This window comes from Salvelinus namaycush, chromosome 35 (genome assembly GCF_016432855.1).
Source record: "Salvelinus namaycush isolate Seneca chromosome 35, SaNama_1.0, whole genome shotgun sequence".
NCBI classification, from domain to species: Eukaryota; Metazoa; Chordata; class Actinopteri; order Salmoniformes; family Salmonidae; genus Salvelinus; species Salvelinus namaycush.
In genome coordinates this window covers 18,966,746-19,543,461 of record NC_052341.1, presented here as the reverse complement: position 1 = coordinate 19,543,461, position 576,716 = coordinate 18,966,746, and the positions used below count along the sequence as shown (strand labels likewise).

General features: G+C 43.4%; 23 protein-coding genes across 38 annotated transcripts; 14 read left to right on the top strand and 9 right to left on the bottom strand.

Annotated features, from left to right (window-relative positions):
- Nucleotides 1-35,422: 35,422 nt before the first annotated feature.
- LOC120029432 (extensin-like) lies at nucleotides 35,423-44,646 on the bottom strand. The gene is made up of 2 exons (XM_038974644.1): nucleotides 43,936-44,646; nucleotides 35,423-35,473 (listed from the first exon to the last, which is right to left on the bottom strand). Exons 1-2 carry the CDS (start codon nucleotides 44,644-44,646, stop codon nucleotides 35,423-35,425), a joined length of 762 nt encoding a protein of 253 aa, XP_038830572.1.
- An 18,239-nt stretch (nucleotides 44,647-62,885) lies between these two features.
- Nucleotides 62,886-142,467, bottom strand: LOC120029556 (transformation/transcription domain-associated protein). The gene is made up of 70 exons (XM_038974824.1): nucleotides 142,368-142,467; nucleotides 141,896-141,945; nucleotides 141,645-141,755; nucleotides 141,427-141,531; nucleotides 140,431-140,514; nucleotides 140,086-140,142; nucleotides 139,817-139,942; nucleotides 139,378-139,544; nucleotides 139,093-139,189; nucleotides 138,799-138,937; nucleotides 138,623-138,701; nucleotides 137,968-138,202; nucleotides 137,425-137,773; nucleotides 137,147-137,244; nucleotides 133,140-133,334; nucleotides 132,700-132,891; nucleotides 132,334-132,499; nucleotides 131,874-132,130; nucleotides 131,518-131,718; nucleotides 127,576-127,727; nucleotides 125,677-125,876; nucleotides 125,243-125,460; nucleotides 124,833-125,030; nucleotides 124,426-124,686; nucleotides 123,726-123,887; nucleotides 123,402-123,498; nucleotides 123,041-123,162; nucleotides 122,035-122,205; nucleotides 121,835-121,903; nucleotides 120,349-120,468; nucleotides 120,020-120,139; nucleotides 119,623-119,787; nucleotides 116,938-117,119; nucleotides 116,476-116,674; nucleotides 114,586-114,714; nucleotides 113,630-113,896; nucleotides 113,146-113,352; nucleotides 112,232-112,390; nucleotides 111,958-112,104; nucleotides 111,670-111,780; nucleotides 110,618-110,764; nucleotides 109,474-109,687; nucleotides 109,150-109,278; nucleotides 108,305-108,454; nucleotides 103,182-103,381; nucleotides 102,777-102,898; nucleotides 101,516-101,729; nucleotides 100,810-100,989; nucleotides 100,250-100,396; nucleotides 99,769-99,888; nucleotides 98,434-98,724; nucleotides 96,900-97,037; nucleotides 96,379-96,491; nucleotides 94,758-94,893; nucleotides 93,224-93,415; nucleotides 91,134-91,329; nucleotides 90,222-90,340; nucleotides 87,157-87,303; nucleotides 86,685-86,785; nucleotides 83,538-83,739; nucleotides 79,809-79,970; nucleotides 77,573-77,658; nucleotides 76,985-77,135; nucleotides 75,619-75,880; nucleotides 71,979-72,204; nucleotides 71,661-71,878; nucleotides 69,456-69,640; nucleotides 69,105-69,308; nucleotides 65,823-66,017; nucleotides 62,886-63,170 (listed from the first exon to the last, which is right to left on the bottom strand). The coding sequence occupies exons 1-70, from the start codon at nucleotides 142,465-142,467 to the stop codon at nucleotides 62,886-62,888; spliced, it is 11,496 nt and encodes a 3,831-aa protein (XP_038830752.1).
- Nucleotides 142,468-159,992: 17,525 nt separating this feature from the next.
- LOC120029845 (brain-specific angiogenesis inhibitor 1-associated protein 2-like protein 1) lies at nucleotides 159,993-212,042 on the top strand. The gene is made up of 14 exons (XM_038975153.1): nucleotides 159,993-160,220; nucleotides 161,434-161,509; nucleotides 161,901-161,987; nucleotides 186,211-186,272; nucleotides 188,780-188,851; nucleotides 189,086-189,220; nucleotides 201,174-201,326; nucleotides 202,953-203,108; nucleotides 203,307-203,445; nucleotides 204,170-204,392; nucleotides 208,060-208,119; nucleotides 208,291-208,444; nucleotides 210,470-210,510; nucleotides 210,643-212,042. The coding sequence occupies exons 1-14, from the start codon at nucleotides 160,158-160,160 to the stop codon at nucleotides 210,713-210,715; spliced, it is 1,494 nt and encodes a 497-aa protein (XP_038831081.1). The 5' UTR covers nucleotides 159,993-160,157; the 3' UTR covers nucleotides 210,716-212,042.
- A 628-nt stretch (nucleotides 212,043-212,670) lies between these two features.
- LOC120029615 (tectonin beta-propeller repeat-containing protein 1-like) lies at nucleotides 212,671-229,175 on the top strand. Of its 2 annotated transcripts, XR_005473594.1 has the most exons (25): nucleotides 212,671-212,784; nucleotides 214,426-214,658; nucleotides 216,757-216,939; nucleotides 217,157-217,279; nucleotides 217,440-217,565; nucleotides 217,784-217,958; nucleotides 218,181-218,281; nucleotides 218,373-218,474; nucleotides 218,634-218,785; nucleotides 218,942-219,531; nucleotides 219,768-219,913; nucleotides 220,065-220,220; nucleotides 220,312-220,461; nucleotides 220,756-220,913; nucleotides 221,210-221,337; nucleotides 222,230-222,429; nucleotides 223,381-223,460; nucleotides 223,609-223,665; nucleotides 225,804-225,978; nucleotides 226,077-226,212; nucleotides 226,485-226,577; nucleotides 226,700-226,806; nucleotides 226,949-227,068; nucleotides 227,239-228,322; nucleotides 228,357-229,175. XR_005473594.1 is itself a non-coding variant. In XM_038974902.1 (24 exons), exons 2-24 carry the CDS (start codon nucleotides 214,434-214,436, stop codon nucleotides 227,416-227,418), a joined length of 3,663 nt encoding a protein of 1,220 aa, XP_038830830.1. In that variant the 5' UTR covers nucleotides 212,671-212,784; nucleotides 214,426-214,433; the 3' UTR covers nucleotides 227,419-229,175. The 2 variants fall into 2 exon arrangements, 1 of the variants encoding a protein (XP_038830830.1); XM_038974902.1 differs by having other exon boundaries at nucleotides 227,239-229,175.
- A 561-nt stretch (nucleotides 229,176-229,736) lies between these two features.
- bhlha15 (basic helix-loop-helix family, member a15) lies at nucleotides 229,737-250,952 on the bottom strand. 5 transcript variants are annotated; one of them, XM_038974903.1, is made up of 7 exons: nucleotides 250,787-250,952; nucleotides 240,121-240,204; nucleotides 239,818-239,942; nucleotides 238,332-238,512; nucleotides 238,046-238,232; nucleotides 237,722-237,955; nucleotides 235,842-236,348 (listed from the first exon to the last, which is right to left on the bottom strand). In XM_038974903.1, the coding sequence occupies exons 3-6, from the start codon at nucleotides 239,901-239,903 to the stop codon at nucleotides 237,723-237,725; spliced, it is 687 nt and encodes a 228-aa protein (XP_038830831.1). In that variant the 5' UTR covers nucleotides 239,904-239,942; nucleotides 240,121-240,204; nucleotides 250,787-250,952; the 3' UTR covers nucleotides 235,842-236,348; nucleotide 237,722. The 5 variants fall into 5 exon arrangements, with proteins under 5 accessions (XP_038830833.1, XP_038830834.1, XP_038830831.1 ...); XM_038974904.1 differs by lacking the exon at nucleotides 250,787-250,952 and adding an exon at nucleotides 240,515-241,105; XM_038974905.1 differs by lacking the exons at nucleotides 235,842-236,348; nucleotides 237,722-237,955; nucleotides 250,787-250,952 and adding an exon at nucleotides 229,737-231,822 and having other exon boundaries at nucleotides 240,121-240,335.
- Nucleotides 250,953-252,249: 1,297 nt separating this feature from the next.
- Nucleotides 252,250-253,986, top strand: LOC120029782 (parvalbumin, thymic-like). The gene is made up of 4 exons (XM_038975052.1): nucleotides 252,250-252,586; nucleotides 252,829-252,961; nucleotides 253,226-253,335; nucleotides 253,745-253,986. The coding sequence occupies exons 1-4, from the start codon at nucleotides 252,526-252,528 to the stop codon at nucleotides 253,771-253,773; spliced, it is 333 nt and encodes a 110-aa protein (XP_038830980.1). The 5' UTR covers nucleotides 252,250-252,525; the 3' UTR covers nucleotides 253,774-253,986.
- A 1,185-nt stretch (nucleotides 253,987-255,171) lies between these two features.
- LOC120029749 (parvalbumin-2-like) lies at nucleotides 255,172-257,970 on the top strand. Its single transcript, XM_038975019.1, has 5 exons — nucleotides 255,172-255,243; nucleotides 256,193-256,263; nucleotides 256,391-256,523; nucleotides 257,369-257,478; nucleotides 257,706-257,970. Exons 2-5 carry the CDS (start codon nucleotides 256,203-256,205, stop codon nucleotides 257,729-257,731), a joined length of 330 nt encoding a protein of 109 aa, XP_038830947.1. The 5' UTR covers nucleotides 255,172-255,243; nucleotides 256,193-256,202; the 3' UTR covers nucleotides 257,732-257,970.
- A 4,213-nt stretch (nucleotides 257,971-262,183) lies between these two features.
- Nucleotides 262,184-264,542, top strand: LOC120029716 (parvalbumin beta 2-like). The gene is made up of 5 exons (XM_038974985.1): nucleotides 262,184-262,271; nucleotides 263,084-263,147; nucleotides 263,476-263,608; nucleotides 263,881-263,990; nucleotides 264,134-264,542. Exons 2-5 carry the CDS (start codon nucleotides 263,090-263,092, stop codon nucleotides 264,157-264,159), a joined length of 327 nt encoding a protein of 108 aa, XP_038830913.1. The 5' UTR covers nucleotides 262,184-262,271; nucleotides 263,084-263,089; the 3' UTR covers nucleotides 264,160-264,542.
- Nucleotides 264,543-269,911: 5,369 nt separating this feature from the next.
- Nucleotides 269,912-273,661, top strand: pvalb9 (parvalbumin 9). The gene is made up of 4 exons (XM_038975216.1): nucleotides 269,912-269,972; nucleotides 270,444-270,576; nucleotides 271,696-271,805; nucleotides 273,374-273,661. Exons 1-4 carry the CDS (start codon nucleotides 269,912-269,914, stop codon nucleotides 273,397-273,399), a joined length of 330 nt encoding a protein of 109 aa, XP_038831144.1. The 3' UTR covers nucleotides 273,400-273,661.
- A 4,909-nt stretch (nucleotides 273,662-278,570) lies between these two features.
- LOC120029574 (vacuolar fusion protein CCZ1 homolog) lies at nucleotides 278,571-296,157 on the top strand. Of its 3 annotated transcripts, XM_038974847.1 has the most exons (18): nucleotides 278,571-278,688; nucleotides 280,177-280,248; nucleotides 280,329-280,425; nucleotides 280,611-280,708; nucleotides 280,824-280,917; nucleotides 282,439-282,519; nucleotides 282,645-282,692; nucleotides 282,821-282,904; nucleotides 284,049-284,224; nucleotides 284,970-285,051; nucleotides 285,832-285,893; nucleotides 287,415-287,526; nucleotides 288,028-288,061; nucleotides 288,311-288,428; nucleotides 294,113-294,271; nucleotides 294,399-294,526; nucleotides 294,632-294,735; nucleotides 295,625-296,157. In XM_038974847.1, exons 2-17 carry the CDS (start codon nucleotides 280,235-280,237, stop codon nucleotides 294,685-294,687), a joined length of 1,443 nt encoding a protein of 480 aa, XP_038830775.1. In that variant the 5' UTR covers nucleotides 278,571-278,688; nucleotides 280,177-280,234; the 3' UTR covers nucleotides 294,688-294,735; nucleotides 295,625-296,157. The 3 variants fall into 3 exon arrangements, with proteins under 3 accessions (XP_038830775.1, XP_038830774.1, XP_038830776.1); XM_038974846.1 differs by having other exon boundaries at nucleotides 294,632-296,157; XM_038974848.1 differs by lacking the exon at nucleotides 282,439-282,519 and having other exon boundaries at nucleotides 294,632-296,157.
- A 1,995-nt stretch (nucleotides 296,158-298,152) lies between these two features.
- Nucleotides 298,153-314,744, top strand: dlgap5 (discs, large (Drosophila) homolog-associated protein 5). 2 transcript variants are annotated; one of them, XM_038975185.1, is made up of 16 exons: nucleotides 298,153-298,275; nucleotides 298,512-298,756; nucleotides 299,006-299,181; nucleotides 306,954-307,025; nucleotides 307,190-307,229; nucleotides 307,361-307,408; nucleotides 307,546-307,704; nucleotides 307,828-308,104; nucleotides 308,263-308,430; nucleotides 308,552-308,640; nucleotides 308,750-308,910; nucleotides 309,502-309,865; nucleotides 310,094-311,049; nucleotides 313,708-313,885; nucleotides 314,015-314,058; nucleotides 314,248-314,744. In XM_038975185.1, exons 2-16 carry the CDS (start codon nucleotides 298,516-298,518, stop codon nucleotides 314,353-314,355), a joined length of 3,081 nt encoding a protein of 1,026 aa, XP_038831113.1. In that variant the 5' UTR covers nucleotides 298,153-298,275; nucleotides 298,512-298,515; the 3' UTR covers nucleotides 314,356-314,744. The 2 variants fall into 2 exon arrangements, with proteins under 2 accessions (XP_038831113.1, XP_038831114.1); XM_038975186.1 differs by lacking the exon at nucleotides 307,361-307,408.
- Nucleotides 314,745-322,438: 7,694 nt separating this feature from the next.
- On the bottom strand, nucleotides 322,439-332,174 carry pms2 (PMS1 homolog 2, mismatch repair system component). Of its 2 annotated transcripts, none has more exons than XM_038974730.1 (10): nucleotides 332,086-332,174; nucleotides 329,906-330,045; nucleotides 329,689-329,775; nucleotides 329,475-329,577; nucleotides 329,154-329,337; nucleotides 326,662-328,199; nucleotides 326,245-326,412; nucleotides 326,055-326,155; nucleotides 325,730-325,899; nucleotides 322,439-323,889 (listed from the first exon to the last, which is right to left on the bottom strand). In XM_038974730.1, the coding sequence occupies exons 1-10, from the start codon at nucleotides 332,112-332,114 to the stop codon at nucleotides 323,746-323,748; spliced, it is 2,664 nt and encodes an 887-aa protein (XP_038830658.1). In that variant the 5' UTR covers nucleotides 332,115-332,174; the 3' UTR covers nucleotides 322,439-323,745. The 2 variants fall into 2 exon arrangements, with proteins under 2 accessions (XP_038830658.1, XP_038830659.1); XM_038974731.1 differs by lacking the exon at nucleotides 332,086-332,174 and adding an exon at nucleotides 330,186-330,622.
- LOC120029492 (eukaryotic translation initiation factor 2-alpha kinase 1-like) lies at nucleotides 331,596-370,937 on the top strand. 6 transcript variants are annotated; one of them, XM_038974736.1, is made up of 15 exons: nucleotides 331,596-331,928; nucleotides 350,373-350,540; nucleotides 350,795-350,931; nucleotides 351,045-351,088; nucleotides 352,774-352,873; nucleotides 352,961-353,041; nucleotides 353,156-353,252; nucleotides 353,377-353,443; nucleotides 353,531-353,888; nucleotides 354,583-354,679; nucleotides 356,355-356,461; nucleotides 365,204-365,324; nucleotides 365,622-365,701; nucleotides 368,654-368,887; nucleotides 370,646-370,937. In XM_038974736.1, exons 1-15 carry the CDS (start codon nucleotides 331,760-331,762, stop codon nucleotides 370,769-370,771), a joined length of 1,986 nt encoding a protein of 661 aa, XP_038830664.1. In that variant the 5' UTR covers nucleotides 331,596-331,759; the 3' UTR covers nucleotides 370,772-370,937. The 6 variants fall into 6 exon arrangements, with proteins under 6 accessions (XP_038830664.1, XP_038830663.1, XP_038830662.1 ...); XM_038974735.1 differs by having other exon boundaries at nucleotides 331,596-331,958; nucleotides 353,377-353,425; nucleotides 353,534-353,888; XM_038974734.1 differs by having other exon boundaries at nucleotides 331,596-331,958; nucleotides 353,377-353,425.
- A 378-nt stretch (nucleotides 370,938-371,315) lies between these two features.
- On the top strand, nucleotides 371,316-401,806 carry usp42 (ubiquitin specific peptidase 42). The gene is made up of 18 exons (XM_038974729.1): nucleotides 371,316-371,469; nucleotides 385,519-385,777; nucleotides 391,958-392,167; nucleotides 392,776-392,886; nucleotides 393,205-393,304; nucleotides 393,701-393,768; nucleotides 395,596-395,666; nucleotides 395,776-395,858; nucleotides 396,000-396,111; nucleotides 396,254-396,394; nucleotides 396,645-396,745; nucleotides 396,927-397,083; nucleotides 397,165-397,830; nucleotides 397,955-398,031; nucleotides 398,427-399,551; nucleotides 399,658-400,022; nucleotides 400,141-400,256; nucleotides 400,417-401,806. Exons 2-17 carry the CDS (start codon nucleotides 385,528-385,530, stop codon nucleotides 400,206-400,208), a joined length of 3,705 nt encoding a protein of 1,234 aa, XP_038830657.1. The 5' UTR covers nucleotides 371,316-371,469; nucleotides 385,519-385,527; the 3' UTR covers nucleotides 400,209-400,256; nucleotides 400,417-401,806.
- Nucleotides 401,807-402,045: 239 nt separating this feature from the next.
- LOC120029493 (cytohesin-3-like) lies at nucleotides 402,046-434,436 on the bottom strand. The gene is made up of 13 exons (XM_038974738.1): nucleotides 434,045-434,436; nucleotides 417,338-417,420; nucleotides 416,767-416,831; nucleotides 416,289-416,355; nucleotides 415,894-416,012; nucleotides 414,066-414,146; nucleotides 413,767-413,879; nucleotides 412,385-412,533; nucleotides 412,199-412,310; nucleotides 406,539-406,615; nucleotides 405,091-405,162; nucleotides 404,788-404,942; nucleotides 402,046-403,287 (listed from the first exon to the last, which is right to left on the bottom strand). Exons 1-13 carry the CDS (start codon nucleotides 434,061-434,063, stop codon nucleotides 403,215-403,217), a joined length of 1,185 nt encoding a protein of 394 aa, XP_038830666.1. The 5' UTR covers nucleotides 434,064-434,436; the 3' UTR covers nucleotides 402,046-403,214.
- A 13,718-nt stretch (nucleotides 434,437-448,154) lies between these two features.
- Nucleotides 448,155-457,702, top strand: LOC120030096 (ras-related C3 botulinum toxin substrate 1). The gene is made up of 6 exons (XM_038975438.1): nucleotides 448,155-448,448; nucleotides 451,904-451,975; nucleotides 452,229-452,346; nucleotides 455,160-455,222; nucleotides 455,416-455,575; nucleotides 455,883-457,702. Exons 1-6 carry the CDS (start codon nucleotides 448,414-448,416, stop codon nucleotides 456,011-456,013), a joined length of 579 nt encoding a protein of 192 aa, XP_038831366.1. The 5' UTR covers nucleotides 448,155-448,413; the 3' UTR covers nucleotides 456,014-457,702.
- crym (crystallin, mu) lies at nucleotides 457,608-462,741 on the bottom strand. The gene is made up of 8 exons (XM_038975435.1): nucleotides 462,160-462,741; nucleotides 461,933-462,083; nucleotides 461,707-461,769; nucleotides 461,477-461,578; nucleotides 461,137-461,320; nucleotides 458,248-458,369; nucleotides 458,004-458,088; nucleotides 457,608-457,911 (listed from the first exon to the last, which is right to left on the bottom strand). Exons 1-8 carry the CDS (start codon nucleotides 462,324-462,326, stop codon nucleotides 457,847-457,849), a joined length of 939 nt encoding a protein of 312 aa, XP_038831363.1. The 5' UTR covers nucleotides 462,327-462,741; the 3' UTR covers nucleotides 457,608-457,846.
- Nucleotides 462,742-462,779: 38 nt separating this feature from the next.
- Nucleotides 462,780-464,078, bottom strand: LOC120030099 (NHP2-like protein 1). The gene is made up of 3 exons (XM_038975440.1): nucleotides 463,870-464,078; nucleotides 463,580-463,700; nucleotides 462,780-463,256 (listed from the first exon to the last, which is right to left on the bottom strand). The coding sequence occupies exons 1-3, from the start codon at nucleotides 463,870-463,872 to the stop codon at nucleotides 462,994-462,996; spliced, it is 387 nt and encodes a 128-aa protein (XP_038831368.1). The 5' UTR covers nucleotides 463,873-464,078; the 3' UTR covers nucleotides 462,780-462,993.
- Nucleotides 464,079-464,315: 237 nt separating this feature from the next.
- Nucleotides 464,316-472,539, top strand: LOC120030091 (cytochrome b-c1 complex subunit 2, mitochondrial). The gene is made up of 14 exons (XM_038975432.1): nucleotides 464,316-464,420; nucleotides 466,803-466,883; nucleotides 467,461-467,610; nucleotides 467,744-467,808; nucleotides 469,646-469,702; nucleotides 469,810-469,934; nucleotides 470,159-470,256; nucleotides 470,419-470,476; nucleotides 470,603-470,698; nucleotides 470,840-471,039; nucleotides 471,245-471,325; nucleotides 471,587-471,660; nucleotides 471,785-471,938; nucleotides 472,168-472,539. The coding sequence occupies exons 1-14, from the start codon at nucleotides 464,388-464,390 to the stop codon at nucleotides 472,249-472,251; spliced, it is 1,356 nt and encodes a 451-aa protein (XP_038831360.1). The 5' UTR covers nucleotides 464,316-464,387; the 3' UTR covers nucleotides 472,252-472,539.
- Nucleotides 472,540-485,281: 12,742 nt separating this feature from the next.
- On the top strand, nucleotides 485,282-494,385 carry LOC120030098 (uncharacterized protein C16orf52 homolog B-like). Its single transcript, XM_038975439.1, has 3 exons — nucleotides 485,282-485,387; nucleotides 492,349-492,561; nucleotides 493,559-494,385. Exons 1-3 carry the CDS (start codon nucleotides 485,282-485,284, stop codon nucleotides 493,741-493,743), a joined length of 504 nt encoding a protein of 167 aa, XP_038831367.1. The 3' UTR covers nucleotides 493,744-494,385.
- Nucleotides 494,386-500,464: 6,079 nt separating this feature from the next.
- On the bottom strand, nucleotides 500,465-511,245 carry tmem235b (transmembrane protein 235b). Its single transcript, XM_038974643.1, has 4 exons — nucleotides 511,068-511,245; nucleotides 510,806-510,871; nucleotides 510,493-510,630; nucleotides 500,465-500,718 (listed from the first exon to the last, which is right to left on the bottom strand). The coding sequence occupies exons 1-4, from the start codon at nucleotides 511,243-511,245 to the stop codon at nucleotides 500,465-500,467; spliced, it is 636 nt and encodes a 211-aa protein (XP_038830571.1).
- Nucleotides 511,246-525,288: 14,043 nt separating this feature from the next.
- On the top strand, nucleotides 525,289-531,315 carry faap100 (FA core complex associated protein 100). 2 transcript variants are annotated; one of them, XM_038975418.1, is made up of 9 exons: nucleotides 525,289-525,377; nucleotides 525,986-526,152; nucleotides 526,498-526,619; nucleotides 526,712-527,664; nucleotides 527,756-527,912; nucleotides 528,025-528,994; nucleotides 529,331-529,447; nucleotides 529,537-529,623; nucleotides 529,804-531,315. In XM_038975418.1, the coding sequence occupies exons 2-9, from the start codon at nucleotides 525,997-525,999 to the stop codon at nucleotides 529,933-529,935; spliced, it is 2,694 nt and encodes an 897-aa protein (XP_038831346.1). In that variant the 5' UTR covers nucleotides 525,289-525,377; nucleotides 525,986-525,996; the 3' UTR covers nucleotides 529,936-531,315. The 2 variants fall into 2 exon arrangements, with proteins under 2 accessions (XP_038831346.1, XP_038831345.1); XM_038975417.1 differs by having other exon boundaries at nucleotides 525,332-525,843.
- A 1,631-nt stretch (nucleotides 531,316-532,946) lies between these two features.
- fscn2b (fascin actin-bundling protein 2b, retinal) lies at nucleotides 532,947-541,127 on the bottom strand. Its single transcript, XM_038975431.1, has 6 exons — nucleotides 541,032-541,127; nucleotides 540,059-540,785; nucleotides 535,694-535,850; nucleotides 533,652-533,773; nucleotides 533,336-533,503; nucleotides 532,947-533,149 (listed from the first exon to the last, which is right to left on the bottom strand). Exons 1-6 carry the CDS (start codon nucleotides 541,125-541,127, stop codon nucleotides 532,947-532,949), a joined length of 1,473 nt encoding a protein of 490 aa, XP_038831359.1.
- Between the last annotated feature and the right edge of the window lie 35,589 nt (nucleotides 541,128-576,716).

The window sequence follows — 576,716 nt, the reverse complement described above, 5'->3', positions numbered from 1 at the left end:
GAACAGCTTCTACGCCCAAGCCATAAGACTGCTAAACAAGACTGCTAAATAACTAATCAAATGGCTACCCAGACTACCTGCATTGACCCTATTTTCCACTAACTCTCTTGCACTGACACTATGCACACATGCTGGACTCTACCCACACACTCACACATACTTACACTGACACCCCAACACACACACACACACACACACACACACACACACACACACACACACACACACACACACACACACACACACACACACACACACACACACACACACACACACACACACACACACACACACACACACACACACACACACACGCACACTACATATGCCTAAACACACAGAACATGCACACACATGCATACTGACGCCATGCACACACCCACACACACACACACACACACACTACACATGCCTAAAAACACATAACATGCACACACATGCATACTGACGCCATACACCCACATCCACACCCACACACACACTGCTGCTACTGTCTATCATCTATCCTGTTGCCTCGTGACGTTACCCCTGCCTATATATACACATAGCTACCTCAATTACCTCGTACCCCTGCACATAAACTCGGTACTGATAAACTCGGTACTCCCTGTGTATAGCCATGTTATTTTTGCTTGTTATTGTTATTCACTGTGTATTTGTTCTTCATGCCACTATTTCTATTTGTTATTTTATTCTTTATCTTTAACTCTGCATTGTTGGAAAATGACCCATAAGTAAGCATTTCACTGTTAGTCTACACCTGTTGTTTACGAAACAAGTGACAATTAACATTTGATTTGATTTTGTCTGTGTTGATTTTGTTAGAGAGCATCTAATAACAGCCTTTATAAAGGCCACCAAAAGTGCTTCTAAATTACTTGACACATGATAAGATTTTACTGGAAAGTCAGCAAAGAATATACTTTGATTAGGGTTCACTGATAATATCAATCACCGTTGGAAAAGATTGATTGTATAATTAAATGCGTTTTAAAGAATGAATAACATTGATCCTAACATCTGTGATGTTATTACACTCTCACTCCTTTGCTTTTCTGAGGTAAAATAAGATCAGATCAGCGACTCCACAGAGCAACGACACAGGATCATTTCTCTGCCCAGACATACAGTATATTTAGAACCCTGGAAGTCAAAATAACAACAACAAGGCCAGGACGAGGTAGAGGGGGTCTATACAATATCGGGACCTATTCCTGGAGATGCCCACACTCCAAAATAAACTCTACATACACACAGAATATGACACAAACATGCCTCTCTTCTCCCTCCCTATGCTCCATATGACCCCATACATACAGGTGTAGGATCTGCATTTGATCACTCTTTTGTTGCCGAGAATTTTCCTGCAGATGAAGTTCGTGATTTATATAAATTCACTGAAAATCCACATTAACGCACGGTTATATTATATTAACAGTATTGCACTTTTCATGTAGATGACTTGTTGTCCAGCTAATAGCCTATCCTTATGGACTAAATGTTCAAATCCTGTTGCTGCAGTTTTAGTTTGCTGTGACAATAAAGGTGTGGAGACTAGGTGCAGCCAGCCGCAGAAACAGAATTGATAAATAAACACAAGGAGGGGTAGGGAACCAGGGAGAGAAGGAAGGGAGAGAAAGTGGAGGGGAGGAGGAAGGGGGGAGGAAACTGATAGCTGCTGCAGGCAGACTAGGCTGAATAAGTGTTTTGCAATAGCATAGCAGCTTTGGACCATAGATGACTGGCCTCAGGGCATAATTACCACATACTGTAGAGGCTTTGTGTTTAGAAGAGGGTTAATTAAATACACTCCTTAAGAGTATTGACACACCCGACCTTTTGTCTGTAGCATCCGAACCGTTTGACCCCCCTATGGGAAGGGGAGATTCTCGCAAACACAATGGTGTTCTCTGTTTTGCTCTACGACCCCCACAAGTGTCACGGGACTCATTTGATGGTAACCAGTACGGTTTAAAAAATGAATGGAAGGTTGGAGGTAGTTATGTGCCAAAAAAGAAGGGGTTAGGATATGTGTCCAAAAAACTAAAATTCCATATGGTATATTTTTGGACTGTCTGTTTTGCCATTTATGAATGTGTTATTCATTGCGTTTCTATGAGCTATAGTAGTAAAGGCCAAATTCAATATTTTATATATATATATACAGTAGCAGTCAAAAGTTTGGACACACCTACTCATTCAAGGGTTTTTCTTTATATTTACTATTTTCTACATTGTAGAATAATAGTGGAGATATCAAAACTATGAAATAACACATATGGAATCATGTAGTAACCAAAAAAGAGTGTAGGGCTTCATCAGCGCTTGGGAACTCCTTCCTCTGTGTTCCTTTTCATACCCACAGCACTGCCGGTAATCGGAGTTGAGACTTGATTCCTTTTTCCTACAGTGACTGCCTGATCGGAATGAATTGCTTACGTTTTTTCCTCAGTTTAGCAGACACATCCTGGAGGAATCAAATGGACTGGCCATGGATTTGAATCTCCTTTCCCCATGTGCCTCCAGAATGTTGACTGGTCTGATAGTTCCACAGCTTAAAGATTACCAAGCAAAGATATTTAACTTTCTTCTGTTTCACGATGATCCGATGGCATCGCTCCAGCTCCTCCGGTGATACATTCATACCAAGCTTCTCCGATATTAGCTTGATCACGTAGCTGGAAAGGTCTCCTTTTTCCTTGTCTTCCGGTAGGTACAATATTCTCATTTTGTTTAATCTCATTCTGTTTTCTTGCTGGTCCAGTTCATCTTCTAAAGTTTGCAACATTGTTTCCAGAAGGCCCATTTTGTTGTCCTGTACATCTACGCGTCCAGTGAAGGGAAATCTTAACACTACAGCATACAATGACAATTTAGACGATTCTGTCCTTCCGAACTTTGTGGAAACAATTTGGGGAAGGCCCTTTCCTGCTTCAGCATGACAATGCCCCCGTGCACAAAGCAAGGTCCATACAGAAATGGTTTGTCGAGATTGATGTGGAAGAACTTGACTGGCCTGCAAAGAGCCCTGACCTCAACCCCATCGAACACCTTTGGGATGAATTGGAATGCCGACTGCGAGCCAGGCCTAATCGACCAACATCAGTGCCCGATCTCACTAATGCTCTTGTGGCTGAATGAAAGAAAGTATAGCAGCACAGCGGGGACTAACTCCATATTTATGCCCATAATTGGGGAATGAGATGTTCGACAAGCAGGTGTCCACATACCTTTGGTCATGTAGTGTATATAACTGACCGCTCACTCTCTCCTGGTTGCTTAGGGATATATTGACCTATCAATTTTAGATGCTTAATTTAAACTATGCTGTCTGGTTTCTACATATAACCATAGTTTTGACTGTACAAAATGGAATCCGGACTCTGAATAATGCCAGAGGAACCGGAATGAGCCATCTCAGCTGAGATGACACCCCTATCAACTCCCACCACCAATCTTCCTCACAAAGTCAGCCCGACTACAATGGAAGTTGAACCGAGCCGAAGACAATGGTCACACAAACTGGTCCGAACCAAGGCCTCCTGAGCGTGTTTCCACCCCTGGCAAAAGGACAGCACTTGTGAGTATTTTTAATTTTCATTGTGAAATGAAACCCTAACCCTAGGGCACAGTTGGAGGTTCCAACTTGGCTAGTTAGCCTTTTTGAACTTACTCCTACGACTGGCCATCTTACCCAAGCAAGGAAGCACTGGCTACACAAGCAGAACAGAAAGTAGCTTTTCGCAAACACAAAAAACTATTCCAAGACCGAAAACTCACAACATCTAGGGGGACAAGTACTCTCTCCCCACTAACAGACACCTACGTCAGAGCTGAATCTCGTAGCCTTTCTGTGCTTGAAAAGTTTGTAAATTGCGTGGCATGTTCTTCCTTCATGCGAGTTGAAGAGCGAAGAATTAAGGAAATGGATCCGACCCCCGGTATCATAGCCAGGAAGGCGAGGCTTCCGAGGGCGGGCTCGGCATCCATTGGCCCATTGGGTGTGATTTCTGTTTGCTTCAGGTGAATAGGATTGGTTGTTGACTCCCCATAGTATGTTATACCAATCGACCGACTGAAATGGAACAACATGTTGACCTGTCTCACTTTACAACCTCAATTACAGCACTGTGTGTGTGTGTGTGAAGGGGACTTTCTGACTCATTCAGTCAGTAATAGGTCAGTATTAGGCGGGGATCCATTTTTAACAGACCTCAGATCTGTTATCTCTCCTCACAATGACACAGTGTGCTGGAGGAATGAAATGAGGGGGGGGGTTAGAGACAGGGAGAGAAAGAGAGAGAGGGGGAGAGAGGGGGGGGCGAGGTTAGAGACAGAGAGAGAAAGAGAGAGAGGGGAGAGAGAGGGGGGGTTAGAGACAGAGAGAGAAAGAGAGAGGGGGGGAGAGAGAGGGGGGGTTAGAGACAGAGAGAGAAAGAGAGAGGGGGGGAGAGAGAGGGGGGGTTAGAGAAAGAGAGAGGGGGGGAGAGAGGGGGGGGTTAGAGACAGAGAGAGAAAGAGAGAGGGGGGAGAGAGGGGGGGGGTTAGAGACAGAGAGAGAGAGAGGGGAGAGAGAGGGGGGGTTAGAGACAGAGAGAGAAAGAGAGAGAGGGGAGAGAGAGGGGGGGTTAGAGACAGAGAGAGAAAGAGAGAGAGGGGAGAGAGAGGGGGGGTTAGAGACAGAGAGAGAAAGAGAGAGAGGGGGAGAGAGGGGGGGGGTTAGAGACAGAGAGAGAAAGAGAGAGGGGGGAGAGAGGGGGGGGTTAGAGACAGAGAGAGAAAGAGAGAGAGGGGAGAGAGAAGGGGGTTAGAGACAGAGAGAGAAAGAGAGAGAGGGGAGAGGGGGGGGGGGGGTTAGAGACAGAGAGAGAAAGAGAGAGAGGGGGAGAGGGGGGGGGGGTTAGAGACAGAGAGAGAAAGAGAGAGAGGGGAGAGAGGGGGGGTTAGAGACAGAGAGAGAAAGAGGGGGAGAGAGGGGGGGGTTAGAGACAGAGAGCGAAAGAGAGAGAGGGGGAGAGAGGGGGGGTTAGAGACAGAGAGAGAAAGAGAGAGAGGGGAGAGAGGGGGGGGGGTAGAGACAGAGAGAGAAAGAGAGAGAGGGGAGAGAGAGGGGGGGTTAGAGACAGAGAGAGAAAGAGAGAGAGGGGAGAGAGAGGGGGGGTTAGAGACAGAGAGAGAAAGAGAGAGAGGGGAGAGAGGGGGGGGGTTAGAGACAGAGAGAGAAAGAGAGAGAGGGGGAGAGAGGGGGGGGTTAGAGACAGAGAGAGAAAGAGAGAGAGGGGAGAGAGAGGGGGGGTAGAGACAGAGAGAGAAAGAGAGAGAGGGGAGAGAGAGGGGGGTTAGAGACAGAGAGAGAAAGAGAGAGAGGGGAGAGGGGGGGGGTTAGAGACAGAGAGAGAAAGAGAGAGGGGGGGGGTTAGAGACAGAGAGAGAAAGAGAGAGAGGGGAGAGAGGGGGGGTTAGAGACAGAGAGAGAAAGAGGGGGAGAGAGGGGGGGGTTAGCGACAGAGAGAGAAAGAGAGAGAGGGGGAGAGAGGGGGGGTTAGAGACAGAGAGAGAAAGAGAGAGAGGGGAGAGAGAGGGGGGGGGTTAGAGACAGAGAGAGAAAGAGAGAGAGGGGAGAGAGGGGGGGTTAGAGACAGAGAGAGAAAGAGAGATAGGGGAGAGAGAGGGGGGGTTAGAGACAGAGAGAGAAAGAGAGAGAGGGGAGAGAGAGGGGGGGTTAGAGACAGAGAGAGAAAGAGAGAGAGGGGAGAGAGGGGGGGTTAGAGACAGAGAGAGAAAGAGAGAGAGGGGGAGAGAGGGGGGGGGGTAGAGACAGAGAGAGAAAGAGAGAGAGGGGAGAGAGGGGGGGTTAGAGACAGAGAGAGAAAGAGAGAGAGGGGGAGAGAGGGGGGGTTAGAGACAGAGAGAGAAAGAGAGAGAGGGGGAGAGAGGGGGGGGGGTAGAGACAGAGAGAGAAAGAGAGAGGGGGGGAGAGAGAGAGGGGGGGTTAGAGACAGAGAGAGAAAGAGAGAGAGGGGAGAGAGGGGGGGTTAGAGACAGAGAGAGAAAGAGAGATAGGGGAGAGAGAGGGGGGGTTAGAGACAGAGAGAGAAAGAGAGAGAGGGGAGAGAGAGGGGGGGTTAGAGACAGAGAGAGAAAGAGAGAGAGGGGAGAGAGGGGGGGTTAGAGACAGAGAGAGAAAGAGAGAGAGGGGGAGAGAGGGGGGGGGTAGAGACAGAGAGAGAAAGAGAGAGAGGGGAGAGAGGGGGGGTTAGAGACAGAGAGAGAAAGAGAGAGAGGGGGAGAGAGGGGGGGTTAGAGACAGAGAGAGAAAGAGAGAGAGGGGGAGAGAGGGGGGGGGGTAGAGACAGAGAGAGAAAGAGAGAGGGGGGGAGAGAGAGAGGGGGGGTTAGAGACAGAGAGAGAAAGAGAGAGAGGGGAGAGAGAGGGGGGGGGGTTAGAGACAGAGAGAGAAAGAGGGAGAGGAACAAAATAAAGAACAAAAGAGGAGAGATAAGAGACAGAGTGGGAACATCGGGGGAAAACACAGGTTGGCAACTGATTCCCAGTGATATCCCGATCTACATTCATTCCTATAACAGGTCAAACCGATGTGTTAACACTGATCTCAATATCCAATATACCAAATCCTCCTGGGCCGCCCCCTGCCACTGTGTTGTACTTTATAAGATGATGATAGCTCCATCTGAATGGCACTGACTGTTACCAGAAAAGATCGTTTTCATCAGACTCAGAACGGACTGACCTTTTGGTGGTATAGCCTCAACACCGCGGTACTTTCCCTCAGGCTAAACTGACAGAGATTGCTGCTGTTTTTCCCCGAACACAAGCTTTATTGAACAAACACGTAGAGAGAGAGAGAGAGAGAAAGCGTGAGAGAGCAGTTCTTTCTCCTCCTTTTCCTTATCAGGTGTCATGGAATATTACAATAAAGTCTCACCTCCGAGCCCATTTGGGTTCTCTCAGCAATCAGTGAGCCAAAATCGTTTTTAAGAAATGGTGTTAGCCCTGTAAATGCAGAAAAGGCAACATTGTATGGTGAATTGAATCTATTCCAGCTAAGAGCATTTCTTTATTATGCCATGCTAGAATGATGTGAACCATGTTACTGCTGACCTGCTGTTAAATCTGTGCCTCACACTTATTTTACGAGGTAAGGTATTTTATTGTATGTTTAGTGATGTGTCTGAACATTTAACTACTAGAGAGTATGGTTTATGTGGGTCAAATATGATACATGTAAACCCTTCAAATGTAATTACCAGTGATAGGAAATGTACTGCAGCGGCAGGCGACTGACATTTTGTCTTGTAGACGGCTGATATCTAAGCAGCATTATCTGTGTTTTGCAATTCAAAGAGCATATTGATCTCTCTCTGCATTCCACAGAGCCAGTCTGCTCTTATTTCCCATAGGACTTAAAGGACTAGTTCACTATTTTACAACTTGATGTCACCCTGAAAGTAGTCTATGGACCAGGAGAAACTGTAATCCATGGTTCTGTTTTCTTCAAACAGTCATTCCCAACTTCAGCTAACTTTAGCCACTGCTAGCTAAAAATTGATGGAAGTAGTGGGGGCTTTTGAGCATGTTGGGGTTTTTTAATGGCCAAATCACCTTTAAATAACATCAAACCAAATATGGAGTTGATTTCAGGTGATTTGGACATGATTTTTTCTAAACATGATCACATGCCCCCATCACTTCCATATATTTTTAGCTAGCAGTGGCTAAAGTTAGCTGACGTTTGGAATGACTGTTTGAAGAACAGAACCATGGATTACAGTTTCTCCTGGTCCATAGACTACTTTCAGGATGAGGAACCATGTAACATCCAGTTGTAAAATAGTGAACTAGTCCTTTAAGTCTCTAAGCCGCCTAATGCCACCACCCTGTCACCATTATTGAACAGCCCCCTCCTAATATATACCAACCTACCTATCCATCCATCCATCCCTTTTTCCCCCTCCTTGAACACACACACCTCTCCTTCCCACATACACACACAAAGCCGGTACAAACCTGTCGGGCGCTATCCGGTACAAACCTATTGGGCGCTATCCGGTACAAACCTGTTGGGCGCTGTCCGGTACAAACCTGTTGGGCGCTATCCGGTACAAACCTGTCGGGCGCTATCCGGTACAAACCTGTCGGGCGCTATCCGGTACAAACCTGTCGGGCGCTATCCGGTACAAACCTGTCGGGCGCTATCCGGTACAAACCTGTCGGGCGCTATCCGGTACAAACCTGTCGGGCGCTATCCGGTACAAACCTGTCGGGCGCTATCCGGTACAAACCTGTCGGGCGCTATCCGGTACAAACCTGTCGGGCGCTATCCGGTACAAACCTGTCGGGCGCTATCCGGTACAAACCTGTCGGGCGCTATCCGGTACAAACCTGTCGGGCGCTATCCGGTACAAACCTGTCGGGCGCTATCCGGTACAAACCTGTCGGGCGCTATCCGGTACAAACCTGTTGGGCGCTGTCTAAATATAAATGGAGTCCTAGTGATAGGGCACAGGGCCATGTTTCTTTGTGTGTCTGCTGAGACAAAGGGCCTGTTGTTAAGTGGAGGTGGGAACAGGGGCAGGTGGTTGGCCTTGATTGCATTAGAGTGATGACGTGAGGGGAATGTGAGGCTGGCTGGGCGTTCAGCAGCACAGCACTCAACCTCCACCAGAACAACAAGAATGAAAATATGGCACACCCAGACCGGGAGGGAAGAGGGGAGGGAGGGAGGGAGGGAGGGAGGGAGAGAGAGAGAGAGAGAGAGAGAGAGAGAGAGAGAGAGAGAGAGAGAGAGAGAGAGAGAGAGAGAGAGAGGGAAGAGAGAGAGAGGGGGGAGGGAGAGAGAGGGAGAGAAAGAGAGAAAAGAGAGAGAGCGGAAGAGAGTGATAGAGAAAGAGAGAGCAAAAGAAAGGAGCTGAGGTGCATGGTGAATAAAACATACTGTAGCCAGACATCGCCTCACACATTTCCACCACTTGTCTCTGCTCTATCACGCTAACCTCAAATACATCCCCAAGCTAATTTATTTCAGAAGACAACAAGCACCAAATCCTCACACCTGAAGTCCACAATCTAATTAACACGACTAAGTAGTCATAAGGCTTTTTTTTTTAAATCACAAACTACTACTTTTGAGCCTTGGTCAAAAGTAGTGCACAATGTAGGGAATCAGGTGCCATTTGGGACACAGCCAGGGTGCAATACAAACAGAGGGGTTGATCCTTAAAGCCTGGTAATGAATACAGCCTATTGATGGACATATTGATGGATTATTCTGAGATTATTCTGGGGTTTGATGTCCATATGGGGCTGCTGCTGTTATTCAAGATGAATGTCAGGTCAGAGGTTCTTTCTCAATTCCTACTTCCTCTATTCCTCACATCCTCTTCTCATCTCCTTCTCAAAATGCATTGGAAAAGAAGGTCCGAGGGGAGGGACCTTGGACCTTCTACTCCAATACGATTCAGAGGAGGCAAGGAGATAGGATGTGAGGAATCGAGAACAGGCAAATTGAGAAACAGCCAGGGTCTGACTGTAGCTGATCTGATCTTCATGGTATCTGGATAGTTCATGTCTGTCTGTATGTGGGCTAATAACAATGAGACAGACAGGACAGCAATGCACCGTGGTCCATTTCTTGGTCTGTTTCTGTGTCTGTCTGGTGAAACACTCAGATGACCCCATCTATCATGGCTAATCGGAGGTCAAGTTTCCTTACATGGATCAAATAGCGAACCTTTTGAAGATTCTCCTGGTGTTTTCTGTCTGTCAGTCACAGAACTGGACTGTATCTACTGTTGTAATGATGCTGTAGATTTTAGAACTTCGAGGAAGGTAGAATTTAAATTCAGATTCTTCAGCAGACAGTCTGGGTGCTGGGACAAAGCAACTGAGGAATAATACATTTGATTTGTGATTGCAATCACTTTAAAACCCAAACAGAACAGAGGATGTAAAATCGGTAAAATACAATGAACATAAAACAAGGAATCTACAAACTAGATATATGGCTAACTGATGAGGACTGCTACGCTGTATTTCTCTGTGACAAGAGCCTAGAGCAATCCTTCTTTGTCCTTCTTTACTCACTCCACTTTTAACTAAAGCAAGTAAGCAGGCAAATTGGGGCTTCTGAATAGATTTAATTCAGATTGAAAAAGTTAATTGAATTAGAATTGGTCAATCATTCAACCATGGTATTAATCTCCTACCCGTGGAAATAGCTAGAAGGCAGCTGCCCAACGTGTGATTGATTAGACACAAGACTTAACATGGGCTTTCCAGCCCCTTCCATCCCTTTTCTTAAAATGACAACACATCAAGTTGATATCTCCAGCTATCAGTACAAGATACAGTTCAATTGTGCAACATCGAGTGGTATGAGAAAAGGCTTTGGGGCAGCAATTCTATGTACATTTCTTCATAACAACATGTATTTTCCATTCACAGATCAGGTCCAAGTCTGAGAAAGAGAGCAGTATGCATAGATTTGTCTCTGCCTATATTGTATCTGTATGCTTACATGCTTTAACTTCATAAAGCAGAGAATGGATGGAGGGGCACATATACTATCCACTTTTATTATAATACATCCCATTTTTTATCATATTTCTGAGGGGTATATTGTTCAGCCAGGGGATGCGGAGAGAGGGGTGGGAGCCCTGCAGATATCCCTGTTGTTCAACTGGGGTAATTGTAGGAGCTATGATTCTGTTGTCACAAGTCGTCCATTGTGGCTCAGAGGCACTGATAAAGATGCATGCCCCTAGCTATGATTCTGTCACCACTGGTTGTCCATTGTGGCTCTGAGGCACTAGTAACACACCCCAGCCTGTCCCTTCTCTGTATGGCTCACAGCCTACATCCATGCCCCAGCCATAATTGTACACATCAATAAACCTCTCACATCGTATCTGACCCCCCCACTCCTTCTTGTGCACACACACACATGCACGCACGGGCACACACAAGCACACAGAGACATGATTCCATTGAAAAGATGGAGGCGTGGGTGAAATGTTTGTTATATTACTCACAGAGCAGGGCTTGAAGCGGAGGAGTGCCTTCAGAAAGTATTCCTACCCCTTGACTTAATCCACATTTTGTTGTGTTACAGCCTGACTTCTAAACGGGGGGAAAAAAACCTCCCTGGTCTTTGTGGTTGAGACTGTGTTTGAAATGCACTGCTCGAGTGAGGGATAATTGTATGTGTGGGGTACAAAGATGAGGGAGTCATCAAAAAATCATGTTAAACACTATTATTGCACACAGTGAGTCCATGCAACTTATTATGTGACTTGTTATTAAGCAAACGTTTACTCCTGGAATTATTTTGGCTTGCCATAACAAAGGAGTTGAATATTGACTAAAGACATTTCAGCTTTTCATGTTTTATTCATTTGTAAAAATGTCAAAAAACAGAATTCTATTTTGACATTATAGGGTACTGTGTGTAGGCCCGTGACACAAAAATCTAAGTTTAATCAATTTTAATTTCAGCCTGTAACAAAACAAAATGTGGAAAAAGTAAAGGGGTGTCAATACTTTCTGAAGACACTGTATGTCCGTGTGTGTGTGGTTTACACTGCATCGGGCAAGTCACCCTTTTCTTTTGCTCTCTCTCTCTCCCGCCTTTTGTGATGCGTTTCCTCTCCTCTCCATCCTCACAATTACCTGCCAGTGATCTGGTGTGTCTGAGGGAAATGGCTCTATAACTCATTTACACCCACTGTCAACACCCGGGGAGCAATACGCTCTCTTTCCCTCCCATTAACAGGGGGTCTATATTTAAAGCAGCTGTGACGGTGGAAGGATACATCAAGCGAGGTCCTGCTTGGGTCATCAGGCAATAATATGTGTGTGTTCTGGATGGAAATTCTGGTCAGCTTCAAGTACCTCTTCAGATGCACATTCAATCATTTCTCTTGGGTTGAGAACAAAAGAGATCGTTATACACAAGGCCAAGAGTTTGTCCTGACCAACCAGTTGACCTGATAGAAAAACATGTAGGCCCGCAGATACTAACTATCAGATAGAAAAACAAGTTACATTAAAATAAGTTACATTCATTCATTAAGAGTACACTCCCATAGGGTCGGTACAGTTTACAGATTATACCACTAGCCAGATTCAGATCAAATGTGAAGAATCACCAACATTACTGACTCCCCCAGACATTTAACTGGCCTGTCTCAAAATGGCTGCTGTGTTATCTTCCAGGTGGCAGATTGAAATGTTAATGATGGCGTTTGATCATGAGGGGCCCTGCCTGTCAAGAAGGCTTGAAACACATCCATTTGTTTGTCCTAAACCTAGGTGACATCTGCTCTTCACTGACCTCTGGGTTGAATTAAGAAATACCTTGACATGAATCATTCTCCCTCTCACTCGCCTCGCCACTGATTCCCCACAGTTTCCAATTATTGATTGGTCTAATGAAGAAGTGAAGGTCTGCGATTCAAAATTAAACGGGTTTCAAAAAGTGGCCACATCAGCAGCGGAATTCCAATTTCAATGAAGAGAGAGAGAGAGAGCTGGAGAGAGAGAGAGGTGGGGGTATAAAGAGATAAATGGAGTATTGAATGTGGGAATTACTGTTATATAGAACTGTCATTGCAGAGGAAAAATGAGCTACCATATAACTTTGACAGTCCTCAGCAGCATACCACCCTGTATTGCACTGCTGGCTTATCTCTGAAGCTAAGCAGGGTTGGTCTTGGTTGGTCCCTGGATGAGAGACCAGATGCTGCTGGATGTGGTCTTTCCACTGATGTTAAAACATATATATATGCCCCAGGGCAGTGATTGGGGACATTGCCCTGCGGAAGATGTTGTCTTTTGGATGGGACGTTAGACGGGTGTCCTGACACTCTGTGGTCACTAAAGATCCCATGGCACTTATCGTAAGAGTAGGGGTGTTAACTATGTCCTGGCTATTTTGGTTTTATTATAACTGAACCAGTGTTTCTGGATGCAGACACACAAAGTTAAAACTGAACACTGATTGGTTGCAGCAACATCAAACCGAACACTGATTACTGATTGGTTCCTGGTCATTTGTAAGCCAATAATTTCCTGTTACTTAGGTGTTCCCTTTTTATTCTTCAACTTCAAAACCAATCAAAATAAATAGGTTAATAATAGAGACATGGTTGTTAGCGACATCAACCTTGCTATTATGATAAGAGAATGAGTTGACCCACTTGCGACCCACTGTGCTGTACATATTCCTGACGTTCTACACTGCTTTATGCTATAGTATGCACTGTGGTTTTGTCAAGCACCATCTCTTTCCCTATATGACTTGATGATGATTGGACTTTAGGAGAAATGCACATTTCCCCTACAAGTGGCTTCCTTAACAGATACACTTCATTAAGAGATACAAACACGGGTTCCAAAAGGGTTCTTTGGCTGTCCCCATAGGAGAACCCTTTTTGGTTCCAGGGAGAACCCTTTTTGGTTCCATATAGAAACCTTTTGGGTTCCATGTAGAACCCCCTCACCTGAAACCAAAAGGATCCTACCTGGACCAAAAAAATGTTTTTTAAAGGGTTCTCCTATGGGGACAGCCGAAGAACCTTTTTATGTTCTAGATAACACCTTTTTTTCTAACCCTTTTGGACCCTATTTTCTAAGAGTGTAGTGTCAAATATGTACAGTACTCAACATGTTCCGGTGGTCGTGGTGGGTCCTTCCCTTCGTTTGTCAGAAATGACCTGGAACAGAAGAGAACAAAATCTGAATGGACACTTGGGCATATTTTTGGCAGGGTTTGAAATCATTTGAGCATTGTGTAATGTGAATATTGAGTCTTATCAGATAGAGTAAACAAAACTAAATGTTATTTCAAATTAGCATATAATAATAATCCTATCTGGTGTATAGCAGGAGAGCAGAGAGTACTGTACCATGTCTTAAAGCTACCATGTCTTATTAGTAGCTGGTGCAGGAGAGCAGAGAGTACTGTACCATGTCTTAAAGCTACCATGTCTTATTAGTAGCTGGTGCAGGAGAGCAGAGAGTACTGTACCATGTCTTAAAGCTACCATGTCTTATTAGTAGCTGGTGCAGGAGAGCAGAGCGAAAGAAAGAAGGAGATAGTACCATGTAGTACAGTACAGTACAGTAACATGACAGCTGAAGCTGAAGGTTTGCGGTCTGAGGTTTGCATTTGCTAATAATGAACGCCTGCCAGGTTTTTTTTAATTGGCTGTCAGGAGGGTTGAGGGCTGGCCACTTGATTAGTACTGGTAAAAAAAAGCCTCCCTGGGAGAATTATTCATGTCAGTTTTCATGGCTAAACGCGGCCTTAAATTTAGCTAACAGAAGTTATATTAGCTATGTTTAAATCAATCAATCAAATCATCCTTTTTTTGTAATTATGTCCCTAATAAAGCTATAGACTGAAATAAATTGAGACTATGGAAGGCCCTACTGGTAGAGTTTATATAGCTTTAGTTTCATCAGCTAATCCTCATTGAGCTTAATAGAGTATCCTCCTGACTGTCTGAATCAGACTCTTCTATATTAGAGGAAATGAAGGAAATTAGAAACAGTCATTGATGCTATAATCTCCTGCGCCCAGTGAGGTCCTCCATGCTCTGCTTTATAACACTACCAGCCATAGTAGATCAAATACGTACAGTATGTAGTGCGTATGCTATCAGTTATAAACATATATCATTAGTTAAAAAGCATCTACAAAGCCGTTATAACACACACAAAACGACAAAGTGTCCAAAACCCCTTTCTAGTCCTGTCCTGTCCTGAGCGTTCAGTGAAAGATAACACTGGAGCGGTAGAAAGAGAGGGATGAGAGGAAGAATGAGAGGAGGGATGGGGCCCAGTTATCTGCTATATTATCTTCTAACTGCTCAGTCTCTTATTCCTCTGGGCTGCTTGTGCCTTCACAGCGACCCCTCCCTCCCATACAGACAACTAGAGCAGCTAAAGAAGCCAATGTCCCCAGTAGACTACCATATTACTGCTCCAATGAACAGCATAATGAAAGTCTTCACTGGTTCACATCCATGGCTTGGGCTAGGCCGCCCTGGGAAAAGAAATGTAGTGGTTAGCTGATGTTTCATGACCATATACTGAAGCGATGTATGGAGGAGAAGGATGCATATCATTGTTGGGGTTAACTTCATTTCAGTTGAGGTTATCAATTTAAATTCCAAGAATTTGAAAATGGCATTTATTTTCAATCGGATTTTAATTTCGCTATCTCTTGCAGCTTTTGGTTTGGCACTGTACAAAATATATCTATTTTCAATCTGTTTGTCAGTTCAAATGGATGAAGCCCATTACAAAGCCATCTTCACATGTTCAAATGGGCTGAAACCGTCCACCATGGGGGCGCAGGATGAGAGAGGTCCGGAGAGGTCCCATATTGACCCCCTTCCCCTTAGATTAAGACAAATGAAGCCCTCATCCTATAAAGGTTGCTATGGCTACTTTGTCAAACCAGCCCAGAGGAGTGAATAATGGTTCTAGAAACCAACGGTTTCTCTCTCGCACCCACGCCACTGTCACCACCCCAGCCAGCTACTGTCACCACCCCAGCCAGCCACTCCATCTCACCCTCTTTCGTTAGTCAAGATGATTCAGAGGGAAGTGATAAAATTTGGGTTGATGATGCACACTGACTCCGTAGTGCACATTTAATTTGGTCTGATAGGACAGCAATTAGCCACATTATGGATCAGACAAGGCTAATTGAACTAGCGTTCACGCTACAGTAATCGGGTTTTCAGTTCAGATCCTCAATCTGAACGGAAGGAGAATGGCATTTCTCAACTAGCAGCACTGCTGTAATAGGAGGACACAGATATGTTCTGAAGATTAATATAGATCTAGATATCTGGATTCTGGAAATAGTTAAGCAACCAGCAGCCACTGTACCAGAGTGTAAATTAAATGGTTTTGCCTTTTTCATACAGCGCTATGCTGTTAATTTACTTGCTGGTCTCATCCATGGCTGTGGTTCTTTGGTGGTCCAGAAATTGGTTTAATCTGGGTCTAGAAACTGTCCTGTATTGCGCTTCTGCAAAAACATGTCCCCTGTTTGATTCGTTGCTCAGTTGTCTCTGTTGTCGAGAGTTGTCTTCTAGGGAGTGAACGCAATTATATTTCTGCCCCCACTCTTTCTCAGGTGCTCACCCTCTCTCTCACTTTCTCTCTCCCTCCTCCCCCCTTCCCTCTCTCCCTTTCTTCTTTTCATAAAGATTATCGATAGTGGTGCTGCAGGTGACGGAGAGGGGATGTGTGGTAAACATGCTTCATAGTCTCTCATTAGAACAGGAAGAAGAAAGGAATGTGTACTGAGGACATCTCATTGATTGGCTGTTCATTTAAATGAATACTCTCATATATTTTTATTATATTAATATCATATAGTAGGAAGATAGGCGAGGGATATATAATGTAGGGCGTAGAGTGTTTGCAGAGTAGGAGGAAGATAAGTAAATATAATGCTGTGACAGTAGTGCTATTATTGACTATATTTATAGTGTGAGTAGACTGTAGACTGACTGTCTAGTAAAGAGTGATATATCCTGCCTGGTGTAGAGACAGGCTGGCTCTCCTCTCCCCTCTGTCTTCCCTCATGGCTTATCTTCTAGAGGGGGTTTGGAGAGCTGAGACAATTACTAAATTAAAGAGGTTTTCTCTCTCTCTGTCTCTCCCTTTCCATTTCTCTCTCTCTCTCTCTCTATCTTTCTGATTGATACACCCATTTCACAAAGATTTCACGCCTGAGGGATCCCAAATAGGTCCCAAATCTCTCACGACACACAGATCAATTTTTATAGAGTTGAAAGTTGCTGGTCTTGAAAATTGTTTGAGTATCTTTGAAAGACCACAGGGGTAGCTAGGCTACACCGGCCCCTCTGTTTCATTTCTACTAAATACTGGGATCTGTGTTAATGGCAATGATGTACATCATTAGTTATAACACCTCTATAAAAAGAAGAAGTAGACACAAGGTGCAATTTCTAACTTTGCTAGTACATCAGCAGTTTCCCTCTTGTTATGTCAGTCACTGATAGTCACTCAATTAGCCCATGTCAGCTAACTCTTTTTTATTGCTAGGTAAGCTAGTCTAGCTAAACCTTCCAACAATCATCCCCAAACTACCAACCGAGCCCGTAGGGCATTTGCCCAGGAGCCCTGACGTCCAGCGGACCCCAATTGATTTTGTTAGTCCCTCGCACTCAAATATCATATGAACATGGCATAAGTCATGGCAAAATGTGTAGAATTGCTGAAAATTTGCTTTAAAACGGCAACATTTTCTCTTCACTTCATGGCAAAATGTGTAGAATTGCAGGATATTACCTTTGAAACGGCAACATTTTCTCTCTGCCCCGTGGCAAAATGAGTAGAATTGCATGAAATTAGTTTTAATATGCCAACATTTTCTCTACACAGAAAATTAACTTTAACACTGCAAAGCAAATTTTCCACTACCAAGAGGGGGGCACTAAAATGTTTTGCCCGCAAGGTGTGGGGGGGGGCACAATCAAATCTCGCATAGACTCCCCCCCCCCGAAAGGCTGGAGGCACTTCTGTGGTACACTCCTGCACATGCACTCAAGAGGCGACTCTGGGATGCTGGCCTTCTAGGCAGAGTTGCAAAGAAAAATACATATCTCAGACTGGCCAATAAAAATAAACGATTAAGATGAGCAAAAGAACACAGACACTGGACAGAGGAACTCTGTCTAGAAGGCCAGCACCCCGGAGTCGCCTCTTCACTGTTGATGTTGAGACTGGTGTTTTGCGGGTACTATTTAATGAAGCGGCCAGTTGAGGACGTGTCTGTTTCTCAAACTGGACACTCTAATGTACTTGTCCTCTTGCTCAGTGGTGCACCGGGGCCTCCCACTCTTCTTTCTATTCTGGTTAGAGCCAGTTTGCGCTTTTCTGTGAAGGGAGTAGTACACAGCGTTGTACGAGATCTTCAGTTTCTTGGCAATTTCTCGCATGGAATAGCCTTTATTTCTCAGACCAAGAATAGATTGATGAGTTTCAGAAGAAAGTATTTGTTTCTGGCCATTTTGAGCCTATAATCGAACCAACAAATGCTGATGCTCCAGATACTCAACTAGTCTAAAGAAGGCCAGTTTTATTGCTTATTTAATCAGAACAACAGTTTTCAGCTGTGCTAACATAATTGCAAAATAGTTTTTTAATGATCAATTAGCCTTTTAAAATGATAAACTTGGATTAGCTAACACAATGTGCCATTGGAACACAGGAATGATGGTTGCTGATAATGGGCCTATGTAGATATTCCATAAAGAATCTGCCGTTTCCAGCTACAATAGTCCTTTACAACATTAACAATGTCTACACTGTATTTCTGATCAATTTGATGTTATTTTCATGGACAAAAAGAAGGACATTTCTAAGTGACCCCAAACTTTTGAACGGTTCTGTATATATATTTTTTTATACATAAAGGGGTCTGTGTCACGGTCGTTGAAAGGAGTAGACCAAGATGCAGCGTGGTATGTTTCCATCCTTTATTTTGGAATAGAAAACTTTAAAGAACAAAAAGAACAAAATGAACAAACGAAACGTGAAGCTAGAAATAGTGCTCACAGGCAACTATACATAGACAAGATCCCGCAAAGCACAAAGGGGAAATGGCTGCCTAAATATGATCCCCAATCAGAGACAACGATAAACAGCTGCCTCTGATTGGGAACCATAACAGGCCAACATAGACATATAAACACCTAGATGAGCCACCCTAGTCACACCCCGACCTAACCAACATAGAGAATAAAAAACTCTCTATGGTCAGGGCGTGACAGTACCCCCCCAAAAGGTGCGGACTCCGACCGCAAAACCTGACTCAATAGGGGAGGGTCCGGGTGGGCTTCTACCGTCGGGGGCAGCTCCGGTGCGGGGCGAAGTACCCACTCCGCTCGTGGACATGTCATGGGAGGAACCGGAACATGGCTCGTCGCCGGAAGAACCGGACCGTAGATCGTCGCTGGGGACTCCGGACCGTAGATCGTCACTGGGGACTCCGGACCGTGGTTCGTCGCTGGAGGTTCCGGACTGGGAACCCCCGCAGGAGGCTCCGGACTGAGAACCCCCGCTGGAGGCTCCGGTCCGCAGACCGTCGCTGGAAGCTCCGGACCGCGGACCATCTCAGGAGTTTCCGGACCGTGGACCGTCGTTGGAGGTTCCGGACTGTGAAACGTCGCCGGAAGCTCTGGACTGGGAACTGTCGCCGGAAGCTCTGGACTGGGACCTGTCGCCGGAAGCTCTGGACTGGGAACTGTCGCCGGAAGCTCTGGACTGGGAACTGTCGCCGGAAGCTCTGGACTGGGAACTGTCACCGGAAGCTCTGGACTGTGGAGGCGCACTGGAGACCTGATGCGTGGGACCGGTACAGGTGGCACCGGGCTGATGACACGCACCTCAGGGTGAGTGCGGGGAGGAGGCACAGGACGCACTGGGCTGTGAAGGTGCACTGGAGACACAGTACGTATGGCCGGCGCAGGATCTATTGGGCCGTGGAGGCGCACTGGAGGTCTGGAGCGTAGAGCTGGCACAACGCGTCCTGGCTGGATGCTCACTTTAGCCCGGCAAGTGCGGGGCGCTGGCACAGGATGCACTGGACTGTGAAGGCGCACTGGCGACACAGTGCGTAGAGCTGGCGCAGGATATCCTGGACCGAGGAGGCGTACTGGAGACCAGGAGCGCTGAGCCGGCACAACCCGTCCTGGCTGGATGCTCACTTTAGCCCGCCAAGTGCGAGGAGCTGGCACAGAACGCACCGGGCTGTGGATGCGCACTGGAGACACATTGCGTATCTCCGCAAAACATGTGCCTGACTGGTCCCACACTCCTCACGGCGACTGTCTTGCTCCAGACACCAAAACATCCACTCTACCTCATCACTCCCCTCAACTATCTCACAATACTCGCTCAGTCTATCCCAATATTCCTCTTCGCTCTCAGACTCGCCCCGCGGCTTTGCCGACCAACCCGTGTGCCCCCCCCCCCCCCCCCCCCCGTCACCGTTGATCTTCCTGCGTCTGCTTCCTTGGAAGGCTTTCGTCTCCTGCCATTATCTCCTCCCAAGTCCAGGATGTCTTCTCCTCCTGGCCACTCTGCTTGGTCCGTTTGTGGTGGGATCTTCTGTCACGGTCGTTGAAAGGAGTAGACCAAGATGCAGCGTGGTATGTTTCCATCCTTTATTTTGGAATAGAAAACTTTAAAGAACAAAAAGAACAAAACGAACAAACGAAACGTGAAGCTAGAAATAGTGCTCACAGGCAACTATACATAGACAAGATCCCACAAAGCACAAAGGGGAAATGGCTGCCTAAATATGATCCCCAATCAGAGACAACGATAAACAACTGCCTCTGATTGGGAACCATAACAGGCCAACATAGACATATAAACACCTAGATGAGCCACCCTAGTCACACCCCGACCTAACCAACATAGAGATTAAAAGGTCTCTATGGTCAAGGCGTGACCGTCTGCTTACCTGCCTTTCTGCTTGCGTTCCTGCTTGCCTGCCTGCTTACCTGCCTGCCTATTTACCTGCCTGTCTGTCCGCCTGTTTACCAGTGTTCCTGCTTGCTTGCCTGCTTATCTACCTGCCTGCCTACTTACCTGCCTGCTGCCTGTCAGCCTGCTGCCTATCTCCCTGCTTCGTGTTTCTACTCTCCTTTTAAAAACAATGCCTGCTTCTGGAACTCAACTGTCAGCACACAGGATATGGTAAATGTGTGTGCGTCTGAGTGAGCATGTGTGTCTTCTTCGAACTCAAGCATTTTTCAGCATTCCTGGTAATGCTACCACCACTTACCTGAATGGTGACTGTTTTCTAACCAGAATGCTAGCTGCCTTGAGTGCCGCAATTGCTGCATATCCTGGGTCAAGGATCTGAACATGGCAGCTCCAACATGAACAGGATCAGTATGGATGGTACATTGGAGACCAATGACTCTTCTCTCTCACAACAGCAAGAGATACAGTAGAGGTCAGTATACAGTAGATTGAGGGTTTGTGTTTGATTTATCTTCACCAGACAACAGTCTGTACAGTAATGCTGTGTTGAGCCATTGAATTGTGAGTTAGTGTTAGGCTAGAACAAAACCCTGCTCTAGACCCTGTGAATGCATTCGACCAGGAGTGAAGAACACTGAGCTAAGGAGACAGCGTAAGGGCTGGATTCAATCCATAGCACCAAAGATCTCTGCAGACATCAGAGTGTCAGTACAATATAAGCAGGTCATTTTTATACATTAATAGAAAGATCTCCATTTTCCAATGATTTTCTGTCTCTGTGGGAGAGTACACAAGTTCTATTTTCCCCCTGAAACGCATTACTGTATCAGTAACTGTAGCAGTAATGCTTTCAACAATCAATAAGGACCCACAAAGTAATGAAAATCCTCAAGGATGGATACTCAAGCAGTACATACAATTATACGGTATCTGTTTTGGAGATGTTACAGGGATGAAAGCCGACATCAATGGATCTTGTCTGATGCGCTGTGTGTGTAGAACATTGGGCGAAAAACGGACAATCGACTACTTTTATCTCAGGACTTTGATGTTCTGAGATGGGGAGATGGAAGTTCAAGGATCATCATGAGAGAGATGGGCCTTTTCTCAATTGGGTAAAAGTCTGTCCTCTCCTCGACTCGTCCATCCTCTCTTCGACTACTCTGTCCTCCTCTCCTCCGTGACCCAGAAACCGATAAGTGGTCGGAGAGTGCTGATTTGTTAATAGCTGAATGGAGTAGTTTTCTTCTTTCCGTGATTGCCTATGCCAGCGGAGGATGCTTAGGTGTATCCTAATCCGCCACACCCCCTTTAAAACTGTTGTTTTCTCGGAGGATAAAAGCGTGCACACATAAAAAAAATGATACACTAGCCTACTTATCGTTTAACTATACAAGTCTAACACAACTAGCTACATTTATTTTTACCACTTTACACATATTACGCGATTCCACCTCTGTTAACCTAACTGTATAAAATAAATTACAATTTTCCAAAAACATTCTGTCTCCATAGTAGAATATACAAGTTCAATTTTCCCCCTGAAAATTCAGGAGGTATCATTAATGCTTTCATCAATCAATAAGGTAATTTCATCCTGGAACATACACACAAGGACTAAAACAATTATGAAAATCCTTGAGGAGGGATACTCATGCAATGCATACAATTGTATATTATATTATATATGTTCTGAAGATGTTACAGGGATGAAAGCCAACGTCATCAATGTGTGTAGAACATTGGGAGAAAAACTGACAATGAACTACTTTATGTCAGGGCTTTGATGTTCTGAAATGGGGGAGATGGAAGTCCAAGTAGGGCTGGCACAGTTGGACGGGCATTTGATTTCCATAGGGGGGCAAGTTTTTTTCACAGAACCTTCTATATTTTTAATGGGTTTTATAGTAAAGACGTAATTTAACTGTAAAAATGTGTTACCGTCATGTTTTCATCTGATTGTCAAACAAATAATAGGTTACCTTCGCACGTTCGTCCGTGTGCACCCTCCAATTTTCCTTCAGTTCCAGTGGTGTATTGCTATTTTGTTTATGTGAGGGAGTACAAAAAATATTTTTTCAATTAAGTTATCATTTCTCAATCAAAGTTTGTAACGCCAGACGTAGCCTATTGAATATCATAGTAGAATAGGCCTATGCATGAAATGCACCCTCCAATTGCAAGTCTGCCAATGACCACACATTGTCTGTCTCAAGAACATTTTCTATTTTTAATACCATCAAACAACATTAGGTAGACCTCATTTCAAAACAGACTGAAGGACAACTCCTCACATTTTACTGGTGAAATGTCCACACTGCATACCGTTCATTTGATCTCAATACGTTTTATGGGAATATGCATTTCCTGTATATCTTCATGAATGACTGTTTCATGAGTGAATTCAAACAGATGGTGTTAACAAACTATTAGCCTTTCTTGAATACATATTTTGTTTCAATCAAAGCATATATCCTGCCCAATGGTGCGTGCTGTTGAGTTTTGGCCACACGAGGATCCGTTTTTTTACTATTCAGCTGCAGATAAGAAATTACTGAGGAGGTGTTTTTAGTGTAACATGTTATAGGCCTACAGTATATGCTATCATGTTTGGTTATATTATATAAAATACTAAGGAATCATTATGTGATCTTGCGAGACATTGATTAAGAGTTGATCTAACTTTACTAAACAAGCACCCTTGTGAGAAGTGATCATCTTCTATTTGTAATACAAATAATAACAAATGATTAGTACGACTGTTAGGCGCAGGCAACAGAACTTGATGAGGCTTATGTTAAACGATTTGAATTGTGGTGCTGAAAGGACTGCACCGTAACCAAGTGGTCACATACAGGGCATTCAGAAAGTATTCACACCCCTTGACTTTTTCAACATATTGTTGTGTTACAGACTGAATTTAAAATGGATACAATTGAAATGTTGTGTTACTGGCCTACACACGTTACCCCACAATGTCGAGGTGGAATTATGTTTTAAGACATTTTTTTTTTGCAGTACGCTATATCAGTACGCTAATACAGGAGTAGTAAAGGCCCAGTGCGCTACTTTTTCAGGGGCTTCTGCAGCAGCCTCAGCACCCTTACTTCCCATGGCTATGCCGGTCACTACAAAGATACAGGCATCCTTCCTAAATCATTTGCTGGAGAGGAAGGAAAACACTCAGGTATTTCACCATGAGGCCAATGATGACTTTAAAACCGTTAGAGTTTAATGGCTGTGATCGGAGAAAAATGTAGGATGGATCAACAACACTATAGTTACTCCACAGTACTAAAGTAAATGACAGAGTGAAAAGAATAACACATATTTCTAAACGTGCATCCTGTTTGCAATAAGGCACTAACGTAAAACTGCCCAAAAAATTGGCATGGAAATTAACTTTATGTCCTGAATAAAAAGCGTTATGTTATGTTTGGGGCAACGCTTTTAGAGACTTATCCAGAAAGACTCACAGCTGTAATCACTGCTAAATGTGTTGTAGGGGTTAACTCAGGGGTTTGAATACTTACAGTTGAAGTCGGAAGTTAACATACACCTTAGCCAAATACATTTAAACGCAGTTTTTCACAATTCCTGACATTTAATCCTAGTAAAAATTCCCTGTCTTAGGTCAGTTTGGATCACCACTTTATTTTAAGAATGTGAAATGTCAGAATAATAGTAGAGAGAATGATTTATTTCATCACATTCCCAGTGGGTCAGAAGTTTACATACACTCAATTAGTATTTGGTAGCATTGCCTTTAAATTGTTTAACTTGGGTCAAACGTTTCGGGTAGCCTTCCACAAGCTTCCCACAATAAGTTGGGTGAATTTTGGCCCATTCCTCCTGACAGAGCTGGTGTAACTGAGTCAGGTTTGTAGGCCTCCTAGCTCGCACACGCTTTTTCAGTTCTGCCCACAAATTTTCTATAGGATTGAGGTCAGGGTTTGTGATGGCCACTCCAATACCTTGACTTTGTTGTCCTTAAGCCATTTTGCCACAACTTTGGAAGTATGCTTGGGGTCATTGTCCATTTGGAAGACCCATTTGCAACCAAGCTTTAACTTCCTGACTGATGTCTTGAGATGTTGCTTCAATATATCCACATAATTTCCCTGCCTCATGATGCCATCTATTTTGTGAAGTGCACCAGTCCCTCCTGCAGCAAAGCACCCCCACAACATGATGCTGCCACCCCCGTACTTCACAGTTGGGATGGTGTTATTTGGCTTGCAAGCCTCCCCTTTTCCTCCAAACATAACAATGGTTATTATGGCCAAACAGTTCTATTTTTGTTTCATCAGACCGGAGGACATTTCTCCAAAAAGTATGATCTTTGTCCCCATGTGCAGTTGCAAACCGTAGTCTGGCTATTTTATGGAGGTTTTGGAACAGTGGCTTCTTCCTTGCTGAGTGGCCTTTCAGGTTATGTCGATATAGGACTCGTTTTACTGTGGATATAGATACTTTGGTACCTGTTTCCTCCAGCATCTTCACAAGGTCCTTTGCTGTCGTTCTGGGATTGATTTGCACTTTTCGCACCAAAGTACGTTCATCTCTAGAAGACAACGCGTCCCCTTCCTGAGCAGTATGGCAGCTGTGTGGTCCCATGGTGTTTATATTTGCATTCTATTGTTTGTACAGGTGAACGTGGTACCTTCAGGCATTTGGAAATTTCCCCCAAGGATGATCCAGACTTGTGGAGGTCCACAATTTTTTTCTGAGGTCTTGGCTGATTTCTTTTGATTTTCCCATGATGTCAAGCAAAGAGGCACTGAGTTTGAATGTAGGCCTTGAAATACATCCACAGGTACACCTCCAATTGACTCAAATGATGTCAATTAGCCTATCAGAAGCTTCTAAAGCCATGACATCGTTTTCTGGAATTTTCCAAGCTGTTTAAAGGCACAGTCAACTTAGTGTATGTAAACTTCTGACCCACTGGAATTGTGATATGGTGAATTATAAGTTAAATAATATGTCTGTAAACAATTGTTGGAAAAATTACTTATGTCATGCACAAAGTAGCTGTCCTAACCCGACTTGCCAACACTATAGTTTGTTTACAAGAAATTTGTGGAGTGGTTGAAAAATGAGTTTTAATGACTCCAACCTAAGTGTATGTAAACTTCTGACTTCAAGTATATGTATATGAGATATCTGTATTTCATTTTCAAGACATTTGCAAAAAATTCTAAAAACATGTTTTCACTTTGTCATTATGGGGTATCGTGTGAATATGGGTGTGAACATTTTTTTTTTTAAATCAATTTTAAATTCAGGCTATAACACAACAAAATGTGAAAAAAGTCAAGGGGTGTGAATACTTTCTGAAGGCACTGTACATTCTGGGTTCCACTGTGCAAGAGGGAGTCTGTGGAGTTTTATGAACATCAAGGAAGACCCATGGTGAATTTGGATCCTAGCTATTGTTGGTATGAAAATAAGGTTCATGCAGTGGATCAGTTTGTCTGCATACTCAATAGAGAAGGTACCTTTCTGTAAGCCAAGCACTCGGACAGTAAAGCCAGTTCAAGTGCGTCATACATGAGCCCCAAGTCCATAACAAACTGTTTTGAGGACAGCCGTTTTAGCAACGCCTGGTAGAGTTTTCTGTCTGTGGCTGTTTTTGTTACGTCGGATTTGGACCTCTCGAAGTGGTCAAGTCTCCGACCGACGGGCCTCTGCACAGACGCCTACAGTTATTTAGTAATTCGCACCACCGCCAGAGAGAAAGAAGACAGGGAAGAAACCACCATTTACCCACCTATAGGCTGCTATTGTCACGGTTCATGTATCCACTGCCTCCCTCTCTCTCTCTCTCTCTCTCTCTCTCTCTCTCTCTCTCTCTCTCTCTCTCTCCCGTGTTTGTGTGGGCGTGGTTCCCAATCTCGGCCTGATTGTCTGCGCCAGCTGGAATCACTTATCTTCCCTTTATATGTTCTGTAACCAGTGTTTCTTGTTGTCAGATCAGTGTTACTTCCCTGAGGTTGTGTCGTGTGTCTGGTCTCTTTCTCTCACCGCCCTTGTGTGGATTATCTTCTGTGCTTCTTCCTACCCATCCGGACACATTCCCCTGGATTTCTCAGCACGCTATCTGCGGTATATGCGCCGTAGTCCCTGGGTCGGATTCCGTCTGAGTACAGTCTGTCTGTCCTGTTGCTGCTGTAAACTGTATTCATTAAAACCATCGTTGCTTGCATCTTGCATCCGCCTCTGTATTGTTACAGAATGATCTGAACCTTCACCATGGATGCAGCGAGTTCAACGAATCTGACCGAATTCATTTCCCGCAGTATCACGAGAATGGATCAACAAGAGGAGAACATCTCCAGCACAGGTCGGGCAGTACAAGCCATTGTGACGCAGGTATCCCAGCTGACCCAACAATTACAACATCTGAGGGGTCTCGCTGCGCCACCTACACCGGCAGTTCAACCCGCCCCGCCAGAGCCGGATTCCCAGCTAGAGCCACGGCTACCGACACCAGAGGGTTATTCAGGTGATCCTGACTATTGCAGAGCTTTTCTTACGAGATGTTCCATGCATTTCTCGTTGCAGCCACGGACCTTCAACCGTGAACAGTCTAAGGTAGCATTCGTACTCACACTGCTATCAGGCAAAGCGGCTCTTTGGGGAACGGCGGTGTGGGCGAACCAGGACCCATGCTGCACCTCTTTCCAGACACTCTCCGAGGAGATGAGAAGGGTTTTCGATCGGGCCGTGGCGGGTAGGGAGGCGGCCAGACTACTCGCTGACCTTCGCCAAGGAGACCGTTCAGTATCGGAATACTCCATCCAATTCCGCACTCTGGCCGCAGAGTGTCAGTGGAACGAGGAGGCGCAGTGGGACATGTTCCTGCATGGGCTGGAGGACCGGATCCAGAAGGAGATTCCTATCACCTCACTCACGCACAAGATATCCGTCAACGCTCTCAATGGTCAAGAACTCCCCAACATTTCTCACACCACTGAAACTATCACCCTCATCACTTCTGGCAATCACACTGAGACACTATCATTTCTACTCATGAACTCACCCCTTGCACCATTAGTTCTCGGCCACCCTTGGCTCACCCAACACAACCCCAGAGTTGACTGGGGTCATAACTCTATATCCATGTGGAGTAACAAGTGTCTTGAGTCCTGTTTAGTGTCTGCTTGTTCATCTGTGTCTGATTCTGTGTTTCTAGAGGAGGCAGTGGATTTGTCTAACGTGCCCGTTGAATACCTCGACCTGAAGGAGGTGTTCAGCAAGTCCCGTGCTGCTTCTCTTCCTCCGCATCGTCCCTATGACTGTGCAATAGAATTATTGCCAGGTGAGTCTCCGCCTAAAGGCAAGTTATATTCACTCTCTGTTCCTGAGAGGGAGGCTATGGAGAGATACATCTCTGATTCTCTGGCCTCTGGATTCATTCGTCCTTCCTCTTCTCCAGCGGGGGCGGGGTTCTTCTTTGTGGGGAAGAAGGACGGATCTCTGCGTCCTTGCATTGATTACCGTGGGTTGAATAACATCACAGTGAAGAATACCTATCCCTTACCGTTGATGTCCTCAGCCTTTGAAAGGTTACAGGGAGCATCCGTGTTCACTAAGTTGGATTTACGTAATGCATATCATTTGGTTCGCATAAGGAGGGGGGATGAATGGAAGACCGCGTTTAACACCCCCAGAGGGCACTTCGAATATTTGGTCATGCCTTTTGGGCTATCCAACTCCCCAGCGGTTTTCCAGGCACTCGTCAATGACGTGCTGAGAGATATGATTGATCAGTTCATATATGTTTACCTGGATGACATACTGATTTTTTCTTCTTCTCTCCAGGAACACGTTCAGCACGTCAGATGAGTGCTTCAGAGGTTGTTGGAGAATGGACTTTTTGTCAAGGCGGAGAAATGCATTTTTCATGCACAATCCGTTCCATTCCTAGGTTACATCGTCTCGACTGAAGGTATTCACATGGATCCTGACAAGGTTAAGGCTGTGGTGGATTGGCCAAGCCCAGATTCCCGTAAGGCCCTACAGAGGTTTCTGGGATTCGCCAATTTCTACCGGCGTTTCGTTCGCAACTTTAGCCAGATAGTCGCTTCTCTTACCGCCTTAACCTCCCCCAGAGTGACGTTCAGGTGGTCCGATACAGCCGAGGCTGCATTCGCCAAACTCAAGAGCCGCTTTGTTTCGGCCCCCATCCTCATAGCTCCCGATCCCTCGCGTCAGTTCGTGGTGGAGGTGGACGCTTCAGAGGTGGGGGTAGGTGCGGTACTTTCCCAACGTTCCTCTTCTGACGACAAGATGCACCCTTGCGCGTTCCTGTCCCATCGGTTATCACCTGCGGAACGCAACTACGACATTGGCAACAGAGAGTTGTTGGCAGTGAAGTTAGCACTGGAGGAGTGGCGCCATTGGTTAGAGGGTTCGGGGGTACCTTTTATAGTTTGGACCGATCACAAGAATTTGGAATATATCAGAACCGCCAAGCGACTCAACTCCAGGCAGGCGCGGTGGGCACTCTTTTTCGGACGTTTTGACTTCTCTCTCTCGTATCGCCCGGGTTCCAAGAATGTCAAACCCGATTCCCTTTCTCGCATTTTTGACCATTCCGAACGCCCATCCACTCCCGAGTGCATCCTACCCGGGACCCTAGTGGTCTCCACACTCACATGGGAGGTTGAATCGAGGGTCAAAACGGCCTTAGAAGGGGTAAAGCCTCCGCCCGGTTGCCCGCCTAATCGGTTGTTTGTGCCGGAGGGGTGTCGGTCCGATGTTATTCGGTGGGGGCATTGCTCCAACGTAGCGTGTCATCCAGGAGTCAGCCGCACTAGCTTTTTGGTTAAGCAACGCTTTTGGTGGCCACTGATGGCTCGTGACATTCACAGTTTTGTCTTGGCTTGCTCGGTTTGTGCCACTGGGAAGACTTCTAATCGACCTCCAGATGGGTTACTCCAACCGCTGTCGGTCCCTTCGAGACCCTGGTCCCACATCGCGCTAGATTTTGTTACCGCCCTCCCGCCCTCCCAGGGCAAGACGGTTGTTTTGACCGTGGTGGACCGGTTCTCGAAGGCGGCTCATTTTATTCCCTTGCCTAAATTACCATCTGCCAAGGAGACAGCGGTAACTGTCGTGGATCACGTCTTTCGCTTACATGGCCTGCCTATGGACGTAGTTTCTGACAGGGGGCCCCAATTTGTGTCCAAGTTTTGGCAAGAGTTTTGTAGGTTACTGGGAGCGAGTGTCAGTCTGTCTTCAGGGTTTCATCCCCAGAGCAACGGTCAAGCGGAGAGGGCCAACCAAGATTTGGAGAGAGTGTTGCGATGTTTGGTTTCTAAGAATCCCTCTTCCTGGAGTCAACAACTCTCTATGGTTGAGTACGCTCACAATTCGTTGCCAGTGGCAGCCACGGGTCTCTCTCCGTTTGAGTGTAGTTTAGGTTACCAGCCACCTATCTTTCCCAGTACGGAGTCCGAGGTCACTGTTCCCTCCGCTCACGCTTTCATCCAGAGGTGCCGTCACGCATGGAGCAGAGCCCGTGAGACTCTTCTCCGGGTGGGGGCGCGCACCAAGGCTAAGGCCGATCGCCGCCGGTCGAAGCCTCCGGTATACGTCGTTGGCCAAGGAGTGTGGCTTTCTACTAAGAACATTCCACTCCGATCCGTTTCGAACAAGCTTGCCCCCAAATTTATCGGCCCGTTCAAAGTCACCAGGATCATTAGTCCGGTGGCGGTCCGGCTCAAGCTTCCTCCGGCGTATAGGAGAATTCATCCTACCTTTCATGTGTCTAAAATAAAACCTGTGTTTCAGGCACGCATTAACCCGCCGGTCCCGGTTCCCCCGCCGCCACGACTTGTTGATGGGGAACCCACCTTTTCGGTCAATCGTATTTTGGACTCTAGAAGGAGGGGACGCGGCATCCAGTACCTGGTGGACTGGGAGGGTTACGGTCCGGAGGAGAGAAGTTGGGTACCTGCTAGGGACATTCTGGATCACTCCCTTATCGATGATTTCAATCGACAGGTAGATTCGCCTGGGAACGCCAAGAGGCGTTCCTAGGGGGGGGGGTATTGTCACGGTTCATGTATCCACTGCCTCCCTCTCTCTCTCTCTCTTTCTCTCTCTCTCTCTCTCTCTCTCTCTCTCTCTCTCTCTCTCTCTCTCTCTCTCTCCCGTGTTTGTGTGGGCGTGGTTCCCAATCTCGGCCTGATTGTCTGCGCCAGCTGGAATCACTTATCTTCCCTTTATATGTTCTGTAACCAGTGTTTCTTGTTGTCAGATCAGTGTTACTTCCCTGAGGTTGTGTCGTGTGTCTGGTCTCTTTCTCTCACCGCCCTTGTGTGGATTATCTTCTGTGCTTCTTCCTACCCATCCGGACACATTCCCCTGGATTTCTCAGCACGCTATCTGCGGTATATGCGCCGTAGTCCCTGGGTCGGATTCCGTCTGAGTACAGTCTGTCTGTCCTGTTGCTGCTGTAAACTGTATTCATTAAAACCATCGTTGCTTGCATCTTGCATCCGCCTCTGTATTGTTACAGCTATAGCCTACATATTTATTTCATTTGTCATTCTATCATTTTCATCGAATTTTTGTAGCAATTCAATAATTTATTTAGAATTTGTTCGAATACATTTTCCAGAAATATTTTCACGCCGCTCCCCCCACGCTACTTTCAATTCACAAGTGGCTGAAACTATGGTCGTCAAGAGTTACCACTGTGCCACAAAGTCATAAAACCCCTATTTCTACAATTTATCTTCTTAACATGTGATTTTAAACCTAACCCGAACCACACTGCCAACCTTATGCCTAACATGAACATTAAATTAAGACCAAAAATCACATTTTTGTTTTCATGATTTTTTATGACAGCCGATTTGGAGTTTGTTGCTGTGGTAACTAGTGGAAACCCTATCTCACCGAAGAAAGCATCTGAGTTTATTAGGTACTCCACCCCGTTCACGAAAATGGTGGCCATGACTTGCTATATAAAACAGGCAGACAGGCATTCAGTTTCTGTTCGTTTCAACATTAAAATGGGCAAACAAGTGACCTAAGCAACTTTGAACGTGGTATGATCGTCGGTGCTAGGTGCGCTGGTTACAGTTTCACGCACGACAGTGTCTAGGGTTTACTGAGAATGGTGCGACAAACAAAAAACCTCCAGTCAGTGGCAGTCCTGTGGGCGAAAACATCTTGTTGATGAGAGGTCGAAGGAGAATCGCAAGAATCGTGCAAGCTAACATGCGGGCCACAAACAGGCAAATAACAGTGGTGTGCAGAACGGCATCTTGGAACTCACAACTCGTCGGTCATTGTCACTGATGGGCTATTGCATCAGACTACCACACTGGGTTCCACTCCTGTCAGCTAAAAACAAGAAGAAGCGGCTCCAGTGGGCACACAATCACCAACACTGGACAATTAAGGAGTGGAAAAACATTGCCTGGTCCAACAAATCCTGGTTCCTGTTACATCATGATATGGCGTAAGCAGCATGAGTCCATGGCCCCATCCTGCCTGATGTCAATGGTAATGGCGTGGGGAATGTTTTCCTGGCACACGTTAAGTCCCTTGATACCAATTTAATTGAATGAATTGTTCTGGAGGCAAAGGGGGGTCCGACCCAGTACTAGATCAGTGTACCTAATAAACTGTATGAAATGCCATACACTTTTTGTCCATACAGCTTCAGATACATGGGCTACACATACTGAGACAGAGGGGCGCTGTTTATCTCGCTCACATGCTTTATCTGAGATTGATGCGTCTTTCTTTTTTGGGGGGGGGGGGGGGGGGGGGGGGGGGGTCGGGCAAGGAGGTACGGTAGGACGGCCCAGGCCCCCTAAGGCCCGCCCATAACGCAGGCCCTGAGTTCAAGGATCATCATGAGAGAGAGAAAGAGAAAGAGAAAGAGAAAGAGAAAGAGAGAGAGAGAGAGAGAGAGAGAGAGAGAGAGAGAGAAAGAGAAAACAGGGAAAAGAGAGAAGACGGGTGCCCACTGAATGCTGGGCCGGGTGGATGATCCTTAACAAACATTTACCTGTGTGTGTCTCTCTGTGTGTGTCTCTCTCTGTGTGTGTGTGTGTGTGTGTGTCTCTCTCTCTGTGTGTGTGTGTGTGTGTCTCTCTCTCTGTGTGTGTGTGTGTGTCTCTCTCTCTCTCTGTGTGTGTGTGTGTGTGTGTGTGTGTGTGTGTGTGTGTGTGCGTGTGTGTGTGTGTGTGTGTGTGTGTGTGTGTGTGTGTGTGTGTGTGTGTGTGTGTCTCTCTCTCTGTGTGTGTGTGTGTGTGTGTGTGTGTGTGTGTGTGTGTGTGTGTGTGTGTGTGTGTGTGTGTGTGTGTGTGTGTGTGTGTGTGTGTGTGTGTGTGTGTGTGTGTCTCTCTCTCTGTGTGTGTGTGTGTGTGTGTGTGTGTGTGTGTGTGTGTGTGTGTGTGTGTGTGTGTGTGTGTGTGTGTGTGTGTGTGTGTGTGTGTGTGTCATGCTGTGCTGCGCCGTGGGGAGAAATGGCTGTGTTTGATTCCATTACACTTCTATAACAGCTGTAGTTAATGGTTGTGTCACAGTCTATTAACTGCATTCATCTTTTCTGTGATATATAACAAGGCATCACCACGCCCAACAAAGACAAATGACCTGGACTCCCCTCTTCCTGCTGCCGCATTACCATTCCTACCTTATTCTCATCAGTGTGACGACAACACACACACGCATGTACGGACGCACTCAGGCACAACGCGCACACACACACACGTATAAGAAACTGGGGTCTGTTTGACTACATGAGCACCACTGGCAGGCAGCAGTCTGGTTGATAATAGAATGGAGAGAGATGTTTTCTGTAATCTAAACAACTCAATTATCTGTAGGCGCTACCAAGCATGATCAAAAGACATCATCATAATAACCATATTACATTTGAATTGAAAACCACGGAACAGGGAATGAGGGGCAACAGCTGTGACGTGACTGTGTGTTGTGTGACTGGAAGCTTTCATGCTTGTGTGTGTGCATCTTTGTGTGTCTTTCTCAGCGCCTGTGTTTTGTTAATTTCATTTTGTGAAGATGCATGGTCTCTGCAGAGTGTTCCAAATAACCCATCCGGAGGGGGAGAAGGGTGGGGGGTCTTCTGTGGTAGCCAGTGCACGCACTGCTCTCGGCTTGCCAGCCTTAATCTATTTGAGGCGGCTTTTAGGCCTGCTCCGCCGCTATACTCTTTCACAATTGATGAGGCCGTAATCAATAAACAATGGAGCATCTACATGAATAATGGTAATGGGAAAACCGCAGGGAGGGAACATGAAAGGCAAACGCTGAGGCTATCCCTTTTCTCTGAAACAGATACCACTCAACTGACTAATAAAACTTAATACTAAATATGAAACTCTGAGACCACATATGCAGCCGGTGGAAGCTGATATTCAGCTAAAGTATTTCTATTCCCCACTTCCCAGCACGCCCGCCCGTGTGCCTGCCTGACAGCAAATTGTGTCCATAAAACACATTTAGATAGCTCACCCGTTGACAAAGCTCTAGCTACAGGGGTCATTGTAGAACCCTCTCTCGCCAACGGTACACACGAAAATGACATTGTCACTTCACTATTAATTAAGACAAGTGCCGAGGCCCTCTTTAATCTTGTATGATTAATATGAATTATCTGTCAGTCCTCGTTATGAATTTGATTAACTTGTATCCGGAAGCAAATAAGCCTTTTGACCCAAACAGGAGTTTGGATAAATGTCTCTCTACCATTTAGTGGTAAATACATAAAATCACAATAACAAACAACCCTGTAAAGCAGATTTACGTGAGGGGAATGGGTAACTCTCTCAGAGGATTTTGCGACTCTAAACCATATGTATACCCATTTTCAGGTGTGACAGGTCAATGAGAGGTGGCACCTGGTCTAAGATGTGGCCTTGCGTGGAGGTGGCACCTGGTCTAAGATGTGGCCTTGCGTGGAGGTGGCACCTGGTCTAAGATGTGGCCTTGCGTGGAGGCCAACAAAGTTCCTGCATCAGTGCACTCACTGATCCTCATGTAGAACATGGGTTGTGATTGGTTAAATGAAGTTGAAACTTAGATACACGCAACCTGGGAACACAACTAAGACTAAATTTCTTAGATTTACTGTACTGTAGTAGCTTCATTATATCCAGGTTAAAATAGATATTTACAAAGCCCAAAACCTATAATTTCATAAATTAATTAAATGTTTAATTCATAAAATGTTTGTTCCTCAATAAGACCCAACTGTAGTAGGTTGATACTCCATCCCTCCATCCCTCTCCCTCCCAGCTGTCCCTGTAGTCTAACCAACTGATGGAATATTTGGCTTATCATCTCATTGTTCCAGGAAGATGTGCCTATTTTTAAATGACCCATTCTTTATGGCTGTTTCTCTGTGGCTTCATCCCAAACAGCACCCTATTTCCTAGTTAGTGCACTACTTTTAAACCAGGGCCCATAGAACTCTGGTCAAAAGTAATGCAATTTATAGGGAATGTGGTGCCATTTGGGAAAAGCCATTGACTGTCTCTGTTTGTCTGTGCTGGCTGGCCAGTGGACATGGTGTAACCGGCCATGCTGTCTGTCTCTGTTAGCTACATGGATGGAATGGAACAGGATTAAGTCTATTTTCTTCAAGAAACCCTTGATATAAGGGGGGCTAGCTATAAGCCAAGTTATTCCAGGTTATTGTAGAATAAAACCGAAATAAGTACAGAGGCAGGTGCAAGCCAAAACACTTGAGTAACACTTTGATCATGTTCCGATGAGAAATATGAAATAAATCACCTCGACTGCATTGATCAAGTATGTGCTGCCAGTGTGAGAACTGGAGGAGAGGATGGAGCCTGATTGTCATTCACTCTGCCTCCTCTTTGGATTTACCAGCATGGAGAATCAGGAAGATGAGCTGAAAAATGACACGTCCACACTGAGACCAGAGGCTAATCTAAAATGGCATCCTATTCCCTTTATAGTGCACCACAAAGGGCTCAGGCAAAAAGGAGTGCACGACATAAACTGCCGTTCAAAAGTTTGGGGTCACTGAGAAATGTCCTTGTTTTGGAAAGAAAAGCATGTTTTTTGTCAATTAAAATAACATCAAATTGATCAGAAATACAGTGTAGACATTGTTAAAGTTGGACTATTGAGCTGGAAATGGCAGATTTTTTATGGAATATCCAAATAGGCGTACAGAGGCCCATTATCAGCAACCATCACTCCTGTGTTCCAATGGCACGTTGTGTTAGCTAATCCAAGTTGATAATTTTAAAAGGCTAATTGATCATTAGAAAACCCTTTTGCACAAGTCCTCAACTGGAAAAAGCCATATCTCAGACTGGCCAATAAAAATTTAAGATTAAGATAGGCAAAAGAACACAGACACTGGACAAAGGAACTCTGCCTAGAAGGCAGCATCCCGGAGTTGCCTCTTCACTGTTGAGACTGGTGTTTTGCAGGTACTATTTAATGAAGCTGCCAGTTGAGGACTTGTGAGACGTCTGTTTCTCAAACTAGACACTCTAATGTACTTGTCCTCTTGCTCAGTTGTGCACCGGGGCCTCCCACTCCTCTTTCTATTCTGGTTAGAGACAGTTTGCGCTGTTCTGTGAAGGGAGTAGTACAAAGCGTTCTACAAAATCTTCAGTTTCTTGGCAATTTCATTTCTCAGAACAAGAATAGACATACGAGTTCCAGATTAAAGTTCTTTGTATCTGGCCATTTTGAGCCTGTAATCGAACCCACAAATGCCGATGCTCCAGATACTCAACTAGTCTAAAGAAGGACAGTTTATTGCTTCTTTAATCAGCACAACAGTTTTCAGCTGTGCTAACATAATTGCAAAAGGGTTTTCTAATGATCAATTAGCCTTTTAAAATGATAAACTTGGCTTAGCTAATTGGAATTGGAGCACAACAGTGATGGTTGATGATAATGGGCCTCTGTACGCCTATGTAGATATTCCATAAAGAATCTGCCGTTTCCAGCTACAATAGTCATTTACAACATTAGCAATGTCTACACTGTATTTCTGATCAATTTGATGTTATTTTAATGGACAAAAAATGAGCTTTTCTTTAAAAAACAAGGACATTTCTAAGTGACCCCAAACTCTTGAACGGTAGTATATATACAGAACAGGGTGGCATTTCAGACATATTCCAAGAAGGACTGATAATAAAAGTCCATCTAGAGACAGTCTTTTGAAGTGAAAACCAAGCACACACACAGCCACTGAGACAAACAGAGAAAGAGTGGCCACTCTGTGTCTTCTACATAAGAATAGATTTCTCACCGGGAAATAAATGCATATAGGTGCATTATTTCCGCAGGGGAAAAACGCATTGGGAAGCATTTTTCAGTGAGAGTGTGAATATAAGTTCCTTTCTGACTGGGATAATGAGTAGCAACGCACCTCTCTCAACATGTCTCTTAATACATATTTAGGCCTATGGGTTAGAATTCAATGTGAGTTGTAAGGAAGACGCTGTTTTGAATCAATGTTCAGAGCCTAAGGATTGTTATTGGCCTTGATCCAACGACCCTCCAATGCTTTCCTATTTGCCATTCACCTTCTCTGTCCTCACGCCCTCCCTCCCCCTCGCTCCTGCATCACCCTCTCTTTTTCTTTTCATCCCTCCCTCCCTCACCCTCTTTCTCTCTTCCTCTTCCTCTCGCCCTCCCTCCCACTCTCTCCCACTCTCTCCTACATCTCCCTCTTTTTCTCTACCATGTATTTTCAACTTGGCCTGGCTCTCCTCTGAGAGATTGAGACCACCATTCAATCAGGCGCATGGTAACTTGAACAACTGCTGCTTGTCAGGGTTGTTACCTTTCAGTCAGTGATTTGAGCCCAGGGGGCCTTCAGGGGCCAGGTGAGTGGGTTTCAATCAATCTCTTTGATTCATCTATTAAGCACTGAGCTGCAGAGAGAAGCAGAGGCCTCTATGTCAGTAAGAGAATTGAGCTGCTCACGTTTCATCAAATACATCAACTGTAAAGGGGGAGAGAGAGACATCCACTCTTTAGCCATGTTATAATGTCTAACATGTTTCTGATGCATATTACATACTTGACATTCATAGGCTCAAATGGTACGGTGAATAGGTTATCATTGCTCTGTGTGACTTGAATGGAATTAATTCAAGTGAGGTTAATATTGTACTTAGATTTTTGTAATATGGACAGAAGTCAGAGTTGATCAGTCTTACCGTATATGTTTGATTGGCTTCATCCACAAACTCTCTCCTCCCTCTTTCTTTTTTCAGTCTACACATTTTAATGACTGCTGAAGGGCTCTGATTAATGAATCATGTTGCTCTCTTTCTATACAAGGTTAATAAAGCCCACACGAATGAATGTCAAAGTATCTCTATCTGTCTCAGTGTATTATGTACACCTGTGCGTTTGTGTATGTGTGCATATGACCAAGGTCAGTATGACCATTAGAGCAGTTGGTAATTACTACAGGGTAATGGGGTCCACTGATTAGCCTGTTGATTGGTTTAATTATATAACAGTTTTCTTTGCATTCCTCCTTTGTGACATTTTAGATGTAATTATGATTTTGGTATTGATATGACCAACACTTGGCTTACTAGGTATAGTCATATATCATATAGCTATACTCATTATCAGCGATTCTCTCTACCGTACATGCGTGACATAAAATCGCAAATGTCTCTAATTTGAAGCGAATATAAAATAATAGTACATGAAGGTGACTTTGTGTCCTTTCTTACATTATGGCCTGTTCTGGCCTGTGTGAAGTTAACAATGGAAATTGGTTGAGTGTTGTAGTGAATCCATGAGCATATAGTAGTGAGCCACTCTCCCTCCCTCTAATGATAGATCTTCCTCAGCATATAGATACAACTAGAATATGATTTGAATATGAAACACAGATGTCTCAGGATGTCCTTCAGAGAGAGACGCGTTTGGAAAAAAGTGATTCATTTGTGTGCTATATGTTCGTATAATGCCTACAGTATATACCATTTACTCTAGCTAGTCTTCTTTTGTTATCTTTTGTACAGGTGGAGATGCTTATTCTAGAGGTACTGTAAAAGTAACACGTAAATAACTATACTGTACAACTGATGCTGCAGCTAATGAGCCAGAGGGGTATTTAACAAGCATTTGTTTCACTTCTTCCATTTGAGCATGTCTCTCCAACACATCTGCTCCCTTGCCAGCCGAGTGATTCTAACCTGGGGCTTTCTAAACATAATGCTAAAACGGTGAAATTCACAAGTTGTCACTGAGCGTCTGCAGAGACAAAACGATAATGTCTCTCACAAAACTAAACTCTCCCCATCATGGTTGGGGTCAATTCCACAAAAATTAAATTCTCTCTTTCTGTAATTTCCATTTAATTCAATTCCAATTCCAGGTCAGTCTTCGAATTCAGTGATAATTCAATTCCTCTGAATTCCAATGTTAGGCAAATTCCAATAATTAAATTCCCAATTCAATATTATACTCAACAATTTCACAAATTCCAATTAGAATTGAATTCCGTCAGGCTTTCAGGCTGATCATCTCACTGTTCAGACAACCTAGCTATACTGGAAATATAGGGACACTGGTAGAAATGATTAAAAACAAATCATACAGTACATTTTTTTAACTATGTGCATTAATTCTATTATCTTGGAAATGTAAAAATACTGAATTCCAATTGAATTCAATGATTAAATGTTTTTACAATTCTTACACCATGCCCAAACCAGACGCGCGCGCGCGCGTGCGTGCGGCATTGTGCGCAAATTGATTTTGTCCCCTGCACCAAGCCCGATCATGACACGCAGGTTGAAATATCAAAACAAACACTGAACCAATTATATTAATTTGGGGTCAGGTCGAAAAGCATTAAACATTTATGGCAATTTAGCTAGCTAGCTTGCACTTGCTAGCTAATTTGTCCTATTTAGCTAGCTTGCTGTTGCACCGGATTCAGCATCACAAATAGAACTGACTTCTTTTTTAGCGCTTGGCAATGCAGACGCTCGTTGGCGCGCGCGAGCAGTGGGGGTGCAATGATTGAATAACAAGTATGTGTACATTTATTTTGCAACGCTCGGGCATGCGACACGAGCGGTGTGGTCAGCATGTTATGCAATTCCAATTCAAAAAGTTCAAACAGTCTAATTCCACTTCAATCCCAATTCCGTAGCTATTTCAGCCTACCCTATCAGCAATGCACAGCAGCTTTCCCCTAGAACAGAGACAGATGTAGAGAACAACATCAGTTGAGGGGCTGCAGCACTCAGCTGATTACCCACAAGCCCTGGGTTCTAAATTGATTAATTAGAGTCATTGATTGGATGGGAGTGGACTCACCTGGGTTCCTCTGCCGGTAATGAATGGCTGATTGGAGGTTTGTTATGAAACTGGGATAGACTGCAGCCTCTGAGGAGGTGACTGACTGACGCACTGCAACAGAAATAACTATCAGGGCTTCAGACATGTTTAAAATACATCTGAAGCACTGTTCTCATGCAGGGCTATGACGGGCAATGAGGTATAATAAGACGCTGTGGTAGAAAGTAATCACCGTTAATAGCTATCTAAAGTGCAATTATATTTAGGCCTTGAATGTGAAGCACTTACGTTATTATAATTATTAAGTTCAAAGGTGCACTTCTGATTTAAACTACAGTATTTTTTAGCAAGTTTAGCTAGGTTTGATCCAATTCAATGATTGATGGAATAGAATAGAATAGACAGAATATTATCTGTCTTGCTTTGAGCTAACCAAAGATGACAATGTGAGGGGCAAACAGCCAAAGGACATGTGAGACCTTTGGAGGAAGTCATGTTCAGGTTGGCTAACAGCTCAGTTGGACAGCTCTAGTGCGGCGTTTCCCAATCCTAGTCCTGGGGACCTCAAAGGGTGTACATTTTTGTTGTTACCCTAGCACTAGACACCTGATTCAAATAATTAACAAACCATCAAGCCTTTGATTACAGTATTTGAATTAGGTGTTTAGTGCAAGGGAAAAAACAAACATTGCACCCTTTGGGGTCCCCAGGACTAGGATTGGGAAACACTGCTCTAGCAAACACATGACACGGTCTAAGAGGACAAGCAGCTGCAGAAATAAAAGCTGCTAATTGCTCATAAATTATCGTTTTGATTTCCTATGTCAATTAAATCACTAATGAATACAAAACAAAATACCCCCATTCACATCATATACATGAGTCATTCAATCATATGAAAGGGAATGATTTGTTTCCATTTTAAAATACAGACAACAGTCACCCACAGCGATACACAAACACCCAATCAATTATTTACATTTATTCACAAAGATACCATTGCTCATTGCTGTCATATATAAAATATGTGACTCTTGGCACAGCGATAACAGGACTTGAAAGTCACCAGCAGCAGGTTTCTTATGGTGAATCTCTCCTTTCAAATAAGCGCTGCACCCAGAGAAGATTGAGCCCAATTATCTATCCTGGGTTTGAACAGAGTTGTGCACTGATCAACAGGGACACTGTATTATTAGTGATGAGCCAGTAGATTGAAAACAATCTTGGGTTTCATCTATCTCTGCTGAACATGCTCTCTGTAGCTATCTGATCCTAGATCAGTAATTACTGCAGGTTGTCAACAATTTATCACTTGGGTGCCATAGTGTCCTGAGTACAGTGGCTATATACACTCACGAAAGGTTCACAGGTTCACACACACACACACACACACACACACACACACACACACACACACACACACACACACACACACACACACACACACACACACACACACACACACACACACACACACTTTTTCTCTCTCCACACCCACTTACAAGATGCACATGTATTTACTAGTTGGGTTGAGGTGGGGCAAGTTCATTTGGTTTCTAAAAATATAATGTTTGTTATTATACAGTTCCTTAGGAAAAACAGAAACTCCCATGTCTAAATTGTATGGAACATTAGCATAACTATGTCTAATTTAGTAAATTATCTTTTAAGTAATATATTTTGAGCAAAATTATAGGAAAGGACATACTGTATTTGTTACAAGAGAAGTAGAAGAAGTCGTAGTTAACATCACAAACTGAAAGGTCACAATGTAACTTCTCTGTATTCCACACAACAAGGTAATGGTGTGAAGGGTATACAATTCACAAGAGAGCTCTTTCCGTCTCTGTCCTTCTCCTGGCTGTGAGATTTGATTTATGAACTTTGACAACAGCATCACTGTTTTTAATTATTAATACAGTAGAGTCTCACAGCGCAATCTCTCAATCACTCTGGGAAGTAATGGGGTTATTTGTTCCAACATGCACCGTACACCTTGATTCATTTGACAATAGTCCCCCTTGTCAAGTGTAGCTACAAAACCTGGTAGATAAAGAATGTTATTTCTAATGATCCGGTGACATTGACCTGTTCTGCGAGGACACACACACACACACACAGACACACACACACACACACACACAGACACACACAGACACACACAGACAAAAGCTTGCACACAAACCCATTTCATCTAGCACAGTACAGTTTACAACAGTACACAACAGTACCACTTCTGGAAGCTCTCAAGGAGTCCAGGGGAAATGGATGTAATAAGAATGAAAATGCATTCCAAGCAGCAGTAGGGGTTAGTCGAGCAGGGCACACTGAGGTGAACCAGACAAGGACAAGGCAGAATACTGCAAGTCATCTGAACTGGCACACTCTGATAGTACACTATGCTATTTATGAGGGGTAGTAGTGCACATGCAAAATCAAAGACTGATCAGCATACTATCAAAGTGTAATGAATAAGAGTATAAAGGGTTGAATTGCTAATATATTAAACATGAAAAAGCCATGAAACATGAAAAAGTCTTTTTTTTTATAAGACTATTCAGGTAGTGCGTCCCCATTTCATTCTTTATTAAACCATTTTCTCTCTACTGAACACTACCCATGTTTACCTCTGTCCGTTCACAATGACATCTGCATTAGCTTGCTCCTCAATGTGCATCAGCTCCCCAAATTACAACCCCTATCATCCTCCTCCAGCCTCGCCAATATATTTTCCAATCAACAGCTAAATGATTCAGAGTGTTGTCTGTATGGGGAATCTGGTAAGGCGAGGCTACAAGGTTACAGTAGCTGCAGAGAGGATACAGTAACGGCGTATAGAATATTAATCATACTGCTATATTTATATTGCATTTATATTGTATAAAATAGGAGAAGGGTGTTTTTTTCCATTTGCGAAACCCTCTAACCCTGAAATTAGAGTGTAAGCCTATGAAGGGTTTTCCTCATCATCATCTACACACTGTCTGGGTGTGTATCTCACACATGGGTCATTCCATGTCATTTCAACCAGCCATGACACCCACCATCTCAGATTGTTCTGAAATAGTTTATGTAGTTAGAAACATATAAGATTAGCATTCCTGAAACATTATTTGGTTGAAATATAATTTCTGAGAAATGAATCAAATTTATTGCACCCAAATTGGCCATTTTAATTTAAAGGAATCATATAATATTCAATAAATATAGTAACTTACATCCGATTTCGACCAAACTTTTTCCCCCCCCTGTTCATAGTAAGTAATTTAAGTTGTACGATTTGTCAAATAAAAAAATGTAATCAAACGTTATTTGTCACTTGCTTTGTAAACAACAGTTGTAGCCTAACAGTGAAATGCTTACGGGCCCTTCCCAACAATGCAGAGAGAAAAACAGAAAAAGATAATGATGATGAATAAGTATACAATGAGAAATGATAACGTGGCTATATAAACAGGTTTAATAGTACAGAGTCAATGTGCAGGGGTACGAGATAATTGCGGTAGATATGTACGTACAGGTAGGGGTAAAGTGACTAGGATCAATAATAAGCAGTTGCAGCAGCATACACTCTATGTGATGAGTCAAAAGAGTTAGTGCAAAGGGTCTTCAATGCAGATAGTCCGGGTTGCAATTTGGTTAACAATTTAGTGGTCTTATGGCTTGGTGGTAGAAGCTGTTCAGGATCATGTTGGTTCCAGACTTGGTGCATCGGTACCGCTTGCCGTGCGGTACCAGAGAGAACAGTCTATGGCTTGTGTGGCTGGAGTATTTGACAATTTTTAGGGCCTTTCTCTGACACCAACTGGTATAGAGGTCCTGGATGGCAGGGAGGTCGGCCCCAGTGATGTATTGGGGCGTACACTGTACCCTCTGTAGCACCTTGAGGTCAGATGCCAAGCAGTTGCCATACCAAGCGGTGATGCAGCCAGTCAAGATGCTCTCAATGGTGCAGCTGTAGAACTTCTTGAGGATCAGAGGGCCCATGCCAAATAATGTCAGCCTCCTGAGGGGGAGGGGGAAGAGACATTGTTGTGCATTCTTCACGACTGTGTTGGTGTATGTGGACCATGGCGTGGCGTGGGGTGTGGGGTGGGAGTGGCGTGGGGTGTGGGGTGGGATTGGCGTGGGGTGTGGGGTGGGAGTTGGAGTGGGGTGTGGGGTGTGGGGTGGGAGTGGCGTGGGGTGTGGGGTGGGATTGGCGTGGGGTGTGGGGTGGGAGTTGGAGTGGGGTGTGGGGTGTGGGGTGTGGGGTGGGAGTGGCGTGGGGTGTGGGGTGGGATTGGCGTGGGGTGTGGGTGGGAGTGGCGTGGGGTGTGGGGTGGGAGTGGCGTGGGGTGGGGTGGGATTTGCGTGGGGTGTGGGGTGGGAGTGGCGTGGGGTGGGATTGGCGTGTGGGGTGGGAGTGGCGTGGGGTGTGGGGTGGGAGTGGCGTGGGGTGGGATTTGCGTGGGGTGTGGGGTGGGAGTGGCGTGGGGTGGGATTGGCGTGGGGTGTGGGGTGGGAGTGGCGTGGGGTGTGGGGTGGGATTAGCGTGGGGTGTGGGGTGGGATTGCCGTGGGGTGTGGGGTGGGATTGGTGTGGGGTGGGATTGGCATGTGGTGTGGAGTGGGAGTGGCGTGGGGTGTGGGGTGGGATTGGCGTGGGGTGGGAGTGGCGTGGGGCGTGGGGTGGGATTGGCGTGGGGTGGGAGTGGCGTGGGGTGTGGGGTGGGATTGGCGTGGGGTGTGGGGTGGTCAGTCGATGGCTTTTCACCATTCCTTCGGATTCCTCATGTCTAACTTATTGTTAGAACAACGTTTGAATATTATATGAATCCTATGAATTAAAATGGCCAATTTGGATGCAATCAATTAGCTGAATTTCTGAGATATCAAATTATATTTCAAGAAAATTATTTGCAGGAATGCTAATCTTATCTGTTTCTAACAGAAACGATTTCAGAACAATCTGAGGGTGTTGTCACACTTGGTCCCTTTCAGTCAATTTTTGTGAACTCAGTGAGGTTTGCAGTGTGAACACTCCAAAGGAACTCAGATCCCTCAAAAGAGTCCCCGAACTGAACTGAGACCATTTCTAGAGGTGGTCTAAGTTTGAATTTCGCTTGAATTCCGCGGTCCGGTTCCATTTTTTAGGGCAATGTGATCACAAAGCTCCCCAGGTTCACTTGTCATTATTCCCGCACACACACTAGACTACTGCAACACTGTTTCCCCTGTCATAACCCCTCACACTAGACTACTGCAACACTGTTTCCCCTAACATAACCCCTCACACTAGACTACTGCAACACTGTTTCCCCTGTCATAACCCCTCACACTAGACTACTGCAACACTGTTTCCCCTAACATAACCCCTCACACTAGACTACTGCAACACTGTTTCCCCTGTCATAACCCCTCACACTAGACTACTGCAACACTGTTTCCCCTAACATAACCCCTCACACTAGACTACTGCAACACTGTTTCCCCTAACATAACCCCTCACACTAGACTACTGCAACACTGTTTCCCCTGTCATAACCCCTCACACTAGACTACTGCAACACTGTTTCCCCTAACATAACCCCTCACACTAGACTACTGCAACACTGTTTCCCCTGTCATAACCCCTCACACTAGACTACTGCAACACTGTTTCCCCTAACATAACCCCTCACACTAGACTACTGCAACACTGTTTCCCCTGTCATAACCCCTCACACTAGACTACTGCAACACTTTTTCCCCTGCCATAACCCCTCACACTAGACTACTGCAACACTGTTTCCCCTGTCATAACCCCTCACACTAGACTACTGCAACACTTTTTCCCCTGCCATAACCCCTCACACTAGACTACTGCAACACTGTTTCCCCTAACATAACCCCTCACACTAGACTACTGCAACACTGTTTCCCCTAACATAACCCCTCACACTAGACTACTGCAACACTGTTTCCCCTGCCATAACCCCTCACACTAGACTACTGCAACACTGTTTCTCCTAACATAACCCCTCACACTAGACTACTGCAACACTGTTTCCCCTGTCATAACCCCTCACACTAGACTACTGCAACACTTTTTCCCCTGCCATAACCCCTCACACTAGACTACTGCAACACTGTTTCCCCTGCCATAACCCCTCACACTAGACTACTGCAACACTGTTTCCCCTGTCATAACCCCTCACACTAGACTACTGCAACACTGTTTCCCCTAACATAACCCCTCACACTAGACTACTGCAACACTGTTTCCCCTAACATAACCCCTCACAATAGACTACTGCAACACTGTTTCCCCTGCCATAACCCCTCACACTAGACTACTGCAACACTGTTTCCCCTGTCATAACCCCTCACACTAGACTACTGCAACACTGTTTCCCCTAACATAACCCCTCACACTAGACTACTGCAACACTGTTTCCCCTAACATAACCCCTCACACTAGACTACTGCAACACTGTTTCCCCTGCCATAACCCCTCACAATAGACTACTGTAACACTGTTTCCCCTAACATAACCCCTCACACTAGACTACTGCAACACTGTTTCCCCTGCCATAACCCCTCACACTAGACTACTGCAACACTGTTTCTCCTAACATAACCCCTCACACTAGACTACTGCAACACTGTTTCACCTGCCATAACCCCTCACACTAGACTACTGCAACACTGTTTCCCCTAACATAACCCCTCACACTAGACTACTGCAACACCGTTTCCCCTGCCATAACCCCTCACACTAGACTACTGCAACACTGTTTCCCCTGCCATAACCCCTCACACTAGACTACTGCAACACTGTTTCTCCTAACATAACCCCTCACACTAGACTACTGCAACACTGTTTCACCTGCCATAACCCCTCACACTAGACTACTGCAACACTGTTTCCCCTGTCATAACCCCTCACACTAGACTACTGCAACACTTTTTCCCCTAACATAACCCCTCACACTAGACTACTGCAACACTGTTTCCCCTGTCATAACCCCTCACACTAGACTACTGCAACACTGTTTCCCCTAACATAACCCCTCACACTAGACTACTGCAACACTGTTTCCCCTGTCATAACCCCTCACACTAGACTACTGCAACACTGTTTCCCCTGTCATAACCCCTCACACTAGACTACTGCAACACTGTTTCCCCTGTCATAACCCCTCACACTAGACTACTGCAACACTGTTTCCCCTGTCATAACCCCTCACACTAGACTACTGCAACACTGTTTCCCCTGTCATAACCCCTCACACTAGACTACTGCAACACTGTTTCCCCTGCCATAACCCCTCACACTAGACTACTGTAACACTGTTTCCCCTAACATAACCCCTCACACTAGACTACTGCAACACTGTTTCCCCTGCCATAACCCCTCACACTAGACTACTGCAACACTGTTTCCCCTAACATAACCCCTCACACTAGACTACTGACATAACCCCTCACACTAGACTACTGCAACACTGTTTCCCCTGACATAACCCCTCACACTAGACTACTGACATAACCCCTCACACTAGACTACTGCAACACTGTTTCCCCTGTCATAACCCCTCACACTAGACTACTGCAACACTGTTTCCCCTGTCATAACCCCTCACACTAGACTACTGCAACACTGTTTCCCCTGTCATAACCCCTCACACTAGACTACTGCAACACTGTTTCCCCTGTCATAACCCCTCACACTAGACTACTGCAACACTGTTTCCCCTGTCATAACCCCTCACACTAGATTACTGCAACACTGTTTCCCCTGCCATAACTCCTCACACTAGACTACTGCAACACTGTTTCCCCTAACATAACCCCTCACACTAGACTACTGCAACACTGTTTCCCCTGTCATAACCCCTCACACTAGACTACTGCAACACTGTTTCCCCTGTCATAACCCCTCACACTAGACTACTGCAACACTGTTTCCCCTGTCATAACCCCTCACACTAGACTACTGCAACACTGTTTCCCCTAACATAACCCCTCACACTAGACTACTGCAACACTGTTTCCCCTGTCATAACCCCTCACACTAGACTACTGCAACACTGTTTCCCCTAACATAACCCCTCACACTAGACTACTGCAACACTGTTTCCCCTGTCATAACCCCTCACACTAGATTACTGCAACACTGTTTCCCCTGCCATAACCCCTCACACTAGACTACTGCAACACTGTTTCCCCTGTCATAACCCCTCACACTAGACTACTGCAACACAGTTTCCCCTGCCATAACCCCTCACACTAGACTACTGCAACACTGTTTCCCCTAACATAACCCCTCACACTAGACTACTGCAACACTGTTTCCCCTAACATAACCCCTCACACTAGACTACTGCAACACTGTTTCCCCTAACATAACCCCTCACACTAGACTACTGCAACACTGTTTCCCCTGCCATAACCCCTCACACTAGACTACTGCAACACTGTTTCCCCTAACATAACCCCTCACACTAGACTACTGCAACACTGTTTCCCCTGTCATAACCCCTCACATTGATGCCACAAAAAAAGAGAAGATAATCATATGCAGGGGCGTATTCATTATGCCAATTTTGTAGCTAAACAATTTTCTTTTAACAGAAGCAGATGGAACGAAACAGGGAGGAACCTAGCTGAATTTGTTCAATAGAAACTCTAGTTTTAGTTGACTGTTTGGCTACACCCCAGGTTCGCAGAAAAAAACGTGTATTGGTTTTGGATATTGATTAGGGATTTTCAAGGATGCACAGAAAGGAAAACATTTATGGAATTTTTTGTTCAGATTTTTTTTGTTGCAAAATGTGATCTATAGGCTGTGATAGCTTCATAATCTGTTTACTCGATTGTGGGGCTTGAATAATGTGAGAAGACAAAAGCATATTTGGTGAGAATCACAACATAGTACAAAATCTATTCTAGCTCTTAAAGGGTCAGTAGCCTACAGTACATTGGGTGTACAATTTTCAATTACAGCATTATTTAATCTGCAGTTATTCTTCTGATATTTATTCTGTTACCAATAATATGTATATGTTAATAGTATCTTCTGATTACAATTATTGTCTAATCTTTAAACTAAATGCAATATATTAGCTATTAAAATGTAAGTAGGTATATCTAGCTGTCCAATAACACATTCTGATGGAATGGCTTGTCCTGCACTTTGTAAAAAAGTGCATTTAGTGAATGTTGAAAAAATATTTTGGTTCCTTTATAAACAATAGCAATGCAAATGCAAAGAGGACTCGGACCACGAAATAGGTGAAGTGAACTGGCAAAATAGTTACATCCTCATTCCAAGGCAAGGGCAGTGTGAATACAAAGACAACTGAGATATTTTGCTTTTTTTTACCCCAGAGTTCACTTTAAAGAGAGGACTGGGATTGGTTCTTTTAAAGAGGATTATATGTGAAAACACCCTGAGATAGTGGGTGTCAAAATCCTCTTTCTTGTGCTTTTTGAGGTGGAACGACACACATGCTTGGAGAATATTCCTTAACCAATATATTACAGATATTCAAATGTTATAGTCGTTTCAGAAGGGTATACGCAGTCTTTCGAGAAATAAACATGTAGTAGTTTCATCCTAATCCACTAACTGTTTTTCCAACGGAAAAACAAGGTGGCAATGTGGCCCTATGCACTCTTAGGGAGAAAGGTGATATCTAGAACCTGAAAAGGTTCTCTGGCTGTCCCCATAGGAGAACCCTTTGAAAAAAAACTTTTGCTTCCAGGTAGAACCCTATTGGTTTCCATGTAGGACTACTTCTCCAGAGGGTTCTACATGGAACCCAAAAGAGTTCTACCTGGAACATAAAAGGGTTCTACCTGGAACCAAAAAGGGTTCTCCTATGAAACCTCATTTTGGAACCCTTTCTAAGAGTGTGTCGCTCTAGTCAAAAGTAGTGCACTTTGTTGGAAATAGGGTGTTACAGGGTCAAAAGTAGTGCACTGTGTCTGCCCATGTATAACATGTTAGCAGCCATCTGGTGCTGCTGTTCTTGGTCTGGCCCCAGCTCTGATGAGATTGAAAGCAGATGTTTGCAGATGTAATTGAGGCCTCTGAGATATGTATCCCCTATCGACTTCTCCCCGCAGGCTGTCTGTCGCCTCTTAACACTTGCTTCAACTAGACTGCCTCTCGCTTCCTGTCGCATCCTGTCCTCTCCCTCTTTCTAATTCAATCCCCACAACTGTTGCTATTTTCAACCATTGGTCCAGCCAGTTGTCAAAGAGCCTCCTGTTGTTCCAGAGCAGAGATCTGCAGGGCTAGACAGGCTTTGAGGAGGTCCAAACCCACCAGAGCGTAAAGGATCTGAGGTGATGTGATGGCCTTTTGTATATTTAATTTGAGTCATACTGTATTAGTGGCATTTTCTTATCATTTTCTCTCATGCCTGCTTATCCCTGGGTCTCTTCCACTGTCTCTGTGATTCTTTTCATCTGCCAACAGGGAGGGCATTCAGCTGCCATAATGCTCTTTACACTATTTCCTACTGCTCCACTGAGATAGTGTGCAGTCATAATTATACAGCAGGTCAACACTAATGAGAAGGTTCTGGGTGGTTTTTCTTATTTATATCTGTGAACCCACTGAACTTTCTCACTCTCTGAACTTCAACTGTTGACTTCAAAAGCACCTACAGAGTTCATCTTTTGCCAAAAATGATATACCTGGGGAAAACTAAGCCAACGAAGCTAAAGTCTCAGACAAACCTAATCTAATTACAATAAATAGATATATCTAATAGATAACTGATGTGGTAGATGTAATCTATAACTAGGTAATACTACTGTAGTAATTATAGATGATAAATGACCATATTGAATACATGGGTAGATAAAATTCTGGTGCCGGCCTAAACCAAAGTTCCATAATAGTCACAACAGTAGCGATGTGTCTAATCTGGTCTCATCCTGTTCCTCCATTACCGGTACCACAGAGAGACGAGCTGTATAGCGGTGTCTAAATGAGCTCAGCGCAGAGCACCGTGTGCTAGTTGGAACAAGATCTCCTTCCGCTGGTGGCTTTCACCCAGGTGGGATACGACTAGCTGAGGCAGCAGGAGTGAGTCTCTCTTTTTCTCTCTCGCTCTCTTTGAGCGTGTTGGGAAATAAATTGTGTCTGTCACGTCAACTGAGATTATATTAGCTGTGACATTACATTAGCCTGTAGAGGGGAAAATAGGAGAAGCAATACATTTCGGTTTTAGATTATTGGGTGAAGAGAAAGAAGTGTAGTGTGAATCGGTGATTAAGCTAAAGCCTAGTTTATTTTCCTCAAATTTTTTAGAATACTGAACTGCAAGTTTGTGCTCGGACTGTTTGGCTGGAATAAATACACTGTAATTTACCAATTTAGAGAAACAAAGTAGCCTAGGTCTAATCCAGAACAAATATTACTAGATATTACTAGGCCTAGAAAACATCCTCAACATCTATAGTCTACAATCAGGATTATCTGCAATATTAACTGTTTCTAACCTTTAAAATAGAGATGTAAATTCAATACATCTGATTTCTAGACAACATACTGATGAAAACTCCCATGGTGATTCCTCAACCCATTAGCCTACATGTTGTGTTTGTGAATCCATTTTGCAGCAGCAGATATACATAACACACAGAGTAAACTGTAATAATGGAATAGAGGCTAGAGAATTTCCTCATTTTGTAAACTAGGTTTAAATGATTTCATGTGGTGTAGAGAGGGATATTATAGTCATTAGTTTATGTACATTAGTGACGGTACCTAATAGGTTTTCCATACGGGGGCAAGGGCTTTTATGATTTAGAATGATGCTTATTTTATGATAATCAAACAAAGTACTAACCAGGGTGAGCATATAACTCATGTAGATAGGTAGGTCTCTCTCGCTCTGATTAAATTGTCGTTTTCCCCCCGCCCATATACCTCATAATATTGACAAAGTGAATTTACTACAGCTGTGTGTCTTTCTGGGTAAGTAACACCTGGATTGTACAATATTTGCACATTATTCTTTTTCAAATTCTTCAAGCTCTGTCAAGTTGGTTATTGATCATTGCTAGATAGCCATTTTCAAGTCTTGCCATAGATTTTCAAACCGATTTACATCAAAACTGTAACTATGCCACTCAGGAACATTCAATGTCGTTTGGTAAGCAAGTCCAATGTATATTTGGCCTTGTGTTTTAGGTTATTGTCCTGCTGAAAGGTGAATTTGTCTCCCAGTGTCTGTTGGAAAGCAGACTAAACCAGGGTTTCGTCTAGTATTTGACCTGTGCTTAGCTCTATTCCGTGTTTTTTTATCCTAAAAAACTCCCTAGTCCTTGCCGATGACAAGCATACCCATAACAAGATGCAGCCACCACCATATGAAGAGTGGCACTCGGTGATGTGTGTTGGATTTGCCCCAAACATAACGCTTTGTATTCATGACATCAAGTTCATTTCTTTGCCACATTGAACGTGGTTTACTCCATGACTCCCATGGAATACACACGCGCACCCCACGTGTCCCAGAGAACCCAACTGCACCCAGGAGGCTACTACATCACATTCTCCTCTCGCTCTCTTTTTATTCTCTCTTTCTCCTCACCCCTCTCCCTCTCGTCCTGCCAGATAAAGTTATGTTGATAGTGATTTAAGTGGAGTTAAATGAGGATCCCTCCCGGCTATATTATTCAAGTGTGGTAGATTGTGAGAAGGTAGATGTTGGGATATGCTTCACAGCATTTCACCTTAACTGAGATACAGTATCACCCTGTAGGTACAATGTGCTTATAGGAGAAAAAACTAGGTAGTGGAGGAACTACTTTGGGGGTGCCGACAGATAATTATATGGAGATGGAAATAGGGAGATGTGTCTCAAACCTCCAACCTCACTCCTTGCCAATCAGTTTGATCTGAGCTCACTCCTCTGCCTGATGGGCTGTGATCTGTTATCGTGCCTGAGGTCTGGCCTCCTCACAGACAGGCTAAGTAGGCGGTCTCCCTCCACTGGAGGTGGAAATGAGTCTGGACTGAGATCCACTTTCCTCCTGTCTGTCATCTCTCTCTCGCCCTGCCTGCCTCGTTCTTCTCCTCCCCTCTTCTTCAGTCTCTTTGCATCCCTGTATTCCTGCTTCCCTCGCCTAACTGCCTGCATTACTCTTCTCCTCCCCTTTCTACTTCCATCTCCCCTCCTCCTGCCACGCTGTCTATGAGAGAATCTCTATTGCATAGTCCTCGCGTCCTCTCTCCTCACCTCCTTCTCAAAACCTATTGGAGGTCAGAGTGGAGGGACCTCTGTCTTTCTCTTCCAATGAGTTATGAGAAGGAGGTGAGGAGAGAGGACGCGAGGAGTGTGCAATTGAGATTCTCCCTATGTCTCCCTCCCTGCCGGCCTGCCAGTCTACCTGCCTGCTTTCCTCGTCTTCTCCCCTCTTCAGTCTCTTCTCTCCCCTCTCTCCCTGCCTGTTTGTCTCTGTGTTCCCGACTATCATTATCAGGAGGAGAAAGAGGAGAGAACCTGTTACAGAGGACAGTTGCCTGGTGAATAGGCTACACTTGCTACATACAGTGAATGTAAAACACAGAGTGAACTGTATTTTCTGTGTGGTGGTTGTGTGTGTGCATTTGTTATGCCCTATTTTCTTTTGTCAAAATGACACCTTTGTCAAGGGTATTTTCACCAAACTGTGTTGTAATGGAATTACTATTTGATGGTATTTCAGAAGTTTGGAAGAATCCTCTTTTTCACATTTTACAGTTAGGCCTATTTGATGACAAATCATTTGGATGAGTAATTGTACTGGATATTGAGTAATATTTCATTCTACTGTTTGATTTCATTATCTTTAATTCCTCGGTGTTCACTGAAACAGTCGAGTCAGCTCAACACTTCCATTCTCTTCATTTCACAGGGAATAGATCACTGTCAGTCTAAGCAGTGTGACTGATCAGAGCCGACAGAGAGCTTGACACCATGCTTGACACTGACAAAGTGAATCAACATCCCTAATTTTCATTTGCCTCTGGGCTTTGGAAAGTTCAGGGCAAACTACAATAAGTTGATTATCATCTCTCGTTGCCGTCTCAGCACTTCTTTAGTCGAAGAGCTCTCCACTTTTAGAAAGTGGGAAAAGGTGTGAAAGTTCAACTCCAGTACGGTATGGTTCACTGGTTGGCTTTCCGTCTACTCTGCTAGGCTGAGCTGACACACCTGACATGTACCTGCTCTAGTAGCAGGTATATGCTGGTTGTGAATGTGAGCCGGATTGTCGGTCGTCAAGGTGTTACTCTGAGAACACCTAGAAAGCATCGCCTGTGCATCTAGCTCAGCATCACCATGGCAGGTTGATATGAGTCAATAAGCAGGTCGTCATGGAAACGTTTCACTGTAGAGTACTCAAAAGTTGCAGAAATATTTGTCATGCTCTGTTGAACAAAACATATTGGGAGACATTGAGGTAATGCTGTCAATGTGAAAGCACACACATATTACATGTACATCGAGAATATGTATGAACAAGATCTGGAAACAGGCATTGCATTATTAGGGAGGAAATCCTTCAAATAAGTTTGACAACGTACAACAAATCTCATCAGGAGATAATATGACCTGACATACTCTCATAGGAGAGGTAGAATGGATGTATTGGATTAGCTGCAGAAGTTACAGGGATACAGAATGGATGGATTAGCTGCAGAAGTTACAGGGATACAGAATGGATGGATTAGCTGCAGAAGTTACAGGGATACAGAATGGATGGATTAGCTGCAGAAGTTACAGGGATACAGAATGGATGGATTAGCTGCAGAAGTTACAGGGATACAGAATGGATGGATTAGCTGCAGAAGTTACAGGGATACAGAATGGATGGATTAGCTGCAGAAGTTACAGGGATACAGAATGGATGGATTAGCTGCAGAAGTTACAGGGATACAGAATGGAACATTGCACCTGGCTCTTTGTCCCCATTTACCTCCGTCTTCATAGTGCCGCACGTCTTGACAGAGCACACCCCTGAGTAAAGAACGGAAGTAAATTGGTGTCGGCCTCCCTGTTCAGGTGCTCCTCTCCACAGCAGCAATCCTCTGCCCACTCAAGCAGCTGTCAAGGTGAGACAGTTTTACATAGTGAGGCTCCAATGCCCCTGTCCAATTTCACTTTGGAGTGAGGCTGGGCTGAACATGCCAATCCTGATATTACCAAACAAATTAAATCACACGTCTGGGAGAAAGCGGGATGAGGAGAGGAGAGTAGGGTGGAGGGATGAGGAGTGGAAGAGGGGGGGGGGGGGAAGAGGCTGTCAAACAGGGCTGAGCTAGTCTCCTTCCCGCCTCGTCTGCCAGAGGATCGGGACATTGTTAAGAGAGTCAATAATTGGTTGAGGATGTTGAGGATTTTGGAGCAAGGCAGTGCTGCTGAGGGAGGAGAAAAGAGGTGGAGAGAGCCATGATGCCTGGACATTAACACAGAACTAGCTAGAATACAACTGAATTCTCTCACAGTGACTGAGTGTTAGTCTTGTTACAGTATCATTATATGCTTGATGGGAAAGCCTTCAAAATGGTTAGAAGGTCCAGAACAGTCATTCGGACTCTCATGTAAAATAGCCATTTGAGTGACAAAAATCACTCATATTTTTGGGGGATAGAAATGCTCAAAATTTTAGAAAAATTACTTTCTCTCTGATGTCAAACTACCAGGAAGTCCGAAAAGTGGGCGGGGAGCTTATGTTCATGAGCTCGGCTTGACTGACAGCTCTTTGAAATGCCTATTTCAAGAAATGTGGATGCAGTGAGCAGTGCTGCAGTGAAGTCATCTCAAACAAAGTTGGTGATACACAAAGTAACTCAGATAACATAGAAATTGCATCAACAATTTAAAAAATATATATTATACACTGAGTATACAAAACATTAAGAACACCTGCTCTTTCCTTGACATAGACTGACCAGGTCAATGCTATGATCCCTTATTGATGTCACTTGTTAAATCCACTTCAATCAGTGTAAATGAAGTGGAGGAGATGAGTTTAAGAAGGATTTTAAGCCTTGAGACATGGATTGTGTATGTGTGCTATTCAGAGGATGAATGGGCAAGACAAAAGATTTAAGTGCCTTTGAACGGGGTATGGTAGTAGGTGCCAGGCGCACCGGTTTGTATCAAGAACTGCAACGCTGCTGGGTTTTCCGCGCTCAACAGTTTCCTGTGTATATCAAGAATGGTCCACCACCCAAAGGACATCCAGACAACTTGACACAACTGTGGGAAGCATTGGCGTCCACATGGGCCAGCATCCCTGTGGAACGCTTTCGACACCTTGTAGAGTCCATGCCCCAACAAATTTAGTCTGTTCTGAGGGCAAAATGGGTTGTGCAACTCAATAGTAGGAAGGTGTTCCTAATGTTTAGTATACTCAGTGTATATCTCCCGTTTGGCATGTCTATTTGTGATGCGGTTCACAGCAGCACTGACGGATGTGTTGACATGACAACTGTATCAGTTTTGAACTACCCTTCCCCCCTCTTTTGTTCCATGCTAGCTGAAGACCTAGCTAGCCAGTAACTAGCTAACACCTGACACAGATGAAAGGGGCGACATAAGTATCTTTGCCATAGATGAAGTGTAAACTTTTAATTATATTTGATGACACCCTACAGTGAAAATATGAGTGGTACTCAGCGATGTGTTCTGTTGGATTTGCTCCAAACATAACACTTTGTACTCATGATATCAAGTTCATTTCTTTGCCACATTTGCAGTTTTATTTTAGTTTCTTATTGCAAACAGGATGCATGTTTTGGAATATTTTTTCTGTAAAGGCTTCCTTCTTTTCACTCTGTCATTTAGGTTATTATTGTGGAGCAAATACAATTTTGTTGATCCATCATCAGGAGAAAACTGTCACAGCCATCAAACTGTTTTAAAGTCATCATTGGCCTCATGGTGAAATCCATGAGCGGTTTCCTTCCTCTCTGGCAACTGAGTTAGGAAGGACGCCTGTATCTTTGTAGTGACTGGGTGTATTGATACACCACCCAAAGTGTAATCAATAACTTAACCATACTCAAAGGGATATTTAAATGTCAGATTTTTTCTTTTTTACCCATCTACCAATAGGTGCCCTTCTTCGCAAGGCAAAGGTAAACCGCAAAAACCTCCCTGGTCTTTGTGGTTGAATCTGTGTTTGAAATTCACTGCTTGACTGAGGCACCTTACAGATAATTGTATGTGTGGGGTAGAGAGATGAGTTAGTCTTTAAAAAAATCATGTTAAACAGTATGGCACAGAATGAATCCATGCAATTTATTATGTGACTTGTTAAGCAAATGTTTAATCCTGAACTTGTTTAGGCTTGCCATAACAAAGGCGTTGAATACTTAGACTCCAAGACATTTCAGCTTTTCATTTTTAATTAATTTGTCAAATGTTTCTAAAAACATAATTCGGTATTGTGTGTAGGCCAGTGACACAAAATCTCAATTTAACCCATTTTAAATTCAGGCTGGAACAACAAAATGTGGATAAAGTCAAGGGGTGTGAATACTTTCTGAAGACACTGTAGCTACATAAATCCGCAAACACAACTTCTCCGATGTTGGTTACAAGGCAGTACCTTATTTAAAATTAGGTAAGATAATATCATGTTAACATTAGCGTATTCAAATTAGAGTGATGTCACCCTATCCCCTTAATAATCCCGCCTCCTGAATCCAAGCGTTTGACACCGGGAAGGGGATCACTAACTTTATCGATGTAGAAGCAAAAGTCATTGTTCATACTTTGGTCATCATACTTCAATCTGGTTTCATCCAAATATCTATATTTTTTATATCATCCATGATTTTGACTATAGCACTAGCTGTGATGAAGTACAGTGTAAAATACCACTCATTCTCTTGCCCAACTCCTAAGAATATCAAGGAACTGTTCCTAACAGTGTGCAGACTTTGGAACAAGGGATTGGATGCTGAAACAGTCAGTAAGCATAAGCATTACAGCAATGTACTGAATGGATCCTGTAGAGAAGAAGTCAGTGAATGACCAAAATAATGACTACAGTTGATGTGATTTTAATTCACAGAAGACTGAAAAAATCTGCTCACAAACTGAATTAAATGAAATGGAAATGGACATTTAAATCATCATCAGCACTGACCCATTTTTTACACAGACAATGTAATTCATTCTTCAACCTTGGTTTCAACAACCGTGCGATGAGATGACGTTTGACACAGTGAAATTCTAATAGCCTGAAGGATCATGGGAAACATGTTTAATGAATTCCATTAGCTGTGTTAATGGTGTTCTGTCATAGAACAGGAATCAAATCTTCCTCAGATGAAAACAGGCATTTAAAGAAAAAAATACTGATATGATATATAATCTGACGTCTGGATTAATGTTGTTTGTTAACATAAAAATAAAACATGCAGGATGCCTCCCAAATGGGAACCTATCCCCTATATAGTGGGGAGGGGATCAGTAATTTAGTGTACTACTTTTGAGCAGGGCCCATAGGGCTCTGGTCAAAAGTAGTGCACTAAATAAGGAATAGGGCACTTTTGGGACGCTGACGTAATAAATCCCTCAGATCTATATCAAGCCATAGGCCTGCTGTATGACAGGCGATAACATCCTGATCTTGAATGATGCATTACAGTAGAGTAATCCAAACAGATTAGGATTATGTTTTCCTTGTCACTAGACAGATTTACTGTAGCCATATACACAAAAGTACGTGGACACCCAATCAAAATTGCGGCTATTTCAGCAACACCTGTTGCTGACAGGTGTATCAAATCGAGCACACAGCCATGCAATCTCCATAGACAAACATTGGTAGTAGAATGGTTTACTGAAGAGCTCAGTGACTTTCAACGTGGCACTGCATAGGATGCCACCTTTCCAACAAGTCAGTTCATCAAATTTCTGCCCTGCTGGAGTTCCCCGGTCAACTGTAAATGCTGTTATTGTGAAGTGGAAATGTCTAGGAGCAACAAAGACTCAGCCGCGACATGGTAGGCCACACAAGCTCACAGAACGGGACTGCCGAGTGCTGAAGCGCGTAAAAGTAATCAAGCCTAAGACCACCATGCACAATGCCAAGCGTTAGCTGGAGTGGTGTAAAGCTCGCCGACATTGGACTTTGGAGCACTGGTAATGCGTTCGCTGGAGTGATGATTCACGCTTCACTATCTGGCAGTCTGACTGACGAATCTGGGTTTGGAGGATGCCAGGAGAACGCTACCTGCCCCAGTGCATAGTGCCAACTGTAAAGTTTGGTGGAGGAATAATGGTCTAGGGCTGTTTTTCATGGTTTGGGCTAGGCCCCCTTAGATCCAGTGAAGGGAAATCTTAACCCTACAGCATACAATGACATTCTAGACGATTCTGTGCTTCCAACTTAGTGGCAAGAGTTTTGGGAAGGCCCTTTCCTGTTTCAGCATGACATGCCCCCGTGCACAAAGCGAGGTCCATGTAGAAATGGTTTACCGAGATCAGTGTGGAAGAACTTGACTGGCCTACTCTACTGGACACAGAGACAGGTCCGTTATCTACTTACCCAGAGTCAGATGAACTCGTGGATACCATACTGTCTCTGTGTCCAGTATGAAGGAAGTTTGAGGTAGTTTCCTGAGCCAATGCTAACTAGTGTTTGCACAATGAATAAGTCTATGGGTATCTGCTGGCATGCTAACAAGTCGCTCTGGATAAGAATGTCTGCTAAATTACTACAATGTAAGTATGCTGTGAACTATAAAGGGTAAGAATGCTGTACTATTATAATACATGTTGACTTGCAATATTATAACTTATTTTTTTGTATATTCATGATATATACGTTAAAATTCTTTAATAGATAATCTAACAATGCACAAAACATGTTTTATTTTCTTGCTTTATCCATCCATCCATTGTCAGATTGCGGATATATCAGCAGAGGGAATTCTGATCCCTCTTCCTGACAGGTTCCATTCCACTGAGTGTGTCCTTAGAGTCCCAGGCAGTGCCAGCAACCACGTTCCCGCCCTCTTCTTCCTTCCCCACTTCAATCCCACCGGTCTGCATCAATCACATCCTCTTCCCAGATATCAGTCTAGACATCAGCAGACGCCTAGGCCGGCCGGGACACATGCCAGGACACAGCACACAGGATACAACACATCTCTCTGTTGTGATGTGTGTGTGCGCTGTTGAATTTCATATCTCACTGCCAGCCTCATATCAGAAGAGACACCTGAGGCGTGAAATGGATGCCTTAACTACAAAGGCCAATAAGGACACCCACAAGTTCAAATGCTATTGTTTAGAGAGAAATGGATTGTGGGTGTCTTAGATGTTTGTTAAGTGTTACGTGCCATTGGAAAGGGATATCAAACATGATATATGTGTAACCGATGTGAAATGGCTATCTATTTAGCGGTGGTGCGCGCTAGTAGACTTTCAATCGGTGACGTCACTTGCTCTGCTCTGAGACCTTGAAGTAGTGGTTCCCCTTGCTCTGCAAGGGCCGCGGCCTTTGTGGAGCGATGGGTAACGATGCTTTGTGGGTGACTGTTGTTGATGTGTGCAGAGGGTCCCTGGTTCGCGCCCGGGTCGAGGGGACGGACTAAAGTTAAACTATTACATATGGACATACAGTACATGGTGGTATACTTTCTTTCAGATGTCATATTTGACATTTTCTGGCGAGGCCCCATGTGATGTGATGGTAGCCTGGGTGGCAGTCTTTTCTTGCTTCAGCCCCAATTGTTTTTAACCTGCCAAACAGATTGCCATAAAGTATCATTGTTAAATGCAGGTTGGTAGTCTGACAAACAATAAATGGGGACCGTGAGCTGCGAGAGAGAGATGGGAGAGAGCTGCAACAGAGAGAAGTTGGATGACAGAGAGTGAGATTAAGCGAGAGAAAGAGACATTTGCAGTATTAAAGACATGGTTTATGAGTGTGGAGAGCAGGCTGACAGTATAACTCAACGTAGGCCAGACCATACTGAGATATACGGACATGGATAAATCAGTCGCCAGGGGAGAGGCTGAGGCTGACCCCACCTCAGTAGTCTTCCCCTGGACTTCCATGGCAGGGAGGGGGGGGCCAGGCACTGAGGACAAACAAAATAAAAAAGGCAAACAAAGGTTATTCTGCCTCCACATAGCCCTCAGCGAAAATGTTAACAGGGATTTACTTGAAACTGGAGACCAGCTAAATGTAGTGCTTTTCATTTTCAGTTATTTAGAATAGAAAAAAAACATTGTCCAAGTGTGGCACGATTGATTTATCTCCCTTTGTGCCGAGCATGATGTGTGCAATGTGAGAGGTAGCAACTGCAATGTAAGACAAGGTCTTTTTTTCTGAAAGAAGTGTAATTTCATCAACTCTATTGTAACTGAATGGGTATGAGATGCACTGTCTGACTGTCTGGGTTGATATGTAATTCAAATCCAGGAAGTGTTTCTCTTTACCGTGAAATTGAATGGCGACACACAAACAAGGGTCTCCAGAAAATGGAAATGATTTAAAAGAGCATTTTATTAAAACAAAATGCATATTTACAAGGCAGGAGGTAACAATCCTTCAGTTGGTCGAAAAGCACTGTACCTTTACAAAATGGGGGATAACGCATACAAAAACATGTCAGTGTAGGCCCTATAGGCTACTACAGACATGCTGTATGTATAGATACTGCTTACGGAGTACAGTGTGAGTCTTGAACCTGAACGCTTGAGTGCAAGACAGTTGTGCTAAAGGGAATTCAATCAGCTTAAAAAAAATATCCTTATCTAGACCTCTGACAGCTGCAATAGAACCAAAACCTAAAGTAAAAATGGCTTTTGAGTAGCTCGGACATTGTACAGTACACACACTCCAGGCAGTGAAAAGGAATGTCACAGCATAATTATTCACAAGAGCATTATATTCTACATTTTTTAGGGATATATATAAAAATGTCAAACACATAATTTGGTATTTAAATAAGGATACAAACTCAAAAAGGACTTTAACATTGCGTTGTTGATTCACTGGAGTCAACCTGTAAACTTAGAAAAGACTCGTTGAGACTATTACAACGTCAACTGAAAATCATATGACCTCTACACAAAATGAGCATTATAAAACAGTACTGTACTTTCTCCAATACTCCCTGGACTGTTCCATTTTCATGGAGGGATGATACACAACACACAGTAAGTCAAGTACAGAGAGGTGATGCAGAATAAACATGTGTCAGACTACGTTTGGTTCGAGTGCCTTAATTAGTTTCTCCATCATAGTGAGTTTCCTGATTAGCCTGGTTAAACAAGACTGAACGCGTCCAGACTGGTTTTACCAGGCTATTTCCTGATAACATGGGTACCTGACTGGTTCTGCAGCACTCAACTCCGCTACATCGTTCCCTTGCTTTGTTTGCTTGCTACAGTAAAATCGCTGCATCCTTTCAACTTGAGACCAGGAAGCCCTCTTCAGAAATAATACCTGACAGAACCATTTCTACATGACAAAAGCATTTTCTTCACTTCCAGTTTACATCTTATGATTTCCTCTTTTCTGTGGCTCAATAGTGAAAGGAGCCTGTCACGCTATTCAGTGGCCAATGATGACATCTTATGGTTGTGTGATCAGCATAAGCAATAAGGCCCGAGGGGGTGTGGTATATGGCCAAAATACCACGGCTAGGGCAGTTCTTATGCACGACGCAACGGGGCGTGCTTGGATACAGCCCTTAGCCACGGTTCAGTATATTAGACATATGCCACCAACCCCCGAGGTGCCTTATTGCTATTATAAACTGGTCACCAACATAATTAGGGCAGTAAATATAAATATTTTGTCATACCCGTGGTATAAGGTCTGATATACCACGGCTGTCTGTCAATCAGCATCCAGGGATCGAACCACCCTGTTTATAATGTGCATTAGTACCCCCTCATTTCATAGGTTTTATCATGTCCATTGTCTTCTTCATCTTTCCCCCTTCTCTTCTCCCCCTCACAACCAGGGCTGCCAGGCATCTCCTCTCCCCCCTTATAGCCAGGGGTGCCAGGCAGGGTCCATGCGACAGAGGTTGTCCAGGCTGTTGGCAGCAGCCACCAGGGTGTTGACCTTTGACTCCCCTCCCTCGAACTGGGCCAGGTTGTGGAGCCTGGTCATTATGGCCGTCACAGCCTTCTGCACCAGGGACACTAGCTGCTGGGAGTCCATGTTCTCAGGCTGGCCTGCTGGGGACAGGGGCATGGACGTGTCCTCCTGGGTCTTCTTGTGCCACGCAATGATCTCGTCACGGAGCACCGCCTTCAGGATGCCGTCCACCTAGTGGGGGAGAAGGAGAGGAGAGAACAGAGAATGATGGGGAGCAGCAAAATGCATCGTGCGCTCTAGTAATACTATTTTTGGGAACCTAACTATGAATTCACACTAATTCAGGAACCAGGAGATACTGTGAGAACATGCCATACTGAAACCACTGCATATTGTTAACTCACTATGTTGGGTAGGGCTATACACACAGCAGCCATATAAACTATACAGAGGCCACAATACTAGCTAACCACCTAGCTGGGTACTCGGCCTTCTCCACTCATTGTGCCCACTTTATGGTGTGTTGAGGGCCTGATTGTCAGAACAACCGTCTCCTCTCCCAGTAAGTACAGTGGGGCAAAAAAGTATTTAGTCAGCCACCAATTGTGCAAGTTCTCCCACCTAAAAAGATGAGAGAGGCCTGTAATTTTCATCATAGGTACACTTCAACTATGACAGACAAAATTAGAAGAAAAAAAATCCAGAAAATCACATTGTAGGATTTTTAATTAATTAATTTGCAAATTATGGTGGAAAATAAGTACTTGGTCACCTACAAACAAGCAAGATTTCTGGCTCTCACAGACCTGTAACTTCTTCTTTAAGAGGCTCCTCTGTCCTCCACTCGTTACCTGTATTAATGGCACCTGTTTGAACTTGTTATCAGTATAAAAGACACCTGTCCACAACCTCAAACAGTCACACTCCAAACTCCACTATGGCCAAGACCAAAGAGCTGTCAAAGGACACCAGAAACAAAATTGTAGACCTGCACCAGGCTGGGAAGACTGAATCTGCAATAGGTAAGCAGCTTGGTTTGAAAAAATCAACTGTGGGAGCAATTATTAGGAAATGGAAGACATACAAGACCACTGATAATCTCCCTCGATCTGGGGCTCCACGCAAGATCTCACCCCGTGGGGTCAAAATGATCACAAGAACGGTGAGCAAAAATCCCAGAACCACACGGGGGGACCTAGTGAATGACCTGCAGAGAGCTGGGACCAAAGTAACAAAGCCTACCATCAGTAACACACTACGCTGCCAGGGACTCAAATCCTGCAGTGCCAGACGTGTCCCCCTGCTTAAGCCAGTACATGTCCAGGCCCGTCTGAAGTTTGCTAGAGAGCATTTGGATGATCCAGAAGAAGATTGGGAGAATGTCATATGGTCAGATGAAACCAAAATATAACTTTTTGGTAAAAACTCAACTCGTCGTGTTTGGAGGACAAAGAATGCTGAGTTGCATCCAAAGAACACCATACCTACTGTGAAGCATGGGGGTGGAAACATCATGCTTTGGGGCTGTTTTTCTGCAAAGGGACCAGGACGACTGATCCGTGTAAAGGAAAGAATGAATGGGGCCATGTATCGTGAGATTTTGAGTGAAAACCTCCTTCCATCAGCAAGGGCATTGAAGATGAAACGTGGCTGGGTCTTTCAGCATGACAATGATCCCAAACACACCGCCCGGGCAACGAAGGAGTGGCTTCGTAAGAAGCATTTCAAGGTCCTGGAGTGGCCTAGCCAGTCTCCAGATCTCAACCCCATAGAAAATCTTTGGAGGGAGTTGAAAGTCCGTGTTGCCCAGCAACAGCCCCAAAACATCACTGCTCTAGAGGAGATCTGCATGGAGGAATGGGCCAAAATACCAGCAACAGTGTGTGAAAACCTTGTGAGGACTTACAGAAAACATTTGACCTCTGTCATTGCCAACAAAGGGTATATAACAAAGTATTGAGATAAACTTTTGTTATTGACCAAATACTTATTTTCCACCATAATTTGCAAATAAATTCGTTAAAAATCCTACAATGTGATTTTCTGGATTTTTTTTTCTCATTTTGTCTGTCATAGTTGAAGTGTATCTATGATGAAAATTACAGGCCTCTCTCATCTTTTTAAGTGGGAGAACTTGCACAATTGGTGGCTGACTAAATACTTTTTTGCCCCACTGTATGTGTAACCGCCCCCCCCACCAAAGAAAGCAGTGGCCTCTGGGATACGTCTCTAGCTCTGTGTGTGTGTGTGTGTGTGTGTGTGTGTGTGTGTGTGTGTGTGTGTGTGTGTGTGTATATATATCTCTAGCTCTCTGTGTGCGCATCTCTGCACGCCCTCCATCCAAAAGTCCCTGTCTTCAACATCCCAGTTTGTTCACCTCCAGAAGGAAGCAGCCCCTCTCCTCTCCGGCTGTAGCTACAGGATGAAGCTATACATAGCAATATAGCTGCCTGCCTGATGCCCTATCATTACAGGACCAACATAGATATACAGCCCTCCTCCTGCCACAGCTGGGACTGAGGCGGAGGCTGTTGTTTTTGTTTTGATACGCTTCAGTGAATTTCCCTCCAAGTTTACATTTGTGGGATGTAAAACACCCACACAGAATAACATCCATCAAGAATTATAGTGTCTAAATTAAGACAAGAATTGAGAAATGAGTCCACTCACACTTTAAACTTAATTCAAGTGTATGGTTCTACCAGTGAGTTCTACACGGTGCACAGCAGTGGTCTACCGCTGTAAAGGAGAATTCTCACCAACCATGGCTTCAATTTAAACTGTGATATGCCGATTCATTATTTTTGTCCAATAAACATAGCTAACAAACCATGAAAGTAATTTGCTGTTGTGCAACAGGTGTGTGCTTGTTGTCGGGCCTACCTTGAAGTTGGGTTGAGCAAAGCAGCGTGCCACAGCAATCATGGAGGCGGTGAGGGGGCCAGAGACGCCGATGGTGGTCAGGAACTCTGAGATGTTGGGCGTCAGACGGAAGGGCACGGGCCGGTTGGCGTCCAGGTCACCAGTGGCATCGTTGATGTCAAAGCGGAAGTAAGACACATTCAGCTTCCCCGTGTCCTGTTGGAGGAGAGAAGTATGACAGTTAGGATGTGTGTGTGTGTGTGTGTGTGTGTGCGTGCGTGCGTCTGCACTTCCTGATATTGCCTAATACAGTGCATTTGTAAAGTATTCAAACCCCTTGACTTTTTCCACGTTTTGTTACAGCCTTATTCTAAAATGGATTAAATTAAACACTTTCCTCATCAATTTACCCACAATACTCCATAATGAAAGTAAGAAACAGATTTAGCATCATGCTGTGGGGATGTTTTTCATATCCCTTTCAGTCTTTGATGAAAACCTGCTCCAGAGCGCTCAGGACCTCAGGTGTACCTTCGCCCCAGTCTAACAGGACAACAACCCTAAGCACACAGGCAAGACAACGCAAAAGTGGCTTCGGGACATATCTCTGAATGTCCTTGAGTGGCCCAGCCAGATCCCAGACTTGAACATCTCTGGAGAGACCTAAAAATAGCTGTGCAGCGACACTCCCCATCCAACCTGACAGAGCTTGAGCGGATCTGCAGAGAAACTCGCCAAATACAGGTTAGCCAAGCTTGTAGCGTCATACCAAGAAGACTCTAGGCTGTAATCACTGCCAAAGGTGCTTCAACAAAGGACTGAGTAAAGGGTCTGAATACTGATGTAAAATGTGATATTTCAACAACAACAAAAATGTAATACATTTGCAAATGTCTAAAAACCTGTTTTTTCTTTCTCATTATGGGGTATTGTGTGTAGATTGATGAGGGGGGGGGGGACGAGACGACAATTTCATCCATTTTAGAATAAGGCTATAACCTAACAAAATGTGGAAAAAGTCAAGGGGTCTGAAAACTTCCCGAATGCACTGTAGATTCCAGTCTGGATTCCACCGTGTACGATCACTAAGACAAGTCATCTATAAACATTCTCCTGAGGTATTCTCTATGGACATGTTACTCCTGTATAGAACCCATGGACAGGATACAGCTGCCTTCCAGTAAAGTGTGTGTTTAACTACAAAATGGCTGCTTTTATTGATCTGCCGTAGACAGAGCACCATAAAACAACATATCACCCCAAGCACATCCATAATCCCGCCATCCCTCTTTCTCTGTCGAGTTAAGTATATACAGCAGGACTTTGTCTTTAAGCCTGCGTTTGTGTAAAGAGGGACCCGTATGATGTATGAAGAGCAAAGAGCATTCTGGGAAGATAAGCTGTTTATGGGAGAAAGTGAGTGTGCTTATGACAGCTTTATGGCAAAAGCATTTCATTTGAGTTTTTTTTTTCAGTCTCTCAAAGCTATGGCCTTGAGCCAACAGGGTTAGATGCTAGACCCCAGGAGGATCAGAGAAGCTCAGAGAGAAACTCCTTTGGCTCCGGACTGAGGCAGGGTCCTGAATAATAACACATTAACAGGTGACTGCTAATCCACTTTGACGCTGTATCAATAGACTGAGTCAACACAATACGAGGGAGGTGACATACAATCCATACTCTGAGGATGGGGGCATGCAAAGGCCAAACCATCTCAATGCACTATGTTAGAAAAGTTGACTATTCTAGGGGTAAAATATGGGGTTATTGGGGTGTTTATTAGGGCTAGGCTAGTGGTTACACATGTCAGTAATGTCCTTGATATGCTGGTGTCAGTGTGCGTGCGTGCGCGTGCGTGCGTGTAATCCTGCCTGTGTCTAATGGGATCTATGGCGTGGAACAGGCAGAGAGGGGGCTTAATGCGTCCGCTTAGCTGCCCAGTGAAACGCCTGTCAGCAGATCATAGAAGAGGAGAGGGGAAAGGAGAGAAGGCTGTCCGTCTGTTCCACACAATCATCTTTAATAATGACTTTCAGAGATGTACTCTCTGCCCTCCGAACGGACTGCGTGTGTACCACTGCTCTGGTGCGACACACACACTCTGGCTCTTTATATTGAATGGTCTCTGATAGCAGAGCAAAGAGTCGAAATAAGACTGACTGTCAAAACAGCATCGTCCCATAGAGGCTCACTGACTGACAGGGCTGCATTGATGTCATAGAGAGGAAGTCATGCATATTACCAGTCAGAGCGATGCTCATCTCTAATGAATCTAAGGGTCTAGGAGGAACATCTCCATACTGAATTAGTCTCCTTGACATGAATCCTCCTTTGACAGACTGCTTCAAATTCCCTTCAGCATGTGTCCTTGGCTGGGTTAGGTGTGTGTGTGTGCACGCTTTTATGAGTGTGAGTATGCGTTTATCTGTGTGTGTGTGTGTGTGTGTGTGTTAGGGTTGGGCGGTAAACCATATTTTACTATATACCGGGAGAAATGCACGGACCAGCGAATTTTTTTTCACTTTACCTTCCATAACGGTTATTCAATGTTTGGTTTGTAAAAATGTGATACGCAACTCCGGCGAATGTAATGTTAGTTTTTATAGTTAACGCTGTTTGCTACTCGAGTCGTCTTTCTCTCTCTCCTGCTGCATGCCCTGCCCCTGTCACTCAAGGAGAGCAGTTGCTCAATCACGGTATCTTCTAAATCAGAGAGGACTAGGCGAAGCATGAATGTTTGATAGCTACATAAGGTAAGAAAACATGTAATGTAACATCGAATTAGGGTCCCCTGGAAACACTGACCGACACTTTGCTTCCTACCCTCTCAATAATTCCTCCCTGGCTGATTCATTCGGTGTCATGTCAAAACAATGTATCAAGGTGCTGCCCACTATATATAAACTATAGTTTATCATTATATTTCTATGACTCCAACAGTTCACCAATTAACTAGGCCTAGGTTTTTTGCCAATATCACATAGCCCTGCGTGGCAGTGTGGAAATGAACACAAACATGCAAGAAATGCAGAAATTTATGAAAATTGTTGTTTGAAGTTGGATTGAACAGTACAAAACAATCAGAATGGAGAAAGACCCATTGAAATAATTTAGAATGTATGTGTTGCCACCCTGGGGTCATGAACTACCCATAAAGCATATTCAGAACTCTTATTATTAAAAAACATAAAATACCATCAAGATTTGAAAAATCGTGATATGATATTTTGGCAATGTCACCCAGCCCTAGTGTGTGTGTATGTCCAGGTGTGTGTGTGTGTGTGCTCATCTCTCTCCCCCTACCTGTGCTATCTGCAGCATCTCAGGGTTGAGGCGGTTGAGGTGTAACATGAATTCAGCCAGGCCGATGAGAGACAGCTGGATGGTGAACATCTTTCTGAAGGTCCAGTAGTCTGTAGCGTTGGGGAAGGTGTGTAACGCCCACTCCCTCAGCATGCTGCGAGGTACCATGTTCCCCTGCACCTCCTTCAGAATGTCACGCAGCACCTGGTGGGGACAGGGGAGGTTAGAGTCAGAGGGAGTGTGTCTGTGTGTTCCAGACAGTACCTGGTGGCTGGCCAGTGTGCCACTGGACTGTACAGTAGCCAGGCGGTCGTTGTATGTGTGTCTCCATGCGTATGTTCCAGACAGTACCTGGTGGCTGGCCTGTGTGCCTCTAGCCTGTACAGTAGCCAGGCGGTCGTAGTAGCGTGAGATGGGGTTGTCGTGCTCAATGCCTTTCTTGGCACAGCGTTGCTTATAGATCTCCACCAGAGACAGAGATGATGGGTTGTCCTCTACCAGACGCATCTGAGGAGACACAGCTACCACCCTGGGGACTGGAGAGATAGGAAGGGGGAGAGTAAGCACAATTTAATAACATGGTAAACTGATTACACACATCAATACACTGTATACAACCTAACCTTGGAGGACGAGAGAGAAAGCCACCTCGATACAACATTGCAATACTAAACATCTACATTTTCCAAGGCAAAACAAGCCATCTTCATTTCAATACACTGTGTAAAGTAAACTAGTACACCCAACAGTGCACAGCAGGTCTACATATCTAACCTAAGATGTGTCAACACAAGAGGTTTAGGGCTCCTGTGGGTCATAATGTAACACTAGGGTTACTAGAGGTTCAGAGGACAGAACATGGAATATAATCACACCCATGGAAACATTCACATAACATGGGAAACCACCAACTGAACACTACCATTTCACTTAGAGGGAATGAGTAGAGGGACCACAGAAGTCCATATTCCCTCTTAAACAACCCAATCAGTCGCTGAGAGGGAGAGTGGGCAAACATCTGGATGGAAGGAAAACTCTGGGGGAGGACAGGAAAGGAAATTGTGTATACAATGGGATTGTGAGAGTCTCTCCCATCCCCCTCTAATGTATAACCCATCTATCTAATCTACACTGAGTGTACAAAACATTAAGAACACCTGCTCTTTCCATGACAGACTGACCAGGTAAAAGCTATGATCCCTTATTGAAGTCACTTGTTAAATCCACTTCAGTGTAGATAAAGGGGAGGAGACGGGTTAAAGGATTTTTAAGGCTTGAGCCAGGGATTGTGTATGTGTGCCGTTCAGAGGGTGAATGGGCAAGACAAGTTTTAAGTGCCTTTGAATGGGGTATGGTAGTAGGTGCCAGGCGCACCGGTTTGTATCAAGAACTGCAACGCTGCTGGGTTTTTCACACGCAACAGTTTCCCTTGTTTAACAAGAATGGTCCACCACCCAAAGGACATCCAGCCAACTTGACACAACTGTGGGAAGCATTGGAGTCAACATGGGCCAGTATCCCTGTGGAATACTTTCGACACCTTGTAGAGTCCATGCCCTGACAAATTGAGGCTGTTCTGAGGGCAAAAAAGGGTTGTGCAACTCAATATTGGGAAGGTGTTCCTAAAGTTTTGTACACTCAGTCTCTCCAATCTCTCTCTAATGTCTATCCCATCTCTTCAGATCAGAGCAGATGAAAGGAAAGACATGAGCCCTCTTATTCTATTTTGAAATGCACTTCTTTAGGTCATCAGACCAGAAGAATGTAGCACCCCCATGAAGATGCCCTTGATCTCTGACCTGGAAGTGGTTCACCACAATACTGATAAATCAATCACAGAAAGGCAATTTAGATTCAATCTCCCAGCCAGCCTCCCGTGGGAATAACCTTGCATCTTATTTCATTCACTCACTCACAGATTCTCTGCCCTGACACATGTCGACAATTCACCTCAATTTCATTTCTTCCATTCCTCTCTCCTCTGCCATATTTTTCTTTAAAGAAAACCGCATGTACAGTACAGGTAAAGAGGTTGCTAGGATTTAAACATCACCCGCCTGCCTTATCGGACTGTATAGACATGCCCTTGGAAAAACAGTTTAGACTGAGCTACACTTGACATTTCTACTCGCTTCTTGAATTCTCTATTCCTGGGTTGAGAGCCCAAGATACAGAGAGAAGAGATTTTAGACTGCCTGTCAAAAAAACTGACCTGACAAGAAGAAAATGAGAGAAACAGATAGCCCAGACAGACCTGTAGAATGATATATGAAAGAGGAGAGTCAAACAGGAAAGGGAAGGAGAGACCAGACAGACCTGTAGAGTGATATATGAAAGAGCAGAGTCAGAGAGGAAAGGGAAAGAGAGACCAGACAGACGTAAAACAATAGTCCAGAGAGTTGTCCCAGGAATAATGTGTGTCTCTTGGCGGTCTGAGACTAGAGACGGTGGAGAGAGCTAGCCCAGTGTGTGTCATACCAGTAAAGAAGAGGTGTCTCTTGGTGGTCTGAGAGAGACTAGAGACGGTGGAGAGAGCTAGCCCAGTGTGTGTCATACCAGTAAAGAAGAGGTGTCTCTTGGTGGTCTCCTTCCTCTTCTCCAGACAGGGGTTGAGCAGCCTCAGTAGCTGCAGGACCCTCTCCTCCCTGCGGGACTCAGTCAGACAGGCATCGTTCATCACCAGGTAGGGGTAGATCTTCCCATTGTGACCTCTGATGTAGAGACGTCGTGCTGCCGTGTTGTGTTTCTGGACTATCTCCACTCTGGGCATGAACCTGAAGGAAACGCACAGACACACAGTTAGTACCTGTAGGTAATGAATGTGTAACACTTGTGTGTGCGGGCTCTCTCTATATAAACGTGCACCCTCCTCACCGTGCGATCTTGATGTAATAGTGTGTGGGTTTGGGCATGAGGAACTCCCCAGGGATCTCCACCTCGGCGGTCTGGGCTGAGAAGTTGCTGAGGAAGCGGCACTTCTCCTCGATCAGGAAGAACTTGGGCAGCTGCTTGGTCTTGGCCTCCAGGATCTTGATCCACTTCTTGAGCTTAGAGATGAGGTTGTGGAGTTTCATGGAGCCAGGCACGCTGAAGTCAAAGTCTGCATGGAGACAGATGACCAGCAGGAGGTTATTATTAAGTGGAGGTAGACAACCTGTTAGATTAGAAAGAAGCCAACACCAAAGCCTAGACTGACAAGTATGAAAACCAAGGTTTGGGTTCAAATGGCTTATCTATTAAGGGTCAAAGAGAAATAAAAAATGGTTAGATTTCGACGGATGGATATAAGGCAATAAGATAAATGATCAATGACAGCAAAGCTGAGACTGAAAAGAACCAATACGTAAGAGGCAGAAATAAGAGCTTCGTTGCCATATCAACCAAAGTGCTGTACGTTTTCCACCCAGTCCCCCATGGAGGTAGTCTACTGATATAATCACAAGGGTTTACATTTCATATTCAAGTCACAACTGACATTGTGCATATTCTTGAGAGGGAACGGTAGAACAAAAGGTGCAAGCAGAAAGGGAGCCACGGTGATGGCCCCAGGACATCTTTATCAAGCAGGTACAAACCTGCTCCATTATTACAAGCCTGTTGTGCTCTGCTTGTTGTAATGAAACCATGAAAATGTATCAGAGAATGAAAGGCCTTGTCATTTCAAACCCCTTTCTGAGTGAACTCTTACACTTTAAATAAACCTTTTTAAAAAATCCAATGTTCCTTCGTAGCATCCATTTTACCTGCCTGCTGTTTGCTAGCCTAGGGGAAATGGTGAATTAGGCTAGTCTTGTTGAATTGCCAATGATTCAGCAACATAAAAGTATATATAACCTACAAATAGAATACATGAACTGTGTCTTTATTTTACAAGAATTCATTACCGTCTCAATTGTTTTGTGATGTAAAAGGCAGGTAAAAATAGGAAATAATAGGAGAGCTGAAAATATCACATTTTGACACATTGGAGCTTGGCCATATAGTGGTAACTGAGTCAGAGCAGAAGTAAGGAGGGCTATTTTAGCTCCTTTTTTCTCTGAACACTGATCAGTCATCTCATGCTTCTGTGAACAACAAGCCCCCTTCTCTCTGATCCATAGTCTCCTAAAACAGCTACCTTCTCCCTGACCGGAGACTGGAACACTAGGAGGCATGTAACTCTCCCTCTTTCACTGCCCTCTCCCTCTTCCAGCTCCCTCTGCTCTCAGCCCCCTCTCCATCCCCCCCCCCCCCCCATCCCCTCATAACCAGAGAACCACAGTGGTCGGTGGTCCGTCTCTATAAATAGCCCCTAGACTTTATCGCAGCAGCAGGAGCAGCAGTCTCAGGTGAGTTATACTCAGTGGTTTGTTCAGCTATAGATGTAACGGTTGGATGGCCACTGGTTGGCTGACTGGACCTCAGAGCCAATCAGTCTCATACAACAACAGTGGTGCAGAAGGCTACTGGTGTGTTGAACTGCTATATTTGTTATTGATAAAAATAGAAAATGTGTTGAGTCCGGTAGATTCAGTGCAGGGAGACTTATTCCTGTATGTTCACCTGCACAAACCATCAGACAAAATAAGAAAATCCTATCAGAGTGTTTCTCATAGCCAAGTAAAATGTCCTTTTACAGAAAACAGTTATTTCAGTGTGAAAATTGTGAAAAACTCAAGAGCATTCACATGCCATGTGGTCAATGTACTGTAGTTTGAGAGCCTGACAGAGATAGGTGAAAATATTGCAGCTGAAAACATGCGCTGGGTGCTGTGAACAGTGACGTTATTTAAAATATTTTTCCCAGGGTTCTGACAAGCAGAGAGCTTTGGAGTGAATCCATTTATAAAACAGTACCTCGTGCAAAGAGCATTCCCCATAATTGGATTTGAATGCCCCCCCCCCCCAGTCCCCTCTGACTAATGTTATGTGTGCGCACATAAACACAGATTTTCCGGCCCACAAACCCAGGGAAAGCGAGGGAGGGAGCGGGTAACGCGGCGAGGTTGGTTGCTCGGCAGCAGCAGAAGTGCGGGGCTGTAAACCCTGTTTGTTCCGCTCCGGAGGCTTGTCGGGTTTCTCTGCGGCGCTCGGTTGGCGTGGGCACAGCTGGGGAGCGACGGCCGGTCGCCTGGCAGGCACCCTTTGAGTCGGAGCTCCGGTGACGCCTGGCCGAGCCAACACAGCTGGCACCCAGTACCCACACATCTGGTAACATGAATGAATGCCACACGCTCCCCTTCTACCACTTTCCAGCTCTCTCATAGGCTCGTGTTCCTAATTTTCAATTTCTCCATTACTCAATTATCTTTCCCTCTTTTGTATTTTATTTTCATTCTCTCGCTCTCTATTCTCTGGCCCTCTCTCCCTCTCCCTGCCAAGTCAACATGCAGTACCTTAGCCAGACACATTAGCTCAGCTAGCCTCTCCAGTCTGGTGGAGGGGAAAACAGAAGTGGAAAACAGGGTGAACAGAGAGAGGCCAGGGAATGAGCAACTCTGTGTATATTCAGTCATACAGTGTTGAGAAGAGGGCCAGAGGAGAGGAGGGAGAGTTGTGTGGACATAGGGAAGGAGTTAGAGGTTGAAGCAGAGATTCTTAGTTTAAACCAGTGGCCAGGGAACTGAACTGTGGTTAACGTACTATTTCCAAAAAATAAGAATTTGTTTTTTAGAAATGTCTCTACGGGGGCCAGTCTGCACCTGTCTGTCTGTTGCATTCCTAAGTAGAATATAAATAAATACTCAGGAGGATGAGGGTCTGTCTCATGGGTCGCTGACTAACATGCACAAATACATGCATACGAGCGATAAACGGACCACTTCATGATTCAATTGAACTTCTGCATAACTGTTCAAGGTATTGTTATGAAAGCAGTATGTGGTAGGCTGATGATTTTAGTTACAACAGTTGCTGAGGTCAAATACAAAGGCCACAATAATAAAAAATGGCTGCAGTTTTTCAATAGTTTCTCTTACTGCTATTAAACATCCTTCAGTTCAAAACTGAACTCTCATTGGAGCTCCAGTACCAGTAAGTTTTGTTCTTCTCCACATCCTGTGCCTGTATGTACCCAAATGACCGCTAAACAGGCCTGGAGGGCAAGTCGGTGGGTTGGATTAGCAGGGCTGTGTAATGCCTGTGTAATCAACACCTCAAACCAGCCCAGCAAACACGCACACACACACACACGTCAGCCCTCCATTAAATCAAATCATCTGGTTCAGAAGCCCCAATTACGTTCCGGAACACCACTGTTCTGTTGTTTCTGCCTGGTGAAAAATAACCCTGGCCTGCTGATGCACACAGCGTGGCTACATCTGGCAGCCTGGTTATGTCTGGCTATGGCTAGAATGAGACGGAGCACTGCATAAGGAATAGGGGGTGATTTGAGATTTACCCCTAGACTCCTATGGGTCAACACTGTTGGTAAGATTCCAAAAGTGAGTTATATTTCTTAAAAATAAAATCAATAACAGGGAAATAATTAACCTGGCAGAAGCGACAAACTACATGAGGTTAGAGCAGTGTGTACCTGTGGTGAACTGTCCCTTCATCTTCTGGAAGACCGGATCCTGAGCGGTGGCCTGGGCTCGGCGGGCGAGCGACTCGGACGCCGCGCTGGAGAACATGGTGGAAACGTTGGAGACGTTCTCCAGCCCCACGCCAAAAGTGCTCACCAGCTTCTTGACGAAGTTCAGCGTGTGCGGCGTGATCTTGGCGTCCGACACGGCGCCGCTCTTCTCGAACGCCACCGAGTAGCACTTAAACAGACCCTGCTGGAGCTGTCTCAGGACCTGGAAGGGAAGGGGGGAGGAAGATATTGATCATGAACATGTATAATACACTGTTTGTGACCCCAGAAATGCTGGCAGTGAGCAAAATATGCCACCCACAAGCTCACCATACTCCCCTAATCCGCCAACCCTCCCTCCTTTTCCAATAGTTCCCCCCTACTGAAAACTCCTCTCCCCAGGCAGGTGCATCCAGGTGAGGTTGTTCCCACGGTGTTCCTCTGTCCAGGTTTAACCAATGGAACGGACTGCAGCGCTGCGCCTTCTGTGAGCCCCTCGAGCGCAGACATTACTACCCCCCCCTCTCATGGCTAAAGCACTTTGCAGCACCGCCGAGTTGCATTTGGAAGCTTGTGTTATGTCAGCTCTCTCCCGATTTATTGAAACCTTGACTGACATTTCTACAGGGGGGTAGGATATAGTGTTCTAGATGAGGGGGTGATTCCAGAGGAGGTTGCAGAAAGTGTTTCAGAAAAAAAGAGTTAATCCTCTGTGTAAATGTTGCGTTCACTGACAGTCATTTCCATTTTCCAATCTGTAAGCTCGCTGTGTTGGAGGTCGGATGGAAAAGTCGCAGTTTAGCTTCGTCATGTCAGAAACATGACAGAGCCCTTCCTTCAACAGGGCTTCAGACTACTCCGGTAGAGAGGAGCACTGGACTGAACAGATGTGGCTAATGGTAGTGGTAGAAAAGAGGAGGACAGATGAGTGCCTGGGTGTGTAGGAGGACAGGGAATGGGCAGCTCTGTGTGTACTCAGTCATACAGCGTTGACAAGAGAGCCAGAGGAGAAGAGGGAGAGTTATGTGGACACAGGGAAGGAGTTGGAGGTTGATGCAGAGTTTTCTTGTTTAAACCAGTGGCCAGGGAACTGAACTGTGGTTAAACCTGGCTGTTAACGTACTATTTCCAAAAAAATAAGAATTTGTTTAGAAATGTCTCTACGGGGGCCAGTCTGCACCGGTCTTTCCGTTGCATTCCTGAGTAGAATATAAATAAATACTCAGGAGGATGACGGATTCATGGGTCGCTGACTAACACAGTCCACTAACACACACACACACACCCTCTCACCACCATCCCAGGTGACCAGGTGCCCCTGCCTCACCTCTTCGTGCCAGTTCTCTCTGAACCAGACCATCTGGTCCACAATGCCCTCCAGAGAGGAGAGCAGGGTGGGGTGCAGCTCTCTCTGCATGTGCATGATCCTGCTGCAGCGCCACATAGGGGCCGTGGCCCTGATGGGGCCTGGGTCGGACGCCGAGTGGGTCTGGGCCCCCACCGAACTGGGCTGCTGCTGGCCCGAGTCTAGAAAGGAGAGGAGGAAGAGGTGGGGAGAAAGAAAAACGAGGTGTGAAGACAGTGGAGGCAGAATCGAGGGGTAGTGATGTGAGAAAGATGAGAGTAGATAAAAGAAAAGGCATTAGGAGGCAAAAAGACAGAAAGACAATGATGAGTTCTAAAATGCACTTCAAAGCCTGCAAAACAAAGTCATAGCTTTGTTTGATAAACGCTTTTCTTTAAGAAGTCAGTGAGCTAGAACACTCCTGTATCTACAAGGTGAATACATAAATACCCTACTCAACAGTAGCGCCGCTTTTAAACACAGTCACACCCTTCATGTCCAAAAGGGGACATAACATCACCATTAATGTTCAAACCGTGTTGAAATCGGCACGCACACAACTTACCGCTCTTGTAGCGTTCCCTCTGCTCTATCTTGAGCGTCAGGTAGAGGGTGCGGATGGGGAAGTAGACTGCCTGGGGGTACACTCGTCCCACCTAGCAGACAGAGGGGGGGGGGGGGGGGGGGGGGGGGGTCAGATTACCATTCAAAGAAGAAGCTACCCTCAGAGATCTCACTGCACACAGGAGAGGAGTGTACGCTGCAGAGAATCCCAAAGAACATCAAACATTGATACCCTGCAAGCAGCTCTGTAATGTGTAATGGAGATGGAGTTATGATATGAAACCCTGGAGGGTATTTCAGGTTCCAACAACTCTAAATTTAGAGGGTTACCTTGGCCTAGATTGCTAGAGACTGACCTAAGTTCAGCGGCATTACATTTTTCCGCAAACTAACTATACACTCCATGATCTACATTTCTACAGACGTCATCAAGACGCCTCAGAAAACCAAACACGATTTAACACAAACACTCCAGGGAATAAACAGGATGGATGTAAGAGTTTGACAGGTAGAAGGCCATAGGTGTGAGCTCAGCACCTTTCGCTAGGTGGGAGATAGAACGGCTATCAACTCAACACACAGGAGTTATGCACAGTGACAGTGAGGCCTTGATGACAGAGACAACAAGGTGGTTGAGCCCAGACCACAGCTCCTCTCAGGCCCCATTAGACTGACACCCTACACCCCTGTTCCCCTACCCTGCTGACAGAGGGGTGAGGAGTAACCTGTAGGTGTAAAGAGACACCTCGCTAACCCTGGCTCAGCCTCCCATTAACAGTACAGAGGAGCACAGAGGGAGGGCTATGCTGGGTGATGGAGAGGAGGATGGAGGGGGGTGGAGGGATGGATAGATAAGTGGCAGCTTAGCAGGGCATTAAAGATGAGGCAGAAGGAGAGAAAGGAGGAGGAGCGTAAGGAGAGATCAGGCTCTTAATGGGAGATGAAGGATGTTATATTTTGGAGGGGGATTAGATTCGCTGTAGGACTGTTAACGCTGTGATTCATCTCTCCTCTGCCCCTCAGGGTTAACCTTCATTAATATTTCACTGTCTGTTTTTAAAGCATCCCGCCGTGCGGCCGCCGCCCACAACACTAAATTATTCAGCGTCGCTAAGATAAAGGCTTCCATCCATTAAAAGGTGCTTTCCTGCTTTTCTCTTTTACAGACAGTCAACCTTTTACCCTTCACTCATCATATGGTGAGGAAGAAGACAGACGGGCGACAAAATGCTTCACCCATCCATTCCCCAAATACCAAACTCCAAAAGCCATTCATAAACCTCTCCATGATCTCTCCATTACCTTAATAGGCTACAAAAAGGTTGAGAAACCATGATTTAATAACTAAACAAACCATATTTATATCCCATTAAGCACATGATATGGGCTTGACTGACTAGCCTTAGAATAGCGTGTTTCCACTTCATGTGAGAGATTATCTTTAAATCTCTTCGCTCCCTCTTCTCCCACCCTCGCTGTCTCTTCTCTCCCATTTCCCGCTCTACTGGGTGGATAAGGGGTGTTTGATGTAGCCAAATAGTCTTTGAAGTTCCCACCTCTCAATTGCTCGGAAATAATACTCCATTAACGGAAAGCAAATTAGTCCCTTACTTTATTTGTCAGCTCTGTTCCTGCACTGCGGATGAGTTTGATATTAACTTAATATTCATTCCTTCTATAAATAATTGAAAAGAGCTCACTGGAGAAAGGGGAAGCCAATACATGAGGAGAGGAATCTGAATGGTTAATTTGATAAATAGAAAGTGCTGGAGAGAGCCCACTCTGGCACTGAGTGCTGTTAATCCATCTCGATTAGGTTGACGTGCCTGCACACTAATGCACACACACACACACACACACACCACTGTCCATTCAGTGCTTACAGACGGACAGATGCAATGCCAGATACAGACGGGGAAACATTGACATTTAGGAGAGGAGGAGGGCTGAGTGCTTGAGGTACAGAAAGGTCCTTAGCTTGTCTGTCCCTGGTACAGGAAAGTTGAGAAACAAAATAAAAAACAAGGACCAAGGCACTTTTGGTGCTCCTTGTTTTTTTTTACCAATTAACCCTTTGCCAAAGAGCACCAATCTAATAGCAATGCTTCCCTTCCTTTTTTCTACTCTAGAATTCTAACGGGCTGTGCTGTAGACAGATGGGCTTATTCTATGGACGGGAGGTGGGTACAGGTGTTGTGAGTGGTCACAGGTGTGCTGTAGGTACACCGGTTGACTGACGTACCTGGCTGATGAGGTTGAGCAGGGGTTTGCCCTCTGACCCCACCAGGCAGGTCAGGAGCTGTGGTATCCATGCCAACCACTGGATGGGCGGCACCCCAATGCAGTACTTGTCCACGGCATCCGCCAGGGTGTTCTTGTCATCAAAGCTCAGCAACCACAGCACCTGGGAATGGGGGGGGCAGGAGAGAGAACAGTGACACCGTTAGAGGGAGGTTGCTGGCGAGCTCAGGCAGCATGGACACAAATTACATCAACATTTCAAATGGTGACTAAAGGGCTTAATTGCCTGTAATATCATCACCAGACCATCTCTGGAGCTCAGATCAGTGGCACACATGAACAGTGAGAGGGAGGTTGCGTTCCTGGCAAGCTCTAGCTGCTTTGAGAAGGGGAGGAGTGGGTCACAGAGCAGGTGAACTCCCTCCTGGGGGGGCTGTTGATGGAGACATTAACCCCCCCACCCCCTATCAGCCAGCTAGCTAGGCCACACAGCTTGTGTATAATTACTGATAATCACTGGACATCTCTGCTCATCCATCAGGCTCTAAACGCTGCCAGGACCAGACCCAATGTGTGTCCCAAACAGAAAGCTTTTCCCTATATAGTGCACTACTTTTGAAAAGTAGTGCACTATATAGGGAGCCATTTGGGACACATCCACGGTTACCGAGCCCCGGCCAGCCATCTCCTCTCTCCATACAATAGCAAGGGCAACAGACCCCCCCCCCCCCCCCCAAACAACTCTTTGTGTGAGAGTGCACTGTTTAATGTTCTCCCCCCAGAAACACCAGCCCAGAGGAAATGGAAGCTAATGGCCCTGATTATTTCTGTAAGAGCTGATTATAGTACTTGTGTGACGGCCAATATTCACAGCTAATACTGGAGAGGGAGAGACTTTTGTCCCGTTTCTCATTTTGACAACAGGTGAAAGAGTCAGGGGATCGTCATGTTAATGATGCCCTACTGCCCATTTAGTGTTTTCTATGCTGCTGTTCAATGTCCACCATCACATAAGAAGGATCCAATTACAGCATCTTACCTGGACATATTTCTACAACACAGAGCAGAAGATTCAACACCCCCCTGCAATAGCTTTGCTGTAGGACTATTAGCTACAACTGTCCATTGCCATTTCTGGTACCACAGTCAGCTAGGTCATGACCTCCAGAGAGCGCATCAAAGGATCAGAGTGTGTACTACTGATTGGTCTGGTTGTTGGTGATGGTCAGTCTGGAGCTGAGGCACCGCGGGGTGGTCTGGTTGTTAGTGAGGGTCAGTCTGGAGCTGAGGCACCGCGGGGGGGTCTGGTTGTTAGTGAGGGTCAGTCTAAGCATGGAAACAGGGGCTGGTTAGATTGGAGTGACAGGGGAGCCATTAATCTCTTAACCCAAGGGGCCATAATAGGATCCCATTCCTACTGCCACTTCCTGGTGTAATTGTGGCAGGGGATAAAGAAAGTGGCGCAACCTCAAGTCACTGTAGAAAGACAAGGGGCGGCTGGGGGGAATTGGTGAACTTGTATTCAGCCATTTTAGAGTGCAGCATGAGATTGACTCTCTAGAGCAGGGTTCCCCAACTGGCATACCAATATTTTCTGTGGTTCATTTTATTTGACCGCCAAGTTTCCTGAGAATGAATGAATATATATAGTGTACAAAACATTAAGGACACCTTCCTAATATTGAGTTGCCCCCCCAGTTTAACCTGTACCCTCCCCTGTAAGTGACATTGATAAGGGATCATAGCTTTAACATGTATTCACCTGGTCAGTCTGTGTTATGGAATGAGCAGGTTTCCTTAATGTTTTGTACACTCAGTGTGTGCATACACATATAAATACATAGAACAAAAATAAACACAACATGTAAAGGGTAGGCAACACATCTTCCACCCTGATCCTCAACACAGGGCCCCCTCAGGGGTGTGTGCTTAGTCCCCTCCTGTACTCCCTGTTTACCCACGACTGCATGGCCAAGAAGGACTCCAACACCATCATTAAGTTTGTTGACGACAACGATGGTAGCCCTGATCACAGACAACGATGGGACGGCCTATAGGTAGGTCAGAGACCTGGCCGTGTGGTGCCAGGACAACCACCTCTCCCTCAATGTGAGCAAGACAAAGGAGCTGATCGTGGACTACAGGCAAAGGAGGGCAGAACACGCCCCCACTCACAGCAACGGGGCTGTAGTGGAGTGGGTCGAGAGCTTCAAGATCCTTGGTGTCCACCTCATCAACAAACTATCACGGTCCAAACACACCAAGACAGTCGTGAAGAGGGCACGACAATGCCTATTCCCCCTCAGGAGACTGAATTTGGCATGGGCATCCTCCAAAAAGTTCTACAGCTGCACCACCGAGAGCATCCTGACCGGTTGCATCACCGCTCGGTATGGCAACTGCTCAGCATCCCACCATAACGCGCTACAGAGGGTAGTGCGTAGGGCCCAGTACATCACGGGGGCCAAGCTTCCTGCCAGCTATAATAGGCCACATGGTGGCAGTGGGGTTATGGCATGTGCAGGCATAAGCTACGGATAACGAACACAATTGCATTTTTTCTATGGCAATTTGAATGCACAGAGATACCGTGATGAGATCCTGAGGCCCATTGTCGTGCCATTCATCCGCCGCCATCACCTCATGTTTCAGCATGATAATGCATGGCTCCACGGTGCAAGGATCTGTACACAATTCCTGGAAGCTGGAAATGTCCCAGTTCTTCCACGGCTTACATACTCAGACATGTCACCTATTGAGCATGTTCGGAATGCTCTGGATCGACGCGTAAGACATGTTCCAGTTCCCACCAATATCCAGCAACTTCGCACAGCCATTGAAGAGGCTGCCTGTTCAACTCTATGTAAAGGAAGTGTGTCGCACTGCATGAGGTAAATGGTGTTCACAGCAGATACTGACTGGTTTTCTGATCCACGCCACACTTAAAAAATATATCGATAGATTAGGGCCTAATGAATTCATTTCAAATGGCTGAGTTCCAAATATTAAAATTGTTGCATGTTGGGGAGCAAATCAGCTCTAAGTTCCAAAATATTCCCACGCATAATAGAGAGATACATGTGATCATACACAAATGTATGCAAGGTTTGAAATTATTACGTTTTAGTCAAATATTATATCTGTTGTTTCGGCTTCTGGCAGTCAATTTGCAGTCTACAAATTATTTGTTGATATGTTCCGGCCCCCTGACCATCCACTCAAGACAAAAAATCTTCCTCAGACTGAATCTAGTTGATAATCCCTTCCCTAGAGAAAAGGAGACTATAGTAGTGATTGGTGGTGAAGAATAGATGGTGTTTCTTTGACATAGGTACGCCACGTAAACAATCAAAGAGAAAGTGCTTTCTCTAAATACTCAATTTCGAGAAACAAGTTACAGCCCAGTGGAGTCTAAATTATGTCTAAATGAAAATAACTCCTACACACTGAAAACCATTTGTGGGTTTAACTTCACATGTGCTTTCCTGTTCATCCATGTGAGAGACCTTCACAGGTGAAGTTGCAAGGCAAGCAAATAAACGTACCTCTAGCCGTTTCACCATTTGTGATCGATAATATTAGCAGTTGCTTACACCAAATGATGGCATGCTAGAGCCATGTCCTTCACAGAAGCTGGAAGGTTACTAGTAGCTGTTTCTCATGAGGCATAGAACTCCAGCTCATCTATATGTGCTTGGATCACACGAGCAGAACTCCATCTCTAACCCACCTTGGCAAGGTACTTGCGTGACTTGCTCTCGTTCTGATGTCGGCAGGCGTGCAAGTAGCAGGTGAGGGCAGAGACACCCAGGTGCAGCTGGCGCTCCTTAACGAAGATGTTCTCCAGGTAGTCCCCCCACATGGCCCAGGCCTTCACCAGGACATCATGCATCTGGACCGCTGCCGAGAACGCCTTGTTGGCCTCCTCTGACCTGGAGAGGGGGAGTAATGAAGAGAGAGTAAGGGAGAAGGGAGGATAGAGGAGAAAGAGGGGGGAAATGGGAAGGTAAGGAGAAAGAGGGGAATGGGGATATGGAGAGGAAGAGAGAATAGAGGGGAGAGTACGTTGAGAGAGAATAGAGGGGATGAAGGATGGAGCGAAATGGAGATTGGGAAAGGGTAGAGTACGGCAGAGAGCGAGGATAGCGTTAAAATGATATTTTGAATATGTATATCAATAGCCATGATTTTAAAACTTCCCCTCATCGACAAGGCTCTCCCATTATTACAGCTAGCGTTAGAAAGTAGCATGACTACGTCAGTGAAGGTCTAGAGCGTTCAATGTTGTGGAGTATGTCAGAGCCAGCCACACAGTATTACACAGAGCTGATCAATGAGCTTTAATAACAGTGACATTGCAGCTTAACAGCATCGCAACATTTCATCAACGTCACAAAGCAGGTAATGGTTCCGTATACTGGAATAAACTTCAACCCAGAAGAGGATTCTTGATCCTGCTTTCAGAATCTGGAACTCATGGCTCAAGTGTTCAGCTCAAGTTTATAGCTTAAAATACCAAGAAGAGCGAGGGAGACAGACAGGGTAGAACCTGGCAGAGACCTACGTTTGAAGTTTGTTTATGCTGATGGTGAAAAATATGTACAGTCATCAACCGCTTTCAATGCATCCTCCTCCCCCATAAGACATAAAACATTTGAATAATTTTACAACCAATTCAGGACTTGATTAAGGAATAAGGGGCAAGGCACCCCATAAAAAAATTAACATCTGCCCCTTAGTCAAAATAAAAACACTTGTCTGTAAACAAAACAAGAGCTCAACAGGACTTAGTCAAACAACCTTTCCCCACCATTTTGGGAGAGGTTTCAAACAGCGAGGAGTAAGCACACCTACTTTAAAATGGCTCGTGGTCCAATCAATTATAAAGGGTTACTATAACAACCTATTTGGCATTGCGATAAAGGAACATGGAGGCTGATTGCTGTGGGAGTCTAAGCCAGGCCCCTCCAGCCATACTTTATGTGCTCGTCACATTGGCCGTGTCAAAGTACATAAACAGTTTCTCCTCAGCGGGAGTGCAGTAGAGGGGAGGAAAGAGGGAGAAACGCCCAGTGTCAAGTCACATACACCACTTAACTGTACGCCCCAACTGTCTACCCCAGGCCCAAACCCCAGGCCCAAAGCTGTTGATACTCCCGCAGAGTGAGTGTGTGTATGTGTGCGTGTGTGTGTGTTCGTAATGACTGCGTTGGGTCCCTACTGCTGAGGTTAGGCTAAGTTCTGCTGATACCAGAGATTCCAGTACATTGCCAGCGAGTTAATTATTCGGGCGCGGATATTTAATAAGCTATCCCCCATTTTTATTTCACCCCCGCGGGGAGCCGTCATCATGTCAGGGCTGATGCGGAGAGTGGGCACTGAAGGGTGAGGGGGAAAGAGGGTTGTGTGTGGGTGAGAACGTAGTGTAGACACAGGCGTGTGTGTGTTTGCTCTGCAGGCACCCCCTGCAGTGAGAACGTAGTGTAGACACAGGCGTGTGTGTGTGTGTGTTTGCTCTGCAGACACAGGCGTGTGTGTGTGTGTGTGTTTGCTCTGCAGACACAGGCGTGTGTGTCTGTGTGTGTTTGCTCTGCAGACACAGGCGTGTGTGTGTGTGTGTTTGCTCTGCAGGCACAGGCGTGTGTGTGTGTGTGTTTGCTCTGCAGGCACAGGCGTGTGTGTGTGTGTTTGCTCTGCAGGCACAGGCGTGTGTGTGTGTGTTTGCTCTGCAGACACAGGCGTGTGTGTGTGTGTTTGCTCTGCAGACACAGGCGTGTGTGTGTGTGTTTGCTCTGCAGACACAGGCGTGTGTGTGTGTGTTTGCTCTGCAGACACAGGCGTGTGTGTGTGTGTTTGCTCTGCAGACACAGGCGTGTGTGGTGTGTGTTTGCTCTGCAGACACAGGCGTGTGTGTGTGTGTTTGCTCTGCAGACACCCCCTGCAGTGAGAACGTAGTGTAGACACAGGCGTGTGTGTGTTTGCTCTGCAGACACAGGCGTGTGTGTGTGTGTTTGCTCTGCAGACACCCCCTGCAGTGAGAACATAGTGTAGACACGGGCGTGTGTGTGTGTGTGTGTGTGTGTTTGCTCTGCAGGCACCCCCTGCAGTGAGAATGTAGTGTAGACACAGGCGTGTGTGTGTGTGTGTTTGCTCTGCAGACACAGGCGTGTGTGTGTGTGTGTGTTTGCTCTGCAGACACAGGCGTGTGTGTGTGTGTGTGTTTGCTCTGCAGACACAGGCGTGTGTGTGTGTGTGTTTGCTCTGCAGGCACAGGCGTGTGTGTGTGTGTGTTTGCTCTGCAGGCACAGGCGTGTGTGTGTGTGTTTGCTCTGCAGACACAGGCGTGTGTGTGTGTGTTTGCTCTGCAGACACAGGCGTGTGTGTGTGTGTTTGCTCTGCAGACACAGGCGTGTGTGTGTGTGTTTGCTCTGCAGACACAGGCGTGTGTGTGTGTGTTTGCTCTGCAGACACAGGCGTGTGTGTGTGTGTTTGCTCTGCAGACACAGGCGTGTGTGTGTGTGTTTGCTCTGCAGACACCCCCTGCAGTGAGAACGTAGTGTAGACACAGGCGTGTGTGTGTTTGCTCTGCAGACACAGGCGTGTGTGTGTGTGTTTGCTCTGCAGACACCCCCTGCAGTGAGAACATAGTGTAGACACGGGCGTGTGTGTGTGTGTGTGTGTGTGTTTGCTCTGCAGGCACCCCCTGCAGTGAGAATGTAGTGTAGACACAGGCGTGTGTTGATGACACGGATAGAAATAAGAGTCTGAGATTAGAACCTGAGTCCGTCACCAAGTCAACCTGAAGAGCTCATTCAGATACTCATACACTCATACACTCAGATACTCATACATCACTTGTGTCTAGATGAGCACATACTTGTTGATCTGAGCCAGGAACATGCCTTTGAGAGCGTAGAACTCAGCTGTCATCTCCTTGGTGAAGTACTTCAGGTTGGTCGACTCTATCACCTCCAGACCCTGCAGAGGGAGATGAAAACAACTGTGTTCACCAAATATACTCAGTCACTATTAAGAAAGCCAATGTCAATAAGCGTTCTTTCATCATTTAAGATCATGTATTTCAAAAGGCATTGAAGTGAAGTCTTCAATGGGGTTTTTAAAACGGGGAAGAAAAAACTTCAGACGGGAACATTTATCAGATAAAAAAGGTCTTATCACTAAAAAAAATACTTAATGTAATAATATATTCCACTTAGCAGATGCTTTTATCCAAAGCGACTTAGTCATGCACACATGTACAAACAGGTGGTCCCGGGGATTGAACCCTCTACGCTGGCGTTGCAAGCGTCATGCTCTATCAACTGAGCTACAAATGACCACTTCCTCACCTGCATACACTCGTTCTTGCCCATGACCCCAGCCAGCTGCAGGTAACATTTGACCTGCTGGCGGATCTTCTGGAAGCAGTCTATGATGGGCACCGTGGGGATGGTGTGGATACGACTCAGGATGTCCAGAGACACGTTCACAAGACCCTGAGGGGAAACACACGTTAACATCGTTACATTAAAAATAGCAATAACATTATAATACAGTGCCTTCAGTAAGTATTGACACCCCTGACTTCATCCAGTGTTACTAAGTGGGATTAAAATTCTATTTAATTGTAATTTTTGGTCTTCGATCTACACAAAATACTCCAAAGTGGAAGGAAATGTTGAATATTGATTATCTTGATTAGATACGTATTCAACCCCAATACATGTCAGAATCACCTTTGGCAGCGATTACAGCTGTGAGTCTTTCTGGGTAAATCTAAGAGCTTTGCACACCTGGATTATACAATATTTGCACATTATTCTCTCTTTTAAAACTCTTCAAGCTCTCAAGTTGGTTATTGATCATTGCTAGACAGCCATTTTCAAGTCTTGTCATAGATTGTCAAGTTGATTTAAGTCAACTGTAACTAGGCCACTCAGGAACAGTCAATGTCATCTTGATATATGTTATTGTCCTGCTGAAAGGTGAATTTGTCTCCCAGTGTTTGTTGGAAAGCAGACAACCAGGTTTTCCTCTGGGATTTTGGCTGTATTCCATTTCTTTTTATCCTAAAAACTCCTTTCAAAACAAGCTTAAAATTATGAATAGTGGTACTCAGTGAAGCGTTGCTTTGGATTTGCCTCAAACAATGCTTTGTATTCAGCATAAAAAGTATGCAGTATTACTTACATGCCTTGTTGCAAAAAGGATGAATGTTTTGAAATATTTTTTATTCTGTAGAGGCTTCCTTTTCACTCTGTCATTTAGGTTAGTATTGTGGAGTAACTACAATGTTGATCCATCCTCAGTTTTCACATCACAGCCATTGTAATAGTTTTAAAATCACCATTGGACTCATGTAGTTTTCTTCCTGTCCGGCAACGGAGTTCGGAAAGACGCCTTTATCTTTGTAGTGACTGTGTGTGATACACCATCCAAAACCTGATTATTAACTTCACCATGCTCAAAGGGAAATTCAAATGTATTTTTTTTTTTTTTTTTTTACATATTTACCAATCGGTGCCCCTCTTGAAAGGCATTGGAAAATCTCCCTGGTCTTTGTTGTGAAATCTGTGCTTAAAATTCATGACTCGATTGAGGGACCTTACAGATAATTGGAATGTAAGGTCCCTCAGAAATACTGTTAACCACTATTATTGAACACAGAATTAGGGCTGGGCAATATGGCCTAAAAATCATAGCTACATTTTTTCAAAACGTATGGGCAATTCACAATATGCTATGTGTACAAAACATTAGGAACACCTGCTCTTTCCATGACAGACTGACAAGATGAATCCAGGTGAAAGCTATGATCTCTTATTGATGTCACTTGTTAAATCCACTTCAGCGTAGATGAAGGGGAAGAGATAGGTTGAAGAAGGATTTTTAAGCCTTGAGACCGGTATTGTGTATGTATGTGTGCCATTCAGAGGATGAGTGAGCAAGACAAAATATGTAAGTGCCTTTGAACGGGGTATGGTAGTGTCAAGAACTGCAACGCTGCTGGGTTTTTCATGCAAAAGTTTCCGGTGTGTGTCAAGAAGGGTCCACCACCCAAAGGACATCCAGCCAACTTGACAACTGTGGGAAGCATTGGAGTCAACATTGGACAGCATCCCTGTGGAACGCTTTCGACACCTTGTAGAGTCTATATCCCGACAAATTGAGGCTGTTCTGAGGGCAAAAGGGGGTGCAACTCAATATTTGGAATGTGTTAATGTTTTCTACATTCAGTGTTACCCTCAATTTTATTTTTGTTGAAATCTCTGAACAAGCTTTGTAGTACAATTAAAGTTCACTACACCACATTTCAAAAAGTCAGGAACAATCTAATGAATTCAGGGCTTCTAAAATGATACCAAGGCTAAATATAAGCCTTCCACAACCATAAAATCCACTAATAATTTAATCTAAATAGTTTTACCTGCTTTATTTTGCAAAAATCACTTCAGTCTTTCAAGTCTATGAAAATTCCCCTTTTGTTAGAAATGTAACCAGAACCATGCACATCCACCAATAATGACCAACAATTAACAGGTCTCATTAACAATCTCTCAAGCCCACATGCTAGTGAGTAAGCCAGTTAAAATGTATATTTCAAGTCTAGCCAACTTGGATCTATTTGCTTGCTAACAAGGTAGAAGAGTTGACCTGTTATGACTCGTCTCCAACTGGTTGAACAACTGGAAATCAAGTGGCCTACCTGGAGAAAAATAAACCTACCTCTCAGAATGAGAACGATATGCCAATTCCATAGAAAAAGTAAATTTATGCACATTGCACAATTATAAAAACACAAACTAGACAGCACATAAGTCTGTGGCTAAAATGCTGCTAGGGGTACGTGGTACTGCAATGCCGTGCGCGACTGAAACTGAGCATTAATTTTCCACAACGATTTTGACTCCTGAACTTATTTAGGCTTGCCATAACAAAGGGCTTGAATACCTTTTGACTCAAGACGTTTCAGCTTTTCATTTAATTAATTTGTAATACAAAATCTAAAACCAAAATTCTACTTTAACATACTCTGTCGCTCAGTGACAAAATCTCTAAATTCAGGCTGTAACAAAATGTGGGAAAAGTGGTGTAAATACTTTGAAGGCACAGTATGTGCCATTTAGTAGACGCTTTTATCCAAAGCTCATGCATACATTTTTTTGTATGGGTGGCCCGTGGGAATCGAACCCACGATCCTTGGTATTGCAAGCACCATGCTCTACCAACTGAGCCACACAGGAGTTGAAAACAATTAAATTCATACATTGGAAAATCTTCAAAAGAATGGGAAATTTCATTTTCAATGCTCTAATCTAATTACATTTCCATAATTGACAACTGAAAATAAATCCAACCCTGGTGAACACGTAATCTTGGCAGATAGTGATTTATCACACAGTGAGCAATGTACCTGTTTGCGTCCTATCTTGCCATATTGGATGATGGCAGAGGCGGAGGCGTGGACCCCCAGCATGGCATTGCTGGTGTTGGGGTCGTGCTGCGTGTTGGTCTCATACGCCGTCACGATGGCTGGGATAGGAAGGAAGAGAACAAGTTGTCACTACAGTCCAGTCAGTGTAGAGAGTAGAGGGAGCTTCATATTATTGAGCTTGACTATGTAACGAAGTTAATTTGGATGAAAGCATTAGTTATATTTCTACGGGTGAATATCAATCAAAGACAAAGTTGTCTCATGTTCTCGAGTTTTGTAGTTACACCAGTCATCATAGCTGTAGTAGTTTCATAGCAGCACTAAAGCTGCCACAGACAACATCTTTTTCAGGATGCTGAGTCTGAATGGTTTCAAAGTCACTGCAGGACAACGCATGGCACCACAGCGTGTGTCATGTTGTAGAGGACAGACAACAATGAGACCATATTTTTAATTCACTCAACTCTTCCTTTATTTACCATCTATTTTCATGTCTTCTCATCTTCTACCTCCAATTTGTTCCATCTTTCCCCTCTTCGTTTTTTGTACTGTTCTTTTCATATCCACTCCTCCTTCATCCCCCTCTTTGCCACAGAGTTTCATCTCTTCTCATCTCCAGCTCTTTCCCTCCAACTTAGTCTGTGCTGTCATGCAGTCCCTTTGCAGTCTCTCTGCATTGCTTTTTCCCCCTCTACCTCTCTTTCCCACTCACTGTCTGTCTCTGCCTCTTCTCTCTCTCTCCCCCTCTCCTGTGTGTGTGTGTCGTGCAGAGTAAACAAGTCATTTAGAGAGCTGACATTTGGGAAGGTAGAGAGAGCCTGAGGGGTTCAGCTCACTATGGCCTTTTAGAGACGTCCCCATTGTGAGTAGCGATAGGCGTGTGAGTCCTACCCTGGTAGTGGTGCTGCCGCCACATGAAGATGCTGCTCCAGTGGGAGAGGTCGTCAGAGACGATGGGCAGCCTGTTCCTCCAGGTCTTCACCACAGTCTTCATGTCGTGGAGGCTGGTGTTACGGCCCAGGTTAGCTGGCTGCAGTCCAGCGTTGATCTGGGCCGCCTCCTGGAGCTCGATGATCTGCTGGGCAGCCTGGTTGGGGAGGAGAGGGGTGGGAAAGTTTAAGGGTTTTGAGAGAATGGAGGAATGGAGAGAGAGAAGGGGAGGAGATGAAGAAAGAATGAGTGTGGAGAACAGTGGTGACAGGAAATGATTGGGAAAGAGACATAGTGCGAGACAGAGAGAGCGCGAGACAGAGAGACAGGGTAAACAGAGAAAGAGAAGGGTACAGAAGACGGAGGGATGGAGATAAATAAAAAAAATAAAGGGATGAGACTTGGTGGGGTTTCTGTTCTTTCTCTATGACAATAGAAAAGGCAGGGTGTCCAGGCCAATTCCAAAGCCATTAGCCCACTGTATTACAGGCTTATGATGACTATTGGAAAAACCTTCTCTGAAATGAGGTCCGAGAAGCAAACACTTGATAGTTGATAAGACACTTTGATCCATCTATTTACCTTCAGGGACAGAACATCATATTAAGGCTAGGGCTGGTGGCAGGGACAGAACATCATATTAAGGCTAGGGCTGGTGGCAGGGACAGAACATCATATTAAGGCTAGGGCTGGTGGCAGGGACAGAACATCATATTAAAGCTAGGGCTGGTGGCAGGGACAGAACATCATATTAAGGCTAGGGCTGGTGGCAGGGACAGAACATCATATTAAAGCTAGGGCTGGTGGCAGGGACAGAACATCATATTACTTTAATGGCTAATCACTTCTTTCAGACAAAGACTAAAAGATATGGAGTCTCCATTCTGAAGGGTCTAATTTATTTGTTTTACCAGGTAAGTTGACTGAGAACACATTCTCATTTACAGCAACGACCTGGGGAATAGTTACAGGGGAAAGGGGGATGAATGAGACAATTGGAAGCTGGGGATGATTAGGTGACTGATGGTATGAAGGCCAGACTGGGGATGTAGCCAGGACACCGGGGTTAACACCCCTACAATAAGTGCCATGGGATCTTTAGTGAGTACAGAGAGTCTAAACCCGGGATATGAAATGCTGTTGAGCTGCTAGAATCTACACACGAATGACGTTCAATCAATTTCATCAACCCATCAATCAAGATTAATACTAAAGCCAACAATCAATATAGCTGGTGTAAATTCATTGGAAAGTCCTGTATTTTGATGGCTTGATTCCGAATGCAGTTTGATTCTAGTTATTTACCTGCAGAAAGCCTTTGTTTTAGAGGCTCCCAGGGCTTTAAGTGTATGGTACTGAAATAAAGATTTACGACTGCTGAGTTCACTAAGCAGGAAAGAAACATTGTTTTCCTGCTTTTATAATGAATGGGACCACAGACAAATGAATGTAGCGGCACTCAATTCAAATAGCTGCCTTCAAAAGAGAAATGTCCTGAATCGGTCGGTGGACGGACCAAATCAAATCACCAGAAACAAAATAAATTGGGCAGTACAATATTCTCACAATTATCTGTTAATATCAGCTGATGGCACATTTATAACCTTCATTTTGGAGTGGCCATTCATCATGCAAATGTAATTTTGGAGCAGGTATTTATTCAAACACTATCTGATGGGGGGAAGCAATTACAGACAGTCTAAAGTTACTGCCTCGGTCTCGCCACTTTACTTTCTGTCTCCATTTTTCTTCTCCTCTGACTCCCTCTTTCTTCCACTCTCCTCTTTCTTTTCCTCCTTCTCAGTCTGTCTCACTCCATTATCTCCCTCCCTCTGGTTTTTATTGCACTTTCAGGGAAGTGTTTTTCCTCTCTTCATTCCCAGAAAACAGATTATCAGTGTTTTCCCCAGTAAATTGGCTGGGATCACTGATCGACTCTTCATTTGGCAATACAGTGATCAAAAGAGCTGTGTCCCAGACTTTTATTTCATCTTGATTAAGAATTGAGACATCCAGGTGGTGCTTGTGTGTCTGCCTCCCTCATCTCTTACCTGAAGTAGTGGTGTGTGTACGTGGGACACGATGTGAGGCAGTCTCCTCCACTCCCGTATGGCCAGACTGGAGGCCATCTCCACCAGCCGTTCTATGAAGTTGAGCTGCTGCTCCTCTGGATGGCAGATAGCCAGGTAACCACGGTGCATGTTCACCTTCCACGCCATCTCCTTAGGACAACTCAGCTCCACCTTACAGACAGATTAGACAGGTTACACACACTAGTTACCTACCTATGAAAACAAAAGGTTATACGCACACACACACGTTCAGTGCATATGAGAAAGTAACACGTGAGCCTTTGTCAGTATGTGTGACTGTGGTGTCACAGCTCTGACAATTTGGACTGCAATTCTTTGTGTGCATCTCAAGTGAATTACTTCATGCCACTGTCACAAAGCAGCACTCTAACAGGACACAATACACCACCTGTTCTATTCATTCTCCTCATCATTTTTAAAAGGCCTGAGTGGTTAATGAATAATCAGCCTGACAGAGGTGAGCAGAGACTATATTGATCAGACCACTGAGTGCATTCACCACAACACTAACAAAAGCCCAATGGGAGCCTGCCTTCTGCGCAGTCAAACCTGGGAAACATTATTAGGTGTGTGTGTGTGTGTGTGTGTGTGTGTGTGTGTGTGTGTCCCTCAGTCTGTGTGTGTTGATGGGGGAGAGAATTACAGCGATCGGTCAACGTGCACTTATCACAGACGAGGGGATAGGTGATGAATCTCCCGTAGACAGTGGTGGCCTTATCAGAGGCTGTTTAATTGAAAGCTGGGCCATTCAGATAGACAGACGGAGCCTCACCACAACAGCAGCAGCCTGCTCTACTCTGTCTTCTACCACCGCCACGTAACAAAACACACAACAGATTTTGGGCCAATTAATCACACAGACACGTAAATATTAGATCTATGCAAAACCATGGAGGAATGAGAGAGAGAGGGGCAACCAGTGGAGCACAAACATTGTAATTACAAACCATATTTATTTTCCTTTAAAACTTCTAAAACTTGCATTGTTACAACACTCTACATAGCCAATAATAACATTTGAAATGTCTATTCTTTTAAAAATTGTGTAATGTTTACTACATTTTCCTTTGTTTATTGTCTATTCCATTTGCTTTGGCAATGTAAACATATGTTTCCCATGCCAAGAGACCGAGATAGAGACTGAACGTAAGAGGCTGCTAGTTAAAGGTTTTGCTGGACAGTTTAATGAGATGTCACCTCAGGACAGTGGCTCGTTTAAAAATCTCCTTGAGCAGAAAGCAAGGCAGGAGTATTTGTTATGTGTCAGCTACTATCACGTTCCCTCCTCTACTCTGCTTTAGAAAACACGAGGCTGATAAATGAACCTTCCTAACGACTGCCAAACTACATTTCCACAGCTTTACGAGAGTTCTGGAGCTGGGAACCAGACCTCAGCCGAGTGTGTGTGTGTGTCTGTCTGACTGTCTATGTGTGCTTGTGTGGTCTGTGTATAGCTGTGTCAGCGTGTGCGTGTGTGTAGGGCATCCCCTACCTGTACCAGCGCTTCCTTCATGGCGCCCCAGTTGGAGACTCTCCAGGCACACTCCAGTACCAGGTAGGGGTTGCTGTTGCCTTTCGACTGGCCGTACTCTGTCAGAGGCTCCCACTGGTTCAACTCTTTAGAACAGCTGCAGAAACAGGGAGGAGAGTTGATATCAAGAGGAATACCAGTTCTCATCGACAGAGCTGTAGAGGAACAGGTTGAGAGCGTCACGTTCCTTGGCATCCACATCACCAACGATCTATCATGGTCCAAACACACTAAGACAGTCGTGAAGAGGGCTTGACAAAACCTATTCCCCCTCAGGAGACTGAAAAGATTTGGCATAGGTCCTCAGATCCTCAAAAGGTTCTACATCTGCACCATCGAGAAGATCCTGACTGGTTGCATCACTGCCTGGTATGGCAGCTGCTCGGCCTCCGACCACAAGGCACTACAGAGGGTAGTGCGTACGGCCCAGTACATCACTGGGGCCAAGCTTCCTGCCATCCAGGACCTCTATACCAGGCGGTGTCAGAGGAAGGCCCTAAAAATTGTCAACGACTTTCAGCCACCCTAGTCATAGACTGTTCTCTCTGCTACCGCACGGTAAGCGGTATCGGAGCGCCAATTCGAGGTCCAAAAGGCTTCTTAACAGCTTCTACCCCCAAGCCATAAGACTCCTTGAACAGCTAATCAGACTACCCAGACCCCTCTTTTACGCTGCTGCTACTCTCTGTTTATAATCTATGCATTGTCACTAACTACCAACTCTACCTACATGTACATATTACCTCAACTAACCGGTTCCCCCACAACGGTACCCCCTGTATATAGCCTCACGTGTTATTTTACTGTTGCTGTTTAGTTATTTGTTATTTTTCATAACTTCTTAAAGCATTGTTGGTTAAGGGCTTGTAAGTAAGTATTTCACTGTAAGGTCTACACCTGTTGTATTTGGCACATGACAAATAACATTTGATTTGAATAATATACACTGAGTGTACAAAACATCAGGAACACCTTCCTAATATTGAGTTGCACCCCCCTTTTGCCCTCAGAACAACCTCAATTCATCGGGGCATGGACTCTACAAGGTGTTGAAAGCGTTCCACAGGGATGCTGGCCCATGTTGACTCCAATGCTTCCCACATGTGTATCAGTTGGCTGGATGTCCTTTGGGTGGTGGACCATTCTTGATACACACGGGAAACTGTTGAGCGTGAAAAACCCAGCAGCGTTGCAGTTGACACATTCAAACCGGTACTCCTGGCACCTATTACCATACCCCATTCAAAGGCTCTTAAATATTTTGTCTTGCCAGTTCACCCTCTGAATGGCAAACATACACAATTCATGGCTCAAGGCTTAAAATTCCTCCCATTCATCTACACTGATTGAAGTGGATTTAATAAGTGCCATCAATAAGGGATCATAGCTTTCACCTGGATAGTCTGTCATGGAAAGAGGTGTTCATAATGTCATGGAAGAAACATGTAGTTACTTTATACACCATTAATTACATGGCAAATACAAATATTACATAGCAACTGCATAGTTATGACAGTAATTATGCAGTTACTACACCTACCATGGATTAACAACTACACCAGTAAATGCATAAGTTATTTACCGTATCCAGTGGTCCTCCCAGAGTTGGTACTCCGGTAAGATGGCAGGAGAGGCGTTGCTCCTCTCGTGTTCCTTCCTGGCTTTTTCCATGGCCTTCTCATAGCTCTCCTGGGCCTGTTGAAGGTAAAATAGTAAATAGTCAGTACTACCCAGCTGTGACCAACTCCGTGGCCTTGTGGATTGAGTGTCCGCCCTGAGATTGGAAGTTCGATCCCCGGCCGAGTCATACCAAATACTGTAAAAATGGGACCTGGTGCATCTCTGCCTTGGACTCGGCATTAAGGAGATAGATTGGGGGCAAGGCCTTGCGATAGACTAGCGCCCTGTCCAGGGGGTGTTGTAAATCAAGCTGCCTCATGCTACAGAAACAGGAGATAGGCCTTTTCTCCCATGAGCTGTTCCATCTCGCACAAGCCAAGGCTCGTGCAAGGCTACCTACCCAGCTGTAGGCTTTGTAGTCGAAATTGTACAATGTTTTCAACATTATAAAATTTGCCAGTGCATCAATCAACAAGACCTCACCTGTTCGAAGAAGCCATGCTGCTCGTAGGCAATAGCCGTGGAGGTCTCTGGGAACTTGCAGCGTTTCTGCCACAGCCCCGCCCACATGTCCTCCTCCTGCAGTAGAGAGTACAGCTCTGCCAGGGAGTCCAGGATCTCCTATAGGACCACACAGAGTTGGGATCAGGGGTGTACATCGTCCCTTTCAAAGACTATTCCACACACATCTAGATACATGGGCCCCGATAAACGATTTGAGAAGATAAATAGATAAGAAGATAAGAAGATAAATAGATAAGAGGAACAAATCGATGCGATTCGATACAATTAGATTCAATGCACTAACAGTTATTGCATGAAGACATTCATTTTCCAGTCTAAATGGAAATCTGCTGCTCATGGAGCTGGGCCTCTCTGAGCAGGATCAGTCAGAGCTGTGTCAAGTCAAATGGATTTATCATATGCACAGGATACTCGCTGTACATAGTACAATGAAATGCTTACTCGCAGGTTCACCTCTCGATATGCAACAACAATAATAGAAAAAAAGAGGTAATAAAAATAGAAGCTTGATGGAATAAAAATAGAATTGAAAGTTGAGCATTAGTATAAAGACGAGCAAGTGTCTGTTATGACTGTGTTGGGTATGGGAATGGTTGACAGTTTCTACTATCATGATATAAAATGACAGAGGTACGTCTAACCCTAATCTTCAAGTTAAACCGACATGGTTCTCATAACATAAAGCTACAAAAATGTAAATACATGTTCTTGAAGAGAATGTGCACATTTTAAGTCAATTTTGTTCCTCCCCCACTAAAATGGTGGGTAAATATCACCAATCTAATGTTATTTCCAGTATAATGTCACTGCATGTTTAAATCAATCTAAAGAAACAATGTTACTGTAGGTATAATTTCCAGTCAATCACGTGCATCGTTATGCCACAAAGATCACCGCAGGTAAAGTTCAGATTGGAACATTGACATGGTTAAAGGGGGATACTGTTGAAATTCAATTTTAAATCGCCTAAATTGTAGCAATTTGATTAAAACAACACATTCTACCCATAAAATTGAGACTTGATTTGAGTTTTTTTTTTTTTTTTAAGTAGTCCTGATCGTGTCAGTTTCCCTATAAGCTTCAACGATATACCGAAAGCTGTGCTTTCTAGTATGTACAACTAGAGTTTACTGGACAGTGGGCACCGGTGGGTTGTCTTCCAACTAATAAAGCCTATGATTGACTATTGCACAAGTCATCTTACAAGCATTTCAAATGGTGAAAGGTTAGTGAACCAGTTCACGCTACATTTGAATCGGTTTGGAGTTTTGTGGACCGAAGCACTCGCATCTTAAACATTTGAACTGGATTCCAATTCGTATCAATGAATCGTTACATCTCTAGTTAGGATGCAGTGCCTGTCAAGCAGCCATACCCATTTAATGAATGGACAGTAAGTACAAAGGCAGTGTCTGAAGAAAAGTTACCAAGCTAACCATGTACTCATCTAATAGAACTGAAAGTGAACAAGATGACGTCTGTAAACCCGTACCTGTTGTGGTGGAGTGATGCTCTCCTGTTCGTAGAACTCGTTGGTGCTCTGTTTGGGCTTGCTGTGAAGGCTGAGGCCCTTCTCAAAGGCCTGCTGTTCCAGCATCAGAGTGGAGCGCAGCCACAGATTGTGAGTCTTCCCCAGGTACTTCAACACACAGGGCCTGATGGGGATAGGGGGCACACACTGGGACATTGCCTCCACGAAGCAGTTGAGGGCACTGGGCTGGCAATCCCTCTGAGCCTGGTGGCTCCCACTGCACAGGAAAGGACTCATCTCACCTGACAGGGCCTGGGAGGGAGGTGACGTGGGAGGATGGTTGGGGAGAGGAAAGGAGGGGAAGGAGAGTCAAGGGTAAGAGGAGAGACAGAATGTGTTTCTATAGCCAAAAGCATGCAATATTATGCACAACTAAAAACAAGCTAGAACTAATTGGACGTCACCATACTAGCTACCACAGAATAATCTAAGAGACAGCCTCAGCAAAAATAATCACTATTTAAATGCTTTGAAAAGATTTTTCCTCCAGTCAGTACCCTAAAACCACATGAAGATATTTAGAACCAGATAATCATCAGCCTAAATATGCATCCTATTTAAGTCTTTATCCATGTCCGTCTGTGAGTGACAAACATCATTAAGACGTCTAGTTCTATTTCCAACGCGTCTCAGAAAGTTAATAGCTCAAATCACTTCAAATCAGGAGCCCTTAAATGAGCCTCTTAATACTGGAGGCATCTGGTTCATTAAACTCAGTATGTTTTTCTTCTTACATATTCTGCATAAATGAATGGTTCCTCATTAAGAGGAAATTGCATGTTTTAAGGAAGAAATGGCAGAGCCAAGGTCAGGCTGACTGTCTGCTAACCAACGTCACGGAGCTGAGGTGTGTCAGAGTGTCTGTGTCTCAAAGTGTGGTGCTGACCAGTCAGGTCAGACCAGAGCCTGTGACCCGTGTCGGCCCTGTCCAGGTAAATAATGATGACAGACAATGAGTCACGCCATAGCCTTTGACCTCTATCACGGCATGACAACCAGGGTTTTGACCTGTAAACTTGCACAGAAGGTATAAATAGCTCATATCAACATTGCAGATAGAAACACCATGAATAGACATTGGAAAATAATTACTATTACAATAGTTCATCTATTTCTATGGAGCGGACATGAATTCTTCCACCTAAACGTTGCAGAATGTTGCCCCCTTTTGAACATGCCCCAATCCAGTTGTGAGCACATTGAATTTACTGTCCATTGTAGCCTGGCCATCTAGTGCCAACCTTATGACCTGGAAGTACAAGACATGTTAATTCACATTGACCTGGCAGTACTTACGTGTTGCTGTCGGTCAGAGAGGATTTTCCACAGTCGAGGGAACAGCTGTACCCAGGTCTTCTCAGCCAAGGGGGTGGAGATGTGACACAGCTGGACCAGGGCGTTCAGCAGCGCCCCCGTCTGACACAGACACAATGACAACACAGGTCAGCATCAGACAAAATGACAATAAGGGGTTAACATCTCGCTCTTACAAAACAGCCCTACAAGAATCATTCAGCAAAAAACCCACGTTAACAGTTGTGCAGGAAATACCACAGGATTTTGTGGCTACTTTCCTGTGGAACAACCTACAAGAAAGGTTCAGGGGTCAACTTATCACCTTCCAAATCTTGTTCCTTAAGGTTCATCCATATAATCGATCAAATGTAGAATATGTGCTCAAAGCCAAAGTCTTTTTTGCTAAAAGCGTTGAACTTGACAGTGAGGGCGGGGAGGGTTGATTTTAACTAACAGGGCAAGGGTTGGTGTCATAACTCACCTTGACCTCTCTAAGGGAATCGAGGAACTTGTCGTGGCGGTTGGTGAGCATGTGCAGCTGGTTGCCTGTGTCTTTCTCTGCCTGCTCCTTGTTCTTGGGGATGGCTGTCTGGTCCCCTGGGGCTAGCTCTATGTCGATCTCCACATCCTGGAGGAGAGAGAGGGGGGAGGGAGAGGAAAGGACAGGGGGAGAGAGTAGAAGAAGATTGAGGAAAGGAAGAACAGAAGAGATGGGGGATGCATTTAGTCATTTGTTGTAATATATGCAAAAGCACTTAGTCTTTCCCCTTGGAGAGATGATCATAATGAGATGGGGGAGGAAAGGTGAACAGAAAATATTGACTGTTATATAAATACTGCTATGAATACTGCATCAAATCTGTGGGGGAAACAGTTTGCTGCAGCAGGAAATACAGGTCAACAAAGAGGGAGAACTAGAGATGTTATTCCTCCCCAATAACAAACACACGATGGGATAATGGGTCTTTGTGTGTGTATCAACACGTCTCTTAGTGAGTGTGTCCGTGTGACCCTCGGACTCCTGTTGCGCGGCATCCTCACCTCCTCCTTGGTCTCGCTGTTCTCCCTCTCTCTGGGCTCTTGCTTGATGTGGGTTGCCATGGCGAAGGCGGCACGGTCGTGGCTGTCGGCCAGATTGATGACGTTGGTGATGGATGGGAGCATGGAGCCCTGGCAGCTGGTCCCGATGATGCTGTTACGCTCACACACCGCCAGTAGCAGCTAACAGAGAGAAAGTGACACAGAAAAAAAGATCACAGAAATTCAGGTTAACAGTTTCTAGGGGGTCTGAAGCATTATGGAGACACTTCACAAAAAAGGCAGTCTGTAGAGACATTATGGACAAGCTACATCACATACCACTGTATACAATAATTATTTGTGCTAAAACAGGCAGGACATAGTTAGATTTCAAAGCTCAAATCAGAAAACTCTTCAAAGGACTTAGTCCTAACTGGAGTATTCAGAAACATGGAGAGCTTGGGACTATAAGGTTCTACCTGTAAAAAGATAAATGGAGATCATTGGCTTTAAAGTTGCGAACCGTCATTGGTTTCAATTTTTATCTTGTGTTCCTTTGAACTTAACATGAATTGGGGGTATTTAGAGTACACTGAAAACATAGAGAACAAGGCTGTCAACTACATTGATTAAAATGCAGGTAACCATATAGTCCCAAGCGCTCAAATGTCTCAACTGACATCAAAACAGTCATGACTCGACCCCTCGTCCCAGTACATCTCCTTACCTCTATGCATTGTTTGATCCAGAAGTGGCTGCTCATGGCCTCCCAGTTCTGAGAGCAGCAGATGTAGAGTAGCCTCTCGTAGACACGTCTCTTCATGGAGAGGTCAAACACCTCAAAGAACTTAGCCCTGATCAGAGGCTGGGCGCAACGCAGCCCCGACAGAAAGGCCGGCTCCAACTTCGACGTGATGTCACTTCCTGAAAGACTCTCGTCCCTGATTGGACAAAGAGGGTTGAAATGCATCTATGTAACCATTCTTTATATCTAATTGAAAATGGTTTACGACTGCAATTTATTTATCTTATACAGTTATTAATGCTAATGCATTTCAGAGCAAGCTCCTTAATAACAATTAAGATACAAAAGGAGCTAAAAGTATCATGGCAATGAGTGAAGAATCAATGAAGGTCATTGAAGTGAAACAGTGTAGGCTGCAGACAGTTACTTTAACTTAATGTTTAAAAACGGATCACCTATTCTTTAATGATAATCCTAGCGGAATAGTAAAACGGTTAACATCCCACATTAAATGCTGTGTAATAAGCTATACAATCATTTCTAGATCATTCCACAGCCCTGGTGAATGGGCCTCTAGAGTATTTAAAAGAGAGGAAGAGTAACGTCTCAGCAGTGAGTGTATTATACTGAAGCTACTAAACCATCTACTTATTCAGAGACGTCGTCGTGGAGCAGATGCTATGTGGACAGTGATGCGTCAATCATAGTTTTACAGCTTGTTCAAAGTTACGTGACTTACAGAGCAGATCGTCTGTGGACAGGCAGAATGGGAAAAGGGATGGGGCAGTCTTGAGGACTGGAGGAGAGGAACGGGGGAGTGGTATTTGTGGTTAGAGGGCCAGCCAGGATGAATAGCAGTGGGCTGAGGAGTCAGTCGCCTTTCGCTTGGCTGCCTCACCCCTCTGCCACCCTCCCATCTCTCCCTCACACCATGTGTCCTGTCACTGGAAGACCCTCAAATCCAACCCCCATCATTCTGTCTACCCTATCCCCAACCTCTGTCTTTGTCTCTTGATAGATGGAGCAGTGTGGTGGCATACTCCCGCGCTCTCTCCAACCCACTCCCATCCCTCCTGCTCAATGGATGAATGGTTTGTGGCGGTGACCTGGCATACTCCTCTCTGTACCCGACTCCCTCCCGCCTTTCAACGCCCATCCCCCCCAATCGATGGGTGAAATAGCGTAGCGGCGCCGAGTATGTTTGCCGTGCATACTCATCCAGGTGATTAATGGGGGTAATTACCTGTAAACGTAATTAACGAGGTCCAGAAATTGGGCATTTAACTCAAGGTCATCAGGGAAACGCTTCTCTATATAGGTCATCATCTTCACCAGCAGAATGGACTTCTCACGAAGATTGGGCATCTGTGGATGGAGAGAGGGATGGAGGGAGCGAGAGAGAGCAGATTGATTCAGTTCATTTATCTTTAGTGCATCTGAAGGGGGGAGTGTGTAGTACCTTTGGTCCTCGCTCCCCCCTCATTGTCTCTGCTGGACTAAGAGCAAAGACACCTGGGTAGATTTGTGTTTCCTGGTTCCCAGATTGCTTTGCTGGCTTGTTGTTCTTACACAGATCATTAGCAGTGCATGTCCCGGGTTTTCACAGTGTGTGCTAAACAGGCAACGTGATGAAAAATGGTCCTCTCACCTGGTTTGCTGCCATGGGGGAGTTGTTCTTAACCCACTCCTCCACGATCTTGACGATGGCGCGGAGGATCTTGGCGTCAGGCGACTTCTCGATGAGCGACGTGAGGATGACTTGGATGAAGTTCTTCCTCATCTCAATGGACATGACGGACAGACGACTCTTCACCAGGTCCAGAGACAGCATCACTAGTTCGCTAGTCACTGTGGGGAGAGGTTAGAGGTCATGACGGACAGACGCGTCTTCACCAGGTCCTGAGACAGCATCACTAGTTCGCTAGTCACTGTAGGGAGAGGTTAGAGGTCATGACATAGAATGTCAATTCACTTAACTGCATTCACTACAAAGTGAGTGTAAAAGAGTGTTTGTGTTCTTTGACAGTGAACATACAGGTCATTAGAGATCCATTTAAAAGCCTGATAACATCTCACTATCATTACCGGTCTTAGGAAGAGCAGGGATAGAGGTGCTTGGCTTGTGCTCATTGGCTTTGACCAACAGTAAATGCAGTCTCACTGCAGCAGCACCCAGTGGCCACACGAACACTGCAAGACTGAACTTGCAGAAAACACTAAACAGGAGGACCATCTAACCTTTGGAGAAACGGTGCAAGGTAAAAAGGCTGTTTGTCTCAGCCAGAGGCATCTCACTGCATCTACAACCCAGGAGGGGAATCAGAGCCGTGGTAGATTCCCAGTGAGACCTCTATCAGCCCAGTGGATCTGCCAGACCTTCCAGCCATTCACACTGATACATGGGCTTCTGTATGGGCCAAACAGACCCGAGATAGGGGGACTTCTGAGCTCTGGGTCCTGACGGGTTTCTGGAGGTGTCCGGAACACAGACACATTGTGATTTGACTGCTACACCCTCTCATCTCAGTGTCACACATAAGGAATTCCAACTGTTTCCAGGGGGTGCTAAGGTCAGCCAGCTGAAATGTCACCCGTTTGATGAAGGCTAACTAAGGAAGACTGTATTATAGAACTGGGAGAGCAATAATGGCTGATGACTGGAGGAAATGGAGCAGAGAGCCAGGCAGTGTAAGAAGTAACCTGATGCCATCCCACCTGGGCTGCTGGCGCTGGGTAACACGTCTACTGGGAGACCTGGGACTAGTGGGCCTGAGTATGTGGTAAAAGGTGTATGTGTGTGTGTGTTAAGGCTCCAGAGTGCAACCATTTAGTTGCATTTTAAGTCCCTTTGACTTGGCTGTGCGAGTTAATGTTGAGTTAATGTCATTCAAAACTCCCTATTTTTCAAAACCATGATTTGGTCAAACAGAGTTATCTGATTCCTACAATGAACGTGTCTGATCTGCCCCTGTACCTGTTTCGCTGGCGGCTGCTGTGATGAGCGAGCCACTCTCACTCCCTCTCCCTCCTGTGCGCTCTAGAGGGAGAGAAAAATGTGTTCTGATTGCGCAACATTTCAAACTGTAAAATTGTTTTGAAAGCACAATGTTTGTTGGATAGAGGATCCCAGCTTGCTCTAGGTATAACATGTATTTCTCAATATTGAGTGATTGGCACCGTTTTAAAACTAAAGTTTCTTTATGGCTTTAAGATACAGAGCGCACGCACGAGTGCATACTGCAGTGTTTTGTGAGTCAGTGCATACCGGTAGGCCTATATAAGTCACTGGGTAGGCTACGTTTTGTTGTTGGGACAAATCATTTAGTGTTACATTAAATCAATTACACGGCTAACTAGCAGCCATATTATATTTATTTGGTAATCTAGCAAATGTTTTTTTAAATTTCCACTTCCTTAAGAGGTGAATAAGTCCCAAATGAATTAGCCGACAGCAGGCATCAACTAGATTCAGCCGCGGGACAACTTTTTCTGGAGAGGATGGTCTGAGGACCAGAATATATTTACAGATACTTTGTAGACTGAAAGTTGACCGCAAGAAGTCAAACATATTTGGCTAAAACATAATTTCTAACCTGCTTACATTTGTATAGATCACATATAAAGTGCCTTCAGAAAGTATTCACACCCCTTGACTTTTTCCACATGTTGTAGTGTTAGTGTTACAGACAGGGGTTGGAACCGGTTCAGCAAAAATAACCAAAAACAGAAGTTATTTTAAAAGCATTATTTTGTGTTCATTACTTTTTTTTTTTCTAAGTACAAAAACACAAGACAAGTTCATATTTAAATCTAGCTCCTAAACATAGTCAGCATTATGTGTAATGTAACATAGTCATGGTCAAGCTCTGGTCAAACTAAGCAAACTCTTTGAAGTTTAAAAACATTAAAAGTTCCTCCATAAAAGCAACTCCTCTGTTGGTATAACTCTGTGGGCCTAACACAGATAATGCATGTCATAGCAAGATGCCCAGCGCTTCATGCCCAGCGTTCTCCTCATCCGCAAAATTTCAGTCGTATGTCCAACCCTACACTAGACTTGTCCGCCCAACGCATGTACATAGCAGCTTGCTAAGGAGTGGGCAAGCTCTATCCAGTGGTGAAGTAATGTCAGAGGTTTAAAAAGGAACAAAACATTATTTTTTTTACCGGTTCCGAAGTTTGTTTTGCTGGTCGGAACGGGGGAAAAAATGCTTGCCTTCAGAACGAAATTGGAAAATAATTTTGGTTCCAACTCCTAGTTAGAGTGAATTTAAAATTGATTAAATTGAGATTGTCACTGGCCTACACACACACAATACCCCATAATGTCAAAGTGGAATTATGGTTAATTTTTTATGAATTAAAAATAAAAAGCGGAAAGGTCCTCAGTCAATAAGTATTCAACCCCTTTGTCATTGGAAGCCTAAATAAGTTCAGGAGTAAAAATGTGCTTAACAAGTCACATAATAAGTTGCATGGACTCACTATGTGCAATAGTGTTTAACATGATTTTTGAATGACTTCCTCATCTCTGTACCCGACACAATCAATTATCTGTAAGGTCCCTCAGTTGAGCAGTGACTTTCAAACACAGATTCAACCACAAAGACCAGGGAGGTTTACCAATGTCTCGCAAAGAAGGGCACCTATTGGTAAAAGGGTAAAAATAAAAAAGCAGATATTGAATATCCCTTTGAGCATGGTGATGTTATTTATTACACTGTGGATGGTGTATTCATACACCCGGTCACTACAAAGACACAGGTGTCCTTAACTCAGTTGCCGGAGAGGAAAGAAACCACTCAGGGATTTCACCACGAGGCCAATGATGACTAAAACAGTTACAGAGGTTAATGGCTGTGAAAGGAGAAAACGGAGGATGGATCAACAACATTTTAGTTACTCCACAATACTAACCTAATTGACAGCGTGAAGGTGGAAGCCTGTACAGAACAAATATTTTGCATCCAGTTTGCAATAAGGCACTCAAGAAAAACTACAAAAACAAGTGGCAGAGAAATTAAGTTTATGTCCTGAATACAAAGCGTTATGTTTGGGACAAATCCAACAACACGTCACTGAGTACCACTCTTCCTATTTTCAAGCATGGTGTTGCCTGCATCATGTTATGTGTATGCTTGTCATCAACAAGGACTAGGGAGTTTATGATAAAATACACAGAATAGAGCTAAGCACAGGCAAAATCCTAGAGGAAAACCTGGTTGTCTGCTTTCCACCAGACAAATTCACCTTTCAGCAGAACAATAACCACAAACACATGGCCAAATATACAATGAAGTTGCTTAACAAGACAACATTGAATGTTCCAGAGTAGCCTAGTTACAGTTTTGACTTAAATCAACTTGAAAATCTATGGCAAGACTTGAAAATGGATGTCTAGCAATTCAGGTGTGCAAAGCTCTAAGAGACTTACCCAGAAAGACTCAACTGTAATGGCTGCCAAAGATGATTCTAACATTTATTGACTCAGGGGGTTGAATACTTATCTAATCAATGATAGTGTTTTTAAGCCATATTTTTCTTTACAAATGTTATAATTCTTCTTCCACTTTTACATTACGGAGTACTTTGTGGAGATTGCTGACAATTTCTTACAGTTAAATCAATTTTAATAATTTTTTCCTTCATTTTAACAAAATGTGTAAAAAGTCAAGGGGTGTGAATACTTTCTGAACGCACTGTATCTCTATTATGTGTGGGAATCCTGTAAAACAGACATCCAAAATTAAAACCATTTGGAGCTGATTTGCTGGTGTTGAGTATTTTATGTCCAAATATAAATAAAATAAAAATCTTTTTTATTTTTTATAATTTAAATAATCCGCGGGCCACCAGTTGGCCTACTGCATGTGATATTAGTGGACTAATGTATGCAAATGAATCTATTGAACAAAATAAAAAAAAACACTTCTATTTTGACAGTAAAATAAACTCAGTGTACAAAACATTAGGAACACCTTCCTAATATTGAGTTGCACACCCCCTTTTTGCCCTGAGAACAGCCTGAATTCATCGGGGCATGGACTCTACAAGGCGTTGAAAGCATTCCACAGGGATGCCGGCCCATGTTGACTCCAATGCTTCCCACAGTTGTGTCAAGTTGGCTGGATGTCCTTTGGGTGGTGGACCATTAGTGATACACACAGGTAACTGCTGAGCGTGATAAGTCGATCTGCAACGCTGCTTGGTTTTCAAACCGGTGCGCATGGCACCTACTAGCATACTCCATTCAAAGGCGCTTAAATCTTTGGTCTTGCCCACTCATCCTCTGAATGGCACACATACACAATCCATGTCTCAAGCCTTAAAAATCATTTTTTAACCCGTCTCCTCCCCTTCATCTACACTGATTTAAGCGGATTTAACATTAGACACCAATAAGGTATCATACCTTTCACCTGGATTCACCTGGTTAGTCTGTCATGGAAAGAGCAAGTGTTCCTAATGTTTTGTACACTCAGTGTATAGCAACAATAGCCTAATTATCAACCAAAAATCAATGAAAATCACTGCTTTAAGTTGGACATGTTAGATGAAAAAGAAAAATTGCACCGTGAATAATTTCTGAGAGGATTACGGGGGAAAAAATCTATTGCGTGACACTGCGGCAAAATTTAGGTGCGACCAAATGATGGGCTGGTGCCACCAACTGAAAATGTAAGTAGCTCCAGTGCAACCAGGGGGAAAGTTAGTCTGGAGCCCTGTGTGTTAGCGTCTCTGAATGCGTGTGAGTCTGTGTGTATTCCCAACCTGTGCTGGCCTCGGTGGGCCCGGGGGTGGCCTGCTGGGGACTGAGGTGTTCTCGGACCATCTTTTGCAGCGAGCGCATGAACACAGAGATGAGCCTGTCAATGTAGCTGGAGTTGTAACTACAAGCCGACTTCAGAATCATCAACGTACCTGGGAGAAAGAGAAAAATACATCTGAGACAATGCCACTGTCTCCCACACACACTAAAGACGTTTGGAGGAAATCAAACCAAATTACAGAAAAAGCATCGGTCTCCTGTAGAGGGGAGACGAATGTTAAAATGTCACCGTCGGCGAGACATGCATCATACCAGCAGTGTGTGTGTGTGTGTGTGTGTAACTCAACCCCTCAAGGAGTGGACAGGGTATGAAAGCAGTTATTGACTACTTTTGCCATTTCGGGAAACGGTATCAAATAGCGTTACCTTTAGAGTGTTCTCCAATAGCCATCTCACTTTGTGCCACTTAAATAAATAATGCCACCTCCATGTAAATTGAGACTTTATTCTCATGCATGAAAAATAAGCTTTTCAGAAAAACTTCTGACATCTGGTTAAACCTGATATTAGAAGTAGTGAAAGAGAAAAATCTGGCTTTACCTCCACAGAGTGACTGACCTGTGCTGCACCGTTCATTTACCCAAACGAGCTGTTAACCCACCCAGCATAGACCACTGCTTTAGATTTAAACGACACACCTGCTCCTCTAATCACTGGATAGAGAGATGGTGTGTGCAGGCGCGCCTGAGAGAGCGAGAGCATGAATGATTGAGTGAATGAGTGCAAGGGAGAATAAGAGACTGACAGAGAAAGTAAAAGAGTGTCTTGGTTCTGGTAGGTGTCTTACCAAACAGCTGTGTTGGGTTAGCACTACTGGTGGCCTTCTCATAGTTGGTGAGGCCCTCGTAGATTACTTTCCCCACCGCTGCATACAGACACTCCAACTCCTCATACTTAGACGCCACAGTTGACGTGCCTAGGAGAGGAACAGAAAAAGGCAACATATTTGATTATAGTAAAATGAAGTTTGGCTTATCGACTCAAAACGCAATTTCCCAAATAGGCGTGTCTGCAGCTGATTCTTTTTGGGTCAACGGGGTCACAGGAAAACTCCTAAAAGTATGTCACAGCAGACACCAGTCTGGGATCTACTAATACAGCTGGGACTCACTGGGCTCGGTGGGGAATACGCTCATCAGTCTGGATAGCAGAGAGTGGACGGCCCGCAGGACTTTGGTGTTGCCGCAGGTCATGCAGGCAGCAATGCCCCTCTGGAGGGGCTTGAAGTGGGTTAGGATGGCTGGGGACTGGAGTACCGTCAGCAGGAAGCACAGGATCTCCAGGCCAGTACAGATGTTAGAGAAGTTAGCCTGGGCTGGCTGCTCCTGGAGGACGGAAGAGAGGGAGAGAGAAATAGAATGTGAGTGCAGGGTAATACATCAATCCTTTTGGAGTGCTGTCAATTTCACTCTATCTAGTAGAGAGGGAGGAGAGAAGAGAGATCGAAAGATGATTTGGAGCAGACCATTTGGTCTAATGTGTAATAATGAACAAGGTGACTCGGTTGATACGGCTCTGGTCTAAGTTAAAAGGTATTGATTCAGCGCTGCAGGAACAGAATAAGGCCTAGTCTCTTGTGTGTTTCAGATAGAGGTGTGTGTGTGTGATGCCCTCTCTCACTGTCCCTTTAATGACTGACATGGCAGTACAATGAGATGAGAAAAGGCAATCTGATTTACAGCTTTGTTCATTGGTCTGGATAAGACTGCTGGACATTTACTGTTCAGTCCCACCCCCCAGGTAAGGTTGGGGCTCGGTTTGAGGGGGGCTGCAGTGACCCACAGAGAGAAAAACAATCATTGTCAGACATTTGGGGTTGCTCTCAGATAACCTTGTCTTAGGAAGCTTATGAATAGGGAGGAGGAGTGGAGGATGGGACACAGTCAAGTCAGTCCGGGTGGATTTACTTTAGTTATCTCTCCTACACTGAGTGAGGCTGCTGCTTCAAATAATGACAGGGAAGTGATAAGGGACAAAGGATTTCAAATAGGAAGACAAACTTAGGAGCTGAGGAAAACAACTGACTGAAAGCCAAATCCCAGGAGGAAACTTGGCAAGAACATACTTCAGTTACTCACTCATTGAACACAGCTCTACATGGTGGATTTGAGCTGATGCATGTATGATGTGAGTATTACAATTCATTTCTGGGAGGCATGATAAAGCAATTTTGACCAGAAGAGAAGTAAAACCTCAATGTGAAACCAAAATCAACAACTAGAAAGCTAGAAGTGGAGATTTCTTTGAAGCCTTACCACAGTCATGAGGAGTTTGTCAAACCACTGTAGTTTGAGCTCAGCTCTGGGCCACATGTCAGGGCGGAGGGCAGTCTTCATCAGGCTTACACAGCGACGGGACAGGAGCTCACCTGGAGACCCCGCCACGTTGGCACTGTCATTGACCTGGAGGACACATCATAATCATCATGGTACAGGTTTTTCCATTTATGTTTAGAGGTTAGACGGATTGGTGTCACCTCATTAGTCAGTATAAGTTACACCTGTGCTGGTTGCCATCTTGTTAATGGGAAGGTGTTTGACCTGTGCTGGCCCAGGTGCTAATTCAGAGCGGTTGGCCCAGTGCTCCAGTTGTCTAGAGAGATGTGGACGGTCAACACCTTTAGTTGTCTCTCCCTGTTTGATTTTTAGAAAGACAATCCTTTATCTGATCTTCCCTGTCTACATCATTTTGCTCCTCCTTTTGGTTTGCTTCCTGTCTTTTAGTTTGGTGTAGGTTTTTCCTTTGTTTGGCTCTTAGTGCGCGCTCATTGTGGGTGTCTGTCAGATCCCGGTTGTTGTTGCTAATCAACTTTCAGTGGACACTCCCATGAGTGTATTTCAGAACCCTCCTAAAACCCCACTTTGTTTGTTTGTTCATCAGTGACTTTGTTAGTTCCACTTCTGTTTGAGCAACCTTGTTTTTCTTGGGGAAAGTAACAATCATCATTATCGTCTTCCATTGAAAATAGACAGAGGTTAATTAAGGGTCCTCGGGTCTTGTGAAACAAAATGGAGAAAAAGCAGCAGCTGTTTCAGTGTCAGACAATTGTAATATAAGTCAAATGAAGCACATTCAGAGACTGCTACACATGGCAATTATGTACAATGGTGCCCAGAGGAGGTGGTGACATTCTTTCCCAGTTCTATTTCAGGTAAAGCCCACAGATCCAGAACCAAGGACATGTCCCTCTGCAAGTCCAGGGGTGAACATCTGCTGCTGCTACCAAGGCCTGCTGACTGTGACGCAGTGACTGGGGGGGGGTACCTGGGGCACTGTGTGAGCAAGGTGATCGTGACAAAGGTGTTACCTGGCAGGCGATGCGGATGAGGAAGTTGACCACGGTGTCTGTGTGTTGTTTCTCCACTGGCTTGGTGAGGAGAGTCTCTGTTGCCGGCATGGATGTACTGCGGCCAAACACCTACACACACACACACACACGGGACAGGGTGAGGCCAGACACACATGCATATTCCACCTAGCCAATCAGAAGGCATGGTGGAGCTGTTACCTAGACCCATCAGGATTTCCTGACCATGTGACTGGAGAATATAATCTGTTCCCTCCTGATACATACACTTGTGCTGGGCGGTGTTACTGCGGCGACAGCTCCAGTGGCGGTACGGAACCTCTTGACGTCCTGTCCGGCACCAGAGTCCATGGAGAGGCCTCTCTTCACCCCCCCAGTACCGCCTGCACTGGTCCCCTCACCACTACCACCTGGGTCGGCCCCCTCCGCCTCCGGCTAGGAAAAGTGAATCAAATATCAAAATCTACTTTCTACAGTTGTAAAAGGAAGAGTATCGTAGGAGAAACAATTAACGTGTTCTTTCCTCAAATAATGACCCTATTAAATGTGTCTGCACGCGTACCAGTGCGTCTTTGATCCTCTGTAGTTCCCACTTGATGACAACTTCAGCCAGGTCCACAGCCAGCTTCCTCTGTTCAATAGTCACACTGGGGGTGAAGCCCAGACGCTGCATGGCACTGATCATGTGCTGCACCAGGTGGTGACGCACCGGGTAGTACACCTGCAGACGGGGAGGGAGGGGGGATGCGTGGTTAGACACCACATGGGAGAAAACAGTGGGACAGGGGAAATACCTTGTGTGTGTGTGTTCATCTAAGCTACACAGGTATGCTTGGGACTCTAGATAACATCGATTTAAACTCTGTGACAAAGCCCACACACTTATTAGGCCTATACTTAGCCAGAGCACACACTCAAACCCCAAAGGGTCAAGCGCAGAGACACAAGCGCTCTGAAGAGGGTGCCTCTGACACTCCTATTGGGAGTGCTGTCAGCATTTTCAGAGATGATTAGAGCTGTTCAGATGGAGTGATTATCTCTGATGGGTGACAGGGACTTCTCAACCCCAAACAGAAAGCACAGCTAAGCCCTGTCTACATGCATACACACTGCACAGAGAGTGAGATGAGCTTCCTGTCCGAGTGCAGTCTACACTGTCAGAGATCATCAGATGGAGACGCATGCACACTACTCTACGCACACGTCCATCGTGACAGACTCATCTCTCCAGGGTAATGATGATGAGATGAGTGGTCTCGGTCAGAGAGCAGTGTGTCAAAGTGCCACAGATCAATCTAGAATGAACTTGACCAGGCGTCAGTCTACGGTTCTGAACAGCTGGCTAGGATCATAATGATGAAGGGTGTAGGAAGCACAAGGGGGGGAAACCCATAGAATTAGTAGATTCTATAAAGTAGAATTATACAGAAAAATCCACCCTGCGTGCTAGGATGTGTGTGAGCGTTTGTTACGCACTCTGAAGTGCTGGACGATAAGATGCAGTATATGGACCAGTTGAGGGACGGTGTGTCCCTCCTCCACGATGATCTTGCGTGTCCAGTGGGTCAGCATCTGGTGTCCGTCCTCCATGCGGGCTGGCACGGCCGGGGTCAAGATGGCCATAGCCTGGCGGACGATAGCCCTGGCCTCCATAGTGTGGGCCTTCAGCAGGCTGTGGAACACCTAGATACACGCACAGGTGGAAGAAATATGATCCATGTCAAATGTAAAACGTTACTTTTGAGGGCATAAATCAGTGAGCAGATATCCTTTGTAAATTGGATTATGTAGCCTAAAAACAGGCCAGCAACCTCCAAGAATGGTGGCGGTCAAGTGCCCTCCACATCAATGTGGACAAGACAAAAGAGCTGATAAATCGCTGGCAACAACCTGCCACAATATATAAATTACAAGCTTTTTCACAGAAAATTCCAACTATATTTTTAAAAAGTAAAGTAACCTGCAGTACGATCTTCTTGTGGATGGCGAACTTCGCGATGATGTGTGCCAGGAGCAGGTGGCCGCTGTACTTGCAGGCAGGGTCAACACAGGCCTTGGGCAGCAGGCATGGCCAGGCGAAGGTCATGAGGCGCCGCAACTTGCTGTTCCGGGACTTGTTGTTGTCGTGGATGTGGTGGGGGGCGTGCTCCACCAGGAGAGTAGAGAACTGGAGCAGGTAGATACGGAGGGAATCTAGGAGGTCTGCCTGCTTTTCTGGATCCAGGACCTATAAGAGAGAGAAGATGGATGTATTACATATTTCTTGTCCTTCAAGACATTTATTCCCACAGAGAGAAGGGCAAGGAGAAGATGTACATTCTATAGGTATTTTTAAACAAAGCAACTGATATAATTTAATAAATAAATACAATATAATATAATTTGGGGGGGGGGGGGGGGGGGGGGGCGACAAGTTGTTTTTGGCAGTGGAATGTTCCACAAAGACTTGCATAATGCATAATTTGTCATGTAGAAAGGAGGAGAGAGGAAATTAGTTTAAAACCCAACCAGACCCATACTAGGTCTGGTGTTGGTCAGACTGAGTCAGAGACTATGATTAGATCGTGTTCAAGACAAACAAAACAGTGACCTTTACTGTTGCCACGGTGACAGTACTGCCAGGCAGGCCAGGACATTACACACTGCTCTGATGGATGGACAGAGTGATGAGAGGAGAGAAGGCAATAGGATGAGAGCAGGAAGAGGGGGCAAGATGGGCAAGGGAAGAGAGGGATGAGAGGAGAAAGGAAGAAGACGATCAGAGAGGATCAGAATAAAAGGAAAAAGAGGTAGTGATGGATGTAACAAATGATGAGAGAGAAAAGGATGAAAAGAGGAAAGAAGGACAGGGGTGTAGAGAAAGGATAGGCCATCCATGAAGAGTCTTGAGGGAGAGGCGTTGGTTGGTTTTTATACCTTGGTGATGAAGACACTGGTGATGCTCTCGGAGTTGTCTCCCTCGGGGTTGGGCGGTCCCAGAAGCTGCTCCCCCTCCCCCTTCTCAAAGCTGTACAGGAACGCTGGGTTCAGGATGTGCTGTAACACCTGGGACAGGAAGAGACAGGTTGTAATAACAGATCCACACTTAAAGAAGAGAACTTCTCAAACTTCACTAATGGGTGTGGTCTTTTTTAAAGGTCTATAGAGGAGATAAGAGCAGGAATGTCAGTTAAATAAAATTCCACATTGTTTAAAAAACAAACATTTACATTGTCTGCTAAATGACCAATCTGATCCAAATCTTTCAATCAAAAATAAATCAATAAAAAGTACAACTTAATCATTTAAACTACTCACAATAACATATATCAATGGTAGACATTGAAGACAAAGGAATGATTAAGCAGTCAGCAGCAGCATAACGGAGCATTTATAGGTACCATCTCCTAATGAACTAGTCTCCACCCTATACATCATCCTCTAGGCAGGACATATTTTAATAGAGGCATCATGTGGCAGCATATGCTCCGACGCTGCCATTAACACACACAGGAACAGATAATATAGGGAGAGGAAATGCATAGCGCCACGCTCTCTTATTTGGTCTCATATGTTCCTATTCATTTTAGAGTGTCTGTGATATCAATCATACAGACGTCGCCCAACATTACTTTATTGCCATTAGATGAATAGTGTCCTCCTTCTACAGAGTGTGTGTGTGTGTGTGTCTCTCTCTAGCGGAGACATTAGCATTATCTATTAAAGCAGAGGCAGTGCCTGTGGCTGAACCAGAGAGAGATATGCATTATGTTAAATCATCCAGATGTTAGGCTAGGGGAGGAGGGCTACTAGAAAGAACAGCACTTTGTTAGCAACAGTGGGCCTAATATTTCACCATATGAGAATAGGCCTCTATTACTGCATCCCAAATAGCACCCTATTCCCTATATAGTGCACTACTTTTGACCAGAGCCCTATGCGCCCTGGTAAAAGTAGTGTGCTATAAAGGGAATAGGGTGCCAGTTGAGATGCATACTGTGAGTGGGGAGGTCCTGGCTGCTCTCTCAGTTAAGGTGAAATATCCACCCCCATCTGAATAGTGCTATTGCACAGCACACCCTTTCTCCCTATAGAGCCTTGTTTTCAGGAAAATGCTTAAGACAATGATTCACAATAGAGATATGTGTGATATGGACAAACATCCACACTGGAAAAATTGCCTGAATTGATGCAAGAACGAAAAATAGAACAATAAGTTTATAACATTAATGTGCACTTCAGCTTTTTAGTTAATTAAACTTTCAACTACTTCTAGTAATTTGATGGTTGTGGCCACCGGTTGTACCATTAACAATCACCCATATTAGCATACCATATTAGCATACCTCGTTCATGTCAAACTTTACAGTTCTCTAGTATAGGCTACTTATTGTAATGACAATATCAGAAAAATGCCTGCGATAAGTCATTGGTGTGTCAATGTTGATCATTTTCGGTTTATCGTCCCAGCTTTAAACACACGCAGGCACAAGAACACACACTCAAGCACTAGCACACACACACGGACAGCATCTGCTCTTCGCGAGAGAACAATTAAGAGGATGACTATATGAGCAGCATAATTCATCAGGGGGAGAACAGGCGCTGCACCGCTGAAATTAAAACTCTGCAGGGAACACTCACGAGTTCGTGAAGAATATTGCCATTTAATTACAGACTTTTTGCTTTTAATATAATGGTCATTCACCATATATTTGTGGGTGTGAGTGAATGCATTTGAGGGGATGCTGTGTTCCCATATACATCTCTGTGTGTCTGTGTGTCTGTGTGTGTGAAAGAGTGCGATAGCGAGAATGGGTTGGTTACCTTGGCTTTGAGCTCGTCGTTGAAGTGTGGGTCGTTGAACTCTACGAAGCGGAAGAAGAGGGCTCGTTTGTGAGCGATGCTGTAGTTCTTAGGGATCTCCTCCTCCATGTAGTCCTTTAGGAAGGTCATGTTGCACAGGAAACGACCCGTAAACGCCCTCAGCAGCTGGAACAGCAGCTCGATCTCATTGAAGTTTCGTCTGGAGGGGGGGGGGGGGGGGGGGGGGGGGGCAAGGAGGGAGGGAGGGTGAGTACAAGTACAAATCCTTTGACTTTTGTATAAGTCATACATCAATGTCTGAAGATTTACATGAAAGTTCGAGGTTGCACAGTCAAGGATGCATTTCTCTCAAGCCTCTTGAGTTAAGAAATATTGACAAGTGGTAGTGCAACTGATGCATATTTGCAGTAGCTGAGCAGGCAGTAGGCCAGCACTATCATGGCGTGTGTGTGAGGTACATACTTGCAGTAGCTGAGCAGGCAGTAGGCCAGCAGCTTGGGCTCCTTCCAGTTGATGGCGGCCATGTTGTCTTTGCGGTGTCGTTCCTGGAAGGCCTCGCTGACCCAGACCCGTCTGAGCTGGCTGACCAGAGAGTGCTGGCCCGCCAACCAGCCCTCCTCATTCTTCACTATGATGCTGATAATCTGAGGAGAGAAAGAGGGGAGAGACAACAGTAGACTCAGGTGTGAGAAGTTATAACAAACTCACTCTGTTGGAAAACATTTGATAGGTGTAAGTAGGGCTGTGGCGGTGATGAAATTTCATCAGCCGGTGATTGTCTAGAAAATAACTGTCAGTCTCACAGTAATTGACCGTTAATTAACAAACACTTAGCATCTCCTGGCTTCCACATAGCCTACAAGCCACTGATGCAGACCTTAAGAACAGATACATTTTTAAAAGTCTAATAAATCCATGTAATATATGCTAAACTTCACAATAAATCCATTATTTATTTTAGACAGGTCTAAAGAAACATGATAAGAAAATGTAGTCTATTTCAGAAGAATAGAATAGCATACTCTGAGTTGTCCTTATGTTAGGCCCTGATCTGGCTATGCCATATGGCTGTGGACTACGCTAGCTCAATTAGCAGACAAGATTTGCTTAGAATTCTGTGGCATTATTTTATAGTATGAAGAATACAATTGAACAAAGCTGAATAAAATAGAAAGGATCTTTTCTCCAAACGATTTGAAGGAGTGCGCACATGCGGCTATTCTGTGTTGAGCGGTTAACAAAGAAATAGGTATTCCTATATGCTTAATTAACAGTTATTAAAGTAAGTTATTAATGAATGTTGGCTATAAGTTTAGATGTTTAATACATTGTAAGGCTGCATGATGCGACTAATGATGATTTGAAAAAAGTAGCTTGAAAGGCATGAGCTCTGCTTTGTTTTTTGCACAAGCTATACACACACTTCATCGGTCACTCATTCACAATTTGACAAGCACTTGATAATGCCTCAAATTTCCCAGCAGCATCCCCTTTGTATGGCCATAATGCACCCCCCAAAAAATCCATGCCTTTTGCAGCCCTTCTCCATAAATGCTGCCCGCTCCAAAGCCCTTCTCATCTCACTCACATGGCTCTCCGTCATGTGATCTGGTCTTTCTCACAGGCTACAAGTGAAGACACACATCGGGGACGCAACTGCGTGCATCCTTATCCAATTCTGAGGTGCATGTTGAAGATATTGGAAGAACTGTCCACATTTAAGTTCAGCCAACAAGATGAGTAGGCCTAACGAACAGCAAAAGCACTAGCCTACATTAATCTACTATCCCCCATAGTACAAAGGTCGACCTATTCTATTCGAGAAATAAATATTCCAAGCATAGTCTGGGACAGTTGTGGGATGCGATAGACCCAAATTAGTACAACCACTAGCATCAAAAAAACTTTTTTTACGCAATGTGGTTGACGCAACAGATCAGAACATTTAGCTAAAAATGTTGATAGCCTAATAGTTTATTTATTCACATTATAAGCGCAGCAATGCGCACATGGCAGTAGGCTATAAGCGTGAATATTCCATTAGCAGAAAAACACCATTATCAAAAGTGACCGCAAATGCGATTATGCATGTTATGCTTTTATTATAAAAAAAGGTGCATTTATGGTTAAAATTAACTTACCCAACTTGAAACTCACGCGCTGCTTATGTATGCCAGTTAGGCTCTACACTCCTTGTAAAGCAGATTAATGTGCTCATTTTAAGAAGTAATTTGGCCACTTTAGTTGTGATACAAACCTTATCAAAACATTTGGGCCTATGGCCTAGGCTACATGAGGTGTGCCACTATGGTATGAAATTCGCAAAAAAAAAAAAGTATACATTGTTTCTTGCCTGCGCTGGGCATCATTCACAAGTGATAATATATCATTAACAAGTAATAGTGTGATGGGTGACAATATTAGCCTATTGTTGATTTCATCTTGTCGTCACATATACTAAATATGTGATTTTTTTAAATATTTAGAATGGACCATTATCATGCACCTGTCTTGAAACAGGGGCAGCGGGGGGAAAAATCCATGTCATCTATGCACTTAAATAGCGAATGGAGAATGCTTTTCCCCGTGTTTAATGTTCATGCCAGCCAGCCAACTCATTTTGTAAATATAAGCAATGTGCTTAATATTAGGAAAGTTGAAAAGTAAATATAGTAGGCCTAGCCTATAGAAAGCTGATCGTGCTATTTTTAGTAGAGGCCATCACTTTTTTCTCAAGCAATTGCATAGCCTATTGAAATGTTGCACAACATGCACTTATGGGCTCTCATGAAGTGTTTGATTAGATTTTCGAAGACATTTGCATTGATGTCAGAGTGATTAGAGAGACAATAGAGTGCTGAGTATCAGGCAGTTAGCCAGTTTGGTAAGCTACCAATGACCATCAGCACTTGGAGAAGCTTAATTACCGTGACTAAACAGTCACGTGGAATTTGACTGCCATCATGACTCGTGACCGCCGGTGTGGCGGTAATACGAACACAACAGCCCTAGACGTAAGCAATATGGCTGAAACTAGCCTGTCAGCGGTAGATTAGCATGAAGTGTCATGGGGTAAGGAATGTGTGTGTGTGCGTAATGGAGTGCACTCGTGTCCAAAGCTGTGCATCCGTGTGCGTCCTCACTCACCTTGATGGCCTGGAACTGCAGGTCAAGCCTGGCTGTGTTGGTGGAGGGGGACCCAGGTCTAGCGGTGGCTGCGGTACCAGCAGGGACCAGCAGGGGGGCGAAGCGGCTCGGGTTGGAGGCTAGCACGTCCCTCAGGGGCTTGGCTTCTTTATGCTTCAGGAAACTCTGGAGCACAACAGTGGAGAGGGGATTAAGAGAATGGGAAATATAAAATTAATTTCTTACAGAGATCCATAGAGCAAACCAGCTTAATGAGAACACCCAGAGCAAAATGTTAGCAGCCAAAACGGCACTTGTATTTGGCAATTGTTTTCACACAGGGATTCCTTGACACAGTTAAAGCACGGTAGTGAGACAATGTGCCTGAGGCTCTTGAGCAGGAGGGCATTTGTCTCACCATGAACATGCGGCTCCACTGTGGGTCATTGAGTGTGGCCTCCATCATGAACAGCTCTACGGTCTGGGACGGGTGACGCGTCAGGAACTTGATCAGGGGCTCCCTGAACGGACTGCCAGCCTGGGGGGGGGAATCAGTTAACCATGTCCATGACAAACAATGATGTGTTGACAATCTAAAAAAGTGTTCATTAAATGGACTGAAAAGGAAGTGAAGGGGAACTATAATTCAGGGGTAGATGGAGAGGTGGAATGAGGAGATTAGAAGGAAAGAAAAAGAGAGAGGAGTGGGGTGATGGAGAGAATTGAGGCGAGAGAAGTGCCTAGTACCTCTATAAGCATGGCCCGCTCGGTCTTCATGACCACCTCCAGCAGAGGTTTGACCAGAGTCTGAGGAGCTGCTGGGATCAGGTGGAACAGGTTGATAATGGCCGAACATATCTTCATTTCCTAGAGAGGGAGAGGACAAGACAGAGAGAGGGAAGGTGGAGGTGAGAAAATAAAATAGTATTAAGTAATCTTTACCAACATCTTGGACAGACATCTTGATATTGCAGTAACTTTAGAGATACACTAGCCCAATACCAAATGGACCCCTTAGTCCGGCCTAATCCCTAAACACTTTTTGAGATCTGAGAGGATTGGCTAGAGCTCCACGAGTACTTAGGGAGTAGGGGCTAGGGGTCAATTTGGAACTGCGCGACAGGGCATTTCTAAGGGAAAACAGCTTCAGGGGATGAGGAAGTGATGTCACTAGTAGGGGAGTGGTGATTGGTTGTTTTGGAATATGGATGAGAGGGGTTGAGAGTACCATCTACAACTTGCTGACTTCAATGATGACAATGATTTCTATGACTTTACTATTAGTGACTCTTATATGACATTAAAATGAAATGGGGGGGTAAACTGAGTTGGTATAAAATGTCATAGAACATTTTGATACGATATAGCACCAGGTAAGGTTAATGTTAAACAACCAAACAATACAATCCACCAGCACTACCACAACAGTTCAACTATGGGGGGGGGGGGGGGGGGGGCAACATTGGACCCAGTCTCACCTCAACACCCTCCAATGCAGGCTGTGCCGGAACAGAATGGGAGAGAATGGAAAGAGTCAGCAAAGCAGTGTGTGTGTGGGGGGGAGGGGGGTGTATGAAGGATGGCATGGAGTGGAATGAGTGTGTGTGCAAATATTCAGACAGTGGCAAAGACCTGAGAAATCTCAAACATTTTCATACTGAACAGGGGGGAACAAAACAGGACAATTGGTTAAACAAACTGGTATAGTTGTGCTTCCTTCCTTATCCCTCCATCCACTCTCTACCCCTCACTCTCCTCATCATCCCTCTTTCCCCTTATCCCTCCCTGCCCCCCTCATCCCCTCTCTCCCTGTTCTCCTGTGCGGTTGACCTGGTGGTCCCTGCCTCATTGTCAGTGGCAGCCCTCAAAGAGAAGAGTAGTGGCAGGCGAACAGAGGGCCAATTTACATTACCTCATTACCACTACGTTTGAGGAGCGCAGAGAGAGGAAGAGAAAAGAAAAGCAGGAAATAATGGATGCTATTTCTGCGAAGGCTGACGGTGGACGGTGCATCTCTCCCCCCTGCAACACCTCTTCTTCCCCTTTACAAGGTTATCTGTCAGAGATAACGAGTGGAGAGACGGTGGCTGGGCTGCTGGCTCTGCGCTCTGGCTGGCGCCTAATTAATCATTGATTGTAATATGGCCACTCACTTCTCATCTGGAGCAGGCCTCACTGAGGAGCTGTCAGGGTGCGTGTGTCTAAAGTCATCTTCCTATGTGTTCATACTCACACTGCCATCACTGCGCTGGCCTCCCTTGTGAGTTATCACTACCACCTCCATCCACTTCCTAAGGTGTTGCTGAGAGTGAGAGAGAGATGAATCAGATATTTAATAATTCATTTATTAAAATGGATGACTACCTACATGATGCGTTAATAGCGACTTAATAAATCATGTTTAGCCCAAACTCAGCAGCCTTCCTTCTTTACCATCATCTGGTCACAGAACTTGTCGTTGAAGGAGTTGGGGAAGAGGCGTGTGACCGAGGTGAGGCGGTTGACCACGTTGAGGGTCAGACTGCGGTAGTCCCCCAGCATCATCAACAGAGGGCGCATGTGGGTGTGGATCTGGTCCACCTCGATGGTGGCCCCTTCCAGGAACTGGGAGACAGAACAAAGAGAAGGAAAAAAAAAACATTCCTTTAAGCATAATCATTTTTCAATTCAGGTCATTCTCAGCATGAATCATGGCTTATTCTCAACTTTATTTCTGTCTCTCAACCCAAGAGCCCAGTAAAACAGCTCTGGATGATCCAGTGCCTGAGAGAAAGGCCGCAACAATAAGGCCAGGGCCAGTCACACACACAGGGATGATGTATGGCAGCCACATTAATTCTCCCCTCTTTGCTCAGAACAAACACTCCATCCTGTATCGACCGCTCCCTGGCAACGCTCATTAGTGTTAGGCCAGGGAAGACAGCGTGAGAGGAGGCGAGAATGAGAGGAGAGAACGGAGGGAGAAGTGATTGTTGGATGGAGGGAGAGATGAAGGTGTTGATAGGTAGATTGAGGGTAGGAAGACTGGAGGTCAGTGTTGCATTGAGGAAGAGGCACATGTAGAAGACATTCATCAATGATTTTGTGATGGAGGGAGAAAAAGGTGTGCAATAAGGCGATCAAGGAAGAGAAATAAGAAAGGGATGAATGAGGTGATGAGGATAAAAGAAGGGAGAAGAAAGGGAAGGGAGGACACCTAATAAGTTGCACAACTGAATGCCTTCAACCAAAATATGTCCTCCGTATTTAACCCAAACCCTCTGAATCAGAGAGGTGCGTGGGGCTGCCTTAAAATCCACATCGTCAGCCCAGGAGCAGTTGTTGGGGCTGACTGCCTTGCTCAAGGGTAGAACAGCAGATTTTTACACCTTGCCGGCTCAGGGAATTGAACCAACGCTCTTAACGGCTAGGCTACCTGGGAGGTGTGTAATATACTAACCTTCCTCATACAGGCCTCTCCTGCCTCCTGCAGTTCAGAGTTGGTAGAGTTGAGGGCTTTGAACAGGGCAGCAATGATCTTCTCTCTGGACTGAGGCAGGTAGTTACAAGCTGCCAGGGCATCTATGCAGACAGAGAACAACTGTCAATTTACTGCTTTATAAAAGACAAAATGCTGGATTAACACATTTGTTTTGAGATGCTGTAGAATAGTAGATGACGAACAAAGCAGAATAAGAAAGAATGTTGTTCCCATTTTGTCAAGTTGATTGTGATATACGTGTTTGTTCTACATGTTGAATGGCTGAATTATTTGGAGTCCTTCAGTGTAGTAAGTACTCCGACTCCTGTCATGTACTCACTAAGGGCAGCGATGCGCAGGGGAACCAGAGAGGGCAGGCTCTTATAGCAGGGCAGTTTCATCAGAGCAGCGTCCTCAGCCTCACACAGATTCAACAGCTGGAGAAAGAGCAAGAAATGGAATCAATACGGATCAATAGGGGATGGAAATACAGAGTCAACTCAATACATTGTTAACTCAATAGGGCAAATTGTTTTCAACAGTTTGTGATAATTATTGGCTAGACCACTTTTAAGGTATGAAAACAAAACCTATGATAAACGTTTGACTTTGTGATAAACTATTCCTTTCAGTCCGTTGCCATGGCTATGCCATGACCTCTCACCTCTGTGTAGAAGACCTTGTGCTCCATGACGTTGAGGTCCATGGTGAAGAGGCGTGGCTGCAGGGTGGTGCAGAAGGTATTGCCCTCCATCAGGCCGATCTGGGCGTTGGCCGGCTGGTGGCGCAGCAGGTGTTTCTTAGGGGGGATCATGTCCTGTAGCACCTGTGGGTGGGAGGGGTTATAAAAGGTTATAAATCAACAGGTGCTTCTTGGGGGGGGGGTCACGTTCTGTAACACCTGGGGTTACACACAAGGTTAGTTTGTGTAGTGCACTTGAAATGGCATCCGTGACTCCATTCTTGTTAACCAGTTGGTAATGATCACCAAGACCTTCGTCCCAATATCTGTAGCATGTGTAGAGCAAGGACCATATCTACCACTGCCTAACAGTCACCACTTTATGAGCTACGAAAAATCCTGTTTTACCCATTCAATTTCTATGATGGTGAATGCATACATACACACGATAACATACGCACATGTGCACATGGATTTTGTGTTGTAGATATTTGGTAGTAGAGTAGGAGCCTGATGACACACAGTGCATGGTGAATTCTGTAATGAAAGTATTGTAATGTTTTAAAAATTGTATAACTGCCTTAATTCTGCCAGACCCCAGGAAGAGTAGGCAGCAGCTAATGGGGATCCATAATAAATACAAAATGTGCCACAAAACTCTGGTACGGCATCTTAGACCCACCTCTTTGTGTGGCTCCATGATGATGGTGACACTCTTCCCGGTGACCTGAGCTAGCACCTGCAGGGAGTGCATGGCCTGCTTCCTGACCGTGGAGTTGGGGGAGGTGACCTCTCTCACCAGGTCATGGGTGACCATGTGGAAGGACTTGTCCTGAGCAGCCAGCAGCTCCTCAGTCTTCTCCTCATCCTTCAGAGGGGTGGCACAACGGACCAGGAGCTGCTCCAGAGTGGTCTTCGCCATGGCTACTGCACCATTAGACACCTGGAGGTCAAACTTTATATATTTAATTATTGTTTTTACCCTCCCCGTAAACACATTTTTCTTTGATTTGATTGTTTTAACCCTGTGTGTCAACACAAATCAGACAACTAGTGTCTGCAACAGTTGGTTAACTCAGGTAACTGTACCTCTCCAGTGAGATCCATCATGACAAAGAGCAGAGCCTTGAGGAAGGTGAGTTGGTTCTGCAAGACCCAGATGAGAGGTAGTCTCTCCATCAGGAACTTAATGGACACAACCCCGCCCAGCTTGGCGTACCAGGCCTGCTCATAGCAGCATGCACACAGACGCTCCACGATGTATGAGAACAGAGGCAGCTGGCACGCCTGGGGACGGAGACGAGAAGGGAGACGAGGGGGAATAGAAAGATTAGCAGAATTAACTCATAGCAAGTACTTATTCACAGACAAAATTGAAAACACTTACAGTAATCAAGACTTCACATCCTACTTAAAACATATACATTTTTAGAAATCACCACCAACACGCATTAAAGTGATGCAATCCCACTGGTAAACCCCCAAGCCCCCTTTCTCACCCTCTCCTTGGACCCCAGGATGATGGAGGCTACATCGAAGATAACAGCCAGAGCCACCTCTCCTATTTTACACAGCTCCTTTTCCTCGTAGGCCATGCAGATGGCGATGGCGTCGATCAGAACCAGCGGATCCATGCCCTTAGAACCGTTCTCCTCACTGTGGAACATAGCTGTGTTGGGCTGGCTGCCCAACTGGTAGCACTGCAGCAAGAACGGACCTGGGGGTGGGGGAGACCAACACAACAACCATGAGGAGCATAGAAAAGGAGGAGAAAAGAGTGAGAGAATGAGATACCGAAGGACAGAGACAAAGAGCTGGAGAGCTTCTAGCCAAATGAGAGAAAAGAAGAGAAGGGTGGAGAGATGGTCATGTCCAAAATGTGAGTGGGACAAAAACACAGGGAGAGAGCAGAGAGAAAGATTCATTCTCTCACCACACTGCTGAGCGACAGCCACCATGGTGTAGTGTCTGATGAGGCTGGCCACAAAGGGCAGAGCGCTGGGGCGGAGGTCCTTAATGACAGCAGACATGAATGCACCGGTCAGTGCCTGTTCAAAAGTCCTGCGGGCCGGTGTGTCCTGGGCCTTGTAGCGGTGGGAGATGATCACACTAGGGATCCACTTCTCTGTGAAACTGGACACACCGCAAAACACACTAAATGAACATGCCGCCATAGGACATTCAATAGACAAAAGCAAATGACAAAACACTCCCATTAACATTTTCCTCAGTGTTTCCCCTAGGATTATTTTCAGGAGGGGAGAGTTAGTGGCAGCCAAGATTTAGCAACGGCTGTGCGCAGCTGCTGAATGCATATACGGGAAACACTGGATCATATGACATTAAAACTGTAATGCATCATTTACAGGGCCAGTCACATCATGTTTTTATCCTGCAGTAAATGTCTCTGGGTAAATCATCTGTTGTCTCTGCCAGTGCCTAATAACCCTGAGGACCGACAGACAGAGACAGTCTTTGTGCCTGACTGGTTGGTATCTGCCTCCCTGCCTCCCCCGACTCTCTCACAAGGCTGTGTTGTTATTTAGCCCTGCTGAAGGGGACAGCTTGGTGTGTGTTATTATATAGCCCTGCTGAAGGGGACAACTTGGTGTGTGTTGTTATATAGCCCTGCTGAAGGGGACAGCTTGGTGTGTGTTGTTATATAGCCCTGCTGAAGGGGACAGCTTGGTGTGTGTTGTTATATAGCCCTGCTGAAGGGGACAGCTTGGTGTGTGTTGTTATTTAGCCCTGCTGAAGGGGACAGCTTGGTGTGTGTTGTTATATAGCCCTGCTGAAGGGGACAGCTTGGTGTGTGTTATTATATAGCCCTGCTGAAGGGGACAGCTTGGTGTGTGTTATTATATAGCCCTGCTGAAGGGGACAGCTTGGTGTGTGTTATTATATAGCCCTGCTGAAGGGGACAGCTTGGTGTGTGTTATTTAGCCCTGCTGAAGGGGACAGCTTGGTGTGTGTTGTTATATAGCCCTGCTGAAGGGGACAGCTTGGTGTGTGTTGTTATATAGCCCTGCTGAAGGGGACAGCTTGGTGTGTGTTGTTATATAGCCCTGCTGAAGGGGACAGCTTGGTGTGTGTTGTTATATAGCCCTGCTGAAAGGGACAGCTTGGTGTGTGTTATTTAGCCCTGCTGAAGGGGACGGGTTGGTTTGATTGAGAGGCTGTTTTCTCCATGCTTGAGCTTATGTTTTATAATGCCAGATGCCATGGCTACCCCTGATGGATTGCTCCATTTCATTATCACCATTTAAAATACTTTTGCTTTAGGAGAGGGAGATGCTGAGAGGGGAGAAGAGGAGGGAGGGATTTAGGGGAGGGGGGGGGGGGGCAGTTAAGACTGCCAGATCAATTTCTGTTCATTTACAGCCCCTGCCACTCTGATGGAGCTCCATTCTCACTTCTTGGCATTTGGTGATATTAAAGAAAAGCTGATGCTGTTCACTGAAAGGCCCTTTTCACGGTGACCAACTGGTAAGACCGAGAGAGAACAGAAGTCATGAATCAAAACATCTGACAGAGGTGGGGGGGACGGGGTGGAGCAGGCAGGAGTGTAAACAGAGAGGGGAAAGTCAATTAGCCCCTGGTGAGGATCAATGATAGTAATGAGACCCACTCTCCCCTCTGTCTCTCTCTGCCGAAGAATCTATCAGTAATCAGCAGCTGTAACACTTCAGACAGAGCTGATGAAGCAGCTTAACACGTGATGGAAGATATGTGAGAGGGGCAAAGTGGAAAGGAGGGATATATGGAGATTAATTAGGGCAGAGGGAGAAAGACCTCAAGTCATATGGGTTTATGGGTGTGTGTGTAGTCTTACTTGGGGTGAGCCAGTAGCTGGTACAGGGCGTGTTTGTTGTCGTCCAGGCTTGTCATGGCAACCAGGAAACACTTGATGACCTCCCAGGCCTGCCGTCTGTAGTACGGCTCCGTGTTGGCACTCTTCAGACAATCCAGAGCCGTCTCTATAGCCTGCAGGGGAAACACACACAGAGAGAGGTTTACTTTCCAACATCCATACAGACAAGGCTTCAAAATAAGATCCTACAGTAAATCATTTAATTGACCATGGTGGATTCATTATAAGATGAAAGAGCTGGTTTTTGTCAACTTACAAAGGACACTTGACACGCAGTAAAACCAAATGTAAATGTTCAACACTAGTGTTGAGTGAATAGTGCTTTTTGAAGTCGGTTCGGTTTGATTATTTTTTAAATAATCACGGTTTTCGATTTCGATTGTTGTTTTTTACATGAAATGCATTGTGTGGGTTGAATGCTGTAACAGAATCAAACAATGAATAAAAGCCTCATGATGGTAGTGACTGTCCATTACTGCTTATCACGTATTAACCATCATTTATTCACATTACTTAGGGCCTACTTTAATCAAATATTTCAGTTGTGTATATTAATTGGTTTTATATAATATTATTTCATTCCAAGTCATCATCTCATCTCTATAGAGCTGCTGCCTACTTTGTCTGACAAAATCACTATTTTAGTAGTTCTTCAAAGTAAATAATGCATACTTTTATGACTGCCGAATACCAACTATCAATCACTTAGATCATGTATTTTCAGGTAGAGATAACTCAAAACAACAGCTTTCTATCCCTCTCGATCACACATTCTTCTGTCTCTTCTCTCAGGGTCTGCCTGACACTACTATAACAGGCGTTAAAGAAACACACAGACCGGCACGCAATGGATTATGGTCATTGTAGTTTCAGGTTCTCTGAGCGAAACTATGTAGCATTTTGTCCTGTTGGAAACTACAACTCCCTAGTACAGATTTCCCGCTATAGAAACTACGCAATGTGCGCATTGAGCTTACAGAAAAACCAGAAGGAAATGGAATTCAAATAATTGAACTGATGTTCATCAATTAGTTGTTTAAAAACAGAAATTTAACTAACATTTCGGTTATTCGCTCAGCACTTCTCAAAACAACCCTTTGAACCAAGTTAACAAATGTAATATAATCAATTGAAAGTTAAAATAATCTGTGTAGAACTATAAATACCCCAGGGCTCAAGACTAACATTTCCCCATGATTTGGTGCCCCCCCCACACAAAAATTGAAATCTGCATCACACAAAAGAATACATTCAAGTCATCATCTTGTGAAAGTGATCAAGTAATTCCCAATGCCTTATTAAGAAGGCTAATCGACTACTGAGATTGTATTCAATAAATAAGGTGTTACATCTAACATGTCAAAGCAGGAATGACTGATTCTAAACCTAATGCAGTGAATGTTTTTGGTATATCCAGAGATAGGTTTTGTTATATTTTACTGTCAAAATAGGGCTCCAGAATATTCAGATTTTTTTTGCCTTAATCTTTATGTTCACTAACAGTATTAAATACTGTATAGGCCTAATTCAATGTGCTAATTCACCACCTGAGGAAGTGGAAACTCAAAACACGTGATCTAGATGGCCAACTCTAAATATAACACCTTCTTCTAGTAGGCACAATAACAGCAAACACAATGTCCTAAAAAGAAACTTTGCAATGGCCAATACGCAATTCCCCATGCACTCCACATTTCAAAGCCATATCAGATATCATGATCGTAAAACAGGGTGCTTTGAGCCAAGGTTATAGTAAACTAAAAAAAGAACAAGAACACTTGAGTAAATGGAAATAAAATGAACCAACCCATTTGAAAACATAAAACTTATAATCTTTGGCTCTAAACTAACTAAAATAAAAACCAATCATGAATTATGTTCAGTTGTAGTGTTGATGTTTTCAAGCGTCTGAATCTGGCGGGTCAAATTGAGATTACCTTTAAAATGATAAAGTCAAATTCACGAGCAGCAACGCATATATTGGGAGTGTTTAAAAATGGTAAGACTAAAGTAACCGACTGTAGACAAAAGTCAGGGAGCGAAGTCGGGTGAGGTGCATCTGCGACAGCCAACAGTCGGACACTAATCTGGTTTTCCAACAGCAAGGCTCAGATCAACATGGCAGTGTTGCCATTGTTTATAAAAGGTTCTTCATAATGTCAAAAATAAAATAAAAACATGTATTCCCATATCACACACTCAAACCATAATATTATGTGTTTACATTGTACAATCAATTAGTGAGAGACAGCCTTAAATATATTTATTTGAATATATCCATTGTACACATAAATTAGTCACATCTGGGAGAATTTTATCTAACCCTAACTCGCACAGACAAGTAACAGTGTCACAAAATGCGACAAAATGGTTGCAGACTGGAGCCCTGTACCCTGTGTAGAATAACAACCCTGCTGCACTCAGACAGTGTGTTTAACTCATGCCTGAGATCGGCGCTATGCGTAACCTGTCATGGAGAAAGAAACTCTACACATGGTGCCGGGCCCGAGCCCAGCAGAAGCCATTTCAACTGCCAGATTATGATCTGACAAACCAATGCGGGCCGGACACTTAGAGGGAGAAAATGAACTAATTAACGCCACTCAGAGAGAGGAGCGAGGGAGAAAGAACAAGCGAGAGGGATGGTCTGTCTGGTGGAAGAGGAAGGAGAAGAGGAGGAGAGTGCATAATTGAATTCTACTGGCTTAGCCCTGTCAGCACATTAGGGCTACACTGCTACTGGCTGACATGCACTCATCCCATCTCAACAAAGTACATAGATATAAAGACAAAGACATTAGAAAGTGTTTTGAATAAAGAGAGACTCAGACGCTTTAAATAGACAGAGTGTCTCACTTCAAAATGAGGAGGCAGGGGAGAGAGGCGGCCGGCGGAGATAAAGAGGATGAGGGAAAGTGGGAGAAGAGAGAGCAGGAAAAGAAGAAGACAGAGGGAGAAAATGAGTGAGAATGGAGGTCAATAGCAATGGTGTCTTTTTGTAGGCACTAACTCCGCCACGGCTCTTTGGTCAAAGCCTATAGGGAAATTAATAGTTTTTTCTTTTTTGGGGGGGATAAACGCCAAAAATAAGGTCTGTGGTAAACCTCACCTCAGACCTTATTTTCGGCATTTATCCAAAAAACCCATTCATTTTCCCCATAGAGATGGCAGAACGAACCAGAGATAACTAATTTCCGGATTTTAAGACTACAAGCTGGTGAGCTCTATAGAGGAAAAAACACTGTCCTTCTAGTCATTACCATCCAAATAAATTTCAGGATAAGACACATGATGTAAATACCATTAAGCTACGTAATTCTAGAGAGAGAAAGGGGACTGTGGCATCCATCTTTGGAGCGTCAACTCAATTACAAAAATGACAGTGTGCATGTGTGTTTCACTATTAGCAGACAGAGATAGAGTCATTAGAAAGCAAATAATGCGTCTTCATCCAGGGTTCTGTAGATTGATTATTCATGCCTGGAGCAGAGATGAGGAGCCCATAAGGACGCATAATGTCTTTAATTACATGGGGAAGACAGTCTTCTCTCACAGAGAGAAGCTCAACTCTGACAGGGATTCATTAACCCTCAGAGGAACGATCACCCTTATTCTCGCTACTTCCACTGTTCTCTAACTACTTTCTCTTCTTCGTAATCACATCGAAATAGAAAAGGAGAAAGGGGTGGATAAGTGGAATTAACGGAAGGGTTTTGAAGTGGTCTCTTGCCTAGATTTAAAAAATGTTGCTCACTAGAGTTTTGCTTTGAGAACATACAATACCCTGCTACTGTGACTTACTGGCCAACACAGCACAGTCGAATACCTTAACCACTACTATAATCCAAAATGGCTACCATACCAAGCCCCATTCACACCCGTAATGCCCGACAAGTCACATACCTTCTCCATGGGCAGTTGTATAGAGGCCTTGCAGTCAGTGAACTCTGCCTTGATGCTGGGTCCCTGAACCTCAGTCACCACGTACTGCAGTCTCTGGGATTCCTTCAGCATCTTCCTGTTGCTGCCGCCAAACTTCCCCAGCACCCGGTACGCCACATGGCTGATGGTCTCAGCTGGGTTACGCAGCGTCCGCCACAACGCCTAGAGGGGGGAAGAGGGGTCAAAGGTTAGGAAGTGAAAGCAGAGACTGGGATGTGTGTATAGATTGAATGTGGGGGGGAAGGGACGTGTGTGGGCACGCTTCTGTTGTGTTTGCTTGCTTGTATTTGTGCCTGCATCCGTGTGTACGTCCTTACCTGCATAAGCTCTGCTCTGACGGGCTGTATATGATCGTAGAGGAAGTCTGGCTGCAGGTTGTCCACACAGAGCTCCAGGGTGCGGAGGCCCTGGCTGACCAGCGTCTGGGAGCCATTCAGAGCAGAGACCAGCGGGTCCATCAGCATGGGCAGGTAGGGCAGCAGGGAGCTCAACCTCACAGGCACCGTCAGACACAGCTCCACAAACAGGTCCTTCATGTGCTGCTTATGGAGACCACTCTGGAGCATGTTGAGGCCTGGTGGAAGGAGAGCGAAGGCGAAAGTGAGGAGAGAGGACTGGAGACGTGCTGTAAAGCAAATTCCTGCTTGGCATCCACCATGTTTTTTTTTACCCATCTATCCTGTGTCTTCAGATCAGTGCATATGAAAAGACATGCTACTAACTTTAAAAGCTACAAAACAATATTGGAATTTATTTTTTGTGTGTGGCGCAAACTACCCTGCAGCAGGTTGGGTAGTAGGGGCAGGAACTCCTGGTAAAGCAGGTCATGGCTGCCTCCACCAATTGAACGGAAGAGAGCCCTGAGAAGCAGGAAGTAGTTATATGGTTCCTTAGCAGACTGTGCCAGTTCCATGGAGCTGTTCACTATCTTGTGGAGGTGGGGCTGGGGGAAGGAAGAGACATGATTTGTGTTTGACATCAATACAATTTAGCCTTCAGACAAGACTAATGTTGTTTCCTCTGCATTTCAATTCAGTCAGGATAGTTATCTAAACAACCATTGTCAATTTAGGACATGGCTTCCAAGAAGAAGAGGCATCGAAACTATGCTACACGATTTATGAAAATAAACATCACCCTAACCTTGAGCATCTGCTCGTTCTCAGCAGCGAACAGCGAGACAGATCCGAAGACCAGTTTGAATAGCTTGAGGTAGAGGTTGGACAGCTCTACGTTGGAGCCCATCTCAGGTAGTCTCTCCAGAAGGTACTCCACCAGGATGGTGGCAAACAGGACCGACGTAGACAGGTTAGCAAGGAACGAGTTAGCCACGATCTGGAAAAAGGAGATGGGGAAGGTTTACACATTAGTCCCCAAACAAAACCAATCCTTTAAAAACATACACACATTTCATTGAAAGTTATCTTTAGTCTAGGACTAGACTTAATCTGGGTCCGGGAAACCGGCCCAAAATGTTCCATTAAACCCAGATCTGAAATTGCTCTTAGAGCCCTGAACAAAAGTAGTGCACTACATTGCAAACACGGTGCCATTTAGGACACAACACCAGAGAGTGTGGTTACCTGCAGGGCGTAGTTCTTGGAGATCCTCTCCACCATGTAGGGGACTGTGGTCTGGAAGATCTCCTTGAAGGTGAGGGGGTTCATCATGGTGAAGACCCCAGCAAAGTGCTCCAGCACCTCCTTCTCCTCCTTCATACGCACCGTCTGACAGTTAGCCACTCTGATGTACGTCTGCTGGTTGTTGGCAATCTGTACCTAGCCAGGAGAGGGGGATGGGGCGTTGTTATATTACAGTTATTACATCAACCCTGATCTATCTGTACCCTGTACCTAGCCAGGAGAGGGGGATGGGGCGTTATATTACATCAACCCTGATCTATCTGTACCCTGTACCTAGCCAGGAGAGGGGGATGGGGCGTTGTTATATTACATCAACCCTGATCTATCTGTACCCTGTACCTAGCCAGGAGAGGGGGGTGGGGCGTTGTTATATTACAGTTATTACAGCAACCCTGATCTACCTGTACCCTGTACCTAGCCAGGAGAGGGGGATGGGGCGTTGTTAGATTACAGTTATTACAGCAACCCTGATCTATCTGTACCCTGTACCTAGCCAGGAGAGGGGGGTGGGGCGTTGTTATATTACAGTTATTACATCAACCCTGATCTATCTGTACCCTGTACCTAGCCAGGAGAGGGGGATGGGGCGCTGTTATATTACAGTTATTACATCAACCCTGATCTATCTGTACCCTGTACCTAGCCAGGAGAGGGGGATGGGGCGCTGTTATATTACAGTAATTACATCAACCCTGATCTATCTGTACCCTGTACCTAGCCAGGAGAGGGGGGTGGGGCGCTGTTATATTACAGTTATTACATCAACCCTGATCTATCTGTACCCTGTACCTAGCCAGGAGAGGGGGGTGGGGCGTTGTTATATTACAGTTATTACATCAACCCTGATCTATCTGTACCCTGTACCTAGCCAGGAGAGGGGGGTGGGGCGCTGTTATATTACAGTTATTACATCAACCCTGATCTATCTGTACCCTGTACCTAGCCAGGAGAGGGGGGTGGGGCGTTGTTATATTACAGTTATTACATCAACCCTGATCTATCTGTACCCTGTACCTAGCCAGGAGAGGGGGATGGGGCGTTGTTAGATTACAGTTATTACATCAACCCTGATCTATCTGTACCCTGAACCTAGCCAGGAGAGGGGGGTGGGGCGTTGTTATATTACAGTTATTACATCAACCCTGATCTACCTGTACCCTGTACCTAGCCAAGAGGGGGGTGGGGCGTTGTTATATTACAGCAACCCTGATCTATCTGTACTCTGTACCTAGCCAGGAGAGGGGGGTGGGGCGTTGTTATATTACATCAACCCTGATCTATCTGTACCCTGTACCTAGCCAGGAGAGGGGGATGGGGCGTTGTTATATTACATCAACCCTGATCTATCTGTACCCTGTACCTAGCCAGGAGAGGGGGGTGGGGCGTTGTTATATTACGGCTATTACATCAACCCTGATCTATCTGTACCCTGTACCTAGCCAGGAGAGGGGGATGGGGCGTTGTTATATTACAGTTATTACATCAACCCTGATCTACCTGTACCCTGTACCTAGCCAGGAGAGGGGGGTGGGGCGTTGTTATATTACAGTTATTACATCAACCCTGATCTACCTGTACCCTGTACCTAGCCAGGAGAGGGGGGTGGGGCGTTGTTAGATTACAGTTATTACAGCAACCCTGATCTACCTGTACCCTGTACCTAGCCAGGAGAGGGGGATGGGGCGTTGTTAGATTACAGTTATTACAGCAACCCTGATCTATCTGTACCCTGTACCTAGCCAGGAGAGGGGGGTGGGGCGTTGTTATATTACAGTTATTACATCAACCCTGATCTATCTGTACCCTGTACCTAGCCAGGAGAGGGGGATGGGGCGCTGTTATATTACAGTTATTACATCAACCCTGATCTATCTGTACCCTGTACCTAGCCAGGAGAGGGGGATGGGGCGCTGTTATATTACAGTAATTACATCAACCCTGATCTATCTGTACCCTGTACCTAGCCAGGAGAGGGGGGTGGGGCGCTGTTATATTACAGTTATTACATCAACCCTGATCTATCTGTACCCTGTACCTAGCCAGGAGAGGGGGGTGGGGCGTTGTTATATTACAGTTATTACATCAACCCTGATCTATCTGTACCCTGTACCTAGCCAGGAGAGGGGGATGGGGCGTTGTTATATTACAGTTATTACAGCAACCCTGATCTACCTGTACCCTGTACCTAGCCAGGAGAGGGGGATGGGGCGTTGTTAGATTACAGTTATTACATCAACCCTGATCTATCTGTACCCTGAACCTAGCCAGGAGAGGGGGGTGGGGCGTTGTTATATTACAGTTATTACATCAACCCTGATCTACCTGTACCCTGTACCTAGCCAAGAGGGGGGTGGGGCGTTGTTATATTACAGCAACCCTGATCTATCTGTACTCTGTACCTAGCCAGGAGAGGGGGGTGGGGCGTTGTTATATTACAGTTATTACATCAACCCTGATCTATCTGTACCCTGTACCTAGCCAGGAGAGGGGGGTGGGGCGTTGTTATATTACAGTTATTACATCAACCCTGATCTATCTGTACCCTGTACCTAGCCAGGAGAGGGGGATGGGGCGCTGTTATATTACAGTTATTACATCAACCCTGATCTATCTGTACCCTGTACCTAGCCAGGAGAGGGGGGTGGGGCATTGTTATATTACAGTTATTACATCAACCCTGAACTATCTGTACCCTGTACCTAGCCAGGAGAGGGGGATGGGGCGTTGTTATATTACAGTTATTACAGCAACCCTGATCTACCTGTACCCTGTACCTAGCCAGGAGAGGGGGGTGGGGCATTGTTATATTACAGTTATTACATCAACCCTGAACTATCTGTACCCTGTACCTAGCCAGGAGAGGGGGATGGGGCGTTGTTATATTACAGTTATTACATCAACCCTGATCTATCTGTACCCTGTACCTAGCCAGGAGAGGGGGGTGGGGCATTGTTATATTACAGTTATTACATCAACCCTGATCTATCTGTACCCTGTACCTAGCCAGGAGAGGGGGATGGGGCGTTGTTATATTACAGTTATTACATCAACCCTGATCTATCTGTACCCTGTACCTAGCCAGGAGAGGGGGGTGGGGCATTGTTATATTACAGTCATTACATCAACCCTGATCTATCTGTACCCTGTACCTAGCCAGGAGAGGGGGGTGGGGCGTTGTTATATTACAGCAACCCTGATCTATCTGTACCCTGTACCTAGCCAGGAGAGGGGGATGGGGCACTGTTATATTACAGTTATTACAGCAACCCTGATCTATCTGTACCCTGTACCTAGCCAGGAGAGGGGGATGGGGCGCTGTTATATTACAGTTATTACAGCAACCCTGATCTATCTGTACCCTGTACATAGCCAGGAGAGGGGGATGGGGCGCTGTTATATTACAGTTATTACAGCAACCCTGATTTATCTGTACCCTGTACCTAGCCAGGAGAGGGGGATGGGGCGCTGTTATATTACGGCTATTACAGCAATCCTGATGGTGGGGCGCTGTTATATTACGGTTATTACAGCAACCCTGATCAATCTGTACCTAGCCAGGAGAGGGGGAGCTGTTATATTATGGTAACCCTGAGTAATCTGTAGCCAAGGGCGGACGGGGAGCTGATATTCACAAGTATATACACTGTATGGCTCGTTACACCCTGGACTTGATAGTGGTACGACCTGGAGTATCTACATTGTATGGCCCTGGTTACACCATGGGCAATGTACCTAGCCAGGAGGGGGAAGAGAGCTGGTATACACATGTACAGTATATAGTGGTATGACCCAGAGTTTTCTATCTGGTTATATCCTGATCAATCTGTAGCTAGCTAAGAGGGCAGTGGAGCTCTCTTATACACAGTGTAATGTATACATGTATAATGTATGGCTATATAATTATATCTCCATAAGACAAAGCCCTACTGGTACACTGGCAGTCATACCTGGTAGATGTCCAAGGCCTGCATTGCGTATTTCACCAGCTTGATGTAGATCTGAGTCTCCTTGGGCTGAAGCTGCTTGTTAGGAATGAACTGGGCCTCTGCAACACAGAACACACAATAGGAGTGGTAAGCAATCAGTGATGTTAGTTTATCCTGAGTTATCTCCATGAAATGAGGATGGAAATAAATGGGGGAAAAAGGGTCAATCTTGACATCGTAACTCAAGTGTCCATTTCTCCTCTGAGTGTAATATAAGGGCCATTTTTCTGGCTCCTCACCTCCAGGAGCCTTGCAGGAAGTGATTCCCCAGGTGATGGTCTTCACCCCACAGACCAGTGTCTTCACCAGGCTGCGACAGTCCGACACCTGGAATGTCTGCTTGTCCTCCTTCTCTCCCAGCCGGTCGAAGGGGGTGGCGGGGGCGGGAGGGGCGGGGGTGACGGGGTTAGGGGGCGCAAGGGGAGGCAGGGCAGGGAGGACAGGGGTGGCTGGGAGGGCAGGAGTTGTGGGGACACCGGGTAGCGCCCCCTGAGGTTCGACCACACCCATCTCTGACTGGGGCTTGCACTTCTTGAAGATGGTTGCGAGCTGGTAGCGAGCGATGGTGTGGAACTTCAGCACAAACACCTTGAGGAAGAAGGAGGTTGAAGATGTATTGAAGTCAATGTCTTGATAATCATAAAAGGAACATAATCTTCTTACATGGGGAACCTAGAGATAGTAGAAAAGGCGCAGAGTTGATTTGTTATTGGGCACAACATTTCCTTATATGCCCCATTCCTTATAATTCAGTCTGTCGTTTCCCATCTCTCTTTACTTACTTCCAGCATTCTCATCAGTATGTCCCGTCCGTTGCCGTTCTCCTGTTCACTCTTGGAGCGGATGCAGTCGACCAGGTTAAGCAGAAGTTTGCAGGACATGGTCTGGATGCTGCTGGGGAGAGACTCGTCATCTATGTTCTTGGCAAACAGCTGCACGGCCAGAGACAGGTCTGTGAGAGGCAGGTTCTGACGCACGTGGTGCACCAGGTCTGCCAGCGTGCTGTAGGCCAGGGGTCTGGGGGGAGAGGAGTTGCAAAAGTTCACCACTATCAAAACAGAAGGTTACATTTTACGTTACATTGTCTGTAGGGGAGAAAGGGTTAAGAGTCCAATCACCAACTACCATGTAGGCCAGTGGTCTGGAGTGACAGGAGAGGGGGGAAGGGAGAGGTCAGAAGAGTTCACTATCAAATGGAAAGTTTTTACAGTTTACGTAACATCTCAGTCATTTAACAGACACTAAAGGCTCTTATCCAGAGCGACTTATAATCAGTGCATGGAAGGTGCCGGAGCTTTAAAGAGCATTAAAAGACACCTTTTCCCTTTTTTTTATACTCCACCAGCCACAGATCTGCCAGGTCTGATAGCTACGGCTTGTTTCACATGGAGACTAATGAAAGATGAAGGCTGGTGTTTGATGAGAGGGTGGCCTTACCTCAGTGTCTCCCGGGCTGTGTAGCCAGACCCGATCAGTATGGACTCATCAAAAAGTTTGTCCATGCAAGGGATGAACTCTGCAACACAGAATGAAAATAAAGTGTCAGAATTAGTCTGAGTGAATGAGTTTGCATTTGTTTGTGCATGCTTGTGTGTGCATGCGTCAATGCGTACGGCTGCGAAGGTCTGTGGTGAGGATGTGTTTGGCAGCGATGAGCAGTTCCTTGCGTAGATGGGCTGTCTCCGAGGGACAGTTGGTCAGCAGCTGCAGCATGCCCTTTACCATCTGCTGGGAGTACTTCCCTACCAGGTCCTGGTCAGAGGGACACACAAACACAATATAGTTCAGAAAGTTCCATGAAAACTGGCATTAAGTACTCTATGTGCCAGGTAAAGACAATACAGAAAAGGAAATGAGAAATTGAACACAGGCACAGGAAGTGAAAAGCTCAACATGGGTATATGTACCTGGTAAATGCGGATGATGTAGGCCAGGAAGGACAGGGTCTTGATCTGAGCAGCGATAAAGTCAGCATACAGCTCCTTGTTATACAGCTTGTGTTGCCTGAAAGTTACATGTTAGGGTTTACAATAACTCCTTACATACAAAGCAAACAATTCCACTGTACCCTTAATAATGATTTATGCTTTAATACCATTTCATGTTCTTGTGGTTGTTTAGCAAAAAGAACAATTATGATTGTCTAAAGGACAGAATCAAGACAGACTCAATCACACACACAGGCTTCTTACCTGGCCTGAGGAGAAACCTGCAGCATGATAGTGTTCATGATGAGGGGGACAAACTCAGACACCACGTTATGGATGTTCAGTTTATACAGCTGGTACATGAGCACCACGATGATAGGCAGCTCAGCCAGCACCTTCAGGGACAGGGACCCCCGTGGGATGATGGTGTGCTGGAGAAACAAATAAACAGGAGAAGACAGTCAGGCAAGGGCAATGCCAGCCTATATTCAGGATCGGTACAACAGTATGGAACATTCAGATAGAAATATACTGTGTAGAACAGACATGATTCAATGATGAATCACATGAGCTCTGTGCCTTACATTTCTACCTGGAAAACGAGCCCTGGTCTGAGATGCTTTGCCAGTGCTTCTACACCACCAAGTGGTAATAAGAGGAGTTACAGACAGTTGATAGAAGTATCCAGGACAGGTCTACTCACTGTGCGTGTTTCACTGTCCTCCCTCTCGGGGGCGGTCTTCACCAACACTGAGGTGATCATGCCCACCATCTCAGGAGAAGGCACAGTGTTCTCAGCTATCACCTGGGGATTCTCAAAGTACCGAGCCTGAGAGAGAGCAGGGACAAGAACAGAGACAGGGGAAAAAGACAAGAGGGAGGGAGAATGCAAAATTGAGAACATGATTCCTACATCCTCAGGGACCAAACATTTCCCCACTCAATAATCCACCTGCTTTTCTGTTGTCTTACCACTACTTTAGGCAGCTCCTTATAGATCTGCTTCACAAAATCCAGAAAGTGATGAATCTGAATAAAAGATTACAGCAGACAGTTAATATCTTGATCAGAGGAGCACAGTTCAGCATCCAGACATAGGCTCCATCACAATTCATCTTTGCTTGATTCCTCACATCTTCTTTCCTCGCTTTATTCTCAAAACACATTGGAGAAGAAGGTCTGATCCAATACGGTTAAGGAGGCAAGGAGATGCAAGGAATCATGGAAAGAGGAATTGAGATAGTCATGGCAAGACACTGTAGGCAGGTCTTCTGTTCATCAACACAAAGTGAGATTGGAGAATAGAAAGGTTCTCACCTCTTGAGAGATCTGTGGACGGAACTGTTTGTGCAGTTCAATAATGATACGCAGGCATATCAGCACGTTCTCCTCGCTCTCAATCTGAAAGCAAACAACGAGCGATGCAATGCAAAGACAACACTGAGTCAATCAGTTCAGGTTAGGGACAGATAAGTATCTGGACTAAATACACTGAGTGCACAAAACATTAAGAACACCTTCCATGACAGGCTGACCAGGTGAAATCTATGATCTCTTATTGATATCACTTCCTAAATCCACTTCATTCAGTGTAGATAAAGGGGAGAGGAAGGTTTAAGAAGGATTTTTAAGCCTTGAGACATGGATTGTGTATGTATGCCATTCAGAGGGTGAATGGCCAAGACAAAAGATTTAAGTGACTGAACGGGGTATGGTAGTAGGTGCCAGGCGCACTGGTTTGAGTGTGTCTAGAACTGAAACGCTGCTGGGTTTTTCAGTATCCCTTATGTGTCAAGAATGGTCCACCATCCAAAGACCATCCAGCCAACTTGACACAACCGTGGGAAGCACTGGCGTCAACATGGGCCAGCATCCCTGTGGAATGCTTTCGACATCTTATAGAGTCCATGCTCTGACGAACTGAAGCGGTTCTGAGGGCAAAAGGGGGTGCAACTCGATATTAGGAAGGTGTTCCTAATGTTTTGTCTACTCAGTACGTGTGTGTGTGGGGTGGACAAAACCTTTCTGATAGATTTCTGAAAGTATTGGTTCCTATGGAACATTCCACCACCACACAATTCCCATCTCAGCAAACAGGCGTTCTCAGATCTTATCAGTTTTACTTTCAGCGCCCAGAGTGTTTTAAGGTACATTTATCAGACACACTCGCACGCACTCAGTCAGTCACTCACCATCACAAATACACTGTACCTTACTCTGGACTAAAGCATATCGCTCTCATCACATCGCCTCTGCTGAAAAGACGATATGCAACATAAATCATATCTGTCATAGACGCGAGTGACAACTTACCTCCAGGAAGCGAAACATGACAGACAGAATGTTCTTGGTGTGAGGTCTCAGGTGTTCATTAGTTGGGATCCGGTGGATGATCTCCAGCACTAGCTTCCTCAGTTGCTGTTTTAAAGTAATACAAGGTGAATCTGATTCTTGTGCATTCAATGGCTTCATGTTTAAATTGCATCTGTCCTTAAGCAAATAAATATTTAAATTATTTAATGTCCTCCTACCTGTGTGGGCTTCTCCTGCAGGAACTGCACCTCTCCGTCCTGGAGGAAGGTAAGGAAGCGAGGGATGATGTGTTCCAGGAAGGTGGAGTACTGTGGTGATGATGTCACATTCTGAAAAAGACATCACCACTAACATAAGACCAGTTTTCATTATGTAGACAAGATAAGTGAACAGTGTTGCGACTTACAGCTGTAGTAGAAACACAGACAATGGGTATACCCATTCTAGTTATCCTATGGTATAAACTTACCTCAAAGTTCTCGCTGACCTCCTGCATCATCTTCAACTTTGTTTCATCAGCTGAGTGTTGGAGGATACAGTAACAACATTAAAACAGTTCATATGACACAATGAGTCATCATATACTTCTCATCTCTTAGCAGACAGGGACACTCAGATCTTATCAGTTTTACTTACAGCGCCCAGATTGTTTTAAGGTACTTTATCAGACACACTCGCACTCACTCAGTCACTCACAAATACACAGTACCTTATTCTGGACTAAAGAATATCGCTCTCATCACATTGCCCCTGCTGTAGAGATTATACCTAAACCTTAGATTACTGAATAACTATGCCCACAACTCACCAATAGCACCTACAGCTACAGTATACATCAAATCACGCAAATAATTTTGTTTCTGAGCACAGGAGAATTCTCAGGCTCATGCTGACTCTCAGACTATGGCACACTCAACTATCATAGTTTCTCATTCACTTACGGGTGTTGTTGTCCGTGAGAGCTGCCACAAACTGCAGGTACTTCTTCATGAGGGTTGTCTGGTCCACCACCGTTGGGCTGGGGGTCGGCACGAAGGCCATGGTTCCCGCCGGGAGAGACAGGGTTACGATTGTGTAGAGCAGACAAGAGTCTGCACCTATCTCACAGAGAATAAATGTGCACTGCGTGTGAGAAAATGGAAGAAATCAGTAACAATACGACATTTGATTTGCATGAGTAACTAACATACAAAACAAGTCAAGTGAACGTGTCAACAATTCTCTAACAGGCAAACTCTCTATAGTATGACAGCAAGGAACCGCGCAGTCTTTGTATACTCATAAAATTACAAATGTATTCTCCGTATGACCATTTCCAGCACTATGGTCAGTGAGCAAATGCGTACGGCTGAATTTAACTGACCGAAATGTATACTATTCAACCACAGGGATCTATGATTCAACTAGTTAGCATAACATACTGTAACGACCCTTGGTTTATAAGTCGTTACAATACTGGGTCGGCAGGTAGCCTAGTGGTTAGACTAGTTACCGGAAAGTTGCTAGATCGAATCCCCGAGCTGACAAGGTAAAAATCTGCTGTTCTGCCCCTGAACAAGGCAGTTAACCCACTGTTCCTAGGCTGTCATTGTAAATAAGAATGTGTTCTTAACTGACTTACCTAATTAAATAAAATACTAGCAACGTGCCTCTAGTTCAAGTCAGGCACACAAAGATGACAATCTATAGCATGCAAGTGGTAGAATAAAATAGATAAACAGTAAGATATGGATATTTCGAACACGGACAATCCTCGCATAATTACTGCTATAAACTACACACATTAAATCAAACTTAGAAAGTGACCATATCAGATGCTTTAGTCAAAGACAAACTCTGTGGTTTAGTAACCAGGCTAGCTAACGTTAGCTTGCTTCCCAAAGAGAAAGAAACCACTCGCGCTAACCCCTCACATCCCCGTTTAGCTAGTATGGCGACAAAATAAATATATTTTTTACTTTTTGAGTACGCATTCGCTAGTTAACGACTTCATCATCCCAAAATGAGCATGCAAAGCAAAATATACATTATATTTTAAGGAAAGTAATTGAAAAAGAAAGCATCCCATTTAAACTTACCAACTAGCACAGACAGGAAATAGTACCTCTGTGACTTCCGGTCTCCGAGAGCCAGTCTGATATATGTACACTTTTGCACTTTACTAGGATAATAATTATATTCCCGTATGCAATTCTTTGAAACATATGTTTTATATATGCATACATAATACCGTAATGTGATATATATTCAGGTTCCTTCAACAATCCTCATCAATATAGTACTTGGCGGAATGATATTCAGGAACGGCTTGATGTTGTAAGACCATCGTTTTCGATGGTCTTTTTCTGCTCTACGGATTGTTACTAGGCAAACAATTATGCGGTAAACTGCGCAACGCATGCAGTGGAGCGCGCCAATGTAGCGTGAAGTTCTGGGGGTCTGCCCACTTGGGTCTGTTGCTGGCTGTGTGTTTAGGTTGCATAGAATTATAAAATATAAATATAGACAATGTATGCATGTGTCATATATTTTTTAAGTATGTAGCTATGTCTTTCTTTTTTTAAGCCAGCATTGGCCATTAGCCCCTATAAAGATCAATTTACAAGAAGTCCGTTTGTGATTATAGGCCTACGGTGAATAATGTCCCCTGTAGTAATATATCCAATATAGCAAACACAGTTCAGTCCTATAGTCCTTGCTTAGATGTTGAAACAAATCCTTTGCCACAAGATGGGAATAGACCATCTCTGTGTCACGTTCCTGACCTGTTTTCCTTTGTTATGTATTTGTTTTAGTTGGTCAGGGCGTGAGTTGGGTGGGTTGGTCTAGGTTTGTTTTTCTATGTTGGGATTTTGTGTTCGGCCTGGTATGATTCTCAATCAGAGACAGGTGTGTATCGTTGTCCCTGATTGAGAGTCATACTAAGGCAGCCAGGGTTTCACTGGTGTTTTGTGGGTGTTTGTTTCCTGTGTCAGTGTTTGTCGCGCCACACGGGACTGTCTCGGTTTATGTAGTCTGTTCCTGTTCGTGAGTTCTGCGTGTATTTTATGTAAGTTCCATGTCCAGGTCTGTCTACTCCGTTTTGTTATTTTGTAAAATCCTTCCTAGTGTTTGTTTTCGTGTTTCATCGTTTGATTTAATAAATCATTATGTATTCACAACCCGCTGCGCCTTGGTCCAATCTCTCACCCAAAGACGATCGTAACAGAAACACCCACCAAAACAGGATCAAGCGGAGTGGAGAAGGAAGGCAGGAACAACAGCAATGGAGAAAAGAGGAATGGACTTGGGAGGAGATCCTAGACGGTAAAGGACCCTGGGCAGAGCCAGTGGAGTGTCGCCGCCCCAAAGCGGAGCTGGAGGCAGCGAAAGCGGAGAGGAGGTTGTATGAGGCTAAAGCAAGGCAGAGCGGCTGGAAGCCCGAGAGGCTCACCCAAAAATTTCTTGGGGGGGGCTAAAGGGGAGTGTGGCGAAGCCGGGTTGGTTACCTGAGCCAACTCCCCGGGCTTACCGTGGAGTGAGAGGGCGTCGTACTGGTCAGACACCGTGTTATGCGGTAAAGCGCACGGTGTCCCCAGTACGCGTGCTTAGCCCAGTGCGGGCTATTCCACCTTGCCGCACTGGGAGGGCTAGGTTGGGCATCGAGCCGGATGTCATGAAGCCGGCCCAACGTATCTGGCCTCCAGTACGTCTCCTCGGGCCGGCGTACATGGCACCAGCCTTACAGGTGGTGTCCCCGGTTCGCCTGCATAGCCCAGTGCGGGTTATTCCACCTCGCCGCACTGGCAGGGCTACGGGGACCATTCAACCTGGTAAGGTTGGGGAGGCTTGGTGCTCAAGAGCGCGTGTCCTCCTTCACGGTCCGGTATATCCGGCGCCACCTTCCCACCCCAGCTCAGTACCACCAGTGCCTACTCCACGCACCAGGCTTCCAGTGCGTTTCCAGAGCCCTGTTCCTCCTCCACGCACTCTCCCTATGGTGCGTGTCTCCAGCTCAGTGCCTCCAGTTCCGGTACCACGCACCAGGCCTACTGTGCGCCTCAGCAGGTCAGAGTCGGCCGTCTGCCCAACGCCGCCTGCACTGCTCGTCTGCCCAGCGCCGTCTGAACTGCCTGCCTGCCCAGCACCATCTGAGCCATCCGTCTGCCCAGCGCCGTCTGAGCCATCCGTCTGCCCAGCGCCGTCTGAGCCATCCGTCTGCCCAGCGCCATCTGAGCCATCCGTCTGCCCAGCGCCATCTGAGCCATCCGTCTGCCCAGCGCCATCTGAGCCATCCGTCTGCCCAGCGCCATCTGAGCCATCCGTCTGCCCAGCGCCATCTGAGCCATCCGTCTGCCCAGCGCCATCTGAGCCATCCGTCTGCCACGAGCCTTCAGAGCCGCCCATCTGTCCCGAGCCATTAGAGCCGCCCGTCAGTCAGGAGCCGCTAGAGCCGTCCGTCAGTCAGGAGCCGCCAGAGACGCCAGCCAGTCAGGAGCCGCCAGAGACGCCAGCCAGTCAGGAGCCGCCAGAGACGCCAGCCAGTCAGGAGCCGCCAGAGACGCCAGCCAGTCAGGAGCCGCCAGAGACGCCAGCCAGTCAGGAGCCGCCAGAGACGCCAGCCAGTCAGGAGCCGCCAGAGACGCCAGCCAGTCAGGAGCCGCCAGAGACGCCAGCCAGTCAGGAGCCGCCAGAGACGCCAGCCAGTCAGGAGCCGCCAGAGACGCCAGCCAGTCAGGAGCCGCCAGAGACGCCAGCCAGTCAGGAGCCGCCAGAGACGCCAGCCAGTCAGGAGCCGCCAGAGACGCCAGCCAGTCAGGAGCCGCCAGAGACGCCAGCCAGTCAGGAGCCGCCAGAGACGCCAGCCAGTCAGGAGCCGCCAGAGACGCCAGCCAGTCAGGAGCCGCCAGAGACGCCAGCCAGTCAGGAGCCGCCAGAGACGCCAGCCAGTCAGGAGCCGCCAGAGACGCCAGCCAGTCAGGAGCCGCCAGAGACGCCAGCCAGTCAGGAGCCGCCAGAGACGCCAGCCAGTCAGGAGCCGCCAGAGACGCCAGCCAGTCAGGAGCCGCCAGAGACGCCAGCCAGTCAGGAGCCGCCAGAGACGCCAGCCAGTCAGGAGCCGCCAGAGACGCCAGCCAGTCAGGAGCCGCCAGAGACGCCAGCCAGTCATGAGCTGCCCTACAGTCATGAGCTGCCCTACAGTCATGAGCTGCCACTCAGTCATGAGCTGCCACTCAGTCCGGAGCTGCCCCTTATCCTGGTGCTGCCCCTTATCCTGGTGCTGCCCCTTATCCTGGTGCTGCCCCTTATCCTGGTGCTGCCCCTCAGTCAACTGCTACCCCTCAGTCTGTTACTTTTGGAATAGCGGGATTGACATGGAGGGTGAATATTGGGAGGAGGCCACGGAAGCGGGGGTTGACTATGGTGGGGACCACGACCAGCGCCAGAGCCGCCACCGTGGACAGACGCCCACCCAGACCCTCCCCTAGACTTTGTGCTGGTGCGCCCGGAGTTCGCACCTTAAGGGGGGGGTTCTGTCACGTTCCTGACCTGTTTTCCTTTGTTATGTATTTGTTTTAGTTGGTCAGGGCGTGAGTTGGGTGGGTTGGTCTAGGTTTGTTTTTCTATGTTGGGATTTTGTGTTCGGCCTGGTATGATTCTCAATCAGAGACAGGTGTGTATCGTTGTCCCTGATTGAGAGTCATACTAAGGCAGCCAGGGTTTCACTGGTGTTTTGTGGGTGTTTGTTTCCTGTGTCAGTGTTTGGGCCACACAGGACTGTTTTCAGGTTAGTCACGTTTGTAGAGTTTCGTAATTTGTAGTGTTTGTTGTTTGTTCATTAAAACATGAATACCTACTACTCCGCATCTTGGTCCGATCCATGCTCCTCCTCGTCTGAGGAGGAGAACGACTACGACAACCTTAACACTCTGTTTGAGGAAATATTTAGGGCCTACAGTACAGAAATGTGATCCTCTGTAGCTCATTTGGTAGAACATCGCACTTGCAATGCCAGGATAGTGGCATTGCATTGTACCACCGACATGTAAAAATGTATGCACTCATGACTTTGGATAAATTGGTCTGCTAAACAGCATATATTATTGGTATAATTGGAACGGTATACATCAAACGTATGGATACCATGTTTGACTCCATTCCAATATTCCATTCTACCCATTACAATGAGCCCGTCCGCCTATAGCTTCTCCCACCAGCCTCCACTGTTAGAAATGAAATGATAGTACATTTTCCAAATTAATAAAAATACATATATACAGTACCAGTCAAAAGTTTGGACACACCTACACATTCAAGGGTTTGTCTTTATTTTTTACAATTTCTACATTGTATAATAATAGTCAAGACGTCAAAACTATGAAATAACACATATGGAATCAATGTGAATCAAGCAAAAAAGTGTTAAACAAATCCAAATATATTTTATATTCGAGATTCTTCAAAGTAGCCATCATTTGCCTTAATGACAGCTTTGCACACTAGTGGCATTCTCTCAACCAGCTTCATGAGGTAGTCACCTGGAATGCATTTCAATTAACAGGTGTGCCTTGTTAAAAGTTCATTTGTGGAATTTCTTTCCTTCTTAAAGCGTTTGAGCCAATCAGTTGTGTTGTGACAAGGTACGGGTGGTATACAGAAGATAGCCCTATTTGGTAAAAGACCAAGTCCATATTATGTCAAGAACAGCTCAAATAAGCAAAGAGAAATGACAGTCCATCATTACTTTAAGACATGAAGGTCAGTCAATACAGAACATTCCAAGAACTTTGAAAGTTTCTTCAAGTGCAGTTGCAAAAACCATCAAGCGTTAAGATGAAACTGACTCTCATGAGGACCGCCACAGGAAAGGAAGACCCAGAGTTACCTCTGCTGCAGAGGATAAGTTCATTAGAGTTACCAGCCTCAGAAATTGCAGCCCAAATAAATGCTTCACAGAGTTCAAGTAACAGACACATCTCAACATCAACTGTTCAGAGGAGACTGTGTGAATCAGGCCTTCATGGTCGAATTGCTGCAAAGAAACCACTACTAAAGGACACCAATAATAAGAACAGACTTGCTTTGCCAAGAAACACGAGCAATGGACATATTAGACCGGTGGAAATCTGTCCTTTGATCTGATGAGTCCAAATGTGAGACTTTTGTTCCAACTGCCATGTCTTTGTGAGACGCAGAGTAGGTGAAGGGATGATCTCTGCATGTGTGGTTACTACCGTGAAGCACGGAGGAGGAGGTGTGATGGTGTGGGGGTGCTTTGCTGGAGACACTGTCTGTGATTTATTTTGAATTCAAGGCACACTTAACCAGCATGGCTACCACAGCATTCTGCAGCGATACACCATCCCACCTGGTTTGCGCTTAGTGGGACTATCATTTGTTTTTCAACAGGACAATGACCCAACACACCTCCAGGCTGTGTAAGGGCCATTTGAGCAAGAAGGAGAGTGATGGGTGCTGCATCAGATGACCTGACCTCCGCAATCACCCAACCTCAACCCAATTGAGATGGTTTGTGATGAGTTGGACCGCAGAGTGAAGGAAAAGCAGCCAACAGGTGCTCAGCGTATGTGGGAACTCCTTCAAGACTGTTGGAAAAGCATTCCAGGTGAAGCTGGTTGAGATAATGCCAAGAGTGTGAAAAGCTGTCATCAAGGCAAAGGATGGCTACTTTGAAGGATCTCAAATATAAAATATATTTAGATTTTATAAAACACTTTTTTGGTTACTACATGATTCCAAATGTGTTATTTCATAGTTTAGATGTCTTCACTATTATTCCACAATGTAGAAAATAGTAAACATAAAGAAAAACCCTTGAATGAGTAGGTGTGTCTAAACTTTTGACTGGTACTGTATGTAATTGGATAAGTCTCCACCCCCCTGAGTTAACACTTGGTGGAAGCACCTTTGGCAGCCATTACAGATGTGAATAATTTGGAAAAGATTCTACCAACTTTGCATAACTCTTAGGGCAACATGTATCCACTGAAGTAAAAATATGACAGGAGCAAAGCTCAGGTAAAAAGTTAGTGGAAAACCCACATCAGTCTTCTGAAAACCTAACCCTGGGATAGGGTTATATTTTTCTGCGGGACAATTACACACGTTTATGCAAAAGACACACCAGAATGGCTTTCCAAGAGGTGTTGAGTGTTCCTTAGTGGTCTAGTCTCAGTCCTGACTTAAACTGAACAAAAATATAAACTCATCATGTAAAGTGTTGGTCCCATGTTTTGGAACCAGTTTTGTCACACAACACAATGCCACAGATGTCTCAAGTTTTGAGGGAGTGTGCAATTGGCATGCTGACTGCAAGAATGTCTCCCGGAGCTGTTGACAGAGAATGTTATGTTTATTTCTCTACCATAAACCGCCTCCAATGTTGTTTTAGAGAATTTGGCAGAACATCAAACCGGCCTCACAACCGCAGATCACATGTAACCACTCCAGCCCAGGACCTCCACATCCGGCTTCTTCACCTGCGGGATCGTCTGAGACCAGCCACCCCGCACAGCCGATTCAACTGAGGAGTATTTCAGTGTGTAATAAAGACCTTTTGTGGGGAAAAACTCCTTCTGATTGGCTGGGCCTGACTCCCCAATGGCTGCGCCCCTCCCCAGTCATGTGAAATCCATAGATTAGGGCCTAATGAATGTATTTCAATTGACTAATTTCAGGAAATGTAACTCAGTAATATTATTGAAATTGTTGCATGTTGCATTTATATTTTTGTTCAGTATACTTGTACATCAGTGAAATAATGTATAGTTCAAGGTTACTTTACATGTATATTAATCTCTAACCATACATTTTTAGCAAACTATTAGCATTGGACTTGAATCAGACCAGCACAAAGCCCAGATCAAAAGCGTGTAAATGAAGACTGGTTGCGGTACGAGTAGGCGTCAGCTCTGGTACCGTGCTGCAACAGAAGGGTTTGGACCTCTCCTTTCTCTGCCCTGGACACATACAGATCACTACTGATATCAGGGATGTCCTGATGGGGCTGCAGTTCCATTTTAATGCTGGAGTAAGTGGCGTTACTGTACCCAGACATCTGTAACATAATAAAATAAACAAACAAATATAAACATTTACACTGACACTTTTTTTGGTGTTTGTAGGGCTACAGTGTCTCAACATTTCCTAACAATTTTATACAGAACAAGAACAAATACACTGAGCAAATCACCATCGAACAACTAAGTCACTACCGGTCAAATCCGAGTCCGTGTCCGAATCACCACTGGTCGAGTCCGAGTCAAGTCTGAATCTTGTACTCGAGTACCACAACATTGCTTGACAGTGCTTTCTACAGCCACGGCCATTATTTGAAGTTGATTGTTAGTCAATTTGTTAGGTATAGAACACCCCCTTGTGGACACGTTGTAGAATAGCCTCATATCTTTGGGAGGAGTATTGAAACAGGGCCTAACATTCTTCAACAAGTGCCTCTGTCAGTCTCCTACCTGTGGTTTGTTGTTGTTTCCCTTCTTAGGGCGACTGGCTATAACAGTGATGAAGGCGAGGGTTGCTAACATGATCCCAGCACACGGCAGGATGAAGAGCAGGTTATTGCATTGATTGCTTTTTATATCGGCAGCTGTCACAAAGTGCTTTACACATACCCAGCCTAAATCCCCAAAAAGCAATCAATGCAGAAGCAGAAGCACAAATTAGAAATATGTGAATAAATGTGAATTTTGATTGATCGCATCTCAGTCATGAGCGCCAGTATTAAATATGGCCACACGATGGAGACATACACAGAGAATTATCTACCTCACTTGCTTTGGCAATGTTAACACATGTTTCCCATGCCAATAAAGCCCCTTGAATTGAATTGAATTGAATTGCGATGGAGCCCTCACCTTGCAAGCAAAACACTTGTTAGAGTGAATTTTCTGCAAATCTACAGATTTTGCCATGGGGCGTAAAGAAAATGTTGCCGTTTTAAAGCAAGTTTGCTGCAATTATCCTAATTTTGCCATAAGGTGGAGAGAAATGTTTGCAGATTAATATGAATGACTAACAAAAATATTTGCTGACATATTCAATCTCTCCATATCCCAGTCTGTTGTCCCCACTTGCTTCAAGCTGTTCACCATTGTTCCTGTACCCAAGAAAGCAAAGGTAACTGAACTAAATGACCATCACCCCGTAGCACTCACTTCTGTCATCATTAAGTGCTTTGAGAGGCTAGTTTAGGAACATATCACCTCCACCTTACCTGAAAACCTAGACCCACTATAATTCGCAAACAGCCCCAACAGATCCACGGACGACGTAATTGCCAAAGCATTGCACACTGCCATATCCCACCTGGACAAGAGAAATACCTATGTGAGAATGCTGTTCATTGACTACAGCTCAGCCTTCAACACCATAGTGCCCTCCAAGCTCATCAATAAGCTCAGGGCCCTGGGTCTGAACCCCTTCCTGTGCAACTGGGTCCTGGACTTCCTGAGAGGCCGCCCCCAGTGGTGAAGGTGGTGAAGAAGATGCAGCAGCGCCTCTTCAACCTCAGGAGGCTGAAGAAATTTGGCTTAGCCCCTAAGACCCTCAGGAACTTCTACAGATGCATCATTGAGAGCATCCCGTCGGGCTGTATGACCGCCTAGTATTGCAATTGCACCGTCTGCAACCACAGGGCTCTCCAAAGGGTGGTGCGGTCAGACCAACACATTATAGGGTGAACACTGCCTGCCTTCCAGGACATGACAGATTTCTCCATCCCCTTCTCCGGCTGTTGTATTGGGCAGTTCAAGGGTTGAGAAATGTCTCAGTCCCTGGAGCAAAAATGTTGTGATACCCAGGAGCACGAGTACAGGACATCAATAAGCTGCTCCAAAACATTTAACCCTGCATCAGGAAATTGAGTATATCATAGTTCATGTGGGATTCAATGAAATTATGAAGGGCAGGCAGAACAGCTGAAGATGGATTTTAAAGAACTGACTCGGTCTTTGCTTGACATCAACAAATGCCCCATAATATCTGGCCCTGTGCCCTCCCTAAACCGTGTCATTGAACATTTCAGCAGGCTTCTAGCCCTCCATAACTTGCTACGTAACTATTGCAGCTCTGTGGGTGTAACATTTATTGACAATTTTGATATCTTCTGGAAACAAAGCTAATTTTATAAGGAGAATGGGATCATCCCAAATCATTTGGGTTCCTGGTTCTTTTCACAGCATTATAAGGCTACGCTGAGACAATGACTTATCAATCACCCAAGCCCAGCTAGGTTAATCCCTACCATTGTGTCGCTGAGTTGTCATAATGCTTCAGCAAATGTACATTATCCCATTGGTAGACACAATGTAAGTAACCTAATGTATGTCCCTGTAACTACACTGAATACCTCTGCTGATTCTACAGCTATTGTATGCAGTAATCACGTGCCTTTGGACAAGTGGTATACTGTTAGCACTGAGGCAGTGGGCCTTAGTAGGAAGTCCACTGTGTGCAGCTCAATCTGCACAAACATAAATAACATGAGCATGTCTACTTCTGCTAAGCTTCCCAGTAAAGCAATGAAAACAATCAAGCATCATAGAAAAGTGCTAAAAATAGCCACGTTAACATATGTAGCTTAAGAAACAAGGTTTATGAAATCAATCATTTGCTTGTAACAGATGACATTAATATTCTGGCAAGCTCTGAAAATCACTTAGAAAATACCTTTGATGATACAGTGGTAGCAATACATGGTTATAACATCTACAGAAAATACAGAAATGCCAATTGTGGAGGTGTTGCTGTTTATAGTCAAAACCATATTCCTGTAAAGCTTAGAGAGGATCTCATGTTAAATACTGTTAAAATAATATGTCTACAGGTTAATCTGCCTTACCAAAAGCCCATTCGTGTGAGAAGCTGCTATAGACCACCAAGTGCTAACAGTCAGTATCTGGGAAACGTGTGTGAAGTGCTTGATAATGTATGTGATATCAACAGAGAGGTATATTTTCTGGGTGATTTCAAAATTGACTGTCTTTCATCAAGCTGCCCACTCAAGAAAAAGCTTTAAACAGTGCTTGCAACCTGGTTCAGGTTATCAGTCAACCTACCAGGGTAGTTGAAATTAACACAAAAATGAAATAATCAACATGTATTGATCACATCTTTACAAATGCTGCAGAAATGTGCATTAAAGCAGTATCCAAATCCATTGGATGTAGTGATCACAATATAGTAGCCATATCTAGGAAAACCAAAGTTCCAAAGTCTGGGCCTAATATAGTGTATAAGAGTTCATACAATGAGTTTTGTAACGATTCCTATGTTGTTGACATGCTTCCATGTCAGACGCTTCTCATCTTTTGTATCGTTCCATGTTCATTATTATTAAACTCACTAACTGCACTTGTTTCCTGACTCCCTGTGCCTGCGTTACAGATTGAGAGGGATGAGGCAAAAGGAAGGGCAAATAAGTCTGGCTGCACAACAGATTGGCAAATGTGCTGCAAATTGAGAAATCATGAGACTAAACTGAATAAAAAGAAGAAGGAACTATACTATGAAACAAAGATAATTTATATAAAGAGTGATAGTAAAAAGCTTTGGAGCACCTTAAATGAAATTGTGGGGCAAAAAGGCAAACTCAGCTCATAAATGTATTGAATCAGATGGCTCATTCATCACAAAACCCACGGATATTGCCAATTACTTTGATGATTTTTTAATTGGCAAGGTTAGGAAACGTAGGCATGACATGCCAGCAACAAATGCTGACACTATACATCCAAGTATAACTGAAATTATGAAAGACAGGCATTGTAATTTTGATTCCCGTAAAGTGAGTGTGGAAGAGATTATAATTTTTTTGTCTATCAACAATGACAAGCCACCGGGGTCTGACAACTTGGATGGAAAATGACTGAGGATAATAGCAGATGATATTGCCACTCCTATTTGCAATATATTCAATCTAAGCCTACTAGAAAGTGTGTGCCCTCAGGCCTGGAGGGAAGCAAAAATTTATTCCGCTATCCAAGAATAGTAAAGCCCCCTTTACTGGCTCAAATAGCCAACCAATCAGCCTGTTACCAACCCTTAGTAAACTTTTGGAAAAAATTGTGTTTGACGAGATACAATGCTATTTTACTGTAAACAAATTGACAACAGACTTTCAGCACATTTGTAGGGAAGGACATTCAACAAGCATGGCACTTACACAAATGACTGATCATTGGCTGAGCGAAATTGATGATAAATAGATTGTGGGAGCTGTTTTGTTCGACTTCAGTGCGGCTTTTGACATTATCGATCATTGTCTACTGATGGAAAAAGGTGTTATGGCTTTACACCCCCTGCAAAATTGTGGATAAAGAGTTACCTGTCTAACAAAACACAGAGGGTGTTCTGTAATGGATGCCTCTCCAACATAATCCAGGTAGAATCAGGAATTCCCCAGGGCAGCTGTCTAAGCCCCTTAATTGTTTCAATCTTTACTAATGACATGCCACTGGCTTTGAGTAATGATGACTCAACACTATACACATCAGCTACTACAGTGAGTGAAATCACTGCAACACTTAACAAAGAGCTGCAGTTAGTTTCAGAATGGGTGGCAAGGAATTAGTTTGTCCTAAATATATAAAAAAGACTAAAAGCATTGTATTTGGGACAAATCACTCACTAAACCCTAAACCTCAACTAAATATTGTAATAAATCATGTGGAAATTGAGTAAGTTGAGGAGACTAAACTGCTTGTAGTAACCCTGGATTGTAAACTGTCATTGCCAAAACATTTTGATACAACAGTAGCTAAGATTGGGAGAAGTCTGTCCATAATAAAATCCTGCTCTGCCTTTTTATCAACACTATCAGCAAGGCAGGTCCTACAGGCCTTAGTTTTGTCGCACCTAGACTAACATTCAGTCGTGTGGTCAGGTGCCACAAAGAGGGACCTCGGAAAATAACAATTGGCTCAGAACAGAGCAGCAGGCTGGCTCTTAAATGTACACGGAGAGCAAACATTAATAATATGCATGTACATTTCTCATTGCTCAAAGTGGAGGAGAGATTGACTTCATCACTACTTGTTTTTGTAAGAAGTGTTGACATGCTGAATGCACCGAGGTGTCTGTTTAAACTACTAACACACAGCTCGGACACCCATACATACCCCACAAGACATGCCACCAGAGGTCTCTTCACAGTCCCCAAGTCAGGAACAGACTATGGGAGGCTGCCCAGCAACAGCCCCAAAACATCACTGCTCTAGAGGAGATCTACATGGAGGAATGGGCCAAAATACCAGCAACAGTGTGTGAAAACCTTGTGAAGACTTACAGAAAACGTTTGACCTCTGTCATTGCCAACAAAGGGTATATAACAAAGTATTGAGATAAACTTTTGTTATTGACCAAATACTTATTTTCCACCATAATTTGCAAATAAATTCATTAAAAATCCTACAATGTGATTTTCTGGATTTTTTTTTCTCATTTTGTCTGTCATAGTTGAAGTGTACCTATGATGACAATTACAGGCCTCTCTCATCTTTTTAAGTGGGAGAACTTTCACAATTGGTGGCTGACTAAATACTTTTTTGCCCCACTGTATGTGATAGTAGAGCAGTGGCCTGAGGGCACACACTTAATTTGTTGTGAGAAGTGTTACGGTATGTAATGTAATGTAATATTTTAAAATATGTATGACTGCCTTAATGTTGCTGGACCCCAGAAAGAATAGCTGCTACCTTTGCAGCAGCTAATGGGGATCCTTAATAAATACAAATCTACTGCACCCGGAGTCACAGAAAGACCTAGAAGATCATCAAGGACCTCAGCCACCAGAGCAATGGCCTTTTCACCCCGCTACCATCTCGAACAGCAGTGGGCAATTCCAGTCCTCTGGGGCCTGATTGGTGTCACAGTTTTGCCCCAGCCCGAGCTAACACACCTGACTCCAATAATCACCTAATCATGATCTTCACTTTAGAATGCAATTTGATTCATCAGCTGTGTTTGCTAGGGATTGAGAAAAAGTGTGGCACCAATCAGGCCCCCGAGGACTGGAGTTGCCCACCCCTGATCTAGAAGGAGGAGACAGTACGTGTGCATCAAAGCTGGGACCGAGAGACTGATGAACAGCTTCTATCTCCAGGCCATCAGACTGTTAAACAGTCACCACTAGTCGGCCTCCGCCCAATACCCTGCCCGGAACCTTAGTCACTGTTACTAGCCGGTTACCACCCAGTACTCTACCCTTACCTTAGAGACTGCTTTGGCCTATACAGTCATTGAACACTCGTCACTTTAATAATGTTTACATACTGTTTTACCCACTTTATATGTATAGTATATACTGTTTTCTAGTCATGGATCATCCTATATCACTACTGCTGAACACACCTTTTCAATTAATATACTATTAATATACTATAATTAATATACTGTCCATAGTGTCTATACACACCATTATTCACTGGAACATCTGCTCTTTCCATGACATAGACTTACCAGGTAAATCCAGGTGAAAGCTATGATCCCTATTGACGTCATCTGTTAAATCGACTTCAATCAGTGTATATGAAGGGGAGGAAACAGGTTAAAGAAGGATTTTTAAGCCTTGAGACAATTGAGACATGGATTGTGTGTGTGCCATTTAGAGGGTGAATGGGGAAGACAAAATATTTAAATGCCTTTGAACAGGGTATGTTAGTATGTGCAAGGTGCACCGGTTTGAGTGTGTCAAGAACTACAACACTGCTGGGTTTTCCACGATCAACAGTTTCCTGTCTGTCAAGAATGGTCCACCACCCAAAGGACATCCAGCCACCCGCAGGCTGTAAACGGGTCACTAATGAAAGAGGACAAAGGAGGCTGAAACGAATTGTGGGTAGCAACAGACAAGCTATAGTTAGTCAACTGACAGTCCACTACAACATTGGTGCCCTAAGACCCATAAACTAATGCACAGCTCTTCCAACCTTGACACAAATGCGATATGGCAGCCAACAACCTTTCAGAATTCCACTTCATTCAACAAAAAACAAGAAACTGCGGTTACAGTGGGTTAAGGAAGGAAAATACTGGACACTGGAGAATTGGAAAAACATTGCCTGGACTGATGAATCCTGGTTCCTGCTGTTTCAGGCTAATGGGAGGACTAGGGTATGGAGGAAACCACATGAGTACATGCATCCATCATGCCGCGTCAACATTGCAGGCTGATGGTGATCATGGGATGGTGTGGGGTCTGTTTTCATGGCACATATTGGGCCCCTTGAAAATAATGACACATATTGGGCCCCTTGGAGCAACGTTTGAATACCTCAATGTTTGAATACTATCTGAACATTATTGCCAAACAGGTGCATCCCTTCATGGCAGCAGTGTATCCATCTGCGAATAGATTTTTTCAGCAGGATAATGCCCATGCCACAAGGCTAGGAGTGTCTAGGAATGGTTCCATGAACCTGACAGTGAATTTTGTTTACTGCAGTGGCCTGCAGTATATATATATATACAGTTGAAGTCGGAAGTTTACATACACTTAGGTTGGAGTCATTAAAACTCGTTTTTCAACCACTCCACACATTTCTTGTTAACAAACTATAGTTTTGGCAAGTCGGTTAGGACATCTACTTTGTGCATGACACAAGTAATTTTTCCAACAATTGTTTACAGACAGATTATTTCACTTACAATTCACTGTATCACAATTCCAGTGGGTCAGAAGTTTACATGCACTAAGTTGACTGTGCCTTTAAACAGCTTGGAAAATTCCAGAAAACGATGTCATGACTTTAGAAGCTTCTGATAGGCTAATTGACATCATTTGAGTCAATTGGAGGTGTACCTGTGGATGTATTTCAAGGCCTACCTTCAAACTCAGTGCCTCTTTGCTTGACATCATGGGAAAATCAAAAGAAATCATTAAAAGCCTCAGAAAAAAATTTGTGGACCTCCACAAGTCTGGTTCATCCTTGGGAGCACGGCTCCAAAACCGCCATAAAAAAGCCAGACTAAGGTTTACAACTGCACATGGGGACAACGATTGTACTTTTTGGAGAAATGTCTTCTGGTCTGATGAAACAAAAATAGAACTATTTGGCCATAATGACGACCGTTATGTTTGGAGGTAAAAGGGGGAGGCTTGCAAGCCGAAGAACACCAAGCCGAAGAACACCCAACCGTGAAGCAAGAGGGTGGCAGCATCATGTTGTGGGGGTGCTTTGCTGCAGGAGGGACTGGTGCACTTCACAAAATAGATGGCATTATTAGGAAGGGAAATTATGTGGATATATTGATCTCAAGACATCAGTCTGGAAGTTAAAGCTTGGTCACAAATGGGTCTTCCAAATGGACAATGACCCCAAGCATACTTCCAAAGTTGTGTCAAAATGGCATAAGGACAACAAAGTCAAGGTATTGGAGTGGCCATCAAAGCCCTGACCTCAATCCTATAGCAAATTTGTGGGCAGAACTGAAAAAGTGTGCGCGAGCAAGGAGACCTACAAACCTGACTCAGTTACACCAGCTCTGTCAGGAAGAATGGGCCAAAAATTCACCCAACTTATTGTGGGAAGCTTGTGGAAGGCTACCCGAAACGTTTGACCCAAGTTAAACAATTAAAAGGCAATGCTACCAAATACTAATTGAGTGTATGGAAACTTCTGATCCACTGGGAATGTGATGAAAGAAGCAAAAGCTGAAATAAATCATTCTTTCTACTATTATTCTGACATTTCACATTCTTAAAATAAAGTGGTGATCCTAACTGACCTAAAACTGGGAATTTTTACTGAGATTAAATGTCAGGAATTGTGAAAAACGGAGTTAAATGTATTTGGCTAAGGTGTATGTAAACTTCCGACTTCAACTGTATATTCCGGACTCTGACATTGCTTGTTCTGATATTTTGTCATTTCTTTCTTTTTACTTTTGTATTGTTTTCGAGGTATTATTACTGCGCTGTTGGAGCTAGAAACACAAGCATTTCGCTGCATCTGCGATAAGATCTGCAAATCTGTGTATGCAACCAATAAACTTTGATTCGATTTTGATTCGATAACAACAGCAATGAACCACAACATAATTAAGCTGAGAAGATCCCTCATGGAAGAACCACATGAATTTCACGTGACCACATGTCAAGTGTTCCAAAAACACGTTTTCACATGATTTCACATGTGAAATCATGTTTTTTTCTGTAGGGATGTTTACATGAGACTAATGCCGATGGCCAAATGGGGGAGTTAATTGATTTTAAAGTATTGTTTGTTTATTTATATGGGCCCCATTAGCTTTTGCAGAAGCAGCTAAACCAGGGGTGGTTCACCCTGATTTTAAAATAAGCCTATTGTCATTTAAATGCTTCCGAATGCGATAACAGAACCGCCCCGGAAGAGTGAGCCATAGGGAGTGACTGAGCGACCAACCCCTGTTGCCAATACCGAGTTGATCCATCTGAAAGCCCAGCACCGAAAGAGCTTGACTAAAGCAGTGACGTCACGGATACTACCTTTTCTGTCTCCCGCCCCTCCCACACACACACACACACACACCTTGAAGTTTGACAGTCTCAGTTCAGGCAGCGCAGCGGTTGATGCGGGTTTGTTTGGCCACCGGTGCACAGTTGCGCTTCTGCTCTCAATTGTAAACTACTCCTGGAACAACTAAACAGCCCACCCTTGGATTTGAAAGGAATTATATAGACTTCGAGTGATTGGCTTTGGTTTAGTTTTTTTGTTCCATCTTGTAGAGACTGAGAAATGACTGCCAACATGTCTCTGGATCATGACGATGTGAATAAACTGACCGAAAGTACATACAAGGTAAGCAGGCTTTTTTCCCCTCGTCATCATAGCTCCCCATTTCTCCACCATGACCTTGACTACATAATAACAGGGTTTCCATTTGGCCATTGTCCATCGTCGCCTTTGGCAATAGCAGTAGGCTCCAATTAGCTTCAGATTAGGACACACAGTTATTATAGGAGATACATATACCCATTCCATAATATGGATGGCATATATGGATGGCATATATGCACAGTGCGTATCATGAGCGCACGTGTAAACTGCCGGTGATTTGTTGAACGCAAAACGCAGTGAAGTAGCCTACAAAGTACCTTTGCCTCTCAACTGAAAAAAACAAACAATATATTTGTAATTTGTCAACTTCAAATTTGACCAATCATCTGTTTCGTATTGTTAGTTCATCAATTATAAGGCAATATGGTGCACATAAGGCAATAATATCTCATGCCCCAACAGCCCCACCTGTCCAGTACTCCGCAGGTGAAGTCGAAAGTGTCAGTTTAATGAATTATACATGCAGTTTAGGACCTGCCACAGTTTCAGCTGAAGAGAAGAGTGAAGAGAAACCTGTTTCTCTCTGTCCCCCCCCCCCCCCCCCCCCCCCTCCCCCTTTCTCTCTCTCTCTCTCTCTGGCTGGGTGCAAGCAGGCCTAACACATACCTGGCAGTTCATTGTTCTATTGAGGGTGTGCCTGGGGAATTTAAACAGGGACTCCAGTCCTGAACAGCATTTTATTGTGGGCCATTTGAATAGGAGGGGGATTGGGTTTGGTTCACCCTAGCCTGCTGCTGCAAATACTTTGTGTCGGACTTTGTGTCGCACATAGCTGTAAAGTGTAAAGGATCATGTTAATGATTAAAATGTTTTATTTCAGCTTGGTGTTATTTATAGAATTAACACATAAACATTGAAACCTTTATTTATGATGACATTAAGACAATCATGTATGTGGTTTATGTATTGGCTTATTATTGGTTTCTGTGTATATAATCCACAAGAGAATTGGCCATTGTTAATAAAAAAGTAAGTTTTCCCACTGGACATTGGTATAAAAATAGTGTTGTTTAAACAAACAATTTCAATAATAGTCACACTCAGTCCCTGGCCAAGAATAAACAGGTCTTTGATTGTTCTGTAGTTTGTTTTTCTCGTCTGTGTCCTCCCTGCTGTAGTTCATTCTCTCCCCTCTCTCTCTCTTTGACCCCCCGTCCCCCTCTCTCGCTTGCAGAATGTGATGGAGCAGTTCAACCCAGGTCTGAGGAACCTGGTCAATCTGGGGAAGAACTATGAGAAATCTGTAGCCGGTAAGAACATGTTCATGTTTTCTACCCAGTACAGCCAGAGGAGGATGGGTCTGAGTCTGGTTCCTCTCAAGGTTTCTTCCTTCTAGGGAGTTTTTCCTTGCCATTTGCCACTGTGCTGCTGCTTGCTCTTTGGGGATCTAGGCCGGATTACTGTCAAGCATCTTATGACAAATGTTGTTATAAACAAGGGTTATACAGTATGAACAAAATGTGATTTATCATCCCAATATTTGGACATAAGTGAATTAGATGTCTCACATGATACACTAACAAGCTAACTTTTACACTGTGGTTTCAGACACAGGCATGGCTAGCACAAGGGTCTGAATAGGGTATCATGTAGGTGTTGGTGAGATCCATTCATATGATTATTTTGTTTGTCTCCTCACAGCGATGACTCTTGCTGGGAAGGCGTACTTTGACGCTGTGTCAAAGATAGGAGAGACTGCTTCCGTGTCCCCGGTCTCCAGAGAATTAGGTAAGTTCTCACACACACAGACACACAGACACGGACACAGACACACACACACACACAGACACACACACACACACACACACACACACACACACACACACACACACACACACACACACACACACACACACACACACACACACACACACACACACACAGATACACACACTCACACACTCACACACTGTAATGAAACTGTCATTAGTACTATATACAGGTTGTTATTCCTTCTCTCTGTGGTGACTCACCACCCATTATTGAGGTGACCTATTCTCCCAGGTCTATGTTTTTATGATCCATTAAGTAGCTTCTTATCAGTGGTGTAAAGTAATTAAGCAAAAATAGTTTAAAGTACTACTTCATTTGTTTTTTGGGGGCATCTGTACTTTACTTTACAATTTATATGTTTGACAACTTTTACTTTTACTCCACTACATTCCGAAAGAAAATAATGTACTTTTTACTCCATACATTTTCCCGGACATCCAAAAGAACTTGTTACATTTCGAATACTTAGCAAGACAGGAAAATGGTCCAATTCACACACTTATCAAGAAAACACCTGTCACGTTCCTGACCTGTTTTCTCTTGTTTTTGTATGTGTTTAGTTGGTCAGGGCGTGAGTTGGGGTGGGCATTCTATGTTTTGTGTTTCTATGTTTAGGTCATTGGTAATTAGCCTTATATGGTTCTCAATCAGGGACAGGTGTTTGACGTTTCCTCTGATTGAGAACCATATAAAGGTAGGCTGTTCACACTGTTTGTTTGTGGGTGGTTGTCTTCCGTGTTTGTGTCTGTGCACCACACGGGACTGTTTCGTTTGTTCGTTCGTTTGTGTAGTCTGTACCTGTTCATGCGTTCTTCGTGTTTATGTAAGTTCTCTCGTTCAGGTCTGTCTACATCGTTTATTTGTTTTTTTAGTTTGTTGAAGTATTTTCGTGTTTCGTCATTACTTTAATAAATTCATTATGTCATATCACAACGCTGCGCTTTGGTCCAATCCCTACTCCTCCTCTTCTTCCCGAAGAGGAGGAGGACAACCGTTACAGAACCACCCACCTAACAAGGATCAAGCAGCGTGAGAGGAACCAGCAACAGCGGCCAAAAAACCAGGACTCGTGGACTTGGGAGGAAATGGACGGAAAGGGACCCTGGGCTCAACCAGGAGAATATCGCCGCCCCAAAGCTGAGCTGGAGGCAGCAAAAGCAGAGAGGCGGCGTTTTGAGGAGCTAGCTCGGAAGCAGGAGAAGGATCTGGGCTACACTACGTGGGAGGAGATCGACAGGTGGGCGATCGACCCAGGGCGAGTGCCGGAGCCCTCCTGGGATTCTCTGGCGCAGTGCGAGGAGGGATACCGGCGAATGGAGGCAGCACGAAGACGCGGTAGGAAACCCGAAAGTAAACCCCAAAAATTTCTTGGGGGGGGCTAAAAGGGAGAGTGGCGAAGTCAGGTAGGAGACCTGCGCCTACTCCCTGTACTTACCGTGGAGAGCGAGAGTACGGGCAGACACCGTGTTACGCAGTAGAGCGCATGGTGTCTCCTGTACGTGTGCATAGCCCGGTGCGGTACATACCAGCTCCTCGTATCGGCCGGGCTAGATTGAGCATTGAGCCAAGTGCCATGAAGCCGGCTCTACATATCTGGCCACCAGTGCGTCTCCTCGGGCCGGCTTACATGGCACCAGCCTTACGCATGGTGTCCCCGGTTCGCCTACATAGCCCGGTGCGGGTTATTCCACCTCCCCGCACTGGTCGGGCGACGGGGAGCATACAACCAGGTAAGGTTGGGCAGGCTCAGTGCTCAAGGGAGCCAGTACGCCTGCACGGTCCGGTATTTCCGGCGCCACCTCCCCGCTCCAGGCCAGTACCACCAGTGCCTACACCACGCACCAGGTTTCCAGTGCGTCTCCCGAGCCCTGTTCCTCCTCCACGCACTCTCCCTGTGGTGCGTGTCTCCAGCCCAGTGCCTCCAGTTCCGGCACCACGCATCAAGCCTCCTGTGCGTCTCCAGAGCCCTGTACGCACTGTTCCTTCTCCCCGTACTCGCCCTGATGTGCGTGCCCTCAGCCCGGTACCACCAGTGCCGGTACCACGCACCAGGCCTATAGTGCGTCTCAGCCGGCCAGAGTCTGCCGTCTGCCCAGCGGCGCCTGAACTGCCCGTCTGCCCAGCGGCGCCTGAACTGCCCGTCTGCCCAATGGCGCCTGAACTGCCCGTCTGCCCAACGCCGTCTGAACTGTCCGTCTGACAAGCGCCGCATGAACTGCCCGTCTGTACTGAGCCTTCAAAGCCGCCCGTCTGTACTGAGCCTGCAAAGCCGCCCGTCTGCCATGAGCCTTCAGAGCCTACTGCCAGACAGGAGCCACTAGAGCCTACTGCCAGACAGGAGCCGCTAGAGCCTTCCGTCAGACAGGAGCAGCCAGAGCCTTCCGCCAGACAGGATCAGCCAGAGCCGTCCGCCAGACAGGATCAGCCAGAGCCGTCCGCCAGACAGGATCAGCCAGAGCCGTCCGCCAGACAGGATCAGCCAGAGCCGTCCGCCAGCCAGGATCAGCCAGAGCCGTCCGCCAGCCAGGATCAGCCAGAGCCGTCCGCCAGCCAGGACCAGCCAGAGCCGTCCGCCAGCCATGACCAGCCAGAGCCGTCAGCCAGCCATGACCAGCCAGAGCCGTCAGCCAGCCATGACCAGCCAGAGCCGTCAGCCAGCCATGACCAGCCAGAGCCGTCAGCCAGCCATGACCAGCCAGAGCCGTCAGCCAGTCCGGAGTTGCCCCTCAATCCGGAGTTGCCCCTCAATCCGGTGTTGCCCCTCATTCCGGTATTGCCCCTTAGTCCGGTGCTGCCCCTTAATCCAGTGGGGTTAATTTGGAGGGTGGTCATTGGGAGGAGGCTAAAAAAGCGGGGATTGACTATGGTGGGATGGGGACCACGCCCAGAGCCTGAGCCACCACCGTGGACAGATGCCCACCCAGACCCTCCCCTAGACTTTTGGTGGTGCGTCCGGAGTTCGCACCTTGAGGGGGGGGTTATGTCACGTTCCTGACCTGTTTTCTCTTGTTTTTGTATGTGTTTAGTTGGTCAGGGCGTGAGTTGGGGTGGGCATTCTATGTTTTGTGTTTCTATGTTTAGGTCATTGGTAATTAGCCTTATATGGTTCTCAATCAGGGACAGGTGTTTGACGTTTCCTCTGATTGAGAACCATATAAAGGTAGGCTGTTCACACTGTTTGTTTGTGGGTGGTTGTCTTCCGTGTTTGTGTCTGTGCACCACACGGGACTGTTTCGTTTGTTTGTTCGTTTGTGTAGTCTGTACCTGTTCATGCGTTCTTCGTGTTTATGTAAGTTCTCTCGTTCAGGTCTGTCTACATCGTTTATTTGTTTTTTTAGTTTGTTGAAGTATTTTCGTGTTTCGTCATTACTTTAATAAATTCATTATGTCATATCACAACGCTGCGCTTTGGTCCAATCCCTACTCCTCCTCTTCTTCCGAAGAGGAGGAGGACAACCGTTACAACACCCCTGGTCATCCCTACTTCATCTGATCTGGCGGACTCACTAAAAACACATGCTTTGTTTGTAAATTAAGTCTGAGTGTTGGAGTGTGCCCCTGGCAATCCGTAAATAAAAAAACAAGAAAATCGTCCAGTCTGGTTTGCTTAATATAAGGAATAGCTGAGCAGTTTCTTCCTCTCCGGTAACTGAGTTAGGAACGACGCCTGTATCTTTGTAGTGACTGGGTGTTTTGATACACCATCCAAAGTGTAAATAATAACTTCAATAATAACAATAACTTCAAAGGGATATTCAATGTCTGCTTTTTTTTTACTCATCTACCAATAGGTGCCCTTCTTTGTGAGGCATAGGAAAACCTACCTGGTCTTTGGGGTTTAATCTGTGTTTGAAATTCTGAGGGACTGTACAGATAATTGTATGTGTGGTGTACAGAGATTAGGTAGTCATTCAAAAATAATGTTAAACACTATTATTGCACACGGAGTCCATGCAACTTATTATGTGACTTGTTAAGCACATTTTTACTCCTGAACTTATGGGAACTAGGCTTCCCATAACAAAGGGGTTGAATACTTATTGACTCAAGACATTTCAGCTTTTCATTTTTAATGAAAACAGAATTACACCTCTGAAAAACAGAATTACACCTCTGACAGAAATTCTGTAGTTGACCCTTGGATCCGGGTCGGAACTAATTTGATTGTCACAGGTCTCGGGTATGTGTAATTAGAACTGATTTGCCAGTAAGGACCCGAATGTGACTGCTGCAGTAGAAAGAGAGAGAAAATTGTCTAATTTATACTGCTGCGGCTTTTCATGAGATAGGCGCGTGTAGCTTGTTGTTTTTGTCGGGTAATCACAAGTCATCAAAACTGCACTAGCCTCTGGCTCTGTGTGTGTCATTGCAAGCAAGCTAAAAGATCAATAGAAGATGGAATTAAAATGACGGAATTAAAAGTTAATTGACAAGGATATGTTTCAACGACCCAGATTGGATGATAAATAACCTAGCTATGGCAGCTAGAAGTTATACTAACTAGTGCGAGTTGGCTTGGTTGCTGCTGTCTCGCTCTTCCTCCTCCTCGAGCCACTCATGTCTATATGGAGACCCGACCATGTCTATATGGGGCCTGATCTGATTAGCCTCGGGTCCATTCGGACCGCGTCTCCATATTAAAACATACATTTATTCGGTAGGGTCTGGGGAGGAAAGCCCTGGGTCCATTTTGGAACACGTGTAACTTTTTGGACCCAAGAAGACCTCTCGTATGAATACTTTCTGAAGGCACTGTACATTCTATATTCATATAGAACATTCTTAGCCTGGTAGCAGATCAGTTTGTGCTTCTGGCCAACTTAATCTAACATTCCAAAATGGAACACCAGCGTTCGAAACGTTTTGAATTCTATGTCAGGAGCTGTTCCTACTCTATTTGTATGGTTCCTACTCTGCTGCTCCGACTGGCCACAGCGAGACTGGCCACATTCAGTGAGACGGTGTGAATTCTCTCACGTGTTACACAGAGTAGGGCAGCAAACACACAGAACAAACAGACTGACAGAGGAAGACTGTATTCCCACCATCATATCCCTCTTTCTATCTATCTATCCCTCCATCTGCTGCCCTTCTCTCCTCGTCTCCTCTCAGGGGTCCAGAGTAAACACACTGAGCAAAAACTGGTTGAATCAACGTGGTTTCATGTCATTTCAACCAAAAAAATGTAATGTAATGGTTTGGTTTGGGGAAAAAATTTCACCCAACTTTGAACCTAAATCCAACTCAACCAAATGTAAATCAAAACGAAACGTTGAACTGACGTCTGTGCCCAGTGGGAAGCTTGTATTGTTGTCAAGATAGAGGTTGAGGGGCCAGAGCTAGAGATGAGGATGTTGATGGATTTTTGTAACATTTTGAGTGTGACCCCTTGTTAGATATATATATATATTTTGGGAACATTTTCATGCTTGAACATTTTCATGCTTCAAGTTATACTAGTAAACCAAGCCAGATGTCACAGTGTGACTGCAAAAGTTACCTCTGGCTCTGAATTTACTTCACAATGACTCATATTGAAAAAAACATTAACATATTGCTATGAGTAACCCTTCCTCTTATAAATGCTTTGTATGGGTTTTAGGTGATGAAATGTAATTTCAATCAGTCGCTAAATAGAGTAGTGTAATAGAGCAGCATCTGCATCCGTCAGTGAGTTTGGCACATCGTATATACAGTACCAGTCAAGAGTTTGAACACACCAAAAACCCTTGAATGAATAGGTGTGTCCAAACTGTTGACTGGTACTGTACGTAGAATGGCTATTAAAAAATTCTAATACATAATGCTTAATTCCAGTTTGTGGCAAAACAAGCAAATATGGTGTTGCGAATCATTGTACAATCAAAACCGCTGTGAAATATCATTTCCATAACCAAATATATTGTATTTTCAGCTGTTTGAACACAGTTTCTAAACCCAGAGAAGCAACATCGCAAGACTTCCGGAAATGCTTGCGAAACAGACCATGCCGGGTTTGGGGTTCGAGAAGTCAGTGAAAGAAATGAAAAATTCTTCCTTAGTTGTTAATTTTGTCGAAATCTAAAGGCACAACCTAGATTTGAGCCAATGTCTTACATAGTTAGTTGAACATGTTATTACTCCAACCTCGTGAGAGACAAAATGACATCGCCTACAAGTGTGATCAGAGATTTCTATTGGAGAAGCAGTTTTAGCCTATCTTCATACTGTACTGTCTTTGGTTTGATGCTGCTGTACGAAATCAAAAGTAAAAGATGCAAAAACAAAACTTAAGAACAGGAAGCATAAGTAGCGCACATAAAACAGATCTATCACTTCTTAGACTTGCTTTCAATGAGAATGACAGATCTAGTATAAAACACATTTCTATGTGAATTTGGTCTGGTCACCCAAAAGTTACATATTGCAGCTTTAAATACCCTGTAGTAATAGTACAGTAGTAGATGATCCACATCACTTCTAACTAACTACCCACAGAAGCCCATGTAATCTCATGTTGTCTCAGCTTTCATCTCAGGTTTCAAACATATTTTCACCCTCTCAGGTTTCAAACAAATCCCTGAGTCTGTATTTTGTCATACAGATTAGTATGTCCTTTTTGGATGAAAAAAAAGCAATCTTTGGATCCATAGCCTTTTTACAATGATAGGTGTAGGATCCTGTGTTTTTCTCGACCACGTGACCTGACCAGGATGAACTCTGGCCCTACTTATAGGCTGCAACTAGGGTTTTCCCTTGTTTGGCCATGTAGTCAATAAATAATTCAGGCCCTAATAATGATAGATAACCAATAAGGGACAATATCTACACAATATGTAAGCTCCATTCTGCTTTATGACAGGCCTGTGTGACCTCCTGGTTGGTGCTGTGACATTGTGAAAGGTAAGTGGTGTTGTTAACAGAGAGAACAATCAGTTAATCGCTTAATGACTTAGCATTTTTTGAAAATGACAGCATCGACTGATAACCTCTGAGAGACATTCCTGAGTGCTTTCACTTCAAATAAAACTGCTGGGCTTTCAGATGTTTTAGATGTGTGAAATCTAAATGAAATAACTTTAAACAGACTATCTGACATCTTTTTATGTAGTCTATCACCAACTTTCCTCAACTCAATAGGAGGTATTCATAGAATTCTAATTACAGTCCATGACTCCATTCCAGCTCAAGTTAATGGAGTGGTTCTATTTACTCCATTGTGGCTCAAGGGAAAAGAGCAGTAGAATGACCTGGCTCTGCAAACAACAGGGGCAGAAAGAATCCGTGAGGGAGCCCAGACTGCCAGTCTCCTTCCTGGCATTCAGTGTCATGGAAAGACCTGATTGTGGTGAGAAACATATCTCTCATCACAAGGTACATACTTTACATATACGGTAATACTACTTTATGGCTAGTTTTTTAACATCTCTGCTATCATAAAATATCTCCAACTGGTTTATAGTATGTGTAGGTGTAACAGTATAACTTTAGACCGTCCCCTCGCCCCGACACGGGCGCGAACCAAGGACTCTCTGCACACATCAACAACAGTCACCCACGAAGCATCGTTACCCATCGCTCCACAAAAGCCGCGGCCCTTGCAGAGCAAGGGGAACCACTACTTCAAGGTCTCAAAGCGAGTGACGTAACCGATTGAAACGCTATTAGCGCGCACCACCGTTAACTAGCTAGCCATTTCACATCCGTTACATAGGGACATTCATCATTTGGGGTGAGGGAAATAATGAACTAGCATCACAACAATCTCATATCAGTCCTCCATCAGTCATGTGCTTGTAGAATGTCAAATAATGTGTTTACTTTTCAAAGTGCAGTGTTTCCCCTATATGCGTTTAGCTGCGTCACACGCACACATGTACAGTGCATTCAGAAAGTACCTTTTCCACATTTTGTTACGTTACAGCCTTATTCTAAAATTGAATAGATTGTTATTTTTCCTCATCAAGCTGCATTTGGGGAGTTTCTCCCATTCTTCTCTGTACTGTACATCCTCTCAAGCTCTGTCAGGTTGGATGGGGAGTGTCACTGCACAGCTATTTTCAGGTCTCTCCAGAGATGTTCAATCAGGTTCAAGTCCCGGTTCTGGCTGGGCCACTCAAGGACATTCAGAGACTTGTCCCGAAGCCACTCCTGCATTGTCTTGGCTGTGAGCTTAGGGTTGTTGTCCTGTTGGAATGTGAACGTTTGCCCCAGTATGAGGTCCTGAGTGCTCTGGAGCAGTTTTTCATGTAGGATCTCTCTGTACTTTGCTCTGTTCATCTTTCCCTCAATCCTGACTAGTCTGCCAGTCCCTGCCGCTGAAAAACATCCCCACAGCATGATGCTGCCACCACCGTGCTTCACCGTAGGGATGGTGCCAAGTTTCCTCCAGACGTGACACTTGGCATTCTGGCCAAAGTGTTCAATCTTGGTTTCATCAGACCAGAGAATCTTGTCTCTCATGGCCTGAGAGTCCTTTAGGTGCTTTTTGGCAAACTCCAAGCGAGCTGTGATGTGCCTTTTACTAAGGAGTGGCTTCCGTCTGGCCACTCTACCACAAAGGCCTAATTGGTGGAGTGCTGTAGAGATGGTTGTCCTTCTGGAAGGTTCTCCCATCTACACAGAGGGATGGGAGTTTGGTGGTTCCAAACTTCTTCCATTTAAGAATCATGGAGCCCACTGTGTTCTTGGGGACCTTCAATGCTACAGAAATGTTTTGGTACCCTTCCCCATATCTGTGCCATGACACAATCCTGTCTTGGAGCTCTACGGACAATTCCTTCGACCTCATGGCTTGGTTTTTGCTCTGACATGCACTGTCAACTGTGTGACCTTATATAGACAGGTGTATGCCTTCCAAATCATGTCCAATCAATTGAATTTACCACAGGTGGACTCCAATCAAGTTGTAGAAACATCTCAAGGTGGTCAATGGAAACAGGATGCATCTGAGCTCAATTTCGAGTCTTATAGCAAAGGGTCTGAATACTTATGTAAATAAGGTATTTCATATATTTTATTTATTTATATTTATATTTACAAACATTTCTAAAACCCTGTTTTATCTTTGTCATAAGGGGGTATTTTGTGTAGATTCATGAGATGTTTTTTTTGTTTTTTATACATTTTAGAATAAGGCTGTAACGTAACAAAATGTCGAAAAGGTCAAGGGGTCTGAATACTTTCCAAATGCACTGTATATATACAGTACCAGTCAAAAGTTTGTACACAGCTACACATTCCAGGGTTTTTCTTTATTTTTACTATTTTCTACATTGTAGAGTAATAGTGACGAAATCAAAACTATCAAATAACACTAATGGAATCATGTATAACAAAAAAAACTGTTAAACAAATTGATGACAGCTTTGCACACGCTTGGCATTCTCTCAACCAGCTTCATGAGGTAGTCACTTGGAATACATTTCAATTAACAGGTGTACCTTGTTAAAAGTTAATTTGTGGAATTTCTTTCCTTCTTAATGCGTTTGAGCCTATCAGTTGTGTTGTGACAAGGTAGGGGTGGTATACAGAAGCTAGCCCTATTTGGTAAAAGACCAAGTCCATATTATGGCAAGAACAGCTCAAAAAAGCAAAGAGAAATGACAGTCCATCATCACTTTAAGACATGAAGGTCAGTCAATACGGAAAATGTCAAGAACTTAGAAAGTTTCTTTAAGTGCAGTTGCAAAAACCATCAAGCGCTATGATGAAACATAGAGTAACAGACACACCTCAACATCAACTGTTCAGAGGAGACTCCATGTTCTAATTGCTGCAAAGAAACCACTACTAAAGGACACTAATAAGAAGGCTTGGGCCAAGAAACACGAGCAATGGACATTCGACCGGTGGAAATCAATTTTTTGGTCTGATGACTCCAAATTTGAGATTTTTGGTTCCAACTGCCGTATTTTTGTGAGACACGGAGTAGGTGAACAGATGATCTCCGCATGTGTGGTTCTCAACATGAAGCATGGAGGAGGAGGTGTGAGGTTGCTTTGCTGGTGACACTGTCAGTGATTTATTTAGAATTCAAGGCACACTTTACCAGCATGGCTACCACAGCATTCTGCAACAATACGCCATCCCATCTGGTTTGCGCTTAGTGGGACTATCAGTTGTTGTTCAACAGGACAATGACCCAACACACCTCCAGGCTGTGTAAGGGCTATTTGACCAAGAAGGAGAGTGATGGAGTGATCCATCAGATGATCTGGTCTCCACAATCACCCGGCCTCAACCCAATTGAGATCGTTTGTGATGAGTTGGACCGCAGAGTGAAGGAAAAGCAGCCAACAAGTGCTCAGCATATTTGGGAACTCCTTCAAGACTGTTGGAAAAGCATTCCTCATGTAGCTGGTTGATAGAATGCCAAGAGTGTGCAAAGCTGTCATCAACAATGGCTACTTTGAAGAATCTAAAATATAACATTCAAAAGTCACTCGCACATCTGAGCTATCTTTTTTGCAGGTGCATGGTACTGTAACAGTTGAATAAAATGAGAAAACTTTTTTTTCTTCTCAAGAATCTAAAATCTAAAATGTATTTTGATTTGTTTAACACTTTATTGGTTAATACATTATTCTATATGTGTTATTTCATAGTTTTGATGTCTTCACTATTAATCAAAAAATTACAAAATAGTAAAAATAAAGAAAAACCCTCGAGTAGGTGTGTCCAAACTTTTGACTGGTACTGTATATACACTGCTCAAAATAATAAAGGGAACACTAAAATAACACATCCTAGATCTGAATTAATTAAATATTCTTATTAAATACTTTTTTCTTTACATAGTTGAATGTGCTGACAACAAAATCACACAAAAATTATCAATGGAAATCAAATTTATCAACCCATGGAGGTCTGGATTTGGAGTCACACTCAAAATTAAAGTGGAAAACCACATTACAGGCTGATCCAACTTTGATGTAATGTCCTTAAAACAAGTCAAAATGAGGCTCAGTAGTGTGTGTGGCCTCCACGTGCCTGTATGACCTCCATACAACGCCTGGGCATGCTCCTGATGAGGTGGCGGATGGTCTCCTGAGGGATCTCCTCCCAGACCTGGACTAAAGCATCCGCCAACTCCTGGACAGTCTGTGGTGCAACGTGGCGTTGGTGGATGGAGCGAGACATGATGTCCCAGATGTGCTGAATTGGATTCAGGTCTGGGGAACGGGCGGGCCAGTCCATAGCATCAATGCCTTCCTCTTGCAGGAACTGCTGACACACTCCAACCACATGAGGTCTAACATTGTCTTGCATTAGGAGGAACCCAGGGCCAACCGCACCAGCATATGGTCTCACAAGGGGTCTGAGGATCTCATCTCGGTACCTAGTGGCAGTCAGGCTACCTCTGGCGAGCACATGGAGGGCTGTGCGGCCCCCAAAGAAATGCCACCCCACACCATGACTGACCCACCGCCAAACCGGTCATGCTGGAGGATGTTGCAGGCAGCAGAACGTTCTCCACGGCGTCTCCAGACTCTGTCACGTCTGTCACATGTGCTCAGTGTGAACCTGCTTTCATCTGTGAAGAGCACAGGGCGCCAGTGGCGAATTTGCCAATCTTGGTGTTCTCTGGCAAATGCCAAACGTCCTGCACGGTGTTGGGCTGTAAGCACAACCCCCACCTGTGGATGTCGGGCCCTCATACCACCCTCATGGAGTCTGTTTCTGACCGTTTGAGCAGACACATGCACATTTGTGGCCTGCTGGAGGTCATTTTGCAGGGCTCTGGCAGTGCTCCTCCTTGCACAAAGGCGGAGGTAGCGGTCCTGCTGCTGGGTTGTTGGCCTCCTACGGCCTCCTCCACGTCTCCTGATGTACTGGCCTGTCTCCTGGTAGCGCCTCCATGTTCTGGACACTACGCTGACAGACACAGCAAACCTTCTTGCCACAGCTCGCATTGATGTGCCATCCTGGATGAGCTGCACTTCCTGAGCCACTTGTGTGGGTTGTAGACTCCGTCTCATGCTACCACTAGAGTGAAAGCACCGCCAGCATTCAAAAGTGACCAAAACATCAGCCAGGAAGCATAGGAACTGAGAAGTGGTCTGTGGTCACCACCTGCAGAACCACTCCTTTATTGGGGGTGTCTTGCTAATTGCCTATAATTTCCACCTGTTGTCTATTCCATTTGCACAACAGCATGTGAAATTTATTGTCAATCAGTGTTGCTTCCTAAGTGGACAGTTTGATTTCACAGAAGTGTGATTGACTTGGAGTTACATTGTGTTGTTTAAGTGTTCCCTTTATTTTTTTGAGCAGTGTATATATATTCATATATATATATATATTATTATTATTTTTCACTCTATATACTGGTTTTGGAATGAGATGTTCGACGAGCAGGTGTCCACATACTTATGGTCATGTAGTATATACGAAAAAGTATGTAAAAAACATATATTGGAGCGATATATTTTAAATAAATATCATCTTTGAGAACTAGGAATCACCAAAATAAAAAAAAAGACGGTCAGGGAGAATCAAAATGTTAAAAAATGTCATGGCATTTGGCCCCCATTGATTTTGTTATAATGTTTGAGTCTGTAGAATTGCAGGAAATTAGCTTTGAAACTACAATTTTCCTCTCAGTCTCATGACAAAATTGATGGCATTTGCTATCCAACTAAAATGTTTCACTCAGCCCCATGACAAAATATGTAGAATTTTAGGAAACTAGCTTTAAAACAGCTAGATTTAGTCTCTGCGGCCAAGAGGAGAGCCATTGGCCACGCCCACTACCTAAAGCGGTGCTTACCAAATAATGTCATAAATCGATGGAATGAATGCATCAATAATCTGATATCAGTAAAGTTTTCTTTCATTCTGTTTCTCTTGCGGAGCGAGGACGTCTAGGGGCCTGGAGAAAACGCAAGATTCCTCCTGTGCAAAATGTCCAAATGACATCAGTTTGACTGGTTTTAAGGAAACTAAAAGCTGGGAAAATGATCAAACATGTTTCTGATAAGATTTCAGTTAGTCTAGGATTAATTTATGTTGTTGAAATACTGTCAGCTTTTATGTAACTGTCAATCGCTGAAAAAGATTGCGGGCCCTAACTGTGCATTCGCATTCTCTCAAGCGATGCTGAAATAAATAAATCATACTGTTCCTGAGACAACATTTTACTGCATGAAATACTTAATTGTGCAGGAGTTAATATTGTATTTATCCACATGTTAGAGGTTATAGGCTTACAGTCCATGTCCAGATTACAGTTATTATTCTATGTAGCCCATCTGAACTTTCAAGGTGCGCAAACAACTTCCACCGTCCTTGGAATCCATGCTTTCACCAATCTATCTAAAGCATTTAAATCTATGAGAGGGACTGCACACTTCATGAAGACAAGTGAGCAAGTGAACACTTCATAGGGAGAACGGTAGGCAGCCAGGGCCAGCCATTGGCTGGCTGCTCATTCACCCATGATGCCTTAGGCTCTCCACTCTGTCACGCTCCTTTCGCTCACCAAGCAATCCCATGACCACCCTGACTCCACACATCCTCCCTTGCCCCACACACCCTTGCTCTATCCAGCATCTGTTAAATCCAAACTTTTCATAATATGGGTGTTTTTCCCCCTCCATTACCCCAATCTTCAAAGAACAATCTGGTTTTTATTTGTACATTTTATGCATGGGCACAGTGAAGCCAAATGTTGATTTTCGGACATTTTCCTGATGGTGTGTTTGTGGCCTTTCCATTTGAAGTGAGTTTACTACTGTTGTTGAACTGCTTGGTGCCATTGCATCTATAGTACAACACACAGAAACCTGATGTAGGAGATATTATGATGTGATACATCCTCCTGGGAAATTACTCTCCCACCTATCTTGTGACACATCACTTAACAAGTGCCAAATTATGGAATTTGGTGTTTCTTAATCTCCTCCTATGTCCTTGCAAAAAAAATATATATACTTCTAAATCCAGTTTCTAAAGAAACAGTCTCTAAACTCATGTCCTCCATGGATGGGTTGCCTGGAGGATTCTGGTCAGCTTTTAGCCTTCCATTAGTTCAGTCAAGGTTCAGCAGCATCGGTACCATAGGGAGTGTGTGTGTGTGTGTGTGTGTGTGTGTGTGTGTGTGTGTGTGTGTGTGTGTGTGTGTGTGTGTGTGTGTGTGTGTGTGTGTGTGTGTGTGTGTGTGTGTGTGTGGTGGGTGGGTGGGTGGGTGCATGTTAGCGCTAACGTCCTGAGCTGAGTGCCACTGATGTCTGATTCATATCCAAGTAATATCAGAGAACGAAGACTTCCAACCATGGCAACATCAAAACACTGACTCTCCCTTCCTGCCATTGGAATGTGTGGCTTCAAGATTGCAATATCATTGGCCGTGACTCAAATAGGTGTTGTTCATATGGCGTCAGACTCATGCTGTGACATGTTCTATAATGAACCCTGTAAGATTTATCATTATTGTTTTATGAGAGTGAGGACTATCTCAAAGTGCAGAGTTACGATCTCAAATTCAAATGTCACTGCTTTGGTCACTGTGCATGAGGTAACCACACCTAGCTCAGTCAGCCATAGATACAACGGTTTTAGTCAGCCATAGATACAACGGTTTTAATACTAATTAATAGTATAGTAGTATACAGTGACCTTCAGAAAGTATTCTCACACCTTGACCACGTTTTGTTGTGTTACAGCCTACATTTAAAGTTGATTACATTGAGATTTTTTGTCACTGACCTACACATATATACTCCATAATAAGTGGAATTATGTTTTTGAAAATGTCCCTTTGAGCATGGTGAAGTTATTCATTACAATTTGGATGAGTGAAAAGAAGCCTTTACAGAATAAAAATATTCCAAAACATGCCTCCTGTTTGCAACAAGGCAGTAAAGTAATACAAAAAAAATGTGGCAAAGCAATTAACTTTTTTGTGCTGAATACAAAGTGTTATGTTTGGGACAAATCCAATACAACACATGACTGAGTACCACTCTCCATATTTTCAAGCATAGTGGTGGCTGCATCATGTTATGGGTATGCTTGTAATCGTTAAGGATTCAGGAGTTTTTCAAATTTACCTTTCAGCAGGACAATAACCTAAAACACAAGGCCATAGCTACACTGGAGTTGCTTACCAATAAGACAGTGAATATTCCTGAGTGGCCGAGTTACAGTTTTGACTAATGGGCTAATGTTGCACAATCCAGGTGTGGAAAACTCTTAGAGACTTACCCAGAAAGACTCACAGCTGTAATCGATGCCAACGGTGCTTCTACAAAATATTGACTCAGCGGTGGGAATACTTACGTAAATTAGATATTTCTGTATTTCATTTTCAATAAGTTTGCAAACAATTCTAAAACATGTTTTCACTTCATCATTATGGGGAATTGTGTGTAGATGTGTGGGGAAAAAAAGATTTAATCAATTCTGAATTCAGGTTGTAGCACAACAAAATGTGGAATAAGTCATGGGCTATGAATACTTTCTGAAGGCACTGTAGTAATAAAACTGGTACATATGAATAACCTGAACAGATCACCTGTTGAAATGTATTGTAATTCGTCATCGAATAAGATTAAGAATTTGCTCACAATGTTTCCTTATTACACTTATGAGAAAATGGCAGGTATTCTTTTGGCAGAGGCCTACACCGTTCATAAACCACATCACCTGATAAGAATGTGAAAGGTGACAGGCTTAGTTTTATGTGCTGTCAACACCACCATTAAACAAAAAAGGCTATAACACAGAGGTGTCAGGATGTAAGGTTGGGCAGGATCCAGATTTCCATACCTTCATTCCATGACGGTGCCATCTCAGGATATACTGTATTACCAGCCTCAAAAAATTTGAACGTAAAAAAAGGCCCAAAAATATCAGTTAACAAATGCAAAATGCTAACAAGTGTTAAGCAATTCCCATAGCGGATGCTAGGTAAATGCTAACGGGCGCATGCTAACCTTAACTACTAAGACAATCCTGCTTAAAGTTATGCAAGTAGCTATCTCAAAACACAGTTTGCCTCACACACAAAACAAATATTAGACAGCAGATATCTTAACAAAGGAAGGGATTGTCTCTGCTGCTGTTACCAAGAAGCTTTATCTTGCACACTAACGTCAGCTACTTTGCTAACATCAGCAAGTTAGCAAAACCCTGCTGCAGAGAATTTATTTGGCACATCTTAGATAGTTAATTTAATAGTTAGAAGATATATAGCGGGCAGACATTGGTAGTGTAGTAAATTTCATACAAGCGTAACTTGATCACCTCACTTAAGTTGCGCTGCAGCAGGAGTGACTCACCTCATGAAACTCCCGTTTTGCTCGTTGTGCTTCTTTGTAAACAAACACATGTGACTGCCTCAAATAGGCTGTCTTGAGAAACGTATCTATTACCTAGTGCACAAGTTGACTGCATTATTTAAAAAATACAAATATTCCAATTTATAAAAAACAGAATTGACGGTGTTGGAAAAATTCCCAGGATATGGTATATACAGTACACCGCCCAACCCTAGGATGCTTCTATAATAATGATCAAGTCGTTATAAAGTCACTGTAAAAACCAGACAGTATCACAATGAGACCTCTACCAGTGGTGCCACCATTAACTATCTAAAGACAGACTGACTGTGATAAGTCTGGGATAAAAGTCTCATTATCATTAGTGGGTGGTTTCAGAAATGATCCACCACAAACAGACACAAACAGTCAAGCTGTGAAGCCTTTTATTATTGTGGGTGTAATTCCGCTGAACATAAGGCTAGTTTTATGAATTCTTATATTGTAGATGTAGCAATGTTTAGAGATGTACACATGGACCTATGTATACAGTATTACGAACAATACTATGTATCCTTTCCTGGGTAGGTCAATCTGGAGACAGCAGGAACAGATGCCTTGTAATGTTTTAGAAAGAAAGAGATAGAGAGAGAGAGAGATGTCTTTCCCCCCTAGTTTTTAAACATTGTAGCACACAGATCACTGAGACTAAGACCAGAGCCATGTGGAGGATTACAGGGTCAAATGTCATTATCTAGTCATATGCCTGGTTAACACAGCATACGATGGAGATGAGTACAGGGATGGAGGGGGGGAGAGGGAGGGAAAGAGAGAGGGGGAGAGATAGAGAGGGTCGAGAGAGAGGGGGGAGAGGAATAAGAGAGGGGAGAAGGATAGCGAGGGAGAGAGGGAGAGATGAGTAGGGGATCGACAGTCAGAACAAGTCACAACCTCAAGAGGACCATTCATATGGGATGCTTAACCTTTCTAAAGGGTATAGTCCACAATGCTCTTCACCCAGATGTATTATGTGTGATAGCAGGATAGCCTGATTTAGCCACTGCATTAATTTCAAACTGAGGGTTTTTCAACATTTAGTCCCTCTTAGTCCAATAGAGGATGTGTGTACTTTTGACCACAGATTTTATGTAATGATCGGCTGCTCTCCACCCATCAACATGTGAACATAAGTTAATTTCAGTTTGGTGAAGTCATCTAGTTTTTTTTTTCAGCATTATTGACAGTATCACCGTTTCTCATGTTCTGCTATACATACGGACAGAATATGTGGTTCGTTAGTTGGTTCTCAGAGAGGTCAGAGAGGAAATTAGCAGGTGTGTGTCGATACGAATACCAGCCCTCTCACTCTGTAACCTGTTTGAAAACAAGCCCTCTCAATACACACCAGCCCTCTCACTCTGCAGCAGGCTGTTGTTGGTGCCGTATAAACAGCCTGCCAAGAGCCCCCCTCCCTCCCATTGCTCTCTCCCTTCTGCCGTACAATGGCAGCATTTACCAGTACGTTCTGTTGACCTTCAGAGGGCAATGTTGTTGTAGCTGCAGGCAGCCCGAGAGGTACAGCTCTGTCTCAGCAGGTCTGGAATCACACCAGGTGTGTGTGTGTGTGTGTGTGTGTGTGTGTGTGTGTGTGTGTGTGTGTGTGTGTGCGTGCGTGCGTGCGTGCGTGTGTGTGGTTGTGTGTGTGTGCGTGCGTGCGTGCATGTGTGTGGTTGTGTGTGTGTGTGTGCGTGCGTGCGTGCGTGCGTGCGTGCGTGCGTGCGTGCGTGCGTGCGTGCGTGCGTGCGTGCGTGTGTGCGTGCGTGCGTGCGTGCGTGCGTGTTTGTGCGTGCTTACCTAATGTATGTATGCTCAGTTTGTTTTGGGTTGATTCTGTTTATATGGTCCCATAGGCGCAGTTGTGATTATAACTGAAGTAATACTGAGGTGATAGGAGTGAGTGGATGGTTTACTTGTTGCAGGTGTTTGCAGAGAACATTTGAAAACATGACAAACTAAGACTATACAATATAACATTTTGTAAAAAGCAGACCTTCTAGTGGTAGCTAGGTGGTTCTAGTGGCAGGTGGTTATAGAATGCAATTATAACTAATTCAAAAAAATATGGCTAGGCTACATAACCTCTAGATGTCACCCCGTTGTGTCTGTGTCTGTACTGTAAATTGTCCCGCTGTTATTGTCTGCTTCTGTTTACTGTAGTGACTGCTATTGTGCCATGTTCCTCTATGGCGTTCAATGTGGGTTCTCTCAATGGGGATTTTTCTGTCTCTGTGTCAGGCGTTGACACAGTCTCTGAGTTACCACTGTTCAGACATTACTGTGTCAAAAATACATTTGTCATCCATGCAGTATGTAAAAACTCCTCATGACTTGATGAAACATAAAATACACATGACGTTTTGGTAAGCTTTGTTCTTCACCGCTAAAGTCAACATTGCTTGTGTAAGCATAGGGAAAGAACAGATGCAACAACTTTGATGTGAAAACCCAACCAGTACCATGCCGACCAGGCTATCAGGGACATTGTTGCCGCCAAGCAACTTGAGGAAAAAGGGTTATAGATGTCCTCAACATATTCAAACGCAATAGTTTCCTTTAGCCTGGTTGTCTTAAAGTTTCTGCATTGATTCACCACTGACATATCCTGGCCTTGCCAAATAAGATAACTGTCATGCTCTGACCTTAGATATCTATGTTTACTTTATATTTTGGTTAGGTCAGGGTGTGACGAGGGTGGGTATGCTAGTTTTTGTATTGTCTAGGGGTTTTGTAGTTCTAGGGGTTTTGTAGGTCTAGGTATTTGTATGTCTATGGTGGCCTGATATGGTTCCCAATCAGAGGCAGCTGTTTATCGTTGTCTCTGATTGGGGATCATATTTAGGTAGCAATTTTCCCTTTTGTGTTCGTGGGTTCTTATTCTATGTTTAGTTGCCTGTCTGCACTATTCATATAGCTTCACATGTCGTTCGTTTTGTTGTTTGGTTAGTTTGTTCAGTGTTCTTTCTTTAAATAAAAGAAGAATGTACGTATACCACGCTGCACCTTGGTCCGATCTTTATGACGAACGTGACAATAACACAATGTTGACTAAAGAAGAAATAGACTAGCAGTATCACAGAAATAGTGATTAAATGTGTTTCTCTATGACTGGAACCCAGGCTAGATGTCCCTTACCTGTATACCGCAGATACAGTTGAAGTCGGAAGTTTACATACACTTAGGTTGGAGTCATTAAAACTTGTTTTTTCAACCACTCCACATATTTCTTGTTAACAAACTATAGTTTTGGCAAGTCGGTTAGGACATCTACTTTGTGCATGACACAAGTCATTTTTCCAACAATTGTTTACAGACAGATTATTTCACTCATAATTCACTATCACAATTCCAGTGGGTCAGAAGTTTACATACACTAAGTTGACTGTGCCTTTAAACAGCTTGGAAAATTCCAGAAAATGATGTCATGGCTTTAGAAGCTTCTGATTGGCTAATTGACATAATTTGAGTCAATTGGAGGTGTACCTGTGGATGTATTTCAAGGCCTACCTTCAAAATCAGTGCCTCTTTGCTTGACATCATGGGAAAATCAAAAGAAATCTGCCAACACCGCACCAAAAGAATTGTAGACCTCCACAAGTCTGGTTCATCCTTGGGAGCAATTTCCAAACGCCTGAAGGTACCACGATCATCTGTACAAACAATAGTACGTAAGTACAAACACCATGGGACCACACAGCCATCATACCGCTCAGGAAGGAGACGTGTTCTGTCTCCTAGAGATGAGCGTACTTTGGTGAGAAGTGCAAATAAATCCCAGAACAACAGCAAAAGACCGTGTGAAGATGCTGGAGGAAACAGGTACAAAAGTATCTACATCCACAGTAAAACGAGTCCTATATCGACATAACCTGAAAGGCCGCTCACCAAGGAAGAAGCCACTGCTCCAAAGCTGCCATAAAAAAGCCAGACTACGGTTTGCAACTGCACATGGAGAAATGTCCTCTGGTCTGATGAAACAAAAATAGAACTGTTTGGCCATAATGACCATTGTTATGTTTGGAGGAAAAAGGGGGAACAACCGTGAAGCACGGTTGTGGAAGCATCATGTTGTGGGGGTGCTTTTTTGCAGGAGGGACTGGTGCACTTCACAAAATAGATGGCATCATGAGGGAGGAAAATTATGTGAATATATTGAAGCAACATCTCAAGACATCAGTCAGGAAGTTAAAGGTTGGTCACGAATGGGTCTTCCAAATGGACAATGACCCCAAGCATACTTCCAAAGTTGTGGCAAAATGGCTTAAGGACAACAAAGTCAAGGTATTGGAGTGGCCATCACAAAGCTCTGACCTCAATCCTATAGAAAATTTGTGAGCAGAACTGAAAAAGCGTGTGCGAGAAAGGAGGCCTACAAACCTGACTCAGTTACACCAGCTCTGTCAGGAGGAATGGGCCAAACTTCACACAACTTATTGTGGGAAGCTTGTGGAAGGCTACCCGAAACGGTTGACCTAGGTTCAACAATTGAAAGGCAATGCTACCAAGTAGTAACTGAGTGTATGTAAACTTCTGACCCACTGGGAATGTGATGAAAGAAATAAAAGCTGAAATAAATCATTCTCTCTACTATTATTCTGACATTTCACATTCTTAAAATAAAGTGGTGATCTTAACTGACCTAAGACAGGGAATTTTTACTAGGATTAAATGTCAGGAATTGTGAAAAACTGAGTTTAAATGTATTTGGCTAAGGTGTATGTAAACTTCCGACTTCACTGTATATGATGTACAGGTAACTGACAAAATAAAGTAAATACAAAGTATATTTTAAGGATGTTCTTCCACACGTGTGTTTCCTGAGTTAATTATGCAATTAAAACATTACATCATGCTTAAGGTAATTTATACAAATGCCCAGTTGCCCATTATTTTGGCTACCATGGCTAGAAGAAGAGATCTCATTGATTTTGAAAGAGGTGTCTGAAAGGAGCTTAGGGGGTTTAAAGGATGTGTGTGTTTCTCAGTCAGGCACATACACAGATAGAGCTCTACCTGTGCAGAGTACATGCCCCTTTGCCCTTCCTGTCTCCGAAGTGCCCTTTTAGGTGGTGGTATAATTTCACTAAAACTTCTTTTTTTCTATACATTTTTTGTCATTGTTGTTCGGAACCCACTGCCCGCAAGTCATCTTGATGTCGTCAAGTTCGCCACCCCCCTCCCTGTCCGTTGGTTGCGCCTGTTGGTCTGCCCTGTACGGAGCTCGCACACTCCGGGTTGTGTTATTATCTCAGTCTGCCCTTTATAGAGATCGCAGGCCCCGTATCCAAACATGCATGGGTTGAGGGATGTGGTCACCATTTGAGTGTGTGTAGCTAGCTACCTAGTTTAAATATCAACATTACTGCCACAGCAGCATAATATTTGATTCACACTTTATAACACTTGATTTAACCTACATCATCATCAATATTTGGTCTGGTTGGCTGATACATGCAGCAGAGAGAAGCAGAAAGACATAGAGAGGAGCGGCAGTATCAACAATCCTCTGACCCAACTCCATCGGTTTCTTCTAGAGTTGCACGTGTGTCAGGGCAGCAGCAACACAGGTAGACTACATTCTAGCTTACCACCATTATAAATATCCACACAAGCCTCTAGCTTGAGTTAGTAGATTATGAGTATTATATTATGAAGTTATTATTTGATACAAGCATTGAAGATAAATCACAATCAGAAAAATAAATTGAGCTAGCTAACTTGCAGATCTACATCAATCATCAACGTCAATGATCAGCTGATAGCCCACCATCTGTTCCCGATGTCGATCATCTGTTTAGGAGGCACTGTAACTAGCTTGCTTACAATTTTTGATGTTGAGTGAATGTGTTGTTGCAGAAATAAATAGGCCTATGCTCAATTTTTTTTTTGCTACAGTTATTTGGTATATTATGAATTTTGAGATGTGAATTATGGAAGTCATTTTGTTTTTCAAGTGGGGGACCTGACCCTTGAACCTGCCCCCTGAATGGCAGTGAAAAAGTACCCAATTGTCATAGAAAATGACTCAAGTAAAAGTGAAAGTCACCCTGTAAAATACTACTTGAGTAAGTCTAAAAGTATTTGCTTTTAAATATACTGTAATGAAACAGGCAGGGAGCAGGTCTCGAACCCTCAACCTTCTAGCCCGAGGTCCGGCGCGCTATCGACTGTGCCGCAAAAGTATGCTCGAGCGGCAGAGTCGATTTCCGCGCTTATAAACCCAGGGTCGTTACAATACTTAAGAATCAAAAGTAAATGTAATTGCTAAAATATACTTACCTATCAAAAGTACAAGTAAAGTTTGAATAATAAAATAAATATATGGAGTACAAAGTACATTAAAAGTGAAAGTTGTCGAAAATATAAATAGTAAAGTAAAGCACAGATACCCCCAAAAAACTACTTAAGTAGTACTTTAAAGTATTTTTACTTAAGTACTTTACACCACTGCTGAATGGTCTGTGCACGGCCCTGGTCTCAGTCACCAGATCTCAACCCAATTGAACACTTATTGGAGTTTCTGGAGCGGCACCTGGGACAGCGTTTTACAACAAAACATCAAATTGTGGAATTTCTTGTGGAAGAATGGTGCTGCATCTCTCCAATAAATCAAATCAAATGTATTTATATAGCCCTTCTTACATCAGCTGATATCTCAAAGTGCTGTACAGAAACCCAGCCTAAAACCCCAAACAGCAAGCAATGCAGGTGTAGAAGCATGGTGGCTAGGAAGAACTCCCTAGAAAGGCCAAAACCTAGGAAGAAACCTAGAGAGGAACCAGGCTATGAGGGGTGGCCAGTCCTCTTCTGGCTGTGCCGGGTGGAGATTATAAAAGAACATGGCCAAGATGCTCAAATGTTCATAAATGACCAGCATGGTCAAGTAATAATAATCACAGTAGTTGTCGAGGGTGCAACAAGTCAGCACCTCAGGAGTAAATGTCAGTTGGCTTTTCATAGCCGATCATTGAGAGTATCTCTCCCGCTCCTGCTGTCTCTAGAGAGTTGAAAACAGCAGGTCTGGGACAGGTAGCACGTCCGGTGAACAGGTCAGGGTTCCATAGCCGCAGGCAGAACAGTTGAAACTGGAGCAGCAGCACGGCCAGGTGGACTGGGGACAGCAAGGAGTCATCATGCCAGGTAGTCCTGAGGCAAGGTCCTAGGGCTCAGGTCCTCCGAGAGTTAGAAAGAAAGAAAGAAGGAAAGAGAGAATTAGAGAGAGCATACTTAAATTCACACAGGACACCGGATAAGACAGGAGAAATACTGCAGATATAACAGACTGACCCTAGCCCCCCGACACATAAACTACCGCAGCATAAATACTGGCGGCTGAGACAGGAGGGGTCAGGAGACACTGTGGCCCCATCCGATGATACCCCCGGACAGGGCCAAACAGGCAGGATATAACCCCACCCGCTTTGCCAAAGCACAGCCCCCACACCACTAGAGGGATATCTTCAACCACCAACTTACCATCCTGAGACAAGGCTGAGTATAGCCCACAAAGATCTCTGCCACGGCACAACCCAAGGGGGAGCGCCAACCCAGACAGGAAGACCACGTCAGTGACTCAACCCACTTAAGTGACGAACCCCTCCTAGGGACGGCATGGAAGAGCACCAGTAAGCCAGTGACTCAGCCCCTGTAATAGGGTTAGAGGCAGAGAATCCCAGTGGAGAGAGGGGAACCGGCCAGGCAGAGACAGCACGGGCGGTTCGTTGCGATAGAGTTTCAGACACTTGTAGCATCTATGCCAAGGCACATTGAAGCTGTTCTGGCTCGTGGTGGCCCAACACCCTATTAAGACACTTTATGTTGGTGTTTCCTTTATTTTGTCAGCTACCTGTATAATATGATATATGATCTTTTCTCTACAGGTGTGGTTCTGATGGAGATCTCTGAGGTGCACAGGAAGGTTCACCTGGAGCTGGAGGAGAACGTAAGCTTTCCTGCTGACCTACTGTCACTTCTTCTCTTGGTAGTTTTTTGTTATGTAATTACCATTTTACCATCTAATTGCTAATTAAGTGGAAGACTGAAGTCAAGGGTTACCATTCTCTTTGACCTGCGTTGGATGTTCATGTCGACACACATATCCATAGTCCTCTACGCCAACTCTCTCTTTGTCACAGTGACTTAGTCATTAACAGACCTCCTTTATCCTCTAAACACACCAAGAACACAACAAAGCCTAGAGAGAAATCCCACCTGGACACAAGACAACTGTTAGTTTTTTTGTCATTTAGACCATTCCTTTCAGCTTGTGCTCTCTGTTCTGTCTGTTGGGTTTCTTGTTGAGGCCTGGGGGTGAGAGGCTTGGCATACGTGTAGGAAATCAAATGACTCTGGTTGGTGTCACTGGTGTTGTAACTGTGACAAGAGCAAGACACAACTAGCTCTTAGACAGTATCATCTCTAATCACTCACTACGTCTAAGTTACAATACTATACAATACAGATAGTCTAGACTGAAGCAGGTGCATTCTCATGTTTCTTCAGCTGTCATCGTACTTCTTCTGTGTTTTTTATTCTATTTTCATTGTTATATACAGTGCATTTGGAAAGTATTCAGACCCATTGACATTTTCCACATTTTGTTAAGTTACAGCCTTATTCTAAAATTGACTAAATTGTTTTTTTTCTCATCAATCTACACACAATACCCCATAATGACGAAGCAAAAACAGGTTTTTAGAAATGTTTGCGAATTTACAAAAATAAAACAATCCGGGAAATATCACAGTATTCAGACCCTTTACTCAGTACTTTGTTGGAGATGTTCAATCGGGTTCAAGTCCGGGCTCTGGCTGGGCCACTCAAGGACATTCAGAGACTTGTCCCGAAGCCACTCTTGTGTTGTTTTGGCTGTATGCTTAGGGTCGTTGTCCTGTTGGAAGGTGAACCTTTGCCCCAGTCTGAGGTCCTGAGCGCTCTGGAGCAGGTTTTCATTAGGATCTCTCTGTACTTTGCTCCACTCATCTTTCCCTTGATCCTGACAAGTCTCCCAGTCCCTGCCACTGAAAAATATCCCCACAGTATGATGCTGCAACCACCATGCTTCACCATAGGAATGGTACCAGATTTCCTCCAGACGTGACTCTTCAGGCCAAATAGTTCCATCTTGGTTTCATCAGACCAGAGAATCTTGTTTCTTATGGACGAGGGGCCTTTAGGTTCCTTACGGCAAACTGCAAGCGGGCTGTCATGTGCCTTTTATTGATGAGTGGTTTCCATCTGGCCACTCTATCATAAAGGCCTGATTGGTGGAGTGCTGCAGAGATGGTTGTCCTTCTGGAAGGTTCTCCCATCAACATAGAGGGATGGGAGTTTGGTGGTTCCAAACTTCTTCCATTTAAGAATCATGGAGCCCACTGTGTTCTTGGGGACCTTCAATGCTACAGAAATGTTTTGGTACCCTTCCCCAGTTCTGTGCCTCGACACAATCCTGTCTTGGAGCTCTATGGACAATTCCTTCGACCACATGGCTTGGTTTTTGATCTGACATGCACTGTCAACTATGGGATCTTATATAGACAGGTGTGTGGTTTTCCAAATCATGTCCAATCAATTGAATTTACCACAGGTGGACTCCAATCAAGTTGTAGAAACATCTCAAGGATGATCAATGGAAACAGGATGCACCTGAGCTCAATTTTGAGTGTCATAACAAAGGGTCTGAATACTAATTTAAATAAGGTATTTCTGTTTTTTTATTTGTAATACATTTGCTAACATTAATAAAAACCTGTTTTCGCTTTTCCATTATGGGGTATTATATGTAGATTGATGAGGGAAAAAATGATCACTGCATTGTTGGGAAAGAGTTCTCAAGAAAAAATGTCACTGTACTGTTTTATACCTATTGTATCCTATGTATGAAAAATGATCACTGCATTGTTGGGAAAGAGTTCGCAAGGAAAAATTTCACTGTACTGCTTTATACCTATTGTATCCTATGCACAAGGCGGATAAACTTTGAAACGTTGATTATTGTCGAATTTAAGATGATTTGATCTATGAATATTTATAGTATTGGTCGTAATAAGAAGAGATATGATCAAATAAGATGTATTCTCACTACAGTATACATGTATTACACATTTTATTGCAATTCAGAACTGTAGTAAAGCTTTTGTCCTAGCCTTACAAGGCTCCTACTTGTCTTTCACTGGGCTCCAAGTAAAGCGACATGCCAACGAAGCATGGTTAGTTATTTCTGAGATATCTGAGAGAACAAAGGAAGGAGAAAGTAGTCAATGTTTAACTATTTGGAGAGGTAGATAAGACATACCTGTTGTTAGAATTCCCCTCAGTTAGAAAGCAATTATCACAGCTACATTCCTCTGGCTCAGCCACACAACTCTTATTCTGATGTCACCATCTTGCCATGGTTATGGTATTGTTAAATGTTTATATATCGACTTGAACTGGATTCTTTCTGTTCAGTTCAAGCGGTTCCACAAAGAAATCATTGCTGAGCTGGAGAGGAAAACAGAGATGGATGTCAAATATATGACTGTAAGTACATTGACCACTATAGGACTTTGGCAAGGGACAATCTAATCACAAGGTGTGTGTGTGTGTGTGTGTGTGCATGTTTGTGTACGGGTCTGCATGTCTACGTATGCAGGTATGTAAGTGCACACTTAATTATGGTCTCCTCTCTCCTCAATATCCCCTATCCTTGCATTCAGTAAAAGTCTTCTCCATCTCTACATCAAACTTATCTTAACCTCTGTATCTCTCATCCAGGCCACATTCAAGCGGTACCAGACGGAGCACAAGCTGAAGCAGGACTCTCTGGAGCGCTCTCAGACGGACCTGAAGAAGCTGCGGAGGAAGAGCCAGGGGAAACAAGTCACCAAGTACGAGATCAAGGAGAACGAGGTGAGACTAGAACCAGATCTTGATTAATCAAGGAGAACTAGGTGAGACTAGAACCAGATCTTGATTAATCAAGGAGAACGAGGTGAGTCTAGAACCAGATCTTAACTAATCAAGGAGAACGACGTGAGACTAGAACCAGATCTTGATTGATCAAGGAGAACGAGTTGAGACTAGAACCAGATCTTAACTAATCAAGGAGAACGAGGTGAGACTAGAACCAGATCTTAACTAATCAAGGAGAACAAGGTGAGACTAGAACCAGATCTTGATTAATCAAGGAGAACGAGTTGAGACTAGAACCAGATCTTAACTAATCAAGGAGAACGAGGTGAGACTAGAACCAGATCTTAACTAATCAAGGAGAACGAGGTGAGACTAGAACCAGATCTTAACTAATCAAGGAGAATGAGGTGAGACTAGAACCAGATCTTAACTAATCAAGGAGAATGAGGTGAGACTAGAACCAGATCTTAACTAATCAAGGAGAACGAGATGAGACTAGAATCAGATCTTAACTAATCAAGGAGAACGAGGTGAGACTAAAAACAGATCTCATCTTATCTCACAGGGGGTCTCAGTGATCAGACTCATCTGTTCACTCAATGCACCATCGGTACGCTAGTCAGAAAAGTCCCGTAAGTTCCACTTTATGAATGTTCTCCATTTTCAAGCGAGAAGTGGCTCGGTGTCCAGTTCGTTTTTTCTGATGATGTGAGCATGTGCTTGGATTCCTTTGAGTTCCTGGAAGTTTCTCAGACGGCTAGAAAGGGACTTTAACAGACAGTCACGTGACTTTACCCTCATCCAGAAACACTTGTTGGTGTATGTGTCCAGTATCAATATAAAAACCAAACAGAACATTATTGCTCTTGGTTGCCATGGTTGTCTTGTTTTGTTTACATAAACAAAGCTGAATCCTTCTATGGACTCCCTTATGCAACGGGTGGCTCTAATTCTGAATGGTGATTGGTTAAAACAGCATTCCAGCCGTTGTCTATTCCACAAGTTACTAAATCTATGACATTAAAATGCCTATTTACTCTGTTCCACTGTCTCATCAGCCCAGCCAGGCAATTTATAAACTTGATCTCCACTATAAAAAGCATCTAGACATTACCTCACATTTCTTTTAGACAAACATTTAGTTTTCAACAGCAGAGTTTTGTATAAACATTGTTTCAATATTCAAATTTGATCTCCAGCTGTCTCATAATAATGAACGTGTCAGGAGTTGGGATGAGGCAGACAGGAAGGCAGCGTTTCTCAGCCTGTCAAAATCATGAATCAGCTGGCATCATTTTTATTGATATATACAAAGAACTATCAACAGAAACAGGTAAAACAAAGTGATTGTGTTAGCTGAGTTGTTGGCTAGCTCCTCTGAACAAATGTCCTGACAAGAGAGCACATTTTCTACGCGAGGCGAAATCGTGCATCAATAGCTTATTGTTATGGATTTATCCAAGTAAATTCACTAGAAAATAGCTTAAACAAACATAAATGCAGCTACTTTACTGTTCTGTTCAACGTGACTATAAGTTAGCCCTAGTTGGCTAACTAGCAAGCAAGGGATAAGAACGTTGCCAGCCAGTATGGCAATGGAACATTTAGAACGAACAACTGGGTCGCATCCATAGGAACAGACCAAAAAGACTGAACGACTGGGTCGCGTCTCTGGCAACCAAACCAATAGAACGAACGACCAGCCGGCTTGGGTAGCAACCTTGGATTTGTGTCGGGACTATATCTTATGGAAGGATGAAATAGTATTAATAAATCCATCAAAATATTATTTGTTATAAAAATATGTAAATAATTATTTGAATATGTTGGTAACCCGTTGTATAAAAGTGATAATTCCCTCGAAGCCGGTGTTTGGAGGATATATTGGCACGGTTTGCCAGCCATTGTCACGATCTTTCAAGATCGAACCCAGAAGCAGACCAGGACAAGGAGCGTAGGAAGAAGGTGAGTATTTATTTACAGTGAAATGTGAAAAGGTAGATATATCCAGATGGCGTAGCGGGCAGCGGTGGTGAGTAGATGAGGAAATAGGTGAATCCAATGTAGTAGCAGAATCCTCTGTCAACCAGGCGGGAATGGAGTGAATGATCCAGGTGAGTAACTGAAGACAAAACAAACGGAGGTAAGTTCAAGGCAAGCAATACGTAAATGAAAACAACAAAACAAATTCTATCCAACTGGAGTCTGGTACTCAGGCACAACATACTGTTCATGGCTAACGATCCGGCAGGGAATGGAAGTCAGGTCAGAGCTTTTGAAGGGTAGAGATGATGATCAGGACAGGTGTGCAGATTACTGACGGGAAACAGGTGCGGGTGAAATCAATCTCCCAATGAGCTAATTCGCCCGGCAACCAGACAGGGTGCGTTCCAGGACACCTGAAACACACTCCAGGACAGACACACAGGCAAACCCAGACTCAGGAAGCGGGATTCGTGACAGTACCCCCCCTCCGACGAACGCCACCGGGCGGACTACCTGGAGCGCCAGGATGGAGGCGGTAGAAGTCACGAATCAGGTCGTCATCCAGAATCTGTCGCCGAGGAATCCAACTCCTCTCCTCTGGACCATATCCTTCCCAGTCCACTAGAAACTGGTACCCTCGACCCCGCCGTCTGGAGTCCATGATGCGGCGCACCGTGTAGACAGGACCACCTCCGATCATCCGAGGAGGAGGAGGACGAGGAGGAGGAGGCAACAGAGGACTGAGGTGAACCGGCTTGAGACAGGAGACATGAAAAGTGGGATGCACTCTAAGTGTTGCAGGCAACTTGAGTCGAACCACCACAGGATTTATGATTCTCTCCACTACAAACGGACCAATGAACTTAGGTGACAACTTCCTTGACTCCGTCCGTAGAGGAAGATCCCGTGTAGCCAACCAAACCTTATCTCCAACCGTATAAGCTGGGGCAGGAATACGGCGACGGTTCGCCTGTATCTGATACCGGTCAGAAACTCTAAGGAGAGCCTTCCTGGCCCGATGCCAGGTCCGGTGGCAACGACGAATATGGGTCTGGACAGAGGGAACCGAGAGATCCCTCTCCTGAGAAGGAAACAAAGGAGGTTGGTATCCGTAAAGGCATTGGAAGGGGGACATCCCAGTGGCAGATGAAGGAAGGGTATTATGGGCATACTCAACCCAGGGTAATTGAGATGACCAAGAGGTGGGATCAGAGGAGACAAGACAACGCAGCGTGGACTCCATCTTCTGGTTGGCTCTCTCCGCTTGACCATTAGATTGTGGGTGAAATCCAGAAGTGAGACTGACTGTAGCTCCAATGGCCAAACAGAAGGATTTCCAGACAGCAGAGGTAAACTGAGGACCACGGTCAGACACAATGTCACTGGGCAATCCGTGAACCCTGAAAACCTCCCTGACCAGGATCTCGGACGTCTCCGTAGCCGATGGAAGCTTGGAGAGAGGAACAAAATGAGCAAACTTGCTGAATCTGTCCACAATGGTCAGAATGACCGTGTTCCCAACAGAAGGGGGCAATCCCGTGACAAAATCCAGGGCCAGATGCGACCAAGGTCACCGAGGAATAGGTAGGGGGTGAAGAAGCCCAGAGCTGGGCCGATTGGTACTCTTGTTCTGGGCACAAACAGGACATGCGGCAACAAACCTCTGGGTATCTTCTCCCATGGCAGGCCACCAAAAACGTCTGCGCAGTAGTGCCATAGTCCGAGCAACGCCAGGGTGACAAGCTATCTTGCTGGCGTGGGACCACTGAAGGACAGCAGAACGGACCGACTCGGGTACGAACAACCGACCGGGTGGACCGTTACCGGGGCCAGGCTGCGTCCGAAGGGCCGCCATCACATCCTCCTCTATCCTCCATGTAACGGCTCCCACGACAACATTCTGGGGAAGAATCGTCTCAGTCTTGACCCCACTCTCCTCCGTCTTAGAGAACATCCGGGACAGGGCGTCCGCCTTCCCGTTCTTAGACCCAGGTCGGAACGTCAGGGAAAAATTGAAACGTCCAAAAAACAAGGCCCACCTAGCCTGACGGGCGTTGAGACGTTTAGCCGATTGTACGTAAGCCAGATTCTTGTGGTCAGTCCAGACCACAAACGGTTGCTCCGCTCCCTCCAACCAGTGCCGCCACTCCTCCAAGGCAAGCTTCACAGCGAGAAGCTCCCGGTTACCCACATCGTAGTTTCTTTCAGCTGGAGAAAGACGACCAGAGTAGAAAGCGCAGGGATGGAGTTTACCGTCAGTGGAGCTACGCTGGGACAGGATGGCGCCCACACCCACATCAGAAGCATCCACTTCCACAACGAACTGACGGGAAGTGTCAGGTTGAGAGAGAATCGGGGCGTTGGTGAATCGGCTCTTCAAGTCCAGAAATGCTCGGTCTGCCTCAGGAGTCCAACAGAACTTTCTGGTGCAAGACGTCAGGGCAGTTAAAGGTGCAGCCACCCGGCTGTAGTCACGGATAAACCTCCGATAAAAATTCGCAAACCCCAGGAATCTCTGGAGCTGCAATCTTGTACCGGGCTGGACCCAATCCCGAACCGCCCGAACCTTCTCTTGGTCCATCTTGATCTCTCCCCTGGATATGATGTACCCGAGGAAGGACGTTGTATGGGCGTGAAAATCACACTTCTCCGCCTTCACGAACAGACGGTTCTCCAATAACCGCTGCAGGACCTGCTTGACATGCAGAACGTGGCTAGAAAGCTCCTTTGAGAAGATGAGGATATCATCCAGGTAAACGAACACAAAAATACCAATCATATCTCTCAAAACGTCATTCACCATACTTTGGAACACCGCCGGAGCGTTGGTCAGTCCAAACGGCATCACCTGGTACTCAAAATGTCCCATCGGAGTATTGAACCCAGTCAACCACTCGTCCCCCTCCTTGATCCGAACCAAATGATAAGCATTACGTAAATCAAGCTTCGTAAAAACCGTAGCACCCTGTAAGGAATCGAAAGCCGAGCTCATCAAGGGCAGGGGATACTTGTTCTTAACCGTAATCTCATTCAAACCCCGATAATCAATACACGGTCGAAGAGAACCATCCTTCTTGCTCACAAAAAAAAATCCTGCTCCCAAAGGTGATGACGATGGCCGAATGAGACCTGTAGCTAGAGACTCCTTGATGTAGGTCTCCAAGGCCTCACGTTCCGGTCGAGAGATACTGTATAACCGTCCCTTGGGAAAGGCAGATCCAGGAAACAGATTAATCGCACAATCATAAGGTCGGTGGGGAGGAAGAGACAGAGCCTTCTGTTTACTGAATACCTCACCCAACTCGTGATATGTTTCTGGAACCAGGGACAAATCAGGAGGAGCAGAGTCACTGACCTGACTGGAAACAGCAGGAGAACAGGCAGTCCTAAGACAGTTAGCATGACACTCAATGTTCCAACTAGTTACCTTCCCTGTCACCCAATCAAACGAGGGATTGTGTTCCTTCAGCCAGGGGTAACCAAGAACCAGAGGAACATGGGGCGAGGACAAAATGAAGAAAGAGATAAACTCTGAATGATTTCCCGACACCAACATCTTAACCGGTTCAGTCCTCATAGTGATCCGTGCCAGACTACTGCCGTTCAGAGTGGTTGCTTCAATGGCTTCCGGCAATTGCTCCTTGGAAAGCCCCAGCTGTTCCACCAAGTCGGCATCCATAAAGTTGCCATCGGCACCTGAATCGATAAAAGCGTTCAGGTCAAAACTCTGATCCTTATTCATAAGGGTCGCAGGAAAACGGGGTCTGACAAGATCCTTGAGAGATTGAAACTGGCTCGCTAAAATTCCTCCCAAATTTAGCGAGCCGGGCAGTTTAACGGGCGCTGTGGACAAGCGGAGTTGTAATGTCCCGATCTACCACAGTAGAAAGAGCTATTGGTCTCACGTCTACGTTGGCGCTCCTCCTTAGTTAGCCCGTGTCGCCCCACTTGCATTGGTTCAGAATCTGGTGGCAAGACTCCTCCACTAATCCCGTGTGGAGAATAACGATCAATACGTCCTGGTTCACCTCCTGAACCGAATGGTAACCGAGTTACAGATTGATTGGATAGACCCCACTGCTTCTCCCTCCTCTCTCGGACTCTATTATCAACCCGAATAGATAAAGCGACCAAGCTGTCTAAGTCACTAGGCTCTGGATAAGAAATCAGCTCATCCTTAAGTTCATCTGACAACCCCTTGTAGTGACTCCTCATTCCAACCACTCTCCACAGCCAATGTCCTGAACTCAATCATAAAATCTGCCACACTGCGATCTCCTTGGCGAAGAGAGAACAAACGTTTAGCTGCGTCCTTACCTCGGACTGGATGATCAAAAAGCTTCCTCATCTCTCCCGTGAACTCCTGATATGAAGCCGTGCAGGTTCCCTGTCGTTCCCAAACGGCTGAAGCCCATTCCAGAGCTCTTCCACGCAACAGTTCAATAACCAAGGCTATCCTAGCCTTGTCAGTGGCGTAAGAATGGGGCTGTAGATCAAACACTAACCCACACTGCATAAGAAACGAACGGCATTTTCCCAAATCCCCTTCATATTTATCAGGCGTCGGTACCTTGGGTTCACGAAATGGAACCGCTTCAGACACGGCAGGTGAGATGGGTGAAACCGGTGGTGAATGAATCACCTGCAAACTGAGCTGATCCTGGACTTGTGTCAAGCTAGCAGATAAATTCTGGATCGAACTCGCTATCTCCTGTAGCGCCGTATTGTGTTGTCCCAATTTCTTCTCCTGCAGGGTAATGGCATGGCAAACGGAGTCCAGGTCCGCTGGGTTCATTACTGGCCGGATCGTTCTGTCACGATCTTTCAAGATCGAACCCAGAAGCAGACCAGGACAAGGAGCGTAGGAAGAAGGTGAGTATTTATTTACAGTGAAATGTGAAAAGGTAGATATATCCAGATGGCGTAGCGGGCAGCGGTGGTGAGTAGATGAGAGGAAATAGGTGAATCCAATGTAGTAGCAGAATCCTCTGTCAACCAGGCGGGAATGGAGTGAATGATCCAGGTGAGTAACTGAAGACAAAACAAACGGAGGTAAGTTCAAGGCAAGCAATACGTAAATGAAAACAACAAAACAAATTCTATCCAACTGGAGTCTGGTACTCAGGCACAACATACTGTTCATGGCTAACGATCCGGCAGGGAATGGAAGTCAGGTCAGAGCTTTTGAAGGGTAGAGATGATGATCAGGACAGGTGTGCAGATTACTGACGGGAAACAGGTGCGGGTGAAATCAATCTCCCAATGAGCTAATTCGCCCGGCAACCAGACAGGGTGCGTTCCAGGACACCTGAAACACACTCCAGGACAGACACACAGGCAAACCCAGACTCAGGAAGCGGGATTCGTGACAGCCATTGACTTCTTCTCGGGCCTAACAACACCCATGCCAATATGACCTCCAAACACCGGCTTCGAGGGTGTTATCACTTAAATGATTTGCATGCATGGGTCCCATCGAGAATATCAAAGAAAAAATTTATTAACTTTGTCTTGAAAATAGGGTATGTCATTGGCCCAGGTGGCTCCTTGATCTTGCCACACACTTCAAAGTGGAAAAACTGTACATAAAAGCGAGCGGGTGGAAAGGAAATGAACACTAAAAATACACAATACCACCACACCTACAGTATAGCTGCGGGCAGATTCTTTGTTGTAATGTAAAGTGGAGTGCCGTCTTTGCCTTTCCCCTTCAACAGTGGTGCAAGGTACTTAAGTTAAAATGCTTTACAGTACTACTTAAGTCATTTTTGGGGGTATCTGTACTTTACAATTTATATTTTTGACAACTTTTACTTTTACTCCACTACATTCCTAAAGAAAATGATGTACTTTTTACACCATGCATTTTCCCTGACACCCAAAAGTACTCATTACATTTCGAATGCTTAGCAGGACAGGAAAATGGTCTAACTCACAAAGTGATCAAGAGAACATCCCTGGTCATCCCTCCTGCCTCTGATCATGCAGACTCACTAACATTTTTTTAAATGTAATTATTGCCTAAGTGTTGGAGTGTGTTGGAGTGATTTTCTTGTTTAAAAGAAACAAGAAAATCATGCCATCTGGTTTGCGTAATATAAGGAATGTGAAATGATTTATACTTTTGCTTTGACTTTGATACTTAAGTATATTTTAGCAATTTACTTTTACTCAAGTATGAAAATTGGGTACTTTGTTCACCACTGCCCTTCACCTATAAAGAAACACTGAAGGCTCATGGAAAGGGACCAAATGGCTGTCATCACATTAGAATGGAGAGTGTATTTTAACTGCCCCCTCTGGAGTATGAAGTGTGCACTTCGGAGTTTGTAGTTGGTCTTGAGTTGGTTGGTAGTATACACTCACTGAAAAGCTCCGTAGGGTGTAGTGGGACTGGGAATGGGTGAGGCATTTATAGTCAATAATGTCCACTCAAATAGAGTAGACTTGGAGTGGTGCCTGGTAGCATATTTAGCCACTTACAGGAATCAGAGGATATACAGTAATAGTCTTCCTAACACAGTATACATTAAACATAGACTTCTTTAGTAAATCAATAGGACAAGTTAAGAGAGGGGCCAAGAAGATGCTGTCTGTTGATGAAACCCACTCTGGCTCTGCTTGATACAAGGCTGCCTGTGCAATAACTCCTCGTCCACTCCTATTTTATTGACTGGTTTCACCAGCCCGACTTTGATGAGTGTCAGTTTATGAGGTGGGTTTATTTTTAGTAAGGGGCCCAATATATTGAGCTGCAACACATTTTTTATTATTGTTCTGACTGAAATCCGAGAAGCACTAGCTAACTGGAGGTTTTGAAGAGTAGAATCTTGTCTCTCTCTCTATTCAGTGATCACGATCTCTTCTTAATGGCTTCTTGGTTTTTATCTTGCTATTAACCATCTTTGTTTCAGTATGTAGATTACCTTTGCCTATGGAAAGAGGGCTGTAATCTAGTTTTATCTCAGAGAAACTAATAGACAGTAATGTATTGTGGCTTGCTATGTGGAAGGAAACTGGTTTGTCATTATCCTATGTATATGACACCTGTTGATTAGACTAGATAAGGGCCAACACATCCACACACCCATGAACACTTTCTACTGTCATGTATCAGACTGTAGAGTATATTTAGTTTCGCCTCTACTGTGATTTTCTGTGGTTCAGTTGTCAGAATATAGAAATGGATGGAAAAGGTAACATCCTGCTCTCTCCAAAGTCATGCATGAATGTCTTTAATGGAATTTGCCCACAAATCTGTCGTTTTCAAACCCCTACAGGTTTGCTGCAACACTTGAGCTCAATTCAAGTTTCAAGTCGTATTTGTTACATGCACAAGTACAGTGAAATGGTTCTTTCTCCGTATGTCTGTCTTTCTCTCTCTATCCTCTATCTCTCTCTTCCTCCCCTCTGTCTTTCTCAGTCTTCCAGCTATTGTTTGCAGTATAAATTAAGCTCCATAGTTTAGTTGTGGCCGCATCGTAGGGGGAAGAGGGAGGGGAAGAGCGAGAGACAGGGGAGTGGGGGAGAGAGCGAAAGAGAGAGAGAGAGAGAGAGGAGGGGGGAGAGAGAGAGAGAGACTGGGCTAAACATTAAAGGAGGGTCTGTGACACCACCACCACAACCCTAGAGACTAACCAGCTTTCGCTGTCGTCATGACAACCAGAAAAAGGAGAGGAGAGATAAGGGAGGAGACAGAGGGAGAGAGTTGTTTCAAAGAGGAGCTGAGCTTTGTCTGGGTGTGATGTCAGATTCCGTGGTCTGCTTTGTGAGGGTGTTTCAGTTCTGAGTCACTCTCTGGGAAGGAGTGTGTCCTGCTTCCCAAATGTCACCCTATTCCCTATATAGTGATCTACATTTGACTATACACTACATTGGGAATAGGGTGCCATTTGGGAGGCAGACGCAGGTTCTTTCAGCAGGGTGATTTTCTACAGGATAGGGATGGTGGAGTAACAACAGGGGGTGAGATGGAGCCAGACAGAGGAGAGACTTTGATTAGAAGGCTCATTAGTTATTCCTGAACAGTTAAGCAAGCTGCTTTTTTCTGAGCATGCAATTACAACCTTACTGAATGCTTTAACAATCAGTCTCCCTCTGTGTCCTCTCGTCAGTATCTGGAGACAATCTCATACATATACTGTACACGCAGAGTTAACAGTACGCCTGTCAGTAACCCAGTAATGACCTGTCCCCTTTAGTTCCTTAATGACCCCCCCGTCAGTTCAACCAACTCTAAATGACCTGTCCCCTTTAGTTCCTTAATGACCCCCCCATCAGTTCAAACAACTCTAACTGACCTGTCCCCTTTAGTTCCTCAATGACCCCCCCGTCAGTTCAACCAACTCTAACTGACCTGTCCCCTTTAGTTCCTTAATGACCCCCCCATCAGTTCAACCAACTCTAACTGACCTGTCCCCTTTAGTTCCTTAATGACCCCCCCATCAGTTCAAACAACTCTAACTGACCTGTCCCCTTTAGTTCCTTAATGACCCCCCCCCCCATCAGTTCAAACAACTCTAACTAAACTGTCCCCTTTAGTTCCTTAATGACCCCCCCCCCCCCCCCCCATCAGTTCAAACAACTCTAACTGACCTGTCCCCTTTAGTTCCTTAATGACCCCCCCGTCAGTTCAACCAACTCTAACTGACCTGTCCCCTTTAGTTCCTTAATGACCCCCCCCCCCATCAGTTCAAACAACTCTAACTAAACTGTCCCCTTTAGTTCCTTAATGACCCCCCCCCCCCCCCCCCCATCAGTTCAAACAACTCTAACTGACCTGTCCCCTTTAGTTCCTTAATGACCCCCCCGTCAGTTCAACCAACTCTAACTGACCTGTCCCCTTTAGTTCCTTAATGACCCCCCCCCATCAGTTCAAACAACTCTAACTGACCTGTCCCCTTTAGTTCCTTAATGACCCCCCCATCAGTTCAAACAACTCTAACTGACCTGTCCCCTTTAGTTCCTTAATGACCCCCCCATCAGTTCAACCAACTCTAACTGACCTGTCCCCTTTAGTTCCTTAATGACCCCCCCCCCCCCCCCCCATCAGTTCAACCAACTCTAACTGACCTGTCCCCTTTAGTTCCTTAATGACCCCCACCCCCCCATCAGTTCAACCAACCCTAACTGACCTGTCCCCTTTAGTTCCTTAATGACCCCCCCATCAGTTCAACCAACCCTTACTGACCTGTCCTCTTTAGTTCCTTAATGACCCCCCCATCAGTTCAACCAACCCTTACTGACCTGTCCTCTTTAGTTCCTTAATGACCCCCCCCCCCATCAATTCAACCAACCTTTACTGACCTGTCCCCTTTAGTTCCATAATGACCCCCCCCCCCCCATCAGTTCAACCAACCCTTACTGACCTGTCCTCTTTAGTTCCTTAATGACCCCCCCATCAGTTCAACCAACCCTTACTGACCTGTCCTCTTTAGTTCCTTAATGACCCCACCATCAGTTCAACCAACCTTTACTGACCTGTCCTCTTTAGTTCCTTAATGACCCCACCATCAGTTCAACCAACCTTTACTGACCTGTCCTCTTTAGTTCCTTAATGACCCCCCCATCAGTTCAACCAACCTTTACTGACCTGTCCTCTTTAGTTCCCTAATGACCCCCCCATCAGTTCAACCAACCCTTACTGACCTGTCCTCTTTAGTTCCTTAATGACCCCACCATCAGTTCAACCAACCTTTACTGACCTGTCCTCTTTAGTTCCTTAATGACCCCACCATCAGTTCAACCAACCTTTACTGACCTGTCCTCTTTAGTTCCTTAATGACCCCCCCATCAGTTCAACCAACCTTTACTGACCTGTCCCCTTTAGTTCCATAATGACCCCCCCCCCCCATCAGTTCAACCAACCCTTACTAACCTGTCCCCTTTAGTTCCTTAATGACCCCCCCCCCCCCCCCCGTCAGTTCAACTAACCCTAACTGACCTGTCTCTCCTCTTCCCTCAGTATATGAAGACGATCTCGTCGCGGCAGAGTGACATGCAAAAGTTCATCGCTGACGGCTGCAGAGAGGCCCTCCTGGAGGAGAAGAGACGATTCTGCTTTCTGGTCGACAAACACTGCATGTTCTCCTACCATGTCACCGCCTTCCATGAGAAGGTACTGCACATAAGGGGTTTAGTCCTTTAGTTAACCTTTAGTCATTTAGGCCTAAAGTAGATGTAATTTTTTTAAAGTAAGGCGAGGGATTAAAAATTTGCATTTAGGACCTCAGACTGGGGCGAAGGTTCACCATCCAACAGGACAACGAACCTAAGCACACAGCCAAGACAACGCAGGAGTGGCTTTGGGACAAGTCTCTGAATGTCCTTGAGTGGTCCAGCCAGAGCCCGGACTTGAACCAGATCGAACTCTCTGGAGAGACCTGAAAATAGCTCCCCATCAAACCTGACAGAGCTTGAGAGGATCTGCAGAGAAGAATGGGAGAAACTCCCCAAATACAGTTGTGCCAAACTTGTAGCGTCATACCCAAGAAGATGCGAGGCTGTAATCCCAGCCAAAGGGGCTTCAACAGAGTACTGAGTAAAGGGTCTGAATACTTATGAATACTTACTGTATGTTTGTTTTTTGTATTTATTTATTTTTTGCAAAAATGTCTAATAACTTGTTTTTGCTTTGTCATTATGGGGTATTGTGTGTAGGTTGATGAATGCATAAACTCTTTTTTTTAATCCATTTTAGAATAAAACAGTTAAGGGGTCTGAATACTAGCAGTCTACTAAAGTAATCAGACCTATTCTTTCTAGAACTAACTGCTTCAGCTTCTATTCAGCTCGAATTCTACATTTAACACTTCTCCCACTACCATACAAATATTTTTAGACAGCTGTTGCAACCACACACTTTCTTCAGAAAATGTACCTTTTCTAGTTTTGTCATATTTATCTTACCTTAGTGTTTGCAGGCTGACTAGCATCTATTGAGTTTCAATGTCCCATAAATTGAATGCCCAAATCAACTTAAAGTATCTACAAAACAAGTTTTGCAGTCACATAACCCAAATGGGGGTGGCAGGTAGCCTAGTGGTTAGAGCGATAGGCCAGTAACCGTAAAGGTTGTGAGATCGAATCCCCGATCTGACAAGGTAAAAATCTGTTGTTCTGCTCCTGAACAAGGCAGTTAACCCACTGTTCCGAGGCCGTCACTGTAAATAAGAATTTTTTCTCAACTGACTTACCTAGTTAAATAAAGGTTAAAAAAAATGGAAGGCTACAGTTTTTTTTGTCCTAAAATTACTGTTCATAATTTACACATTTTTATTTGGATTCACATGATTCGATTCAAGGGGATTGAACAGAATCCAACCTACTACAATAGCAAAGTGAATTGTTTGTTTCGTCAAAAATAATAATTTAAAATAATCGATTCACATAAATCAAATTAAATGTTCAAAACCATAAAAAAATATATTTATGTGAAGCGGGGCATCCGTTAAACAGTAAATCAACTTTGTTAGGCCATAGTTAACCTTGACTTAAAGGTAGACTCAGTGATGTGACATCATCATACACAGAGGGGTGACTTCCTAGTTAGTCACATCAACAACAGCAGGATTCAAATCTACCAAATATGCCCACCTTGGGGTTGATATGGCTGAGATTATATGTGTTGTTCAGCACTGTAACCAATGCTCCCCCTAACTTGGCCATTTAACATACTAGTTATGAATGCTTTATAAAGCTTTATTGCACCTTTATAACTGGTCTATATCTATCTGCACTGTAGGCCAAAGAGCTGCTGGCGGTAAAGCTGCCCAGCTGGCAGGATAAATGCAGCGATGCCACCAAGGTCCCTGACACGGTGATGACCATGATAAAGGGGCTCCGCACTCCCGTGTCTGGAACCCCAGAAGCCTCGCCTCGCGTTGAGCGCTACAACAGGGTGAGTGGGACGTCATGGCTGTTATTACACTGTTGTTACAATGCTATAACAAGAGAAGGACAAGCTATAATCATTCACCGCTTTACTTGGTTTAAAGGCTTGGCTCTTCTCATAAATGATATTTGCTCTTCTAGATGGATTGCATGTACTGTGACTTGCATGTACATAACATAACCTGTTTTATGTCTTCTCTATCAGAACAATGGGGACTCGATGGTTCCCCCACCAGCCCCCCAGCTGAAGGCCCAGATCAGTCCACTGGTTAACATGTTCAACCAGGACGTTCCCCACGCCTCCATCACATCCACATACACCTCCACATCAGACCACAACTCAGGTACTACTGCAGCCTCACACCTCAGGCTTCAGTCTTTGGATTGAAGTTTGGGTATGTGTTTCATTGTGTGTGTAGTTGTACATGTACTCCATATCAAAAATGTGAAAATATAGCAGGTTTTGGTAGCTGGTATCTTATATAGAGATTATGTTTAGTTTTACAGAGTCTCACACCACCTTCCCCATGTAAGTATGCTGCCTTTCGTAATCTGACTTGTACAAATGGATAAAATAGATAACAGAGATAAAACTATAGGTGCTGTCCTAATCTACATGTAATGTCTTGTTTGGGAATATTTGATCTTGTGCACCGGGGCCTTATTGAGTACATGTGCTAGACAGATCATATTCAGAAATCCAAAGAAGGTTCAGGACGGCTACTGAATTCCCTTCAAATTGTGCTGCATCTTCCCTTTAATCCTGCTAATGTATCTGTTCTTACTTCATTTGTTCTCCATGTCTTCTTTTATTGAATGTTCAAATTATACAGAAAATTCCGCTGCAAAACCAATTCTCCTCTTTAATGATGCAATTTTTCTTCTCCGCATGGTAATTTAGACCAGGGTTATAAATCACTAGCTATAAGCCATGTCTTCTCCCTGATATACTTAGCAAAGTATCAATTTGAACTCTGCTATTGTAAATATCAAGTATTTCAGAGAGTCCTTGCTGTCTTTCTGCAATTTGATAGTAAAAAACATTTAACTTGAACTTTGACCTTACAGACCAGGGCAGTATGGAGGACGGTGGCAGTCTGTCTCTGTCCAGGTCGGTGTCGATAGGTTCAGGGCTGAACGTGGGCAGGAAGCAACGGGTCAGGACCATCTTCCCTCACACGGCCGGCAACAATAACACACTCCTGTCCTTTGACGACGGTGACATCATCATGCTGCTAATCCAGGAGGACAAGGACGGATGGCTGTATGGAGAGCTGGAGAATACCCGGCAGTAAGTCTCTATTCACTGGTTAATAAGGCCTTTATGAACCTTTTTGAAGCTTTATTACTCCTTTATAAAGGCTCATTAACCTGGAGAAGATCTGGCAGTAAGTCACTATTTACTGGTTATTAAGGGTTTATGAGGGTTTTTGAAGCTTTATTACAGGTTTATAAAAGCTTATTGACATCACTGGTATTAAGAGTTTGTAAAGCTTTATTACACTTTTACAAAGATCTATTACACCTTTATTACACAATAATTCAGGCCTTATTAACCTATAGATGCAGATCTAAGGTCTCTCAGAGAAGTTATGCAATGTTGCCACCAACATTCGTGCAATTTCCTTCTGTGGTACAGGTGTTGGTATTCACACAACTGTTTTTAGGTGTGTAACGATAAGGAAATGTACTGTATCTCCGCAAATACGCAAGTGTATCAACTTGGGAATTGTTCTCATTTTTGAGGAGGCAATACTTAAAGAGTTTATTTCCAAAACGCCATATGCACCAATTTTTCACATTTGTGTTTTTTCATCAGGAATGATTGCTTATAAGTACCTTCATGTTTGTGTAACATATTACTGTTCTCAGATTTTTTATTCATAGATTTTAGATGTGTATGTTTTTTTGCAAAACGCTATATATCCATTATTTACCTGGAATGGAATGTTCGTATCCTGTATATTTGACTGTCATATGTGGTTGTCTCACCTAACTATTTTAAGATGCTTACTTGTCAGTTGCACTGGATAAGAGCATCAACTAAATTACTAAAATGTCAAATGTAAATGTTTTTCGTACAGATCATCAGATACTACTGTATTGCATTATTTATTTGAAATATTTTTTTAAATATTGATGTCACAAATATACAATTTGTACAGTTCTTTATATAAAAACATATTTGTTACATTTGACTGTGTAAAGCCGAGCAGTACTACTTATTTCTCTGAGAGTGATGCGGATATGTAGCAATCTTTGTTTACGTTTTTTTCATCTCTGACTACAGTGGCGGTAGAACCAGGTACCAGTTGAAAGTAGCGCATTGGAAAATTGGTGCTCATTATGTGTTGTTAAGCCGTTAAATGTCAGGTCTGAAAGTAATGTTATTGTTAAAGCAGTTGTATCTGTGCCATTCAGAATAGTATTTCAGAAGATGAGTTGTGGGTAATTGAATATTATTTCAGAAGACCAGGTGTGGGTAATTGCGGTGAGGCCACAGAGACCGATGGCTCAAAACCACCTTGGTAATTATGTGTGCATGCTTTGATGGCTGGTCTTGTGTCTCCCTCTCTCTATCTGTTCATTAAAGTCATTAGTGCTCATATGTAGGTGAAAGATCAGAGAATAGGAGAGAGAGGGAGAGAGAGTGCTTTAAGCAGAGATGTTAGTCTACCTGCCTTGACATTTTCCCTCTGAAACAAATTAGCAAAGTCCATTTCATGACCCTTTGACATTGTCAGCCATTATTATTGCTTTGGGAATGAAATTGTTTTTAAAGTTATCAGTGACAGCTTGTCAAGAACAGAGACTTGGTACCTCCAAGTAAACAGCCCATAAGCAACCCGTTTAATATTAGCATAATATAATATGACATTTTTTTCTTTTCTTTTTACAGTGAGATTTGGCTTGGGAACAATTTCTGTATTTCTTAACTTGAAACAGTGTCTTCGAAGCGAATCTGTCATATATTTGATCATTGAAATATGTGTTTCACATGCCTTCAGGGACATTTGGCTTACTTCAAGTGAGTGTCACGTTCTGACCATAGTTCTTGTGTGTTGTGCTTGTTTTAGTGTTGGTCAGGACGTGAGCTGGGTGGGCATTCTATGTTGTGTGTCTAGTTTGTCTGTTTCTATGTTTGGCCTAATATGGTTCTCAATCAGAGGCAGATGTTTTGTGTTGTCTCTGATTGGGAATCATATATAGGTGGCTTGTTTTGTGTTGGGGATTGTGGGTGGTTGTTTCCTGTCTCTGTGTTTTGTCTGCACCAGAAAGGACTGTATCGGTACGCCTATTTTGTAGTTTTGTAAGTGTTCACGGTTTCGTCTGTTAATTAAACATGTTGAACACGAGCTATTGCTGCGTCTTGGTCCGATCCCTGTTACACTCTCTCTTCTCGTGAAGAGAGGGAAGGCTGCCGTTACAGTGAGAATATACACTACCGTTCAAAAGTTTGGGGTCAGTTAGAAATGTCCTTGTTTTTGAAAGAAAAGCACATTTTTTGGCCTTTAATATAACATAAAATTGATCAGAAATAGTGTAGACATCGTTAATGTTGTAAATGACTATTGTAGCTGGAAACAACTGATTTTTAATGGAATATCTACATAGGCGTACAGAGGCCCATTATCAGTAACCATCACTCCTGTGTTCCAATGGCACGTTGTGTTAGCTAATCCAAGTTTATCATTTTAAAAGGCTAAATGATCATTAGAAAACCCTTTTGAAATTGTTAGCACAGCTGAAAACTGTTGTGCTGATTTAAAGAAGCAATAAAACTGGCCTTTAGGCTAGTTGAATATCTGGAGCATCAGCATTTGTGGGTTCGATTACAGGCTCAAAAATGTCCAGAAACAACTTTTTTCTGAAACTCGTCAGTCTATTCTTGTTCTGAGAAATGAAGGCTATTCCATGTGAGAAATATCCAAGAAACTGAAGATTTTGCACAATGCTGTGTACTACTCCCTTCACAGAACAGCGCAAACTGGCTTTAACCAGAATAGAAAGAGGAGTGGGAGGCTCAAGGTCAACAGTGAAGAAGTGACTTCGGGATGCTGGCCTTCTAGGCAGTTGCAAAGAAAAAGCCATATCTCAGACCGGCCAATAAAAATAAAAGATTAAGATGGGCAAAAGAACACAGACAGTGGACAGAGGAACTCTGCCTAGAAGGCCAGCATCCCGGAGTCGCCTCTTCACGGTTGACGTTGAGACTGGTGTTTTGCGGGCACTATTTAATGAAGCTGCCAGTTGAGGAGTTGTGAGGCATCTGTTTCTCAAACTAGACACTAATGTACTTGTCCTCTTGCTCAGTTGTGCACCGGGGCCTCCCACTCCTCTTTCTATTCTGGTTATGGCCAGTTTGTGCTGCTCTGTGAAGGGAGTAGTACACAGTATGTACGAGATCTTCAGTTTCTTGGCAATTTATCGCATGGAATAGCCTTCATTTCTCAGAACAAGAATAAACTGACGAGTTTCAGAAAAAAAAGGTTTCTGGACATTTTGAGCCTGTAATCGAACAAGCAAATGCTGATGCTCCAGATACTCAGCTAGTTTAAAGAAGGCCAGTTTTATCAGAACAACAGTTTTCAGCTGTGTAAACATAATTTCAAAAGGGTTTTCTAATGATCAATTAGCCTTTTAAAATGATAAACTTGGATTAGCTAACACAACGTGCCATTGGAACACAGGAGTGATGGTTGCTGATAATGGCCCTCTGTAGATATTCCATAAAAAATCTGTCGTTTCCAGCTACAATAGTCATTTACAACATTAACAATGTCTACACTGTATTTCTGATCAACTTGATGTTATTTGAATGGACAAAAAAAGTTGCTTTTCTTTCAAAAACAAGAACATTTCTAGGTGACCCCAAACTTTTGAACGGTAGTATATATATTTTTTAATGATGTTATTCATTGTTTTATTTGGCAAATATTTTGGTGTGTTTGTTTCAGGCGGGGGTGGTTTCCCTCATCATACTGCCGACCTTACAATGAACCACTGATCTCAAACAGGTAAGACCAAGACACATATAACCATGTGATAATCTTATGATATTGCTTACAACTACCCAATCCTCTCAAATCTTTAGGGGTCTTTCAAGAAGTGTCTAGAATAAGTACAAACAAGGTTATTTTGGACCAGGTAAAGTTGTAAAATGTGTGTGTATATGTCTATGTCTACAGTTTGGGGACACCGGTGCGTTGTCTGAGTGTGGCCAGTCTTCCGGAACAGGAAGAGGAAGAGCCTGTTCTGCTGCCGCCACCAGACTACAGCGACGGGAAGGAGAGTAGCCCTGTCAGAATGGTCAGCTCCTCCACACCCTCACCCAAAAACATGGTCAGAACCCAGTCATCCCTTCCATATTCTCACTTTACAGTACAGTCAGCAACCCACTTTAAAGTGACCTACGGGGTCTCTGAAATGTCTGAACAACTTTGATTTCAGTGTTTATCAGCCCACATGCTGGGAAATGGTCTCCTTAGGGTGAACGTTAAACCTCCACACTCTCCTCAGGTTTATTGTTGGATGACCTAACGTGGAATACTTTTTACTAGTGTATTTTCACCTGGGCTAGTTAGGGATGTACTCCCACCACCAGGAACACATTAGGCTAGGTCATGACAGAAACAGGGTTTTGAGGTTGTGTGTTAATGTAACCCCTGTCTGCCACACTCTCAGCTGTCCCAATAGGAGAACCCTTTTTGATTCCAGTTAGAAACCTTTTAGGTTCCATGTAGAACTCTCTTTGGAAAGGGTTCTCCATAAAACCCAAAATGGTTCTACCTGGAACCAAAAGGGTTCTTCAAATGGTTATCCTATAGGGACAGCCAAAGAACCCTTATAGGTTCTAAATAGCACATAAGTAGAGTGAGGTGGAGGAGCAAGAGAGAGAATGAGAGAGCTGTCACATCGAAAAATAAAGACATTTAAAAAATGCTCCCTGCCTGCTTTTGTCTCTGCGCAGGAATGGAGGGACACAGAAAGGGAGGGAGGGAGGGACACAGAAAGGGAGGGAGGGAGGGACACAGAAAGGGAGGGAGGGAGGGACACAGAAAGGGAGGGAGGGAGGAGGGAGGACAACGGGGGTATAGGCCTACACAGAAATATTGCTCATCCACACAGCTTCAATTAGGACCTGCATGGTGTCAGCTGGTTTGAGAATGAAGTAATCAAGTAGTCTCTCTCTTTCCTCTCATTGCCTTTGTGTGCTGGAACTGCTGCCTCAGGGCTTTGAGAGAAATACACTGCTGTTAGGGATGTTATCGTAATAGAGTTGGCATCCCTCCCTCCCCTTTCTCTCCCCCATGCTCCCCATCTGCTCTTCTCCTTCCCTTTCTCTCTACTTCTCAAAGTTGCCTCCCCATCTGTTCTCCCCATTCCCCACCTCTCACCCTTTCCTTAGAAGTCCCATACTTTCTTGCTTCCCTCCCCCTTTGATCCCCCTCCCTCCTCACTTCCATTTGATCATGTGATCATAGAGAGGTGACTTTGCTCTTTGCGTTATTGTCGCTGCCAGATTGTTTAATGGTCTCTGATGTAAGCCACTCCATGGGGCCTCTCGCATAGGTGCCTCTGTGCCCTCACTTCTGGACACAGACTGCCCTCTAGTGGAATGTTAGGGTACTGGTTATGTCCTGAAGTAGTTTGAACAAGCCTATTACAGCAGTGTTCCTGTGCAGTACAAAAACTTAACAGCCTACAGGCTGATCCACTGTTAGATTGTATCCTTATCTGATGTCTTGAAGATCCAAAATGAACAACTTGGAGAGGGTTTGTTTACTCTCATCCATCATCAGATATTTTATTTTAATTTCTGAGTGCAGACATTTTTTTGTTAGACAGATACACATTCTTACATCCTAAAACATAGCTAAGTAATCAGTTCAGCATCTCATTTAAAACTATCTTCATCACGTTCACTTGTTTGGATTTACAATAAGATTTCCATCTACTCAGAGAAGAGGTGTTTCTAGAGGAGTTTCACGTTTGTAATGTTGAGTGTCCTTTATGTGGTTGTAGATTTGCTGATCGCAGTAGTCAGCTGTTATGCAACAATTGCAGTCTACCTGTGATAAGTTTCTAGAGGTGTGCTGTGTGCTGGCCTTTCTAGACATTCTAGATTCCTGACTCCCAACGTGAGGTCATGGTACACTCAGTCTCCGTACGTCCCAGAGTTCTTCACTTGGGAGTGACACAACGACTGTATGTGTTGACAGTTGACATCCTTATCCAACCTGTCTGACTAGAGACAACTAGAAACAACCTTTCACTCACAGCTGCACGGGAGGCAATACAGCACGTACTAAATATGCACAGCATGTATCTGGACTTTTAAGTGTTTTTCTTTCATTTTGTAAACAGATCTCTCTACCCAATGGGGTTGGAAAGGCTCCCTTTCTGGGGTAAGTCATATAATAACTATGCTATAACATTATAACCTATCACCTGGATTATGCACTGATTTTGATGGGAAATTTGAATAAAAAATAATAAGGATGTCACCTATTACAATGTGTTATTGAAATATTTTCCAGAGGTGGGAATCCCTTTGCCACTGTCAAACTGAGACCTACAGTGACCAATGACAGATCAGCACCAATCGTCTGATAACCAGGGATCATCCAGACAGAGGATTTATGAAGCTTGGAATCTCTGCACCACCAACACTTCAGAATCACAGTCCGACAAGATAATAATAATAATCTGTCTGTAGTAGTTGTGGGAATTTGTTGGGAAAAGAAGAGCTCAGTTATTTTCCATGTTTATTTTTTCATTATTACGTGCCCATTTTTAAATGGAGAGACTATTTATGTAAACATATGAAACAAATTGAGTTTAAACAGTGAGAGTTTATGGAATAATGAATATACCGACTAGGCACAGACATCCATCTGTTCAGCATCTATTTTTGATTTACAGTTGGTTGAGTTGTCAACTAATGTGAATTCAATGTGAAATCAACAACAAATTGCACCATGTCATTGGATTTAGGTTCAAAGTTGGTTGAAAAAAAGACAAAATTCCCTTATATTGAAGACTTTACGCAAAATCCAATCTGTTTTCCATGTTGATTCAACTTCATCACAAATATGTTTTGTTGTCGAAATGACGTGGAAACAAAGTTGATTCAATCCATTTATGCCTAGCAGGTAGTGTCCATTTTTTAAATTAAAATAAGGGATTTTTGATTTGACAGACTACTAAATGAATGTATTCTGAATGGGGAATGCATTGACATATACCATGCTATTTCTTCATACTTTTAAATTGTATTTTTTCAAACTTGTTCGAACGTTCATGATGTTTGTACAATATTTGTAGGGCGGAAATTTCTTTTTGGCTTTTCATGGTAAGCTGAAGGTTGTGTGCATACAAATACACAATTGTTGTAAATCACAATCACATTGTTTTTGGTAGAAATACAGTATGAGCCATGCAGTATATCAAAAGAGTAAACCGTTTTTTTAAATCTTCCTTCTGTGTAGAGTAATTCATGATATACACCACACTGCTGTCCATACTAATTGATGATTACCATCCCAAATAAGTATTTGAAATGAACACGGGACATGGTTCCTCCTCTTCTATCTCTGTTCAGATACTGATGTGTATTGTTTTCATTCTCTAAAGGTGAGAAGGAAAAATATGTAACATGATGTTCTGTCCTTGTCCTCAAGTTTTGTAAATATATCATGGGCAAAATGGTTGTCTGAAAATATATATATATTTCTTGGCACCATGTAGACTAATGTAATGTTATCTCACAGTGAAACAAGATAAACCTTACATGGTCCTTATTCATGTATTGGCTTTGCAATGTACTGCCATAGCCTACTGTGTATCTGTATGAAGACTTGCATTATAATTGAATATGTTGTTCATCCCTTAATACATGAGATGAAATGGAGAATAACAAGCTTTGGTTGTCTTTTATTGAATTAGTCGTTTTTTATATTGAATGAATGAGTAGGCTACCATTCTTTCCGGACCCATAGTAAATAGCTTTAAGTTATGTTAATTTCATTACCATAAACACACACACATAAATCTTTCAATAAAGATGTCTATGTTTACCACGAGTCAATTTTCACTACTATTTTGTCAGGTCATAAGACACATTTAGAAGGAAACGCATGAGACAACACTGGGGATTCTCAGTAGGACATTACTGTCCATGCCTAGGTAATTCTATAACATCCACTCTCTACTCCTAGTGGTTATATCCAGTGTCTGTCTGTCTGAGGGTGTTGGGGGAAAAGCCCATTTCTGTTCTAACCAAATTTACTTTTACGTTTGTCCATTTAGCAGACTTACAGTCAGTGCAACAACACATCACAAAGTAAAACTTTCCTCAATAAAACAGCTATCAGCAAAGTCAGTGCTGGTAACGAAAGATAAGAGCAATATTGTATTGTATTGTATTATATTCTATTGTATTACATTATCCAATGTTATTATCCAGATCTTGTAATGCCCTATAATAAAGCTCATATCATCGCCTACTGGACAAATTCAGCCATTGGTTCATTTGGTGCAGCAGCCAATCCGCGTTTACAGTAAAACACCACACTTCCTGTTTCGGATTAAAGAAAATATCGCTATTAATGGTATATTCAATCTGATATGACGAATGAATTGCAGTGATTTACCATACCGTTTATGAGAGAGAACACACGGTAAGTGATGAGCTATTGCTAACTATTACATTTATGGCTGTGCTTTAGTGGTAAGCCTCCCTGTAACGCTTAAATAGCAATGTCAAGCTAATATTTACTCCGTGCTAGCCAGGCCATTCATTGTATGTATAGTCATGCCACGTTTGTAAGGTTGAGTGTCCTTTATGTGATTGTAGATTTGCTGATAGCAGTAGTCAGCTGTTATGCTACAATTGCAGTCTACCTGCGATAAGTTTAGCATGCTAAAAGTAGACTACTTTGTAAACCAACCAAAAGCTGAGCTACTATGTGTCACGTAGGTGCCCGATAATCAACAATGTATCAATGTTGATCATTCACCATCCTATTACAATGTAGCAAACGTAATTCATGTGCCACAGTATTTTCTCAGTGAGTGACAATGTTGCAGTTTAGCAAGTACCAGTATCTAGAGACTCTCGAGTTAATTGGGCGAGTCACTAGATCAGATCGCAGCTTGCTTCAGATAGTATACAGGTTTATCTCTCTGGCTAGTTTATTGATTGTTTGTGACAGGGGCTACAACTTCGTAGAGCAGCACTCGCCCCAGGCATTACATAACGTACTGGGATCAGGATAGGATGTAATAGGTTGAGGCTGCCCCGCCTAGACACTAGTGTAAGGTCAGTTTAGCCTTTTACCCCAGTGGTGGAAAAAGTACTCAATTGTCATACTTGAGTAAAAGTAAAGGTGAAAGTCACCCAGTAAAAGTCTAAATGTATTTGGTTTTAAATATACTTAAGTATCAAAAGTGAATGGAATTGCTAAAATGTACTTAAGTATCAAAAGTAAAAGTATAAATCATTTCAACTTCCTTATATTATTAAGCAAACCAGACAGCACAATTTTATTTTTTAAATTTATTGGTGGATAGCCAGGGGCAAACTCCAACACTCAGACATAATTTACAAACGAAGCATTTGTATTTAGTGAGTCTGCCAGATCAGAGGCAGTAGGGTTGACCAGGGATGTTCTCTTGTGTGAATTGGACCATTTTCCTGTCAAAATGTAACGAGTACTTTACGGTGTCAAGGAAAATGTTTGAAGTAGGAAGTACATTATTTTCTTTAGGAATGTAGCGAAGTAAAAGTTGCCAAAAATATAAAAAGTAAAGTACAGATACCCCCAAAACCAACTTAAGTAGTACTTTAAAGTATTTTTACTTAAGTACTATACACCACTGCTTTTACCCTTACATGGATAGATGGAATAGAGGCAGACTCTGTACTATAGCTTATTGTACACTCCTTGCTTCCACAAGAGAGATGAGGCAGGGCCATGGGCCATGAGGGAGAGCTGAACAGAAGGTCAGCAGTGAGCATGCTGATTCAGACTCACTAGCCTGCTGGCTAGCCTAGCTACATCACTAGACTGTTTTAATTAGAAATATGATTTCCTTATTATTAGACCAAGCAGTTTGGCTGGGTGTGTGCCTCTCAAGGAGGGTAATTTGAGAGAACTCGCTCTCTCGCTTTCTCTCTATTTTTCTTCCTCCTTACCCCCTTTATACTCCTCCCTCTCTGTGACCTCTGCTAATTGTCCATCCTCCTCTTCCCCATTTCTCATCCCTCTTTCTAAATGAAAACAAGGCATCTTACTTTGTTATGTCTTCCTTCTCCCTAGGCCTGACCATGCCTGTGTCCCTGCTGTGGGCAGTGGATGTGTACGGGCGTGTTTACAGCCTGTCCACTGGAGGGCAGCAGTGGGAGCAGTGTCATGATGCCTTGTTAGAGTTTAAGAGGGTGACAGCCGTACAGCAGTGTTGCTGGGGTATCGCCTGTGACCACCACATCTACCTGAATGTCCACTCTAGTGATGTACCCATACGTTACCAGGAGGAGACATACGAGAACCAGGTACATGGTGTGTGTGTCCTCGGGACGGACAGGTTTAGGGTCATGAAATATTGTGTGGATGAAGGGCGGGTGGGTGCCGAACGGGTTGAATAAAGATTTGTTTTTTAATAGAAAATCCATAAATGCATAATTATTGTGCAAGTCATATCTTTAGGCTACATTGGGGTTCTTCTTTCTTTATCTGGTGTTAGTACGTAGCCCAAGCCTAAACTATAAGGGCCTAACTGTAGCGTGCCAAATATACGGCCAAATGCTTTTGAAAAAGTTAACCTCGATCCACTGAAGCAAAAATGACAGTGTCGGAGTTTAATTCAATAAGAAAAAAGCTGTGAAATGTAGAGTTGAAAATAAATAGGAGGGCCAGAACAGTATTCTAATGTTTTGGAAAAATTTGGTGAAATGGCAAAAGAGGATGATAGCAGTGTCGGCTATGTCATGCGTGATGATTGTGAGGCACTATACAAATTCGACAGTCACAAACGGGAACCTCTTAAGGATCGGACTCTTTTTTTAAATTTCCGCCTAAAATGACATACCCAAATCTAACTGCCTGTAGCTCAGGACCTGAAGCAAGGCTATGCATATTCTTGATACCATTTTGAAAGGAAACATTTAGAAGTTTGTGGAAATGTGAAATGAATGTAGGAGAATATAACACATTAGATCTGGTAGAAGATAATACAAACAAAAAAGCATGCGTTTTCTATTTTTTGTTTGTTCCATCATCTTTGAAATGCAAGAGAAAGGCCATACGTTGAGATAGGATTCTATGTGTAATTTAGGCGTTGTACACAAGATGGCAGTAGTGTGTGTGCAAAGTTTCAGACTGATCCAGTGAAGAATTACATCACTACACAATATTTTGTATCAAGTCTGCCATGAGTTTGACCAAATGTGCCGAAGTGGTCAATTTATACATTTTCAAGTACATAACTATAGAGAACATACAGAAATACTAAGGGGGGGTCTACTGTAAATTGAACACTGCAGTTAGATTAACAATAATTTAAGCTTCCTGCCCATATAAGACATGTCTATGTCTCGGAAAGTTGGCTGTTGTTTACAACGTCATTCTAGTCACATTATTGCATATTGAGCAAAAACTGTCCCGACCGATCCTGTAGAGGTTAAAATGGTACGCCAAGGGAACTGTAGGCGACTGTTCAAATGGGTTAAATGGATGGAATAATAGCCTAACTGAAATCTGGACACTGACTGTAGGTCTATAACCTTTCACATAACCTAATAGAATATTAACTCTTGCAGAATTGAGCATTCCTTGCAGTACAATTATACACCAAATGTTAATTTTGACTCTCTGGAACAGGAGTGAAGAAATATATTCTTGATTTATTTCAGCATCTTGAGAGAATGAAACAGAATGAAACCGGTTAGTGACTGTCTGTAAAGATGCTATCTTTATCAGCATCATAAAAGCTGATACTATTTCAACCACATCAAATATGCATCCAAGCCGAACTGAAGTCTTATCAGCAACATGTTGGGTCTATTTAACAGCTTTTCATTTTCTTAAAACCGGTCAAACTGATTTTGCGCGGGAAATCTTTCCAGTTTTATTTTTGTTATTGCATTTTCTCCCTGGTCCATAAACGTCTTTGCTCCACTAGAGAAGCAGAGATGAAAGAGAAAACAAACTTTACCGACGTCAACTAGATTGAAGCATTCATTCGATCAATTTATGACATTATTCTGGCGATCAACTGTTTATTTAGTCTTCTAGGGCAACAAGTAATGGCAGAAGAGAAGCTGCATGTATTTAATTATAGACAAGTTGACTAACAAATAGCCTACCAAAATGTCTGAAAATATAAGCAGAAACATATTCCTATCTAAAAAGGCCTGTCAAAAGATCATTCTTCCTCAGACTGTACAGTGCATTTTCTATATTTGTGGGTTAGGGTTGGGTGCAGATTTTCACTTTATCATATATAGTCGGGCGTTTGCAGGTGGGTTATTAGAAATTGCGGGCGGGTGCAGGTGTACAAATAGCTGACCTGCGCATCACTAGTGTGTGTGTGTGTATTTCTGCTTCTTTTGCACCTGCTGCATTTATGGTTCTTATAATTCTCTCTCTCAGAGATGGAATCCCAAGGATAACTTCTCGGATCACTTGTTGCCGAGCGACCGCTGGCATTGGAGTGACATCACAGGGCTGGAACACCAACCCCTGGACAGTTTCCTTCTTCCCTCGACCAACTGGGAGTGGGAGGGGGACTGGTACATCGATGAGAACTTTGGAGGAGAACCCACAGAGAAAGGAGTGAGTGTCTGTCTGTTGTTCTTCGCTATTTTTCTCACACTCTCACTCTCTCTTTCCCTCTGTCTTTATCGGTATCTTTCTCTCTTGTCTCCCCATTTTAGACGTTCTCACCTTCTCTCTTTCCCTCACTCTCTCTTTCCTTCCCTCCCTCTATGTCATTGTCTTACCCTCACCTACGATGATTCATGTGTGAATGGATTTGTCTGTGTGTCTGCAGGGTTGGACCTATGCCATGGACTTCCCTGCCACCTACATCAAAGACAAGAAGTGGAACTCGTGTGTCCGTCGCCGGCGATGGATCCGCTACAGGAGGTACAAGGCCACGGACACCTGGGCCAAGGTGTGTATTTGGAGCAATATAATCACCTGTCACAACTAGGATGTAACTGTATGCCTCTGCTGTGAATGCTTTCTTCATGTACTGAACTGTACTCATCATGTACTGTAGGTTTGTTTAGGCCTGTGTGTGTGTGTTGACCCGTATCTCTCTGTGTTACCAGATCCCATCCGAGGGTCACAGTGGTCCCCTGCCAGACCCCTTTAATGACATCAGCTGTGGAGGCTGGGAGATCAGTGAGGAGCCCAGGGGGAGGCTGTCTCTGTGGGCTGTCTCTCTACAGGGCAAGGTATTACATGCACACACACATATATGCACACACACAAACACACTAATACATGCACACACACATGAATGGCATGGACACACGCGCACACACACAGCTCAGAGGGCGAGGTCATATCTCCAGAGATCACAAAACACACACATACAACACAAATGTATTCGTAAACTAACAAATCAATTTGATTGACTAATTGCCTGTGTGTGTATGATCTGGGTCATTAGGTGTGGTTTCGTGAGGGTATCCATCACCACAGCCCAGAGGGGGATGGCTGGGAGGAGGTGTCTCTGCCTGGGGAGGTGGTGCAGATCAGCTGTGGGCCAGGGGACCTGGTTTGGGCTGTGCTCTGGGAGGGACAACTCATTGTCAGGGAGGGCATCACCAGAGACTGCCCACAAGGTGGCTGGTTAACAGAGGAAGTGTGTGTGTGTGTATTCGTGTGAGAGAGAGAGAGAGAGAGAGAGAGAGCGAGAAGGAGACAGAGAATGAGAGACCACATGTTTGTCTCTGTTTGTGTGTGTGCAAGGGAGAGAGAAATGGAGAGAGGAAACATTTTTGTGAGCGAGAGAGAGCCTGAGAGTGTGTCTAATGGTGTCTTTCCTCCTCTTCTCTCTCTGCCAGGCTCGTCCTGGGTGGTGGTGGACTCTCCCAACCCAGAGGCCGGGGCCATCCACGTAGCTGTGGGGGACAACGTAGTCTGGGCCGTCACCAAGGACAACAAAGTAAGACTATATGAAACACTCTCATGTATGCTCTCTAACGCTTCCCTTGTCAGCAGTATGTTCCTGATGATTATCTCTCTGTATCTGTCAGGTATGGTTCAGGCGTGGCATCAACTCCCATAACCCATGTGGTTCAGGCTGGATCGGGATGGTCGGGGAGATGGTCATGGTCAACGTGGGCCTCAACGACCAGGTAAGGATTTGATCAATGTTTATTAACAGACCTTCTAATAGATTGTCAGGTAAGTTCTCTGAGTGTGGTTTATAAAGATTCACTTTGTCCATGGTGCTGAAACATGTTTGGTCGGGCATTCTACACAGGTAAATGTCTGTTTGTTCTGACTCTGTCCAGGTGTGGGGTATTAGCTGTGTGGACCGGGCAGTGTATTTCCGTCAGGGTGTGACCTCCAGTGAGTTGAGTGGTAAAGCCTGGAAGGCTGTCAACGTGCCCCGAGACGGAGACATCAGGTCCCACTCCTCCGCCAGCATTAGCAGTCTGCACAGGTGGACATGGACACGGAATACTGTGAAACATTTCCAATGCTTGGGCAATCTCATCTACATAAAACGATTAGCCAAACAGTCTGCTAGCTGGGTGCTCTGCGTAATACTAATATCTCTCTCTCTCTCCCTCTCTCTCTCTCTCTCCCCGTCCCACAGTGCTGGTTGTTTCTTCAGTGGTGAGGTCCAAGCCCAGTCTGTGATGAGTGAAGACTCGGACACAGAGGGCGGTCCACAGAGGGCGGTCCTAGAAGTAGGGTCATGCCCCTCCTCTCCTCCCCCTGAGACCCCTCCCATTGACCCCGACGTCCCCAAACCACGCATCCCTAAGGTCACCAGCGACAGCTTCATCTCTGAGATGCTCTCCGACCGTGAGGTCAAACAGGAGGGGGCCACCGCTGCCACCACTGCCAGTCCCTCTATCCCAGAAGAGGAAGTCGCTCTTGGGGAACCGGAGGCCAAGTGTCCCCCTCCGGCCCTGCTTCTCTCCCCCAGCCTGTCTGGAGGGCTTGGGGACCCCCAGTGGAGTAACGTGGACCTGGAAGAGACCCAGACTCACCTGGCTGTGGGGCCTGCCGTGGTGAGAGGGGACTCGGCTGACACCTGTAGTCTGTCCTCGGTGGCCACCTACACCCTGTGTCAGGGGGAGCCGTATGGGGCAGATGAACACCCGCTCTGGGCATGGGTCAGTGGAGGAGGCTGTGGTGTGAACTGTCACTCCCAGCTCAACTGGTTCAACTCTGCCACAGGTGAGACACAGATACTGTAGATATTGTATCGCTTTGAAATTGTATTTCTCCTGTATATTAAAACAAGCCTAGGAATAAGCAAAACGCCAGCTGCAACTCGCAATTAAACCAGAATAGACACTTCTGCCTGATGTAACAGTGTATCTCTGCTTTTTCCTTGTTGTTGTTGAGCCACTGGAGTGTTTCCTCACACGTTGTTGATAAAGTTTGGACCTTTGTCTTATTGTCTCTCCTAGCCCTGGCATCATCAGTCCAGTCCATGAGTCTGTCCATCAGTCCAGCCCAGACAGCTGCCTGGCGGAAACAGATCTATGAGCAGCTCAGCGAACGCTCCAAGAGAGAGCTGGACCACTTTAAACACTACGAACAGGCCGTAGAACAGGTACCGACAACTTGAACGTTTACAAATGCTACTTTTTGGTTGCTTGCCTTGATTTAATGAGTTTTGTTTATGACTTGCCCTTGTTGTATAGACGTTGATTAGTCTCCCTCCCTCCCCTCCTTCTCTCCCTCCCTCCCCCCCTCCATCCCAGTCTGTGTGGGTGAAGAAAGGGACCATGCAGTGGTGGAGGGACTGGAAGCCCCATAAGTGGGTGGATGTGAGGTTTGCCCTGGAGCAGTTCTCAGGGCCTGAGGGAAACCAGGACGGCATCCTCTTCCTCTACTACAACTTCAATGAGGAGAAGAAGGTGAGGGGAGGGTCACAGTGCGTGTGTGTGGGTGTTTTCTGTGATGAGTTATTTAGTCCTGGTTTTCTCCTCCTCTCCTCCCTCTCTCCAGTACCTGCATGCGTTCATCAACGAGGTGACTATCTTGGTGCCGGTGCTGAATGACTCCAAACACACGTTTGCCGTCTACACAGCAGAGAGGACCAAACAGAGGTGGCCTATCAGACTGGCTGCTGCCACTGAGGTGGAGATGCATGACTGGGTAGGTTATATGATCACTGTCTTCCATCTGAACCTGTCACAAAGTACAGTGCTCCATTTTCACATAATATCATGTTTTATTCATAAGCAAATGTCATGCTAAATTATGGATGGCGAAAGGGTTATGCCACAAAGAACCAGATATAACCATTTTTTTAAATGAACCTTTTATGTAGTATGACTTTGCCTCTATGTAGGGCTTATGAATTTATGTATGCTATATACGTCCTTTATAAGTTGTAGTTTGGTAAAAGTGGGGCCTTAATGTCTTGACTATGTTTCTCTGTACCCCCAGCTGGCCCTGCTGAGTGTGTCGTGCTGTGACGCCCGAGGGATCCAGGGTCCCCCTTCCAAACAAGCCATCTGGTCAGTCACCTGTAAAGGAGACATCTTCGTCTGTGAGCCTTCGCCTAGCCTGGAGGCCTGTCCCTACCCCACACCATGTGACCAGATGTAAGACATGTCCTCTGAGCTGTTATCAATGCTTTATAAAGGCTTGATAAATGAGACCTATGAATACAAACCTGCAGTACATCGTGAATGAGTTATTTGTGGATAAATAGATAGATATTTATTGATCAGATATATGCACTTACAACTGAATAGTCTTAACTGATAAAACATTGGTTGACAGTCACTGGAAAATGGTATACTTTTCTTTCTTTTGTCTCTAACCACATGTTGCTCTGCCCTGTCTGCCCTGTCTGCCCTGTCTTCCCTGTCTGCCCTGTCTGTTTGTGTGTTTGCAGGTTCTGGCATCAGGTGGGGGGCCACCTACGTCTGGTGGAGTGTAACAGTCTGGGGGTGGTGTGGGGGGTAGGCTACGACCACACTGCCTGGGTCTACACCGGCGGCTATGGAGGGGGATTCTTCCAGGGTAAACACAAATATATACTAAACATAAACCTACTGGACTGGACTTAAAGCATATGCTAAACATGACCAAGTACTGTATAGCCACTAACAGGTAAACCAAACTGGCAACGTTGCGTGTGCGAGCATTGGAAAATAAATTAATGCGTACATGTTATTCAATCATTTCACCCAAACTGCTCACACGCGTCAACGAACATCTGCCTTGCCGAACGCTAAAGTAGAACTTGGTTCTATTTGAGACGCTCAATGCGCTGCTAGTCACGCCTCTCCCACCTACTCATTGGTTTCCATGAGCATACAAACCCAAAAGATGAATGAGGAGAGAAGATTTATTTATATAACCTTATTTAACCAGGCAAGTCAGTTAAGAACAAATTCTTATTTACAATGACGGTCTACCCCGGCCAAACCTGGACGACACTGGGCCAATTGTGAGCAGCCCGTGGGATTCCCAATCACGGCCAGATGTGATACAGCCTGGATTTGAACCAGGGACTGTAGTGACGCCTCTTGCACTGAGATGCAGTGCCTTAGACCACTGCGCCACTGTGAATTAATCGTCAGAATAGAGAAACACACCATTTTGTATGACTCGGCACTTGGCACCATATTATTCATGTCAGGTAAAATAACAACCCAATGTTTATCTCCCAGGACAAATTAGCAAGCTATCTTAATGACCACGAATGTATATTTTGTGTTTCGAACAGTCCCCAAATTGATATAGTTGGCTCACATTTAGATTTGTTATTTTTACCTGTGTGTCATGATCGCATCTGGTGGGGATAGACAAAATCAACATGCGCAGGGCCAGTTTGGTCAGGGTGAAAGGGTATTTATCAGCTCTACTTGATCTCAGCTCCTGACTATAATCTCTCTCTTGTCTTTGTCAGGTCTGGCCAGCAGCACAGATAACATCTACACCCAGACAGATGTGAAGTGTGTCTACATCTATGAGAACCAGAGGTGGAACCCAGTCACAGGTTACACCAACAGAGGCCTCCCAACAGACCGTTACATGTGGAGTGATGCAACAGGACTGCAGGAGTGTACCAAGGCCAGCACCAAGCCTCCATCTCCTCACTGGACATGGGTGGGTATCACTAGCAGGACAAAATATGTCAATTTCACCCTCAATAGAGAGCAATAGTAATGACAACTTTTTTGTAGGCACTAACTCTGCCATGGTTGGTCAAAGCCTATGGGGAAATTAATGGGGATTTTGTGGAAGTTTTGGATAAATAGAAAAAATAAGGTCTGTGGTAAACAGGTTTAGGAGACCGTAAACTTTTTTTAAACGAAATTATCTTCATCAGCCAATGTATTTTTTTTGCATTTATGTAATCAGAACGAGCACATTAAAGGCTTCATAATTCATAAAGGTCATGGACTACAAGCTGGCGAGCTCTATGGACAGTATCACATTTGAACTTAAACTAAACATGCACACAGTAGCAGTAGATGTCTAAAACGGTCCTACAAACAAAGCTTGTTATCATGACACAAGGTGAGACCCAGATGCAGACACAGGAGGCAGATGGTTGGAGTCTTACAATATTTATTAATCCAATAGGGGAAAGCAAGAGAATGGTCGTGGACAGGCAAAAGGGTCAAAACCAGTTCAGAGTCCAAAAGGTACTGAAGGGCAGGCAGAATCAAGGTCAGACCAGGCAGGATGATCAGGCAGGCGGGAAAGAAGTCCAGAGTCAGGCGGGGGTCAAAACCGGGAGGAGTAGCAAAAAGGAAATAGCAAAAGGAGTACGGGGAAAAACACGCTGGTTGACTTGACGAACTGGCACAGAGACAGGAAACACAGGGATAAATACACTGGTACAGAGAGACAGGAAACGCAGGGATAAATACACTGGTACAGAGAGACAGGAAACACAGGGATAAATACACTGGCACAGAGAGACAGGAAACACAGGGATAAATACACTAGGGGAAACAAGCAACACCCGGAGGGGGTGGAGACAATAACGAGGACAGGTGAAACTGATCAGGGTGGGACACTTGTTTTGCTAACTGCTCTGTCTCTTATCAGGTAGCAGACTGGACCATTGACTATGGGATCTCCGAGGGGACAGACCGAGAGGGTTGGCAATACGCAGCTGATTTCCCAACGTGAGTGTACCTAACCTTCCCCAATACATATTCATTGGTCTATCTATCACATCAAGCTGAATCTTTTCCCAGCTTGAAAGCAACCATAATATTTGTTTACGTCACTGTCATGTATTTTCTCTCCCTCCCTCTGTATGTACTCTTCCAGGTCGTATCATGGCCACAAGACCTTGAAGGACTTTGTTCGTCGTAGACGATGGGCCAGGTACTGTATCTTACTACACAACAATGGCTCTGTTCCCTCATCACTGTTTATTTAGTCAGCACACAATAATAATATATTTGTTTTATATAGCGCTTTTCATTACAAAGAGAATCTCAAAGACGCCGTAAAACCAAACAAAACAAATGTGGAGATCTGGCAGGTCTTGGGCGATGGTCATCCACAGCGTCAGATGACGAGGTGTTGTTGAGCAGGGTAGTTCAGAAAGGCTAGGCAGTACTTCAGAGGATGGAGCTTTGATGGCACAGAGAGGGAGCAGCGTCAGTCAGTTACTTAGACAAGCCCGGTGCTGTTCATCAGGCACCTCATTCGTTGTGTACTCCTCCTCTGTAGGTAGGCTGGATAGTCCACTACTGAAGTGTAGCACCCACCTAGGTGATATACAATAGTCTGGTCTGCCTCATTCTGCCGACTCAGTACTCTGTTTAAACAACCCTGAGTTTGCGCTCTAGGTAAAAAAATGGCCCGTAAGCACATATCTAGGATCAGCTTTACTCTACCTAAATCCCAACCTTCGACATTGAGGGAAACACAATAACTGACCTTAGATTAGCTCTAGGACAGAGTTCTTCAACCCTGGTCTTGGGGACCTACAGGAAGTGTATGTTTTTGCTCCATCCCAGTACTAACACACCTAATTAACTAGTGGTACACTGGTCTAGTTGCGACTTATCTCCTATTTTAACAACCCTTGTAAACTACATGGGCAAAAGTATGTGGACACCTGCTCGTCGAACATCTCATTCCAAAATCATGGGCATTAATATGGAGTTGGTCCCCCTTTTGCGGCTATGACAGCCTTCACTCTTCTGGGAAGGCTTTCCGCTAGATGTTGGAACATTGCTGCGAGGACTTGCTTCCATTCAGCCACAAGAGCATTAGTGATGTCGGGCACTGATGCTGGGCAATTAGGCCTGGCTCGCAGTCAGCATTTCAATTCATCCCAAAGGTGTGCGATGGGGTTGAGGTCAAAGCTCTGTGCAGGACAGTTAAGTTTTTCGACACCAATCTCAACAAACTATTTCTGTTTGGACACAGCTTTATGCACGGGGGCAATTGTCAAGCTGTATCAAGAAAGGGTCTTCCCCAAACTGGGCTCCCGAATGGTGCAGCGGTCTACGGCACTGCATCGCAGTGCTAGAGGCATCACTACAGACCCTGGTTCGATTCCAGGCTGAATCACAACCAGCCGTGATTGGGAGTCCCATAGGGCGCCACACAATTGTCCCATTGTCGTCCAGTGCCTAGTTAAATAAAGGTTAAATAAAAACTGTTGCCACAAAGTTGGAAGCACAGAATAATCTAGAATGTCATTGTATGCTGTAGCTTTAAGATTTCCCTTCACTGGAACTAAGGAGCCTAGCCCAAACCATGAAAAACAGCTCCAGACCATCATTCCTGCTCCATCAAACTTTACAGTTGGCACTATGCATTCGGGCAGCTAGCCTTCTCCTGGCATCCGCCAAACCCAGATTTGTCTGTCGGACTGCCATATGGTGAAGCGTGATTCATCACTCCAGAGAACGCGTTTCCACTGCTTCAGAGTCCAATGGCGGCGAGCTTTACACCACTCCAGCCAACGATTGGCATTGCGCATGGTGATCTTAGGTTGTGTGTGGCTGCTCGGCTATGGAAACCCATTTCATGAATCTCCCGACGAACAGCTCTTGTTCTGACGTTGCTTCCAGAGGCAGTTTGGAACTCGGTAGTGTACCGAGTACAGACGATTTTTACGCGCTATGCGATTCAGCAATCAGTAGTCCTGTTCTGTGAGCTTGTGTGACCTACCACTTCGCGGCTGAGCAGTTGTTGCTCCTAGACGTTTGTACTTCACAATAACAGCACTTACAGTTGACCGGGGCAGCTCTAGCAGGTCAGGAACTTGACAAATTGAGTTTTCGGAAAGGCGGCATCCTTTGACGGTGCCAGGTTGAAAGTCACTGAGCTCTTTAGTATGGGTCATTCTACTGCCAATGTTTGTCTATGGAGATTGCATGGTGGCTGTTTGCTCGATTTTATACACCTGTCAGCAACGGGTGTGGCTGAAAAAGCCGAATCCACTCATTTGAAGGGCTGTCCACATACTTGTGTGTTTATATATAGTGTATTTCCTCTGACAGGAAGTGTAAACTGACGACCACAGGGCCGTGGCAAGAAGTCCCGCCCATCTTGTTGAGTGACGTGACCATCGTCCTGTGTGGAGCTCAGAGCAGTGTTGAGCCGATCCCTCTGTGGGCCATCAGTAACAAGGGAGACGTGCTCTGTAGACTGGGGGTCACCATACTGACTCCTGCCGTAAGTCTCACACACACACACAATATGTAAACACACATGTTCACTGTGAATACGCACACATTGTGTTTGATAACCGAAGTGGTTGAGTGTGTTCCTAGGGGACGTCGTGGCTTCACGTGGGCACAGACCAGCCTTTTAAGTCTATCTCCATCGGGGGGGACAACCAGGTGTGGGCCATTGCCAGGGATGGATCTGCCTTCTACAGGGGCTCTGTGTCCTCAGAGAGCCCTGCAGGTCAGCCAGAGAACCACGCAGAGCCCACACTCTCTGACAGAACCCAGGGTTCTCCCTTCAGTCTTACTGCTAATCAACAGTTCAGTTAGTCACTGAAATGTATTTCTAAAGCTGTTTTTACATCAGCAGTTGTCACAAAGGGCTTTGCAGTAATACTGTGGCTCAATTTTTCCTTTCTGGAGGAGCTTACCTCTCTGGGCTCTGGTTCATATCACAGAGATGATGAAAGTAGACTAACCACTGGCTGTTTAATGTACTATTGCCCCCTGCAGGAGATTGCTGGTACCACATCCCCTGTCCTGGAAGACAGAAGCTCCAACAGGTGTCTGTAGGGAGAACTTCGGTCTACACTGTGGATCAAAATGGTACAACAGAAAATAATTTCATGACTTACTATGACACTTGTCTTTATTATCAGCTGTCTATTAGTTGTGCCATCTCAATGATTTATTTCTGTCATGATTTTAATGCTGTGCTCTCCATCCAGGTAACCTGTGGTTCAGACAGGGCCTGACTCCCAGCTACCCTCAGGGATCATCATGGGAACACATCTGCAACAATGTACGCAAGGTCTCCGTAGGACCTCTAGACCAGGTGAGCAGAACCTACAATCTAAAACCTGGGTGGTTGTCGTCAGCAATAATGAATCATAGTGACTTTCTCTTTTCTCAAAATTCAACGCTCTTGACATTGCACTGTGTTGAGTAACTCAACCTTTCTCGTTGTGTTTGTGTAGGTGTGGATCATAGCTGACAAGGTGCAAGGCAGCCACAGTCTGAGCTGTGGGACAGTCTGCCACCGTCTGGGGGTTCAGCCCATGGACCCAAAGGGACAGTCGTGGGACTACGGCATCGGGGTGAGACCCTTTAACCTTACCTCTAACCCTGACCCTAACCCATCAACATGCTTCTGAGACACCAATGACTTTGAAGGTTTTCTTGGTGGGGGGCTGTCTGAGTTTCTCTCTTCATCTGTTATCTTTCTCTCTCTCTCTCTCTCTTCCCCTCTTCCTCTCTCTCTCCTCAGGGTGGCTGGGACCACATCACTGTGAGAGGGAACTCCATTGAGGCTCCTCGTGTCCGTATTCCCTCCCTGACGCCCTCCCTCACCGCCTCCCTAACGGACCCCCTCCGCCCCCCTCCACCCCGCAGCCTGCTCCCTGTCATGATCACGGAGATGGAGAACGGGAACGCTGTCCGGTGTTAAACACACACACCTACAGTACTTGCTAGTGGACACTATCTCTGTTCTGTCTTCAGCCCAACTCTCTCTTCAGATACGCCACAATGCAACTACCCCACCATCCACACTGTACTGTAGCTCCCAGCTCCAGCCTCAGCTCTTCTGACCTATCACCTGGCTGTGTTAAAAGACCTTTGAACCCTATCTCCGCACCTTCAACTTGACTCAGCCAATCACCTTCTCTCTTCACAGCTAGCAGATCATGTTCAGTATTTCCCACATAGAGCACTAAAGTCGTTTTTAAACCGTGTCACTGAGTCTTTGAACATTGCGGTATTGTAATTTAAAGGTTAACTCAGCTAAAAGACGTTGCCACGAGCAGCACCGCAAATATTCAGATAAGCGAGATGCAAGTCACACACAGTATCTGCGCATGTACACAGGTTCGCTTCACGCTGTTGGAGCGGTAGGTACGGATCGCTTCACGCTGTTGGAGCGGTAGGTACGGTTCGCTTCACGCTGTTGGAGCGGTAGGTACGGATCGCTTCACGCTGTTGGAGCGGTAGGTACGGTTCGCTTCACGCTGTTGGAGCGGTAGGTACGGATCGCTTCACGCTGTTGGAGCGGTAGGTACGGTTCGCTTCACGCTGTTGGAGCGGTAGGTACGGATCGCTTCACGCTGTTGGAGCGGTAGGTACGGATCACTTCACGCTGTTGGAGCGGTAGGTACGGTTCGCTTCACGCTGTTGGAGCGGTAGGTACGGTTCGCTTCACGCTGGTAGAGAGTGGTAGGTACGGTTCGCTTCACGCTGGTAGAGAGTGGTAGGTACGGTTCGCTTCACGCTGGTAGAGAGTGGTAGGTACGGTTCGCTTCACGCTGGTAGAGAGTGGTAGGTACGGTTCGCTTCACGCTGGTAGAGAGTGGTAGGTACGGTTCGCTTCACGCTGGTAGAGAGTGGTAGGTACGGGACCAAAACAAAGGAAATTGACCCACTATGCTGTTTACTTTCTGCATCTACTTCATATATGAGTCTACGTTTAAATCTGTGCTCTTAAGATATCTTTTTGTTTTATTTATGGTTTTTGTTTGGTTGAATGTTTTTTATGTGTGTGTTTGGTGTGTACGGTATTATGTGAGTAGATTTTTGTTGTTTATGTTATGGTGGTAATTGATTTATCTTTTTAAAATAATATGTGTTTTGGGGGGGTATTCAATGTGATTGGGGCGACGTTAAGATGGGTAAGAAAGCGTCACTGTCGGCCCATTTATTTGTGACTTATTATAAAAAGTCTGTATCAGGAAGTTACAGTACTTACTACTTTGTACCTGCTGGCAACAGGTCGAGATTCTACTGGAGTCACACCAAAAACAATAAGGATTTATTTAACGAGAATAATTTGTTATTAACGTTTGATAACACATGATGCTTTTACAGTTCTAGGCCTTCCCCCTGAATGGTTTGTATCTGTGATGGCCACAGTGAAGAGTTTGTATGCCCATGTATTTTTGACAGCACTCGAAAAGAAAGTATATATTCTTCTTTTCATGAAAAATTTGCAATGTGTAGTTCACACTGGACCGAGGTGTGAATTGCTTGGAAAGTGATTTCTTTGCGGGGCTTTAAAGTTGAACTGTTTATTTCTCAGGTAAATAAGAGTTCTCCTAAACGCTATTATTGGCATGTTTTTGACCTTCTACAATTGTAGCAGTAATGACTGACAGGCAACACACGTGAAAGGTTTGGTGGAAAGAACAAATAAATATTTTTGTTATAAATCTGTATATGAGTATAGTATAAATGTTTTAATGGGGATATTTCAAGGTTTGTTATTGTACGTTGGCATATAAAAAGGTCAAATATTAGTCCTTTGAACTATTATCCATAAACCACAAAAGTTGAAACTAGCACATTTGGGCATTAATTGATCTTCTCTGAATGGAAACCACAAGCCAATAGCTATCACTGATATACTGGAACTACAAATAATTGATTGTACAGAACTGTATGTCTGTGAAAACTCTCACTTTATCTTCCTATGGCAGTTCCTAATACAAATGTTTCACTTACTACTGTTAGAACTTTACAGGCTTCATCCTAAAGGAGCGGCACATGCTTGTCATGCTGTGGGGTACCCCTTCACATTCCAAACTTAAAGTGTTTGTTCTAGAGGAGGACTTGTCCGTTTAAAAAATGATTCCATTGTTTTTATTGATTATAATGTCAATTAAAATACTATAATCAGGTACTATTCTAACCCCAACAAGGCTGTTATTGATGTGTATATTTCTTCCTTCCAATAGTGTGCATGGTCAATGTCCTCTCAATAAATGTGATTATTGATAAGGAAGATTATTGTATTTATTTTATTCTCATGATCCAAAACTCTCATGATCCAAGACTCAGAACTCAGGCTACAAAGATATTACAATATAATTCACACACACATTGTAAGAGCAACATAAATATGTCTTCAATATCAAATTCACCTGTTACACACACACCACTGTTTTTATATAATAACCCAGACGCGTTTATCCAAAGTGATTTACAGTCATGCATGCATACGTTTTACATACACGTGATCCCCGGAATCGAACCCACTATCCTGCCGTTGGAAGGACCATTTTACAGATCTGTAAATACACTTACAAAATACCATTGCAGTTTGGAGATGGGTCATAGAGAACTTGGTCAACACATCAATTCTGACATGTACAAATATATATCTCTGCAGAGCCTGTGGGTCTAGTGGTAACTGCCGGCTTCCCCACCGAAGGCATGGGTTCAATTCCCTGCTTCAACCCTTCAAACTGTTTTTCCCACCTATATACAGTATACATATATGTATCTACAGTCATAACGATTCGCACTTGATTTAAATTATGATGTTTTATTTTCCTTACTTAAAGAGTACAGTATTTGACTAAAGTCTGTAGGACCAGTCTATGTAAGCATATCCTTGTCCTGTATGTGACTGTTGTGTCCAGAGGCAGTGCTCAGCAGGGAAAACAAACATTGGTTGAAAAAAGGTTGAAAACAAGTCTTCATCTACAGCAGGTGTGGCCTGTCCTATCTACACAGCTTGTGGCCCCGAGGGCCACAGTGTATGCTGGTTTTTAGTTAGAAAATGAACTATATTTCGACAATCAGTTATTTTACATTTTTGACCAATTAACTACAGTAATCAGCAGTTAGAAAAATTTAAGAAAATAAAAGACAATGAAATGAAACAGATTAAATAAAATGGCACTGAAATGTTCTTCGACGTTGGTCGGTCAGAAGTCTGTCCACTCTTGGTTCTCACCACCAATCAGAGTCAGAATCCAAGTGATATGTTTTATCATGGTCCTCTGGGTATTCTGTCTGTCACTATTCATGCTAGGCCTATGTCTAGACTGACAAAGTCCACAGGTGCTTTGCTTCAGCCAGCTAGTCAGGTGGGAGGATGCTCTCTGTCTGTCTTCACTTATACTCCACCATTATGTTCTCTTAGAATTAATGTCAAGGGTATGGTGCTAAGAATCACCTCCCACCACTGTCTAATAGAGTTACTGAGTTAAGTTCTTGTATGCTCCATTTAGTGCATGGTGATGTCAGGTATGTCACTATAGCTCACTAGCTTGGTGGAGTATAAGGCTGCATCTCAGATGACACCCTTTCCCCATACAGTGTACTACTTTCGGTCATAAGTACAGTAGCAGTGCACAATATGGGAGATAGGGTGTCAGTTGAGATTCGCTCCCCAAGTCAAGCATGGATGCTCCAACCCTTCGGCTGTTGAGTTAGCACCTGCTAGCTGTTAGCTTTCCTGGCTAAAGCTGTGAATCTGGGTGAGGAACTGAGACAAGCTCTCCTCCCCATCCTCCTCCAGGTGCTGCTGGTAACACTGGAGCAGTCTGGCAGCGCTAGCCTCTGTCGGTGTCTCCCCGGGGGGCAGGCGGGCGCTGGACATCCCCAGGATGATGGTGGTCAGGGACTTGATGTAGTTCTCGGCCAGCGTCAGCGTCTCGATCTTGGAGAGCTTCTTATCCATTTTGACATGCGGGATGGCCTCTCTGAGGGCCTGGAAAGCGTTGTTAAGTTTGTGCATGCGCTGGCGCTCTCGCTCGTTGCTCTCCAGCCGCCGGACGTTGCGTTCTTTGTTGCTGTTGTGAGACCGTCGGCGTCTGTGGGGGTTGTGGGTGGCAACCCCTCCTCCTCTACCTTGCTCGCGGTCCCCGCCCCTCAAGACCCCCCTCCAGGAGCCTCCGATACGGACCGAAGCCTCAGAGCCCTCCTGTTCGCTAGAGCCTGGTTCACTGGTGTCACTGGTCTCTGGTTCGGGGTCTGGCCCAGTCCAGGGTTTTCTGGATGACTTAGCGGCCTTCCCTTTAGACTTCATCCTTCAGGCTGATTCAGTTACCCCTCTTCCTCACACTGCCAAAAGCTTTGAAAGATGAGAAAAACAACAACTGGTTATAGAAAGGGCTTGTCATGGAAGAAATAAGCAAACGGGGGGCAGGGCCTTTACCCTGAAGGCTACAGTGTTACAGTTGAGTTTAAACGCTCAAGTTGGAATATCCGGCTTTTTGAGCACCATTTTATCCCCTTCCAATCTCATGGCTTAGACTTCAGTTTTTATTATTACTCATAAAAACCACTAGAAACTGACAACCCAATGAAGTTATAAATGCTGATTACACTGTAATTACATTGTAATTAGCTAATGGAACTAATCCTGCTGTTTATGATCCATAAGCATTTTACTGTACCGTTTACATCCTGTATCCTGACGTATAAGCTTAGATTGATGAGTGAGGATGAGGAATACCGGCATAATATGTTATTTTACAGTAAGGCCCTTTTATCATTGTTTTTATTCGCAGTTTTAAATTAAGATTTAAGAAACACAGCATCTATCTAATCAGCCAGTGTGTGAAAACACCATAATGTTGGGTGTGTAATCTCCACCTCTCTTATCCTGCTGCAGGCTACCCAAGGCTCCAGATAATACCCGACTCAAGGTTACTCTCTTATAACAAACGGGCCAGAAAAGAACAGCACACGTTTGGTAGAGAGATTTTCCCCTGTGTATGCCATCTCATAATTTAAAAAACCTCTTTAAGGATCTACGGGATCGGTGTCCCTATACCGGGGCGGTTGTTGCTAACCTGCGCCAATGTGACTAGAATGACGTTGTAAGTAACAGCATTTCAGGACATAGACATGTCTTATAAGGGCAGAAATCTTAAATTCTTGTTAATCTAACTGCACTGTCCAATTTACAGTAGCTATTACAGTGAAAAAATACCATGCTATTTGAGGAGAGTGCACAAAAAAAACTTTTATCACGGCAACTGGTTTGATACATTCACCTCTGAAGGTAAATAATGTACTTACATTCAGTAATCTTGCTCTGATTTGTCATCCTGAGGGTCCCAGAGATAAAATGTAGCATAGTTTTGTTTGATAAAATAAATTTTTATATTCAAATGTAGGAACTGGGTTCTACAGTTTGAACCCCTGCTGTCTATACTGTTATGCTTCATCAGATGCTATTCATGTACCATGGTAACAGGTGAATACACTAATAATAATACATGGGACTTATATAGCGCCTTTCAAGGACTCAAAGTTTTTTACTGCAAGTGGCTGTTCTGCTATACTACACCAGCAAATTCAACAAATAATAAGTATTAATAAGTATATCAGCCTAATCGAAGTGTAGATTACAACATATATTAAAAAGTGTTCGAACTTGCAACAATGCTGGGATTATTACTAATGCGACTTGGCGCATCCAATGGCAATGTCTGAGTTAGGTATTACGCCGGGAGCTGTCTCCTGATTTGACAGCTCCAACGCAATTACACCTCTGACATCCCTTAAATAAGAACATGCAGTTGCCAGTTATCGCAAGTTAAGGCAGAACTGATTGAATCTAGCCCTAAATTGACAACAAATATTTCCAGTGCATTTTTAAGGCATGTCATATTGACCAACATCTCAGTGTATCAATATAATAAAGCCTATTTTATATTAGCATTTAAAAGTATACATTTTACCTTTTTTCTGAAGTTATTATCTTAGTTCTGATCCCAGTACCAGGACATTTTAACCAAAAACCTGGTTGGCTCTGCCAGGAGGCTGAAACTTGGCCTCAAGTGGATCTTCCAGCAAGACAATAACCTCAAGCACCCATCAAAATCCACAAAGAAATGATTAATTGACCACAAAATCAACATTTTGCAATTGCCATCTCAGTCTCCGGACTTGAACCCCATTGCAAACCTGTGGTTTGAATTGAAGAGGGCAATCCATAAGGGCAGACAAAGGATATCAAGGATCTGGAAAGATTCTGTATGGAGGAAAGGTCTTAAATTCCTCACACTGTGTTCTCCAATCTCATAAAACATATTAGAAAAAGGCTCAGGTCCATCATCCTTGCAAGATGAGGTATTGAAAACATGGGTGTCAATCTTTTTTAGAAAAATATATATTACTTGTTCATAAAAAAAGTATTTCTATGAGCAATTGTATTAGTATAAAATAATATAATTTCATTTTTTTTGCATACAATATACTGTAACTCAGAATTTGTATGATTTATTTCATACATTCTTTTTTTGCTAATCTTTATCAAGAGTGCCAATCATTTTGAACCTGATTGTATGTTTAGATGCATGGAGAATGTTCTACAAGTCAATAATACAAATTTTAAAAAGAGAGGTGTCAAGTATATTTGCTTTAGGGCCTCGAAACCCATTCTTTGTCAATAATTGGATTTAAACAAAACTTCTTAGGCTTGTAGAGACACTAACCAAGCATTAGCATTGTTACTTTGTTCCCCGGTCTCCCCTACTGTATAAATGTTGTAACTCTCTCATACTCTCTTTCTCCCACGCTCACCAATCATTTACATAAAGTAAATAGTTAGCCTTCATCAAGTTGAGAAAACAGTGAACATCTTAAATTAATACAACTTCATTAGATTTCAATAAAGATAAAAAGGAATAGACAACAAATTGACATTTTAGTTACCTTTAAAAATGAAAGTAAGATGCCTGTGTATGTAGAAGAATAGTTTTCACCGTGAAACATCAATAATATCCTCCGAATTAAAGTTTCGGTTGAGTGGAAGAAGCGTCTGTCGTTCTGATCCAAGGATGAAAGATAACTGTCGCATGTGAGGTACCTGTCGCTGCTGTAATGTACACGTTGCGCTCGCTTAGCCAATGGGAGTGCGCTCAGACTCCGGACGTGGTCATCTGTGCCCGTGCGTAGCCAAACGCCTCGTTTACATCTGAGGCTATGAAGCTAACATGCTTCATTTGTCGTGGTCTTATCAACATTCTGATTGTGCCCACATTGAAGCCTTTGCAGCTACAACAGAGGAGGCTGGTCGGAGGAGCTATAGGAGGACGGGCTCATTGTAATGGCTGGAATGGAGTAGTTGGGAACAGTATCAAACACATCAAATATATGGAAATTACATGTTTGACACATTCCATTTATTCTATTCCAGCCATTATAGCTCCTCCCACCAGCCTCCTCTGATCTACACATGGTAGTAAAATGTATCTCTCTAGGTCCATCCACTGTGTCCACATTGTGACCAGATATCCTGGTCTCTCCCTGTATGCAAATTATGAAAATGATTTGAAAGACCACTCCAGAGGTGGTCAGTAAGATTAAATGACAATCATATCAAAATGTGTATTTTAAAAGTCTACACCTGTCTTTAAAATGTCGGCACAATTAGATTTTGGATAAGATCAGGACAAATTAGGTTTTGTCTAGAAGGGATACAGCTTTTGTCACAATTTACTTTTTGTAGCAGGTTTAGTAGAACCTATGCAGCAGGTTAGAAGAATGAACGTAGCAGGTTAGAAGAATCAGGTTAAGATTAGGAAATGGGTTAGCTAAAACGCCCCAAAAATCTACTTTGAGGTCAATTTGACAAAAGCTGTATCCTATCCAGACATGACCAACAAATGACGCATGTTAGAACCAAGTATAAACAGGGCTAAAACTATCGACATTGGTCAACTATTTGACATTGGTCAAAATCAACTGGAGGCTTTCCACATGTATCAGTCCACTCCTTGCACCCGCCCATTCTTTTTCTGAATCCTTCCAAGTAGCCCATCAAAAATAAAAAATAAATAAAAATTGTCGCTCATCAATTTTCACAGTGGGGATTTTATAAGATTTTTATGTTGGTTCATCTATTTTCTTTTTCTATTTGAATACAGAATTTTGTGATACACGTCTGTGTGTGTGTGTGTGTGTCTCTCTCTGTGTGTGTGTGTGTGTGTGTGTGTGTGTGTGTGTGTGTGTGTGTGTGTGTGTGTGTGTGTGTGTGTGTGTGTGTGTGTGTGTGTGTGTGTGTGTGTGTGTGTGTGTGTGTGTGTGTGGTATTACTTATCACTGAGATACGCTTCACAATAGGCAAGGGGAAACAAATAAAATGAAAACTGTAGAAATATTTTATTTTATTTTCAACATCAAGCATAAAAAAAAAAACCTGATAAATGTTCTTACATTTTAAATATGCAGGCTGTCAAATACTTTATGAGTGAATCAAGAGATTTCCATTGTTGGGACCCATTTATTCAATGTAGGATTATCAGGTCACCATTGCTATGTTCTGATCATCAGACCCCTCTGTTATTGTTAATGTGTCGTAGGCTAATCCTTATTGGGAGACAGGCACAGCCCTGAAAGGTAAACAACTGACTCTTGGTGGTACAGTAGCCTGAAAAGGGATGGTTTATCACCCCTGCAGTTGGACCCCTAGTCGGGCCCATAGAATGTAAAGGGAGTATGTGTAGTGTTTACTAGTGGTGAAACAGCAAGGTCCCACTGTTGAGCTCTTCTGTTCTTCTGTTTATTTGGAGATTTGTCTTCCATCACATTGTCTTCCTTCAGCAAACACGCTGTTAGACCTCATCCCCAGTGGCGGATACTGGGCTAAAACACAAGAAAGCCAGACTTCTGTATGATATAGTGTTATGGTTCCACAAACATTTCTACCGGTATCTAAAGAGAATGTCAGACACAGGTGAGCAGCTCCCAGCAGCAAAATGTGCAGCGGTGAAGTCCTTGAGTATGTGTGTTTATTTGTGTGTGTGTGTGTGTGTGTGTGTGTGTGTGTGTGTGTGTGTGTGTGTGTGTGTGTGTGTGTGTGTGTGTGTGTGTGTGTGTGTGTGTGTGTGTGTGTGTGTGTGTGTGTGTGTGTATGCGTATATGTGTGTGAACACTAGTACTGGTCCTGCCAGGTTTCTTCTAATCAACCAAACCACCCTTCAGGTTCTGTGGAACATTTCTTTCCGTTTGTTCAGTTTCTCCTCAGGACAACCATATGTATTTAGTTTACCCACGGGCTCTGATAACTAATAACTACTGGGTATACATTCAAATAAGTCAAGCAAACTCAGGTCTTACAAGCTGGACCAAATACTGTAACACACGCACACACAGGCACACGGATGCCGACATCCAAGCATGAACATGCGGATCAGAGTTGAGTGCCATCCTGTCTTGTCCTCCACCTACACTGGCCATAGAGCCGTCCGCAGCCCACAGATGGACTCAAGGACACCCCTTGAAATAGCTAGACAAATAAAGGGCCCTCTCCTTTTCTTTCCCCCTCTCTCTCTCTTCCATTTCCTTTCCTTCTCTCCTTCCCTTCATCTTTCCCTTTTCATCACACCTCTCTGTTTAGAGTCTACACAAACCTTGCTTTTTCTTATTATAAAAGAATAAAAACAGATCAATATTATCTATTTACTACATCACTTACTACATTGTGTAATGATGAAGTCACTGTGTCTTAGAAACCTATGGAATAGCCTTTTCACTTTCGTTTGGCCTGAGGCTGAATGTGGCACGAGAGCATGACCGGCGGCATTGATAAGACAGTAGTAAAACTAGACGTCTGTTGACTGGGCTGAACAATAGGCCTTTATGTTGACTGAGAAGAAGATAACATGCTTTCAACTCCAGCCAGAGCCACAGATCTGATATCTATTGCTTTCACTGTGGCCAGCTGTGCTGTTAGCTACTACACAGCCCAGGCTTATTGAGTCAGACAATGTACTGTCACAGAGCTTTGTGATATCAGTGTAACCAACCGACAGGTGGTTTGGAACTGTTGGAGAGAAGAAGAAAAAACTCTCCAGCTAGAAATCCATTAAATAATGAATCATATAAGGGAAGGGGAGAGGAGTGGAGTGGAGAGAAATGAGGGGGGGAGAGGGAGAGGGAGAGAGGATAAGTAATTTTTTCCATGAGCCCAAGGCTCTCTGGGTGACAGAAAAACAAGTGTGCAGCCAATCACTTGCCTCACTGCTCCAGGTCAGCATCAGTGACGTGGGTGAGGACCAGACTAGAAGGTCTCAACTGTGAGCAGGCATGGGTGGATGGACAACTCCACCTCTGGTGTGAGGATGTGGAGGTCTGGTGGGGGGATGCGGAAGATATACTGGATTCTGATATTATAAGATGGTGATCGGCCATCTTGGTTTTGTGGGAGCTGTCCAAGAAGGAGAAGTCATCCTCCCATTCTAAACCAAGACCTGTAGGGCAGCGTAAACACAACCACCATCAGATAGATATGTCATCAGACAGATAGAGAGATCACCATCAGGAAAGAGAGAAAGACATACCATTGTCCTCTAAGCAGACCCCTGAGGTTGCCATGTGAGGTAGATGGTTGACACAGCTGCAGGGCGGGATTGGGGATTGATCATTGGTCTCAGGTGTGTGTCTGTAAATTGGTATTGGAGATTGACCCTTGGTCTCTTTGCTGTTGGTCTCTGGCCAGTGACTTTGTAGCTCCCTGGTGGGACTCTCCTATGGAGCGTGTTCAAAATGAAATGATGTTGATACTGTAGGCATAAAAACATGACTCTGATGTAAAATGCCAATTATCTGTATGATAGATGCAGTTACCTGATCAAACACATAGACAGTGACATCATCAAAGAAAGACACCTTCCTCCCGTGTCCAGGTTCGTCCCCTTCTGATGACACAGGGCCGGGCTGGGGGGTCACAGGGTTGCGGTGGGGGGCGACGGGGCTGGCCTGGGGGCCCCTCTCACCTGATGAGAGCCAGCACTGGAAGTCTTCATACCTGCATGGAGAAAAATATGATTCTTTCACATAAAATGCAGTTAATTTTATGTTATTCTTCAACATACAACTTGGTATTTTATACAAATAAATAAACATCTACTGAGACGTCCATCGTCTCCTTTCACATTGTGTGCCCCAGAGTGCTAGCGACAGTATATCTCCTTCCAAAACAGGAAGTGCAAAAACTCATTACTAAGCGGCTCCTCTCCATACAATGACATGGCACCAAGGCAATCATTGGAGAATGTATGTCTATTATTTTCTCCTGGCCACTCACTGCAGGGCCTGAATAAATATTGGTGGCTGTCTTCGCAGGTGAGCACGCAATAGGAACCTTTTTCCGTTCTGCGGTCACCGGGCAACCGTTAAATGAGTGACTCAGGCAAGGGAAAAGAGATGCTGACTCACTGAGCGCTATGACGAACGAACGCAAGAGGCAGACACACAGCCCAGGAGATGCATACACACGCTCTTGCCCCCTCCCCTCTCTCTCTCTCTCTCTCTCACATTCACACGCATGCGCGCACACACACACACACACAGACACAGACACACACACACACACACACACACACACACACACACACACACACACACACACACACACACACACACACACACAGGGCTCTAATCTGTGTCTCCTTTATCACCTGGATTAGCACCTCACTGCGTAACCGCTACCAATGTCCTACATACAAAAAGACACAGTTTAAACACATACATGCGCACACAGACACAAATACACAAGCACTCACTCGCACGAACAGTGGTGGAAAAAGTACCCAAAAAGTAAAAGTATAGATACCTTAATAGAAAGTTATTCAAGTAAAAGTGAAAGTCAGCCAGTAAAATACTACTTGAGAAATATACTTAAGTATCAAAACTAAAAGTATAAATAATTAAAAATTGCTTATGTTAAGAAAACCAGACTTTTTTTTTCTTTACGAATAGACAGGGGCTCACTCAAACACTCAGAAATCATCATTCAAAATGTAACGAGGACATTTCTAGGAAAATGTATGAAGTAAAAGTACATTATTTCCTTTAGGAATGTAGTGAAGTAAAAGTGAAAGTAGTATTTTTTTAATAGTAAAGTAAACTACAGATACCTCCAAAAAACGATTTAAGTAGTACTTTAAAGTATTTTTACTTAAGTACTTTACACCACTGCACACAAACACACACAAAGAGAGAGTACTATAAAATAAAGAGGAGTATGAGCTGAAGATTTAACAAGACAATGCAAACTGCAAAGCAATGGTCAAAAACCATTGACACTGTAGTAAAAGTTACAGGAACATACCATTGGTCGCTCTCATCAGTTTGCTCCACTACGACCACACCCATTCGGGTAGCCAATAAGGGGTAGCCAATAAGATGAGGGTCCATCCAAAGACTGGACAGCTAACTCAGTCTCTTCAGTGAAGTCTGTCAAGTGAAGATAAACAAATGTCATTTTACATGTTGCTACATCATGATGCCCTCAACTACAGAACAGTACAAATTTCTGATGCAACTTCCTGACACACAGTCCTATCTTACACTATCAATGCAAATTTCAAGAGAAAATTGACTTAAGAGAGAGAAGGTCAGAATACTACTGTACCTTGTGGTTTGAGGGTCCCATTCTACAGCAAATGGTCAGATCAGCGGATCAGTACGACAAGAGAAGTAATCCAGAACCGAGTCCCTGGAGAAAATAGATAAAATAGGAAATTAGGAGAAATAAGAAGAAAAGCAAGAGAGACAGTGAAAGAGAAATGAGGACGAGAGAGATAAGAAAAAGGAAAAGCGACAGAGAGAGAGAGGGAGAGAGAGAGAGAGAGAGAGAGAAAGAGGAGAGAGAAAGAGAGATAAGAAAAAGGGAAAGCGACAGAGCGAGACAGAGAGAGAGAGAGAGAGAGAGAGAGAGAGAGAGAGAGAGAGAGAGAGAGAGAGAGAGAAATGAAAATACCAAAGTCAGATAGAGGTGAACAGTGAGGAGAGGACAAAGAGCTCACGTGTACAGTAGTCAGTCCCATGGGCTTGACCAGGAGCAGAGCAGAACAGGCAAATCGATTAAAAGCCTGGCTAATGTTGCCTACTTAAATAAAGGTTAATAAAATAAAATAAATAATGTAACAGATTCTCCTCAGTGAGAGACCGTAAGAGGACAATACTCACACACACTTACCCTGAAGCTTTACAGACAAAATGCTTTGACAATTTTGGCTCAAAATCAGAAACTGAAAGTTTGCAAGAGGGTTTGGAAGAAAGAAGGATGTACAGGCTGTGCAACCTTGCTATCTTTAGGACTTTCACCACGGCATATTATCACAAGCCTATGCGGGCATGAATGCCCTCTAGTGGTTACGTTGATAATAGCAGACAGTCGATGTCAAAGACATGTCACACACAAATCAAAGGTTATTGGTCGCATACACAGTTGAGCAGAGCGAAGTGCTTATGTTACTAGCTACTAACACTGCAGTAAAATGTCAAACACCAAATAATAATAAATAAATAAATCCTACACGAAATCAAGAAATGTCAGATCGAATCTAATTAATAGCATTCCAAGTGTAATCTGTACATATTTACACCCGATGCATTTACACAATATATACTAAGAATGATATGTATATCAGTAGATATATTACAATGAGCTATGTTGAGAATACAGTATTTAAGTACACAGTACAAAACCCCATGGCATAATGGATAGAATTGCATGAAATTAGCTTCCTGACCAGAGATGTCTTCACTATTATTCTGCAATGTAGAAAATAGTAAAAATAAAGAAAAACCCTTGAATGAGTAGGTGTTCTAAAACCTTTGACCGGTAGTGTATGTATTTATATTCAGGTCTCTGGTCAGGAAGCTAATTTCATGCAATTCTATCCATTATGCCATGGGGTTTTGTACTGTGTACTTAAATACTGTATTCTCAACATAGCTCATTGTAATATATCTACTGATATACATATCATTCTTAGTATATATTGTGTAAATGCATCTGGTGTAAATATGTACATATTACACTTGGAATGCTGTTAATTAGATTAGTAAGTGTTCTAAAACTTTTGATCGGTAGTGTATGTATGTGAATGGTTTGTCTAAACAGTATGGACAATATATGAATATAAAAGGTGTGTTCAGCAGTATTTATATAGAATGATCCATGACTACAATACAGTGTATACATATAAAGTGGGTAAAACAGTATGTAAACATGATTAAAATGACAAGTGTTCAATGACTATGTACATAGGGCAGCGGTCTCTAAGGTGCAGGGTACAATACCGGGCGGTAGCCGGCTAGTGACATTGTCTAATGTTCATTCAAAGGTACTGGGCGGAGGTCAGCTAGTGATAACTGTTTAAATATCTCATTGACACATCTTACAAGTTTCAAGTTTATTTGATGTGACATAATAAATGTCCAACCACACGTCTATGTACAAATTCCATTCAATTACTACAATCTCCTGAAAGAAGGAATACGGGGTTAATTGACTGAAAATATTATTCATCAATTTTCACAGTATATTTCCCACACTGTTTCTGAAGTTGTAAGGTCCGGTTGCTACTGTCCTCCCCCTGGCAACAAAATCACTGATGCTGGAGTTCCACTTGACACACTCATGCAGCATCAGGATATTGTTCCCAGGGAGACACACGCACACTCGTCTTTCAGGTCCTCCCTGTCCCGAGTCTGAAAAAGAAGGAAAGGATGGAGTGAAGAGAGGAGTGGAGGAAAGATGGAGAGAGATAGACAGATGGTGGTTAACTCAAATGGAGGAAGGTGCTTGCATTTCACCCTGGCCCCTGTGTGTTTAAGGGGCACCCCCCTCTTTTCTTTTATCCCGTCCTCCCTTGCTCCCTTGCTCCCTTCCTCCCTCCCACTTTCTGTATAGTCCAGGCATCATGTCACCTAGCCTGCAAACCCTGGTCCTTCTGTTAGGTCCACTGAACTTAGCAGCATTGTGCATATGATTTAGGCCAGGGTTGAAAAACAAGTTCAAATGTGGTCTAAACTATTTGTGCTGTAGTCAATCTATTTACTCAGCATCAGATAGTTCTGCTACCTCTTGACATAGATCTACAACGTCATCCTCTTCATTCATTAATTACAGTATCTTTGACTCTGATGGGCCACATTGAAAGCGGCATCCATCTTTGCTCAGATTTCAACTGTAGGGATAGGGTGGGGCAGTTCCATTCCCTAATTTATTGTTGTTTTTCTAACTGGGGCAAAGCATAGAATATCCCTTCTCCACTGCCCCACCTGCTATTAATACCCCTAGCCAGGGTAATAACAAGTCTATATCTACCTCTCCTCTTCCCAGGTCTTCAACATTAACGGCCACTTGATGACAGTCCAAAGAAATGCAATGCACCAGTCCCACAATGCAATGCAACGGCCTGGGACACTTGTCCATGTGCAGACCCTAGTGGGCGGAGTCAGGGACAGAGAGTACCAATAGTAGATCTACCCGTGCCTAGCACTACCCGAAAAAGGGGAGGGAGGGGGGTCGCCTTTCTTTTCTGATTGGGTTGGCTGTGAGTTTGCCACACCAATTTAGTTGTATCACACCCGCATTCGCAGGCCGGGGGGGCCGCGTAACTATCATTTTACACCAGAGGCACAGAATCATCATATCCAGCCAACAGACGACAAGTGACACCAAACAATCCGTGAGAGGAGGGTAATTGGAGCGCACTGGGCTTATTCTGAGCAGTGGCAGTGACGCCCAAGCAAGGCGGGCGACACATGACGCTCTGCTCTCTAACCGTCCAGACCATGCAACATTGCACTCTGGGTAAACCTGTGAAATGATCTCTCCACCACCCAGGGCCCTAGCAGCCCTGTCTACAGCCTTTATTTGGACACGCCCGGAGGATAGCGTCTCACTTCTCATTCTGGCGTTTTGGGGGTTAGGGTGAAACTAGACACTGAAACAACAACAGTCAAAGTGGTAAACATGTCAGCTTATTGTGTCATGCCAGTAGTATCTTAGTATCTTAGTATCTTAGTAGCAGATTATTGGGTCTTTAGAGCGTTTGCTGACAAGAGTTCCTATAATATGATGACATAAATCTAAGATACATTTCAGAGAGCTGATAATGTATTTATGAGCCTCTGTTGACACCAGTACTCCTGCTCTTCCCCAGTTGAGACCTGGACATGGCTGAACAAGCAAGACTGATGCCAATAATGCATTACCATTTTGGGCAAGTATGTGCGCATCAAGTGTGTATGTGCCTCAAGTGTGTGTGTGCGTTGTGTGCGCTTGCATGCGTGCTTAAACAAGTATTGAGTGGAGCCAACTTAGCCTAATTTATTCATCCATGTTCATTTCCCTGTACGGGCAGAACACGGTTTACTGGGGTAAGGAACTCTATACTGCAGTATACAGTACAGTAACCTGTAATGGTACCTCCACCCCTCAACATAAAGTCTAAATGTAGATACCCTGAACACATCCCTAAATAGGAGTAAACACTAAGTAGAATTGAACACATATACAGTGAGTACAGTGCCTTCAGAAAGTATTCACACACTATTACACATTTTGTTGTGTTACAGCATGAATTTAAAATGGATTAAATGGAGATTTTGTCTCACTAACCTACACACAATAGAGTACCACAGTATGCGTCATAATACCCATAAAACCTAGCGTTCAAACAGGGAAATGGTTCCAATCGTTTTTCCACCATTCATTTTTCCCATAGGGGATTTTAGAAACACTTAAAATAAGGGCTGTGTTTTGTGTAGACTTACCCTGGTGTGACGTTTTTATAATCACGCAAATCTCTCTCAGACAAGGTGACTTTTATCAATATATTCGCCTGTTGACGTGCCCTTGAGCAAGGCACTTAACCCTAACAGCTCCTGTGAGTCGCTCTGGATAAGATGACTAAAATGTAAATGTAAGTCAGTGAACTCCAAAACTCATGTTGTGACAGAATTCTACCACTAGAAGGCAGATAAACCCATGTTGTGACAGTATCCTTCCACTAGAAGGCAGATAAACCCATGTCATGACAGTATCCTACTATTAGAAGGCAGATAAACCCATGTCATGACAGTATCCTACCACTAGGAGGCAGAGAAGAGAACCCCTCCCTCCAGAAGAGCTCGTTTCACTCAGCCAGTGTGTGTAGTGGATGGAAGTAGACCTTATAGGGTCATGCATGTCTAATAGACGATGTGGCTCTGCTGCTGTGTCACGGCGATTTAAAAATAAAAGTGCCATGTCAGTCTGGCAGCTCTCCCACCTGCCTCTCTCTGCCTGGGTTCTGGGTTGTTACCATGGTGAGGAGAAGAGATTAGGAGCTCAAATGACCCAGCTTGAACAGGAACACAAATTATAGATATAGCTGTCTATACCTATACTGTCTATATCTATACTGTAAGGTTCATTTGCCCTGGACTTTTGGTATATATAGGTGTGGGATCTTAATTCTCCTGCACAGTAGTAAAATGCAATCTTGTATACAAGGTTTAAAAAGGCTTCTAATGTTTGTAATTTCCACTTTAAAATGTCAGACTGGATTTGTCCTACTCTGCAGAATGTTTGTGAAGGGGTTTATTAGGGATTTATTAGGTAGTTAATTGACTGTTAACACAACACTAGGCTGGACTGTGAACTGTTAGTTTGGTCTCTGGGGAGAAAGAGGGGGATTGGAGGGTTCGGGTTCGTAGAGTGTTGGGGTCGTGAGGTGTGTAGGGGGCTGGGAGGTGGGTAGAGGGGTGGGTGGGGAGTGTAAGGGGGTGAGGGGTTAGTCAAGACAAGCACTGACACACCTAGGCCTGTCATTACATCATCAATCTGTACAGCCTCATTTTAGGAATTTCACTAATACTTTAAAAAAAATGAATCATTAAAATGGTTACAGTATATATTACTACGGTGATACTCAAAACATTGTTTGAGTCTATAAAAGTGAGCATAGTGACTGTAGAAAGTAAACTGAAACTATCCTAATGTGATAACAAGAAACCCATTGAAGCCTGTGACGGTCCCATATAAAGGTACACATACGAACACGTGAATGCAACTCATACAGTACTGTAACAGAAGCAGGAGACCCGCTTAGAGCAAACTGATATTTCAGCAATAACATGAAGCTAGCACTGAGCCGCAGAACACACAATCACTGAGAAATTTGCTGGCGACGCTGAGAGGCAAAGGACTGTTGGGAAAGTGTTGAAAAGCTAGACTGTCACCTCTGACCTGCACACACACACACACGCAATCATAATCCAAGACGGACAGCTGTAGAACTCTTGGATGGTGCAAAGTGATCATTCAGCCAGCCACACTCAACCACAACCACTATCAGATACTAAAACAGTCCCACTGGGGCAGCTGGTCTGGAGGGAGAGGACACAGCGTACATACAGTAGCCTGAGAATCTAATGATTGACAAATTGGCAAACACATTCCCTAACTGGAGAGCTATATCAAATGAAATTGTTTTCGTGGTTTCCGAGGACTGGCCAGCGATGTTCTAATTTAAACCCTCAGCTCTGCTCTGTGCTTCTCCTATCCCTCACACCCTCGCCCCATCCCAACCTCCTCCAAGGGGTGCTGGGGAACCCCACCCTTCACTCACCCACCACCGGACAGAGAGAGACTGTCACTCATGCTCTAAGCCAACTGGCATCAGAATGGCCCTATTACAGCTTGGGGGGGGGGGGGGGGGGGGGTACTACTCCAGTTGCATGGTGCAACTATATTTCAGTCCAAAATGTAATGAGTCAGGGTTATCCCTGGTTACGAATTAAACAGACAGGAAACAGAAGATAGAGGGACAGAGAGAGACGGACAGTGAAGGGTATAGGCTACATATGCCAAAATAGATTTTCACATTTAATAAATAGCTAACATGACACTTGTTGCAGGCTAACTTACTTATGATTTAAATAATTGCAGTTTAATTCATGTCAACAATTTTTTACCCTATGGTTTGCTGCTTCTATCCCCACTCTTTAAATAGAGTCGCTGGCTAGCTGCATTGTCACGGATCCCCCCGGTACTGCTGCTCATTCTGTTTACCAGTTCCGGAGGTCATCGTCACCGGCCTTCTAGGCTACACTGAACTGTGTCATTACGCACATTTGTACAAATGTGCCCTTTGTTTCCCATTGGGCTGTCCATTATATTTTCCATGTCCGTTGGTCGTGTGAGTACCTATGCGTTGTCTGAGCCTGTGCTGCGTGTTTTGTGTATTACGGGTCTCGTCCCATGTCGTTCTACGAGGTTTACCCTCGCTCTTTTGTTTGGGTACATCCCAGTGTTACTGTACGTGTTTGTTTTGGGTGTATTAAAAACCCAGATGTATTCCTGCGCCTGTCTCCAAATCCTTTATACCAGAGTGACATGCATTCTTTACATTTTTGTGCTGACCGATGGTAGCCAATGGCTAAAGCACAGAGATTAAAAGACAAGTTTGAATTTAAACCTGTACATGAAATAAGCTACAGCACAGTGCAGGATGGTGGAAGCAAAGATCCCTGTTGATTTGAACAAACCTGTCTAACCCAAATCTCTTAACTCTTTAAGGGGTCCTGGAGCTTGAGAAGTGCACATTACATTCCACCCCACGGCCCCTTTCCTATCCAGAAAGTAACACAAGAGAAAGACCAACCATTTTCTAACACTCTGTCACGCCCTGGCCTTAGTATTCTTTGTTTTCTTTATGTTTTTTAGTTAGGTCAGGGTGTGACATGGGGAATGTATGTGTTTTGTAGTGTCTAGGGGTGTTGTATGTGTATGGGGCAGAGTAGAGTAATGTTGTCTAGTTATGTCTATGGCTGCCTGGATTGGTTCTCAATCAGAGACAGCTGTCATTCATTGTCTCTGATTGGGAGCCATATTTAAGGCAGCCATAGGCAGTAGGCTTTTGTGGGTAGTTGTCTATGTCTATGTTCTATGTTGCATGTGTGCACTTAGTTCTGTTTAGCTTCACGATCGTTTGTTTTGTTCATTTTGTAAGTGGTTGTTTTTTCCTTCATTAAAGAAGATGTATTTTTCACGCGCTGCGCCTTGGTCCTCTCTCTCTCACGAAGACGATCGTGACACACTCCTTAGAACAGAAGGGTGGAGGGGAAGCGAGAGAGTCAGGAGAGAAAGAAAGAGGGAGAGAAAGGATAAAAAAGTGAGAGGGGGGAGAGAGCAAGTGAGAGAAAGAGAAATGAAGAGAAACTGAGAGAAAAAGAGCGCTGCACCTGCTGATGTGGGTGTAGAAGGGAAACCTGATATACAATGGCTTAACGACCATCTCAGGCAGTTACAGTAGACTAGCTAACAGAGGCCTATTTAATGGCCTGGTGAAATCACACCAGCAGAGGGTGATGTGTGTGGGGAAGTCTCTCTCCGGCCCCTTGAGATACAACTGGCCAAATGTCCCCTCTAAAGCAGGGCTGTTCAATCCCGGTCCTCGGGACTTGGGAGCCACACATGGTACATGCTTTTGTGCCAAATCAACCACACCTGATTCAACTAAGCCTGGGTCGCAGCCAAGGGGGGTCTTTAACTGGGACGGAGAGTTGGTTGAAACATTGTCCATTTAATAAAGGTCATTGGGGATACGTAACAGTGTGCACGTTCATTTTATTTGCTTATTTACTCAACCCACCTGATAACATCCTCCACATAATATTACTCCTATAAATGTCTGGTAATTTTCATCCCTGGGCAAAACTATGTTCTGCTGTGTTTATCCTCCCAAACCCAGTGGGTAGCCTACCCTTGGCTCACATGCAGACTGCAGAATGAGTGTGAGGGAAGGTTCTTAGGTTGTTGTTGTGGAGGGGACAGGGTACTCAGCCAGCCTGGCAGTAAGTTAGGCTGGAGTAAGGAGTAACGTGAGCAGTGATCAGAACGTGAGCAGCAATCAGATAGAACACTCTGTGTTGTGTTCCTTTGGTTGCTGAGGATTTATAGCTGCGAGAAGTGGCACAGGGTTACTACAGGGCTCCCATCAACACGCACTCACTCACGCACACACACATGCACGCACGCACACACAGACAGGCATGTACGCATGCACACACGCACGCACACACACACACTTAAATCTTGAGTGATTGATGTCAAAGCGTCAGGAGAGCGAAATAAAACCGCTTGAGGAGGGAGAGGCCTTGCGAGGAGAAGTGGGGTGATGGGATTGGGGGGGGGTCGAGATGAATCTGAGAACGGTATCGGTATGTCCCCCACCACAGCTGGTCCGATGGAAATAGACAGAGATGTAACTGAGCCCAGGGAAGAAGAGGAGCAATCGCTTTCCCCAGGATGGATGTTCAAGCAGTCTCTCTCTCTCTCTCTCTCTCTCTCTCTCTCTCTCTCTCTCTCTCTCTCTCTCTCTCTCTGTATCACTATTCTCTCGAGGGGGCAAATGTTTAAAACATTAAAAACCTCTACATGCAGTCCACAGTAATTACCCGATGACAATGGCAGGTAGATCCAAAGCCCATACCCATAGCAGCCAGTTAGTGGGCTGAGCGAGCGAGCCCGGGCAGGCTGCAGATCTCTGTGTCTGAGTGTGAGAGGAGTACAGTAGGCTGAATAGCTCAGCAGCAGAGCCCCAGATATACTCCTTGTGACCTCCCAAAGACCTTATCAGTGGTAGAAACGTTGTCCATAAACAGCATACAGAATCAGACCTGAGCAGACCTCACCCTGAAATGTGCACAAACCCAAGTCAAAACAGGATTTGTTTTCTTTCAGATACTTAAGATGCACTTCATTTAGCTTGCTCGATGCAGTGGGACCAACGGATAAAAAGCCAGATAAAGAAAGCAAGCAAAAAGCCCAAACCCAGCAGGTCAGCAGGCTCTCTCTCTCTCCTCTTACTCTGGGAGTGAGAAGAGAACGCTGCCACCACCTGGTTGGCTTGGCAGCTGAGAGACCGTCCCCATGTCTGTCAGCTATGCCAAAATGACTCAGCTCTCACCACACCAAAATAGCACCAAACAATCCCAGCCAGGCAACAATGTGGTGGGGCGGTCTAAGGCCCTACAGATCCAGGTTCGATCCCAGGCTGTGTCGTAGCCGGCTGTGACCGGGAGACCATGAGGCGGCGTAAAATTGGCCCAGCATCGTCCGGGTTAGGGGAGGGTTTGGCTGGCCGAGACGTCCTTGTCCCATCGCGCTATAGCGACTCCTGTGGCGAGCCGGGCTCATGACACGGTCGCCAGTTGGGCGGTGTTTCCTCCGACACATTGGTGCGGCTGGCTTCCGGGTTAAGCGAGCAGTGTGTCAAGAAGCAGCGCAGCTTGGCAGGGTCGTGGGGAGAAAAAGGGCAAAAAATATATAAATAAACTATGTGGTAATCATGGTCCAGGGATCTGGGGGAGATCCCTCAGGAGGCTAATGTGTTTTGCAATCACTCTGTTTGATTAATCTGTTGTCACAGCAAATTTTCCTGCTGAGCAGGAAGTGCAAAATATTGTGTATTCAAGGTTTAAAAAGGCTTCTGAAGTTCGTAATTTCCACTTTAAAATGTCAGACTTGATTTACCCTAATAAAAAATGTATCAACCCCTACAAACATTTTCAAATAATAACTAACATTTCCTGTTGCTGCTGGATTCTTTTTCTGCTTTGAGAAACTGGTCAAATTAAGATAGTACACCTGTGCATGTGCTTTACTTTCCACTGAACTAACCAGTGTGTCAGTGTGTGTTTTAGTGTTTCCATAGTTAGCAGTTAGACTCAGCTCTAATGATGGAGTGCAGATCCCCCAGGAGGATACATGGACAAGTTTTTACACAAAATAATTGTATAGACATTTTTACCCCATAATATAATTAATCAATAAGGCCCGAGGGGGTGTGGTATATAGACAATATACCACAGCTAAGGGATGTTCTTCGGTATGACGCAACACAGAGTGCCAGGACACAGCTCTTAGATGTGGTATATTGACAATATATCACAAACCCCCAGAGGTGCCTTATTGCTATTATGAACTGGTTACCAACATACTTAGAACAGTTAAAAGAAACGTTTTGTCGTACCCGTGGTATACGGTCTGATATACCACGGCTGTCAGCCAACCAGCATTCAGGGCTCGAACTACCCAGTTTATAATCCCCTTTTGATAGATCAACAAGACATTTTACAAACCCAAACAATTCAGTCTTGTCAGGTCTCAACATGACATCATATCTGGCAAAGTGGATACAGTAAGCTCTATCAACCAGCACAATGCAAAACAGGACTACAATGACAAACACAAAATCCCAATCACAAAAATATATAATTTTCCTCCTACTCACCACTATGGTTCTCCATGTAGAAGAAGGCTGCTCTGCTCCTTAGTCCCATTGTCTTTCCTCCTCTACCTCCACTACTACTGTGTATTGTCTTCATGGATATCAACAAGCTTCACCTCCACAGGAAACTACATAGAACGCCAACATCCACACAGCTAAAACATAAAGTCAATCTGTTCAGTCTCTACGTGTACTAGCCCTACCACCCATCCCTCTTCCCCTCTCCCTCATCCCCCCCATCCCCCTTTCCTCCATCACACAGGAAACCTGGCCTTCCTGCAAACAAGCATCGGAGCATGGAAGGGGACAAGGCCGCGGCCGGGGGCAGGTATGGAGGGAGAGGATGTTTTTGTCGTTATTCAATTCCCCTGGCTGAGAGGCCTGCTGTCGTCTATCCTGAGGAAACCGGCTCACGTCATTGGTGCTCAGAGGAGCTCTACAACTCCAGCCATAGGCTTGCACGTGCTCAGTAGCAGGCCCACAGTGACACAGATCGCTTCAGATAGGGCCTGGGGCAGATATCAACAATGACCCCCACATGTGAGCAATGAAGTAGATGTATTATTAGGGATAGTGTAAATCATCATTCCCCAAAGTTTCATGTAAGGGTAAATGTGTCAAGGTCAGTTCAAGCTCTTTATCGATATGTTTCTCTCCAGAGCTAGTAGCTGTTGAACCAGCAGGAAACATTACGCTGTACTGTTTCCAGGCCAACGGCCATTATCCAGTTACTGTACATAATAGGCTACAGTAGAGCATGGCCACCTGGGAATGTGTGAAAACTCCAGCAGGTGGCTGTTCAGTAAAACAGCCTCACAGGGAGGTGGCTCTTCAACATTCATCAGTCGTTAACACTTCCTCAACCTCTATCAGGCACCAACAGCTGTGTCTGCCCCACTGCAAAGACATAACATGTAGAGTAGTACTGACACTGGAGATTTGAAGAATCAAAACCTAATATTCTCATAAAACAAAGTCCCTGGTAAGTGATTTACCGCTACCCGTGACGATAGTGAGCCTACCCCCATCGCAGGGGAAGCCCAAACGTGACTGAGCCTCCGAATAACAGGATGTTTATAGCTAAGCCTGGGGGATCCTGTGCCAGAGAGACAGCTCTGTAACACAGGGAGGAAGCAACCAGAAACTTAGAGAAGGGAGAGGGCAGAGAGGAGGGAGATGAGCAAAAGGGAGTGGAGGATGACAGGAAGAGAGGGAGAGAGAAGAGCAGGCAAGCCAGGCGATATCTGGCCAACCAAATATAGCATGTCTTCTATTTTCTTGTCCTCTTATCTGTTCCTTAAGCCTTTTCCCCAGCATGTCTGAAAGGAAAAACACTAAATCACATGAATACAAAGACAGATCAACACTTCTGATCATGTATCACTGTCACTGGCTGTTTCAAACAAATCTCATATTCAGGCTTAAAGGGTTCAATCTGTACTTTTTCCACTATATGGGGGAAAGGCTAGTAAGAATGGCTTTCTGTTCACCAGAAGGGCCACTTTCAGTTTGTCTCTTAATTAAGTGCCAAACAAAAGCTTTGTCATAGTGACGCCGTGACATCCACGTCAGTTGAACGTCAAGTGGGCCCAGAAGACAGCTGTGTTTGGCAGGGAAACGCTGGTGGTTTCTGACACCATGGCATCATAAGATCGCTCTTATCAGTAGCTTTCTACCTCACCATCAGTTAGGATAGAACCACAAGCTGCTACGTTTCATCACGATCTCGCTACAGTTTCAGTATGGCTCTCACAGACTTCCTTGCTGCGTCAGATATTACTTCAGCTATCAATGCTTGCAGAGGTATGAATGTGTGTTTGCACTTTTGACCTCTACTGTAACTTAATGTTGTGGGGAATGTTATAGTAGTTGTGTTGGGTTGCCCATAGGGACTCATAAATGCTGTTTATTTTTCTCTATATGATTGTGGCTTCACAAATGTGTTTACGTAAAGAAACTGGAAATGCAAGTTATGGGCTACTAATTTCAATCATCAACGGTTTGTTTGGTCCTTTGTCGTTATGCACTGTCCATTCTGCTTTTAGCAAACGACTCCTTCAGCCCAAAGAAGTTTTTTGCGATGGTGGGCTTGTCCAAGAAGTCTCCCCCTGAGATTGAGAAGATCTTCATGATCCTGGACCAGGACAAGAGTGGCTACATCGAACAGGACGAGCTACAGTTGAGTCTCAATATAACATACACGTCTTCTAGGGAACTTGATCCCATGATCAAAATAGCAGCAGATACTAGGCAGATACAAATATTATTATTTTATTTTGTTTCTCAAAAAAAGTAGCCTAATACAAGGACTTAAGATCCTTTAGAGTTAGATGGATACAACCAAACACACAAAAGTTACTACTGTACAGTGTACTGTATGTAATGCTACTTTTTGTGTTTTGTGTGTGTGTGTGTGTGCGTGTGCGTGTGCGTGTGTGTTAGGCTTTTCCTCCAGAACTTCTCCAAGGGGGCTCGTCCCCTGACAGCGGCTGAGACCAGAGCCTTTCTCCTAGCTGGGGACAAAGACGGGGACGGAAAGATAGGCTGGGACGGTAGGTTTACTAGGCCATCAGGCAGGTTGACATTTATTGTCATGAGCCTTGTCCTGGAGGCAGAACTGAGCAATTTTGCCTTAGATAGGCCACCAGTAAACTCCAAATTGGCTATATTGTATTAGGGTTATCAGTGTGGTTAAGGTTATGGTTAAGGGTTAGTTTAAAAATATGATTTTATAACTGTGCCAGCTAGTGACCACTCTCCAGAACAAGATTTATGACGAAAAACACTAACCTGCGGTGGCCAGGGTCGGCTGTTAACATTTATGATTCTAATGGCAGTTTAAGGATCACTGGATGAGAAACCCAGTTTGGAAATGTAGTTAGACAGTAATTAAATCTGTACATTCTGCATATTGAACATTAAGAATTAACGCATTGAAAACAGTTTGTGTCTCTCTTTCAGAGTTCTCCAACCTTGTCATGTCTTCATAAAGAGAGGAAGATAAAGAAGATGTTTATTTTTGACAATCTTGTAGTTTGAAGACAAGCAGTACATGGTCTGTGTGAATCTGCTCAGTGCCTTCTTGGGTTGGTCCAGCCTCTGTCTGTCAGTACAAGTAGTGCAATATGCTGTATGCTAGTTTTGACTAAGGAAAATATGATATTGTAAACCAATACAAATAAACAGTCTTTGGCTTAACACTTGCCTCGCCTGCAGCTGTCTTTCTCTGATGTAAAGTTTATAAATACAGTATATATGGCTTTGACCATAAATATTGTAGCACCTGTTTCACATGACAGTATGTGATGTATCCTAGTCATGTCCTTGACAGGCTGCTCCTTGCATGAATATGAGCATGTGTCCCAGGGTAAGGAGTCAAGTCAACACAAGTCTATATTCCTCTCATGTGTATCCAACTGCAGTAGATCATCCAAACCAAGTCTATATTCCTCTCATGTGTATCCAACTGCAGTAGATCATCCAAACCAAGTCTATATTCCTCTCATGTGTATCCAACTGCAGTAGATCATCCAAACCAAGTCTATATTCCTCTCATGTGTATCCAACTGCAGTAGATCATCCAAACCAAGTCTATATTCCTCTCATGTGTATCCAACTGCAGTAGATCATCCAAACCAAGTCATTTTCTTTTCATGATTATTCATGTACAGTATATATGGAAGGCAGACGAGGGATCAGGTTTCTTGCTATAAACTGATAACTTGGGAACCTTTTAACTGTCAGGAATATCATGTCTATGTTTCTATCAACAACAACAACTTTTAACATGTTTAAATGAGACTCTGCTAGTATGGAGGTGATTTTATCGTTTACAAATATGACAAGCACAATATCGTCCAGCATAAGAATGATGAATCTATGTAAAATAATTGTGAAGTAGAAAATCTAGACCTACATCATATGAATATATACATTTGCATTAAGCTTATAAAAAAAAAATATGGTTTAAACTATATTGTACAGATAGTTAAAGAGTTGGATTTTTATATAAATCATACAAAACAAAATGATCTGATTTGATGGATACTAAATTGTTCATGTCTGTTTATCATCTCACACTTGCTCTATACATTTTCAGAAACACACTGATGTCACCAAGTGCCACATTGCCCTGATTGCAGATAATGGGTCATATGAAGAAAATGCATTGCAGGCATTTTATCTCCAACATACAGCCGAATGAGAAGATCAGCTTGAAGCCCAAAATGCCCCTCTTGCATTTCACCCAAGGACTGCATGCATATCCCTAGTTGAAAGGATAAAAATAGTACAATTTGACTACTAGACACATTTTTCCAAAACGAACCCTAAGCATACGGTGTGTGTTACACCTTGAAGGGCAAGGGTATATAATGTGGGAGCTAGGGGAGTATTGCTTCATCCAGCCCTACACTGAGATACAGCAGCCTCCTCGCCACTAATCCACTAATCCTCCAAAGGTGAGTTCCCTCAACCGGACTGAGGTTGAGGGAGAACATGAACAAATTAAATGCTCTAATTTAGGCTACAGACCACCAATGGTTTTCAGCATCAGCAACATGCAAAGATTTTTCTTTACTGCCTCCACGGAATACATTCAATAAAAATGAAGAGGGAAACGTTTCTATCTGGAATGCGTTTGGAATTGGAGTTTAAATAAAGCGAAAATTGGACTTAAAGCACTTACCTGAGAGATGGAGATGGAGGACTTATGCCATGGTTTTGGCGCACGAGGAATCTCAGTTCGAGGACCACTCTGAATGATACTTACTGTCACTGGCAGACATGTCTTACTCAATGTTTCTTTCTTTACCAATGCTTCTTCTCCATCTAAATTGCCATGGACCTTCATGACAGTGAAAGTCCTATGTGAATTTTTCTGTGTGAATGGTTGAGAGACAGAATAGAAACAGGCTCCAGAGCTGGTAGAAATAGATGAAAGAGATGATCTGATAAACAGGTCTAGCAGACCTAAAGGTCATGGGTCACAGCATACTACTGTATGGGCTTTGGCCTGCTGTAGTTTCTTGCATTGAGGCACTCTGCCTTTGAGCACAGATGAGCTACGTTTGGAACATAAACCTGTAAGCTACAGATAACACAGTACTAATGCTATTTATTATCCATTTAAATCCATTAATTCATTAAACAATTAGAAAATTAATGAAATAACATTTGGGAAAAGGTCTATCTACATATATATATATATATATATATATATATATATATATATATATATATATATATATATATATATGCCTGAGACAGTTTTCTTGACAATAGTTGTGGTTATCAGAGTCAAAAGGTTAGTGGGCCCAAGTATTTTCTGTTGAATATTCATGTTCATGACTTTGAAAATGTCTCTCTCTCTCTTTTTCTCTTCACTTGTTTTCTCTCCCTACTTCTCAGAATCTAAAAAATGGCTTTCAAGGGAATGCTTAAGGACGAGGATATTGCTGCTGCCCTCCAGCATTGCGCAGGTGTGCTATACTTAATTCATTTATGACAATCAATGTCAGTTAAAGTGAAAGGGCCCATATTGACCATGTATAATCATCCATGAGCAGGTTGTGATGTTGAAATGACCACTGTGTTTATCCCTCACAGCTGCTGAGTCCTTCAACCACAAAGAGTTCTTCGCCAAGGTTGGCCTGGCTGGCAAGTCTACTGAGGATTTGAAGAAAGCCTTCTACTTTGTTGACCAGGACAAGAGTGGCTTCATTGAGGAGGATGAGCTCAAGTAAGTCTCACATTGATCCAGTTGATTCAGTTGTCAAAAGCTAACTTACTGTACAGTACAAGGCAACTTATTCCTGAGGAAGGCAGTTAACCCACTGTTCCCCGGGCGCCGAAGACGTGGATGTCGATTAAGGCAGCCCAGTTGATTCAGTTGTCAAAAGCTAACTTACTATACAGTATAAGGCAACTCATTCTGTTGATTAATTTGCCAAAAGCTAACTTACTGTACAGTACAACGCAACACCACCCATGAAACTGAAATTAATACGAGTGCATATCTTGACTATTCCTTGATCTCCACTCACCAAGTCTCATTTTAATTTGATTGCATAGGGATACTTAAACACACCCTTCAAATCAAATCACATTTCACTGGTTGCGTGCACATATTTTGCAGATGTTACCGCAGCTGCAGTGAAATGCTTATGTTTCTAGCTCCAACAGTGCGATATACCTAACAATACCAAACAATACACACAAAAAACAATAAAAATATAGAAATGACGAAATATGAGAATGAGCAATGTCAGAGACTGGAATATATATATACATATATATGTATATATATATCTATGTACCATCATATATATATATGTATATATATATATATACTGTCTATACACCTTCATATATATATATATATGTATATGATGGTGTATAAACAGTATGGACAATATATGAATATAAAAGGTGTGTTCAGCAGTATTTATATAGTATGATCCATGACTACAATACAGTATATACATATAAAGTGGGTAAAACAGTATGTAAACATTAATAAAGTGACCAGTGTTCAATGACTATGTACATCGGGCAGCAGTCTCTAAGGTGCTCCTCTCTCTCCAGGCTGTTCCTCCAGACCTTCTCTGCTGGTGCCAGAGCTCTGACAGATAAAGAGACCAAGGCCTTCCTTGCGGCAGGAGATGCTGATGGTGATGGCATGATTGGAGTGGATGGTAATCAAATCACTTTTATAGATTTCTATCAAACAAGCAACTATGTACTTGACCCTATCCAGTTGGCCAAGTAACTGTAACAACAAACAATTTTTAGTAACGCGTAACTACTTTTAAATGCCATGACATGTAGGAAATGAGGATTTTATGAGGATCTTTTTTTTTTTCAAGTTCTCATCATGACCTGTCTTGCAATAACTGTTGTTGTTTCTTCCTTGTTTCCACAGAGTTCACCACCTTGGTGAAAGTATAAGTCATCTATCATTGGCTCGGTTTTCATAGAACCACAAGTCTGCTGTTGAGGTTGTCCTGGCTTGCTGCCTGTCAAATACTGCATCTTTTTTATATTCATTTTATTTATGAATGTCACCCCACACTCCCAAAGCGTGTTGACTGTTACGTTTTCTAACTACGTCAGCCGGTGTGCAAAAGTTTACCACCAGACCTTTGCACTTTTAGAAAATTTCAATAAATCTTCATTTGGATTAACAACGACTTTTGTTTTTAATGGTTTTTCATCTGACATTGAGTGTCACAGTTGAGCAAGTCCTTCGAAGAACTAAAGAAGGAATAAAATGTTATGTTTCTTTAGAATATTGGAGTATACAGGACTGATGCAGCACACACTAGCTACACCGGGATTCCCATCAGCATTACCCCACAGGGTACTGAGAAGTAACTGTATATAGTGACCTCTGCTATACATCATGTGAACATTTAGGTTCACAAAACAGGATCCACCTACTGGCACTGCATCTAGGAGACATATATATGTTCAGCTCTGGCACACTTATAGCTGGTTCAGAAAGACACAGATACTGCCAGGGCCTCTCGGAGACATCTCTTTAGAGGGCTGGCCAGCTGGAGGATCTCTTGCATATGTTCAGTTAGAGCCAGCACATTGCAAAGGCCCCCAGCCAGCTCTTGGCTAGGGTTTCAGAACTCCCATGTTACAACGTTTTTGTTAATGAGGCACATTTATGAACAAGTTTCTCTCCCTCAGCTATCAGACTGAGAAAATGTCATACTCGGTGACATAGAATAAGGCCATTTCTATTTATGTCGCGAGGGAGGGAAAAGTGAACAAATTGCACTCTGAACATTTACTTGCAGATATTTGTTTACATGTAGAATGTACAGTAAATGTATTTAATTATTTGTATATGCTATTGATGACAAGGTGGGATTTAGTCCAAGGACCACCTCTAAGTGGAGTTTGGAATGTCAGAATGTCAGAATATTAGAATGTCCCACATCAGCTTGGATTCCTTCCTGATTTCAGCTGATAATGGGTTGTCCATTGTTCTGACACATCCATCTAACAACAACACTCATATTAAATAATGGCAGGAATAGATAAAAAGCACATAATCTAAGGGAGAAGATTTAAGGGGGAAACGCTTTAATCTTATTTGTGTCAAGATGGATTCCTCTACCTATCTGTGGGTAAAGGTCAGGGGTTAGGGGTCAAGCCGAACGCACCTGAGGATCAAGGATGGGGAGAGGAGTGACTGACTGATAAAAAGTATTGAATATGCTATTTCTATGTAATTACCATTTTCCCATGTAATTCTAGACCTGTTGAATTATGTACCATAAAATATAAACTGATGAGGTTGCCAGCTCTAAATCTATTTAAAGGGCCACTACTACTATGGCCAGTACACACACAAAGGTTTGGATAGTCTCTACACAACCATAGAAAAAGAACGGCAACAAACTGCATTCCATAGTTTATCCAGCTGGCCTTCTCAAACAAAAGTAACAAGTGCCACCTCAACAGTGCCACCTGCTACAGTATGAAACACATAGCATACGTACCAAATGGCACCCTATTCTTTCTATAGCGTACTACTTTTTATCAGGGCCCATAGAACTCTGGTCAAAAATTGTGCACTACTAAGTAGTGCCATTTGGGATATAGAGACATTAACCGTGTCACACACGTTACTGTATGTATACTCGTATGTGGACTCCTACATCCAAAATGGCACCATCGAGAGCATTGTTAAAATTGAGTGATGTACAGTACAGTAGCCTAGGTATTGCGTAATGGCTCTCCCCAGATCTGAATGTTTGAATGATGATGGAAGTAGACCTATCACCTTTCACTGTTCTCGTAAATAGTAGCATAGCCATACTGAGAAACAGCCTGGAGGGGAGTAGGGGAGCTGAAAGGGACCAAAATAACACCAGGCACCCTTCAATTAGACAGAGGTGATGACTGACTCAATTTATCCTTTGTGCCAAATACATTCCTATGGGTGTCCCCTCTTCTCTCCCCTGAGCCACTGATTTAAAAAATATGTTTATTTTATTATTATTTTACCTTTACTTTAACAGGGAGTCCCATTGAGACCAATGTCTTTTTCGCAAGGAAGCCCTGCATACACACAATTTACAAAATATAATATAATACAAATATACAAAATGACAAACTTGCTCAGTAAAAAGATTCACATTCCTCAGCAAAGAGGTCCCCAATTAACATTTTTAACCTCCCAAAGGGCACCAGTACATCCAATTGTAGGGAAAGATGTGAAATATAGATTAATGGTTCCATAAATTATTAGGCCCTAATTAGAGTTCTATGAATACATTTTTTGCCAAATGTGCAAATCTTATATGACAGATAAAAGAACCTATACAATTGTATATGACATTTTGGGCTAGATTTTGAATTATTTTGTTATTATGTTTCTTGAGCTTTTATTTTTATTTTCACCATATATCATTTCAAGCATGCACTTGCTGATTTACTCAGCTCTAAAGAGCTGTTAAGTTATTGAATGCACTTGTTAAAGTTTCAATGCTGTCATTTCCGTCTCAATATCAAATCATTTATGGGTAGCAATGAAGTACCTTACTGTGATTGTTTTCAATTAAAATTGACAAAAAGAAACAAAAATTGCTTCTTAGCAAAGAGCAATTTCTCAAGCAGGAGTGCTTGGACTGTCTGGGAGTGGTCTGAGTGGGGAGGGGAAAACTGAAAACGAGTTGTTATTGGTAGAGAGGTTTGGAACTCTTTCTTATTAGTCTATTAGCTAATTTTTCACCTGGTGATGTCACCATTTACATTTACATTTTTACATTTAAGTCATTTAGCAGACGCTCTTATCCAGAGCGACTTACAAGTACATACATTCATACTTTTTTTTTTTTGTACTGGCCCCCCGTGGGAATCGAACCCACAACCCTGGCGTTGCAAGCGCCGTGCTCTACCAACTGAGCCACACGGGACCGATCACCAGGCAGGCCAAAACTCCATCCCACTAAAACAGGCTGAAATTTCACGCGTTCTTTTCAAAACGCTCTTACACTAAAAGGGCATTATCATAATTTTCATAATTTCATAGTATTATTCCAACCTTATAGTGTGGCAAAATATTTAAAACACAGAGAACTCACATTTCTGACAGCACAGGCTCTTAAAAACTTCTTCAGGATCGGTGGATTCCCTGTGGGACGGTTGAAAGAATACCATGCTATTGTTTGAGGAGAGTGCACAGTTTTGAACATGGAAAGTTATTAATAAACAAAATAGGCACATTTGAGCAGTTTTGATACAACATTTTGAACAGAAATGCAATGGTTTATTGATTCAATCTAAAACTTTGCACATACACTGCTGTCATCTAGTGGCCAAAATCGAAATTTCACCTGGGCTGGAATAATACATTTCTCTTGTATTTCAAAGATGATGGTACAAAAAAAATGCAAAAAAGGGTTGGTTTTTTCTTTGTATTATCTTTTACCAGATCTAATTTGTTATATTCTCCTACATTCCTTTCACATTTCCACAAACTTAAAAGTGTTTCCTTTCAAATGGTACCAAGAAAATGCATATCTTTGCTTCAGGGCCTGAGCTACAGGCAGTTAGATTTGGGTATGTCATTTTAGGCAAAATTTAAAAACAGGGGCCATAATTCAATTGTGTTTAGCTTTTTCAATAACAAAACAAAAACGCTTTCAATGTTTTTAAATGATTTAACATGAAGACACATCAGCCCTGTTATAATTAGCCAAGTAATTCAAGTGTCTGTTTTCTCCCGAAGCGTAATACAGCACCTTACACCTATGGCCATAAATCATGGGCTCTACTTTTGTTAGACAGATACATGCACAACAACTCATTCCAGACATTTTGCGCGTGCCAATTACGCATTGAGACGGAGCAACTCAGTCGTAAATTAGGCCTATGAACTGTTAAACTTGATAGCTGTTGATGGATTTTGTAAAACAGACCGTAAAACATAAATAAAAGCCCAAATAAGTATTTCAATGTTAGTCTACAACTGTTTTTTACGACGCATGTGACAAATACAATTTGATTTGAAATCAAAACATTTTTATATATATATATATATGTATATATATGAAAGTCGAAGCCAACAAAAGATGCAGAAACATCTGCGTATAAAGTGAAGCTTTCAATAACTACAAATCTAATTGATCTAATATTGTCATCAGTATGGATTTTCACACAATATAAATCTGCATCAGCGGCAAATCTATGTAATCTATACCAGCGTATATTATTAGCCCGATTTAATATTAAGCACTTTTGCAAACAAGTACCATTTAAGCGTCTTCATGTATGTAGATATAAATAGAAAGGACACTGACTACTGGACACATTTTCAACCATTTGCTTTGCATGCGGTGTCTATTACATTTTGCCTCATATTTCGGGTGAGTAGGGTATATAAGGTCGAGGGCTTGAGCAGGGGAGCTTACACCAGTCGGCAGAATCATCTTTGCGAATCCACTCAAGCCTTAAAGCCAAACCTGAGGTGAGTCTGTTGCAGAGGGATGAATCTTCGTCTTGTCAGGTCGACAACATCTTGCATGTATCTTCAACCCTTCGGCTTTACTACACCTTACTATGGAACGGAACATGATGGAAGCATCTACTATAAAGGCCATCTCAATTAAAGAAACGCAGGACACGTTTTTTGCCTTTGGAATAATCAAGGAACCAAATGGAATGACTAGGCTACATCATTGGGATGATATATCATTCACTGCCTGCAAATCCAGGTTTTGGAATAGAGGACTGTCCATCCTGATGCTCTCTGTTGTGTGAACCTATCCTAACCAAAAGATCAAAAACTAAGCAAAAGAACTAACATTAACCAAAATAACCAAAACGAACCAAAAGATCCAAAACTAACCAAAATAACCAAAACCAACTAAAAAAAACAAAAAGAACCAAAACTAACCAAAAGAACCAAAACTAACTCAAACTAACCAAAATAACCAACACTGACCAAAATAACCAACTCAAACTAAAAGATCCAAAACTACCCAATAACCAAAAATAACTCAAATAACTAAAACTAAGCAAAATAATAGAACTTGATTTTCAGATGTTAATAACAGCACAATAACTATGTTAACTACAACAACTATGTTATTACCATTTATATTATTAGGAAATGCAATGGTTTAATATAGGGTGGTTCAATCTTCCAAATATCCAACTCTGATAAAGGACAGAGATTCAGCATACTGAAATCAGTCATTGCGGTTGCTGTGCAGAAGCAGGTGATGAACAGAAAAACATTTGCTTTGCTGTAACTGATCTTCTCTGCTGTCTCCCCAGCTAAACATGTCCTTCGCCGGTCTTAACGATGCTGATGTTGCTGCAGCCCTCGCTGCTTGCACAGGTAAACCTCTTATAGATGCCTCAGTTCACTTTCTACTCTCTCTCTCTATTTTAGGATCTCTATGTTTGTGGGCAAGATTGTATATAGCAGGCTTCTTTAATTTTTGTGGTTGATGAGGAGAGAGATGAGAGGGATATAGCACAGAAAAGAGTGGCTAGACCGCAATATTGAACCGTTGCCTCCAGGGGAGTGTGGTCCAGTCTGGGGGCAGCAGCTCTACCACTAGACTAGCCATGGGCAAGCGGGCACAGCCCTGGCACAGCAGTATTGTTAGGTATATTTGTAACTGTGAAATCCTCATTTTAATGGATAACTGATCTCCCCACAGCTGCTGACTCCTTCAACCACAAGGCTTTCTTTGCCAAGGTTGGCCTGGCTGGCAAGTCCAACGATGATGTGAAGAAGGCCTTCTACGTCATTGACCAGGACAAGAGTGGCTTCATTGAGGAGGATGAGCTCAAGTAAGGACCCCTCTGATATTACACTCATCATATAACACCTTTGATCATGTTTCTTAGAGTGAATGTTCCCTTTATAGGGCTTGACTTATTGTTAAGTGTGGGGGCAAAAAAAGGACGTCACTTTAAACCTACCCCTCTGTAGAGAACGGGGTGCCTATTTCTGTCTCAGCAATAGAGTCCCCTCCCCCAAAATATAAGTAGAGCAGGAAAGCATCAGCATAGTCTGTGGTTACAGTCTTTGCTTATTGCCTGTTTGTTCTGTATCCATCCAGGCTGTTCCTGCAGAACTTCTCTGCCTCTGCCAGAGCCCTGACTGACGCTGAGACCAAGGCTTTCCTGGCTGACGGGGACAAAGATGGTGATGGCATGATTGGAGTTGATGGTGAGGATTATTCCTTTTTGGAATTTGGGAACGTTATTGCAAGTCTTCGCAATCTCAGTTGAAATTGAAAATGAAATGTTGAGCAATAAATTATTGAACCATTCATATTATTAATACAAAAAATGGTGCGTTCACTTTTGCAGAGTTCGCTGCCATGATCAAGGGATAAATGAAGACCTGACCAACACCTCTTGATCTGAAGGAACAACTTGACCCAAGACATCCCCCTTTTCATCTTAACACTTTTATACACGTGACTGTTACTGTGTCTGAAATGACACCCTTTCCCAGGCATAATGCAATACCTTTTCCCAGAGCTGATGGGTAAAAGTAGTGCACTATATTGGGAACAGGGGGTCATATCAGACACAGCCTGTGACTGTCTACCCATAGTGCATCTTTCTGTCCACTATGAATGTAAATGTAGCGTGGCTGTGTCTCTCCCCTGTCCTCATTAATTTGAGTTTTGCTTTAGTGTCCAATCAATGATGCACTTTTTGGGAAATGGACGTCAGACGATATATAGAAAAGAATAAACGTTCTTTTTCAATATGGTGTCTCATCTTTTCTTTACAGTTTGCTTTAATGTTCAGTACCACTCCACATGAGAGTATCTATTTAGACTAGAGGGGAATTTTGTCATCACCTGACCCACTTGAATAAACCAGCACAGTTCGGGTCAGTAGGATGGTGCGAAGAGGGTATATTGTTAAGCATCCTCTTACATGATAAATAGCAGCTATTTATCATCAAACATATCAACACATAGTAACTAAGATGAGGAGATGAGAGATCAATGGTTGTCCATTGATTTTCTTTTGAGAACTGGAACAGTCATGTGTCATATAGTAACTAACATTAAGTGGCTACACCTCCAGTCATGTATATTTCTGAGTCACTAAGACAGAATAGATCTTCCTGTAACCTAGTGGTTAACCTGGTCAAAAGTTCCTGATAGCCGATAGAGAGCGTCACTCTAGCATAGGTGGGATTGCAAATTCAAATTTTACAGCGGCACCTGTGCACATACCCTACCGTCCTTCAATCCACCGCTGCCATTCATGAGTTTTGGCAAGAGAGATTTGTTCATCAGTAATAATTCCATGGCAGTTGTAATCAGTTGCCAGCCTGGCTGACGCGACCCAAGTGACCACACAGGAAGAGCTGTGACTTACTCGTCTGGACAGCAGGCTGTTTATTAATGCAATATTCACTCAGAAATTGAGCAAAAGCATTGATTAGTTCTCTCAAATGTATTTTTCTTTTGGTGTGTGAGACCTCTTGTTGTTTGGATTTGAAAATCCAACAGTAGTAATGGAAGGGGGCACCACTCTGGGGTTGTGTAGGGCTGTGCCTGTGGCTGTTTGAGTGGGAAAGTCCAGAGGAGAACCAACCTGTAAAAGCACAGCCCCCTTAATTATCAATGTATCGTACTGACAACATAAAAATAGTCTTTCCAGACTCTGAAGTCAGGAGGACTTTGAGTTAGGTGTCAGCCAGACTAATCAGTTGAAGGAGAAAGATTCAATCCAATGTCCATAAACTAACACAATCTCCTCGAGAGGTAAATTCTAACCTAGTCAATAGTTCCTGATAGCAACTCTACAGGTGGGATTGCAAATGAAATGTCCATAAACGCATGCAAAACATAACTTTCCAGACGCTATCTTTGCCCATTTATTATCAGCAAAGATTAAAAAAACAGACTGCAACAATTTCATACAGGCAGATGTAATTACTAGGCTCTCCAAACATGTGCCAAAGATGGTGGATTATAAAGATGATGCAAAAAGGCCTTTTACCATTGAAAAAAATGGTCACAGTTCTGGTCTATTTCTACCATGCACCAACCAGAAAAACGGCCTATGGAATGTAACACTTTTTCTATCATCTATGCCTGTGCCATAGAGATAGTTAGAGGATGCAACATTGTGATTGTGTTCCCCAGCTCAAATGTTGCATGCATCAACCAATGGTTGTGTGCAACGTCATCGGCTGTGCCGTCCGGATTGCTATAACATATGATGTGGTTAGCTGATATGTAAAATACCTATCCAGGCGTTGCAAGATCTGGCATTCGTCAGCAACCTCAGGACAGTGGAACATGTTCTATATCTGTCCCGTTATGGCATCTGTGAGAGCATGGGCAGCGCTATTAGGGCCATCTCCATTTTGAAACAGTCAATTATCTTTTTCTACTACTTCTATGTTGGTAAACAAACTGAAAGGGTATATACTGCCACCTGGAGGATGTTTTTGGAACCGTTATAAAGCCAAAGTTGCAGTTATGGAATGTTTGCTCACGAGTGTAATTCATTGGCTGATTTCTCCTGGTGAACTGAATGGCATTATATGATCTTTCTTTAACCCATAAGAAGTCCCACCCAGTTGAGTACTTCAAAATGGTGAAAGTCCTCAATGGTGCTGCCCTTGCTAAAATGGGCTTTTGGGCACTTGAGTCCTCTATCTATCTCTATGGCCTGTGCATCCCTACTTATTGGTCACCTGTGTGCCTATAGGGTACACATGACCAGTGAACAATAACCCGTGCCTCTAGTGTAGGCCTACAAGGCTAAAGACAGAAAAACTATACACAACACAACAACCACATTAGTAGGCCAAAATTGCCCCGAAATATTCAAAGGAGTCATGGCCAATTATTCACTGTTATATATGCTTATTAAATATCAATAAGGGATGAGTCTGATTTCTATTTAATTTCTAAACCCCACATTGATTCCAGTTTGATTCAGGCGCCATGTTGAGGGCTCTGCATTAGCAGAAAAAAAACACTAGGTAGTGTCCAAGTCAAACGATCTGAAGCCAGAGGCACTGTCTGGCATTGAATAAAGCTGTCTTTTTGTGATGTAAGTTTCACAAACCTGTTATGCAGTCCAGTTACCATGACATAGCTGTGCAATTGGTTTTTGGCCTTTACATATGTATTTTCACTTATCATCAGGATTCCCATCATGTAACAAGATCTGTCAATCAAGAGATTAATGGTTGGTAAAAGGTTGGACTGGGTTTGGGGTAGAGTATAATGGAGAATAATAATTCCCTTGGTCCTCATTATATAGGTCCTCATTATCCCTCCACCTTCATTTTGTCCTGACTAAATCAAGTCATGAGAGATACTGCTGCTGCGTCTGATGTTTTGAGAGCCTCCACTGCTATGTTACACATCCCTCACCGCAGCCAAGCTGGTTGTTATAGCGACCAGGTGGAATCACCAGCACAGTGCAGGTTGAGTGAATTTATCTTCACAAGGAAGAATACTGTGTGTGGGCTATTCACCTTTGCAGGGAAATTGAACACTGTTTGGTACCCTGAGAGTTTAACAAGGCCATACAGTAAAGAGATTCAGTACATAGCGCAAACATTTCATACTGTTTTATTCTAACCATTTCCTGCATGTTCATAAACTAAAATCACCTTTTGAAATAAGCAAGTCTAAAACAGTAAAATAATGTGTACAGTAGCCTTAAATCACTTGCACTAAGTACTGAGTTTAAGATATACACTACATGGCCATATACACTAGGGCTCTGTACAATCTCAACAAACAATTTTTGTATGGACCTTGCTTTGTACATAGGGGCATTGTCATGCTGAAACAGGAAATGGCCTTCCCCAAACTCTTTTTCAACTAAGTTGGCAGCACAGAATCATCTAGAATGTCATTGTATGCTTCAGTGTTAAGATTTCCCTTCACTGGAACTAAGGGGCCTAGCCCGAACCATGAAAAACCGCCCCAGACCATTATTCCTCCTCCACCAAACTTTACAGTTGGCACTGTGCATTTGGGCAGCTAGCGTTCTCCTGGCATCTGCCAAACCCAGATTTGTCCGTCGGACTGCCAGATGGTGAAGAGGGATTCATCACTCCAGAGAACGCGTTTCCACTGCTCCAGAGTCCAATGGCGGCTAGCTTTACACCACTCCAGCCAATGCTTGGCATTGCGTATGGTGATTTTAGGCTTGTGTGCGGCAGCTCGGCCATGGAAACCAATTTCATTAAGCTCCCGACGAATAGTTATTGTGCTGAAGTTCCCTCCAGAGGCAGTTTGGAACTCGGTAGTGAGTGTTGCAACCGAGGCCAGACAATTTTTATGCGCTACTCCTAGAAATTTTCACTACACAATAACAGCACTTAACCGGGGCAGCTCTAGCAGGGCAGAAATGTGATGAACTGACTTGCTGGAAAGGTGGCATCCTATGACCAGGCCATTCTAATGTCAAAGTTTGTCTATGGAGATTGCATGACTGTGTGCTCGATTTTATACACCTGTCGGCATGGGTGTGGCTGAAATAGCTGAATCCACAAATTTTTAAGGCGTGTCCACATACTTTTGTATATAGTGTATCAGATAATCTAGCCCCATCTGCTCCCACTTGGTTTTTGATAGAATAGTAGGGGAATTAATATTTTGGGACTACTTGGGCAATGCCAATTTTTATCTTCTAATGGATCTGTCAATAAGTGTTTCTATTGATGATTTGTTAATAGTATTTATCAATGTTAAATACCTACATAATTTGTTACCAATAAGACTATAGGTCAAATATGTATATTTACACGTGGTGGGGGGAGAGAGAGAGTGAGAGAGAGACAGAGAGAGATGCGTAAAACACTTGTCTGCCTGCTATAGCAAAAGGGCGGTACAGGTTTCAGTATTTACACGCATCAACCAGTCAAGGCAAATATTTAAATAGTAGGTTAACTGTTAATTAGTTAGGTAAGCAATTCGAAAGTGGCCTGGCTGTGAGAATTTGATACACGGACAGGTAACTCAAGCATCGCAGATTTTCGGTGTTTCCAGTCCATATATAAATTCTAATCGGCAGTCATCAGTCACCACAAAGCCTTACATATATATTCTGGTTTGGGCACCGGCGAGGCAAGATCATCAAAGCGGTGAGTAGGATAAAGGACTGATCGAGTTTTTGGTGTGATGTGTGCGTGTGGTTACTTTGCCGACTGAGTGAGTGATGCTCAGGTGCGGCTCAGATGATACACCGCAGAGGAAGTTGCAGGTCCATTTACCTGGCTGAAACTCTTAGGTAATTTTTCTCGGAATTTGTGTTTTTAACAGGATTTTTGTTTTATGGTTTTCCAGAAGTAGCCAATACCTTTCTTAATCCACTTTGTAGTCACAATTACGCATCTGCTTCCATAAATGTTGTTGCGTGTTTATCGATAGTAACATTTTTGCCAGGTAATTTCAAATCGTTTACATCAGACGAATCGTATCGAGCAGACAGATTACGCTAAAGCAGACAGAACAGGGACATCAACATCAGTCAAATTGACATCAACAGATTATCAGAGCAAGGAGAGGGAAGAGGTTGACAGAGAAAAACAAATTAAAGCAGTCGGTTTTAGAAATCAAAGTCTCGTAGGGAGAGAGAGGGAAATATAGGTAGGTTTGTACGTATTATGTGTTGTTCAATTCAGTGCAGTGTTGTTTGTTGTGGTTACTTGAAATGAATTGATTTGAGAAATATTCAGAAGAATATTCTTAAGAAATTGATGTGTAGCATTGCCTTGCATTGTGTAACATTGCATACATTGTATTTATTTATTTTATAGAGATACATTTCGTATCAAGGCATTATTATTGGCATAGCCTACTGTACATCCTTACGTAATCCAGGTGCTTTTTTCAATGAATGCAGTCTGGGATTACTGATTGATATTCTCTAAATGAATAGACTAGACCTGACTCTTTGAACAGCCTGTGTGTGTGTGTGTGTGTGTGTGTGTGTGTGTGTGTGTGTGTGTGTGTGTGTGTGTGTGTGTGTGTGTGTGTGTGTGTGTGTGTGCGTGCGTGCGTGCGTGCGTGCGTGCGTGCGTGCGTGCGTGCGTGTGTGTGTGTGTGAATAATTTACTCCGTTGTTCCTCTGTCCAATAGGATTAATATGTCACTCACTTCTATCCTTTCCGCGGAGGCTATTGAGAATGCCGTCAAGGAGTTCCAAGGTAGGTCTTACCTCAGGACTGCCTGATATAGTTATTGAGAAAGAGAGAGAGAGAATGACAGAGAATGAGAGAGAGAATGATAGAAAAACAGAGAGAGGAGAGAGATGGTAGGGTTGTAACAGACTATGATCATGTACTGTAGAGAGTTATTGTTAGTCAGAAGAGAGTGCTTCCTACTCAGTAGTAGGCTGGCAGTCGCCCACAGACTATTGCACTAGAATTTAGCATCCTGAGGATGGGTTTAGTCCATATGCTGGGGTGAAAAGGACTCTTTAAGAAGAGTGTCTGTGTGCCAGCCTGTAAAGAGAGAGACACACAGGGATAAATCTCCAGTCTGGACTGCACCACGCTATCTTTTAAGCTCATCAGGGAGTCAACCTTGCCTGAACTCTAACCCGGGTGTGTATGCGCGCTGTGTGTGCATGCATTGGTTCATTTATGGGTGCATGTGTTCTCCCTCACTCCCTTCAGCCCCAGACTCCTTCAGCTTTAAGAAGTTTTCCCAGCTGTGTGGCCTGACCTCCAAGTCTCCCAAAGAAGTCAAAGATGTCTTCCAGATCCTTGACGATGACAACAGTGGCTTCATCGAGGAGTCAGAGCTCAAGTATGACATTTGGAGTAATCCTTTAGACGGAGGAACACTTTCCTGTGCTTCCTGTAATGATAATACATGGGCGTTTTACTGACACCTTTATTCAAAGTGACTTACCGTTAACACATAAATTCATTTGGCTATATGTGGCCCCGGTGGGATTCAAAGCTACAACTGTTCCAATTAGCAGATGCTTTTACCCATAGCAACTCACAGTACAGTGAGCACATACCATACATTTTTATGAAGATTACTTTATCCCTGTGGGAATTGAACCCATGACCTTGGCTTTGTCAGCGGCACACTCTTACCAGATAATCCACACAGGACCACCAACTGTGCCGGCGGCAACCTGGTGAGCCATCAGAACCACAGAGAGCATTTCGAAATGTATGCTGAGTGACAGGAGACTTAATAATATTTAATACAATGACCTATTTTCTGTTGCAAGCGCAACAAATGTCAATGAGATCAAATTCTACAATTCCACTCCCCTGTCATTTTAATGGAAGGCTACCATTAAGCCTTACTATAATCCATGGGTAAAAAACTATAATTATTATATATTTGCATTATATAATGCGCTGTCTACATTATATAAATGTGCCAGCCAGCTGAACTTAGGATACCAACTGTATGACCCAAGTGCAATTGAGTTCATGGATGGATGCAGTATAGCAGAGTTTTCACTCAATTCACTTTCCCTCACCTCCTATGAGAATGCATATAGAGTGCAGCAAAAAAAAGACTATATTGTTACAAAGCTGGCAAGAGACCAGGCTGAGCATTGTGCCAGAAAGTAGAACATTTGATGTTTCGGCTATAAAACCTAGCTGTATTATTTTCAATCCTTGTTAAACTGGAACCAAATAACCTTTATGCCTAAAAGGGCTGTGCTGGAACACAAGTTGTGTGTGTGTGTGTGTGTGTGTGTGTGTGTGTGTGTGTGTGTGTGTGTGTGTGTGTGTGTGTGTGTGTGTGTGTGTGTGTGTGTGTGTGTGTGTGTGTGTGTGTGTGTGTGTGTGTGTGTGACAGACACATGGTACAGTATGTGTAAGGCTCACATAATGCTTGTATATGTGTGTGTATTATGATTGTGTGTACTCTGTTTGTGTGTGTGTACTTCCCTAGGTTCTTCCTGCAACGGTTTGTCCCCGGGGCGCGGACGCTGACGGACGCTGAGTGTAAAGGCTTCCTGTCTGCAGCTGATGATGACAACGATGGCAAGATCGGAGTAGAAGGTGAGTGGCTTTCTGCAATAACCTGCAGGCTGGGGTATTATCATGAGCCAATTGGTAAGGCTGTTCGTATTTCCTTGTCAGGATTTTGATGAGCAGAAGACCAAGACTCTCTGAGATCCACTATACATTTTGGGAGTCTCTTGGTTTTGATGGTTTTCCAAGAGAAAAGATAAAGAAGGCTAAAATTTCAATCAAATAGTTTAAAGTTCTTTCCTGACTATTGCAAATTCTGTTCTTGTGTGGAAGACTACTATTGAATCTAAGCCAACATTCACAAACTTGGCGTTGGCCATGACTAGGTCTTTCTTCATATGTATGGCAATGTATGGCTATGTGTATTTTGTAATATGAGATTAACGTTATGCTCTTTAGAGTTGTAATCCGCCCTGACCACTGTCAACTCAGATGTATGGCTTTTAGTATGGGCCCTGAGTTGGCAGAAGAGAGTATGGATAGAGGATGAGCGGTAGAGACACTAGATGTTTCAGGTCAAGAGGAAGGCATTGGGACAGCCCTTGTAGAGTATACTGTATATAGAGTAGTGTTTGTGCGCTCGTGTGTCTATATTCCCGTATGTTTTGTGCTAGGTTGTGAGGGTGACAAAAACAAATTGTGGAGCTTATACAGATGCTCTTAATGGCAATGCTAGTTGGCCTCATTGGCAAGCAGAGATCCAGAAGTCACAGCCTCCAGTAGACCAGGGTTCAAATAGTATTAGAAACCTTTCATTATACTTTTAGCGTTTGATTGAGCCTACATGGAGTGCCAGATGGGCGAGGTTTGCACTTTTGGGTCTATTCCATTGATCCCAATACCCCAGACAAGCTCAATCAAACACAGCTAAAGCAATCAAAAGATTTCAAATACTATTTGAACCCTGGTCTGGTCCTCCAGATGCTATATTAATGGCTACCAGCCAGATTTTAGCAATATCTAGGGCTGCATAGACTGGCTGGGCTGGGATTGCATAACCGGATGAAGGAATTAGACAGCGTCTAAACATTATTTCAATCTCTGGTTCCAAACCAACTATTTGGTTCAGGGTCATTTTGTCAGCTTTTTGGCACTTCCCTCTGTTGAAGGAATAACAAACAAAAAATACCTTTTACAAGTGTTTGTATTATGTAAGGTTTGAATTCGATGTTGTTCTGCTTAATCCCACATATTTTTGACAAGGGAGCAAATTCATTCTGTGAAAAACACTAATGTATGCACATGATGGTATGCATAAGATGATTACAAGGTTGGATTGCGAATAAGCTACAAACTGATTTACATTAACATTTTTGGTCATATTGCATATTGTAATCCAATCATGTAAATTGCGTAGATTATGCTTTCAAACCAGACAAAACACAGCAACCAAAACACTAATGGTGAATTCTCATTAAAGAACCCATACTGTTACATATGTAGGCCAAAGAGGGTTTAGTTATAGGCTTTCTATTCAAGTGATTTAGATAATGAGCAACATTTCCAAAAGGCTGTTTTGATGTCGCTCATCTCTGAATGTTCATATTCTAATCCATAATTGGAACTCATCTCAGAATCTTTCTCTCCTGCCACAGAATTCCTGATCATGGTCCAGTCCTGAGAGTTCCATGGGAGCCGGGAGAGCAGCAGGTGTTCATTCTCCTCTCCTTCCTCCAGCCTCAGCCTCCAACTTCCAGACAACTTCCTCAAGCCTACAGCAACCTCCATTCCCAGGAAATTGTTTTTCTTTGTTGAAAGAAAAGGCAAATAAATTGTTTTATTTTTTCAGAGCCCCTCTCTTATTCATCCATGAAACCATTTTTACTTGCCTTTTGATTACGTTCTAGGAGGTTGTATAGCTGCGTCGCCCCATATTTCCTTCCAATGCACACTACATTGTCAATCAAAAAGATGAATAAACACATTGTAACTTATTGTGGCGAATTGCATTTTTCTTTCAAACACAACTGCTGAACATTTGCATCTGTTAAATTCCTGTATTGTAACCATACAACAGATGCCATGTAAGGAAGTGCTATATGTTACAATGAACTGAATGTGCACATAACCCGTGAGAGAGTGCATAATTAAATGTAGAATTTCTGCTAATCCTGACTGGAAATCAATTTAATGCACTATTACTTTGTTACTTAGTGTTACCTAAAATGTTAACATACATGGAGAGCTGCTATGTTAGTTGTAACATTGTGTAACACAGTTCTGTCCATCCGAATCACATTATGAATACACTACAGCTTGTATGACCCAGTGGTCTGTCTTAGCTGTGTAAAGCTCACATCATGTTTACAATGGTTAGCATCATCGCCAGCTCAGGTTGGTTTCCCAGCAACATCCCACCTATACATAGAGCTACTGCACATTAAACGAAAAACAAGATACCATTGAGGTGCCCATTCAGACAACTGGGTCGAAGGAGTAAGTGAAAACCTTGCCTGCTGTTTCTGGCAATCAAGTGTAAAGGGAGCTGTTCTGTTGTATTTCCCTCAGTGTTTAGAGTAAGTATCTAGTAAAAGTGAGACGGTGACCTTACCAGTCTATCTCTAGCTATATTGGGTAACACCTTGTGTCGGCTACACCACATTAGGTGTGTGTGTGTATGTTTTTGGGACAGCTGTCATAAAGGGCTAATGATCAACACTGAGCATAAAATTATTCCATTGAATTTAGAAGATTTGTTTTTATATATTTATTTGAATATTTGATAATTAGGTGATTCATGTATTAATAGTTTACTGAAAATAACCTTGTTTATTCTTCAGAACAATAGAAACCTTATTTTGTGATTGATAGAAAAGTCAATAATTCATAAAGGGATCTTGCTCATTGTTTGTTGTAACGGCTGTCGTCCTCTTCTTCCTCTGAAGAGGTGTAGCAAGGATCGGACCAATACGCAGCGTGGTAGGTGCCCATGTTTTAATAGGGAAAACTGAACATGAACACAAAAACGTGAACAAACCGAAAAAGTCCCGTGTGGCACAAACACTGACACAGGAAACAATCACCCACAAAATACCCAAAGGACATGGCTGCCTAAATATGGTTCCCAATCAGAGACAACGATAAACACCTGCCTCTAATTGAGAACCAATCTAGGCAACCATAGACTTACATAAACACCTAGAATGAACACAACCCCATAAATCTACAAAAACCCCTAGACAGTACAAACACCCTAGACGAGACAAAAACACACAAACCACCCTCGTCACACCCTGACCTAACCAAAATAATAAAGAGAACAAAGATAACTAAGGCCAGGGCGTGACATTTGTCCAGGAGTAGATCTGGAATAACAGTGTTAAAGGGGCAATCTGCAGTTGCTTCATCCATTTTTGGACTTCTGAATTAATTAAATGTACCCATTGATTCTTGAAGTATATAACTTATACAATAAATGCCCCATGAGCTTAGTTCAACTGTCATACCCCATCAGAATCCAAAATATAAGCGTGTTTCACTGAAATGTTTGTAAACAAAGTAAACATAAACAAAATAGCAAACAAAACTATACATTCGACTATACATCATGGCTGATCATTCCTTGCATCCATACCTCTGTTTATGAATTTGAGTGTGGTAACACTTCTCCAGCCCTATTCCTCAGCTTTTACCCAAACAGGGGTGGGGAGGACACGTTATTGTTTCAACTCCTGATTGACGCTTTAAAGATTTAAAGCAAATTGAGGTGACACAAAGGGAGGTGACAGAGGGTGCAGGTTAAGGTTACAGTATCCAGGGCCTCTCAATTTCTCGTTGGAAAGACTATACTAGAATGGACAGACAGAGCTAGTTCCATAGAATTAGGAATTAGAATACTAGAATGGACAGACAGAGCTAGTTCCAAAGAATTAGGAATTAGAATACTAGAATGGACAGACAGAGCTAGTTCCAAAGAATTAGGAATTAGAATACTAGAATGGACAGAGAGTTAGTTCCAAAGAATTAGGAATTAGAATACTAGAATGGACAGACAGAGCTAGTTCCATAGAATTAGGTATTAGAATACTAGAATGGACAGACAGAGCTAGTTCCATAGAATTAGCTATTAGAATACTAGAATGGACAGACAGAGCTAGTTCCATAGAATTAGGAATTAGAATACTAGAATGGACAGACAGAGCTAGTTCCATAGAATTAGGAATTAGAATACTAGAATGGACAGACAGAGCTAGTTCCAAAGAATTAGGAATTAGAATACTAGAATGGACAGACAGAGCTAGTTCCAAAGAATTAGGTATTAGAATACTAGAATGGACAGACAGAGCTAGTTCCATAGAATTAGGAATTAGAATACTAGAATGGACAGACAGAGCTAGCTCCATAGAATTAGAATACTAGAATGGACAGACAGAGCTAGTTCCATAGAATTAGGAATTAGAATACTAGAATGGACAGACAGTGCCACTTCCAAACAATTTGGAATTAGAATACTAGAATGGACAGACAGAGCCAGTTCCAAAGAATTAGGAATTAGAATAGACAGACAGAGCTAGTTCCATAGAATTAGGAATTAGAATACTAGAATGGACATGAACCTTCTTATGATGGTCTAAAGGTCAGCCAATTTGTTCAGGGAGTTGGTCAACCATGGTTTGCCAGTGCTGTGATAACATAGTGTAAAATAAAGAATTTGAACAATTTATCTGCACTGTTTTAGAGGAATGATTCCATTACTTTTTCAAATTAACTGCCAATATGCCAGTATTCCATTCAAACAATTCAGTCAATCCACAACCATATACTGGCTGAAATCTGTTGATTATAGGACTTAGACAAGTTGTAAATGGAACAAGTACTGAAATTGTATAATAGCACTCACAGCTTTTCAAGAAAACAAATGTAGATATTTATGGTCCGTTTACGTCAGGGGTTGGAACCTAAATTATTTTCCAATTGTTTCATTCTGAACAGAACACAAATTTTTTCAGTTTCGTTGTACTGTTCCGACCAGGAAAATAAAGTTCTGAACCTGTTTGAATATAAAAAAACATTTTATATTGCTCCTTTTTCAACCGGTGAACTTTTTATTTATTTAGTTTTTTTACATTTAGCTCAATGACTTCACCAATCAGTGCAGATCGAACAGGCAGGCTAGTGGTTTACATGCGTGATGGACAGAACAGTGTAGACAATGGCGCAAGACACAACTGAAATTTTGTGGGTGGGGAGAGAGCATCCGAGGCTTGAGGATGCTTGAAGGGCTTTGTCTCTTATGACATGCATTATATGAATTAGGTCCACATAATTATACCTAGGAGGAGAGGCTTCTATGAAGGAATTTTGAATGTCCTTTGAGTTAACTAGCTAACAAGCTTGTGTGTGCAGAGCGGCACCAGAATTAAAAACACATCTTACCTTTTTGTAGTTAATAAATACAACATGAAATGTGATAACCAGGCCTATAGTTTCTTTAACTAGCATTGAACAAGTGTATCCTTTCTTCTCTAGCTAATTAAAAATCTCTCTCCCTATCTTATGAATCAAGCTAGTAACGTCAGGGGCAGGTAAAACACATTTGAAGGTAAGACCCAGGTGCAGACAATGTCAAAGTAAGAAGTTCATTAATTCAAACACGGGCAGTCAAAGGTACAGGACATCAGGCAGGCTCAGAGTCAGGGCAGGCAGAGGTCGGTATTTCAGAATAGCGTGGCAAAGGTACAGGACGGCAGACAGGCTCAGAGCAGGCAGAGGTCTGTAATCCAGAGTAGTGGGGCAAAGGTGTAGTGGGGCAAAGGTACAGTAGGCAGGGTCAGGGCAGGCAGAAAGGTCAAAACCGGAAAGCAACGCACCAAAGCCAGGGGAAAACCACTGGTAGGTATGAATGAACAAAATGAACTGTCAACAGACAAACAGAGAACATAGGTATAAATACACAGGGGATAATGGGGAAGATGGGCAACACCTGGAGGGGGTGGAGACATTCACCAAGACAGGTGAAACAGATCAGGGTGTGACACAGGTAGCCTAATCAATCACAGGCAAGGATGTGCATCTTGCAGGCAAGCACTGAAATACCTTTCTGAGTGACAGAGTGAGGGCTTTGTATAGGCGCTTTGTTGTGGGACTAGAAAAAAATGGCTAGAACGAAAAATAACATTATTAACCAGTTTCCATGCTTTTAAAATAACGGTTCTGTTCCATTACAGTATGGATCACTTTCGTTCCAGGTTCCGTTTATGTTCCTTGAAAAAAGTCATTATTTTCCGGTTTTCGGTTCTGTTCCCTGAACTTGTTTTTGGTGAACTGGTTTACATATATTTTAGAGGTTATTTATACAAAAAAATGTGCATAAAACCCGTATAAATTGTATTTATAATTACATGACAATATTCAGGCTGCAAAGGCTTCCTGATGTTGCGCACCACGTTCAGTTGCAGCATTCTGTTGTATACCCCTCGCTGAACAAGGGGTGCAACATCAGGAATTAGAATTCCTAGGCATTAGTCACTCTAGCATGGTGTTGGTAAATGAAGCCTTTATGTTTTAAGTACCGGGGGACGCGAATGTATTACCAGCTGTGCACATCAAGCCCAGATGATAGTGGAGATCCACTATCACCACCAGTGGCTGCCCAGGCTACATTTTTATTAAACAAAGACCAATCCATGATCATCAAGGCCAATCAATGTTTTCCTTCAACGTTGTATTGGTATATAGGCCTGATTTATGCACAATCTGGAAAAGCACGGACATCACAGGAACTTTTATTGTGGAACCATAGTTTTAGTACAAGAAATCCCACCGAGCAGTTTCTACTGTAACACATGAGATTCTGTCAAAGCAGGAAGTGTGCGTGGATTTTGTCATTGACGCGGCTTTCTTCTGTATCTGTTATTAATGTTAACAACAAACGAGATGATCTGCATGTGCTGACTTTATACAGTAAAAGGTAAGTCGCGTCGTTGTGTTTATTGTCAAATTAATTTGTGATAAAGAAATAGTTTTCCCAGATCGATGCGAACACAACGTTAGCGGATTGTTGACACTGCTGCAGTGCAACCATACAAATTAACCACCTAACGTCGGCTAATTGCTAGCTTGCTGTATCTAACAAATTAACGTTTTAACAGTATACATTTAGTTAGTTCGTTTGTTTTGTATCACATTTGTCTTTTCAGATGGCAAAAAAATCCCCGTTGTCCCCACCTGGCTACTAAGGCCGATGTGCTAGCTTGTTAGCTAGCTGTGTTGTGGACTTGTTTGAGCGAGTTGGTTAACGTAGCTAGCATGCTAACTTGCCTAAGCACTGGGCCTTATTAAAATAATAGGTTATAGCAATGCCACCTAGCAAGCCACATAAAGTGAATCAATTAGCCATGCGCCTGAGTTGTGGAAGTTAGGATACATTTATACAGCTAACTAGTATAGCTAGTCTCAGTGGAAGGTAATAATGCTCTGTTCAAATCAGAAAATGCATGCTTATTTTTCAGCCTGATTTGAGATATTGAGCTTTTGATGCAATTTACTGCCAAAAGTAAACAGACCAAATTCCATGACTCACTGATTCTCTTCATCTGAAATGATCAAATCAAACTTTATTTGTCACATGCGCCAAATACAACAGGTGTAGTAGACCTTACCGTGAAATGCTTACTTACAATCCCTTAAGCCCTTAACCAACAGTGCAGTTCAAGTAGAGTTAAGAAAATATGTACCAAATAAACTAAAGTAAAAAGTAACACAATAAAATAACAGTAACGAGTCTATGAACAGGGGGTACCGGTGCCGAGTCAATGTGCGGGGGGTACAGGTTAGTAGAGTTAATTTGTACATGTGGGTAGGAGTGAAGTGACTATGCATAGATAAAAAACAGCGAGTAGCAGCCGTGTAAAAACAAATGAAGGGGGTGGCCATTTGATTAATTGTTCGGCAGTCTTATGGCTTGGGGGGGGTAGAAGCTGTTCACAAGCTTTTTGATCCTAGATTTGGTGCTCCGGTACCGCTTGCTGTGTGGTAGCAGAGAGAACAAACTATAACTTGGGTGACTGGAGTCTTTGACAATTTTGTAGGGCTTTCCTCTGACACCGCCTAGTATATAGGTCCTGGATGGCAGGAAGCCTGGCCCCAGTGATGTACTGGGCCGTATGCACTACCCTCTGTAGCGCTTTACGTTCAGATGCCGAGCAGTTGCCATAACAGGGTACTGGTCAGAATGCTCTCGGTGGTGCAGCTGTTGAACTTCTTGAGGATCTGGGGACCCATTCCAAATCTTTTCATTCTTCTGAGGGGGAAAAGGTGTTGTCGTGCCCGCTTCACGACTGTCTTGGTGTGTTTAGACCATGATAGTTCGTTGGTGTTGTGGACACCAAGGATCTTGAAATTCTCAAATGTATTTGTAGCGTTTTTTAAGCTGAGCTGATATTCTTTTTGTCTGCAGCCACAAAGCATGCTAAATTCACTCTGGAACAGAGGACGTCCAGACACAAACCACACTAATGCTGATGATCAGGTAAAACCCGGGTCTCATTGTGATACATCTTTCAGTCTGTTCAGTCACAGATAGTTGATCAGCATCTTCCTCTGTTGCAGTCCGAGAATGGCTTCGGGAATGCAAGAGAAACAGTACACCCCATCTCTTCTCAGTTTTTTCGTCTATAATCCTTCATTTGGGTCACGGGAGGGAGAGGTGAGCTCCATTTGGTTGTTTTTATGTCTTGTGTGTTTCACATGTTCTCACTATGAACTTCAAACACACTGTTCATCAGCTCAATGTTTACTACTGTAAATGATCCAATGTGATTATCTGTCAACTTTGTGGTCTCCATTCAAATACTGTGCCTCGTGGAAACTGCCTCCTTGTGTGCATTGTAGGAGGAGAAGAAGATTTTATTCTACCATCCCAGTGAGGTCGAGAAGAATGAGAAGATCCGTAATGTCGGTCTTTGTGAGGCCATTGTACAGTTTACCAGGTACACAGGAACTACTAACTAATCAATTATCTTAAAGTAAAACATCTCACATCTGTTAGTTATGTGTATTGGATTCATATCCCCAATCCCAACCACCATCTTTGCTATATTCCAGAACCTTCTGTCCAACAAAGCCTGCTAAATCCCTACACACACAGAAGAACAGGCAGTTCTTCTTTGAAGCAGAGGACAGTTTCTGGATCGTTATGGTACATTGGTTTTCCAACTCATTTACACTTACTATATACAGTGCCTTCAGAAAGTATTCATACCCCTTGACTTATTTCACGTTTTGTTGTTAAATTTTTTTTCTCACCAAGCCACACACAATACCCCATAACGACAAAGTGAAAACATGTTTTTGTAATTTTGTCAAATGTATTAAATGAAATACAGAAATGCATAAATGAGATACTTCTGTAAGTATCCACACCCTGAGTCAATAAATGTTAGAATCACCTTTGGCAGTGATTACAGCTGTTAGTCTTTCTGGGTAAGTCTCTAAAAGCGTTGCACACAAGGATGTTACAATATTTGCCGGTTTATTCTTTTAAAAACTCTTCAAGCTCTGTCAAGTTGGTTGTTGATCATTGCTAGATAGCCATTTCGAAGTCTTGTCATGGATTTTCAAGTTGATTTAAATCAACTTGTAACTAGGCCACTCAGGAACAGTCAATGTCATCTTGGTAAGCAACTCCAGTGCATATGTGGCCTTGTGTTTTAGGTTATTGTCCTGCAGAAAGGTGAAGTTGTCTCCCAGTGTCTGATTTGCCCCAAACATAACACTTTGTAACCAAGACATAAAAGTAATTTCTTTACCACATTTTTTACAATTTTACTTTAGTGCCTAATTGCAAACAGGATGCATGTTTTAGATTTTTTTTAAATTCTGTACAGGTTTCCTTCTTTTTACTCTGTCATTTAGGTTAGTATTGTTGAGTAGCTACAATGTTGTAGATCCATCGTCAGTTTTCTCCTATCACAGCCATTAAACACTAACTGTTTAAAGTCACCATTGGCCTCATGGTTAAATCCCTGAGCGCTTTCCTTCCTCTCCGGCAACTGAGTTAGGAAGGACACCTGTATCTTTGTAGTGACCGGGTGTATTGATACACCATCCAAAGTGTAATTAATAGCTTCACCATGCTCAGTGGGATATTCAATGTCTGCTTTATTTTTACCCATCTACAATAAGTGCCCCTCTTTGCGAAGCATTGGAAAACCTCCTTAGTCTTCGTTGTTGAATCTGTTTGAAATTCACTGCTCAACTGAGGGACCTTACAGATAATTGTAGGTGTGGGGTACAGAGAATAGTCATAAAAACACACGTTAACCACTATTATTGCACACTGAGTCAGTCCGTACAACTTATTATGTGACTTTTTAAGCACATTTTTACTCCTGAACTTATTTAGGATTGCCATAACAAAGGGGTTGAATACTTATTGACAAGACATTTCATTTGTAATACATTTTTTAACATTTCTTAGAACATAATTCCACTTCAACATAATGAGGTACCGTGTGTAGGTCAGTGACACAAAGTCTCAATTGAATAAATTCCGGCTGTAACACATGTGGAAGAAAGGGTGTGAATACTTTCTGAGTGTGCTGTATAGAGCGGCTGCGCTCTCAGCACACTCATATCTTTTTGACAAGTCATTAGGTCTCCTAGGATACTTTTGAAAAGATAATACCTCTCCTCTACCTGTCCTCGTTTGCTTCTCCAGGTGGTGCGGAACCCGATGGTAGAAAAACCGAATAAAGATGGGAGACCTCCCACGATAGAATATCAGGAAGAGGAAATACTTGTACGGCTTAATTTGTTGCGTCTTTTATTTGTGTATATTTTGTGTTCGTCTGGTCCATTTGAGGGAATTCAACTCTTTTGTGCAGAACATTTATAACTTTCTCAGTTGTTTATTCTCTTGTGTAGGACACAGTTTATGGTGCAGTATTACGGGAATGCTACAGTATGTACAAGGTGAGCATCCGGTTGGGACTCGGGAGTAAACCTCAACCAACTCACATTCTCTAGTAAAGACTGTGTGAGACTGACATTTAGTAAGGATGTGGTTTGCTGATGGATCTTTTCGTTGCTCTGTTCTCCAGCTCTTCAACGGCACATTTGGCAGAGCAATGGAAGCAGGCGGGGTGGAGCTGCTCATGCAGAAGCTTGACAAGTTCTTTTACAGGGTAAAACAGAACAAACACTGGGCTACATATTACATACCTCAAGTCTCTGCAACTATATGCATGATGATGGGTGGTACTAGGTGATTTTGTCATGTCTTATTGGATGCAGAGGATTTGTTTTACAATTGTGCTTTGTATACTTTGAGTAATGTAGCTTGTTTGGACAGTTCGACAGAAATCATTTATGCATATTTTCAGTCTTTTCTCAGCAAAGTTTCCCTAGGGGCAGGGCACTGCTATTTCAATGCCAGATTATTTACTACTTGTGAAGTTCATTAGCATATCTTTGTAAATATATATATTACACACCGACTCTTCTTAGTAGTTCCTACCTCTTAGCTGTCCTTTTTTTTTTTTACAGTGAAAAAATTCACATCTGGTGTTGTGTGCTATCCACGTTACTAATGGTGTGAGGGTGGTTTCCAGGCCTGGCTGCCTGCTTGACAGACAGGAATGCTACTGGTTCTTCTAGCCGTCTAGAGTGGTGGACTCTGTATTGAGTTTCTAGTGACTAAATGCAGGGTCAGATGTCAGTCATAAGTGACCTTCAAATATGACTTCCCCCCCACTAATTATCACTACTCAGAAATGGCGCCTTTCTCAAGGAGAGCTGGTCAAAGCATCCACCATACTACAGGCCCAGCCCATTGGCCGCAATGACCTGTGTTCATTATTCATACCTAGCCAATCAGAGGAAACCCCCAGCTCTCCCTAATCCTATCAAAGGCTTCCCCTTCCAGTATGTAACTCAGACACAGAGAAGGCCTATGGTGTCTGTATCGTATCCCAGGTTGAAATGTTCTGGCAATTCTAGTGTCCTCTCGTGTCTTTGGGAACAGCAATGTAAGCACTACGCAGGTAAACTAATATCTCCAGCTTTGACCTAACTGAGATCCACCTTGGACAGAAATATTGCCATTGAAGCTGGAAATAGGAGCATTGTGTTGTCCAGGCATACAGTGTGCAGCCCTTTTGTGTTTCTTAATGAGGTTTCTCAGCATTGGGCTCCTGATCACAATGGGATGTGCGTATAACTTTGCTTTCTAAGCTAACACCTCACCTTCCCCACGTATCCCTGATGTCTATTAACCAAACGGAGACATGACTGCATGTATAACTGTCCTCTATCCCTGGTCTCCTCCAGTACCTGCAGACGCTGCACCTGCAGTCCTGTGACCTGCTGGACGTGTTCGGTGGGATTGCCTTTTTCCCCCTGGACAAGATGACCTACCTGAAGATCCAGTCATTTGTCAACAGAGTGGAGGAGAGCCTCAGCCTGATCAAATACACAGCCTTCCTCTACAACGACCAGCTGATATGGTACGGCTGGGGGAAGCAGGCCGTGTGTGGGATGTGTGGGGGTTGTACTCTGGTTTAAAACACCTGCCCACATGTAGAAACCAAATTTAGCCTACAATTTGCAAATGCTAACATAAATCGTTGAACAACATAAGCTATGAATTGCATTCTTCCGTGATCTTGAGGCACAGGCTGCTTCACCATTCAACTGGCCAGGCCTAGTAGGCTGTTTTTCAGGATGCCAGGAGGAGAGGGGGGAGGTTATTGGGCTTCCCCCCTCCTGTGTTGTGTGTGCCAGGGCCCTGATCTTATAAACAGCCTGCAGGCCCTTGGCGCCCCCTTGCAGCCCTTTACCACTGTAAGGTGTGGGGGAGCCTGGCAGCAGTGGCAGGCATCCCTCCAATGCTCCTTATCCCGTTAGGCTGGGCTAGGTATGGGGTTGTCTTGGGCATGGCTGGGAGACACAGAAGATGCCTTAAATACACACAATCTGATTACAGTAATTCATACCCCGACATGTCTCTCACTTTTAACTGTTAGTCTGACCCGTACTGTATGTAATCTGGGGATTACGTGATAATTGATTGTTCCTAATGATTTGATTGCTAATGAAATTATTTGAGCAGTTATGATAGCATTGGGCCCATGGTGAGCCATGGAGATGATGGGTTTAGTTCATCAATACTCCTGAACAGACTGTGAACATGAACAGGAAGTGTTTGATGCTAACAAAGGTGTGTCCCCCTTTTTTGTTGTCCCCATGCAGGAGTGGTCTGGAGCAGGATGACATGCGGATCCTGTATAAGTACCTGACAACGTCACTGTTCCCCAGACACTCTGAACCAGAGGTGAGAGGGGGTGAGAAGGAGGGATCAGAGAGCGGGGGAGGGATCAGAGAGCGGGGGAGGGATCAGAGAGCGGGGGAGGGATCAGAGAGCGGGGGAGGGATCAGAGAGCGGGAGAGATCAGAGAGCGGGGGAGAGATCAGAGAGCGGGGGAGAGATCAGAGAGCGGGGGAGAGATCAGAGAGCGGGGGAGAGATCAGAGAGCGGGGGAGAGATCAGAGAGCGGGGGAGAGATCAGAGAGCGGGGGAGAGATCAGAGAGCGGGGGAGAGAGGAGGGATCAGAGAGCGGGGGAGAGAGGAGGGATCAGAGAGCGGGGAGAGAGGAGGGATCAGAGAGCGGAGCGAGGGATCACGGAGGGATCACGGAGGGAGGGAGGAGGGATCACGGAGGGAGGGAGGAGGGATCACGGAGGGAGAGGGCCCACAGAGGGAGGGAGAGGGGAGGGATCAGAGGGGGAGCTAGAGCGCAAGCAACTGCCACTTCCTTGCCTCTGTTCTATTAAAACTGATCCTCTGCCTAAACCTTCCCTCAACGTTGCCAGAACTCTTCCAACACCTGCTCCACAATGGCATCATGCCACACGAAGAATGTATTGTTGTGTAACAAGCACATTTAAAGTTGACCACACATTGATACCCCACAGGCTCAGACAATGTTGTTAATGAATTTTTAAGTTATACTAAAGCAGGTTCTCTCTCTCCGCCATCTCTCTTCTAACTCTCTCCCTCCCTGTCTCTCATCCTCCCTGTCTCTCTTCCTCATCCTCCCTTTCTCTCTCCAGCTGGCTGGTAGGGACTCTCCCTTAAGGCCAGAGGTGGCAGGGAATCTGCTTCACTATGGGAGGTAAGTCCTTAAACGCCCTCTCTGGTCCGCTGCCTCCCTCCCCTCCCTCCCTCCCCTCCCCTCCCTCCCTCCAGGTCTCCTGGCTAGGCTGGGCCAGGCTCCCTCCCTGGGGCTCCCTCCCTGGGGCTCTGGTCCCCTGCGATCTCGGGGCAGAAGGACAGGGACACCAGATCATCATGTCAGGGTGGAGCCTTCTAGCCATGCCACATCTGCTGCTAATCTGACTATAGCAGACTGATACATTTAACCTGAGGGGATGGATGGAATTACGACTTTATCGTGTTCATCCATGATGGTTTTTATTGGATATATTGTTATTTCAACAAAGCGATGGAGGATTATGTTGTTTTAGATTATCAAGTGAAAGCAATAAAAATCGTGATATCACAATAGGTGTTATGTTTGATAGTTCTGGTATGATAGGAAAGTGTTATTATGCTAACATTAGGTTGTAATTAAAGTGCGTTGGTGGTCCGGCATGTGCAATATCCAGTCTGATTGTTATAACAACATGGATGATTACTGATCAGTGTTCCAACGTGATGTGGTCTTACCCCACTGACAATAATGAGATTTGTATCTCTACCGTCCCACACACAGACACAAAGGAGGGGGGATTACACTTAACAGAGAGGAGGAAGGAGAGCCAAGCTAGTTAACGGAGTCTCTGTGTAGCCTAGTCCACCCTAGAGGCCTCTGTGCCTGAGGTGGACAAAGTAGGAGAGAGAGAGGAGGAGGAGAGCGCAAGAGAGAAGGATGAGATTATTAGCAGAGGTGCTCTGTAGTCTCTGTATGAATACTCTAAAACACAATCCTTCCTGCATCCCTTCCAAACACTGATTTGTAAGCATTTCACGGTAAGGTCTACACCTGTTGTATTCGGCGCATGTGACAAATAAAGTTTGATTTGATTCAACACAGCTGTAAAGAGGAAATAAGGGGTTCCACTACATGGTTTTCATATATCCTGTCTGGTCAGATCAGCGATTACTTAATTTATTCCCTTCCCTTCTATTATCTCAAAGAATGGGTAGAATTAAGATGTTATCCTCTTAGGGCAAGTCGCTTAGCAGAAAGTAGTCAAACACACAGACAACCTTTTATTTAGATCTGAATACAAGCACAGAGAAGACAGAATACAAGCACTTAATATGAATGTATTGAAATAGAGCCGTTGTTGGAGGAAGAGTGATCCCTGAGAGTGTGCCGCTGCCAAGCCAGTGTGACTCCGAGTGGGAGGGAGAGAGACCCACCCAAGGGCAGGGGAAAACTGTGACAGTGCAAATTATGGAAGGGATACACACAGTATGCAAACTGTACGTCCACATATACATTTACAAATTGCTAGATAGACTTGGGGATTAATTTGTTTATTTGTAATTTTTTGTGTGAGGTAAAACCGTTTTTGATTTGTATCAAACTAAATTTGTTTTGTAATTGTGAAACACCCTTGTCAATCAAAGTAATCGTGATGAGCTGTGATGCATTCGTCTTCATATCCGGTCCTCTTTCCACCCTCAGGTTTTTGACAGGACCTGCTAATCTCAAAGACCCAGAGGCCAAATTCCGGTTCCCTAGAATATTTGTCAACACAGAGGACAGTTATGAGGAGCTGCATCTGATAGTTTATAAGGTGAGGAGAGGGCATCATTCTAAATGGTACTCTATTCCCTATATAGTGCACTACTTTTGACCAGGGCCCATAGGGATCTAGTAAAATGTAGTGCAGGGTTCTGGTCCAAAGTAGTGCACTACATAGGGAATATGGCGTCATTTGGGACAGAACTGAGGAGCAGGGAACTGTGGTCTGGAGCCCTGCTGGGTTTTGTGGGAATTCAGTAGAGGCTTTATTCTTTTGTGTTTTTAAGATAGAGACAGGTAGTACTTCCAACCCATTATTTGTTTGGCAGAAAATTTGGTAATCTGTTATTATTTCATTACTGAAGAACAAAGAGAAGGTTTAACCCGGTATGACCTCTGATGTTGGGGGAATTGGCTTTGTTCGTTGGTATCTCAAATGGCTTCCTTAAATGATTTATAAATTCAATGTATTTGGTAATAAGTTCTAAATTATAGTATTATTTTCTCTAGACCCATTATATTCAAACTGCACATCGTCTGCTCTTAATTTCAGGCGATGAGTGCAGCGGTTTGTTTTATGATCAGTGGTGAGTATCCTCTCATATCATTTGGTCAGTCCCCTCCCCCCCAAACAGCTGGGCTGATGCTTATTACATAATTTCTCAGCATTCTCTGAGTCTGCCGTTCCAAATGTTCTGTGAATAATGCAATGGCAAATTCTAAGGCATTGCCATATTATGTGGACTGTGAAAGAAAAAAACGTATTAATTCTTAGAAGTTCCAAAGTCCATTCTACTAATTCTAACTACCGTATTGTCATATCCTCTCTCCCCCAGCATCTGTGGAGCTGACGAGGGAGTTCTGTGAGCAGCTGGATGGTCTGGTGGGACCTCAGCTCACCCTGCTGGCCTCCGACATCTGTGAACAATATAATGTCAACCGCAGGATATCAGGGTCAGTACTGTTGCTTTAATCCTCTAGCCTCCAGTTCCTGGGCCTGTGTTGTTCCAACACGCCATGATAGAAATCACGGTCCAAAATACATCATGTGTTTTTAAAAGGTACGTGTTTATGCCACGACATCCTCTTGACGATTGGACCAATGAACTCAATGACCTGGATAAACTAATGATGGTCCTGAGGTGTAGTACTGCTTAAAAGGTAGACTCAGTGATGCACAAAGTACACAGAAATATCGGGCCGATTTTTCCGCAACAACTAAGCGTTGAAGCACGAAGATAACCTTTTTCCACTGTTTTTGTTCCAGAGCTACCTAGTGTAGCAGCGTGACGCGCACCCGTGATCCTGCGCACATACTCTGTGAATGTGTGAGAGAAAAGTCTTGCATCGCGCTCATCTCAATATCTGCAGTGCTCCTCATGGCAACGTCATAACACTGTGCTGGCTCTGATATTTTATTTTCATATTGGCCTTTCCAGTATGGTTCCAGCAACTATTTGTAATGAGTAAGCAGGCTAGCGCAGTACAGTCCTACTTGGCTCTGCTCATCTCGGCTCAGTAGTGTGAAATTGGCATTAGACTCTCCTCTCATCCTTGTAATGATCGTCATTAGAGGTCTACAGATTATTGGAGGACCAAAAACAGCAGATACCGATTAATCGGCCGATTTTATTTATTTTTAGAAGTCGACAATTACAATAATACTGAATGAACAATGAACACTTTAATTTAATATAATACATATATAAAATCAATTTAGTCTCAAATAAATAATGAAACCTAGTAGAAAGAGGAGGAAGGGAAGCGCTACTAAGGTACACAATAGTAGATTTTGGTAGACAGAAGGTGCTCTTTGGTAAAAGGGGTAAATTGGTCATCAAAAAGGAGGACCAAGGCACTCTTCATATAATTAATTAAAATGCCTTTTAGTATGGCATGTTCAATAGAAACAAAGTTTTTTTTAAACCGATGTGTTTCGGCTGCATGGCCTTCATCAGGGAGTACAAAAAAAAGGAATACAATGTCCTCTTTTGAACAGCTTTTCCAATTAGCCGTAATTGGAAGAGGTTACAAAATTGATTGGACACACCTAGTAAGCAATACTATACACATTAAAAGGGGAAATTCTGTAGCTATGTTATCATAAAAATACAACTCCAAGCTAGAAGTATCAGAACACTAAAAGGTAGTTCTAACCTTAAATATGACTGGGAGAAGTGTCAAGAAAAAGAAAGCAATATATTCCATATTGCACTAGAACACAGCAAAACATGAACAACAACAGTCTAAACATAGCTGAGGGCAATTGAGCAAAATGTCCACTAAATGACAGCAAATGGACCCATCACGACCCTACAGGAAGGGTGAGAAATCCATATCTTCATTTAAACCAGGGTATTTAGTGGCCTGTAGTTTGTAAATCCAAAAACCTTCCCTTTGGTTTAACTGTTTAAGACGGTCCCCTTTTCTAATAGAGGCCGGAATATGATCAATACCCATAGCGTGTAGGGAGGCAGGGTTGCCATGGTGTACGGACTTGTAGTGCCTTGCCAAGGGGTAGTCTTCATTGCCTACCCGTATGGCGTACTTGTGTTCCGCTAAGCGGTCTTGAAGGCGTCTCTTTGTCCGTCCAATGTAGAACACCTTGCACTGTGGACATTCCAATCTATAGATGACATAAGTGGTTTTACAGTTAATGAAATGCTTGACGTAATACTCCATTTTGGAAGCTGTCAACAGAATACTTCTTCTGTGCAATATTACTGCAATGGTTGCAATAGTTACATTTAAAAGAGCTCTTGGGTTTGTGGTCAAGCCAAGTTTTTTGAGAGTCACCCGAAAGGTAACTGTGGACTAATTTGTCATTTAGGGTAGGACATCTCTTAAAGCTTATGACTGGTGGCTCAGGAAAGACTTGGCGTAGTAGCGTATCACTTTGGATGATTCCCCAATTATTTTTAATGATTATTTTAATGTTCTCTGCTTCAGTGCTGTATTTTGTAACAAAATACACTCTCTCTGATGTATCACGAGGCACTCCCCTTCGCAACAAGTTCTCTCTGTCAAGTAATCCAGCCCTTATACCGGCATCTTTCAGGACCTGAACGCTGTAGCCCCGATTCAAGAAGCGATTCCCCAATTCAGCAGATTTGACACCGTAGTCTGTTTCCTGATCGCAAATTCTGCGGACTCTTTGGAATTGGCCATATGGAATATTCTCTTTTAGCCTTTTGGGGTGAAAGCTGTCTGCCCACAGAATGGTATTCCCATCTGTAGGATTCCTAAAGATTGATGTGTGCAAACAACCGTTGTCATTTTTACTAATGTCGAGGTCCAAATAATGAATGTTATCCCTGCTGTAGTCCATAGTTAGGTAGGGTTAATGCTGTTAAGGTATTGGTGGAAGGAAATAAGTTCATCTTCTGAGCTGGACAAAACAGGCAAAAATCATCAATATAGCGTCCCCACCATATAATCCGGTCAAAGAAATGGTTATTAGAAGGATCCAAAATGAAGTCATTTTCCCATTTACCCAAGTACAAACCAGCATAGGAAGGGCTGTAGCAAGCTCCCATGGCAGCTCCCACGACCTGAAACTGAGATGCCTCCTACAGAATTCATTGTCTCACTGACTGAATGGACTCTTAATCATAACATCTTTATCTTTCAGGACTGTATTTTCAAACAGGTCAAAGGATGTGCCATGGGAGCTTGCTACAGCCCTTCCTATGCTGGTTTGTACTTGGGTAAATGGGAAAATGACTTCATTTTGGATCCTTCTAATAACCATTTCTTTGACCGGATTATATGGTGGGGACGCTATATTGATGATGTTTGCCTGTTTTGTCCGGCTCAGAAGATGAACTTATTTCCTTCCACCAATACCTTAACAGCATTAACCCTAACATTAAACTAACTATGGAGTACAGCAAGGATAACATTCATTTTTTGGACCTCGACATTAGTAAAAATGACAACGGTTGTTTGCACACATCAATCTTTAGGAATCCTACAGATGGGAATACCATTCTGTGGGCAGACAGCTTTCACCCCAAAAGGCTAAAATAGAATATTCCATATGGCCAATTCCAAAGAGTCCGCAGAATTTGCGATCAGGAAACAGACTACGGTGTCAAATCTGCTGAATTGGGGAATCGCTTCTTGAATCGGGGCTACAGCGTTCAGGTCCTGAAAGATGCCGGTATAAGGGCTGGATTACTTGATAGAGAGAACTTGTTGCGAAGGGGAGTGCCTCGTGATACATCAGAGAGAGTGTATTTTGTTACAAAATACAGCACTGAAGCAGAGAACATTAAAAGAATCATTAAAAATAATTGGGGAATCATCCAAAGTGATACGCTACTACTCCAAGTCTTTCCTGAGCCACCAGTCATAAGCTTTAAGAGATATCCTACCCTAAATGACAAATTAGTCCACAGTTATCTTCCGGGTGACTCAAAAAACTTGGCTTGACCACAAACCCAAGAGCTCTTTTAAATGTAACTATTGCAACCATTGCAGTAATATTGCACAGAATAAGTATTTTGTTGACACAGCTTCCAAAATGGAGTATTACGTCAAGCATTTCATTAACTGTAAAACCACTTATGTCATCTATAGATTGGAATGTCCACAGTGCAAGGTGTTCTACATTGGACGAAGAGACGCCTTCAAGACCGCTTAGCGGAACACAAGTACGCCATACGGGTAGGCAATGAAGACTACCCCATGGCAAGGCACTACACGTGCCTACACCATGGCAACCCTGCCTCCCTACAAGCTATGGGTATTGATCATATTCCGGCCTCTATTAGAAAAGGGGACGTCTTAAACAGTTAAACCAAAGGGAAGGTTTTTGGATTTACAAACTACAGGCCACTAAATACCCTGGTTTAAATGAAGATATGGATTTCTCACCCTTCCTGTAGGGTTGTGATGGGTCCATTTGCTGTCATCTAGTGGACATTTTGCTCAATTGCCCTCAGCTATGTTTAGACTGTTGTTGTTCATGTTTTGCTGTGTTCTAGTGCAATATGGAATATATTGCTTTCTTATTCTTGACACTTCTCCCAGTCATATTTAAGGTTAGAACTACCTTTCTAGGGGTTCTGATACTTCTAGCTTGGAGTTGTATTTTTTGATAACATAGCTACAGTATTTCACTTTTTAATGTGTATAGTATTGCTTACTAGGTGTGTCCAATCAATTTTGTAACCTCTTCCAATTAGGGCTAATTGGAAAAGCTGTTCAAAAGAGGACATTGTATTCCTTTTTTTTGTACTCCCAGACGAAGGCCATGCAGCCGAAACACGTCGGTTTAAAAAAAACTTTGTTTCTATTGAACATGCCATACTAAAAGGCATTTTAATTAATTAATTGCCTTGGTCCTCCTTTCTTTTTGATAAATAATGAAACATGTTCAACTTGGTTTAAATAATGCAAAAACACAGTGTTGGAGAAGAAAGTAAAAGTGCAATATGTGCCATGTAAAAAAGCTAATGTTTAAGTTCCTTGCTCAGAAGATGAGAACATATGAAAGTTGGTGGTTCCTTTTAACATGAGTCTTCTATATTCCCAGTTAAGAAGTTTTAGGTTGTAGTTATAATAGGAATTATAGGACTATTTCTCTATACCATTTGTATTTCATATACCTTTGACTATTGGATGTTCTTATAGGCACTTTAGTATTGCCAGCCTAATCTTGGGAGTTGATAGGCTTGAAGTCATAAACAGCGCTGTGCTTCAAGCATTGCGACGAGCTCCTGGCAAACGCAGGAAAGTGCTGTTTGAATGAATGCTTACGAGCATGCTGCTGCCTACCACCGCTCAGACTGCTCTATCAAATCAGACTTAATTATAATATAATAAATACACATAAATACGAGCCTTAGGTCATTAAAATGGTCAAATCCTGAAACTATCATTTCAAAAACACGGAACCGTTCCATATTTTATCGAACGTGTGGCATCCATAAGTCTAAATATTGCTGTTACATTGCACAACCTTCAATGTTATGCCATAATTATGTAATAATCAGGCAAATTAATTAGTCTTTGTTTGGAAGAAATGGTCTTCACACAGTTCCAACGAGCCAGGCGGCCCAAACTACTGCATATACCCTGACTGCTTGCACAGAACGCAAGAGGAGTGACACAATTTCCCTAGTTAATATTGCCTGCTAACATGAATTTATTTTAACTAAATATGCAGGTTTAAAAATATATACTTGTGTATTGATTTTAAGAAAGGCATTGATGTTTATGGTTAGGTACATTGGTGCAACGGGTGATGATTTTTTTGCGAATGCGCTTTTAAAATCATCACCCGTTTGGCAAAGTAGGCTGTGATTCGATGATAAATTAACAGGTACCGCATTGACTATTTGCAATGCTGGACAAGCTAGTTAACTACACATGGTTGATGATATTACTAGGTTAACTAGTGATTATGTTAAGATTTGTTTTTTTCTAAGTTAAGTTTAATGCTAGCTAGCAACTTACCTTTGCTCCTTGCTGCACTCTTGTAACAGGTGGTCAGCCTGCCACGCAGTCTCCTCGGCCATAATCGGCATCCAGAAATGCAGATTACCGATTGTTATGAAAACTTGAAATCGGCCCTATGGCTGATTTAATCGGTCGACCTCTAATCGACATCCTCTCCCTCTGTGTTGTTACAGGCCGGACAAGGAGCCCCAGTTCAAGTTCATCTACTTCAACCACATGAACCTGGCAGAGAAGAGCACCATCCACATGAGGAAGACAGCCAGTGTCTCTCTGACTTCGGTCCACCCAGACCTCATGAAGATTCTGGGAGACATCAACTGTGACTTCGCCAGGTATGCCCAATGAAATACCACAGAAACCCTGTTAGGGTTAGCACTCTGAGGCCTAGTTTTGGCAAATCTGTATGTAAAGTATATTACAGTGTCCGTAAGTTCATGTTATTTTTGTATGTTGCCTCAGGGTCGATGAAGATGAAGAGATCATTGTGAAGGCTATGACAGACTACTGGGTGGTCGGCAAGAAGTCGGACCAGAGAGAACTCTACGTTATATTGAACCAGAAGAATGCCAATTTGATTGAAGTTAATGGTAGATCCAACATGGATGGATTAATGAATGTTTCTTTGAGCTCATCTCACATGTTTTCTTGGTTATGCTTGCTAATCCCAACCCTGTTTTTTTTTCTACCAACAGAGGAAGTGAAGAGGCTCTGTGCGACACAGTTCAACAACATTTTCTTCTTGGACTGAAAGAAAAAAAGAAAAAAAAGAACTGCACGAAGAAGAGGAAGAGAGACGGTGAGAGGGCAATGGACTGTTTCACCACACTAAAACTGTCAGCATTGCAGGGTGTTATGACAGCATCAGTGTAATGCAATAATTGCATAGATTAGGTAAGAGTTCGACCAAAACCATGGAAACACCACACACCCGTCCCCCCATGGGGGATAGGTCCAGAATCTATTTAGTAACCACATTATAGGCCTGTTAGAACACATACAGTGCCTAGTGAAAGTTACACAGCACTTGCACAGTATTCATATTTTTCTGCCTTAACATTAAATAAAAATGAGTTTCCTACAGATCTACACAACCTACTCCACATTATCTAAGTGAAGGAAAGTGAGGAAAACCTAATCCTGAGTTGTATTTTTCTGCGAGACAGTTACACACATTTTAATGCCAAAGACACAACAGAATGGCGTTCTAAGAGGTGTTGAGTGTTCCTGAATGGTCCAGTCTCCTTCCTGACTTAAATCTGCGACAAGGTTTGAATATTGCTGTCCATCAATGATTCCCAACCAAATGTATTGAGCTTGAGCAATTTTGACAAAAACAATAGATATACATTGCCCTAAGAGTTGTGCAAGGTTGGTAGTCTTATTCAAAATTATTATTCACAGCTGTAATGGCTGCCAAAGGTGCTTCCACCAAGTATTAACTCTGGGGTGTGAAGACATAAGCATTCAATACATCCGCATTTTGTATTTCTTAGAACATTTTCCAAATGACTAGCATTTTTCTTTCACTTTGAAAATGTGGATTAGGTTGCGTAGATCGATATGAAAAAACAATTTAATCCCTTTTTAGATTTAATTAAGGCAAAATGTGAAGACTGTGTAGACTTTCACTAGCGACTGCTGTAAATTGTGATTGATTTGACAAATATCTACTTTTTTTGTATCAGCTTTTCTGAATGGACGCCATTGACGGTGTCCTTGTGCTATCCCCTACGGGTGCGTGGCCATCGGCGCTCCATTGATCTCTTACCGTATGTATTGTAAACAATTAAATAAAGAAGCTTTTCACATCATGTAATTTCTTTAGATTTTGATTTACCAATACAAAATGGTATTTTCATTCTTGTAATTAAGTGTCAAATGATCAGAGTAATTTTACTGTACATGTACTTAATTTTTCTATTTCTTTGTATATAAAGTGCATTGTCTTCTTGTTTAAGTTCCTGTCAGCTGTTTGTATTACAATTGACATCATTGGTCTACTGACTCTACTCGTTGTTGTTATTTTTAAGGACACAACATGACATTTATCACTATATTAATTTAAAAACAGACATTCACAAACATGCTGTTTTTCTTCTATGGGTTCTGTTCATTGTCTTGTATAATTTTGAAATGAGATGCTATGATTCATGTCGAAAGTAATGTGGTTTGTAAAATGCAGCCCCAACTTTAAATAAATTAAGAAATTCTAATTTTCCTCCATGTACCCTATTTCTTTCTTTTACTGTAAACGATGGTCTAAAAAGGTCTAGAACGAACTGAGATGTACTTTAGGATCAGCCTCTAACCAGAATGAGAAAACCGCAAACCTTGATCAGCTGCTTTTGTACTTTCTAAATTGCCTCTGTAGGGACTGAGTCACATTATAACAAGGCATTGTGGCTGGTTACCCAGTGTCCCTCCACCAATGGTCTAGACTGCTCTGGAATGAAGTTTCCCCTAGGAACTGATCTAGGATCAGCTTCTCCAATCCTATTTAACCTTAACCATTGTTGAGGAAAATGCTAAATTGACTTAAGATCAGCGTCTAGGGGCAACTTCACCCTTCTCCGTCTGGCCTAGATCTTGCCACAAGTAGGTCCCAAACTAATACAGGGTCAAATATTTTCTTCATAGGGTGGCGCATAATTGGCCCAGTCATTGTAAATAAGAATTTGTTCATAACTGACTAGTAAAATAAAAAATCTTACCTTGGTGCAACTTCTGCCATGGTGCCATAAAGGCCCTTAGCTCACATAAATTAAGTGCAGTCTTTTTCACCTGGGAGATATGGTCTGTCTCATGGGTGCAGTGTTGCCAACTTAGCGACTTTGTCGCTATATTTAGCGAGTATTCAGACCCCTCTAGCGACACATTTTCAAAAAAGCGACTAATGACAAATCTAGTGACTTTTTCTGGTGTTATTGGAGACTCTGATGTGAAAGCACGTATCGTTCTTACTCTTCTCAACGAGCAGCAGTCCTCACGCAGCAGTCCCTCCCAGCTGCAGTCAGAGCAGGAGATGTTCACCCCTCCGCGTCCAGGCTGCAAATGAATCGCCGCTGGCTGATGCCGCCCTGGCTTACATGAAGAAACATTTATTTTTTTTACCTGAATTAGGGCCAGACTAGTTACCATAATTTTCTCACATTGCCATTGACAGTTTTTTCTATCGTCTCTTTTTGGTCCATTTAGATTGTTAATGTAGATTGTATACAATTAAAAAAAAAAAAAAAAACATTTTATGGTTAAAAATGTTCATGTTTTACTGTGATTTGTTGTATGCTCCTAAGTGGACCATAAGGTAAAAAAGCAAACCAAATTAAGAAAACTAAACAATTTTTAAAAATAAAATTAAAAACTAAGTAACTCCGCCAGAGTGTCTCTTTTGGGTCACTTTTGCCGGATAAAGGAGGAGGGTTGGAATTGTGACATAAAAAGCAAACAAGAATCGACAGAAGAAAGTTAATTTGTAGTTCTAAACATATTTAGGGTGTTTTTTACTCACTTTTTGTCTCTCCCACGACGTTATTCCTCTCTCCTACAGCTCCATCACAGGTAGCCTAGTGGTTAGAGCGTTGGACTCATAACCGAAAGTTTGCAAGATTGAATCCCCGAGCCGACAAGGTTAAAATCTGTCCTTCTGCCCCTGATCAAGGCAGTTAACCCACTGTTCCTAGGCCGTCATTGAAAATAATAATTTGTTCTAACTGACTTGCCTAGTATAATAAAAATAAAAAACATGCAGATTGTAAATTATGCAAATTAGGTGATGGCGTCATTTGGCGACATTTAGGACAGCTACTTTCCGAGTTTGGCAACACTGCATGGGTGTGCTGCTGATGACACTAGGGCCGCCCTTTAGTTGTCTGCTGTGTGTTGAGAGTAGGCTAGGATATCACATTACAAGGTGAATTTTGAAATGAGCAAAGTGGAGAGATGAGTGTGAGAAACAGTCAAATTCCATAGGACTAGGACATAGAATAACTTTTATGTTAAGTACATTAAATGAGAACAATAACCCGCCAAGGTACTTACAGTTGTATCTTTTTTATTTTTGTTTTCTTCGCCTACAAATCAATGAACACACATTTCAAAGTGCAGAAGAACAACTTCGAAATCTCTAGCCTATCCGCGCGACGCTCCTGACCGGAAATATATAATCATCCAATCAGCGTTGAACGGCAGAATTTTCAAAACTACCCGCCATGTTGTTATTTTTAGTTAGCTAGCTAACTTGGAAGTCGTTTATCCGAGTACTTCCATCCATAAAGGTTGCTAGATAGTTGGACTGCTAGAACTTGGAAATTACCAATAATAATTCTATTTTAAACAGGTAAGAGTGCACATTGATAAAATCCTATGTTGATTAATATTTCTCATAACTAGATAGAGAATATTAAGCGTCAGTGACAAACTGACTGCTGCTAGTAAGCTAGCCAGCTAGTTTGGCTCATCGTTTGCTAACTAACGTTTTCTAAATATACAGCCACACGATAATCAATATGTATTTGTCTGTAAAAACGTGTTAGTAACTATTAGTTTCATGCATTGTATGTATATTTGTCACAGGATCATGGACTCCATGGAAGCTCGTTTCGGCCACATGCGTCAGCGTGACACCAGTGTGGACATGCTGCGGGTGAAGATGTCTCGGAGACGGTCGCAGTCCCAAAAGGAGAACCGAGACAAGGCCCTGAACAGCCGCAGGCAGCTTGACAAACTCCCCGAACTGGAATGCTCTCAACTGGACATGTCTGTTGCTGAACATGTGTCAGTAATTCAGGAAAAAGCACCGAATGCAAAACAAGTGAAAAGTGAGTTTTTGTGTGCTTTTGTTGCCCATTCGTGGATCACTTATTTAGCTACCTAACAGTATTCCCTAGGTAACGTTACTGTAGTCAGGTTAGCTGGCTTGAATATTTTCTTCTCTGAAACTGTGGTGTCAAAAAAAAATGTGCCGGAGCCAACTTCGCCCTCATGCCTCTTCATCCTCCACGCCCACTAATATTATGTAATCCCACACTGATCTATTTTCTCTCCAACTCCCTCATTCTTTTTCTCAGACACTGCAGTGGAGGAGCGAATTAAAAAGCTTGCACGCTACAAAGAGAAGAAAGGGCTTGTGAAGGAGAAAGAGAAGAGGGCAAGGGAGAAGAAGGGGGTGTTTAAGGTTGGGCTGTACCGGCCCCAGCCCCTGGCCCCTCTACCTCAGGCCCCAGCTGCCACTACCAAAGCCATGGTGAGGGGGCACAGCTTAACACTGAGTCTGTATACTGCTGACATATCTATAGATATTATATCCATCGTCCTTGGGAGTCATCGTTCAATCGTTGAGTTGATGATGTACTTGACTCATCACCAGAGGGTGAACTTGATGTGCTCAAAACTCATAGGGATATAAGACCGTGGCGGTCGGTGCCTTTTTAAGTTGAGGGAGGACACTTTTTTTATGCACTTGGCCTTATTTCTATTACATCATATTTGCTGACTGTTGTTCATATTCCATTCACCCAGCTCAATGTAAAATGTATAGGTTTAGGCTACAACCTGATAATACAATTTTCCATATACCCATCATGAGGTTGCTACAGCAGGTCGGGAGAAAATTGAGTAATCCAGACAGTGACACATTCAATACCTCCTTGCACACGTGCCTGTTTCTATCTGATCTGGGGTGTAATCATTAGTCCAACAGTTGCAAACGAGTTTCTATTGGACAAATTCAGGTATGTTTATCCCTGTTTTGTTCTGTTTGCTTCCTTTAAGAAATGTTTAAAAACAGAATCGGCGCAATGAATACACTCCTGATCACCGTAAACACAATTCACTTTCATAGCAGCCACATACAAACAGCGTAATAATTTGCTCATTGTCTAATTCCTTCGGCAGCTATACGCTCTCCTCTCACCTTTTCCCTTTGCTTGTGGACTTCAGTGCACAATACAACAGCTGCCCGTGACCAGGTCGAAAAAACCTTTCCATACCATAACCGCTAACTGCTACACACAGCTTACATCGTTGTCCCCTAATGTCAGTCAACATAGTTAGCTACTAGAACTAACGCGTTAATAAACCCACTACAATCGTGCAGTTTAGCGTTTACACCGGCAGGCCACGTTGGCAATAAATTAATAAAACCAAAAGCTTACGTTGACTTAGAAGAGTTCGTGTTGGATAGCCACCCTGTAAACATAGCATCCATCTTTGTTTGAGTAGGCTAAACTAGCTAGCTGCATTTGCTAGCTAGGTAAGTGAAAGTGGAGAAAAACTGCAATTACTTATATTGGTGCCTTCAAAAGTATTCACCCCCCTTGGCGTTTTTCCTATTTTGTTGCATTACAACCTGTAATATAAATAGTTTTGGGGGGGATTTCATCTAATGGACATACACAAAATTAGTGAAAGGGAAAAAAAGAACTTGTTAAAAAGAAAATATGTAAAACTGAAAAGTGGTGGGTGCATTTGTATTCTCCCCCTTCGCTACGAAGCCCCTAAATATGATCTGGTGCAACCAATTATCTTCAGAAGTCACATAATTAGTTAAATAAATGCCACCTGTGTGCAATCTGTGTCACATGATCTCAGTGTGTATGTATGTGTGTATATATCTATGTGTGTGTGTCTGTTCTGAAAGGCCCCTTAGTCTGCAACACCACTGAGCAAGGGGCACCACCAAGCAAGCGGCACTATGAAGACCAAGGAGCTTTCCAAACAGGTCGGGACAAAGTTGTGGAGTACAGATCAGGGTTGGGTTATAAAAAAACATTGAACATCCCATGGAGCACCAGTAAATCCATTATTAAAAAATGGAAAGAATATGGCACCACAACAAACCTAACAAGAGAGGGCCGCCCACAAAAACTCATGGACCAGGCAAGGAGGGCATTAATCAGAGGCGCAACAAAGACACCAAAGATAACCCTGAAGGAGTTGCAAAACTCTAATCTCTGCCGTGGAGCATCTGTCCATAGGACCACTTTAGGCTGTACACTCCACAGGGCTGGGCTTTACGGAAGTGTGGCCAGAAAAAAAGCCATTGCTTAAATAAAGAAATATGCAAACACGTTTGGTGTTCACCAAAAGGCATGTGGGAGACTCCCCAAACATATGGAAGAAGGTACTCTGGTCAGATGAGACTAAAATTGAGCTTTTGGGCCATTAAGGAAAACACTGTCTGGCGCAAACCCAATACCTCTCATCTCCCAGAGAACACCATCTCCACAGTGAAGCATGGTGGTGGCAGCATCATCCAAGATGGCGTAGCAGTCGGATGTGTGTTTTGTCTTGTACCGTCCTGTCCCGTGTAAAAATCGTTTTCCTCGTTTTTTCCCCCCCGTATATATTTTAATCTCACTTTCCATCTACGGACCCTGTGTGGTACGGAGCTGCTATTTTTATGTTTTAGAACCGGTACCCCAATCAGAAGCTAACCAGCTAAATAGCTAGTAGTCAGTTAGCCACTGCTAGCGGTCTTCACCGTTAACTCGGACACCAGCCAGCCTCAGCTCGGTCAATACCTGCCAGTCTGCACAGCACGATATCAACCCAGAGCATATCTGCCGACACGGAGCCCCGCCGATCCATCACGACTGGTCTGCCGACGTAATCGTCCGAGGTGGTTTCAACAGGCACTTTCGTTGCGACGACGCCAAAGGCCCATCTGCTAGCCCCGGCCCGCTAGCTGTCTGAATTTCTGTGTCTCCAGCTCGCCTAGCGTAAGCAACTACTGAATCGGCTCCCTGACTCACCTATTGTTACTACTCACCTATGATCACTTGGCTACACATGCCTCTCCCTAATGTCAATATGCCTTGTCTATTGCTGTTTTGGTTAGTGATTTGTCTTATTTCACTGTAGAGCCCCCAGCCCTGCCCAATATGCCTTAGATATCCCTTTTGTCCCACCTCACATATGCGGTGACCTCATCTGGCTTAACTGTTGCCTCTAGAGACAAAACCTCTCATCGTCACAATGCCTAGGTTTACCTCCTGTACTCACATCCTACCATACCCTTGTCTGTACGTTATGCCTTGAATCTATTCTTACGCACCCAGAAACCTGCTCCAGTTACTCTCTGTTCCGAACGCAGTAGACGACCAGTTCTTATAGCCTTTAGCCGTACCCTTAGCCTACTCCTCCTAGAGTAGAGGTTAATTTGTTGACTTTTGTAACTGTAAAAGCCTTGGTTTCATGCATGTTAACATCAGAAGCCTCCTCCCTAAGTTTGTTTTATTCACTGTGTTAGCACACATCGCCAAACCTGATGTCCTAGCCGTGTCTGAATCTGGGCTTAGGAAGGCCACCAAAAATCCAGAAATTTCCATCCTCAACTACAACATTTCCCAACAAGATAGAACTGCCAAATGTGGCGGAGTTAGCCTGCAGAGTTCTGTCATACTGACCAGGTCTGTGCACAAACAATTTGAGCTTCTACTTTTAAAAACCCACCTTTCCAGAAACAAGTCTCTCACCGTTGCCGCCTGTTATAGACCCCCCTCAGCCCCCAGCTATGCCCTGGACACCATATGGGAATTGATTGCCCCCCATCTATTTTCAGAACTCGTACTGTTAGGTGACCTAAACTGGGATATGCTTAACACCCCGGCCGTCCAACAATCTAAACTAGATGCCTTCAATCTCACTCAAATTATCAAGGAACCTACCAGGTACATCCCTAACTCTGTAACCATGGGCACCCTCTGGCGATATCATCCTGACCAATTTGCCCTCTAAATACACCTCTGCTCTCTTCAACCAGGATCTCAGCGATCACTGCCTCATTGCCTGCGTCCGTAATGGGTCCGCGGTCAAACGACCACCATCACTGTCAAACGCTCCCTAAAACACTTCAGCGAGCAGGCCTTTCTAATCAACCTGGCCTGGGTATCCTGGAAGGATATTGACCTCATCCTGTCAGTAGAGTATGCCTGGTTGCTCTTTTAAAAGTGCTTTCCTCACCATCTTAAATAAGCATGCCCCGTTCAAAAAATGTAGAACTAAGAACAGATATAGCCCTTGGTTCACCCCAGACTTGACTGCCCTTGACACAAAAACATCCTGTGGCTTTCTGCATTAGCATTGAATAGCCCCCGCGATATGAAACTTTCAGGGAAGTTAGGAACTAATATACACAGTCAGTTAGGAAAGCTAAGGCTAGCTTTTTCTAACAGAAATTTGCATCCTGTAGCACAAACTCCAAAAAGTTCTGGGACACTGTAAAGTCCATGGAGAATAAGAGCACCACCTCCCAGCTGCCCACTGCACTGAAGCTAGGAAACACTTTCACCACCGATAAATCCACGATAATTGATTATTTCAATAAGCATTTTTCTACGGATGGCCATGCTTTCCACCTGGCTACCCCTACCCCGACCAACCGCTCTGCACCCCCTGCAGCAACTTGCCCAAGCTCCCCCGCTTCTACTTCACCCAAATCCAGACAGCTGATGTTCTGAAAGAGCTGCAAAATGTGGATCCTTATAAATCAGGTGGGCTAGACAATCTGAACCCTCAATTTCTAAAATTATCCGCCGCAATTGTTGCAACCCCTATTACTAGCCTGTTCAACCTCTCTTTCGTATCGTCTGAGATCCCCAAAGATAGGAAAGCTGCCGCGGTCATCCCCCTCTTCAAAGGGGGAGACACTCCAGACCCAAACTGTTACAGACCTATATCTATCCTACCCTGCCTTTCTAAGGTCTTCGAAAGCCAAGTTAACAAACAGTTCACCGACCATTTCGAATCCCACCGTACCTTCTCCGCTATGCAATCTGGTTTCAGAGCTGGTCATGGGTGCACCTCAGCCACGCTCAAGGTCCTAAACGATATCATAACCGACATCGATAAAAGACGGTACTGTGCAGCCGTATTCATTCACCTGGCCAAGGCTTTCGACTCTGTCAATCACTGCATTCTTATCGGCAGACTCAATAGCCTTGGTTTCTCAAATGACTGCCTCGCCTGGTTCACCAACTACTTCTCAGACAGAGTTCAGTGTGTCAAATCGGAGGGCCTGTTGTCCGGACCTCTGGCAGTCTCTATGGGGGTGCCACAGGGTTCAATTCTCGGGCTTACTCTTTTCTCTGTATATATCAATGATGTCGCTCTTGCTGCTGGTGATTCTCTGATCCACCTCTACGCAGACGACACCATTCTGTATACTTCTGGCCCTTCTTTGGACACTGTTAACTAACCTCCAGACGAGCTTCAATGCCATGCAACACTCATTACGTGGCCTCCAACTGCTTTTAAATGCTAGAAAAACTAAATGCATGCTCTTCAACCGATTGCTGTCTGCACCTGTCTGCCTGACTAGCGTCACTACTCTGGATGGTTTTGACTTGTGTGAATATGTGGACAACTACAAATACCTAGGTGTCTGGTTAGACTGTAAACTCTCCTTCCAGTCTCACATTAAGCATCTCCAATCCAAAATTAAATCTAGAATCGGCTTCCATTTCGCAACAAAGCCTCTTTCACTCATGCTGCCAAACATACCCTCGTAACACTGACTATCCTACAAATCATTGTCATTTTCAATATAGTCTCCAACACTCTACTCAGCAAATTGGATGCAGTCTATCACAGTGCCATCCGTTTTGTCACCAAAGCCCCATATACTACCTACCACTGCGACCTGTATCCTCTCGTTGGCTGGCCCTCGCTTCATATTCGTCGCCAAACCCACTGGCTCCAGGTCATCTATAAGTCTTTGCTAGGTAAAGCACCACCTTATCTCAGCTCACTGGTCACCATAGCAGCACCCACCCGTAGCACGCGCTCCAGCAGGTATATTTCACTGGTCATCCCCAAAGCCAACACTTACTTTGGCTGCCTTTCTTTACAGTTCTCTGCTGCCCATGACTGGAACGAATTGCAAAAATTATTGAAGCTAGAGACTTATATCTCCCTCTCTAACTGTAAGCATCAGCTGTCAGAGCAGCTTACCGATCACTGTACCTGTACACATCCAATCTGTAAATGGCACACCCAACTACATCCCCATATTGTTATTTATCTTCTTGCTCTTTTGCACCCGGTATCACCACTTGCACATCATCATCTGCACATCTATCACTCCAGTGTTAATGCAAAAAAAAAAAATATTTCACCTCTATGGTCTATTTATTGCCTTTACTTCCTAATCTTCTACATTTGCACACACTGTACATTGTTAGAGGTTTTCTATTGTCTTATAGACTGTACGTTTGTTTATGTGTAACTCTGTTGTTTTTGTCGCACTGCTTTGCTTTATGAGAACTTGTTCTCAACTGGCCTACCTGCTTAAATAAAGGTGAAAAAAATATGTTTTTCATTGGCAGGGACTGGGAAACTGGTCAGAATTGAAGGAATGATGGATGGCGCTAAATACTGGGAAATTCTTGAGAGGAACTTGTTTCAGTCTTCCAGAGATTTGAGACTTGGACGGAGGTTCACCTTCCAGCAGGAATATGACCCTAAGCATACTGCTAAAGCAACACGTGGTTTAAGGGGAAACATTTTAAATGTCTTGCCATGGCCTAGTCAAAGCCCAGACTTCAATCCAATTGAGAATCTGTGGTATGAAAGATTGCTGTATACCAGCGGAACCCATCCAACTTGAAGGATCTGGAGCAGTTTTGCACAACTCCCAGTGGCTAGATGTGCCACGCTTACAGAGACATACCCCAAGAGACTTGCAGATGTTATTGCTGCAAAAGGTTGCTCTACAAAGTATTGACCTTGGGGGATGAATAGTTATGCACTTATAAGTTTCCTTTTTTTTGTCTTATTCCTTGTTTGTTTCACAAGAAAAAATATTTTGCATCTTCAAAGTGGTAAGCATGTTGTGTAAATCAAATGATACAACCCCCCCAATTTTTATTTATTTATTTTAATTCCAGGTTGTATGGCAACAAAATAGTAAAAATGCCAAGGAGGTGAAGACTTTCACAAGCCGCTGTAGCTAGCGCTGTCTTTCTCTCGCTTCTCCTTAGTTTTGGAAGAAATCAATTTGTTAAACTGTTCAACTGTTGTCTTTCTCTCTGAGGCAACTATTCACCACATTTTATGCAGTGCTAGCTAGCTATAGCTTATGCTTTCAGTAGTAGATTCATTCTCTGATCCTTTGATTGCGTCGACATATCAGTTCATACTGCAAGAGCTCTGATAGGTTGAAGGACGTCCTCCGGAAGTTGTCATAATTACTGTGGAAGGGGGTGAGAACCATGAGCCTCCTAGGTTTTGTATTGAAGTCAATGTACCCAGAGGAGGACGGAAACTAACTGTCCTCCGGCTACACCATGGTGTTGAGGCTGCTGTAGGCCTTTGTTGCAAAACTGTGTGTTTTAATCAATTATTTGGTGACGTGGCTATATTTAGGATAGTTTTATCCAAAAAAAAAAAAAAGGATAACTTTTTTTCCCCCGCTATTTTTTTATGAAATTCCCCTTTCTCCTCTGAGGAGCCTCCACTGATATAAGAACAGAACTGGTGTTCTTAAGCCACGTTTATACCTGGTGCTAACATGCGTCCTTTGTCCCGATTGTGTCCACATCCTGATAGTGCCCATATTTGTAGACTGGTGTAGACGATCAAAAGACACATTGTGGTCTGATTTTGATCAGATCTTCCTGACCACCACTGGAGGTAGTCGGGCACGCATTGTCTGTGTATCTCTCAAGTGTAGACTAATCTGGACAGTGACACCATTTAAATCCTCATTATCCTACCTTCAATCATTGACAGCTGGCACAATTGACTTAGGACAGCAATATGTTTTAAAATAAATGTTATTTTTGAAAGAATATCTGTCAAATTTGCATACAGGGAGGGACCAGGAAATCTGGTCACAATGTGGGCACAGTGGCTGGATGAGACATTTTACTACCATGTGTAAACCCATTTGAAAATGTGGTAACAATCCGATTGTGGACAAGACCAGGAAAAAGGATGCCAGTTAGCACCAGGTATAAGCAAGGATTTAGTGGTGTTACGTTGTCATAACGTGGCCCTGCCTTTTCCTCTTACCAGGCAACAACGGCAGTGGTCCAGCCCCAATCCACCAGAGTGACGCGCTCAACCATGAGGCAGCAGTCCCCCAAGGTGATAAAAAAAAAAAAAAACTACAAAGTCTGCATTTTGTTCTGCGCACATATTTTATATAAGATTTTCTATTAGATTATTTAGTCAATAACTATAATAGCAGCTTTTTGGAATAACCATATAATTGACAAAATGCTGTATTTTTTTCTGTTCCATTGACCTAGGCACCACAGACTATTGACACTGCCCCTGCTTCAAGAAAAGGTTGTTGTTGTTTTTACCCCCACTTTAACTCAAACTATTTCCCACCCTATATAATCATTGAATGGTGTGCTTAATTCAACACCTGTATGTACTGACTGCTAACCCCTTAACTTGACCTGGTTCTGTCTTAGTTGAACCAGCTGTGGTCAGGTCAACCAGGAGAACCAAGATCACTATAGGTAACACTTCTAACCATGACAATAATCTGTCAGCTGTTCTATACATTACGCCCCAAACATTTTGTTTAGCCAATTATTTAACCCCGATAAACATCCTTGACTTGTAACATAACTCATCTTTTTCCACTTTCCTGCAGGTGAACCAGTTGTCAGAGCCCCATCCACAAGGTCAGCTAACAGGCCTTTGGTCTCTGTGGCCCCTGTGGCAAAGGACAAACCTGCTGCAGCTCCCAAGACCAGATCAAATGCCAAGCAGTCTGCAGCACCACCTGTTGGCAGAGGGAGGAACACCAGGGGTGAGCTTTGGCAGCTGACATCCCACGCTTCATATGCATTATTCCTCTACAACATTTTATGTGGTTTACCCCATTTTATTTCTGCATTATAAAAATTTAAAAGTACATTTTGACATTCTTTAGGAAATACTGAAAGCAATACGCAAGCTGCTGTAAAAGTGAAAAAGCCAGTGGAGGAGCCCAGGGCTGCTAGCCCCCCACCACCCAGTGTAAAGGAGGAGAAGATGGTAGACCCTGATCCAGAACCTGTCCCAGCCCAGGCCTCCTCCCTCCTCCCTCCAGCCCCTACCCTGTCCTCCTTCGCTCCTCAGGGCTTTGTGTTCCAGGCTCCAGCAGGCCTGTCCACCTTCAAGCCCACCCCTCTCACCCCCCGCTCTGCAGACTCCTTCTTCAAACCAAGGTAACACATTGTGGGTTTCTCCACTCTTCTTTGATCAGTCTGTATCCCTCTAACATATTTTAGATTCCCTTGTAATATTTATTAGGTGCATTACAGATGCATTTTTGAAAACATATTGTCATTTTCTATGTTTTAAATCTTCATCCTCCTCTCTGCAGTGTCCCTGCCTTTGTACTACCACCTGTGCCACTCTGGCTCTCTGACTTGGTGCCCAAAATGGAGCTCAGTGCTCCCTCTCCTGCCAAGTCCCCTGTTCAATCCACGCCTTCTCCTACTCTGGCCCCTCAGTGTCCCCAGGAACCAGAGCATGATGTGCCCTACTTTAGGTGAGGGTTACATTTTAGCTGACAAACTATCATGCATATTATATGAAACCAAGTCAACAGCGAAGTTCCTGACCTAGACAAGTGTTGTATCATGTGATATGTGAATGTCTGTGTCTGTCAGGTTGGTGGTGGTCAGTGAGACCGAGAGACTGAAAGCATTTTGTCAGCAGTGGGAGCCCAGGGTGGATGATGCCTCTATCCCTGAAGAGAGTGAGTGACTTCATGTCTTTTAACCATCTTAAGTGGTAAATTTAGATTTATATTAGCGAAATGCAACCTACAACATTTCCTCAATGTTTATATCCATCCCTTTGTGAAGTGCGTGACCGTATGCGTACTGCGGTGGGGCAGGCCAGGCTGCTGATGAAGGAGAGGTTTGGTCAGTTCTCTGGCCTGGTGGATGACTGTGAGCTTGGCAGAGGAGAGAAGATCACCACATGCACCGACTTGCAAGGCTTCTGGGACATGGTCTACTACCAGGTGGGTTAGTGACTAGGAGGACATGGTCTACTACCGGGTGGGTTAGTGACTAGGAGGACATGGTCTACTACCAGGTGGGTTAGTGACTAGGAGGACATGGTCTACTACCAGGTGGGTTAGTGACTAGGAGGACATGGTCTACTACCAGGTGGGTTAGTGACTAGGAGGACATGGTCTACTACCAGGTGGGTTAGTGACTAGGAGGACATGGTCTACTACCAGGTGGGTTAGTGACTAGGAGGACATGGTCTACTACCAGGTGGGTTAGTGACTAGGAGGACATGGTCTACTACCAGGTGGGTTAGTGACTAGGAGGACATGGTCTACTACCAGGTGGGTTAGTGACTAGGAGGACATGGTCTACTACCAGGTGGGTTAGTGACTAGGAGGACATGGTCTGCTACTGTGTGTGTGTAGAATTAGATGAACAGACACGGGTGGTTAGTCTGTTTATGCTTGACTGCTACCTCTAGGAAGAATTACCACCTAGATTGGTACAGCATTCTAAAAGGTTGAAAATGTGGATGCAAGCTTTCTAAAAGGGCACCCCCTCTTCTTTCCTCGCTCACCTTGTTCGACTTCCTCTTTCAGGTAGAAGACGTGAACAAGAAGTTTGGTGCTCTGAAGGAAGCAGAGTCTAAGGGTTGGCAGGAGGAGAGAAAGCCCCCACCACGACAGAGGAAGGTGGTCAAGAAGCCGGCCTCTGCTCCGGTGGCTAAGCCTGTCGGTGGTGCTGCCGCCAAGTCTCGTCTGGCTGCCATCAAGGCTGCTATTAAGGTCAAGCGGCAGGCTGCAGAGGCAGAGAAGGCAGTCCAGGCTGCAGGGCCAGGCAGTGCTGTTGACGACCCTGCTCCAGCTCCTCAGGACCCCCAGGCAGAGACCTTGGCCCCAGAGTCACCGGTGGTGGTGTTCCAGGGAGGCTTCGTCCAGGTGGAGAGTCCCGCCAAACTCACAGGTGAGAGTCATACTTCTGCTGTTCTTCACCCAGGCTTCCCCTCAACTGCTGTGATGCACATAGATATGGATGGAGGCAGAGGAAGATGCATAGAATGGCAGGCTGAAAGGACGGAGGGTTTGCTCGGGCCTGGAAGACCGCTGACATCTCCCTCTGTCAGTGTTAGAGGTACCAACTAGTGAGGGAGTTGGGAATTTACTGACTGCTGTATTGTCTCTGTCTTTCTAGGCTTTGTGAGGAGATCAACCCGTGTAGCTGCCAGGCCGCCTCAGGCATCTCCCTGCTCTGTCACCAAGTTCTCCACCCCCGTCAGAACCCTCCATTCCAACGCTGCTGCAGCTGCACAACCCTCTACTCTCCACCGCCTCACCCCTGCTCGCTCCACCCTCACCCCTGCTTTCTCCTCCCTCACCCCTGCCTGCTCCAGGCTCTCCCCTACCCGTCTGTCTGATGGCACCCCACTCTGCACCCTGGCCCCCGCCCAGAATACCCCCACCAGAGTCTCTCTCTGCTTCTCACCAGTCAAGGAAGCTTTGATAGACGCCCAGTCAGAGGAAGTCCCCAGCTACCAACCAGAGCTAGTCTCGGTCCAGAATGAAGTCACTCCTGACCAACCAGAGCCCAAGAGCACGCAGGAAGCTTGTGACCAATCGGAGGTTGTTACAGCACCCACTGTTTGCCATGAGGAGCACATTGAGAGTTGTGAGTCTGAGAAAATGAGCCAATCGCCATCCAACACACAACAGCTGACCTATGACGAAATGCCCCAAGAAGCCTTCAGCCAATCGGTGTTGGCCACAGAGGAGCCCAACCAATCGGAGCTCCTGGCCATGCCTGAAGTGAGCAGCACTGTGGCTACCCACTCAATCCTATCCTCTCCCTCACTCCAGGACAGAGAAGAAGATTTAGAGGCCTACGATATCAGCCTACCCATCTCACCAAGGCTTCCCCTCTCTCCCTCACTGCCCCACACTCCCACCCATGGAGCAGAGTTCTCCCCAGTCAGGAGCCCTGCCTTCAGCTTCACCCTCTCCTCCAACCCAGCCAGGCCAAAACCTACCGAGGACAGCCTATCTCCCCTCTCCTCACCCTGCCTGGTGCCCTCCTCTCCTACTGTCCAGGTCTCCCTCAGCGTCCCAGCTACTGCCGACGTGACAGTGACTCCAAATACTTATATCACTGAGGTAAGTGTTTTGGCAAAGGAGATACTGGTGTGTGAGTATATAAACTCAGCAAAAAAAGAAACGTCCTCACTGTCAACTGCGTTTATTTTCAGCAAACTTAACATGTGTAAATATTTTTATGAACATAACAAGATTCAACAACAGACATAAACTGAACAAGTTCCACAGACATGTGACTAACAGAAATGGAATAATGTGTCCCTGAACAAAGAGGGGTTCAAAATCAAAAGTAACAGTCGGTATCTGGTGTGGCCACCAGCTGCATTAAGTACTGCAGTGCATCTCCTCCTCATGGACTGCACCAGATTTGCTGTGAGATGTTACCCCACTCTTTCACCAAGGCACCTGCAAGTTCCCGGACATTTCTGGGGGGGAATGGCCCTAGCCCTCACCCTCCGATCCAACAGGTCCCAGACGTGCTCAATGGGATTGAAATTTGGGCTCTTCGCTGGCCATGGCAGAACACTGACATTCCTGTCTTGCAGGAAATCACACACAGAACGAGCAGTATGGCTGGTGGCATTGTCAGGATGAGTCTGCAGGAAGGGTACCACATGAGGGAGGAAGGAGGTCTTCCCTGTAATGCACAGCGTTGAGACTGAGCTTGTCATTGCAGGCAGTCTGATGCTGTGACACACCGCCCCAGACCATGACGGACCCTCCACCTCCAAATCGATTCCGCTCCAGAGTACAGGCCTCGGTGTAACGCTCATTCCTTTGAAGATAAATGCGAATCCGACCATCACCCCTGGTGAGACAAAACCGCGACTCGTCAGTGGAGAGCACTTTTTGCCAGTCCTGTCTGGTCCAGCGACGGTGGGTTTGTGCCCATAGGCGACGTTGTTGCCGGTGATGTCTGTTGAGGACCTGCCTTACAACAGGCCTGTAAGTCCCCAGTCCAGCCTCTCTCAACCTGTACCTGTCCCGCAGGTGTGGTGTTCAGATGTACCGATCCTGTGCAGGTGTTACACGTGGTCTGTCACTGCGAGGACGATCAGCTGTCCGTCCTGTCTCCCTATAGTTCTGTCTTAGGCGTTTCACAGTACGGACATTGCTATTTATTGCCGTGGTCACATCTGCAGTCCTCATGTCTTCTTGCAGCATGCTTAAGGCACATTCACGCAGATGAGCAGGGACCCTGGGCATCTTTCTTGTTTGTTTTTTTTCAGTTAGTAGAAAGGCCTCTTTGGTGTCCTAAGTTTTCATAACTGTGACCTTAATTGCCTACCGTCTGTAAGCTGTTAGTGTCTTAACGACCGTTCCACAGGTGCATGTTAATTGTTTATGGTTCATTGAACAAGCATGGGGAACAGTTGTTAAAACCCTTTACAATGAAGATCTGTGAAGTTATTTGGATTTTTACTAATTGTCTTTGAAAGACGGGGTCCTGAAAAAGGGACATTTATATATATATATATATATATCTGTGTGTGTACACCCCTTCAAATTAGTGGATTCAGCTATTTCAGCCACAGCTGTTGCTGATCGGAGTATAACATTTATCAAACAGCAATGGAATCTCCATAGACAAATATTGGCAGTAGAGCTGAGTGACTTTCAACGTGGCATCGTCATAGGATGCCACTTTTCCCACAAGTCAGTTCGTCAAATTTCTGCCCTGCTAGAGCTGCCTTAGTCAACTGTAAGTGCTGTTATTGTGAAGTGGAAATGTCTAGGAGCAACAACAGCTCAACCACAAAGGAGTAGGCCACACAAGCTCACAGAAGCACGTAATAATAGTCTGTCCTCAGTTGCAACACTCACTACCAAGTTCCAAACTGCCTCTGGAAGCAACGTCAGCACAAGAACTGTTCATCGGGAGCTTCATGAAATGGGTTTCCGTGGCCGAGCAGTCTTAGTCTTTGTGCGGACAAAGACTAAGATCATTTTGCGAAATACCAAGAGTGGTGTAAAGCTCGCTGCTATTGGACTCTGGGGCAGTGGAAATGCCTTCTCTGGAGTGATGAATCACGTTTCACCATCTGGCAGTCCGACGGAAGAATCTCGGTTTGGCGGATGCTTGGAGAACACTACCTGCCCGAATTTATATTGGCAACCTTGAAGTTTGGTGTAGGAGGAATAATGTTCTAGGGCCGGTTTTCATGGTTCGGGCTAGGCCCCATAGTTCTAGTGAAGGGAAATCTTAACACTGAAGCATACAATGACATTCTAGATGGTTCTGTGCTGCCAACTTTGTTGAAAAAGAGTTTGGGGAAGGCCATTTCCTGTTTCAGCATGACAATGCCCCCGTGCACAAAGTGAGGTCCATACAGAAATTGTTTGTTGAGATCGGTGTGGACGAACTGGCCTACACAGAGCCCTGACATCGCCCCCCCCCCCCCCCCCATCGAACACCTTTTGGATGAATTGGTACGCAGACTGCGAGCCAGGCCTAATCGCCCAACATCAGTGCCAGACCTTACTCATGCTCTTGTGGCTGAATGGAAGCAAGTGCCCGCAGCAATGATCCAAAACCAGTGGAAAGCCTTCCCTGGAGGCTGTTATAGCAGCAAATGGGGGAACAACTCCATATTAATGCTCATGATTTAGGAATGAGATGTTTGAGCAGGAGGCCACTTACTTTTGGTCACGTAGTTGAGCTGAGCATCTCTTAATGTATGACCGGCAATAGGTAATTGTTTTCTCTAAATACACTAGAGTTTTCTGGGATTGGAGTTTGAGCGCTACCTCCAGCCTGTAGCAAGCTGCAACCTGTCACCACGGGAGCTGGCTGTTGCCGAGGAGATGCTGTCGCCCATGGCGATAGACGTAGAAATGGAGAGTCCGATGGCTCAGTCTGGAGAGCCCACTTGGGAGGAAGCGTCGTCTCCCACAGGTAAAGTGTGTGTGTTCACCTGGGTTTTGACACTTGGATAGGCTTTGACCTGGATATTTGTATTCCTTATGATGGATTTGTTTTTTTCAATCAAGTAATTTTTGTATTCCCTCCTCACTCCCATCACAGCGTTTCCCAGTTTGGCACAAATGTTCACCCCACGGACCACGAAGGTTAACTTCCTTGTTTTACCCTCTTCTTTCTCGCATGTATAAAGTATGATTTCATTTGGTGTTGGATCACTTTTCACTTTGGTGTTCTGAAAACCGTAATTGTACTATTAGGCATGCATTCTTCTCAATTCATCAACTGACCCATGCTGTCCCCACTTCATTCTCCTAAATCTCTTCTCTCTCCTCCAGCCAGTTGAGTCGGACATGTTGCTGTTCACCCCTGATCAGATGGACAGAGTGAGACAGTCAATGTGCCCCAGTGACCTCATGTCATTCACACCTCCATCTAATAGATAGACCAATTTGTTTAACTGCCGTTTTTTCCCCCTCCATTTCGCTCTAGAGACTTGTTTTTAGTCTCTAAAAGAAAATAATTTGTTTATATGCATTGTTACTTTTTTCTAAACTCCTCTAATTGTCAGAAAAGTTTTTTTATGTAACTTCAACAGATTTTCAAGAATTTTCCTGAAATGTTTTGTGCTATGTCTACTACAACTTTTTTATTGAAATACCAAAAAGGGTCCAGGTAGTGTTTCCTAACTTAAGCACATTTTCTATGGTGCCCAGGTGTGTGCAGTAAAAAAAAAACGTAATCAAGAGTTTATATATAGCCTAAATTCTTCTATGTTGAATATGCATGCTGAAAAACCTTTTGGTTTGTGTAAATAAAATGTTGATTCTTCTAATTGGCCTTCAACAGACTTCTTTTTTAAAGGGTTCCTCTCTTTCAAGCACTATTGAAGCAACGCTGCAACGTGTTATATTTTACAGTGAAGGCTGCAGCAGGAGCTAACTGGTTTGTCAGTGCCTCTTTCTACAACTATAGCATCTATACCAAACAATGACTGTGAATCATGAAACAATACTCCCACCTATGTAATTCTGATAATTATTTTATTATCAGAAGAATTGTGTGAAATGCATGTTAACATAGAGGACTGTTATGATTTGATAGACCATGATCTGAAAATTTCTGTTTTTAATCTGCCACTAGCAAACAGGTCTTACAGTCCTATCTATCCCAAACTCCAGGGTGATCTGGGTAGTCTATTTCCTCTTAGCTGCTGCAGGCAGGCGACTGTTTGGTGATGACCACAGAGGTGGTGGAGGCCACAGTTGTCTCAGCCACTGGAGACAGGTTAAGGTCACCCTCTGGCCCTTTGCCTTGCTCCTCCCTCCATCTCTCCTCTGCCTCCCACAGATTCCTCAACCTGGAAAAAGGACAGTTTTATAAATGATTTATTTGTCGTTGAGTTACCATGAAGAGCTTGTGTTGGACCAGAGTTTGACATCAGCATTCATGGTGCACACCAAGGCCAGATTTCCTAGACTAAAAGCACTTCCAAAGGGTTCTCCGGGTTTTAATCTTGGGACATTTGACTGTCCCTTAGGGTGTGGGGGTTAGGATTCAAACTGGATCAAGGGACCTCTTCATCATGTCTATCAGTACCTGGCGTCTTCCTTAGCCAGAGCGATGCAGGGCTAGTGCAGTCTGCGTCAGCCTCTCGTCCTGCACCTCCCTTCTCAGCTCCAGGCTGTACTCTGAGTCCCCTCTGGGTCCAGCTCAGTGTCCGCAGGACAGGAAGTCTTCCCTGCTCGTCCTGCTCCACTCCTCTTCAACAGGCTCGGGTTAGGACACACAGCAGGAGTGAGATTGGCATGAGCACACCATAGAAAAATGTTATAATTAGAAGATACATCTGTATGAAATAGTATTTCTGAGGCTGAATCCCAAATCCCCCTCGCCCCTACATTTAGCGTTCACCATATGCACAAGTGTCCCAAAGCTGAGGGAGTGAAAATTGAGGGTGTAGGAGAAAATTAGACCCTCCAATAGCACCTTCGACCATGCCAGCAAGGCTGCAGGCTCCAGAGCGACGTGGTATCCCAACAAGCAAAGTGATAAGTTTGTGCAGTTTCATACAGAAGAATGGAGGTATGCCTAATTTATATCCCACGTGCATTAAAAAAAAAAGATTTCACAGCTTTACACATAACAAATGGAATACCGCCCAAATTAAATGTTTAACTGTTAGATGTTTATATCTTGTAAAATGACAGGGGGAATTTGAATTTCATGTTATTATTTGAATGTGGAACAAATTGCATAACTTAAGTCATGAGTCCTGAAGTTGATGCATTTATTGATCCCCTCACCACTGAAAGTTTCATCAACACATGACAAGAGGGCCCTCTGAGCGAGTTGCTATGGGTGAAGGGGTGGTTGGGGATGAACCGTGATTTTCGGAGGTCATCAAATTAGTTGTGTAATATACTTGTGTGTAATCTACCTGTGCTGGGGGGATGATCATGGGGAGGGTGATGTGACACTAGCTTCCACTGCTGATATAGGTGGGGCTACCATGGTGATCCCTGAGTCCTCAGTGTCTGATGAGTGGGTTGCTGACCCACCACCTGACTCTGAAACACAGGAATACACTTTCAACAATACTGTGAAGATGTGACCAGCTAAACAATGTAAATTGGGCTATACGGATATGTGGGTACAGTAAAAGAGGACCCCTCAACCGGTCTGTGATTTGAGGTTGCCTGCTGCATTGAGACTGGGCTCCACCTCCTTCAGGTGTAGACAGCTGGAGACTCCTTGGATTTTCCCATCTGGGTAGGAAAATATTATTGAATGAATAATTTTTGGACATGGGTTTGTCTCAATTGCTAGAATTTGCCATGTGAGATTACCTATAAATGTGGCATTTGACTGAAAGCTGATTATACCAATCAGCTTCCCACAATAAGTTGAGTGAATTTTGTCCCATTCCTCCTGACAGAGCTGGTGTAACTGAGTCAGGTTTGTAGGCCTCCTTGCTCGCACACGCTTTTTCAGTTCTGCCCACAAATGTTCTATGGGATTGAGGTCAGGGCTTTGTGATGGCCACTCCAATACCTTGACTTTGTTGTCCTTAAGCCATTTTGCCACAACTTTGGAAGTATGCTTGGGGTCATTGTCCATTTGGAAGACCCATTTGCGACCAAGCTTTAACTTCCTGACTGATGTCTTGAGATGTTGCTTCAATATATCCACCAAATTTTCCTCCCTCATGATTCTATCTATTTTGTGAAATGCACCAGTCCCTCCTGCAGCAAAGCACACCCACAACATGATGCTGCCACCCTCGTGCTTCACGGTTGGGATGGTGTTATTTGGCTTGCAAGCCTCCCCCTTTTTCCTCCAAGCATAATGATGGTCATTATGGCCAAACAGTTCTATTTTTGTTTCATCAGACCAGAAAAGTGTGATCTTTGTCCCCATGTGCAGTTGCAAAACGTAGTCTGGCTTTTTTATGGCGGTTTTGGAGCAGTGGCTTCTTCCTTGCTGAGCGGCCTTTCAGGTTATGTCGATATAGGACTCGTTTTACTGTGGATATAGATTATTTTGTACCTGTTTCCTCCAGCATCTTCACAAGGTCCTTTGCTGTTGTTCTGGAATTGATTTGCACTTTTCGCACCAAAGTACGTTCATCTCTAGGAGACAGAACGCGTGAATTATAAGTGAAATAATCTGTCTGTAAACAATTGTTGGAAAAATTACTTGTCATGCACAAAGTAGATGTCCTAACCGACTTGCCAAAACTATAGTTTGTTCACAAGAAATTTGTGGAGTGGTTGAAAAATGAGTTTTAATGACTCCAACCTAAGTGTATGTAAACTTCTGACTTCAACTGTATTTTCAGAGGGACTTGGTGTGCTTACCGTCCTCGAACGGGGGAGTGTGTGTTTTTATCCCACTCAGATCAGGGGTGTTTGAACCTTCCAGGCAAAACGCGGGGAACTCTGCCGTGTGGTCGTCCACAAGCTCCCCTTCAAATATGCGCCCATTTTTTACAATAAACTTTAACCAGAATGTTCAAAGAGATCTTATTTCCACTCCACATTAACATCTACTCAATTAGAATGATTGCTCTATGGAAGTAGGAAGTGTTTTTTTCCCCTTCACCTGTCCATGTTTTTTGTTGTCCTTCCACTCTCTTTTGTCAAGAGCCCGCGGCTGTAGTAGAAGCTGCCATGGGCATGCCTCAGCCCCTGGACAAAGTCTCCAGTGTACTCATTCCTCAGGGGGTACTGAGAGCCAGGCACTCTCCTCAGGAATCATGTGTGGATCCCCTGTCCGTGCTTAGAGAGAGGAGGATTTACCAGTGATTTATCAGTTTTACGTGAAGTTACACTAACCATGTCTTTCTCAAAGCAAAATAATGGGTTTATTCATCTATCATGTCATGGCAGATGGGGATGATATGGTTTAAACTACCTGGACCCCATTCTCCCATATCCCTCTGTACTGCTGACCCAGCTGCAGCCACTTCCTCTTGCCTTCTCCATGTCTCACATTGTTCCTCCACTGGCCCTCATACAAGTTCCCAGATGGGTACCTTTGGCAGCAGAGAGAACACATGCAAGGTGTACGACACTGATATAATTTAAACATAAGAACACATTTGATGGGAGCTCATTCATGTGTAACACAGTCTAAACACAAGTTCACCTACCATCGGCCTCCCCATCCCTCTCTGTTACTGTTCACCCAGTCTCCTTCATACCAGGACGTCACTTCCTGGTTATAGTATATTGCACCCTAATAAACAAACAAATACTGTAAATTAAGCAATAAGCCCGCATTAAAAAGACAGCGGAAGAGGTGCAGGTTTATTTGACTTGCTCAAGAATTCAACAGGATCATACCTTTCTGTGTCTTTTGCCGTGATGCCACTATGTACACTGCTCAAAAAAATAAAGGGAACACTTAAACAACACAATGTAACTCCAAGTCAATCACACTTCTGTGAAATCAAACTGTCCACTTAGGAAGCAACACTGATTGACAATAAATTTCACATGCTGTTGTGCAAATGGAATAGACAAAAGGTGGAAATTATAGGCAATTAGTAAGACACCCCCAAAAAAGGAATGGTTCTGCGGGTGGTGACCACAGACCACTTCTCAGTTCCTATGCTTCCTGGCTGATGTTTTGGTCACTTTTGAATGCTGTCGGTGCTTTCACTCTAGTGGTAGCATGAGACGGAGTCTACAACCCACACAAGTGGCTCAGGTAGTGCAGTTCATCCAGGATGGCACATCAATGCGAGCTGTGGCAAAAAGGTTTGCTGTGTCTGTCAGCGTAGTGTCCAGAGCATGGAGGCGCTACCAGGAGACAGGCCAGTACATCAGGAGACGTGGAGGAGGCCGTAGGAGGGCAACAACCCAGCAGCAGGACCGCTACCTCCGCCTTTGTGCAAGGAGGTGCACTGCCAGAGCCCTGCAAAATGACCTCCAGCAGGCCACAAATGTGCATGTGTCAGCATATGGTCTCACAAGGGGTCTGAGGATCTCATCTCGGTACCTAATGGCAGTCAGGCTACCTCTGGCGAGCACATGGAGGGCTGTGCGGCCCCACAAAGTAATGCCACCCCACACCATGACTGACCCACCGCCAAACCGGTCATGCTGGAGGATGTTGCAGGCAGCAGAACGTTCTCCACGGCGTCTCCAGACTCTGTCACATGTGCTCAGTGTGAACCTGCTTTCATCTGTGAAGAGCACAGGGCGCCAGTGGCGAATTTGCCAATCTTGGTGTTCTCTGGCAAATGCCAAACGTCCTGCACGGTGTTGGGCTGTAAGCACAACCCCCACCTGTGGACGTCGGGCCCTCATACCACCCTCATGGAGTCTGTTTCTGACCGTTTGAGCAGACACATGCACATTTGTGGCCTGCTGGAGGTCATTTTGCAGGGCTCTGGCAGTGCACCTCCTTGCACAAAGGCGGAGGTAGCGGTCCTGCTGCTGGGTTGTTGCCCTCCTACGGCCTCCTCCACGTCTCCTGATGTACTGGCCTGTCTCCTGGTAGCGCCTCCATGCTCTGGACACTACGCTGACAGACACAGCAAACCTTTTTGCCACAGCTCGCATTGATGTGCCATCCTGGATGAACTGCACTACCTGAGCCACTTGTGTGGGTTGTAGACTCCGTCTCATGCTACCACTAGAGTGAAAGCACCGCCAGCATTCAAAAGTGACCAAAACATCAGCCAGGAAGCATAGGAACTGAGAAGTGGTCTGTGGTCACCACCTGCAGAACCATTCCTTTTTTGGGGGTGTCTTACTAATTGCCTATAATTTCCACCTTTTGTCTATTCCATTTGCACAACAGCATGTGAAATTTATTGTCAATCAGTGTTGCTTCCTAAGTGGACAGTTTGATTTCACAGAAGTGTGATTGACTTGGAGTTACATTGTGTTGTTTAAGTGTTCCCTTTATTTTTTTGAGCAGTGTATATTACTGAGGTAGTAGCACCTCTGTATGTTCCCACACCATGGTGGATTCCACTGCACACCTCTCCCTCATAACACCTACTGTCCAGCCAGGTGTATTTCCCATGACCCATAGGCACATTTAATGCAAACTCCCCTGTCAAATGATGAGAATCAATGGTTCACAGATCACATCTGTAGTATAAGATTAACTAAGAAATTATGTTTCTCCTAAAGGTGGTGGACCAAAATAGATCATATTTCACTCCATCTTCCCAGGTGTACACACCATGTCCATGCATAAATCCTTCTGAAAACATACCCTTTGGAAGAAAATCCTTCTGAAAACATACCCTTTGGAAGAAAAACAAAGCTTATTGATTTGATGTCATGTTTGCTATTTAATTTTAGGCATCATGTAATGTAATGCATCTTTCTGACTTAGAATCTGTGGACAACTACAAATGCCTAGGTGTCTGGTTAGACTGTAAACTCTCCTTCCAGACTCACATTAAGCATCTCCAATCCAAAGTTAAATCTAGAATCGGCTTCCTATTTCACAACAAAGCATCCTTTACTCATGTTGCCAAACATACCCTCGTAAAACTGACTATCCTGCAGATCCTTGACTTCGGCGATGTAATTTACAAAATAGCCTCCAACACTCTACTCGGCAAATTGGATGCAGTCTATCACAGAGCCATCTGTTTTGTCACCAAAGCCCCATATACTACCCACCACTGTGACCTGTATGCTCTCGTTGGCTGGCCCTCGCTTCATACTCGTCGCCAAACCCACTGGCTCCAGGTCATCTATAAGTCTTTGCAAGGTAAAGCACCACCTTATCTCAGCTCACTGGTCACCATAGCAGCACCCACCCGTAGCACGCGCTCCAGCAGGTATATTTCACTGGTCACCCCCCCAAAGCCAATTCCTCCTTTGGCTGCCTTTCCTTCCAGTTCTCTGCTGTCAATGACTTTAACAAATTGCAAAAATCACTGAAGACTCATATATCCGTCACTAACTTTAAGCACCAGCTGTCAGAGTAGCTCACAGATCACTGCACCTGTACATAGCCCATCTGTAAATACCAACTACCTCATCCCCATAAAAAAATTTTTTTTGCTCCTTTGCATCCCAGTATCTCTACTTGCACATTCATCTTCTGCACATCTATCACTCCAGTGTTTAAATTGCTAAATTGTAATTATTTCGCCACTATGGCCTATTTATTGCCTTACCTCCCTTATTTTACCTCATTTGCACACGCTGTACATAGACTTTTTTTCTATTGTGTTATTGACTGTGTGTTTGTTTATTCCATGTGTAACTCTGTGTTGTTTGTGTCGCACTGCTTTGCATTATCTTGGTCAGGTCACAGTTGTAAATGAGAACTTGTTCTCAACTAGCCTACCTGGTTAAATAAAGGTGAAATAAACAAAAATATTTAAAAGATCTTATATCCTGAACAAAAATATAAATGCAACATGCAACAATTTCAAAGATTTTACTGAGTTACACTTCAAAGAAGGAAATCAGTCAATGGAAATAAATTAGGTCCTAATCTATGGATTTCACAACTGTGCAGTAGCGCAACCATGGGTGGGCCTCAGAGGGCATAGGCCCACCCACTTGGGAGCCAGGTCCACCCACTGGGGAGCCAGGCCCAGCCAATCAGAATGAGTTTTTCCACACAAAAGGTCTTTATTAGAGACAGAAATACTCCTCTGCACCCCCCTCCCCCCAGACGACCCCACAGGTGAAGAAGCCGGATGTGGATGTCCTGGGCTGGGGTGGTTACATGTGGTCTGCGATTGTGAGGCCGGTTGGATGTAGTGCCAATTTATCTAAAACAATGTCGGAGGCAGATTATTAGAGGTAGAGAAATTAACATTCAATTCTCTGGCAACAGCTCTGTTGGACATTTGCCTTTTATTGTCCCCAGCACAAAGTGCACATGTGTAATGATCATGCTGTTTAATCCAATTTTTGATATGCCAGTTTTCAGGTGGATGGATTATCTTGGCAAAGGAGAAATGCTCACTAACAGGGATGTAAACAATTTTGTACACAAAATCTGAGAGAAATACGCTTTTTGTGCATATGGAACATTTCTGGTAATTTTTATTTCAGCTCATAAAAAATGGGACCAACACTTTACATGTTGCATTTATATTTATGTTCAGGATACAATGTGATATAGACACAATATGGAAATGGCATAATGAAATACCTTAAAGACATGTTCTCCCTGAAAATATGCCACACCTTCACCATGGAACTGCTCTTGATACTTTTCTTCATCATACCTGAGTGAGCAGATTGCTTTCATTGATCATGTAGTTAGCTGGCTGAGCAATGTATGCTTAATTTATTATGGAAAAAACAAAACAATATGGAGGCATTGTTTCATGTTCAGAGAGAGAGGCGAATGATGAGCAATGTTTTACCTTTGGACAATAATATTAGGAAGACCAGAGACCATCACTTCTCTCAAATTGTTTGTCAGTGAATGGTGGTTGTCATTAAATCTGTGTCCTATCCCACTCTTCATCTACAACACAGGTGTCAAACTCATTCCACGGAGGGCAGAGTGATTGTGGGTTTCTGTCCCTCCCTTGAACTTGGTTGATTAAGGACACTAATTAGTAATAAACTCTCCACACCTGGTTGTCTAGAGCTTAATTGGAAACAAAAACTTGCAGACACTAATGCCACGTTCACATGTTAGTCGGAACTAGGAAACTCTGAAATTTCCGACTTGCTAACTGGTTATAGATATACACGTGCCGCATTCAACAAATCAGCAAGTCGATTAGCATTTGAACACGGCATAGGCCCTCCATGGAACGAGTTTGACACACCTGATCTACAACGTGTGGTTCCAAGACAACACCAGCTTGGGAGCCAAATGGCAAAAATTGACTTATGACTGAGTCGTTTTTTCTTTTTAACCCCTTTTGCAATTTCACTTGGTCATCCAGCCGATGCAGTTCTGTAAACATACCATGCTAAGGAGCTCAGTACGGAATCCTCAGTATGTCAAGGAAGTATTTACAGTACAAACACCAACAAAATATTGTTCTATTCAAATTGGGCTTATGTACTGAAATTATAATGTCAGAGCATTTGTGTTCGGATTATTTTATTGAATGCGTACTTAAAATAATAAAATTTGTAGAAATATAAAACAAATATGAAGGCTGAACATGAACATGCAGTGTCAAATTGATTAAACGTTAAGATTGTTTGACAAAAAAAATACCTAACAGTGCTTGGTTTTACATAATGAGTTAGTCAATGTTTTGGGGGTGAAAAGCAGCCTAGTGTCTATTCAGATAAGAGCAGGCCAACACTGTTTAGAGAGGTATTCAGTGTATCTGTTTGAGCTGGTCCAGCTGAGTTGAGAAACCAATGGAAACTTCAGTCTTCTGAGATGATGTTCAAGTTTGCAAGGTGCCTCATAGTGGGTCTGCCATGTGGACAGTTCCAAGGCTGCTCTATCTCCCCCATATGAACCACAAGCTTCTTCATCTCACTGGTGCTCAGAGCAGTACCGATCATCACCTTACGTGGGAGACAGAGTACACAGCATCATTGGACCAGGGCACAAATTAAAATTGTGTCGTTGGAAAACTAGTGCAAAAGTATGTTTAAAATACCAAACAAACATTTACACATTCAATCACTGCATAACATACATTATAACTGGTGTATTTGTACTAATAATTCTTATTTAGTGGTTAAATCATACAGCTCATTAAATCACAAGTCAATCACATTAATACATCACAAAAACATATACAGTTGAAGTCGGAAGTTTACATACACTTAGGTTGGAGTCATTAAAACTAGTTTTTCAACCACTCCACAAATTTCTTGTTAACAAACTATAGTTAACAAACTAACTATATCTACTTTGTGCATGACACAACACATTTTTCCAACAATTGTTTAGAGATTATTTCACTGTATCACAAATTCCAGTGGGTCAGAAGTTTACATACACTAAGTTGGCTGTGCCTTTAAATAGCTTGGAAAATTCCAGAAAATTATGTCATGGCTTTAGAAGCTTCTGATAGGCTAATTGACATCATTTGAGTCAATTGGAGGTGTACCTGTGGATGTATTTCAAGGCCTACCTTCAAACTCAGTGCCTCTTTGCTTGATACCATGGAAAAATCAAAAGAAATCAGCCAAGACCTCAGAAAATAAATTGTAGACCTCCACAAGTCTGGTTCATCCTTGGGAGCAATTTCCAAACTCCTGAAGGTACCACGTTCATCTGTACAAACAATAGTACACAAGTATAAACACCATGGGACCACGCAGCCGTCATACCGCTCAGGATGGAGACGCGTTCTGTCTCCTAGAGATGAACGTACTTTGGTGCAAAAAGTGCAAATCAATCCCAGAACAACAGCAAAGGACCTTGTGAAGATGCTGGAGGAAACAGGTACAAAAGTATCTATATCCACATAATCTGAAAGGCTGCTCAGCAAGGAAGAAGCCACTGCTCCAAAACCGCCATTAAAAAGCCAGACTACGGTTTGCAACTGCACATGGGGACAAAGATTGCACTTTTTGGAGAAATGTCCTCTGGTCTGATGAAACAAAAATAGAACTGTTTGGCCATAATGACCATTGTTATGCTTGGAGGAAAAAGGGGGAGGCTTGCAAGCCAAATAACACCATCCCAACCGGGAAGCACAGGGGTGGCAGCATCATGTTGTGGAGGTGCTTTGCTGCAGGAGGGACTGGTGCACATCACAAAATAGATGGGAGGGAGGAAACTTTGGTGGATATATTGAAGCAACATCTCAAGACATCAGTCAGGAAGTTAAAGCTTGGTCGCAAATGGGTCTTCCAAATGGACAATGACCCCAAGCATACTTCCAAAGTTGTGGCAAAATGGCTTAAGGACAACAAAGTCAAGGTATTGAAGTGGCCATCACAAAGCCCTGACCTCAATCCCATAGAGCATTTGTGGGCAGAACTGAAAAAGCGTGTGCGAGCAAGGAGGCCTACAAACCTGACTCAGTTACACCAGCTCTGTCAGGAGGAATGGGACAAAATTCACCCAACTTATTGTGGGAAGCTTGTGGAAGGCTACCCAAAACATTTGACCCAAGTTAAACAATTTAAAGGCAATGCTACCTAATACTAATTGAGTGCATGTAAACTTCTGACCCACTGGGAATGTGATGAAAGAAATAAAAGCTGAAATAAATTATTCTCTACTATTATTCTGACATTTCACATTCTTAAAATAAAGTGGTGATCCTAACTGACTTAAGACAGGGAATTTTTTACTAGGATTAAATGTCAGGAATTGTGAAAAACAGTGTTAAATGTTTTTGGCTAAGGTGTATGTAAACATCCGACTTCAACTGTAACAACCACTTACCGACTTCCTGCAGGCCCTGGAGGCGAACATCTGCCTGACACGAGACGGCCGACACATGACCCCTGGGCTGTCACTCAACATGAAGATGAGCTCCTCGATGTCCCCCGGACCAAATGTCCAGTTCTTACTGGTTGGCAGGGACACCAGCTTCACCCGCTCCATCACCTGGGCTGGAACACAGAGCGCAATGGAATTCAGAATCAGAAAACGGATAGGAGCCATGCTAGTTTGAAATCTACCTTTTGGAGAGTGTAATTCTAATTTCTTATGGCAAGGTATATTTTACCCCACTAAATATAGGAGTGTTGTTTTCAAATTTTCTTACCCTCTTCATCTATGAGGAAATCAAAGCCATTCTTTCTGAAGATCTCAAGGTTCTCCATGAGAACGTTCTCGCTGACTGCTGTGAGGTGGAGATTCTGTGGACTGAAAACACCATAAAAACCAATAAGTTTAACACAAAATGAGTTAAGTTACCTATATAAAAGTGGTGGTGAATGTCAGTGATTTCTTACACAATGAGTCTCTGTCCTTGCAGTGCAGTGTGTTGTTGAAGCATCTCGAAGTTGTACTTCTCGTCGGTGGCGTGCTGGTCTATCATGAAGATGTCAGAGTTGAGCTTAGTTATGATGAAGCCCAGGTTAAACTGTCCGATTATCTCCATGTCCTTAAAACTGTCTTTGCTATGGGGATTACAGATGGGAACATTTCAATGGATTTAAGTATAATAACTCGATAATAATCATATTGTTATGTCGACCCTGACGAAGGCAACGTGCACCTAAAAATTGGTTCAGAAATGCAATAAAAAAATAAGATTAAATTGTGCCACTTTCTTTTATGGAGATAAAAGGTCAAACATAGTGGTCAGGGAAAAAATATTGTCCTTACAATTAACCAACAATAACCAAAAATAGCAGTTAAATTCCCACCATATCTCTTTCTTCAGCTCATCCTCAGCACTCTGATTCTCTCCAGGGCTGATTTTGGCTCTGAAGCGTCTGTAGCGCAGCCCGTCTTCAGCCTTCTCTCTACGCTGTTCCTGTAGCCTTCTCACCCTCCCAAACAGCTCCTGTACAGAGAACTGCAGTGGCACTGCCCTCTTCTGTACACAGACTGGTGCGTCCACATTAGACCCAGAGGATCCTTCAGAACTGGCTGAATGTGTGGTCTTGTACTCCGAGGAGAACTGACCATCCTCTAGTTTGGCCTTCTTGGCGTTGGGACTGAAGCTCATCTCCACAGACGTCTCTGAAATACGTTGTTCAATCGGCCGGTCGAAGTGCTTAGCAACTGTGCGTTCCTCATTGAAAGGTTCATCGAGTGCCTCGCTTTTTATAATGGGTTCGTCATCTACTGTGATGTCTGGTGAGTTGAACTCTGACCCTGTAGTAGCATAGAGACTCTCTGGGGTGGCTGTGGGGGAGCTGTGCTCTGACAGGACGCTCTCTCTGCCAGAGTCTACGTCGCTGTCCGGCGTCCTTCCATACCTGAACCCCTCCAGCACAGACCTCCCCACAGGGGAACATTTCACTGCACCTCGACTGGATTTCAAAGGAGATTGTAAACTTGGCCCGTGTGTGTTCTGACTCTTGTCAGAGCCTCCGAAGAAAGACTGCAGTTTCTTCTGGGTTGGACCAGTGTTAGCAGCTTTAGTAGTGCTCGACTTGGACCCACTGCCTGGGCTGTTGTGCATGGAGAAAGCAGCCTTCAATCCAGCCAAGTTGAGAAAAGGCTGGGGGCTTGGTATAACAGATTCTGAATCATCTCCAGCTTCAGGAGCCATCTCAGATGATGGAACCTGGCATCCTTCCATATCAGATGGAGGCTCTGCTGGTCTGTAGGAATCTTGTAAAGTGTGTTTACTGGTGGTGGAGTAGGACATGTGGTTCAGGCTGATCTTGTTGACTCCAGTCTCGTACATGGCGATGAGAGAGCTTTTCATGATGGCTAGCAGGAGCTTCTCCTCCTGGAGGAAGATCTGACGCTTGTCTGGAGTGACATTCACATCCACACACTCTGAGGCAACAGTGATGTTCAATGCAACAAATGGATACTGATGTCTGTTAAACATGTGATACACTTCATTCACAACCTTGGAGACCTTAGAAGGATCACACGGTCGGTTGTTGATGTAAAAGAACTGTCTGTCTGTGGCACTTCTCCCGACACCATGATCCCCTCGCGACACAAAACCGGAGATTGTGAAGAGGTCTTTGGGTAGGTCTGCATTACTCAGTCCATAATCCTCCTTGATGTTGTCTGTTGGGGAGAGCTGCTGGAATAGAAGCAAACTCTGCAACTGTTTGGGGCCAAATATGGCTCCAATGTTGTCCCTCATGCTCTGTTTGCCGCTGGTGCAGAGGACCGGGGTGCGTTTGCCCTGTCCCGTCTGGTTGGTGCAGGTGATACGAACCCCTGTAGAGACGATGCAGTAGGACTGGAGCACGTGAATCATCTTGGTGTATTCCTGCACACATACAAAGTGAGAGCACAATACTTTATGCATTCCCTAAACCAGTTCTGAAGAAAATACAAACAGTAGAATACAACCAGTCAAAGTAGTGTATTGACATTCCTTTTAAAGGAGTGCTGTTATTTTAGTCAATTGTGTTGTTGTGGTTGAGTAATGTACTGTCCAACCACAGCATGACACACCACTCAGTGTAGATCCAAACGAATATGACTGACTAGTGACTCATTTCCTCCAGTATTTATGCTGCAGTAGTTTATGTGTCAGGGGGCTAGGGTCAGTCTGTTATATCTGGAGTATTTCTCCTGTCTTATCCAGTGTCCTGTGTGAATTTAAGTATGCTCTCTCTAATTATCTCTCTCTCTTTATTTATTTCTCTCTCTAGGAGAACCTGAGCCCTAGGACCATGCTTCAGGACTACCTGGCCTGATGACTCCTTGCTGTCCCCAGTCCACCTGGTCGTGCTGCTGCTCCAGTTTCAACTGTTCTGCCTGCGGCTATGGAACCCTGACCTGTTCACCGGACGTGCTACCTGTCCCAGACCTGCTGTTTTCAACTCTCTAGAGACAGCAGGAGCAGTAGAGATACTCTGAATGATCGGCTATGAAAAGCCAACTGACATTTACTCCTGAGGTGCTGACCTGTTGCACCCTCGACAACCACTGTGATTATTATTATTTGACCCTGCTGGTCATCTATGAACATTTGAACATCTTGGCCACGTTCTGTTATAATCTCCACCCGGCAAAGCCAGAAGAGGACTGGCCACCCCTCATAGCCTGGTTCCCCTCTAGGTTCTGGCCTTTCTAGGGAGTTTTTCCTAGCCACCGTGCTTCTACACCTGCATTGCTTGCTGTTTGGGGTTTTAGGCTGGGTTTCTGTACAGCACTTTGAGATATCAGCTGATGTAAGAAGGGCTTTATAAATAAATTTGATTTGAAAATAACTGACCTTTTTGATGTTGCGTTGGAATTCCTTGTGTCGGACGGGCAGGGTGTAGAAGAGCTGCGACAGGCTGACCGTGGTGCCCTGCTGCCTGGGGTGGGGTGACCGTTGGGTCAGGTGACCGTTGTGGTCAAACACCAGCTTGGTGCCCACCTGGGCAGCCTCATGACAGGTCACAACACTGAGGTCACTGGGGAGAGAAGAGAGGAGGTCAGCTGATAATACTGCAGAGGAGAGTAGGGAACTTGCATCTGACTCTTAGAATAAGTTCAACTATGTTATACTCTCTATCCATCCAGGAGATATAGAGATAGAACACAGCTTTACCTGAGGGCACAAAGAGAGCTGAGGGCTTCCCCTCGGAAGCCAAATGTTTCCACGTGGATAAGGTCAGAGAAATCCTTCAGCTTCGATGTGTGGTGCTTCAAGGCTGTGGGCAGGAGGATAAAATCAAGGCCCTGAGTACAGTGTCCAATAAATACAGTATACTACAGTATGCAATATACAAACATACAATTGGCAGATAAATGGTGTTACTCACTTAGTCCTTCAAAATTAACCTCTTCCACTCCTTTGCCGTTGTCAGACACTTCCACAAGCTCTGTTCCGCTGTCCTTCAATTTAATGTCTACAGATATAAGGTGGAAACAACTCTCCATATTTTGGATTTGTGCAACATCAACAACAACGCATTTCCAAAACAGAAACCATACTACATCCACAGTCGATTTACAGTACAGTATTTGCAAAGCACTTACCAACATTGGTGGCCCCTGCATCAATACTGTTTTCAACCAGTTCCTTGACAGCTGTAGCCAGGGTCAACACAACTTGTCCAGAGCAGATCTGATGCACAGAGTGCCTGTCAATGGCCTTGATGGTTCCAGCTGGTTCAGAGCTGTTATGAAATATAATCATCATGACACAAATGGCTTTGGTACATGTATGCAGGTGTTTTCATTCTACACAATTATGGTTCCTTGCAGTTGAGTGTAACATCAATGAACAAGGAAACATGTAGATGGGTACTCCTCTCACCTTGCATCCGTCATCTCGACTGTTTGAAGAAAACACCCTAGCTAGTGCACTGCCTGTCTGTATAAGGTCTATATTCTGTTTGTTGATTCTGTTTTCTCTGGTAGCACCCTTTCATCAAATCAAATTCCGGCTACAACTAGATGGCTAGCGTCTGACAAACAAGCTAGCTAGCTGTCATACATGTTGTCAGCGAGTAAGAAAACTTAACGTTAAGTTCACAGAATTCAGTTGTCGCAACAACAAAAATCAGTAAACCGTGATTTAGATTGAAGTGGCTGCAATGAAAACAAAGGTAGTCCTCTTCCTCCTCATGTTGACATCCATCTATCCGCGCGCTTGTTTTGGATGAATCACGATTGATTCTGCGCAGAGAACACGAGCAGAGCTCTTGCTCTTCCTCGTCGGGGTTGGTTAAGCGGATCGCATCCAACTTTAATGTGCATACATTGCCACCTACTGTACTGGAGTGTGAGGACAGTCACGGCCTACCTACCGTACATTAAATTCTCTCCATTAGTCCTGTTCCTGTAAGACTAGTGAAATAGAGCACTAGACACCACTTTCCTTCCCCCCCACTACACCACCCTCTCTAGACTGCTGCGCCACTCTGGAGGCCCCGCAAATAGATTTTAACAAACAATTAGTCCCCCAAAAAATACGGCCCTCCGTTGAATTTCAAAATCCCGATGTGGCCCTCGAGCCAAAAAGTTTGCCCACCCCTGCGCTAGTGCCTACATTATATTCAACCCTCTTAGACAGTTTGTGTGCCTGTGTTATGACGTTCTCTTATTGTTAGTTGTTGGTGCGCAATGCGCATGAACAGTTATCTAGGTTTCGCAGGGTCATGGCTAGAAAGAATTTCAATTTTGTCAAATCAACGTCAAAAGTTGTTTGACAAAAGCAGTATCCCGTCTTGCCAAGACCATCCAGCAGGCCAATCCCCTGCTGTCTGCCAGTCAATAGAACCACTAAATACTTTTTTTGCATAGGGTTAACCAAAGCCATAGAATATAGACTAAATATATGACTCTGGGGTGAACTATTGAACAAGTCAGTACTTGTAGTTTTCGTTTGAAATCTCTAAAATGAAAAAAAACATGTATGTCACCAATAAAGATTTGTAACATTTCATCATCATCCTTGCCAGGATCAGGGACGAAATTAGATGCTGCAGGGAATGTCTGACTTGTAGCGCAAAATAATAAAACGAACAAGACCGCGGTAATGGATTACATGAATGGATAGGGTTACGTTTTAAAAGTGATACAATCTCATCAATATATAATGATACAAATGAAGTCAGACTTGATTCATAATTTCTCTTCACAGTGGACGTGAAATTATTAAACCGAACGTAATATTCAGCTCATGCTGTTTTAAGACAACGCCCCCTCTCTTTCCTGTGTGTGTTGTTCGAAATGGATGACACTTGACCGTATGGGACTCTTCTGGCGAGCTTGTGTAAATATTATTTGATAATAACGTCTACTTAAAGTAGTTACCGTTCATGCGAAATGGAAAATATTAAAGCCTAAGTATTCTTACAGTTGGACATGGATTTATGCCACAGTTAAATGGACGACGTCAATATGTTTAGCTCTCTGAACGGGCTCAGAGAGGAAAGTTCGAGTAGCAGCAGCATGATCAACCCCTTGATTCGCCGAAATCTAACCACCACAACGACCAGACATGAGCGGAGTGTGTTTAATTTGACCACCAGTGAAGATGAGGTTGAATTTGACAGTAAGTTGATAGATGAGGTTGAATTTGACAGTAAGTTGATAGACACCTGAAATTGATTCTACAAATATGGCTGTGCTAACTAGCCTCAATCTAACTAGCTAGGCAGTACTGTGGGTGGAGTCATCCTGTTGTCAGCAAACCTACCCACTGAATATACCTGCAATTAGGGTCCAGTTGCGACGTCATCTCTCAGAGTAGTCATCCCTCAGGGTCTCTATGCTGCCATCTACTGAAATGTAATCTTTCAATGCATTGCATCTCTCAGAAAAAGTGGGATATCGAAAAGAGTGGGCGTTTCGAAAGGAGTCTTAACACTAGAAGCGCTGGAGTTCCATAACTACTAGAACCGCCATGACTTGATATTTCTATTATTATTTCAAATATTTAATAAAATACATTGTAAAATGAATGCTTTTTATAATAGGGTAGCTAACGTTAGCTAGCATTTACGAAAAACGTAACGTTACATACATGGCTACGGGTAGGTAAAGTTCAAAGACAAAGCTCACAGTGAGTGAATGTACATTTTTTTTGGCTACAACTGAAATTCCTTACTGTCATCTCTGCAGACCATGACTAAAGTCCGATAACACAAAGGACATCTTGATTGGCACTTTTTGAAAACCCCACTTCTCCTGATATGGTTCCTTCTGAAACGTCCACTCCTTTCGAAACCCCCACTTTTCCTGAGAGATGCACTGCATTGAGAGATTACATATCAGTAGGCGGTAGCATAGAGACCCCGAGGGAGGACTGCTCTGAGAGACGATATCGGAGCTGGACCCCTTTCCCTACCTGGCCCGGTTTCCCAAAAGCTAATGCCGCGTTGAAAACAACTGGGAACTGGGAAATTTCTGACTTCAGTGCGTTCAAAACAACTGGGAACCCAGGAGAAAAAATGAGCTCCGACTGGGAAAAATCGATTTCAACGGTCATCCAACTCGGGCCTCTTTCTAGAGAACCGACCTGAAGATCCCTGACGTCATAATTTTACTTCGTATTATTCAGAGTTCACAGTTGTTTTAAAAGCGGCATGAATTCGTCGTTAACACCTTCGTAAGAACATCGTTACATCTCCGAGCTGTTTCCCAAAACCAATGCACTTGAAAACGCCTGTAGTCTTACGCCTGCCTCAGACAACTTGTAGAACAGCTAAGGGCATCGTTAGATGCTTTTTTTTGCACACCTGCGTCACTTTATACACAGAAGAGATCCGCTAAACATGGTTTATTCATATTTCTGTGTCCACTGATAACTTCAGAACAAAGGGTGCGTTCGTAAATTGCTTCCAGTGTGTCAGAATGCGCTTTTGACAACATTTGTCTCCAAAATATTGTCCGCTTCGTGGGCGTAGGTGTGAAACTATTCAAGTAAGTTAGTAAATACGTTTTGAAAATGTTAAACTATAATGAGCTGCTTGTTATCCAGCTAGCCAATTTTACATACTATAGCTAGCAAAGTGAAATATAATCAGCTAGTTAACGTCATATTAGCTTGATGTAGGCCTATTTTTCATTCTAAATTAAAAACTCATGTTCCAAATACATTTGTAGATAACAGCAATGGAAGAGGGTGAATTTATTTTCTGCTCCATCTGTCAGAAAAGGGAGTAGGTGTACTAGCTAGATAAAGCAGGTTGTAGGATAACATTATGAAAATATTCTCTAGTTTTAGTCCCTAGAGAGGAAAACTATGAAGACAGAGAGATAATCGCCAGAGCTGTCTAAATGTAATAAAATGAAGCCTGTTTCTTTGTGACGTCTGAGGAGAGCTGCGCGAAAGCCTGTCTGCAGATGAAGAGGTCCTAGTGAATGTCCCAAGAGACTGCTGGAACATCCTTGTATGTCATGGGTTGTATGTGTACTTGTGTTAGCAAATGTTGTATACAACAATACAGTTAAAAGTCACACACAATGTAGGCTACAAACTTATTACAACTGGAGCAGGCCAATCCTTCTCCTGGAGGTATGCTGGGTGTGCAGGCTTCTGTTCCAGCCCAGCACTAACATACCTGATTTAACTTATCAAACCTAAGGAGTTGATAATAATGTGTATTATTGCTGGGCTGGAATAGAAGTCTACTCACCCAGTAGATCAGGGAGTGGAGCAAAGTTGTATGGACTTTTTGGTTCACCTGAAATTATGCTTTAGTAATAATAGCCTACTTACTAAGATGTCTAACATTTACAAACAAGTTAGATTATTTGTACATTTTGAAATTATATTTTGATTCAGTGAAGTGTTTAATCTTGTTTTAATTATTAACTTAAAATATTATTCAAGATGAACTGTTCATTCATCACATATCACAATTCTGCAATAAAAAGGTGTGAAGGGGATCTGTCTCTAATTTGTCTGTGTTGCTTTCTCAAATGAACATGACCTTTTTGTCCAGTTATGAGCTCCCCAATCGGTTTTATTTCATTGTTACTCTGCCTCAGGATATCAGCCATGCAGTGATTTTAACATGTACATTTTGGTGGTGGTGGGGGGGAGTGAGATGCATGCCAGCAAAGCCACTACAATACAATACATTAATTGCACTATAACGGTGCCCACAAACTGTTAGGGCCTGCATAAAGCTGTCCCAACAGCAGTCCCAACACCTTACCACTGCTACACCTGGCTATCAGCGGTGCCTTGTCTGGCAGCAAAACAGTTCATTCAGCCTCATTTACTGCCTTTAAAAAAAAAAAAATGATATGGCTGACTTGCTTAAACAAATGTGGTTTCTACTGACAATTGAGATGTACAAACTATGGCATAAGGGGACGACAATCTGTAATTTCGATTAAGACATTAATGAGCAAGCTAGGACGGATGTAGTCAATATAACTATTTGTTCAGCACTTTTGAAATGTACAGCGACAGAATTCAGAACATGGGCCATTCTTGCAGTGTTTTCCCTGTACACCAAGTTAGAAACATAGGATAAATAAAGGGGGCATACAAGCAGACAATGAAAGATCTTACAATGTTCAATGATTACATTTCTCAACAACAGCTTATAGGCTACATGTGCACCACCGAGTCAGAACAGTAGGTGAAATTAAGAGGTGAAAATAGACTAAATTATTAGGGTGAGGCACATGGGCTACTAACATCTTACTACACAACATACACTTAGTAATACTTTCTTAGCTACAGTAGACATATCATGACCATATCTCCCTGGCATATTACATGATTTTTGCAGCAGCATATAACACCCTTTTGCACTCACCTTGTTGTGATGTGCTCACTTCAACAGGAAGGTGGCGTGGCGGTCCTTCGTGGTCAAATTTTGTCATCAAAGAAAGAGAAGGGGGCCGGATTTACAATTCCGAGTTGGATGACCACTCAAAACGTATTTTCCCAGTTTGAGCTTGTTTATTCCCGACTTCCCAGTTGCAATGCTTGCAGTTAGCCACTGTCACTGATTCCTTCCAAACCAGAAACTACTCATTGTTGAATTTGCGATTTCCAACTTGTTGAGTAATGTTTATGGCCGATGAGCACGATCATTTTTATCTATAATTTCTCTTCATATGACAAGGTTTGAAAAGGATTTGCCATTAGATTGTCGGCTTGATTCATGATGATGACTGCTAGCTAAGATTTTGAAAGTAAGATGTTGTCATGATCAGTCCAATCAAAGCTACCCTACATATAATGTGATTTGACGTAATTTCATCTGTGGCCAATGACCTTGAGCCTTCTTGGAAGGGAAATTCTAATGTAACTATATGGCAGGACTCAAAGGGCTAGAATTTTTTATGTATACCCTGTCGTGTCGTTACTATCATTAATGTGATGCCGATTTATTTTATCATCAATTAACTATGTTTAATTATTACGCTGATTACATTTCATGTAGGAATTAACTCATTAGCAATCTTGGGGCAGCACAGTAAAAAGTTTGTTTAATGAGTTACCGTTTCCCGAATTAACTCTACAGATATAAATATATCGTTATCATCTTAGTCATCCATTAGTTATGATTTACCTCATCAGTCTCATTCTGAACGTCGCAAAATTCTTGGATATCTTCACGAACCCTAGTATAAATGATGAATCAGCGATATACAAATTGGCTTATTTATTTACTAACTAATCACACAGAAATACATAAACACACGGTATTGGTTACTAACACAACGCAATGAAAGGTCCCTAGTGGACTAAACCGATATGATGGCTTGTTACAGAAAATGGTGGATTCAAAAGAGAGGGAAAGGGAGAGACAAAGGAATTCAACTATCGTACATATAACTGATAACTATGCTCATGGAAATGTGAATACTTTGCACATGAACGGCCACTCATTCAAAATAATTGGAATGTACATATTTTTGTGTGTATGTCTTTGCTGTCTGTTTCTGTTGAAATCGCCGGTCCGTCTGTGGAGAGTAATTCATCAGAGTCTCTGGTTGTCCACCAGAGGTCACCATGTCCTTTGTAGTTGAAGTAGGTTGGTCTCGGAGTGTCGGTTAGAACGTATCTTCCAGAGGTCTACCTTGCATTGTTCAGCGGGCTCTGTTCGTTAGAATAGAGGTATCTATAGTGGTGAGAGTAAATTGTTTGTCTTCTCGTCTTTGGTCGAGTTTACTAGACTAATGTACTTAGCTGTAGACTGAATGTTCCTGTGTAGTCTTCTTCTTCGAGAGAGTTTCAGAGTTTGGTTACTGACTGGATAAACTTGATATGAAAAACCATTTTCTCATTTAGAAGGCTGAGATCACATTTCATCTTCTCACAAATAGTTTCGTATTTAATCACAACATTTAGATGTAAATCTGATACCTGGGAAATATACACATTCAGAGATACAGTTATGTTGTTCTACTGTCCTTAGTTACAACACAAATTAATAACGAATTCGACATGATTGTTCTTTAAGTCCCCACCAACCATTTACCACCTTATTTGTGTAAGGAATATTGTGTCATTCTCCACTTTTGGATGTCATAGTTTTGGTGGGAGGAATCTCCTTGTATCAAAAGGGTTCTTACCCTCAATCCTGCAGAGCCCAAAGGCAGAGTTGTTCTGAAAGGTATTTACGACCGTCATTAAACTGTCCAAGTCCATCCCTCTCCCCCTCTGCAGGAGAGAGAGGGCACTGTAGAGCGGACCCACTGTAACCTGATCCTTCGGATCCTCACAGGAGAGTCATGACAACTCTTACTAAGGACTTAGACTTGGCGGTGACGTAGTGTGCCCATGAGTGACAGAACACCGAGCCAATCACGGTGCAACTCTCCTATTTTCTGCTGGCTTGCCCCACCACCACAGAAAGCACTGAGTTAGGCTGAAACACCTGCATTTTGGAGCTGCCTTACTCAAGAAAACAAAAAAGAGACCATGTTTGTATGCGCACACATAATTTGCAAATTGATGAGCTAGCTATATGTTCTCAATTTAAAATGATACCAGTAGATAATGTATATGAGGCTAACCATAAGCCAGATTTCCTACATAATTTTTCTGACATGAAATTGTTTAGTGCAAATCCAACCCTTGTGTTCTAGGTACAATACTGTACATGGGAAAGAATTACCTGTCAATTTGTAGGCTAATTACAAATATCAAAAAGGAAAATAATGTGTTGTGGGGAGCATTTTAATTCTACCTCGTATATTTGCTGAGAATGATTTTAGAATACAGAGACAAAATCAGGATGTCAATGCATGGGGGAGGATTGCTGTTGATGTTGATGATGGGTAAACAGAGATTTGCACAACAATGTTTGCAAGTCAAAGCCACAATTTCCTTTACCCAAATTACCCATTAATGTGAATGTAGGCCTATTTATTTGACAGGAAGTGAGCTATAATCATAAATGTCATGACACAAGTATAATGAAAGAGACATAAAATATGAGAATCATAATGTTAAGATAGCATAATCCAATTGGTAGCATATTAAATGGTAAATTCATGCTTAATGTATCATTTAGAATGTTATAGTGCGTGTTACTGGTGATTTCTATTCTTTGGTGGACACATTTCACAATTGGTGGCTTTGATCACAGTTTTGATGTCTAGGTTGCTTGATATTCATAGCTAGCTAGCAGCACAAGCAAACGTTGTTGTGCAAATCTCTCTTCACCCACTATCAACAGCACCAACAATCTCTGCAATCCTCCTCCATGCCATTGACCTTGTGACTTTGTCTCTGTATTCTAGCAAAGAAAAATCATATAGAATTTGAAAACCAGACACACGGATGATTTTTTTTTCTCCATCTTTTTTGGTTGTGCTTGCCCAGAACTAATGACAGGCGAAACTATGTTTCATGAAAGGAAGATTTTCAAGCAAACATCCGCAACTCACCTGATTGGTTAACGGCAGCGGTGGCCTCGTGCAATTTGCATAAAGTAGAGCAGAGCTGAACGTTTTCTTGCCCCGCTAGCAGGGTTTGCGCCACTCACCTTCCCACAATCCCCTGCACATTGCTCTCATGCTCCCGTTGAAAATTAATGGGGGTGGAACTTCATCTAGCGAATTCGGAAGTTGTGGAAATTAGACGAGATTGCGCTCAAATCGGAGTAAATAGCTAGAGTGAATGCGTACCCAAAGTTGACTACAAATACAAACTTCCCAATGTCTTTGCAATTGATACAAACAAGCAACATATTGATGGGTTTGGATTAAATATTATTAATCATTAGTTATAATAGAGACATGAGGGGTGCCATAGTCCAGGGTCTACACCAGAAGTTAATGGTTATCTGTAGGAGGAAGGTATATGGTGGGTGCAAATAAGCTTAGAATGTACTGAGTGTAGGGAAAACAATCATGTGGCAGGCATTGAGAGCGATGGATAATTTTTTTAACATTTGTTTTATTTCACCTTTATTTAACCAGGTAGGCCAGTTGAGAACAAGTTCTCATTTACAACTGCGACCTGGCCAAGATAAAGCAAAGCAGTGCGACACAAACAACAACACAATAGGAAAGTCTATATACAGTGTGTGCAAATGAAGTAAGATTAGAGAGGTAAGGCAATAAATAGGCCATAGTGGCAAAATAATTACAATTTAACAAATAAACAGTGGAGTGATAGATGTGCAGAAGATGAATGTGCAAGTAGAGATACTGGGGTGCAAAGGAGCAAAAATAAAGAAGAAAAAAATAAAAGTGATTAGTGATGAAGGGGGTCGAGGTCAGGTCACGTTAGGGAAAAGGAACCGTTTATTGCCCATATCACTTAGTTTCATGCCTGGCAATAAAGATAGAATGTTTAGCGCAAAGGAGGAGACTCGACCCAAAGTGGGGTACATATACCACCACTATTGTAAACATGTTTTTGTCGGTTCAGCTGTTTGATCCTTTGGGAAGAATAAACTTGGTTTAAGTTTTCATAGTGTCCGTTGAGTTCTTACTCTGATAATTAGAACCTAACGATATAAAAAATGCTTAAAATTACAAAATTAAAATATAAACAGTAGGATATAGGCTCCAGAGTGGCGCAGCGGTCTAAGGTACTGCATCTCAGTGCTAGAGGTGTCACTACAGACCCTGGTTCGATTCCAGGCTGTATCACAACCGGCCGTGATTGGGAGTCCCATAGGGCGGCGCAGAATTGGCCCAGCGTCGTTAGGGTTTGGTCGGGGAAGGCTGTCATTTTAAATACGAATTTGTTCTTAACTGGTCTATAAAGCACTAAAGGCAATAGACACTAAAAAGCCTACAGGTCCAAACAACCTGGATCCCTACCTCTTAAAGATAGCAGCTGGTATTACTACTGAACCTGTGGCTCACATGTTCAACTTGAGTCTCTTGACCAATTCCATACCAGCATTTGGAAATTAGCTTATGTCCTCCCACTGCTAAAGAGTGGAGATCCCTCAGATGCTAATAACTATGGTCCTATCTCCAAACTCCCAGCATGGCCAAAGTCTATGAATCCCTAATGAACTCACAGTTAAACGTTTTAATTGAGAAGAACATACTGAGCGGGGTTCAATCTGGCTTTAGATCGGGGCACAGCACCACAACTGCAGCTGTGGCAAATGACATCATTTATGCACTTGATAAAAAGCAACATTGTGCTGCTCTGTTTGTGGATTTATCAAAGGTATTTGATTCAGTTGACCATGAATTGTTGCTAGCTAGACTCAGAAACACTGGTCTCAGTGAAGGGGCAGTAAATTGGTTTAGGAACTATCTTTCTGACAGAACACAATGTTTATAACTGACAATCACAAGTCTGGCTTTCTTGAGATTAATAGAGGTGTGCCCCAGGGTTCCATTTTAGCTCCTGTGTTGTTCTCAAATTTGATTACCGTAATTTCCGGACTATAAGCCGCTACTTTTTTCCCACGCTATGAACCTCGCGCTTTATACAATGACGCGGCTAATTTATGGATTTTTCCCGCTTTCACAAATTCATGCCGCCAAAAAACTGAGCACCGTCACATAATGTGACGCAAATCGAGCGCGCTCAAACTTGCCATCATTCTGATTACGGTAGTCATTTTGTCACCCTCATCATGGCAAAGACACGGAGAAATGCATATGATGCAGCTTTCAAGTTGAAGGCGATCGATCTGGCTGTTGGAAAGGGAAATAGAGCTGCTGCACGGGAGCTTGGCCTTAATGAGTCTATGATAAGACGTTGGAAACAGCAGCATGAGCAACTGACTCAGTGCAGAAAGACAACAAAAGCTTTCAGAGGGAAGAAAAGCAGATGGCCCGAACTAGAAAATGAGCTTGAAGACTGGGTCAACACACAGAGAGCAGACGGCCGAGGTGTTTCAACTGTGCAGATCCGACTGAAAGCCAAAACAATCGCCACTGCAATGAAGTTTGAGGATTTTAGAGGTGGACCATCGTGGTGTCTAAGATTTATGAGACGTAAAGGCCTGTCCATCAGGGTACGGACGAGTCTGTGTCAGCAGCTCCCTCCCGACTACGAGGAAAAAGTTTCAAACTTCCGTAAATTCACTGATGCAAAGATAGCGGAGCATTCCATCGGCCCGCACGACATCATAAATATGGACGAGGTTCCTCTGACGTTTGACCTGCCTCTCACTCGGACTGTCAACAGGAAAGGCGAATCATCCATCACGCTGAAAACAACTGGGCATGAAAAAACGCACTTCACCTGTGTTCTGAGCTGCACGGCATCGGGAGAAAAGCTTCCACCGATGTTGATTTTCAAACGCATGACGATGCCAAAAGAAAAATTCCAGAGAGGAATTGTTGTGAAAGTCAACAAGAAAGGATGGATGACGGAAAGCCTAATGCATGAATGGCATACGGAGTGTTACGGCAAGCGACCGGGAGGATTCTTTCACAAGAACAAGGCATTGCTCGTGTTGGACAGCATGAGGGCCCACATAACGGATTCTGTGAAAGAAGCCATCAAGAGGACAAACTCAATTCCAGCTGTGATTCCTGGGGGCACAACAAAGTATTTGCAGCCACTCGACATCAGTTTAAATCGTGCATTTAAGGTGGCGCTCCGTGTTCAGTGGGAGGCTTGGATGACAAGTGGGGAGAAATCCTTCACTAAAACGGGCCGCATGCGAAGAGCAACTTATGGTCAAGTCTGCCAGTGGGTCCTGACAGCGTGGAGCATTGTCAAAAGATCCACTATCATCAACGGGTTTCGAAAGGCTGGACTGCTGCGTGTTGAAGAGGGCAGCATGAGCTCAGCGGGGAATTTGCCTCCGGATGAAAGTGACGAGAGCGACAATGAAAACGATCCAACATCGGATGAAGCAATTCTGAGGCTATTCAACTCCGACACCGAAGGAGATGACTTCAGTGGTTTCAGTGCACAGGAGGAGGAAGATAGTGACCAATGACTTTCTTGGTAGGCTACTGTTTACTGCTATTTTTTTTATTTTTGTTACAAGCCGTGTTTCGTTAAAGCCTATTTATTTTTGTTACAAGCCGTGTTTCGTTTAAAAGCCTATTTATTTTTGTTACAAGCCGTGTTTCGTTTAAAGGCTGTGTAAAGTTCATTTGTTTCAATGTACCGGTAGGCACCTGCGGCTTATAGACACGTGCGGCTTATTTATGTACAAAATACATATTTTTTTTAAATTCAGTGGGTGCGGCTTATATTCAGGTGCGCTTAATAGTCCAGCAATTACGGTAATGATTTTGGAAATGTGATGCAACCAGCAAAGTTACATCTATATGCAGATGATCCAGTCATATATTCATGTGCTCCTTCTCTGGTTCAGGCTGTTGAAGAGCTCCAGACTGCTTTTCAGTCACTGCAGGCCTGCCTTTATGGCCTCAAACTGGTATTGAATGTACAAAAAATGAAATTCATGACCTTTACCAGAGCTCGCACTCAGCCAGAGAAGGTTAGCATTGTCACATCTGGAGGCTTATCCATTGAAAAAGTGTCATCCTACAAATAACTTGGTATATGGTTGGATGAAAAGTTTTCCTTCAAAGTTCATGTGGATAATCTTGTGAGGAAGCTTAAATTGAAATTGGGTTTTAATTTTTGTAATAAGGCTTGCTTCCCACTTATGGCTAGAAAGACGCTTGTTCAGGCCACTTTTCTCGCTGTAATTGATTATGGTGACTTGTTGTATATGCATGCAACCCCCTTGTCTTACAGAGACTGGACTGTGTTTGTCATGCATCCTTGCACTTTATTACAAATGCCAAGTCACTCACCCACCATTGTACATTGTACCAAATGTTAAGTTGGACCTCACTTTATATGTGCAGAAAGATACATTTGTATGTGTTCATCTACTTTTGGGTAAACTCCCTCTTTACCTCCTGTAGTCTGGTCTCCTTCACCACCAGCAGTTACCATACCCGGTCTGCTAGGTGGTTGCTACTTAAAGTCCCCAGGACATTCACAGTATTAGGCAAGACTGCCTTCTCTTCTTGTGCACCAGAGGCATGGAATAGTCTACAATCAAAAATAAAATCAAACTTTATTTGCCACATGGGCCGAATACAACAAGTGTAGACCTTACCGTGAAATGCTTACTTAACCAACAGTGCAGTTCAAGAAGAGTTAAGAAAATGTTTACCAAATAAACTAATGTAAAAAGTAACACAATAACATAAGAATAACGAGGCTATATACAGGGGGTACCGGTACCGAGTCAGTGTGCAGGGGTACAGGTTAGAGGTAATTTGTACGTAGGTAGGGGTGAAGTGACAATGCATAGATAATAACAGTGAGTAGCAGCAGTGTACAAAACAAATGGAGGGGTGGTGGCCATTTGATTAATTGTTCAGCAGTCTTATGGCTTGGGGGTAGAAGCTGTTAAGGAGCCTTTTGGTCCTAGACTTGGCGCTCCGGTACCGCTTGCTGTGCGTTAGCAGAGAAAACATTCTATGACTTGAGTGACTGGAGTCTCTGACAATTTTATGGGCTTTCCTCTGACACCGCCTATTATATAGGTCCTGGATTGCAGGAGGCTTGCTCCCAGTGATGTACCAGCCCGTACGCACTACCCTCTGTAGCGCCTTACGGTCAGATGCCGAGCAGTTGCCATACCAGGCGGTGATGCAACTGGTCAGGATGCTCTCGATGGTGCAGCTGTATAACTTTTTGAGGATCTGGGGACCAATGCCAAATCTTTTCAGTCTCCTGGGGGGGAAAAGGTTTTGTCGTGCCCTCTTCATGACTGTCTTGGTGTGTTTGGACCATGATAGATCGTTGGTGATGTGGACACCAAGGAACTTGAAACTCTCAACCTGCTCCACTATAGCCCCATTGATGTTAATGGGGGGCATGTTCGGCCCTCCTTTTCCTGTAGTCCACGATCAGCTCCTTTTGTCTTGCTCACATTGAGGGAGAGGTTGTTGTCCTGACACCACACTGACAGTTCTCTTACCTCCCTATAGGCTGTCTCGTCATTGTCGGTGATGAGGCCTACCACTGTTGTGTCGTCAGCAGATAAAATGATGGTGTTGGAATCGTGTTTGGCCACTCAGTCGTGGGTGAACAGGGAGTACAGGAGGGGACTAAGTACACACTCCTGAGGGGCCCCAGTGTTGAGGATCAGCGTGGCAGACGTGTTGTTGCCTACCCGTACCACCTGGGGGTGGCCCGTCAGGAAGTCCAGGATCCAGTTGCAGAGGGAGGTGTTTAGTCCCAGGGTCCTTAGCTTAGTGATGACCTTTGTGGGCACTATGGTGTTGAATGCTGAGCTGTAGTCAATGAACAGCATTCTCACATAGGTGTTCCTTTTGTCCAAGTGGGAAAGGGAAGTGTGGAGTGCGATTGAGATTGCGTCATCTGTGGATCTGTTGGAGCGGTATGTGAATTGGAGTGGGTCTAGGGTATCCGGGAGGATGCTGTTGATGTGAGCCATAATCAGCTTTTCAAAGCACTTCATGGCTACCGACGTGAGTGCTACGGGGCGGTAATCATTTAGGCAGGTTAACTTCAGTTCCTTGGCCACAGGGACTATGGTGGTCTGTTTGAAACATGTAGGTATTACAAACTCAGTCAGGGAGATTTTGAAAATGTCAGTGAAGACACTTGCCAGTTGATTCGCACATGCTTAGAGTACATGTCCTGGTAATCCATCTGGCCCCGCGGCTTTGTGAATGTTGACCTGTTTAAAGGTCTTGCTCACATCGGCAACCGAGAGCATTATCACACAGTCATCCAGAACAGCTGGTGCTCTCGTGCATGCTTCAGTGTTGCTTGCCTCGAAGCGTGCATAAAAGGCATTTAGCTCATCTGGTAGGCTCGCGTCACTGGGCAGCTCGCTTCTGGGTTTCCCTTTGTTGTCCGTAATAGTTTTCAAGCCCTGCCACATCCGACGAGCGTCAGGGCCGGTGTAGTTGGATTCAATCTTAATCCTGTATTGTCGATTTGCTTGTTTGATGGTTCGTCTGAGGGCATAGCGGGATTTCTTATAGGCGTCCGGATTAGTGTCCCGCTCCTTGAAAGCGGCAGCTCTAGCCTTTAGCTGGATTTGGATGTTGCCTGTAATCCATGGCTTCTGGTTGGGATATGACTGATGTGGTATACTCTTCAATGCCATTGGATGAATCCCGGAACATATTCCAGTCTGTGCTAGCAAAACAGTCCTGTAGCATAGCATCCGCGTCATCTGACCACTTCCGTATTGAGCGAGGCACTGTGCTTCCTGCTTTAATTTTTGCTTGTAAACTGGAATCAGGAGGATGGAATTATGGTCAGATTTGCCAAATGGAGGGCGGGGGAGAGCTTTGTATGCATCTCTGTGTGTGGATTTTATTTTCTCTGGTTGCACATGTGACATGCTGGTAAAATTTTTGTAAAACTGATTTAAGTTTGCCTGCATTAAATTCCCCAGCCACTGGGAGCGCCGCTTCTGGGTGAGCATTTTCTTGTTTGCTTATGGCCTTACACAGTTCGTTGAGTGCGGTCTTAGGGCCAGCAACAGTCTGTGTTGGTAAATAGACGACTATGAATAATATAAATGAGAACTCTCTTGGTAGATAGTGTGGTCTACAGCTTATAAGGTGCTCTTCCTCAAGCGAGCAATACCTTGAGACTTCTTTAATATTAGACATCGTGCACCAGCTGTTATTGACAAAAAGACACACACCCCCACCCCTCGTCTTACCAGACGTAGCTTCTCTGTTCTGCCGGTGCATTGAAAATCCCTCCAGCTCTATATTATCAGTGTCGTCATTCAGCCACGACTCGGTAAAACATAAGATATTACTGTTCTTAATGTCCCGTTGGTAGGATAATCATAATCGTAGGTCATCAATTTTATTTTCCAATGATTGCATGTTAGGAAGTAGAATTGATGGCAGTGGGAGTTGACTCGCTTGCCTACGGATTCTCAAAAGGCAGCCCGATCTGCGTCCTCTTTTCCTCCGTCTTTTCTACACGCAAATGACGGGGAACTGGGCCTGTTCTCGGACTCGTTAAAGGAAAAAGCTTCTTCCAGTTCGTGGTGAGTAATCCCAGTTCTGATGTGCAGAAGTTATTTTCGGTCATAAGAGACGGTGGCAGTAACATTATGTACAAAGTAAGTAAAAAAATAAGTTACGAACAAAATAGCCCAATTGGTTACGGGCATGTAAAACGTCAGCCATCCTCTTCGGCGCCATCATCTAGATATGTTAGTGCCACTGAATTAATTTAAAATATTGATGGGAGACTGTTATGGAGGAGTGTAAATGCTTTTTATAGGCTGGATCATGTTGTTGTATGTTTTAATTCTGTAATGTATTGATTGTTGCTGCCGCCTTGGTCAGGTCTCCCTTGAAAAAGAGACTCTGGGTCTAAATGGGCTTTTCCTGGTTAAATAAAGGTTAAATTAAAAAACTAACTTGCCTACTTAAAGGTAAAAAAATATATATTTAAACAGTTAAAGTCGGAAGTTTACATATACTTAGGTTGGAGTCATTAAAACTCGTTTTTCAAACTCTACAAATTTCTTGTTAACAAACTATAGTTTTGGCAAGTCGGTTAGGACATCTACTTTGTGGATGACACAGGAATTTTTCCCTCAATTGTTTACAGACAGATTATTTTGACTTATAATTCACTGTATCACAATTCCAGTGGGTCAGAAGTTTACATACACTAAGTTGACTGTGGCTTTAAACAGCTTGAAAATTCCAGAAAATTATGTCATGGCTTTAGAAGCTTCTGATAGGCTAATTGACATAATTTGAGTCAATTGGAGGTGTACCTGTGGATGTATTTCAAGGGCTACCTTCAAACGTAGTGCCTCTTTGCTTGACATCATGGGAAAATCAAAATAAATCAGCCAAGACCTCAGAAAAAAAATTGTAGACCCTCACAAGTCTGGTTCATCCTTGGGAGCAATTTCCAAACGCCTGACGGTACCACGTTCATCTGTACAAACAATAGTGCGCAAGTATAAACACCATGGGACCACACAGCCGTCATACCGCTGGGAAGGAGACGCATTCTGTCTCCTAGAGATGAACGTGCTTTGGTGTGAAAAGTGCAAATCAATCCCAGAACAACAGCAAAGGACCTTGTGAAGATGCTGGAGGAAACAGGTACAAAAGTATCTATATCCACAGTAAAACGAGTCCTATATCGACATAACCTGAAAGGCCGCTCAGCAAGGAAGAAGCCACTGCTCCAAAACCGCCATAAAAAAAGCCAGACTACGGTTTGCAACTGCACATGGGGACAAAGATCATACTTTTTATAAAATAGAAAAATAGAACTGTTTGGCCATAATGACCATTGTTATGTTAGGAGTAAAAAGGGGGTGGCAGACACATGCACATTTGTGGCCTGCTGGAGGTCATTTTGCAGGGCGCTGGCAGTGCACCTCCTTGCACAAAGGCGGAGGTAGCGGTCCTGCTGCTGGGTTGTTGCCCTCCTACGGCCTCCTCCACGTCTCCTGATGTACTGGCCTGTCTCCTGGTAGCGCCTCCATGCTCTGGACACTACGCTGACAGACACAGCAAACCTTTTTGCCACAGCTCGCATTGATGTGCCATCCTGGATGAACTGCACTACCTGAGCCACTTGTGTGGGTTGTAGACTCCGTCTCATGCTACCACTAGAGTGAGAGCACCGCCAGCATTCAAAAGTGACCAAAACATCAGCCAGGAAGCATAGGAACTGAGAAGTGGTCTGTGGTCACCACCTGCAGAATCACTCCTTTTTTGGGGGTGTCTTGCTAATTGCCTATAATTTCCACCTTTTGTCTATTCCATTTGCACAACAGCATGTGAAATTTATTGTCAATCAGTGTTGCTTCCTAAGTGGACAGTTTGATTTCACAGAAGTGTGATTGACTTGGAGTTACATTGTGTTGTTTAAGTGTTCCCTTTATTTTTTTGAGCAGTGTATATATATACATATACTTCTATTGGTCAATTTCTAAGCTATGACTCCAGTACATAGGTGGGAGGCATGGGCGCTCCACTACAGTAGATGGAGGTAATGCACCATAACGTTGATGCCAACTGCCGATAAAACCCCACAGAAGAAGCAGCAACGGTAGCTAACATTTTTTACAATTTTACCTTTATTTAAGTTGGCAAGTCAGTTAAGAACAAATTCTTATTTTCAATGACGGCCATGGAACAGTGGGTTAACTGCCTTGTTCAGCTAGTACACACCAGTAAAGTGTCCTTCGCCCCCACCTGTCGGGCACGGATTTCCCGGGTACTCAGCAGGCGGGAGGTGGGGGCAACACCGTGTGCAAGCTAACTAGCAAGTTAGCACACGGTGTCGCTCCCGCCTGCTGTATTAGGGGGAGGTGGGGGCGACTGGTGGACAGTGTCCTTTGCCCCTGCCTGTAAGACACTTTTCCCACAGTTCCATTAACAATGGTGAGGGCAGGTGTTCGGAAGGCAAGAGCGAAGGACGCTGTCTACCGGTGTCGCACCCGCTAGCTAGCAAAGAGGACTCCGGTACACAGCAAGCGGTACACAGCAAACTCAGATAATACTTTTATTTCCCTTTTGACCCACATTCAAAAGAGTCACACAATCACGAAGACCTCTTGATCGAGGGGGGGTGTTCATGAAGGAACCAATAGGGGGTGTTCATGAAGGAACCAATGGGATGCTCGAAGGGGGGCGTTCCTGCAGAAGCAGGAATGACCCCCGAATTGCACACTATTGTCAGAATAAGTCGCCTCAATATTTGCAGCCATAGGTGGTAATACAGTGGGGCAAAAAAGTATTTAGTCTGCCACCAATTGTGCAAGTTCTCCCACTTAAAAAGATGGGAGAGGCCTGTAATTTTCATCATAGGTACACTTCAACCATGACAGACAAAATTAGAAAAAAAAATCCAGAAAATCACATTGTAGGATTATTAATGAATTTATTTGCAAATTATGTTGGAAAATAAGTATTTGGTCACCTACAAACAAGCAAGATTTCTGGCTCTCACAGACCTGTAACTTCTTCTTTAAGAGGCTCCTCTGTCCTCCACTCGTTACCTGTATTAATGGCACCTGTTTGAACTTGTTATCAGTATAAAAGACACCTGTCCACAACCTCAAACAGTCACACTCCAAACTCCACTATGGCCAAGACCAAAGAGCTGTCAAAGGACACCAGAAACAAAATTGTAGACCTGCACCAGGCTGGGAAGACTGAATCTGCAATAGGTAAGCAGCTTGGTTTGAAGAAATCAACTGTGGGAGCAATTATTAGGAAATGGAAGACATACAAGACCACTGATAATCTCCCTCGATCTGGGGCTCCACGCAAGATCTCACCCCGTGGGGTCAAAATGATCACAAGAACGGTGAGCAATAATCCCAGAACCACACGGGGGGACGTAGTGAATGACCTGCAGAGAGCTGGGACCAAAGTAACAAAGCCTACCATCAGTAACACACTACGCCGCCAGGGACTCAAATCCTGCAGTGCCAGACGTGTCCCCCTGCTTAAGCCAGTACATGTCCAGGCCCGTCTGAAGTTTGCTAGAGAGCATTTGGATGATCCAGAAGAAGATTGGGAGAATGTTATATGGTCAGATGAAACCAAAATAGAACTTTTTGGTAAAAACTCAACTCGTCGTGTTTGGAGGACAAAGAATGCTGAGTTGCATCCAAAGAACACCATACCTACTGTGAAGCATGGGGGTGGAAACATCATGCTTTGGGGCTGTTTTTCTGCAAAGGGACCAGGACGACTGATCCGTGTAAAGGACAGAATGAATGGGGCCATGTATCGTGAGATTTTGAGTGAAAACCTCCTTCCATCAGCAAGGGCATTGAAGATGAAACGTGGCTGGGTCTTTCAGCATGACAATGATCCCAAACACACCGCCCGGGCAACGAAGGAATGGCTTCGTAAGAAGCATTTCAAGGTCCTGGAGTGGCCTAGCCAGTCTCCAGATCTCAACCCCATAGAAAATCTTTGGAGGGAGTTGAAAGTCCGTGTTGCCCAGCAACAGCCCCAAAACATCACTGCTCTAGAGGAGATCTGCATGGAGGAATGGGCCTAGTTAAAATACATAGTTGCATAGTTAAAATACTCGTAAGCCTAAAAGTTCCATCGCTATCGGGGAAACCGGGCCATGGCCAGTTTTGGGCAAAAAAGACAAATGATTTGTATAAACCAAGGTTGTCTGATAGAGGGCGCTGTATTAAAAAATATGTGAGCTAAACCAATTTTTATATATATATTCGGAAGTGACTTTATGGAGCAGGTTAGGAGACTTGGGTTAGGGTTAGCTAAGATGTTCTCCTAACTTGCTACGAAAAGTAACTTCCGGTCATATCAATACTCTTATTTAGTCACAACCAATTTTGAAGGCTGCTTTTGCTCCACACCCCCATCATCAGTACCATGGGGCAGATACAATATATACTGTGGCTACATCCTTCCCCCTTACATTTTTACAAATAACTAATTTCGCTATAAAGGGGTATTAAAGTTATATTTTTTTTACATTATGTTGGGCATCATCTCCTAGCTATTATCCAATCTATTACATAATCTATAATCTTGTTACAAACACTTACCAGACTCTCCTCTGTCCTGTTTCTCATCCTCTACGTAAACACAGCGTCAGACTCCGATAACAACTGTGAGGTTCTGATGGCAGGCAAACAGTACCCGTCCATCCAGGAGTTTCCATCAGCCATCCCCAACCACCTGCTGCTGGGCTCCCTGCTGGAACACCTGTGCTTTGTCTATGAGAGTGACCCGACCCGCTCACATATGCTGTTCAAAGGTAAAGAGAATCGACTAAACTCGATCTCTCTGTCAGTAAAACATGAACATTCTCTGGTTGTTGTGTCAAGAGAGGTTAGAATATGATTATTTTCAACTAAGTAACTCGGTAAACTCTGTTTTTGTCTGTGTTTTTGCAACACTTTTGCATCGCTGACTTCAGGAAAGATCATTTTTTGTGTGTAAAAAGTCAAAAAAAGAACTTGTGAACAACAACACAGTGAATGACTTCCTTGTCTTTGCTGTTCTCTCCAGCCATTGGTCGGCATTTAGCAGCGAAGAACCTCCTCTCCCCATTAGCCATCGGTGAGGAGTTCAGCACGGTCAGACTTCAATACAACAGAGCCTTCACTGAACTACTGCGTTCTGTCAGCACCTCCTTTTTCCCACAGGTAACACTTGATGTGTCCATCTAGTGATAATGTAATGCGGGACATGCCTGGTCAGATTTCTTGTTTATCATTGATGTTCACTCACTGACCAGTTTTTTTTGCTGCTATTTCAGGGTCAAATGTTATTGAATACAGACACCCAGAGCCTTACGTTAAGGTAAGCTTAATAACTTTGTTGAGGGCACAGGAGGCTGCTAAGGGGAGGACAGCTTATAATAATAGCTGGAACGGAGCGGATTGAATGGCATCAAACACATGGAAACCATGTGTTGGATGTACAGTACCAGTCGAAAGTTTAGACACAACTACTCATTCAAGGATTTTTCTTTATTTTTACTATTTTCTACAATGTAGAATAATAGTGAAGACATCAAAACTATGAAATAACACATATGGAATCATGTAGTCACCAAAAAAGTGTTAAACAAATCAAAATATATTTTAGATTTTAGATTCTTCAAAGTAGCCACCCTTTGCCTTGATGACAGCTTTGCACACTCTTGGCATTCTCTCAACTAGCTTCACCTGGAATGCTTTTCCACCAGTCTGGAAGGAGTTCCCACATATGCTGAGCACTTGTTGGCTGCTTTTCCTTCACTCTGCTGTCCAACTCATCCCAAACCATCTCAGTTGGGTTGAGGTCGGCTGATTGTGGAGGCCAGGTCATCTGATGCAGCACTCCATCACTCTCTTTCTTGGTCAAATAGCCCTTACACAGCCCACAGCCTGGGGGTGTGTTGGGTCATTGTCCTGTTGGAAGAATAAATGATAGTCCCACTAAGCGCAAACCAGATGGGATGGCATATCGCTGCAGAATGCTGTGGTAGCCATGCTGGTTAAGTGTGCCTTGAATTCAAAATAAATCACAGACAGTGTCACCAGCAAAGCACCCCCACACCATCACACTTCCTTCTCCATGCTTCACGGTGGGAACCACACATGCGTAGAGCAACCGTTCACCTACTCTGCGTCTCACAAAGACACAGCGGTTGGAACCAAAAATCAAACATTTTGACTTTTCACTGGTCTAATGTCCATTGCTCATGTTTCTTGGCCCAATCAAGTCTCTTCTTCTTTTTGGTGTCCTTTAGTAGCAATTCAACCATGAAGGCCTTATTCACGCAGTCTCCTTTGAGCAGTTGATGTTGAGATGTCTCTTAATTGAACTCTGTGAAGCATTTATTTGGGCTGAAATTACTGAGGTGCAGTTAACTCTAATGAACTTATCCTCTGTAGCAGAGGTAACTCTGGGTCTTCATTTCCTGTGGCGGTCCTCATGAGAGCCAGTTTCATCATGGCGCTTGATGGTTTTTGCGACTGCCTCATGAAGCTGGTTGAGAGAATGTCAAGAGTATGCAGAGCTGTCATCAAGGTAAAGGGTGACTACTTTGAAGAATCTCAAATATATAATATATTTTGATTTATTTAACACTTTTTTTGGTTACTACATGATTCCATATGTGTTATTTCATGGTTTGATTGTCTTCACTATTATTCTACAATGTAGAAAAAAGTTAAAATAAAGAAAAACCCTTGAATGAGTAGGTATGTCCAAACTTTTGACTGGTACTGTATTTGATACCGTTCCACTCCAGCCATTACCACGAGCCCGTCCTCCCCAATGAAAATGCCACCAACCTCCTGCAGATGAGGGAAAATGTACTTAATACGATTGTGTTGTCTCACCTAGCTATCTTAAGACGAATGCACTAATTGTAAGTCGCTCTGGATAAGAGGGTCAGCTAAAGACTGAAATAAAAATAAACGTACTGCTGTGTACTTCATGTTGTGAGAAGAACTTGAGGACCTGTTTCTTTACTCATTTTCTTCATCTCACCGTAGACCAAAAGAGGGTCTGTTCCTGGCACAGACGTCTCGCTACCTCAGTGAGTTTGAAGAGCTCTCTAGACTTGGAAAAGGATCCTATGGCAAAGTCTTCAAGGTACGGAACTGTATTGTCAAAATAAAAATCATAGATTATTAAAACCAACAGTGGAATAAATTCCCCCTTTTTAATGTTTTGTCATAGGTAAAAAACAAGCTGGATGGCCAGAAGTATGCTGTGAAGAAAGTTCTCATCAACAATGTTTCAAGGGAAGACTACATGAAGGTATTTCAAATGTATTGAGTTTTAATGTTCCAAAAATGAGGTATTCTTCAGTGAAGTATTTATGGACACAAGTGAATTTATCAGTCATTTAGTATTTTCCTGTATTTGTTTCAGGTTCACAGAGAGGTAAAAGTGTTATCCAGTCTTCAGCACATCAATGTAGTAGGCTACCACACTGCCTGGATGGAGCATATCCCACGTGCTTTTACTAGTGAGTTCCATTACGTCTTTCCTCTGACATGTTCTAGTATAGAAATTCAAGTGATTTAATTTATTCATAGCTAACCTCTCTTGTTTTTTCACATTTTACATTTGGTACAATTTCTTTATTTCAGAGCCGGCATCAATACTCTCAGCACTGGAGATGCATGTGCTGCCAGAACGGTACAAAACGGTACAACGGTACAATCTCATATAACTGAATTACAAGACCAATTATTATTCAGTATCATATTAGAAACCTAAACTTGTTTTCCCCCAATCTCACAGCAGTGAGGAGAGTACAGTTAGTAGCAGCGGCTCCTCAATAGTCTTCGCGAGCTCAGATCAGTCAAAGGAGCCAGTGGCCATAGCTAAAGCACCAGTGAGCCTCCCGGTGAAAGAGGAGAAGAGCACGCAGGCGGTGTGTCCTAAAACCATGCGCCACGCCCGTTTCCCAGATAACTTTGTCCACAGTGTGTTGCTGAGACGGTGTGGCCTGACGGGGGACAGCTGCCCTGTGGTCAGCTGGGATAGCTCGGCCCTGTCGGAGGATGACTTAGGAACCAGAAATGGGATAGATCTGAACAACAGCTCCTACATCGACATGGGGAGCGAGCAGTGGGACACGAAATTCCCCGCCAAGGAGGTATTGATACTGTGTAACCTACGTATATAATGGAGCTCAGTAGGAGCAGCACCTCTTATCCTGTTGTTTTAACAAAATCCTCTAATCTTCCAACTCTGAACGTCTACAAATGTCCCCTGTGTACATATAGATCATGAGCAACTGGCGGGCCGCATTATTATGTCAGTCACTGATAGTCAGTCAATTAGCTCATGTCAGCAAAATATTTTTTGATTACTAAATTAGTTTAGCGGCCAGCTATCTAAACTTGTTATCATTGTTGAATTACCATCCGGGGGGCCCCCTATTGATTTTGTTAGTCAGTCTCACTCCGATATCATATTACAAACTGCAAACCCCTTTCTCCACCCTATGTCAGCGTGTAGAATTGCATGAAATTTGCTATAAAATTGCAAAATCTTCTCTCCTCCCTATGGCAAAATGTGTAGAACTGCACGAAATTAACTCTGAAATGATTTTTATTTTATTTTTAAAAGTCTCTGCTGTCGAGGGGGGCCACTAAGACGTTTGCTCACAATGTGGGGGGGTATGGATGTGGGTACGCAGAACCGCGAGCAACTGCAGCCCCTCATGATGAGTTCCGATTTTTTTGTGGCCCCCACCCCCATCAAAGTTGCCTGATATAGATGATTATTTTACAGATTTTTGGTTAAACTCAGATTTTACTGGACACTGTTCTATTTTACTTCCTCAGGTGCAGTTCCATCTCATGCTGTATATCCAGATGCAGCTGTGTGAACGCTCGCTCAAAGACTGGATTTTAGAGCGAACCACCGAACACACCTCACAAAGTGAGCATACATGAACAGTACCAGTCAAAAGTTTGGACACACCTACTTATTCAAGGGTTTTTCTTTATTTTACTATTTTCTACATTGTAGAATAATAGTGAAGACATCAAAACTATGAAATAACACATAGAATCATGTAGTAACCAAAACAATGTTAAACAAATCAAAATATATTTGAGATTCTTCCAGGTGTCCACCCTTTGCCTTGATGACAGCTTTGCAAACTCTTGGCATTCTCTCAACCAGCTTCAACTGGAATGCTTTTCCAAAAGTTTTGAAGGAGTTCCCACATATGCTGAGCACTTGTTGGCTGCTTTTCCTTCACTCTGCGGTCCAACTCATCCCAAACCATCTCAATTGGGTTGAGGTCGGGTGGAGGCCAGGTCATCTGATGCAGCACTCCATTACTCTCCTTCTTGGTCAAATAGCCCTTACATAGCCTGGAGGTGTGTTGGGTCATTGTCCTGTTGAAAAACAAATGATAGTCCGACTAAGCGCAAACCAGATGGGATGGCGTATCACTGCAGAATGCTGTGGTAGTCATGCAGGCTAAATGTACCTTGAATTCTAAATAAATCACTGACGGTGTCACCAGCAAAGCACCACCACACCTGGAATACAAAGCACCCACACGCCACCACCATGCTTCATGGTGGGAACCACACATGCGGAGATCATCCGTTCACCTACCATACGTCTCACATATGGCGGTTGGAACCAAAAATCACAAATTTGGAATCATCAGACCAAAGGACAGATTTCCACTGGTCTAATGTCCATTTCTCGTGTTTCTTGGCCCAAGCAAGTGTCTTCTTATTGGTGTCCTTTAGTAGTGGTTTCTTTGCAGCAATTCGACCATGAAGGCCTGATTCACGCAGTCTCCTCTGAACAGTTGATGTTGAGATGTCTGTTACTTGAAATCTGTGAAGCATTTATTTGGGCTGCAATTTCTGAGGCTGGTAACTCTAATGAACTTATCCTCTGCAGCAGAGGTAACTCTGGGTCTTCCTTTCGTGTGGCGGTCCTCATGAGAGCCAGTTTCATCATAGTGCTTTTAGCGACTGCATTTGAAGAAACTTTCAAAGTACTTGACATTTCCCAGATTGACTGACCTTCATGTCTTAAAGTAATGATGGACTGTCGTTTCTCTTTGCTTACTTGAGCTGTTCTTGCCATAATATGGACTTGGTCTTTTACCAAATAGGGCTAGCTTCTGTATACCACCCCTACCTTGTCACAACACAAGTGTTTGGCTCAAACAAATAAATTCCACAAATTAACGTTTAACAAGGCACACCTGTTAATTGAAATGCATTACAGGTGACTAGAGTGTGCCATGTCATCAAGGCAAAGGGTGGCCACTTTGAAGAATCTCAAATATAAAATATATTTAGATTTGTTTAACACTTTTTTGGTTACTACATTAATCTATACGTGCTATTTCATAGTTTTGATGTCTTCACTATTATTCTACAATGTAGAAAATAGTAAAAATAAAGAAAAACCCTGTAATGAATAGGTGTGTCCAAACTTTTCACTGGTACTGTATATAACTTGCACAATGAGATGCACCTCTTTGTTGCTTTGGTTTTTCATGCAACATTTATCACTGTTTTGATTAGGTTTACATTATGCAGAATTTGTTAATGAGTATGTTTTGTCTTTTGTTTTTCAGATCCTTATGAGGCTGTGGACACGAAACAAACCCTCAGCATTCTACATAAAATACTTCAAGGTGTAGAATACATTCACTCTAGAGGAATCATACATAGAGACCTGAAGGTATGTTCTTTGCAAGTGTATATTATTTAATTTCATAAAGAAGTGCACCATCAAATAATAACAAAGGAGGTTTTGCCGCTCTCTGATGAGATTGATCACGTGTGAACCTCTCCATATCTCTGGAGGTTCATTGAATATGTTGAGGTAATGTGTGTTAAAATGTAAAAGTAACATGCTGTAGCCTTCATCTCCTTGGACAGGAGGAGTTAGACTCCTTGAGGCATGGTGAAGTCCTCCATATTGGGAAAGCGGGGGAACCGAGGTGGGATGTCATCACCCTCCTTAACAAACATGACATCACATGCGTTTTCCCAATGGTTAAACACAAAGTCATGCACCCTGTCTGGTAGTACCTGCTTCAGGCATTCTCTACCATGACTCTTCCAATAGCGTTGGTAGATGTGGATCTTACATATGTCCATGAGGCTCCTAGGCTGCTGACACAGGTTCAGTAGCTGGTCCCGCTGGTCAAAGTACTCTGGGAGCATTAAAGAGCTGGGCAGGTGGCCATCTCTGTTGCTGATGGTCAGGGGGTAGGTCATGGTGAGGAGCTTCCACAGCAGAGAGGTGTGCCTCAGGTTGAGCTTCTGATCCAGGTACAGGAAGAGGCAGTTTTCCCCTGCAGTTGTCAGCTGGTTGATGTCCGCTCCATACTTCAGGAGGAGCACCACCACGGCCTCGTGGCCCCCGTTACAGGCCTCGTGCAGGGCCGTGCGCCCGGCATGGTTCACTGTGTTCGGGTCAGCCCCCTGATCCAGCAGCTCAATGATACAGCCCAGGTCCACTCCGAGGGCCTTCACTGGCTTGTTGGTCGCCGCCAGGGCAGCCAGGTGGAGGGGGCTGTTACCTGACTTACTCATCACCTTCAAAGCAAACTATATTTAAAATGTGCACTTCTAAACATCAGTATGCTTTCACCAGAAACATTCCACAAAGCTTGACAGCAGGAGTTGAAAATGGGTTACGTAAAACACAAATAACAAAGAAACTAAAAACCTTGTTGACGTCGGCCCCAAGCTTGATCAGGCTGGCTGTCATTTCTGTATTGAGGATCCCGGCAGCCATATGCAGTGGCATCATCCCAAAGTGGTCGATGGTGTTGATTTTGGCGCCGTGGCTCGCCAGGATGCTGATAGCGGGCAGGGCTCCGTAGCGAACGGCCAGATGAAGCGCGGTGTGGCGGCCGTCACTGTCCACCTAGAATTTTGTAATTGTATTTACTATGGATCCCCACTAGCTCTTCCTGGGGTCCGGCAAAATTAAGGCAGTTATACAATTTTCAAAAACATTACAAAACATTAATTACAGAATTCACAACACTGTGTGCCCTCAGCCCCATACTCCACTACCACATATCTACAACCCAAAATCCATGTGTATGTGTGTGTATAGTGCGTATGTTATCGTGTGTGTGTGTGTGTATGCATGTGCCTATGTTTGTGTTGCTTCACAGTCCCCGCTGTTCCATAAGGTGTATTTTTACCTGCTTTTTAAATCTGATTCTACTGCTTGCATCAGTTACCTGATGTGGAATACAGTTCCATGTGGTCATGGCTCTATGTAGTACTGTGTGCCTCCCATAGTCTGTTCTGGATTTGGGACTGTGAAGAGACCTCTGGTGGCGTGTCTTGTGGGGTATGCATGGGTGTCTGAGCTGTGTGCTAATAGTTTAAACAGACAGCTCGTGCATTCAGCATGTCAATTCCTCTCACAAATACCAGTAGGGATGAAGTCAATCTCTACTTTGAGCCAGGAGAGATTGACATGCATAGTATTAATGTTTTCTCTCTGTGTACATCCAAGAGCCAGCCGTGCTGCCCTGTTCTGAGCCAATTGCAATTTTCCTAAGTCCCTCTTTGTGGCACCTGACCACACGACTGAACAGTAGTCAAGGTGTGACAAAACTAGAGCCTATAGGACCTGCCTTGTTCATAGTGCTGTTAAGAAGGTAGAACAGCGCTTTATTATGGACAGACTTCTTCCCATTTTAGCTACTGTTGTATCAATGTTTTGATCATGACAGTTTATAATCCAGGGTTAATCCAAGCAGTTTAGTAACCTCAATTTGCTCAATTTCCACATTATTTATTACAAGATGTAGTTGAGGTTTAGAGTTTAGTGAATGATTTGTCCCAAATACAATGCTTTTAGTTTTTGAAATATTTAGGACTAACTTATTCCTTGCCACCCATTCTGAAAATGCAGCTCTTTGTTAAGTGTTGCAGTCATTTCAGTTGCTGTAGTAGCTGACGTGTATAGTGTTGAGTCATCCGTATACATAGACACACTAGCTTTACTCAAAGCCAGCGGCATGTCATTTAGTAAAGAAAAGTAAGGGGCCTAGACAGCTGTCCTGGGGAATTCCTGATTCAGCAAAAAAAGAAACATCCTCTCACTGTCATGTGTAAATATTTGTATGAACATAAGATTCAACAACTGAGACAAACTGAACAAGTTCCACAGACATGTGACTAACAGAAATTGAATAATGTGTCCTTGAACAAAGGGGGGGGGGGGTCAAAATCAAAAGTAACAATCAGTATCTGGTGTGGCCACCAGCTGCATTAATTAAGTACTGCAGTGCATCTCCTCATGGACTGCACCAGATTTGCCAGTTCTTGCTGTAAGATGTTACCCCACTCTTCCACCAAGGCACCTGCAAGTTCCCAGACATTTCTGGGGGGAATGGCCCTAGCCCTCACCCTCCGATCCAACAGGTCCCAGATGTGCTCAATGGGATTGAGAGCCGGGCTCTTCGCTGGCCATGGCAGAACACTGCCATTCCTGTCTTGCAGGAAATCACGCACAGAACGAGCAGTATGGCTGGTGGCATTGTCATGCTGGAGGGTCATGTCAGGATGAGCCTGCAGGAAGGGTACCACATGAGGGAGGAGGATGTCTTCCCTGTAACTCACAGCGTAGAGATTGCCTGCAATGACAACAAGCTCAGTCCGATGATGCTGTGACACACCGCCCCAGACCATGACAGACCCTCCACCTCCAAATCAATCCCGCTCCAGAGTACAGGTCTCGGTGTAACGCTCATTCCTTCGACGATAAACGCGAATCCGACCATCACCCCTGGTGAGACAAAACCGTGACTCAAAACCGCGGCACTTTTTGCCAGTCCTGTCTGGTCCAGCGATGGTGTGTTTGTGCCCATGGGCGACGTTGTTGCCGGTGATGTCTTGTGAGGACCTGCCTTACAACAGGCCTACAAGCCCTCAGTCCAGCCTCTCTCAGCCAATTGCGGACAGTCTGAGCACTGATGGAGGGATTGTGCGTTCCTGGTGTAACTCGGGCAGTTATTGTTGCCACCACACCTGCGGGACAGGTACAGGAGGTTCAGATGTACTGATCCTGTGCAGGTGTTTGTTACACGTGGTCTGCCACTGCGAGGACAATCAGCTGTCCGTCCTGTCCGTCCTGTCTCCCTGTAGCACTGTCTTAGGCGTCTCACAGTACGGACATTGCAATTTATTTTCCTGGCCACATCTGCAGTCCTCATGCCTCCTTGCAGCATGCCTAAGGCACGTTCACGCAGATGAGCAGGGACCCTGGGCATCTTTCTTTTGCTGTTTTTCAGTCAGTAGAAAGGCTTTTTTTTTGTCCTAAGTTTTCATAACTGTGACCTTAATTACTACCGTCTATAAGCTGTTAGTGTCTTAACAACCGTTCAACAGGTGCATGTTCATTAATTGTTTATGGTTAATTGAACAAGCATGGGAAACAGTGTTTAAACCCTTTACAATGAAGATCTGTGAAGTTATTTGGATTTTTACGAATTATCTTTGAAAGACAGGTTCCTGAAAAAGGGACGTTTCTTTTTTTGCTGAGATTATTTGGCAATATCAGTCGTTTTTGTAATGAATGAGCCATCTGATTCAATGAATGATGAAGCTGAGTTTGCCATTTTTCCCGAAATTTAATTTAAGGTGCTCCAAAGCTTGGATCAAAATGTGGCTTAGGTGGTGGGCGTGGCCATGGCCAATGATGAGGTCGCCAGCCGTAAAGTTAGGTTGACCGCAGTGACACAATTTTTCTGTTTTAAAGCTATTTTCTTGCAATTCTACACATTTGGCCATGGCTTATGGGCATTTCCATCTAAAAGGACCCATGAGCATCAACATGTGAAGTTCATAAGAGCATTGGGTGTCAAATGGGTTTGAAATGATAGTTGAGTCTATATAGTTTTGGGAAATGGAAAAACCTTCTTAAACCATTTTCCATCTTAAAAATTAGGCATGAGTAAAAGCTTTTGATTTCCGGATAAACAGATGGAAAATGGGTCTTAGAAAATATCTACCAGAAAAAGCCTTAAAAGTTATCAAAAATACATTAAAATACAATAATGTTGTCATAAAGAAGATCCCTGCCAACTAATATCAACACTTTTATATTTAGTTTTGGAGAATTTGCTTACCTTCTGTAAGTTTAAGAAATATTGCCTTGCAATTCCGTTACCAAAAACCGGCATATCTTTAGGATATTTTCTCATTTTTCTCCCTCATGAGGAGGGAGGACAATGTAAACAAAAGTAACAAGTAATGGTAGACCTACCAATTAGTTATAGTGATTTTACTGATATCAATTTTGTTTATGAATTATTAAGTGATTCAAACTCGTAATTCCATTACGTAATTGGTAATGGACATTCCCAAAAAATCTGTAACGGATTTACTGCAACTGAATTGGCTACAATGGGAAATCAATACAGTCACAAACCACAGTTGGGTCACATGCTACAGTCCTCCCTTTCAGTGGCATACTGTTATGTTCAGCTCCCTACTCTTTTCTTTGTCTTTCTGTTGGTATAACCAAGAATGTTAAAACAGTCTGAGTATGGACAACCCCTCTCTTCTCTCTCTCTCTCTCTTTCTCTCTGCTTATCTCTCACTGTCCAGTTAATGTCACCTCTTCCAGCCCTTACTGACACCTACCCATGAGCCCCCTCTCTTTCTGTAATTATGTTACCGTAATTCCGTTTCCGGGTGTAAATCCACTTCACTTAGTGTAGTTAAATAACCAACATTTATTTTTCAAACTGTCATAGCTGACACCCTGTTCTTTCAGCAGACATCTTTGAATCTTAATTCAGAGCAGATATTTAAGATTTTTTTGAAAATGTTGTTGCATGAAAACTTGAAGGGGATTTTAAAGTAATTCTGCACAGTTATTCCACCAAATTTAGTTTTTGTGAACTAAGTGCATAGAGTTGTATGGTTTTTCAATGGTTTTTGTTTGGCATACATTTTAAAGTAAAAACAGAGTCAAAGCGTAATTATGTTACAGTGGAATTGCCCTTATGTTATCTGAGTGATTCAAACATTATAGCAAAATCAATGGGGGCCCTATGCCATGACAAAAATACTCCTTAATGTATAATTTTTTAAATGTGAGATTCTCCCCGACTGTTTAGCTTTTATTTGGGTGATTGTTAGATTATCTTATTAAAAATATGTAGGTCCATTACCTTTTCTAGATACTTCATCTGGTTTTAGTCGTTTTAAGTTTACACTTAAAAACGTTTTTCAGTTTTTCCATCCCCAAAAACATTTTTTTATTTTTATTTACTTCTTTACTCTATGGACAACCCAAAACTTTTCTATGCAGAAAAACCCCTGTTTATGACTTCTAGTTTAATTCCAATTGGCTGCGTTTAGACAGGCAGCCCGATTCTGATCTTCTTTTTCACTAACTAACTGGTCTTTTGACAAATCTGAATAAGATCTGATGTGAAATGATCTAATGTGATTGGTCAAAAGACCAGTTAGTGGAAAAAAATAGCAGAATTGGGCTGCTTGTGTAAACGCAGCCCTTTAGGCACAGACCTTGGCTCAGCTTGAACCCTTGGGTGTAAATTCAAAACGGACAATAAGATCAGCATCTCTACAGGCAACTTCATCATGCTTTGTGTTTACCCTTGAATAATTGGGGTAGTATATGCATCATGTTTTCAACATAGGGATGGAACAATTTTAGATTACATTTTCAATTAACCAATCAATCAATTACCTCTGCGTTGATGTTGACTCCGTGGTTGCAGAGCACCCTGAGGCAGGCCTCGGCCCGGTGCTGCATGGACATCATGGCCGTCTCAAACTTGGTTCGTGGCTTGGGCCAGGAGGCCAGGATGGTGGGCCAGTGGGTGATCACCAGGTGCAGGGCGTTGCGCCCTCGCTGGTCCCTGGAGGTCGCAAGGAGCACATGGGGGAAATGGTCTTGTCAGAATGGTTTTGTTTTGCTGGTGGTGATTTTTTTTTTCACATAAAAGGAGATTACTGAGACTTGTGGTGCCACTTCCAAATACTGGCATTACTCATAGAGCTTTTTTCATGTTTTAGGACATTTGGAATGGTCATGCTGGAGTTTAGGGGTGTAACTCAATAGTCTAATGTTGCTTAGTTATACAGAGCAGCATTATCGTTCGAAAGCTCTAATATGGTCATCCCTTTTCAGTGTATGACTTAAACCAGTGGAACCTGTTCATATAGGGATACCTGATCTCCGGGTCTGCCCCGGCAGAGAGAAGGCTCTCAAGGCTCTTCACTCTCCTGTAAGATGCAGCCAGGTGGAGGGGGAGAATTGCCAAGCCCTGTAGGCAATGAGCGAGAGAGAACTTGTTTAAAGACTTAGAAAAACATGTTAGGAATGCTAAATGTTTGTTACCGAACAGGCTGGGGGACATCTGGAGGTCAGGGCCCCCAGATAGCATATTAACACGTCATAAGCATGGCAAAATGTGTAGAATTGCAGGGAATTAGCTTTAAAACTGCACAATTTTCTCTCCGCCTCGTGGCAAAATGTGTACAATTACAGGAAATGTGCTTTAAAACAGCACAATTTTCTCTCATTGTCATGGCAAAATGTGAAAAATAGCATGAGATAAGCTATACAACAGCACCTTTTTCTCTCTGTCCCATGGCAAAATGTGTACAATTGCAGAAAATGTGCTTTTAAAACGGCAAAAGTGTCTCTCAGCTTCATGCCAAAATTTGTAGAATAGCATAAAACGTAAAAATTTTCTCTCTGCCTCATAGTAAAATGTGTTGGAGTGCATGAAGTTTGCTGTTCCCTAACTTGTTATGTATTGTATTTTATGTATGTTGTATGCAACATAGATTTTGCAATGGATATTTGAACGAGAGGGATAGCTGGGCCCAAAATTTGTATTCTCCAGCAGGTGGCGTTTTTTTGGTACTTTTTCTTCGCTCACAAAGCGAGGAGTTTTTGTATTGGAGGTCAATGAGTGTCGAATTTGGTTAACAAAAAATGGACTGGTTTATTTGCTATGTATGGCTTATTTGATCGAATATAAATTTCGTAATGCGTAACTTGTTACGAGTGTAGAGATAGATATAAGTAGGCCACTTGACATCCTGGCAACATTTAGAAAACACTTTATGTCGGTGTTGTGCCTGTTGTTCACACGCGTATCAGCCCCTCATTGGCTAGAATGGCCCCACTTGAGTATCTATTCAGTATAATGGCTAATCTATGAGTAAACTAAATAACGTGGCTATTACGCATGCTCAGTTTTGGAGGTCTGGGAGTTTTTGGTTAATAACTCCAGATTGCAGGAAATATTTTGTATCATACCGTTAGAGAATACCATGTCTGAAGTTTTTATTGTGGGTTACCTTTGAAAGGATTTCATGAAGAAGTCCCGTTGTTCTTAAATCGATGTAAAAGTTGGACCCCCGTTTTTGGATAAAATCGTTAATACGCGCCAGGTCTTCTATCAAGATTGCATCATATAATTCAGCATCTGAAAAGTTGACGTTCGTATCCATACCCCATAGCTAGAAGATCAAGGTCCTACTAGAGCAAACTCTACATTATTGAAAACTTACACGTTTTAAGGCTCTTTGTAAATGTCAGTTATCGTGAAATGCTGGTTTTCAGCCTCAACGGTAGCCTCTGAGCAAACAGTAAATTACAGCGCTGTACTCTGTCAATGCTCTGATATTTTTTCTCAAGAAGGCAGTAATAAGCACGTTTGGAAACGTCATCATGCATCGCTGGTGACAGCTGTCGATATGATGATGTTGGTGCCTCTCCTATGGCTGATTCCACTGACGAAAATAACAACCTGTATGTAATATTACGCGTAGGCATATCCTACCTGAGCATTTTCATGATAATAATAAGAACTTTATTTGTAAAAAGAATAATAATTTAAACAACGCATAGACGTGCCATATAGTCCTACTGCAGCTGATAGTTATTCCCTGTGAACGATTTAGAACTTTGAGGGGCCTATATATTTAGGCTAGCGAAAATGGCATGTTTTTCAACACTTACCTGTCTTTGAAGTGTAGAAAAAACAGTACAGTATTTCCAAATCTGAACAGGCTCATTGACAGGGTGAGATCTTAAAAGCTTGATAATACTAGACACATCTCCTTTGACTATTGCTTCGTGAATTTTAAACTGCAAATGATCAAATTCACCGGGGACTCCATCGCTGAATCTGATTTTCTTATTAAGCTGTAGTTTATAATGCATGCAATAGGGACTAAGGCATGGTTTGTTACTAATATTACCCATTTTAAATAAAAAATAAAAGTTAAACAATATACTAAAGCAGTAACGTGGCCTAGAGGTAATGACAAAATAGAATTACGCATTGTATAGAAGAATCCCTGTTTTAGAATCTCCTGTAGCATTATGACCTCACACTCAACATAAAAATGGGATATTATGTGAATATTTTACATTTTGTATGATTTTGATTTACAGCCCAGGAATATTTTCCTGCATGGACATGACTGCCATGTGAGGATTGGAGACTTTGGACTGGCTTGCAGGGATATAATGATGGATGACAAGGAAAAACCACCCTCCACCTCACAGAACACTGGTGAAAAACTGATTTAATCTATTCTTCTAATCTGTCTCTGTCACCACAAGCTCAATGGTTGTTACAATATATATGTAAACATTTAACATCTCAAGAGATGTATACAATGTATCAAATCAAAGTAGATCCATTGTACACTTGTGTCCATGTGTAGTTCTTGAAATCACCAGAAGATGGTGCTATGGGTTTGTGTAACTAAATCCCTTTTATGGCATTGCACTGAACTTGACCCACACATTTCCCCTGGCTGGCTCTGGTCCTGTGTGTGTTCTTGATATGCTTGTAATCTTTCTGCAGGTTCCTCTCACACCACTGGAGTGGGGACATTTGTTTACGCAGCACCTGAACAACTGGAGGGTTCCCACTACGATTCAAGGGTGAGTCATCTCCATAATGTCAGAAATATATACACTACCGTTCAAAAGTTTGGGGTCACTTAGAAATGTCCTTGTTTTTGAAAGAAAAGCACATTTTTTGTCCATTAAAATAACATCAAATTGATCAGAAATACAGTGTAGACATTGTTAATGTTGTAAATGACTATTGTAGCTGGAAGCGGCTGATTTTTAATGGAATATCTACATAGGCGTACAGAGGCCCATTATCAGCAACCATCACTCCTGTATTCCAATGGCACGTTGTGTTAGCTAATCCAAGTTTATAATTTTAAAAGGCTAATTGATCATTAGAAAAACCTTTTGCAATTATGTTAGCACAGCTGAAAACTGTTGTTCTGATTAAAGAAGCAATAAAACTGGCCTTCTTTAGACTAGTTGAATATCTGGAGCATCGGCATTTGCTGGTTCGATTACAGGCTCAAAATAGCCAGAAACAAAGACCTTTCATCTGAAACTCGTCAGTCTATTCTTGTTCTGATAAATGAAGGCTATTCATTAAGGCTATTCATTCACTATCCAGCTATAATAGTCATTTACAACATTAACAATGTCTACACTGTATTTGTGATCAATCTGATGTTATTTTAATGGACAAAAAATGAGCTTTTCTTTCAAAAACATTTCTAAGTGACCCCAAACTTTTGAATGGTAGTGTATATAAACTCAGCAAAAAAATAACCGTCCTCTCACTGTCAACTGCGTTTATTTTCAGCAAACTTAACATGTGTAAATATTTGTATGAACATAACAAGATTCAACAACTGAGACATAAACTGAACAAGTTCCACAGACATGTGACAAACAGAAATGTAATAATGTGTTCCTGAACAAAGGGGGGGTTAAGTACTGCAGTGCATCTCTTCCTCATGGACTGCACCAGATTTGCCAGTTCTTGCTGTGAGATGTACCCCACTCTTCCACCAAGGCACCTGCAAGTTCCCAGACATTTCTGGGGGGAATGGCCCTAGCCCTCACCCTCCGATCCAACAGGACCCAGACGTGCTCAATGGGATTGAGATCCGGGCTCTTCACTGGCCATGGCAGAACACTGACATTCCTGTCTTGCAGGAAATCACGCACAGAACGAGCAGTATGGCTGGTGGCATTGTCATGCTGGAGGGTCATGTCAGGATGAGCCTGCAGGAAGGGTACCACATGAGGGAGGAGGATGTCTTCCCTGTAATGGACAGCGTTGAGATTGCCTGCAATGACAACAAGCTCAGTCCGATGATGCTGTGACACACCGCCCCAGACCATGACGGACCCTCCACCTCCAAATCGATCCCGCTCCAGAGTAGAGGCCTCGGTGTAACGCTCATTCTTTCGACGATAAACGCGAATCCAACCATCACCCCTGGTGAGACAAAACCGCGACTCGTCAGTGAAGAGCACTTTTTGCCAGTCCTGTCTGGTCCAGCGACGGTGGGTTTGTGCCCATAGGCAACGTTGTTGCTGGTGATGTCTTGTGAGGACCTGCCTTACAACAGGCCTACAGGCCCTCAGTCCAGCCTCTCTTAGCCTATTGCGGACAGTCTGAGCACTGATGGAGGGATTGTGTGTTCCTAGTGTAACTCGGGCAGTTGTTGTTGCCATCCTGTACCTGTCCCGCAGGTGTGATGTTCGGATGTACCGATCCAGTGCAGGTGTTGTTACACGTGGTCTGCCACTGCGAGGAAGATCAGCTGTCCGTCCTGTCTCCCTGTAGTTCTGTCTTAGGCGTTTCACAGTACGGACATTGCAATTTATTGCCCTGGCCACATCTGCAGTCCTCATGCCTCCTTGCAGCATGCCTAAGGCACGTTCACGCAGATGAGCAGGGACCCTGGGCATCTTTCTTTTGCTGTTTTGCAGAGTCAGTAGAAAGGCCTCTTTAGTGTCCTAAGTTTTCATAACTGTGACCTTAATTTCCGACACTAAGCTGTTAGTGTCTTAATGACCGTTCCACAGGTGCATGTTCATTAATTGTTTATGCTTCATTGAACAAGCTTGGAAAACCGTGTTTAAACCCTTTACAATGTAGTTATTTGGATTTTTACGAATTATCTTTGAAAGACAGGGTCCTGTAAAAGGGACGTTTCTTTTTTTGCTGAGTTTGTATATATATATATATTTCTTATTATTATGATATATGTATTTTTTGTTATGTTATTTTTTTAAATTTAACCATTCTTTAACTAGGCAAGTCAGTTAAGAACAAATTATTATTTACAACGATGGCCTACCCTGTCCAAACCCGGACGATGCTGGGCCATTTATGCGCCGCACTATGGGACTCCCAATCATGGCCAGATGGAATACAGCCTGGATTCAAACCAGGAAATGTAGTGACGCCTCTTGCACTGAGATGCAGTGCTTTAGACCGCTGCGCCACTCGGGAGCCCTAAAGATAACAGCACAAAGGGCAAGAAGGTAGAGACCACAATGCATCACGGGAAGTAGCCACAACTGTCAGTGTCCATGATTGAGTCTTTGAATGAAGAGATAAAACGGTCCAGTTTGAGTGTTTTTTTGCAGCTTGTTCCAGTCGCTAGCTGCGGAGACCTTTTAACAGAATGTGGCTGGCAGAACGGGTGTTGTATGAGGAGGATGAGGGCTGCAGTAGATATCTCAGATAGGGGGGAGTATAAATAAACATCAACCAGTGGGTCTTGCGACGGGTATACAGATGACCAATTTACAGAGGAGTATAGAGTGCAGTGATGTGTCCTATAAGGAGCATTGGTGGCAAATCTGATGGCCGAATGATAAAGACCATCTAGCCGCTCGAGAGACACACAAAAATGACTGGGCACAATCAGTGTGACTTTTCTACATAAAACAAACTTTTATTGAATTGTAATGATGATAATATAACATTTTTATTTATAAAGTAATTGATACACAGTAAATCAAAAATATTTGTATCACTATGCCTTTTCTTCTCCTATGCAGTCAGACATGTACAGTATTGGAGTGGTGGCCCAGGAGCTGTTCCAGCCCTTTGGGACAGAGATGGAGCGTGTTCAGAAGCTAGGGGACCTCCGTGAGGGGAAGGTCCCAGACTCCTTCTCCCAGCACTGGCCTGTCCTGGCCAAGTACATCACACTGCTGACCAGCAGAGACCCCACTCTAAGACCCAGCGCCACACAGCTGCTGCAGAGCGAGCTGTTCAGCAGCAAAGACATGGTATGGATGACTAGGCTGGCTGGGAATGAGACTGATAGTTTTAAGTTTTATTAGTCGTATGTACAGGATACACATAGTATACGCCGTTGAACGAAATGCTTACTTGCAGGTTCCTTCTCAACAATGCAACAGCAATAAGAAATAATAAAAGATAAGAATACGAACATAAAGTAAATGGCTCAGTAGAATAGAATAAACATTTTAGCATAAGTACTGAACAACAATATAAAAGCAACATGTAACAATTTAAAAGATTTTTCTGAGTTACAGTTCATATATGGAAATCAGTCAATTGAAATAGTTTTATTTGGCCTGGGCCTGCCTGAGAGGGCATAGGCCCATCCACTTGGGAGCCAGTCCCTGCCAATCAGAATACGTTTTTCCCACAAAACGGCTTTACTATAGAGAGAAATACTCCTCCGCAAAACTTGACACATCTGTGGCATTGTGTTGTGACAAAACTGTACATTTTAGAATGGCCTTTCATTGTCCCAAGCACAAGGTGCACCTGTGTAATGATCATTCTGTTTAATCAGCTTCTTGATATGCCACACCTGTCAGGTGAAGGGATTATCTTGACAAAGGATAAAATGCTCACTAAAAGGGATGTAAACAAATTAAATTAGTGCAATTTATGGAAAATTTCTGCAATCCTTTATTTCAGCTCATGAAACATGGGACCAGCACTTTACATGTTGTGTTTATATCTTGGTTCAGTGTATAATATGGGAAGGCACAGTTTATTGTCCAATATTTACACGTGTCAGAAAGGAGGGATTGGGAGGCAAGTGTTTAAATTGTGCAGTATTAGCAATAGAAAATAAAAGTATTGTAGCAGAAATTGTGATGTGAGTGAGTGCATGTGTGCTAAGGTGCGGAGAGTAAGTGCAAGTGGTCAGTCCAGTTCAAGTGTTTATCAGTTTGATGGCTTGCAGATAGAAACTAGCCTACCGTTACACTTTACACTGAGCTTCACTGGGGTCGGAGCGCCGTAATGGTTATATAAGACACAGCGGAGCTGGCGCAGGAAATGGGTCGGAAAACGTACCTCAATGCAGAAATGTTATCTTTATCCAAACTTATACATCGAGAAGATTGAAATACTGCTAGTTTACTGTCCCTTTTGTCCTCATGCTAGCATCGCGTTAAACAACAAAGGAGCTGATTGGCTGACACTGCCATTCCAGAATGACTGCAGTGGCTACTGCTAGCTAGCATGAGGACGAAAGGGACAGTAAACTAGCAGTATTTCAATCTTCTCGATGTATAGATTTGGATTAAGGTCAAATTTGGAGTACAGTGGCATTTTCCGACCAATATCTCGAGCCGGCTCCGCTGTGTCTTAATCTAACAATGATGGAGTTCAGATCCTGGTGTAACTCAGTGTAATAAAGCATAATGGTAATGTGGAATCTTGTGGTTAAGATATAAACTTTCTCTGAGACAGTTGGTATCAGTCCTCATGCCCCAATACTGTCTGCCCGACCGTTAGGGATTGAACAGCTCATGACTAGGGTGTATGTGTTTGATGTACTTGTTGTATTTCTGCTTGCCATGATATTTACACTGCTATTGTACAAGCTCAAACACATATGATCCAAATGCTAGTAGCATCGCTTGGCTATAAGGGTTTGACCTGTGTCACTTTCAGCCACATGTTTAATCTGGTGCCAACTACTGACAGAAAATATCAGGAGAAGAGTGTTACACATTGGAGATGTTTGATCTGTGATACCAATGTCCCTCTTCTCCTTACAGGTTATCCATGACTTGCAGAGAAGGGTTGAAGAGCAGGAAGATGAGATAGTTCAACTCAGGAGACAGATCAGTCAGCTACAGACTCAGAGCAGACAGCAAGCATCCCATTACACGGACAAGACCTGACGTCAACCATCTCTGCCCATCTTCAAACATGTTATATTTGACCCCTTTACCTTACCAAATGTGAATAATTTAGTGCAAATGGTTGAATGTGTGTGGTCTCTCTGTCTGGATGTAACAATGTGACTATAAGTTAAAACTGTAGAATAAATCATTTAATTTACACTTATCTGAGAGTCTGCAGACATAGTATCTAGTCAAGATTCATTTACATAATTTGTGGTTGTGATTTAACATACTCATATGATGAAGGTAATCAAGCCAATAAGACTGGGTTGTTTGTTTGACCACCCTTTAATTGTAGGTAATTAAGACACTCACTCCTGTTAATTATTGTTATGCATGCCTCACAGTCATGAATCATCTGGGAGTACAGTTGTATAAGCTTTGCTTTCAAAGTAAACAGGCATACCAAATATAATATATGCATACAAACTCCCCATCAGCTGTGTTAAAAAAAAAATAGTATAAAGACAAGTCGAGCACGGTATTCACTACACAAAGGTCAGACGTGTACGTGCTTTCTACGACTCATATGAACACGTTCCACACGGAGCCTAAGCGAATCAAGAGTTGCCTTTCTTCGGTAGTACCCGGATTTGCCCGTGGGGAAAATAGCTACGTCATTGTTCACCGACGGACTACCCCGCTTGAAATAAGAAATGGACCTACACGAATAATACATTTATGAAAAATTACAGGTAAGGGCATTTCTGTTGTATTAAATACTTTACATTTGAGTTATATATTCGGAGAATTCTAAACAATTTAACCTATTGGGTTTTGCTGTAGTTGGCTTACACCGGGCGGCTCACTGAGTGTCATGTCGGAGGCAAGCGTTCAACCACCAGTGAATTTTAAATCTCGAGCCCCTCCTTTTAGAACGTAGTTAGCCTAGCAGCTAGCCATATTTCCCGTTTAGATAAACCTGTGAATGCTAAAATGTTTCGGCGTTCCTGTCTCCAGGTTAATCACGGAACACCATAGAAACACCATATTTATTGTTTTACAACTGAAAAGGCCAGCTAGCTAGCATTGTAACTAGCCACTAGCACAATGCTCATCGCCGTAGCATGTTTCGGCAGTATTAACTACGTTTCGCCGTTACCATGGCGTTTGTGGTTACCAAGCACGCACACCTCCGAATTAGACAGTCTTTACTTGTTAATAAGAAATACATTGTTTACTTTCCGAACACTTGTTTAAAAAACACGGTAAGAAAGTTTGAAATTATTTTCTGATCTCCTTTTGAATTGCGTGTTAGAGGCCTATCTCGTTAAAGCCTCAACCAGCCAGACTGCCAGGCAGAGGTGGGAGGGAACAGTTGTTGTAAACGTGCGTGTGTAAAAAGTAATTCCTGTAATGGCTGGTTAGCTAGGTAACATTATTTGTTTGAAACTACTGCCACTTAAATCCAACGAATACTATTTTTATTTAAGTGCTTAACCGATGTAATTTTGCTTATTTGTGTGATTTAATAATCTGGGGAAATTGCGTCTCTAATTGGTAGTACTATTTTAGCTAGCTGTTAGCTTTCTATGTGGTAATGCTAGTTAGCTTCTTGCACTGTGCGGATGGTGATGCTTGAAATGCTGGTTGAATCATTGGGACCTCCAGAGAAAGCTAATTGGCTAGCCAAGTCTCCGCTCTTCTGACCCTAATAATGGACTAAAGGAGCCTAAAATACTCCTTATAGTCCAAGGACCTTACTGGTGGACTAAACTCCACTCCGTGGTGAAGGAAGTTTATGATGAACTTCACCAATTGCGTGGAGATGAGATCAGGGCCTGTATCCACAAAGCATCCCCCGAAAAGGTCCTAGGAATCCTGTTAAAAGCTGTTTTTTAAGACAAAAAAACTCCCAGCTCATTGGTTTTAGGATCATGTTAAAACACTGCCCAGACAGTCTGATCCTGGCATAAAAATCAACTCATGAAAGTTTCTCTAAATAGTTATGACGCTCATTGACATTGTTGAAAATGATGGGGAATAACACATCGCGATGAGGCATTGCTAGCTGTGCATGCTCAGACAACCACAGCGAATGTGATTGAAAATAGTAAAAATAAAGAAAAGCCCTGGAATGAGTAGGTGTGTCAACTTTTGACTGGTACTGTGTATATATACACTACTGTTCAAAAGTTTGGGGTCACTTAGAAATGTCCTTGTTTTCTATGAAAACATGCATGAAATGACTATATTGCCTATTCATTTTGCAACTCAAGACGTTGACAAATTTATAAATAATGATTTTTAATTGAAATAATTGTGTCCTTCAAACTTTGCTTTCATCAAAGAATCCTCCATTTGCAGCAATTACAGTCTTGCAGACCTTTGGCACTCTAGTTGTCAATTTGTTGATGTAATCTGAAGAGATTTCACCCCATGCTTCCCTGAAGCACCTCCCACGAGTTGGATTGGCTTGATGGGCACTTCTTATGTACCATGCGGTCAAGCTGCTCCCACAACAGCTCAATAGGGTTGAGATCCAGAGACTGTGCTGGCCACTCCATTATAGACAGAATACCAACTGACTGCTTTTTCCCTAAGAAGTTCTTGCATAGTTTGGAGCTGTGCTTTGGGTCATTGTTATAGGAGGAAATTGGCTCCAATTAAGCACCATCCACAGGGTATGGCATGGCGTTGCAAAATGGAGTGATAGCCTTCCTTTTTCAAGATCTCTTTTACCCTGTACAAATCTCCCACTTTACCACCACCAAAGCACCCCCCAGACCGTCACATTGCCTCCACCATGCTTGACAGATGGCGTCAAGTACTCCTCCAGCATAATTTCATTTTTTTCTGCATCTCACGAATGTTCTTTGTGATTTGAACACCTCAAACTTAGATTTGTCTGTCCATTACACTTTTTTCCAATCTTCCTCTGTCCAGTGTCTGTGTTCTTTTGCCCATCTTAATTTTTTCTTTTTATTGGCCAGTCTGTGATATGGCTTTTTCTTTGCAACTCTGCCTAGAAGGCCAGCATCCCGGAGTCGCCTCTTCACTGTTGACGTTGAGACTAGAGGTCGACCGATTAATCGGGGCCGATTTCAAGTTTTCATAACAATCGGAAATCGGTAGTTTTGGGCGCCGATTTGCCGATAGATTTTTTTAATCTTTTTTTCTTTTCTTCTTTTGTTAAAATTATTATTATTATTTTTTTTTTTATTATACACCTTTATTTAATCTTTATTTAACTAGGCAAGTCAGTTAAGAACACATTCTTATTTTCAATGATGGCCTAGGAACGGGCAGAACGACAGATTTTTAACCTTGTCAGCTCGGGGGATCCAATCTTGCAGTGATTACATTGCACTCCACGAGGAGCCTGCCTGTTAGCAAATGCAGTAAGCTAAGGTAAGTTGCTAGCTAGCATAAAACTTATCTTATAAAAAAAACAATCAATCAATGACTGTCATTGCTCCAATGTGTACTTAACCATAAACATCAATGCCTTTCTTAAAATTAATACACAAGTATATATTTTTAAACCTGCATATTTAGCTAAAAGAAATCCAGGTTAGCAGGCGATATTAACCAGGTGAAATTGTGTCATTTCGCTTGCGTTCATTGCACGCAGAGTCAGGGTATATGCAACAGTTTGGGCCGCCTGGCTCTTTGCGAACTAATTTGCCAGAATTTTACGTAATTATGACAACATTGAAGGTTGTGCAATGTAACAGGAATATTTAGACTCATGGATGCCACTCGTTAGATAAAATACGGAACGGAATAAACGTTTTGTTTTCGAGGTGATAGTTTCCGGATTAGTCAAAGGTATATGGTTTAGAGAGAAATAGTCAACGCGTTATAATTCCTGTAATAACTTGCGGCTGAATTTGAAAGGGGTTCCTTCGTTATTTTACCGTTCATGTCTTCCATAGAGAATGTCTTGATCTACTTCAAATAAGGTCTGTGTTTCGTGCAGGCTTAAACCGCCTCGACGTTTTGATACCCGTGTAAATCTCACTAGGCTAAGGTAACGTTTGTCAACATATTTTCATAAATCCACTCTACAATTTTTTTTATCTTCGCTTATATTTAGCCAATATTGATCAGAGTTATCTTGTCCTATGGATATCTACACAGTTATAAAATTGGCACGGTGATGTAAGCCTACACGAAACACAGACCTTATTTTAAGTGAATCTAAAAAATATCCTATGGAATAAATGAAGGAACCGCTTTTCAGATTTTGCTAGGAGTCATGGGAATTATGACTCGCACTTTGGTTGTCAATTCTTACCATGCCCATTATTAAAATAGGATTTCCTGCATATAGAAATTAAAGTTTTTGTTTTCAACATTCATCACAGGTAACTTAAACTCTATTTTTATTCAAACAGTTGAGAGTATTTGTCTCCTAAGCAGACTCTTCAGTATCATTGTCACTTCAGAGCTGTGTGTGTATTTATGTATTATATTAAGTTAAAATAAAAGTGTTCATTGTTCATTCAGTATTGTTGCAATTGTCATTATTACAAAAATGTGTGTGTGTGTATGATATATATATATACACTGCTCAAAAAAATAAAGGGAACACTAAAATAACACATCCTAGATCTGAATGAATGAAATATTCTTATTAAATACTTTTTTCTTTACATAGTTGAATGTGCTGACAACAAAATCACACAAAAATGATCAATGGAAATCAAATTTATCAACCCATGGAGGTCTGGATTTGGAGTCACACTCAAAATTAAAGTGGAAAACCACACTACAGGCTGATCCAACTTTGATGTAATGTCCTGAAAACAAGTCAAAATGAGGCTCAGTAGTGTGTGTGGCCTCCACGTGCCTGTATGACCTCCCTACAACGCCTGGGCATGCTCCTGATGATGTGGCGGATGGTCTCCTGAGGGATCTCCTCCCAGACCTGGACTAAAGCATCCGCCAACTCCTGGACAGTCTGTGGTGCAACGTGGCTTTGGTGGATGGAGCGAGACATGATGTCCCAGATGTGCTCAATTGGATTCAGGTCTGGGGAACGGGAGGGCCAGTCCATAGCATCAATGCCTTCCTCTTGCAGGAACTGCTGACACACTCCAGCCACATGAGGTCTAGCATTGTCTTGCATTAGGAGGAACCCAGGGCCAACCGCACCAGCATATGGTCTCACAAGGGGTCTGAGGATCTCATCTCGGTACCTAATGGCAGTCAGGCTACCTCTGGCGAGCACATGGAGGGCTGTGCGGCCCCCCAAAGAAATGCCACCCCACACCATGACTGACCCACCGCCAAACCGGTCATGCTGGAGGATGTTGCAGGCAGCAGAACGTTCTCCACGGCGTCTCCAGACTGTCACGTCTGTCACGTGCTCAGTGTGAACCTGCTTTCATCTGTGAAGAGCACAGGGCGCCAGTGGCGAATTTTCCAATCTTGGTGTTCTCTGGCAAATGCCAAACGTCCTGCACGGTGTTGGGCTGTAAGCACAACCCCCACCTGTGGATGTCGGGCCCTCATACCACCCTCATGGAGTCTGTTTCTGACCGTTTGAGCAGACACATGCACATTTGTGGTCTGCTGGAGGTCATTTTGCAGGGCTCTGGCAGTGCTCCTCCTGATCCTCCTTCCACAAAGGCGGAGGTAGCGGTCCTGCTGCTGGGTTGTTGCCCTCCTACGGCCTCCTCCACGTCTCCTGATGTACTGGCCTGTCTCCTGGTAGCGCCTCCATGCTCTGGACACTACGCTGACAGACACAGCAAACCTTCTTGCCACAGCTCGCATTGATGTGCCATCCTGGATGAGCCGCACTACCTGAGCCACTTGTGTGGGTTGTAGACTCCGTCTCATGCTACCACTAGAGTGAAAGCACCGCCAGCATTCAAAAGTGACCAAAACATCAGCCAGGAAGCATAGGAACTGAAGTGGTCTGTGGTCACCACCTGCAGAACCACTCCTTTATTGGGGGTGTCTTGCTAATTGCCTATAATTTCCACCTGTTGTCTATTCCATTTGCACTACAGCATGTGATATTTATTGTCAATCAATGTTGCTTCCTAAGTGGACAGTTTGATTTCACAGAAGTGTGATTGACTTGGAGTTACATTGTGTTGTTTAAGTGTTCCCTTTTATTTTTTTGAGCAGTGTATATATTACATTTTTTTTTTTTTTTTATTATAAATCGGCCGATTTAATCGGTATCGGCTTTTTTTGTCCTCCAATAATCGGCATTGAAAAATCATAATCGGTCGACCTCTAGTTGAGACTGGTGTTTTGCAGGTACTATGTAATTAAGCTGCCAGTTGAGGACTTGTAGGTGTCTGTTTCTCAAACTACACTAATGTACTTGTCCTCTTGCTCAGTTGTGCACTGGGGGCCTCCCACTCCTCTCTATTCTGGTTAGAGCCAGTTTGCGTTGTTCTGTGAAGGGAGTAGTACACAGCGTTGTATGAGATCTTCAGTTTCTTGGCAATTTCTCACATGGAATAGCCTTCATTTCTCAGAACAAGAATAGACTGATGAGTTTCAGAAGAAAGGTCTTTGTTTCTGGCCATTTTAAGCCTGTAATCGAACCCACAAATGCCGATGCTCCAGATATTCAACTAGTCTAAAGAAGGCCAGTTTTATTGCTTCTTTAAATCAGCACAACAGTTTTCAGCTGTGCTAACATAATTGCAAAAGGGTTTTCTAATGATCGATTAGCCTTTTAAAATTATAAACTTGGATTAGCTAACACAATGTGCCATTGGAACACAGGAGTGATGGTTGCTGATAATGGGCTTCTGTACGCTATGTAGATGTTCCCTAAAAAAATCAGCCGTGTCCTGCTACAATAGTCATTTACAACATTAAAACTTAGGACGGTAGGGACGGTAGCGTCCTACCTGGCCAACATCCGGTGACATTGCAGAGCGCGAAATTCAAACTACAGAATTATACATATTAAGCTTTCATAAAATCACAAGTGTAATACATCAAAATAAAGCTTAACTTGTTGTTAATCCAGCTGCTGTGTCAGATTTCAAAAAGGCTTTACGGCGAAAGCACACCATGCGATTATCTGAGGACAGCGCCCCGCATACAAAAGCATGAAAAACATTTCAACCAGGCAGGTGCGCCACAAACATCAGAAATAGCGATATAATTAATGCCTTACCTTTGATCTTCTTCTGTTGGCACACAAAGGTCCCAGATACATCACAAATGGCCCTTTTGTTCGATAATGTCCTTTGTATCCATAAAAACTCAGTTTAGCTGGCGCGCTTCAGTCAATAATCCACCCAGTTTCCCTCCATCAAAATGCATACAAATGAATCCCAAACGTTACTAATAAACTTTTCCAAACAAGTCAAACAACGTTTATAATCAAACATTGGGTACCCTAATACGTAAATAAACGATAAAACTTAAGACAGAGAATCGTAATTGTCTTTACCGGAGAAAAATACCAAAGAACGCCTCTCTCCACGCACTTGGAAACACTACAGCCAAAATGGGAGCCACCTAGAAAAACAACAATTTCTGGCTCATTTTTCCAAAAACCAGCATGAAACTCTTTCTAAAGACTTTTGACATCTAGTGGAAGCCCTAGGAACTGCAATCTGGGAGGATTTTGCCTTATAATAAAAGTGACAGCCATTGACGTTAGTGGTACGCTGAATTTGTTTGGGGGGGGGGGGTTTGTCCTCGGGTTTTCGCCTGCCATATCAGTTCTGTTATATACTCACAGACATAATTTTAACAGTTTTAGAAACTTTAGAGTGTTTTCTATCCAAATCTACCAATTATATGCGTCCTAGCTTCTGGGCCTGAGTAACAGGCAGTTTACTTTGGGCACGCTTTTCATCCGGATGTGAAAATACTGCCCCCTACCCAAAAGAGGTTAACAATGTCTACACTGTATTTCTGATCAATTTGATGTTATTTTAATGGACAAAAAATTTGCTTTTCTTTAAAAAATAAGGACATTTCTAAGTGACTTTTGAACGGTAGTGTGTGTATATATGAATTAAATTGCCACCCTGTACCTATGTTTGTCCTCGATAGTTGCGTGCCTTTTTTGCTGAAATCCCCCCAAAAATGTAATAACTGTTAATCAAATACGTCCATCGACTGTTTGCTCATTTGCTGTTGCCCTAAAACGGCAACTCATCGCAAATGCGAATGTGCCAATTGAAACTTAACCTTTTCTCAATAGGGGGTGCTGTTTTCACTTTGTAAAAATTTCGTTCCCAAATTAAACTGCCTCGTACTCAATTCTTGCTCGTACAATATGCATATTATTATTACTATTGGATAGAAAACACTCTCTAGTTTCTAAAACCGTTTGAATTATATCTGTGAGTAAAACAGAACTCAAGTTGGAGCAAACTTCCTGTGAGGAAGTGAGAAATCTGAAATCAGACAGGCTGTTCTGGGGTCAGTTTATTAATTTGCATGTCTTCTATTGGTCGAGATCCACTGCATACGCCTTCCCCTAGATGTCAGCAAATAGTGAGAATTGGAATGGAGTTGCTAGGCAGATCTGAGGCCATATAAATGGGCTTGGAACGTGGAGTGCACTCTTTTCAACATTCGCCATGACGCAAGACAGACCTCAGGATGGCGTTCTGGAAAGCTCCCGTTATAGGCCTTAGATATATCCGGCTCTGATTTTATTCGATATAGGTGTTAAAGACATCATAATGTAGTTATTTTAAACCGAGTTATATCAGTTTATATCAGTATATTGCGATTTTCGGATATTTCTTTGTGCTGCGTTATAGTGAGTTGGGCACGTCTGGGCCACATGGCTAATGTTTACTGCTAATTCCAAAGTTGAAGGCGACAATCTACAACCGAGCAACGATTCTTTTGGACAAAGGACAACTTGCCCAAGATTCTGATGAAAGCTCATCAAAAAGTAAGAACTATTTATGATGTTAATTTGTTGTTCTGTTGAAAAATGTAAAACTCCTATTCCGCCATTAATTTCGGTGCGGTCTCGCTTTAACGCACGCTGTATGTCGTAGTAACGTTAATTTTAAAAATCTAACACAGCGGTTGCATTAAGAACTAATGTATCTTTCATTTGCTGTCCAACCTGTATTTTTTAGTCAAGTTTATGATTAGTTACTGATTAGATTAGGTGCCTCTCCCAAGATTTCTCCCGACATTTTGTTGGCAGCTTGGCTACTATTCTCATTGTATAACCACGATTTGTGCCGCTAAATATGCACATTTTCGAACAAACTCTATATGTATTGTGTAATATGATGTTATAGGACTGTCATCTGAAGAAGTTTGAGAAGGTTAGTGAAAAAATTAATATCTTTTGCTGGTTTATTCGTTATCGCTATTGTTGGCTTGAATCAATGCTGTTGTGTGGTTGGCTATTGTAGTAAGCTAATATAATGCTATATTGTGTTTTCGCTGTAAAACACTTAAAAAATCTGAAATATTGGCTGGATTCACAAGATCTTTGTCTTTCATTTGCTGTACGCTGTGTATTTTTCATAAATGTTTTATGATGAGTATTTAGGTAATTCACGTTGGTCTCTGTAGTTATTCTAGTTGCTTTGGTGAGAGTTGTGATGGTGGCTGCAATGTAAAACTATGATTTATACCTGAAATATGCAAATTTTTCTAACAAAACATATGCTATACAATAAATTTGTTATCAGACTGTCATCTGATGAAGTTGTTTCTTGGTTAGTGACTATTTATATCTTTATTTGGTCGAAATTGTGATAGCTACCTATGCAGGAAAAAAATGGTGGGAAAAAAAAGTTGTGTCTTTTGCTATCGTGGTTAGCTAATAGAAATACATATTGTGTCTTCCCTGTAAAACATTTTAAAAATCAGAAATGATGGCTGGATTCACAAGATGTGTATCTTTCATCTGGTGTCTTGGACTTGTGATTTAATGATATTTAGATGCTAGTATTTACTTGTGACGCTATGCTAGGCTATGCTAGTCAGCTTTTTTACTGATGGGGGTGCTCCCGGATCCGGGATTGTGATGAAGTAGAAGTTAACGTTTGAAAATACCTAACAATGTATTACAAAAGTAGTTTGAAATGTTTTGGTAAAGTTTACATGTAAATTTTGATATATTTTGTAGTGACGTTGCGCAAGTTGGAAGCTGTGTTTTTCTGGATGAAACGCACCAAATAAATTGACATTTTGGATATATATCGACGGAATTAATCGAACAAAAGGACCATTTGTGATGTTTATGGGACATATTGGAGTGCCAACAAAAGAATTTTGTCAAAGGTAAGGCATGAATTATATTTTTATTTCTGCGTTTTTTTGTCGTACCTGCAGTGTTGAAATATGCTACTCTCTTTGTTTACTGTTGTGCTATCATCAGATAATAGCATCTTATGCTTTCGCCGAAAACCCTTTTTGAAATCTGACATGTTGGCTGGATTCACAACGAGTGTAGCTTAAATTTGGTATCTTACATGTGTGATTTAATGAAAGTTTGATTTTTATATCATTTTATTTGAATATGGCGCTCTGTATTTTCCCTGGCTATTGGCCAGGTGGGACGATTGCATCCCACCTAACCCAGAGAGGTTAAAGGTAAAAAAAAAATTAAAAAAAATGGAAACCTCCAACATAATCCAGGTAGTCGGGCATTCCCCAGGGCAGTTGTCTAGGCCCCTTGCTTTAAAAATAATATTCTCTAATGATCTGGCACTGCGTAAAGCCTGTGTATCTATTTATGCTGGTGACTCAACATTATATACACTACATGACCAAAAGGATGTTCATCGAACATCTCATTCTAAAATCATGGGTATTAATATGGAGTTGGACCCCCCTCTTCTACTATAACAGGCTTTCCACTAGATGTTGGAACATTGCTGCGGGGACTTGCTTCCATTCAGCCACAAGCATTAGTGAGGTCGGGCACTGATGTTGGGCAATTAGGCATGGCTCGCAGTCATCGTTCCAATTCATCCCAAAGGTGTTTGATGGGGTTTTGGTCAGGGCTATGTGCAGAACAGTCAAGTTCTTCCATACTGAGCTCGACAAACCATGTCTGTATGGTTAATGTACACAGAGAGCTAACATCAATGACATGCATGTCAATCTCTCTTGGCTTAAAGTAGAGGAGTGACCTCATCACTATTTGTCTTTGTGAGAGGTATTGACATGTTGAAAGCATTGAGCTGTCTGTTCAAACGACTAGCACACAGGTCTGATGGCAACCCATATATACCCCACAAGACATGCCACCAGGGGTCTCTTCACATTCCCCAATTCCAGAACAGACTCCGGGAAACACACAGTACTACACAGATCCATGATGACTACATGGAACTCTATTCCACATCAAGTAACTCATGCAAGAAGTAAAATCGAATTAAAAAACAACTTAAAAAAACAAACTACACCTTATGGAACAACGCACACTGTGAAGAGAGACACATACATATACTAGCACTCTACACACACACACACACACACACACACACATTTTAAATTGTTGTATGGTGGTATTATACATTTTGTGTTGTAATGATATACTGTTTTTTTTTTTTTTGTGTCAATGTGTTTGCACCCCAGGAAGAGTAGCTGCTGCCTTGGCAAATACATGTTCTGTTTAGAGGCGAATTGTCTCTGTGTTTAAACACAGGTGTTCTAATTAGCTCAGGCAGTCGACTGTCTTCCGTCTGTTTTCCTTTAACTTCTTATGGCTGCAAGGGGCAGTATTGAGTAGCCTGATAAAATGTGTCCATTTCAAACGGCCTCGTACTCAATTCTTGCTCGTACAATATGCATATTATTATTACTATTGGATAGAAAACACTCTCGTTTCTAAAACCGTTTGAATTATTTCTCTGAGTGAAACAGAACTCATTCTGCAGCACTTTTCCTGACCCGGAAGTTCAAAGTCTGAAATCGATGCTCTCTTCCTCTTCCTGCCTATAAATGGGCACAAGAGCTATTAGTATACATGCACGTCATACACCTTCCTCTGGGTGTCAAGAAGGCTGTGAGAGAAGAAATGAGGTGATTATCTCGATCTGGGATGGAATAAATCCTCTTGGAATGACGTGTACCCCAGTTCCGGTACTCTGAAGAACGCGATTTGGACAGTGGGGTTGCCTTTTGTTTTGCTGACGTTATAGGCGACTATTATTTCCGGCTTTGATTTTATTTGATACATGTCACCATATCATCGTAAAGTATGTTTTTTCAATATAGTTTCATCAGATTATTGAAATTTTTTTGGGGAGTTTTGCCGTGTTCCGTTCTCTTCCGTTTGTTTACATGGAGAGATCCGTGCAACCCGGCTAGCGCGCTTGCTAAATGGAGAGAGAAAGTTGCCATTCTGAATCCAAACAACGACTCATCTGGACAAAGGACACCTTGTTCAACATTCTGATGAAAGATCAGCAAAAGTAAGACCCAATTTATGATGTTATTTCATATATCTGTCGTAGTCGCCGGCGCCCAAGTGTTTCTGGCTATTGTGCTAAGCTAATATAACGCAACATTTTGTTTTCGCTGTAAAACACTTAATAAATCGGAAATATTGTCTGGCATCACAAGATGCCTGTCTTTCATTTGCTGTACACTATGTATTTTTCAGAAATGTTTTATGATGAGTAATTAGGTATTTGACGTTGGTGTCTGTAAATATTATGGCTGCTTTCGGTGCAATTTCTGAATGTAGCTGCAATGTAAACTATGATTTATACCTGAAATATGCACATTTTTCGAAAAAAAACATATGCTATACAATAAATATGTTATCAGACTGTCATCTGATGAGGTTGTTTCTTGGTTAGTGGCTATTTATATCTTTATTTGGCCGAATTTGTGATAGCTACTGATGGAGTCAAAAACTGATGGAGTAATAAAAGTGGAGTCTTTTGCTAACGTGGTTAGCTAATAGATTTACATATTTTGTCTTCCCTGTAAAACATTTTAAAAATCGGACATGTTGGCTGGATTCACGAGATGTGTACCTTTCATATGCTGTATTGGACTTGTTAATGTGTGAAAGTTAAATATTAAAAAAAAAAAATCTTTTGAATTTCGCGCCCTGCACTTGAAGTGGCTGTTGTCATAAGTGTACCGACGTCGGGCTTGCACGCCAAACAGGTTAAACAAGCGCTGTAACATGGTAGTGTGGGAACCCTATAAAGGTGTGTAGTGATTTATCCTTTTTTTTTCTCTTTTTTTTCCCCCCCCGATTTCTCGTTGATATGAAAGATACATTCCTTATGCTTCCAAAACCATACCGCAAGCGCTGCGTGTTGAGAGCAAGCATCGGGGCTCTTAGTATCTTCTGACCGGTGTGTTTTGCTATCGTCAATAGGCGATAAAGGTAGTTAGTGTCTGTGAATGTCTTACCTTAACCCTTACCGTAACATTTTTACATTTCAATGTCAATGAGGTGACGTCAGCTGGATGTCCTAAGGATCTCAGATGGCAAGGACCCTTCTGATTTCAGGGAAAGATGGTGGATAAATTGTCTTACTCAGGCTGTTTACAATTGAAAAAAATGATAACAGTTCTGGTCTGCTTAAGGGGTGGCTCTCCCATAGGCACCAATACCAAAGATACTGTGCCAATGCGATAGCAGCCGGGTCTGGTTGGTTCATTGACTAACCAGAAAAAATTAGGGAGTGGGATGCCTAGCTTCCTCTTCAGTCTGGGTTCATTTTGGTGATTGTTCCTGTATGTCATTACTACTATCTACAATGTTGTTCATTTGACTTAACATTAACATTATCAATCACTACTACTGACTGGTAGTGTAGTGATATCATTTTGTGTAATTTTAGTAAAGTTTTGTGTGTCTCAAATGTATCTACTAGCTATATATGCAACCATTGTGTCCCAGATGCAACTCAAACTCTGACCCCTAGACCCTACACCCTATACACTTGTGGTAGTCGGAAAGGATCTAATTAGTTGCAATATGATGAAACTTCCACCTAACCTATCAGGACAAGGTGGAGCTATTTCAATATTGTTTGCACTTGTCAAATTTTCTCAGATCTCCACTGGAGCATAGGGTCCATTTGGGATTGGGCCCTAGTCCCTGGAGCAAATGCTGTTAACTTTGTTGTAATATTTTATTACAACTTGCAGTCACTAAACGTATCACTAAATCTGACTTGAAAGGGAGCTCTGTGTCGCATGTAAATTCAATGCAAACCATAAGCAGAGCATGCCTTTGGGGCTACTCCACTGTCTGCAGAACTCCTTTTCCCTCTGAGAGGCTACTTTTGCTTTTATATCCCACGGCCATGGTGTTGTCTACATGACTTATGACCCATTTACACCACCAGACAGACCACCTGCTGGTAATTTAGTGGGTCATTCCTAGTAGATGCTCTGTGTGATTTGGGGCTACCTACGCACTGAAATCCTACCCGGCATATCTAACAATCTCAGTTGATTTATTTAGGCACTGGAAACAGGTTAGTCACATTGTGACATGATGATATTACAGACAATCCACTGTTGCTGTGCAGGTTCTTAGAATACGGCAACATACAATTCCGTATAGTGCAGTGAATTCGGCACAATCTGCATATTCAAGTTGGATGGTAGTACTGAACCATTAGATTTTCAGGAAATAATGTGAGTTTGAAATAGGATGCTTTTGGGTGGTTTAGGGGCTGTTTCTGTAAAAGTCTTTCATCCTCTAGCTACAGAGCTAGTCTTCAAGACTGATTTTTGTCACAGACAACTCCGTTCACAGTTCTCCCAACTAAGCATAGGTTAGTTGTAGTATATAAAGAAACAGCATTATCTAACTTCCTCTGTATTTATTTGTTTTTGTCCAACAGCAATGAACAATGACCATAGTTGACAGATCTTCAGAGAAGTCTGACCACGAGTCAGTCGGGTGCAAGCGCTCCGGATCGCTGACCTTCCCCGGCGGCGACGGGAACGGGATGGACGGCGGCTGCTCCAGCTGGGGGGCGGGGGGCCCCTCGTCCTCCGACACCTCCAGGGTGAAGACAGGGGGCTGCATGGGCCCAACCCCTGGAGCCACTGTCTACAGCAGCAGTGCTGCCATCACCGCAGACAGGCCCAAGGAGCAAGGTGAGGAGGGTTGATGTGCTCAATTCTGAAGTCTATTGACGCTAACAGAAAAGATAGGGCGTTTCCATCAAAGGACGCATGAGCACCAATGTGAAGTTCATAGCAGCATATCAAATTGAGTGTCAAATGAAGACCAAGTCTATATTTTTTGGAAATGAAGGCATTGATGCATCTTTCAACCATTTTCCATCTTAAAAATTAGGCATAAGAAAGGCTTTGGTTTCTGGATAAACAGATGGAAAAGGGGTCTTAGAAAACATGTACCAGAAAAACTATCAGAAATGCATCAAAACACAATGTTGACAAACTAATGTATTTAGTAATTGAAATTGTTTACCTTCTGTAAGTTGAAGAAATATTGCCTTGTAATTCTGTTTCCAAAAACCCACATCTTTAATTTAACCCACGTGAGATTTCTTTAAATTGTTGCATTGTAATTTCAGAAAATGTCCAAAATATATCTGGCACTAATAGTGGAATGATAGTGTTGTGATTGGCTTGGATATTCGCCTATTAATTTCTCCCGCCGGAGTAGCATCTGTTGTCAAACTGGGAAAGCTGTTTTAGTGCTTCCAGAGGTTGCATGGCCTGTATCCAGTGTGCGCTTTATGCACATGTGCAAAACATTAGGAATACCTTAGTAATATTGAGTTGCGCACCCCCCCCCTTACCCTCAGAACAGCCTCTATTGATGGGGCATGGATTCTACACGGTGTCGAATGCGATCCATAGGGATGCTGGCCCATGTTGACTACAATATATCTCACAGTTGTCAAGTTGGCTGGGTGTCCTTTGGGTGGTGGACCATTCTTGACACACACGGAAAACTGTTGAGCATGAAAAACCCAGCAGCGTTGCAGTTCTTGACACATGCCGGTGCACCTGGCACGTACTACCATATCCCTTTCAAAGGCACTTAAATATTTTGTCCTGCCTAATTACCCTCTGAATGGCACACATACACAATCATTGTCTCAAGGCTTAAAAATCCTTCTTTAACCTGTCTCCTCCCCTTTATCTGCACTGATTTGAAGTGGAAGCCTAGCGGTGAAGAGTGTTGGGCCAGATCGCTGGTTCGACTCGTCGAGCCAACTAGGTTAAAAATATGTCGATGTGCCCTTGAGCAAGGCACTCAAACCTAATTGCGCCTGTGAGTTGTGCTGGATAAGACCATCTGCTAAGCGACTAAAATGTAAATGATTTAACAAGCGACATCAATAAGGGATCATAGCCTTCACCTGGTCAGTCTGTCATGGAAAGTGCAGGTGTCCTTAATGTTTTGTACACTCAGTGAATATGGATAGGACCAAGGATATCCATGTTTGTGACCAGCTTTTTGCCTGTTTCACTAATCCAGCTCGGGGTAGGTCGCTTTCTATGCCGTGTCTTTACAGCGAAGGGCAAGGGTTGCCTAGCAGTGTGCGTGCTCACTCCACCAGGGGTGTGGCAGCTGCTTGGGCATTGTTCAGGGGCATGATGATTGGTGATATCTGTGCTGCAGCGAATTGGTGTTCTGTTTTGAGGTTTTATTGCTTGGATGTAACTGTTCCCAGTGTGGCTCATAGTAGAGGTCGACCGATTTATGATTTTTCAACGCCGATTATTGGAGGACCAAAAAAAGCCGATGCCGATTTAAAAAAAAAAAAAATAATAATAATAATAAATAAAATAAAAAATGTCAATTATTTTATTTGTAATAATGACAATTACAACAATACTGAATGAACTCTTATTTTAACTTAATATAATACATCAATAAAATCAATTTAGCCTCAAATAAATAATGAAACATGTTCAATTTAGTTTAAATAATGCAAAAACAAAGTGTTGGAGAAGAAAGTAAAAGTGCAATATGTGCCATGTAAGAAAGCTAACGTTTAAGTTCCTTGCTCAGAACATGAGAACATATGAAAGCTGGTGGTTCCTTTTAACACGAGTCTTCAATATCCCCAGGTAAGAAGTTTTAGGTTGTAGTTATTATAGGACTATTTTTCTCTAAACGATTTGTATTTCATATACCTTTGACTATTGGATGTTCTTATAGGCACTTTAGTATTGCCAGTATAACAGTATAGCTTCCGTTCTTCTCCTCGATTCAGAGAGCGTTACCCATCGCTCCACAAAAGCCGCGGCCCTTACAGAGCAAGGGGAACAACTACTCCAAGTCTCAGAGCGTGTGACGTTTGAAACGCTATTAGCGCGCACCCCGCTAACTAGCTAGCCATTTCACATCGGTTACACCAGCCTAATCTCGGGAGTTGATAGGCTTGAAGTCATAAACAGCGCAATGCTTGAAGCATTGCGAAGAGCTCCTGGCAAACGCAGGAAAGTGCTGTTTGAATGAACGCTTACGAGCCTGCTGGTGCCTACCATCGCTCAGTCAGACGGCTCTATCAAATCATAGACTTAATTATAACATAACACACAGAAATACGAGCCTTGGGTCATTAATATGGTCGAATCCGGAAACTATCATCTCGGAAACAAAACGTTTATTCTTTCAGTGAAATACGGAACCGTTCCGTATTTTATCTAACGGGTGGCATCCATAAGTCTAAATATTCCTGTTACATTGCACAACCTTCAATGTTATGTCATAATTACGTAAAATTCTGGCAAATTAGTTCGCAACGAGCCAGGCGGACCAAAACTGTTGCATATACCCTGACACAATTTCACCTTGTTAATATTGCCTGCTAACCTGGATTTCTTTTAGCTAAATATGCAGGGTTAAAAATATATACTTCTGTGTATTGATTTTAAGAAAGGTATTGATGGTTAGGTACATTCGTACAACGATTGTGCTTTTTTCGCAAATGCGATTTTGTTAAATCATCCCCCGTTTGGCAAAGTTGGCTGTCTTTGTTAGGAAGAAATAGTCTTCACACAGTTCGCAACGAGCCAGGCAGCCCAAACTGCTGCATATACCCTGACTCTGTTGCAAGAGAAGTGACACAATTCCCTAGTTAAAAGAAATTCATGTTAGCAGGCAATATTAACTAAATATGCAGGTTTAAAAATATATACTTGTGTATTGATTTTAAGAAAGGCATTGATGTTTATGGTTAGGTACACGTTGGATCAACGACAGTCCTTTTTCGCGAATGCACACCGCATCGATTATATGCAACGCAGGACACGCTAGATAAACTAGTAATATCATCAACCATGTAGTTAACTAGTGATTATGATTGATTGTTTTTTATAAGATAAGTTTAATGCTAGCTAGCAACTTACCTTGGCTTCTTACTGCATTTGCGTAACAGGCAGGCTCCTCGTGGAGTGCAATGTAAAGCAGGTGGTTAGAGCTTTGGACTAGTTAACCGTAAGGTTGCAAGATTGAATCCTCGAGCTGATAAGGTAAAAATCTGTCGTTCATAATCACCATGCGTCAGCACCTAGTCACAGAAAACCATACAGACATTTTTCCAGCCAAAGAGAGGAGTCACAAAAAGCAGAAAGATATAAAATGAATCACTAACCTTTGATGATCTTCAGATGGCACTCATAGGACTTCATGTTACACAATACATGTATGTTTTGTTCGATAAAGTTCATATTTATATCCAAAAATCTCAGTTTACATTGGCGCGTTATGGTCAGAAATGCATTGTCTCAAACAAACATCCGGTGAAAGTGCAGAGAGCCACATCAAATTACAGAAATACTCATCATAAACATTGATAAATGATACATGTGTTAAACAAACGAATAAAGATAAACTTCTCCTTAATGCAACCGCTGTGTCAGATTTCAAAAAGGCTTTACGGAGAAAGCACACTTTGCGATTATGTTAGGTCAGCACCTCGCCACAGAAACCCATACAGCCATTTTCCAGCCAAGGAGAGTGTCACAAAAGTCAGAAATAGCAATAAAATGAATCACTTACCTTTGATCTTCATCTGGTGGCACTCCCATGTCTCCATGTTAGACAAATGTTTGTTTTGTTCGATAATGTCCCTCTTTATGACCAAATACCTCCCTTTTGTTTGCGCGTTTTGTCCAGTAATCCGAATGCTTAAGGCGCGTGCACTAATTCCAGACACATTTTTTTTAAGTACAATAAAAGTTAGTAGAAACATGCCAAACGATGTTTAAAATCAATCCTCCGGTTGTTTTTGTCATAAATAATCAATAATATTTCAACCGGACAAAAGCTTCATCAATAGGAAAGGAGAAACAAGAAAGGTGCGTTCCCGATCAGGGCGCATGGCTGATGAATGGAAATTTCCACTGGCCACTGATTGAAAGTGTTGTATCTCCCTCGTTTTTCAGAGTAAAAGCCTGAAACAATGCCTAAAGACTGGCCACATGTAGAGGAAGCCACGGAGTTCGTGAATTGGGTCCTAAGTCTTTGTATGGTGGATAGGCTTTCAATGGAAAAACCGCCTTTCAAAATAATAGTACTTCCTGGTTGGATTTTCCTCGGGTTTTCGCCTGCCATATCAGTTCTGTTATACTCACAGACATTATTTTAACAGTTTTGGAAACTTTAGAGTGTTTTCTATCCAAATCTACTAATTATATGCATATCCTATCTTCTGGGCCTGAGTAGCAGGCAGTTTAATTTGGGCACGCTTTTCATCCAAAATCCCAAATGCTGCCCCCTACCCTAGTGAAGTTAAATGCACAACCTGTGCGATGCTTATCGGAGTTACCACAATTCCCTGTGGGTTTGGAACTTGGGCTGCAGTAGTGCGTAAAGTGTGCATTAGGAAGGTTACCACAGTTTCCTGTGGGTTTGAGCCTTGGCAGCGCGCGAGTAGAAAGGTTCCTGCAGGTTTCCTGTGGGTTTTAGCCTCAGCCTGCCCTGGTTCATCGACTAGTCAATGCTATGCAGTGCACGTGTGCGCTTTACAAAGTCACGACGGGTGTTCTGTTTTGGACTTGCGGTTACTTGTACGCGTTCTGACATTTCAGGCTTGCACAGTGAGTATTGTTCTTGGAACCTTTGGGTCTATGGACTTGGGCTGCAGTGGCAGCGTGTCAGTATCCATAGCCAAATTACAGCAGGTTTTGGTTCCCTATATGAGACTAGACAATTCAGGCCTCATGAGGCTCTGACAGTTCAGGCTTCTCAGATAAGTATTAGGGGGAAAAGGTGTCTTCTGTAACCCCTTTTTGGTGCCTGTGGAACTTGTGTGTGTTTGGGCTGCTGAAGGCCTCCTAGTTTTTGGTACCCTCTGAGCAGGCTTGGGGCGTGATTCTAAGTCCCCGTTGTATGTTATACTGAGTGACCGACTGATAGGGAATATACAGTTGTGAAAATAACTACTGTTCCCTGAAGGAGGGACCGAGGTATAACATATGTTGGCCCTGCGCTGTCAGGGGATTTGTGCTCGCTGAAGAGCGGAACTGAATTGAGGAAATGAATGCAAGTCCTAGTATTATAGCCAGGAAGGCGGGGCTTCCGAGGGCGTGCTTGGCATTCATTGGCCTTGTTGAATGTGGTTTCATTTTTTTTTTTTTTTTCTTCTTTCTTTTTTTTATACAGGTGAATGTGATTGGTCGTTAACTCCCCATACTATGTTATACCTCGTTCACTCCTTCAGTGAACAGTAGTTATATTCATAGCTGTACGTTTGTTAAACTTTCAAATCAATGTTTGTGGTTTGGCATACATTTTAAAGTGGGAAAAAAACTGAGTCAAAGCGTAATTCCATTACTGTGGTATTGCCCGGTATCTTTGGTTGCAGGGCTCCAAATGCATAAAATTACAGAAGGAAAGGACCTTAATTCATTGGAAAATAGTCTTGAAAAATGTAATTCATGCCAGATTGTAATGAATGAAATCTTTGAAGACTATATTCCAAACAGGGAGTGCTGAGTTGAGTAGTGATTTCCTAGATCTCTTCTCATAAGTGACTGCCTTAACCGGTTCCCCTACGTGTTTCTATTATACTGGCCCAGTTATGTAACCATATTGCTGTTTTGAGGAGAGTTATGTCACTAAACAAGAAACACAGCATCTTTCTGCTGTCCCCACCCATCCATCAAATATGCCTAGCTTTCAATTCAAAGAAATTGATTGTCAATTTGAAAGTGGCTTGAAGTTGGAAGCAGTAAGAAAATAACCTTTCCTAAGACCATCTTTAGAGATGTATTCCCACTGATTTATCTACCAGGCAACACTCCTTTTCAGTATGTGTTTTACCGTTGGTTTCCCTTTCCCCTCCGCAGTGGTGCTGACCAGTGGGGACGGCATCGCCTTGCCCCAGAAGGTGCTGTTCCCGGCCGAGCGGCTCAGCCTGAAGTGGAACCAGGTCAACCGCATCGGATCAGGTCTCCAGAACCTAGGCAACACCTGCTTCCTCAACTCGGCTCTGCAGTGTCTCACCTACACTGCTCCCCTCAGCAACTACATGCTGTCCCGGGAGCACTCTAAAACATGTATGTTGATAATAGAACCAGGGGCTCTTCTGTTTATGTTACATTTTCATAATGCAAAGCAGGAGAAGGTTAGAAAGAGAAACAAAAGTCATATTTAGACAAAGAAGAGCGGCTTCAAATTGATCAAAGTGTATGTTGATTCCTTGCTTAAACTTGACTGCACTGGGCCTTTTTCCCGTTTTTATATACATTTCCACACTATGAACTTGGAATAATACTGTGAAATTATGATAATGCTCTTTTGTTGTAAGAGCTGTTTGAAAAGACTGCCTGAAATTTCAGCCTGTTTTGGTGGGATGTAGTAATTAGTTAATAGACCAATAAGAAAGAGTTCTAAACCGCTCTGCCAATAACAGCTAGTTTTCAGTTTCCCCTACGCACTAAGACCACTCCCAGACAGGCCTAGCAAAATTCTTGCTTGAGAAATCGCTTTTTGCTAAAATACTTTGTTTTCAATTAAAGTGTTTAAAAAAAAAAACGCAGTAAGATACTTTTTTTCCTCCTAAATTAATTTTTACCCAGAAATTATTTGATATTGAGATCAAAGTGGCTGCATTAGACCTTTTAATGCCTATCACCTGATTGACTGCCTCTGTGTTGATGTTCAGGTCACGAGCCTGGATTCTGTATGATGTGCACCATGCAGAATCACATCACCCAGGTCTTTGCCAACTCTGGGAACGTCATCAAGCCCATCGGAGTCCTCAATGAGCTCAAACGTGAGTAGTATTTACTTTGGAATCAGAGGGGGAAAGACTTTCGCACAATGTGGATAGGAATTCGTCTTTGTGCAAACGTGTTGAAAGCCATTACAGCTAACCAACCTGTCAGCAAAATAGTTTTCCATACAAAAATGGAAGGAGAGTTGAGACTGCATCACAGGTGTAGAATTCTGTGAAACTTGGTCAGCAAAATTAGTTTTCCTCCCAAAAATATAGAGTTGATTCTGTAATTTTTGGAGGGAAAACTGACAGGGTCAAAGTCTCATTTATTATGTTGCTTCTTCACCTGTCTATACCTCTGTCACACTTGTGCAGGGATTGCAAAGCATTTCCGTTTTGGTAGCCAAGAGGACGCCCATGAGTTCCTGCGATACACAGTGGATGCTATGCAAAAGTCCTGCCTGCCTGGAAGCAAGTAGGTGTTACACTGAAACTCACATCTCATCTGACCCACATTCACATTTCACTTACAACACAGAGTGAGACATGATTAATAAATCATGTTTCATTGACCATCTCCTATACACTAGGGACCCTTAACTGACTTTAGGAAGCCTTCCTCCTATGTAGAGTGGAGGGCTATTCTGCCCTCCAACAGGTTGCCTCTACTCTCTGGAATTACTTTTGCTCTATTTCCTCTGCTGTCTCTTCCTCCTCAAAGGGCTAGGACATTGTGTCCCAATGAGAAATTAAATGAAGGCTATTTTGTTTTAAATGATCCCGTGTGTACGCATAGCCAGCAATTTCCCTTGAAGCTATTGGGAGTCTATGATTAGCATCTTTGATGGTTTGACGTTTCCTTTTTCAACAGATTGGACAGGCAAACGCAGGCAACCAGTTTCATCCATCAAGTCTTTGGAGGGTATCTAAGGTCCAGAGGTAGGCTTATTAGTGCTATCTTGAAAAAATATATATAAACGGTACCAGTCAAAAGTTTGGACACCTACTCATTCAAGGGTTTTTCTTTATTTTTACTATTTTCTACATTGTAGAATAATAGTGAAGACATCAAAACTATGAAATAACACATGGAATCATGTAGTAACCAGAGTGTTAAACAAATCAAAATGTATTTTATATTTGAGATTCTTCAAAGTTGCCACCCTTTACCTTGATGATAGCTTTGCGCACTATTGGCATTCTCTCAACAAGCTTCATGATCTAGTCACTTGGAATGCATTTCAATTAACAGGTGTGCCTTGTTAAGTTAATTTGTGGAGCCAATCAGTTGTGTTGTGACAAGGTAGGGGTTGTATACAGAAGATGGCCCTATTTGGTAAAATATCAAGTCCATATTATGGCAAGAACAGCTCAAATAAGCAAAGATAAATGACAGTCCATCATTACTTTAAGACATGAAGGTCAGTCAATGTGGAACATTTCAAGAAATGTTTAAGTTTCTTCAAGTGCAATCACAAACACCATCAATCACTATGATGAAACTGGCTCTCATGAGGTCCGCCACACGAAAGGAAGACCCAGAGTTACCGCTGCTGCAGAGGATAAGCTTTCGTCGTTACCAGCCTCAGAAATTGCAGCCCAAATAAATGATTCACAGAGTTCAAGTAACAGACACATCTCAACATCAACTGTTCAGAGGAGACTGCAGCAATTTGAACATGAAGGCCTGATTCACGCAAAGAAACCACTACTAAAGGACACCAATAACTTGCTTGGGCCAAGAAACACGAACAATGGACATTAGACCGTTGGAAATCTGTCCTTTGGTCTGATGAGTCCAAATTTGAGATTTTTGATTCCAACCTCTGTGTCTTTGTGACGCAGAGTAGGTAAAGGGATGATCTCTGCATGTGTGGCTCCCACCGTGAAGCATGGAGGAGGAGGTGTGGGGGTGCTTTCCTGGTGACACTGTCTGTGATTAATTTAGAATTCAAGGCACACTTAACCAGCATGGCTACCACAGCATTCTACAGCAATATTCCATCTGGTTTGCACTTAGTCCCACTATCATTTGTTTTTCAACAGGACAATAACCCAAAACACACCTCCAGGCTGTGTAAGGGCTGTTTGATCAAGAAGGTGAGTGATGGAGTGCTGCATCAGGTGACTTGGCCTCCACAATCACCCGACCTCAACCCAGTTGAGCTGGTTTGGGATGAGTTGGGCCGCAGAGTGAAGGAAAAGCAGCCCAACAAGTGCTCAACATATGTGGGAACTCCTTCAAGACTGTTGGAAAAGCATTCCTCATGAAGCTGGTTGAGAGAATGCCAAGAGTGTGCAAAGCTGTCATCAAGGCAAAGGGTGGCAACTTTGAAGAATCTCAAATATAAAATACATTTTGATTTGTTTAACACTTTCTGGTTACTACATGATTCCATATGTGTTATTTCATAGTTTTGATGTCTTCATTATTATTCTACAATGTAGAAAATAGTTAAAATAAAGAAAAACTCTTGAATGAGTAGTTGTGTCCAAACTTTTGACTGGTACTTTGTGTATGTGATATATATGATGCAGATACAAGCATTGCTTGCTCTTTGGGGTATTAGACAAGGTATCTGTAAAGCACTATGTGACAACTTCTGATGTGAAGAAACTTTATAAAATACATTTGATTGATATACTTTCTCTGTGTGTGCTGCTGGACACCATTAGAACTTTTGAAGAGGCAATTATGATTAGATGACTGTCATAGTTGTTAATAGGTATGATTATCTAATAATTGTCTATGCTGTCTTTTTACAGTAAAATGTTTAAACTGCAAAGCAGTCTCTGACACGTTTGACCCTTATTTGGATGTCGCTTTGGAAATAAAGGTAACAGTGAAGTACCTTTTTCATGGTGTACAATGAGGAAACCTGTCAAACCTTTTGGTGTCTTTCTAAGAATACATCATTGACACGTTTCATCCGTGTTACCTTTCAGACTGCTCCCAGTATCACCAAAGCACTGGAGCAGTTTGTTAAGCCTGAGCAGCTAGATGGAGAGAATGCCTACAAATGCACTAAGTGAGTATATCTGTATTATATTTATTGTTAGTCTCAGCATAGTGCTGCCTAAACCAGTGTTATTGCAACCTTGTGAACTGCGTTTTTAGTTTCCTCGTTGTTTCATTGGTTTTTATAACTGTTCCAACTGTGTCTGTGCAGGTGTAAGAAGATGGTTCCAGCCTCTAAGAGATTCACCATCCACCGCAGCTCCAATGTACTCACCATCTCACTGAAGCGCTTCGCCAACTACAACGGGGGCAAGATCGCTAAGGTAAGTTCAGAGTATATTATTAGTAACAGAAACATTAACATGGACCACTTCTTTTAAGAAAACCGTTTTACCGGTCAAATTTTTACTGAAATCTTTCATTGGAGAGATATCATCTCACACGGCCTTGCTCTCGCTCCCTTAGGATGTGAGGTATCCTGAGTGCCTGGACCTGCGTCCCTTCATGTCTCAGTCCCACGGGGAGCCCCAGGTCTATGTGCTCTATGCTGTCCTGGTGCACTCTGGCTTCAGCTGCCACGCTGGACACTACTACTGCTATGTCAAGGTAAGCCCCAACATAGATACAAAATCACTGTTAAGACTGCTCCCAAACACACTCCAATCAATCAATGAGAGAGACTGCTTAAAACCCCCAAGTGAATAAGCCTCTCACCACTTCTATGTAAGCCTAATGTATTGGATTACATCTGTCTTCTACAGGAGGTTATGGTTACTATGGTGTCCGTGTGACGTACTGTATGTTTGTGGGATGCATGTCTAATTTTTCTCTCTTTTCCCCCCCCACTTTCTCTCAGGCTAGCAACAGCCAGTGGCACCAGATGAATGACTCCTCTGTATCAGTCAGTGACATCAGATCAGTCCTCAACCAGCAGGCGTACGTCCTCTTCTATATCAGGTGAGTAGCTAGCACCCATTCACCTTTTGTTTGAAAGATGAAAAATATATCTGAGCGTTGAAGCATTACGTGTGTTTTCTAAAATGAAATCTGCTTGACGATGCAATAGTCCTGTGCAGGATTTCCCTTGTAGTGGTTGAGTTTCTCATCTGTGATGGGTGCTGCCTGTTCTTGCCACCAGGTCACCTGATCTGAAGAACGGAGGGGACTACAACCACATGAGTCGGCCCCCTGGACAGTCGTCCCCCCGCCCCATCCTCACACCCCGGGTCAACATTGGGCCACGACACACCAACACTGGCTTCATAGGACCACAGCTGCCCCCACACATGGCCAAGGTACAGCCTCAACACACACTAGCCTCTGCACAATCTTTTGTTCAAAAGCAACATGTGTAATAAATGTCTTTTTTCCCCCAGAACACCTTTCACATCAATGGGAACGGCTCCCTAAGGGACTTCCCCTCTGGCTCTAAGCCCAGCACCAGCAGTGGCGGCAGCAGCATGGGCAAGACTAGCTACGGCCTGCTCTCCGCTTCCTCTTCTTCTTCCTCCTCCTCCTCCTCTTCCTCTCATTCTCTAAGCCGTCCTACAGGTATCCCTGACACTGCCAAGCGCCAGAAGCTCTCCTTCTTCATCGGTCAGGGCAAACAGATCCGCCCCTCCTCATCATCATCCTCCTCTTACGCCCAGCCATCCTCCTGTTCTTCGTCACAGACTACCTCAGACATGTCCGCGCCCCGGGCTCCTTGCATAAACGGTACGCCCTCCGTGAACGGAAACGGTCATGGAGCCTCATTCCTGGTGCCGTATGGCCAGGAGTCATCGGAGGAGTCTGACCAGGAGGGAGGCAGCGGTCTGGAGAACGGCACGACCAAGCTTCACGTTAACGGGAGGAAGGGAGGGGCCGTCTACGGCCCCGTCCCCAGAGTGCTGGCCCTCAAGCCCAACGGCATCAGTAACGGCCAGGCCACCATGCACCATAACGGGTCCGGGGCCAACGGGACTAACGGCTTCTCCAAACTCAGCCAGATCGGACATCAGAACGGACACCACAAAGTTAATGGCATCAAACACCCGGAGAAGGTACTTCAGTCGAGACACGCACACATATTTAAATACTTGACTTGAATCCACAAATAACATTTGCAGAATTTTCACACACACAAGCAGCTGTGTATTATCTGTGTGTGTGTGTGTTGTTGTGCAGGTCAACGGTCATGTACCGTCTCCTGGGTTGGGTCCCAGCATTTCTAATGGGGCGGAGTCTCACCACAGTGGCACAAGGTGAGTGTTTCGCCTCGTGTACACCGGTTGCGTCAAACTATGTGTTCCGGCAGAAGTCCGTTAATTTAATTGGGAAGCAATCTGCACTGCTGCGACTCATCTGCCGGACTAGGTTGTGGTGCGTGGCACTGCGTGCAGTGTGCCATATGCGTTGCTTTGCCGTGCAGTACCAGAAGTAAACCACACAAAAAGCTGCTAATGTGTAGCGTGATACTTTTTGTTGTGATGCGGTGCATGGATTGTGAAGACTACGTGAGATGTATCATACAGCAATAACCTGTGTGCACGCAGCATTAGATTATGTTTTACCTATTTTGTTTTATCAGATTCTCTCATGATCATTTTGATATACAGTAATTCATGAATGTTATTGATGTACTTGTTTTTTTCTGCAGCAAAGAGGTGTATAATGCCACCCCCAGCCAGGACAGCCCGTCTCAGAGCCTCCACAGTGCCGACAGCGACAGCCACCTCTCCCCAACCCCAGAGAAAAGGACTAAAACTCACTCTGACCCCCTCCCTCACCACGTACCATCAACCACTGCTAACCCGCCATCCTCATTGGCCGATGTTGGCGCTAAGCCACCTACTGACGCCACGAGGGAATCCAGCTCCACCTCCAACCCTGGGGCCTTACCCCTCCAGCCCACCCCCCACTCCCTCAAAACCCTAGTCTCTCCAGCCTTCTCCCAGCCCCTCTCTGGACCAGGCCTGGGGACCACAAAAGGCCTCGGAGCACCACACAGCAGATCTGGGGAGGACGTCAGGGATACTGAGAATAGCCCAGCAGCAGGGCTGGATGGACGGCTGGACGGCAAGCCCAGCTCCAGAGAGGAAAGAGACCGGAGGTATTCTTCTGATCGGGATAAGGGGAGAGACCGACTATATTCTTCGGACCGCGATAGGGATGGAGACCGGCTGTACTCTTCTGACCGGGATAAAGACGGAGAAAGGAATAGGTACCACCGTGACATGAGCCGTGAACGCAACTGGGACCGTGACTCAGACCGCTATCGACACCGGCGGGACCACAGAGATCGAGAACACCACCGAGACTGTGAACACCACCGGTCGTACCGTGAACGCTCGGCCAGCCGCGACAGACACTGGGAGTCAGAGCGTCGCTGGGAGAGGAACGCCTACCACCCCAGGGACAGGGACCGCTGCCACTACCACAGACCCAGAGAGAACAGGGAGAGGGACAGGAGGGAGCACAGCCTCCCCCACAGAGAGGAGCCTCACGGACGCTCCAGATGGAGGGGGGAGAGGGGTGAAGGTAAGGACAGGGGTGACGGTAAGAGGGGTTACTACCCTTCACAGGAGACCCCCCTGCCCACCCCACTAAGCTCCAACACCAAACCCAGTCAGCCCCCCACTAGCCCAGACCTTTCCCCAGCCAGACCAGCCCTGGAGAAACGACCCGATCCTCTGAGAGAGGACAGCTTTGAGGAGCGTCGGGCCAAGAAACACAAGAAGAGCAAGAAGAAGTCCAAGGACAAAGCTAGGCGTCGAGAGAATGGGTAAAGCAGTCATATTTTTTTTCTAAGTGTATTTTATTGCCTCCACAATAATAGACAATTAATTCAGTTGTTACTTTAACCCTGACCTGCGTGTTCTTTCTTCAAGGACCTCTGACGTGGATTCCTCTGACAGGGCTGCCAACGGCAGCAGGTCCTCCAAACACAAGAAGAAGAAGAAGAAGAGGAGGAGGCACGACACTGACACGGAGGACGAGAAGTCCCGCTCTACCCAGAGTTCCGAGGGGCACCGTGACCCCAACGCCCCCCGGGAAAGTCACAGGGCAAGCAGCAGTGACGAGGGGAGGGCGAGCAGGAAGCGAAGTTACCAGGACGATGATGGCTCTGACAACAGCTACCCTGAGAAACACCATCGCTCCGATGACGACGACAAAGACCGCTTCGTCTCTCGCAATATATCGCCAACAGCAACCTCTCACAACGCATCGCACCACCACCTCAATGGGCACACAGGTAAGAAACGAGCTGATTTAGAAACCATACAATGGTTTCTATAGATATCAGGTCCACTAGTATTTTTCAGTTTGTAACTGTTCAATAATCTTGACCGTAATATGTTTTTCTGTTGTAGGTAATGGCTTCAGTCGACCCAATGGAAACTCCCACGGATGTTCTACCAATGGACTGTACAATGAATGACCTTAGACATTAGATTTTCTCTGTTTTACCAGAGAGAAACAGAACAATGTAAGTGTCTTACTTTTACGTCGGTCTTACTCAGAGAATCTCTATGCTTGACTGTGTGCTTATGTGTGGAAACAGTAGCCGGTTTCAACTTATCATCTTGATTGTCTAGATACTGTAATGGGTCTGTATGCAAACGTAACACATCTCTCTCCCATTGCAGACTTGGAATACTGTAAAAATCAACCTTTATGGAAAAGTGAAATGCAACAGGAATGTCATCCCGAATATTTGAACGTGGTGCTGAATTACTGGGAATATACTGTATTTTTACCACACAAATGTTTTAAAGATTCTACCAGATTCTTTTTTTTTTTTTTTTATTCTCTTTTTTTCTAATTTACTCGGTAGACACTTGTCACTCAATGGACATTTTATGAAAAATAATTAATATATACACGTTGTAAACAAAAAAGAAGCCTGGAGCTTAACCATCTCAACTGCTGCTCAGTGGAAGACTCAGGACTTTGTTAAAATGAGACTTATTCCTCCTCAGAGAACTGACCACTTGGTTAAATAATCGAACGACTATTGTTGTTGCCTAGGAGATGACCTGTTTGATATGACTTCAGTTGGCTGCAAGTTTGTCACCATATCTGTATGGCTGGAGTTGTTGGTAAAAAAAAAAAAGGTTTTTGCTTTGATGAAAAGAAAATGGAGGGAAACATTATGGAGGAGTGAGGACCGTCTGGAAGAGAATGATCTGGCCCAGGCCCCATGCGGCTGGGCGGTGGTGACTACGTGTGCACTTACCACATCTACTCTGATGGACATTGCCAGCTCTTTGTTGCTTTTAATTACTTTTTAAAATTCTCTCTCTCAACCTGTCACTGGAGAAGATTCCCTCCCTCTACATCCCCCTCTTCACTCGCTTTCACTGAGATATAATTTCTATCCTTAAGTCATTCAAGGATTTAAAAAGCATAATAATAATCATGTTATCACTTATGGCTGTGGACCTGTTTTTATTTTTTTTATAGCGTCCAAAAGAATACTGTGAATTTAATTTTGAACTGTACTATCAGTTTTTTTTTTTTTTTTATACATTAAAACAGTCCTGTATCAGGAATACCAATGTAGAATTTCTTTTTTTGTTTTAGAATTCCCACGACATAATTTAGACGGTGTTCTATGGACATAAGTCAGTAGAACAGTATGATGATCTGCTTTTGGTCTGCTTGGATGGCTTTGTTTTCTACCTAAAAAGACAAACATGTAAATGGTTGTTAATACATTTCTAGTTCTACAATAGCATGTCAAATTTATACATTGTACAAGGTGTATATAAAACGCCTTAATACATTTAATGTCATTGTTATTCTTTCTTTCTTTTTTTTTGAGTGAATGCTGTTGATTGGGGATGTACACAGATGGGGAAAAGTTTCTGCCATTTTATTGGAAGGATGGAGTCATTTTTCTGACTTTTGGTAAAAAAGATTGTATATGAGTGATTGTTTAATTGGATAGACTGAAACACTTTGGATTTAGGGCTAACAGTGGTTAGGTATTTTTTCATATTGTTTCTAGGTTACACAATGACAGTGTGGGAGTTCAAAACAGGACCTGTGTACTCATTTCTTATCCACATACAATAGACCGTGTGGAAGCTATAACCTAAAGAATAGATGGCTGGGTAGGTATCAGGCTGGTCAGTTACACAGGAGAAGATCTGGTATTTTTACTCAAAATCCTCATAACATTAAGGCTTCTGTAACATTTTGAGATTCTCTTGAGCTTTTACACAACTTTTGACTTGTGTAAAGTTCCATGTGTCAGTCTCACAACGGGGCGTTGTAGATCCAAACCTGAGGGCTCTAGTCAATCTTTTTCGCTGAAGCGTTTTACTTTGCGCTCTATAAATTGAGGTAATTTCCAATTGAGCCGACATATGCAGCGTTTACCGTGAACGCAGTCTCTGCTAACGCGGGAACATTGCCATCACGCTGTAACGCTGACTTCTACGATACAGAGTGAATAGAGCCACCAGTTTTCACCTTGACACCTTCCAATGTAAAACCCAACTGGCTTGGCTGCTACATTTATCTGTTTATTTTAGAAATGTGAGGAGTTGGAGTATGTAATCTGTAATGCTCAACTTTGAAATGTGAACAAACGGGTGTAGGCTAGCCATAACCTTTTACATGCTACAGAAACAAACTATGTACAGTACATATAATGTAAAGGGGAATACACTTTTGTAATTAGAGAAAATAAATATGAAAAACAAATGTATAGCAGTGGACTTTGAATCAATACATAAACTAGCTTTGAATAACTCAAACTTGACAATGTATTATTATTATAGCTCTGCAGGAATTCACATTTGACCTTACATAGACCATATTGATATCTAATATGAACTGGCAACAACTGGGTATCGCATTATAAAACAAGAGGAAAGAAAACAAATTCTTATTGTACACTACTTGTATCAGTTGTTTTGCAGGTGAAAATCTGACCCGTTGATTCCTAAAAGTTTGAGGTTCTTCTGACATTGAAATCATACTCAATTCACCCACTAGAGGACAATGTGGAGCTAGCCAAGATGTCCATGTTTCTTTGAGCCTGCTTCGATGGTTGGGGAAAGCGCCATCTGTATGGGGACATTGGGGAGGCCCCACACAGCCTCATACATACTGCTCCAGACCATTGTCCTTTTCACAATACAGTACATTCACACATTATACAATTTATAGTTGTGTGCATTGCATTCACACATGCATCTGAAAAGAAACTGATAACCAAAATGTCAAGTGCCCTTCCCTACTTGTCCTTTATCCATACTGATGAAGTGTAGACGTGTTGCATCCAAAGTCAAATCCCCACAAAATCTGGATCCCCTTTTCTGCTGTGGCCATGTCTCCTGTCCCTGGGCTGAGTGTGAGGCCCCCCCTGTCTCCTGGAACGATGGAGGTCCATGCTGGTGTCACTGATGATAGGGTGGGTGTGGTCAGGTTCTCCTCACTTCTTATTGGCTATCCTCCGCTTCCTTGTGGCTAGCATGTCATAGAAGGGATCCCTGCTGATGCTTGCTCTGCAGAAAGAGATGGATTGGTTATGAAAAATAAACAATGGTTGTGTATTACAGTAGCCTGTGTAGGCCTTTGTGAGCAGGTCTGGGAATAGTTTCCCCAGCTTTACTATATTCGTTATCGGCACAGTTCACATTCTAACCTACACCCGTCCAAGGAAAACATTGCAATTGGTTTCATGTTTTTCAGCCTCCTCTGAAGGAGTACCTCTCTATCAACATAGATGTAACACAATAAAGCTGTCTCAACAAGCTTGTTCTTCGGTACATTACTGCAGACTATTATACACCCCCATATTCCCTTGAAGACTGAAGAGGGAAAAGCCATAGCGGTCCATTAAATTACTGAGAAAAGCCCTGCGTCCGGTCTGAGTTGGTTGTTGTTTTCTCTTCACACACAAACCCCAACGGGACAGTAATAGGGTTGAGTAATTCACTGCTTTCCCGGCAGTAGGAACACAGGACATGCTGAAATGGCCATTCTGTGTGTGTGTCATGCGAACCACAGAGGAGACTACCTAAAGCTGAGTCAGGGTACAGAGAGTGTGTATGTGAGCGAAAGCAACCCTGGCCTGTTCTGCACACAGTCAGTCTGCCACCCTGTCCCACAGTCTCACAGCTACAACTACACATAGAAGAGTTCTATAAACCTGACCTACAGCTGTGATTTCATACAGGGCTGGTATGCACTAGGAAAGGCACTGGTTTCCCACTGTAAACTCCCTGTCCAACACCCTATGTAAAGTATTAATTGCAGAACTGAAGTTGACATTATGTCTCCCTGTCAAATCTCCTTAACTGTGTATGGCATCCACTACTTCCAAACAAGCTTGCCAGTAAGGTTGTGGAACACACAGAAAAATCTATTTTGTTGATTCTAATGGTGTTTCTATATCATCATGCCTGATGAGAGTATCATATAATATGATTTCTGCTTCAGATATCGATCATTGGAAAGCTCAGCTGAGAGGAGCTATGATCAATCACCCTCTGGGTCCAGTTTAACAGAGCATTTTTCTCCTTAACAAGACAGCATTTGTGTATGATAAATGGTTTGGATTTGGCAAAAACACTCAGAGGAAAGAATTGAGGCAGAGTGCCGGAGAAAGAGAGTACTGCGTGTCTTCTAGCTCTCCTGTCTATAGGCTAATCTAGAGGGCTTTATCAAACGGAAACCCATTTAACCTCCAGAGAGCTCAGATCAACTCTGAGTCCAGTCTTATCTACCGCACACTGTGAGAAAGTTAGCCTCTCAGCCATATGCGTTAGTGAGTCACACAGTTACATCAAAAAGTTCACACGTGGGAAGAAACACATGGTCATAGTGCTATTTGTGTAAAGACGAATGTATCTTCAAAGAAGCGCCGGTGAATACATACTGGTGTAATCCTAGCTTTGTCACTGAATCATGGTGAGTTGAGAACCACTGGTGTCTCGTAGCAGACTCTTGGTTGTGTTTACATGGCGGGCAAAAACCTTAGGTGGGTTACAGCGAAAGCGTACTTGATGGATTTGATCCACTCCTCCTTCTCCTCTGTGGTGGGCGCTGAAATCCTGTACACTGTGTGGTTGCCCTCGACGACCCGGCCGTCCGCCTCAGTCTTACACGCCTTGATCAATGAACCCTTGTGATTGGGGTTGTAGAGCTCGAAACAGTTCTGATTGGACGACAGAGTTAGAGAGAGGGAGATAAATAATTAGCTAGGGTGAATATTCAAGTGGAAAGTACACAGAGACTAAGTATCCAGTTCATTTCATTAGCCCATTCTCAGGCATTGTTTTCTTTCCATATTTTGGGGAACTTACAGGTTTCCTGGGCTCATCCACCTCTCTTATGCTAAGGTTCTCTAGAGGAATGATCCCACGAGGTTCCTTGTCCTGGAGACAACACAAAGAACACATTCAATACATGATTTAATATATAAACACACTGCATATAGTTATATGCCAATTGATTTATGCAGCTGCCCTTTACATAAATTAATTTGTTGTGGCAAACTCCTGCAAGTTTTGGCAGAACAAAATAGTGTGCCTCAACTGTTTACCAGAAGCCTGTTTTTTGGTAAGGGTGTTTCAATAACTACAAATAGTTTTTATATACACATAAGGGTGTATAAATCAGTCATACAAAAGACAGGAAAACTAAGTAACTTCCTAACTGTACATGGTCTGTATCCTACACACGTTACAACTGTACTATACTGTTATTGTTCACACTGAGGTCACACAGAGTAGTGCACCTAGGGGAGAAGTAACCCAATGCTACAGTGGATTTCTATTGTGTCTGGGAGGCTCTGCAGGATGGGAGTCTGGGGGTAGTCTGGAAGCTGAGGAGACCTTGAAGAACAGAGTAGAACAGCCCCCCTGTCGTCCACAGTCTTTCTCTTAATGAGAGAGCACAGCAGGGATGGGATGCCCGGGGACTGGACTGGGCTGGGCGCTCAGTGCTGGGGGGTGGGCTCTAAGCAGTGTGTGTGGGTGTGCTGGTTTGTGCCTATGTGTGTGTGTGTGTCAGTGTGTGTATGTGTGTGTGTGTAGGGTAATGGGGGAGGGGTCTGGGCTAGGCCAGATGTGCAGCAGACCTCCCAGATGTTTTCCATGCATCGTGTTAATTGCTGGATCGGGGTGCATTTAGGTCAAAGGGCCGGGCTGCATCTGCTACAGACTGGCTGTGGTGTGATGTGGTTGACTGGCTGTGGTGTGGTGTGGCTGACTGGCTGTGGTGTGGTGTGGTGTGGCTGACTGGCTGTGGTGTGGTGTGGTTGACTGGCTGTGGTGTGGTTGACTGGCTGTGGTGTGTCTGACTGGCTGTGGTGTGGTGTGTCTGACTGGCTGTGGTGTGGTGTGGCTGACTGGCTGTGGTGTGGCTGACTGGCTGTGGTGTGGTGTGGCTGACTGGCTGTGGTGTGGCTGACTGGCTGTGGTGTGGTGTGGCTTACTGGCTGTGGTGTGGTGTGGCTGACTGGCTGTGGTGTGGTGTGGTGTGGCTGACTGGCTGTGGTGTGGCTGACTGGCTGTGGTGTGGTGTGGTTGACTGGCTGTGGTGTGGTGTGGCTGACTGGCTGTGGTGTGGTGTGGCTGACTGGCTGTGGTGTAGCTGACTGGCTGTGGTGTGGCTGACTGGCTGTGGTGTGGCTGACTGGCTGTGGTGTGGCTGACTGGCTACAAATGACATACAATAGCCACTCTCTCTGACTGTCTGCCTATGATTCTCTCTCTCTCTTCAGTATTGATAAAACCCCACGCTAACTTACCGTTGTGTATTCAAAGTAGTACAGGCAGTTGTCAGTCAGAATGAACCACCGTCTCTTCCAGGTCTTCACTCTTCCACCTGCAGAGAAACATACCAGACATGTTGAGTAACAACATAGTAACATCCTCACAGAGAGAGACAAGAGCAAATGGCCAAGCCATGCGGAGAGGCAGTGTTGTAGGCTACACAGCCAATGAGATGATACTGCTAGTATTGCAGATAGAAATGTCATGTTTAGAGCTGACATGATTCCCTATATTCTACATTCGCAATACATTTCTATCTGAATGTTCTGTAATGTTACACCCGCCTGAATAGACCCCAGCGCTACATGTGGATGCTACAGTAATCACTTGGGCCTTTACAATACTATAGAAAAGCTACTACAAGGGTGTAAGATGGAGGCTGCTTAGTGTTAACGTTGAAGCAACCAGCGCAGCCTTTCTCTCAGACACATTTCAATGCAAAAGCAGTTATGCATATTTCCATTGAGACTCAATGTTGAGACAGACAGACTAGCCTATAGCCCAGCCCTCAGTCCTTAGGAGGAGTACCCTAACCCTACGCTATCCTAGCCCTCCTACCCCCAACCTTCCCTCCAACCCCACCCCTCCACGTGCCACATCTGGTTCTGATCAGCAGTCTGCCCATTAAGCTGATTCAATCAGGGGTCCAATATTCCCCCCCCAGCCTCCCCTCCCGGTCCCCAGAGGGCCCTGAGCAGTGCGCGGTATTGCTTGTGAAAACAGTCAAAATGTGTGTTCAATTTGGGGGAGAATCCTAGAAACGCAGCCTTTCACGTGTGACGGCATTGCGTTGGCTCAGCCGGAGCTGGGGAGCATGGTTCATTGGTCAGGGGTGGCTAGGCATGTGACAGTATACCCAACCCACTACATAATAAAGACATTTGCCTCTCAAATTAAGTGACACATCTTAATTTATTTAAATATTTTATGGATATAAAGTGAAAAGATACAGAGGGACAATTACTCATTCTGCATTTCTGTAAACTAATCAATGTTAACAAGTTCAAGTGTTTGCTGTAATGAGTATACTTCAAGTACTAACAATTCAAAATGGGGATGTTGGGCCTATTTCTAGAAGCATTCATCAAAGTCTAAACTCAGCTCTTTTTCCATTGGCCGAATCGCTCTCTCTGTACCGTGAAGGCAGCCAAAGCCAGTCTGTCTGTCCGACCGACCAGGGAGTGTGAAGATCAGAATGAGTAACAAGATACAATTCTCAGACATTGCATTTTTTTCAAGAAGAATATCTCCTCACAATAAGGTTCACCCTTCTCTCCTTGAGTCAAGTCTCAATCAGTAGATAAATCCAGACATATAATTCTCTACAGTTGTACAGATAAGGATTATTTGATGCAAAATGATGCAAGGGGTCAATAATCCATGTAATTATAAGTAATAATAATACATTGTACTACACTGAATGTACAAAACATTAAGAACACCTTCCTAATATTGAGTTCCAACCCCTTTTGCCCTCAGAACAGTCTGAATTTGTTGGGGCATGAAACTACAAGGTGTCAAAAGCGTTCCACAGGGATGCTGGCCCATGTTGACTCCAATGCTTCCCACAGTTGTGTCAAGTTGGCTGGATGTCCTTTGGGTGGTGGACCATTCTTGATACACACAGGAAACTGTTGAGCAGGAAAAACACAGCAGCGTTGCAGTTCTTGACACAAACCGGTCTGCCTGGCACCTACTACCATACCCCGTTCAAAGGCACTTAAACATTTTGTCTTGCCCATTCACCCTCTGAATGGGACACACACACAATCCATGTCTCAAGGCTTAAAAATCCTTTAACCTGTCTCTTCCCCTTCATCTACACTGATTGAAGTGGATTTAACAGGTGACGTCAATAAGAGATCATAGCTTTCACCTGGATTCACCTGATCAGTCTGTCATGGAAAGAGCAGGTGTTCCTAATGTTTTGTGCACTCAGTATATTATTATTATTAGTTTACTTATAGAGTGCTATAGAATCCTAGAGTTTTATGTGAAATGCACTGTTTACATATTGTACAAACATGCTGACATTCTAACATAGGTATACGGGGGCCCCTGCAGTTCACTGTATTTTCCATGCAATACTCGGAGCACAGATGTCAGCCTGCCTGTCATATCATGTCAAAACCTGACATTGATTTATGTATTTATGCTGATGTTCCACATAGAGGGGAGCTCTAGTAGAGTCACAGCAGAGTACACCTACAGAGCTCTAACCAGTCGCTTCCATGTAACTACCTGACAGGCTGCTGTAATGACTCATTTCACTACCTGCCAGGCTGCTGTAATGACTCATTTTACTACCTGACTGGCTGCTGTAATGACTAATTTCACTACCTGACAGGCTGCTGTAATGACTCCTTTAACTACGTCATAAAAAACATAGCTTCTCCATCAGGTAGCTCCATCCAAAGGGATGCTAAAATTAGCATACGAACGTATTGCAACTGAGAGGAAAACTGGAACTAAAATGATCTGGCAAGCTCAGCCGGTGGGATGGAAAGAGATGGGGGCATAGATAGAGGATGCATTCCATAGGGCACCCTATTCTCTATATACGGTGCATTCGGAAAGTATTCAGACCCCTTCACTATTTCCACATTTTGTTACGTTACAGACTTATTCTAAAATTGATTAAATAATTTTTTACCCCATCAATCTGTATACAATACCCCATAATGACAAAGTAAAAATGGGTTTTTAGACATTTTTGCTAATTTATTAAAAATGTAAAAAACGGAAATATCACATTTACATAAGTATTCTTTGTTGAAGCACCTTTGGTAGCGATTACAGCCTCGAGTCTTCCTGGGTATGACGCTACAAGCTTGACACACCCGGGCTCCCGAGTGGTGCAGCGGTCTAAGGCACTGCATCTCAGTGCTAGAGGCGTCACTACAGTTCGATTCCAGGCTGTATCACAACCAGCCGTGATTGGGAGTCCTATAGAGCGGCGCACAATTGGCCCAGCGTCGTCCGGGTTAGGGTTTGGCCGGGGTAGGCTGTCATTGTAAATAAGAATTTGTTCTTGACTGACTTGCCTAGTTAAATAAATAAATAATAATAATAAATAAAATTTGGGGAGTTTCTCCCATTCTTCTCTGCAGATACTCTCAAGCTCTGTGAGGTTGGATGGGAAGCGTCGCTGCACAGTTATTTTCAGGTCTCTCCAGAGATGTTCGATTGGGTTCTGGCTGGGCTACTCAAGGACATTCAGAGACTTGTCCCGAAGCCACTCCTACATTGTCTTGGCTGTGTGCTTATGGTCGTTGTCCTGTTGGAAGGTGAACCTTCGCCCCAATGTGAGGTCCTGAGCGCACTGGAGCAGGTTTTCATCAAGGCTCTATCTGTACTTGCTCCGTTCATCTTTCCCTCGTTCCTGACTAGTCTGCCAGTCCCTGCCGCTGAAAAACATCCCCACAGCAGGATGCTGCCACCACCACCATGCTTCACCGTAGGGATGGTGCCAGGTTTCCTCCAGACGTGACGCTTGGCATTCAGGCCAAAGAGTTCAATCTTGGTTTCATCAGACCAGAGAATCTTGTTTCTCGTGGTCTGTGTCCTTTAGATGCCTTTTAGCAAACTCCAAGCAGGCTGTCATGTGCCTTTTTACTGAGGAGTGGCTTCCGTCTGGCCACTCTACCATAAAGGCCTGATTGGTGGAGTTCTGCTGAGATGGTTGTCCTTCCACAGAGGAATGCTGGACCTCTGTCAGAGTGACCTCCCTGACCAAGGCCCTTCTCCCCCGATTGCTCAGTTTTGCCAGGCGGCCAGCTCTTGAAAGAGTATTGGTGGTTCCAAACTTCTCCCATGAAGAATCATGGAGGCCACTATGTTCTTGGGGACCTTCAATGCTGCAGAATTGTTTTACTACCCTTCCCCAAATCTGTGCCTCGACACAATCCTGTCTCGGAGCTCTAAGACAATTCCTTCGACCTCACGGCTTGGTTTTCGCTCTGACATGTACAGTCAACTGTGGGACATTATATAGACAGGTGTGTGCCTTTCCAAATCATGTCCAATCAATTTAATTTACCACAGGTGGACTCCAATCAAGATGTAGAAACATCTCAAGGATAATCAATGGAAACAGGATACACCTGAGCTCAATTTCGAGTCTCACAGCAGAGGGTCTGAATACTTATGTAAATAAGGTATTTCCGTTTTTTATTCTTAATAAATTCTCTTTGTCATTATGGGGTATTGTGTGTAGACTGATGAAGGCAAAACAATTATTTAATACATTTTAGAATAAGGCTCTAACTTAACAAAATGTGGAAAAAGTCAAGGGGTCTGAATACTTTCCGAATGCACTATAGTGCAATACACAGGCCCTGATCAAAAGTAGTGCACTATATAGGGAATAGGATTCCATTTGACATACAACCAGATAGGGGGAAGTAGGAAGCAGCAGGAGGTGTTTCAGGCCTGGAGGGCAGCAGGAGGTGTTTCAGGCCTGGAGGGCAGCAGCAGCAGGAGGTGTTTCATAGCAGGAGGTGTTTCAGGCCTGGAGGGCAGCAGCAGCAGGATGGAGGAACTCAGAACACCACAGGATCAGCACATACTGTAGCTAGCATACAGAACACATTCTCATAGCGCAAACCCATGACCGAAATAAAGGAAATGCACCCCTTCCTAGGGCCAGGAGTTTTTCCTGATCACTCTGGGTCCCTATTTTTAAACTCTAGCTACAAGCCAATAATAACTGGTCCTCAGTTTTTCCTGGTCAGGTAACGAGGGACGGAAAACTCCTGGCCGTACACCGTTCCCCAAAAGTGAAATAGCATGTTATCATGGTTAACATAAATGGGAGCTGTGTGAGACAGATGTTGGCCAGTCAGAGGAGGAATGTGATGGGTGGATCCTCATCCAAGATCAAAGAGATCACACAACCCATTCTAGATAACCCCATCACCCCTGTCAACCATAAGTCACAGTTCCACACACATCTCTGCAACAAACAAGCTTATAGATGACCACTAACCAGCCAGCAGCTAATACATCTGTTGACTTGGAAGATAAGAGCTAAATGTTGTTAGCATGGGACCTCAGGATGAGGTAAAGCAGAGGGGTGGGAGGCAGGGAGGGAGGGTAGGAGTAGAAGCTGTCCTAAACCATAGATCTAGGATCAGTTTACCGCCACCCTCAATCCTAACCATAACCATTCATGGGGATGGGTAAAATTGACCCTGTATCAGTGGTTAGGGGTAACTTCTACTGGGATTTAGGGGGGGTACCTACCTCCTAGCGCAGAGTAAGAAGAAACAGCCAGTCACAGAACAGAACAGAAAGGTGACAGGTCAAAGGATGTGAGGGAAAACAAGAGGGCACATTTAAAAGACTACCTAATTCAACAGAGACAACAATGACGCAGTAAGGACATAAAAGGAACGACAGAGCAAGGAGCAGCTGAATCACACAGACCATGCTTGGAGCGAGAGAGGGGGAAACAGAAGAACGAGACAGTAGTGCAGAAACACAATACGAGACGAAAGAGTTGCTTCGCCAAGTTCGCAACATTTTTCGTGTCGCTAACATTTCCATCTGCCCTAAACGTGGCGAATACAGATATAGTATATTTGTATGTATGTTGGTGAACCAAGTACCAAGATATGGATTCTTTGGTCGTCACCTAGTTTCAGTAGCCATCCCTCTCTGTCGGGGTTGAAGAACGTGTGTGTAAGATCGTTGCCATCATCTTCTGGGATTTTGAAGGGTTCATTTTTGATGCTATCAAATAAATTCTGCAAAACAGAATACAAAAGGTTGAGTAATGGAAGAAACTTTTCCTCTCCCATGCACACTATCTCTGTCTTACCCTGAGTAGTTCCTCTGGCAGGTCTCCTCCCTCGTTGATACCTCTGTTCATGGAGATGAATCTCTCTACAGGGGGCTTGTCTCTGACGTTGGGGTTGTGCAGGCTGGTGTTCAACATGATGATGGCAAACGACAGCACATAACATGTGTCTGCAGGAGGGAGAGAAGTAATGAATATTTAGTACTGATACGCACCTCAACAGACACACCTCTCTGCCTTTCACTGAGGTTAACCAGGGATACGAGACACTAGAGTCAATTCATGTGTTTTGGGAAGACTGTTGTTCTCAATATATCGATCATATCTGAATATTGATCTAGAAACAATAAACAACTTCTTCTTTTCTTTTCCTCTGCTCTCCTGCATCCATGACACTCCTGCACTACATTTTGGGATTAACGGAACCTAAAAGCCAGAGTCCGTAGAAAGTAGACATTCCATTGTACTGGTGGTATATTAATTCCCTGCTGACACATACCAGCCCATGTCTGTACATAAATAATGATTCTCTGTTTCCCTCTGACGCACTCCTGTCTGTCTGTCTGTCCGTCCGTCCGTCCGTCCAGAGCTACGGAGTGCATTGTCTGTCTCTACCACAGAGGCCCCCACTGAGTGTGTTAGGAGTTCTGGTACAGTACTGTTGTTCTGCCCTGGTTTACTCAGAGCAGAGATCCCACTGGGCACACACTGGTTGAATCAACGTTGTTTCCACGTCATTTCAATTAAATGACGTTGAACCAATGTGGAACAGACACTGAATTGACTTCTGTGCCAAGTGGGATGTGTCTTGTGTGAAGAGAGCACAGATTCACTGCACAGTCCCTCCCTCTCTGGGTAGAGCCATGCAGGCATAGAAAATGAACTATAAAGTATGTATTACCTATTGTGGAAATACTATCCTTACTGTAGCTCTTTTTTGTAAATAATTCTGGATTGTGTGGGGATAAGAAGTTGTCTCATCCGTCCCTACTGTATTTCTTCCACCTAAGAGATGCTTACATGGCCAGATGTTTTGGTGGCTAACTACTTGTTGTTGATTCCACATGTGAACTTTTGACCCAGGACAGATGGCAACGGCAAAGGTCTCCAATCAAGATCAGGAAGTATTCATTAGTGATAATTGAATTCCTTCCGTATAAGGAGAATGCAAGGCTGAGGGTGACCTAGACCCACAGTGGTCAACTCATAGGAACTAATCTAAAACAGTGAATGGACATTCACTATCACTAAATTCCAAATGGCACAATATTCCCTATATAGTGCACTACTTTTGACCAGAGCCCCTATGGGGCTTACCAATAGTGAATGTCAAGTTTCAATGTAGCAGCGTTTTGACCCCTGTGGGTCTAGACAGACTTAATGTTGAATGTTGAGGATCTGACCTGTTGACTGGAACACCCCGGGATTACAGCCGCAGTACCGCGAGGCAAAAGCCTCCATCATCCGGTCAATCTTCTGAGCCTCACCAGGAAGACGAAAACTCCACAGGAACTGCCTGCAACAGACAGAGAGCAGAAACATTCAGACACTTCATCGAAGACAGTCGAATTAACTGTCATCATCAGTATTGAGTGTATACCATATAGAGTCTATTTTTATATAGAAATGTCTCCATCAGTCCCTTATAAAACCAGTTTTGTTCAGTTTGTTCCCTGTTAGATGATAGAAACATGCAGCTCACCTTAAGGCCTGGACGAGGTTGAGGTCAGCAAACTCATGGAGCTCTACGAACGCCTGCAGCACCTTGAGGTTAAACTCATCTCTGGGGACACAAAGACAGGTTTTCCAATCAGGAAGTGTTTTTTTTCTCAAGGCATTTTTCCAAAGCGAAGAATGGTAATATTATCAAGGGAATATCCAAAACATTTCCTGGAGAAGAGATTGAATAGTTCCACACACGCAGGTTGAGCCCAGAAGGGAAAAATAATATTTCCACTGAAAATGTTTTATTTTGCCCAAGCAGATGCCTTTTCCTTTGAATTCCAGAAAATGTTCTGCCTTCATTGATATACAAAACAACTCTGCAAGAGTCTGGAAGCAATCTTAACAGCTGGCCTATTGAAATGGATCCCAATACCTTGAGGTGCTCAGCTATTGAAGCTCGACATGGTCAAGGATGCATTTGATTGATGAAAAATAAGCCAACAGAATCCACACCGTCTTTTGTGAGAGAGATTTGTTGAAGAAAGTCAACATCACCTTTGAAGCATAGTGGCCTGTGGTCCTCTGATGTTGTTCATTTAACATCCAATTTAATGTTCCCGAGCCTGAAAACTCATTGTATTATGTATCGCTCATAAACTTCAGAAGGAAACCAAACTCAGGAAATGTTTCTGTAACAAAGTTTTCCAAGTAAATAAGAGTTGCTGTGTGTAAAAAGAGAGAAATATCTGAGAAAGAAGCTGATAAAAAAACAGCTTTATTACTAATGTATCTCTGAATCTCACTTAAAACAATGATCTGTGAAAAAATCCAACCGTGTATTGTATCAACAGGAGTAATAAGAAGAGCTAGGAAATCAGGACAGGATTACTAACATATTACCAAAGATCCTATACGATTGTGTCATTTAAGACAGATTCGCCCACTCTTTCTCTCTTTCCATCCCTCTCTCGCTCTCTTTTTCTCCATTAAATCTGTAATTACAGTGTGTGTAATGATAGGTTCCAGATCTTCTCGTAAACTCAATTAGGACTAAATGCTAAGTATAGCCGCCCCACCAATGTTTACAGTTATTTCCACTGAGTGGGCTGGCTCTTTGATCATTCCCTCTGGGTTTAGAGGCGGGAACAGTGGAGGATGTATGGGGGATCATAATTTAACATCTAGACTCTTAATATTAACGACTGACTCCAACACACCCACGTCTGGCACACACTGCCACACACACACAGTCTGATGCAAACACACACACGTCTGATGCAAACACATACACACACACACGTCTGATGCAAACACACACACACGTCCGATACAAACACACACACACACAGTCCGCGTCACACTGCACATCTCTTTCAATACATAGACTCTCTCTCTCTCCATTAATCTATTCCTCCTGTTTTTCATATAACCTAACCTCCTGGTCTTTCACTTCTGATATCATCTGAAGCTGCCAACAGTGCTGTCTTTAAGTCTTTTAAACTGCCGTATCTCTAGTCCCAAGCTGACACCCCTCTGTTACCTGACATTGTGTTTCTGGGTTGAGTTGTGTAGAATTAAGTATTTTTTATTGCTACGCTGGTGTCCACAGTGAGTTGGCATAAGCGGGGGAGACGAGACCAGAGACACCCATGACGACTCGTTGCCAAGGTGATTTGTATTCCGAGGGAAACTGGTGGCCACTTTCATCAATAAATCCAGACCATAATATCCCGCTAGGATGGCCTTAGATTCGCCGAGTGAATGGACTAATCACGGCGGTGGACATAAATCTGCAGCGCGGCTTTGGGAGCACGACAGGGAGGGAAAACAGTTTCTCTACTAGGTAGATAGATAGGATGGCTTACCGCTCCCCTAAGTAGTCTCCGATGACAGTCTTGTTCAGGCCCTCGCCCTTGTAGAGGAACTGAGAGATGTCTTCTGGGGTGTGCTGCAGAAGGTCGTTCTCCAGGAGAAACTGGATCCCCTGGAAACAAAATGGACGACAGACAGTGGGCTGTTTATCTCAATCAAGGGTGAATGATTCTAGCAGAGCAGTATATCACAGGGTTCCATTACTGGACAACATCCAGAAAACCAGGACTGAAATAAAAGACGAGGTCATACACGCAAACGTGAACATAGCTTTTCAATATACTGGACACAACACCACCAAAACCTGTCCCAAGGCGGAATAAAATACATAAGACGTGGCCCTCCCTGAACCCCGAGGCTCTGGTTATACACATAAACATGAAAATACCTTCTTAGGATCCATGTTGAATTTCTTCCTCCCCATGGCGATTTGTTTGTTCCGCTGTGTTGTTTTGCTGTGAGACATGAAATGGAAGGAAAGCCATGAAAAACCTACAATACAACCAAGCAACCTCTCCTACAAAAACATTACTATTTCTTTACATGTAAAAAGCCACAGGTGCCTTTTTAACCTTCATCTGTTCGGACACCTGTGACCCATTAGTGCCTGTGACCCATTGAGCCAGATTTAAGACATGTCCTTTCTCACTGGAGATACCAATACAGATCAACTAGTGATGGGAAACGAAGCAGGCTGATAAATGAGATTATAAGGTAGTTCTGTCACATTTTGGGTATGGAAATTAGATATGGTTCATCGGCTAAGGTGGATTGAAAGCACTGCACACAATTCTTCACTATTCTAGTTAGAACAGTGAAAAACAAATGCAAGCACCAGTGAATGAGACCATGGGCTGTTCACTCACCTTTCTCCTACACACGTTAGTTGCTCAATCTCAGTCATGACTTCAGCTATCTCAAACTTCAAGCGCTGAGAGAGGAAGAAAAATAAATATAATTGGATTCTTGGAATAGGCTGTATTCTGAGAAAACTCTTCAAGAGTGAAAGCAGTACTGTACAAGAACATAAATTGAATGAACAGAGACACTGACAGAGATCCAAAATAGTAATTCTGAGAAAATGATAGAGGCTACAGACAAGTTTCTCACAGCAGGAAAATAATCCTGCAGCAACAGGACATGATAACTATTGTGTGGATTATAACTAATGGACATTTTTGTAGGGGTTGATACATTTTTTGTCAGGGCAAATCAAGTCGGACATTTTAAAGTGGAAATAACAAACTTTATAAGTCTTTTTAAACTTTGAATACACTACAAGTTTGCATTTCCTGCGGTGCAGAAAATTTCTTACAACAGTATAATCAAATTAAGGTCCTACATCTGTACACGAGCACTTCAGAAAAATACAATACACTCTTCCGCAAAGCTTTCCCAGCTACTAAGCCGAGCCAAAGCAACTTCAAGGCTACCCACTTCAATATCATCCAGCAGCTCTCTCTTCCTCCGCCGGATGTTTGACAGCTCACCCCTCTCTTCCAGTGAGAGATCCTGAGGTACTAGAAGAGAGAGATCACAGGGAGAGAAACATCCTTAGTCTTACTGCCGATGTATCTTGTTACACTACGTGTCACACACATCAAAGCAGATACATTTGTCTTAATTAGTGAAAAAAAGGTGAATGGTCTTAACTATTCCACATGAAAGTGTTTTCTGACCCTTTTTAATGCTCTGGAATATTCTATTAATAAAACCAATCCAGATTAAGTTTCCGTTCATTAAAAGCGAATTTGGTAAATTAACGCAACCGTCGCCCTCGACTCTTTAATCGCCCAAGGGCTTAGAGCTGAGGTGAAGCGAACACGAGTGCCCTCGCTCTCTCGCTCTCTCTCTCAATCCCTCTTTCATCCCTCTCTCCCCCCCATCTCTCTCCATCTTTATCCCTCTCTCTCTTTCTCTCTCTCAGTGAAACCACCAGAGAAGGGTCTCTGTGATCCGGCTTCATTAACCCAGCTAAGAGGCAGATAGATAGGCTATACACCCACTAAATCTCTCTTCATAAAGCAGGAACATGACAAGACTGATATCAATGCCAAGCCACTGCGTACAGATACTGTGGAAACATACAGTATTTACTTCACAGTTTCCCTTTATACAGAATCGAATAACATTACTAGTGAACTAAAGCCATGTCTTGCCAATTAAATAACATGGGAGCCTAGCTCAAGAGCTGCCCAGTGCTAATTTAGCAGTTGGCAACTAGAGTTCTCAGAAGAGGTGCTCAGGGCTCTAAACATTGATCGCAGCACTGATATTAATAAGACTAACTATTAAACAAATGCCTGTGTAAAGTATTTTTTACATTTTATTTAACTAGTCAAGTCAAAAGGATTGTTCCCTTAACTATTTTATGTAATCCTATGTTGCACTGTGTGTCCGGGGGTCAGGTAGTGAGACAGAGAGCCAGTTAAGGATTTCCTCCTGGTTCACTGTGCTGCTGTCCGTGTTGCTCTATGACAATAGAAGGGATGTGGAGCTACAATAATCACTGACTGGAGTTCAACATCCAAATAGAGACAATAATTAGCTGGCTATCCTCGGGGTTAACCTCGCTTTGGTTATACAACCTAAGTGGAACTGTGACTGAATGTGATGCAATTAGTTTCAAGTTCAGGTTGACGCAGCTCTCAATTGAAAAATGGCTAAAGTTATTCTTTGAAGTGGCACAATGTTATCTATGATAGGCCAAATTGAAATGAGCAGACATTTCCTATTTCAAATTTTCTTATTATTACCAAGAACACAAGAAATCTTAAATCCTGTTTACCAGAAACCCATTCGAGTCTATTTCTATAATAATGTGCGTCATCGACTCAACGCATATTAGATTATTGCTTTTTACAGCAAATATATTTAGATTTATGTAATTTGCTTGTTGGATGGATGATATTCTGCATAGAGAGAACATAGCCTGGTTTTTCCCCTGCCTGAGACCAGAGGCTCCAATATGTCTCCTGGTTAACAGGACCGTCTGGGTAAATTCATCTGGCTGATTACTATCTGATTCATCATGGATGTTAATGAGAAGGTGTATTGGAGCTAGCCTGGTTAAACAAGACTGAACACTGCTCAGACTGAGCACACCACATGAGTGCAGCATTCCGTCTGGTTTAAGCCTAGATGTGAGGCTGAGCTCCCTTCAGAAGCCTCCCTACACCACATCTGCTCTGACCATTATATCACCCTGCAAAACACACCTTCATCTATCAGATCAACAGGGAAACAAGCAAGGCAAAAGCAGGGAAGGTACATTTAAAATGGGTAATAAATGGACCCTTCTGGTCCAGTGGTGGTGGACATTAAACATGAAGATAGGGTATGGGGTCTACAAATTAGATTGCTAATACAATCCACCCTGGCAACCGCCCTCTGACTAATCCAGGAAATTAGTTTAGTAGAGTCTCCAGTTGGCAGACAGAGAAAGAGTCATTTGTGAATCTAACAGAGTCCAGAGCTCTGACAGTCACAACAACTGAATGGTTCCGTTATCAACAAAGCAAGTCTTTATCAGTCTTACTTTTAGCAGTCATTAATGTCTCTTCACCAGTCTGTATTTCACCTGTTTACACCGTCTAGGTGCCACAGGTACATTACCGTTCAAATGTTTAGGGTCACTTAGAAAATTTCCTTGTTTTTGAAGGAAAAGCACAGCGCAAACTGGCTCTAACCAGAATAGAAATAGGAGTGGGAGGCCCCGGTGGACAACTGAGCAAGAGGACAAGTACATTAGAGTGTCTAGTTTGAGAAACAGACACCTCACAAGTCCTCAACTGGCAGCTTCATTAAATAGTACCTGCAAAACACCAGTCTCAACGTCAACAGTGAAGAGGCGACTCCGGGATGCTGGACTTCTAGGCAGTGTTGCAAAGAAAAAGGCATATCTTAGACTGACCAATAAAAATAAAAGATTAAGATGGGCAAAAGAACACAGACACTGGACAGAGGAACTCTGCCTAGAAAGCCAGCATCCCGGAGTCGCCTCTTCACTGTTGAAGTTGAGACTAGGGTTTTGCGGGTCCCATTTAATGAAGCTGCCAGTTGAGGACTTGTGAGGCATCTGTTTCTCAAACTAGACACTCTTGTACTTGTCCTCTTGCACAGTTGTGCACCGGGGCCTCCCACTCCTCTTTCTATTATGGTTAGAGCCAGTTTGTGCTGTTCTGTGAAGGGAATAGTACACAGCGTTGTACGAGATCTTCAGTTTCTTAGCAATTTCCTGCATGGAATAGTCTTCATTTCTCAGAACAAGAATAGACTGACGAGTTTCAGAAGAAAGGTCTTTGTTTCTGGCCATTTTGAGCCTGTAATCGAACCAGCAAATGCTGATGATCCAGATACTCAACTAGTCTAAAGAAGGCCAGTTTTGTTGCTTCTTTAATCAAAAAACAGTTTTCAGCTGTGCTAACATAATTGCAAAAGGGTTTTCTAATGATCAATTAGCCTTTTAAAATGATAAACTTGGATTAGCTAACACAGCGTGCCATTGGAACACAGGAGTGATGGTTGCTGATAATGGGCCTCTGTACGCCTATGTAGATATTCCATTAAAAATCAGCCGTTTCCAGCTACAATAGTCATTTGAAACATTAACAATGTCTACACTGTATTTCTGATCAATTTGATGTTATTTTAAAAATGGACAGAAAATGTGCTTTTCTTTCAAAAACAAGGACATTTCTAACTGACCCCAAACTTTTGAACGGCAGTGTATGTCAACAAAGTTTTATCTGAATCTCAAATTGATTTGAGAGTTGCAGTTGAGTGCCACTGAAATAGCTACACATCTACTCTGTCAAATCTACTCCAGTCAGTGGAGTGACAGGTTGGGTTGAGCAGGTGCAAAAATGGTGCCAGGGGGCAGGGGTTAAATAAATTTCAACATGTGCACCACAGAGCAGAGCATCTGTAAATCTATAAATAACCCTAACTCTCTATAAATTTACCCCCAAAACAAATCCCCTCAATCTCATTTTAGGAGTAAATCCCTACGATGAAGTCCTCATCCAAAAACGACTAACTGTTCACTACCCTCTCTCTGCAACTGGGGTAGTTGATGATACAGGAACAGAGACAACTTCTGACTTGAGATCTGTGCACATTCCTCTGTAGAATCTCTGACAGGATGGGATACATTTGGGGGTAAGAAAGCCCACCTCATTATGTTTAGTCAGCTTACAGTACAAACTAGCCTTGCACATGATACACATTCAAATAGACCCAAAACAGACTGTCCATTTCATCACATTTTAGCCACTTGTTGGAATGGAAAGTGTGATAAATCCTTAAATCAGAACCTTAGTAACCCTCTATTACTAAAACTTCCACTCATCCCAGCTTGACCAGTGGAACAGAGTAGGACTTAGACCAAATCCCATACTCTGTTACTGTACATGGGCCAACTTCCCATTTTAAAAGCTAAACTGGGTAATGGGCACAGCCTGGCGGGTTGTCTTTACTGTCCCCTAGCTAGCCTGGTCTGTGTGTTGGAGCATGGGAGAACCCTGTCACCCCAGGCAGGCTGTCTCTGAGAGCCTCCTCTGGCTACAACCTGTAATCTAAAGCCTGTTGTCACCAATCCCTTTAACTTTATACCACTTGGACTCCCCTCACTGGCCCCACACGCACGCACAAACACACATTTACAGGGACACACGTCATGCACACACGCAGATGCAGGAGCACATAGACAGACACACGCACATAGATACAAACACACATATACAGATGCATGCACATCAGTGGAGGCTGCTGAGGGGAGGAAGGCTCATAATACTGGCTGGAACAGAATGAATGGAATGGCATCAAACATATGGAAACCATCGGTTTGATGTTGTTGATACCTTTCCACTTATTCAGCTCCAGCCATTACTACGTGCCCGTCCTCCCAATTAAGGTGCCACCAACCTCATGTCATACATACATACATACATACATACATACATACATACATACATACCTTAGGAGGCTGGTGGGGGGGGGGGGGGGGGGCTATAGGAGGACGGGCTCATTGTAATGGATGGAATTGTATCAAACATCAAATTTATGGAATCCACAAGTTTGACTCCGTTCCATTTATTACATCAATAACAATGAGCAGTCCTCCTATGGCTCCTCCAATCCAGCCTCCTCTGATACATACATACAGCGCATTCGGAAAGTATTCAGACTCCTCAACTTTTTCCACATTTTGTTAGGTCACAGCCTTATTCTAAAATTGATTAAATTGTTTTTTTACCCTCATCAATAAAAACATAATACCCGATAATGACAAAGCAAAAACTGTTTTTTAGAAACAATAACAAATGTATAAAAATGTATAAACTGAAATAACACATTTACATAAGTATTCAGACCTTTTACTCAGTACTTTGTTGAAGCACCTTTGGCAGCGATTACAGCCTTGAGTCTTCTTGGGTATGACACTACAAGCTTGGCACACCTGTATTCGGGGAGTTTCTCACATTCTTCTCTGCAGATCCTCTCAAGCTCTGTCAGGTTGGATGGGGAGCGTTGCTGCACAGGTATTTTCAAGTCTCTCCAGAGATGTTCGATCGGGTTCAACTCCGGGCTCTGGCTGGGCCACTCAAGGACATTCAGAGACTTGTCCCAAAGCCACTCCTGCGTTGTCTTGGCTGTGTACTTAGGGTCGTTGTCCTGTTGGAAGGTGAACTTCCGCCCCAGTCTGAGGTCCTGAGCAGGTTTTCATCAAGGATCTCTCTGTAATTTGCGCCATTCATCTTTCCCTCGATCCTGACTAGTCTCCCAGTCCCTGCCACTGAAAAACATCCCCACAGCATGATGCTGCCACCACCATGCTTCACCTGAGGGATGGTGCCAGGTTTCCTCCAGACGTGACGCTTGGCATTCAGGCCAAAGAGTTCAATCTTGGTTTCATCAGAATCAGACCAGAGAATCTTGTTTCTCATGGTCTGAGAGTCTTTAGGTGCCCTTTGGCAAACTCCAAGCGGGTTGTCATGCGCCTTTTACTGAGGAGTGTCTTCCATCTGGTCACTCTACCATAAAGGCCTGATTGGTGGAGTGTTGCAGAGATGGTTGTCCTTCTGGAAGGTTCTCCCATCTCCACAGAGAGACTCTAGAGCTCTGTCAGAGTGACCATCGGGTTCTTGGTCACCTCCCTGACCATGGCCCTTCTCCCCTGATTGCTCAGTTTGGCCGGGCGGCCAGTTCTAGAAAGAGTCTTGGTGGTTCCAAACTTCTTCCATTTCAGAATCATGGAGGTCACTGTGTTCTTGGGGACCTTTAATGCTACAGATGTTTTTTGGTAGCCTTCCCCAAATCTGTGCCAGGACACAATCCTGTCTCAGAGCTCTATGGACAATTCCTTCGACCTCATGGCTTGGTTTTTGCTCTGACATGCACTGTCAATTGTGGGACCTTATATAGACAGGTGTGTGCCTTTCCAAATCATGTCCAATCAATTAAAATTACCACAGGTGGACTCCAATCAAGTTGTAGAAACATTTCAAGGATGATAAATGGAAAATGGAAAGCTGACTCAAGTTGTCCAAAAAGCACCTGGAAGCACCTGGATGATCATCAAGACTCGTGGGAGAATGTTCCACAGACAGATGCGTCAAAAGTATAACTTTTTGGATGACATTGGTCCCATGATGTCTGGCGAAAACCAAACACTGCATTCCACAGTAAAAACCTCATACCAACGGTCAAGCATAGTGGTGGTATTGGGATGGTTTGGGGATGCTTTGCCAAAATTCCTCCACAGACTGATCAACAACTACAGGAAGCATTTGGTTGCAGTCATTGCAGCTAAAGGTGACACAACCAGTTATTTAGTGTAAGAGGGAATTACTTTTTCACACAGGGGAATTGCGTGTTGCAAAAATGTGTTAATTAAATAAATATAATAAGTATTATTTTCTTTGTAAACTCAGTTTCTAATATTAGGTTTTGGATGAAGATCTGATAATACTCAGTATCAAAAATATGCAAAAAGAGAACATTTGAAAGCGAGCAAATACTTTTTCACAGCACTGTACATGCATACATACAAACTGTAGCACACACACAGACACACGCTCGTGCTGCCAGCTGGCTTTAAACCCGCTAACACCCACCCCCACAGCTCTTAATCCCAATCGGACCATGGGGCTGACGGCCACAGTGGAAGTGGGATGTATACAGTGAACACACACAGATGTTGTTTCCAATGGCCAGCCAGACACTCTTTCTCTCTCTTCTGTAACCTACTTTGGCAGTGACAACACGGACAGACACAGTAACAAACATTTGTAGTCTTGTTTAGCTGTACGGAGACGCGACCTGGCAGTTTGTCAAGACGCAAGAATGTGGGAAATGATTAGTACAGGGCAAGCCAAAGGGCAATGGGTTATGATGAGTGTGTGTACTGTATTCTGTATGTTAGTCAGTGTAGCTAATGGAAGTGTATTATTTTCATGAACGTATGATCCGGCTGCTGTTTGGCCTTTTCAATAGTTGAGTATGTTGCACCACACTGCTTTGTGGATCCAGAAAAAATACTATAAATGTTCATCTATGAATGTGTGTATACGACAATGCAGGAGCGATCACTATACCATTATTTTGCAGTAATAGCTCACATCTTTGGGCGAGAGGAGAGCAAAGATAGTGGGGGGTAATATCTTGGGGTTTAGCTACTAGAGCAGGATCTAGTACCAGGGTCTAGAGAGATCTAAGATCTAGTACTGGGGGGCTAAACTAAACTGTCATCCAATGATTGCATTGTTTAATCTGCTGTTTTAGGGAGCGGGAGCGGACCCCTGCTAGGGGGTGATCCATCCATCCGGGTGGTCCCTCCCTCCACCCTGGTCTGTCCAGACATCATGTCCCCTCATGTCCAACATCTGCTCAGGATCACCACTAGAATGTAAATATTTTATTTGATGTGCTGGGGCCTTATATCAGCTAGAGCCTGATACTTCACGCCCATATGCCTGCTGCCAGTACATTCATATTTCTGTAGATTTGATACACCTTGGAATGAGATTGATGCTGTTTCTGGCACCCACTTCTAATCAGAGAGCTGGATGGGGGTCGAGTGACTGTGAAGACTGAAGACAAACCACTGCCTGGAGATTGTTGCCTGGAAGTCCAGGATGTTGATGCTTGTCTACTCTAACTGGGCGGAGCAAAGCTGTCTTTGGCTGACCTGCTGGGGGCTTGAAATACTAGACACACAGGCCACTTCAAAATAACAGTCATAGAACACCTAAGACATTTACTGACTTCTGTGTTATATATTGTGTTGTTAGGGTGGATGTTTATACAATCTATAAGCGCACCTTTGATGTCTACCTGTACATCTTGTGTAGTTACTAGCTATAAGGACACCTCCTTTTAGAATCCCTGAAAACACAAGCACAGCACACTTCTTCTTTTTAGAATCCCTGAAAACACAAGCACAGCACACTTCTTGCTTTTAGAATCCCTGAAAACACAAGCACAGCACACTTCTTGCTTTTAGAATCCCTGAAAACACAAGCACAGCACACTTCTTGCTTTTAGAATCCCTGAAAACACAAGCACAGCACACTTCTTCTTTTTAGAATCCCTGAAAACACAAGCACAGCACACTTCTTCTTTTTAGAATCCCTGAAAACACAAGCACAGCACACTTCTTCCTTTTAGAATCCCTGAAAACACAAGCACAGCACACTTCTTCTTTTTAGAATCCCTGAAAACACAAGCACAGCACACTTCTTGCTTTTAGAATCCCTGAAAACACAAGCACAGCACACTTCTTGCTTTTAGAATCCCTGAAAACACAAGCACAGCACACTTCTTGCTTTTAGAATCCCTGAAAACACAAGCACAGCACACTTCTTCCTTTTAGAATCCCTGAAAACACAAGCACAGCACACTTCTTGCTTTTAGAATCCCTGAAAACACAAGCACAGCACACTTCTTCTTTTTAGAATCCCTGAAAACACAAGCACAGCACACTTCTTGCTTTTAGAATCCCTGAAAACACAAGCACAGCACACTTCTTGCTTTTAGAATCCCTGAAAACACAAGCACAGCACACTTCTTGCTTTTAGAATCCCTGAAAACACAAGCACAGCACACTTCTTCTTTTTAGAATCCCTGAAAACACAAGCACAGCACACTTCTTCCTTTTAGAATCGCTGAAAACACAAGCACATCACACTTCTTCCTTTTAGAATCCCTGAAAACACAAGCACACTTCTTCCTTTTAGAATCCCTGAAAACACAAGCACAGCACACTTCTTCTTTTTAGAATCCCTGAAAACACAAGCACAGCACACTTCTTCTTTTTAGAATCCCTGAAAACACAAGCACAGCACACTTCTTCCTTTTAGAATCCCTGAAAACACAAGCACAGCACACTTCTTTTTAGAATCCCTGAAAACACAAGCACAGCACGCTTCTTGCTTTTAGAATCCCTGAAAACACAAGCACAGCACACTTCTTCTTTTTAGAATCCCTGAAAACACAAGCACAGCACACTTCTTGCTTTTAGAATCCCTGAAAACACAAGCACAGCACACTTCTTGCTTTTAGAATCCCTGAAAACACAAGCACAGCACACTTCTTCTTTTTAGAATCCCTGAAAACACAAGCACAGCACACTTCTTCCTTTTAGAATCCCTGAAAACACAAGCACAGCACACTTCTTCTTTTTAGAATCCCTGAAAACACAAGCACAGCACACTTCTTGCTTTTAGAATCCCTGAAAACACAAGCACAGCACACTTCTTGCTTTTAGAATCCCTGAAAACACAAGCACAGCACACTTCTTGCTTTTAGAATCCCTGAAAACACAAGCACAGCACACTTCTTCCTTTTAGAATCCCTGAAAACACAAGCACAGCACACTTCTTGCTTTTAGAATCCCTGAAAACACAAGCACAGCACACTTCTTCTTTTTAGAATCCCTGAAAACACAAGCACAGCACACTTCTTGCTTTTAGAATCCCTGAAAACACAAGCACAGCACACTTCTTCTTTTTAGAATCCCTGAAAACACAAGCACAGCACACTTCTTCCTTTTAGAATCGCTGAAAACACAAGCACATCACACTTCTTCCTTTTAGAATCCCTGAAAACACAAGCACACTTCTTCCTTTTAGAATCCCTGAAAACACAAGCACAGCACACTTCTTCTTTTTAGAATCCCTGAAAACACAAGCACAGCACACTTCTTCTTTTTAGAATCCCTGAAAACACAAGCACAGCACACTTCTTCTTTTTAGAATCCCTGAAAACACAAGCACAGCACACTTCTTCCTTTTAGAATCCCTGAAAACACAAGCACAGCACACTTCTTTTTAGAATCCCTGAAAACACAAGCACAGCACGCTTCTTGCTTTTAGAATCCCTGAAAACACAAGCACAGCACACTTCTTCTTTTTAGAATCCCTGTAAACACAAGCACAGCACACTTCTTCCTTTTAGAATCCCTGAAAACACAAGCACAGCACACTTCTTCTTTTTAGAATCCCTGAAAACACAAGCACAGCACACTTCTTCTTTTTAGAATCCCTGAAAACACAAGCACAGCACACTTCTTCCTTTTAGAATCCCTGAAAACACAAGCACAGCACACTTCTTCTTTTTAGAATCCCTGAAAACACAAGCACAGCACACTTCTTCTTTTTAGAATCCCTGAAAACACAAGCACAGCACACTTCTTCCTTTTAGAATGCCTGTGAACTCTAAATTCTTGTGTTCTCAGGGCCACAGGGCTGAGGGCTCCAGAGAGTAGAGCTGGGATAATAAACTAAAAATTATCGATACCGACTGAACTAACCATTTATTGAGGACATTTTACTGATATCGATAAGTAGCCTTTACTAGAGGAATGTGACATTTGAAATGAAATAAGTCTTAATATAGGCTATTGCTAACGGGACAATTGATAGCCACAACATTCAATGTAGTAGTAGTAGTTTAAAGGGTAATGTAAAAAAGTAACCGTGGCATACTAATGTTGTAAACTTAGGGTTCAATTGATCGTTATCATGATAATTCAGTCAATTTATCATGATATGGATTTTTGGCCATATCGCCCAGCTCTACCAGAGAGCAGCAGTTACCTAGCCTGGCCAAGAAACACACACAACCCACGTAGCCTCCGGCCTCTATCCAGACTCTATCCAGCCTCTAACTACGCCCTTAATATTGGATCTACTTCCATTTAGTTCCCCTACTAGTGAAATAAGATAATTATTACTCAAGGAAAGTACCATCTCTCTCTCTCTCTTTTGCTATTTCTCAGTCTCTCGCTTTCCTTCTACATCTCTTCTCCTCTCTCCCCCTCTATCTGAACTCCATCCCTGTCTGTCTCTCTTCTCATTCTTCCTAATTTGATAACTCATTAACAATCGAGGCAATATATTGCATCCAAACAAAATGATCTGTGGGACATGCCAACTCTTCCAGACAGTCGTACGTGCTAGTCCACTATCCTCTCTTCCATGGCACTGAAAACACATTGGGAAGCCTCCTCAGTATTCCCCATAATCAATTCCATATGTGGTGTTTCTCTACAGATGAGGCAGCAGTACTGGAATCCTTTAAGAGTCCCTCTCAATCCCTCCTTAAACCTAGTCTGTGCAGTGCCAATGATGCCTCACCCATTAAACAGTGTGTGTGTGTGTGTGTGTGTGTCTACTGTCTAGCCTAATCCTTCAATGTTGTCCCACAATACACTAAACTCAATCTTAACAGTCAAAATGAATGGAATTCTTTTTTTCTAAATCTCTTTTAAGCTGTTTCAATAAGGCAACATGGTAGGAGGCCTCATAAAGGCTACCTTAAGGATGGAAGAACAGATTATATTCTCATTCTGGTAATCTCAAAAGAATCAAGTTAAAGATTATTTTGGGCTTTAAATATAACATGTATCATATAGCACACAGAGTAGAAATATGTCATAAAGATACAGTTGGGAAGGAAGACAGTAAGACACAGGATGGTAAAAGAAAACATAAGAAAGAAAACAGGACTTACTCTGACAAACCAGAAGGGCAGAGAGAGAAACAGCTGCGTAGGGGGGCTAGTTAGTTGACTGGCTGTATCTGATGTAGCCATATAGCCTATGGCTGTAGCTAGCAGATGCTTTGTGCAAGCCAGAAGGCCCTCCAGGAAGTGTTCGAGCTACAGGCCAGCCAAAAGGCACCCACAGCATGGCAATAATGACTTCCTAATGTCCCCTCACACCCCTCACCCTACCGCCACAACAAAAACTGCTGGCCAACGAAATAGACCTATAGTGTAGATTCAGGGCAGGAAACCACTAATGTCTGGATTCATATAAAACTTCAACACCCCAAAGACTCAAGCAGTTTGTATTGACGTTCTTCTCAAAGAACATGTATGTTTCCATGCCCAGTGAGATTTATAAATGGCATAATTACAGTCTCCAAGATACAGAATGAAAGCCAAAGGACTTGACAGTAAAATGGAGATGAATTCAACATAAAAGAATAAAGTATTAATTTGAGAAAATAATTGTCGTCAAGGTGCCCATTTCTGATAAGAAAAGCCTATTGACAGATTCAACTGCCCCTCAACACCGCAACCTACAGTCCCAAAGAACAAATACACACACACAATCATGAACACACACAAATCATGCAGAAACACACAAATCATGCACAAACACAGACACTTTCTGCCCAGAGAATGGAAGGAAAGGGGTTTCCCACTTGGTGTTTCCCACGGTCAGATAGAAGAAAGCATGTTGAAAGAGAGAGGGTGTCACTAAGGTTATCAGGATCCGGACACAAGAAATACTGACAAGACACACAGCACTTAGTAAAAACCCCATTCCAACAGAGCACTTAGTAAAAAACCCATTCCAACAGAGCACTTAGTAAAAAACCCATTCCAACAGAGCACTTAGTAAAAAGACCATTCCAACAGAGCACCTAGTAAAAAAAAAACATTCCAACAGAGCACCTAGTAAAAAAAAAACATTCCAACAGAGCACTTAGTAAAAAACCCATTCCAACAGAGCACTTAGTAAAAAACCCATTCCAACAGAACACTTAGTAAAAACCCCATTCCAACAGAGCACTTAGTAAAAAACCCATTCCAACAGAGCACTTAGTAAAAAACCCATTCCAACAGAGCACTTAGTAAAAACCCCATTCCAACAGAGCACTTAGTAAAAAACCCATTCCAACAGAGCACTTAGTAAAAACCCCATTCCAACAGAGCACTTAGTAAAAACCCCATTCCAACAGAACACTTAGTAAAAACCCCATTCCAACAGAGCACTTAGTAAAAAAAAAAACATTCCAACAGAGCATTTAGTAAAAACACCATTCCAACAGAGCATTTAGTAAAAAGACCATTCAAACAGAGCACTTAGTGAAAAAAAACATTCCAACAGAGAATTTAGTAAAAATCCCATTCCAACAGAGCATTTCGTAAACAAAACATTCTAACAGAGCATTTAGTAAAAAGACCATTCAAACAGAGCACTTAGTAAAACTACCATTCAAACAGAACACTTAGTAAAAACACCATTCAAACAGAACACTTAGTAAAAACACCATTCAAACAGAGCACTTTCCTTTATCCCCCTGACGAAGGCAAAGCTGAAAATGTCCCTACAGAAACTAGAGGAAATAGAGGCTCTAAAAACCCACAACCAGCATCAAGTGAGTGCTGGACAATTTGTAGGACTACAATGTATTTCATTTCTGCTTTCACTCTACCAGCTTAACTACACAATGAGTCTATAAAATAGACTTTGTGCCATACAACACTTGTGATTTAGGGTCTGTTTTACACAATGTGAGCGCAGACGTCTGTCTTATGGCATGTAAACAGCACAGAGGAGTGTGCCAAGTGTGTAGAAGTAGGAGTAAACACGCATTAATGAATTCCATATTCTACTCTACTCATTGCCCTAGTTTCTCAGAGTGTGCCGGAGTGTGTGTGTGTTGTGTTCTTCTGTGTAATTATCTCTGTTTGTTCTCCTATGAGAGCCAGTATGCATGCTCACTATCAGCACATATAAGAACATGAACTAATCCTATATCATGGCCCTTTTTCCCTCTCCTTGTTAGCAGGCAGTAAACGGAGGCGGAACAAATTATGCCCCAACTTTGACCATATGCTGCACAGCACAGTACAGCTCTATGACATCATGAAGCGTTACACTCTGCACAGCACTGATTTGAGTTTAAGGGTTTTGGCTTGAATTAAAAAGGCATTTTAACCAGAGCTATTCTGACTACCAGGGGTAAATTTAGCATGCCAGCATAGTGTACAGTATGATTTGAGCAGACACACACACACACACATTTTACTAGACACTCTTATCCAGAGCAACTAGGGTTAAGTGCCTAGCTCAAGGGCACATTGGCAGATGTTTCATCAAGTAGGCTTGGGATTCGAACCAACGCTCTTAACCGCTAGGCTACCTTCTGCCCTTAAACCTTAATTTAACCAGGCAGGGGTTATGTAGAGCATGAAAAGGGTTAACGCTACAGAAACAGGATGGACCAGTGTGGGCTGAAGAGGGGTGAGATATGTAGAGGGTCCCCTCTTCAGCATCTGCTAATCTCTCACAGTTTAACTGCCAAACAGTTATTCTGCTTCTCTTCTCAAGACAAATGTTTACAACACATTTACATGGCCTTCGCCCCCTGCCTTGGGATGGGGCTGGAAGATTATCCTGTTTGGATTGGTGTTTGTGTGTGAGATTGTGTAAGTGTGTGTATCTCACCCCTCCTGTGTGTGTGTGGGGGGGGGGATTATCAAAATATACTGTATGTGGGTTTTCTCTTGTATCATGCAAGCAATAGACCAATGAGATGCCATAGGCTGTAGTTCATCACTGTCATTTAAATACAGTTGAAGTCGGTAGTTTACATATAATTTAGCCAAATACATTTAAACTCAGATTTTTCACAATTCCTGACATTTACTTCTAGTAAAAAGTCCCTGTCTTAGGTCAGTTAGGATCACCACTTTATTTTAAGAATGTGAAATGTCAGAATAATAGTGGAGAGAATGATTTATTCCAGATTTGACTTCTTTCATCACATTCCCAGTGAGTCAGAAGTTTACATACACTCAATTAGTATTCGGTAGCATTGCGTTTAAATTGTTTAACTTCAAACGGTCAAACGTTTCGTGTAGCCTTCCACAAGCTTCCCACAATAAATTGGGTGAATTTTGGCCCATTCCTCCTGACAGAGCTGGTGTAACTGAGTCAGATTTGTAGGCCTCCTTGCTCGCACACACTTTTTCAGTTCTGCCCACACATTTTCTATAGGATTGAGGTCAGGGCTTTGTGATGGCCACTCCAATACCTTGACTTTGTTGTCCTTAAGCCATTTTGCCACAACTTTGGAAGTATGCTTGGGGTCATTGTCCATTTGGAAGACCCATTTGCGACCAAGCTATAACTTCCTGACTGATGTCTTAAGATGTTGCCTCATTATATCCACATCATTTTCCTCCCTCATGATGCAATCTATTTTGTGAAGTGCACCAGTCTCTGCTGCAGCAAAGCACCCCCACAACATGATGCTGCCACCCCTGTGCTTCACTGTTGGGATAGTGTTCTTCGGCTGCAAGCCTCCCCCTTTTTCCTCCAAACATAACGATTGTCATAATGGCCAAACAGTTATATTTTTGTTTCATCAGACCAGAGGACATTTCTCCAAAAAGTACGATCTTTGTCCCCATGTGCAGTTGCAAACCGTAGTTTGGCTTTTTTATGGTGGTTTTGGAGCAGTGGCTTCTTCCTTGCTGAGCGGCCTTTCAGGTTATGTTGATATAGGACTTGTTTTGCTGTGGATATAGATACTTTTGTACCTGTTTCCTCCAGCATCTTTACAAGGTCCTTTGCTGTTGTTCTGGGATTGATTTGCACTTTTCGCACCAAAGTACGTTCATCTCTAGGTGACAGAATGCGTCTCCTTCCTGAACGGTATGACGGCTGCGTGGTCCCATGGTGTTTATACTTGCATTCTATTGTTTGTACAGATGAACATGGTACCTTCAGGCATTTGGAAATTGCTCCCAATGATGAACCAGACTTGTAGAGGTCTACCATTTTTTTCTGATGTCTTGGCTAATTTCTTTTGATTTTCCCATGATGTCAAGAAAAGAGGCACTGAGTTTGAAGGTGGGCCTTGAAATACATCCACAGGTACACCTCCAATTGACTCAAGTGATGTCAATTAGCCTATCAGAAGCTTCTAAAGCCATGACATCATTTTCTGGAATTTTCCAAGCTGTTTAAAGGCAGTCAACTTAGTGTATGTAAACTTTTGACCCACTATAATTCTGATACAGTGAATTATACGTGAAATAATATGTCTGTAAACAATTGCTGGAAAATTTACTTGTGTCATGCACAAAGTAGATGTCCTAACCGACTTGCCAAAACTATAGTTTGTTAACAAGAAATTTGTGGAGTGGTTGAAAAACGTGTTTTAATGACTCCAACCTAAGTGTATGTAAACTTCCGATTTCAACTGTAAAACCATTTGGAACGGATACCACTCTGAAGGATCTAATGAATGTTGCAAAAGTTAGCTTTCCTGGTTTAAAAAATGATAGCTTTATCTTATCTTTTTCACACGTCCAGGGCCTCGAGCGGCTGTTTCAATATAACTGCTTTATAATGGAAAGAAGCGAAGCCTAGCTAGAGCTCCAGCACAAACTTCAAAGCGACATTAAACACCGACAAAAATTCGTCTGAGAAGCACTAAACATTGCTGCATGCGTTTTTATGCATTCCTCACACCGAGGTCAATTACTATATACCCTCTTATTTGATGGATAATCATAATTTATTGTCCCACCTGATGATTAAGAAATATGAACAGTAACCATCCTCCACTAGGTCTCTTTATACCCTACCCCAGATGTACCCCCATGTCTGACAACAGTTGATAAAATACCATTGCATTTCTTAATACCTTAGTGTTGAAGGAAAAACAAGATCAATTGCTGATGATTAAATGCATGCATTGGGGGTTACAGTTGTATGCCTCGACTCATGCTTTAAGGCGCATATCATATAGTCCCTATCAGTCCATGCACACATCACAGCAGATGATGGAACAGAGAGGGAAAGAGAGACGGCGATTGAATCATCGTGCGTCTTACCTTGATTGTCTTCGTCCATCTCGTGAATGCCGTGATGAGACAGTCCAGAAATCAGATCGGTGCGTCAAGTTTAGATGTCAAGGTAGAAGTGTTTTTATTACTGTCTATAAACGGTAGATAGGCTACGATCTATATCCTGTAATGACAGACCGACGACTCACAGGGAGCTGAGCTGTGCAGAGTCGAAATGCAACAGCGAAAATATATTAATAACAAAAAAGCCTACCTTCATGAGAAATCTAGGGTACCACCAAATAAACATCCATGTATTACGATTAAATATGTAAATGTATAAGAAACGTTTCCAAGAATTGGATGTATTAAATCCGATGATAATAGTTATCCTGCCACTACCATCCCTCTCTATCCAGGTTAGCCAACCTACTCCAATGCAGTCCAATGCAATGCAAAGAAGGATAGCGGATTCTCTACATGGCTAAACGTTTACCCTACGTCATCACTCGGCTCCGCCCCGGTGGTGACAGACAACCCCTCACCCTCAAAAAATGTTTCATTAGTTCCATGTAACCAATATATATATTAAAAACTTCAGAAATATTGCACTGATAAAAGATAAAGTCTCTATTTTGTGCAACAAGCTTAAACTGTCATTCGGCGGTGTAGGCAGAAATCCGTTGATGGCGGGGTCAGCAAAAATGTAGGTGGACCACAATTTGAGCACTCAAATCAGCATTTAATTATCATAAAAACATAGCCTACCCTATACCCTACTGAAATCGATCTAACACAACAAACCATCTGACATGTAATTTCGCATTACAGACCAAATAGTCTTGAAATCCATGATTCTTGCATTTAACATAGGACTCACATTGACCGAAACATAATAAACCATAGGCCTATAATTAATAGACTTTGAGATTGGAACATAATGCCCTGATATAACAGTAATAATCACAATAGGCAGCCATAGCCTATATAGACTAGAACAGTGGTCACCAACCTTTTCTTAGTCGAGATCACTTTATGAGTCAAAATGCAAGCCGAGTGCAATTCTCTGCTGGGCGCGGGAGACCAAGTGCGCCTACAATGTATTGTGTGATATCAATTAAATGCCTATAGGGCCCAACTATAGCGCATGGGTGGAGAAGCATAGGGCAAAGTTATATTTCAAATTAAATTCGAGTCGAAGTGAAGCGTATTTCATGATTTCTGAAAGTCTTTAATAAATCAAATTGTATTTGTCACATGCACCGAATTTAACAGGTGTAGACCATACCTTGTTTACTTACAAGCCCGTCACCAACAATGCCGTTTTAATAAAACAGCGAGTAACAGCGTAAAAACAAAGGGGGGGCTTGAGGGTAGAAGCTGTTAAGGAGCCTTTTGGACCTAGACTTGGCGCTCTAGTACCGCTTGCTTTGCTTGCGTTAGCAGAGAAAACAGCGTTGTAGTGCTGATCATTGTATCTGAATGTACTGAAACTGTCTTTAATGCCCTTGATTAGATCAATGCGATCAGTGATTGATATAGAGAGGGATTGGAGGCCCTTTATGGCAAAATCACGGATATCAAATAACTTGACAAATTCTCCAACAAAACATTTAACAGTGAGCTTTGTTTAGCCATTTTACTTGTTTTTGCTAGCCAAGTTGGCTTGTGAGTCTTAGCTAGATAGATAATGGTGAGTAGCCTACACAGTGTAGCCAAGTCTACACAGTGATGGCTACTGTTTACTGCACATGGTATCAGTACGAAGTGACAAGTGCCAGAACCTGACCATTATTTAGACATTTTTTAAGCTGATTGTTTTTTTTACAATTTGTTTTTATAGTTTTTTTCCAGTAAATAATCAAGCATAATTCAAATTCATTACATAGGCCTAAATTATTGATTTTATGTACAGCACTAGATTGTATGTAAGATGTCCTTGAGTGTCCTGAAAGTCATCTGCCAAATAAAATGTATTATTAATATTATTATTGCCAATATCCCTTTCACCCCCCCCCCCTTTACTGCTTGCTATGAATTCCAGCTGATGGTGTATGCGTGTTTAAGCCAGTGCTTGACTTGGATTGAAATAGGTTCCAGTACTCATTTTTGGTGCAGGTACCGTTTATATTTACTATTGCACTAATATTCTATAGGAGGTGCAGGAACTCAAGCAGAATAACATTTGCGGTGCTGGTTCTGGTGAGCTCCTGCCCAAGTCTAGTGCTGTACTCAGGTAAAATAACAATTAATGTCCCGTTTGGAACACTGAACACTGATTGGGTGGGCTTGGCTTTCCAGAGGATTGGTCTGCACCCACCCAGGCCCACCAATTCCATACGTCCCTGCTGTCATTTAATGGTGATAATGACATTAATATATTCATCTTTCTGGAGTAATGTGTTTGGAATTTGCAAAGGCATTATGAAATGGCACCATGTATGACACATGATTATTGAATTGCTCTCAGAGTGTTGGCTCTAAGAATCAAATCAAAGTGTCTACTGTATCTCTCCTATTTCTTTGGGGAATGTTAGAGGAAAAGGTTCCTCCCACTGGTGACATCACAGATTAAACCAACAGTTAAACATAGTAAGTGATTATATATATATATATATATATATATATATATATATATATATATATATATATATATATATATATATATATATATATATATTCAGCATGTTACAGGAACTCCTGGCAGTTCCTCCTGTCAATCCTCAACACAGTACTGACATCACTTGCAAGGGCAAGTGTGACTCACTCACAGGAGTACATGTTAAGTCCACCTACACGTCCAGAGGACTCATGTCATTGCACAATGGCAGTTGAGAGGAAGAGCCATTGTACAGATTGGAAGGGTCAAGGGAGGGGAGGGTGCTCTGTTGTTACGGCTGGTGTAGACCTACTGCTTCAGGGTTTGGAGGAGGAGTGGATAGGATGAAAGACAGCATACAGTGAGAATTAAATGGATTTCCAAGGAAAAACAACCAAGTCCTGGTACAGATCCACCCCTTAGAGTATAAAAAAAATCAAATTTGGCCCCATACTGTTGGCTTACACTACTTCTTGCCTTTTCCCATCTCTCCTTAGTTACTGATACACAATGAATGTTATCCCATGAACCATACTGTGAGGATGGGAATACATTGGATCACTCCCGTTTCATGGATTGCCAAAGGATTGTGTAACAATTATGGAAAACTGACCTCACTTCACCACACCCCTTACATAATTTCCACATTGACGCGTGTTGACAGTAGAACAGCCATGACATAACTATTACATAATGAAATTAGTTAGGGCAGCAGGTAGTCTAGTGGTTAGAGTGTTGGGTCAATAATCGAAAGGTTGCTGGTTAGAATACCTGAGCCGACAAAGTAAAAAATCTGTCGATGTGTCCTTGAGTAAGACACTTCACCCTAATTTGCTCCCCAGGGGTGCTGTAGTTCTATAGCTGATCCTGTTAAACAACACATTTCACTGCACCTATCTGGTTTATGTGACAATAAAAAACATGTATTTTTTTTCATTTAGAGGAAGTCAGTGGGCATTGATTGTTCCTTTACCTTGGTATGACTTTCTCTTACAGCTTCTCTTACACAAAAGCAATATACCCTTATAATGTTTTTCCTTATTTTTCATTCGTTCTCTTTCTCTTTATCATATCATATCATGATATCTAGGCTAGTCCTACATAGTATACGAATGCACATACACATTGAATACACATACACTATATATACAAAAGTATGTGGACACCCCCAAATTAGTAGATTCAGCTATTTCAGCCATATCCATTGCTGACAGGTGTATAAAATCGAGCACACAGCAATGCAATCTTCATAGACAAACATTGGCAGTAGAATGGCCTTACTGAAGAGCTTAGTGACTTTCAACGTGGATGCTACCTTTCCAACAAGTCAGTTCATCAAATTTCTACTCTGGTCAAGTGTAAGTGCAGTTATTGTGAAGTGTGAATGTCTAGGAGCAGGCCACACAAGCGTGGTAGGCCACACAATCTCACAGGACAGGACCACCGAGTGCTGAAGCCCGTAAAAATCGTCAGTCCTCAGTTGCAACACTCACTACCAAGTTCCAAACTGCCTCTGGCAACACAATAACTGTTCGCTGGGACTGTTTTTCATGGTTCGGGCTAGTCCCCTTAGTTCCAGTGAAGGGAAATCTTAACTCTACAGCGTACAATGACATTCTAGACGATTCTATACCTTCAACTTTGTGGCAACAGTTTGGGGAAGGCCCTTTCCTGTTTCAGCATGACATTGCCCCTGTGCACAAAGCGAGGTCCATGTAGAAATGGTTTGTTGAGATCGGTGTAAAGGAGCTTGACTGGCTTGCACAGAGCCTTGACCTCAACCTCATTGAACACCTTTTGGAATTAATTGGAACGCCGATTGCGAGCCAGACCTAATCGCCCAACATCAGTGCCCGACCTCACTAATGCTCTTGTAGCTAAATAGAAGCAAGTCCCCGCAGCAATGTTCCAACATCTAGTGGAAAGCCTTCCCAGAAGAGTGGAGGCTGTTATAGCACCAAAGGGGGGACCAACTCCATATTAATGCCCATGACTTTGGAATGAGATGTTCGACGAGCAGGTGTCCACATACATTTGGTTATGTAGTGTAAAGTGCATAAGATGATATGGATCATGATATCCACACAATTTAATATAGGATCATACAAATGATGATATTCACATTCATTTATGCAATCACTGACACAGAAGACAACCAGGAGATGTTTATCTGACCAGGATAATGATGCAACTGTGCTGTCTGTAATGAACATGCGACAAGCGTTTACTGGAACAGAAAATGAATGGTCCTCTCACAGAGGCTGCAGGGGTAAACAAATGAAGATTCCTCCCTGCTTTTGAGCGTGGATGGTTACAGCTAATTCACAGAAAGACCCCATACAGTCCTACTGATATGCAGAGACCTCCCTTAGCTAGAAGCACAAAGCAGTTTAGATTTCAAATCACGCAATATTATAAAGAAACCTAAGGGGAGAAAACTTTTTTGTGACACAGTTGAGAATCTTCCAGGAGTTTAAGGGGTTATCTCCTTAGGGCAAGTCCTACAGTACTGTACATGATGTGTCAGATTTGGGAGATGATGAAGTTTGTATCAGAAGACAGTGAACAGAGGTTAGGCCGATAGAGACGCAATCCCACCCTCCTTTACACACCAAATCAAACCTCCAGATTACCCTTGACGCTCCTTTCTTTCTCCTACTCCTTCTCTCGTCCTGTCGTTCCCCCTCTCTCTCTCTCTCTTCCCTTCTTCTTCTCCACTTCTCCTCTCTCTTTACCCCCCTCCTTCTATCTCTCTCTCTATTTCTCTCCCTCTCCTTCTCTTCCACTGTGACACAGCTGTTTTATCTCAGCTACAACAGAGGATGCCTGTGATGCAGAGAGTACTGCTAGCTGGTTTAAATGATGCACTGAGGACCACTCATCAATGGAGAAGAACAGAGAGAGAAAATAGATCTAGAGTTCAATCCAACACACACACACACACACGGAGACCGTGTGGGGCCTCCATTTTGGAGAATGATTTCCTGTGTTGAGAACAGATGTCCGGCCTGGTCCAGGAAAGGCTCTGTCCCCCCCCCCCCCCCCCCCCAGTTTTACTCCCTTTAAAAATATTGCTGTGTGTGGTTGTGGAAGGGTGGAGTAATGAAAAGCACTCTCAATCAGACACAATTCCTGCTCTTTCTTGAAATCAATAAAAACTAATGTAATGGGTCTCAAATCTCTCAATCCGTTGTCGTTGCTAAGGTACAGCTGAAGTCCATCCCCCCATGACATTTCTGTCACCTTTTTTCATTTTCAAATTACTTTATTGTCTTGGATTTATGATACATTTTGATCCCCCCACCCCCAACCAAACTGTCCAACTTAATGCTATGTTTTTGTTTACAATCAGAGGCTAAAGGAACATCCACATGATGCTCTTCATTCCATATTTAGCTGGAGGCAGTCATGTTCCCTGAGGCAGCATATGTCTGTCAGATTAAGTCCTGGGGAATGGTGGGAAGCTGACCGAGTTAACATCGTCCGGTGTGTGTGTGTGGTTGTGTGTGTGTGCGTGTGCATTTGTGTGTGTGTGAGTTAACTGAGGCTGTGCTGAGCCGTCATATATGATAATATTCATCTGCCACCCTGCCTGGGAGCTGAACTGAGGGCTGCTACACAGCCTCCCCCCACCCCACTTGCAAGCCCTCACTGCTATCCGAATGCTGCCTTTTCAGTCTCTCGCACACTGTTCTGTCTATGAGATGTACACTTCCTTCTTTCAAGAGGACAGCAAGAATATATCCAATTTCTGCATGAAATGTTGCTCCCTTTTGAAGAATTTGTGGAGTCAGACCAGCGCTCATGTTTGATTTCTGTTCTCCAATGGACCCATATTGATGAAACATTACTTTCTTAAACAGTAGGGGACACACAGACATGTTTTCCTCAGCTAGTATATCTTGCGCAATTGCTGCTCTTGGTAAAGTCTAGGCAACATATTTGAGCAAGATAACATGTTACGTGACCCAGAAGGTTATAATGAGGCACCTCTTGACTACAACCAACTGGCTGAGTCTCAGTCAACTGTCCAGGAAATACTGTGACTATCGTATCTCTAGTCACTCTGTGAGTTTTAGGGACTCTCCCTGAGTGTCCACATAATGTTGCTGCATGTCCATGACTGGCATTAGACTCAACAACAACCATGGTTGAATAGTTGTGAGAATCGGTTCATTGACAGAGAAATCAGATTGAATCTCATGGCAGTGATTCCCGGCAGGGCGGGAATATTGTGATATATTTGTAAAGAATGTGGAAAGTGATGAGTCACTAAGTCAGCTGAGTTTAAGGATGAACCACCTGTCTTGTCACAAACCACAGATCTGCTATCCACATCCACACTCATTAGATCAAATCAGTGCCTTTTTACAGTAACTGGTGTGTGTTTTCTTCTTACAACGTTTAGGGGGTAGCTCATAGCTCAGACTCATCGGACATGGAAAAAAGCATGCCCATCTACTCTCCAAGAACTACTGTACTCCACCGTAGTTCTAAAGCAAATGAAAACATCTGAGTACGTGTGCGTGCACCCACTACACCACACACAGTGAAGTGAATGTGATAAGCTTCCTTTCTCACAGAGGGAGGGAGAGGGTGAAACGGTCAGACGAGGGAGTGGGAGACAGAGCTGGAGGGAAAGGGAAATGTGGGGGACATCCTTCCTTCTCACAATGTGATGACCTTAGACCTAAAGTAGAGCAAGGCTGCTGGACAGGAGACCTGCTGGACAGGACACTTCCCATCCCCCTACAAACAGGAACATTCCTTCTACTGTATAATTTTATTCTGATCTGTATTTGAGATGTGTTTGCGAAACGGTACAGTACACAGTTGAGCAGGACGCATCACTGAAACGGTGGTTACTGGTTTGGCTGAATTTTTTCTCACTGAAAATGTCCTGATTTATAATGCAACAACAAAGAACTCTGCTGCTGGTTGATGAATGTGCTTCCATAGGTTAAACAACTCATTACAAAATACATTTCTCACACAAACAGCCTAATGATCATGTACTTTCATTAGTAGGTCTATTTTCATGCAGGCAGCCTCACAGCAAGAGCCTCTGGCTTAAATACAACAATGAGGTTGCATACACAGTAGGGAATCCTTCTGCCTCCATCATAGAAGAGCGAGATACGGTTTATGACTATAATCCATGAAGTAACCAGGGAAAGGTAAAGCTAGAGGGGGTTTGTTAGAGGAAGAACAAATAGAGATGATAAAAGTTCATTTGAGATGCAAAGACAACATTTCCTGTGCAGATTTACTGCGCTGTATATTTTCAAAGTGTTGACACAGCTGTATATGGCTTTCCAGCAGGCAGCGCTGGAATAGAGAAAGTCTTTGTGGATGTGTGTATGCATATGTGTGTGTGTGCGAGCGAGCGTGTATCCTGCTGAGATGGTTGGCTTGGCTGGACAAGCTGTCATGGACGGGCAGGTATTATTCTTTGGTGACTGAGACGACCATGGTATAGGTCTTACATCGTTTTCATGCTCATCAAACCATTCAGTGACCACTCGTGCTCTGTGGATGGCAGCATTGTCATCCTATGGGGGCATAGCCATGGTAGATAAAATAATGACCTGCCCAGGATTTTTATAAATAACCCTAACTAAGCATGATGGGATGTTATTTGCTTAATTAAATCAGGAACCACACCTGTGTGGAAGCACCTGCTTTCAATATACTTTGTATCCCTCATTTACTCAAGTGTTTCCATATTATTTTGGCAGTTACCTGTACATTTGTAATGGATTTGGCCAGACTGATCCGTGGAGAACGGACATCAAACTAGAATGAATAAATGTTGGTCCTTGGTCCATGCACGTGTTCCTCTTTTTTAATTGGCTAACGTCTCTTTCAGCCAATTAGACAGACTTTTGTCCGTGAAAATGGATGAAAGTATGGTGCTTTCAAAACAAATGGGAACTCAGGAAAAAAAAGTCAAATTATGATGTCAGTGATCTGCAGGTCGGAATGTTGGCATTCTAGAAAGTTGTCCGAGTTTCCGACTTGAAATTCCCGAGTTGGATGACCATTCAAAAGATTTTTCCCAGTCGGAGTTCTCAGTTGTCTTGAGCGCACTGAAGTCGGTGATTTCAGAGTTCCCAGTTGTTTTGAACGCAGCAATTGTAAGGATATGGACGCGCCATCTCCTCTGACTGTCAACTTAACGCCTCATGTCCACCAGATGCATCAAACTCTTTGGTTCCGGCGGAAGTCATTCATTGTCAATGAAGCAGTCCGAAACGCTATGTTGGGGTGTAACACTAGGCTGCGGTACGTTCAGCATTGATTTACCATGCGGTGATACAAACGAAAGTAGTCCTACACAAGCAGACTCCAACTAGCTAGCTTTTAGCTAGTTGAAAAGCTAACTAGTTGGAGTCTGCATGTGCAGGCCTACTTTCGTTTGTATCACCGCATGGTAACTCAATGCTGAACTCATGAAGTACAGAACGCACCGCAGCCTAGTGCGACACCCCCAACATAGCGTTTCGGACTGCTCCATTGACAATGAATGCCAGAACGCAAAGAGTTTGATGCATCTGGTGGACATGAGGCGTTAAGTTGATGGTCAGCTGGGATGACACGTCCATATCCTTACTCACTACTGTAAATTTCTCTGGATAAAAATTAGTGAGCCATTCACACAGACTACACTTACATAGAATTTATTTGAAAATCCATCAGAAATCCTATACCTACACGACTGTTTAGTGAGTCATTGTATAGATCGGGTTTCCCAAAGTTGGTCCTGTGGCCATACACTACTCAGCTGGTTCAAATAATTAAAGCTTTATGATGAGTAGGTTAATTGAATCAGCTCTGTAGTGCTAGGGCAAAAACCAAAACGTGCACTCAGAGAGAGAGAGAGGGAGGGAGGGAGGGAGGGGGGGGGGGGGGGGTGTATGACCGACTTTGGGAAACCCTGGTATAGATAGATATATTCATCATACCACACCATGATCTTTGAGAGCCAATGTAAGTGAAGTAGAAAACAGAATGCATGCATGTACACACACTCTAGGAAGGCTTCAACTGAGCTCAATTCAGCTGTTGGATGAGCATAAAATCCAGTTCTGCTTCAAAACACTTAGTGGAAAGGAAATGCAAGAGAGCAACCACATGACCTCCACAAACTGAAATGGTCCACCCACACAGACAGTGTTGTGTTGTGAAGAAGGAATTTGGCTTGTCACCTAAAACCCTCACAAACTTTTACAGATGCACAATTGAGAGCATCCTGTCGGACAGCATCACCACCTGGTACGGCAACCGCACCACCCTCTGGAGAGCCCTGCTGTTGTGGGCGGTGCGGTTGCCGTACCAGGTGGTACCAGGTGGTCTGCACAATGCATCACCGGGGGCAAACTACCTAGCCTCTAGGACACCTACAGCACCCAATGTCACAGGAAGGCCAAAAAGATCATCAAGGACAACAACCACCAGAGCCACTGCCTGTTCACCCTTTTACCATCCAGAAGGCGAGGTCAGTACAGGTGCATCAAAGCTGGGACAGAGAGACTGAAAAATAGCTTCTATCTCAAGGCCATCAGACTGTTAAACAGCCATCACTAACATAGAGAGGCTGCTGCCTACATACAGACTTGAAATCATTGGCCACTTTAATAAATGGATCACTAGTCACTTTAACAATGCCACTTTAATAATGTTTACATATCTTGCATTACTCATCTCATATGTATATGCTGTATTTTATACCATCTATTGCATCTTGCCTATTCTGCTCAGTCACTGCTCATCCATATATTGATATGTATATATTCTTATTCCATTCCTTTACTTAGATTTGTGTGTATTAGGTAGTTGTTGTGGAATTGATAAATTACTTGTTAGATATTGCTGCACTGTTGGAACTAGAAGCACAAGCATTTCGCTACACTCGCAATAACATCTGCTAACTATGTGTATGTGACCAATAACATTTTGTTGGATTTGAACTGAATAACACCATGGCAGAACGTTAAATTATCCTAAGGAATAATATCTTTACCACAATCTGTATCCATCAGAAGGTTGCACGTGCTTAATTACGTCACTTTTGTTTTGAAGCCATCTTCGTGGTGAGCTATGAACGGAGCACCTGGCTCACGTCCGGGAGGCAACCCGATTCCAAATCGAATGCAATCGACTTTTAGCTGACGTAAAACATGCCTACACCGTTGCCTGGGCGAGATGAATCGAACTCCCTCATTGACTCTTCCAGCGTTCTAAAATGTCACCCAGACAATCCATGCTCTAGCCTAGCATGTTGCCAATTACTGCAATCGTGCACACATTTACATGACGATTCCCCACAGACTGTTATGCAAATGAACTTTGCGTTTTGAATACGGTAGTTGAGAGATGATTCAATAACATAATGGGAAACATAATGACCAGGTGAACAAAAACACTCAGATCCTGAGCTTGTGTGATGTGAAATGGCTAGCTAGTTAGCGGGTACGCGCTAGTAGCATTTCAATCAGTTACGTCACTTGCTCTGAGACTTAAGTAGTGTTGCCCCTTGCTCTGCAAGGGCCTCGGCTTTTGTGGAGCGATGGGTAACGACGCTTCGTGGGTGACTGTTGTTGATGTGTGCAGAGGGTCCCTGGTTCGCGCCCGGGTCGGGGCGAGGGGACGGTTTAAAGTTATACTGTTACACTTGGAGAGTGAGAAAGATCTATTTTCATGAATTAACTTCTATAATTTCCACGCTAGTGTTATATACCATGAGAAGGAGACTCCATAAATTGTGTGTTTGCTCTACTTTCTATAGCTCTAGCAGAACATTTGCTTCTGGGCTATACTGTAGTGTAGCTGATCTGCATGCTTTACATTCAGCAGCTTTCCATAGCCTTATCAGAGAAGCCTATCTATGCATCAGGATCAGAATCAGAATCACCTTTATTCACCAAGTACATTTACACATACCCAGAATTTTACTTGGCGATATGGTGTTGCTAGCAATAGACGACATATAGACGCAGAAACAGACAGAAGAATTTACACAAAGTTTACATATTTTATATACAAAATAGATAGGTCGGCATAGAACTGTAGCATATGAGTGAATTTACAGTGAGGAATATAACATTTACAGTATATATATATATATATATATATATATATATATATATATATATATATATATATATATATATATATATATATGCAGAGGTAGGGATGCTCTGTGACGTAGTGCATTTAAGGTAGTGCATCTAACAGGTCTTCATTAAAAAAAGTTACTAACACCCACTGATTCTACACAAACCCCACACAATTCCTCTTTGAGAATCTTACATGCCTCCAATGCTCCACATTTCTATTGGGACACATCTGTGTGTTAGTGCTAGTGCTGGCCCCTAGTCTGTGACAAGCATGTTTATCCTGCATTAATCCCTTCCCTCTGCTTTAACCCACCACTTAATGTTGTTGTCTATCCTATTAATGTGTCAATCGCTTCAAAATCCTCCAATAACATAATCCTTCCTGCACGATTCTGATGAGGGGTATAAACATAGAATTAGGAATTAGAATATAAAATGGACATGAACCTTCTTATGACGGTCCAGAGATCAGCCATGTTGGTCAGGGAGTTGGTCAACCATGTTTTGCCAGTGTTGTGATAAGATATTGTGTAAAAGAATGAATATGAAGAATTTATCTGCACTGTATGTGTTTTAGCTAGCCAGACAATTTTAGAAGAAGAATTCCATTCATTTTTCAAATTAACTGCCAATATGCCAACATTCCATTCAAGCGATGCAGTCAATCCACAGCCATAGCCTGGCTCAAATCAGTTGAAGACTGAATTTAGAAAGTTGTAAATGCAACAAGTACTGATATTGTATCATATAATAACACTCAAAGCTTTCCAAGAAAACAACATCTGAGACATTCATAGTCTGTTTACATATATTTTAGAGGCTATTTATGCAGAAAATATGTAGAAAACCCATATAAACTGTATTTATAATTATATGACAGTATTTTAGATTTACTATAATTCCATTACACAATTTCTGATACATCACATGCCTTTCTTTTATTTTCCTACATAATTAAAAGCAGGAAATGCATCACCTATGAAGCTGTTGACATTCATTCCAATTAGACTGGTTTTGAATTTCTCCCTGACCAAAATTGCAGCAATTTTGGCCACATTACGGAACTTTGAGGGTTCATGACATAGCCCCTCTAGTAATATAATAAGATCTCTCTGGGTATAAATATACTGAACAAAAATATAAACACAACATGTAAAGTGAGCTGAAATAAAAGTTCCCATACATTTTCCATACACACAAAAAGCTTATTTCTCTCAATTTATTTGCACAAATTTGTATAAATCCCTGTTAGTGAGTATTTCTCATTTTCCATGATAATCCATCCACTTGACAAGTGTGGCATATCAAAAAGCTGATTAAACAGCATGGTCATTACACGGGTGCACCTTGTGCCAGGGACAATAAAAGGCCACTCTAAAATGTGAAGTTTTGTCACACAGCACAATACCACAGATGTTTCAAGTTTTGAAGGAGTGTGCAATTGATATGCTGACTGCAGGAATACCCACCAGAGCTGTAACCAGAGAATTGAATGTTCATTCGTTTTAGAGAATTTGGCAGTATGTCCAACCAGCCTCACAACTGCAGACCAAGTGTAACCATGCCAGCCCAGGACCTCCACAGTTCTGCATACTCACGAGACCCATTGAGCATGTTTGTGATGCTCTGGATTGATGTGTACGACAGCATGTTCCAGTTCCCACCAATATCCAGCAACTTTGCACAGCCCTTGAAGAGGAGTGAGACAACATTACACAGGCCACAATCAACAGCCTGATCAATTATATGCAAAGGAAATGTGTCGCCTAATGAATTTATTTCAATTGACTGATAACTCAGTAAAATCTTTGAAATTGTTGCATATTGCCTTTATATTTTTGTTTTTTGTTCAGTGTACATGGGGATGGGGAGACAGGGTTTGAGTTATCATGGAGACACTGATTAATTAAAGATGAACTCAAGCCACTTTAATAGTTTTGTTGAGAAGGGGATAATGGGGGAGGGGTGGGGGGGAGAGAGAGAGAGAGCTCAAAATTACAGCTTAACTGGTTTTATACTGTCTTACTCAGATGTCTTACAACATGGATCCACAGTCAGCGGGGGATGAGCTCCCTTTTAATCTGTATGGTGCCATTGCCAATTTAGATAAGATGCAATTTGTCATCAATATAAATGTGGATAAACACATAATTTTTCTTAGGATAAAACACAGGACAACTATGACAAAGTTCCGGAGTGATGAAATCATATTGCATCTGGACTTGTCTTGACTGTCTCGTCTCATGATGCCTGCCTCCCTGAAATCTTTACAATATTAAATGATGAAGGAATACTGCCCTCTAACGTTAAGAACCTAAAAGTGGCTGTAGAAATATTAAATTTACCGCTAGGTGGCGTCTCTTGACAGCCCTTTGAAAATTCCTCTATCCAATCTACAGTAAACGGAAATGACTTGCATGGAATTGGAGTTACAGTTTCCGTTGTCTGAGGGCGTTTTTTCAAGTTTAGCACCAGATATTTTTTGGGTGGTGGCTGCTTGTTTTACAAGTTTAGAATTCCACCAAGTTATTGTTGAGGACACTGATTTGAAGGAATTATCCTAATTTACAAACTATCGTAACTTGGGCCCTCCAATCGAGGCTTCAAACCTTGTTTTTCCCTGTTGGGGCAACTAACGAGTGGTTTACCAGCTAACCGATAAGCTCAAATTTTAGCTAGCTAGCTGAGAGAGGCGTCAGATGCAGGCCATCAAGTGTGTTGTAGTGGGGGACGGGTAAGTTTAATCTACATTTGTCTAGTTAGCTATGTTTATAAAATGTCTTACAATATAAGTTATAATATAGAATATAAATTATAATATCAAAATTGTTTCTAGTAGCCCATAGTTTGCTTGGTACTTTGCTAGCTAACTGGTGACAACTGTTGTCACTGTTTCCAGCTAGCTAACAACACATTTGTCTGTAAACTTGTGGCATGTTGTAATTTAGTTTAGCTAGCGTAATTGCTACCTACTGCTAACTGTGTTCAGCGTTCTCGTTTGCTGTTTATGGGTAGTTAAAGCAGCTGTATGCACTATTTTCTCAGACAGGGATATGCAAAAAAACAAATGTCCAATTCACACATCCGTATCAATAAGCACCCACCATATTATTAGCTATTAATTTGTGCTTAGCTAGCTAGCAATCCTTTAGGGTGGGTTGCCCAAACATGGTTTAAATTAATCTTAGATTAGACCTAATTTAGATTTTTTATATCTAGGTTTATGGCGAGCAATTTTGCCTAATTTCAGTTTGTGACAAAACAAGCAAGTATAGTGTAGAGAATCATTGTACCATATAAACAGCTGTGAAATATATTTTCCATAACAAAAAATATTGTATTTTCAGCTGGTGAACAAAACAGAAAGTAAAAGACAAATGTAATTTAAGAATGGGCAGCATACAAATAGTGCACATAGAACAGATTTTTAGACTTGCATACAATGAGAATGACATCTATAACTCACATCTATATACATTTGGTCAGATCGCCCAAATAGTTACATACTGCAGCTTTAACTTTTTGTGAGTTGTATATCTGTCATTCGCACGGTTTGCCAATATATCCTCCAAACACCAGCTTCTCGGGCATTACTTAATTAAATAACTAAACTATGATTAGTGACACGTGTCATAATACATTCAACATAGCAATATGTTCAAATTTTATTTATATGGAAACAAACCAGCACTGGTCATTACTAGATCGCTAGCAAAGTGAGTTTTCGGGCTAAATTATGAATTCTTTTGTGAAATTAGTTACCTGGCTAGTTGAGTTTTACAAACAGGATAAGCTACAGGAGCTGAAATTGTTAATCACACTGAAAATACAGCACATACACTGACATGATAAACTTAAACATCCTCCAGTGGCAGTTTAGATTTAATCCCTAACCTACTTTTACATTTGACTTTAAAACAGTGGAGCAACAAGATTACAATTGATCTTTGTTTATAAGAAGGATTACAGTTAACTAGGATTCATTTAAGCCTACTGAGTGGCACAGTGGTCTAAGGCACCGCATCGCAGTGCTAGCTGTGCCACTAGAGATTCTGGGTTCGAGCCCAGGCTCTTTCGAGCCCAGGCTCTCGCCGCGACTGGGAGACCCATGGGGCGGGGCACAATTGGCCCAGTGTCGTCCGGGTTAGGGGAGGGTTTGGCCACCAGGGATATCCTTGTCCCATTGCGCACTAGCGACTACTGTGGCTGGCCGGGCACAGTGCATGCTGACACGCTCGCCAGGTTTCCTTCGACACACTGGTGCGGCTGGCTTCCAGGTTAAGTGGGCATTGTGTCAAGAAGCAGTGTGGCTTGGTTGGGTTGTTTCGGAGGATGCGCGCCTCTATGCCTTCGCCTCTCCCGAGTCTGTACTGGAGTTTCAGTGATGATCCAAGACTGTAACAACCAATTGGATAACACAAAATTGGGGGGGAAATGGGGATTAATTTAAAACTAGGTTTCAAGTTTGGTGCAACAAGATTTATAGATAAACCTTGATTTAACCCAGTTTAACTTCTTATGGCTGCAATCCCGTTAACTGGATGATATGACAACAGCCAGTGAAAGTGCAGGGCGCCAAATTCAAACAACAGAAATCACATAATTAAAATTCCTCAAACATACATGTATCTTATACCATTTTAAATCTTGTTGTTAAACCCACCAAAATGTCTGATTTTAAAATAGGCTTTACAGCGAAAGCACCACAAACGATTGTTAGGTCACCGCAAAATCACAGAAAAACAGTCATTTTTCCAGCCAAAGACAGGAGTCACAAAAAGCAGAAAGAGAGAATTAATCACTAACCTTTGATGATCTTCATCAGATGACACTCATAGGACTTCGTGTTATACAATACATATGTTTTGTTCGATAAAGCTCATATTTGTATCCAACAACCTCAGTTTACATTGGTGCCATGTTCAGAAATGCCTCCAAAATATCCAGAGAAATTGCAGAGAGCCACGTCAAATAACATAAATAATCATCATAAACTTTGATGAAAGATACATGTTTTACATAGAATTAAAGATACACTTGTTCTTAATGCAACCGCTGTGTCAGATTTTAAAAAGCTTTACGGCAAAAGCACAATATTCAATAATCTGAGAACAGCGTTTAGCCACAAAAGGAAGCCATACAGTTACCCGCCAAATTGTGCAGTCAACAAAACTCATAAAAAGCATTATAAATCTTCACTTACCTTTGCTGATCTTCGTCGGAATGCACTCCCAGGACTCCCACTTCCACAAGAAATGTTTGTTTTGTTCGGTAATGTCCATCATTTATGTCAAAATAGCTATTTTTGTTAGCGTGTTTGGTAAACAAATCGAAAGTCAGAAAGTGCGTTCACTAAAAGCTGACGAAATGTCAAAAAATTCCGTAACAGTCAGTATAAACATGTCAAACGATGTATTGAATCAATCTTTAGAATGATTTTAACAAACCTTCAGTAACATTCCAACTGGAGAATTACATTGACTTTAGATATGCGATGGAACAGAGCTCCCTCATGTGAACGCGCATGGTCAGGTCATGGTAGACCTGACTATTTCCTCTCTCCTTCGGCCCCACTTCACAGTAGAGGCATCAGACAAGGTTCTACAGACTGTTGACATCTAGTGGAAGCCAAACTCATCCATATTTTGTTCAATAGGGGCTGTGTTGAAAATGTACCAACCTCAGAATTCCCACTTCCTGTTTGGATTTTTTCTCAGGTTTTTTCCTGCCATATGAGTTCTGTTACACTCACAGACATCGTTCAAACAGTTTTAGAAACTTCTGAGTGTTTTCTATCCAATACGAATAATAATATGCATATATAAGCAACTGGGACTGAGGAGCAGGCAGTTTACTATGGGCACCTCTGTGCACCTTTCATCCAAGCTACTCAATACTGCCCCTGCAGCCATAAGAAGTTAAGAGTATCCATGATGGTGCAACCCAACCTAAGTGTCTGCTGCATGTTCTTATTGAGCTACACCATCCAACCTTATTTAGGACATTGTGATTGGGACTCAAATTTGTCATTCTGCAGACATTATTCAGTTTAACTCATTGTCTCAAGTTTGCCAGTTACACCCCGTTCAAGTTCTCCTTTCAGTTTTGAAATTGACAAAAACAAAACTGAAGGCAGGTGGCTTATTTCTCCTCTTCATTTCTCCATCTCTCTATGCTTCTCTCCTCCAGAGCTGTGGGTAAAACATGCCTGCTCATCAGCTACACCACCAACGCGTTCCCCGGGGAATACATCCCCACAGTGTAAGTACACTCTCACCCTATCCCCCCACTCCCTCATTGTAGCAGGTGCCCCACACTAGAAACATAGAATGTCAACATTAACATTCAGCACTGTTATATTTTATAGTCAGATGTGGTTTTTTAAAACTTTTTACTGATGATCAGGAAATTCTGTATTTGGCCTGTCGAATCATTGAAATTAACTCGTTGACTTTATTTCTTGGTGGTGTGCTGATCACATCCATTGATGTCAATGTGGTGTATCTCTCTCTAGCTTTGACAACTACTCTGCCAATGTGATGGTAGATGGGAAACCAGTGAATCTGGGTCTATGGGATACAGCAGGACAGGAAGACTACGACAGACTCAGACCACTGTCCTATCCACAGACGGTAAAACAACAGGATAAATGTACTGTGTCCTCTAGGTCACTAGTGTCAGCAAAGAAGATAGTCAAGCGACTTTACTGCGTCTCAAAGTATCAAACAAATTTTCAGACGTTTCTATGGGCACAGCCAAACAACGGAAGTGATGGGATTCGACTTTCGCTTTACTCCCTTACTGCAGTGTGCCAGTTCGCCGGTTGCAAACGTCGTGGGGTAAATTATTTGGAGTCAATTTATAGAGCATAAAAGTAAAGTAAACAAGTTTTAATTTTATATTTATTTCCTTCAAGTTCGCTAACGTTAGCTAGACCTACTAGTAGTACTGTTGTGATAACGTTAGTTGTGTCAGAGTTAAGGGCCATCCACAAAGCCAATAACGATAAACTATAGGCTACATAACTATAAAACCTTGGTGAGCATCCACACTAGGGGAAGGTTTATCGTTCTACAGTCCTACAGATGTCAATCAACTGATCAACGCATCGTTCTGCCTATTAAAAAATGGTAACTCGAACCATTCAGTAATTTCAGGGTGTGTTCATTGTCATAGTGACAACTGCAAATAATACTTCAATGTACATGTAGGCCTAATAAAAAATAATATAGTAACTAATATTTTAAATGTAGCAATTCATCAACAAACGCTGTTGAGCATGCACATTTTTTACAGCATGTCATTGGCATGTTCCTCAAGTGGTTTGCAAGTGATTTAAGATTTTCTAATGGTTGTCAATTCCTTTCGGTTGTCTTTTTCACTGTGCTCATCTGTCTGTCCTATGCAACTATTTGCGATGCGTCAGTGTAACAATGTTATCATAACCGGCCGAATGTGATCACTCCAACGCGCTTTCTCACCTCAACTGTAGGCCTGTTTTACATTCAGCAATTGAATGTTATAGGCTGTTAAGCCTAGTATATAAAAAAATATCAAGATAAATATTCTATAGCTTTTTTTCCTGGGATTTCACGAGAAGAGGAATGTCTATCGTGGAGAGGCTTGCGTAGCCTATAGCCTGAACAGCTGGAAAAGAGAGGCTAGTGATGTCTGATGTGTAGCTGAAGTAAGAAGCGTGATATTAGGCCATTCATTAGCTAAATATTAGGGCTGTAGGCTAAATAATTACCAGTCAAAGTGCAAGAAAAATAAGTTAACAGATTATGAAATGTCAGATCTGTGGGTTCCTCCAGGCTACGCTCTGTTCCCCGCGAATGCAAAGCTCCACTATTGATTAGGGCTACGTTTTTAGACAAGACAATTATTCTACCTGTGCTACAACAGTGCAATGAGGAATTCATTTTTGTTATCAAGTCAGTACACAATTATTGTCTATAGGCTGTAAACTACAGTGATGTAGGCTAATTTGAATAAACGCTCAAACGTCCTGTTTTGTTTCATGCCGAAATAACTGCATGCAGCCAAGGCCTGATTATGCAACCATTTGGATCAGTTGGGGTCCATTCTCGACAATTTAGAATGGCTAGAAAGGTACATTAGCAGGGGACTCGTATGGTGTATTTTGGCAGGATGTAGCCTATCGGTGTTAAGATGGGCCTACAAGGAAAATATGGACTTCTCCTTTCCAACTCTGTGTGTTCTTAATGCTGTAGCTTATTTTACATTCAGCGAGCAAGTGTGCATCTCTTTTCCAATAGGCTATTAGTAAAGAAAATAGCCTATAGTCTAAGTTAGAAGCCCTTAATTCATCAGCTCAATGTTAGGCTTCATACTGCAGTGAATATATCCAGTCAATTTACACAGGGAAAGAAAACATAGTTATCAGATAAGGAAATCATAGGTAGCCTACACTGTGCGGTCCCGAGGCTGCGCTCCCAGTCCCCGGGCACGCAGCTCGAAAAGCTACCTTATGGATTCAGTTTTTTTAGGGACCAGAAATGTATCCAATCTAGGCTACAACAATGTAATGAATAATTTTCTTGTTTTCAAGTAAGTATAAAACTCTAGACTGCAAACTGCTGTGAATTGCCATTGTTATTTCAATAACTACTCAAAAGCCTGGCGTTTTGCATGCATATTCATTTAGAAAAATAACTGCATATAGCCTGCCTTATTGGGCAATCATTTGGATCAGTTATGGGTCTTTTCTCTGCAGTTTAGCCTACAAGGTCCAGGCACATTAGCAGGCCAGTAATATGGTGTATTTTGTCAGGATGTATCGGCTAACAGAAACATGCTAATGCAGGGATTTCTAGTGGCGCGCATATGGATTATCATAATAGGTGAGCACAGTTGAAGTTGTTTCCGTATTTTAAAATTGCTGTCAGCTCTGCATAAAGAATCAATCCCTACAACATTGTGAGTAATATAACAAGTTATTCAGGGCGTTAGGGAAAGGCGTATTGCATTGTTTCGAACATTGAGCGTTTATATTTGTGTTGCCAACATTGAGCATTTTATATTCGGCGTATTGTGTTGCCAACATTGAGCGTTTCTTATGGCTCAGAGGTCTGTATGAGGAGGAGAGTACAGCCTACTTTCCACAGTACTAAAACAATGTCTGGAGCAGACATTAAGGAAGTGAAAGAGTGCTCTGTTTGCCCCACATTCTGGGCTCTGACTCCTCCCGGCAATTGAGTGTTCAGGGAAACTTTGTCCTCCTAGATAACAGTAAAGTTGTATCGCAGTGAATTGAGGACGTTCATGAACTCTGTTGTCTGTGTCATGTATGTTTTTTTTGTACCATTCATAGCTACAAAACATTCATCTCCATAAATTGTAACCGTCAATTTTTCATGGTTGATCTTGTAATGCTGTACTCGTATGACCAAATAAACAATGCTGGTTGTTTCCTCCCCAACAGGATGTGTTTTTGATCTGTTTCTCTCTCGTGAGTCCTGCCTCCTTTGAAAACGTCCGTGCCAAGGTGAGTCATAGTCTCCGCTTTGTTTCTGTTTAGTTTTTCTGTTAAGCATTAAGTTATCAACATGGTCATTGCTTGACAGGGTGGATTTTATCCACATTTTCAAAACAACTGATGTATGGACTTGATAGATAGGCCTCTAGTCTAAAGTAACATCCTGATCCTATCCTGACTGTCTTGGCCCTGTCCTCCATAGTGGTACCCAGAGGTGAGACACCACTGCCCCAATACCCCAATCATCCTGGTGGGCACCAAGCTGGATCTGAGAGATGACAAGGACACCATCGAGAAGCTGAAGGAGAAGAAACTCACCCCCATCACCTACCCCCAGGGCCTGGCCATGGCAAAAGAGATTGGTTAGTATACTAATAGTACTTTAGTGTCCTGTCTAGGGAGTGTACTTGTACATCAAGCTGCCTCACGCTACAGAAATAACAAATAACAGATATGAGCTGTTCTGGCTCGGACAAGGCTTACTTCTTAGTAAGCCTTGAGAGCCCGGTATCCCGGACGTAGAGACTACACAGCAAGGTCAATGGAGTTTCTCCATAGCTTCATTTGCATCCGGATGGGGTAGTCTTATCTATTATTCAATTCAGGATTTTAATGAATGAAATCCCCATTTGCTGTGACGTTGAATGCCGGCCTGTCTCCCCTCTACAGGAGCAGTAAAGTACCTGGAATGCTCAGCCTTGACACAGCGTGGCCTTAAGACAGTGTTTGACGAAGCCATCCGGGCGGTCTTGTGTCCCCCGCCCGTCAAGAAGAGGAAGAGAAAGTGTTCACTACTCTAAACGCCGCAGACAGGAAGTAGGAAGTCACACTGCAGTCTGAGCTCACCTATTGATTGGGGGGAGGAAGAAGAGGGTGGGGGAGTGTCTTAAGAGGGAGGATTCTACAGATGTCATTTTTTTGTTCTCGGATTGTAATTAGTACATAGTACTGAAATATGATTTTTATTATACAAATCCTAGAATTAGAGCTTTGTGAAATTCCTGCTGCCTTCTAAAAATAATCACTTTTTTATGTCCCTGGAAGATAATACTAATTGCTCTTTTCAATTTCAGTCTCTTTCCACTCTTCTCGAGTCCATATTGTTTGTTTACAGACTTCAATTGTGTAGAATTGAGGTGTTGCCAAAATTCCTACCGCATATAACGGTCATCACTTTCTTGTAGCTCCATGTACACTAAATATAATGATTTCTTCTTGTTTTTTTCTTTTGTACCATATGTCCGACCATAATTAGTAAAACCTTAAAATATCCTTTAAATGGTTCAAGAGAAATTGAAGTAAACTCAACAAAAAAAAAGCAGTGTTGTAGTATGTTCTATAATCATACTTTATGTAGATCAAGTGAATTTAGATCAATTGTTTCTCGTCAGGTAGATTTTATCTATCCATCAAATACATCGTCAAAATAACTGTCAATAATGGATAATAGCTATCACTTTATACCTAGGTGGATTAAATGCTTATTAGATCAATCTAAATATCAATTTACAGTACTTGGTGCTCCCCCTTGATCTGATAAAATAGTATTTTACATTCTACAGGTGTCTATACGGATGCACCTGAACAGGTGAAAAGGAGAACCTGTTAGTCAGAAAGTGGATGGAGAATGGTTCTTTATCAGACCAATTTAGATGGATCACTCTTGTTGGATTAAACAACAGTTTCACAAACTGTGTTTTCTGTACATAAACACAAAATACATCCATTGTACGAGTATTGTCAGTAATGGAACTGTACTGTGTAGTCTGCCAGATTTACACTCCAAACACCTGCGTGTCAACCTTTTTGTTATAGGCCTTCTTTGTTATAAGGTAGAATTCAACCTCATTCCCTTTAAGAACGTATTCTGTCAGCAGTTGCCATCTATCCAGTCCTTTACAGAAGGTCTAGTTCTAGTGTGAAGAATGTGGACTTTGTTTGCTACTCGAAACAGTTGTGAACTAATTTTAACATTAAGCTTTATCATCACTAACATCATGATGCTATGTAAACGTTACTGTGTTGTTTTGTCATCAGAGCTACCTATTACTAGTCTGGGTACCAGTCTTTCTAGCTAACATTCCACTCCTTGCCACTCCTTTCATTTGGCCAATGGCAGGAATGTAATAGCTGAACAGGGACTACATCCAGGCTAACCTATTACTGTATCACTAAAAACTATGAGCAATTTAAAATAATTCAGAAGAAGTTGTAACTGACCATGTCTTTGTCTGTTATACTGTAGCTTCTAATTGCTGTATTTAAAATATACAGTAGTTCGGTGATATACCTACCAGTGACATTTCAAAGTACTCTTTTTTTATTTGAACTGAGTGAGGCTGTTCTGAGCTATTACCAGTGTTAACAGCACAATGAAAGAAATGATACACTTGATTTTTCTTTGGCTAAATGTGGTTTTATTTTGACATGATAATAGTAGTTAATCTGCTGAATTTTTAAAAAAAGCCAATAAATTCATTTTAAATCTGTCTGTCAGTTTTTTTTTAACTTTCTGCTGTGCAGATGTAGGAATGTGCTTTAACTCCCACTATCTTTCCACCTACTCCCTTTAATATACAACTGGTGGGAATGTAAGTGATCACATCCATGGCCATCCCATTATCCTCAGGTCTTCAGTGTTTGTTCTTCCACTGTTCAAACACAAGCTTGGCAGAGACTGCATCTTGAATCCCCATTCCTGTTGTATACAAACGGGGTCAATAAAACTATGGAAAAAGTACAATGGAGGAACATGTTACAGGATTTGAATAGAGGATAAAGACAATCTACCAAGGGATTTGAACACAGTGGTCTTCTCTCTAAGGGCAGGTCTTGTTCCATTGAGAACCTCTCCAAGCTCTGCAAACACTTTGGCCTGGAGATTAAGTATTCATTAGCACACCAAATCATGTTAAACATGATTATCCTTTAATTGGGATTACCCACTTGTATAACTTCCATAAACTAAGATTGCATTCAGTAGGCACAGCCAGAAGAAACCCATATTCAGAATACCAATAGTCTCACAACCTACCCCAGACAGGATGATGTCTCCTGACTCTGCTACAGCTCCCTCTCTGCTGTCCACATACACCTCAGCCTGCCTCATCAACACATCATCCAGCTCCCTCCAGTCTGGCCTGCAGGCTCCCACAGCTGATGCGCGCACACACAAACACACACACACACACACACACACACAGCAATGATACATTACATTAAGACCAAAGAGAGATGTCCTGTCTTTCTGATGTCCTGCACAAGCGACATGACTCTGAATTCATTATTTTAGGAGATTTGAACTGGGACGTGCTTACATCTGTATCGGACTCTTTTAAATAACTGTCTGAATCTCGCTCTAATTAATGCGCCTACAAGACCGAATCCCAGAGCACCTAACAAATCAACGCTATTGGACATTATTCTAACGAATACCCCTCACAAATACACATCGACTGGGATATTCTGTAATGATGTCAGTGATCACTGTGCAATTGCTTGTGTTAGAAATACAAAAATGACCAAAGCCAAATCCCATTATATTTTTTAAAAGACATTTTAGACAGTTTGATGAGCAAGCGTTCTTACATGATCTGTACCATAATATTGACAGAGTAAGTCTGATTCCCGATGTTGACACTGCCTGGGACTATTTTTATATGAAATTTGTGTCGATTTGCGATAAGCATGCCCGTGAAGAAATTTAGAATCAGTGGAAGGGACAATCCCTGTTTTTCAGATATCTTGGCAGAAATAATTAGAAAGAGAAATGTCTTTTGGGCTCAAGCTAGACATACAAATGCTCCTGTTGACTGGGCCTCCTTCAGAGTGCAAAGAAACAAATGCACAGGATTGACCAGGAAGTCCAAATCAGATTACTATTTAAATGCAGTCACAGAGAGCCTAAACAACCCTACCAAGTTCTGGAAGCTAATCAAATCAGTGTCAGATTCTAATGTATCCTCTGGCCTTCCTGACCATTTAATGATGGATTCTAATGAAGTGAAGGATAAAGCCAATATTTTAGGGTTTTTTAACAAGCACTTCATATCTGCTGGTTCAGTTTTTGATAATGGTGAGGCCCAGGCCTCTAATGTAAGCTCTGTTACAGTCAACTATGATATAGGCCCTCATGTGAACCATTTTAACGTTGAGCCTGTTTTTTATACTGAGGTCTATATAGCACTAAAGGCTATAGACACTAAAAAGTCTGCAGGTCCAGACAACCTGGATCCCTACCTCTTAAAGATAGCAGCTGGAATTATTACTGAACCTGTGGCTCACATGTTTAACTTGAGTCTCTTGACCAATTCCATACCAGCATTTGGAAATCAGCTTACGGTATGTCCTCCCACTGCTAAAGGGTGGAGATCCCTCAGATGCCAATAACAATCGTCCTATCTCCAAACTCCCTATCCTGGCCAAAGTCTATGAATCCCTAGTGAACTCACAGTTAAACGTTTTAATTGAGAAGAACATACTGAGCGGGGTTCAATCTGGCTTTAGATCGGGGCACAGCACCAAAACTGCAGCTATGGCAAACGACATCATTAATGCACTTGATAAAAAGCAACATTGCACTGCTCTGTTTGTGGATTTATCAAAGGCCTTTGATTCAGTTGACCATGAATTGTTGCTAGCTAGACTCAGAAACACTGGTCTCAGTGAAGGGGCAGTAAATTGGTTTAGGAACTATCTTTCTGACAGAACACAATGTTTATAACTGACAATCACAAGTCTGGCTTTCTTGAGATTAATAGAGGTGTGCCCCAGGGTTCCATTTTAGCTCCTGTGTTGTTCTCAATTTTTATTAATGATTTGGGAAATGGGATGCAACCAGCAAAGTTACATCTATATGCAGATGATACAGTCATATATTCATGTGCTCCTTCTCTGGTTCAGGCTGTTGAAGAGCTCCAGACTGCTTTTCAGTCACTGCAGGCCTGCCTTTATGGCCTCAAACTGGTCTTGAATATAAAGAAAATGTAATTCATTACCTTTATCAGAGCTAGAACTCTGCCAGAGAACGTTAGCATTGTCACATCTGGTGGCTTATCCATTGAAAAAGTGTCATCCTACAAATACCTAGGTATTTGGTTGGATGACAAGTTGTCCTTCAAAGTTCATGTGGATAATCTTGTGACAAAGTTTATATTGAAATTGAGTTTTTATTTTCGTAATAAGGCTTGCTTCCCGCTTATGGCTAGAATGAAGCTTGTTCAGGACACTTTTCTCTCTGTAATTGATTATGGTGACTTGTTGTATATGCATGCAACCTCCTCCGTCTTACAGAGACTGGACTCTGCTTATCATGCATCCTTGCACTTTATTACAAATGCCAAGTCACTCACCCACCATTGCACATTGTACCAAATGGTAGGTTGGACCTCACTTTATATGTGCAGAAAGATACATTTGTATGTGTTCATCTACAAAGCCCTTTTGGGTAAACTCCCTCTACCTCCTGTAGTCTGGTCTCCTTCACCACCAGCAGTTACCATACCCGGTCTGCTAGGTGGTTGCTACTTAAAGTCCCCAGGACATTCACAGTATTAGGCAAGACTGCCTTCTTTTCTTGTGCACCATACACATGGAATAATCTACAATCCATGATTCATCTAGATATGTTAATGCCACTGAATGAATTAAAAATATTGATGGGAGACTGTTACGGAGGAGTGTAAATGCTTTTTTTAGTCTGGATCATGTTGTTGTATTGTATTGTTGTATGTTTTAATTCTGTAACGTTTTAATTGTTGCTGCCTTTTTGGCCAGGTCTCCCTTGAAAAAGAGTCTCTGGGTCTCAATGGGCTTTTCCTGGTTAAATAAAGGTTAAATAAAAAATTTAATATACAGTATGTTATCTTCACACATCAAAGTCTTAAGGCATGGCACTATTATCTTCAGTCAGGAGTCTCCTCACCTGCTACATGGGCACCTGGCTTGACCCACTGGCCAAAGAGCACTGGTTCACTGGCCCCAGTCACAGTGACTATGACGTCTGCACCGTTCACTGCCTCCTCCACTGACTCCCATACTGTAACGTGACCCTGGGTGGACTGGGCAAACCTCTCCGCCGTCTCTTTCCTCCTGCTCCACACGCGGACCTGTAATGACGTGATCCCTCAATGGCCTTTCATATTTTCTCATGACCCACAAGATATTTCTAACCAGAACCCAGTCTTATGTCTGGAGGATATAGCCACAACACACCAGTGGATCTCTCTAATCACCCATTTAGAAACACAGAATCACTCTGGTACCTCTTTAAAGGAGAAGGTTTCTGTGAAGACGTTGTAGTGGCTGAGGGCCTGATGGCCAGCTCCCAGTATGGTCAACACCTCCGACTTGGCTGGCATCAACAGCTGGACAGTTCCAAGGAGGGTTCCAAACATTCCAACGTTAGAACAGCACAATGTTATTGACAAGTAGCGAGGAATCACCAATAAAGAGTGTATGCATGCCCGCCTAGGCCACATAGAGAGGGCCTTACTTTGGCAGAAATAGCAGACACTGCTGCTGTCCTTTTGGCTGTGATGACCTCCCCATCCATGACCTGCAGATGTCAACCACACTGAGACAGATGTTATTACTGAACTGACCTCTATTATAACCAGCTGTGCTAAATCCTTGAAGTATTTAACTCTGCTTGTATTGCTGATCACAAATGATAAATAACATCTAATGGCCACTGTTCAATGATCAATAGGCATACTCACAGCTTTGACGTTCCCATACTCAGGATCAAACAGCAACACTGTGGCTTGAGTTGATGGCAGAGTTGACCCACTCTCCCTCTTGTAGAAACACACCAATTTTGTGCACAGAATGTCTTCATGCACCAAATACGCAGGCATCAGCCCCAGGAATCTGCCCGGAACATTTTTGGAACAGTATTGTTACTAAATTACCGACCAATGATAAATAGGGGAATGAATAAACATACCCATTGTATTTTTGTAACGGGACCGTAGTACGAACGGGCTGGATCACTTCTGCGCTGTCCAGCTTGGAAAACTTCCCCAGTGCTACTTCAAGTCGTGGGATCAAATCTTTATAATGCAACAAACCTTCAACCTCATCTTGTCGTATAAGAACGGGTGGCTCAGCCATGGTGGCTAAAGCTTTTGCTCAACTCAAGCGTGCAGACAGTTTATGATCAGTGATGCGAGTCCAAAAGTTCAACTTTGTTGAAATGTGACCTCGGTATTGGGTAAATTATTCCAGCTCCGACGCTGCGTTCAAGACACCAAATGGTTGCGTGAACGCTCTGATATGTTCTAAAAACGCCCTACAGAAGATCAAATGGGCACATATTGATTCTGACAAGGCAGTTAGAGGGGCCCTTCATAATTTTTTTTTATTTTTACCCTTGCTGTTCCACAACAGAACTAGAAAAGTCTTAAGCTCATCAATGATAAGATACTGTTCATAACGAACTAACAATTTTGTTGTTGGTCCATCCCTCCATCAAAAGTACTCAACTAATTTATCTTGTATACAGTATTATGTTATACTGTAATAGTCTTATGGCACTTACAAAATGGAACACAATTACATATCACACATTAGTAAAAAGAAATGTTTTATTATCACAAAACAAAAGAGCAAATTACATAACATAGTACACAGAAATTAATCATTTTCTTTGCATGTCCCTGACAAAATACAATGCATCTTCCAAAGACAATTCAATTAAACTATCCAAAATACATAATTCAATAGCCTGATATAGTCCTTCAGACTATCCAATACTATAGAGAGCAGAGCAGCAACCAGATCAGACCAGCAGTCTCTCAATGGCCATCTGGGTAGACTGGATCTGGGGCTTCAGCTGAGAGCCCTCCTTGATGGTGATTGAGGTGGCGATGACGGGGCGGGAGACCCCACAGGCACGACCCAGGGCCTGCTTAGAGCGCACAAACACGTAGGGGACATTCTTGTCCTCGCAGAGCAGTGGCAGGTGGAGGATGATCTCCAGTGGCTCAGCATCAGCAGCCATCACAATGAACTCAGAGATACCACGGTTCAATGTCTTGGTGGCTGGAAGAGGGCAGATAAGATTTAAGGGTTAGTGATATATGTCTTTGATAGATTAGAACTCCATAGATAACTTTTGTAGTGTTTCAAGTGGTAATCTGAGCAGGATTTGAACCAGCTAATCTGTGGTCAGTGTAGTAGGATGTCCCTTGACATGATCATTAGATCATACTACAGTCAGAGACCAAGCACACTCAACATCATGTACTGTGCAATTGGGGCAGATGTCTTAAAAGCTGGTATAATGCTGCTTGCAGGAAGGAGTATATTTCCAGTACATTACTGATATATTATCAATTGGGTATTCATCAATGTCAGATTCTCACCCTCATTGGCCCCTTTCCTCAACTGTTTGTAGTTGGATGCTTGCTGCACAAGGTCCAGGATGGTTTTGGAAAGTGTGGCGTCGGCCAGGGGGTAGGCCTTGGGATTCACTTCGGCTTCAGTCTGAGAACAAACACAAAAACTGTTAGAAGATGTAGAGACTAGATGAGAACGAAATAACGTTATCCTTATCAATTAGGTAACGTTAGCTAGCTACGTTATTACCGGTATTCAGGTAGTTAGCTAACGGTAGCTAGAAATGTTAACTGACGCGGTTCATTGAAACACTCACCATGCTTACTTCCGTTTATTTCTGATATTTCTCCTCTCGGCGAATGCTTCACGGAGGACTATACGTCTACGATTGAGGTTTTGGGAAATTCAAAAATAAATCGTTATGTAGCTAAAATAGCTTGTTTAGATTCTCGAAAGCTAGAGGAACTTCAACACGCAGCTACTCTAACAGCACGTGTTTAGGACTGAGCGTGGAACGCATGGGGGCTTTGGTTGCTAAACTGGGCAGGAAGTGAATTGTTTGACCCGCCCATGTTCTTCTTTTTGCTTTGTTTTGTTACCAGTTATTTGCAATTAATGCATGTTGTGCATTTTCACAAAATGTGGACAATATTTGTAGAATCCTGCAGGGTAGATAAAAAGTAATTTAGCACATTTAAAACAGTGGTGGCAAATAAACTTGTTAGTGCACGTTTTAAACCCCCGAGGAAGAAGTTGGTGCGCTAGGAATTCTGGGTAAGACATTCCCATGTCAGCCATATTGTTTCATCGTCCTTGTTTAAGGATAGAGGGGAGATGAAGGGGATTCGCGGAATAAGTCAGTTATCGGTAAGAACTCCTTTGCCATTTTCATAAATTGAATAGTTGATTATTCAGGAGACGTTTTTAAAAGCCAATTATAGATTGTAGGGCTTGGTTGTCGAGAATAGCGCTCGGGACAGTAACTGAAAGGTTGCTGGAACAAATCCCCGAGTTGACAAGGTAAAAATCTGTCGTTCTGCCCCTGAGCAAGGCTGTTAACCCACTGATCCCCGGGCGCCGAAGACGTGGATGTTGATTATTGCAGCCACCCGCACCTTCCTGCCTCAGAGGGGTTGGGTTAAATACGTTAGGAAAATTTCAGTTGAATGCATTCATTTGTACAACTGACTAGGTATCCCCTTTCACCATAAATTGTGATGTCACTAGGTAGCTAACGTAAACATACTAGCGAGGAAGCGAACGTTAACACAATGATGATAAACCCAGCCTAAACGTTTGATAGTGGGTCGAAAAATGTGGTTATTAAGCTAACGTTACGTTAAAATATTCCACAAATTGTGTCTACTCTTTACCCGCTGTCAATGTGTTGTCAAATTTGTCCCTTGCGGTATGTCCAATCAAAAGATCAGATCATGCAGAGGATAACAGTTCAGTTGTTTATCAGTCTCACCCGGGGTAGCTATAGGGTTGAGCAGCTGTTGGTTTGACATCAAGCCTTCGGTGTGATTCTCCCTTGAAAGTCAAATGTAGTTCATAGCAGGTGGTCATGTGTCTTGGACTGTGCACTATGATGCAGATAGCTGGCATACACTGTCGTGTCATTCAATTAATCAGGACATAACGTTACATTCAGTTGGCTACAACTTGATGTTTTAAAAGTTCCAATATCAATGAATACCATAACATTCTCACAAGTTTGCTTTCCTAGCTAGCTAATGCATAAGTAAACTTTGCTGTCACGCTCTCACAAACATTAACTGGTTGACTGATCAATATATTGGTCTCTATTTACTCTCAGATTAAAAAATGCTAATTATCATCAAAGTAGACATCATGCAAAACTAAAAATCCCTGAAAGCTTCTGTATGTCATCTCTAGCTGACACCTTTGCTAACAAGTATTGTGTCAATTTAAAACTTGCACAAGACAGTTGAATTGTTCATTTAAAATACATTTAGCCAACTTATTCATAACTACATTTATCTGTACTTTACTATTCTTATCAAGAGAACGTTCCTGGTCATCCCTACTGCCTCTGATCTGGCAGACTCACTAAACACATGCTTCGTTTGTAAATTATGTCTGAGTGTTGGAGTATGCCCCTGGCTATTCGTAAATAAGAAAATGGTGCCGTCTGGTTTGCTTAATATAACGAATTTTAAAATATTTATACTTTTAATTTTGATACTTAAGTATATTTGAGCAATTACATTTACTTTTGATACTTAAGTATATATATTTTTACAAGTAGGACTTTTTTGGGTGACTTTTACTTAAGTCATTTTCTATTAAAGTATCTTTACTTTTACTCAAGTATAACAATTGGGTACTTTTTCCACCAATGGTTAACATTAGTTAATCCAGAGATTCTTACCTTTGCCTCGATTCAGCAGCCTCGTCCAGATCATCATTGGATTTGTAGTTCTTTATGATAGCCACATTTGCAGCTAATTATCGTTATGTTTTTTGGGGGCAAATACAGGTGAATATATTGATAAGTCACCTTTCCCTAGATAGATTTACACGGTTATCAAAACATCATGCCAGGGTAAGTCTACATGAAACAGCCCTTATTTTAAGTGTTTCCAAAATGAATGGTGGGGAAATGATTTGAACCATTTCCTTGTTTGACCACTAGGTTTTATGGGCTTCTGTAAACAAGCGCTGTAAAATGGAGATATGGGTATGTGGGAACACTAACCCTAACCCTGTAATTTAACATTTTGTTTTATGAAAATGATTTCTCTTAACAAAATTCCACCGGCCAGAAGATACTATCGTCAATAGGCGCTAAAGGTAGTTAGCATCTATGAATGAGTTGAACTGGAGAAAGACTTTCTAGGAAGCTAATTTCCCCCTTACAGCCAAGTTTATCCCGGGTCAAGCTTCATCATGGTCCAACATGGTGAATATACCTGTTCTTTGATTTTGCACTTTCCATGATCCTCCTCCACAGACTTCCAAAACCAAAACAAACGAGTGACCGGGCTGCACTGTTGAATGGAAACAGAAAATACGGAATGTGACTTTTTATTAAACATGAACCATTTGAATATTATTATACCACTGTGCCACCATAAGGTCCATCCACATCTGTCCAGTCTGCATTCAACCATCATTCTGTTTCTGATTCTCAATCATCTAATTTTCTCTCTCTCTCCAGAGTCCAGACCCACCATAAAACACTAATAGGATATTAAGTCACCTTGTATCTTTTCTCTATTACAGACAAGGCTTTACGCAGCCCAGGCTGCCCGTAAGTTGGATGTCGCTGCAGAGCATGTCAAGTTTCAGCCTCAGGATGTGCAGGTCAGTGGGTGTTGACATGTTTCTCTCTCCTCACAAAGACATTTCTATGTGGTCACCCAAACAGACCAAGGCCCGGTTTCCCAAAAGCATCTTAAGGCTAAGTTTATCGTTACAACCATTGAAGGAGTATCCTTAAATCTCCGAGCTGTTTCCCAAAACCATTGTTAATAACGTTGCACTTGAAAATGCTCGTAATCTAACGCCTGCCTCAGACCACAGCTAAGTGCCTAATTAGATGCTTTTTGCCCTCCTGTGTCACTTTATGCACAGAAGAAACAGAAGATCTCAGCTAAACATAGAATCACATGGTTTATCAGAGTCTCTCTGACTGCTGATAACTTCAGAACAAAGTTCACTACAAATACAAAGTCGCCAATGTTTTTTAAAATTGTAATTTTACCTTTTCACAAAAAAAAGGTTTTAACTTTGTCATTATGGAGTATTATGTGTAGATGGGTGAGATTTTTAAAATTGTATTATTCAGGCTGTAACACAACAAAATGTGGAATAAGTCAAGAGGTATGAATACTTCCTGAAGGCACTGTATGTGTGATGCTAACTGATATTTCTCCTCCAGGTGACTAAACTGCCCAGTGGTCTGGTGATAACCTCGTTGGACAACTACTCCCCGGCTTCCAGGATCGGTGTGTTTGTGAAAGCTGGATGTCGATATGAGTCCCCGGAGAACCAGGGGGTCACCCACCTGCTCCGTCTGGCTGCCAACCTGGTACACCTGGTTCTGGTTCATTAACCCTCCATCAACGTGATGTATCCAGGAGCTTGAGTGATTGTTCAATGTACTCAATACTGCTTAGGAACTAGTGATGTGGTTCATCCCAATCTCTGCTGCTCTTTTCCAGACTACCAAAGGTGCTTCAGCCTTCAGGATCTGTCGTGGTGTGGAAGCAGTTGGAGGCAGTCTATGGTCAGTGTCTGTGATTTAGTGTACATCCTCATACAAACATAAAGAGAACTAGACATATCTTTGATTTATATTGTTTGGGATACTTAAAGACATGTTCCGTTACTTTGGCGACTAACAACGTATTTATTTAAACCTCCAGCTTTGGGCTGGATGTGTCAATGTGTAGTTCATGCATCATCATCTGAGAAGAATTACTGTTTTACCTCAATTTTCCACGAAATCCCTAGTTTGAAAGTGACTGTTTCCTTGAAGCTGTGCCGTGCCATTTTCCCCCAAGTGGGCCAGCTCACTAGCAGTTTGAGTTCTAGCCAATGATCTTCAGCCCCTCGCATTTGAGTGGCAGCTAGGAAGGGGCCTGCCCAGCATTATCCAATGAGGTTGCAGGACGGGCCCGATGGTTCCGTGGACACAGCAGAGAGAGAGCGAGAGAACAATGCCGTGGTGCACATACGTATGTGACTTTTGGTTCATGAGTGCTACTTTCACAACTATTGGCTAAAAAGTATACAAAAGTACCACAGAATCTCTTTAGCATATTTTCTGACTAACTGTACCACTGCCATGGATGTCATACTTACACTATATATACAAAAGTATGTGGACATCTCTTCAAATTAGTGGATTCTGATATTTCGGCCATACCTGTTGCTGACAGTTGTATAAAATCGAGCACACAGCCATGCGATCTCCCATAGACAAACATTGGCAGTAGAATGGTCTTACTGAAGTGCGCAGTGACTTTCAACGTGGCACCGTCATAGGATGCCACCTTTCCAACAAGTCAGTTCGTAAAATTTCTGCCCTGCTAGAGCTGCCCTGGTCAACTGTAAGTGCTGTTATTGTGACGTGGAAATGTCTAAGAGCAACAACGGCTCAGCCGTGAAGTGGTAGGCCACACAAGCTCACAGAACGGGATCGCGGAGTGCTGAAGCGCGTTGCGTTTAAAAATAGTCCGTCCTTGGTTGCAACACTCGCCACCAAGATCCAAACTGCCTCTGGAAACAACATCAGCACAATAACTGTTCGTCTGGAGCTTCATGAAATGGGTTTCCATGGCAGAGCAGCCGCACACAAGCTTAAGATCACCATGCGCAATGCCAAGCGTCGACTGGAGTGGTATGAAGCTCGCTGCCATTGGACTCTGGAGCAGTGGAAACACGTTCTCTTGAGTGATGAATCAAGCTTCACCATCTGGCAGTTCGACAGACGAATCTGACTTTAGCGAATGCCAGGAGAATGCTACCTACCCCAATGCATAGTGCCAACTGTAAAGTTTGGTGGAGGAGGAATAATGGTCTGTTTTTCATGGTTCGGGCTAGGCCCATTAGTTCCAGTGAAGGGAAATCTAAACACTGAAGCGTACAATGGCATTCTAGACAATTCTTTGCCTCCAACTTTGTGGCAAAAGTTTGAGGAAGGTAATTTCCTGTTTCAGCATGACAATGCCCCTGTGCACAAAGCGAGGTCCATACAGAAATGGTTTGTTGAGATCTGTGTGGAAGAACTTGACTGGCCTGCACAGAGCCCTGACCTCAACCCCATCGAACACCTTTGGGATGAATTGGAACGCCGACTGCGAGACGGGGCTAATCGCTCAACATCAGTACCCGACCTCACTAAAGTTCTTGTGGTTGAATGGAAAGCAAGTCCCCGCAGCAATGTTCCAACATCTAGTAGAAAACCTTTCCAGAAGAGAGGAGGCTGTTATAGCAGCAAAGGGGGGACCAAGTCCATATTAATGCCCATGATTTTGGAATGAGATGTTCGACAAGCAGGTGTCCATATACTTTTGGTCATGTAGTGTATCTGTGTGTGTGTGTGTGTATTTTCTATGCAGCGTGACGTCATCCAGAGAGAACATGATCTACTCGGTTGACTGTCTCAGAGACCACATGTAAGTGTTGCTTGCCTCACGTATTCATATGTGTACACAAACAGAGATCTAAAATATATGGTGAATAAATCATTGTTATTCTCATTTCTGTGTGTTGTCTAATGCAGTGACACAGTGATGGAGTACCTGATCAATGTGACCACAGCCCCAGAGTTCAGGCCGTGGGAGGTGTCTGACCTCACCTTCAGGGTCAAGATGGACAAGGCCCTGGCCGCACAGACCCCCCAGATGGGTTAGCACACACACACACAGTCAGTCAGTCAGTCAGTCAGTCAGTCAGTCAGTCAGTCAGTCAGTCAGTCAGTCAGTCAGTCAGTCAGTCAGTCATGTGATTGTTTGTTTCTTTATTTGAATGTACTTTCTGTTAACGGCTCTAGATTACATTATGCTGAATGTCAAAAGATTGCAAATTGTCATCACACTGCGGCTGAAGGGCCTTGCGGTTATTTTCCTCAGGTGTGATTGAGGGTCTACATGGAGCTGCTTACAAGAACACGCTGTCCAACTCCCTCTACTGCCCAGACTACATGGTTGGCCAGGTCGACGCTGACCATGTAAGACACTCAACATCCTGGTCCAACTCAATGATAATGCAGGGGACAAATGCTATGGACGTTCATCTTCCTCTCCTGATGCACAACCCAGCATGCTCTACTTCACGAAGTACAGCATTACGGTTATGTTTTTGATTAACCCTCTGATGTTTGCCTCTTCAGATGCACAATTTTATCCAGAACAATTTCACAAGTGCAAGAATGGCTCTGGTTGGGCTTGGTAAGTGTTAAACATATAAAAAACATATTTTTTAATCAAATTATTTTTCTCCAGGTAGCTTTGCGTTAAGGGAATATTTAAAAATATATATATTATTGTATTCTTACATGCATTCTATGTGTTCAGGTGTGGACCACGATGTTCTGAAGCAGGTGGGAGAGCAGTTCCTCAACATCCGCAGTGGGATGGGCACTGCTGGGACAAAGGCTCAGTACCGAGGCGGTAAGACTCTTATTCTACTGTATCTGCTAAAAGCATGAAACGTCATTTTCCTCTGGCATGGAAAATTCCCTGAATTCTAAGTTTCTTGCTGCCTTTCTCTCCTCTCTCTCTGCGTCTCTCTCTCTCTCCCTTCCTCTCTAGGTGAGGTGAGGGTGCAGAATGGGTCCAGCCTGGTGCACTCTGCAGTGGTGTCTGAGGGGGCGGCGGTGGGCACAGATGAGGTCCTGGCCTTCTCTGTACTTCAGCACGTCTTGGGGGCGGGGCCACACATCAAGAGAGGCTCCAATTCCACCTCCAAACTCATCCAGGGTGTCGCTAAGGCTACTGCAGACCCCTTCGATGTGAGTGGCATAATCACCAGATTGGATTGTGTTTGTGTTTTCATAGCTGGGCTTTATACAAGAGGGGAATGCAATATGTGGAGGAATCTTTTGATAGAAGTGTTTTGTGCAGAATAGATATTGTATTCTATCATGCAGAATTTCATATTGTTGTATTAGAGTGGCAAAACGAATGTCATTCTCCTCTGGTGTCCCCTCCTTTTAGGCCTCTGCTTTCAATGTCAACTACTCTGACTCTGGCCTGTTTGGAGTCTACACCATCTCCCAGTCTGCAGCAGCTGGTGACGTGAGTATTATGTCTCTTAAATTTCCACTGCTTTCTAATAAGGTACTTTTTATGAGAATTCATAAAGCTTAATTCAAACTCTTCACAACAGCTTTCTGAATCAGTTGCTAAGTAGTCCCATGAACCCTGTGAGTGATAGTTGCTTTTACATAGAATGTAATGTAAGATCATTCATTTAGGATGAGGAAAGAGCATAATGAAGATTAACTTTGACCTCCCATTGATTAATTTATTGACCTATCCCTGTCCTCCTCTCTACAGGTAATCAAGGCAGCTATTGGCCAGGTGAAGGCTGTTGCAATGGGGGTCTCAGAAGCTGACCTGACCCGCGCCAAGTAAGCTAACATGCACACAGACTTCAGTATAGAATTTGAGTACATATAATCGAGAAAAGTATTGCAAATAGAAGGGAATTTCTACATGTTGACTTAAGTTGTGCCTGTTTCTTTACCCCTGTAGGACCCAGCTGAAGGCTGAGTACCTGATGTCGTTGGAGAGCTCAGAGGGTTTGTTAGATGCCATGGGTTCACAGGCTCTGGCCAGAGGGGCCTACCACTCCCCCGAGGCCATCGCACAGAAGTTCGACTCGGTCTCAGCAACTGATGTCGCCAACGTACGTTTATTCAGTTTTAAGCGAATATTAACTTCCACTTACGTTTACTTTTGATTTAGTCATGCATTGATGTCAATTGGACAGGAAGTGAAAATTTGAGTGGAAGTGAATATATTTCTATATTCCCGTCTTTGCTGCAGCTCACTCTCGACGTGCACAGTATATTCTGAGTGTTTCCTAGTTTGTTTGTTTATTTTTGTGCTTAGATGTGTTTTCCTTCTTCTCTCAGGCTGCAAATAAGTTTGTGTCGGGCAAGAAGTCCATGGCTTCAAGTGGAAACCTCGTCAAGACGCCCTTCGTAGACGAGATCTAAACACTTCCAACTTTTCTGTGATTTTAAAAGGCACAACAAAAGCCCATCTGTCCATTCAAAACAAACAGACTGAAACAGTCATTATCCCCATTTCGCCATTGTTCTTCTGAGGAATAATAATGTTGTCATCACACCAACCCTCAATATTTATAGTTGTTGCTATTTTTAAGTGGATTTTGATTGTTTGTGCATAAGGAAATAAGATCCACATTTGTTCACTTCTTGAACTGTATAGATTATATAAATTCATTAATAAAGTATATCTACCTTCAAGTAAAGATTCACCCATTTTGGATGTTATATTGTTTTTCTACATCTGAGTGATGTTCTATCGATTCCCTGGATCATTTCATGTTTTCATGTGTAGCTGCGCTATTGCCATTTATACAGAAATTCGGCCGGGATAACGTAGCATTGCGATAAAGCCTGTCACTACACTAGATACCTTACGGAAAAATCAGCGTGACCGACGTTTCGTGTCTGTTTAGACTTGAAAATGCGTTGTGTCCGCATACTTCCAGGCTGTGCTCGGAGGTAACACCAGCCCCTCCTCCAAGGACATCAATACCATTTTGGGGAGTGTAAAAATGATCGGGGCCGGAGATGCGCGCCTAGGCAATGTTGGCAATGAATTGAATGGAAAAGACATCAATGAAGTCATGAAGTCTGGTCTCTCTAAATTGGCCTCCGTGCCTGTAGGTGGTGCTGTGGTGGATCCTGTTGCAGCTGGGTCTGATGCAGCTGGGGTTGGTGCTGCTGCGGAAGAGGAGGAAGAGGGATCTGATGATGACATGGGATTCGGACTCATTGATTAATCTTCCTTCTGTTAGAGGTTGAAAAAACTGTTATAAATCGAAATCGTTACAAGAAAAAAATGGAGGTTAACGACTTATAGATCGCGAAAACGTCTATCATATAGTACATGTCAAATGTCATGACGCGGGAGGTTGTCTTCTCTCTCGAATGAGCCATTTATCATATTTTTGCAATATTCCTGGAGGGTCTCTAACACATTTCTCCTATTTGTTTGCCTCTTCAGTTCAGGTTGCATGCATGGTGCCGTTGTGAATGTCAGACGGCATGTTGAACATTGTGACTAAATTGATAGTGCAGTTTGTTTAGGAGATTTTACAACTAACTACAGCTACATCACATGCTGATACTGACTTTGGAATTATTGTGGGTAGCTACGTTTGCTAGCTACTTAGCTAGCCATCAAGCCCATAGAGAGAGCACTGCATTGTCGGTTTTGTAGTCGATTTGAGCTGCAACAGATTTCCACATGTTACCAACATTTATAACGACACAATAAAACAGTTGTAAACAAAAACATGTTGTTCTCACATATTAGTGCAATGTAACACTGTAAATTATAGGAATGGGTGGTTTTGGTTGGGTTTTTCCTTTTAAGGTGGAATAAAACAAGTATTCCCTCTAAATAGACCAGGTGATAATAAAGTAAAAGTTTTAATACAATGCCCATAGTGTGAAATTATATTTATTCTAATCTGTTTGAACAACTACGTCTACATCGTTCATCGGTTGATTCGTAATTTTGTTCCCAGAAATTAGTGACTCGTAGCCCGGTTTGTTATTGTGACATGTTTTCTAATGTGAAAAACACCTAGCATTTTTGTTCCAAAAGGTTTACACTTGAGGTTTAAGCAAGAGTTCGTAAGTATGGTCCCCACATGTCCGACCTTAATGAAGTACATAGGCAATTATAGGCAATTAGCAAGACACCCCCAATAAAGGAGTGGTTCTGCAGGTGGTGACCACAGACCACTTCTCAGTTCCTATGCTTCCTGGCTGATATTTTGGTCACTTTTGAATGCTGGCGGTGCTTTCACTCTAGTGGTAGCATGAGACGGATATCTTAACGCTACAGCATACAATGATATTCTAGACAATTCTGTGTTTCCAACTTTGTAGCAACAGTTTGAGAAATGTCCTATCCTGTTTCAGCATGACAATGCCCCATGCACAAAGCAAGGTCCATACAGAAATGGTGTGTTGAGATCTGTGTGGAAGAACTTGACTGACCTGCACAGAGCACTGACCTCAACCCCATCAAACACCTTTGGGATGAATTGGAACGCCGACTGTGAGCCAGGCCTAATCACCCAACAGTCCCCGCAGCAATGTTCCAGCATCTAGTGAAAAGCCTTCCCAGAAAAGTGGAGGCTGTTTTCGCAGCAACGGGTGGACCAACTCCATACTACGGGATCGGTGTCCCTAAACCGGGACGGTTGTTGCTAACGTGTGCTAATGTGACTAGAATGACATTGCAAGTTTCCGCCAACTTTCCAGGACATAGCCATGTCTTATATGCTTCAATATTGTTTTGAAATGTGATTTGATTTATGGGCAGAAAGCATAAATTCTTGTTAATTTAACTGCACTTTCCAATTTACAATAGCTATTACAGTGAAAAAATACCATGTTATTGTTTGAGGAGAGTGCACATCAATGAAACACTTTTATCACGGCAACTGGTTTGATAGATTCACCTCTGAAGGAAAATAATGTTCTTACATTCAGAAATCTTGCTCTGATTTGTCATCCTGAGGGTCCCAGAGATAAAAGGTAGCATAGTTTTGTTTGTTTGTTCTAACTTTAAGCATCAGCTGTCAGAGCAGCTTACCGATCACTGTACCTGTACACAGCCAATCTGTAAATAGCACACCCAACTACCTCATCCCCATATTGTTATTTATCCTCTTGCTCTTTTGCACCCCAGTATCTCTACTTGCACATCAATCACCCCAGTGTTAATGCTAAATTGTAATTATTTCGCCTCTATGGCCTATTTATTGCCTTACCTCCCTACTCTTCTACATTTGCACACACTGTACATAGATTTTTCTATTGTGTTATTGACTGTACGTTTGTTTATGTGTAACTCTGTGTTGTTTTTGTCGCACTGCTTTGATTTATCTTGGCCAGGTCGCAGTTGTAAATGAGAACTTGGTTTCAACTGGCCTACCTGGTTAAATAAAGGTGAAATAAGATTAAATAAATACATTTTTTAAAAGGATGACATTTTTATATTAAAATGTAGGAACTGGGTTCTATAGTTTGAACCCCTGCTGTCTCTGTCTATATTCTCCTACATTCATTTCACATTTCCACAAACTTCGAAGTGTTTCCTTTCAAATGGTATGAATAATATGCAAAGCCTTGCTTCAGGTCCTGAGTTACAGGCAGTTAGATTTGGGTATGTCATTTTAGACAAAAATGTGAGAGAAAAAAGGCTACGATCCTCAAGAGGTTTTAATTCCCATGATTTTTAGAATGAGATGTTCGACGAGCAGGTATCCACATACTTTTGGTCACGTAATGTAGGAATGAATGGTGTCACGGTGATCGATGGCTTTGCCCATTTATACATTCAACAGGCTTGTTCGACATTGCAGCCCACAGTGCAGGCAACTGCCAGACTGAGTGATCTACAAATCACCTTGAGTGATCTACAAATCACCTTGAGTAACCTACAAATCACCTTGCGTCATAATAACGACTTATTATGATTTGTAGATCTGTCAGCCACAATTGACCCATGATACATCACGGTTTTGATGCTCTCGACACTGCCATTGGGCGCGTTCCACAGACGTGACAACTTGCTATAACACAGGATGTGGAACTACGACTTTTTGGGGAGTCAAATAATGAAATCAGTGATCTTTGAAAAGTTTGAAAGTCTGAGCTCTAGAACAATGCCAGAGTTTCCTATTTGGTATTCCCGAGTTGAATGACAGTTCAAAACCGTTTTTTCCAGTCGGAGCTCATTTTTTCCTTAATTCCCAGTTGTCTTGAATAAACTGAAGTTGGAAGTCGGAGATTTCCGAGTTCCCAGTTGTTTTGAACGCGGTATATGCATAGGAATGTGCTCATTGAATCTGTCAGTTTATTACACAGTCGATGACGTCGCACGCAACCATTGGGTGATGGATGCAACCTCTGACCTTTGTGTGACGGAGTTGAACAGAATCTCGCGAGAGCTGAGGTTTGCTTAACATTTGAGAACAAAGCTCCGTGAAATCAGCAGCATTTAGCGTCACTAACAGGTCCAAATCGCGCAAAAATAAAAGTAATTCGTTTACTTGAACACAAGATCACAAAAAGTTGTGTATTTTGCATGTTTCAAGATGCGTTCTGTTTCTCTGATCCTACCCTCTCATGTTCATGCTATTTTAGGAGGTATTGAGGCATATTTTTGCGTTCTAGTGGTTATATAGGTACTCTGCCAAGTTGGGTAAATGAAATAAAATATGCAATCAGTACATGTTCAAAAACGTAATCAACGTTATGTTAATAAGCGGACATCAAAATGTTAATTATACAACAATGTTAAATATTGATGAGTTGAAAAGGAATTAATGATTGATAGTTCAATATTCTATATATTAAATAATATCTGGAATAATAGTTTAATTTTCATTCCAGTAGATGGCAATGTACCCATGCTGATCCAAGTCCGGAGTCTGAAGATTCAGAAACAAAATAGTTTATGATCTTGAAATGCATCCTTGCATTGTTAGATGTGCTCTATATTGTTATAAACAGTTATATTACACTGCTATAAACTGTTATTATCGCTGTTGTTGACTGTTATAGACACGAATAACATTATTCTGTTATTACGTTGTTAAAACAACAGACATACTGTGAAGGATTTTATCTTTTTCAAATGTATATTTGAGTGGAACTTTACTTTATATTTGAGTACATCAATTGGACAGGCAGCACATGTATCTGTTTAATTATTACTTGATTCAAAAGTTGTGGAAAGAAATGTTGGTTGAAATAAGGGAAGGGTGCAGTCTGTACAGTGCATTCAGAAAGTATTCAGACCCCTTCCCCTTTTCCACATATCGTTACGTTACAGCCTTATTCTAAAATGGATAAAATTATTTTTCCCTCATAATTCTACGCCCAATACCCTATAATGACAAAGCGAAAACATGTTTTTAGAAATTTTAGCAAATGTATTAAAAATGAAAAACAAAAATACCTTATTTACATAAGTATTCAGACCCTTTGCTATGAGACTCGAAATTGAGATCAGGTGCATCTTGTTTCCGTTGATCATCCTTGAGATGTTTCTACAACTTGATTGGAGTCCACCTGTGGTAAATTGAAATGATTGGACATGATTTGGAAAGGCACACACCTGTCTATATAAGGTTTCACAGTTGACAGTGCATGTCAGAGCAAAAACCAAGCCATGAGGTCTGTAGAGCTCTGAGACAGGATTGTGTCCAGGCACAGATATGAGGAAGGGTACCAAAAAATTCTGCAGCATTGAAGTTCCCCAAGAACACAGTGGTCTCCATAATTCTTAAATGGAAGAAGTTTGGAACCACCAAAACTCTTCCTAGAGCTGGCCGCCTGGCCAAACTGAGCAATTAGGGGAGAAGGGCCTTGGTCAGGGAGGTGACCAAGAACCTGATGGTCACTCTAACAGCTCGAGTTCAAATGTGGAGATGGGAGAACCTTCCAGAAGGACAACCATCTCTGCAGCTCTCCACCAATCAGGCCTTTATGGTAGTGGCCAGACGGAAGCCACTCTTCAGTAAAAGGCACATGACAGCCCGCTTGGAGTTTGCCAAAAGGCACTTAAAGGATTCTCAGACCATGAGAAACAAGATTCTCTGGTCTGATGAAACCAAGATTGAACTCTTTGGCCTAAATGCCAATTGTCACGTCTGGAGGAAACCTGCCACAATCCCTACAGTGAAGCATGGTGGTGGCAGCATCATACTGTGGGGATGTTTTTCAGCGGCAGGGACTGGGAGACCAGTCAGGATCGAGGGAAAGATGAACAGATCAAGGTACAGAGAGATCCTTGATGAAAACCTGCTCCAGAGCGCTCAGGACCTCAGACTGGGGCGAAAGTTCACCTTCCAACAGGACAACGACCCTAAGCACACAGCCATGACAACGCAGGAGTGGCTTCGGGACAAGTCTCTGAATGTCTTTGAGTGGCCCAGCCATCTCTGGAGAGACCTGAAAACTCCCCAAATACAAGTGTGCCAAGCTTGTAGTGTCATACCCGAGAAGACTCGAGGCTGTAATTGCTGCCAAAGATGCTTCAACAAAGTACTGAGTAAAGGGTCTAAATACTAATGTAAATGTGATATTTCTAAACACCAGTTTTTGCTTTGTCATTATGGGGTATTGTGTGTAGATTAATGATTTAATTTTAAAAAATTAAAAACGATTTAATCAATTTTAGAATAAGGTTGTAATGTAGCAAAATGTGGAAAAGGTCAAGGGGTCTGAATACTTTCCAAATGCACTGTATTAACGAGTGATCTGCTACTGTATAATACAGGGTAGGTATAATGTAACGTTAAAGTAAAATCATGACAAGCACATCTTGTTTTTTAATTCAGGTTTTATTCAGAGAATAATTAATTTATTCTATTAATTTAACTAAGAATTAATGTATACAGAATTAATTTATTCATGGTAACATGGTTATCATGGCTATGTGTAACAGCATTGAGAACCCCTCTGGTACCAGAACTGACTTCAGTATTACTGAACCGATATACCAACTATTATATATCCAACTACACAGAGAGACAGCAATACTAACAGTATAGGAACAATATGATAGTGTCTGTCGTTATTTTCAATGTTCAAATCCAGAAATAGACAAGGGCTCTTGTACGGGGAAGTATGGAAATGTAAACACCTCCCCCACTCAATAATGAGCTATGTACTCACTGTAAAAGTGCAGGATGGCAAAGAAAGAAAAATAGTGTCTGATCACAGGGAAAGTATATGCACAAAGTTAAAAGGCTCCTTAATTCTTGCCAATACAGGTTAGTCGAAAAAGTCCAAGGTTCTAGTGTTGTAATAGTATACTATTTGATAGGAGGTTGTACGAATGAGGCTTGAGAGGAGAGACTGGGTAAGGAGTAGTGAAGCCCCTGCTGACCAGGACCTCTCAGCCCTCTGTCCAAAATCCTCTGTGAACTTCCAGACCTTGAACAAGTCCTCCGTCTTGACTGTGGGTCGCATGCTGGATAGTGAGCACAGCATTTCCGACTGGAAGGGAGAACTGCGATTACTCACCTCGAACTGGACGAAGATTTTTTCTTCAATGAGTCTGACGCAAATTACATAATGTTGCTCACGGACAAGGCCCAAATCCCTGTCATTCGCATGAAGAAAATAAGGAAAAACAGGGAGCGCAGATCAGAGTCCCTTGTGAGAATTCGTTGGAGAATCACTGGAGAATAAACTAGTTAGAGACTATCGAGACCGCAATATCTTATGTTTCACCGAGTCGTGGCTGAACGATGACACAGATAATATACGTTGGTTGGGTTTTCCGTGCATCGGCAGGACAGAAGGGTTGGGTGTGTGTGTCTATTTGTCAATAACAGCTTGTGCGCAATGTCTAATATTAAAGTACAAACTGATGCTGGCACTAAAATCGCACTCAACGAGCTGTATAAGGCCATAAGCAAACAAGAAAACACTAGATCACCTTTACTCCACACACAGAGACACGTACAAAGCTCTCCCTCGCCCTCCATTTGGCAAATCTGACCATAATTCTATCCTCCTGATTTCTGCTTACAAGCAAAACTAAAGCAGGAAGTACCAGTGACTCGCTCTATACGGAAGTGGTCAGATGACACGGATGCCACTCTACAGGACTGTTTAGCGAGCACAGACTGGAATATGTTCTGGGATTCATCCAATGGCATTGAGGTGTATACCACCTCAGTCACCGGCTTCATCAATAAGTGCATTGGCGACATCGTCCCCACAGTGACCGTACCTATCCCAACCAGAAGCCATGGATTACAGGCAACATCCGCACCGAGCTAAAGTCTAGAGCTGCTGCTTTCAAGGAGCGGGACACTAATCCGGATGCTTATATGAAATCTGCTATGCCCTCAAACGAACCTTCAAACAGGCAAAGCGTCAATACAAGACTAAGATTGAATCCTACTACACCGGCTCTGACGCTCGTTGGATGTGGCAGGGCTTGTAAACTATTACGGACTACAAAGCGAAACCCATCCACGGGCTAAATGCCTTTTGTGTTTGCTTTGAGGCAAGCACCACTGAAGCATGCATGAGAGCACCGTCTGTTCTGGACAACTGTGTGATCACGCTCTTCCGTAGCCGATGTGAGCAAGACTTTTAAACAGGTCAACATTCACAAGGCCGCGGGACCAGACATATTACTAGGATGTGTACTCAGAGCATGCTCGGACCAACTGGCAAGTGTCTTGACTGGGATTTTCAACCTCTCCCTGACCGAGTCTGCAATACCTACATGTTTTTATAATTTTTTACTTTAGTTTATTTAGTAAATATTTTCTTAACTCTATTTTATTAAAACTGCATGGTGGTTAATCAATCAATCAATCAATCAAATGTATTTATAAAGCCTTTTTTACATCAGCCGATGTCACAAAGTGCTGTACAGAAACCCAGCCTAAAACCCCAAACAGCAAGCAATGCAGGTGTAGAAGCATGGTGGCTAGGAAAAACTCCCTAGAAAGGCTGGAACCTAGGAAGAAACCTAGAGAAGAACCAGGCTATGGGGGGTGGCCAGTCCTCTTCTGGCACGTCCAGTGAACAGGTCAGGGTTCCATAGCCGCAGGCAAAACAGTTGAAACTGGAGCAGCAGCACAACCAGGTGGATAGGGGAAAGCAAGGAGTCATCAGGACAGGTGGTCCTGAAGCATGGTCCTAGGGCTGAGAGAGAGAGAGAGAGAGAGCATACTTAAATTCACACAGGACACTGGATAAGACAGGATAAATACTCCAGATATAACAGACTGACCCTAGCCCCCCGACACATAAACTATTGCAGCATAAATACTGGAAGCTGAGACAGGAGGGGTCGGGAGACACTGTGGCCCCGCCCGACGACACCCCCGCACAGGGCCAAACAGGCAGGATATAACCGCACCCACTTGAAGCACAGCCCCCACACCACTAGAGGGATATCTTCAACCACCAACTTACCATCCTGAGACAAGGCTGAGCATAGCCCACGAAGATCTCCCCCAAGGCACGAACCCAAGGGGGGGCGCCAACCCGGACAAGAAGATCACATCAGAGACTCAACCCACTCAAGGCACGCACCCCTCCTAGGGTTGGCATGGAAGAGCACCAGTAAGCCAGTTACTTAGCCCCTGTAATAGGGTTTGAGGCAGAGAATCCCAGTGGAGAGAGGGGAACCGGCCAGGCAGAGACAGTAAGGGCGGTTCGTTGCTCCAGTGCCTTTCTGGTCACCTTCACACTCCTGAGCCAGACTACACTCAATCATAGGACCTACTGAAGAGATGGGTCTTCAACAAAGACTTAAAGGTCAACACAGAGTCTGCGTCTCTCACATGGATAGGCAGTCCATTCCATAAAAATGGAGCTCTATAGGAGAAAGCCCTGCCTCCAGCTATTTTCTTAGAAATTCTAGGGACAGTAAGGAGGCCTGCGTCTTGTGAACGTAGCGTACGTGTAGGTATGTATGGCAGGACCAAATCGGAAAGATAGGTAGGAGCAAGCCCATGTAATGCTTTGTAGGTTAGGAGTAAAACCTTGATATCAGCACTAGCCTGCACAGGAATCCAGAGTAGAGAGGCTAGCACTGGAGTAATATGATCGATTTTCTTTGTTCTAGTCAAGATTCTAGCAGCCGTGTTTAGCACTAACTGACGTTTATTAACAGTTGACAGTTGACAGTAGGGTTTCCTCCCAAAAATACCCTAATGATGCAAATCTTCATGGTATGACACCAGAACCCATTAGTACAGTCTCTGAGGATTCCAAATTACCCTCTTTATTGGAGACAACTTATATAGAATTAACAATATGCTAGCAACACGAATGAAGACAGTTGGGGGGAGAGAGAGAGAGAGAGAGAGAGAGAGAGAGAGAGAGAGAGAGAGAGAGAGAGAGAGAGAGAGAGAGAGGGGAATTAGAGAGAGCATGCCTAAGATCACACAGTACACCAGATAAGACAGCCTGACCCTAGCCCCTAGGCACATAGGCTACTGCAGCATAAATACTGGGGACTGAGACAGGGGGGGTCGGGATGGGACACTGTGGCCCTGTAAAGCGTTACCCTTGGAATGGGCCAATGTGAAAATGTTCTCTTCAAAACATGTTTAAATCGTGTTCTGTTAAGAGTTGACAGTAGTTATCTGCCGCAATTGTTGCAATGTCTATTACTAGCCTGTTCAACCTCTCTTTCGTGTCGTCTGAGATCCCCAAAGATTGGAAAGCTGCCGCGGTCATCCCCCTCTTCAAAGGGGGAGACACTCTAGACACAAACTGTTACAGACCTATATATATCCTACCCTGCCTTTCTAAGGTCTTCGAAAGCAAAGTTAACAAACAGATCACCGACCATTTCGAATCCCACCGTACCTTCTCCGCTATGCAATCTGGTTTCCGAGTAGTTCATGGGTGCACATCAGCCACGCTCAAGGTCCTAAACAATATTATAAGCGGCATCGATAAAAGACAACACTGTGCAGCCGTATTCATTCACCTGGCCAAGGCTTTCGACTCTGTCAATCATCGCATTCTTATCGGCAGACTCAACAGCCTTGGTTTCTCAAATGACTGCCTCGCCTGGTTCACCAACTACTTCTCAGACAGAGTTCAGTGTGTCAAATCGGAGGGCCTGTTGTCCGGACCTCTGGCAGTCTCTATGGGGGTGCCACAGGGTTCAATTCTCGGGCCGACTCTTTTCTCTGTGTACATCAATGATGTCGCTCTTGCTATTGGTGATTCTCTGATCCACCTCTATGCAGACGACACCATTCTGTATACTTCTGGCCCTTCTTTGGACACTGTGTTAACTAACCTCCAGACGAGCTTCAATGCCATACAACTCTCCTTCCGTGGCCTTCAACTGCTCTTAAATGCAAATACAACTAAATGCATCCTCTTCAACCGATCGCTGCTCGCACCTGCCCACCGGTCTAGCATCACTACTCTGGACGGTTCTGACTTAGAATATGTGGACAATTACAAATACCTAGGTGTCTGGTTAACTCTCCTTCCAGACTCACATTAAGCATCTCCAATCCAAATTAAATCTAGAATCAGCTTCCTATTTCGCAACAAAGCATCCTTCACTCATGCTGCCAAACATACCCTCGTAAAACTGACTATCCTACAAATCATTGTCATTTTCAATATAGTCTCCAACACTCTACTCAGCAAATTGGATGCAGTCTATCACAGTGCCATCCGTTTTGTCACCAAAGCCCCATATGCTACCCACCACTGCGACCTGTATGCTCTCGTTGGCTGGCCCTCGCTTCATATTTGTCGCCAAACCCACTGGCTCCAGGTCATCTATAAGTCTTTGCTAGTTAAAGCCCCGCCTTATCTCAGCTCACTGGTCACCATAGCAGCACCCACCCGTAGCACGCGCTCCAGCAGGTATATTTCACTGGCCACCCCCAAAGCCTATTCCTCTTTGGCCACCTTTCCTTCCAGTTCTCTGCTGCCAATGACTGGAACGAATTGCAAAAATCACTGAAGCTTGAGACTCATATCTCCCTCACTAACTTTAAGCATCAGCTGTCAGAGCAGCTCACAGATCATTGCACCTGTACATAGCCCATCTGTAAATAGCCCATCCAACTACCTCATCCCCATATTGTTATTTATTTTTTGCTCCTTTGCACCCCAGTATCTCTACTTGCGCATTCATCTTCTGCACATCTATCACTCCAGTGTTTAGTTTCTAAATTGTAATTACTTTGCCACTACGGCCTATTTATTGCCGTACATCCCTAATCTTACCTCATTTGCACACACTGTATATAGATTTTTTTCTATTGTGTTATTGACTGTACGCTTGTTTATTCCATGTGTAACTCTGTGTTGTTGTTTGTGTCGCACTGCTTTGCTTTATCTTGGCCAGGTCGCAGTTGTAAATGAGAACTTGTTCTCAACTGGTCTACCTGGTTAAATAAAGGTGAAATAAAATTTACAAAAATTATAGTTTAAAACGATTAAAACTTCCAGCAACAGTAATGTTATTGTTGTATCATTATAGTAAAAAATATAGACAGAAAATAGATATTTGTTTATTTATTTCGTTAATATATTGTTAGTTTTTTAAATGAATAAATACATGTTTAAGTCACTTTAAACTATATATCAGAAAAACATCCTGTAACAGTCGTGTTACATTTTTTCTGGGGGACTTTTATTTAGACATTTTGCCGAATGACCACGTGACCTCAATGTCGCTTGTTTCACATTGCCAGAGAACTGCGAGTTTTGTTACCGCTGATTCCATTGAGCTGATTCCCCCTTCACTAAATTGCTAGGCTACATTATAACCTCAAATGGATACATCTGACGGGCATTACAGGTTACATTATAACCTCGAATGGATACATCTGACGGGCATTAGACGGGCATTACAGGAGGGACAAATAACGGTATTTCTATTGAAGGGAGTATTGGCAGATTATGAAATCTGACCATTGCATACAATATATGTATTTTATGGAATTTCCATTTGTTTGCAATGAAGAAATCTCAGATGGAGAAGATAAACGGACACAGGAAAGAAGCGGTATAATATGCACTCTTGCAAGCATCTCTTAAATAACATAATTTCGGCGAAAATGGTCGCAGATCTTTTGAGTTTTCCTTCAACTCATCTTTCAAATATATTTTCCGGACACCATAAGCTACCCTGTTGCAATACTGAGCTATGGTAATGGGTGAAACAGTGGGCGTTCATAGCCAGGGCCATAGTCGATAGTTATAAGGCAATGAAAGGAAACGGCTTTGCATAAATCCTACACCAGGACTGCTGCGTAAAGATGAGAGGCTTGCCCTTCTACCAAGAGGACGATGACAATACATCCACTGGGCATGACCAAAACATTGATATGGGACGTTGAAATCCATGCCTGAATCCCTTTTGTCCTATCTGCCCTTGGAGGGGGCGAGATAGAGGAGACTTTCCTCTTTGACTCAATATAAAGGAGAAGAGAGCATTCACGTCTGAGAAATGGATAAACTCACCGTCATATCAGGATGTCTCTTTCTAGCAGCAGATATCTTTGCTATCGCCAGTATTGCCAATCCGGACTGGATCAACACAGGAGATGCAGCTGGTAAGTTAGGTGAGCTAATTTACCTTAATTGACGTATTTACTTGACAACCATGCACACACCATCTGTCTACCGTTGGTGTCTAGGCTGCTACAGCGGACTGTCAATAATGTGCATTGACACACTATTTTTCTAGAAATTCACTTCACATTGGCCAAACTTTTTGAATCACACTTTTTCCAAATATAACACTTTGGCATTCTGGTGTCCTTTCTCTTGACAGGTGAAGGGAGCTTCAGAATGTACCGAGGCCTCATCTAAGACCTTCTAAATGTTGTGCTACACTTATAGCATTCCTGCTCTCTTTCTCCCTACATCCACATCACCACTCTCCAAAATACAGCTGCTGATAAATGATCTGCCCTCTACTTTTCCGCCCCAACATACTCTTATACCCCATGTCCCTTCAAGGCATATAAGCCTTCCTGTACCAGCTACCAACTCACCTCCGTTGACAAATAGTGTGTCAGACTGAGCGATGTGAAGTGAGTGCCACTTATCCAGCTATGCCCTTGGAGGTCTGTTCAGCTCTCCACTCACTCTCTGTCTGTTATATGCATCTGACACAGACAGACTGAGGCATTGGTATTTAATCTACAGTCACCAGTCTGAGGACATGGTAAAGTGAAGTGCAGCAGTAAAGGTAGGCTACGGCTTTTTTGTTGTTGTTGCTACAGCAACAAAACTGGCTACTTGGAATGAGCTGGTGACCTTTAGCTACAGCTGTAGTCAGCAGATTGTAGTTCCATGCTGTGGCCTACTGCATAAACGACAGGGATAGGTGACATTTTCCCCTTGTTGTTGTGAGGTAGGAACCAGGACAGAGATCTAATTTATTGAGTCCTGTGTTTAGATTTGAACGGTATCATTTGTGATCATACTTTTTATTTTTTATACATCATGTACACCGGGACAAAGAATTAAAACATAGGAAGGACCAAACTAGAGATAATATCCCACTTCCCTCCCACAAGACCACCAACATCACATAATGAATCTGAGGTTTTAAAAGATGGTTATAACAATGTTATAACTGTCTTATGTGCTCAGCACATTGAGAATTTATGCAAACCTGAAAATGTACAATTTATAGCCTACATTACACTGTTACAACAGTCCATTATCATTCAGGTAGAACATACAATGCACAGAAGGAACAGAAACATGCTTGACTTCCCTTGTGAGACTTCCTCCTTTCATCCCACACAACAGAGAAGGTATGAAATCAAGCAGGGTTAAAAGCCTTTTGTTCCAGCCTAATTTGCCTGCTAGTAATTACCAGGTGGAGAGAAGCATTGTTTGTAAATGGAGATGTGTGGAGTCTTTCCTGATGAGGTCCGCTGGGAGGTAGAATTCTTTCAGATGAAGCACTCACAACTCAATTATCAAGGAAATTGCCTTGACTGGAAGGCCCTGTTTGTGTATCTGAGGTCCAAACATATTGTTTTGTTCATGTGAAATGGATAAATGCATAGACATAGTTGTTCCTGCCAATTAAGTTAATTTGCCAGTCTAGCATTTTGGCAGCACCCAGATGTTGATGCTCATTGCTCACAGATAAACAGATGTTGACAATGCCATCATCAGATTGGCAAATGTTATTATAAACATGAAAGTGTCTCTCTCATCACCTGAACTTTATCCTGGAAAGTCAGCATTTTGGTTTATTTGTTTACAGCAAACCTCTGTCCTCTCTAAGTAGGTATCCAGGAGGTGAAGCTTTGAACAAGTTTATAGAGGTGTGTGAGTTATACTAACATGCCTCCTGGTTGTTACGCAGGTATTCTGTAGTGAAGTCTGTAGCAGCAGGGGACTGACTGGGGCTGCATGGGGAAGTGTTTACTAACTACAGACATTGGCCCACAATCACACACAGTCACACACACCTCCCTGTGTCTCAAATCCCTGGCTATCAGACAAGCCTTATGTGTTACGCATCTAAAACAGTCCCAAGAATTAGAAATGGCCTCCAAGAGTGCCAAGGAACAAAAAGTAGCATTTAGATCATTGACAAGCTATGGAATGGGTGTGTAAGCTTGCTAAAGAGGGAAATATTCTGTCATGACAGGATATAGTTAGAATAATAGTAAAGAGAATGATTTATTTCAGCTTTTATTTCTTTAATCACATTCCCAGTGGGTCAGAAGTTTACATGCACTCAATTAGTATTTGGTAGCATTGCCTTTACATTTTTTAATTTGGGTCAAACGTTTCGGGTAGCCTTCCACAAGCTTCCCACAATAATTTTGGCCCATTCCTCTTGACAGAGTTGGTGTAACTGAGTCAGGTTTGTATGCTTCCTTGCTCGCACACGCTTTTTCAGTTCTTCCCACACATTTTCTATAGGATTGAGGTCAGGGCTTTGTGATGGCCACTCCAATACCTTGACTTTGTTGTCCTTAAGCCATTTTGCCACAACTTTGGAAGTATGCTTGGGGTCATTGTCCATTTGGAAGACCCATTTGCGACCAAGCATTAACTTCCTGACTGATGTCTTGAGATGTTGCTTCAATATATCCACATCATTCTCCTTGCTCATGATGCCATCTATTTTCTGAAGTGCACCAGTCCCTCCTGCAGCAAAGTACACCCACAACATGATGCTGCCACCCCCGTATTTCATGATTTGGATGGTGTTCTTCAGCTTGCAAGCCTCTCATATCGATGGTCATTATGGCCAAACAGTTCTATTTTTGTTAAATTTTTTATCAGACCAGAGGACATTTCTCCAAAAAGTACAATCTTTGTCCCCAAGTGCAGTTGCAAACCATAGTCTGGCTTTTTTATGGTGGTTTTGGAGCAGTGGCTTCTTCCTTGCTGAGCGGCCTTTTAGGTTATGTCGATATAGGACTCATTTTACTGTGGATATAGATACTTTTGTACCTGTTTCCTCCAGCATCGTCACAAGGTCCTTTGCTGTTGTTCTGGGATTGATTTGCACTTTTCGCACCAAAGTACATTCATATCTAGGAGACAGAACGCGTCACCTTCTTGAGCGGTATGACAGCTGCGTGGTCTCATGCTGTTTATACTTGCGTACTATTGTTTGTACAGATGAACGTGGTACCTTCAGACGTTTGGAAATTGCTCCCAAGGATGAACCAGTCATGTGGAAGTATACAAAAAAAAAATTCTGAGGTCTTGGCTGATTTCTTTCGATTTTCCCATGATGTCAAGCAAAGAGGCACTGCGTTTGAAGGTAGGCCTTTAAATACATCCACAGGTACACCTCCAATTGACTCAAATGATGTCAATTAGCCTATCAGAAGCTTCTAAAGCCATGACATTATTTTCTGGAATTTTCCAAGCTGTTTAAAAGCACAGTCAACTTAGGGTATGTAAACTTCTGACCCACTGGAAATGTGATACAGTGAATTATAAGTGAAATAATCTGTCTGTAAACAATTGTTGGAAAAATTACAATTGTTGAAACAATTTTTGGAAAAATTAACCGACTTGCCAAAACTATAGTTTGTTAACAAGAAATTTGTGGAGTGGTTTAAAAATGAGTTTTAATGACTCCAACCTAAGCGTATGTAAACTTCCAACTTCAACTGTATCTAAACTAATGAAAGGGTTTATCTTCAAAACAAATCAGCTAAAGGAAAAAAACAACACCATTGATGGGAAGTTTTCCACTCAGATCTCTGTCCGGTACTATAACATGATCTGTATCAGGGTTGTTCAAATATCATTAGTCTTCCATTCATTTGTGATTCTGGTCACTGGGAAGCAAACTGGACCACTATAATGAATGAGGAAACATGACACATTAGTTTGGTTTAGTAATGATTAATTATATACATTAGGATGCCATGTCAATAGCCATGGCATAACAGCTGTGGTCAACATTACATACATTTACAGTAGGCCTACGTGTGTGTTTTGACATCACAGGCGGCTGGTGGCACCTTAATTGGGGAGGATTTTCTTATAGTAATTGCTGGAACTGAATAAATGGAATATAGAATACATCAAACAGATGGTTTCTATGTGTTTGATAACATTCCATTCACTCCATTCAAGCCATTATTATGAGCTGTCCTCCCCTCAGGAGCCTCCTGTGCTTTACATACTGAACACCGAATGGCAAATCACTAAATTGCTATTACTAAGCCTCAGTGCTGGCATCTAAGGACAAAGTTCCAATCTTTGGCAGCATACTCACATCAAGGGCAGTATACTATGTCCTTAAACCTTTGAGGGATGCTCATCATATTGGTCCATACTCATTCTCTCCCTCCCCTCCCCTCTTTAGTGATGTACAGTATGTTCTTGTTTCAAAGCCATAATGGGGTATTTGTAAGTCTCAGCAGGACTGGACCGATCTGTCCAATTACTAAATTCATCTCCATCCATCTCTCTAATCCAATAGATAAAAAATGTTTGTGCCAAGGCCACTGTTCCTCTCTCTGCTATTTCTCCAGCCTTAGTTCCTCTCTCCTCTAACCGCTCTTTCTCCATCCTCTGTTCCTCTCTCCGCTCCGTCCCGAGCCTCTGGAAGTGACAAGGTGCTGGCAAACTGCTCGCCTCATGAGAGACTTAGAGCGAGAAACAATTATTTAATTTTACATTTCTCTCATAAAAATCTATACTGGTGAATTGTCCTTAATAGCTGACGAGGGGGCTGAGTGTTGCTGAGTTGACATACAGTGGCAAGAAAAAGTATGTGAACCTTTTGTAATTACCTGGATTTCTGCATACATTGGTCATAAAATTTGATCTGATCTTCTTTAAATCACAACAATAGATAAACACAGTTTGTTTAAACTAATAACACAGAATCAATCATACGTTTTCATGTCTTTATAGAACACACCGTGTAAACATTCACAGTGTAGTGTGGAAAAGTATGTGAACCCTTGGATTTAATAACTGGTTGACCCTCCTTTGGCAGCAATAACCTCAACCAAACGTTTTCTGTAGTTGCCGATCAGACCTGTGCAATGGTCAGGAGGAATTTTGGACCGTTCATCTTTACAAAACTGTTTCAGTTCAGCAATATTCTTAGGATGTCTGGTGTGAACTGCTCTCTTGAGGTCATGCCACAGCATTTTAAATCGGGTTGAGGTCGGGACTCTGACTGGGCCACTCCAGAAGGCGTATTTTCTTCTGTTGAAGCCATTCTGTTGTTGATTTTACTTTTACTTACTGTGTTTTGCGTCGTTGTCCTGTTGCATCACCTAACTTCTGTTGAGCTTCAATTGGCGGACAGATAGCCTTCCATTCTCCTGCAAAATGTCTTGATAAATTTAATTCATTTTCCCGTCGATGATAGCAAGCTGTCCAGGCCCTGAGGCAGCAAAGCAGCCCCAAACCATGATGCTCCCTCCACCATACTTTACAGTTGGGATGAGGTTTTGATGGTAGTGTGCTGTGCCTTTTTTTCCCACCAATAGTGTTGTGTGCTCCTTCCAAACAACTCAACTGTAGTTTCATCTATCCACAGAATATTTTGCCAGAAGCGCTGTGGAACATCCAGGTGCTCTTTTGCAAACTTCAGACGTGCAGCAATGTTTTTTCTGGACAGCAGTGGCTTCTTCTGTGGTGTCCTCCCATGAACACCATTCTGGTTTAGTGTTTTAGGTATTGTAGTCTCGTCAACAGAGATGCTAGCATGTTCCATAGATTTCTGTAAGTCTTTAGCTGACACTCTAGGATTCTTCTTAACCTCATTGAGCATTTTGCGCTATGCTCTTGCAATCATCTTTGCAGGACGGCCACTCCTAGGGAGAGTAGCAACAGTGGACGGATGAACATCCAGGCTTTTAGAGATACTTTTGTAACCCTTTCCAGCTTTATGCAATCCAATAATTCTTAATCTTAGATCTCTTTTGTTCGAGGCATGGTTCACATCAGGCAATGCTTCTTGTGAATAGCAAACTCAAATTTTGTGAGTGTTTTTTATAGGGCAAACCAGCTCTAACCAACATCTCCAATCTCATCTCATTGATTGGATTCCAGGTTAGCTGACTCCTGATTCCAATTAGCTTTTGGAGAAGTCATTAGCCTAGGTGTTCACATACTTTTCCAACCTACACTGTGAATGTTTAAATGATGTATTCAATATAGACAAGAAAAATACAATAATATGTGTGTTATTAGTTTAAGCACACTGTGCTTGTCTATTGTTGTGACTAAGATGAAGATCAGATCAAATTTTATGACCAATTTATTCAGAAATCCAGGTAATTCCAAAGGGTTCACATACTTTTTCTTGCCACTGTATTCTGTGTTGGGTCAGGGACAGACAGGAAGGGTGGAGTTTGTATATGATCTTGTTGTTGTCGAAAGCGTTATGTCTTCAGCAGGCCTAACTAACTGACATAATTGGACCCACCAGGCTTTGGGGCAGGAGAGGAGAGGCTCTTTGGCAGTGAGTTACTTTCTGATGTAAGGCCTCTCTTCCTTCTCTCTTTTCTCTCTCTCCTTTATCTCATCTCTCTCTGTGGTGTCAGGAGCTCTGGTTCTGAGCCATCTGAGTCTTATGCCATTGATTGATTCCTCAGGGACCCCTGGCATTGGTTCAGGGCCTAGGAGTCCCACTCTTCAGCCTTGTTATTATACCAACCCTCCTTGAGCTCTACTTTGTGTGGTCACAGGGGACTGGAAGTGGAAACCGGTGTCACCAGGGAGGTCATTAGTCCAGACGTGATGTAATGCCGTCATGCCTCATACAGATCTTAGCTTATCTAATGGTGACACCATCACAAGTTGAGGGATATTTCTTAACTGATGCAATCTGCTGCTCTGGGTTATGCTTCTTCTAATAAAACAATGTGTACATCTTGTGGTGGGACAGCACAGTTGACCAGCGAGAGTATGCTCTGTGTGTGATGAAAGATACTCTCCCTCTGTGTGTCTATGTGATTAAGCACTCTCTCTGTAGGTGCTCTGACAGCGGGACTGCTGGTCGTGTGTGATCTAACCCTGACTGATCTCTGTCTCTCTCTCTGTCTCTAGGTTCCCTGACGGTAGGCCTGGTGCGGCAGTGCCAGACCATCCACGGTCGTGACCGGACCTGTATCCCCCCGCGGCTGCCCCCAGAGTGGGTCACCACCCTCTTCTTCATCATCCTGGGCATCATCTCCCTCACGGTGACCTGCGGCCTGCTAGTGTTATCACACTGGTACCGTGAAGCCACTCGTTACGCCCGCTGGATTGCCTTCACTGGGAGTAGGTTTCACTTTGACTTATTTAACGGTTATTCAACCAGGCAGGTCAATGGAGAACCAGTTCTTGTTTACAGTGACGGCAAAGAGACAAAAACCACAATACGATAAATACAGAAACATAGCCAACACTAAGTCACCCTTTCATTCATGAGTGGGGCCAGACATAATCCCCCATTATCCCATGTGGGCTCTGGTTAAAGTAGTACAGACTAGGGAATAGGCCAGGGTCATTTCAGGCATAGCCATTAGTTGGCCTACAGCTTCAAAGCACCTTAAGATTCTTGTTATATCACTAATGGATGTTAGCGAATTGATTTGAGATTAATGTCACTTGGGTTTCATTTTAGGAAAAGCTTTTGTGTGGTAAATGTGTCTGTGCTGAGTGGCTCCTTGAACACATAGGCTACATTAAATGGGTCTGTTGCTATTTTCAGAGGGAAAGAGACCATGGGGCTGCTATTAGCAGACCTAAAACCAGTAGGAGGGATTTTAGTGGTCCAAGGGATATGACGGAAAAACATTCTTTGTTATTATTATACTTCGAGAGGTTATTTTAGCTGAATCATTATTGGGCAAAAATGACCTTGAGTTATAATAATAAAGTAATGACAATGTAAATAGATTTTGTTGAGCGCTCAGGTGTAAAGATATTTATATATTTTTTTTTAAATATCTATGGTCTATTTTGATATCAGAGTGGTGAGTAATGTCTGAATTAGTTTATTCTGGGAGTTATTGATCATAATGACTAGACATAACTGTGTGGTTTTAGGTATTCAGACTATTCACACTACATGATAACATGATATACAGTATGTCACTTAGATCAGGCTTCAATGCCGATGAAAACGCAATATAGAATTTAGCCTGACATTGTGTACACTGATGCTGCCTATTTTTTAAATGTTGTAAGAGATATTGCTCCCTAAATTTTATGCACTATGAATAGTGTTTTTAAGACGACTGTGTTTCTAAAATGTTTTCTCTCTCCTCCACAGTGATCCTGTTTTGTATGGCAGCTCTTATATTTCCTATAGGATTTTACATCGATGAGGTCGGGGGACAGCCTTATAAACTACCCAACAACACAGTGGTGGGGTCCTCATATGTACTCTTTGTTCTATCTATATTTTTCACTATAGTGGGACTACTGTTTGCAGGAAAGGTCTGCTTGCCTGGGTGACATATTGGACACTTAAGTGTCCCGCTTGCGTCGCCTCATTAGCTAGCTTTTGAGGTGGCGCGATTGGCTAAGACACTTGAGGAGGGCGGCTACGTGTGTTTGTAAGGCAGAGGTCCTGAGTTCACGCCAGGTATGGGCCAAATCGGGAGGAAGTGGTACTGGCTAAGCAAGCAGTGTGACATCCTTTACACTAAGAGAAATGCCTTCGGAGGTATTTGCTCGACCTGACGTTTGAAAATGGATGCCTGGAAGGGAAAAAGAGGAACTGTGAGAAACACACTTTCTCTGCATTTGTGGAACTCTCTGATGCACCTTTGGATGACAGGTCTCTACAGCCCCTGGTCCTATAGGACAGTAGGCACTGTCTGTGGTCATAGATATGGGAGGAATGGACACCTATCCAGTCCCTTCACAGATCAGTGAACACAGAAGTTTTGTTCCACGAATAGAGTGCCTTTTCGGGTAGTGTAACTTTTTATTTCACCTAATTTTAACATTTTGTCATAAAAAGCACGTTTTAACGTCATAACAAACATGTTTGTCCAACTCCTTTTGAAAAAAAAACATTTAAAAAGGAATCATGTCACCATATTTAAACGAGAGTTCAGTTGACGTAACAGGGTCTGTTCAGTTGACCTTAAACCTGAGGGACATGAATCACTAATCAAATGAAATAAATAATAAATCTTCAGAAATCACTTTGTCAAAGCAACAAATGTTATTATGGCTTTACATTGGTTGTGAACACTTGGGGAAAGTTGGGGATGTTAAGTGGGTTAAAATCTTTAAGTCGGACAAACATGACATGGGACATGCCAAAATTATCACAACTCAGGATAAGACCCAGATGCACAGTTCGAATCACAGATGTTTATTAACAAAACGGGGCAGGCAGACGACAGGTCAAGGGCAGGCAGAGGTCGGTAATCCAGGGCAGAGCCAGTAAGGTACAGAATGGCAGGCAGGCTCAGGGTCAGGGCAGGCAGAGGGGTCAAAACTGGAAAAACAAGAAAAACGGGGTAGAGAGAGAAACAGGAGTATGGGAAAAACACGCTGGTAGGCTTGACGAGACAAGACGAACTGGCAACAGACAAACAGAAAACACAGGTATAAATGCACAGGGGATAATGGGGAAGATGGGCGACACCTGGAGGGGCTGGATACAAGCACAAGACAGGTGAAACGGATCAGGGTGTGACAAAAATTGGGATTTTCTGAGAAAACCAATGTATTTTAATTTAAAACACACTACAAATATATTTTTTTATGTTTAGTTAGAGCGTAGATGTATAGTGCCTTCAGAAAGTATTCATACCCCTTGATTTATTCCTCATTTTGTTGTTACATACAGCCTGAATTCAAAATGGATACACACAATAGCCCATAATGACGAAGTGAAAACATGTTTTTAGATTTTTTTGCAAATTCATAGAAAATGTCATACAGAAAAACATATTTTACAGAAGTATTCACACACCTGAGTCAATACTTTCTAGAAGCACCTTTGGCAGCTGTGAGTCTTTCTGGGTAAGTTTCTAAGAGCTTGCCACACCTGGATCGTAAACCACATTTTCCCATTATTCTTTTGAAAATTCTTCAAGCTCAGTCAAATTGGTTCTTGACACATCATACTAAAATGAGTGTCTCGGATTTACGTAAAGAATAATACGAAATGCTCTGAGACCAGGTTGGTTATAGAGCAGCAAAGCACAGCTCAGAGCCAGCTACTGGCAAGCAGGGACAAGGTTGGGCTGCTGAGAAGGTTACCTCTCTCTCCCACTGGCCCATTGTTGATAAAGGTCAAGCAGCAGTCATTCAAAAGCCTTTCTGCTCTGACCTTCCCTCCACGCACAGCGCACCACAACCACTGCTATTATCAGCCCTGCGGAACACTTAAATCTTGGATTATTATTTTTGTTGTGTACTGTATGTAGGCTGCTGTGTCCTTGGCTGGGATTAATTCCATTTGCGTTTTGCCAGCTATGCACCTTTTAAAAGCTTATTTATTTCAGCGTCCACGGAGATCACATTCACAGTAAGCACGGCATAGGTCTGCTCAATCAGAAATGCAGGGCAGGGCCCCTTCTGATTTGAGCCCCACCTGTTTAGCAAACATTTTTGCTGTTGCCTGTTTTGCATGTTATTTTTGCATTAATATGTGTCACATATCAGTTTGCAATGTAAAAAAAAAAATCATTGGGTTAATAACGCCACAAACAAACACGGTCTCTTTTTTGTTTTCTTGAGTAAGGAAGCTCCAAAATGCAGGTGTTTCAGTCTAGCTCAGTGCTTTCTGTGGTGGAGGGGCAGCCAGCGGAAAATACAGAGAGTAGGGGTGTGTAATGTTTGCTAGTTGCGCCGTGATTGGCTCAGTGTTCTGTCACTCATGGGAACACTACATCGCCGCAAAATCTGAATAGGAGAGCTTGAAAATATAAGCCCCTTGGGTGCTGCCATGGAGTTACATTATAAGTGCCCATCCAAGAAGGCTCAAGGTCGTTGGCCACAGATAAAATTACGTCAAATAACGCTATATCTACCGTAGCTTTGATTGGACTGATCATATCAACATCATACTTTCAAAATCTTAGCTAGCAAGTGACGAACAAGCATGAATCACATCAAACATCTACTGGCAAATCCTTTTCAATCCTTGTCATATGAAGAGAAATTATAGATAAAAATGATCGGTGCTCATCGGCCATTGGACATAAACATTAAACAACAAGTTGGAAATCGCAAATTCAACATTGAGTGGTTTGGAAGGAATCAGTGGCTAACTGCAAGTGTTGCAAAGCAATCACTAGCCTGCAATTCAGTAGAGAGGGTGTGTGGTCCATGTCTGGGTTTAAGGGTCTTTTTTCAAGCTTAAAAGGATAAACATTCACATGCAACACCATGGGCAAGAAAAGGTTGAATACATTGGCCATGCTGTTAATCCAGCATGACTTCTGCCACATTCAAAACAACTGGGAAGATGCGTTTTGAACGGTCATCCAACTCGGAATTCCAAGTCAGGAACTCGGGCATCTTTCTAGAGCTCCAACCTGAAGATCACTGATGTCATGATTCAACCTTGTTTTTTTTCTCAGAGTTCCCAGTTGTCTTGAAAACCCCATAAATCCAGAGAATGACAGGTTTTGATGACAAAATTTGCCCACAAGAAAGACCGCCAAGGCCACCTTCCTGTTCAAGTAAGCACAGCACAACAAAGTGAGTCCAAAAATGTATTGTATGCTGCTGCATAAATGATGTAAGATGCCATGAAGATATGTATACTGTAGCAAAGAAAGTACTACTAAGTGTATGTTGTGTAGTAAACTGTTAGTAGGCCATGTGCCTCACCCTAATAATTTGGTGCCTTTCCCCCTCATAACTTAGACTACTGTTCTGACTTGGTGGTGCACATGTAGCCTATAGCCTGTTTTAGAGAAATTCCATCATCGAATATTGTAAGAGTTTTCATTGTCTGCTTATATGCCCCCTTTATTTATCCTACAGTTCTGACTTGGTGTACAGGGAGAATACTGTAAGAACAGCCCATGTTCTGAATTCTGTCACTGTACATTTCAAAAGTGCTGAACAAATTGTTATATTGACTACGTCCATTTTAGCATGCTCATTTGGTATTTTATTAGGATCCCCATTAGCTGTTGCAAAAGCAGCTGCTACTCTTCCTGGAGTCCACACAAAACATGAAACATGACATAATACAGAACATTAATAGACAAGAACAGCTCAAAGACAGAACTACAGTTGAAGTCGGAAGTTTACATACACCTTAGCCAAATACATTTAAACTCAGTTTTTCACAATTCCTGACATTTAATCCTAGTAAAAATTCTCTGTCTTAGGTCAGTTAGGATCACCACTTTATTTTAAGAATGTGACATGTCAGAATAGTAGAGAGAATGATTTATTTCAGCTTTTATTTCTTTCATCACATTCCCAGTGGGTCAGACGTTTACATACACTCAATTAGTATTTAGTAGCATTGCCTTTAAATTGTTTAACTTGGGTCAAATGTTTTGGGTAGCCTTCCACAAGCTTCCCACAATAAGTTGGGTGAATTTTGGCCCATTCCTCCTGACAGAGTTGGTATAACTGAGTCAGGTTTGTAGGCCTCCTTGCTCGAACATGCTTTTTTAGTTCTGCCCACAAATTTTCTATAGGATTGAGGTCAGGGCTTTGTGATGGCCACTCCAATACCTTGACTTTGTTGTCCTTAAGCCATTTTGCCACAACTTTGGAAGTATGCTTGGGGTCATTGTCCATTTGGAAGACCCATTTGCGACCAAGCTTTAACTTCCTGACTGATGTCTTGAGATATTGCTTCAATATATCCACATAATTTTCCTCCCTCATGATGCCATCTATTTTGTGAAGTGCACCAGTCCCTCCTGCTTCACGGTTGGGATGGTGTTCTTCGGCTTGCAAGCCTCCTCCTTTTTCCTCCAAACATAACAATGGTCATTATGGCCAAACAGTTATATTTTTGTTTCATCAGACCAGAGGACATTTCTCCAAAAAGTACAATCTTTGTCCCCACGTGCAGTTGCAAACCATAGTCTGGCTTTTTTATGGCGGTTTTGGAGCAGTGGCTTCTTCCTTGCTGAGCGGCCTTTTAGGTTATGTTGATATAGGACTCATTTTACTGTGGATATAGATACTTTTGTACCTGTTTCCTCCAGCATCTTCACAATGTCCTTTGCTGTTGTTCTGGGATAGATTTGCACTTTTCGCACCAAAGTACGTTCATCTCTAGGAGATAGAATGCGTCTCCTTCCTGAGCGGTATGACGGCTGCGTGGTCCCATGGTGTTTATACTTGCGTACTATTGTTTGTACAGATGAACGTGGTACCTTCAGGCGTTTGGAAATTGCTCCCAAGGATGAACCAGTCATGTGGAGGTCTACAATTTTTTTTCTGAGGTCTTGGCTGATTTCTTTGGATTTTCCCATGATGTCAAGCAAAGAGGCACTGCGTTTGAAGGTAGGCCTTGAAATACATCCACAGGTACACCTCCAATTGACTCAAATTATGCCAATTAGCCTATCAGAAGCTTCTAAAGCCATGACATCATTTTCTGGAATTTTCCAAGCTATTTAAAGGCACAGTCAACTTAGTGTATGTAAACTTCTGACCCACTGGAATTGTGACACAGTGAATTATAAGTGAAATAATCTGTCTGTAAACAATTGCAGTAAAATTACTTGTGTCATGCACAAAGTAGATGTCCTAACCGACTTGCCAAAACTATAGTTTGTTAACAAGAAATTTGTGGAGTGGTTGAAAAACGAGTTTTAATGACTCCAACCTAAGTGTATGTAAACTTCTGACTTCAACTGTACATACATTTCTTAAAGGTACACGTAGCCTACATATCAATGTATACACACAAACTATCTAGGACAAATAGGGGAGAGGCGTTGTGTTGTGAGGTGTTGCTTTATCTGTTTTTTAAACCAGGTTTGCTGTTTATTTCAGCAATATGAGATGGAACAGAGTTCCATGCAATAATGGCTCTATATAATACTGTACGCTTTTAAAAATTTGTTCTGGATTTGGGGTCTGTGAAAAGACCCCTGATGGCATGTCTGGTGGGGTAAGTGTGTGTCTGAGCTGTGTGTATGTTGACTATGCAAACAATTGGGGATTTTCAACACATTGTTTCTTATAAAAAGAAGTGATGAAGTCAGTCTCTCTTCAACTCTTAGCTAAGAGAGACTGGCATGCATAGTATTTATATCAGGCCTCTGATTACAATGAAGAGCAAGATGTGCCGCTCTGTTCTGGGCCAGCTGCAGCTTAACTAGATCTTTCCTTGCAGCATTGGACCACACGACTGGACAATAATCAAGATTAGACAAAACTAGAGCCTGCAGAACTTGATTTTTGGAGTGTGGTGTCAAAAAAGCAGAGCATCTCTTTATTACGGACAGACCTCTCCCCATCTTTACAACCATTGAATCGATATGTTTTGACCATGACAGCTTACAATCTAAGGTAACGCCAAATCATTTAGTCTCCTAATTTCTTAATCAAAGTTACAGATTGCCTCTTATCCACTCAGCACTCCCTAATGCCATAGTTTGTACATCTCAATTGTCAGTAGAAACCACCTTTCTTTATGCAAGTCAGCCATATCAGATATGTTTTTTAAACAGGCAGTAAATGAGGCTGAATGAACTGTTTTGCTGCTAGACAAGGCTCTGCTGATACCACTGCTACATCTGGCTAAGGATTCACTTGAGATGCACCCTCAGTCTGCTCTGGGCATTTCTACTATGGCTTTTGCTTTGAGGACATCCACTCATGATACATACTTCTTTCCTATAGCCCTTCACTTGCCCATGTTCTAAAATGAAACCCCTTGACCGCTAACAGCCATTCAGAGTGACTTGTGGTTGAGGCCCGTAGTTTTAGTACGTTTCATTTCTCATCCTATAGGACCACAATAATACAATTTGGTATTTTAGGGCATTTGTCAATTGAAATGTAGTGACTTATCACACCAAAAGATGGCACTAAATCTCAACTGTTTTGCCCATAGACTAAACCACATTGCATTTTGGATGAAAAAAAAATACTTACAGAACAATTTTTCCAGAGGGAACTTAATTTGTGGTGCCAGACACAAGCACATACAAATAATTAGAAAATTAAAGGTACAGTTCTGGGCCAGTTGGTTATCCAGTTCTTGTGACATCTGCCTCTTGGGTTAGGTTACAACATGGAGAGGCCAGCCGTGGCCTTGTGGTCCGTGCTGCAGGGTGGCTAGGCGGGCAGCTAGCAGCAGCAGCAGGCCAGTGAGGACCTCCACGCAGAAGGAGAGCCAGGCCAGGCCGAGGGACCAGCCGAAAGAGGTGCTGACCACCTGGGCCAAACGCTCAGCCCCCACCAGCCTCTCAGTCTCAGCCAGCGCCTGTTGGGAGTAACTGATGTACAGGCTGACACCAGAGAGGGTCAGAACACCTGAGGAAACACACACACGTAACTTATGTAGCGTGTCAGCAAACCTGGGGAGACAATAACAGTAAGTCATTGCTACTATACCAAATGCACACACAAGCAGTTGGAGAGGGAGATTAAACATTATTTTCACGTAAGCACAAGTATGTACAAGTGCTTACACAGTACACTTGGCTTGGAGAGAAGGATCACCTGAAAGGCAGTAGCAATGGAGGACAAAGACGCCACAGTCACTTAGACAGCTTCTTACACATAAAAGCGTAGGATCAAAAGGACAGCCAGCGAAAGAAAGGAACACTTGAATGTTGTATTTTGTTTTATCTTTACAACCCACATATCACAATGAGAGAAACAAGAAGTAGACTGAAGCATGCACCATCTGATGATATCAGAGTTTAAGAGCCATCAGAGTCCTGTTATGTTGCTATGGAGGAAACTCCTGTCTTTGGTTCCGGCGGAATAGGAAAAGTCAATAAACTATAACGTCTTTGTATCCAGCTCCTTGCGCCCAGCAGCACAAATCACCACATATTGCTGGCAGGGGGGCTAGGTGGGCATCATTTTAATTTATCCCTATATCACCCAAGAGCTGAGAGGTGTCAAGAGCTGAGAGGGAGAGGGAGGAAGGAGTGGAAGGTGTGTGAGTCAGTTATTATTGAGTTGACCTACAATCCTCAAATGGACCATCAGAGACCCTTACTTTTCCCTCAGACTCCATCTACACTGGACTGACTGGCGACTAATACAAAGATACTCATAAAATTCCAGAAAACCATAGAGCCATCAAGCCAGGAACATTAGAAAGAACATCAGTGGCAATTACACAGAGGGCTTATTCACACAGGACTGAAATATTAAAAGTGATCCGAATGACTTACAATGAGAAAACCAGAGAGAGCACCACAGGGAGTATAATCAACTACCTATCAGCCTGCTCAATGATTGGTGGATATGATTGCTGGCTACGACAGAGACAACGTTTGTTAGCAGAAATGAACAGGAAATTGAAATAAACAAGTTCTGGATATTCCCTATTGACACTGACCCCAGATGACGGAGGCTCGCCTCGTAAGAGACTGCTCCTGATTACTTCCAAGATGTGGTAGCCTTGTGGTTCGTACGAGGCTAGAGGTGTGTCAGCCTTGTGGTTCGTTAGAGGCTAGAGGCTGTGGTAGCCTTGTGGTTCGTACGAGGCTAGAGGTGTGTCAGCCTTGTGGTTCGTACAAGGCTAGAGGCTGTGGTAGCCTTGTGGTTCTTACGAGGCGTGGTAGCCTTGTGGTTCTTACGAGGCGTGGTAGCCTTGTGGTTCTTACGAGGCGTGGTAGTCTTGTGGTTCTTACGAGGCGTGGTAGTCTTGTGGTTCTTACGAGGCGTGGTAGTCTTGTGATTCTTACGAGGCGTGGTAGTCTTGTGGTTCTTACGAGGCGTGGTAGTCTTGTGGTTCTTACGAGGCGTGGTAGTCTTGTGGTTCTTACGAGGCGTGGTAGTCTTGTGGTTCTTACGAGGCTAGAGGTGTGGGTCTCTCAGACACTTATAGCTTCCAAGCATCACCCAGGTGGATTCTACACTTTCGCTGGTGGATGTTCCAGCCTACCTACAGAGGATGAGTAGCTATGAACTTCAGAGACAGAGATGCCTGATGAAGAGCTCCAGGCCTGCTTGTCTGACTGATGTTTCTCCCTACCTGGCTGTACCATCGACGCCATCTCCACTCAAGCTATTCCTTTATTTAACTGCATTCTCATCTAGCCATAGTTATAACAGGTCATATCTGCTCTGCTCTGTTCAGAATCACTAGAAGCAGCAGACAAAGAAATCAAATTTCACCTTTGCTATTCTTACTCATGGAACCCCTGGCTCAGGCAACTGATCAATCGAAGGAAATAACACAAATTTCCCTAAAATCTACTGATCACTTAATCTCATTACACGCTCAATTATATTTTACCATATCTAGACAAAGTAGCTCTATCGCTCCCAAACACTGAATTTATCTATGATATTTAATGCTTCATCTCAAGCTATAAAAGGTATCTAACCAAATCAGCCCTACTGCCTCAAGACACCGATGGTAGACTCCATCTCTACTTATGGAATACCAATTGTTTCTCAATTTAAATAATTGGGAGTAGATATAGTTCCTTCCTTAGATTAAACCCTTTGCCAGAAACTTTAACAGAATGCTCAAATCAATTCAATCCGAACTCAGTAAATGAAATAATATTTCAGTTGTTTTAACTGGCAGAATATCTATTGTCAAAATGAATATATTGACACAGCTGAATTTCTGTAGTTCAATGCTTCCCATTGGCCTGGAAGAGGTGGTCTTCACTGAGATATCCCTTAAACAATGTAAACTAGAGAAGAGTAGTTCTGCAAAATGGCAACCATCTCACTCTCTCCCATTTAACCAGTAGGGGGGAATGGGTTGGGGTTATCCTTGTATGCATTTCTTTGATATATATATTTTTTTTTACACCTGTAATCCCCCCCCCTCCCCTGCCGTCTAAGGGGTGTACTTGTACATCAATTTGCCTCAAGCTACAGAAAAAAACAGATAGACTCCTGCCCTATGAGCTGTTCTGGCTCAGACAAGCCAATGCTCGTGCAAGGCTACTTACTGCTGCAGAAGCACTTTGGCTCAGTCTGACCCGCAGTCCCTCTTCCTGAGGGGATTGAAAGGACCTTTGTGTTGTGAGGCTTTAGGGCCCCCTTAGCCCCAAAGCTCACTGATGGTTGTGTTTATTTAACATTTTTATTAAGCCCAAGGAATTTGTTAAATTGAGCATTTGGCAGATGATACAAGACCCTCACATAAACACAAAGAGACAAGTTTTCCAGTAAATTGGAGACGTTTACAAGAAAACATGCTTGATGGAGGAATTGAAGAAGATAAAATCAAAGATGAGAATGACAGGGAGAAGACAGAAGAGCGATAGAAGGATGGAGAGAAGGCACAAACACAATAGCGCCACACGTAGAGTGACCACAACAGAGAGAGGAAGACACATGGCACACATTCACAGACCAAATTCACAAGGAGTCAGTAGAAAGTCAAATCACTGAACAAAAATATAAACGCAACATGTAAAGTGTTGGTCTCATGTTTCATGAGCGGAAATAAATGATCCAAGTAATTTTCCATATGCACAAAAAGCATATTTCTCTCAGATTTTGTGCACAAATTTGTTTACATACCTGTCAGTGAGCACTTCTCCTTTGCCAAGATAATCCATCCACCTGACAGGTGGCACATCAAGAAGCTGATTAAACATCATGATCATTACAGAGGTGCACCTTGTGCCAGGGACAATAAAAGGCCACTAAAATGTGAAGTTTTGTCACAACATAACGCCACAGATGTGAAGTTTGAGGCTGCGTGCAATTGACATGCTGACTGCAGGCATGTTCATTTCTCTACTATAAGCTACCTCCAACTTCATTTTAGAGAATTTAGCAGTACACCCAACCGGCCTCAAAACCGCAGACCACATGTATGGCGTCGTGCAGGCGAGCGGTTTTCTGATGTCAACATTGTAAACAGAGTGCTCCATGGTGGCAGTGGGTTTATGGTATGGGCAGGCATAAGCTACGGACAATGAACACAACTGCATTTTATTGATGGCAGTTTGAATGCACAGAGATACCGTGAAGAGATCCTGAGGCCCATTGTCGTGCTATTCATCCCCACCATCACCTCATGTTTCAGCATGATAATGCACAGCCTCATGTCGCAATGATCTTTACACAATTCCTGGAAGCTGAAAATGTCCCAGTTCTTCCATGGTCTGCATTCTCACCAGACATGTCACCCATTGAGCATGTTTGGGATACTCTGGATCGACAGCTTGTTCCAGTTCTCGCCAATATCCAGCAACTTCGCACAGCCAATGAAGAGGAGTGGGACAACATTCCAATATCCACAGCCGGATCACCTCTATATCATCATTCATTGAATCAGATGGCTCATTCATCACAAACCCACTGATATTGTCAATTTTTTTAATTGGCAAGATTAGCAAATGTAGGCATGACATGCCAGCAACAAATGCTGACACTACACATCCAAGTATATCTGACCAAATTATGAAAGACAAGCATTGTAATTTTGAATTCCGTAAAGTAAAATATATTGTTTATCAACAATGACAAGCCACCGGGGTCTGACAACTTGGATGGAATATTACTGAGGATAATAGCAGATGAAATTACCACTCCTATTTGCCATATATTAAATTTAAGCCTACTAGAAAGTGTGTGCCCTCCTACCTGGAGGGAACACAAATTATTCCCCTACCTAAGAATAGTAAAACCCCCTTAACTGGCTCAAATAACCGACCAATCAGCCTGTTACCAAGCCTTAATAAACTTTTGGAAAAAATGTTGTTTAACCAGATACAATGCTATTTTACAGTAAACAAATTGACAAGACTTTCAGCACGCTTATAGGGAAGGCCATTCAACAAGCACAGCACTTACACAAATTACTGACAACTGGCTGAGAGAAATTGATGGGGGGAGCTGTTTTGTTAGACTTCAGTGCGGCTTTTTGACATTATCAATCAAAGTTTGTTGCTGTAAAAACGTATGTGTTATGGCTTTACACCCAATGCTGTATGGTGGATAAAGAGTTGCCTGTCTGACAAAATACAGAGGGTGTTCTTTAATGGAAGCCTCTCCAACAAAATCCAGGTAGAATCAGGAATTCCCCAGGGCAGCTGTCTAGTCCCCTTACTTTTTTCAATCTTTACTAACAACATGCCACTGGCTTTCAGTAAAGCGAGTGTGTCTATGTATGCTGATGACTCAACACTATACACGTCAGCAACCACAGCGACTGAAATGATAGCCACACTTAAAAAAGAGCTGCAGTTAGTTTCAGAGTGCGTGGCAAGGAATAAGTTAGTCCTAAATATTTCAAAAACTTAAAGCATTGTATTTGGGACACAATTCACTAAACCCTAAACCTCAACTAAATATTGTAATGCATAATGTGAAAATTGAGCTAGTTGAGGAGACCAAACTGCTTGGAGTAACCCTGGATTGTAAACTACTATGGTCAAAACAAATTTATACAACAGTAGCTAGGATGGGGAGAAGTCGGTCTATCATAAAGCGCTGCTCTGCATTCTTAACAGTACTATCCACAAGGCAAGTCCTACAGGCCCTAGTTTTCTTGCACCTGGACTACTGTTCAGTTGTGTGTTCAGGTGCCACAAAGAGGGACTTGCAATTGTCTCAGAACAGGGCAGCATGGCTAACATTAATAATATGCATGTCAATCTCTCCTGGCTCAAAGTGGAGGAGAGATTGACTTACATTTTTACATTTTACATTTTAGTCATTTAGCAGACGCTCTTATCCAGAGCGACTTACAGTAGAGTGCATACATTTTATTACATTTTTTTTTTTTTATTTACATTTCATTACATTACATTTCATTACATTTTACATACTGAGACAAGGATATCCCTACCGGCCAAACCCTCCCTAACCCGGACGACGCTATGCCAATTGTGCGTCGCCCCACGGACCTCCCGGTTGCGGCCGGCTGCGACAGAGCCTGGGCGCGAACCCAGCCCAGCCTGGGCGCGAACCCAGAGACTCTGGTGGCGCAGCTAGCACTGCGATGCAGTGCCCTAGACCACTGCGCCACCCGGGAGGCTTCATCACTACTTGTATTTATGAGAGGTATTGACATGTTGAATGCACCGAGCGGTCTGTTTGAACTACTGGCACACAACTCGGACACCCATGCATACCCCACATGACATGCCACCAGAGGTCTCTTCACAGTCCCCAAGTCCAGAACAGACTATGGGAGGCACACAGTACTACATGGAATTCTATTCCACACCAAGTAACTCATTGCTAGCAGTAAAATTAGATAAAGATAAAAATACACCTTATAGAACAGCAGGCACTGTGAAGCAACACAAACATCGACAGATGCACACAAACACACGATAACATACGCACTACACACACACATGTACACATGGATTTTGTGTTATAGATATGTGGTAGAGGCCTTGAGGGCACACATTTAAAATGTTGTATAATCTGTTATGACTGTAATGTATTACTGCCTTAATTTCGCTGGACCCCAGGAAGAGTAGCTTCTGCCGAGGCAGCAGCTAATGGGGATCCATAATAAATACGAAGGAGATGTGTCATACTGCATGAGGCAAATGGTGGTCACACCAGATACTGACCAGTTTTCTGATCCACGCCCCTACTTTAAAAAAAGGTATATGACCTATAGATGCATATCAGTATTCCCAGTCATTCCCAGTCAAATCCATAGATTAGTGTCTAATGAAGGTATTTCAATCGACTGATTTCCTTATGTGAACTGTAATCAGTTGAAATTGTTGCATGCTGCGTTTATATTTTTTGTTCAGTGTAATTCCAGCCTTGATTCCATTTCACACATTGCCATGTGCTGTTGATTAGGTCTGGAGGCATGAAGAGTCTTGTTCGTTAACTCACTTCTCCTGCATCACAAGGCTTTCTTTATCAGGGTTATTCTAGGCAGTGTCACGGGGAGAGAAAGGGCACCAGTAGAGTTAGAATTAGTAGAATCTAGAATGTCCGTTCCACTCATTCAAATTGTGTGGGTACGCCCATCGGTCAAGAGCTGAGCGTTGGCTGAAGCTGCTGCATTGGTCACTCTTGATTAAGTGAAACAGTAAACAACGCTCTACCCTCAAGTTCCTAATCTATTAGGCCCCTTTTCCGACCAGAGTTAAGCGCACGTAAAACTAACATAATTCCCATTTTATGCACTTTTCTCGCTATGCGTATTCTGACCTTGAACCTAAGCAGGATATCAGCATGCTATTCACCCGCTATTTGTTCGGGGTGGAGATCTAAGAAATTAAGGTGTAGCGGAGGTGTGTCTACAGATAAACCTTATTCTGACCTTGGTTTAGTCGCCTAATAATTCCACTTTTACGCGCGAGGACTCCATGAATAAGGTCGAACGATTCTGCCCGTTCCAAGAGGAAAAAGCATATACATTATTTTTTGCTTGGAGACGAATGTGAAACCAACTATACGGAAGCAAACTGAAAATCAACATGTAATGTATTGCGGCCCCTTTTCCACAGTGAAAGAGGCTACAAATAGCTGTGCCGTTGTTACGAATTTTAATTGTGTGCCCGCAAAATTTGCGTGGATGAAATTTGGACACCAAAACTATAGGCTTCTGTAGGGCTGAACCTGCCGAGTTAATGCATGCGCATTAGAATGTCTTAATTATAGCTAGCATTTGTGGCTCATATTAGGCTAACGTTGTGCAATAATTTGGGTCACGTAGCCTTTTTGAATCATTGAGGAAATCAGACCACACGTAGCAGGTTAAGCCTGTAACCTTGCGCACGGTTCACGACGAGTGGACCGTTATCACACAGTTTCATGATTAGTGAGAATTAGGGTAAATTCATAGGACTATTGTTCAAACCCTATTGTACACTTTTTTCCACCTTCGAATATTTTATGGATTATACTTGAATATGACAACTTTCAGGATGAATCAAACCACTTTTTTATTCATCAAGATATGTAGTGCGTAAAGGCTCTCTAAACCTGTTTTTTTTAATGATTCATAGATACTTTCCTAACCCTAAAATATACCGAATCTACAAGATCAGACTATTTTTGTATCTACCAGTTGGTGCTGAAACGGAGACGCATAGATGGCATTCTTTCATTGATCCCTATTTTCTGAACCCGTTCTCTCGATGTATTCTAGTCTTTCGATAAAATTCTAATTAAAGGGTATACAATATTTAATGGGATAGCTTAAGATACATGTACTGAAAAGTTGTTTTACATTTATTCAGCGCGCGCAAGTGAACCACGCCTGCAAATCTCGTTATGCGCCTTCATAAGGTAAATCTGAATACCAACTACTGAGAAATGCGTAGGAAAGGCCTGTGCAAGAGTAATTTCCTAAGTCAGAATCGGGCCCCTAAAGAATAAGGTGCTAAATCCTGGTAATGTTGTCCAACAATGAAAAGAAAAACACTTTCCAGTGTGCTGTCCAATTAATTGATGTTCCTCTCAGAGGACATACAGTACTGTGTAATTGCACTTTCCATAGAGAAGGTCTTTACAACTCTAGAGCCAAGTGACTCTCCATAAAGATAATAAAGAATATACTGTTCGGTTGAGAAGGTAATCCTCATAACTGGATTGGTAATCAACAGGCTAGGCAGGGGTGCCATCAAGCCATCTGTGGTCTATTCCTTCCCAGTGATATGGCTTTGTAATGGGGGGATCTGTGTACAGTGTAAGTCCATCATCATCCATCGCTCTCAACCTAGTTCTCTCTCTCTCACAAACCTTTATATTTACAATCTCTCTCCATACCCTCATTTCTCTTGTTTAAATCCCAAACACTAATCTCTTCGTCTCTCTCAAATTTAAAGCCCATAACCCCACCTCTCTCCATCCTTAAGTCCAATAACCTCCACCTCTTTCTCCTCTAAAGCTGGCTGAAGTCAGTCCCATCCATATCTTGCTCTCCAGTACCTTCCCTCTTCTATTCTCTCCACCCCCTCACTCTATTACTCAAATGACTTATTTCAGTGGATATATCCAAATCATTGCTCTCCTCAGCAGTCCCCTTTCATCAAAATGAAATTAGGCAGTGGAAGTGTTTGAAACCAGAGGGATATTGCAGTGTTGGCCATCCCCAAAGATCAGTAACAGATATACTAATACCGGTAATCCATCTACTATCTGGGAGGCAAACAAACCAACATTTCCACTAAGTACAGGAGAGAGATGGACTGGCGGGCAGTGGAGAGAACATCCATCTTAAAATGTTCTCCCTTCCTCTGTGGTCAAATCAAACCCATTATTATCAGTCTAGCTCCAACCACATGGAGATAGTTTAGTGTGTGTGGAGACTGACATTGTGGTAAATAACATTGCTGACAATAACAAGACCTTTCCAAGTCGTTCTGTGATGCAGAGCCAGATGGTGTGAGACCTTCTGTATCGTTGCTCCAATTAACCACACCACCACCCTCTCACTTCAACTGTGAAACTACAGGGGTGAATCTCAATTATCTAAAATGACCTTGATGCCTCTTGTCCTCCTTTGTACGATTGAGATGCACACAACTCTAAGTGAATGGGCTGGCTCTAAGCAGTCTTTCCCAACTCCAGTCCTCAAGCACACCCAACAGCACATATTTCTGTTGTAGCCCGAGACAAACTCACCTAAATCAACTCATTGAGGGCTTGATGATTAGTTGACAAGTTGAATCAGGTGTGCTTGTCCAGGGCTTCATCAAAAATGTGTACTGTTGGGGTTACTTTGTACTGGAGTTGGGAAACATTGCTCTAAAGCAGGGGTTGGCAACTCCAGTCCTCGAGGGCCTAATTGGTGTCACTTGTTCTCAATCCCTAGCAAACACATCTGATTAATCAAATTGCATTCTGAACTGAAGATCATGATTAGCTGATTATTGGAGTCAGGTGTGTTAGCTGCAGCAAAACTGTGACACCAATCAGGCCCTCAAGGAATTGCCCACCCCTGTTCTAAAGACTTTATGGATGGGAGTATGTTGCATAGGAATGCATTTGGACATGTAGGTGTCAGGTAGCCTTGCCCTTGTCCCAGATCTCCTTGTGCTATCATGTCAACTTCGTGTCATTCCATGACAATGAGTAACAAGGTGTTGGCATGGTAGCACAAACAGACTAGCACTTAGACTAGGAGTTAGGGCCCTAAGGATGAGCGATGATGGAGGACACACTTACTGCAGAGGATGAGATAGGAGGCGGTGCCAGTGAGGAGGGCGGGGCTCCGGGCCAGGGAACTGATCAATCCACAGATGCCTCCGAACACCAGCAGGACCAGGCTTAGAGGCAATAGGACCACAATCGCACTGTGCATGTCTGGGGAAACACACAGATACACAATATTCCAACCATAGGAGAACTTCTATCACCAACACTTGAGACACAGATAGCGGCTTCATCAATAAGAGAATCTATTCAAAATAGCAATAGCTGTAAATGTTTTATTCTATAATGTCTTGTTTAATAAGGTGATAATGGACAGGTAACTCACTCATCATGTGCATCTCAGGTTCAGAGTAGTTGGGGGAGTTAAATGTGTAAGAATACACCTTCTGACCTGAAAAGATGGATAAACACATTGAGGACCATATGGATTATCCACAGATTTCATTCAGTTTTCATTGTGACAATAAAAGTGTCTTGCTACAGGAAAAATGACACAACAAATAATCCTACCTGATACTATAAAAGGCATCCATCTAAGAAAGACATTGGTTTCAAATGACTTAATCCAAATGCATAGGAATGCATACCTTCATAAGTTATCCACAGTCCGGAATGGGAATCCGAAACGTCTGTATCGGTCCGGTTGGTTCTGTTCACCTTAATAATGTACCAGTAGTCGCTCCCGATCGCCGTAGCCAGGAACGCAAAACTGAGGATACCGAAGATGCCAGCGGTGATCACCAGATAACTAAAGGACAGCTTCATCTCGCCTGATTGATGTAAAGTACAGTATTTGATCAGAGAAAAAAAACGTGTGCATCGATTCAACTCCCAGCCGGTATAGGGACTGGTAACATGCCCTATTTGTACGCACTATTTCTGTGGTTGACTAGAAGGGTTAATGCCAGTAAAATGCGAAAGTACTTCAGATTATAGTTTAGTAAATTATCACAACTAATCAAAATCATCTCCACTGGTAATCTTTATTTCCATATCTTCAGGATGGCGCTCTTTCCCGGTATATCCTGCAAATTCACCGCCCAATAAAAGATTAAACAACGAGGTTACGAGGTTGAAGCGTGAAGCATTACTGATGAGGGTTATCCACTACGCTGAGGGATAAAATAATTTTTTTCTGAGCAGCAGCAGAGTACAAGCAGGCGGGTCCTTTTATTTTATGTGCGCCAGGCGCACAAGTCTCTCACTCTCCCTTTTACGCATGGCTATTACGCACATCAACTAGTGCACAACACCAACATATTGTAGCGATCCGCAATGCGTAGGGTGTTTGCCTTTCACTCCAGCGACCCGGGTTAGCTTCTCTACCCCACCAGTCACTACAATTTGTCAGCAGGTTTAACAGCAGATCCTCACTTTCCCAGTTTATATAATCAGTTCTAACAAATTAACACAATATATGACAAATAGAACACGAGATAGTCAAATTGAGAAAAATTATATGTATTGATAAAAACATACCAACATAATGACAGACAATATTTACAATAGGCTACTGTGCTACCAGTGATTAAGTCAAAGAGAGCCGAAAAACATTTGTGAAGTACTCAAACAGGTCCCGTCTCTCCCCCTCTCTCATCCTTGGCAGTCTTGACGAGCTCTCCCCTTCTGATTTTTGCCTCCCCCTCAAACTTAGTGATGGCATCATTGTATGTTTTTTCTGTGAGTAGAAAATAAAACATTTCAAATCTGGTGGTCTCATCATAAATTGTCCACACAAACGTATCTTCAGATAATACATTTTTAACTCAAAGATATGCCTGTATTTACAGTGCATTCGTAAAGTATTCACACCCCTTGACTTTTTCCACATTTTGTTACGTTACAGCTTTATTCTAAAATGTATTAAATAAATTGTTTTCATCAATCTACACACAAAACCCCATAATGACAAGGTTTTTCATAAATTTGTTCATCAATTTTTACAAAATTACATAAGTATTCAGACCCTTTGCAATGAGACTCGAAATTGAGCTCAGGTGCATCCTGTTTCCATTGATCAACCTTGAGATGTTTATACAACTTGATTGAAGTCCACCTGTGGCAAATTAAATTGAATGTACATGATTTGGAAAGGCACACACACCTGTTTATATAAAGGTCCCACAGTTGGCTGTGCATGTCAGAGCAAAAACCAAGACATGAGGTCGAAGGAATTGTCCATAGAGCTTCAAGACAGGATTGTGTAGAGGCACAGATCTGGGGAAGGGTACCAAACAATTCTGCAGTGTGGAAGAAGTTTGGAACCACCAAGACTCTTCCTAGAGCTGGCGACCCATCCAAACTGAACAATCAGAGAGGTGACCAAGAGCCCGATGATCACTCTGACAGATCTCCAGAGTTTCTCTGTGGAGATGGGGAAACCTTCTAGAAGGACAACCATCTCTGCAGCACTCCACCAATCAGGCCTTCATGGTAGTGATCAGACGGAAGCCACTCCTCAGTAAAAGGCACATGACAGCCCACTTGGAGTTTGCCAAAAGGCACCTAAAGACTCTCAGACACTGAGAAACAAGATTCTCTGGTCTTAGGAAACCCAGATTTAATTATTTGGCCTAAATGCCAAGCATCATATCTGGAGGAAACCTGACATCATCCCTACGGTTAAGCATGGTGGTGGCAGTATCATGTTGTGGGGATGTTTTTCAGAGGCAGGGACTGGGAGACTGGTCAGGATCGAGGGAAAAATTAACGGAGCAAAGTACAGAGAGATCTTTGATGAAAACCTGCTCTAGAGCGCTCAGGACCTCAGACTGCGGCGAAGGTTCACCTTTTAACAGGACAACGACCCTAAGCACACAGCCAAGACAACGCAGGAGTGGCTTCGGGACAAGTCTATGAATGTACTTGAATGGCCCAGCCAGAGCCCAGACTTGAACCCGATCAAACATCTCTGGAGAGACCTGGAAATAGATGTGCAGCGATGTTCCCCATCCAACCTGACAGAGCTTGAGGTGATCTGCAAAGGAGAATGGTGTGTCAAACTTGTAGCGTCATACCCAAGAAGACTCGAGACTGTAATTGCTAACAAAGGCGCTTCAACAAAGTACTGAGTAAAGGGTCTGAATACTTATGTAAATGTCATCAGTTGTTTTTAAATCATTTGCAAAAAATCTAAACCTGTTTTTGCTTTGTCATTATGGGGTATTGTGTGTACATTGATGAGGGGGAAAAAATATTTAGTACATTTTAAAATAAGGGTGTAACGTAACAAAATGTGCAACAAGTCAAGGGGTCTGAATACTTTCCAAATTGACATTATACGAGACGTTTGACCTCAACGTCACCTGATGCATGTTCTTCTGCATTATGATTTTTCTAGCACAAGTTATAGGCTGTTAAGAAATAACATTCTCAGCACTAGTAGAGACCTATTTTTGAACCAGTGACCTTTTGGTTACTGGCCCAATGCTCTAACATTTGTTATTTTTATTGTAATGTAAAAGTATTTCAGTGTTTGTAATGACTATTTTTAAGAACCTGTAATAATACTGAAAGACCAATAAACTAAACTACAATACAGTTCAAAATACGTATATACTAATATGCAGAAATCGCTAGGCTATCTCCTGGTTGCTAAAACTTGAATAGTTCACCTAATTTCAGTTTATGTGACAAAACAAGCAAATGTAAAGTGTAGAGAATCATTGTACCAGCAAAACCCTAGTGGCGCAGCGTTTTAAGGCACTGCATCGCCGTGCTTGAGGCATTACTACAGACCCGGGTTTGATCCCAGGCTATATCACAGCCGGCCGTGACCGGGAGACCCACGAGGCACCGCATAATTGGGCCAGCGTTGTCTGGGTTAAGGGAGGGGTTGGCCAGCTGGGATTTTCTTGTCTCATCGCGCTCTACCGACTCCTTGTGGCGGGCCGGGCGCCTTCAAGCTGACGGTGGATGGGGTTTCCTCTGACACATTGGTGCGGCTGGCTTCTGTTCAGTAACCCAAAATATAGTATTTTCAGCTAGTGTACAAAACAAAGTGAAACCAAAACTTAAGAACGGGAAGCATGAAAATAGCACACATAGAACAGATCTACCGCTTCTTAGACTTGCGTTCAATGAGAATGACATATTTATAACTCACGTTTCTATGTCAATTTGGTCAGGTCGCCCAAAAAGTAACATATTGTAGCTACACTGTTTTAACCAGTATTTTTCAGTTACAAGCTCTAGTGATGGGGAAACAAAGCTTCCTGAAGCATTGAGGCCTTCGAGCCAAATGTGTTGAAAATAAGTTAGACACTGATCAACACAGTGTACACAATAGTGGCTCCTGCTGGTCAAAAGAATTTAGAGCAGCCAAATTATTATAGATTCATAGTTTCTAAACCCAGAGTTGCAACATCGCGAAACTTCCGGGAACGCTTTGCGAAACAGACCAAACATACCAGGCCGCTCCACGCTCCAGCCAAACTCGATCCACTCCAGCTTGAAAGAGATTTGCGTCTGTTCAAATCTGGCATCAGGACAAAATGTGATTCATAGTCACCAAATATATTTTTAGTATTTTAATTAAACTCAAACGATAAATGGTAAATGCAATTTTCGTATATACGGGTTCACTGGATCTCCGCGCAGGGTAGATCAGAGAACTGTGGAATGTACTCAAAATAGTAGTTTTATACTATGACTGTAACGGTTTTCTTCCAGGGGTGAAGGAGAGGACCAAAGTGCAGCGTGGCTAGTGTTAAACATGTTTAATAAAGAACAAGTGAAACACTACAAACAACAATACAAAATAACAAATGTGCAAAAACCGACACAGACCTATGTGGTGCAGACAATCACAGAGACAGGAAACAAACACCCACAAAATCCCAACACAAAACAAGCCTCCTATATATGATTCTCAATCAGGGACAACGATACCATCTGCCTCTGATTGAGAACCATATTAGGCTGGACATAGAAACAGACAAACTAGACACACAACATAGAATTCCCACCCAGCTCACGTCCTGACCAACTAAACACATACAAAACAGAAAACAGGTCAGGAACGTGACAATGACAAGTTTATTCTCAACTTGTCCAGTTGGCCTATCATAGTAGAGGTTTAGCATGGTTCATACTCTTGCTCCTCCTTTGTGGGCCCCCAAACTTGTCCAAGCCCCTTGGCGTTTTCCTTCTCCACATCTGGTTGTTGGGTAGAGCAGCTCCATCTTGTGTCCCCCTCGACCATTCACTGAAACAGTTCCTAATATGGTATTGTCCAGTATTCTAAACTCCTGGTTGGTCTAGAGAGATGCACCCCTCCCCTCTCCAGACTGTCCACAGCTTTTATGGCCTGTGGTGGTCAGTTTTTACACACCTACCCCCCTCTGTATTGTGTGTGTGTGTGCAACAAAACATCATTCACATTCAATCAATATGCTAACAGCCTATAGTGCATAAACATAAATCCTAACAAGCTCCACTCCGATCCGAGACAATGTCTTAAGTAGTTGAACATGTTTTTACTCCAACCTCGTGAAAGCGACAAACTGACATGTTAAAAACAACTTTATATCAAAGTTGTGCCTTCGTTTTGTCCACAAAGTTGACTAAAGTGACTTATTAGGAATTTTCAAATGTGAGTTCTCTATGTGGCCATCAATGGGAATTGTCTTTCTCAGTCATGATTCAGTTAAACTGCAGTACCTAAGTACTACTGTAAGTGCAGTCAAAAGCCTGCTTCCAGACCAGAACCCTGGCCCATTAGCTCGCCAACATCGGCACAACAGGCAAAACGGTTTCCAATTGTTACCACAGCCACAAAGCCAAAATCGTAAATTCATGAAAACATTTGCCTTTTGGTTGTGTGCTGAGTGATTAACCAAAATGTTGGTTCTTTTTCGGTTTTTAATTAAACAACTAATTGATCGACGTCATTCCATTTAGTAGATTTTTTTTCTGAGCTCAAATGTGCATATCGCAGTTTCTTTAGAGCAGAGATTGCTAACCCTGTTATTGGAAAGCCTGGTTTTGGCGGATGCCCAGAGAATGCAACCTGACCCAATGCATAGTCCCAACTGTACCGTTTGGTGCAAGAGGAATAATGGTCTGGGGCTGTTTTTCATGGTTCAGACTAGGCTCCTTACCAGTAAAGGAAATTCTCAATGCTACAGCATACAATGACATTCTAGACAATTATGTGCTTGCAACTTTGTAGCAACAGTTTGGGGAAGGCCCTTTCCTGTTTTAGCATGACAATGCCTCAGTGCACAAAGCGAGGTCCATATAGAAATGGTTTGTAGAGATCTGTGTGGAAGAACTTGACTGGCCTGCACAGAGCCCTGACCGCAACCCCATTGAACAAATTTGGGTTGAATTGGAATGCCGACTGCGAACCAGGCCTAATCGCCCAAAATCAGTGCCCAACCTCACTAATGCTCATGGCTGAATGGAAACAAGTCCCCGCAGCAATGTTCCAACATCTAGTGGGAAGCCTTCCCAGAAGAGTGGAAGCTGTTATTGCAGCAATGGGAGGACCAAAACCATATTAATGGCTATGATTTTGGAATGAGATGTTCAACAAGCAGGTGTCAACATACACGACATGGCCAAAAGTATCTCTGCCCGAAAATACATGATCTAAAGCCTTTTTCACATTGGCAGTTTGAAGTGGCTAAAATTCAATTTTTTTTGCTTATCCGATTTGAATCTTCTTTTTCCTTCAGTCTGAACAGCCAAAAAGCCCATGGAATCAGATATTTCAAGTCACATTTCAACCCACCTTGGTAGGTGGTTTGATGTCATATACAAATCTGATTCCTGGCATTGCGACTTGTCTGAAAGGGCAAATAAATCAGATTTGACCAGAAATGTTTTTTAGATTTATTTGGCATATCTTGTTGCTTGCTAGCTAATTTGTTGACAGTTTGACAAGAACATGTGGAAGCTAACTAGCTTATTAATAACTTACAAATGAGTGAATTTGCTAAACAGCTACCCAGCTGACTGCTGTGGTTAGCCAAGTTGGATTATCTTATCCTTTTAGGCTTTAAAAGTGTTCTTACTCTATGATTTTGAACATTCAAAGTAACCAGGAAACATCCATGAAGTCGGAAGTCTGAGATTTCCCAGTTCCAAGTTGTTTTGAACATGGCAAAAGATGCCAGATTTTCCGACTTGGATGACCATTCAAAACGATTTTCCTAGTCTGACCTCGCTTTCCCCCTCCCCAGAGTTCCCAGTTGTCTTGAACAAACCAAAGTCAGAGATTTCCAAGTTCCCAGTGTTGCCAACTCCTCAGTAAGGAAAGTAGCTATTGGCTGTCCTAAAAAAGTCGCTAAATTAAGTCATCACCCAATTTGCATAATTGGCCATGTGCATGTAATTGTGATGGACGCTGTAGGAGAGAGGAATAACGTCGTGGGAGAGACAAAAAGTTAGTAAAAAACTACAAATGAAGAACTACAAATGAACTTTCTTCTGTCGATTCCTTTTTATGTCACAATTCCAACCCTCCTCCTTTATCTGGGCTTGGTACCGGCAAAAGTGACCCAAAAGAGACACTCTGGCAGAGTTACTTCGTTTTTTTATTTGATTTTTTGGTTTAGTTTTCTTAATTTGGTTTTTAACCTTATGGTCCACTTAGGAGCCCACAATAAGTCACAGTAAAACATGAACATTTTTAACCATAACATTTTTTAGTATACAATCTAAATGGACCAAAAAGAGACAATAGAAAAAACTGTCAATCGCAATGTGAGAAAATTATGGTCACTAGTCTGGCCCTAATTCAGGTTCATTGTTATTTTTTCCCAGACCCCCCTCCACACACACACAGGCTGTGCTGGCGCACAGAAAGAGTGGGTCATCATCATTTTGGTCAAGGCTCTCTATGGCAGGTTCAGCAACTGAGGGAGCTGACTTAAATGAGTAAACAGCTGATGTGTCAAAAAGCTGCAAAACATTATCAGGCAGCTGGTGCTCATAGCAAAGCCTCACCAGACAGCTTCAGTCCATATCGAATGTACAGGATGGAGTTAAGAGTCTGCAAGGACATGCGATTTCCAAGTTTGCTTTTTACCACACTCATCTGGCTGAATACTCTCTCGACTTCAGCATTCGAGTGTGGCAAGGACAACACAGACATGGCAAGTTCTTGAAACGGGTTGATATCAGCTGCATCCCTGAACTTCCAAATCTCACTCCAGAAGCCCAGTGTGTTTTTTTGTCTCATTCCATTTACTAAGATGGATGGCACACCATTGCTGGACAATCTTGTCTATCTCTGCAGGGGAGTAGCCAAGGAGCTTGGCTATTTTTTCTATTTCTCCAGGGCTCGTATTGTGATTTAGAGTTTCCTCCACATTGAAAACTGACATGTACTGCAATGCTTCGATGTTGTCTGGCAGTCTCACCCTCAACTCATTAGTGAGGGAGATGGTGAAGGCTACACACCGCTTTCGGACATTGTTTTCATCCTCAGGCGCCAGGTGGAGCTCAGCTGCCTTTGACTCAAAAAGGTAACCAAGGTACGGTTTGGGACTGATGTATCCATCTATTGGCCCTTTGAGTACATCAACATTTGCCAGTGGATTCAGCACCCTGCTGCTCACAGACTTGATCAGGCTAACCAAGCTGTCAAGTATGTTAGGATTTGTGTTTATTGCACTATAACCCAATGCTATATCACATTTGATTGAATATTAGCAACTGTTGGCCTGGGCGCCTGGGTGTCTGTGTGTGTGTGCTGGAAGTAACAGTTAGCCCCAGATAAGTGTGCTGGGAAGCTGTGGTTAGCCTTGAGCGAGAACAGTGTGCTTTTGTATACAGGTGCAAATAGCGCAGACAATGTTGCAGAGCTGTCTGACCTCAGTCTCTGGGGTGAGGGAGCGTAATCTACACAGCAACAGCGCCGGGACACCAAAGAGCACAAAGAGGCTAGGACTAGCCTGAGCGCCGGCGATAGGCTGAGCAAAGTTTAAACCACGCTCAGCCTCTACTGTGATAGGCCAACAGACGGGTTGGAACTAGTCTGTCACAGTATAAGAACAGCTGTTTACTTACATCCTGCCAGTTCCCTGTTCTACCCTGCGGGGTGGAACAGTGAACCCGTATATACGAAAATTGCATTTACCATTTATCGCTTGAGTTTAATAAAAATACTTAAAATATATTCGGGGACTCTGAATCACATTTTGTCCTGATACCAGATTTGAATTGACGCAAATCCCTTATAAGTAGCTTAAGAGGATCTACTTGCTCTCCCTCAAAAGCCTTGATGGCCAACTGTACCTCACCCAGCACTGACTTCAAAAAAGTCAGATACAATATGTTTTGAGGATCACTGTACATGGAGTATAAAACCTCAGCCATGTAGCATTGTTCACTGGACTTGGTGACTGCGAAATGCAGCCTAAGCTCCTCCCACTGGTCCAAAATGCGTGAAACCGTGGGTTCAATGGAGAGCCAACGTGTGGCACACACCTTGGTTATCTGTAAAGGTTTCTCCCCACAGTTGATGGTCTCATATATGGCCTTGTAGGCCTCCCTGCGCTTTGGAGACACTGAAAACCAGTTATAAGTCTCTCGTACCAAGTACTCCACACTACGGGGGATGGTGTCATTGGAAGCATGACTTACAGCAAGCTGCAGAGAGTGGCACACAGCGAATAAGAACCAGATATTTGAGGCCATACTCCTCCTTCAGCACTTTATGGACCCCATTGTTAATCCCCGTCATAACAGAGGCATTGTCAGTCCCTATATCCCCAGGAGTTTCTAATTTTTAAGACAACACTTCGAGGAAAGCCACAACAGCACGGGCTATAGATTTGGCATCTCCTCCCTCCAACTCAACAAGCCCCAGAAATGTTGATACAATTGTCTGCTTGGTGTCACTAAAGTACCTTATCACAACCCCCAGGTACACTTACATCCATGGACTCGTCGAGGAGGAGGCTGAAACGCTGGTCACCCACATCTAAGACAAACTTTTTCAGAAAGTATGGTGCTAGAACACCATTAATCATTTCTGTGCACTTTGTCCTGTGCATTTGAAGTGGGTAGCAGCAGTGGAGTCTGAGAAAGCAGCTCTACATGCTTCTCCAATGTGATCACATGCCAGCATGGACGTGTTCAGCGATAGCTAATGCCATGGTGGCCTCAGCCTTTTTTGCAGTCAAGTTTTTTAACCATAAATGGCAGCTTGTTTTGGGTGGAACTGTTATAAGGCTTTTCCTTTTGTGTATGTTTTTGAGTTTTTTTACATCACTTTTTTTTTTTACATCACTAAGTTTGGCCTAGAAATCAGCCTTACAATACAGGCAGTATGCCCGTGTATCATCTCCAATAAACGGCTTCAACCAGCCTTTGAATTCAGGGTTTGATTCCCACTCCTTTCTGTATTTTTTAGTGTACAGTTTAGACTGAGACATGATGAGCTAGCCAGCTAGATGTTTAGCTTATGTCACAGAGAGGCACACACACAGTGGACAAGGTGAGTAAGTGACAGGCAGTGTGAGTCAAATGCAGTGATTTATTTTTGTGCAGTGATTTTTTTTAGACAAAGAACATTTGAAATTTACATCCCGCCCTGAATGTAAGCCAAGGCGGGATCAGCCAGCAGCTGCTTCCCGCATGCGCGATTAATTTGCAGTCTGGACGCGGAGGGGTGAACATCTCCTGCTCTGACTGCAGCTGGGAGGGACTGCTGCGTGAGGACTGGGCCGCCTGTGAGTGCTTTGGGACGGGAGTGGGGCCCAAGGCAGCACCCGCTGCTCATCGAGAAGAGTAAGAACGATACGTGCTTTCACGTCAGTCTCCAAAAGTCTCCAATAACACCAGAAAAAGTCACTAGATTTGTCACTAGTCAATTTTTTGAAAATGTGTCGCTAGAGGGGTCTGAATACTCGCTAAATATAGCGACAAAGTCGCTAAGTTGGCAACACTGCACAACATTACTAGTTACATGTTTCTGGCGGCATTCTTCCGTTCACGTTACACACATATAAATAAAGGACACAAAGAACCAATTTAGGGTTCTTTAGCGATGAAAATTGTCCAACAACTCACTCTGGGTCATCCTCTGACTCCCAACCCTCCAGTTCTTTGAGACAGACGAAGCACTTGGCTAAGTCCGGGCCAGAGTATATGTGAGCGGAGCGAGAAGCGAAGCGTGCCCAATTTTACTGGAGTGCGGCGCGAGATACCCAAAGGCTGGAGTGTCGGCCTTCTCGCCCACTCCAATTGTGCTCCAAAGTAGTGCTCACATCACAAGCTCAGGGCATGCCTGGCCCAGCATGCGTTTGTAGTCTATGTGTGTGCTGCTGTAGACCCTTGCTTCAGCTACTGTCATGGAGTTCGCTAAATATTTTCATAAAGAAACTGATAAAACACACATGTGCAAAATCAAGGTGACTTACAAAGATGAGGACCGAGAGCAAGAAAGAGAGTGCGATGATGTAGGGTCCACAACTAAAGAATCATTGTGGAATCTGAAAAGACATATCCCGAAAGCGTGATATGGAAGGCTATTTACTACATGCACATGATAAAAGAAAGGAACAAGGTGGGTAGCTAATTAAGTGTCATTGTAGCAAACTAAAAATAAGATGGCTTAAAATTTTTGTTCTACTATCTATACAAATAGGCCATATTTGATTTTGGCCCAATAGGCCTGGCATATTCCAACATTCAAGGAGCATTCCGTTATGACTGGGTTATTTTGCCTAACAACCTTTTGGCCTACCCACAGAAAAAAAATAAACTCTGCATCCATCCCCAGCCTGGCAAGAGTGGTCAAAGGGGTGTATAGCATCCCCAGAGGCTCTGCAAGCCTGGAGATAATATTATCAGCTGCTGGTATGCTCTCCAGGCACCATCGCATGAGCCTGAAGCCACAGACTCTGTCCAAACTCGCGTTTCAAAAAATGAATTCAAAGGCACTGTAGATTGAGCCTAATAAAGGCATTTTTCATTTCATTTGTATATAATTCTAAGTAAGTCAAAGCCTGTGCAATTTATGGACTATAATGATGTAATACAACGAAATGCTGTTTAAATGCTGAGCGCTTAATGTCCCTGACTCCATACCAGTCTAGTGTGTCACAATCGCAAATGCTTCACAATACATTTCTTTGTAGGCTAATAATAATTCATTTTCGTTCCTTCTTAGGCTCCCTGTCTGGCTCCTGACCTATTTAGAGTGTTTATATGCTGTTTAATGCTTGTTAAGGATCATATCACCTCCACCTTACCTGACACCCTAGACCAGGGATTATCAACTAGATTCAGGATGGTTTTTTTCTGGGGCGGATGGTCAAATAATTTGTAGACTGCAAATTGACTGCAAGAAGCCCAAACATATATAATGTTTGACTTAAATATAATCATTTTAAACCTTGCTTACATTTGCATACGATCATGTGTCTCTCTATTATGCGTGGGAATACTTGGGAACAGATTTCTTAAATAAAAAAATCACTGAGCTGATTTCCTGGTGTTTTTGTAGTCTTTTATGTCCAACAATGAAACTTCCACAAAGTTTTTTTTTGTTGTTGCTCAGAATACGTGGGGGGGTCAAATAAAACCACCAACAGCCAAATTCAGCCCGGGGGCCGCCAGTTGGAGAATCCGGCTCTAGACCCACTTCAATTTCCATACCACCCCAATAGATCCACAGACGATGCAATCGCCATCGCACTGAACGCTGCCCTATCCCATATGGACAAGAGGAATAGCTATGTAAGAATGCTATTAATTGACTACAGCTCAGCCTTCAACACCATAGGACCCTCCAAGCTCATTATTAAGCTTGGGGCCAGGGCCTGAACCCCGCCCTGTGCAACTGGGTCCTGGACTTCCTAACGGGCCGCCCCTAGATGGTGAAGGCATGAAACAGCACCTCCACTACACTGATCCTCAAACAAACAAAGGGGCTCCACAAGGGTGCATGCTCAGCCCAATCATCAAGTTAGCAGACGATACAACTGTACTAGGTCTGATTACCAACAAGAGACAGCCTATAGGGAGGAGGAGGTGAGGGCCCTGGCAGAAAATAACCTCTTCCTCAAAGTCAACAAAACAAAGGAGCTGATCATGGACTTCAGGCAGCAGAAGGAGCACACTCCCATCTACATCGATGGGACCGCAGAGGAGATGGTGACAAGCTTAAAGTTCCTCGGTGTACACATCACTGACAATCTTAAAATGGTCCACCCACACAGTGTGGTGAAGGCGCAACAGCGCCTCTAACTTCAGGAGGCTGAAGAAATGCGGCTTTGCCCCCAAGACCCTCACAAACTTTTACAGATTCACCATTGAGAGCATCCTGTCGGGCTGTATTACCCCCTGGTACAGCAACTGCACTGCCCTCAACTGCAGGGCTCTCCAAAGGGTGATGCGGTCTGCCCAACGCATCACAGGTGGCACACTGCCTGTCCTCCAGCACACCTACAGCAACCGATGTCACAGGAAGGCCAAAAAGATCATCAAGAACATCAACCACCTGAGCCACGGCATGTTCACCCTTCATGTCAAGGCCATCAGACTTAAATAGCCATCACTATATGGCCATTAAATAACACACAGCAGCATTTAAAATTTATTTAGAGGCTATATTTAGAGGCCTGTGAGCTAGGATCTCTTTAAGGGGAGGCCTATAATAAAAAAATGTTATAAAACAAAAATAGAGTTCTAAAATATTTCCGTTGTGTGATAGCCTAAATTGGAATGCCTTGTTGAAAGTTGAAGGCCTATTTTTTGGGGGATAGGCCTAAATGAAACATTGAATTATTAAAGTTATAGGCTAAAGACCTTTGGATAATTATGATCATTTTTAATACACACATGGATTTCAATAAACAAATGAATAAGACTGTTCCATTCTCTTTGATTTAGTTCCTATTGCCACTCAGACAAATGACAGAATGGATGTCAGACTGACTGAACTGAATGAAGGATGAATTAAATGTTCAAATATATGTTAGAATGATGAGTTGCCCACATCAAGCATGCTCTGCACTTTATTTGGCTAGTAGGCACATGGGCCTACATTAGAGTATAATGACTATAGCTGCATGCCTCCAGAAGGGCATCTTCTGAGGCTGAGGGGTGCTTTTCTGAAGGCTCATGGTGCTGCATGGAGATCACCAGCTCTTCAACTGGGCAGCAGTGTCACGATGGAGAGAATAGACTATATGGAGACTACCTACGACCACTGAACAGTTATTGTAAAGTGTGGGAATAAGCTTATGCCAGATTTAGCCTAAATGTAACCTCTCCCTTGTTCATTTCAAAGTCCATATGTTCATGACCCGGTTCATATAAATAATGTCAAATTATTTTAAATGTAAATTAACCCCTCCTACAGAATATGCTTTGGCAAGATTATGAGTGATTAAATAAATATCAAAATATTCTATAAACAAATATTGAGGGGCAAAGACTCCAGTGGTCATATATAATTCACAGATTCACCAAACATATATTCTGTTTCATTATTCCTGGTATATATACACACTACTGGTTATGATTGCAGACAGAACCCAGATAATTGGATGGTACAATATTGAATTAGTCACATTTTGAGAAGGTGCATACATGGGAATGTACACATCACCCAGAGATATGCCCATGCTGTAGAGATACACCTAGCAGACTGAAACTTCACTATTGTAGGCATAATACAGCTAGTGCCATCTAGACTTGCGATGGTAAACAAATCCATTAGCTACCTAAATGTGAAGTAAACTCAACTGAGGAGTAATAGAGAATTGAGACTTTTAACTTGAAAACGTGCAGGATACCTATTTTTTTTCCAGCTTCCCTGACTTCCGTTTTTTTTTTTATATACTGGGTTAGGCTTGTTCGTGTAGCACTCCTCACAAGTGGTCTGGTGTACTTTTTTTGTTGGTGGTGAGATGAAACTGCCAAAACTCTGAAAGGTATTATTGTGTCAGAATTGCAACAAGATTTTTTCAAGCCTAAAATGTTAGTCCGCAATCGTAACCTGGTGTTTGTATGTTCACAGATGAAATTTCACGTTTACGTGTCATGTTTCACGCATGACTTTTCTTACTGATCCTTAACGATACGTACGTTCAACCTTTTGGCAGCTAGCTGGCTCCGTACATAACGCTTTCAACCAAGAGTTTACAATAGCTAAAAGCTTACGATTGCACCGCACTGAAACGTTTTAGAAATTTTGGCGGATGTTTGCCTGCGATGTTGTGATTGGTGGGAGGCTCATGACGTTATACGTCGGTCTTGGTGTTTAGGTAATGGATAAAAAAAATTAAGTGGTTTGGAACGCTGATTGGTCAGAAACAACACCCACGGAGTTTTGCATCCGTCAACAACCAGTTGATGCATTTTCAATCAAGCTACAGCACTGAAACGACCTACAAATAGGTATTATGGACATAACTAGTTAGTAAATAAGTTGCTGCTATCAGAACTTTGACTGCACAATACATTTCCCAAATGGGACAATAAAGATAACTTTAATAATCTTTCTTGGTTGAATAATCTTTCTGACCTGTTATTTTTCCAGTTCTCTCGGCTATGGAGGCGAGATGTGCTGTTGTTGAGACTTGGGCTGAGTTCGGATGTCCTTCGCCGGGTACAGCTGCTAACGTGATCTGGTCTGGGGAAGATGTGTTGATTTGTACTGGGAGCGACGAGGTGTTGGTCTTCAACACACAAGAGCTGAAACTGACGGTAAGGCTGAATCTCAAACCATACACTTCGCCCGCTTCAATTAAAGAACAACAGGTGACACATTCCCTTAGGTGAATAACAGGTGAACTGATTATTGATGAACACTCAGGTGAGTAGCAGGTAATACAATGACAAGGAACTGATTGTTGATAAACACTGAGATGAATAGCAGCAGGTGATACAATTACAAGAAACAGATTATTTGTGAACAGAGGTAAATAGCAGGTGAACTGATTATTGATTAACACTGAAGTTGCAGTAACAGGGGGTCTATTTGAACCTGGCTGTCAACTATATGTGATATTCTTCATGGACAAGAAACACTCATCTTGTCTGTTATTCCAGGCTGTCCTTCAGTTCCTGAGTCCAGTGTGTCACATGGTGCTGAGTGAGGACAAGCAGTCTGTCTATGCTGTCTGTGAGAGTGATGGGGTGTACTGTGTCAGTCTACCAACTCTGCACCCTAGGTATGAACCTCTTCATTTGAACTACGGAGACTGACCATGCAAAAATTACATGTATATTTGATTACCCTCTCCCCCTTGTCCTGTCTCACCAGGTCTCCCACTCCCCCAGCTGACCAATCCCCTGGCCCTGCTCTGTTCAAGGTGTCGTCTAATTCGCTGGCAGCCAGAGACAAGGGGGTGTGTTCTCTGATTGAGGTGGGAGGGTCCGGAGGGACCTTGGTGACCGTCTCCCTGAGAGACGCAGCCTGGTGGTTTACTCTGTATAAAGCAGCTGACCACCAGAAACTGACTCAGTTTAGTCTACCTGTCGTTTCAGTTGGTCACCATGTCGAATCAGAGGAAAATGGTGCCGCAGGACTGGTCATGCGACCTGTGTTAGCTTGCGTTTACAGCAGTGATGCACCACCCTTGTCATCATCCTCAACAACAACAAAACTACCACCTTTGTCATCATCGTTAGGCGGCAAACATTTTTTCCTGGAGCCTCTCCTCTTCAAGCTCCTCTTCGGCGTCGACGCTGCCCTCATCAACTCCCCCATGATCCTTTGCGGCCTGCCTGATGGGCGTCTCTGCTCCCTCCCCTTACTTCTCCCAGGACGATCAGGCTCCTGCGTTAGAGTTCTACACAGCATGGAGCAGCCAATCACGTTTATCGGAACCACAACCGGGACAAATGATGGTCCACAGTGTTTGGTGGCAGTAGGCCAATGGGGGAGGGTGGTGCTGGTCAGAACCTGTGAAGGGGGGCCGGAGGAGGGGAGCAAGGTAGCAGCATTAACAGAGGGGTGTGTGTCGGGGCCTGTGGTGTGTGTGTGTGCAGGCAGGGAGGGCCTGTACTACAGCACAGGGTCAGATCTTCTAGCCCTGGATCTCCCAGGGGTGCGAGAGGCAGCTCCAAAGCCAGAAGAGAGCCTGGTGGTCGGCCACGGGGAGAGGCAAGGCCAGGGACAGGCCATGGTGAGGGAGTCTGCTACCCTACAGAGTCCTGTCAGCCTTAATGTCTGCAGGGTCATTGCCCTGGCTGGGCCCTCACACAATGCCTCAGGTAAAGTGTGTCTTCAGCTCAACCAATATTTTCTGCAACCGATCTTTGTTATCAAGTTTATTTTCTTACGGATCGTGTTTGTGTGTTACAGGCATAGTGCAGTTGGTGGCTTTGTCTCTCCGGGGGAGGCTCCAGCGTTTAACCCTGCCTAAGGGGACAGAGGTAGGGGGCATACCCAGGCTCCCCTTATCACAGGTGGGACAGAGAGTGAGGGACCTCCTTGCAGCCATCGGAGATGTGTGTGAGAGGTGAGGAGGCATGCAGTAGATTTAATGGTAGATCTAACATATGTTTTATTCAGATGAATAGTACTTATTTAACATGTTAATTTACTTGTATGTGCTATTGCTTGTCCCACAGAGCATCTGTGTTGAAAAGCACCATCCAGTCCAAAAACCACTCCCTCAGACACCTGAATCAGGTGCTCAATGTCTGCTGCCTACTGCTAGCAAATCAGAACAGTGGAGAGCAGCTCCCGGTCAGCAAGAAGCCAATCAGGTGTCACGTTGTTGCCAAGTGGAGCCGCCTGCTACAGAGAGACTCCCTGAATCTGACCTGTGTTCTGGACAATTCTAGTCCTTACGTTCTAGAACGGAACTGGACGTTCTGTGTGCGAGTTCTACCATTATCCTACCCTCTTCCTGCAGGGGGGGAGAACACCTCTCAAACATTCTCATTCCCATTCCAGAAACTAGAGCCGGGTGGGAGAATGGAAGTGTTGTTGCCCCTAACAGCTGCGGGGGACACATCTTTCCCTGTGACGGTTAGCTGCTCGCTTTTCTACTCCCTGCAAAGCTTGCTGGGGTCTGAGGAGCTGTCCCGCCTCTTGGCCAATGGGGAGCCGGCATCTTGTCTGGGATTGGAGGGTGGATGGGTCAGTCTGCCCCTTGACACACTGACAGTGGATTGGCTGGACGCTCTGCAGGTGACCGGGACCACGCCCCCTCACAGGGACCCAAACAGACCCTCCATTTCCCCGGATACCGTCTCGATGGATATCGTTGAGGCCTTCCTGAGCACCCGTAGGATCAGGGGTTCTGGGAGGGGGGATGGAGAAGGAGGAGGAGAGAGGATGGTGGCGTCTGATGGGGGGCTGTTTTCAGCAAGCATCAAGGTCTCAACAGAGCTACTGAGAGGGACACTAGGACTGGAGCCACCAGGCTCTGCTGGCCCTTCTCAGGGTGTGTGTGGCTCTGTGCTGGGCTGGCTGCTGTCACAGGGGACAGGAGGAGAGGACTGGAGTGGCAGAGGGGACAAGCGAGGACAGGAAAGCTCTGTGGTCTACGCCCGGTGTCTAGGGCGACACACCGTCAAACTCACAGCCAAAGAGGTGTGTATTTTTTTTTATATTTCTTATTTTTACATATCATGAAAACATGATTGCATTGATACTGGGTGTATCAGTTGTGGTCCTTTAGCTCAGTTGGTAGAGAATGGCGCTTGTAACACCAGGGTAGTGGGTTCGATTCCCGGGACCATTCATACATAAAATGTATGCATGCATGACTAAGTCTCTTTGGATGATAATAAAAAAAAGCGTCTGCATTTATTGTATTATTATAGTTGTATCCTTTTAGACTCACTTGAAGTTCATGTTTAACTTTCCTGGGAGACTATTGTATGAGGTATGTGTTGAGAGTGACTGTACCTGTATGTTGTTGGCCAGGTAACTGTAGGAGACACCAGTGTGAAGGAGGTTAAGGAGGCTGTGGAGGTGCAGGTACAGTGCTCCTCCATGGCAGCAGTGTGTGGACTACACCATGCTGTGTTAAGCCGTGTACAGGTAGGAATCCCAACATGTGTGATAAACATTTGTGCCTGTTTGCTACATCATCCTCTCCTCCCTAACACCCTGTGTGTGTGTGTTGAAAGGCTCTGCTCCAGGGTACTGCTGGCACACGGGAGTCCTCTATGGGAGTCCAGGGACTGGGCTTGAGACAGGCCCTACAGCGGGCACAGGTGAGACCAGACTAACAACAAACTACCTGGTAACAAGGGTTGAAAGAAATCCTCAAACACACAAATCCTCAAACACACAAGAAACAGACAATCTGTAGTATTTTCTCAACTTTTCTCTGTGTCTATAGCCTTACCTCTTTTCCTCTTCTTTATCTTCTTCCTCCTCCTCCCCCCTGCCAGGTTCTATCTGAGCATCTCCAGGAGGCTCGTATCCCAGAAGCCATTGGATTGGGAATGACCACTGGACAGACCACCAAGACACTGTTCAGCATTTATAGGCAACTCAGAGAGAACCCTCTCCTCATCCTCTGACACTTACCATCCCACATACGCTCCTCATCCACAACATCCTCATCCACACATTTACAATCCTCTCCTCATCTTCATTCTCAGCCCCACACTCACTATCCAATACTTCTCCTGCAAAGGAGAAATTAATGACTGTTTGTCTCCCTCTGCTGTTTTAGTACACAAACAGCATTTCTTTCTTTCTGTGAATGTTTGTAAAGTAGTACATAGCAGGTAGGTTGTGTGTGTGTGTGTGTGGATTAAAATGTACCTGTAAAATTAAAACAACGGATTTGAAGAGTCACTTCACTGACAACATTATCCACACACGAAACATAACTTCTACACATCTGAGATTATTTTTATTATAGTTTTTCAAAGCTTTTCAGAAAAATTAATATTAGAAAAGGATAAAGCAAGAAAAGACAAATGAAGTATGTATCATTGTCAAGCTGTAAAGGCTGTAAATCACTAGCACTATACTCTTTCTAGGATGATCGTGTAGTTTTGTTACACCTGACGTGTTACTGTTTTGATTGTAGGGAAAAGCCTGTAAAAATCTCAAATGACACCCATTACACTCTTGTATCCCATATAGAGGGCTCCTACTTATCACCTGAAGCCATTACTCTATGTGTCTGTGTTTAGAAGTGGGCCTACTGCCCTACATGGGGAAGAGGGTAACGTTTGAGATGCAGCTGCCTGTCATGTTTGTTAATGTTACGATGCTGCGATGCTAAGGAAGCTGTCTGCTAATGATGACTCAGCTACGATGAATTGATGACTTTCTGAGTTTATTATTACACACTGTCACTTGCTTACAAAGTCAGAATTGGCAAAACGACAGGGAAGAATGGGAATGGTAGAGTGGAAATGAACAATTGTGGTGGAAGAGAGTGTAATAGACAATTGGTTTAAGGCACATTGGTTTTACACCAGAGTGTCTCTATAGGTATTTGTAGCATTGTGTGTATAGTAGTTCTGGAGTATTTGTAGCTACTGTAGTAATAATGTATACCATTTAGCAGACATATTTATCCAAAGGGACTTACAGTCATGCATATATTTTACATATGGGTGGTACCAGGAATCAAACCCACTATCCTGGCATAGCAAACACTAAAGTGCCATGCTCTACCAACTGAGCTACAGATGACCAGTAGACACTTCAAAACTGAAAACCCAAGCCATGTTAACTCCTCTATAGCCTCATTTATACCTGGCGCGAACATGTGTCCTCTTTCCTGGTCTTTTCCACATTCTGATTGTGCCCACATTTTCAGAAATATGTCTACACGTGGTATTAAAATGTTTCTCTTATCCATCTACTTTGACTACATTTCCTGGTCCCTCCCTGTATGCAAAAATTTGACAGTTATTCTTTCAAAATAGTATTTATTTCTTTATTTTAAAGGGGCAATCAGCAGTTGCTACATCCATTTTTGGACTTATAAATTAAGGATATGTACTCATTGATTCTTGAAGAACTGAGTGGAGCAATGGTCTAAGGCACTGCATCTCAGTGCTAGAGGTGTCACTACAGACTCTGGTTAGATTCCAAGCTGTATCATAACCGGCTGTGATTGGGAGTCCCATAGGGCGGCGCCCAGTGTCGTTAGGGTTTAGCCGGGGTAGGCTGTCATTGTAAATAAGAATTTGTTCTTAACTGACTTGGCTAATTAAATAAAGGTAAAATCAAAATAATTAACTTATAAATGTCTCATGAGCTTAGTTTAACTACCAGAACCCAAAATAGAAGCTTATTTTACTCCAAAGTAAATTGTTTGTAAACAAAGTAAATGTAAACAAACACGATATAGCCTGAAAACATGGTTAAAACTATAGTTTTGATATCATGGATGCTCAGTCCTTGCAGCTATAGCTCTGTTTGTGAATTTGAGAGTGGTTACATTTCTCCAGCCCCATCCCTCAGCCGTTAGTGTGCTTTGATATTGTTAAGACACATATTGATGCCATAAGTCAATGGTGCCATCTGTCAGTGATTTTAGACGGTGGGATAATGATGATTTAAATGGTTTCACTGTCCAGAGCCCGGTTTCCCAAATGCACCTTAAGGCCTAAGTTCATTGTTAGAACCATAGGATCCTATGATTCTAAGTTGAACTTAGCCTTAAGATGCTTTTGGGAGACCAGGCCCAAATCCGTGCACACTTGTAAGATATCAGACCCACAATGTGTCTTTTAATGCATCCAGTCTATACGATTAAAATACTCATTTTAATACCATGTATAGACATATTTCTGAAAATGTGGGCACAATCAGAATGTGAGAATGTGGACCACAACAGGACAAAGGACGCATGTTAGCGCCAGGTATAAACAAAGCAATGTGTGGACAATGGAAATATTAGTAGTTGTATTACTGTTGTATCATGAATAGTGTTGTTGTAGCTAAAACAATGTTGCAAAATGAAAACCCAAGCCATGACTAGTCCTCTGTGTGTGAGTATGGTACTTACTCTGAACCCTGACTTTTACTAGTAACATACTAATTTTAAAAAACATTTAAAAAATCTCATAAGCCTATAAAGCATAGTGTTGTTTGGAATCTGCCGTTGACTCACTGAACAGTGTTGACTCCAGCAAACATGATTCATTCCTTCTGACCAGGTTCTTCTGAGCTGAAAACATGAGACCTCTGCCTTATTTTAAATTAACCTTTTAGTCATTAAGCAGACACTCTTATCCAGAGCGACTTACAATTAGTGCATTCATTTAAACGTATGTCTTCCCTCGACCTCCCCTGTAAAAGAGTCTGTTTTCTCTTTGTGCCTTCTTCATTGGCTGGCATGCCAGGAGTAGGTTGAGGGGAGTGACAGGGGCAGAAAGGGACCTATGGGAGAGGGCAGAAGTTGCCACTAACTACTAGTCTAGGGTCAGATATTCTTTACCAATCTGTTCATTCATTTTTAGGACATGGGGGTTAGGGTAATCTGGTAATCTGCCCCAATCTGATCCTAGATCTGTGGTTAGGGGTAACCTCCAGCAGGGTAGGAGAGTGGCCCCCATATAGGTCAGTACTCCCAGAGGGCAGAGCTGTCGGGGGTAACCCCGTCGCCCTTCAGCATGCCCCCCTGGCCTCGCAGGTATCTGCCGTTCTTGCCTCGGATGGCGATGCGTCCGTGCTCCAGGAACTCAAAGGAGAAGTCATCTGGTGTCTCTCCGTCTGAACATACCAGACCACTGCTGTTCACATACCAGAACCTCCCTCCCTCACCTACAAGGGGTTAGTTAGAGAGAGACATGGACTGGCAGCACTATATGAAAGGCCTTTACACATCAAGACAGATTGAAGCAGAAAGCAATAGATTAAAACAAGCAGTTGCACAAAACTTCTTAAATTCTTCATGAAAAATGCATTGAATTCTATGCAATAGCTAGAATGTGCATATCATATCCTCACCTTTGATGTGGTACGCCCCATCACTGAAATGCAGTGTGAAGATGTCATAGACTGATCTGTTGGCATCCAGCGTGTTGGAGTTCTTATGGTGGCAGATGAAGCCGTTCAACCCTCGCAGGATCAGCATGGGACGGTTTATCAGCTTCAGAATCAACTTCTCATCCTCACCTGATCAGGGAAGAGAGGGAGGGGAAAGAGAGGGAAGGAGGAGGAAGAGAGGTAGAGGTAGAAATTAAGGAGAGGGGAAGGGATATTAGGTTTAAAAAGCATAAGAACCATGGAACCCACTCACCCTCTTAAAGACACAAACACTTACCTACGGAGTCGCTGACGGCTGCTAGCTGGCCGTTCTTCTTGGTGCAGATGTATTTCCCGTTACTGGCTCTTAGTGCCACCCTGCGGCCCATCCACTCCACTGCAAACATGGTGTTGGCAGACCTGGATAATAAATTGTTAGGGCTGTGACTGGAGCTAGGGTTAGGGTTGTGACTGGAGCTAGGGTTAGGGTTGTGACTGGAGCTATGGTTAGGGCTGTGACTGGAGCTAGGGTTAGGGTTGTGACTGGAGCTAGGGTTAGGGTTGTGACTGGAGCTAGGGTTAGGGTTGTGACTGGAGCTATGGTTAGGGCTGTGACTGGAGCTAGGGTTAGGGTTGTGACTGGAGCTAGGGTTAGGGTTGTGACTGGAGCTATGGTTAGGGCTGTGACTGGAGCTAGGGTTATGGTTGTGACTGGAGCTAGGGTTAGGGTTGTGACTGGAGCTAGGGTTAGGGTTGTGACTGGAGCTATGGTTAGGGTTGTGACTGGAGCTAGGGTTAGGGTTGTGACTGGAGCTAGGGTTAGGGTTGTGACTGGAGCTATGGTTAGGGCTGTGACTGGAGCTAGGGTTAGGGTTGTGACTGGAGCTATGGTTAGGGTTGTGACTGGAGCTAGGGTTAGGGTTGTGACTGGAGCTATGGTTAGGGCTGTGACTGGAGCTATGGTTAGGGCTGTGACTGGAGCTAGGGTTAGGGTTGTGACTGGAGCTAGGGTTAGGGTTGTGACTGGAGCTATGGTTAGGGTTGTGACTGGAGCTAGGGTTAGGGTTGTGACTGGAGCTATGGTTAGGGTTGTGACTGGAGCTAGGATTAGGGCTGTGACTGGGGCTATGGTTAGGGTTGTGACTGGAGCTAGGGTTAGGATTGTGACTGGAGCTATGGTTAGGGTTGTGACTGGAGCTAGGGCTAGGGTTGTGACTGGAGCTATGGTTAGGGTTGTGACTGGAGCTAGGGTTAGGGTTGTGACTGGAGCTAGGGTTAGGGTTGTGACTGGAGCTATGGTTAGAGTTGTGATTGGAGCTAGGGTTAGGGTTGTGACTGGAGCTATGGTTAGGGCTGTGACTGGAGCTAGGGTTAGGGTTGTGACTGGAGCTAGGGTTAGGTCTGTGACTGGAGCTAGGGTTAGGGTTGTGACTGGAGCTAGGGTTAGGGTTGTGACTGGAGCTAGGGTTAGGGTTGTGACTGGAGCTAGGGTTAGGGTTGTGACTGGAGCTATGGTTAGGGCTGTGACTGGAGCTAGGGTTAGGGCTGTGACTGGAGCTATGGTTAGGGTTGTGACTGGAGCTAGGGTTAGGGTTGTGACTGGAGCTATGGTTAGGGTTGTGACTGGAGCTAGGGCTAGGGCTGTGACTGGAGCTATGGTTAGGGCTGTGACTGGAGCTAGGGTTATGGTTGTGACTGGAGCTATGGTTAGGGCTGTGACTGGAGCTAGGGTTAGGGCTGTGACTGGAGCTAGGGTTAGGGTTGTGACTGGAGCTAGGGTTAGGGTTGTGACTGGAGCTAGGGTTAGGGTTGTGACTGGAGCTAGGGTTAGGGTTGTGACTGGAGCTAGGGTTAGGGTTGTGACTGGAGCTAGGGTTAGGGCTGTGACTGGAGCTAGGGTTAGGGTTGTGACTGGAGCTAGGGTTAGGGTTGTGACTGGAGCTAGGGTTAGGGTTGTGACTGGAGCTATGGTTAGGGTTGTGACTGGAGCTAGGGTTAGGGTTGTGACTGGAGCTAGGGTTAGGGTTGTGACTGGAGCTAGGGTTAGGGTTGTGACTGGAGCTAGGGTTAGGGTTGTGACTGGAGCTAGGTTTAGGGTTGTGACTGGAGCTAGGGTTAGTGGTAGGGGTTAGTCTTAGGTTTAGAGCACGTGTCAAACTCATTCCACAGAGGAACGAGTGTCTGCGGGTTTTCACTCCTCCCTTGTAGTTGGTTAATGAATTAACGTCACTGATTAGTAAGGAACTCTCCACACCTGGTTGTCTAGGTCGTAATTGAAAGAAAAAAACAAAAACCTGCAGACACTAGAGTTTGACACCCCTGGTTTAGAGTTAGGGTTACCTCTCTGTGGCCGTAGTCTGGATGCCTCCGTGGGCCACCAGGGCCCAGTATTTCCCCTCGTTGGTCCGGAACAGACACTTCCTGCTCTCCTTGTCAATCTCCATCTGGAACGTCTCCAGGTCCGTCTCGTCCTCCTGGTTGGCCGAGATACTCACACCTGGGAGGGGCCAGAGGTGTGAGGTCAGTCAAATTCAGTTCATGGTGTGTTCAGTTCGAAATCAATCCAAGTTTTATTGATACTCATAACTGTCAATACAGGCTGTCTGAAATCCATGGGAACACACGTTTACACACTCACACATGCATGCCCTTATACACTCACATGTGGATGGCCCATAACCCACCATACTGTCAAAGACCTCTGTCCATTATGCAGAATACTAATAGCATTAACATTAATTAAAGACAGGCATGCATGCAGACAGGCAGACAGATTCTACCAACCCCTTTACTAACAGTCTTCTGCACTAGGGTCCTCCTTAGTTACATTCAACCCAGCTTTCTAAAGAAACTATTGGCTTAGTCTAAAAAAAACTATTCTCTGTCTTATCACCAGGGCTTGTGTTTCTGTTTGATCAGATTCCCCTCTCATCTCAGCACTGCTTCAAGATTTTATACCTCAGGGGGTATCAATAGAAGATTTTATACCTCAGGTGGTATCAATAGAAGGTTTTATACATCAGGGGGTATCAATAGAAGATGTTATACCTCAGGTGGTATCAATAGAAGGTGTTATACATCAGGGGGTATCAATAGAAGATGTTATACCTCAGGTGGTATCAATAGAAGGTTTTATACCTCAGGGGGTATCAATAGAAGGTTTAATACCTCAGGGGGTATCAATAGAAGGTTTTATACCTCAGGGGGTATCAATAGAAGATTTTATACCTCAGGTGGTATCAATAGAAGGTTTTATACATCAGGGGGTATCAATAGAAGATGTTATACCTCAGGTGGTATCAATAGAAGGTTTTATACCTCAGGGGGTATCAATAGAAGGTTTAATACCTCAGGGGGTATCAATAGAAGGTTTTATAACTCAGGGGGTATCAATAGAAGGTTTTATACCTCAGGGGGTATCAATGGAAGGTTTTATAACTATCTGATACTGCATCTATCTGATATCTTGAAAGGCATTGCTGACACTACAGTTGGTCAATCATACCAAATGGTGCACGCTGACTGCTACATAGCCTAGGGCAATGGTTTTCAAACCTCTCCTCGGGGATCCCCAGACGTTTAGCAATTTTGTTGTAACCCTGAACTAGCTGAGCTGATTCACTTAAGGGCTAGCTGTGGATAGTTAGTTACATTAAATGTTTGGGGGTCCCCAAGGAGAGGTTCAAAAATCACTTGCCTAGGGTAGAGTGTGCTAGTCTACACTCTTAGAAAAAAAGGTTATATCTAGAACCTAAAAGGGTTCTTCGGCTGTACCCATAGGAGAACCCTTTGAATAACTATGTTTGGTTCCAGGTAGAACCTTTTTGTTCCAGGTAGAACCAAAAAGGGTTCTACCTGGAACCGAAAAGAGTTCTCCTATGGGAACAGCCAAAGAACCCTTTTGGAACCCTTTCTTCTAAGAGTGTAGTGCAAGGTTTAAAACAGACCGCAGGCCCATCTCCAATTCCTGGTGTTGGCCTACCTGGAAGCCTGCCCACCCGCCTGCCCACCCAAAACTGGATCAGGCACGACTAATACATCAGAGAGTCGCTCTGCCATCCATTATTAATGATGCCACAGCCCACTGTCCCTCTCTTCCTCTCTCTATCCCGCTCTCTCTCCCCTTTGTATCTTTCTCACTTGCTCTCCTCCATTGCTATTCTCATTTTTTTCTCTTTCTCTTTGTTTATTTCACTGCATCCTTTATCTGTCTATCAGACCGTAGCGTGTGTGTGTGTGTGTGTGTGTGTGTGTGTGTGTGTGTGTGTGTGTGTGTGTGTGTGTGTGTGTGTGTGTGTGTGTGTGTGTGTGTGTGTGTGTGTGTGTGTGTGTGTGTGTGTGTGTGTATTTGAGTGTTCGTCTCTCTTTCAATTTCTTCCCAGACCAGATCGATGTACCCGAGGGAGTAGAGAGAGGTGACGACAGACATGATAACAGATCTGACCGACACACACACACACACACACACACACACACACACACACACACACACACACACACACACACAAACACACACACACACACACACACACGCGCATGGACACTAACACACCACATGGGCGCTTTAATAGAAAGAGAGTGGGAAGGCGAGAGAAGAGAAAGAGAGAGAAGTATCAAGTCAGTTTCTGAGCCTAGTTGTGTTTGTAAACTATCTGACGGTGACACGTCTGCTCTTCAGGGAGAACTGTTAGTCCTGTTGATTTATGTGCGAACACATAGAGAAGGTGACTTCCTATATATCTGACTATGCTCTCCTCTCTCCTACTCCTCCTCCTTCTCCTCATGTACTTTCACAACCACTCTCTACTCACTTTCCTCTCTTTTCTCTATTTCCCCCTTTCCCATCACTCTCCCTATATATGCTTTCCCCTTCCACCCTTCTCCTCCTGTCTACCTCACTAACCCTCTCTCCCCACCCTCTCCCCTGGCTGTTCCCTACAGTCTTTCCCTTTCTAACCCTCACCCTTTCCCTTTCCTCTCCTCCATTAACTCTTTTTTTCCTCACTTGCCCTTCCCTTTCCTCCTTTATTCTCTTCGCAGCTCTCTCCCTGGGTCGCCCTCTCAACCTTTTTTATCTCCATCCCTGGGCTGGGGTCTGTGGCTGACTGACTGACCCAGTTGTCTTTCTGATTTGTGGGCTGAGTTGCTATGGGCTATGCCCCTGGTGTGCTGTTGGCCAGAGACCCATAGAGTTAGAGTAGGGCTTGGGTTTCTGAAAACAGACTCCCCGCCTTCAATGAACAACCGCCATGGCACTATCAATTATTTAACACACTCTGCACCTCATCACTCACCAATACAGGAGTGTTTGTAAAAGAGAGAGAGAAAGAGAGAGACAAAGCTTGTGTTTGTGAAAGAGAGAGTGTGTGTAATGCATGTTTGTAGGTACAAGATGGAGAGGAAGAGAAAGTGTGTGAGTGCATGTGTGTCTGTGCACTTGTCGTCTGAGTGTGTGTGTGTGTGTGTGTATGTGTGAGAGAGAATGAGAGTGGAAAAAGTAAGTGTAAGGAAATGTTTTGTGTATCCTGTTTGAGTGTCTTTTAGCACTAGCATAGAGGTGCGTCACCGCCCTTTCTTCCCTGCCCTCATGAGGTTTCCTATACCCCTTAGGCCTCGAGGTAATCACTTTCTGCTCGTCTCACTCAGTCATTTGGTTATTGCAGATCGTAGTGCTAACCAGGAACAATGAGCCACAGCTACAGTTACAACCCTCAGGTTAGAGTAACACTACTCCTCAGACAAGAATATTCACCAAAGACCACAGCATCAAACACACGGACGATACACAGAACACTCTAGAGATTCTAGGAAAAGATTCCCTCTAGATTCAAGTCTAGATGAGATTCTAATAACACTGTAGATTCTGGAATCAGTTACCGGGTCTATGACATTATCATAGACCCGGTAACTGATTCCAGAATTGTTTGTGGCTCGGGCAAAGGGAAAGAGGCACAAGTTACTACATTATCATATTATACAGTGATGCTGACACTATTAATCAGTAACACACTTTTCACAGTGGTCATGCATGCAGGGTATACCAGAGATGAAGTCTACACTGTACATAAGCTGCACTGGAATAATCAGCCATTATAATTTGCAAATCTCATTCCCACTGACCTGGTGACATGTTTTCTGAGCCTGAAATACAAAAAGACTACTATGCTGCAGAGGGGTTTAAGCTACTGTAAGGAGGCAGTGGAATGATACTACAACGCTGGAACTTCCCTTTAACAATACAATAATGATATGTTAGAAATAGAACAATCGATCAACGCACGCACAAACATGACAACACATCAACTGCGTTCATCTCGTCTTCGAGGAAACACCCAACCTCAGACAATATGATAAGGAATCTGAAGACTACATTACCCATAATTATGGAACAGTCTTTATCGGCTGTCAATCATCCATATTGAATGGCAGTGGTGAAGCTCCATGCATATTCAATACGGCTGCTAATGTATTTTCTGTACATCTGAAAGCTCAGTTACCACAGTAGGTATCAAGTGGTACGAGAATATGAGGTAGTAATAGTAGTAATAGTAGTAGTAGTAGTTGAGTAGTTTTAGAAGTGACACATGAGGAGAGGGAGATAAAACAAAAAAGAGAACGAAAGAGGTGTATACTGTATATTTATGCATGTGTGACATCTATGTTCATACTGTGTTTTGTCTACTGTGTATACTGTGTGTGTCTTACGTTGCCGTATAGACACGTATTTCCCATTGGCTGCCATCAGCACCACCTGTGGGTGGCTCTCCTCCAGGTCAAACAGCTCGTCCTTCCCCGGCTTGCTGCACCTGCCAGACCTCAGTGTCCCCGTGGGCCCCATTGGACTCAGGTACTTCCCCTCACAGTCCTTAAACGCCAGCTTCCCACACTTCAGCTCCAGCGTGTACCCCGTGCCCCGCCCGCTCTCCGCTGACAGCTTCCCGTCGTTGCCAAGGTAACGGCTGTCGCAGGTCTTGAGCCGGTACTTCCCATCCAAGTAGACGAGCGTCAGGAGCGCCGCCACGCCCCATGGAATGTTCCGGTCGACGGCGATCTCGCCGTCGTCGGGTGACAGGTGGGCGTAGCGCTTGCGGGCGACACTGAGCAGGTTGGCCTGCGGGTGGAGCGCCAGGTGCACCGCCCATAACTCTGCCTCTGTGATAACTTGGGCGAAGCAGGACAGGTAGTCCCGGGAACCTCCGAATAACCTCAGGTAGGGTTCCGACTGAAGTGCCCAGCGGCCGTCTGACTGGGCAGCGATTAGGAAGCGGCAGTCTGTGTTCCGTCCCTCGGCCTCGCAGGTGACTTTGCCATCCTTGTCGGAGGCCAGGTAGCGGCCCAGATGGCTGCGGAGGTAAACCACCTGGGGGTCCTGGGAGTCCTGCTCTAATGTCCACACCTGCTTCCTCTTCAGACTGGGGGCCGAAGCATTCACCTGATGGAGGAGAGATCACTGTCAAGAGCACTGGGAATAGACAGTTTCCACTTGTCTACCTAAAACGCCTTTCCTCTTCCCCTGTCTTCACCCTTTCTAACTCTTTCCTGCTTTAGATAAACTTCTTTGGCATCTACTCTACTCTGGCATGAAAACGACAAAGGAGTTGGCTAAAGCAGGACCAGACTGGCACCAGTCTAGACAGGAACACAGTAAGACTAAGCTGTGTCAGATGAGGTATCTCACCTTGAAGCCAAAGGCCTCTGCGGTGAGGTAGCGACTCTCGTGGTTGATCAGACCAAACTGCAGCTTCAGTGGACAGTTTGTACCGTTAGTGGGCATCCTGGCCTGGAGGAGGAGGAGGGATGGGAGGAAGAAGAATGTGTGGCGAAGAGGGAGAGTGGGGAGGGGAGGGCATGGGGGTATGAATGACAAGTATGAGGTGAGGTTAAAAGGGTGGGCAGAATTAGGCAATAAAATATGAGAAGAAATCAATGAGGAAGGTAGCTATAATGTAGGGACTTTGTCTTCTACATTTTTTTTACACAGATTTATGATCTACTTACTGTGGTTATGTGGTTCCTTTCTGTAGTTTCTGTGATTCCTATGCTCCTAATTCCCAGATTAAAACGTTTCCTTTCAAATTACTCCTCTTCTTATTCTGTTTCTCCTCCCTTCTCCGTCTCCTCTCCACCTCCGTCTCTCTCTGGTGGTAGTGAAGGACTCTTTCTCGTCTTTTCTCTTTCTGTCATTCAGGGCTCCTGTTTTTTTTCCTTCGGTTTCCTAATCAGGATTATAGTAATCAGCAGGGCTCAATACTGCAATCCAACAAGTGACGTCACCCTCTCCACCTCTCCTCTCACAATTTCTTTCAGACTACCTCTCCCCTTCTCCCTCAATTGATATTTTCCCCCTTCTCTATCTCCCTCTCTTAAAGTCTTCCTCTCACTCAATCGTTACCTTTGACTCTGTCTCACTCTAACGCTCTTCCTCTATGCTTCCCCCCCTCTGTTTCTTTCTCTCTCTTTCCCTCAGCCAGTCTCTCTCTTTTTCCAATTCCCTGTTCTTTCTCTCCCAGTTCATTTATCTGAGATTACTGAGCCACTGATCTCCTGACCAGTCTCCAACCTTGGCCTTAGTGACCAGTCAGTAACCCAGTCACCCAACCAGTCAGCCAGTCAGTCAGTCAGTCAGTCACCCAGTCACCCAACCAGTTAGCCAGTCAGTCAGTCAATCAGTCAGTCAGCCAGTCACCCAGTCAGTCAGTCAGTTACCAAGTTTTTATTTGCTTTGTCATTTTTATTGTTGGGGGGGTTACAGGTACAATATTCATATCAATTCACACACTCAGTTTATACCACATGTACCCGTAGGCTGACACTCAAAAGAAAAACTAAGAAATACATACAGAGAAATTATCATATTGATCACACAGGATTTTGTAATAATGATGGGGTGACAGGTAGCCTCGAGGTTAGAGCGTTGGGCCAATAACTGCAAGGTCGCTGGGTTGAATCCCAGAGCCGAAAAGGTGAACAAATCTGTCGCTGTGCCCTTGAGCAAGGCACTTGTGTCTCAGGGGGAGTTGGGATATGCAAGAAACGCATTTACATTCCACACTTGGGTGTAACAGGACAAATATAAGCACCCCCCAAATTATTATACCCCGGCGACCAGAGAAAACCCTCCCCATACCACTTCTTCCCCGTGGGCCTGAAAGCATAGAATAAAAAATACAAAAATGTTTCCTTGGTGTTAAATACAGTCTGTGAACAAACTTAAAATGTGTAAATTGATGGTTTGGATTACAGGAAGCAAAGGCCATATTTTTCCAGTTATATCTATGGACCATACTTTTTTAATGGCCAGCTTAGAGTATGAGCTTTCCAAATGTTTATATATTATAGAGAACAGTCCTTTCAGGGGAGCCCAGGTCATTTATTTATAAATCCCATCATTGGATGGTTTGGTAGTTGGGTTTCCCCAGCATACCTGACCTAAGTTAGAAATATAGAAAACATGTGTGTCTTTCAAATCCTGGAGTATTCTCAAACCATTACTGTCCATGATATCGACAAGGGTACGAATTCCACATTTGGACCATTGGGGGGGGGGGGGGGGGGGGGGGGGTGCAAAAGGACGGCCTCCAGATTTCTAGGCATTATTGTGAATTATTGGAGTATGGGCATACCATTTTAATTCCCAGTTACATTGACTTTCAATTTTGAGACAAATAGTAATTGTGTGAGCAATAAAAGGACCAAAGCATAGTTTACATTGTTTTAAGGTCCAGTGCTGTCAAAATATTTTTTTTTCTGTGTTTTATATCATATGTACGACAGCTGATGTAACTAACACTGTAAAGTGTCCACATTTTTTTGTGTGTTATTTCTTGATAGTTGCTGGTTGAAAATACTTATAATTTGCCAGGAGTTTCGTCTTTCTATGGTGACATCACCATGGGGTAAACTGGTTAATAGACCAATAACTGTTACGTCCGTCGTTAAATGAAGACCAAGGTGCAGCGTGGTAGGCGTACATTTGCTTTATTAAAATGTTCCACCAAAAAAACAATAAACAACTCAACGAACAAAAAGCTTAGGAGTGCAACCCATGCAACAAACAAAGACAAGATCCCACAACAGAAGGTGGGAAAAAGGGCTGCTCAAGTATGATCCCCAATCAGAGACAACGATAGACAGCTGCCTCTGATTGGGAACCATACTCGGCCAACAAAGAAATATAAACATAGATTTCCCACTCTAGTCACACCCTGACCTACCAAAGAGAATTTAAAGGTCAGGGAGTGATAGTACCCCCCACCCCCCCAAATGTGCGGACTCCCGGCCGCAAACCTGAACCTATAGGGGAGGGTCTGGGTGGGCATCTACCCTCGGTGGCGGCTCCGGTTCAGGACGTAGCCCCCGCTCCCTACGCTGATCCCTCCGCTTCTGTGGAACCGGACCGTGGATCGTCGCCGGAGACTCCGGACCGTGAATCGTTGCCGGAGACTCCGGACCGTGAATCGTTGCCAGAGGAACCGGACCGTGGATCATCGCCGGAGGCTCTGAACTGGAAACCACCGCTGGAGGCTCCGGACTGCAGCTCGTCGCTGGAGGCTCTGGACTGCGGACCGTCTCTGGAGACTCTGAACTGCGGACCGTCGCTGGAGACTCTGGACTGCGAACCGTCGCTGGAGACTCCGGACTGGGGACCGTCGCTGCAGGCTCCTTGCCATGGATCGTCAATACAGGCTCCGGACCATGGATCATCACTGGAGGCTCCGGGCTATGGATCATCACTGGAGGCTTCGTGCCATGGATTATCACTAGAGGCTCCGGGCCATGGATTATCACTGGAGGCGTCGTGCCATGGATCATCACTACAGTCTCCGGGCCATGGATCATCACTGGAGGCTTTGTGCCATGGATCATCACTGGAGGCTTCGATCCATGGATCATCACTGGAGGCTTCGTACGTGGAGCCGGAACAGGTCTCACCAGACTGAGGAGACGTACTGGAAGCCTGGTGCGGGGACCTGCCACAACGCGTCCTGGCTGGATACCCACTTTAGCTCGGTGAGTGTGGAGAGCTGGCACGGGACGCACTGGGCTATGAAGGCGCACTGGGGGCATAGTGCGTAGAGCCGGCGCAGGATATGCTGGGCCGTGGAGGCGCACTGGAGGTCTGGAGCGTAGAGCTGGCACAACGCGTCCTGGCTGAATCCCCCCTGTAGCACGGCAAGTGCGGGGAGCTGCCACAGGCCACACTGGGTTGTGCTGGCGAACTGGGGATACTGTGCGTAGAGCTGGCGCAGGATATCCTGGGCCGAAGAGACGCACCGGAGGCCAGGAGCACTGAGCCGGCACAATCCGTTCTGGCTGAATGCCCACTCTAGCACGGCAACTGCGGGGAGCTTGCACAGAGCGCACCGGACTGTGGATACGCACTGAAGGCATGGTGCGCAGAACCGGATAACACAGTGCTTGACCGGTCACTCGCTCCCCACGGTAAGCACGGGGAGTTGGCTCAGGTCTGAACCCTGACTCCGCCAATCTCCACGTGTGCCACCCCCCAAAATTTGGGGGCTGCCTCTCGTGCTTGCTTCGTTGAGCTAACTCCTCGTAACTCAACGAACAAAAAGCTTAGGAGTGCAACCCATGCAACAAACAAAGACAAGATCCCACAACAGAAGGTGGGAAAAAGGGCTGCCTAAGTATGATCCCCAATCAGAGACAACGATAGACAGCTGCCTCTGATTGGGAACCATACTCGGCCAACAAAGAAATATAAACATAGATTTCCCACCCTAGTCACACCCTGACCTACCAAATAGAGAATTTAAAGGATATCTAAGGTCAGGGTGTGACAATAACAAAGAGTTCCAAATCTCTCTGCCAATTACAGCTAGTTTATAGTTGCCCCCTCCCGACTCAGACCACTCCCAGACATTCCTAGCAATATTCTTGCTTGATAAATAGTTTTTTGCTAAAAAGCTAATTTTGCCAATTTGAATGGAAATCTATTACAGTAAGGCACTTAATTGTTACCCAGAAATTATTTGATATTGACATTAAAAACAGTGGTGTGTATTCATGGATGCCAAGGGAAGCCAGGCCCCCCCCCCCCCCAAAATTGTCCTATAATGTTTTTTTAAAAGATAAAATAATGTATCTTTCGTCTCTCTGTGTTTCATAATTGTCCTTCAATTCGCAAGTGGCTGAAAGTATCTCACCGGAGAATGCATCTGAGCAAGTGAAACAGTGCCCCTCTGTCTCTGTGTAGCCTTCTATCTGATGCTGTCAGGTCAAAAAGTGTATGACATTGTTGCCGCCCATTGCATTGAATGCAAAGGAAGCCAGCGAGCATTTGGCCTCCCTTGATAAAAAAAGTATAAAATAATAGCCAATCAGCGTTGAGCTAAACTGAATGAGCTCAACTGAGAATGGGCCTGGCGCACCAAAAATAAATGTTAAGGGAAGCCAGTTTGGATTTGGCTTCACACCAATCACATCACATCAAGAGTGAAACATAATTGACAGAAAAACTTGAATTGTTGCATCTCGTGTTGTTGTCCTCCGGTGGCTAGCAAGCTAGCTAAAATTGTCCCTTTCCTAAATTAGCCCTGGATAGAGATAGGGATTTGGATTGTGGTTTTACTTAATTATCTGTACAGGGCAATGATTATAATGACGATTCTGATCCAACCATAAATTCATACATTGTGCCCCTGGCCTGAGAGGATGGAAGTTCAAAACGTAGCTTGACATAGCATGCTAATGTTAACTAGCTGGCTCATCTTTGCCTATGTATGGAAGTTAGGCTTGCGAGCAAGCATTTTAGCCAGGTAGCCTAGGACAGCAAAAACTAAAAGTGTGTACTGTATAACAGAGTCGTAGACCGTTTTGTCAACATGAAAGAGAGGAGGATGGCATTAGCATTTCTATACAAGTAGGGTGAGTCAACATGTTTTTTCTACTAGCACGAATATAAGCACACACACACACAGAAATCAGAACCATGGACAACCACATCATATTTAGCTTATGTTGATTGGATTACATCGTTTTTGGTATCTTTCAGTTGTCACTGTATTAGACTAAGCAGAGGTGATTTGATAATGTTGAAGTTGAAATAGTGATGGAATAGTGGAGGAAGCTCCTGTTTTCTCTGTGACTTTTGGTAACTCTCTGTGGTTCTAAATCAATAGTTGTTCAGTAGCCCGAAAATAAACATTAACCTGCAGGTCATGCTGCAGGTCATGTAACTGTTTGTTACATGCAATATGCTTTGTGGACTTCAATTGACAGAGGTTGCTCTCCGGTTTTGTGATGAAACAAATGTGTTGATGAATTTATCCTGCCACTGTGTCATCTTATTGTCTCAGCCTTTGTTGTAATATGGCATTTTTTTCTGGCTTGGCTTCCACAGTTATTTTACCCACGCACCGCTACTGATAAAAACAAGTGCATTGGGACTTTAAGGGATATATCAGTAAAGACCATCTCTTTCAGGGCAATAAGAGACACAATATTTCTCTCTATATTCAGCCAGGTGGCTGAAGAATCACGTCTAAACCAATTTAGGATGTGGTGAAATGCTAGTTCCTGGGAAAATGATTTAAAGTTTGGTAGGTATAGTCCTCCTATGTCTTTCCCTCTTTGTAAATGTGTTAATTTGATCTGGGATTGCTTACCTTGTTATATACACTGCTCAAAAAAATAAAGGGAACACTAAAATAACACATCCTAGATCTGAATGAATGGACTATTCTTATTAAATACTTTTTTCTTTACATAGTTGAATGTGCTGACAACAAAATCACACAAAAATTATCAATGGAAATCAAATTTATCAACCCATGGAGGTCTGGATTTGGAGTCACACTCAAAATTAAAGTGGAAAACCACACTACAGGCTGATCCAACTTTGATGTAATGTCCTTAAAACAAGTCAAAATGAGGCTCAGTAGTGTGTGTGGCCTCCACGTGCCTGTATGACCTCCCTACAACGCCTGGGCATGCTCCTGATGAGGTGGCGGATGGTCTCCTGAGGGATCTCCTCCCAGACCTGGACTAAAGCATCCGCCAACTCCTGGACAGTCTGTGGTGCAACGTGGCGTTGGTGGATGGAGCGAGACATGATGTCCCAGATGTGCTCAATTGGATTCAGGTCTGGGGAATGGGCGGGCCAGTCCATAGCATCAATGCCTTCCTCTTGCAGGAACTGCTGACACACTCCAGCCACATGAGGTCTAGCATTGCCTTGCATTAGGAGGAACCCAGGGCCAACCGCACCAGCATATGGTCTCACAAGGGGTCTGAGGATCTCATCTCGGTACCTAATGGCAGTCAGGCTACCTCTGGCGAGCCCATGGAGGGCTGTGCGGCCCCCCAAAGAAATGCCACCTCACACCATGACTGACCCACCGCCAAACCGGTCATGCTGGAGGATGTTGCAGGCAGCAGAACGTTCTCCACGGCGTCTCCAGACTGTCACGTCTGTCACATGTGCTCAGTGTGAACCTGCTTTCATCTGTGAAGAGCACAGGGCGCCAGTGGCGAATTTGCCAATCTTGTTGTTCTCTGGCAAATGCCAAACGTCCTGCACGGTGTTGGGCTGTAAGCACAACCCCCACCTGTGGACGTCGGGCCCTCGTACCACCCTCATGGAGTCTGTTTCTGACCGTTTGAGCAGACACATGCACATTTGTGGCCTGCTGGAGGTCATTTTGCAGGGCTCTGGCAGTGCTCCTCCTGCTCCTTCTTGCACAAAGGCGGAGGTAGCGGTCCTGCTGCTGGGTTGTTGCCCTCCTACGGCCTCCTCCACGTCTCCTGATGTACTGGCCTGTCTCCTGGTAGCGCCTCCATGCTCTGGACACTACGCTGACAGACACAGCAAACCTTCTTGCCACAGCTCGCATTGATGTGCCATCCTGGATGAGCTGCACTACCTGAGCCACTTGTGTGGGTTGTAGACTCCGTCTCATGCTACCACTAGAGTGAAAACACCGCCAGCATTCAAAAGTGACCAAAACATCAGCCAGGAAGCATAGGAACTGAGAAGTGGTCTGTGGTCACCACCTGCAGAACCACTCCTTTATTGGGGGTGTCTTGCTAATTGCCTATAATTTCCACCTGTTGTCTATTCCATTTGCACAACAGCATGTGAAATTTATTGTCAATCAGTGTTGCTTCCTAAGTGGACAGTTTGATTTCACAGAAGTGTGATTGACTTGGAGTTACATTATGTTGTTTAAGTGTTCCCTTTATTTTTTTGAGCAGTGTACATTTTGAAACTGCACTATGAGTTTTATCCCAATAGCCAGAAGGGGAAGCATTGAACTACAGAAATTCAGCCTTGGCAGTATAGAGACGGAGTCCTCCATCGGGGTGTTGAGAGACAGTAGGTCTGATTTGGTTAGATTAATTAGCCTAATTTATCTGTGATCTTCAATGCGTTTCGGAGCAATTGAAATACATTGTCTAGATATAGTAAAATATCACCTGTGTATAATAAGATGAAGTGATCAGTAGATTTGAGGGAAATTGATGTTATTTCGTTCGATTGAAGAATTTCTTGAGCCAGGGGTTCCATGGATAATAAAAATAGCAAAGGACAAATCGGATCGCCTTGTCTGCTGCTTCTAGTGATTATGAACGGAGCTGAGCAGAATTTGCCTGTTATAACTATGGTTGAGGGATTGGCATATAGTATTTTAATCATATGAATAAATTGGAGCCAATTCCCATGTTCCAAGACATACCAGAGATATGACCATTTTACTCTATTAAAAGCTTTTTCTGCATCGAGAAATAAAACAGCCCAAGGATCTGTTGTTTCTGACTAAGCATTTAAGATATGTAATAGTCAATGGAGGTTATCCGAGGATAAAAGTTTTTTAACAAACCCGCTTTGGTCCGTGTGGACCAAATTGGCTAAGTAAGTGTCAAGGCGGGATTACTTTTTGGAAAAAGTTTAATATCTGTGTTATTTGCGTTTATGAAAGATAGAGGGTGATAGTGAGAACACTGGGTGACATCCTTACCTTTTATATTAGTGCTGCATTCACATCTCTCCCAAATGAACCTTTGTGAACGGCCGTGTTAATCATTTCGAGCAATAGTGGACCTAATTGATTCACAAATGTCAAATAGACCTCAGGAGGAATACCATCCAATCCTGATGATTTTATTTATGTTACCCAATGCCCGTTTGAGTTAACTGAGAGAGATTTGGGCTCCCAGTGAGGCAGCTTCATCTGTTGAAAGAAGAGTTCTTCATTATTTTAGAAAGGACTTAGTCTGGGTTGGTGTGGATTTACAATCAGAGGTGTACAGTTCTTAATAGAAGAGGGAGAATCTTTCATTTGGGTTCTGTAATTCCACTGTTTCAGATTCAATAGTGGCTATATCAGCTAATTGATCATTACTGCTTAGCTTGTTGGCCAATAAAGAACTGGGAAGATTACCATGGAAGTAATGGTTGAGTCTAACTCAATGGATTGCAAATTCTTCTCTCTGTCTCATCAATAAATTAAGTTCTATCATGACTTTGGAAAGAGTATTAGCTAAAAAAAAGTGTTTATTGAGAACGCTCTAATGCAGTTAACAACATTTTGAATTCTGATATCTTCTCTACTTGTGGTTTATTCAACCCAGATGCAAATGCAGTTGCATTATTTTTATGAAAACCTTTGGTGGCATCCCATAGAAGTCATCAACTGAATTTTTACTGATCATTATGAATTCATTTAGTTAAATTTCTAATTTATCACAGAATGTAGGATTGTGTAGTAATGAAACGTTGAAACGCCATCTTATAGCTCTTTTAGGAGATTCTGAAATGTGTAGTTGCCAGTAGTAAGCATGGTGATCAGACAATCTCATATGTCTCATTTCAATTTTCTTAATTTTAAGAAAGTAGAGGTGTAGATAATAATATAAAATCAATTCGGAAGAATGTTTTATGCCTGTTTGAATAGAAAGTGTATGCTTTTGGATTATGTGCTTGCCAGGCGTCAATGAGGTTGTAATCAGAGAGCATGTGTTGGAGAGCTTGATTGCATGTGGATTGTAGTTGGTCCTTACCTTCTCATTCACTTCATCTCTCTCCCTCTCTTTTTACCACTCTGTCACTTTCTGCCTCTCACGTTGTCTTCCGTTAGTTTTTCTTCTCCTCTTCTTTCACACCTCTGCCTTTATTCACATTCCAGTTTCCTTCTTGACCAGAAGCAAGTTTGATCTGCACGTTCCTTAAATATGCACATCTTTTGATTAAAAAGGTTCCACCCTGAGATCTCAGTGAGGCCCTAGAGCGGCGCAACACCCTTTTCCTTCCCCAACTCCTAAGCACTCAAACATAAACCCTTCATCTTTACACTACAGCAAGGTGATGGAACGCATGCTTTAGTACTCTTTAGTCTTTCCCTCTTTCTTTGTATCTCTCTCCTCCTTTCTCTCTGTCTCTCGCTGACGTGGCGGCTGTGTATGTACTCCTGTCTTTATCTGGCTTTGCGCTTTATTCTGCTCTCTACTTCTTGCCTTGACAAGAGAGGTGGAGTGACAAAGCCAAGGTAACCAGAAACAATGCGTAGACACACACACACACACACACACACACACACACACACACACACACACACACACACACACACACACACACACACACACACACACACACACACACACACACACACACACACACATACAGTGAGTGTCGGGTAACCAGAGCCCACCCTGTGCCTCTGTGGCAGTGGCCCGAGTGCAGCTCTCCTTACCTGCCTGGGCAGAGTATGGTTACACACCATCTCTGATTCCAAGTTCTGTGGGTCAGCTTTAATGGAACACGTGTGTGAGAGAAGGAAACAGAGAGATAGAGAGAAGGAGAGAAAAAAAGGGAGGGAGAGAAAGGGAAAAAGGGATGAATTTGAAATAAATGTGAATAACAGAGAGAGGGAGGAAAGGGGAAAAGTTGACAGAGAGAAAGAAAGAAGGGGGAGAGTGGAAATAGAGAGCAACATAATGTGTCTTGTTCCTATTTTAGTGAGAGCACTAATCATCACGTCATCTTTTCTCCCCTGGTGTACCAACAAGGAGTTGTTGATCAAAGTAGGGCCCTATGTGTGTGTTAAAGCGTATTTGGATAGTAAACAGACGTGTCCATTCCTTAACCCTTCTAATCCTTCTCCCAGTGATCCCAACCTAGCTAATCTACCACCCGTTACCCCTCCCCCTGACGAGTTACACACACACACACACACACACACACACACACACACACACACACACACACACACACACACACACACACACACACACACACACACACACACACACACACACACACACACACACACACACACAGAGAGAGAGAGACACACACACACACACACACACACACACACACACACACACACACACACACACACACACACACACACACACACACACACACACAAACAGTTGAAGTCGGAAGTTTACATACACTTAGGTTGGAGTCATTAAAACTAGTTTTTCAACCACTCCACAAATTTCTTGTTAACGAACTATAGTTTTGGCAAGTCGGTTAGGACATCTACTTTGTGCATGACACAAGTCATTTTTTCAACAATTGTTTACAGACAGATTATTTCACTTATAATTCACTGTATCACAATTCCAGTGGGTCAGAAGTTTACATACATTAAGTTGATTGTGCCTTTAAACAGCTTGGAAAATTCCAGAAAATGATGTCATGGCTTTAGAAGCTTCTGATAGGCTAATTGACATAATTTGAGTCAATTGGAGGTGTACCTGTGGAAGTATGTCAAGGCCTACCTTCAAACTCAGTGCCTCTTTGCTTGACATCGTGGGAATTTCCAAAGAAATCAGCCAAGACCTCAGAAAAAAAATTGTAGACCTCTACAAGTCTGGTTCATCCTTGGGAGCAATTTCCAAATGCCTGAAGGTACCACGTTCATCTGTACTAACAACAGTACGCAAGTATAAACACCATGGGACCACGCAGCCGTCATACCGCTCAGGAAGGAGATGCGTTCTGTCTCCTAGAGATGAATGTGCTTTGGTGCGAAAAGTGCAAATCAATCCCAGAACAACAGCAAAGGACATTGTGAAGATGCTGGAGGAAACAAGTACAAAAGTATCTATATCCACAGTAAAACGAGTCCTATATCGACATAACCTGAATGGCTGCTCAGCAAGGAAGAAGCCACTGCTCCAAAACCGCCATAAAAAAGCCAGACTACGGTTTGCAACTGCACATGGGGACAAAGATTGTACTTTTTGGAGAAATGTACTCTGGTCTGATGAAACAAAAATAGAACTGTTTGGCCGTAATGACCATCGTTATGTTTGGAGGTAAAGGGGGGAGGCTTGCAAGCCGAAGAACACCATCCCAACCGTGAAGCACGGGGGTAGCAGCATCATGTTGTGGGGGTGCTTTGCTGCAGGAGGGGCTGGTGCACTTCACAAAATAGATGGCATCATGAGGTTAGAAAATGATGTGGATATATTGAAGCACCATCTGAAGACATCAGTCAGGAAGTTATAGCTTGGTCGCAAATGACTCTTCCAAATGGACAATGACCCCAAGCATACTTCCAAAGTTGTGGCAAAATGGCTTAAGGACAACAAAGTCAAGGTATTGGAGTGGCCATCACAAAGCCCTGACCTCAATCCTATAGAAAATTTGTGGGCAGAACTGAAAAAGCGTGTGCCGGGCAAGGAGGCCTGCAAACCTGACTCAGTTACACCAGTTCTGTCAGGAGGAATGGGCCAACATTCACCCAACTTATTGTGGGAAGCTTGTGGAAGGCTACACGAAACGTTTGACCCAAGTTAAACAATTTTAAAGGCAATTCTACCAAATAGTAATTGAGTGTATGTAAACTTCTGACCCACTGGGAATGTGATGAAAGAAATAAAAGCTGAAATAAATCATTCTCTCTACTATTATTCTGACATTTCACATTCTTAAAATAAAGTGGTGATCCTAACTGACCTAAGACAGGGAATTTTTACTAGGATTAAATGTCAGGAATTGTGAAAAACTGAGTTTAAATGTATTTGGCTAAGGTGTATGTAAACTTCCGACATCAACTGTACATACACACACACACAAAGTCCATCTGCTAGTGACTAACCAAATGCACGCACAACACACACATAGGAATGACACACACACACAAACTTCGGTGAGAGGACAGTCCAAGAGTTCATGATAAACTACTCCTCCATCTATTTACTCTTTCTGCGACACAGACTGGACCTGCTGGCCACATGCAAACACTGATGTATGGACACACACACATACCCACACACTACATGACGGAGCTACAACCACAAACCATAACCTTGTCTTGGACAGATCAGGTGAATGCCTACCCATTTAACCGTGTGATCAGTCACTGAGACTCAAGGTCTGTGGTACAGCAGATAAAACACTAGTCAGCTCCCAACAAGGCCACCAGAGGGAGCTCTTCCTACACACACTGAAAGCTTGAACAAGACAACAATCCATTTTGAGGACGTCACAGACAGATGAAGGACTTGATTCAATCTGCAGCCCTGAAGATCAGTGCTGTAGCGCGATTGACATTTATAGGTCATTTCTGATTGAGCCGACATATGCAGTGTTTACAGTGAATGCGTTCTCCTCGAAAGCGGGAACATTGCCTTTACATTTTTATCGCACTATAGCGCAGGTCTACAGCTAGGTCTATTTAGATAAAACTGTTGTTATCAATCTCTTGAGATATAATTAGATATATTTTGTATTTTTTTATTCACCATAGTGGGCAACTGGAAGCTTAAGGAATGGCCCTACTTATGGTAGATGACATAGAATATGAAATCAACCTGGGACAAAAAAATAACTTTAATAAAAGTGGACATCCACCTGATAGCCCAGAGAGATATTCACCAGACTAGATTCTAACTAGCATTCATCTGCTGCTGCGGACTGACATGTCTTTGGGATGTCTCTTCATTCTAAGTCAATTGATACTCTTGGTAAGGCAATCTGGTTGTGTGTGTGTGTGTGTGTGTGTGTGTGTGTGTGTGTGTGTGTGTGTGTGTGTGTGTGTGTGTGTGTGTGTGTGTGTGTGTGTGTGTGTGTGTGTGTGTGTGTGTGTGTGTGTGTGTGTGTGTGTGCGTGCGTGTGCGTGCGTGTGACTACACAGGGTGAACACAATACTCTTTACCTAGGAAATAACAGAGATGAATTGGAAATCAGAACCTCACATTAGCATACCTGAGCCCTCATCAAGGAGTAGAAGCACACACATACTCAAGCACACACACCCACACACTTTAATAACAATAAATATTATTTAATAAAAAGTATTCTTCTATTTACTATATTATTCTATTTTTATTATCATCACCATTATATTTCATCCTCATGTGGACCTTATCCCACGCGCCATTAGCTCTTCTCTGTGGCCGGGGGGCGATGTCATCGTCTGTTGATGTTCCGTCGCTTTCACTGCCGTTGGCACAGCAACGGCTGTCGATGGCCAACCAGATGTTATTGTGGGATGGCGGCTGTGCCACTTTCACCGTGGCAACTGTAGAATGGTTCTTTAGAAGCCATTAGAAGCCATAACTGCGCTCCTCTGATGACACTCAAATAGCTACCATTACACCTCCTCCAAGGAAAAACGAGGGAGGGAGAGAGAGAGGGAGGATGATGGAGAGGAAGAGATGGAGAGAAAGGGGGGAGGGAGTTGAAGGAGGGAGAGAGAGAGAGGGTATGTGAACTTACAGGGAGAAAGGGGAGAGAGAGTTAAAGTATGAGAAGACAGAATGAGAAAGGGGAGAGAATAAGAGAAAATGAGGAAGGAGAGCACAGTGCAGATAAAGACAGAGAGGGGGAGAGAGACAGAGTTTAAAAATAAAATGTTAGAGTTAACAGCCCCCAGTCTTTTCTAGCCTATTAAAGTGCTATTCTGCCATTTCCCTGGTCTGCGGGGTGCTCGCCAACACCCCTACTCCTATTTCCTCCTCCCTCTCTCACCCCACCACCTCCCTCTCTCACCCCTATCATTATCATACCTCAGCACTCCCTTACCTCTTTCCCATTCTCAGCCTCACCTTCTCCTCCCTCATTTATCTCTCTCTCTCTCTCTCTCTCTCTCTCTCTCTCTCTCTCTCTCTCTCTCTCTCTCTCTCTCTCTCTCTCTCTGTGTCATCCTCTTCCCTCATCCTAACCCTCTCACCCCTTTCCCATTCTCAGCCTCACCTTCTCCTCACTCATTTTCTCTCTCTGTCAGCCTTACCCTCTACTCCCTCCCGCACTCATCCTCACCCTCTCTACCGTACCCCACCCCTCTACTAGCCTCATCCCTTCTCCACTGTCCTTTTCTCCCTCTCTCACAACCACTCTTCTGTCATTCTGTATTTTACTCTCCTTTCTCGGCCTACTACCATCTCTTCATCATTATGTTCTTCTCCTCCTTTCCTTTCACACTCTGATATCTCCCTCCTTCCTCCCTCCTAGACTCCATCCCCTTCTCTCTCATCCTCACTCAATCTCTTTCTCCGTTTCCCATTTATAACTGACAGCAAACCATCTCTCTTTCATTTGCCGCGACCCCTCTTTCTCCTCTTTCACTCTACCCCCTCTCCCAAACCCTGCTCCTATCCATAGGGACACACTTTTGGGACGGGCCGGATGAAAGAAAGCTGATCTCTGTTCTCCTCTGTCAGTCTAACACTGTCGATAGGCTCTTTCTTTCTCTCTCTCTCTCTCTCTCTCTCTCTCTCTCTCTCTCTCTCTCTCTCTCTCTCTCTCTCTCTCTCTCTCTCTCTCTCTCTCTCTCTCTCTCTCTCTCTCTCTCTCTCTCTCACACACACACACACACACACACACACACACACACACACACACACACACACACACACACACACACACACACACACACACACACACACACACACACACACACACACACACACACACACACACACACACACTTGGGCACAAACACACTACGAGGGTTCTGTTTGTTAATCAGCAGACCAGATGAGGGCCACGTCTGACAGCTGTAGTTCCACATGTCTCCACTAAGAGGCAGTATTAAGCTATCCTACCATACAGCCAGACCCTTGGAGGAACCAGAATATGTTTTTAAAGAAAATAAAAAGATTGATGCTTGGTTTGTCAGACTTGGTGCCTGTGTGACTGAGCAGCACAGGAGGGGAAGGCAGGAATCTCTAAACTATTTTTAATCGCTGTTTTATTGCCCTCAGCGTCGTTAATGGGGGCCTTCCAGAAACGTAAGAAGTGAACTCAAAGATGTTAACACGTGGACGTTATCTGCCTTAAATCATCACTGCAATTAAATGGCGAGAGAGAGAGCTGAACAACGACCTATCAATGTGTCCCTTCCCTTAAAAATGGAAAGATTACAGCGAGGGACATAGTGAAATAGCCTACAAAGCTAAATCTGATGCTGATAATATGTCAGCCAATAAGGCACTATAGCCTGATTGCTCAGCATGCATTCACCATTAGTAAAAGCCTACATAAGGCCACCCAGGGATGGCAACCTGTATGGTTTTCGCTAGGCTAGAGGAACGGCTATTACACTGTATGGACACCATGCCACCTAATAGGTATAAGGCTTTCTTTTGATAGGAAACAGAAACACAGTCTAAATTAAGCAACCGGTTCTTACACTAACACTAACTAAGTGTCCTTATCTTGCACCATCACCTGCTATCAGGTTTCTCTCTTGCCTTTGCCTACTTGCTTAGGCTACTTGTTCAACACCTGCTTTCCTTTCTAGTGAGCTGAAAAACATCTGGGATTGACTTGGGCTATGCAAGACCAAACTCTTTCTTCTAGATTGAATATGTCTTTATTTTTTGACATGTTGTTGTGTCTAAGTTTTTCTAACTAACCACATCTGTGGTCTAAATAATTAATCCACATTATTTCATTTGGTCTACTAATAGCTAATTTTAGGCTGTAAAACCATTTGCTTACTATGCTATGTTCCTGTGGTAGTAAGGGGTTAACAAATGGTACAAACCAGATGACTGAGGGACTGTATGAAATTGTGAACCAATCCGTACCGAGATTAACACCTTATTTTTCCCTGATTGGCCAGACCAGCTTCAATGCAAGGTCGGTGTTGTTTGGGACTCACACCCCACGTGGGGTAAAGATCACTATTTGCCTTTTCATTGGTTGAATTCGCACATCCATTCCCTTACAACCATTTGATTGGTTTAACCGTCCGCGATCCGCTCCTCCTTTCCTTGTTTTCAGCCCTAAAGGAAATATCCCTCTCGCGAGCTCCGTGGGCCTGAGCCCCGGGTTCGTCGCTTCACATCTATCAAGAGGCGCGTGAAACGAACACAGATCTGACAGTCCTCTTAACAACCGCAATATGATTTATTTTAAAAACATGATAATTAGATATGATATTTAACTCCGTATCGTCTGCTCGATGCAAACGGCCACCACCTTCACAATATGTCTTCTAGAGGCCATTATTTGGTTGTATTGCCAATTGCCTGGGACATATTCCCCTCTCTCTCTTTTTCGCTTTCACTTTTCTCTCTTTATAAAGCCAATAGTAGTAGCTCCCTCACTCCCGCAACTAGGGCTACACAAATAACCACTTTCCCAGTGGAATCAAATGTTTGTCACAGCAGCCAACCCGACCAGACAATAATATCAAGCCATTTTACCTGAGATTGCGCCTTCCCTAAAGGCCATAATATGCTGTAATTTGCCCATTCAAACAATAACATCGGATTCAAAAGGTATTTTTAAAACAATTTTAGTTTTATTATCTGACAAGAAATTGCCTACATTTTCTTCCCTTCATCAATAGGACGACACACGTTCATGCGCGGCAGACACATGGCCTCGTTGAGATGCAAGAAACGTTACGGTGACAGATCTGACAAACGCTGCGACAGGGACTGTTAACATTTAAACGACCTTTAATGAATTAATTAAATGAATGAATATTAACATGAGAGTAAACTTAATTCAATGCATTGTGTGAGTACTTCAAAAAGCGTAATGCAGGTCTTAGACGGAGCCCAGTTTTAGTGGACCTCTGTCGTGTTGCTCCCGGTTAGAGCAAGGTAGGCGTGTCCCATAGCCACAGATCTAGGATCAGATCCAACCTACCCAAACCATAACCTTTACCATTAGGATGACTAAACTTATGTCTGACCATGGACCTGTGGTTTAGGACAGTGGTTCTCAAACCTCTCCTCGGGGATCCCCAGCCGTTCCATGTATTTCATCTATTCCAGAGCTCACACACCTGATTTAACTTGTTAATTAATCATCAAGCCCTTGAATAGGTGAATCAGGTGACTTAGTTCAGGGCTACACCAAAATTGTGAAATGTATGGGGGTCCCTGAGGAGAGTTTTGAGAACCACTGGTTCTCAACCCAGAGAGCTGCCTGCCAGCAGTGGCAAGGACCGAGGAAGGGGACTCCCCTGTGTGCCACAGAGATTGTTGTCGTGGCGATGGAAGTGGTGATGGTTGCCATGGTGATGGTGGTTGCTTGTCTGACCCGTCCTCCTCATGCTGTCACAGGCGTTATTGATGCACGCCACTGTTCAGCATTGTGGGAGTGCAGGAGAGAGGGCAGAGAGGACAACGCTTAATGAGTTCATGAGAAACAAAAAACTCTCCCCTCTTCTTTCTCTCTATCTCTCTCGCTCTCCCTCTCGCTCTCTGTCTCTCTGTCTCTCTGTCTCTCTCTCCCCCTCTCTTTTGCCTCTCTGTCCCTCAATATTTTTCTCCTTCTTCTCATACTCCCTTTCTCTGTCCCCCCTTATTTATTTCTCATTCTCCGTCTCCTCTTCCTCCGCTGTCCCCTCCCCTCCTCTCTTTTTCTCTGCTCTTCATTTTTCACAGGTTTCTGTTTTGTGTGAGTGTGTTAAGAATGTGCGTTTCTCGTGATCCATCATGACAAAGTACACACACTCTCTCTCTCTCTCTCTCTCTCTCTCTCTCTCTCTCTCTCTCTCTCTCTCTCTCTCTCTCTGTCTCTCTCTCTCTCTGTCTCTCTCTCTCTCTCTCTCTCTCTCTCTCTCTCTCTCTCTCTCTCTCTCTCTCTCTCTCTCTCTCACACACACACACACACACACACACACACACACACACACACACACACACACACACACACACACACACACACACACACACACACACACACAAGCATCCACTCACATTCTCACACACATTTTACTCACACACCATAACAGTTTCATTCACAACCAAAACCTCTCTCCTGCTTATTCACACACACACACACACACACACACACACACACACACACACACACACACACACACACACACACACACACACACACACACACACACACACACACACACACACACACACACACACACACACACACACACACACACACACACACACACACAGAGATTCTGCCCTGCTGTTATGCCTGAAGCTAAGAGAGGCAGCAAGATTAATAACGACCCCTACCTCCCTATAGACAGCCCCAAATATACACAGTTTGGAAAGAGAGGGAAACATGGGGGATAGAGAGTGGAGAGGGAGAAGAGTGAGAGGTGAGGGAGGAGAGAGAAGAGAGGAGCGAGAATGTGGGCGAGGTAGAGAGAGCGTGTGAAAGAGTGAGCAAGAGGGTACTTTTGCTTTGACGGTGGGTTGCTAGCTCTCACTTTCTTCCGCTATAGCGCTCACACAACCTTTTCAGGCCCCCCATCCCCAAAACTCTCCACACACACACACACACACACACACACACACACACACACACACACACACACACACATGCACACTAGCGTGGATTAATGTGTTTTCTACAACTATTTCATTTATTACTGTCTGAGGCTTTTTGTGATGAGGACATTTTTCAACTTACTAATAACCATTATTCCCCCAGGCCTCTGGCCTCTCAGCCTAGAACACAGCTCAGTTAGACACTCACCCCAGGCCTTTGTTACGGCCTCAACACAGCATCTGTCCTACAAGGGAGGAGAGAGAGATAGAAAGATGAAGGATATGTTCTTTCTTTCTTTTCTTTCTCAACACCTTTATGTCATCTCTCATTCTTATTGAAATGCGTATTGGCGTATGCAAATGTGTTTACACTGTTTCTGCATCTAGTGGAGGACAAATTACATGCTTATTGAGAAATAAACCAGCTACAGATGGAGCATCCTGCTCTGTGAATTATGGTTTGTGTTTTGGTTAGTTTTCATGGGAGTTTTCCAGCCGTGTTTCCAGACTGAGCGGTTCATTCTGGGCTTGTCTGTTTGTTTATGAGTTTATCTTTGGGATGCTCTGAGAATTAATCTATAACACTCCTACCGCCGAAGAAGGAGATCATTGTCAATGTGTGTTAAAATGCAAGACAGAGAGAAAGAGAGAGACTCAGGCCTGTACACATGCAAGTTGTACAACTAATGTACAATGCATTTGGCACAGCTGTTGTGATACAGCAGAGAGTTTTCTTTGTACAAAAATACAGTAAGTATTGTGGAGACACCACAGAATGGTTGTGTAAACATCTTGGACAAACTGTCCGTTGTATCACAAAAATATCAATTGTATCACAACCATTCTGTCAAGTGCGTACAGGGCCAGAGAAATTCAAAGTGTGGAACTATTATTAAGGCCAGAAGGTCAGAAGGAAGCTATGTCTGCATTACCAGGTCGTCCACTGACTGCTTGTGCCAACCACAGACACCTAATTTACTATAGGCTATGTTGTCATGCACTGCCAGTATGCACACTGACCAGATCCACATCTCCCCTCACTCGTTAAGTATACTTGAAATGCTAGTTCTTAGAATTAACAGGTTATTCTCAATGGGGAAACATATTTCATAGAGTGCTACATATTGTTCAAGTAGCGATTGCTAACCCTTTCTTGTAAGGATCAGGTTGAGTTGTTCAGCAGCTATAAACTGTGTTTAGTTGACTATCTGTATGTTTCTAAGGTGGGAGACCTTAGAAACATCAGGAAGTGTATTCTTTGTTTTTTCTCTCGTCTGTGGCAGGTAGCTATGGCCTCATTCTTTTTTCACAGTCTTGTTCGACTTAAGTATCAATTCATACTAAAATGTTCATAAAATGTTCATCAAGAGTTCACTGTGAGATGGTGAAATAATTGTGTGTTGTGTGACTGTGTTGTAGTGGTATTGGGTCAAGATGGCTGGAGTGTGACTTACCGACAAGACAATAGCTGTGCTTTGAAGGGGTTGTCAGTGGACCTGCCCTGCACTTACACATATCCCAGTGGTGCTAAAGTCACAAATGTCTTCTGGTTTAATAAATGTCCCTTTTCTGAAGATCTCAGTCAAATGCCAGAGTATACAGGTTGTGTGGAGTACCATGGTGATAAGGAGAGTGACTGCACCCTGAGAATCACAGACCTGAGAGAGAGAGTGACTTGGCTATGTGCTGGTTCAGATTCTGGACAAATCTAAATGGAGGGAAATATAATGGAATTCCCAGAGTCTCTGTCACAGCTTTTACTTAAAGTCTTCAGGTGAAGGTGATACCTACAGGTACTACAATGACAGAAGGACAGAGAGATGTACTGACTTGCAGTACCACCTGTACTCTGAGTGACAACTCCATCTACATCTGGTACAAGAAGAGACACTCTCAACTGTGGCCCACTGCACAAGAATACTCTGTTTGGTCTAATACTGTATACAGCCACTGCTGTGCTGTGAAAAAGCTATGAAGATCTTCGCTCTCCTGCAGTTTGTGTCGTGGGTCAGAACTGTAACAGAGTGACATACGCCAACAGGAAAATGTGTGCTTTAAAGCACTCATCAGTGGACATATCCTGCACTTATAGCAGTGGTTCTAATATTGTCACATCAACTCTCTGGTTTAGTCCTACATGTATTGATCACAGTGCCATTTTTGTCACCAAAGCCCCATATACTACCCACCACTGCGACCTGTATGCTCTTGTTGGTTGGCCCTCGCTTCATATTCGTCGCCACACCCACTGGCTCCAGGTCATCTATAAGTCTTTGCTAGGTAAAGCCCCACCTTATCTCAGCTCACTGGTCACCATAGCAGCACCCACCCGTAGCACGGGTGGTATATTTCACTAGTCACCCCCAAAGCCAATTCCTAATTTGGCCACCTTTCCTTCCAGTTCTCTGCTGCCAATGACTGGAACGAATTGCAAAAATCACAGAAGCTGGAGACTCATATCTCCCTCACTAACTTTAAGCATCAGCTGTCAGAGCAGCTCAGAGATCACTGCACCTGTACATAGCCCATCTGTAAATAGCCCATCCAACTACCGCATCCCCATATTGTTATTTATTTTTTTGCTCCTTTGCACCCCAGTATCTCTACTTGCACATTCATCTTCTGCACATCTATCACTCCAGTGTTTAATTGCTAAATTGTAATTATTTCGCCACTACGGCCTATTTATTGCCTTACCTCCCTAATCTTACCTCATTTGCACACACTGTATATAGATTTCTATTGTGTTATTGACTGTACGTTTGTTTATTCCATGTGTAACTCTGTGTCGTTGTTTGTGTCGCACTGCTTTGCTTTTTCTTGGCCAGGTCGCAGTTGTAAATGAGAACTTGTTCTCAACTAGCCTACCTGGTTAAATAAAGGTGAAATACATTTAAAAAAATGATATGTGGAAGGATAAATCGATCCCTGAGGAACTGAACAGAGACCCAGGGTATGCAGGTCATGTGGAGTACCCTGAAAAATAGAGCGGTCACTCCACCCTAAGAATCACAGAGCTGAGAATTAGAACTGTTGCGGTGACCATATCACTGCCACACCGGCGGTCCCGAGTCATGAAGGCAGTCAAAGTCCACGTGACCATTTAGTCACAGTAATTCGGCTTTTCCAAACTCTGATGCTGCTGATGCTCATTAGTAGTCCACCAAACTTGCTAACTGCCTGGTACTCAGCACTCTATTGGCCCTCTAATCACTCTGACATCAATGCAAATGTTTCAAAAATCTAATCAAACACTTCATGAGAGCCCATGAGCTCATGTTGAGCAACATTTCAATAGGCTATGCAATTGCTTGAGAAAACAGAGTGATGGCCTCTACTGAAAAGAGGAGGATCAGCTTTCTATAGGCTAGGCCGACTGTATTTATTTTACAACTTTCCTAATATTAAGCACATTGCGTATATTTACAAAATGAGTACCGCCTCCTGAGGATTGACCACAAGTTCTCAATGGGATTAAGGTCTGGGGAGTTTCATGGCCATGGACCCAAAATATCGATGTTTTGTTCCCCGAGCCACTTAGTTATCACTTTTGCCTTATGGCAAGGTGTTTCATCATGCTAGAAAAGGCATTGTTCGTCACCAAACTGTTCCTGGATGGTTGGGAGTAGTTGCTCTCGGGGGATGTGTTGGTACCATTCTTTATTCATGGCTGTGTTCTTAGGCAAAATTGTGAGTGACCCCACTCCCTTGGCTGAGAAGCAACCCCACACATGAATGGTCTCAGGATGCTTTACTTTTGGCATGACACAGGACTGATGGTAGCGCTCACCTTGTCTTCTCCGGACAAAGCTTTTTTCCAGATGCCCCAAACAATCGGAAAGGGGATTCATCAGAGAAAATTACTTTACCCCAGTCCTCAGCAGTCCAATCCCTGTACCTTTTGCAGAATATCAGTCTGTCCCTGATGTTTTTCCTGGAGAGAAGTGGCTTCTTTGCTGCCCTTCTTGACACTAGGCCATCCTCCAAAAGTCTTCGCCTCACTGTGCGTCCAGATGCACTCACACCTGCCTGCTGCCATTCCTGAGCAAGCTCTGTACTGGTGGTGCCCCGATCCTGCAGCTGAATCAACTTTAGGAGACGGTCCTGGCGCTTGCTGGACTTTCTTGGGCGTCCTGAAGCCTTCTTCACAACAATTGAACCGCTGTCCTTGAAGTTCTTGATGATCCGATAAATGGTTGATTTAGGTGCAATCTTACTTGCAGCAATATCTTTGCATGTGAAGCCCTTTTTGTGAAAAGCAATGATGACGGCACGTGTTTCCTTGCAGGTAACCATGGATGACAGAGGAAGAACAATGATTCCAAGCACCACCCTCCCTTTGAAGCTTCCAGTCTGTTATTCGAACTCAATCAGCATGACAGAGTGATCAACACTTCCGGCGCCGACCAAGATGGCCGCCTCGCTTCGCGTTCCTAGGAAAATATGCAGTATTTTGTTTTTTTATGTGTTATTCCTTACATTGGTACCCCAGGTAATCTTAGGTTTCATTACATACAGTCGGGAGGAACTACTGAATATAAGAGCAATGTCAACTCACCATCGTTACAACCAGGAATATGACTTTCCCGAAGCGGATCCAGTGTTTTGCCTTCCACCCAATACAATGGATCTGATCCCAGCCGGCGACCCTAAGCGACGCCGAAAAAGGGGCAAACGAAGCGGTCTCCTGGTCAGGCTTCGGAGACGGGCACATCGCGCTCCACTCCCTAGCATACTACTCGCCAATGTCCAGTCTCTTGACAATAAGGTTGATGAAATCCGAGCACGGGTAACATTCCAGAGAGACATCAGGGATTGTAACGTTCTCTGCTTGACGGAAACATGGCTCACTCAAGAGACGCTAACGGAGTCGGTGCAGCCAGCTGGTTTCTTCACGCATCGTGCCGACAGAAACAAACATCTTTCTGGTAAGAAGAGGGGCGGGGGTGTATGCCTTATGATTAACGAGATGTGGTGTGATCATAACAACTTACAGGAACTCAAGTCATTCTGTTCACCTGATCTAGAATTCCTCACAATCAAATGTCGACCGCATTATCTACCAAGGGAATTCTCTTCGATTATAATCACAGCCGTATATATCCCCCCCCCCAAGCAGACACATCGATGGCCCTGAACGAACTTTATCTGACTCTTTGTAAACTGGAAACCACACACCCTGAGGCTGCATTCATCGTAGCTGGGGATTTTAACAAGGCTAATCTGAAAACAAAACTCCCTAAATTCTATCAGCATATCGATTGTGCTACCAGGGCTGGTAAAACCTTGGATCATTGTTATACTAACTTCCGCGACGCATATAAGGCCCTCCCCCGCCCTCCTTTCGGAAAAGCTGACCACGACTCCATTTTGTTGCTTCCAGCCTACAAACAGAAACTAAAACAACAAGCTCCCTCGCTCAGGTCTGTTCAACGCTGGTCCGACCAATCTGATTCCACGCTTCAAGACTGCTTCGATCACGTGGATTGGGATATGTTCCGCATTGCGTCCAACAACAATATTGACGAATACGCTGATTCGGTGAGCGAGTTCATTAGAAAGTGCATTGACGATGTCGTACCCACAGCAATGATTAAAACATTCCCAAACCAGAAACCGTGGATTGATGGCAGCATTCGCGTGAAACTGAAAGCGCGAACCACTGCTTTTAACCAGGGCAAGGTGACCGGAAACATGACCGAATACAAACAGTGTAGCTATTCTCTCCGCAAGGCAATCAAACAAGCTAAGTCCCAGTATAGAGACAAAGTAGAGTCGCAATTCAACAGCTCAGACACAAGAGGTATGTGGCAGGGTCTACAGTCAATCACGGATTACAAAAAGAAAACCAGCCCCGTTGCGGACCAGGATGTCTTGCTCCCAGACAGGCTAAATAACTTTTTTGCTCGCTTTGAGGACAATACAGTGCCACTGACACGGCCCGCTACCAAAACCTGCGGGCTCTCCTTCACTGCAGCCGAGTAAAACATTTAAACGTGTTAACCCTCGCAAGGCTGCAGGCCCAGACGGCATTCCCAGCCGCGTCCTCAGAGCATGCGCAGACCAGCTGGCTGGTGTGTTTAAGGACATATTCAATCAATCCTTATCCCAGTCTGCTGTTCCCACATGCTTCAAGAGGGCCACCATTGTTCCTGTTCCCAAGAAAGCTAAGGTAACTGAGCTAAACGACTACCGCCCCGTAGCACTCACTTCCGTCATCATGAAGTGCTATGAGAGACTAGTCAAGGACCATATCACCTCCACCCTACCTGACACCCTAGACCCACTCCAATTTGCTTACCGACCCAATAGGTCCACAGACGACGCAATCGCAACCACACTGCACACTGCCCTAACCCATCTGGACAAGAGGAATACCTATGTGAGAATGCTGTTCATCGACTACAGCTCAGCATTTAACACCTTAGTACCCTCCAAACTCGTCATCAAGCTGGGTCTCGACCCCGCCCTGTGCAACTGGGTCCTGGACTTCCTGACGGGCCGCCCCCAGGTGGTGAGGGTAGGTAACAACATCTCCACCCCGCTGATCCTCAACACCGGGGCCCCACAAGGGTGCGTTCTGAGCCCTCTCCTGTACTCCCTGTTCACCCACGACTGCGTGGCCATGCACGCCTCCAACTCAATCATCAAGTTTGCGGACGACACTACAGTGGTAGGCTTGATTACCAACAACGACGAGACGGCCTACAGGGAGGAGGTGAGGGCCCTCGGAGTGTGGTGTCAGGAAAATAACCTCACACTCAACGTCAACAAAACAAAGGAGATGATTGTGGACTTCAGGAAACAGCAGAGGGAGCACCCCCCATCCACATCGACGGACAGTAGTGGAGAAGGTGGAAAGTTTTAAGTTCCTCGGTGTACACATCACGGACAAACTGAATTGGTCCACCCACACAGACAGCGTTGTGAAGAAGGCGCAGCAGCGCCTCTTCAACCTCGGGAGGCTGAAGAAATTCGGCTTGTCACCAAAAGCACTCACATACTTCTACAGATGCACAATCGAGAGCATCCTGTCGGGCTGTATCACCGCCTGGTACGGCAACTGCTCCGCCCACAACCGTAAGGCTCTCCAGAGGGTAGTGAGGTCTGCACAACGCATCACCGGGGGAAAACTACCCGCCCTCCAGGACACCTACACCACCCGATGTCACAGGAAGGCCATAAAGATCATCAAGGACAACAACCACCCAAGCCACTGCCTGTTCACCCCGCTATCATCCAGAAGGCGAGGTCAGTACAGGTGCATCAAAGCAGGGACCGAGAGACTGAAAAACAGCTTCTATCTCAAGGCCATCAGACTGTTAAACAGCCACCACTAACATTTAGTGGCCGCTGCCAACATACTGACTCAACTCCAGCCACTTTAATAATGGGAATTGATGGAAATTATGTAAAAATGTACCACTAGCCACTTTAAACAATGTCACTTAATATAATGTTTACATACCCTACATTACTCATCTCATATGTATATGTATATACTGTACTCTATATCATCTACTGCATCTTGCCATCTTTATGTAATACATGTATCACTAGCCACTTTAAACTATGCCACTTTATGTTTACATACCCTACATTACTCATCTCATATGTATATACTGTACTCTATACCATCTACTGCATCTTGCCTATGCCGTTCTGTACCATCACTCATTCATATATCTTTATGTACATATTCTTTATCCCTTTACACTTGTGTGTATAAGGTAGTAGTTGTGGAATTGTTAGGTTAGATTACTTGTTGGTTATTACTGCATTGTCGGAACTAGAAGCACAAGCATTTCGCTACACTCGCATTAACATCTGCTAACCATGTGTATGTGACAAATAAAATTTGATTTGATTTGATTTGATCTCCAGTCTTGTCCTCGTCAACACTCACATCTGTGTTAACGAGAGAATCACTGACATGATGTCAGCTGGTCCTTTTGTGGCAGGGCTGAAATGCAGTGGAAATGTTTTTGGGGGATTCAGTTCATTTGCATGGCAAAGAGGGACTTTGCAATTAATTGCAATTCATCTGATCACTCTTCATAACATTTTGCAGCATATGCAAATTGCCATCATACAAACTGAGGCAGCAGACTTTGTGAAAATAAATATTTGTGTCATTCTCAAAACTTTTGGCCATGACTGTACACAGCTGTGACTATAACTGACGAGAATTCTCTTGGTAGGTAAAATGGCAGGGAATTGATTGTAAGGAATTCTAGATCGGGTGAGCAGAAGGACTTGAGTTCCTGTATGTTGTTATGATTACACCATGAGTCGTTAATCATAAAGCATACATTCCCGCCCTTCCTTTTCCCAGAGAGGTGTTTATCTCTGTTGGCGCAATGCATAGAGAAGCCCGGTGGCTGAACCGATTCCGACAACATTTCCCGAGAGAGCCATATTTCCGTGAAACAGAAAATGTTACAATCTCTGATGTCTCTCTGGAAGGCAACTCTTGCTCGAATTTCGGCTACCTTGTTGTCAAGAGACTGGACATTGGCTAGTAGTATACTCGGGAGCGCCTACTGGAATTAGCTCCATTGTCCTGGGTGGTGGTCCGAACAGAGGATCCGCTTCGGGAAAGTCGTATTCCTGGTCATAATGTTGGTAAGTTGACGTTGCTCTTATATCCAATAGTTCTTCCTGGCTATATATAATACGACTTAAGATTTCCTGGTGTAACAATGTAAGAAATAATACATAAAAAACAGAATACTGCATAGTTTCCTAAGAACTCGAAGCGAGGCGACCGTCTCTGTCGGCGCCATAATGCATCTGGTACAAGAATGGATATCAAATAACCAACCCAAAGTTTCTAACCAACCACTTGTACCTAGACCCAGTGAAAAGAGGCAACCACTCTTGGAACAGACAATTACACCATCCCCAGCATTAGTCTTGAAGACCAGTACTTCTGTGAGGCTGGGAATGAGATGGGAGCTCCGCTCTCCTCTTCCTTGTTCCTCAACATAGAAGTAAATGACTCACCACCAACACCGAGCGGATAAGCAATGTATGTCTGGGCTCCTGTTGTGGGGGTTGTGGCTGTCCTGGCTTTAGGAGGCCTTCTAGTCCTTATACTGAAGAGAAGATCCACAGGAAGTAATGTCACAGCGGACACACCTGACCCAAACAGTCCTGACCAGAACATTGACACGTACACAGCTCTGAACATTAAGACCTGGTCCTCTGAGTGTGACACAGTTGCAGGTGTGAGGGACTTAGCCTCTGAGAGAGACACTGAGTCCCCAGAGTATGAGAGCATCCAGGGAAGAGAATCACGACAGAGCCTGGACTGAGGGCTTTTGGACAGAAATGGACTGGCCATTGGGAACAGCAGTAATGGCACCAAACCAAAGCTATGTACCTAACAGCTCTGCTTTTTTCTATATGTTATATTGATTTTGTCTATCCAATGGGCTTAAGCGGGTTTAAGCTTAATTTAGATTATATGCCTTGAAGTATATAGAAATGATTATTGCTAATTATTACTAAATACTTTTTGTTGTTGTTGATTTTTAACAGTAAATGTGATTATTAATGTATATTCTATGTTATGGAAAATGTTAAATATATTTCTGTCATTTACCATGGCAGATTTTGGATTACCTAATGCACCGTTCTGAGCTTCTAATGGGAATGAATTGAATGATTTTTCACTCACACAGCAAATTGGCCAGTGTTATCTAGTGTTGATTTTTCAGTATAACATAACAATTAACACTGTCAGTGTTAAATTAACACGTATTGGTGTAAAAATAACCACAGTGTTGGTTTTAATACCATAGTTTAACCCAAACCACGCCCATCATTATCATATTTCCAAGTGTGCTCTAATGCAGGTTGATTTTTTAAATTGTTTGTTTCAATATCAATGTTTTTGCATGTACATTGATCAATTAATCTTTTGCTACTCAAATATACGTTACATACATTTTCTAAACTAATGAAATATGTTACTTGGACTTATTGAACCCATTACTGAAATGGTTGTTCCAGTTTAGATACTTTAGGTCGTCTCATCGTTTAATCCTCCCAACCCTGGCAGTCATTCTGAATGCAAGTTGCGGGTGAGAAAAAATTCCAAAGGTTGGATTTCCTCACTCTGGCTTGATTCCAATAGGATTTACACATCACTTTGCAAGCCAGCATAATGTGACTTGCAGGCCTGCTGTGGCCTGTAAACCACGAGATTCAGGCCACTGTATTGGGGTGAAACTAGGTCCTCAAAATAAGGCCTTATGAAATACAAGTCAAGGGTTTTTCTTTATTTTTACTTTTTTCTACATTGTAGCATAATAGTGAAGATATCAAAACTATGAAATAACACATAAAGAATCATGTAGTAATCAAAAAAGTGATACAAAAATCGAAATATATGCATTCCAGGTGACTCATGAAGCTGGTTGAGAGAATGACAAGAGTGTGCAAAGCTGTCATCAAGGCAAAGGGTGGCTACTTTGAAGAATCAAAAATCTAAAATATATTTTGATTTGTTTAACACTTTTTTTGGTTACGGCATGATTCCATATGTGTTATTTTATTGTATTGATGTTTTCACTATTATTCTACAATGTAGAAAATAGTTCAAATAAACAAAAACCCTTGAATGAGTAGGTGTGTCCAAACTTTTGACTGGTACTGTATGTATTGTATTGTGCTAATTATTTGCTTAGGATCTCACTTGATGAAGTCCACAGGACTTCATGAGGCAAGGCACTCTGGGAAATGAAAATAAAGCTTTACACTAAGCAGTGTGTTAATTCAACACTGTTCAGTGTCTATATGGGTCCACACTTTCATTGTTAAATCTAACACTCTCAGTGTTGATTTAACACTGGATATTTTGCTGTGCTTTTGATGTGGTAAAATGTGTGTGTGTGTGTGTGTGTGTGTGTGTGTGTGTGTGTGTGTGTGTGTGTGTGTGTGTGTGTGTGTGTGTGTGTGTGTGTGTGTGTGTGTGTGTGTGTGTGTGTGTAGCCCATCTGTGTCTGCTCAGTAGCTGGAGATAATGACATAAATAAATAAATAATGACATAAATCCAATGTTGGATGATGTATCAGAGAATGTAAACAATGTCTGCTGTGCCCTCTACACCCCTCCCTCACTTTGTTTTCTTCTTCTTTATCTTTCCTCTTATCTCACACTCTGATTCTGCACATCCATCTCATCTCGACTGTTCTCTATCTTGTCATCTTTCTCTGTCTGTCTGTCTGTCTGTCTGTCTGTCTGTCTGTCTGTCTGTCTGTCTGTCTGTCTGTCTGTCTGTCTGTCTGTCTGTCTGTCTGTCTGTCTGTCTGTCTGTCTGTCTGTCTGTCTGTCTGTCTGTCTGTCTGTCTGTCTGTCTGTCTGTCTGGTGCCTTTTCTCGCTCCCCCTTAGCATGTTCTTGTTCTCTCTCTCTCTCCCCATTTCTCATATTTATAAAACCTTCAGGTTCCAGAGAACCCTAAACACAATCCACAAAAACACAATGTCACACAACACACACATATTTATTTTTCCGATACACTCACCGCTTCATTCATCAGTACCCAGTAGATTTATTCCCAGGTGTAACTGACTACCTAGGGGAACAGCATTTTTTTTTAATGCCACTAACCCAGCCTCCATCTTTATTTGGCTTTGGCCTTAATGTTCACTGCCAGTAAGACGGTCGTACCCCGTTTATCACTTCATTGGGTGTGTCAAATCAAATTTTAGTGGTTGCATACACAGTTTAGCAGATGTTATAGTGGGTGCAGCAAATTGCTCATGTTACTAGCTCCTAACAATGCAGTGTAGTGTTAAACAGTACACAAAAAAAATATTCAAGAAGAAATCAAGAAATGTCGGAACGAATCTAATTAACAACCCAAATAGTACTGTAACAGTAATCCAAATACAATCTATACATATTTACACCAGATGAACTTACGAAACATACACTAAAATGTAGTGTACAGTAGTAGAAATTTTAGAATGAGCTATGTAAATTAACTTCCGGACCAGAGTCTGGAATATAAATCCAATCAAATCAAATCAAACTTTATTTGTCACATGCGCCGAATACAACAAGTGTAGAACTAACCGTGAAATGCTGAATACAAGCCCTTAACCAACAGTGCAGTTCAAGAAGAGTTAAGAAAATATTTACCAAATAAACTAATGTAAAAAATAAAATAAAAAAATAATTAAAAGTAACACAATAACATAACAATAACAAGGCTATATACAGGGGGTACCGGTACCGAGTCAATATGCAGGGGTACAGGTTAGTTGAGGTAATTTGTACATGTAGGTAGGGGTGAAGTGACTATGCATAGATAATAAACAGCGAGTAGCAGCAGTGTACAAAACATATAAATATATACTGTGTATATGTGAATGGTGTGTATAGACAGTATATGAATATAAAAGGTGTGTTCGGCAGTATTTATATAGTATGATCCATGACTACAATACAGTATATACATATAAAGTGGGTAAAAAAGTATGTAAACATGATTAAAGTAACCAGTGAGTGATGACTATGTACATAGGGCAGCAGTCTCTAAGGTGCAGGGTTGAGTACCAGGTGGGACTCGCCTAGTAACAGTGTATGTGGCTCAGGGCAGGGTACTGGGCAGAGGCTGGCTACTAGTGACTGTTTAACAGTCTGATGGCCTGGAGATAGAAGCTGTTTATTAGTCTCTGTGCTCAGATTCATGTGACATTTCAAGTATTGGAGATCACTGTTACTGTAACTAAGTTTTTTTTGTCACAGAGAGAGTGGGTGGAGAAGAAGAGAGGGGGGACCGTGGGACAGAGTCCTCAAGGTATCTGCTCACCTGTCAAGAAAGAAGGGGAAGGGTGAGAGAAATGTGGGGGAGATGGACAAAGGAAGCAAGGAGGACAATAAGTACAGTCCTGCTCTCAAACATCAGAAAACAGAGGCTTGTTCTTCCCTTACTGTGTTTACATTGTTATTTCTTCTCCTCCTCCTTCTTCTCCTTCCTTATACCCCTCTTTTTCTCCCTCTCTCCTCCCTCCTCCCCTCATCCCCTCCCCACTACCAATTAGCTGGGTGTCCATAATGGATGTTGTTTGCCGTGCTTTCCTGTCAGCAGAGTGAATTAGCGCTAGCTTGTCTGTGTCTGCATGTGTGTCCCTGTTTGTGTGAGTGTGTGTGTCTCTTTGTATGTGTGTGTGTGTGTGTGTGTGTGTGTGTGTGTGTGTGTGTGTGTGTGTGTGTGTGTGTGTGTGTGTGTGTGTGTGTGTGTGTGTGTGTGTGTGTGTGTGTGCATGTGTCTCTGTGTGTCAGTGTGCGTGTCTCTTTGTATGTGTGTACGTGTGTGTGTGAGAGTGTGTGAGTGATCATCTTATCGGCTCTTAGTACAGTAATGAAACACTGTTATAAATGGCTGCAATCCTGTTAACAAAACAGAACCTAAGTGCTGGCCGATAGATAAATCAAAATCAGGAGATTCCGACCCGGCGACAGTTGCTAAGGTGGGGAATCAGAAGTCTTAAAATCTGCGAGACAGATTAATCACTTGCCTCATTGAAATCCCAGGTCTTAACCAATACACACACATGCTCATGCACGCACAAACATGCACACACACACACACACACACACACACACACACACACACACACACACACACACACACACACACACACACACACACACACACACACACACAGTGTGTATGTAAGTGCGTGGTGCCTGAAAGATGAAACAAGCATGCATTGCTAGTTTAAGCAGGACTGAGTTAGGATTATTCATAGTCACGCTTCCATTGAGAGATTGTTGAGAGATTGCATGTTTTTCTACTGGTGTGTGTGTGTTTTCTAGGTTGAGAGAGGAGTGTTTTGCAAGTAAAAAAGCCATCTGTGGACTCTCATTTTAAAACAAGTTTGCAACACCGTGGCTCCTATCTCAGATTGGATCAAATCCCAGTATTTTTGTGTCGCTCTGAAATGGTGAACTCTGTAAATGTTTTGTAACTCTTCTCCCCACACTCTCACCAGGCCCCAGAGCATGAGACAATGTTACAGGAGTAAGAAAATAAAAAACACATAGCTCAGTCATCATGTGCTGAACATAACTCACTCAACCAGATCAGAGTAACGTCCCTGACTGTCTTCTGTCTGTCCTCACCTCATAGACGGAGCCAATAGTCATGCACACACACACACTTTTTTTCACACACTAGCTTGACTGTGTACAACATTCTTGCAGCAAGCCATACAATTTCACTATCAATTGCGAAGGCCAATAAAATGACACTGAATAAAAATATTAACTTGTCATGTAAAGTGTTGGTCCCATGTTTCATGAGCTGAAAACACATTTGTGCACAAATTTGTTTACATCCCTGTTAGTGAGCAGTTCTTCTTTGCCAAGATAATCCATCCACCTGACAGGTGTGGCATATCAAGAAGCTTATTAAACAGCATTATCATTATACAGGTGCACCTTGTGCTGGGGACAATAAAAGGCCACTAAAATGTGCAGTTTTGTCACAGAGCACAATGCCACAGATGTCTCAAGTTTTGAGGGAGCGTGCAATTGGCAATCTGACTACAGGAATGTCCACCGAAGCTGTTGCCTGAGAATTTAATGTTAATTTCTCTACCATAAGCCGCCTCCAAGGTTGTTTTAGAAAAGTCCAACGGCCTCACAACCGCAGACCACGTGTAACCACTCCAGCCCAGGACCTCCGCATCCAGCTTTTTCACCTGCGGGATCGTCTGAGACCAGCCACCCGGACAGCTGATGAAACTGTAGGATTGCAAAACCGAAGAATTTCTACACAAACTGTCAGAAACCGTCTCAGGGAAACTCCTCTACTTGCTCGTCGTCCTCACCAGGGTCTTGACCTGACTGCAGTTCGGCTTCGTATCAACTTCAGTGGGCAAATACTCACCTTCGATGGCCACTGGCATGTTGGAGAAGTGTACTCTTCACGGATTAATCCCGGTTTCAACTGTACCGGGCAGTTGGCGTCGTGTGGGCGAGTGGTTTGCTGATGTCAACATTGTGAACAGAGTGCCCCATGGTGGCGGTGGGGTTATGGTATGGGCAGGCATGAGTTACGACAACGAACACAATTGCATTTTATTGGAAAGAGAAACCGTGACAATATCCTGAGGCCCATTGTTGTGCCATTCAACTGCCACCATCACCTCATGTTTCAGCATGATAATGTCACAAGGATCTATACACAATTGCTGGAAACTGAAAATGTCCCAGTTCTTCCATGGCCTACATACTCAGCAGACATGTCATCCATTGAGCATGTTTGGGATGCTCTGGATTGATGTGTATGACAGTGTTTTCCAGTTCTCGCCAATATCCAGCAACTTCACATAGCCATTTGAAGAGGAGTGGGACAACATTCCACAGGCCACAATCAACAGCCTGATCAACTCTATGCAATGGAGATGAGTCACACCGCATGAGGCAAATGGTGGTCACACCAGACACTGATTGGTTTTGTGATCCTACATTTTTTTTACAGTATCTGTGACCAACAGATGCATATCTCTATTCCCAGTCATGTGAAATCCATAGATTAGGGCCTAATGAATTTATTTCAATTGACTGATGTAACCTTTATTTAACTAGGCAAGTCAGTTAAGAACAAATTCTTATTTACAATGACGGCCTACCCCAGCCAAACCCAGACGTCGCTGGGCCAATTGTGCACCGCCCTATAGGACTCCCAATTACAGACGGATGTGATACAGCCTGGATTTGAACCAGGGACTGTAGTGACACCTCTTGCACTGAGATGCAGTGCCTTAGACCGCTGCGCCACTCGCGAGCCATATATGATTTCCATATATGAACTGTAACTCAGTAAAATCTTTGACATTTTTGCATGTTGCGTTTATATTTTTGTTCAGTGTAGTTAAACTATTTTACTATCTGTTCCAATTACCATGGACACAAAAAAAAGAGATCACTGTTTTCGCACAAATATGATCGGTTACTGAAGCAATATATCACAGTGTAACGGTCGTCTTTCGGTGAGAGAGTAGACCAAGGCGCAGCGGGTGATGAATACATAATGCTTTATTAGACACGACGAACACTGACACGAACTATACTTGAATATTTACAAAATAACAAACAAACAACGTAGACTGACCTGAACATGCAAACTACATATAACGAAGCACGCATGAACAGGAACGAACGAACGAGACGAGACAGTACCGTGTGGTGCAATAAACACAGACACAGCGACAATCACCCACAAACAAAGTGAGAACAACCTACCTTAATATGACTCTCAATCAGAGGAAACGTCAAACACCTGCCTCTAATTGAGAGCCATACCAGGCAACCCAAAACCAACATAGAAACAGAAAACATAGACTGCCCACCCAAAACTCACGCCCTGACCAATAAACACATACCAAACAACAGAAAACAGGTCAGGAACGTGACACACAGGTCCATATTTCATAGGAACTATCACTGGTGTCATATTTGGAAGCAGCAAACACTGAGTGGATATTTACTCTCTTTCCAACTGCCATGAAAGTTCCATAACATGTTTGTTGTCATGGCTGTTTGAGTATCTGTTTAACTGAAGACTAAAGCATTTTGCATATTCATAACATGTTTGTTGTCATGGCTGTTTGAGTATCTGTTTAACTGAAGACTAAAGCATTTAGCATATTCTGGA

Bases quoted from the DNA above. Each gene is read 5' to 3' on its own strand.
- usp42 (XM_038974729.1), top strand. From the start codon at position 385,528: ATGACCATAGTTGACAGATCTTCAGAGAAGTCTGACCACGAGTCAGTC. The intron at 392,168-392,775 runs GTATGTTGATAA...GTTGATGTTCAG, and splicing joins CCGGGAGCACTCTAAAACAT to GTCACGAGCCTGGATTCTGT. The intron at 399,552-399,657 runs GTAAAGCAGTCA...TCTTTCTTCAAG, and splicing joins GCTAGGCGTCGAGAGAATGG to GACCTCTGACGTGGATTCCT.
- LOC120029492 (XM_038974732.1), top strand. From the start codon at position 331,760: ATGGACGACGTCAATATGTTTAGCTCTCTGAACGGGCTCAGAGAGGAA. The intron at 350,932-351,044 runs GTAACACTTGAT...CTGCTATTTCAG, and splicing joins GCACCTCCTTTTTCCCACAG to GGTCAAATGTTATTGAATAC. The intron at 352,874-352,960 runs GTACGGAACTGT...GTTTTGTCATAG, and splicing joins CCTATGGCAAAGTCTTCAAG to GTAAAAAACAAGCTGGATGG.
- pms2 (XM_038974730.1), bottom strand. From the start codon at position 332,114: ATGACGTCGCAACTGGACCCTAATTGCAG. The intron at 329,338-329,474 runs GTAAAGCTGTGT...TTCTCTCCCCAG, and splicing joins AGCTCTCTTTGTGCCCTCAG to TGACCTCAGTGTTGTGACCT. The intron at 325,900-326,054 runs GTAAGAAAATTT...TCTGTGTTCCAG, and splicing joins TTTCCTCATAGATGAAGAGG to CCCAGGTGATGGAGCGGGTG.
- faap100 (XM_038975418.1), top strand. From the start codon at position 525,997: ATGGAGGCGAGATGTGCTGTTGTTGAGACTTGGGCTGAGTTCGGATGT. The intron at 526,153-526,497 runs GTAAGGCTGAAT...CTGTTATTCCAG, and splicing joins CACAAGAGCTGAAACTGACG to GCTGTCCTTCAGTTCCTGAG. The intron at 528,995-529,330 runs GTGTGTATTTTT...GTTGTTGGCCAG, and splicing joins TCAAACTCACAGCCAAAGAG to GTAACTGTAGGAGACACCAG.
- LOC120030099 (XM_038975440.1), bottom strand. The intron at 463,257-463,579 runs GTGAGAATCTGA...GCCCTCTTCCAG, and splicing joins GAGGAAAGGGGCCAATGAGG to CCACCAAGACATTGAACCGT.
- LOC120030091 (XM_038975432.1), top strand. From the start codon at position 464,388: ATGAAGGGGATTCGCGGAATAAGTCAGTTATCG. The intron at 469,703-469,809 runs GTAAGTGTTGCT...TGTCTAATGCAG, and splicing joins GACTGTCTCAGAGACCACAT to TGACACAGTGATGGAGTACC. The intron at 471,939-472,167 runs GTACGTTTATTC...TTCTTCTCTCAG, and splicing joins CAGCAACTGATGTCGCCAAC to GCTGCAAATAAGTTTGTGTC.
- LOC120029574 (XM_038974847.1), top strand. The intron at 282,693-282,820 runs GTGAGCATCCGG...TCTGTTCTCCAG, and splicing joins AATGCTACAGTATGTACAAG to CTCTTCAACGGCACATTTGG. The intron at 282,905-284,048 runs GTAAAACAGAAC...GGTCTCCTCCAG, and splicing joins TTGACAAGTTCTTTTACAGG to TACCTGCAGACGCTGCACCT.
- LOC120030098 (XM_038975439.1), top strand. From the start codon at position 485,282: ATGGATAAACTCACCGTCATATCAGGATGTCTCTTTCTAGCAGCAGAT. The intron at 485,388-492,348 runs GTAAGTTAGGTG...CTCTGTCTCTAG, and splicing joins CAACACAGGAGATGCAGCTG to GTTCCCTGACGGTAGGCCTG. The intron at 492,562-493,558 runs GTAGGTTTCACT...TCTCCTCCACAG, and splicing joins CTGGATTGCCTTCACTGGGA to TGATCCTGTTTTGTATGGCA.
- LOC120029615 (XM_038974902.1), top strand. From the start codon at position 214,434: ATGCCTGTGTCCCTGCTGTGGGCAGTGGATGTGTACGGGCGTGTTTAC. The intron at 217,280-217,439 runs GTGTGTATTTGG...CTGTGTTACCAG, and splicing joins CCACGGACACCTGGGCCAAG to ATCCCATCCGAGGGTCACAG. The intron at 219,914-220,064 runs GTACCGACAACT...CCTCCATCCCAG, and splicing joins ACGAACAGGCCGTAGAACAG to TCTGTGTGGGTGAAGAAAGG.
- dlgap5 (XM_038975185.1), top strand. From the start codon at position 298,516: ATGGACTCCATGGAAGCTCGTTTCGGCCACATGCGTCAGCGTGACACC. The intron at 298,757-299,005 runs GTGAGTTTTTGT...TCTTTTTCTCAG, and splicing joins GAATGCAAAACAAGTGAAAA to ACACTGCAGTGGAGGAGCGA. The intron at 308,911-309,501 runs GTGGGTTAGTGA...TTCCTCTTTCAG, and splicing joins GGGACATGGTCTACTACCAG to GTAGAAGACGTGAACAAGAA.
- LOC120029556 (XM_038974824.1), bottom strand. From the start codon at position 142,467: ATGGCCTTCGTGCCGACCCCCAGCCCAACGGTGGTGGACCAGACAACC. The intron at 132,131-132,333 runs GTAGTTTGCGCC...TCCTTCCACCAG, and splicing joins ACTACCCAACCTGCTGCAGG to GCCTCAACATGCTCCAGAGT. The intron at 102,899-103,181 runs GTGAGAGGACCA...CTCCATCCACAG, and splicing joins CCCCCATGGCAGCAAACCAG to ATGCCCAATCTTCGTGAGAA.
- fscn2b (XM_038975431.1), bottom strand. From the start codon at position 541,127: ATGCCCACTAACGGTACAAACTGTCCACTGAAGCTGCAGTTTGGTCTG. The intron at 535,851-540,058 runs GTAAGACACACA...GGCCCCTCCCAG, and splicing joins ATACGTGTCTATACGGCAAC to GTGTGAGTATCTCGGCCAAC. The intron at 533,150-533,335 runs GTGAGGATATGA...AACCCCTTGTAG, and splicing joins TGGGGCGTACCACATCAAAG to GTGAGGGAGGGAGGTTCTGG.
- pvalb9 (XM_038975216.1), top strand. From the start codon at position 269,912: ATGTCACTCACTTCTATCCTTTCCGCGGAGGCTATTGAGAATGCCGTC. The intron at 269,973-270,443 runs GTAGGTCTTACC...CACTCCCTTCAG, and splicing joins TGCCGTCAAGGAGTTCCAAG to CCCCAGACTCCTTCAGCTTT. The intron at 271,806-273,373 runs GTGAGTGGCTTT...CTCCTGCCACAG, and splicing joins TGGCAAGATCGGAGTAGAAG to AATTCCTGATCATGGTCCAG.
- LOC120029845 (XM_038975153.1), top strand. From the start codon at position 160,158: ATGACTGCCAACATGTCTCTGGATCATGACGATGTGAATAAACTGACC. The intron at 161,988-186,210 runs GTAAGTTCTCAC...TTTTCTCTACAG, and splicing joins CCCGGTCTCCAGAGAATTAG to GTGTGGTTCTGATGGAGATC. The intron at 186,273-188,779 runs GTAAGCTTTCCT...CTTTCTGTTCAG, and splicing joins ACCTGGAGCTGGAGGAGAAC to TTCAAGCGGTTCCACAAAGA.
- LOC120029493 (XM_038974738.1), bottom strand. The intron at 416,832-417,337 runs GTGGGTAGCCTT...TTCCTCTCTCAG, and splicing joins AGCTGCTGGATGATATTGAA to CGCTTGAAGTTTGAGATAGC. The intron at 412,534-413,766 runs GTCAGATCCTCA...TCCCTCCTGCAG, and splicing joins CGGGGTGTTCCAGTCAACAG to ACACATGTTATGTGCTGTCG.
- bhlha15 (XM_038974903.1), bottom strand. From the start codon at position 239,903: ATGGACCCTCATCTTATTGGCTACCCCTTATTGGCTACCCGAATGGGT. The intron at 238,513-239,817 runs GTATGTTCCTGT...TTCTCCATGCAG, and splicing joins ACTGATGAGAGCGACCAATG to GTATGAAGACTTCCAGTGCT. The intron at 238,233-238,331 runs GTAACTGCATCT...CACGCTCCATAG, and splicing joins CTGTCTATGTGTTTGATCAG to GAGAGTCCCACCAGGGAGCT.
- tmem235b (XM_038974643.1), bottom strand. From the start codon at position 511,245: ATGAAGCTGTCCTTTAGTTATCTGGTGATCACCGCTGGCATCTTCGGT. The intron at 510,631-510,805 runs GTGAGTTACCTG...GTGTTTCCCCAG, and splicing joins ACCTGAGATGCACATGATGA to ACATGCACAGTGCGATTGTG. The intron at 500,719-510,492 runs GTAAGTGTGTCC...GTGTTTCCTCAG, and splicing joins CTCCTATCTCATCCTCTGCA to GTGTTCTGACCCTCTCTGGT.
- LOC120029749 (XM_038975019.1), top strand. From the start codon at position 256,203: ATGGCTTTCAAGGGAATGCTTAAGGACGAGGATATTGCTGCTGCCCTC. The intron at 256,264-256,390 runs GTGTGCTATACT...TATCCCTCACAG, and splicing joins TGCCCTCCAGCATTGCGCAG to CTGCTGAGTCCTTCAACCAC. The intron at 257,479-257,705 runs GTAATCAAATCA...TTGTTTCCACAG, and splicing joins TGGCATGATTGGAGTGGATG to AGTTCACCACCTTGGTGAAA.
- LOC120029782 (XM_038975052.1), top strand. From the start codon at position 252,526: ATGGCTCTCACAGACTTCCTTGCTGCGTCAGATATTACTTCAGCTATC. The intron at 252,587-252,828 runs GTATGAATGTGT...TTCTGCTTTTAG, and splicing joins AGCTATCAATGCTTGCAGAG to CAAACGACTCCTTCAGCCCA. The intron at 252,962-253,225 runs GTTGAGTCTCAA...CGTGTGTGTTAG, and splicing joins ATCGAACAGGACGAGCTACA to GCTTTTCCTCCAGAACTTCT.
- LOC120030096 (XM_038975438.1), top strand. From the start codon at position 448,414: ATGCAGGCCATCAAGTGTGTTGTAGTGGGGGACGG. The intron at 451,976-452,228 runs GTAAGTACACTC...ATCTCTCTCTAG, and splicing joins GGGGAATACATCCCCACAGT to CTTTGACAACTACTCTGCCA. The intron at 455,223-455,415 runs GTGAGTCATAGT...TGTCCTCCATAG, and splicing joins TTGAAAACGTCCGTGCCAAG to TGGTACCCAGAGGTGAGACA.
- LOC120029716 (XM_038974985.1), top strand. From the start codon at position 263,090: ATGTCCTTCGCCGGTCTTAACGATGCTGATGTTGCTGCAGCCCTCGCT. The intron at 263,148-263,475 runs GTAAACCTCTTA...ATCTCCCCACAG, and splicing joins AGCCCTCGCTGCTTGCACAG to CTGCTGACTCCTTCAACCAC. The intron at 263,609-263,880 runs GTAAGGACCCCT...GTATCCATCCAG, and splicing joins ATTGAGGAGGATGAGCTCAA to GCTGTTCCTGCAGAACTTCT.
- LOC120029432 (XM_038974644.1), bottom strand. From the start codon at position 44,646: ATGGTGAAAAGCCATCGACTGACCACCCCACACCCCACGCCAATCCCA. The intron at 35,474-43,935 runs GTGAAGAATGCA...GTCATTTTTCAG, and splicing joins CCACATACACCAACACAGTC to CTCATCTTCCTGATTCTCCA.
- crym (XM_038975435.1), bottom strand. From the start codon at position 462,326: ATGGCTGAGCCACCCGTTCTTATACGACAAGATGAGGTTGAAGGTTTG. The intron at 461,770-461,932 runs GTGAGTATGCCT...TGACATCTGCAG, and splicing joins AGTATGGGAACGTCAAAGCT to GTCATGGATGGGGAGGTCAT. The intron at 461,579-461,706 runs GTAAGGCCCTCT...GGAACTGTCCAG, and splicing joins TGTCTGCTATTTCTGCCAAA to CTGTTGATGCCAGCCAAGTC.